General features: G+C 45.8%; 4 protein-coding genes across 6 annotated transcripts; 3 read left to right on the top strand and 1 right to left on the bottom strand.

Moving 5' to 3' along the window:
* Positions 1 to 47482: 47482 nt before the first annotated feature.
* Positions 47483 to 134696, top strand: LOC117039052 (transmembrane protein 132D-like). The gene is made up of 4 exons (XM_033136092.1): positions 47483 to 47519; positions 59951 to 60842; positions 128060 to 128206; positions 134636 to 134696. The coding sequence occupies exons 1-4, from the start codon at positions 47483 to 47485 to the stop codon at positions 134694 to 134696; spliced, it is 1137 nt and encodes a 378-aa protein (XP_032991983.1).
* A 134457-nt stretch (positions 134697 to 269153) lies between these two features.
* On the top strand, positions 269154 to 397565 carry LOC117038809 (transmembrane protein 132D-like). The gene is made up of 6 exons (XM_033135750.1): positions 269154 to 269333; positions 352666 to 352809; positions 385592 to 385797; positions 386317 to 386590; positions 391139 to 391330; positions 396109 to 397565. Exons 1-6 carry the CDS (start codon positions 269175 to 269177, stop codon positions 397291 to 397293), a joined length of 2160 nt encoding a protein of 719 aa, XP_032991641.1. The 5' UTR covers positions 269154 to 269174; the 3' UTR covers positions 397294 to 397565.
* Positions 397566 to 422212: 24647 nt separating this feature from the next.
* GLT1D1 (glycosyltransferase 1 domain containing 1) lies at positions 422213 to 481136 on the bottom strand. Of its 2 annotated transcripts, XM_033135795.1 has the most exons (13): positions 480997 to 481136; positions 480010 to 480158; positions 476446 to 476551; positions 471882 to 471933; positions 470000 to 470036; positions 467785 to 467841; positions 449727 to 449822; positions 446205 to 446254; positions 437228 to 437271; positions 436365 to 436485; positions 427423 to 427521; positions 423824 to 423844; positions 423562 to 423724 (listed from the first exon to the last, which is right to left on the bottom strand). In XM_033135795.1, exons 1-13 carry the CDS (start codon positions 481062 to 481064, stop codon positions 423596 to 423598), a joined length of 1029 nt encoding a protein of 342 aa, XP_032991686.1. In that variant the 5' UTR covers positions 481065 to 481136; the 3' UTR covers positions 423562 to 423595. The 2 variants fall into 2 exon arrangements, with proteins under 2 accessions (XP_032991687.1, XP_032991686.1); XM_033135796.1 differs by lacking the exons at positions 423562 to 423724; positions 423824 to 423844 and adding an exon at positions 422213 to 422476 and having other exon boundaries at positions 480997 to 481135.
* A 2063-nt stretch (positions 481137 to 483199) lies between these two features.
* On the top strand, positions 483200 to 548648 carry SLC15A4 (solute carrier family 15 member 4). Of its 2 annotated transcripts, none has more exons than XM_033174681.1 (8): positions 483200 to 483793; positions 505767 to 506062; positions 507623 to 507797; positions 508815 to 508892; positions 517487 to 517655; positions 530326 to 530481; positions 541419 to 541577; positions 547492 to 548648. In XM_033174681.1, exons 1-8 carry the CDS (start codon positions 483215 to 483217, stop codon positions 547638 to 547640), a joined length of 1761 nt encoding a protein of 586 aa, XP_033030572.1. In that variant the 5' UTR covers positions 483200 to 483214; the 3' UTR covers positions 547641 to 548648. The 2 variants fall into 2 exon arrangements, with proteins under 2 accessions (XP_033030572.1, XP_033030573.1); XM_033174682.1 differs by having other exon boundaries at positions 507626 to 507797; positions 547492 to 548022.
* Positions 548649 to 576716: the final 28068 nt, after the last annotated feature.

Below are 576716 nucleotides of genomic sequence, written 5' to 3'. Positions count from 1 at the left end.
TACTGAAGGCAAATGAGTATAATGGTCACAAATCCAGTACATTCAGGATTGGCACAGTCCATAAAATTCCAGTTGCAGCACTTAAAACTTACACTTAAAATAACTTATAATAAGACTTAAACTTTAACAATAAGCATACAGAATGGAACAAAGAGATAGAAAGGGAAAGTAAGTGAAACCCAGGCTCCTCCTGGCCTGACCTTGACAGAAACATAACAGAACCAGTTTAAACCAGCTGTACTCAGCTTCCCAGAAGAAATAGCCAAAACATCAGAAACCTCCTTCCTGCTTCTCTCACATAGAAATAAACCTTCTAGAACACTCTTCAACTAATCAGAATAGGGAAAAAATCTCTACACATCAGATCAATACTTTTTGTACTAAGAAATGAAAACTGACAAAATGAATGGGTTGAAATAATGTAATGACCATGCAATTTACACAATTAATCGTGTAAATTAAGTTAGTTAATTTTGCCACAGCAGACAGTGAGATGAATAATGTAGTTTTTGGTGGAAACCAAACTGCAGTGGAATAGAAACAGTGGTGCTAGGACCCTGTCAGCCCTCAAGGATCCTGTGTCTTCCTGAACTTGGTTGAAGCAGAAGTGTGTGTGTCTGTGTGTCTGTTGAAAGAAATAGTTGCACAATTCTCAACAGAGGACTCAGAAATGCACTCGGCAGCCAAGTGAAGCCACGTTGAAATGGATTTGCCTTTTGCATGTTTGACTTCAGCATGAAAAGCTCCCAAAGGGACTCTGCACTGAAGCTTCACAAAAGCCAGAGAATAAAGATCTGCCAGGTCAACATGTCCATCTCCCCTGACTGAGCGAGAGTTTTTTCTACGATCATAGCAGTCTGTTTAAAAAAACAGCGTGTCTCTGTTTCCCCTTGTACTGAGCCATACTCCTCGTAACACTAAATTCAAAAACTGGCCAAGGAGGAGCAGCAGGAGGAAGAGAGGTCAGGTCAGCGAATGGTTATGACTGCAGAACGGCTTCACAGCCTTCACAAAGAGCAGCTGGCTATACCGGGCATTACCTTTCCCAGATTTCAGGCCATAAACACTAGGGTGGGCATGAGTCCTACTTTACACAGTCTTCTCTTTCAAAGGCTGTCTGGTCTAGGTTAGGGTTAACAGATGTCCCCGGTTCCCCGGATTTGCATATCTGTCCCCGGACAACTTCCGTCCCCGGAATGTCCCCAGATTTGCAAATCTGTCCCCGGGAAATGTGGCAGCAGCAGTCTCAGCAGCCCGGAGCCAGCCTGGTATCGCTGTTGGCTCTGGCTGGCTTCAGGAGCTGCTCGCTGCCATGGCACCTGCCATTTTTCCTCTGCAGAAGTCTCCATATGATTTGTCTTGTGCACAACACATCATATGGGGACTTCTGGCGAGGAAAAATGGTGGGCGCCACAGCAGCGAGCAGCTCCTGAAGCCAGGCAGAGCCAACTGCACTACCAGGCTGGCTCTGGGCTGCTGACTGCCGGTGCCGCCGCCACCATAGCTGTCAAGTTTCGGTTTTGAAAATAAGGGATCAGCAGTCTCACCTATCCCGGGGACAGTCACATGTCAGTGGTGGGCGGAGCCAGAAGCAAAAGTGGGCGGAGCAGCAATGTAAACTCCAAGCGGGCTCGGGCTCGGAGTGGAGCGGAGCAAAGAGGAGGGCAGCCATGTGCTCCGCGCGATGGAGCCCCATCGTCTTCTTGTCTGATCCCATCAAAACAGGACAGGAAGCAGCAGCTGCTCAAAGGCAGCCAGGCTCCGCCCGCCAGCTAACCCTATTGGCCGGCTGAGGGGCTTGGCGGCAACGGATAGGGGCTGATGCAGCGGAAGGAATACACCCCCCTGTAAGCACGGGAAACGGCTCCCACTTGCTTTGAGGGCTGAGGCTTTTCTCTCCAAGTAGGCGAGGTCTTCCCACCCAGTCCCTGGCCAGCAGGGGAGGAGCTGCTTCCATTAAAAATGGGAAATTTAAGGGAAATAAAAAATAAGGGAGAGCAGCAGGAAACTGCTTGAAATAAGGGAGAATCCCAGGGAAAACGGGATACTTGACAGCACTGGCCGCCACTGCCAAAGAGGAACCGGGGGTGTCCGGTGGTACAGATCTCCTGCCCCCTTCCCCCTTTGCTTTGACTGATCAGGGGAGGCTCAGCAGTCGCGGGCGGGTGTCATTGCCCAGTTTTTTGTTTTTTTAAAAAAACTGCGCATTTATGTTTCACAGGGTGCGAAAGAAGGGCTTTGCACCTTTATACAATATGCATGTGTGCTTGGGCACAGGGTCTTTTGCCTCACCATCCCCACTACTGACTCCCTGTTGCTACTCAGCTTCAAAAAAATAAAAATAAAAAAGTGTCCCTGGATAAATTGAAAAATAATAAGCTGGCAACCATAGTCTAGGTCCAGTTTGAAGAGAGAAGAGCGTTGAGAAAGAAGAGCAGGCCCTCCTGTCAGCGTTATCATCTGAACATCAAGCTGAGCAGCACACTGAACAGCCCATTAGGGTGATTGGCAGTGGAAGCTGCTACATTTGGGCAAATGGGGCAATGCCCCACCAGCCTTAGTCTACCCTCAGCCAGCCGCCACCTGCCTGCCTTCTTACTGACAGCAACTCTGGGGGAGGGGGGTAGCCCTGGGTGCCAGCTTCTTCCTCCTTTGCCTAAGTGTTCCCCCATTCCATCTTACCAGTGTAAATAGGCACCAGCCACCACTGGACACCAGTTTGGTCTTACTATTTCTCCCCCAATGGTAGTAATTATTTCTACATTTGCACCTATACTTTTAAATTAACATATACCAATCTGGACTTTGTCCTTCCGCTTTTTTGGGATGTGCAAATAGATATCCTGTCCTCTGGCCTGGCCTGGGGGCAAATAGGAGGCCTTGCCTCTATCCATCTGGCTTCACTGAAATATCCATATGTCCATGCAGGCCACTGATGCTCCAAAGATGTCCTACGCGAGCCAAATCCAGTTTCATGCAGGCTGTTTTCTGGATAAAATTCAGCCTCTAAATTAAATAAATAGAACGTTTTTTACCCCTGCCATCAGACATATTCCAGCATGGGGGGGTTGGACTAGATGACCCTGGGGCCCTTTCCAACGCTACGCTTCTATACTGAAAAGACAGGACACAAAGGAAAAGAGAGATGGGGTGGGGAGAGGGATGGAAAGAGCAAATTCTATGCCTCCTTAAAGTTACAGAGCCCTTCTTTTAGTTGGGATTGAAACAACACAGAGGGGGTGCCAAATGGACCTGGCCTGCTGTTGTTTTTTAGTAGAGGTGATGGATAGGCCACGGTTCAGTTGCTGCTGTCTTCTGCCACCTGATTATGGACCACACAGCCTTTCCCTATTGGGTGTAGCGCAAGGCAGCTTCCTATGTAGTTGTGCTTAAGGACAAAGATTTCCTTCTCTGCGCGATCTTTCCTGTTCACAGCAGACTCTCTTGCTTTTGGAGAGGCTGCTGAGACCTGCAACTTACGTGGCCAAATGGGAGAGGAAATAGCTTTGCTATTGGGGTTTGGTTTCTAGCACCTGGGATTTTTGTGCCAGGAAAGTGTGGGCCCACATGGCACTGCTAGCCTGCCGTGCCATCTCTGTTTTCACCTTGCCTTGGCACATCATTGTCATTCAGTTGCTTCCGCCATGGAAAAAGGAGCTGTGTTGTGAATGCATGCTCTCCGAACCTGGGTGAGCTGAAGCCTTCAGCTGTGAGCATCTTCGTCTGCAGGGCGCACTTCATTTCCCGTGGAATAAATTATCATACATTTATCATTAGCTAGGAGAGCTATTAACATTAATATAAACAAATAGACAGTTGGTTTTCTTTTGAGGAGATTACAGCTTTAATCGCAGAGTGGAAGGTAGCAAGCAACTCCCCCCCTTTTTATATTTTAAAAAAGGTTTTAATGGATGTGCTTCCCTTGATCTCTCATCTGATTTTTTTCCCAATCGAACTATCCATGTGTGTACATCTGTTGGACTTGAAGCTCATCTAATTGAAATTATGGAGATAAAAAGGAGCAGTTTTCTTCTCTTCCTCTCTTGCCATGTAAACAATAGGGAGAGGAAACTTTTATCAATCAACAGTTGGTGCTTATTTGCATGTTTTTTTATGCAAACTCTGTCCGAAAGGGATTCCAAGCTACTGTAGTTGTTTTTTTTAATATATAAAAAAACGTAGGAACATTGTTATGCTAAAATGTGCATGGGGAATCTCAGGCTCAAGGGCCTGTTCCTGTTCTCCAAACTTCATTATCTGTCCCTCAGGACTCTCCCCAGGCCACACAACCTCCAGGGCTTCATTCCTGCTTTGCATCCTTGATAGGTGTTTTTGCATAGCTGGAGTTTGTCTCTGAACTCTGATAATGCTTCTTATTTGTCTGGATGGAGGGTAGAGAGAGATGTGATTCCTGCATTTCAGGGGTTGGGCTGAGTGACTCTGGGGTCCCTTCCAACCCTGCAATTCTGTGATTCCACTTTCAATGTGGATCACACTCCTATTGGTAATTGTCCTTGAGTATTGGGACCATTTTGTGACAGGTGAGATGCCTCGTAGAATATGTTTGAAGGTAAAGGTAAAGTTACCTTTGACCCTTAAGTCCAGTCACGGACGACTCTGGTGTTGCACGCTCACTTCACTTTACTGGCAGAGGGAGCTGGCGTTTGTCCACAGACAGCTTCCAGGTCATGTGACCAGCATGACTAAGCTGCTTCTGGCAAACCAGAGCAGCGCATGGAAACACTGTTTACCTTCCCGCTGGAGCGGTACCTATTTATCTACTTGCACTTTGACGTGCTTTTGAACCGCTAGGTGGGCAGGAGCTGGGACCAAACAACAGGAGTTCACCCCGTCATGGGGATTTGAACCACTGACCTTCCAATCAGCAAGCCCTAGGCTCTGTGGTTTAGACCACAGCACCACCTGCATCCCTAGAATGTGTTTAGTTTAATGCTATTTTTATTGTGCATAGTTGGCTGACTTTATGGGTGCCATTCATGTCTTCTGTCAAGCCTACAGAATTTCTCAGGAACATAATGTTTTACATTTGGCCCCTCATACCACAAACTCTGCATTAGCATCTGAGGCTTCTGTTGTGTTTTCTTATAGAGTTGGTTTGTTCTTTGGCTTTAGAATTGTTATTGGTGGATTGATGCATTTTTCGAATTCCTGATGCACAAAACACCAGAATGTTTACTTTTATAACTGAAATGAACCAGGCCCTGCTGGCTTTGCTCTCTCCGACAGATAGAATAATAGAAACACAGAATCTTAGATTTGGAAGGTTACTTAAGAGTCATCTAGTCCACCCCCTGATTTGCAGGAATCTCAGCTAAAGCATCCATTACAGATGGCCATCCAACCTCTGTTTAAAAACTTCCAAGGGAGGAGAGTCCACCACCTCTCATGGGAGTCTGTTCCAGTGCTGAACAGCTCTTACTGTCAAAGATTTTCTGAATGTTTAGTTGAAATCTCCTTTCTTGCAACTTGAAGCCATTGGTTCTGGTCCTGCCCTCCGGAGTAGGAGAAAACAAGCTTGCTCCATCTTCCATGTGATAGCCCTTTAGATATTTGAAGATGGCCTTCATATCTCCTCTCAGTCTCCTCTTTTCCAGGCTAAACATACCCAGCTCCTTCAAGCGCTCACCGTAAGGCTTAGTTTCCAGACCCTTGATCATATTGATTGCCCTCCTCTACACATGTTCCAGCTTGTCAACTTCCTTCTTAAATTGTGGTGCCCAGAATTGGACACAGTAATCCAAGTGTGGTCTGACCAAGACAGAATAGAGTGGTACAGTTACTTCCCTTGATCTGGACCCTATACTTCTGCTGATGAAGCCTAGAATAGCATTAGCTATTTTTGCTGCTGCATCACACTGTTGACTCATGTTAAACTTCTGGTCCACCAAGACCCCTAGATCCTTTTCACATGTACTGCTAGTAAGCCAGGTGTCCCCCATCCTATATTTGTGCATCTGGTTCTTTAGGTCTAAGTGCAGAACCTTACATTTGTCCCTATTGAAATTCATTTTGTTAGCTTGCACCCAATTCTCCAACCTGTTAAGGTCATTTTGAATTCTGATTCTGTCTTCTGCGGCATTAGCTACCCCTCCCAGTTCGGTGTCATCTGCAAATTTGATAGGCATCCCCTCAGATCCTTCATCCAAGTCATTTATAAAGACAGTAAACAACAATGGGCCCAGGACAGAACCCTGCAGCACCCCACTTGTCACTTTTTTACAGGATGATGAGGAACCATGAATGAGTACTCTTTGGCTTTGGTCAGTCAACCAACTAACAGTTACCTTGTTCAGCCCACATTTCACCACCTTCCCTGTGAGAATATCACAGGGGACTTTGTCAAAAGCCATACTGAAATCAAGATACACTATGTCCACAACATTTCCCTTATCCACCAAGTTTGCAATTCCATAAAAAAAGGAATCAGTTTGGTTTGGCATGACCTATTTTTGAGAAACCCTTGCTGGGTCTTAGTAATCACAACACCCTTTTTTTAAATGCTCACACACCAACAGTTTAATTGTCTGTTCTAGGACCTTCCCTGGTATCGATGTCAAGCTCACCAGTTGGTAGTTACCTGGGTCTTCCTCCTCCCCTCCTCCCTTTTGAAGATGGGGACAACATTTGCCCACCTCCAGTCTATAGGGACCTCACCTGTTTTCTAAGAATTCTCAAAGATAATAGACAAAGGCTCTGAAATTACATCCCATGCTCCTTTGGTACCCTTGGATGAAGCTCTCCAGGCCCTGGAGATTTGAATTCATTTAAAGTAGCTAGGTGACAGCAGTCATGAAATTAGAAGACGCCTGCTTCTTGGGAGAAAAGCAATAACAAACCTAGACAGCATCTTAAAAAGCAAAGACATCACCTTGCCGACAAAGGTACGTATAGTTAAAGCTATGGTTTTCCCAGTAGTAATGTATGGAAGTGAGAGCTGGACCATAAAGAAGGCTGATCACCAAAGAATTGATGCTTTTGAATTATGGTGCTGGAGGAGACTCTTGAGAGTCCCATGGACTGCAAGAAGATCAAACCTATCCATTCTCAAAGAAATCAGCCCTGAGTGCTCACTAGAAGGACAGATCCGAAGTTGAGGCTCCAGTACTTTGGCCACCTCATGAGAAGAGAAGACTCCCTAGAAAAGACCCTGATGTTGGGAAAGATGGAGGGCACAAGGAGAAGGGGACGACAGAGGATGAGATGGTTGGACAGTGTTCTCGAAGCTACTAACATGAGTTTGGCCAAACTGTGAGAGGCAGTGAAGGATAGGTGTGCCTGGCGTGCTCTGGTCCATGGGGTCATGAAGAGTCGGACATGATTGAACGACTGAACAACAACAACAAGGTATTCCCTTACTGCCTCTTTTCCTATCTTGGGCTGCAGCTCCCTCCTTACATCATTTATTCTGTTATCACCAGATTGGGCATCACTTTCCTTTTGGGTGAAGACAGAGGCAAAGTAGGTGTTGAGTAGTTCCATCTTTTCTCTGTCACCCAATAGCATTTCTCCGTGTTCCCCACCCAGAGGACCCACCACTTGCTTGTTCTTCCTCTTACTTTGGACAGAGACCTTTTAAAAATAATTTTTAACCTATCTTGCAAGCCCGAGCTCATTATGAGCTTTAGCCAGCCTGATTTTCTCCCAGCAACTGTTGGCTACTTGTGTACTCCTTTGTGAGTTCCCCTTTCTTCCATTTCTTATACATCCCCTTCATAACTCTCAGCTCATCAGTAAGCGCCTTATGCAGCCACACCGGTTTCCTTAGATGCCTCCCACTTTTCTTTCTTGTTGGTATTGTCTGCATTTGGGCCTTCACTATTTCTCCTTTTAGAAACTTCCATCTTTCCTGGACTCCCAGTGAGTATTTCTGACCACGGGATCACACCCAGTAGCTAAAACAAAATAAATAAATAAAATCCTTCCAGTAGCACCTTAGAGACCAACTAAATTTGTTCTTGGTATGAGCTTTCATGTGCATGCACACTTCTTCAGATACCCAGTAGCTACTTCAGCTTTTTGAAATCCCCTCTGTATCCTGAAACCCAGGAGAACATGATCATTTTCTCCCAGGTTTCCAAGCACTTCCACTAAGATAGATGGACCCAATTTGGGAGCATCATGCTGGGTAGCATCAACAAGGTATTGGAATTAAAATAAACCAATTTTATATGTTAACAGTGCTGCAACTCCAGTGGCGAGTGAAATAGAAACCTAGAGCTACCAGTGAATCAGACTGGAAAGAAATCAAGATATCTTGCTGTACAGTGACTGGTTTAATCTGAGGTTTCAAAATAAATTGTTCACATTGTAGATAACTCTCCCACGGCATTGAACCGCAGAGCAAAAGGTTGTTAATCCAGACTTGTTATGTGCAGGGAAATATCACGCATGCACATTGTTGGCTTTGTATGCTCTCTTGAGCTTTTCTTCTGCAGGAGGAAATAAAAGTCCTCTGCACTGTCTTGTTTTGACTTAGAGCCCATAGAGGTTTGAGCTAGGCTTGAATGAGGTTTAGACAGAGGTGGCCATTGGCACAAATCACCAGAACTAAGGCAATAAATCAGGGGTCAGCAAACTTTTTCAGCAGGGGGCCGGTCCACTGTCCCTCAGACCTTGTGGGGGGCCAGACTATATTTTGGGGGGAGGGGAAATGAATGAATTCTTATGCCCCACAAATAACCCAGAGATGCAATTTAAATAAAAGGGCACATTCTACTCATGTAAAAACGCTCTGATTCACAGACCATCCACAAGCTGGATTTAGAAGGCGATTGAGCCGGATCTGGCCCCCGGGCCTTAGTTTGCCTACCCATGCAATAGAGTAGGAACCATATCAATATAGCTGAAATAGATTTAGCACTTTAGGGCCACGGAGAGCTCCCCAGCAAGTCAGACATTGTTCAAGTTGGGGTCCTACATAACACAGGCATGTTAGCATTAGAGATGTCTGAGCTTTCCAAAGGTCTCCTCACATTAATGTAAAGTACCTGAGACACCCACCCACAAAACAAACAGAGGAAGAACCTTAGATAATTTTTCTAAACCAACCTGGGAGCTTGTTGGGAAGGGGAAAATGCATAAACATGAGAGGATTTGTTAGGGGCAGGTGAAAGATGCTGTGGGGGGAAATTGAGTGTCAGGGGGAAACCACTTTCATGGGGATCTATGGGGGGGGGGGAGATTCTCTCAGTCCTGTAATTTTGCCCCTGAAAGTCAGTAACTTCTTCTGCAGAATACAGTGGTACCTCTGGTTACGTACTTAATTTGTTCCGGAGGTCTGTTCTTAACCTGAAACTGTTCTTAACCTGAAGCACCACTTTAGCTAATGAGACCTCCTGCTGTGCCACCAAAGCACGATTTCTGTTCTTATCCTGAAGCAAAGTTCTTAACCTGAAGCGTTATTTCTGGGTTAGCGGAGTCTGTAACCTGAAGCGTCTGTAACCTGAGGTACCATTGTATAGAGTGATTTGGCTCCCTTACATTCAGTATGGAAAAGCTGAGTGTCCAGGGAAGCCAGCATTTTTTTCTCCTGCCTGGATTTTAATCTGAAGGGGAGGAAAATCATCCGTTTTAACACCATTTGAGTGAGTGCAAAAGGTCTATCTGTCTTGCATTTCATCTGTGATGACCTCTCTTCACGCTTGCAAACAATAACTTTACCCTAAGGCTGTGTAAGGCAACAGCAACAACAATCATAACCTGTATTAAATTTTATTTTTCACCTCCATCTTTGTTCACATCTGCTTTTCATTTCCCATTTATTTTAATGGGATATTCTTCTGCTGTACGTCACTTTGGTGTTTCCCCATCTGAACGGCACAAAGCTTCTGCTGTGACTCACCCTCCACCCCCAAGAACTTTCCAAATTTCAGACAGATTGGAAAGTGTCTGCGTATTCCACAAGCAATGAAAGGCCCATATCCCATAAGCTTTTCGTTGCTTTCAAAGAGAGATCCAGATCCTCTTTTTCTGCTTGTAACATTTGTGCTCTCTGTCCTATTGTCAAGGAAGGGGGCCCCTAGCAAAGTGGCAGAGCATCTGATATGCATTCAGAAAGTCCAAGGTTGAGTCCCTGGGATCTCCAGGTAGGATTGGGAGAAGCTTCTGTGTGAAACATTGGAGAGCCACTGCCGGTCAGTGCAGACAGTGCTGAGCTAGATAGACCCAACGACCTGACTCTGAGTAAGGTAACCTCACCTTCCTGAATCATTTCATTCAAGGCATCCTAATATCCCTCCAATGGATAAGATTGGCCAAATGTCAGATACAACAAATAGTTCTCATTTTTTTATATAACCCGTTTTATATTTCTCAATTTCACTGCTTTCTCCACACCCCTTCGCTTGTAACCATTCTGTGGCATAGAATCATAGAATCCTAGAGTTGGAAGAGACCACCTGGGCCATTCAGTCCAACCCCCTGCCAAGCAGGAAACACCATCAAAGCATTCCTGACAGATGGCTGTCAAGCCTCCGCTTAAAGACCTCCAAAGAAGGAGACTCCACCACACTCCTTGGCAGCAAATTCCACTGTCGAACAGCTCTTACTGTCAGGAAGTTCTTCCTAATGTTTAGGTGGAATCTTCTTTCTTGTAGTTTAAATCCATTGCCCTGTGTCCGCTTCTCTGGAGCAGCAGAAAACAACCTTTCTCCCTCCTCTATATGACATCCTTTGATATATTTGAACATGGCTATCATATCACCCCTTAACCTTCTCTTCTCCAGGCTAAACATACCCAGCTCCCTAAGCCGTTCCTCATAAGGCATCGTTTCCAGGCCTTTGACCATTTTGGTTGCCCTCCTCTGGACACGTTCGTTCCAGCTTGTCAGTATCCTTCTTGAACTGTGGTGCCCAGAACTGGACACAGTATTCCAGGTGAGGTCTGACCAGAGCAGAATACAGTGGTACTATTACTTCCCTTGATCTAGATGCTATACTCCTATTGATGCAGCCCAGAATTGCATTGGCTTTTTTAGCTGCTGCATCACACTGTTGACTCATGTCAAGTTTATGGTCTACCAAGACTCCTAGATCCTTTTCACATGTACTGCTCTCAAGCCAGGTGTCAACCATCCTTTATTTGTGCCTTCCATTTTTTGCCCAAGTGTAGTACTTTACATTTCTCCCTGTTAAAATTCATCATGTACTGGCTATTCCTACATTTTCAGAATTTTTAATTGCGAAATAGATTACCCCCCCCCTTTACACCCATTCAGAAATCATTTGTTTAAATGCCAATGGTTTGTTTTTTAAAAAAAAGTAAAATGAAAGGGACTTGTTTGCAAAATTAAAGCTCATGCACCTTGTCAGCATTACAGCCTCGCATGCGTGGAAAATCGGTTCCTTTTCTGTATTTCTTGCACAAACACAGGAATGAATCGTACTGAAATCGCAAATGACAGTGGCAAGTGGGTTGTTAAAAAGTTTCTGGGGGCGCTTCTCCCCGCTCCTCCAGAATAGCTGGAATCATTTGATCTTAATGGCCATAACTGTGTGCAGGAAGCCACTCTTAATTGTGAGCAAATAGCTCACAAAATGAAACCGCGGATCCCTTGTCACTGCCTTTCTCTCACCACTTCCTTGACAGGCATAATTTGCAAGCTGCAGCTGGTATGGCTGGACTGAGCTGCTCCATGATGTTGAAGCTCAAGTATCTGATAGAACCTGCGATATTAAATTCACAAATATTTGCCAGACTTGTGAAATAATTCCCCCGCCCTCCCTTCTCACATCTTGTAGAGCTGACTCCGTGTATTGAAAATGAACTGCATCCCAAATGCTGAAGACGCAGAACTCGTTCAAAAGGGATATTCTAACTCTTTAAAGAGGGGAGGGGAGATCCTGTCCCCAAATTATAAAATGAAGGTGGGGAACCTCTAGGAGTCTGAGGGCCACTTTCCCTTCTATGCAACTTTCTCATGTGCCATTGTTGGGTGGAGCCAGAAGCAAAGAATGTGAGTTTTACTTTTCATACAGGAGGCTGCTTTCTACACACACACACACACACAGAGAGAGAGAGAGAGAGAGAGAGAGAGAGAGAGAGCTAGTGTGGTGTAGTGGTTAAGAGTGGTATACTTGTAATCTGGGGAACCGGGTTCGTGTCCCCACTCCTCCACATGCAGCTGCTGGGTGACCTTGGGCTAGTCACACTTCTTTGAAGTCTCTCAGCCCCACTCACCTCACAGAGTGTTTGTTGTGGGGCAGGAAGGGAAAGGAGAATGTTAGCCGCTTTGAGACTCCTAGTGAAAAGCGGGATATCAAATCCAAACTCTTCTCTTCTTCTTCTTCTTCTTTATTCTCCATCCAGGCACATAAGGAGCATAACTGGATTTCTAGGACACATTCCATCCAAGCAATAGCACTCCAGGAAGATACAAAGCAGGTCTGGCTGTGGCTCTATATGGTTTATGGCCTGGAGAGTGCCCTGTGGACCAGACAGAAAAGCCTAGAGGGCCCTATTTGGCCCCTGTTTTTGAGGTTCACCATCCCTGCTTAAAAATTCCACACACAAAAAAATAAATCCGGTGCTTCCTTTTCTCAGCCTGGGAGATGCTGATGGATGCATTGCCAGGCACCTGCCAAGGGCCCACCCACCACCAGGAGGCTCATTGATGAAAACTTTCTTGACCTGTTCCTCCTCTTCAGTGTGTTCAGCCTGCTTCTCACCCTGACCTAGACAAGAGCGATGGTGAGAAAGAGGAGCAAGGACATGCCGCCGAGATAAGAAGGGCTTTGTGAATCGGCGCAATGGCTCATGAGGTTCAGCACCCTGTTCTCAGATGCCTAAGGGGAACACACAAGCACAACTTGAGCTCAACAGTACTCTCCCCTGCTGCAGTTTCTAGCAACCAGTCTTCAGAAACGTACTGCCTCTGACAGAACATAGCCATTGATGCTTAGCCTCCCCAAGGCCTTAAATCGGGTTCTACCATGAGTAAGAGCACGTGTTGCGATCGGGACCTGGCAAGACACATCCCTTCCTGTGGGGGTGGGGCCGGTAGCCGGCCTTAGCAGCTATAGGGAAGAGAGGAGTTACTGGGCAAAAGTAAACGTTGCAACTTGTGATGGACAGCTTAGCAGGGTGATCCTTCTCTTGGCTTCGGCTTCTGATCACCCATCCCCCCCTCTTTTTCTTAGGCCTCTGCGCTTGACCTTGCAACTGCCTGTCATGGGGTCGTCTGCTTTTGGGGCAGAGGCCCAGTAGGAATTTGTCCATCTGGCTGATTGGCTGTGCCATTTGGTTTTGCCTACTGCAGTAGGAACTTGTCACAACTTGTAAGGTTGGTGGTTAGGCATTGGTTCCTGTGTGGATTGCTGGTATGGGCAGTACCCATCCAGAATCATGATGATGCTGGGAATTCCGTTAAAGGAATCCGGCGACTCTTATGCTTTGTCCGAAGCCCCCAGTAGGGGTTAGGGCCGTGGCCGAGTCCCCGGGACCATGGGGAGAGGGAAGCGTTGTTTCCCCCCGCTCCTTAACTCTCCTCAGCGGCATTCTCCCAATCGCTGGTTTTAGGCCAGCCTCTGTCCCGGTAGGACAGTAGTCTGAACCAATGCCTACGCAACCACTCACCGAATTTGTATTTAAATAAAGTTGTGGCCTAAATTATTGCCAAAAACCCAAACAAAAATTATGTCTCCTGTGTCAAGTCATTGGGCGGGTGGCTTGAGGTCCTCGATACGCAACTGCCTGTTTTCTCATTGGTTCTCTTCCTGACAGGCAAGCAGGTGCGGGCAGTGATTGGGAAGGTGAGCGGCAGCAGCTGGTAGTGGTAATAGCAGTGAGGAGATGGACTTGGTGATGGAAAGGGAATGGGGAACATGTAAAGGTGTCCAGTCCCTCCAAAAGTTGGACCTGGCACTGATAGCTGCACAAGTCCCCTTTCTCAATTCTGCTACTTGCCATTGAAACCCATTGTGTTTTTCTGTGTGTGTGATGGCCTTCCCTAGGTTATATATAAATGTGTGTGCTTGTGCGTGTTTTACTAATTTCCATTATATAACAACAATTACAAAAAGCAGGAAAAAATACAAAAACAAAATCCCAATTTACCCCCTTCCCCCAAACCCAGGACGGTTCAGTCTATTTAAGTTTGCCAATGTCTAATCTGTGGTTTTGGTGGTTGTCATTCTTCAGGGTTTATCAGTAAAGTATTTTTTAAAAGGATGCCATATTAATCTGGGGATTAGTTCACAATCCCCAGCTCAGACAACAAGTGTATTCATTTATGGAAGGTTTGTAATTTTGAACTCATGCACACCCTGATCTCCTCCTATTAAGGGCCAATATTTATGTGGTAATTAGAATAGGGCAGAAAGCATCATGAGCCTTTATTTCGCAAAACTTTTCCACAAGTCCTAAAATAATCAATATTCATTCTTAATGTTCTTTGTTTAGCAAGGGTCTTTATTATGGGTCTCTGAAAGGACTCACAGCAAAGTATTTATACAGGAAATTCTTTCCAGTAGCACCTTAGAGACCAACTGAGTTTGTTCTTGGTATGAGCTTTCGTGTGCATGCACACGAAAGCTCATACCAAGAACAAACTCAGTTGGTCTCTAAGGTGCTACTGGAAAGAATTTTCTATTTTGTTTCGACTATGGCAGACCAACACGGCTACCCACCTGTAACTGGAACTATTTATACAGGGGTAGATAACATAAATGTAGTAAGTACATAAATAAGGATTTTACATAAGTAATATAGTTTACATAGGTGTTATAAAACAAGTAAAATGGACCACCTTTCTCCCAAGGTTCTGGGGGGTCCAAATGCCAGTGTTGGGCAGGACCAGAGGCAAAAATGGGCAAGGAAATGAATGTAAATTTTAGGCTGGTTCCTTCACACTCAGACACCCCTTTCTATCCTCCATCCCGGCAAGTGAGAAGCATATTATCAAAGTTCAATGACACATTCTAGCCAGGCAAGAACCTCTGGGGTGAAAAGCATGGCCAGTTAGGGATGGAGCCTAGAGAAAGGCTGTGTGGCCTGGGAGAGCTCTAAGGGCCAGGTAGGAAGGCCTGGAGGGCCACATCTGACCCCTGGGACTGAGGTTCTCCATTCCTGAATTAGCAGATTAGGAGCTTCTGTGCTGGACCTCACCCCTTGTCCTATCAGCAACATTTGGCATTTTGGCTCTGCCCGTGGCTTGTCCAGCTCCCCTCTCAATTCTCACTCAGGTACCAGAATTCTCTATTTCAATAATTCAGTAAACCTTCTAGCCCAACTTTCCCTGCCTTATTTTTTCATTTGTGTGTGCTGTTTGCTTTTTACTTCATGCTGGATTCTGAAGAACCCTGTATAGGTGCCCTCTGTTTCCCTTCAAATATTTTACATTTTGTTGGGAAAATGAAAACTGTGGAGAACTCCAAATGTTTACTTATTACTGCTACACAGGTGAGGTGCTCAACTCCTTCCCTTATCTGTGCCATCAAGTTCACTGATGATCAGTGCTATTTTTCTAGAAAAAGAGACGCTGGAGCTTACCACGAAAACCTCCCCTAGTTCTGTTATAATAGCAATGGCGTCCACCTGAGAGGTGCTCCAACTGAGTTCCAGTGAGTTCTGGCTGGAAAAAAGGGCCCTACTGAGGATGCTCTTTCTTCTGGGACAACTTAAGCTTAGATCTTAATTGCGGTCTGAGACCTCCTCCTGCATTTCAGTACTTGTGCTATATTGGGGAATTCACTCGACATGCGATTTGGTTCTCCCTTCCATCCGGTATTCTCTTTGGACTGTCTTAAGAACACACAAGAAGAGGCCTGTTGGATCTCATTCACCATCCTGTTCTCAAAGTGGCCAGGCAGATGACTCCGGGAAGCCGGGAAGCCGAAGCACAAAAACACTCTCCCCTCTTGTGACTTCTACAATGAAGGTAGACCATAGCCCTCATGGCTTGGAGCCATCTTGTCTTCCATGGATTTGCCTAATTCTCTTCTAAAGCCACCCCGAGTGTTGGCTATCACTACATCTTGTGGGATCAAGTTCCATAGTTTAAGCAAGGGCTCATCCACACTAACCTTTTGTCCCACGCTTCCTGCATACAGGTCCACACTATCCCAGTCTCTGTCCAAGTGCCCTTTTTTATTTTTGCCCCACTGCTTTCCCCAGGAAAACCTGATCTTTACCATGGAATCAGAACAAACAGCTGTAATGAGCACTGTGTGAGTGCTTGCAGGAGCCACACCCTGAATACTGTGAATTTTTGCAAGAAGTGAGCTAGTCGGGGGGGGGGGGGGTCATGAGAAGCATGTTGCATACAGTAGTTTCTTGTTATGAAAGAGAAGGCCTTTCACATTTTGTCTTTAAAACGCTGGCTTGCATTAGTTCCTTTGGAACATTAGCGCCCTGTTCTCTTAACCCACTGGCTTTAATTAAACTACAACATGTTTTGAATTGAAAGCGAAAGCTAGTAGGTTTTCACCTCTGCAAGCTTTCAGTGGCTTCAGGAGTGCTCCATTTAAAATATATATTGGGCAAATAGCTTTCCAACCTACTCTTGAATAACGTAAAGCCCAGCAGGTAGCCATCAAGTGCCATTTTCTTAGAGAACTCTTGCCACTTCTGCTCAGACCTCTTGTTTTAAAAGGAAAGTGATTGATGTTTTTCTTGCTTCAAAATATTGCCTTTCCTTTCCATGCTCCAGCTTGAAGTGGGAATGTCATCACCCTAGAATTATTGTCTGTCTCCTCTCACTCCGGCAAATCCTACCCCACCCCTCCACAGTGATAACTTTTTAAGCTGCTGTTGGAAAAACATCTTTAGGGGAGGGTAGAGATGGTAGAACTTGAGGTCCGCCAGATGTTGCTGGACTACAAATCCCATCAGCTCCAGCCGTGATTGCCAATTGCCGGGAATTATGGGAGCAGTAGTCCAAACAGTATCTGAAATGCCACAGGTTCCGTGTCCTTTCCTGGTTTGGGTGATACCACAAACCAAAATTTGCTGCAGGTCTTCTTCCTCCAGTTTGAGGCCAGCTCAAAAGCTGTTTATATAAACTAGTCCAAATTAAACCTAAGTGTGAGCCATGCCAAGATTAGGTAATGTGCTACCTGCCATCTGGAAATCATGCAGTATATATGAAGGAATGAACAATTTATTATGGTCAGATAGTAGTAAAAGTTGTTGCAAAGGGGATAAATGTATGCTCTGTAGATGTTCCATGCACATGCTGTCACATCCAAGAAGGCAGTATCAATAAGCTCCATAGATCACCCCATGTTACACAAATGCAGTCAGGTATATGCATAATGGTGATAATAAAAGCATTGATTGTGCTGATAATATACTGGGGACCTAAACTCTTTTGAAAGAGGAAAGTGCAAAATATGGTCTGAAGTGCAACATCAAAAAAACTAAGATCATGGCCACTGGTCCCATCACCCCCTGGCAATAGAAGGAGAAGAAATGGAGGCAGTGAGAGATTTCACTTTCTTGGGCTCCATGATCACTGCAGATGGTGACAGCAGTCGCAAAATTAAAAGACGCCTGCTTCTTGGGAGAAAAGCGATGACAAACCTAGACAGCATCTTAAAAAGCAAAGACATCACCTTGCTGACAAAGGTCCGCATAGCTAAAGCTATGTTTTTCCCAGTAGTGATGTATGGAAGTGAGAGCTGGACCAAAAAGAAGGCTGATCACTGAAGAATTGATGCTTTTGAATTCTGGTGCTGGAGGAGACTCTTGAGAGTCTCATGGACTGCAAGAAGATCAAACCTATCCATTCTGAAGGAAATCAGCCCTGAGTGCTCACTGGAAGGACAGATCCTCAAGCTGAGGCTCCAATACTTTGGCCACCTCATGAGAAGAGAAGAGTCCCTGGAAAAGATCCTGATCTTGGGAAAGATGGAGGGCAGAAGGAGAAGGGGACAACAGAGGACAAGATGGTTGGACAGTGTTCTCGAAGCTACCAACTTGAGTCTGACCAAACTGCGGGAGGCAGTGGAAGACAGGAGTGCCTGGCATGCTCTGGTCCATGGGGTCACGAAGAGTCGGACACGACTAAATGACTAAACAACAACAAACCCTTTTAAATATGTACTGTGCATCTCCTTTTCTAGGTGAAAATGTTTCACTTTAATCATACCTTCAGCTGATTAACGTTCTGTGGCCTTTTAAATGTGTTGGTCATTGGTTTGTTTTTATTTTGTTATGCGTTTTGTGTTCTCATTTGTATTTTTTATGTTGTGAACCACCCTGTGATTGTCGGATGAAGGGCAGTCTACAAATTTAATTAATTAATAATAGTAGTAGTAGCTGCAGTGGAAGACTGCAGCTTAACTAAGATAATCTAAGCTCCGGTTATTAGCCCAGTTAGCTTCTATTGTAGAATAGGAGGGACCACCATCTTTCCCAGGGGTCGGCAAGGCTTACCGGGCATGGGTCGGATCACTCCCTTGGAAATCCTCCGTGGGCCAGACCGGCACAGCACAGGCACGATTTCTGGCATCTGGGCATGCGCAGAAGCCATTTCTGGAGCCATGGAAGAGAGTCCCTGCAATGTGCTGTGCTGCTTTTGTGCAGCGCACGGGGATTCGTCGAGCAGGCACCTAGGTTCGGGGGGGGGGGCTCGTGGGCCGGTTAAATGGCCTCCATGGGACACTTCCGGCCCATGGGCCTTAGGTTGCCTACCCCTGATCTTGCCTTTTGCAACAAAATGTATCACAGTGTCCCTGCTTAGCTGCTGCTGCCCCATGCTAGAGAGCTAATCCTGGATCTATATAAAAATAGGTTGGGTTCTACCATGGTTCTCAGCTGAGGATCTTTGTGTTCAGAATTGTTTCCGGGGTGGGATGTACATCTCCAACATGAACTGGTTGAGATGATAGTCTGAAACCGCATTGTACACAGGAGAATTGGTCTGTAGCAGTGGATGGAATCAGGAAGGTGAATGTTGATGTCCACAAGGACCTTATTTGGAATTATGTGTTGAATCCAATGTTGCATGAATCATAGAATCCTAGAGTTGGAAGAAACCACAAGGGCCATCCAGTCCAACCCCCTGCCAAGCAGGAAACACCACCAAAGCATTCCTGACAGATGGCTGTGAAGCCTCTGCTTAAAGACCTCCAAAGAAGGAGACTCCACCACACTCCTTGGCAGCTTGTATGACAAGGCTTCCCCTTTGCCTCATCTCCCCACCACATCCACATCTGCTCCAGAGGATCCTTCAACTCCCTGGAGCAGCTTTTCAGGGTGCATTTGGAGGCAGATGAGAGGAAAGTTTTATTGCACAAGCAGAAGTCTGTTAAATGAGTGGAATGGCAACATTGGAATCAGCCTTAAGTTATGTTGTATTTAAAAGGTAAAGTAAAAGGGACCCCTGACAGTTAAGTCCAGTCGTGAACGACTCTGAGGTTGCGGCGCTCATCTCAGTTTCAGGCCGAGGGAGCCGGCCTTTGTCCACAGACAGTTTTTCCTGGTTATTTTTTTACTCTTAGATTCACTCTTACCCCTTATATGGGATTTGGTATATAAATTTTCCCTTGGGTTTTTTGCTGGCCCATGTAGGACCAGCATGGTTAGCTGGCTCGGGTGAATATATGATGTTTCCTCCCTTTATGGTCTTGATTTATGACCTACTACTAAAATGAGGCTGCATTTTAAGCTGTATTTTAATTAACTGGTTGTTGTTGTTGTTGTTGTTGTTGTTGTTGTTGTTGTTGTTTCTATTACATTTTATTGTAATTTATATTTGGTGTTAGCCGCCCTCAGCCCGGCCCTGGCCAGGGAGAGGGTAGTATAAATAGAATTATTATTATTATTATTAATATTATTTAATTATTATGTGGCCAGCATGACTAAGCTGCTTCTGGGGAAACCAGAGCAGCGCACGGAAACACCGTTTACCTTCCTGCTGGAGCGGTACCTATTTATCTACTTGCACTTTGACATGCTTTCGAACTGCTAGGTTGGCAGGAGCTGGGACCGAGCAACGGGAGCTTGCCCCGTTGCGGGGATTCGAACCGGCGACCTTCTGATCAGCAAGCCCTAGGCTCAGTGGTTTAGACCACATGTTGTATTTGCTGAGCTTTAAATATTTGTGTTGTCTCCCCAGCTCCAAAAAAAAGTTATACATTCAGAAAATGAAAACAGAATGAGTAAATGAATGAGTGAATGAATGAATGAATGCTGTATCATGCCATTTATGTAAAAAATATGACTCCTGCTTTTCTGGACTTTTAAATTAATGCTACATTGGCCAGCCTGAAAAGCTGAAGGTCTGCCCTCCTTCCTGGTAATTGGCTCTTTCCAGTATTTATTCCTTGCAATGTGGTAGATCATATGGACTAATCCCTTTGCAATCGCAACTTGCCATCCATTTTCGAAAGCTTCTTCAATGAACAGTGTTACTGTACCCATTGGTGTAGGAGAGCTTTATTAATGAAGGCGTGATGGGGTTGAGTGTTCTTACGAGTCCTCGAGGAATAATAAACAGCTTGAAATAACAACCAACAAATTCTCCAGATGCTTTTTAGCCTTGTGTCGGCAACTGTGTTGATTCCAGATCAATGCAGGGTATTAAGACATTTATATGATTGAGCTAAAAGGCTGCCAGATTCTATAAGCATTGGGGCTGTTTAAACTTGAAGGGCTGAGTAATGCCAAATGTGCTCTCTTTATAAACTGCAGAATAGTAACTTTTCTATTCCAGGTGATTATTTGTACAAAGGAAAGTAGAGTTCCTGTTTCTCAAGCATTAGGAGACCTGTTCCTTTGTTCTAGTCCTCGCAGAGTTAGAATCATGTGTGGAAAGAGTGGACGCATGCCGACTGGCCCCAACCCTTCCATTGTATCCCCCTCCCCCATCTCTCACTACGCCTCCCTCTGTTTTACTTTCACAGCAATCCTGCAAGGTAGGCTAAAATGGGAGATTTATCATTGGCTCAAGATCACTCATAGAATCATAGAGTTAGAAGGGACCCGAGGGTCATTTAGTCCAACCCCCTGCAACGCAGGACTCCTACCCAAAGTAGACTCTCGGTGGGCTTTTTTATTTTTTTTTATTTTTTTTATTTTTTATTTAAATAAACTTTATTTCATTTTGGGATAATACAAATGAGATTCTTGAGAAAAAAAAAGAAAACAACAATGTACATATCCAAGATTGCTTTGAAGAAAAAGAAAAGAAACAGAACCCTCGGTGGGCTTAAACCACCAATCTTCTTGTTAACAACCAGGTGCAATGTGCCACAAGGCTTCCACAGTTGTCTTCGATGGCTGAGTGGGGATTTGAACACAGGTCTCTCCAGTTCTAATCTGGTTTCCTGCCTCAGGGTACTTAAAGGGTTTGTATCGGTTGTGAAACTTTAATCAAAAGTGTCTTGTTTACGAGTCCATAAAACTTGGCTGGTTGATCAGCTCAGCACCCTGGAGAGCTCCTCATAAGCAACTTTGCTCCGACAAAGGTTGAAAAGAGGCTTTTTGAACTTTGTAAAGAGGGGTGTACTTGAAGCAGAGGTTTGAAAGGCCTTTATTTCCAACCCTTGTTGGAGCAAGTTGCTCAGTAGGAGCTCTCCATGGTGTTAACTGACCTGCTGTGCTCCTTGGCCCCGTTTTGAATAACTATCGTCTCTTGAAGAGCCAGTCCTCTGATCTGATGATGGGCATTTCTACTGCATTCCATGGCCTCTTGCCTGGCATGCTTCCTGCACTGTTGGCCTAGTGAGGAAGCATGGGAGGCTCCCAGTTCCCTGAGCTCACTGGAATAAATGAAGGTCTTGGCTGTGGTTCAATGAGCCCTGGTAATGTGGGAGCCGATTCAGTGGTCTCCTGCCCATCAGCCAGTCTTGGGTCCAGTGATCACCAGCATCATGCTTAGAGCCAAGAACCAGATCTGGCTCTTCAGCTGATGAGACTCTGGCCTCCAACTCAGTGTGCTTGTCACTGCTGAATACCAGAAAGCTTCTTAGCCAAAAGCTGGCATTAGCCCTCATGGTGCATTGGACTTGATCCAGTGGAATCTGGTGTTTACATCGATGAACTCCTTGGGGTTTCACGCCATCTGTTGACTTCTGTATCTTGTTTTGAGTTTGCCATTTCTTTTGACAGCAGGTCATTAAGAAGGAACCAGAGCAATGAAGACTTGAAGTTAAAAATGTGCAATTGTGCCCAGTCATAACATTGTGTGTGTGTGTGTGTGTTACAATGCCTTGCATGGTGGAGACACAGTAGGAGGATGGCTCTCTGGAAGCAGTAATGAAGTCTGAATCTGTACAAGAATTTGCTGCGATTCCTGGCTCACAGCCGTTCAGTTCTTTTCATAGCTTCTGTTTCTCCTGTATTTAGAGCAGTAAACAGACAACCAGCTACACCCCTCCTCTGTGTAATTCTTCCCATTGCCTCACTAGTTAATTGGCCTTACCTCTGCAGAATGCTGAAGCCAGCAGAATTCATGACAAGAGCCTCCAACTTTTCCTAAGCACGTCAACCAGCTAACAGAGCCATTTGTCCTGTTTTCCGAGCTGCCCGAGAGCATATTCTGCTTATTGCTGGTTTTTTTCCAGCTTTGGTTGGCACCTTCATTAAAGCCAACTGCAGTCTCATTGTTTTGAAGCCTATGGCTGGTTTTGTGGTGGTAATCCTAACACCTGCTGAGCAGAAATGCAAGGGAGGGCTGACTGGAAGATAGATAGATAATACTTTATTCGGCTATAAGCCTACAAGGTAAAACAAATCAATAAATAAATAAAAACAGCATTTTACATTCTAAAATATCAACTAAAATATTTCAACGCATAATCTCCTTCGCATTACGTACAAGCTCTAGATGTACCGTATTATGGCCTTAAAGATAAAGATGGAACATAGAGTTTACTAGATTTTTAATAGTCATGAAGCATTCCATGAAGTCTTTTATATGAAAGAACTGAAATCAGGAATCTGGCAACCTGTAATGTTCTATAAGAGTCAATGTCCTGGAGTGCTGACTGGAAGGTTGTGGACTCTCCTCTGTTGAAGGTTTTTAAGCAGAGGTTGGATGGCCATCTGTCACGAATGCTTTAGTTGAGATTCCTGCACTGCATGGGGTTAGACTAGATCAGTGTTTTTCAACCTTTTTTGGGCAAAGGCACACTTGTTTCATGAAAGAAATCACGAGGCACACCACCATTAGAAAATGTTAAAAAATGTTAAAAAATTTAACTCTGTGCCTATATTGACTATATATAAATTAATTTTTCAATTTTTCCCACGGCACACCAGGCAACATCTTGCGGCACACTAGTGTGCCACGGAACAGTGGTTGAAAAACACTGGACTAGATGACCCCAGGGTCCCTTCCAACTCTACAATTCTATGATCTTTTATGTCTGCATCTGCCAAGTTAATAGGTTCTTTTACCTAGCATTTGCTTTGGGAAAGGCCATAGTTCAGTGGCAGAGCATCCTCTTTGCATGCAAAAGGTCCCAGGTTCAGCCCTTGGCATCTCCAGGTAGGGATGGGCATGTCTCCTGTCTGAAATTCCGTAGAACCATGCCAAGTCAGTGTAGACAACACTGAACTAGAGGGAGCAAGAGTTTGATTTGGTGTAAGACAGCTTCCTAAGTTCTACCAGAAAGAGCTGTCAGAACTCAAACCTTCCTGAAATTTGTACTGGGAACTTTTATCCAAGATGGATGCTTGTTGTTGTTGTTGGTTACTTAGTGGTAAAGGAAAAGTCCTCTCCCAATGGCAAAGGTCACCCTAATTTAGGGATGGGTGAATCTGTCAATTTTGACTTCTTTCAATTTCCCTCCCCATCTCCATATCAGTTTGCATTTTTTTAAAAGGGGGCTCTCATGGAAATTAATCAGCATTTTAATGCACATTTCCCCCCCATAATGTACACATTTTTGCCTGCACTTTTGCCTACTATACATATTTTTGCAAAGCGATTTTCCCTAATATAATGAACTACATATGTTCTGTTTGCATTTTTATGCACACGTTGCCACAGCATATTCAGCTTTCTGCACATTACTTGGCTGAAGAACTCTATTGCAGAATTCAAAGAAGTTCTCATTTTGAAGAATGGCTGTTTTTTGGTGTGTGTTTCAGTCCGTTTCAAGTGGACCTGTTTCAGAGCAGTGAAACAACAATCTGTATTCCTGCAGCAGTTTATTCTGTTTCCCTAACTGCTAATTTCCATATTATATTCGAGCTTTCACGTGACGCAGAAGCCACTTCTGGAAAAATAGTGGAATATAGTGTGGGTTTAACTCTCATTTTGGTGTTGGTTGCTAATGGTTTGTTTGTTTTTCCCCCCTTGAAGCAAATATGAGTTAGGCCCAGGCTGAATGAATGAACTGATTTATTACATGGTCGCAGACCAGGAATACAGACATATACAGCAATAGAGAACATGTAAATATAAATAGGTTAAAATTAAACTCTGTAAGCTAGAACATGTTAAATCAGTGTTTTTCAACCTTTTTTGGGCAAGGGCACACTTGTTTTATGAAAAAAATCACGAGGCACACCACCATTATAAAATGTTAAAAAATTTAACTCTGTGCCTATATTGACTATATATAAAGTAATTCTCTTGAATAGGAATCAAATAAACACAATTTTCCCCACGGCACACCAGGCAACATCTCGTGGCACACTAGTGTGCCGCGGAACAGTGGTTGAAAAACACTGTGTTAAATAGTACTGATATAAAACAATTGAAATGTGTAGGTTAAAACCTTAACCACTAATTAAAAATATGCATTTTAAGACATTGGACATTAGATTCATTCAGAGCTTGTCTCCTTAATTCTATAGCAGCAGGCTATCTGAAGGACCATAATCTTGCATTTGAACCTGCCTGGTTTATGAGATCTTCAGAGGAGGCCTTCCTCTCACACTTTGGGTGGGGACACTTCTCAGAGTGGTTTAACAGCCACTGTCTCTTCCTAGGGAGCTCTGTGAAGGGAATAGAGGGTCTCCTAAGAACCCCCAGCACCTTCAGAAAAATTACAGTTCCCATAACTCCTTGTGTGTTGGGGGGGGGCGTGAAATCATGAGAGTTTAAAGTGGTATAATAATGCTTTAATTGGAGCCTTAGTTGCTGAAGACTGATAACAGGGGGGGGGGGGCGCAATTTTCTCCACACCCTTCTTTTGGGCTTCCCAGAGTCATCCAGATGGCCCTTGTGGCGGAGTAGGATGCTGGATGGAGATGGCTCTTTGGGTCTGCTCCAGCTCAGGGCTGCTGTTAAGCAAATGTGATAAATATTCAGCCCCCCCCCCTTTTTTTGGCCGGCGAGATCAATTCAGCGGAAGCAAGTGCAGCATGATTAAGAAAGCCGACGTGATAATCCATTACCGCAGGTGACTGGCTTCCTTTCTCTTGAGTTGACTTTTCCAACGGGAGTTCAGTTTGAGCGATTGCCCAGCCTTGCACTTTTAATTAGCCTTCCGTTTCACTTCCGATGCCAGTCTTCTCTCCACCCCAACCCCCCCGCCCCCCCTCTTCTCTTCTCTTCTTTTTCAAAAGGTGACTTGCCTCGGGCCCAGCACCGTGTTTAAGCTGGGGCGGAATGAGAGGTGGGAAGAGTGAGAGATGAGCACGCAAAAAGAAGTCTCTTCCAACACTGCGCGGAAAATGTCACCGTGTGACCTTTCTAAAAGGCCTGCCATGAATCGGTGGGGCATAAAAACCCCAAGAAAGAAGAGAACTTGTGTGAGCCGAGGGGAAAGGGAGCCGATTGAGTCCCTCATCAAGGGCAGAGAGAGCGATAGATTTTAATTATTTTCGGTAGTGGGATTTTCTTTTTTGTCATTAGGTGGCACGCACTTCTAGTGGCAGGTCTCACGGGGCGTCTGCAGGAGAGGTGGCAATGAATAAGATAAAACTCCACTGGACGAAAAGCAGTCTCTTCCCCCCCCCTCAACAGGACTGGCATGAAATATAAATGTGTTCTGTCTAGGGATGTGGGAGAAATATGATTCATTTTCCATTTAAAGGTGAACTTGCCTGATTCGCTTTCAGAAACAATATGCGAACCAAAACATTGACATCCTTAAGACATTGCGTAGGCCTGAAATTTGCAGGGCATTTATCCAGCCAAGTAACATGGACAAAAATGGACAAATTACTAGGAAAAGTGCACATAACAAAACATTGTATCGGGGGTGGGGTGGGGGCTCGCTTTGCAAAATGTGTACGTACATGTTGTTGTTGTTCAGTCGTGTCTGACTCTTCATGACCAGAGCATGCCAGGCATGCCTATCCTTCACTGCCTCCCGCAGTTTGGCCAAACTCATGCCAGTCGCCTCGAGAACACTGTCCAACCATCTCATCCTCTGTCGTCCCCTTCTCCTTGTGCCCTCCATCTTTCCCAACATCAGGGTCTTTTCTAGGGAGTCTTCTCTTCTCATGAGATGGCCAAAGTACTGGAGTCTCAACTTCAGGATCTGTCCTTCCAGTGAGCACTCAGGGCTGATTTCTTTAAGAATTGATAGGTTTGATTCTTGCAGTCCATGGGACTCTCAAGAGTCTCCTCCAGCACCAGAATTCAAAAGCATCAATTCTTTGGCGATCAGCCTTCTTTATGGTCCAGCTCTCACTTCCATACATTACTACTGGGAAAACCATAGCTTTAACTATACAGACCTTTGTCGGCAAGGTGATGTCTTTGTCGGCAAGGTACGTACATAGAAACTTTTTAAAATTTGCAAACTGACGTGGAAATATGGAGAACTGAATTCATTGATCGGAAAAATGAGAAACTGAAATAGACAGATTGACCCACCCCTTGTTCAGGCACTCTCAAGAAGGCTGGGAGTAGACTGATGGTGTCACTGCCAAGTTGTCAAAAGAGACTGCAAAGCAGGGTACAGTGTCATGAGGTAGGCTACTGATGAAGACAGGCTACACGGCTTTGTTAGGGATGTGTGCATATGCGTGCAACGGTAAAGGACCCCTGGACGGTTAAGTCCCGTCAAATTCAACCATGGGGTGAAGCGCTGATCTCCACTTTCAGGCCGAGGGAGCCACCGTTTGTCCACAGACAGCTTTTCCGGGTCATGTGACCAGCATGACTAAACCACTTCTGGCGCAATGGGAAACCATGACAAGTGCCAGAACGCACGGAAACGCTGTTTACCTTCCCGCTGCGGCGGTACCTATTTCTCACGTTAGAATGCTTTTGAACTGCTAGGTTGGCAGGAGCTGGGACAATGCTACAGGGGCTCACCCTGTTGTGTGGATTCAAACTCCCAACCTTTACGATCTGCAAGTCCAAGAAGAGGCTCGGGGGTTTAGACTGCAGTGCCACCCATGCCCCATGTGTGTTTATATATACACACAGAGCCATATTCATGAAAGTAGATTGGACCTAGCATTATGGCGAAACCACCAATGTCAAAGGCTTTGGCTGGCTGTCCACATCAGCCATTGGCCATGGACACCAATCTGGACTGCGCTTACCTTTGGGAAGGACAGTAGTAGCTCAGTGGTAGAGCATATGATTTGCATGCAGAAGCTCCCAGTTTCAATTGTGGGCACCTGTGTTTCTGTCTATCTCTCTCTGTGTGTGACAATAACCTGACTCTCTTATAAGTCAGTTTCATATATTCATATCTGCCTTTCTGTCTTAATATGAAGAAATAATAGTTAATTGGTAAGCACATGTTGACATGTGGAAGGACACAGGTTTAATCCCTGGCATCCTCGGGTAGCACAAGGAAAGTCTCCTGTTTGAGATCATTAAGCACCACTGCAATCATGAATATTTAGAGGGACCAATGGTCAGACTTAATATTGAGGCAAGTGCATGTGTGCTGCGTAAATTTCTGTGCTTAATTTATTCCATTCACGGCCTGAGCCTCAGCCCTAGAACTCCAGGAATACAGTCGTACCTTGGCTCCTGAATGATCGAAAACCAGAATTGAGTGTTCTGGTTTTCAAACTTTTTTTGGAAGCCGTACGTCTGACGGAGCTTCTGTGGCTTCCGATTGGCTGCAGGAGCTTCCTGCAGTCAATCAGAAATCGCACTTTGGAAGTCGAACATTTCGGAAGTGGAACAGACTTTTGGAATGGATTCTGTTCAACTTCCAAGGAATGACTGTATAAAAAACTGCCTTTATGATGAGCCAGACCATGGGTCTATCCAGTGAAGCACTGCCTGCACTGACTGGCAGCAGGGGGTCAGGTGTGAGTCTTCCTCTTCTTTACCTGGAGATGCTGGTGGTTCAACCTGGGCGCAAAGCCACTGAGCTATGGCTCTTCTCATGAGCTGTAACCCTTCCCAAGTGGCTCTTCACTATCTCAGGCAGGAGACTTCCCCCTACCTCACCTGAATATATCAGGGATTGAACACATCTGGACCATAAAGAAGGCTGATCACCGAAGAATTGATGCTTTTGAATTATGGTGCTGGAGGAGACTCTTGAGCATCCCATGGACTGCAAAAAGATCAAACTTATCCATCCTTAAAAAAATCGGCCCTGAGTGCTCACTGGAAGGACAGATCCTGAAGGTGAGGCTCCAGTACTTTGGCCACCTCATGAGAAGAGAAGACTCCCTGGAAAAGACCCTGATGTTGGGAAAGATGGAGGGCACAAGGAGAAGGGGACGACAGAGGATGAGATGGTTGGACAGTGTTCTCGAAGCGACTGGCATGAGTTTGGCCAAACTGCGGGAGGCAGTGAAAGATAGGCGTGCCTGGCGTGCTCTGGTCCATGGGGTCACAAAGAGTCGGACACGGCTGAATGACTGAACAACAACAACAAACCTATGTTCAGTATCAATACAGCTCCAGCATACATTGCTTTATTGCTTTTGTTTTACTGTGGTGTAGTGGATTATGTGTTAGATATAGACAGGGAGGGCTGGGTTCAAATCCACACTCAAGTCACGAAGCTCACTGAGTGAGCTTTCAACAAGTCACCAAATGTCAGCCTGGCCAACCTCACAAAGTTGCTGTGAAGCTGTAATGGCTGTGGGGAATTTTCTGCCAAAAAAGTTGTGTTGATTGCAGAGTCTGATGGCCTGCATGCTTAGTTTGCTGTATCTGTGGGTCTTGGGAGAGAAATGTTCTCAGGTACATTTTTAAAATAACAACCTTGCATGTACTTGTCTGCATTATTAAAAAAAAAACCTCCCCAGATCCTATTTTAATATCCCAGAAAAGTGGAGATCTTCTTCGCAGTCAAAGAGCTGTTCAGATGAGTTTAGCTTAATGACCTGTAAAGAAACAAAATAGGTTGTTAATGGGTTCCATAATGCTCCAGCCATCAAGTTCCCTGGAAGAACCCTTTTAATATGTGTCTCAAAGACTTGCAAAATCTCATTGCTTGGATTTTGAAGAAAGCCTTTCTGCCTAGCGTGAAGAGATAAGTTAGACCTAAAAAGTGCCTATTTCAGAAAATGTTTTAAAAATGTTAATGTCTGCAGAAGCCTCTAGCCTGATCTAATGGCTCAGCTGGTTACAACAAGTAAGAATGTTAAAGATCTTGCAGAGAAACTAAGGTCAGGCAATGGGTTCTGCTGTTGAGCTGTAGGCTCCAATTTTACTGGTACTCTGGTGACAGAGCAAGCCCTCTTTGCAGGAACTTCACTTCGCTCTGACAATCCCAGGTTGACTTGGTCTCACAAGGTGTTCACTTTGATCCAGGATGCACTATGCTGCAAAGCTGGTTTGAAATTGTAGCACACCTATAAATGTGAACACAGAAACACCAGCATTTATGGTACATTCGATGAAACAAGGTTCATGAAAGCAAAATTTGGAAAGATAATTTCCAAATGCCAGACATCTTGGGAAGTGGCTGGGGCTGTGCTGCATTTTAATGGTTCAATGGTCTGGGTTGAAATGTTCTCCAAAATACATTCCCACTTCAATTTTTGTCACCAGTTCATTCTTGTCCGCTCTCTTTCTATCTGTTTAATCCCACCCCACCCTGTGACTCTTCTCATTGGCTACATATTCTAGCAAGTCAGGGATCTCAGGAGCATGGTGACATCATAAAGCCCATTCAGAGGGTTTTCTGCTCTCACTCTGTATGTGCAAACAGCTCCCCTCACCCAATTGTGCAGACCCTAAAGTGTTGCCAAAATGGAAGGCAAATTTCATGGGGGGGAGCAAAGGCTTTTTTTTTTAAATGTCCATGTTCCCACAATCTAACCTCTGTTCATGTCAGCGCCTCTTACCCTATTTGGTATCCTGTCTCTTTAAATCATCTGGAGCAGTGGGAGAGAAGTTGAGCGGATAGTTTTGTAGTGAACAAATGTTACTCCAAATCTCTTTTTCATCCCTTGTGCCATGCCATTTGCAGAGACTAACTATCCAAGCAATAACATCTGTTGCTGAAGCGGGAATATTCTGTCGGTGGTCTTTTTCTGAGGAAAGCGAGCAGCAGCATTGTACAAGATCTAGGGTCGGGCAAGCAGGTCAAATTTCATCCTTGGAAGAAATGTGTGCCCATGCTTTAATTAGTAGCACTGGTTGCCATTCACTTGTATAGAGAAAAGTCATACCCCACCACCTCCTCCGGGCTTCTGTTTCTTGGTCATGCTGTGGCAAGGGTGGGGTACTTCAAGCCCAGGAGCCAAATGCAGTCCCCCCGGTCTCTCTGCCTGGCTCTTGGAACTTTTCCAAGGTGACACTTATTCCTCAGGCCTGTTTCACCCTCAGCATTAACACTGTTGCCTGGCTCAGACGGGTCCACAAATTCCGATGATGCCTCTTGCTTGCTTGGATGAAGGACAGAGAGGTTTGTGTGCTCGCAGAGGCAAAATTCACAATCATTGCTCTGCCCATTTTTTACCTCTGGCCTTGCCCATGTGGCCCCTGGAAGGTTGCCCAGAACATTATCTGGCCCTCTGTCTGACCCCAGTTCCCTACCCCTGCTGGAAGTGTGATGGACTGTTTGGAAGCCAACTTTAATAGGTTCAACCGATGATTACTTACTCTCAAATGAATTAGCTGAAACAGCTTTATTGCCCCTATTAAGTGCCTGGATTCTAATTAACTGGCGCTTTTGCAAATGGTGACCTTAGTGGAGCACGCTTGCTTCTGAAATGAAATGCCTGGAATGCTACAGTTCTGACACTATGCTACCCGCCTCCTACCCCAGCTTGTGAAAGTTCAACCACATGCACTCGCAGGGGTACTTTTCTTCGCCTTGCAAGAACATTTGGGACATGTTGATTACGAACACAAGATTCCCTTCCTTCTTTAGACATACAGCCTCTTTCCCTCTCGACTTGCCCAACTACCAAAAAACCCCCCACCTCTCTCTCTCTCTCTCTTTTTGTTCAAAACCTTCATGACAGAATAGGAACGAAAACTTGTTTTGTGTGGCTGAGGAGCAGGGAACTTTAAGTGCCTGTGAGATAATTGCAGGGGAGGAAAAGAACTAATCTGAGAACTCTAGCACAGCCTCTTTTTTTTAAGTGTATCTATTTCTCTCTCCTTTTGAACAATATTAATACAAAAACTGCTGAATTTTATAGTTTCCCCGCATTGCCTAAGAATGGAACCTTGGTACAATTAAGAATTCTGGTTGTCCCACGTCTTAAAGCTAATGTGGTCACCACTTTCCATCAGCCCCAGTCAGCCAATGGTCAGAATTCATGGATGTTGCAGTCCACAACTTCTGGTGGCAGGGATGGGTAAACCTTCCATTTCTGGTTTTTCTCCTGGTTCTCATTTTTCTTTCTTTCAATCTTTTATGTTCAGTTCTCAATATTTCCACATCAGTTTGCATTTTTATTAGAAGTCCTTATGAAAATTGATTGGCATTTTATTGCAAATTTCTTCTAATAAGCACATTTTTGCAACCAATTCATCCTACTGTTTAATGACAGGGGGCTGGGGCTGGGGAACCAGTTATGCCACTTTGAGCTCCTTGAAGAAAAAGGTGGGATACAAATGCAATCAATGAATATAATGCATTTTTGTATGTTGTCACTAATATATGGATTTTATGCGTACGTTACCCTAGTATGTGCACTTTTGTTCATATTGATAGAGAACCGCGCTGCAAAATTATGGAATGTGTGAATTTCCAAGTATGGCTGTGTTTCAATTTATGTATTGTTTTGAGATGCCCAAATTAAGTGTGTCTGGGAGGACTGGAAGAAATTTAAAGACTATTTGAAACAGCATGTAAAGATTGTTATCTGAGAATGAAATCAGAGGACCTATAAGGTTACAGTTATGAAATTAGTTAGTTTAAGATAGGAGATAAGAATTAGGTAATAGAATTTCTTTTTTATATGGAATAAGATTAGTAGAGACTGATGATTATACAATGTTATGAAATTACTAAAGAGGGATATGCAATGAACGCTGAAAGAGAGGATGTGAGGAGGTCCCCCAATAATGTTAGAAAATATTATAAGGATAATTAAATAAGTGTTTGTGTTTTTGTTGAGATTTTTAGTTTTGCTTTTTTGTATTTTTGTATTTGTATTTTTGTCTTTTTATAATTTTTGTAAGTGTTTTGTTTTTGCTGTATTATTAAAATTCAATAAATTCTTATAAAAAAACAAAACAAATTAAGTGTGTCTGCCTTTATATGTGAAATGTATTTCCCCCCTAAATGTCATTTGTTGCCCCTGCCTTGGAGTTTCTGGTTAGCAACTCTGAAGTGTTAACGTTCCAACTGAAAGATTTCGACTTCAAGCATAAAAATGTTAGCTTTCCCTTTTTTATCCAGATCAGACTTCTTTCTGAAAATCAGCATAGTGGCACAAGGTGTGTGCTTCGTTCTCTGCACAAAACCTCTGAGCTGGGAGCAGATGAGGAAGGCTTTGACTTTGGCACCTGCGATGGAAATTTAGGTCTAGTTGGGGGTTTTTTTAGAGCTATTTTTAGATGTTTATGGAACACCAAGAGCTGTAGCCATTTTTTCATCCCATCACAAGTACGGGAGGGAAGAATCTTGAATCTATTCTAATGGTTGGTTCTTAAAGTGATGTTATGTAACAGAGTGAAAATGGAAGGAATTGTCTCCTCTGTCAGTTCATGGGAATATTACTACACGTGGACAGGCAATCTGCAGTTTCTGGCTTTATTTTCCATAGGGATCTTATGGCTAGGGCTTTCCACTGAAATCTTGCTGCACCCATTTATAGATTTTCCGAAAAGGGTCTACAAAAAATGAATCGCATGATGTTGCACTCAGTGTCCCCCCCCCCATTTAACAAGTGTTCATTTAATTTTATCTCCTTTTTCTCTCACACACATAAGGGCCTGCTGGATCAGGTCCAGCATCCTTTGCTCACTGTGTCCAACATACAGACAGATGACAGGCAATCTTTTTCAGCCTGAGTGACCTTCTAGGGGCCAGTTTATAAAGACTCTTTATAAAGACTTGAGGAATGAGGTTATCACCCCTCTTTTATTGTCCATCCCGGGTTGCCTAACCACTGCCACAGTGTCCTTTCTCTTGGCAGATCAAGATGAGCAGGTGACAGCAAAGGTTGCAAGGTTTTTAGCCGGGGCAATCAGAATAAGATCCACTATTTGACTATTGATTCAAAACCCTAAAATGTATTTTATATAATTGACTTTTTATTTCTATTCTTTGTATATCATATTGTTGTTTTATTGCTATGGCCGATAGCTGATGCAAATAAAGATTCATTCATTCATTCATTCATTCATTCATTCAGAGCCTATGGGCCAGAAATTGGACCCTCACAGACACCTTCCCCTGGGCCTGAAGAACAGGATGTCCCCACCACACATCACCAGTCCAGGAGCATGGGGGGGGGATGTGGAACAAAGGAGGAGGGCCCACCTTTGGGCCCGAGGGTTGACTTATTAAGGCTCCGAAGTACTCTTAAGGGGGTGGAGCCTGGAGGAGGTCGGCTGGAGACAGAAGCATAAAAGGCTCCAGTTTGCTCCCAACTTTTGTACGAAAAAATGGCTCCATCAGAGCTGTCCATGGTCCAGCCTCACTCCTTCCCTTTCCAGCCATTGAGCCAGAACCTGACACCATAGCATTCTCTCTGCAGGCTGTATGAGATCAGGCTGGGAGCCACATACAGCCTGAAGGTTCACACATTTTAAGACTTTCAAGTTAGCATTTTGTCCTTTCTTTCACTGCATTTTGCTGTTGCGGATAACTCTGCTAATTTGGACGGCGAGTTAAAAATTGATCATGGTCAGATTTTTTTTTTGGGGGGGGAGGGGAACGCCCTGGAACTAGCAGGTGACTGGGCAAGAGGCAATTGAATCAAAAGTGCAGGCACAGCACAACAGTGATTCAGAACTGCAAGGCTTTTCAATGATGCACATGATGCACAGTTGAGCCAACTGTAGATGGCATAGCTTGGGCAATGTGCAATAGCAACCAACCCCCCCGAATGTGTGTGTGTGCGCGCACGCATTGTGCATCGCGCAGAGAAGCGTGCTGAACATGCAATGCTGGTGTGCAGGAAAGTGGAGAAAAATCTGTGCCGATAAAGGGGCAGCTTTTACACAATCATATCTTTTTGACAACTGTCTCTCTTGTGCAGCTGTGCTGACAGAGATATAAAGGATCAGGAACGTTTTAAGCACCGTGGATCACCCTTCCAGCGAATCTTATGATTTCTGCTAGAGACGGCGCAGAGAGCCCAGAGGGCTCTTAGCTATCTCCATTAGGCAATCACGCTCTTCTCCGAGCAGGCAAATTGCCGAGCCTTCTCGGTAGCTGCTGGCAGATTTAGAATGATATATATTTTTAAGAACCACTTTACCTGTCAGGCTCACGGGGTCGGGGGAGAGACTTGTGTTCTAAAAATGTTCCATGGATCAATAGTCAATATTGCAGAGCTGATTCAGGAGGGCAATTAGTCTCCTCCTTGCTACAATGTAGGTAAATGTTTGTGGTGTTAAGCAGGAGAGAGGAGGGGTGAAGAGGGGAGAGGGGCAGTGGTAACAATGTGGAAGGGTATGGGCCACATTTGACCCCAAAACACCTTTCTGTTTGTTTACTATGACATTTACATCCCACCTTTTCCCAAAGGCAGTCATTGTTAGGGCGCCAACAAGTTGGCATGCTGAAGTGCAGCAGTCAGTCAGATAAGCTGAGGTCAAACAGTCCGGGTCAGAAGCCAGCTGAAGTCAGGTATCAGCACGGGGTCGGGAGAAGCCAAAGTCAGGAACAGTACAAGTCAGGAACCAGCCAAGTCAGTCAGGAACAAGCCAGGAGCCAGGAACAAGCCAAGGGTCAGGAACAAGCCAGGAGTCAGGAACACAGGAACAGAACAAGCCAGAGCAACCATGCACTCAACACAGCAGTTGCAGGTGCTAGCAAAGGGAGCAGCCAACCTTTCTTAAGTAGCCGGCCTGTAACCACGTCTCTTACGAGTTGCAGCTGCCCCTAATTGTTCCCTTTAGTCCAGTCTTTGATGAATTTCTGGTCCCGCTGTTCTTGGATTCTTCTCGTCATTTTTCCAGTTCTGCATATTCCATTAATTTCACTATCCATTCTTCCTTTGTCGGTGTCTTAATTTGCATTTTAATTGCTAGGCAGATGCCCTTTACACATCTGTGCAAAGATGGTGCCGTGGTCTCTGTGCTCCTTTTAAGGACCCCACACCCCTTTGTTACGGCATTCTACATCCATTATGTTTTAACTGGAAAGCTGCCCAATGGCTAGGGACAGAGGAGAAGTTTAATTTGGTTTGCATTTAAAGGCGAGACTACTAAATTCAAACTTTCCAAAATGACACACAAACCGAATCAAAGCCATCCTTTGAAATCCAAACATCTCTAAATTTTCCAATGCTGTTCTCCAGCCAGGTAGTCTGTACAAAAATGTCCATGGCAGGGTAAAATGTGCATTAGCACTGATAAATAATGGGGGGGGGGAATAGCATGGAAAAATGCATTATTTTGTGTAAAACTGCTTTGCAAAAAAGAAGTGTATTTTAGGAGAGGGTCTGTACTCGGATGCTCATGAAATTTCACAAGGACTTTTAAAGAATCAGGGGGGGGGGGAATGCAAACTGACAGGGAAATGTGGGAGAACTGAACTTAAGGCTGGGGAAAACAAGAAGCTGAAATTGACCAATTCACTCATTCCTAGAGGAAGGGCTGTTCTCAGCATGGATAGCACCTTCAGTTGATCTACTCTAAGCATGACTAAGTCTGGATGCAACCTGTATCTTTCAGCTCATTTGAAATGCCTGCTTAATTTCCATACCCACTCCTGATTTTCCATAATTGTTAGGCAGGTGACACCATTTGATTTCATTTAATTTGCTTCTGGTCTTTAAATGATAAAGATCTAGGAAGCCAAACCCATCCTTTCCCCCGGGTCGTTTACCTCCTGTATTGTTTTCGCTGGGACAACTTTCTCTTGCGTCAGTTATTAATGGCAGTGTACATTTCTGATTTCCTTTCTATGTTGTGTTTCTGTTTGTGTATACAGCCATCAGACTTTCATGTTCTCTCTTCCATCAGCTCTGACTTGATGCGCGGTGATTTTCTTTCATCTCCCTCCTTCCCCCTGTAATTATTACACTGTCAACTTTTCAGAGGGGAAAACTTTTGTCCTTTGTTACATGATCCTTTGATCTTTCCCATATCTCTTGGTGATTTCAAGGTGTGCATGTTTGGTTGCAATCTTTTTGTTTCAATTGCCTTGGGGAAAAAAGGCATTGATCAGCATAAACAATACAGCCAACTTCTGGGAGTGTAAAATCTTGTCATCCTTTCAAAGATCAGATTAATTGCATCCTTCACCAATCGCCCTCCAGGTGTTTGGGGCTATAACTTTCATTAACCTCACCTAGCACTGCCATGCCATGTCAGATTCATAGGTAGAGATGGAGGATAAACTTGATTCAGTTCACATTTAAATTTCAGCCTACCAAATTCATACTTTCTGAAGCAATATGCAAACCTAAACACAGCCGTCCTTCAAAATTCGCACTTCTCCGAGTGTTACAACGCAGTTCTCCTGCAAAGTAATGTGTACAACAAGGCATAAACTTAGGGTAAAGTGTATGCATAAATGCATATATTAGTTAAAATAAGATGCAAATGTACATTATGTAAGGGGAAATTGCTTTGCAATTCGTGTATATTAGGAAGAAGTGCATATAAAAATGTATGTCGGCAGAAATTTGCACAAAAATGCAAATGCGTTTTCATAAGAACATTAAAAAAAAAAACACCCCTCAAAACACTGTGGAAATGTAGAGAACTAAAGATCTGGAAATAGATAAATAGAGAGAAATCTTGATTTACAGATGCACTCATCCCTAGTTTAGGCCAAAACATCAGGTTAGTGAAGACTGGATTGGTGTGTCGAGATCTGGTCATCACCTATGTTTAAGTTGTAGGTTTCTCTGACGTTTGGTGGCAACAGGCATTACAATCTTGTAATAACAGTCTACAGCAGGGGTCGGCAACGTGTGGCCCATGGGCCGGATGCGGCCCACAAAGACCGTTTTACTGGCCCACAAGCCGCCCCTGAACCGAGCCGCCCGCTCGGCAAGTCCCCCGTGCGCTGCACTAAACCGGCACAGATCATCATCTGAGGCCCTTCTTTATGTCCCTCCTCCATATGAGGTCCAGAAGGGGGCAGCATGAGAGTGGGTCTTTTCTGCAGTGGCTCCACAATTGTGGAATGCTCTCGGCAGGGAGGCTCGCCTGGCGCCTTTGCTACATATCTTTAGGCGCCAGGTGGATAAGATGAGGTGGGGCAAACTCACTCATGAGACGCTCTCTCTTTCCGTGGTTCCGCTGCGAGTACACATGCACAATCCATGTGTGCATCTGATGCCACTGATGAAGGTTCTTGTTTGTTTCTTGGAGAAAAGGCTGTGTTTTGTCCCTTTCACCCTAGCTCCATTTCTTTTCTTTTTTTTATAAGAAATTTATTGGAATTTCAACACAAAGCAGACAAAGCAAAAACATACATACAAAAAATACATACAAACTACAAAATACAAAAAACAAACAAAAGAAACAAATACATACCTAACAACCCACCTACCACAGGAACACACCAATTTAATTATTATAACCTTATTTCAAAACTTACTTAGGGGACTTCCTCACGTCCTCTCTTCTGCGTTCAGTTCAAATTTACTGTAGTAACTTTGTAACTACTTTGACTCTTATTTTATAATTATTCTTAATCCTAATCTAACATCTTATCTCTATCAACTTATTCATAACCATAATATAAAGCATAAAAGGAAATCACAATCTTAACTTCTTATATACTATTTTAACCTAACATTGTACAGCTATCGCCTATTGTATTCGCCGATTTCACTTCAGATGTCCAACTTTTCGCATTGTTTCAAATATTCTTTAAATTTCTTCCACTCTTCTTGCACCTTCTCCTCCCTCTGGTCTCGGAGTTTCGCGGTCAGTTCTGCGAGTTCCAGGTATTCAATTAACTTCATCTGCCAATCTTCTACTGTCGGGAGCTCTTCGCCTTTCCAGTTTTTAGCAAACAAAATCCTAGCAGCTGTTGTGGCATACACAAAAAATGTTCTATCTTTGTCACCCCAGCTCCATTTCAAGCCGCATTGCAAAGGAAGATCTAAGCAGGTCTTGCGGTCAGAAGCAATGGGTGGACTATTGTCATTGTCAAACCCTGCTGTAATTATTTGTTTGTTTTATTTATTGCATTAATATCTCATACAAAGGAGCTCAAGGAGGCGTCCCTAGTTCTCTTTCTCCCCATATTATTTTCACAATAACCCTGTGTGGTGGTTTAGGCTGAGAGCGGGCCGCAGTCCAACACACTAACCCAGGCTTCCTCAACCTCGGCCCTCCAGATGTTTTTGGCCTACAACTCCCATGATCCCTAGCTAGCAGGACCAGTGGTCAGGGATGATGGGAAATGTAGTCTCAAAACATCTGGAGGGCTGAGTTTGAGGAAGCCTGTTCTAACCCTACACTGGCACACTTTCAGCAAGGTTCATCTGCACTATGGATTTCCACATCAGTAATTCCACAGAACAACCAGTCCCAAGGGGCTTGAGGTCGCTGTCTGTCAGCTTTTGGTTTTGGTGGTGGGTAAGCTGTGCTTCAAATTTCCCAGTAGAGAACTTTGAATCACAGCTGATCATCTTAACAGCACCAGTTGAAATGACCACATGCCAAAAATATCAGAAAGGGCTGGGACCTTTTTAGAAGCTTTTTGGATGCATCAGGTGTATGACAGGGGCTGAAGGATTTATGTAAATGTAATAAGATATTCCTCTGCCCCTCCAGGACTTGAATGCTATCCATCACTCTGACTCTGCCAGCTGAAACTAAGTTTCGAAGCCTGGATAATCTCACTGACTTGAAGAGAAATGTGCATTTCTGGTGTGGTGTATGCCTTTGATCACAGAGGCAGAAAATAGCCAGGGCTTATTATTCATATGTAAAAGTTGGTTTTGTATGCCCATTGCCATAAATTAATTTTTTTGCTTCTGTTCTGAATAATCATAGCCAGAAATGCCGAAGATATGGCGCTGTAGATTTGGTTTGCCTCTGACTCCCATTAGCGCCAGCTTGAATGACCAATGTGTTGGTTTTAATACGGTTTGAAGGGAAAATAGATAGATACGGTATAATAAAAGGAGAATTCCCTGGAATTCAGGTTTGGGACAAGTACTCTTTGGTGAGAGAGCCCCAGCAGAGATTTAAAATCACAAAATATGCAGCAAAGTTAAGTGGGGAAATACAAGCCATTAGATCTTAAAATATCCCCTTTCTAAGTTGCTTCCAAAGCTCCCCACTTCCCTTAGCACAGAAAGAGTCCACATGTTTGGTAAGTTAATGATGGTTTACTTACAAGCTTTTCAAAGGTCTGATTCATGTGCTTTTCCATACAGCAGCAAGGAAGAAAAGGTAAATGATTCTAAATTATTTGTATAGAAACAGAAAGATGGCTTCTTTAAGCCACACAGTCTAAGCTTGGAGCATCCAGCTCAGACATATTTACTGGTAGGGTTCACATGGTGGAAGAACCCCCTCCCCAAGAGTTTGGTAACCCTTCCTCCCAGGGTGAGGGGATGTGATCTACCTAAGGCCGGAAGGGCAGCTTACTCCCTTCATGAATTAATTAGAATTAAGCTTTTTGGTTACATGAAGCTGATTTATCCCAAACAATGCACAGGGATTATGTTCTGGTCCAACCGCACCTTCAGACTAGTACATCCCAGGAGTTATACTGGACTGGGGAGGATAGAGGGTATTTTAGAAGGAAGAACTGAACCCAGGAACAAAAAAACTTGAAAATTATAATTTACATTTGCTATGTCACTTTTTGAAATCCCAAGAATGTAAGAGCCTGCCCATCTCGTCCAGCATCCTTGTTTTCACAGTGACCAATCAGAGGCGCTTAGCTCCTGCTTGTGGTCTTCCATTTGGCAACAGGATTCTTCTCACCTGTGACTCCCAGCAACTGCTATAGAGAGACATACTGCCTTTGACAGTGGAGTGGAGAACACAGTCATTGTGGCTAGGAACCACTGATAGCCTGATCCTCCTTGAATTCCTGGTTCTTATAGCCCAAACTAGATGTGATGTTTGATGTTCCACAGGGAATTTTATTTAACCAGTTGCTGGCAGTGTGTGTGTGTGACTTTCCTCTTACTGCAAATAGCAGGCTGAGAAAGGATTCCAATTGACCACCCCCGAGGAAAAAGGTAAATAATAAAAAAGGAAGCAGCCCATTCTCATGTCATGGAGCCATTGTGTGCCCCCCCCCACCCCATGTTAGAAAACATGAAAAATATCAGGTCTAGTGCAGGCAAGAGTATCCCAGGACCTTGGGTGTTGGCACTAGTGTCAGCCCTGGCAACTACCCAGTGGTACTCATGCCAGGCCTGCCTGTTGAATCATAGAATCATAAAATTGTACCATTGTAAGATACTTAAAGGGTCGTGTAGTTCAACCCTCTGCAGTGCAGGAATCGCAGCTAAATGATTGTTGAGAGGCACATGACTAAGCAGCCACTGAGGGCTTTTCAGACACATGTTTGTATTGTGATCTGTAAAGCACACATGCCAGAATGTGTGTCCCACTGAACTCAGCAGGACTTTACTTCTGAGAAATCATACATGAGATGAGACTGATAGGGGTGGGGAACCTCAGGCCTGGGAGCCAGTTGCAGCTCTCCATGTCTATTTGGCCCACGAGAGACTCTTCCCCAGGCTACACACCTTGCCATCAGTGCTTCATACCCTCCTTGAGTGTTTTTTGACTGGTTGGAATGTGTCCTTAAACCTTGGTAATGCTTATTTGCCTGGATGGAGGTTAGAGTGAATCATAAAATCATAGAATTGTAGAGTTGGAAGGGACCCTGAGGATCATCTAGTCCAATCCCTTGCAGCGCAGGGATAGGCAGCTGTCCCATATGGAGATTGAACCTGCAACCTTGGCATTATCAGCGCCATGCTCTAACCAACTGAGATGTCTTCTTTCTTCTTTGGCGATTCCTCGTAGCCGAGTAAGATTGTCTTCCATAAGCACGGTTTTAACAATGAGTCCGTAAGTTCTGGATCCACACGTCCTTCCACAGTGGGGACATAGTTTTCTGGGCGGAAGTTGATCACAGTGTGGATTTGCCAAGCGTGCCTTCCTCTTAGCCCATTTCTCCCTTGCATCCTGAGTTCGAGTGTCTTCAAAGCCCATGACACCTTTGGTAAAGGCTGTTATCCAATTAGAACGCTCGCAGGCAAGTGCTTGCCAGTTGTTGGTGTTTAAACTACATTTTTAAAGATTTGCCTTGAGAGAGCCTTTAAACCTCTTTTGTTGACCACCAGCATCACGCTTTCCATTTTAAAGCTTGGAATAGAGTAGTTGCTTTGGAAGACGATAATCAGGCATCCGAACCACATGACCAGTTCAATGAAGTTGATGTTGAAGAATCATTGCTTCGACACTGGTGATTTTTGCTTCTTCCAGTACAGTGGTACCTCAGGTTACAAATGCTTCAGGTTACAAACTCCACTAACCTGGAAGATTTATCTCGAGTTGAGAACTTTGCCCCAGGATGAGAACGGAAATCATGTACTGGCAGCGCAACTACTCTATTCAACTACCGGTACTCTAGTTGCTTTGGAAGACGATAATCAGGTGCAGTTTCAGGTTCAGAATGGACCTCCAGAACAAATTAAGTTTGTAACTAGAGGTACCACTGTACACTGGCATTAGTTCACCTGTCTTCCCAAGTGATGTGTAAAAATTATCGGGGACACCGTTGATGGAAACTTTTGAGGAGTTGGAGATGGTATTTACAAGTGGTCCATGTTTTACAAGCAAACATGCGGAAGATAGCTTACTGTACAAAGCTAATGTATTTGCCCCTCCCACTTTTGCCCCTGGCCTTGCGCAACACTGGCATGCGGCCCCTGGAAAGTGGCTCAGAAAGGAATGTGGCCCTTGCTCTGAAAAAAAGGTTCCCCATCCCTGCTGCATGATATCTGTCTTGGGGGTTTTACAGAAAGGATGGGGTATGGATATTGATAGAGAGATCTTTCTTTCCCTGCCACTGTCTCCATTATATTGTCTAATACCCATCCCTCCCTTGATGTGACTCTCTCACGTGAGGAGCATGGATTGTGTATTGCCCCTGTCATTTTTGTCCCCTTGATGTGCTAAGTAATGCTTCTCTGCTGCTCCTTTTTCCTTGAGAAGCGCTGCAAAGATGTACAGAACTGGAGCAAAAAGAGGAGTGCAATGAAGCTAGTGGGTTGGGGGGGGGGAGAGATGGATGCAGAAAGAGCAGCTCTCTTATCGGTGTTTTAGAGAGAGAGAGAGATATGCCCCCCAATGGAAATGGTGACAAGAAATCTTATGAACTTAAGCAGAGCTGTTCAGTTTGAAATGCTAATGGAATAAGTCACCTTTAATAAGTTGGGAGGGTTCTTTGGGGGGGCTTTGAAGGCCCATTATTCCTTCTCCCCCCTATTAATGCAATATATATGCACAAGTTCAGCATGCCAGTTCCTGAATAATACCTTTGCTATGATACCTATTGATCTAGCTTCACCAGAGCTGCTTCCACACTTGACTCTTTAAAGCAATGCTCTTTTCCCCATTATATTAACCAAATAACCCACACACGGGAGTGAACAATACCATGTTGAAGAAAAATGCCGCTGCTGTTTATTTCATGCATCATGGGATATTGCTAACCTAACATTGTTAGCCATTAATCTGCACCAGAGCAATCAAAGGAAGGAACTGTAGCTCAGCGTTAGAGCATCTCCTTGGCCTCTCAAGTCAAGAACGGGGAGAAATTTGATTTGGTTTGAATTTAAAGACAACCTTACTTAACTTGTACAATACATGAACCAAAAGCCCAGCTATTGTTCAATATCCACACTTTCACACATTTTGCAATGCTGTTGGTAATGTGTACAAAAATGCATATACTAGGGGGAAAGTGTGCATTAAAAATACGTGCATTAGTGCATATACTATACAAAACCACAGTATAGTACTGGAAATTGCTTTTCTAAATGTATACATTAAGCACAATCACATACAAAAATGTGTATACTAGAACAAGTCTTCTCTTAAATGCTGAATTTTGTTGAGCCCTTGAAAAAAAGAATCAGCAAACCAATTTAAAAAAATGGAGAACGGAGTTTAAGATTGGAAAAAGAGATTCGCCCATTCTTATCTCTAGTTCAAAAAATACTAAGATGGGAAACAGTCTTAATCTCAGCGTCATGGGTTTAAGCCCATGTTGGGCAAACAATTCCTATATTGCAGGAGGTTGGACTAGATGACCCTTGTGGTCCCTTCTAACTCTATGATTCTATGATGCTGCCCCATGTGCACTACAGTTCCCATAAACCATGATCAGTGTTCATGCTACTTGAGCTTGATGGGAATTGTAATCCAAAACATTTGGATGGTACCATATTGGCTGCCTCTGGAGTAGAGAACACTGGGCAAGAGGCCCAGGTTGAACTCCTCAGCCACAAATCTTGGGTCAGGTGGTATCTCTCAGCCTAGCCTACCTTACAGGGCTGTTGCAAGGATGGAATAAGGGACCATGCACACTGCCCTGAGCTCATATTGAAGGAAGAACAGGATACAAATATAATGAAACAGTCTCTTCTGACACATTCTTTATTAGCCAATGATTGTTGATTGCTTCCTACTGTCTCAAGGGTGGGGAACCTGTGGTCCTGCAGATGTTTCTGTACTCCAACTCTCACCATCCCTGTATTGGAGGAAAGCAAATATATTTCATTTTTTAAAGCTTCTAGTTAATGCATGTGTTGCTTTAAACTCCCTGACAGCACAGTTTATGTGGCAATCTAGCCAGCACTTGCCTGTAACCTTTCTAAGGTACCATCACCCCCAAAAGCTGAGCCTATTTTGTTTGCTGTTCTCTCCAGACAAATGTCTACTATTGTCTGTCTCTCATCTTCCTAGAAATAGTTCCTGCATGAATAAAGCCTTTGAACTCCAGAAACTCCAACCTAATTTGCCTAAGCTGCAAGGTCTGCTAATACCCTTACCATTGGCTATGATGTCAGGAGCTGATGGGAGATGGAGCCCAGCAACATCTGGAGGACCCCAGGTTCCCCATCCACTGAACTCTCAGCCTGATGAGACATTTTCCTTGTGAACATTCATCTGTTCTATGCTCTGTCTCCTCACTTCTGCAAAGGCCTCTCTTTAAGTTTAAGACATTAACATTTGAATGCATTGTTGAGAGTGTCCACCTCTGGGAAGGTAATAATCACAGAGCATGCATTGAGCTTTGACATTTGGCAAGTGCATCCCCCCCCAAAAAAGCTCCTTTTTGCGGGGAGTACTGGTAGCAAATCAGGGGTGTGGGCCTATTTGTCATAAAAGGTCACCCTTTCAGATTGCGTGTGTGTCTGCATTTTAATTTCTATATCTGCATGGCAACTCTATGTAAGTCATCTTTCCTTGTTCCCTTCTGACTTCCTAGGTAATGCGCCAAACGGTGACATTAAATCCATACCTGTCACTTCTGGAGTCAAGAGTTTAGGTGGTGGTGCATAGGGCAGATGGGGGAACAATGTCCGACAGAGGAATGTTATTTATATTGGGAAGAGATCAGGTTAGAAGAAATGAATTCCAAGCAGCAACCTAAGAATTTCTGGGGTTGTAAACATCTGTCTGTGCCGTACCAAGCCAGTCTACTGTTGGGCTCAGTTTCAATTGAATAGTTCCTCCCTATAGAAGAAAAATCTGCACATAGAAAGCTAGTAAGTCAGAGACCCACACTGGTTGCCAATTTGCTACCAGACCAGGTTCAAAGTGTTCCAGTTAGTATACAAAGCCCTCTGGAACTCCCTGCCTATTGACATCAGGCAGGTGCCTTCACTGTACTCCTTTTGGCACCTGCAAACAACGTTTTTGTTTAGAGAAGCCTACCCAGATATGTACAATGTTTTCATGAGACAGTTTTTAGCTTATCACTGCTTATAATTATTATTTGAATGTTTTAAGTGGTTGTTTTTCATTGTTTTTACTGACAATACTATTGTTTTAGTCTTTTTGTAAAGTGCTTTGAGGGTTTCTTTTTTAAACCATGAAGCTGTGTGTAAATCATAGGAAATGAATAAAAAATAGAACAAATCACTGACTAATAGCCCAAATGGCTGTGGCTAATGGGAGTTGGAATTCCACAACGTTTGGGGGAACACAGTCTCCCCATTCCTGGTTTAATTTGCCCCAAACATTCTCTGCTGTGTTTTTAGCCGCAGCAGACTGACAGGGTTGCCCCACAGGAAAGAAACAGTCCAGTAATGGAACAGGCGAGATGACACAACAGCCAGGAAGCTGGAGAGCCGTGAGATGTCTGTCCATACCAATTACATCAAAGCTTGTGCTCCTTTAAGCCTTTGTAAAGGAAAAAGCCCTAAGGGCAAAGCTACGCTATGGTTGTCAATGAGGCAGCGTCTGACTGTTTCAACCAGTAAAGCTGAATTGTCCGGTATCTAATACTGAGATCCGGAAAGGCTGCGTTGATTTCTCTTCCCACGTCCTTCTGCCCCCCAATTCCACCCAGTACCTAAGAATCTCTCCCCCACCCCCACCCCCGGGACTGCTGCAAACTCATAACACCAGCACCCACCCCCTGTCTGTCTTGCAAAACTAGAGGGTAGACTTAATGTCCATTTTATAGCTGCATTTGTTTGAGGCCTTTTATGTTCTTGGCTGCTTGCATTGTAATTAGTTGCAGAAATATTAATTGTACGCATGCGACAAATACCGTTCAGACCAAGGCTGGGGAAGCTGTGGCCTCCCTCTTCCACGGGGTCCTTGGACTCCAGCTCCCATCATCCCTGACAGTTGGGCACGCTTTGCTTAAATAAGGTTGTTGCTACCTTTGCAAGCCTGCCGTTGTAATCAACCCTTATATATTTGACATTTATAGACATATTTCCCCCCCCCCAAAGTGTGTAAAATGGATGGACGGTTCATGTATGTGTTCCAACCTCCCATGTGATCTTTGGAATATGTGGATTTTTTTAGTATCAGTTTGTTTTAATATTTGGTCTGTAATAGTAATAGTAGAGGCTCACAAATCCTCATGGGTCAAGCGACTGTTGGGACTGCATTGAATTTGACGCTTGCAAAATAGACTCTGATGTCATTGCTGTACAGTGGTACCTCAGGTTACATAGGCTTCAGGTTACAGACTCCGCTAACCCAGAAATAACGCTTCAGGTTAGGAACTTTGCTTCAGGATAAGAACAGAAATCGTGCTCTGGCGGCACAGCAGCAGTGGGAGGCACCATTAGCTAAAGTGGTGCTTCAGGTTAAGAACAGTTTCAGGTTAAGAACGGACCTCCGGAACAAATTAAGTACGTAACCAGAGGTACCACTGTACTTCAAGCCAAGATGTGCTATCTGGAAGCGTTTACTTCAGAGGAATAGTTGTGGCATTTTGTTATTTGTTTCCCTTGGGGGAAAAGGTGGGATATAAATGAAATAGATAATACAAAATTAAAATTTGATCAAAATAAATAAAAAAATAAGTAAATACTTCCAGTTATAGGTAGGTAGCCGTGTTGGTCTGCCATAGTCAAAACAAAATAAAAAAATCAAAAAAATCCTTCCAGTAGCACCTTAGAGACCAACTAAGTTTGTTCTTGGTATGAGCTTTCGTATTCATGCACACTGCTTCAGATACACAGTAAATACTTGTTAGTGTAAAAAAAAAAAATCACCTTTCAAAAGCTGACTTAAGAACACATATTTTAGAAGCTGTCTAAAAAAAGGCACAAATGATTCCTGTTGAGCTTTTATTGGCAGGGAGTTCCAGTTACACTAGTAAAGGAGAAACAAAATAGAAAATTCTTTCCAGTAGCACCTTAGAGACCAACTGAGTTTGTTCTTGGTATGAGCTTTCGTGTGCATGCACACTTCTTCAGATGCACACGAAAGCTCATACCAAGAACAAACTCAGTTGGTCTCTAAGGTGCTACTGGAAAGAATTTTCTATTTTGTTTCGACTTTGGCAGACCAGCACGGCTACCCACCTGTAACTAGTAAAGGAGAAGCAAACATCAGATGTGCACGAACCACTAGGCATGCTCCATCTGAAGCGCTCCGTGATCGAGGTGGAGCGTAAGGAACCAGGCATCCCTTTGCACCCAAGTTGTTTAGGGCTTTGTGAATTAACATAAGCACCTTGGACCTATCCCAGTAGCAAACTGGTAACCAGTGCAGCCAGATACAGTACGTTCCTGTGCCTGTATGTGTATGTCATTGAATCAAAGAATCATACAGTTGGAAGGGATCTTGAGGGTCATCTAGTCCAACCCTCTGCAATTCAGGCATCAACAAACGGTGCCCCATCCAATTTGAAACCATATCGGACCTTGCTTAGTTTTTCACATGTGCTGGCAGTTTTATTTCTGCATCTCTCTCTCTCTCTCTCTCTCTCTCTCTCTCTCTCTCTCTCTCTCTCTCTCTCTCTCTCTCTCTGTGTGTGTGTGTGTGTGCACAATTATAATATAAACTCTTCAAAGTTCAGCTGTTTCACAATTCAGAAAAGCAGGTAAGGGGAGAGAGGTAGCAAAAGATGATTAAAAAATAAAACTTAAATGCCATGCTGATTTGCTCTTTCAGGCTCGCTCCGACTCAGCCCTCCCCTTCGTCTGTCACAGTTTTAATAAAGTTGTTGACCGTGACGGTTGACACTTTATCACAAACCTAGAAATGCAGCACTCGTTGCATTTTAAGAAAAGGTTACTGCTAAGACCATATTCTGGAAGGTGAGGTAATTTTTGTGACTCGGTCGCTGTACACTCTGGCTTTGCTATTGTGACTTAAGCGTCTCTTGAAGGAAGAATGACTTGTGGGTGGCATCTGTTACCTGTTTCTAAGTAGTTTAATGGCTTTGACCCTTCTCCCCTTACCCTACCCCTGAACGAGGAACCCTGAGAGCTACAGGTTTTATGACCATGAGTCTTGAGCACAGATTTCCTAAACCTACTGAAACACTTTGAATCTTGTTTTGAATTTGCAGTGTAGCTACATCAGATTGCCACACAGGCCCTTAGCCCTTAGCTCCAGCAGGAAGATAAACGGTGTTTCCATGCGCTGCTCTGGTTCACCAGAAGCGGCTTAGTCATGCTTAGTCATGCTGGTCTCATGACCCGGAAGCTGTACGCCGGCTCCCTTGGTCAGTAACATGAGATGAGTGCCACAACCCCAGAGTCGGACACGACTGGACCTCATGGTCAGGGGTCCATTTTCTTTACCTTATCATTCATTTATGAATTAACTGAGATCCAGATGGTGCTCAGTTTGTTGGTGCTGGGGTGGGACCATTGACTTTGTTTACTGACACTGCTTTTCCTCCGGATAAAGTGCAAACCCATTTGAATTTTCTGGCCTTTGGCTGGCTTTTATTTTTTTAAAAGCTGCTGTCTCCTTCCAGAAAGATTCGATTGAAATTCAGCACACAGTGTTTTCCTCCTCAGCTAAAGGAGAAGCATTGCTGCGAGTGGACCACTCTGCATGGCCTACCTGCCTTCCTTTGCTTCCTCTATGTGCCTGGATCCGTGCCCCATTTCCTCCTAGGCATCTGTTGATCTCCAAGCCAAAAAACAACTTATCTCGTTTTCAGGCTTGTTGGGAGGGCAATGGCTTTTTGAAGAAAGGGCAATGAAAGGGAGCAGGGGCATAGCAAGGGGGGTGTAGGGGGCGGATCAACCCAGGTTCCATAATGGAGGGGGTGACAAATTATCAAGGAACAATTACTGCTCTACTAGGGTGGTTCATAAAAAACTTTTATTTTTTTGAAAATGCCTGCTCCAAAGGTCTTATCTTACTATACTAGGGATTATACAGCTACATATGAAATTTCATGCATATCGGTTAATATATTGATCCTCCTCCACCAAAATAGCTGTTTACTTGGCTGTTATCCTATGTCGTGAAGGCTGAAATTTCAGTTCAGAGAACACTTACTGTTCCCAACCCTAACCCTGTGGAAAGCCATCTAATTAGATAGACTTTAATTTGATTTTGAGATGTTTTTAGGAGGTAATTTAATTATTGTTTGATTTTATACCAATGTTATGTATCTGATGTTAGCCACCCTGAGCCCGACTTCGGCCGGGGAGGGCGGGATATAAATAGAAGTTTATTATTATTATCACTTGTTATTGTTCCTTTGTAAGAAAATATGAAATAACGTAAAACCATTTTTGCGGGGGGGGGGAATCAATGGGGGAGGGGTGACAAGAAATTTTCCACACCAGGTACTACCTGACCTTCCTACGCTTCTGAAAGGGAGGTAGAGGAAGGAGAAATTCGCTCCTCTGCCCTGCACCCCAAACACATACAGAACCACCATTGAATTAAACATTAAACTCAAACAATTTGGGGGGAAATACGAGGAGCTTTGCATCCTGCATATTAGGACTCTGAAATAATCAAGCAATGAAACGTCACCTTGGAACTCAAGGCGGAGGGAGCAATGGGATTGCAATTAAGAGAAGAGATGAATTAAAAGACCAAGTGCTCTTGAAACCCTTTTGTTCTTTGCTTTTGGAAAGTTGCATCCTCAGTGCCCGTTTGCATTTAACGGTGTTTCATCAATCGGGCTGCAAGGGAAAATGCAGAATGAGACCTGAATTCATAAGTAACAAGAGGGGTTGTAATCTTAATAATATTGAATAATATTGAAAAGTATTTGTCCTCTTCTCCCCCCACACTTGCCACACCCCAACCCAAATTTGTGCCCATTTTCTTTTTTTATAAGAATTTATTAATTTTCGACATTAAACAACAAATCACAATAAATCACACAAATACAATAAAAACACAACAAAATACAAAAGAAAAAGACTAAAAAATTAAACATTGAAAAAGAAGAAACTTATACAAACCTAAAACACGAACACTGGAACACTAACTGCTTAATGTTTAAATCTAAATTTGAATCTAAAATAGGGGACTTCCCCCGTTCTCTCAACTGCGTTCAGTTCTAATTTACTTTAGTAACTTCATAACTAATTTCCCATCAGTCATCATTATTCTTATTACGATTTCAAACAACTAACTTACTTCATATAACTTATTACTACATTCAATAACCTACATATTGCATCAACATTACTTCTAATATACTACTTATTCTATTTAGCTAACATCTTATAACTAAAGCCATTTATGTTCACTGATTCTGCTTCAAATATCCAATTTTTCACAATTTTTTAAATAATCTTTAAATTTCTTCCAGTCTTCTTGCACCTTCTCCTCCCTCTGGTCTTGGAGCTTCGCGGTCAGTTCAGCGAGTTCCATAAAGTCCATTAACTTCATCTGCCTACACTTTGCCTACACTTTGTAACATTATAAAATCTTCTTTCTCACCTAATCTTAACAATATAAACCTTAATCTATATATATAGCTCTATTATATTCCTAGTAAATTCTACATAACATAATTCTAACTACTTCTTATATCCTATTTTAAACTAACTTCTAACAATACTGAAGCCTTAAATGTCCTTCTGATTTCGATTTCAAATGTCTATGTTTTCACGTTGTTTCAAATAATCTTTGAATTTCTTCCAATCCTCTTGCACCGTTTCTTCCCTCTGGTCTCGGAGTTTCAGAAAATCAAAACTGTCAGGTTACCCATTCATAATCTCGAGGGCAGCGGGTCTCTCATACCTATTATCTATATTTATATAACTACAGTGATGCCTCGGTTTTCGAATGTAATCCATTCCTGAAGACCGTTCGAGTTCCGAAACATTCGAAAACCAAGGCGCAAAGGGCGGTTTGCAAATTTAATAGGGAAAATTGAGAAAAATAACATATACACTCAGCGGAAGCCATTTGACTTCCAACAGAAGCATTTACCGTACTTCTGGGTTTACGGCGACCCAGTTACGAAACGTTTGTCAACGGAGATGTTCGAGAAACCGAGGTACCATTGTATATCTATAACTGTAATCTATCTATATGAATAATGATAATTCAAATAAAGATAAATGGTTACCAGTTTGCTACAAGGTTCCATGACTTTCTGATGCCCTGTGTGGCTTTGGTCCAGCATGCAACGAGATCACCTCTCTCCATCCCAGCCCACCTGCCTCTTAGCTCAGCTGGAAGATGCAATTAGCCCAGAAAGGCTGTCTTCATCCTTTAGCATACTACAGACCGTGTGCTCAGCGGAAGGACTATTCTCCCTTCCATGAATGTATAGTTCTAATTACAGCTTGAGTTTTCACTCGACAAGCGCTGTCTCTACTGCATATTTACGTCCCTCCAGAAAAAGAGTAGAATTTGCTTTTAAAACTTCACTAGATGGTCATCAGTTTTCGCCTACACAGTTGCTGTTGGTTTTTTTTTTCTTCCCTGAGTGTTGCTGATTAGCACTTCCCACAGTAGCAAATCATGTCAGCAGCCTTCAGCGTTCCCTGTTGGGGAATAACAGGGGAAATGGCTCATTAAGAGAGAGACTAGCATAACATGGGAAATAAGACCTGCAAAGAGACTCACCGGAATAGCTTTCAAAAGTGCCTGCCTTCTATAGGAGAATGCTGGTCTTCTTTGCTAGGTGGCAATGTGTTATTTCAAGGGTTTTGTTTTTTAAAAGAAACAAATGGAGAATCAATTGTTCCAACCAACAAATAAATCTCTAGGGTGTGGGACTTGTGGCCCTCTGGGTGTCATTGGACCCTACTTCCCATCTGCCAAGCAAGCATCACCAAGGGTCAAGGATGTTGGTGGTTGTAGTGAAGCCCATGTATATGGGGTTGAGTTGTTTTATGTAAAAAAATCTTCCTGTGATGTTCCGTGGCCACCCAGGTTTCCTGAAGGAAGCCTTAGGGAGGAGCTCGAAGCACAAGAGAGGACTAGGCCTATGTCCCCACTGTGAATGGAGGTGTGGATCCAGAATTGGCCTCCATAGTCACTGTTAAAACCATGTTTATGGAAGACAATCTTACTCAGCTATGAGTGATCACAGAAGAAGAAGAAGAAGAAGAAGAAGAAGAAGAAGAAGAAGAAGAAGAAGAAGAAGAAGGCCTATGACTTCTCTGAGTCTGGTGCAATTTATTTGTATTATTATCTCCAGGGCTTTTTTTCAGCTGGACCTCCTCGTAATGGTGTTCTAGCACCTCTCAACTGAGCCCCGGAAGCATGCGGGAGAGACCTGGCCAGCTTCAGCAAAGCCCTGCTGCCCCTCTGGCTCACAAGGAGACCCTCCTTGGAGCCTGAAGGGGATATCCACTGCAGGCTCCAGAGGGGGTCTCATGAGCTGGAGGTGCAGCAAGGCTTTGCTGAGGCTCTTCAGCCACCCAGCTAACAGCTGACATGAGGGAAAGATGCTCCTTGACTGAGCAAGCCCCCATGCTGCTCCGGAGAGGCGCAAGGGAGGAAGGCATGGTAGGCTGCTCAGCTGAGGTAAGGGAGGCTCCCCTTGCCTCAACAAGCCTCTGACTGGCCCAAAAATGATCTCTAGGGTGGGCATTCTGAGGGAGGTGTGTTCCAGCACCATTCCCCCTAGAAAACAAAACAAAACTGATTATCACTTTTTTTAAAAAAATGAAGCTTTTTAAATTAAATCATTTAGAAAACGAAGAGTAAGAAAAGGCAGAATTATGTACAAATAGTTCAGAAAGTTTGGGAAACAGCATCACAAATCAAAGAAGAGATTATCATTGCTAATTTAGTCAGTTCCTTTTACATAATTCATATATTAATTTTCGCTCTCCTCTTCTCCCTCCCCCCCTCCCAGATCCCGTCTACTGTTTTTGCTCTCCACCTTGGAAATATTTGCATGCTGTTTTTTCGCCTGTAATTGCAATCCACCATAGCCTCATTAGCTATTCCTCCTCGGTTGATTGTTTTAAGGACCCCAGTGCCTTCCAAATTAAATTATCAGCCCTGTTGAAGGTCAGGGAGCCACTCCACCTAAACTGCTGAAGGAAACAGAAAGACCCTACATGCCCTCTTTGATTAAGTATTTTGGCACCAGTTCTGTGTTGTGGGTTGTTTTTTTTGGGGGGGGGGTGACTTCTGCTCTGTTCTACTGCCTTACTTAGTCAAGGTGAGGCCTTGATGCTAGGATAGCATTCCTCTCTTGTGCAGATGTCCCAGATGTTGCCCCCCCCAGTTCTGTATGTGAGAGATATGATGCATTGTCCTCCCTTGTGAAGGATGGCTCTCCCATACAGTTCGCCAGGTCAGCAGCATCCCAGACCCTGAAATTTCCAGGCCTAAACCTGAGAGCTAGGGGTTGTCCCTGGTGATATCTTGGGATGGGCCCCAGTGATATCATTTAAACATGACTCATTAAGCATTATCAAAGGAGAAGTGGAGACTTCAGTTGCAGAATACCAATTGTGCCCAGCCTGACCCCCACAAACCCCCCTTTTGCTCAACGCAGAGAAGCCAGCAGCACAACAACCCACAAAGCAGGCTGCAATTGCAGACTCTCGAAGTGTCCCTATTTTCCAGGGACAGTCCCAGATTTACAGAAGCCATCCTGGTTTCTGATTTGATCCCGGAATGTCCCACTTTTCCTTAGGATGTCTCTAATTTCATCAGAGAAATGTTGGAGGGGATGGAGTTCTAAGACCCCCGAGCCATGGAGATACAACCTTTAGAAGGTATCTGAAGGCAGCCCTGTATAGGGAAGTTTTTAAATGTTTTATTGTGTTTTTATAAATGTTGGAAGCCGCTCAGAGTGGCTGGGGCAACCCAGTCAGATGGGTGGGTTATAAATTGTGGTGGTGGTGGTTGTTGTTGTTGTTGAATAGGGCATCCCTATTTTCACTGGAGAAATGTTGGAGAGTATGGAATCAAAGGAAAGTTCAGCACAGCCCCAGGGAAGAAAAAGAAGAGGGCCACAGCAAGAATAACCACTCCAAGTTTCACTCTAAGCCAGTGCTTCCTGCTTTTTCCTGCTGCACGGCATCTATTTATTGGGGAGAGCTGTAGCTCAGTGCTTAGAGCAGGGGTCGGCAACCTGCGGCCCATGGGCTGGATACGGCCCACAGAGACCATTTTACCAGCCCACGAGCCGCCCGCAAACTGAGCCGCCCACTTGGCAAGTCCCCCGAGCGCTGTGCTAAACCAGCGCAGCACGGGGACTCACCAAGCGGTGCCGGAAATGGCATCTGCGCACGCGCAGATACCAGAAACCATGTCTGCGCATATCCAGACGCCGAAAAATTGCTTCTGTGCACTATCCATTTAAAAATCCATTTAATTTTTTTTTTTAGGTTTCTTAAAATATCCAGGCAGCACCAGCTCCTCCCTGCTAGCGTTTAATAGTTCTGAGTAAGCACTTGGATGGGGTTGGCGAGTGACCACAGACAAGAAAATCTTCCTGGGCACCCATGAAATACGCCAGCATTCTGAGAGTTTCATTCTCACCCCCCACTCCCAGCCCCCTGCTTTGTGCTGGTATTCCGGACAGTTTCTCTCGTTCTTTTTATCCATAGTCTGAAGTCTTAGTGCTGTTTTTCATGGGTGAAAGGGTGTGTATGTGTGGTTTGCCAAGACTGTATCAGTGAGTTGGGTCTTACCGCAGTCTTTCAGAGCTTTTAATTATGCAAGCCTTTAAAACAACCATAAACAGAGCGCAAAGCAATGTCAAAGGCGCTGCTGGCGGCACGGAATGAGAGAAGAAGGTGTTGTGAACTTTCGAGGACCGCCGTGTGGCACTCTCTCTCTCCTTTTTTGAAATTCGTGCATATCAATATTTCCCAAAATTCTGACCAAAGGGCCCATTTTTGTTATGATTGTCTGAGAGTGGTTGAACACTATCACCCTGTGTTCAATACTGTTTGCTCCTGCAGACATTTCAGGGAGTTCATGTCCCATAGCTTCCTGCTGAAACCCTGTTCTTTGCATACTGAATGGTCTGAAGCAGCAGGCTAGGATATGTATGAAGGAATATAGGAAATACTGCCCCCCCCCCAGAGGCATAGGAAGGTCAGGTGGTACCCGCTGCGGAAAATTTCTTGTCACCCCCCCCCCATTGATCCCCCCCTGCAAAAATGGTTTTGTGTTATTTCATATTTTCTTACAAAGGAATAATAACAAGTAATAATAATAAAAAAACTTTTATTTATATCCCGCCCTCCCCGGCCGAAGTCGGGCTCAGGGTGGCTAGCACCAGATACATAACATTGGTATAAAATCAAACAATAATTAAATCACCTCCTAAAAACACCTCAAAATCAAATTAGATGGCTTTCCACAGGGTTAGGGTTGGGAACAGTAAGTGCTCCACTGAACTGAAATTTCAGCCTTCACGACATAGGAAAACAGCCAAGTAAACAGCTGTTTTGGTGGAGGAGGGTCAGGATATTAACCGATATGCATGAAATTTCATATATAGCTATATAATCCCTAGTATAGTAAGATAAGACCTTTGGAGCAGGCATTTAAAAAAAGTATTTTATGAACCGCCCTAGTAAGGCAGTAATTGTTCCTTGATAATTTGTCACCCCCTCCATTGTGGAACATGGGGCGGACTGCCCCCTATGCCCCCCTTGCTATGCCCCTGCCCCCCCATATGAGCATGCCCATAAGGTGAGTTCATCATTGTATTTTCAACCATGGAAAGAGGCTTGATGGGTGGGAATACAGGGAAGCCCCTTTTTGTGATAGCACCCTAGTTGTAGAATTCCTTCCCAAAGGAGGTGCAAAGAACTCCATCTTAGTGTGGACGTTGAAAACATCCCATTTCCACCTGGCTGTTAATACATTCTGGACCTTTTTTATTTTAAGGTTTGAGTTTTAATTCTTGTTACTTGTTAATGTGAAAATGAGATGGACCCCTCTGCCCTCCCCTCCCCACCCCACTCCAATGCACATCACACTCCTTGGAAAGAAGGGTGGGGATGCAAGAACAATGCAATTATTTAAAAGAATAATAATAACAATAATAAAGGAACACAACTTGCGGACCCGAATTTGAAGAATTATCCGTGCAATTGAAACTGTTGGTGTTTGGCGAGTGATGAAATGCTCAATTTGGAGTTTCCACGGGGTATTGGGTTAACTCATTAGCTTGCTTGATTAACGTGCCATCCACAATTGTGCACAACCTTGTCCTTGTTCCACCTCTCTTGCATTAAAAAAGGAAGGAAGGAAGCAGTAGGCTGCTGCAACCAGCATTTGAAACTAGAAGTGGGAAGTGTATCAAACATTTCAGTGTTGTGTACTTCCAGATTCTGGGCACTCCATTCCCTACTCACCTTGGTTTCCTCTCCCTACTCCCTTAATAGTCAGTATTATGTTCCTACTCATACCCAGTTCTCATCGAGCTATCTTGGGGTTTTCCCCGTGTTTGGTTCCCCTACCCCACTCGTTTCTGTCAATATTGGGGCTTCTCCAATGGCAGCTGATGTTCATAGGCAGGAAGCAAGGAGACTGCTAGTAGGTTCAGCCGGAGCCAATGGCATTGGTCTCAACTTTGTCCCCATCTCCCTCTTTTCTGTGTTCTGCAAGGGTGACACTTAAGACAAAGAAGGAGGAAGTGATAGGCTGTGCCATCCCCTAGAACAGCTGTAAGTCAGGGATAGGTGAAAGGCTGACTGACGCTTAGCAGCGAAGTGCCTCGTTTGCCCAAATGGGCCAGCCTCCACTGGGTTTCTCTGGGAAGGTGGTTGTGGAGGGGGGGGGCTGCACCACTCTGGGTGTCATCCCTGAGTAGGGGTAACATTTGGTGCTCCACCTACCCACACCTACTGCAAGCGGTCGGGGGAATGGGGGAGCTGCTTCGCCGCTTCCTTCCTCTCCCCTTCCCGCTCGCCTGCCTCCTTCCCATCCTCTCCTCTGCCTGCCTGCTTCCTCCGCCCGGGAGCATGGTGCAGCAGCTGCCCCCTTCCCCTGACGGCTGGCGGTAGGCGCAGGAGTCACGGCAGTGTGCCATTGCCCTGTGCTCCTGGCTGGAGGAGGCAGGCAGGCAGGGGAGAGGACGGGAAGGAGGCAGGCGAGCAGGAAGGGGAGAGGGAGGAAGCAGGATTGGTGGGTGTGCATGCGGCTATTCCATGCCTGGGAGGGCACCTTCTGCGCCCCTCGGGAGAGCATGCCCATGCCCCTTGGGAATGTGCCTGCCCTTGGCAGCACGGGCGTATACTCCGCCACTGGGGCCTGCTAATCCCTCCCTGTTGCACATGGATGGTGCAGCTTGGCTACCTAACCCCTAATAATTGCAGCCTGACCATCAGAAATAGAGTGAATTGAATATTGGGGAGTAGGGCCCTAGCTCACAGTCCTTTGAATGTGCTTGTTTTTAAGATAGGCACCAGTTTTCTCAGCTTTTTTCGGGTTTTATTTTTCTTGTTTCATATGTTTTAATCTGCCTCAATTTCCACTATTTCCTAAATTCCAGCTTAATTTGGAGACTTTCCAAAATGATTTTGGGAACTGGTGCATGTTCAAGGTTGCTGTTGTGTTTGACTGATGTGCAGAACTGCCCCTGCACATTGGTCAAAACACAATGCAAAAAGGTGTTCTGACCCACAATGGGGTTGTCAGTGCACACTTGTATTTTTGCAATGCCAGGGGTGGGGAAAGGCACACGAGGTCTAAGGAAGGGGTAGTCAACATGGTACCCTTCAACTCCCATGCAAGACCATGGAATGATTCAGGGGATACTCCAGAGGTTCAATATACTCTTTGTGCATGGAGATGGCATGCTGTTCCTCCATCTTCCACCAACATAGGTGCACAGGCCCCACTCTGACAAGCCATCCCCGCATGCATGAGTGGTGGAGGCAAGACTAGTTTGCCAGCTCTTTAGATAGGACCAGTTGAAGACCTCTGAAGGATTGGCCATGACCCTGGAGTCAGATTCCTCCTCTTCAGGGGAGGAGGGTGAGGACACTGAAGCAAAAGAAGAAAGGCATGTAAGGGGAGCCTCAGAAATGCTCTCAGATGTCGGGCCAATCTCCCCACACTCTGGCCTGAAGGTCTCGCACTGCCTTCCTCTGATTCAAGGGACTCCATGCAGAAGACCTGAGGCGGTCCTGCTCAGCTGCAGTAGGAGATTACTGGAGAAGGCTGGACCATTTAAGTATAGAGCATAATATTACAGCACCAGGTCCTCCTTGCTAGCATTTAATAGTTCTGAGTAAGCACTATTCTGAGAGTTGCATTCTCACCCCCCTCCACCCCCAGCCCACTGCTTTGTGCTGGTATTCCAGACAGTTTCTCTTGCTCTTTTTATTCATAGTCTGAAGTCTTACAATTAGGCTGCACTTGATACTACCTCTACTACTGTATAAGATACAGGTAGGTAGCCGTGTTGGTCTGCCATAGTCAAAGCAAAATAAAAAATAAAAAAATTCCTTCCAGTAGCACCTTAGAGACCGATTAAGTTTGTTCTTGGTATGAGCTTTCGTGTGTATCTGAAGAAGTGTACATGCACACAAAGGCTCATACCAAGAACTTAGTTGGTCTCTAAGGTGCTACTGGAAGGAATTTATAAGAGTTCATTTTCAGCTTGTTACTTGCTGGATAAACTTCAGAGCTCCGTACATCAATCCAGCCTAAACCTTGTCCCACCTTGCCTTTCCTTATGTCCTGGTTGGGCTTTTCCGTGGTGCATTACGCAGCAGCACAGGATCATCCTAAACCAAGACCACGTTCCTGCTTATGTTTGTGAACAAAAGGGAACCTTTTCCCAAGGGAGACATTTTATCCCACATTCCACCACCTACTGTCTGAAATGCAACGCTCCACCTTTGCCATTTCACCTGTGTGCAATGTGATGACCTCAAGCTGTTCTATTCCAGATGGTACCAGTAAGAAGTGGGAAGGGGTGTTTGCAGGCAACAGCTCCACACCCCTTATCAGATCGGCACAAAATGTAGTGGTGGGTTTAAAAGTCGATTAGACTGGTCCCTGTTGGAAAATTGATCTGCCAGTGGCTTTAAGCTTTGATAATCCATATTCACGGGATGCGGGTGGCGCTGTGGTCTAAACTACGGAGCCTGGGGCTTGCCGATCAGAAGGTCAGCAGTTCGAATCCCACGATGGGGTGAGCTCCCGTTGCTCGGTCCCTGCTCCTGCCCACCTAGCAGTTCGAAAGCACCTCAAAGTGCAAGTAGATAAATAGGTACCACTCCAGCAGGAAGGTAAACAGCGTTTCCATGTGCTGCTCTGGTTTGCCAGAAGCGCCTTAGTCATGCTGGCCACATGACCTGGAAGCCGTACATTGGCTCCCTCGGCCAGTAAAGCAAGATGAGTGCCACAACCCCAGAGTCGTCCGCGACTGGACCTAACGGTCAGGGGTCCCTTTACCTTTCATCCATATTCACAGGTGGTATATCTCTGGTACACTTCTCAGTTGCTGGTGTGGGGCAATCTGCAGAAGAGGGCTATTGCTTTTATGCCCTGCTTGGGGTCTTCCTGGAGGCCTCTGACTGGCAATTGTGGGAAATGGGATGTTGAAGCAGATAAACCTTTTGTTCTGATGCCACAGGGCTTTTATGGGTGTCCCCCCCGGCCCTTGGAATAATTTCCCTCGATATTAGCTTTCAGGCTTCTAAACTCTCCTTTCCTTTTACCAGTGACGGAAAGCCGGGGGATCCTGGAGAGCATACAGAGGTTCTCCTTGCTGCCGACATATCTGCCTGTGAGTTACCACATCCACAATGCAGATGTTTCCTTCTTTCTGAAAGAGGCAAACCAGGATATCATGAGGAACTCTAGCCTTCAGTCTCGAGTGGAGTCCTTCCTAGTCTATAAATCCAAGAGGCCCCCCATCCTGAATGCCACGTATGGGCCTTTTTCCATTGAGCAGGTGGTTCCCCAGGACCTATTGTCACCTTCAAATCCATTTGGAACAACTGCCCCCAAGTTCTCATTCAACTGGAAGTTGAAGGCATACATCATGAACAACAAAGTCTACCTAAGCCACCCAAAAGTCCAGATCCTGTTCTATATAGTCGGGAGGGACTGGGATGACTACAGCGTCACCGAAAAGCTGCCATGCTTAAGGGTCTTCGCTTTTCGAGAGACGAGGGAAGTCCGGGGGAGCTGTCGGCTGAAAGGAGATCTGGGGTTGTGCGTGGCTGAGTTGGAACTTCTCCCCAGCTGGTTCAACCCACCGACGGTAGTTGCTGGCCGAAAGAAGCTGCTGAATCAGTCGGAAGGGAGCCCAGTGGAACTTTATTATGCTATCCAAGCAGGGGACGAGAAAGGGGATTGTGCCAAGGAGGATCTAAGGAAGAACAATGGGATCAGACCTGGGCGCAATGATATTGATGAATCGGGGCCACCCTTGCAGCGAATTGGGAGCGTTTTCCTCTACCAGACACGAGGTAGCCCTTCCTTAAGCGAAATGTGGTTGGATAGCAACGTTGCTATCCAGTATATACCAAAGACTGTCAAGCAAGGGGATGTTTTGACCTTTGTGGTGTCTATTGCTAAAAATTCAACAGAGGACCAGTTCACCTTGAGGTAAGAGCATTCGGTTCTGTATGTGTAACTCGGATCAGTTTGTTCTCCCATGTGAATATTATTAATTAACTCTTCCTTAGATGCTCCACTTCTTCCTTTTGCTTTAACACCCACCAAATCCCATGATACCTGAATCTCACCATTTTGATGATGCTTTGCCTCAATGTTTACATTTGATAGCAGCATTTAATGTGCGAGGCTGTTTGATAGCTGATGCATCATAGCATTTTAGAAGGTGATGGTATAGCAGAATTGGCGGCATTTGAAGGTTGGCAGGCAGTAGTAATTTAGTTTTTGTCTGTATTTGATTGGCATTGTGCACTGGCAGTATTTGATGGCTGACATACAGTTGTATTTAAGGAAACGGTCATTTTCAAAGTCCCAGTTTCAGTTCTTATATTCGGATTTGGTTGCCAGCCAAACTTGAACGATTTGTTGAAGAAGAAGAAGAAGAGTTTGGATTTGATATCCCACTTTATCACTACCCGAAGGAGTCTCAAAGCAGCTAACATTCTCCTTTCCCTTCCTCCCCCACAACAAACACTCTGTGAGGTGAGTGGGGCTGAGAGACTTCAGAGAAGTGTGACTAGCCCAAGGTCACCCAGCAGCTGCATGTGGAGGAGCGGGGATGCGAACCCGGTTCACCAGATTACAAGTCTACCACTCTTAACCACTACACCACACTGGCTCTAGCAAGACAGAGAGAAGTTTTTGAAGTTTGGGAAAGGTGAAAGGTGTCCCTTTTTCTTCCTTCCCTCCTGAAACCTCCCTATAGAGATGTAGGGAATGGTTTTTTTTTTTAAAAAAAATTGTATGTTTTATATATCTACATATACAACATCTACATATAAAAGATCACATACAGATTGTTGCAAAAAAACACAACAACATCCCTTTCCTTAAAAGTAACAGGCCCTAATAGAGAAGAAAGTTACAAAGGGCTGATTGTTGCAAGTTGCATGTAGGTTCATCCTATCTGTACTTAAAAACAGTCATAAAAACAGGAAGACAAACAACAACAAGATAATAAAATAATCATCATCATAATCATCATCATAGAAAGCTTAACAAGAATGAATGGCACAAAATATATTTCAAAGTGAAATACAAGGTTCATATTTGTACCAAAGATACCAGATATTCATGGATGTTGCAAAGTAATCTCATATTTAGTGGAACTAATCAGAAGCTGGGATGGCTTCTGTAGTTCCGGGATGTCATGGAAGAATTGGGATGGTTGCAGAGTATGAGATTACAGGCCAAACCAAATCTGTCTGGAGGGGTCCAGGTCTTGTTTGGGTCAGGCTCAGACAGCCCTGGATCTCTCCAGGTCAGTTCAAGGGCCCAGAGCTATCTGGGGGCAGGAAGGAAAGGCAGGCATGAGAAAGCACACCATTGGGTCCCTGGATTCCTTTAACGGAATACCCTTCACATAGGGATGGCGAGAGCGTTCCCCCATCCCTATCGCCTGAACCAGAGCCTATCCGCAACCTTACAAGTTGTGGTGGTTTGCTATGTGGCAGGCGAAACCCAAATGGCAACAGCCAAACAGCCAAGTGGGGAAAATTCCTGCCATGCCCCTGTCCCAATGACAGACAACACACGACGGCATAGCAAGGTCAAGCACACAAACCCTAAAAGTAGGGAGAGGTGGGTGGGTGTTCTGATGCACGCGCCAAAAAGAGGAAGCTCTGGGTCATGTGAATGGGTATTTATAGGTCCCTCAATCTGTTTAGCTTGCGTCCCATTGGCCAGGTTGAACCCTGCATTGAGGGACCTACTGACTGCGTGTTGTGGCTGTCAATCACTCCCACCCACAACACAGGGATTTGGTTGCCATGTCTCACCGCAATACGTGCCCTCTTTAAGGGAGGACCCGATATGCCAAAATGGCTTTCGAGTGGTTTACAACTAGAGTGGTACCTCTGGTTACGTACTTAATTCATTCTGGAGGTCCGTTCTTAACCTGAAACTGTTCTTAACCTGAAGCACCACTAATGGGACCTCCCACTACCACTGCACCACCAGAGCACGATTTCTGTTCTTATCCTGAAGCAAAGTTCTTAACCTGAAGCGTTATTTCTGGGTTAGCGGAGTATGTAACCTGAAGCGTATGTAACCTGAAGTGTATGTAACCCGAGGTACCGCTGCACAAAATCAATCCATAATTAAAATATGCAGCTTGCTTAAAATATACAATGAAACAAATGATTATAAAAAACAGAACTATTTTAAGAATAATGCCCCATGTTCAGTGCAGGGGAATCCATGCTGAGAAAGGTGTGTCTTCAGGAAGGGGTCTCTTGTATTTTGGTAGGGAGACCCCCCCCACCTGTGCCACTAGTGAAAAAGCCCAGCCTTGTGTTACCATAAGCCGATAGCCACCAGACTGGATGTAATAGTTACAATCCTGCGTTGCTGCCTGGAACAAGGGGTTGGAGTAGCTGATCTCTAGGATTGACTATGAATGAGACTAGATTGTTTAGAACACACGAGAGAATCTTCAGGTTGTCCCTTTGCCTCCCCCTTTTCTATTTTCTACCATGTTGTTGTTACAAACTCACACTTTGCCTTGTTTTGCTTTAAATGGCTGAACCTGATATCACAGTTGATGTTGTTTATCAGCTGCTATTATCTCTTTTACTACTGGTTTTTTTTATTAAAATGCTTTCTTTTTTAAAAATGTAAGAAGCCACCCCAAGTGCTGTCTTCTACTGTGAAAGGGCAGGTGAGACACGTTCTCAAATCGAACAAACATCCAAAAATGCAACGCTGGGCTTTTAAAACATTCCGACTCTTCCAAAATATCGCGAGTAAAACACGTACCGTGTATTTACAATAAATAATAAATGATGAATAATTTATTAAGAACACAAACCAGGACAGGGCCAGAATGCCACCACAATGCAAGCAAATACTACATGTAGAAACAACGGGAGATAGAAGAAAAAATGCAAAATTCGTGCTCTCGTGGTACAGAGGAAAACATCCTAGACAGTTGTCAAAACATACCAGCCTGTAACGGTGAAATGAAATCCTACTTCAGGCCCTAAAACCTGCCTGGAATTTATTTATTTTTTGGGGGGGAAATGGTTTTCACTACTTGCCTTAACTGCACAACCCTATACATGTCAAATTGTGTTCATTCTAGGTAAGTGTGTAAAAGACTTCGGCCTAAACCGCAGGTGCACTGGCAGGCAGCTCCATAACCTTGGAACCAGTTTAATTCTGAAAGAACACATTTGCATCCTGTTGACTGAATAAAGAGACAGACACACAGGTTGGGGTTGAACTGGGCCACTTTTATTCGGTGAACATAAGGAGACCAGCAGTAACTATGAAGGGGGAACTAACGCCATTTACAACTGCAGCCGTTGGGTGACATTTCCCTGCCTGAGGAAACAGAGGCGCTATCCCTTTTCGCAGGCCACACCTTGGAAGCGAGAAGGGAAGAGTTGCTGCCCCACCACTCCCAGGGACCCCATAGCTCCAGGGGGACGTGTCATCAGCTTGGCCTCAAATCCCAGAGTTTAGAGAGTGAAACTCAAGGACAGCCTCAGGTGGCTGCAAGCAACTCCCATGGCCCGTTGCCCAGGAAGGTACAAAGACAAGGCAAGTTTTTTTTTAAAATAGGAATTTATTGGATTTTCAAAATCAAAGACAAGGCAAGTTTATTACTGTCTGCTTTTTGTTCGGTATTTACACAGAGAGACTTTGCAACACAGCATCTTGGATAATGGCATTGTCCTGAGTGACTCTCCACCCCCCATCTCTCCCACTTCCTCATTCGTCATCATCTTCTCCTCCTCTATGGGTGCTGCTTAAGGTCCTCTGTCTTTGAGCTCTTTTGTCAGGAGTGCGTGCAGGAGCCAGGCCCTGTGACCAGCAGGGCTTCTCAGGACTGGGGCCTTCCTAAGTTTGTTCTGGAGAGGCAAGGCGCGGCCACACAGGTGAGGCTGCTTGGTAACTCACTGCACCTGGTGGCAAGAGCCGGGAAGGGATATAAGGTCAGCGTTACCCTTCAGCTCTTTGCCACACAAACGCGCTTCCTGCATTACTGCATTTGGCATCTTGACTCCTTGCTCACTGATCCTCGGACCCTTGACTCCTGGTTCCTGACCCTCGGACCCTTGGCTTCCTGACTCCTGGCTTCTGGACTCCCGTTCCTGTTCCCACCTCGCCATCTTGCCCCCGGTCCTGACGTCTTCTGCGGGGACTCCATTCACCCGTAGACCAGACCGTGACATCTTTGCTCTCCTACTTTCAAGTCTCACCGGATCCTGAGACTTGGGGGTCTGGAATGCATTCTAAAAACACTGTGTCCATCAGCTGTTGCCCCCTTGGTGCTTCCTCTTCCTCCTCCTCCCTCCTCTCCCATTATTTCCCAACTTTCCCCCTCATCGGCCTCTGAGCTGTGACCTCCTTCAAACCCCTGTTGTAATTCTGAACTGCCTTCCTCTTCTCTGGAAGGGTCAGGCTGGGGAGGCAGTCTCCACCATTCCTCCTCTGCCCAGTCCCTGACATCAAAGGGCACCAGCAGGCTAAAACAATGGCTGTTCCCCATCTCCCACCTGAACTGCCAAAGTGACCATATTGAGCCAGGTTGCTAGTTGGCGCACCACCCCTTATGGCTGAGAGGCTGCAAATGTATCCCCCCCCCATTGGTCCCATTGTGGACCAGTGTTAGAATGGGCTCCTGACCAACTAGCAGGAAACATTGTCCTGGTCATCCTTTGTTTATGTATGCAGATATCATATGTTTGAAAGCCTGAGCAGCTGTTTGAAGGAGAAAGCTCCCTTGATTCCTCAGGCTTTGCAGTTTCTTGACACATCTGGGAAAAAAATGTGTGTTGCAGAACTCGGAAGAGAAACTCCCCCCCCCCCCCCGAGCATGTAGCAGTGCTTTGTCTCCGACAATATCTAAGCAGGGTTTGTTAAGTAGGCATGTGTCAACTCCCTGGTGTGTTAAATTGTGGTGGGGTGGAACATCAAGATATTATTATTATTATTATTATTATTATTATTATTATTATTATTTGTGCAATGTTAGAAGCACATTACAAAACATCAGTGATGAAAACACAATATAGGCTGCCCCCCACCCTCTAGCTGTGAGTCTGGTTATGGCCAATCCAGAGGCCTCATACTTGATTCCAACCACAGGAGCCTGTGTTAACACATCATTGTCCCCTTCCTGTGCCTGAAGATGGCTCTGGCCGAGACCTTCAATGCACAAGGTCTTAGGTAGCTCATGACGCCTCAGGCATTGCTTGCCCAGCCTAGAAATCATTGACATCTGGCAGTGCTTAGATGAAAGTTCTTTGCTGAACCCCTTCAGCTCAAAATTGGGGTGTGGGAGAGAAACTGCATGCCCCCCACTCACCCTTTCCCACTGCCCCTGTCTGTTCATGCAATCCTGGAGATAGTGATTCATGCTCCTATCTGTTTGGCCATTGCGGGCAACGGGATTGGAGGCAGGGAGTCAGTTCAGATTGTATTTAAATGTGCATGTACCTAGTTCACACTTTCTGAATCAACACATTAACCCAAACACATGCATTCTTTGAGATTCACACTTCCACAAAATTTTGTTGAAGTTCTCCAGCCAAGAAATGTGTGTGTGTGTGTGTGTGTGCACGCACACAAATGCATTAGCTAGCATAAAGTATGCATGGAAGTTACATAATAGTGAAAGCAACACTGAGAATGCATTATATCAGAAAAAAATTGTTTTGCAAGAATACTAGACTGGGCAAATTTGCGTAGAGACATGTATGTTAGAAGTTTGCTGATGAATTTTCATGAAGACTTAAGCACGCACACACACACACACACACACTGTGGAAATCTTGAGACCTGAACCTAAGATTGGAAAAAGTGACTGAGAGAAACTTAATTGACAGATTCAGTCATCCTTAGCTGGCCTAGATGGACCTTTTGTTTTCTAATTCTTCCTTGCGATGAGGCTCAGTTTTAGATGGGCTTGTTCGGCAGGACTAAGTGAATGGGGAGGCTACATGGGATCAGACAAGAGGAGGGACATTTTGCACCAGGCACTGCTTCAAATGAGCTTCTGCAGCCAATGGCCTGTCACAGGCACGTTCAGCACTCACTCATGTGTGTGTGTGCATCCCCCTCTCCTCCCCCCGTGACTCCTTCGCCTGGATGTCACTGTTCACCCCCTGACCTGCGCAGCCCATGCATCCCATCTGTTCATGTCCGGATTTCCAGCCCATTGGAGCAAAAGCAATGGTGAAAGCCTTTTTGCCAGCAGCCATTGGCCTTGAATCATCCGCTCGGACAGAGAGTCCTGCTGCCGCTAGAGACAGGCATCTGCAATCTGGTGACAGGGAGTGTATGTGTGTTTGAGAGAGAGAGAGAGAGAGAACATTTCCTTGTGGTTTCTGCAGTACGGAGTAGATTTCCCACCCACTTCCCCCCACCCCTGTCTGAGGAACCGCAGGGAGAGTTCAGCATTATTTTTTCATGCTCAGAGAAAGTGCTCAATGTGCCCAAAGTGTTGCAGAGTCTCCCTGAATTGTTTCTCTTTACTTATTTAGTGGGAGAGAAGAGGTGGGGTGGGCGAGCTTCAGTCAAAGGGGAGGGTATAGAGAATACAGGAAAAGCACTTTGAGAGCAAATCAAAGGGCTTAGCCTTACAGCTTGCATTTCACATTATTATTATTGTTATTGTTTTATTATTATTATTATTATTATTATTATTATTATTATTATTATTATTAGGCCAGTTTCCGTGCCCTGCTCTGGTTCACCAGAAGCTGCTTAGTCATGCTGCCCACATGACCTGGAAGCTGTCTGCGGACAAATGCTGGCTCCCTCGGCCTATAGAGCGAGATGAGCACGCAACCCCAGAGTCATCCGTGACTGGACCTAACGTTCTGGGGTACTTTTACCTTTAGGCCAGTTTAAGACCAGGCTTTGGCTAGATCCGGTACACAGCTCTGTTGAAAGGATACAGGCTCCCGGGGGCAAGCAGTCTCTTTTTGCAAACACAGTCGTACCTCAGAAGTCGAACACCTTGTGAGTTGAACGTTTTGGCTCCCGAACGCCGCAAACCCGGAAGTGAGTGTTCCAGTTTGCGAACGTTCTTTGGAACCTGAACATCCAACGCAGGTTCTGCGGCTTCCAATTGGCTGTAGGAGCTTCCTGCAGCCAATTGGAAGCCGTGCCTTGGGTTTTGAAAGTTTTGGAAGTTGAATGGACTTCCGGAATGGATTCCGTTTGACTTCTGAAGTACGATTGTATGGGATACTTTCCTTGTATGTTCGGACAAGCATTTGCAGTCCTGCCCTTGATGTGCTTATTAGAGGATTTGCTGCAAGGATGAATGCCCACAAATGAGGCATTGAAGACAAAAGAGCCATGGACTCAAAATGGTTTAAAACCCGTGCCTTATACCGGTATCTTTAAGCCCATCCACTGATCCTCATTCTAGTACTCGCTGTTTGAATCCTTGACAAATCAGGCCTGTGCCGTCTCTTCCCGTGTGCCAGAGCACATGTCATGCGTGCCGTCTTCTTGCTCGATTGCAGGGTGTATAGATGGGGAGGGTGGAACCCGATGAGAAACTGCCTTTAGAGTGGTGGTTCCGGGTGTCTGGCCCCTTCCCCGCTCAGTTCATCAATCTCTGTCAGAGAGAAGCTGGAGACTCTGACTAAGACCTGACAGGCTCCTCTGCTTGAGGGACCGAGTAACTTACTTGCCTGCTTTCCCTCCTTGGTGGGCAGTGGAGGAGTGAGCCTCTTGAACAGCAGAGACAGCAGCCCTTCACCGAAAGACTCCATTGCGCTACTCAAAGCAATTCCAGACTTCACTGCTGAGACTGCTTAGAGAAGCTGTAGCTGTGACAGCCGGGGGGGGGGGCTCCTGAGCATGCTCACCCCCATCACCATTACCCAGTTAAATGGGAGTTATTAGCTCCTGCACTTAGAAACAAATCTTCTCTCTCTCTCTCTCTCAGTCACCCTTCCCTGAGGACACCGACAGCTGTGCTTTCACTTCCCAACCATCTCTCAAGTGCATTGCTTGTTTTTTTCTTCTATCCCAGTCCACAAAGACATCTATTTTCTAACCTCTTACAGCTGAATTTAGAGATGAGTTGAATAATGGGAAGATTTGCTCATCTTTTGTGGTCTGATGACAAGCTTCTTTGGGAAAGTATATGCTAGGGCTGCGAATCGGCTGCAAGATTGGGTCTGGATCCTGATTCAACACTTTGTACAATGATCCACAGTGGCCTGAAGCCCTTTAGAGGGTGCCTGATTTAGTTCAGGGTCCAAAGCTGTTTACTTCGGAGGGGAGTGTGAGAGAAGGATTTGTCTCTCCTGTCCTCTTCACTACTGGGAAATAACAATTATTTTAAAGATGGCTATGCCTCCCTTTCAACAGACGTGGACAAACTTTGTAGGCATAGTAGCTCATCCAGAGTGGATTATCACCCCCAAGTTATAGCAAGAATTTGTGGGGTGTCCATGGGGTCATGAAGAGTCGGACACGACTAAACGACTAAACAACAACAACAAAAATGCTGGGCACCTTTTAAAAGGTGATTGTGAAGAAAGATTCTATAACTTAAAAAATAATAATATCTGGGTTAAGTGGATGAAATTTGCAGGCATGATGGTAACCTTACCTGAGAGGATGAATCTTGCCAGATTTCATGGATGCCAAACATGTCACAACAATAAATAAATGAGAAAATCTAGTGGTTTTCCCTGTAGCCTTTACAGTTTTGGGTGGGTAATGAGGATTCACTCAGTCTCCTCATCTGTCTGAAAATAGTAGATAGGAAGGTGGCTCCCTGGGTGAGAAACCTGTCCAATTACTGTACAGGCAAATAGCTCCTGCATTTTGGTTTGCTTTTTGTTCTATAAGCCCTTAAAGTTGTTTGGGGGGTAGGGGGCACATGGATTGGAGAGTTTGGGTAAAACAATTCCTTCTGATTGTAAGTGTGACCTGTCAGTCAGAACATATCTCTTTCTTTCCCTAGGCTGGTGTTTCATCTAAACCCTCCCCCCCGGCATTTTCCTTCTGTGGTAAACAGGCATAGGCAAACTTGGCCCTCCAGATGTTTTGGGACTACAACTCCCATCACCCCTAGCTAACAGGACCAGTGGTCAGGGATGATGGGAGTTATAGTCCCAAGACCTCTGGAGGGCCAAGTTTGCCTATGCCTGGTGGTAAAGTTACAGACATTAGTTTTACTTTTAGAAACACTTGCGTGTAGCGTTTCTTTTGCCATCCTAGTCGCTGAGGTGCTACGAGGTGCTTCAGGAAGGCCTTGCTTTGACTCATCCTGCCTTATATATTTCCCGCTCCACCTTCAAAAAGTCCAAAATCCCTCCAAAGTGCCTTGCTTTGGGACACACCCATGTGCACCCATAACAGATACTAATGATTGCTTCTAGGGCCATAGCCAAAAGTGGCCACCATGAAACAGGAAGGAGATATTGGAGTGCTCAAGGGAGCCCAAAGGTTGGCACATGTACAAGAAATCTCCAGGGGTAAAAAAATCATAAATAGATAAAAATATTCCACAGGGAGTGAGAAGTTGACTCTGCCAGTGTGCCTGCCCTGCCCTGGGAATGCAACGACTGCCAGGAGAGTCCATGATGCCTCTGTGCCCGCTGTATATCCCTCCCCATACTTTCAGTTGTTATTAGTACCACACTGATAGCTTGAGAGAAGAAACTCTATTGAAATTCACAACATCTTCCATAGTAGATCACCCGGGGATGGCTTCTACTCACCGCAGGTGATTACACTGTTTACCAGCCTGCACCAGGACCTTCGTATGTCCAGCTTCCACAATCTGCGTGGCCTAGAAATGACTCTGTGGAGCCAGCACCAGGGACTGTGCCCCCAATTACTATTTGAAGCTGTGCCCTCTCCACCGCCCTGTTCCCAATTACTTTTCTAGTGCCGAGATCCCAGAAGCACAGTAAAGGAACATCATGCGATGAAATAATTGCCGAGTGCTTGGCAGGTGATCAGTAGAGACATTAGCAGGGGAAATGTGGGCAAGTAGCCAAAGCATTATGATAGATCGCTCTTTTGCCCAGTATTTAATTGCTGTCCCTGTTTAACTTAATAAATTAGGAGGACTACCTCACATTCTGAATAATGGAGAAAGAAAGCTGACAAATGAAGACTGAATACTACTTGACTTGGACATGTAGAACTGTAGCTGTTGGTCGGAGTGCAAGATGCTTCAACAAAGATCTTGCTGGCCCTGGTTGGGAAAGGCACCTGGGAGTGCATGCCATGCCGTCATGTCAGCATCTTTGCTGTAAAATCTGCATGGCTAACTATTTCTTTCTTTAACTTGGGAGTGGGGAAACTTTTCTGTTCTGAGGGCCTCATCCATTTCTGGGCAACCTTCCAAGGGCCACATATCAGTAGCGGGCAGGGCCAGAGGAAAAAGTGGGTGGAGCAACAAATGGAATGTTTATGCAAAACCCACTGCTGTACAGTATACAGTGGTGCCCCGCTAGACGAATGCTTCGCTAGACGAAAAACTCGCTAGATGAACGGCATTCGTCTAGCGGAAGCTGCCCCGCTAGACGAAAAAGTCTATGGGGCTGCTTCGCAAGACGAAAAATTTTTGTCTTTTTTCCCCTTCGTTTAGTGGAGCTCGGCTGCCATTGCCGCTTCGCTAGACGAAAAACCCACTAGACGAAAAATTCCGCAGGACGAATTATTTTCGTCTAGCGGGGCACCACTGTATCATTTTAATGAGGCTACACATAATCAGTAGAATAGCTGAGGCAGGGAGCAACCACCATTATGGGCAAGAAGGCCGTTTACCCTCCAGCCAGTATGAGTGAAAATGATCTAGGGGTCTTAGCAGAACACAAGCTTCACATGAGTCAACAGTCTGAAGAAGCAGCAGCAGAAAAAGCTAATGCTATTCTAGGCTACATCAACGGACCGCTGTATCCTGCCTTGATCAGACCACATGTTGAATCTTTGTCCAGTTGGGGCACCACAATTTAAGAGGGATATTGACACGCTGGAACGTGTGCAGAGGAGGATGACCAAAATGATGAAGGGTCTGGAAACCAAGCCTTATGAGAAATGGTTGGGGAAGTTGGATATGTGTCGCCAGAGGTGTAGGAAGGTCAGGTGGTACCTGGTGCGGAAAATTTCTTGTCATCCCCCCCCTGCAAAAATAGTTTTATGTTATTTCCTATTTTCTTACAAAGGAATAATAACAAGTAATAATAATAAAAAAACCTTTTATTTATATCCTGCCCTCCCAGGTCGAAGTCGGGCTCAGGGTGGCTAACATCAGATACATAACATTGGTATAAAAATCAAACAATAATTAAATTACCTCCTAAAACATCTCAAAATCAAATTAAAGTCTTATTAGATGGCTTTCCACAGGGTTAGGGTTGGGAACAGTAAGTGCTCCACTGAACTGAAATTTCAGCCTTCACCTCATAGGAAAACAGCCAAGTAAACAGCTGTTTTGGTGAAGGAGGGTCAATATATTAACCGATATGCATGAAATTTTATATATAGCTATATAATCCCTAATATAGTAAGATAACACCTTTGGAGCAGGCAATTTTTTAAAAAAAGTTTTTTATGAACCGCCCTAGTTGGGCAGTAATTGTTCCTTGATAATTTGGAACCTGGGGTGGTCTGCCCCCTACGCCCCCCTTGCTACACCCCTGTGTGTAGCCTGGAGGACAGGAGACTTGGAGGAGATAGGATATCCATCTTCAAATAGCTAAAACGCTGTCACATGTTTTCTCCTGCTCTGGAGGGTAGGACCTGAATCAATTGATTCAGTTTACATGAAAGGAGATTCTGACTAAACATTTTGGCAGTAAGAGCTGTTTGAACGTCTCATTCAAGAGGTTGTGGACCCTTCTTCATCAGAGGTTTTTAATCAGAGATTGGATGGCCATTCCTGCATTGCAGGGGATTAGATGATCCTTAGGATCCCTTCCTCTTGTATGACTCTACGACTCAGAGGTAGAGGTGAGGCAGCTAAGCCCACTCTATTGTCCACCAATAATATCGAATTGGTTATGTTTTCCCTGCATTAGCAATGTGTTTCGTTTGCACTGAAATGAATGGGGTGGAATGATGTAACCACAATTTATTTAATTTATTGTGTAAGTTACATAATTTCATCACAGCAGACAGTGAGACAAATAAGAGTTTTAATTACATAACTAAGTAGTATAGTTGCACTGCAGCGCACAGCAAGATGAACAATGTTGTTTTGGGCGGAAGATAAACTCCGGTGGATAGGAAGCATGTGAAGAATACAGGGCAGAACAGAAAATAATGGCTTCTTCCATCCCTAGATGCAACTGACTTGGGGAAGATGATGCCTTTATACTTCCGATTCAGGCAGCAAAATATATTAGGCAAACCGTGACCTCTCTAGTTCTCCCTTGATGAAGTAAAGAGACAAAGTTACTGGGAATCTGTCTGTGCTCAAAATAATACTAATAAGATTCCAACAATGGACCACCGGAATGATCCAATGCAGGCCCAGCAATATGTGTAAAATAAGGTGTTATCTTTTGTTTTGCTTTTTATCATTACGTTGTCTAAATGAGCCTGGCTCAGAATTACTGCTCCTTTTTTTATAAAGTGGAGACACTCAAAGGTTAGACGAAAAGGAGGTGGGGGGGCAGAGATGTCGGAAGAGCTGACTTCTCGCAATAAAGTTTTCATTACGGTGGCAAAATGGAACTTCAGCAGAAATCAGCTTAACAGTTTTCTGGCCCATAATAACTGCAGGCTGTTTAGGGTTGTTGGTGGGTTTTTTGTGTGTGTGGGGGGTGGGTGGGAAGGAGCTGTGCGAGTGATTGCTTTTAAATATATACGAGCTCCATTTTTGGAACCGGCGGGTTTGGGATATTGCTTCTCTCCCTCCCTCCCTCCCTCTGTGTGATCTGCTTTGGCATTCCAATACCTTTTGTGGGCATCTATAGAGAAAACATTAGAGGTTCTTCAGTGATAAGAAAATGAAACAATATGAGAGAGGGCTGTCAGGCCTGCGCCAGATAAATGGAAGACAGATGGTAAGGGTGATTGGCATTGACAACTTGTGAGGAGCCTTGTTTGCAGGTGCTGCTTCATTCATCCATCACACTTTTACCTAATAGTGGGAGATGTCACTGTGATGTACTTAAATCCCCAACTGACTGATAAAAAGAAAAAAGGGGAAAAAACATTAAAACAACAGCTGGGGGAGGCTATTGTGTTCGAAGGTGGCTGACTTGAAGGCAGCTGGGCAAACTTTTTAAATGTTGAGGGCAACGTTCATTGAAGAGTAACCTGTATGGGACTGTTGTCCTGTTTTTATGTTTGTTTTTAATCTGTTTTTTTGTGTTCAACTGGTTTTTATTTTATTTTGCAAACAAGTACTACATTTAAAGCAATATGATACCACCTTAAACAGTCATGGCTTCTCTTACTTAAAGAATTCTTGGAGCTGTTGTTTGTTAAGGGTGCTGAAAGTTGCTGTAAAGGTAAAGGGACCCCTGACCATCAGGTCCAGTCGTGTCCGACTCTGGGTTTGTGGCGCTCATCTCGCTCTATAGGCTGAGGGAGCTGGCGTTGGTCCGCAGACAGCTTCCGGGTCATGTGGCCTGCATGACTAAGCCGCTTCTGGTGAACCAGAGCAGTGCACGGAAACGCCGTTTACCTTCCTGCCGGAGCGGTCCCTATTTATCTACTTGCACTTTGATGTGCTTTCGAACACTAGGTGGGCAAGAGCTGGGACCGAGCAACGGGAGCTCACCCCGTCGCAGGGATTCGAACCGCCGTCCTTCTGATCAGCAAGCCCTAGGCTCAGTGGTTGGCGCCACCTGGGTCCCCTCTATTCCCCACCCAGAACTACCATTCACAGAGTTCCCTATGAAGAGGGGGTGATTGCTAAACCACTCTGAGAATTTTTGAAATTTTGTCGAGGGCCACGTGCAATAAGGGTCAGGGTCCCAGGTGGCTCTGGGCCACAGCTGACCCAACCCTCCTTTAAGGGAAGAGATGGAAACCACCAGGTGCTGGGCCAAATTAACATCCTGCTGTGAGACTATTTTGCCAACTACAGGAGCAAAAGAAAAGAAAAAGAGAGGAGCATTTTTTTTGGCTCCTAAGCATTTCAAAGCCTGAACAAGAAAAACAAAAAAAGCTGATTTAAGTGAGTTAAATTATGCAAACTGAGCAAATCTTCGTACTTTGTATATTTTATTCTGATTCTATGAGTCATAGGAAATGGCAAGGAACAAGGCAAGGCATCTCAATTACTGGAAATCTGATTCAGCCGGTGTGGGTTCCAGGTTTGGGGCAGTTTTTATTTGCGGCTTCACCTTACCCTATATTTGCCCACTTGCCCACTTTGATCCATGGAACTGCCACTGCTACAGGTGCCACAAAACACCTTTCCCCCCCTCACTTGGAAGACATAGCTTCCTGTTCTTGTGTATTTTAATTACAGATTCCTTTTCCAGCTGTGAACTGCCTAGAAGCCCTTTTGGCATATAAGTGATAGATAGATAGATAGATAGATAGATAGATAGATAGATAGATAGATAGATATATTGATATATATATATATATATATTGAAATAACAATAGTAATAATAGTAACAACAACAAGAAGAGTTGCTAGATGATGCTGTGTTCAGCCTCTGTTTGACTTGGGAGATTTTAGAGACCAACTAAGTTTGTTCTTGGTATGAGCTTTCGTGTGCATGCACACTTCTTCAGATACTTTCTTTCTTCGTGCATGCACACGAAAGCTCATACCGAGAACAAACTTAGTTGGTCTCTAAGGTGCTACTGGAAGGAATTTTTTCTTTTGTTTTGTTTTGACTATGGCAGACCAACACGACTACCTACCTGTAATTGGGAGATTTTAGTTAGGATTGCTCTCTCTCTCTCTCTCTCTCTCACACACACACACGGGTTGCATCTTTATAGAATCGTAGAGTTGGAAGGGACCACCAAGGTCCTCTAGTCCAACCCCTTGTAATGCAGGAATCTTTTGCCCAGCATGGGGCACGAACCCATGGCCCTGAGATTAAGAGTCTCATGCTCTACTGACTGAGCCAGGAGCAAGAAGGTTTCAGATACAACTCCCAGCATCTCCAGGATCAGATAGCAGGGGATGGGGCATAACCTTCTCTGTCTGAAGCTGTGGAAAGCTGCCCCTAGTCAGAGTGAACCTGGGATGAGGGCCAACAATCCCTTTTGGGTGAACTTCTGGGGGCCACATGGCAGTGGAGGGCAGGGCCAGAGGTAGAAGAGCAATGCATGTAAACCACAGCTTTGTGTAGCAGGCTGCTTTCTGCATACACTTAGCACATCCTTCTCTATCCTCCATCCAGACAACAACCCTGTGAGGTAGGTTAGGATAAGAGAGCATTGATTGTCTCGTATTGTGGGGCGGGGCATTTTATCGTTTTAATTGTTCCTCTGAATTTCACACCGGCAAGATTTCCCCCATATGAATGGTAAGGCAGCAAGGCTTAAAATAAAGAAAATAAATTGGTTCATCTCTGTCAGCCCCTGAAAAAAACAAACCACATTATAATTAGCAGTCGTCTAGCTGCCTACATCCTAAGCTTTGTGTCTCTGCATCACCAGCCCACGCACCTGAAATTGAGACTTGAGTGCGTGCGGGGGGGGGGGGGGGTGCAAGGTGGGAATCTCAGAGGAATCAAAATACAGTGGGACGATATTCTCTGCGTTGTCAAATTAACTTCCAGGGTCGGGGTATGGGTGGAGAATGATGATCTTTCTTCCAGTGGCAGCTTCACAGCAGGATAGAACACAATTGCTTCCTCTACCAAAGGGTGTGACAACCTCCCCTTCACACTCTCCCCTTGTTACTAAGTGAATTTCTGATCAGGTGTTCTGGGTCAAATTTCAATCCACCCCACCTGCCCCCCTGAGGTCCGTCTGTTATTTCACTTCCCTTTTATTAATAATCTGGGAATTTCTTAGTAACGGGAGTTTTCCTGTCCAGCGGCCGTGGCCGGTTGTATCCTCCGCTCTGGGCTTCAGGGGTTAAACTCTTCTTTGCCTACAGTTCGGGATCTCTCCTTATTAGATCCCCTCACTATATCAGTTAGCTAAGCCCTCTTAGCAACTCTGTGGCAATATCAAGGTTTCCGCCCGCTAGCCCCTCCTGAGGGAACTCCAAGACACAAACTATCACCCTTCAGTTTAGTTTTGTCCTTTCCCTGAGTTCACCTCCTCCTGAGCCTATATAACTCGCTGGACCAAATGAACGACGATATTTTCTTAGCTCAACAATAAGAAGTCTTTATTTCTTTCAGAACATAACCGTTTCAATAATGGTTTATAAGCTTAGTTTCCTAACAGTGTAAACTCTTTCTTTCAGCATCATATACACATCTTCAACCTATCCTAACCTACCCACCACTATCCTGGCCCCACGCCCTCCTTCTTCCAGTCACCACTCTCTTCACTAACGGCTGCTCCCTCCTTTTAAAGAGTGGAATGTCCCGCCTCCCCTGGGATATCTGCCACTCAAACTGGGGTGCCCATTAACTCCTAAAACACCGTGGGCTTCTGAAAATCCCTTAACTTAGATCTGTTTCGTTACTGGGGACACTGGCCCCAGGCTGTGGAACACTCTTCCAGGAGAAATTCAACAGGCACCTTTGATTTTTTTTATTTTCAACCATCTCTGGAAGACCCTTTTAGCTAGATAGCCCCATGTAACTGCCAGACGTATTAATGACAATATATATATTGAACAGATTATGGTGCTTTATATTTTATGGTATATTTTCATTTTTCTTATTTTATTTATTTCATAAGATTTGTAGACCTCCTGATGGTAAAACAACAACAACAACAACAACACCTCAAAGTGGTTTGCAACAAGATAAGACAATCAAGAAAAAATTGCAACTATACTTTTAAATATGCAAAAGTTAAAATGCTAAAGCATATTAAAATCACCTCTTAGCAGGTGCCCAAAAGTGTACAGTGAAGGCACCTGCTTGACCTCAGTAGGCAGGGAGTTCCAAAGTGTTTAAAGGTTATATTTAAACATTTTTTTCTAGATAAATTTATTGTTTCATTCATTTTGTAGACCACTTTGAGGTTTCATTGCAGATCTTGTGAAATAAAATTTAAAATAAAATTTAAAATTCTCAAATGATAAAAGGAGTGTCCTTCCAGCCCTGTTCTTCTCATAATAATATCATTCTGGTACGTAATTCCCCACCTCATGCCAGAAGCTATGGGAAAGAGCTGGCATTTGTGTGTGTGTGCGTGCGCACACACAAAACTTTCATACCCACTGCTGTGTCTCGGGGAGATTTATTTAGCTCATTTTAAGGAGCGCTGGGAAATGGTGGTTTAATATTTACAAATGGATGCCGCCATGATTCGACTAATTCCGCTCTCCCCCCCCCCAAAAAAAATACTTAATTGCAGTTAAATTAGTGCAATTTGGCTTCAGCAAAGGAATTAAGAAGGAAGCAAAGAGAGGGGGGGTGGGTGTTAAGGAAATTCCCCAACATAAATCCAGGCCTTTGAATTAAGGACCTATTCAGTGTGCACTAATGAGCTCCCTGTGCAATTAAGCAATGTATCTTGAGGTGGCGATATCTGAAGTAGGAGTTCCAATGGTGAAGAGTAGACGCTGTGCTGAATTAGCCAGGAACGAGTGGAAGAGCCTTCATTCTGAGTCCTCCCGCCCCTGGATGTCAACAGATGCTTCCCGCTTGCAACCTGTCACCGAGACAGGTCAATTAACCTGTGACCCCGAAATTCAGGATCCCCCCTCCAACTGGTGCCAACGTTTTGTGATAGTTTTGAGTCATTTTGAGCCCCCAAACTGAGTAATCAACAAAACAAATCAGGGTCACAAGTTAATGCAAGAGTTCCAACCTTGTCCGATTGACTACAGGGAACCAGGCAGAGGGCCTTCTCGGTAGTGGTGCCCGCCCTGTGGAACGCCCTCCCTCCAGATGTCAAAGAGATAAACAACTACCTGACTTTTAGGAAACACCTGAAGGCAGCCCTGTTTAGGGAAGTTTTTAATGTTTGAAGTTTTATTCTGTTTTTAATCCTCTGTTGGGAGCCACCCAGAATGGATGGGGAAACCCAGCCAGATGGGCAGGGTAATAATAATAATAATAATAATAATAATAATAATAATAATAATAATACCTTTTAATCTCTCTCTCTCTCTCTCTCTCTCTGTGTGTGTGTGTGTGTGTATATATATATATATATATAGGGGTGCTGTGGTGGTGGTGTGCATTTTTGTGTTTTTATAGTGTAAGCCACCCTGTGATCGGCTGTATAGAAATTTGATAAATTGAAAAATAATTAGGCAAAATCACATGAGTCAGTACCATCATGTCGTGTGGCACCTACACTTTGGAACTTTGTTTAGGAAACCTGGAAAAGGTTCAATAAGACTCAGGAAATTTCTCTGGCAGCTGAAGGTATGTATACGTGTGTCATGCACTACATTTGCAATCCCGATTTTTTAGCTTGAAATTCATGCTCAGCTTTCAAGTTAATGAAGTTTGATTGCAGTTTGGCTGGGAACATTGGGCAGTCTTTGATTGGATTATGACTGTCCCTATTTTCTGAGACTGATTCCTGGTGGCTGAATTGGATTGCTGTAGTGTGTTGACCATACCTTTGCTGTAACCCTGCATGAAAAGGGATGCTCCTCTTTGTTTGATGTCTCTAGTTTGATGTCTCTAGTTAAATTTGTATTTTAATCTGTTATTTTAAATTGATCGTTTTTATGTTTCTTGCTGTGATTTTAATTGATGTTAGCAGCCCTGAGCCCGGTTTTCTGGCTGGGAAGGGCGGGGTATAAATAAAATTATTATTATTATTATTATTATTATTATTATTATTATTATTATTATTATTATTATTATTATTAGTTTCCTTATGTCTTTAGCATCAGTTTGGGCTAGGTGTATCTCACCTGATAGACATTTGCAGGCCAACTCATGCATGTCTGACCCTTCCATTAGACCAGGGATGGGGAACCTCTAGCCCACAAACCAAACTTGGCCCACCAGAGATTAGTATTTGGCCAGTGAGACCATTTCCCACAAATGCCCCATACATGATGTCACACTATGCCAATTCATAACCAGAAGCGTTAAAATATGCTTCCAATTTTGGATTGGCAGAACTTCCACTCTACCACTGCAGGGCTTTTTGCAAGCCGTGTGGTGCTTTGAAGTTCAGACTTTGAGACTTCAAAGTGCCCAGTCACCGAATGCCATTGTGACATCAGGTAAGCCCTACCCACCTGTCAAATTCTACTTGGGAGGCTCAGATCTGATAAGGAGCTGGTCCATGGGACCCAAAAGGCTCCCCACTCTACTATAAGACACGGTGAGGCAGCCTTGTCGTTCCCACACAGAACCATCTATGTTTGCCAGCTGCTCTCAGGTGCCCTGAAGGTCGCTGTCCCATTCACAGTGCTGAAGCAATATTCATCTACTGACCTGGTCACCTTCTACATGTGGAATAGCAGAGGGCGCCATCTCGTCCTTTGCGTCAGGCAGGAAAGTGCCTTGGGCTGGCCCTGGATTCATGAAAAAAGAAACGTCAGCTCTAGTTGTATTCTGTCATCTGCATGCCCACATGTTCCTCATGGCTGCTGATAGTGTTGTTCTGCTTCCACGGTCGGAGGCAGTATGCCTTTGAATATCAGTTGCTCTGAGACTGCTGCTGCACTCACATCCTGCTTCCATGCTTCCTATTTGCATCTGGTTGGTCGCTGTGAGAACAGGATACCAGAGTAAATGGGCCACTGGCCTAATCCTGCAGGCTCCTTTCATATTCATATGGGAGCACATACCTTTTATCTGGGGATGGATTGACCTATTACAGTCCAGTCCGTCCCATTTCTTAGAGGGATGGAACTAAATCTGTCCCATTTCCTTGCAGATTTTAAAGGGGAAATCCATAAAAATCTGCCTGGAACTGGGAGTAATGTATGAAGGTGTCTGGGGATTGAGTGATGCCTCCCTGTTGTTGTTGTTGTTGTTGTTGAAGATGATGGTGTTGATCATGAGGGTGTCATTGATTTATGGCTATTAATTCAAGCCACCCACAGCTGAAGAAGTTAGTGTATGAGGGATTGTTGCCTCAGCATGCCTGGAATGAACCTAAAGCATTCTCCCCCCTGGGAACAACAGAGCTTGATGATGTTCTGTCTCTCCCGGGGGGGGGGGATTTCATTGAGAAAAAAACATGGCTGCCCCTTGGGTAAACAGTTTTAAAGCAAAAAGAGAAAATGATGGGTAAGGAGGAGGCAGACTATAATGCTCAAACCACACAGGAAGCTGCCTTATAACAAATCAGACTACCTTGTTCAATATTGACTGGCAACGACTCTCCATAATTTCAGGAAGGGGTCTTTTCTGTCCCTACCTGGAGATGCTTGGGATGGAACCTGGGACCTTCTGCATGCAAAGCAGATGCTCTGCCACTGAGCTATCGCCCTTCCACTAACACTTGCTTTCAATGTTTGCTTTAAAGGTGTGTTTGGAGGCAATGGAGGTAGTACACCACGCTCTCAATGGAATCTGGCATACTGATGTGGACCATGATCTGCCCATATCAAGAGCCCACTTTGAGTAGGATGGATTTCTCCCCCATTCCTACTCTTTTCTGTAGTAGAGTGGTAGTCTGAAAAGTGAGACCATTCAAGGACCACATCAGTTGCTTTAATTGTGTGAACTTCTCAGATGAATGGGTCCCTTTTGCAGATTGGCAAACGTGAGCCACAAGGTCTCACGTCTGCATTGGCAGCGTTTGGCTTCCAAAGGGAAATTATTGATCCACCAGGCAGACACAGTAGTTATTATTTTCATTTTAAATGGAACTTTTTGTCATGTGATTTAAAGATTCCAATGGGAAATATGCATTCCCCTCCTCCCATCTTTTGCTGCATGAAATGCGAGCTCGGATATTTGCTACATGGCAAAAGAAGCAATCCAGTTCTTCTAAGGGCTTTAAAGATTGACTACACATTGTTGCTGTTGGGTGGAGGTGAAACCCAATGGCTTTTCAAGCTCTCTGACCTCGTTTCCCCTTTCAGTGAGCCAGTCTACATGTTAACACTAGCCAAAGGTATTTTGCTGAGCATGCTCCCCGCGAGTAATCCCCTTGTAATGTTTAGGACTAATTATGATCGGGTTCTCCTTCAGCTCATCAGAAATCTCCATGCCCTGCCAGATGTTCCTAGCAGCCACTGCCAAGGGAAATATTTAGCGTGATGATGGCAATCATCATGATAAGCCATGGAAAATGTGTTTCCTCTGGTGCAGAAATCATTCACTATGAGAAGGCTGTTTTCAGTGGAATCCCTCTCCCCCCCACCCCACCCCACCACCGCCCCAAACAGCACAGTGAACCCATTTGCCATTAAATACAGTACGCACATGTGATTTTCAAAATACAATGGGCTGAGACCATGCTATGTGTAGTATACATTAACATGTCCCATGAGCTCTAGGATTTAGCAACAGAGCTTTCTCCCTTGCCTTGTTACGCTGCTGTTTCTACGGGGATATACGCTCGGTATTCATTACCCCTGCTATGCAAAAATCTCCATATGAATCTGAACTTCAATATCTAAAATCTCTGGTAGAGGACAAGCATCCTGAGATCACGTTAAGAGTAGCCAAATTCTGTGTGATTGCCATAAAACTTAGGGAACAAGCAGTGCTATCGTAATGATTAAGGCCTTAAATGATAATTTTAGGTTATATTTTAGTGACTAAGTTTTAATTTATATATATTTTTAATTGTTGCTATATCGATATTGTCCCTGTAATACCTAATTGCAAATTCAAATATATCCCTATCGTGTTTTATTGAATTCCCTGCTGTTGTATGCGGGCTGGAACTGGTCTGTGTGACCGTAATAATAAATTCACTCATTCTCCCTCTTCTTTGGGAGAGTCTACAGAACGTATTATTTTATGCACTTATTTATTGAATGAATGAATAGTCTTTATTACGGTCAGCCGAGGATCATAATTTACAATATAAAAACACAAAAATGCACAACGCAGTAACAAACAAAGACAATACCCCCCACAGTCTAAAAGGCCATAAATTGTTTAATTGGCCAAATGTGTGGGAGAAGAGGAATGTTTTTCCCTGGTGCCTAAAAATGAGACTCATAGAATTGTAGAGCTGAAAGGGACCCTAAAGACCATCTCTTCCAACACCCTGCAGTGCAGGAATATGCTTATTGCACTGACATTTACTTAATACTTCACAGGATAAAGCTCTAAGTTAGTTGAACTTGGGTTTAAATTGAAATCAGCAAGAACACTCGTCATGAGTTGATTTCAGTAGGAGCCAAGTGCAATTGACTTGGGTCAGGATCCAACCCAATGGTTGCAACATCTGCAAAAGTCACCAGAAAGCCCATAATAGCAGCAGAGAGTTTCTGGTACCATCCAATGACAGCTTGTGACGTGTTTTCAATTGAGGAGTTTGCCTGTGTGGCAGAGGTGGTGATCATGTGGTCTTTCAGGTGGTGCTGGATGCCAGCTCCCAGCAGCCCCAGCATCTAGAAATGGCCTATGGTAAAGGATGCTGCGAGCTGGTGTCCAACAGCATCTGGAGGGCCACAAAACTCCTGCCCTATGGCCAGAATGCTGTGAACTAACTGGAAGTTAGTTCAATTCATCATGGAGAGAGTGAATAGGGAAACATTGTTCTCCTTCTCCCACAACACTAGCACTTGTGGATGTCCAATGATGCTGAATCATCCTGAAGATTTAGGATGGAGAAAACAAAGGACTTCTTCATGCATGGCATAGTTAAACTATGGAACTCACTGCCTCAGGAGGCAGTGATGGCCACCACTAGGATGACTTTAAAAGAAGATTAGAGGGATTCACAGCTACTAGTCATGATGGCTGTCTTCTGCCTCCTGATGTCAGTAATGCCTTTGAATACAGGTGCGCTGGAAGCCAGAACAAGGGAGATTGGTCTTATGCTCAGGTCCTGTTTGCAGGTTTCCCACAGGTATTTGGTTGGCCACTGTGAAAATAGGACACAGGACTAGATGCGACACTGGCAGGGCTGCCCCAATGCATCTTGCCATTAAGGTAAACCCCAAAATGGCACCCTCCTCCACCCCAGGGAAGACGGGGCAATTGAAGACCTACATCAGGAACAAGGGTGGGCAGAAGAAATATCAACTTTGGAATCTGCTGCCCCATGGGACCTGAGGCAGTCATCTTGCCTCCTGGGTGAGCTAGCTCTGGCCATTGGCCTGATCCAGCAGGGCTCTCCTTATGTTCTCAGTTGTACAGTCATGCTCTCCTCCAGCGTTCAGAAATCTAGCTTCTTTCTTTAAGAAAAATAATTGATTGTCCCTTTGCCTAAATATGTGCTTAGTATCTTAAACACAGTCCTTGCAGCCCTTTGAACTTAGTCTGGTATTTATATCTGACACAAGACATTCCAACATTAATTACAAGGGCCAAGGTGGTAGTTGTTTTCAAACTGAGACTCCAGTAGGAACATAGGAAGCTGACTTAAATTATGTCAAGTCATCAAGCTCAGTATTTTCTACACTGACTTTCTAAAGAAGGAAAGAAAGAAAGAAAGAAAGAAAGAAAGAAAGAAAGAAAGAAAGAAAGAAAGAAAGAAAAATATTTTGTATAGAAACTGTATAAGTGATTAGCTTTCCCTAAATCCTCATGACAGAAGGAAATCAATAACCAGTCCAATTTCCATCAGAACACTCTCTTATTTATGAGTGACCCAGAGACCCTCATCCATCTTCTCTTCTCTGGTGGAGCCCTATTACTGAAATAAAATCATACGCCAGCAGGGCTGGGTGGCAGTTTTAAAGGGAGTCAACTCCATTCGCTTACTACTCCTTTATATCCCAGACTAGGCTTTGTTTTAGAAGCTGTGAAAATAAGGCTCATCGTTAAAAAGGATGGCAGTTCAGAGAATTACAAGTGGGATCTGCAATGAAATATCGCATTATGGAGTGTTGCTGCTCATTCCATCCCTCTCTCCACCCCAACAGCCAGGGCCGGCACGTCCATTTAGGCGAACTAGGCAATTGCCTAGGGCGCCAAAATGGAGGGGGCGCTGGCCAGGCTTGGGCAGGGGGGCGGGACGGGCTAGCAGCAGCTTCTCCGCTGTAGCGGAGAGGTGCTGCTTGCCCCCTACACCACCCCCCGGCTTCCGCTAAAGCAGGCTTTGGCGGGACGGGCGGGTAGCAGCTTCTCTGCTACAGCGGAGAAACTGCTGCTTACCTCTCCACCACCCCCACCTCCCGCTAAAGCAGGCCTTGGCGTGGGGTGGGGCGGGGGGCGCCAGAAGGTGGTCTGCCTAGGGCGCAAGAAACCCTAGCACCAGTCCTGCCAACAGCCTGTATTTCATGCCTTCTGATCACACTCAGTCCTCTTCCTTAGGATTCCCCCAACTTTTTAATTATTATTTAAACTTCTATGAAGCCTGCTTAACCCCCCCCCCCCCATTTTGTGTGTGTGTAGGAGTGGTGCTCTTTTGGTTGTATAAGCAATGTACTCCCAACCTGGACATCAGAAGTAGAATAAATGATTAGCAGGAAGCATATCGGTTTGGTGGCCATTGGGACTGGCAAGGTAGACGACAGGAAGCCCTGTCAGAAGGTGGAGCCAGTGCCAATGATAGGCAGACCAAAGAAATCCTAGTTTTGTCTAAGACCTTTCCCCCTGATGAACTCTGGGATTTGTAGTTCTGGGAAGGAAATAGGGATCTCCGAACAACTCTCATCACGCAAACTACAGCTCCCATAATTCTTTGCGGGAAGCCATGGTTGTTTAAAGTGGCGTTGCATTGCTTTAAATCTGTGGTGTGACTGTGGCCACAGTTTGAAACCACAGGAAAATAGGAAGGACACCCATGGTAGTACTGCAAGTTTGCCCTCAAAGAAGACTCGAGAGGCCAATTAAGTGGTAAAATGGTTGTACCGATTAAGAGTAACAAAATGAGAAGATCTGGGAAAGCAATTAACCAAATCAGAAGAGCCCAGGCAGGTGGATTCATGCACATAACAAGGGTCTTCTCCCTCCCATCTGCTGGGCATGTTTTACAGCTACAATCTGTGGTCATGCAGTCAAGAATTGGCGGGGGGGGGGGAGAGGAAACTTATGTGTGCCTTCCTTATGTGAACTCAACACGTGCATCCTGGCCCCATTGTTCAGCATTCACCAAGGAGTGCATACCAGGCTTGAAGGGCACCCTCAGTGACCCCCCCAGCCAAACACAGTGGAAGGTGGCTAAGGAGATCCCTTAACCCCCCAATGCTTATCAAACACCAGGGGCTTATCAAACCCATTCTTTTCTCTTTCTTTTTTTAAAAAAACCCTCACCTGCCCAGACTGAATGCCAAACAAACCAAATTCTCCCCACTCCTCTCCGAAAAGCCAATCAGAATCACTCCAAAGAAGAGTACCAATCAGGGATGCCCCCCTCCCAAAACAATCCTACTAAGGTACCATGTTTTCCCGAAAATAAGACACTGTCTTATATTTATTTTTCCTCAAGAAGACACAATATGGCTTATTTTCAGGGGATGTCTTATTTATAATCACGTCAGTATGGTACAACAATCTACAGAACTGCGCCTATCACTATGTCTTATTTTCGGGGTACGGCTTATATTGCGCAAATGCTTATAAATCCTGCTACGGCTTATTTTATGGGTATGTCTTATTTTCGGGGAAACAGGGTAACAAGCAAAACCCCTGGGAACCTCTCTGAGATCTCCGGATAAAGGGCAGTGTCAGGATCTTCCCCAGTACTGCTCATAAGTAACAACATAGCCTCTTTTGAAAAACTGAAGCTATTTATTAAGCATTGCTATTTACAAGCAGAGATAGTCAAAAACATGACCGTTCAATCACTATCAGAATCTGGAAGTACATCGGTTCTCCGCCCAACACCAGATTTTCGGCACCCTGAAATGATGTCTCCTGGGTCCTCTAGCCCCCCTGCGCTGTGCCTGTTTCGGAAGCTGTGGGCTTCTGTCTGATCTGTCTGTCTGGTGATGCTGGGTCTTTCAGCAGTGTCACAGAGCCCTTGCTCCGCTCCCTCGCTTGGAGACAATTCCTGTGATAAGCTGGATGAGGAGGAGGAGGAGTCCATTTGCAAAAGGGACTCGGGTTCCTTATAGCTTCGTGAGCTGTCTTCCCTTGAAGAGCAGCTCTCCCTGCCCTGCTCCTGCTCTCCCTCTCCTCGTGAGTAGCTGGGCTACTCCTGACAGGCTGTTTATAAATTTAGTAAATAATAATAAAGGGGCAGTTGGTACGTGCTGAAGCAGAGGGAAGCATTTGGGGTGGAACTGACTTAAAATGCCTGACTCTTTCCTTTCTGACTTTTAAGCCACACCTCTCTCACACCTACTCCTCCCAGGGACAGGTGGGTAGCCGTGTTGGTCTGCCATAGTCGAAACAAAATAGGAAATTCTTTCCAGTAGCACCTTAGAGACCAACTGAGTTTGTTCTTGGTATGAGCTTTGGTATCTGAAGAAGTGTGCATGCACACAAAAGCTCATACCAAGAACAAACTCAGTTGGTCTCTAAGGTGCTACTGGAAAGAATTTCCTATTTTGTTTCCTCCCAGGGAGGAACCACTGGAAACGTCTCTGGAATAGGGCTATGTGAGAGAGAAATCCACTCCCCGCCCCCCCGAGTGGGAGTGACCTTGTGATGAATCAAAGATTATGGCTCAGATTGCAATCCTAACCCCATTGAACTAAGCCCCGTTGAATTCAACAGGACTGAGAAGGCATGGTTAGGACTGTAGTGTCTGGTATTTGCAGTCCGTTCTGCTAATCTTGTCTTAGCCATGCATGCCTGCGTGCTTGCAAACCAATCTACCTGGCAAATCAAATCAACAGTGCACCAGCTGAAATGCAAAACAAGCTTTCCAGGCTGTTTAGGGCCTCTCCTTTGGCACAGCTGCTCTCTCCAGTGGAGGTTGGGTTAGCACGATTGAGTGGAGCACTTGTGCGAGACACAATGATTGAATCTTTGGAGGGTTGTGTTCTGTGTTTGATTGGTGGAAATCAAAACCTGGCTGGTGGCCACTGCAGAACTTGGCAGGCGGTGGCGACATTCTCAGTGGTTCTTTTGGGGAGAGGTTGGCTTAGAGTCAGAGGAGGGCTGCAAGAACTGAGAAAAGGCTGTGTGTATTCCACTCCTTGTTAGTCTAGCCCGCTCCTACCCTCCACCCGCTCGGCCAATCTCTTACTTGTCAACACTGCTAAGTTCTCCTGTTTGGAAGTCTAAAGTTGTTATGTGTCAAGGAGCTGATCTTTCCCCCCAGCCCTTAGTATGAAAACATGATGCCAAAGAAAGGCAGAGGAGGTGGCAGCTTCCTGTCTCAGTTGTCCCAGCTTCCTCTTCTGCTTGCAAATCAATTGCAGGCTGCAGCTGATGCTAGCAGTGGGGACGTTGGGTGACATTTTGGCACCGCAAAGGTAGCATTTGTTGGGGATCAGAGGAAAGGCAGAGCGAGTGCCATCAATATGCACCAGAGCCAGTTCACAACATTCACATTCACATTCTAGCATCGCACCAGCAAATGGAACGCAGGGTAGAGCTAGGCAAAAGGGTGCATAGGGATTTAGGAAGCTGCCTTATACTGACCATTGACCCATCTAAGCCCAGCATTGTCTAAACTGACTGGTAACAGCTCTCCGGGGCTTCAGACAGAGGACATTCCCAACCATACCTGGAAATTCCAGGGCTTGATCTTGGAACCTTCTGCAGGCAAAGCAAATGCTCTATCACTGAGCTAGTGCTCTTCTCCATTCTTGGTAATCAGTGGCAGCAATTGGGTTGTATTGGACAAAGTGGACTGGCAGTAAGTTGGGAACACAGGGCCATGGCCAACATTGATCGTATCCTGGTCTAAGTCAGTTCCATTAATTTCAACAGCGAAATGGTTTTTATTGGTCTCATGTCCTGCTTTCAGACTTCGATAGAGATGTGGTTGACCATGGTGAGAACAGGGTGCTTTGCTAAATGGGCCATTAACCAGACCCAGCAGACAGCTCTTATGTTCTTAAAGATCCTACTCTGAGTAAAAACTTAGCTACAACCTACAGTTGAGAGGAAGAAGGCAAGATGCTCCTGAGATATTAGACCGGTCTACTACGAGTATTGGCAGCATAGGTTTATTTTTTCAGTCCTGAGATATTAGAAGCAGGTTTAGACCCCTCTCCCCTTTCCAGGGGTATCCCAATGTTTCTTCAGTTTAATTCTCCCATATGGCTCCTGTTAGCTCCTATGGGGATCAACCTGAAACAATTTTGCGTATTATTCCCATTACCCTGGTCTCAGTCGTCCCTCCATGACCCCTATTTTGTATCTTGAAATTGTAATAGGTTCCATGTGGCAAATACTAACCCCACCTTCCGTTATTCTGTAAGAGTCATGCTTTTCCCTACCTGGTGTTTCTCCAGATATTGTTAGACCCCAGCTCCCATGCCCCAGCTGGCATAGCCAATGGGCATGGATGATGGAAGTTGTAGTTCAGCAACAGCTGGAGGGCAGCAAGTTGAGAAAAGCGGCACTATATTATAATTACGATGGGGATGATTATACCTAAAGTAATACCTAAACACTCATAATTATAGGTGTTATGAAGTGGGATCCGGGTGGGGGTATTTCATCCTCGCTGCAATCAGCTTTAAAATTAATGTTGTTGTTGTTTTAAAAAATGAAAACAAAACTGTTTGGATCCTCCAGAGTGCAGAATCAGACACCCAGTAGCTATTCCTTCCAGTAAATACCAAAGCCTTAAAACAGCTTGTAATATTCCACTGATGTCGCACACATTCTCGTACGTGGGGAAGAGCGGGGATGGCAGCCTCCTGGGGATGGAGACGGGAGATGAATTGAGAATGAGAGAGAGATGGTTGCATGACTGTGGATTAGAGAACATCTTATTTACTATTCTTTTATTTAGATGAATGAGCTGAACTTTTTTGTTGCTAGCTAGAGACAGCTAACAGTCGGCACTCGATATGTAGGTTTGGAAACCCCCCCCCTTTTCTTTCCATGGGAAACTAAGATCGATGGTGTGTGTAGGGGTACGTGTGCAAAGTAAGACTAGTTTTTGGAGTTTGATCTATGTTTCAGAAACCTGTTAAATGATGTGGATTCTCAGGAGGGGGAGGCAATATGTGATGGAATATGTCTCCTGCTGAGATTGATTAGCAATGCTGTAAGTGTTCTTGAGCTTGAATTAATCATTTCACGTTTAAAAACAACAACCCCAAAATCCCCTTACCTTTTCAGAGACCTCTTTTGAACAAGGTAGGGGCTTCATAAATATGTTAATGTGCTGAATTGAAACAAATAGAGGAAGAGAACTCTTAGGATTCCAGTCGTGATCTGAACGAGCCAAGGTCACTTGCCAAATGTCTAGCTTTTGAGTAAGAATTGCCTCCATCATTTTATTTGAAATGGAGGAGCTGGAATGGGCATTACGCCTTATCCAGGCATGCACCAGGGGAGGTGTTTGTGCTTAAACCAAGGGTGGAGAAGCTCAAGATCAGGCCCAGGGTCCAAATGCAGCCCTTCAGCCCTCTCTGTTTGGCCCCTGGGACTTCCCACAGACCATACCCCCCACAGGCCACAACCTTCTCAATAGTTTTGCTTGACTGGGATGTGTTCTTGAACTGTGACTGTGCCTCTTCTTTGCTTGGATCAGGGGTCGGCAACCTAAGGCCTATGGGCCACAAGCGGCACATGGGGGTTGTTTAACCAGCCCATAGAGCTCCGCCGCCCACTCAGTCGGCTCCTCTGCACAGCGCTAAACCGGTGCAGTGCAGAGCCTTCTGTGATGCTGGCCAGCTTCCCATTGGCTGCAGGAAGCTCCTGCAGCCAATGGGAAGCTGTGCATGCCTCCTCAGTGGCGGAAGGAGGGCCGGAAATAGCGTTTGCGCATGTGCGTGCACACACACACACTCCGGCCCACCGTGGCGTCTGCGGGATTGTGAACCATCCCAAGCCACAAAAACTTTGCCAACCCTTGACTTGATGGAAATGGAGAGATGTGCCAGGTGTGCTCAGAAACCTGTTAGGCTTGTATGGCTGGAACGCAACCTCCTCTACAAAGGTGAGAGTCACAGTCATTGCTCGGCTGAATTTTGCACCTGGTCATGCTGGTTATGTGGTCCTCAGAAGGCTTGCCACAAGGGAAAGCGCTTCCTCAGCTGAAAAAACTTTCCCTGCCTTGACCTAAAGCTTTGCACCTTGTGCTTCAAACCACACCAGTATGAGCAGTAACATTTTAGGGGAGACTCGGACGTGCCACTCTGAGGGAGGGGCAGGATGGGGCTGCAGCTCCGTGACATCAATCCCTGCCACTTCCAGGTAGAGCAGAGAAAGACCCCCTGCTAAAAACCCTCTCTATCCTCCAGCCTGGACATGGGTGGCACTGTGGTCTAAACCACAGAGCCTAGGGCTTGCCGATAGAAGGTCGCCGGTTCAAATCCCCGTGAAGGGGTGAGCTCCCGTTGCTCGGCCCCAGCTCCTGCCCACCTAGCAGTTCAAAAGCACATCAAAGTGCAAGTAGATAAATAGGTACAGCTCCGACGGGAAGGTAAACGGCGTTTCTGTGCGCTGCTCTGGTTCTCCAGAAGCAGCTTAGTCATGCTGGCCACATGACCCAGAAGCTGTACGCCGGCTCCCTCGGTCAGTAAAGTGAGATGAGCACCACAACCCCAGAGTCGTCCGCGACTGGACCTAACGGTCAGAGGTCCTTTAACCTTTATCCTCCAGCCAGGGAACCAAGAGGCATTATCACAGTTTAAGGTCACATTCAAGTCAGGCAAAGCAAGGGACAGTAATGGTTTGTCCTGAAAAAGGAGGGTGCGGTCTGGCGAGAGTTTCAGTGGACAGACAGAGAAGCCTGGAGGGGCAAGCTTGGCTTCTGAGCCTGCCCGCCCTCTGAAAACTTCTGCACCCACTTTTTTTCTTTCTGAACCCTGTCTATCTTGATTTTTTTTTTTAAAGTAATTGTCCGGCTCCACAGTTTTAAGAAATATGTCTACATGGTTTTAGGAACTGATTGAGAAAATACCCACACACTTTTCAGAATAAGTGTGAACTGTGCTTTCAGTTTAAGAATAGAGGAGAAATTTGTTTGCACCTTCCCTAAAACAATATGCAAGTCAAAACATCACTGTCCTTCAAGTATCACACTTGTCCCAAATGTTGTGATGGAGTTCTTCAAACCCTTTCCCCTAAAAAAAATAAATGAATGCATACAAAATGTGTATATTAGGGAAGAAAGCACACAGAGCTGTCTATCTCAGAACCAAAATGCATTATATCGGTCAAAACTCCATATAAAAAATGGTTAAATCGGGGGGGGGGGGAGGGGGGAAGGGAAGAATGTGCTTTTGTTAAAAAATCAAACTAATTAAGAAATGTGGTAAGCTGCAATTCAGATTAGGGAAATGAGAAACAGAGAAATTGAAATTGATGGATATGCCCATCCTTATTTCACTGTATGTGCGCGCGCTCTCTCTCTCTCTCTCTCTCACACACACACACACACACACACACACACAAAACATAACCAACCAAACCCAGGTTTCAGAAATTTGAAAACACAGTCACTGGCAGAGAATCTTTCTCAGCACATTGGTGAATGTATTCACTGGGATGGCCGAGATGCAACCCAGGTCACTTGCTTATAATTTTTCTCCTTTCAAGCTTTCAAGCTAATGTATTAATAACCCTACCCGGCCTTTTGTGAAACAGTCAGACTATTCCATAAAGAGGAGAATCTGTTTCAAGACCGTCATTAAAAGCATTTCCCTCGCTTGATAAGCCTGGACGCATCACTGAGCCAATTCCTTTGTGTGCTTGGAGGAAACCTTTAAGACCATGAAAAGGAGCTAAATTCTTATGCCAGGTCAGTGTGGCTTTGAGAGAACGTTTGTGTGTGTTTCAAGGGCCATAGTGCTTGTTGTGAACCATTGCTAAATATCTATTATTATACACTCAGGAGGAATCACTTGGAAATGAGAAGTGGAATGAGTAGGGCATGTTCAAACTTTCTTTGAGAACCCCCCCCCCCCAAAAAAAAATCTATTGATCACCCACAACCGCTTTACACACATCAAGGAAGCCAGTTTAGGGCTCAACTGAATAAAGCTTCCAAGGTAGACTTGAAGGAGAAATGTGAGGGTGCTAACAACTGTTATTAACTGCATGTTAATAACAAGTCGTAGCTGTCAACTTTTCCGTTTTCTTGCGAGGAATCCTATTTGGAATAAGGGAATTTCTATTTTAAAAAAGGGGAAAGTTGACAGCTATGTAACAAGTAGTTATTGGAACAACCACAAAATCAAGGGAGAGCCTATGCAGAATGTCAGGGAACTGTCCCCGATCCAGCGCAGAGTGGTGCAAGGGCTTTCTGAGTATAGAGAGCCCCTGCAACCCCTCCTCAGCAATTCATCTTCATCCAGCGGGAGCAGCAGTGAGACCTTGAGTGGGGAGGAGGGGGAAGTCCAGGGAAGTGCGGACCAGGGCTCTGGGACGGTCTGAGAGACCCAGCACCCCCAGGGAGCAGAGGGTGTTGCGCCCCTTCCGTCTCCCCACTTGCGCAGAGGAGCCAGGCGCAGGGATGGAAGGAGGGGGTTCCGCATCCCGCGCCTCTTATGCTGGGGCAATAACCGGAAGGGGGCATTCCCAGATTCTGAGGAAGGATGAGACGGACGTGAATTTGATGCTTTGCACTGTATATAGCTTGCACAATAAAAGCTTTGAAAGAAGCAGCGGACTTTGACTGGTTACTCATGAGCAACTACTGAGAACCTTACACAGAAGTTCATTAACCTAATTTCCAGCAGCTCCAGGCAGGAGGGCTGGGCAAGATCTCTTCCTGTAACTTTGAAGGGCTGCAGCTGGCTGGAGTGCAAAATGATGCTCTTGATCAAGCTTTTTCAATCTTCCAACCCTTTGCACTACAACTCCCGTTGCCAGTGATTGTCAGCCACGCTGACTGGGAATGATGAGAGCTAAAGTACAAAACACCTGGGAGGCCACCAGGTGGGAAAGGCTGCCTTAGGGGGAACCACTGATCTGATTCAGTCTACATCAGATTTATACCTTTGCTTCGTCTGTCATTGTGCTGAGATCTGAATAAAATTCATGGGGAAAGGTTTGCTTCTACAAAGCTGGCAAAACTGAACCAAAGTTGTGTGAGAAGAAAAGGCAGCTCCTGCAGGTGGAAAGGAGGGACTTAAAGGAGATGTAGGTGAGGCACTTGGGAGTCAAATTCATTCATTCATTCATTCATTCATTCATTCATTCATTCATTCATTGTATTTGTATGCCGCTTTTCCACAACAGAAAAACCTGCTCAAAACGGCTTACAACAAAGAAACAGGGATACATTTCAAATAAACACTACAAAAGCTATGTTGTAGTATAGTACAGTGTAGCAAAACAAGGACATAACAATCATTTCATATTAACAAAGCAAAAAAATAACAATTTCACAATAACATAACAAGACAATAGCAAATATAAAAACATACAAAAAACCCACATTCCAATACTATAAATATAACAAGATTACTTAAACAACATGCAGCATCCAGTAGCAAAAACAGCAAGGGAGCTTCAAAGTTTCACCTCCGTCCCAGAAACACCCCTCCCATGATGTTACTCACATCATGAGAATTACATCATGACCAGGATGACAATTTGGAAATTCTTAGTAGTTGGTAGAGACTATGCTTTGCATCCGGAAGACAACAAATTTAGTCCAAATTGCTAGTTCAGTGTCACATTGCAGGTAGTGGGTAAGACTTTAATCAGATACCCCAGAGAGCTGCTGCCAGTCAGAGTGGACAATACTGTGATAGATGGGCTAGTGGTTAGACACTGTTTACGGCATTCCTTTCCAGGGGCCTTGCATTGTTATCAGGAATGACTTGGAAATACAATGGACCTCGGTTTAAGAACAGTCCTGTTTAAGAACGATTCGGTTTACAAACTCCACAAAACCGGAAATAGGGTCCCAGTTTGTGAGCTTTACCTCAGTCTACAAACGGAATCCGAATGGTGGAAGGGCACCGGTGGTGGGAGGCCTCATTAGGGAAAGCGTGCCTCGGTTTAAGAACGGTTCCGGTTTAAGAACGACCTTCTGGAACGGATTAAGTTTGTAAACAGAGGTAACACTGTATGAGTTCTTTTCTGAAGCTAGAATGCAGGGCCGTTCAATGAAGCCAGATATCGGAAAATTCAGGATGGACGGAAAAAAGAGAAAGTATCTCCCACACACACACATTGTAGAGTTAAACTATGGAATTTGCACTGACAAGAGGTAGTGATGGCCACCCACTTGGATGGGTTTAAAAGAGGATTAGATAAATTCACAAGCCATAGTGATATAAATAGCTACCAGTTGTAGTGTCTGTGTTCCAGAGCCAGTGTGGTGTAGTGGTTAAGAGCAGTAGACTCATAATCTGGGGAACCGGGTTCGCGTCTCCGCTCCTCCACATGCAGGTGCTGGGTGACCTTGGGCTAGTCACACTTCTCTGAAGTCTCTCAGCCCCACTCACCTCACAGAGTGTTTGTTGTGGGGGAGGAAGGGAAAGGAGAATGTTAGCCGCTTTGAGACTCCTTCGGGTAGTGATAAAGCGGGATATCAAATCCAAACTCTTCTTCTTCTTCTTCTTCTTCTTCTTCTTCTTCTTCTTCTTCTTCTTCTTCTTCTTCTTCTTCCACCTCCATGGCCTTTCTTTTATTTATATATCAAGAGATTTCTATACCACCCTTCACTCAGGTGGTGGCTTGCAAAAAATAAGGTAAGGAAAGCAAGATATCAGAAACACATAGTATGCCTCTGAATACCTGTTGATTTGGATTACAGATGGGGAGACTGCTGTTGCCCTTGGGTCCTCATTGTGGCCTCCCATAGACATCTAGTTAGCCATGGTGGGCCTTTGACCAGATCCAGCAGATTCTTCTTATGTCCCTGGGTTGAGTATAATACGGTACCTCTGATTGAATCGAGTGTTCTACGAAGATTCCTCATTCAGTTTCCCTCTCTAGAAATGCCGGTGACCAAATTTGACAGGATGGAATAACACATTTCTGGTCTTTGTGTTGGGTGAACAAACTTCAGAGAATTTGAAAGGCACCTGTTCTGGTGACTACTTCAAGTGGGTGGATTAGCTTTCACTTTTTTATCAGGGTATATTGTTATGCTTGGAGATTATGCTGACCGTGAGGATGGAGAGGCTTGCAAAAGAGAATTTCAGTGGAAACAAGTTGAGGGACGGGGGTGGCAGCAAAACGTACTAAGAAATTCCCTCTACGTATGCTTTCTGGTCTCTAGAAGCAGACTGATATGGTAATAGTTTATGGGGCAGATTGAAAACCTCAGCCAGATTTCAAACAGTAATAAAGCTGTTCATGTCACTATTTGCAGCTGTGATCTTCTCCACAGATTTTAATTCTGACAATTCAATGGGAGACTTTACTAAGTGGATGAGGTCAATAGATAGTAAGGTTCCTTTTTAAAACGAACCATTTATCAGCTATGAAGAGTTGCCATTAGATAAGGGAATGGGGGCAACAGATTACCATTATTACACTTAAAAAGGAAAGAGAGACATTACATTGCAAAATAAATCTTGGAGCAATGGGTTTTAAAAAAGAAATTTCAAGCAGACAAAGTAATTGTGTAAAAGTGAGATGGAAGGTGGGAATATCTAAAGTCCACAGGATTCTATTGGAAATTTCAGGAAGTTATCCACATAAAACAAGGGTGGAGAAGAGAGATAGTTATTAGTTATTAGTTATTAGCCATGGATGAGAGATGCTTGCAAAGGGACAAGACCCCATCAGCTCAAGCCTAGTGGGACTTTGAATGTTGTAGTTGAACCGTCATCAGTTTATTAAACCTCTTTCCCACCCTACCTCACAAAGGAGCGCAGGGCAGCAAACATCAAAATGTTAAAACAATATAATTTAAAATAAGGACACACAATATTTTTAAAAAATCTTTTTAAAAACCAACCACATATCCTCACAGCTAATAACTTTATGGGTGCCAGGTACAGTCTCTTTCAGCCATCAAATTTCTAGGTAAGTAGGAATATCTTTTTAAAGATAAATATGCATAGCGTTCTGCATCATAGCCCTACACATGTAGCATTAGTTCTTTAAAGTCAAGGTGTGTGAAGAGCTTTGCACAACCAGTGTAGTCCGCGGTGGCTGGTGCCTGACAGGACTGGTATGGCAAAAGGCAAGGAGGCCAACAGTAGGTGGCGCCAGAGCCAATGGCAGGTAGAGCCGACTAGTTCTAGTTTTGTCCTGGTCAAACTCAGCAGGCAAGAAGATTAGGGTGACACTGAAGCTAAGGAGGAGGAAGCTATTGGCCACACCATCTGGGACTGATGGAGGTTGTAGTCCAACAACAGCTGGAAGCCGCCATGTTGGCTTTCTACTCTGATGGTCAGTGGCTCTCCAGGGTTTCAGAAAATGATTTTTCTTAGCCCCACCTGGACATACCACCTTGAGTCTCTGCCTGGGAAAAAGGTGGGATATCATATACAACAACAACTGTAATAATACCAGGGATGATGGAAGTTGTAGTCCCAAACATCTAGAGGACACAAGGTTGGCCCCTCTAGCCCTATGCCTCTATGATGAATGTGTTTGCACATAAGGCAACTCAAAGGGCGACCAATTCAGCCTTTCATCAGGAATGGATGAAAGTGGATTGACTCCTGCTGGTGTAAATAAAGACTTGACAACCATTGCAATCAATCACCTGAGCAACTTCAAAAAGAGATTCTCTCTCTCTTCTTTATCCCTCATTTCACAAGCAGCAGTCTAAACTGGGACCCATTTATAACAATTTTTTTTTGTTTCCATATGAAAAGAATTCTGCGGATTACTGCATTTATTGGCTCTGTCTGCTTCCTGTAATTTTCTGGAGTGTGTATGTGTGTGTGTGTGTTTTAAAAGCTAGATAACTACATGTCGTTCTGCACCAGCACATACGTAGCATTTGTTTTTAAACCCTTGTCTTGTTCATAACTGGGGAAAACTCCCCACCCCCACCTTTTTTTTGCCTCTCAGCCAGATTCTTACAGAATGGGGAGGGGAAACAGCTTCTAATACCTTCTCTTGTGCTTTGGAAATGTGGCTGGGAGGGACTAAGATGTGTGAGAGCAGATTTGCTCTGTTCTGGTACTGAAACTTACCCCCTGTTTCTGAACCCTTGCTCTACTGCAGGGGGTGGGGTGAGATATTTTTTTCTAACCTGAAGGCTGCCTTACCTTCTGGGGGCTGCATGCCAATAGTGGACAGGGCCTGAAGCAAATGTGGGTGAAACCCAGCCAGATGGGTGGGATATTATTACTACTACTACTACTACTACTACTACTACTACTATTTATCATCATGCAGCAAATGCAAAGATTAACTTTATGCAGCAAACTAGTTTCTACACACACTAACACACACTTCCTCCATCCAGGCAAGCAAAGGGTATTATCAGAGACACATTCTAGCCAGGCAATAACACTCATGGAAGCGTCATGAAGCAGGATCTGGGTGGACTGTAGCTCAATGGCTTGGGGAAGAGTCCTGAGGTCCAGATAGATACACCTGGAGGGCCACATCTGGACCCTGGGTCTGAGGTACCCCTCACTTGTTCTCCAGCAAGTTTGGCACAGGATTGATGTCAAGTGTTGCCATGTCAGGGCATCTGCTGAGGGCCCACACTTCAGAGTTTCGTCCATGGGCCTAATTAGGACCAGCAGGCTGTAACGGACCAACCCTGTGCCTGGGTGTGGGCAGGTGCCCAGCACTCGAAGAGTTAACACCCACTCTAGATGACTGGCAGCACAATCGCAGAGGCGGGTCTTTTCCACCTTTTAAAAGGGGAGAATGGCAGTTGGGGCGGTTGGTTCTGGGTTGTGGGTCAGGGAGTGAGGGTGAGAGGGAGAGCGGGTTGGAGGTTAGGCTTAGGTTAGGAAAGGAAAACGTTTATTCCTGTTTAAAGTTGTATCCAAGCTTATGTACCTAATTGAAGAACATTGTAACCGCATTCTACCTTAACATCCTTGATTTAAATGTTACCTCAATAAACATATTTTGTTTGTTCAAACGTTAGTGGACTCTGGCAGTGCGTCAGTACCTCTAGAGGTGTGGTTGAGGGGAAAAGCACGTAGAGGTTTCCTTGAGGAGAGGGGACGGGTGGCTTATTTCCCTAACACACAGAGGACTGGGCAGGGAAGCCAAAGGTGCCACACAGTTGCCAGAAGGAAAGGGCAAGCTGCAGCAGTTTGGGAACCCAGGGTGGGAGAATCCCAAGGTGGCAGGAGTTTCACTTTAAGAACGTGGAGAACTGAGGTACCCCGAGGACTTCTCTCATAACTTTCATTGTGGGGATTTCATTTTAGTCGTCGGTGAACCCTAGGGAGAGACACAGTCAGGGGAAACGTTTTACAGTTGTGAGGGCTCTTGGTGGGACACTGAAAGGGCTCGTCACAATTAATTGGTGGCAGCGTCGTGATATCGAATTCAACACCCACACGCCTGTTTAGTTGAGAATCAGACGACTGTATTTTTTCTGTCAGAAAAATGGCTCACCTAAGGAAAGCTAGGGAAGCTAAGGGTGATGAGAGACCCGATGAGGCAGAAACCAGAGAAAATCCTAACGCAGAGTTAGAGATGATGAAAATTAAATTAGAGTTGGCCCGAGTTGAAGCTGAAAAGGAACGAGTAGCTTCAGAAGAGAGGGTACAATTAGCGAAAGTGGAGGCAGAAAAAGAGAAAAATAAATTAGAAGCAGAGAAAAATAGATTAGAAACTGAGAAAGAAAAAGAGAAATTGGCAGCTGAGGAACGAATGCAGTCAGAGAAATTTAAAATTGATGCCGAAAGAGAACTTCAGTTACGTAGATTGCAGGTTGAGGAATTGAGAGTGAGGTCAGAATTGCCTCAAAGTCAAGCCTCAACTGACGTTGCTTCGGTTAACCAGAAACGTTTTCCTAAGTTTGTGAAAGGAGACGATGTCGAAGCCTTTCTTTTTAGTTTTGAAAGAGTGTGTGCTGAGTTCAAGATTAGTGAAAATAACTGGATGATGTACCTCAGACCACAATTATGTGGGATTCTAAGTGAAATCTACTCTGACATGAGGGAGGATGAGTTATCTGACTATGATAAGTTTAAGCAATTGGTAAAAGTGAGATGTGGGTTAACGGCCGAACAAAGCCGAAGGGCGTTTCGTGAGGTAAAACGCAACCCTAAGGAAACATTCTCTCAGTTAGCCAGCCGACTGGATAGATTGCTGGACAGATGGATCCAGGGGAGTGGAGTAACAAAGTTTGAGGAGCTCAGGCAGTTAATTTGCTTGGAACAATTTTTTAAACAAGTTCCAGCCAATTTACGTTGGTTTTTGAGGGACAAGAAGTTACGAACAGTCTCTCAAGCTGCCGAGGTTCTAGATGAACTAGAGGTCGATTTTAATGAAATACCTTATACAAAATCACCTCAGAAGTTCAAACCGTGGAAATCTGGTGAAGGCAAAAATAAACCAGAAAATTTTCCTGTCAGAGAAGTTGGTGTTGAAAAGACAGGGAACAAAAAAATCGTTTGCTATCAGTGCAACAGGGAGGGGCACATTCGCTCCAAATGCCCTCTACTGGCCAAAGCGCAAAGTACACCATCTACAGCAAAGCCAGTAAAATTGTTAATGCAGGCAGAGCCTGGAAATGGCCCTCAGTCCGTTTCAGAGGAGGCAAATAACTTGTCCGAGTCCGCCTCCAGAGTCATGCAGGTCTGGAGTGCTGAACCAAATACGACTCCAGATTATTTGGAGCCTATACGATTAAATGGCAAAGATATGTTTGGGTTGAGAGACACTGGCGCGCAGGTTTCTCTTGTCAAATCCCAATTTGTTGAACCTCATCAGTACTTACCAGGACAAAATTTCAGTCTGAGAGGAATATGGGGTCCTGAGTTCGAAGTCCCCACAGCAGAGGTTTTAGTTCAGTACAAGAATTATCAGGGCAAGTGGAAAGTGGGTGTATGGGATCGTTTGGAAAATCCAGTTTTGATTGGGAACGATCTGGCAAACCCCACACCACAAGTTAAGGTCATTACCAGAGCACAAGCTCAGGAAATGGCTAATCAAACACCTGCCTGTTCTGAGACACCTCTGAATGCTGAGGAGAGTGACATGCTATTTGAGATACCCATTGCTCAAGAACACAGTGCCCAGTTCTTAGAGGAGCAGAAAGGGGATGTTACCCTTAAAGAATTATGGGAGAAAGCCCAAACCTCAGACACAGAAGTATCCATTGAAAACCCCTGTGTTTTTAAAATTATTGAGGACAAGCTTTATAGGGTAGCCAAACGAAGGAAATCAGCTGCTAGGTGGGAGGAGCAAAAACAATTAGTATTGCCCATGAAGTACAGGATGCAGGTACTTCAGATGGCGCATGATGCCCCTACCGCGGCTCATTTGGGCATAAACAAGACCCGAGATCGAATCCAGGCAAGATTTTATTGGCCTCGGATGGGAAAGAACATCAAGGAATATTGCAGGTCATGTTTGAACTGTCAACAGCAGCAGGAAGAGGCATTTACAATCCTGCAAGAATATGCCAGATCTTTCAGTAACCCCCCAGGAAAAGCCATGGGAGTGGGGCGTTGTATAGACACTGGAGAGGCCAAGCCAATAATAATAAACCCCTATCGAATAACTGGGGAGTATGTGGATTTAGTAAGCAGTTTTAATTCCGGGATCCTGTGGGATGAGGAACGGGAAGCCCCATGTTTGGAATACGAGGTTTTTATATTTGACATTGAGGGGCAGGCCTGGATAGTTTATGACTGGTCACATATCCCCACAGTGGCGATTTTTGGAAAATATGACCCAGAGCTTATGGGTTACACCCATTCAAAAGGAGTCAGAGTTGTTTTAAAAAGTGAACTATCTGTGAGATCAGTTAGAACAACTATTCAAAGTTATGATAAACCATTTATCAGTTGGAAATATAGAAAGAAAAACATACTGATAGTTATAGTTGCCTTGGTGTCCCGTCAACTTTCTAAAAAAGTGAAAGAGTTTCCTACACTAGAGTTTGTGTGGTGGGAAGATGGGTACCCTGCTGCTCATGCAACACAAATAAATGCCCAAGATGAACGTGGTTGCACAGCATTAATGTGGCCACCACATCAAAGACATAAAAAAGTCGTCTTCAAATTGTTTGAAGTGGGAACTGATAATTCAATACAGACCAAATATGGACTGACAGCAAGGGAAATTGCTAACAGCATTAGGCAATCAAAGCTTTTTAGTCTACTTTCATTAAGTAAACCCGGTTGTCTAAAAAGCTTCAGCAAGCTGACTAAAAAAGCAGCTATCCACAAACTTCTGAAAGCAGTTCCCAATGAATTCAAAAGCCAGACAACCAGTTCTTATGCAGCTTTTGATGACATGGAGATGTTTGTGCAAGGCATCGAGCTTGAACACGTAACAGAGATCCTGAAAGAGGGAGAGGTGGATCCAAGAGAGCTTTTGATCCTGAGAAACCAAGACCCTACACAGCTAGGAATCTACAATCGTTACAGACGCATCGACTGCAAGGACCGGTGTGGGACTGTGTCATCCGGCCGAGGAAGACAACCTACGTCCCATCACGTGTGGCAGAGAAAAGACTGGTGCCCAGAGAAAGACACTTCTTGTGGCGGTTAAAGATAGTAAAAGGGACCTTGAACATCGTGGCTGTTACTTTGTCCAGGAGACCAGAGGAAGAAGACTGTTGGTGCATTAATAAATTGTTTATTAATAGTATGCTTATTTAATGCATTTAACAGAGATGTTTAAATAAGTAATATAATTGCTGATGCATTATCTCGTTTCTTTTAAAGAAGAAAGTTATTTGTTTGTGTATATTTCAGTTATAAAACAAGTATTTTGATCCTTTGCTGGTATAAAGATGGCAAAAGCCTAAGGGTGAAAGTTTATTGTGTTTTTAAAGTAACCCTATGATTGTGACTATTTGCACCGGCATTACTATCCTTTAGGTAGTGAATGCCTATGCAAATTCTCAGAGGTGGGGAGAAATGTAACGGACCAACCCTGTGCCTGGGTGTGGGCAGGTGCCCAGCACTCGAAGAGTTAACACCCACTCTAGATGACTGGCAGCACAATCGCAGAGGCGGGTCTTTTCCACCTTTTAAAAGGGGAGAATGGCAGTTGGGGCGGTTGGTTCTGGGTTGTGGGTCAGGGAGTGAGGGTGAGAGGGAGAGCGGGTTGGAGGTTAGGCTTAGGTTAGGAAAGGAAAACGTTTATTCCTGTTTAAAGTTGTATCCAAGCTTATGTACCTAATTGAAGAACATTGTAACCGCATTCTACCTTAACATCCTTGATTTAAATGTTACCTCAATAAACATATTTTGTTTGTTCAAACGTTAGTGGACTCTGGCAGTGCGTCAGTACCTCTAGAGGTGTGGTTGAGGGGAAAAGCACGTAGAGGTTTCCTTGAGGAGAGGGGACGGGTGGCTTATTTCCCTAACACACAGAGGACTGGGCAGGGAAGCCAAAGGTGCCACACAGTTGCCAGAAGGAAAGGGCAAGCTGCAGCAGTTTGGGAACCCAGGGTGGGAGAATCCCAAGGTGGCAGGAGTTTCACTTTAAGAACGTGGAGAACTGAGGTACCCCGAGGACTTCTCTCATAACTTTCATTGTGGGGATTTCATTTTAGTCGTCGGTGAACCCTAGGGAGAGACACAGTCAGGGGAAACGTTTTACAGTTGTGAGGGCTCTTGGTGGGACACTGAAAGGGCTCGTCACACAGGCCTCCTCATTTGACCTACCAAATGTGGGGCAGGTAAAGACACAATTGGGCTGGGGAGGGGTGTGTGCAGGGACTGCCAATCAGGAAATTCGCTTCCCTTGCATAGCGTTGTTGACGTCACCAATGATCAGCTGACTATGGGGGCTTCTCTGCACAGCACTGCATCGTTTTGATGTTATGTGATTGGCAGGTCAGAGGCCCCTCCCACCTCTTACTCCACCCCCACCCCCACACAGTGGGTGTGGGAGATCAAGACAGAGACAGAGCTAGCTGTACATATGCTGTACACCTGGGGGCGGGGCTAGCCATCCGTGGGGGCAGGGCAAGCGTCCCAGGGGGTGGAGCCCCCAGCAAGCATCCCAGGGGAGCAGGGGCGATGTCACCCCCATCAGGGATGACACCCGGGGCGGATCGACCCCACCGCACCCCACCATACACCGCTTCCTCTGCCAGTGGATCAAGATCTGGCCAGCCAGCTGCAGTCAGTTCCCCACACCTGGGCTATTGCCTTTATGCCCTCCGCCTGGGTTCTTGGAAGCATCTGATTGGCCATTCTGATTAAAGGATCCCGGATCACATTGACCTTTGGCATTCCTTTCTAGCCTGCCTGAAACCAGCTTGACCTTGCCCCCAGCTATAGCACACTCCTTCTTCCTCTCTTCTCAAAGTATTTCCCCACCTTTGGACAGAAGCAAATGGACATAAGTACTCTGCTCAGCAAATCTTCAAGGACGGGCTTGACAAGCATTTGACGCTAGATAATTCATTGTAAAACTTCTTCTCCTTTACATAACCCAAGTTATCCCACACCTGCTACAGTGCTCCGAGAGTTGTCTTTGAACTTGGCATTCCCTGATATGGCCATTTCCGGAACATTCTTGCCTCCAGCTTTTACTTCTTTGGAGCCAGGTGCAGGCAGAAGTCTTAACAAGCTCCTTGGCTTTTCTGAGGATGCATGAATATGTATATGCCTTGGCCTGTCAGAAAGAGTGAGCCTCCTCAAGGAAAGGTTATTCAAATTAACCTTCACAGTGGCCTGGGGGAGAAAATGCTACTCTCTCTGTGTGTGTGTATGTGTGTGTACGTGCACATGCGCATATAGCCATGCATATATCTCACCATTCTGGATTCCAGAAGGTCTCCAACAGAGTTTAGATTTGAATAGCAGGATGAAATTGTATTTCAGAGGTGGGGAATATCAGGCCGGGGGGGGGGGAATGTGGCCCTTGAAATATTCCTATCAAGCCCTCAGGATTCACTCCAAGCCACACCCCTCATTGGCTTTGCTTTGCACCTCCATCTAGAGATATTACCTGTATGGAATGTGTCTTTGACCTGTGATAATCTCTCTTCCTTGCCAGGATGGAGGATGGAGAGATCACACCTGCTCCTGAAAGGGATTATGGCCTTCAACCTGAAAAAAAGTTTTCACTACCCTGTTGATTGTATATGATATGTGCAATTTCAGAAATCTTGTAAAGACTTGCTGTACCCTGGCTTTCCCTGAATTTGTTGGTCTGCCATAGTCAAAACAAACAAACAAACAAACAAATTCCTTCCAGTAGCACCTTAGAGACCAACTAAGTTTGTTCTTGGTATGAGCTTTCGTGTGTATGCACACTTCTTCAGATACACTGAAACAGAAGTCACCAGACCCTTATATATAGTGAGAGAGTGAGGAGGGGTATTACTCAGAAGGGTGGTGGGAATGGGTGTTTGGCTGATAGGTGTGGAAAACCTGTTGACGACTGTTAACGACTGCAATTGGTCTTACAGGAAAAAAGCAAGGGGTGAGATGGCTAAAGATAGCTTTGTCATGTATAATGCGATAAGAATCCAATGTCTTTGTTCAGACCAGGTCTCTCCATGGTTTTAAGTTTGGTTATTAGTTGCAATTCAGCAATTGAGCAACTTCTCTTTCCAGTCTATTTTGAAACTCCTTTGTTGTAAGACAGCTACTTTGAGATCTTGTATAGAATGTCCTGGGAGACTGAAGTGTTCTCCTACTGGTTTCTCTGTCTTGTGATTCCTGATATCAGATTTATGTCCATTTATCCTTTGGCGTAGGGTTTGGCCTGTTTGTCCAATATAGAGAGCACATTTGATTGCATAATGTTAGAAGATTAGCAATTAAATAGTCCTGAGATGGTATGTTTGTTGGGGCCAGTAATGGTGTTGTCCGGGTGTATGTGGCAGCAAAGTTGGCATCTGGGTTTATTGCAGGCTCTGGTACCAGTGTCCATGTTAAGTCCTGTTGTTGTATTATTGTGGGTGAGGAGTTGTTTAAGATTGGGTGGCTGTCTGTGGGTGATGAAAGTTCTTCCTCCCAGAGCTTGAGAAATAGAACTGTCATTGTCTAGGAGAGGTTGTAGATCTCTGATGATGTGTCGTACTGTTTTAACTTGTGAGCTGTATGTGATTGCTAGTGGTGTTCTGTTATTTTCTTTTGGGGGGTCTGTCTTGCAGCAAGTACTCTCTGGGTATCAGTCTGGCTCTGTTGATCTGTTGTTTAACTTCATCAGGCGGATATTTTAATTCTAAAGGGGTTTGCTGTAGATCTCTTAGGTGACAGTCTCTGTCTGTAGAGTTGGAACAGATGCGGCTGTAACGTAGGGCCTGGCTATATACAATGGATTGTTTGGTATGTTTGGGATGGTAGCTAGAAGCATGTAGATAAGTTTGTCGGTCAGTTGGTTTGCGGTATAAGGTGGTGTCTATGTGTCCATCCTGTATTTTTATAGTAGTGTCCAAAAAATGTATTTCTTGCATAGATTGGTTCATTGTTAGGTTGATGGTGGGGTGAAAGTCATTGAATGTCTGGTGGAAGGTGTCCAGGGTCTGTTGACCATGTGTCTAGATAATAAAAATATCATCAATGTACTGCAGGTACAAGAGAGGTTTGAGTGGGTAGGAGTTTAGGAAACGTTCTAAATCTGCCATGAAGATGCTGGCATACTGTGGGGCCATGTGGGTGCCCATTGCTGTGCTGCTGATCTGGAGGAACAGATCATCACCAAATTTGAAGTTGTTGTGGGTAAAGACAAAATGACAGAGTTTGGTAGCAAAGTCCGCTGTGGTTTTATCTGAAATGGTGTTCCTAATAGCTTGTAAACCATCGTTGTGTGGGATGTTGGTATACAGAGATTCCACATCCATAGTGACTAGAATAGTTCGGAAGATTATTCAAAGATTGTATTTTCCTCAGAAAATCTGTGGTGTCACGTACGTAGCTAGGAGCACTGATGGCATATGGTTTCAGAACAGAGTCCATATAACCAGAAACACCCACTGTAATAGTGCCAATACCTGAGATGATGGGGTGTCCTGGATTTCCTGATTTTTGTATTTTAGGTAGAAGATAGAAAGCTCCTGGTTGAGGTTCCGCTGGTGTGTTTGTGAGGATCTGTTCTTGGATGTGTGGGGGTAGCTCCTTAACAATCTTGTTCAGTTCTTTTTTGTATTCTTGTGTGGGGTCTCAGTCCAATTTTATGTAAAAGGTAGCATTGGAAAGTTGTCTGTGAGCCTCCTGGATGTAATTGATGCTTTTGAATTATGGTGCTGGAGGAGACTCTTGAGAGTCCCGGGGACTGCAAGAAGATCAAACCTATCCATTCTGAAGGAAATCAGCACTGAGTGTTCACTGGAAGGACAGATCCTGAAGCTGAGGCTCCAAGACTTTGGCCACCTCATGAGAAGAGAAGACTCCCTGGAAAAGACCCTGATGTTGGAAAAGATAGAGGGCAGAAGGAAAAGGGGACGACAGAGGACGAGATGGTTGGACAGTGTTCTTGAAGCTACCAACATGAGTCTGACCAAACTATGGGAGGCAGTGGAAGACAGGAGTGCCTGGTGTGCTCTGGTCCATGGGGTCACGAAGATTCGGATACAACGAAACGACTAAACAACAACAACGGACCCCTGGACAGTTAAATCCAGTCAAAGGCGACTATGGGGTTGCGGCGCTCACCTCGCTTTTCAGGCTGAGGGAGCCAGCGTTTGTCCGCAGACAGCTTTCCGGGCCATGAGGCCAGCATGACTAAACTGCTTCTGGTGCAACGGAACACCGTGGCGGAAACCAGAGCGCATGGAAATGCTGTTTACCTTCCTGCCACAGTGGTACCTATTTATCTACTTGCACTTTTTGGCGTGCTTTTGAACTGCTAGGTTGGCAGGAGCTGGGACAGAGCAACGGGAGATCACCCTGTCTCGGGGATTTGAACCGCCAACCTTCTGATCAGCAAGCCCAAGAGGCTCAGTGGTTTAGACCACAGCACCCCCTAAGTCCACAGCGCTGAAGTATACTTTTCTAACCATGCACTTAAGAAACTTCTTTTAGGCAAATTGGAGAATCCTAAAACTCTGAGTGATCACTCACCAGTGACTTCTATGATATTTACCTCCTGGCATCTATATTTTTTAGAAGGTTGCTTTGTTTGAGGAGAAAAAGGGAAATTGATGTGTCCAAAACATCATGATTCCCCCACCCCCTGCCACTGACGCCCTGGTCCATCAAACTCTCTTATCAGCAACTCATGTTCTGGACATGTTCAAGTCAGCTTGAATAAAAAATAAAAATCTGTTTCCAAGGTGGTTAATCCCCAATAAAAGCTGAGAAAAGAATAAAAACCTGTTTCCTTCTTGATAATACAGACATCACTTGCAGTTGTAGTAGTGCTCTGATTAGCTTTTAAATAGAAATACGTTTGGAATGCAGTGCACACATTAAGGGAGCCAGGGAACTGCTGTGCTGAAGCAAAGTGATAGATTAAAAGGTAAAGGTAAAGGACCCCTGACAGTTAAGTCCAGTCGCAGACAACTCTGGGGTTGCGGCGCTCATCTCGCTTTACAGGCCGAGGGAGCTGGCAATTGTCTGCTTCCGCAGACAGTTTTTCCTAGTCATGTGGCCAGCATGACTAAGCCGCTTCTGGCGAAACCAGAGCAGTGCACGGAAACACCATTTACCTTCCCGCCGGAGCGGTACCTATTTATCTACTTGCACTTTAATGTGCTTTCAAACTGCCAGGTTGGCAGGAGCTGGGACAGAGCAATGGGAGCTCACCCCGTTGCGGGGATTTGAACCGCCGACCTTCCGATCGGCAAGCCCTAGGCTCAGTGGTTTAGACCACAGCGCCACCTGAGTCCCTAGTGATAGATTAGCTGCCCAAAAAGGTTGATGTTTTGTGCCCACAACAAATTAAATACAGGTGAAACTCGAAAAATTAGAATATTGTGGAAAAGTCCATTTATGTAAGCAATTGTTTTCATTAACTACTGGAGTTTAATATATGAGATAGACTCATGACATGCAAAGCGAGATATGTCAAGCCTTTGCTTGTTATAATTGTGATGATTATGGCACACAGCTGGTGAAAACCCCAAAGTTGAAATTGTTAATTTGGGGTTCTCATCAGCTGTACGCCATAATCATCACAATTATAACAAACAAAGGCTTGACATATCTCGCTTTGCATGACATGAGTCTATCTCATATATTAATTTCACCTTTTAAGTTGAATTACTGAAAGAAATGAACCTTTCCACGATTTTCTAATTTTTCGAGTTTCACCTGTAGTCTAGTTGTGAAATGAATGAGCTATACATGGCTGTAAATTTATATTTGGCTATAGTTAATAATAATAATAATAATAATAATAATATACTGATGACCGCTAACTTGGGTGGAATTAAAAGAGATTCACGTGGGTTAAGGCTGTCAGTGGCTATTTGGCACAATGGCCATGCTCTACCTCCACTGTCAGAAGAATGTTACCTCTGAATACCAGGTATCACCAGTGGAGAGAGAGGGAAATGGAAATGGAAGCCATAACAAGGGGTGGCTGGGAAAAGAGAGATGAGCGTGGCAACAGGTTGGTGCCCTTCTATAGTCCAGCACAGGTGGACTCCCAAAGTCAGCAGTATCTGCAAAACTAGGGGTAGCGAAAGTGGTGCCCTCCGGATATTGGTGGGCTCTTAACTCCCATCATCTATGAGCACATTCCATGCCGACTGAAGCTGATGGGAATTGGAGTTCAACAACATCTGGGGGCACATCTGGGCCAGTGTTGCCTCTACTGCGTCGTCAGTGTTGAGAGCAGCTCAGTGCCTCGCAGCAACATCTTCAGACGGTGATTGGGAACCTGTGGCCCTTCAGAGCATGGGTCGGCAAACTAAGGCCCGTGGGCTGGATCAGGCCCAATTGCCCCCTGGATCCGGCCCGCTTGGATTGGCATGATAGTTCGGGCTGCGTCATTTATTTATTTATTTTGCAATTTGGGGGGTGCCATTCCCCACACACACACACCACAGCGGCGCCTCCTCCCTCCTCCCTCCCTCCTCCTGGCTTCTCCCTGCCCTGCGGAGGAAGGGAGCTGGGCTTTGATGGGTGCCAGCCAATCTGAAGCCTTGCCGCCTGCACACTGAGGTGTGGCCCACACTCACCACCCACCTGCTGACCTCTCCATCCATGGCCGCGATGTGGGCATCGTGACGGGTGCATTGCGGGGCTCCGGCTGGAGTTTGGCGTGCCTGCTGGCCCCATGCCTGGCGCCCGGGTAAGCTGGCCCGGAAAGGAGAGGAGCCACCACTGCCGCTGGCTCCCAACCGCAGGCAGAAGAGCAGAGGAGGTAGGAAAGCAGGGGGAGGGGAGGAGCTGGAGGACAGAGGGAGAGAGAGAGAAGCCCCCCTCCGCTGCATGCACATGCGCAGCCTGGCCCGCCACAAGGTCTGAGGGGCCCCCTCCTAAAAAAGTTTGCTGACCCCTGCTTCAGAGGGTCCCAGTCTCCCACTCCCATCTATCCCAACCAGTGTGACCGGTGGGAGTGGGAGTCCCAGTCCAACACCTGGAGGGTCACAGACTCCCCATCTCTGATCTCAACACAGCCCCTTGCCTTCTGAACCTCATGTCCAGTCTGCTATGAGTCAGTGAGGAAAAGTGGCTGGTCCTCTCTGTATGCCTGTGCACGATTCCAGCCAGGGCCCTCTTAAGCATATCTGGAGCCATGATGCAAAGATCCCTCCGGCACCCCCCCCCCCCCCGCTTCCCAGAGTTGTCGACCTTTTCCCAAGCCTCTGCGGGGATCGCTCTTCTCCCACTGTGTGCCCGCCAGCCATATAGTTGGTGGGGCGCAGCTAGCGGGCGTGCAGGGAAAGGGGAGGTCGCCGGCAAAGCCGCACAGCTCCCCCACTTGCTGGGGCACCCCTGAGAGGCCGGCGCCCTGGTGCAACATGCCACTAAGTCCAGTGGGAAGGACGGCTCTGATCCCAGCCCACACACGAGGCCTGTGAGCAAGACAATTGTGGTATTTTTTACCCCATCTCTCTCTCTCTCTCTCTCTCTCTCTCTCTCTCTCTCTCTGTGTGTGTGTGTGTGTGTGTGTGTGTAGAAAACAAGTCTGATAGTCAGTTACCCTATTCTAACTTTGGGTTTATGCGCTATGGAGTGTAGAGGGGACCATTGGGGAGCCTATCAGGCTGTGAAGCTGTTCTAATTAGGAACTAAAAGGGGCCCCGTCTCCAGTCCTCTTCGCCTCTGCTCACCCTCCTTCTTTCATCAGTCGCTCAGGGTTAATTGATTGATGAGTAGATATACTGCAAACTGTGCCCATAGAGCCGGAGCTCAGTATCTATCGCACCTCAGCAATTGTTTAATCCCTAGGTGAGCTATTAATTTCCTCTCTACTACAAACATATGGATTTCCCATGTCAAGCCATGGAGTTACGCTGCACTGTAAAAATCCTTACCATCTAATAGGAGCTTGGGGAATCCTGGAAGTGAGGCTCACATATATATATATTTTCTAAGCTAAGAAAGAAGAGTCCGATGCTGGCTCCTGGTTAGGCTGCAGTGCAAAACATCCCGGTGGTTTTGTCTCTGTTTACCCAGACGGGACTTCCCTTCTCCTTTACCAGTTTTGGTTTCTGACTTCGCATCTCCAATTTGGACTTTCAAGGCCTTTCCAGCAACTATTGCAGGGATGGGAAACCCCTCGCCCTCTGGATTCCTTCCAGACCACAACCCCGTTCCAGACACACAGCACTACTGAACCTACTTTGCATCCCCCTTGAATGCTTTTGGCTGGCTGGAATGCTGACACCACAATGCCACTATACAAGTCTGTACAGCCATACCTTGGAAGTTGAACAGCCCAGTTCTCGAACGTTTTGGCTCCCGAACGATTGAAACCCGGAAGTGACTGTTCCGGTTTTCAAATGTTCTTTTGGAAACTGAACGTCCAATGGGGCTTCCGCAGCTTCTGATTGGCTGCAGGAGCTTCCTGCAGCCAATCATAACCCCCCCTTTTGTTTCTAAACATTTTGGAAGTTGAATGGACTTCCAAAACTGATTCCATTCGACTTCCAAGGTACGACTGTATTTGTATAATATAGATTGCATTTGGAGTACTGTGTACAGTTCTGGTCACCTCACCTGAAAAAGAATATTGTAGATTTGGAAAAGGCTCAGTAAAGGGTAGCCGAAATGATCAAGGGGGTGGAGCAAATCCCCTATGTTGAAAGGCTGCAGTGTTTGGGGCTTTTCAGTTTAGAGAAAAAGTTGAGTAAGAGGTCACATGACAGAAGTTTTAAAAATTATGCATGGCATAGAGAAAGTGGATAGAATTTTTTTTCCTCCTCTCATAACACTAGAACTCAGGGACATCCAGTGAAGCTGAAAGTTGGAAGGTTCAGAACAGATAAAATAAAGGGTCCGGAAACCAAGCCTTATGAGGAACGGTTGATGTTTACCCTCAAAAAGAGGAGACTGAGACAAGATATGATATCTAAAAGGCTGTCACATGGAAGATGGAACAAGCTTGTTTTCTCTTGCTAAGGAGACTTAGCCAATGGCTTCAAGTTCCAAGAGATTCTGACTAAACACCAGGAAAAACGTTCTCACAGCTTTTTCGACAGTGGAACGGACTGCCTAAGAAGGTTGTAGACTCTCCTTCACTGGAGGTTTTTAAGCAGAGGTTGGATGGCCATCTGTCATAGATGCTTTAGTTGAGTTTCCTACATTGGAAGAGATGGACCAGATGACTCTTGGAATCCCTTACAACTCTACAGTTATATGATTCTAAGATTCTATGTGCTTTGTATGCAGCCTTCATGCAAAATATATCTTTTGGTGCAATCTTTTTGCACACTGAAACTGCATTGCAGAATTGTGCACAGTTTGACTCGACACTCTTATTTTCTGATCTGCAAGCAAGTTCAGAAGTGATCGGGTTGTCCTGCTGTGAAAAATGGACCAAACTAATTCCTCTCCCGCCCCCCAGATAAAACATATTTCCCAGTCCTATCTCCAAGGTTTTGGGGGCCCTCTGTCAGGACCTTCCAGCACCCAAATCCAAAATCAGGTAAGACCTCATCAAATGAGCCTGTGAGTTTTGGGAGTTGATAAGGCTTCCTGCCATGCCTACAACTGGAATGGTGTGTGTTTCTCTGCGTGTGAATTCCCAGGAATATCCTTAATTAGCATGGCATTGAAAAGCAGGCATAGATTTTGGGTCTGAGCCCTGGCTTAGACAACGCTCTGCGCTTTGCTTGCTAGCAGGTTCTGGCTGTGCCGTTGCTTGTATTTGACTATCGCCTGCTGGGATGAGAGCCATACAACATCCAGGGCAATTTCCCTTTCAATGACTCCGATGCGCAAGCAGACTGAGGCATGCTCCTTGGAATTTTGAGAAGATGAGGTGCAGAGAGATGCTGCTGCTGTTAAATCAACTGTGCTGTGGGAAGCTCTATCAGGAGAGAATTACCTGCTGACCTACATCCATGCTCGCAAAATGGCTTTAACTCAGGATGGCTCAACCACAAAGATTTTGTGTAATTTAGAAATTGCTGGCTCCCCTTGGAGAGGAGTGCACTAGAGCAGTCTCCACTAGCGTCTTTGATATGAAACCTCTTTTCTCTGGCCACCTGGTCTGGTGCATGTTAACTGTCCTGATGAGTGCGTAAAGGAATGCTCCCTCAAGTATGTATAGGATTGTGGGTTTAGTGTTGTGTATATGTAGAACTGACCAACCATGCTAAGGAGTGCAAATCACTGGAGTGTTGGGATATGCCAAATTGGGCAGAGTTTGCATTAGTCCTCATTGCTGTTTGGGGATGGACCAGGAGCTGTAGGCTAAGGTGATCTAGAAGCTGGAAACTGAACTTCCTGGGGCAAGCTAGTAGCCAGGACTGAAGGGCAAATCAGAACCAAAGGAGGAAAAAAATGAAAGGCACAAATACAGGGTGGGTGACACCTGGTTTGAGAGCAGTACATGTGAAAAGGATCTAGGAGTCTTGCTAGACGATAAACTTGACATGAGTCAACAGTGTGATGCAGCGGCTAAAGAAGCCAATGCAATTCTGGGCTGCATCAATAGGAGTATAGCATCTAGATCAAGGGAAGTAATAGTACCACTGTATTCTGCTCTGGTCAGACCTCACTTGGAATACTGTGTCCAGTTCTGGGCACCACAGTTCAAGAAGGATACTGACAAGCTGGAACGTGTCCAGAGGAGGGCAACCAAAATGGTCAAAGGCCTGGAAACGATGCCTTATGAGGAACGGCTTAGGGAGCTGGGTATGTTTAGCCTGGAGAAGAGAAGGTTAAGGGGTGATATGATAGCCACGTTCAAATATAAAAAAGGATGTCATGTAGAGGAGGGAGAAAGGTTGTTTTCTGCTGCTCCAGAGAAGCAGACACGGGGCAATGGATTCAAACTACAAGAAAGAAGATTCCACCTAAACATTAGGAAGAACTTCCTGACAGTGAGAGCTGTTCGACAGTGGAATGTGCTGCCAAGGAGTGTGGTGGAGTCTCCTTCTTTGGAGGTCTTTAAGCAGAGGCTTGACAGCCATCTGTCAGGAATGCTTTGATGGTGTTTCCTGCTTGGCAGGGGGTTGGACTGGATGGCCCTTGTGGTCTCTTCCAACTTTATGATTCTATGAGGAACCACGAGACAGGGGCAAGCCAGAAATCCAGGACCAAAGGACTACCAAGAATGTAGGGACACTCCCAAGCTCAGGAAGACTTAGATGCCCAAGCAAGGCTCAACTGAAATAGGAAACCTTCCTGTCCAGGACCATTCAGTGACCATTCTGAGTGGGCAGTCAGTCAAGGGGCTGAAGGTACTTCACTGAGAAGCCAATTCCTATAGTTCTGCAGCTCACCACAAGAGGCAGATCCCAGGAGTTCCTGACACCCACCATATGCAAGATCAGCACTCCCTAACTTCTCTCTTGGCCAAAACAGCCTCCTGCACTCTCTGTTATAGCTAGGCAATACGGCTAATATGGGGGGGGGGGGAGAGAGATAGATTAATCTTTATCCACAGCCTATCTACCCCAGCCCCACTTTCCCATTCTCCTCTTAACATAAGAATACAAAAAGAGCCCACTGGATCAGGCCACTGGCCCATCTAGTCCAGCTTCCTGTTCTCATAGTAGCCAACCAGATGCATATGGGAAGCTAACAAGCAGGACCTGAGTGCACAGCACTCTCCTGGTATTCAGAAGCATAGTCCCTCCCACAGTGGAAGCAGAGCACAGTAACCCTTGAAAGCCTCGTTTCTTGCTCTTTCTCCATGTGCTCATGGGACAACCTCCCCCCCCCCCCACAGAGAAACTGATTGGGAACAGAAACTGACAGCGACATTAATTTTTGACTGGGTTGGCCCTGCATGTGCCTGAGGGACAGCCAGGCATTCACTCTGAGGTTTTACTTCCAGGGATCCTGGAGAGCAAGTTGAACCTTGAAGAATAAGATGTCTTGTTGTTGTTGTTCAGTCGTTCAGTCGTGTCCGACTCTTCGTGACCCCATGGACCAGAGCACGCCAGGCACGCCTATCCTTCACTGCCTCCCGCAGTTTGGCCAAACTCATGCCAGTCGCTTCGAGAACACTGTCCAACCATCTCATCCTCTGTCGTCCCCTTCTCCTTGTGCCCTCCATCCTTCCCAACATCAGGGTCTTTTCCAGGGAGTCTTCTCTTCTCATGAGGTGGCCAAAGTATTGGAGCCTCAACTTCAGGATCTGCCCTTCCAGTGAGCACTCAGGGCTGATTTCTTTAAGGATGGATATGTTTGATCTTTTTGCAGTCCATGGGACTCTCAAGAGTCTCCTCCAGCACCATAAGGAACTGGCAAGCCACTCCAGTATTCCTGCCAAGAAAACTCCATGGACAAAGACAACAGGCATATAAAAGTTATGACGCTGGAAGATGAGCCCCTCAGGTCAGAAGGCGTCCAACATGCTACTGGGGAAGAGCGGAGGACAAGTACAAGTAGATTCAGAGCTGATGAAGCGGCTGAGCCAAAGCCGAAAGGCCGCTCAGTTGTGGATATGCCTGGAAGCGAAAGGAAAGTCCAATGCTGTAAAGAAAAATATTGCATAGGAACCTGGAATAAGATGTCTAGCAAATCACAATGTTCTCCCAGGACAGGAGGTATTGGAAAGCAGAGAGTGCCTCTGATAAATGGGGACATTTGGGAGTGTGTGTTTTGTGTGTGTGCACCAATGTATTCCCTCCCCCCCTCCCATCCTAGATTTAAGAGGGGCAGAGGGGAGAGAGGGAGCTGGACAGAGAATAATTTTAGCCTCACTCGTTATTATATTAATTGTGCTCCCTTCTGCCTCAGTGATTAGATTGAGTGATTGGGGAATGCCTGGAGGTGGAACTGCTTCCTACGGTGACTGAGGGGATGTTTATTTGCTGAAAGGCAGCATGGTTGGGAAGCCGAGCACACTGAGCATTTCATGCTATCTACACATGTAGGGTGATTTGGAAGAGGAGATAAATCCTCATTGGAAATCATTTGCTAGCAGAACTAGAGCAAACAGAGTTTCGGAACAATATAGGCTTTATAAACATACACACATACACACACACACACACACACACACACACACACACACACACACTGACCAAGCATCGATGATCCTGTTACAATATAGAAATAAATTATCTACTATGCCTCTCCCCGGGAATTAATGTCAAAGTATTTAAAATCAATTAATCAATCAGGCTTGCAACTCAGGGATGTTACATGGAAGGTTTGGGGTGCAGGTTCGTGACAAAGCTTGGATAACTTTGCATATGGTAATTTATTTATTTATTTTATGCAAATTCAGGCCAACATTTTAATAATTATTATTATTATTTGGAGGGAGAACCAAAACTGGACTCTTGTTGTAAGGACTTACCCTGAGCTTTGAGCTGTCAAACAAATTTTCTGGGCCCAGTACACATAGAATCAAATAATTGTAGAGTTGGAAGGAACACCAATGGCCATCCTCCTCTTTTGTTGATGTTAAGAAAAGTGAGGACCTCTTATAGGAATAACTAGCAGCCTCATGCCCAGTGCTGCTCAGGAATTCTAATACACCAACAATGTACAGTGGTACCTTGGTTTAAGAACAGCTTTGTTTATGAACGACTTGGACCAAGAACTCTGCAAACCCGGAAGTAGGTGTTTTGGTTTATGAACTTGGCTTTGGAAGCAGAACATGTTGAGTGTGTTCCATTTGTAAACTGAGTCCCCCGTTGCTATGGGAAAGCATGCCTTGGTTTAAGAATGCTTGGGTTTAAGAATGGACTTCCAGAATGGATTAAGTTTGTAAACCAAGGTACCACTGTACAGTATAGCTTTGAAATCAATGGTCAAAGTTAGTGCAGTTTTGAAAGGTGCAGGCTGCCATCGAGATTCAAAGTAGCACCCAACTGTAATCAAACATAGGTGAAAAGCTGCCCGTTTATCTCGAAGGAGCTGCCATGCAAAATTTGGTTCCGATATCTTAAGAGGTGCCCAAACAAATAGCATTCCAAAATACCCAGTAGATGAGTAAGATACTTTCTAAAGAAACAATAGCTCAGTTGCAAGAGCATGTTACAGGTGCGTAGCCGTGTTGGTCTGCCATAGTCGAAACAAAATAGAAAATTCTTTCCAGTAGCACCTTAGAGACCAACTGAGTTTGTTCTTGGTATGAGCTTTCGTGTGCATGCACACGAAAGCTCATACCAAGAACAAACTCCGTTGGTCTCTAAGGTGCTACTGGAAAGAATTTTCTATTTTGTTGCAAGAGCATGTGACTCTTAATCTCAGGGTCATGGGTTCAAGACTCATGTTGGGCAAAAGATTCCTGCATTGCAGGGGGGGTTGGACCAGATGACGCTTGTTGTCCCTTCTAACTCTACAATTCTCTGGTTCTATGACTGCGGTGGACAGCGAAAACCTCAGTGTGTATGTCAGCATTAAAGCTCTTTCCTTACTTCTATGTTTTTCTCCATCCAGCAAAACAGCAACAGGATGGCGAGTGCTCTCCCTGCTTCTCTGAGTGTCGCTTCTTTATATAGCTGTTGTTATTGCAAATGAAATAGTTGTCACAGACAGCCATGCGTCAGCTAGTCTAGCACACCAGAAGCTGCCAGCCGGGTAATGGCCTTGTGATTTGACTCACTGCTCCAGGGCTCGGAGAACAAATGAACCCCAAATCCCGACTCTCCAAGTGAAAGTTTGGTAACCTTATGGGGGCACGAGGCTCCTTGTCTGAGCCCCTGATGCCCTGCTGCAGAAACACGCACAATAACGTCTACCCAGCTCACAGACCAAACATCTCCAAGAAATCTGCTTTGTTTAACTCAGGCGTGCGAAGTTCATCTTCTGAAGTTTGCATTGGGCTTGTGCCCTTTTACTAATTAAATTTAATTAGAAAGCCTTATGGGACTTCTTCCTTTCTTCTTCTTCTTTTAAAAATCCATCTCTGAGTGAGGATGCTTCACTGTCTGGGTGATTGTGTATGTATGTGTGTGAGCATTCCTCATTTCCTCCCGAAATGTTAATTAGAAGGAGAACATGTTAGGTTTGGGGAGTGAAAGCTGTCTTGCAAACCCATAGATAAACAGATTGATTTAATTTTAATCTGCTTTCATGGTGATGCATAATGATAACTGGTTTCTGTCTCGCAGGGCTGGAGAAAGCGCAGACCTTAATAAGAATTTGTGGGTATATTATTCAGCTTTAAATGACTTGCGTTTTGCTAGATCGCTCCCCGTAAATTATGCCAAGTCCACAAGGAACTTGGAGACTTTAAACTGTTTTTTTCTATTTACGCTTTTCCATCAAAAAAGTGTAACCCAGAAAAACCTGGAGTGTCAGAGTATCCAAAGTTGCAGTTACAGGGAGGTAGCCGTGTTGGTCTGCCATAGTCAAAACAAAATAAAAAAATCCTTCCAGTAGCACCTTAGAGACCAACTAAGTTTGTTCTTGGTATGAGCTTTCGTGTGCATGCACATTTCTGAAGTGTGCATGCACACGAAAGCTTATACAAAGAACAAACTTAGTTGGTCTCTAAGGTGCTGCTGGAAGGATTTTTTTATTTTGTTTAGAGTATCCAAAGTCATCTAATGTCCATATGAAATGCCCATGCACACAAGGAAAGCATTTTTGCCCCCAGCTCCCATGGTGGCATCCTTCTACACTGTAGCTGAGTCCATTGCAGAAGGTCTTCTGATCTCCAGGGGGGCAGACATTGGAAGCTGTCTTATACGATGTTAGACTATTTCATAGAATCATAGAAATGTAGGGTTGTTATGGACCCCAAGAGTCATCATGTTCAACCCCATGCCATGCAGGAATTACAGAGGAGAGTCCATCAGGCCATTCCACTGTTGAACAGCTCTTCCCATCAGAACGTTATTCCTAATGTTTAGTTGGAATCTCCTTTATTGTAATCTGAATCCATTGATTCAGGACCTATCCTCCAGAGCAGCAGAGAACAAACTTATCTTCCATGTCTCAGCCCCTCAGATATTTGAAGACAGGTGGCGCTGTGGGTTAAACCACAGGGTCTAGGGCTTGCTGATCAGGAGGTCGGCAGTTCGAATCCCTACCACGGGGTGAGCTCCCGCTGCTCGGTCCCAGCTCCTGCCCACCTAGCAGTTCGAAAGCACGTCAAAGTGCAAGTAGATAAATAGGGACTGCTCCAGCGGGAAGGTAAACGGCGTTTCCGTGCGCTGCTCTGGTTCGCCAGAAGCAGCTTTGTCATGCTGGCCACATGACCCAGAAGCTGTCTGCGGACAAACACTGGCTCCCTCGGCCTATAGAGGGAGATGAGCACAGCAACCCCAGAGTTGGACACGACTGGACCTGATGGTCAGGGGGCCCTTTACCTTTACCTTTTTTATCACCTCTCAGTCTTCTCTTCTCCGGGCTTGGGGTGGGGTGGGGTGGGGTGGGAGCGGGAACACCTTGTTGTGCCCCCACGACAGACACCCTCCTGTAGGCCATAGCTGAAGGGAAGGAAGCTGTGCCCAGGCCAGGCTCCACCACCTCCTTCTCCTCATGGCTGGTGAAGGTACACCCCAGGGCCACCGCCACCCTGTTGTGCCTCTGCTCCGCTGGGCTCCAGCACGTGATGGCCCAGCACCCCACTACCTGAGCTCCATTCCCTGGCCAGGCCTGACCTGGGGGTGGTAGAGGAGGAGAGGTTGCAGCAGCATCTGAGCACCTCTCTTCTGCTGGTCTCCAGTGGTCCAGCACCACCAGGCTGCACAGTCCACCGGCGGGGGGGGGGGGTGCCACACTTGCCCCACCCTGGATACCAGCAGCTGCCCCTATGCCACTGCTTGGAAAGCTTCAGGAATAGAAAACTGGAATCAATTTTACAGATGTTTGCCAAATTCCTTATGTGCTTTTGATAGTAACTCGAATTTGGGGAGGGGGTGAAGGCGGTGAGTGGTCTCTGGCCGTTGTATGCCTCCTGGTGCATATTATGGCATCAGCATTGCCTTGCAGGATCACAGCAAGCTCCAACTGGCCCAGTATCCTTTCTCCAACATCAGACAGCCACAATTCCAGCATCAGCCCACCAGCAGTATGCTGATGCCAAGCCAGGCTGTTTGCCTGCAGAGAGAGGAGTGGAATGGGACAAACAAATGCAATTATATGTTCCCAAAGGAGGGGAAAAAAAACTTATCAAATTTCTGTTCAAACTCTGCTTTGATCTTCTTCCTGTGCCTCCCATGGAGCTTTTATAAAAACACCAAAATCCATCTCTTCGGTGGTTAGAACCAGACACGACGGCTCCGTTGACATTGCACTGTGGCCCTTGGCACTGTGCGGCATTGCAACACAGTTATGTCTTTGCCAGCCAGCTGTTCCACTTTATACAACACTTAAGTAACAATTTCACGGCCGTTACCAGCCTGCAGTAATGACAGGGGCTGGGAGCTAAAGTGCTAACTGGTTGTAAACTACAAAGAAGTGAAGAGGAAGAAGAAACAAGGCTGGGGGATGTTAAAAGAGGCACGCACAAGTAAATGAAAACGGAACGGCACCTGCATTTTAATTGCATGATTTGAAGCCTCTCCTTATCACCTGAGTAAACATGGTGTTTAGAGGGTCAAGAAGAGTATGTTGGGAAATTACTGTCTTTGGGAAATGCAAAGGTATTGATTCCTGCCGGCTCCCATCATTGGCTCACTCCATCTGCTCCAACTGTCTCTATTCACCAGGGATAGTGCTTATTTTCTGGTACAAGTCTGTAATATAACGCTCAGTGGCGTAGGAAGGGGGGGCCGAAGGGGGCGGGGCACCCCAGGTTCCAGGCTGGAGGGGGTGACACTCTGGGTGCCCCCCAGCACGACACCCAAGCCGAGCCCCACGGATGCCAGGAAAAGGCCACACTCGGCGGTGGGGCTTGCAAACCTGCTCAGTGTACACTTTGCTATTTCCAGCTCGGGCAAAGGTGAGGGGCGGACGGCGAGCAGGTTAGCCATTGGCGCGTGCTTTGCTGCTTGGGCTGTGGGTGGAGATGAGCCAGGGAGGGGCATCAGCAGCCCAAGAGAAGCCCACCCCTCCCCTCCACCCGCAGCCCGAGTGGGAAGGAACGAAGCAAAGCGCCGAGCGGGCGCCGCTCGGCGCTTTGCTTTGTTCCTTCCCGCTCGGGCTGCGGGCGGAGGGGAGGGGCGGGCTTCTCTTGGGCTGCTGACGCCCCTCCCTGGCTCGCCTCTGCTTGGTAGTGCGCATGCACAGCATCGCTACTCATGCGTCGAACGTAGCGACATTGTGCATGCACGCTACGGAGTGACTCCGCCCCCGGGTTTGCCGCCCCGGGTGGCGAAGTGTCTTCCTCCGCCCCTGATAACGCTGCCCATGGTTTTTTTCTTTCCCTCCATTAGAGGAGCGGCTAGCTCACTGTGGCTTACTCCCAAGTAAGAGTGTGCAAGACTGCCCTCTCTGAAACTAGGATGAAAGGAAGTGGGGGAGACAGGACCTCCTGACATACCAAAGGCTGCAGAGCTATGAATGCTTTCATTCTGAGGAAGGATGCAAAATGAACAGGCTGCAATTGTAGTTTATTAAATAGGCTTCAGTGATTTTTTTAAAATGTTTTTTTTTTTAAAGGAATGATTATGATCAATCTATTAACATAGCCTGGTTTTGGGAACCATTGTTGTAAAAATGAGCACAGTGCAGAACAGACAAGAGCCAGTGGCAATGAGAGCCAGTGGTATTCACACCATTAGTTTAAAGTGCTATGATACCACTTTATATTTTTTTTAAAGAGAATTTATTAAGTTTTAACAATAAAACACACACAAAATACAAAATACAACAAAAACTACAAAACTACAAAAAACACTTATTTAACTGTCCTTATCTTATTCCTAACATTGTTTGGGGACCTCCTCACGTCCTCTCTTCTGCGTTCATTTCTAATCTTCTATAGTAACTTTATAACATTGTAAAAATCTTCTTTCTCATCAAATCTTAATCTTAATAAACAATAATCATCATTTAACTTTAATCTTAATCCTAATAAAAACATGCATATCATATTTCCAACTAATTCTTATATCCTATCTTAATCTAACTTCTGGCATTACTGTAGCCTTAAATGTCCGCTGATTTCAATGTCAAATATCTATCTTTTCACGTCGTTTCAAATAGTCTTTGAATTTCTTCCAATCCTCTTGCACCGTTTCTTCCCTCTGGTCTCGGAGTTTCGCGGTCAGTTCTGCGAGTTCCATGTATTCAATCAACTTCATTTACCAATCTTCCACTGTTGGTAATTCTTCAGTTTTCCAGTTTTTAGCTATTAAAATCCTAGCTGCTTTTGTGGCATACATAAAAATATTCTGTCTTTGTTTGGGATTTCATAGTTGGTCATGCCCAGCAGAAAGGCCTCTGGTTTCTTAGTAAATGTGTTTTTCAACACCTTTTTAAGCTCATTATAAATCTTCTCCCAGAAGTCCTTTACCTTTGGGCACGTCCACCACATATTATACCACTTTAAACAGTCATGGCTTCCTCCAAAAGCTTCTGAGGGCTGTGGTTTGTTAAGGATGCGGAGAGTTTTTAGGAGACCCCAATCCCTGCCCCACCCTCAGGGCTACAATTCCCAAAGTGTTTTAACAATCAGTCCTATCTTCTGGAGCAGCAGCAGCAAGCTTGCTCCATCTGCCATGTGACAGTCCTTCAGATAACCGAAGAGGGCTATCATCTCTCAATCTTCTCTTCTCCAGGCTCAACATACGCAACTCCCGCAAATGTTTTATGTGTTGTTGTTGTTGTTAACTGCTTTGAGGGTTGTTGTTGTTGTTTTTAAATCAAGCGGTGTACAATTTTTATGAAATAAATAAGATAGCGAAGAAAGCTTCATTTCAAGACTATCATCGCCCAGGGGCGTAGCAAGGTAAATTGGTACCCGGGGACAAAAAAATAATTGTCACCCCCCCCCCAGGCATGAGAAGGTCAGGTGGTACCCGGTGCGGAAAATTTCTTGTCAACCCCCCCATTGATCCCCCCCCCCGCAAAAATGGTTTTACGTTATTTCATATTTTCTTACAAAGGAATAATAACAAGTAATAATAATATATTATTTATATTATATTTATATCCCACCCTCCCCAGCCGAAGTTGGGCTCAGGGTGGCTAACATCAGATACATAACATTGGTATAAAATCAAACAATAATTAAATTGCGTCCTAAAAACATCTCAAAATCAAATTAAAGTCTAATTAGATAGCTTTCCACAGGGTTAGGGTTGGGAACAGTAAGTGTTCTATGAACTGAAATTTCAGCCTTCATGGCATAGGAAAACAGCCAAGTAAACAGCTATTTTGGTGGAGGAGGGTCAAGATATTAACTGATATGCATGAAATTTCATATATAGCTATATAATCCCTAGTATAGTAAGATAAAACCTTCGGAGCAGGCATTTAAAAAAAAAAATTTTTTTTCCATTCCCCCCCCCCCAAAAAAGTTCCTTGATGATTTGTCACCCCCTCCATTATGGAACCCAGGGCGGCCCGCCCCCCTTGCTATGCCCCTGTCATTGCCGGCCTCTGCACACGTTGCAGCTTGTTAGTAGAGGACCACAGGTTTCTTGTCATGGGTCTATGATGAGTGAGCCCCAGGGAAATAGGCATAGAATTAGGGGTTACTAACCAGAAGTAGAAATGGACATTGGGGGTAATCCTTGTCTCATAGCCCTTCATCCTCTCTGCCTTTCCCAGCAGAGCACAAGACTAGCCTGCTCCTTTTATTTAAGCATTTGCAAGTCTGATTTACTGCTGGAGCATGCAGGTGCTTCTCTTCCGGACATATGTGCAAGGTTATCTGGTTTGCCCTGAACACCCATAGCAAATTCCTCCAATCGCTAGTTTACAGAGAGACTTGTGAGATTGTGCAGAAAAGCTCTAGGGAAAATGTAAACTAGGTAGACCTGAAAATCTGTACCTGACAGGAATCTCTTGCTGCAGACTCTTGGGATACTTCCGATCACCCCACAACACGCAGCCTACCGTGCTTATTTTATTTATTTAAAATTATTTATAGGTTGCTTTTCATTGTGGGGAGGGAAATGGCAAGGTGGTGTGCAAAATAAAACCAGAACGCTCAAGTAGCAATAACATGTCAACCAGTTCAGTGAAAGGGGTACTAAGGATAAGTGGAAATGGCTTTTAACATCTGGCAGAAGGCCTGCCCCATAGAAGCCCATTGTATCTCTAAAGGGAAGTCGTTCCGCAATGTGGGGGCCACTCTGGGAAGGCCCCCCCTTTTTTGAGTTGCCATGAGATGTAGCTCCACTAGATGTAGCCTGATCCTTTGCTGATCTGCAGTTCAAAGGCACATGCAAGATTAAGATCGTTCTGTCTAGGTAGGGATGGGGGATGGATATGATTCAGTTCGCCTGCAAAGCCGCACTTGATTAATTTGCACTTTCCAGAACATCGGAAGAAGTGAGACACAAATTGTTAGTGGTGCCCAAGTGCCCAGAGGGGCGGGAATCAAAATGATGACAAGAGTTGGTGCCAGGCAGGCATCTCTGGGGAGAGAGCACCCCCCCCCATATTTCATGTATTTGTATACTCATCCTTCAAACAATTGGTTCCCAGAGCAGTTCACAATAAGGAAAGACAGGGATAAGAACAGGACAAAATCGGAATGTCAATATGTAATCTTCCTGCTTGATGAGATCACCATCTAGGGTCTTGCTCTGTAGTTCCACAGTTTGGATGGAGAAGTCTTATGAAGCAAGGATCCTGGACCTGTTCAGGGTTGGCCCCAAGACTTCAGAATGACCTTCCTCAACGACTATGATTTGATCCTTTGCTACTGGCCCTGGGGCAATGGTGTGAATTGTTTTGAATGTTATGGATGGACCTTTATTCGGTCTGCCTTCAGACGTCAGGTGTATTTAGAGATGGGCTTATTTAGAGATCTGGCTTCTAATCTGGTATTAAAGTTTGCTTTGAGGTTTAGGAAAGCTGGAATATATATATATATATATATATATATATATATATATATATATATATATAGAGGAACAGCCTCCTTTGGGAAGTCGTGGACTCTCCTTCCTTGGAGGTTCTTAAGCAGAGGTTGGATTGCCACCTGTCATGGATGCCTTAGCTGAGATTCCTGCATTGTAGGGGGTTGGACTAGATGGCCCTTGGGTCCCTTCCAACTCTACTATTCTATGATAGGATAATTGTGTCGAAAAAACAATGGAGCTGCTTCACAAACTCCAAGAGATCCAGTGGCAAAATGTCTGCCCTTCTACATATAATAATTGTTCAAGACAAATTGTGAAAACAGCCAAAGGGTAGAATCCGAAAGCCAGCTAGGCAGATGAACCCAATATATGCCAGTCTTGTAATCCAAATGGATTGGGAAAGGAATCCCGTGTTGTTTGTTACACTGCCTTGGCACTCTTCCCACTGTTTAAGTCAGAAGCCGTCTCGGGAGAGGCTGCCAAATGTGCCTTCCCTTGTAATAATGACATCTCTTCTTCATTTGACACTTGCAAAGCCCCTCATGCATATTCAAGGCTGTGTGTACCCTGCTTTTCAAAGAAAATATCAGAATCACATGTCACAGCAATCCAGATTCTAAAATCAAGGAAATTTGGATTCTGCAACCTGCACAAATTGGGCAAATGCACATGACTTCTCTTGCTTTGCATACGTTATCCTCTCATTTGTGCCACTTTGTGCAATTTATTCTGATGCTGCTACCCTGTTTCTCCTAAAATAAGACATAGCCATAAAATAAGCCATAGCAGGATTTCTATGCATTTGCGAAATATAAGCCGTTCCCCAAAAATAAGCCATACCCTGAAAATAAGCCATAGTGACGTGGTACCTCCCATTAAAACAGCCTGGGGAGGCGTGGCTATGCAGCGTACCGATGCGACACGGTTAAAATAAGACATCCCCTGAAAATAAGCCATACTGTGTTTTTTTTGAGCAAAAAAAAATATAAGACGGTGTCTTATTTTAGGAGAAACACGGTAGTCACAGGGTGAGGATCTAAGCCAAGCTTGGGGAGATTGTGGCACTGGCTGGGGCTGGTGGAAGTTGGAGTTCACCTACATTTTGGAGGCTTCATGTTCCTGACACCTGATCTAAAAACTACCCTGTTTCTCCTAAAATAAGACATAGCCATAAAATAAGCCATAGCAGGATTTCTATGCATTTGCGAAATATAAGCCGTTCCCCGAAAATAAGCCATACCCCGAAAATAAGCCATAGTGACGTGGTACCTCCCATTAAAACAGCCTGGAGAGGCGTGGCTATGCAGCGTACCGATGCGACACGGTTAAAATAAGACATCCCCTGAAAATAAGCCATACTGTGTTTTGTTGAGCAAAAAAAAATATAAGACGGTGTCTTATTTTAGGAGAAACACGGTAGAACCCCCTGCCCTTCCCAGTTGCTGGGAAGGGATGGAGCTCATTGGCTAAGCACCTACTTTGCATGCAGAAGCTCCAGCACCTCCAGGTACAGCTGAAACCCTGGAGAGTCACTGCTAATCAGTGTAGACAGTATTGCACTAGATGGACTGACTCAGTGGAAGACAGCTTCCTATGGACCAGCTGGCTTGTCATTGATAAGTCACATTGGAACCATATTCCTGTGTTCCATGTTGAAGCCCAAACATCACCTTTGGAGTACATAAGGAACTTGCATCAACACTGAGAGACATCCAGCAGAATAGGATCCTGGGATCCTGATTCCCAGCTTCTTGCTTCATCTCTCTGGGATCCTGATTTCCAACCAGTTCTTTGTTCCTGTAGAGCATTTATTGACACCAAAAGTGCACAGGCTTGGATATGGTTTTGGGGGCTCCTAAGAGCCTCAGGTTCACTTGTCCCTGATCCCCAGCATAAGTCATGAACCTGTTCTAGCATCTTAACTGGGGACTCTGAAGCCTCTGACTCAGGCCCCACCTGCATTAAAAGCGTCTTCATGCCACTTCAAAGCAGTTGATGTTTTCCCCAAAGAATCATGGGGAGTGTAGTTTAAGGGTACTGAGAAGTGTAAGAAGACCCCTATTTCCTTTACAGAGCTACAGTTCTCAGAGCAGTTTAACAATTGATCCTTTGCTGAGAATTCTGGGAAGTGTAGTTCTGTGAGGCCGACACCTCTATGCACTCTTAACAAGCTACACTTCCCAGAATTTTGAGTGGGGCGGGGGGCGGGAGCCTTAGCAGTTTAAAGTGGTATGATACTGCTTTAAATGAATAGCACAGATGGGGCCTCAGTATCTTGGTCACAACTGGAGTCTGGGGTCATTAAACTAAGTGGTGCAGCAAACATGTTATATTACCTTGGCATGAGAGTTTGATGCCATTTTTAGTGCTGTGTGCGCATACACCTCACAGCAAAATAAACTCTACCTGTCTGAATGCCGAAGGATAGCTTTCTTAAATCACCGCCTCTTTGAAGGACCAGTAGTGAGTGGTGATACAATGAAGACTGGTGAGAGAAGCTAGACCTGACAGCCCGTCTGCTTGTTAACATAGCTTCTTGTTTCTCCCAGGGCAAAGGTGAAGAAAGGCGTGAATGTTTTCAGCATAAGAGCCAGCAATCCATACACATGGGACGTCCAGAAGAGTGTGGATTATATTGGGAAATATGCACCGGCTGTTATATTTTGTCGAAGGAAATCTACCCCCTTGGGAAAGAGGTATGTAGATCATTACCATACCATTCAAGTTCTTTCTCAGGGTACTTCTGAGTACCTCCTGGGAAGGTGAGTTAGAGTGACCAGCTTCCCTAAAAATAAATGTGGACATCATTGTTGATTTTCCCTTGCCGTTGCCAAGATCTGTAGGGGTGTTTGCTGTATTCCGGAGTGTCCATTCAGGTCCTGCGGGACATGGCAAAGTGTAAGAGATCTAGTCTGCACCATTTCTAACCTCAGGGACATTTGTGAATTGTGAACTGGGAAACGGAACACCTTCAGTCTGAAAATGTTATCCCCAGTCTCCATCTCTGAAGTCTGGACCCAATTACCTGACTTGTATTGAATCAGCAGTGTGGCTCAGAAGCTTATCGGGGGAGCCTCGTAAAGCATGCAACAGATAAACTTTCCTGAAAAAGCATTTGCTGACCACTATAGATCTTTCCCTATGATACACAGTCACAGGAGTGTTATGGAAACCAGGGTGGGGAAGATTTGGTTCTCCTGATGTTACTGAACTAAAACTCCCATCACCCCTGACCACTGGCTTGGGCTGATGGGAGTCGGAGTTCAACAGCAACTGGAGGGCTGCGAGTTCCTCTTCCCTGATTTAAGCACCTACCTGGTAGTCGTAGGTGACAAGAAAGGGCGGGCAGGTAAGTGAATGAGCTGGTAAAAGAGCAGAGCTGGATCGCGACATATGGACATCAGGTTTAAGAGGCTGCATAGCATTAGCAGAATAATGTTTTATTGTAACGCAATGGAAATAGAAATAATAATGTTTTATATCTGCGTATATATCAGTAGCAAGGCTAGGATGGAACTAAAAACCCACAACCTACCTAAAGCATAAATCTTGCAATAAGCTTATTTGCTTTAAATGAAGATGCCTTATGATTTCTTACTTAGCCTGCATGAACACTTTGAATGTACAGCAACCAAGATCAGCTAATGATATTTTGATGCCGTTATTTCTGCAGATTCATAAGCACAATGTGACAAGTAATTGTGTGGCTATTAAGTGTACTTTTATCATAGCCGAACGATAATGTCTCCATTAGCGTCTGTTACTCCCGGTTCCTTTATTTATTTTTTAACCAATTACTCAGAACTTTAAATTTAGCAATAGTATTCGTGTTTAAAGGGCCCCACATAATCTGAGCCCCTAAACCGCAGTTCCCTTAGCTTATGAATAAACCCAGCGCGGTGGAGTCATGTGATGGGGCATTCTGGCCCTCTTCCAAACCTAGCACAGAAACCAAGTGATGGATCAGCGGAGAGAAACATCCCCCTTGCACGCCCAGCACAGTAATGCAGCAGGTTACTGGGGGGGGGGGACACAGTGCCCACTGGGACTGGAAGGGCAGAAGATAGGGAGACCAACAGTACGTGGAGCCAGAGCCAATCACAGGAGGAACCAACCAATTCTACTGCTGTCCCCCTCCTCCTCCTGAGTTCTGCAAGAGCAAAACTGACACTAAGGAGCAGGAGGAAGCTGGCAGACAGGGCTACCTGCTGTGGTTCTTGTTAAATAAGAAGGCAAGCATGTGGGAATTGGCTGAGTGTGGTGGGGGCAGTGCCCCATTCCCCGTAACAGACTAGCCTCTACTGCAGGGGTGGCCAACTCCCAAGAGACTGCGATCTATTCACAGAGTTAAAAACTGGCAGTGATCTACCCCCTTTTTTGGGGTTCAGGTCAAAGTTGTTGAACTACCTTTTTTTGGGAAGGAGGAAGGCCCATTTTTAGGGGGTTTGGGTCAAAGTTGTTGAATTTTTTCAGGGTGGAGGTAAAATGTTGAGCTTTTTTTTAGGGGAGCAACAGTTGTTCGGCTTCTTTGGGGGGAGCCAATGATCTACCAGTGATCTGTCACAGACGTCCAGTGATCTACCGGTAGATCGCAATCTACCTGTTGGACATGCCTGCTCTACTGCATCGGGACTATCCATCACTGCTCTCCCAGCCTCCAGCAGGCTAGTAGAAAATTTTGAAGACTTTGTGGCATTCTTTAGGACGCTCCGTTGGGGTGGGGAAGGTTCTTCTGGGGCATGTTGACATTTTGTGTGGGCTTACAGTGAAGCATGTGAGCTGAGCATCTGCTGTTGAATGTGCCTCAGAATCCTCTGCAATGTGTAAGGCTTTGCCAGAGGTCAAGTTCACGTGAAAATTGGTCCCTTGGCCATTTAGAAAGTTGCTTGGGGGAAGCCACCACTTTAAACTTTGTTTGTCAAAGGTCAGATTTGTTTTCACACCTTTGGATCCTTTTTATTCGTAGCAGATCTTCCTTCCTTCCTTCCTTCCTTCCTTCCTTCCTTCCTTCCTTCCTCATGAAGTTCTACACCATGCTCATCAAATATATGCAGCAAATGCATCTTTGGGGGTGGAGAGGGAGGGGTAGATTTTGGGTTGCATGCAATGCTAGTCCTACTCAGAGTAGATCCATCACTAAGTTCTGCTCATTAAGTTCAGTGGCCCTACTCTCAGTTGAAGTTAGTGGGCTATGACCTAAGGATGCTACCATTTTGAGTTGGTTTACAATATTATTATTTTGCTTATTGTGCTGTATATGCTATAAATCAAAGAGGAGTGTTTTGTTTTTTTAATGCCATCTCAATCGCCTAAAAGAAATAGGAAAAGGCAGAAGGCTGTGTGTGTTGTTGTTGTTTTTTAAAAAAGGAGCTTTGAATTTTGCCCAACCCTCTTGTTGAGTCTCTTCAAATTACTGGAGAGCTTTAAAGATGAGCGTCTTGCTAATTACTACCCTTGGTTTGTATCCTGAACTTTCCAGGGGGAATTAAAAAAAGGGGGGGGGCTCGGCACGCTTCATTCTCCCGTTCTTGTGAGTGAATTTTTAATCCACATTCAGAGACTTAGAGCTTGATTTTTTTTTTTAATTCCTACAGTGTAATTGCTAATGTAGGACAGTGACCCTTAAAACAATCAGCATTTAAGAAGCTGGCTACTGTTTCGGTTCCTCGTTTATGAAAATAATCACTTTTGTTCCGGTTTTACTCACAGCTAGGGGCCATTCTTATACGTCAGAGCTGGCATGGTTTTCTTTTTTTCCCCTGCCCAAGGGCCACATTCCATTCCATGCAAACTTCTGAGGGCCACATATTGGTGGTGGGCAGGGCCAGAAGGGAATCTGGGAAGATCCACAAATGTCATATTTGTACAGTAGGCTAGTTTTTACACATGCGTCTCTCTAGTCATGGAATAATATGCAATGTTATTATCAGCAATGTGCCCTAAATTTCCAGTATTGGAAATAACATCATTTCGGTGTCTGCGTAAGTGAGGTAGATTATGCGAAGAGAATGTGACTTGGTTGGGACTACCAACGAGCAAAGATATCCCGTATTTTTCCATGTATAAGACTAGGTTATTTAACCAAAAATTTAGATGTTTCTATTTTCCTTAATATATGTGGGATTTGGTGTCAGTGTCGTTTGTGTTGGTTCTCTGTTGTTTGCTTGTGTTTCTTTGGCGGTGAGAGGTTGGGATTGGCGTAGGGTGTGATTGTTCATTTGTGGTTGGCTGTGGTGATCTTTGGTTTCCTGTGTGAGTGGGGTGGGTGGGTGTTTTGGATCAGGTTAGCCATATTGATTTGTATGCTGTCGGTAGGTTTTTGTCATTATCTTGTTGAGCTGTGTGTGTGATGAAGGGGGACCATACAGGGGTGAAGGTGTCTTCTTCTGTTTGTCCCCGTGCTAGTTTTAGGTTGCTGGTTAATTTTTCTAGTAGGGCTGTTTCCCATACTATTTGGTACCATTGGTCCATGCTCACACCTGACAATTGCACATATTTTTGAAGACAACATACAAAAATGCATTACAGTAGAAGAAATTGCTTGCAAAAATTTGAACATTAGTCAAAACTGCATACAAAAGTGTGTTTATCGGGAGAAATTCACACTAAAATGCCATTTCAGATTTTTCGTGAGGATTTTTTATTTTTTAAATGCAGATTGCTGCAGAAATGTTGCAAACTACAGCCATTTGTCCTGGATAAAGCAAAGGAATTTTAAGAAATGTGGACTGTTCCCTCCGTGAGAGGGGGGGGGGAACAAGACATGTTCAGGACAAAAGAACTTTAAAGAAGAATCAAGGGGGAAATTTGCTCTCCCAGTGAGAGAGGGAGTGCATGATGTTTATTGGGAGGCAAATCCAAGGGGAAATAGGATTGTTAAATGTTGGGGAAAAGATAATTTAGGGGTCAAGCAGTGGCCAGGAATAAGAGAATGGGGGGGAACAGCGGGGTGGGAAGAGGGAAGTGAGGCTGTTAAGAGAGGAGAGAGTGGGAGTGGGGTGAGAAGCTATAAGAGACATTATTTTAGGATTGTGCAACAGGAATTGAAATTGGAATGTCCTATGGAACTTGCTGTATCATCTGGGGCAACCCAGGTCCAGGGAAAGTTGGGTAGAATAGGAGGACATTTTGGTTAAAAAATGTAATGTATTGATAAAGGTATGTCTTTGGAAATTAATTTTAGGCTAAGGGGTTTAAAAATGATAAATGTGGAAGAAAATAAGAATTTAGGGATATGATATAAGATATAATATGAAAATTGCTACAAAAGTATTAAAATGGACTCAATGAGGGGGAACCGAGGAAGTCTACACAACAATGTATTTTTAATTATGGAATGTGAAGATGTTTAATTTGTTGTTAAAATTTATAAAAATGAATAATATATATATATATATATATATATATATATATATATATATATATATATATATTGTTGCAAACTACATTTATTGCTTGAAAAATGAGGAACTGAAAGACCCCAAACTAAAACATTCTTCCATCCCTAATTGTAGCTTTCAAGATACTTGATACCTTGCAGTTTTAATCACAGACAGTCTGCAAAACTAGAAGCTCTATCAAGCTTCTGGTTGACCCACCAGGCACGGCAGGTGCCTGGGCTTCATTAGTCATTCAGGTCGCACAGTTGCGCATGCCAAACGTACTGATTTGTAATGATTTCCTCTCTGCCATTCTTTTAAAAACGAAAAAAGAAAAGGAAGAATAAACAACAAAGATGCAGAGCAGAAGTTGTAAAAGTCCATGAATTACCAAAAAAAAAGAAAGAAAGAAAAAGAACGAGAAAGAAAAGAAAAGAAAGAGAGGCTGAATATTGTGGATATGGTCTTGGAATGTGTTCTTCCAAAGCATCACAAAATAGTTCAATTGTTGAGCTTTATGCATTCTTCTGCACTATGCCAGTTTAAATAAAATGGCTACAGTCAATATTTTATTTAACCACTCAAATAAACACACTCATAAAAGTCCATTTCAACTTGTTTCTCTCACTTGCATCCCCCCAGGATAGCTTTGGCACTTTGTCAATATCACTCAGCAACACTCTAAGGCAGTTGTGTGGACCTCAATTGTGAATCTAGAGCAGTGGTGCTTTCTTGATGTGTGGGATGCCTGACTGGATGAGGAGATGCTACTGGGAAAAGTCCCGCAAGCCCAAAGTGGGGGGCTTCTCTTCTGGGCTAGCCTTGCCCCTTGGGGGGATGGGAGACTCAGCACAGGGGTGACCATCAAACACACCCTTCTTCTTTTTTTATGCCCCAATCAGTTTATTTTGATATATATATTTTTATCAAAGATTTTCTTGATTTTCAAAAGTGTGTGCAATGTCTCCCTCGTATTTTTCCCATGTAACATCCTTCTTAAAGAGGAAGTGCACTGAAGATAAATAGGGCGAAAGGTGGCACACATCTCATGTGCTAATTGAACAGCTCGGATGCGTATTTTAAAAATAATTGCAGCTGTTTAAGTTGAAATAAGAACACAACGGAAGAACCAGGCAGGGCTCCTATTGTCCAGCTTCCTGTTGCCACAGTGACCAACCAGACACCCGTGAGAAGCCCAAAAGCAGGTTCCATTTAAACTTTTAATGAATATTCCATTTATTTCGTTGCTTTTTCTTTTCTTTTCTTCTTTTTCTTTGTCCACGATTGTTGCTTGTTGTATCGGAGATGCTGGAACTTTGTATGTGGAAACTTTAAAATATGCAAATAAAAAATAATTTACAAAAAAAAAGAGAAGCCCAAAAGCAGGATCTGAGCGCAACATTGCTCGACTGTGACTAGTATCCAGGGGCATGCTGCTTCTGGCAATGCAGGCAGAACATAGCGATCGTGGTTAGGAGCTTGAGTTGCCTGATTTGCATCAATGTGAACCTGCTGGGGTCTAAGGCTTGATCGGATCAGTGAAAAGCAAAGCTGTATCATTTTATTAGCCTGGAAAGTATCTTCTTAATTAATCCATTCTTAATGGACCAGCAGTGAACTGGACTCAGAGGAGTCCCCTCATTGCTAATTTTAAAAGACATTCATCTAATAGACTAAATTATTTACATGTTGCTTTCCTATTAATTTTTGCTATGCCTGTTCACTGTTCATGGAACTGCTGTTCAGTTCTGGGAGCCACATTTTTAGAAGGGCGTTGACCATCTGGAACATATTCAGAGATAGGTGACCAAGATAATGAAACCGAGTCTTATGAAAGAAGAAGAAGAAGAGTTTGGATTTGATATCCCGCCTTTCACTCCCTTTAAGGAGTCTCAAAGCGGCTAACATTCTCCTTTCCCTTCCTCCCCCACAACAAACACTCTGTGAGGTGAGTGGGGCTGAGGGACTTCAGAGAAGTGTGACTAGCCCAAGGTCACCCAGCAGCTGCATGTGGAGGAGCGGAGACGCGAACCCGGTTCACCAGATTATGAGTCTGCCGCTCTTAACCACTACACCACACTGGCTCTCAAAGAGATGCGTGAATGCTGAATACGGTTGTACATCGCCCTTCTCCACTGACCTAGTCCAGGCCAACCTCGGGACCACTGCCGGATTTACATATAAGCTAAACAAGCTATAGCTTACGGCCCCATTCTTTTGGGGACCCTCCAAAAAAATTAAGGAAAAAACCACTGGATGTACATTTCCAAAATATAAGATAAAAAACAAATAAAACAAAACTTACATACAGCAACAGTGTTTTGTGTTGTGTAGGCTCCTATGATGTAAAAATGGGCTCTGCCTGCTAGCCTGCTCCCTAAAATATCGCTGGTTTGCTCATTTCTATATATAGGGTGCCTACAGTCTGCTTGGACTGGTTGTGTGGTAACATGTGCAAATGGCTTTAGGTCATAAATTACCATATAGCATACATTCAACACAAAAAACAGCGACAATTTGTTGTTGACAAAGGACAGCTGGACATATAAAGGGCCCCATTACCTTCAGTAGCTTAGGGCCTCATCAAACCTAAATCCGGCCCTGCTTGGGACCACCGGCCCCAGATCCGACCCCATCTCAATTCAGGGCAGGAGTGGCTGGGGGAAGAAGAGCAGGAGGTTCAACAGTGCTGGGGGCTGCTTTGCACCACACAGGGGTGAAGGAGCATCCTGCAGCCAGCAGAACTGGATCCACTCACTGGTTGTTGAGTGGGGGATTCAATCCTGCTGGGTTCTGTTTCCTCAGTGTGCTCTCTGAGGGGAGCACACTGAGGCTGGCTGCCTCAAGTTAACACTGGATCCTCTGCTCCATGGCAGCACCAGATCCCTTTGAGCTGGCTGGTTTGCTTTGGGCTTCAGGTGAATCTGGTGCCCAGCCCTCGTTCGTGTTTAGCCTGGAGAAGAGAGAATTAAGGGGAGGCATGCTAGCTAACCCTGATGTTGAGAAAGATGGAGGGCACAAGGAGAAGGGGACGACAGAGGATGAGATGGTTGGACAGTGTTCTCGAAGCTACTAACATGAGTTTGGCCAAACTGCGGGAGGCAGTGAAGGATAGGCGTGCCTGGCGTGCTCTCGTCTGTGGGGTCATGAAGAGTCGGACACGACTGAACGACTGAACAACAACATGCTAGCTGTCTTTAAATAGTCAAAGGGCTGCCATGCAGAAGCTAGAGCAGATTTGTTGCCCTGAAAGACAGGATGAGAACCAAGAAGTAACAATAGCAGGGAAGCAGATTTTGGTCCAAAAGGGACCAGCTGTTTGACAGTGGAACAATCTGCTTCGGAAAGTGGTGGTCTCTCCTTTGCCAGAGGTATTTTAAGCAGGGATGCTGGACTAGACAAACTCTTTTAAGTTCACGTCTAGCACGACTGAACGACTGAACAACAACAATTCAGGCATTACCTCCTGATACGCACAGGGCGCCATATAACCACAGTTCGCACCCGGTGCGTTTGGGAAGTTTGAGAAAGCGCTGTGTGTGCCAGTCCCAAAGTGGCTGGATGTGGCATAAGAACCAATGGCTGTTGAAGGAGAGGAAAGCAAAAAAACAAACAAACAAAAAAAAACCCTACAATAAACGAACTTCCAATATAATTGGCAAACTCTCCTAAAAAGGTACAAGTGGAAAGCGGACGGGTGAATAACAGCTGTGGGAAAAGATGTTAGGATGTTATCGGGTTAGAACGAAGATGGCGACTGTCTGTGATTAGGCTTTAGGAATCAAGAGAGTGAAGGGGCAAGGCGATCCTATGGTGATGAAATATGGACTTAAATCCACACAGAGACATAGTTTGCTTTGATTTATCTTGCTTGGTGGAATACATCAGAGGCTGTGAAAATATTGGAAGGGTGGGAAACAGTGGACAATAGTTGATTAGATACCTCCGGAGTTTGAAGCATGGGAAACCTCCAAATAAATTTAAATAATAATTCGGTAGATTTGGAACTTTTCTTTTTTTATTGATAATTGGATAAATAATTTGGAATGTTTCAATGTGATTTTGTTGTATTGGAAACTCTAATAAAAATGATTTGGCAAAAAAAGAGAAAAAGAACAAATGGCTGTTGCGGGACATGGGATAGCACAAAAAACATCCAAAAGAGACAGGGCCACAAAATGGTGCAGCAAAGTCTCCCATGCGGTGCACCCCCAGCCAGTGGGATAAAAGGCACCTACATGAGCCAGTCTCAGTTAGAAGCTCTTTGGGCTGCTGAAAACAGATGAGAGGATGGGCATCCAAATCTGGCATCTGATGAAATCTGGGTGTCTCTAAAGGGTGGGCCAGCACAAACAGGAACTGAGCAGAAAGAGCAAACACTCTATTGTGCATTGACCATATCCGATGGGACATATATATTGAGTTGTTTTTTTTTGTGTACTGGAAGAATCACCATCACCTGCAAGTGTCACTTTGCAGAACGCTGCATTGCAACTTGAGGCAAATCTTACTTGGACCACATCAAGAAGATTCCACCTAAACATTCCTGACAGTGAGAGCTGTTCGGCAGTGGAATTTGCTACCAAGGAGTGTGGTGGAGTCTCCTTCGTTGGAGGTCTTTAAGCGGAGGCTTGACAGCCATCTGTCAGGAATGCTTTGATGGTGTTTCCTGCTTGGCAGGGGGTTGGACTGGATGGTCCTTGTGGTCTCTTCCAACTCTATGATTCTATGATTCTATGATCATACGTTGAAACAGCCATACCTTTCCCTAAATAATTTTGGGAGCTGTAGTTTTGCTAAGGGTGCTGAGTGTTTTTAGGAGACTCATTTTCTGCTCTCAGAGCTCAAATTCCCAGAGTTTCCTAGGGAGAGGGAATGGTTTTTAGACCACTCTGAAAATCATGGAAGGGAAATAGAGGTTCTGCTTTCAGCAACCTTAGCAAACCGCAGCTCCCAGGATTTGGAGGAAGCCAAAGTATATCTTACAGACGGGGCCTTAGAGAAGCTTGCCCTGCAAATCTTTGAGAAACAGGATTTAAATGGCAGTGGGGAAGCTGGGCCAAAGGGAAATGCGACGGCTTGACGTGGCCTTGATTTACCCTCGCTATCATTTATTTTTATCGCTTGTGCGGTTAGCAGCGTGTATTTCTCGGTTCCGAAACTTGCCTTTAAATTATTTAACGTCCAGCATTGAGTGGAAGGAGCTCTATGACTTACAGTCTCGTTCGCTAACCTGTTGCAACTGCGGCTGTGTCCCAGCAGGGATCTCCGGAGTGCCGTAATCCCCAAACCGAGTGCCGGTTCCTTGGCTCAACAATTCGTTCGGCATAAATAAAAGCCTAATGGCACCAATAATCATATTATGTGGCTTCCTGGTGTTCATTAAAATGTTTCATAAACACTGGCCTGTATCGTACATCATAGTTAATGTCGCTGGGTTGTCTTTTTTCCTGTGGTTTTTATGTCCTTGTAGTTTTGTCCAAGGGAGATTGCAGCCAGAGGAGAGAGGAATTCTCCATTCAGAGGAAATGTGTAAGATGTTGGCAATGCCCGTCCCCCTTTTTTATCCACTTAAATGTGCCCGATCCTCTTTGCAAAGCAAACACTTCAAAGTATTGGAATGTTACAGTTGTGAGCTTCAAGTCTAGACTTATTATTCAGAGAATCATAGAGTTGTAGAGTTGGGAGGGACTACATGGGTCATCTGGTCCAACTCCCTGCAATGCAGGAATCTTTCGCCCAAGGTGGGACTCGAACCCACAATCCTGAAATTAAGAGTCTCACACTATACCGAGTGAGCTGCCCCAGTTCTTATTATTACTTAAACTTATTAGTCAATATTTTGCCATTGCAACTCAAAGCAACTCACAATATTTTAAGCAAACAACACATACCTTAAAACTATATATACATATACATTATATATATGATACTTCTCTCTCTCTCTCTCTCTCTCACTCTCTCTCTCTCTCTCTCACACACACACACACACACACTCTTCCTCTCTCTCTCTCTATATATATATTAAAAAACAGAAACAAACCTACATTAAAATATCCAACCCATGCAAAAAGGCCGTAGATTGTTAAAAGCCTAAGGCTTGATTAAAAAGGAAAGTTTTTGCCTGACACCTGAAAATATGTAACAATGTTACCGGGTGAACTCCCAGGGGGAGAGCATTCTACAAGCGGGGAGCCACCACTGAAAAGGCCCGTTCTCATTTTGCTTGTTACTTTCAGCAGGAAAAGGCCAAAGTTTGATTTGTTTCTGAAAGGTGCTTCAAAATAATGAATATATATTTTCGCTTGTTTCTTCCTGTGGCATGCGCACTCTCATTTGCAAGGGTAAGCTGGTGAGCCTGTGTCTCAGTGATGTCTAAGCTGACATGGCCATGTCCACAGAACAGAGATGGCAGAATGTCCAAGGCCATGTTCTGTGGAAAGGGTAAAAGAGCATTGGGAAATGATCCATAACGAATTGGAAAAGAAAAATGCTTAAAAGTACTCCCCCCAACCCCCCCGAGTCCTTTCTGTTGGGGATAACTCAGAGCCAGTGTGGTGTAGTGGTTAAGAGCGATAGACTTGTAATCTGGTGAACCGGGTTCACGTCTCCGCTGCTCCACATGCAGCTGCTGGGTGACCTTGGGCTAGTCACACTTCTCTGAAGTCTCTCAGCCCCACTCACCTCACAGAGTGTTTGTTGTGGGGGAGGAAGGGAAAGGAGATTGTGAGCCGCCTTGAGACTCCTTCGGGTAGTGATAAAGCGGGATATCAAATCCAAATCCAAACTCTTCTTCAGACTGAAATCCCCAGATGTCAAAAAAAGGTTATTTCTGTATGCTACTACCGCGGCTCGTGTTTTGTTACCCTCAAAATGGAAAACGAGCAAGGTCCCAGCTAAAGAAGAGTGGCTTCTTAAATTGGCAGAATATGCACAACACAGAGACTTAACATAGAGAATAAGAGAACAAGGAGAACATCAGGGGCAGAGGAAGGGGGGGGTGATATGAGAGCACGGCCCCCATTGGCGCGATCCCAGTTGGGTTCCATCATGGCTGCCCCCCCGCCCGCGCTGGGCACCCCACCCCCACAGGATGCGCGCCATGCCCCTGCGGACGTTGCACCCTGCTCCCAGTATGAGTGCCCTGCCCCTTTGGCTAACATGCCCTGCCCCGTTTGCTCCCCGCCCCCGGTGCCGGAGAATGAAGCTCCGCCACTGAAGAACACACGTTTAAAGAAGATTGGAAAACGTTTATTGAATATATGGGAAATAATTGTGTACAGCTGAAAACACTGGCAGCATTGAGATAAATTCAACAGTGTAAATAAGTTTTGATGGATGCAAGAATGGAATACCGAATGGTATAGTTTTTGTAAAATATGCAGAGATTTATGATATGTAAAATGAACCACAGAAAGAGGAGAAGGGAAGTCACTGATATCTTAAGGGTGTAAAATGAGTATCTTAAATTGTAAAAGAGAAAACTTGATAAAAATTATATGCAAAAAGAAAAAGAAAGAAGGGCGTGCTCTGTGGAGAGCTGCATTCAAACACCAGGCCTCTTGGCAGACCAATTCTGTGTTACAATGAAGGCTGGTGGCAACATCAGCCCTACCATATGGGGATCCCTGGACCAAGGGTCAGCAAACTCTTTCAGCAGGGGGCCGGTCCACTGTCCCTCAGACCTTGTGGGGGGCCAGACTATATTTTGGGGGAAAAAATATGAACAAATTCCTATGCCCCACAAATAACCCAGGGATGCATTTTAAATAAAAGCACACATTCTACTCTTGTAAAAACACCAGGCAGGCCCCACAAATAACACAATCATACGCCTTCATCTGCTCCAGCTCTATCAGTCTCTACAGCCACAGCAGGTGCTGTCTCTCTCCAACCGTTTGACTTCACCCCAAAGGCGCGTTCCTCCTCCAAGACTGCCGGATACAAACAACCGTTGCGTTCTTTTGCTTGTGTGTTTGCCACCCTGGACTCCTTTGGGAGGAAGAAGAGGGTACAAATGTAATTAATAATATGTGAGCATTTTCTGCCTGGTTTGTCTTTCGCTTCTGTCTGGCGGCATCTTCCATGGATTCAATTATTTGCCGCGATGCCTGCAAGGCGCTACCACGGGACTCTCCTCTGAGCCTCTCTCATTACAAGCACGATTAGCAGCAGCAGTTACTCCTCTCTGGTTTCTTGTTCAAACCTTGTTTGAAGAGTTAAGGACATATCGATTAGCGGCTGTTTGGTGCATGTTGGGGGGTGGCCTTTGGAAAGTCAGGCAGATTTCCCTTCGCATTGCCAAGCACATTAGCAGAAGCAAAAAAAGGGTGCATTTCCTTTTCTTCTGTGCTGAAGCTGACACAAATGAATGCCGGTTACAGAAATTGGGCCAGTTTTTGTGCGTCAATTTGGGATGCAAAATCCACCAGAGACATTGATAATTCTCTTGCACAAGGGAGCAGGAACCAATGTGGGGTTTAAGCTCAGTGGAAGAGATGCGCTCTGCATGCAGAAAGTCCTAGCTCCAATTTGTGGAATCTGCTGTTAAAGAGGTGTCAGCAAGCAGGAGATTAGAACCTGGGTCCCGCAGAGCCATCGTTTCTCATCAGGGTAGATAATGCTGTGCTTGATGGACCAGTGGCTCAGCAAAAAGTGGCATTATATGCTCAGAAGGTGTTTTAGCTCAGTGGTAATAATAGGGCTTGCTGATCAGAAGGTTGACATTTCGAATCCCCACAATGGGGTGTGCTCCCATTGTTCGGTCCCAGCTCCTGCCCACCTAGCAGTTCAAAAGCACGTCAAAGTGCAAGTAGATAAATAGGGACCGCTCCAGCAAGAAGGTAAACAGCGTTTCCATGCGCTGCTCTGGTTCGCCAGAAGCAGTTTTGTCATGCTGGCCACATGACCCGGAAGCTGTACGCCAGCTCCCTCGGCCATTAACGCGAGATGAGTGCTGCAACCCCAGAGTCGGACATGACTGGACCTAATGGTCAGGGGTCCCTTTACCTTTACCTAATAATAATAATAATAATAATAATAATAATAATAAACTGGTAGCCCGCCTTCCTCGGCTGGAGCCGGGCTGAGAGCAGCTAACATCATATAAATAACACGGTATACATAAAAACAGGCATCAATTAATTAAAATACATCTTAAAATTAATTCAGACAAATTAAAATCTGGACAAATGCCAGTTATCAGGTTAAGATTGAGAGCGGTTAATACTTGCCAGGTAGAGCATCTGTCTTGCATGCACAAGGTCTCAGGTTGTTGCTGCTGTTGTTATTCGTTTGTTTGCAATATTGTGCTAATGTAACATAACAAATATATATACATATGAAAGAAGAAAAAGAAGAAATGATACGTATATAGTAACAGAAAACCACCATCAGTTCACATTACAAATATAATAACCACCAGAGCATGAGTTAATAAGAGCCATCCAGATGTCCAAATAGGTAACTGCACAAATTTGATGTCTATATGAAATATGTTCAAAGGTAACCAGGGCATTAAGGTCTTCAGACTATTGCATAATAGACGGTTGGCATTTATCCTTCCAGGCTCTCAGTACAAGTCTCTTGGCATCCACAGGGGCTTGCAAATCCACTTTTGGTTTCCTGCTATTAATCCCCACATGTCAGAAAAAAGTCATTTAAAGAGCAAATAGCAAGGATTTCACCAATGCAAAATTTAGGAGGATAACAAATTCAGACCAAAAAGAACGTATTGCTAGTGAAGCCCACATAATATGTCCCAATGAGGTTGAATTTATGGTATCTCCTGGCTCGATGTTTTCTCCCTCTCTCATTGTTAATGTTTAGGAAGAACTTTACAACATTCTTGTTTACCCACAAATTTGATGGCTGAAATATATAGTTCCTGGAAATTCTTAACTTTTTACCTGCGAAGGTATGTGATTCTTTTTAGATGCTCTTACAGTAAAGGTAAAGGTACCCCTGACCATTAGGTCCAGTCGCGGACAACTCTGGGGTTGCGGCGCTCATCTCGCTCTATAGGCCAAGGGAGCTGGCGTTTGTCCGCAGACAGCTTCCGTGTCATGTGGCCAGCATGACTAAGCCGCTTCTGGCGAACCAAACGTCCCGCTGGGGCAAGTTGTGAGACTGACCCCCCCAGGTAGGGACGAAGCCTGGGTGCACTCCTGGCTACTCGAGTCCAGTGGCACATTGATATGCGATTGTTCCCCAGCGTGAAGAACAACACACACAAGCCATCAAGGCTAAACTATTTTATTGTAGATAAGATGCAGAGTATGTCTCTGCTTGCCAGCTCAGTAAGTCAGAGCTGTGCATAACGCATCTAGCATCTCTCTAGAGCCAGAAGCGAAAGTGAAAGTAAAGATATACAGTAACATCACATGGTTGAGAGAAAGACAAAACAGCTGTCTTTCTCATGGGAAAAACACAAGTCATACCAGCCTCGCTGCTGCTTTTGCAGCTCGGTCTGTACCAATATCCTAACAGAAAACGCTGTTTACCTTCCCGCTGGAGTGGTACCTATATATCTACTTGCACTTTGATGTGCTTTCGAACTGCTAGGTTGGCAGGAGCAGGGACCGAGCAACGGGAGCTCACCCCTCGCGGGGATTCGAACTGCTGACCTTCTGATCAGCAAGCCCTAGGCTCAGTGGTTTAGACCACAGTGCCACCCACGTCCCTGCTCTTACAGTAGGTGTTCTTAAATGTTGCGAGATATTTTTAAAAGGTCACATCCACTCCTTACATTTAAAGCACATCCACCTCAATAAAAGAATCCCCCCTTCAAAACTACCCCCCCCCAAAAAAAACCAGTCCATGGATCAGTGACTAAGTGACTGATAATGGAAAACTGGGTGTGGGGGGGGGAATGGAATGGAGTATCCTGGGAGATGACATAGCTGACTGGCTGAAAACCTGAAGAGAAGTGATTGATATGGAAACATTTTATTTCGGGTTCCACTTATAGAGTCCAAGTTTTGCTGTCATTATTGCAGCTGCTACAACATTGGTAGCGCTGTTCATGTTCACTTCAATGGTTCTTCTACAAAACAATGCCTTTTGTTTCCCGATTGAAAGGCTTCATTCACAGGGATGCTTAACCTCCTAAGTCTATTTGTCAAAACTAGCACTTAATACCTCAGTGTAATGGATAGGATCTCCTTTCTCCCCCTGCAGTAAACCAAAGGTGACATTTTGGCAATCCTTCATTGGAGAAAACCCTTGTTTTGGATAGCTCTTAATGTAACCTGGTGTATTGAGAGATGGCATTACAAGAAAAGGATTCTTCCAGCCTTCGATTTCTCAAGTCACCTGGATGCCTCAAGCCGTGTAAACAACACGGAGAGATTCGACAGAGTTGAATGCTGGAAGATTCAAAGCAGATAGGACAACACTTGGTGAAAATGTAAAATTCACTCTCAAGAGGCACTGCCAGCTTTATGTATAAGCTAAGCAAGCTGTAGCTTAGGGTCCCACTCTCTTGGGGGGGCCCAAAAAGGAAAAAAAAACCCTGGATGTACATTTCCAAAATATAAGATAACAAACAAATAAAACCTACATACAGCAACAGTGGTTTGTGTTGTGTAGGCTCCTATGATGTAAGTAATGGGCCCCACCTGCTAGCCTGCTCCCTAAAATATCACTGGTTTGCTCATTTCTCTATACATTGGTACCTTGGTTCTCAAGCTTAATAATTATTTCACTATTAATATACTTCTTCTCAACTGTATTTCACTATTAATATACTGGGATGCGGGTGGCGCTGTGGTCTAAACCACAGAGACTAGGGCTTGCCGATCAGAAGGTCGGTGGTTCATGAATCCCCATGACGGGGTGAGCTCCTGTTGTTCAGTCCCAGCTCCTGCCAACCTAGCAGTTCAAAAGCATGTCAAAGTGCAAGTAGATAAACAAGTACCGCTCTGGCAGGAAGGTAAATTGTGTTTCAGTTCAACAATTACTTTGATAAAATACATATTTTGTTATGTGCAAATGGCTTTAGATACCTATTAGGTCCATAAATTACCATATAGCATATATTCAACCCAAAAAGCAGTGACAATTTGTTGTTGACAAAGGACAGCTGGACATATAAAGGGCCCCATTACCTTCAGTAGCTTAGGGCCTCATCAAGAGGCCACCACTTGGGATGGCTTCTAAAGAAGATGAGACACATCCACAGAGGACAAGGCAACCAGTGGCTTCTAGCCATGATGGCTGATATCTGCCTCCACCATTGGAGGCAACCATGCTTTGGAATACCAGTTGCTGGAAACTGCAGGAGGGCAGAGTGCTTTCATGGCAGGCTTCCCATAGGCACCTGGTGTCAGTATTTTAATTCTCTCCCGTTGCTGAGTGTGTGACTATTAGATTCTTAAGATTTAGTGTCAGGAAATAACGTAGTCCTGGACACAACAGAGTGAACGCAGGTTTTCTGGAAGCTTCTGGCTGTAGAGCATTGACTGGACAGCACAACGCAGGAACTCAGCAACTCACTTGGATAACTATATACAGTATTTATTGAAGCAACTGGTATCCATAAGTTACTATGTACAGACTTTGGAAATAAAAGAAACAAAAGTAAAACCTCTCCTCTCTGTCTCTCTCTCTCTCTCAACCTTCATTAACCAAACTACAAACACCACACCACAGCTCTCACACAGAGCTCATTCTTTAGGAACTCCTTAACCAATCACAAGTTGTTGCTAAGGGTCTGGAGAGAGAGCAGATCTTGGCTTTCAGCCAACAGTTAATTGCCTAAAGATAGATAGCTGACTTTCTGCACGTAGGCACTTTGAAATCTCTAACATAGATCACATGCTCTGTGTGTTTACATTCCATGCTTTGGAAGCTTGAGAACGGAAGACACTGTGTACCACTTCCTCTCTCTTTGTTCTTTGTTCTGACTCTCATTTCTCTCTCGGTGGAGAAGAGAGACACGCCATGATTGCTCTGTTCTTTATTTGCATCCTGTAAATAAAGAACTAAACTCAGATGCCACACGTCTGAAGTCTCAGCTTCTGCTAGGACTCTGCTGTTTACTATGTGCATGCATTTTCGGATGCATGTTGTGCTTGGATGTCCGAAGGGTTGAATGCTGTGCTATGTGCTCTGGACCGGTGCCGGGAGAGGGCCGTCTCCCACCGAGAAGCACCAACACTTGGTTGGCCACTGTGAAGACAGGATGATAGGCTAGTTGGCCAACTAAGCTGATGGAGGAAGCTTGTCTTGTGTCCTTACTTCTGGGAGGTCATTTTAAAAACTCAGATCAGTCCGCCTTTGGGTTTGAATATGGCTGTCACGTAGAAACTCTGGGTAAGGAATGCCACTGCTGCAGGAATGATGGCATCAGCACCTGGCACTCTTGGGCAGTTTCTGGCTGGGCACTGATGCTTCTTTGGCTGCTCAGCCAGCCATTTCTTCCAGCTGTGATCTTCTCTGATAGCATTGGCTGGGTCTGCAAAGCCGTTCTTAGTTTTTAATTTCCAATAATGCCCAGATGTACCTTTTTTAAAATCAATCAATCAATTTATTTATTTATTGCATTAGCCATATGGCCATAGCACATAGTGAGAGACCAGGCAGTGACCTGTCACGATTATACAGGGAATACTACAGATACAGTTAAAACATTAAGTGTAAAATCATGCTGAGTAATACAGATAAAATTAAGACCAATAACAGGGCATGTCGACTGTGTCTATGTCAGGAAGTTACATAGGACTAGGGCTGAGGCAAGTTAGCCAAAAAGGTGGCCCTGAGTTTCAGGGCCTGTAATATGTAGATGGCCACTCCACGTGAAATCAGTGGGTTGGTGTAACGAATCGGACCTAAGTTAAGGGATTTTCAGAAACCCACGGTGTTTTATGAGTTAATGGGCACCCCAGTTTGAGTGGCAGATATCCCATGGGAGGCGGGACATTCCGCTCTTTAAAAGGAGGGAGCAGCCGTTAGTGAAGTGGAGAGTGGTGACTGGAAGAAGGAGGGCGTGGGGCCAGGATAGTGGTGGGTAGGTTAGGATAGGTTGAAGATGTGTATATGATGCTGAAAGAAAGAGTTTACACTGTTATGAAACTAAGCTTATAAAAGATTGCATTACTGAAACCGTTATGTTCTGAAAGAAATAAAGACTTCTTATTGTTGAGCTAAGGAAATATCGTTGTTCATTTGGTCCAGCGAGTTATGTATGCTCATGAGGAGGTGAACTCAGGGAAAGGACAAAACTGACCTGCAGGGTGATAGTTTGTGTCCTGGAGTTCCCTCAGGAGGGGCTAACGGGCAGAAACCCTGGTATTGGCACAGAGTTGCTAAGAGGGCTTAGCTAACTGATATAGTGAGAGATCTAATGAAAGAGAGACCCCGAACTGTAGGCAAAAAAGAGTTTAACCCCTGAAGCCCAAAGCGGAGGATGTAACCGGCCGGACAGGAAAACTCCCGTTGCTAAGAGATCCCCAGATTATAAATAAAAGGGGATTGACATCACAGACGGACCTCAGAGGGACAGGTGGGGTGGATTGAAATTTGACCCAGAACACCTGATTAGAAATTCACTTAGTAACAAGGGGGGGAGTGTGAAGTGGAGGTTCGTCGCATCCGCCAGTAAGTATTTCATGCAGTCATCATCCCAGGCGATGATCGGCGGGATTAAAAGGAAAAGTCTGGGTCTTGCTGAGACATATAGTGGGCAGTAGAAGAAAAAAATGAATAAAGTACTCTATCTTTCCCTTGTTAAAATCTTTTAGTTCTTTGTGGGTTTATTCTGCAACATGCTATTGATACAAATTAGCGGTAGATTGATACTGGACCATCCAAATCTCACTCTGCTTTCCTAGTTGCTCTATGGTGCTTCTCCAGTGTCAAGATATTTTTGCCATCTGGCGGGGCACTTTTGTGCTATATGTCAACAAAAGTAAGATTAAAAGTAATAAACCAGAATATTTGCTATATGAAAGGCTACAAGATTACAGCAGGATGTTACGAGACAGGCGCTGATTAAAAATGAAACGGTATGTCCGCCCCCTAATCTTTGCAGGTGTAGGAAGCGGGACTATGTATAACACAGCCCTGATCATAATAATTTATTATTTCTACCCCACCCATCTGGCTGGGTTTCCCCAGCCACTCTGGGCGGCTTTCAACAAAACATTAAAAACAGAATAAAACTTCAAACATAAAAAACTTCCCTAAACAGGGCTGCCTTCAGATGTCTTCTAAAAGTCGGAGAGTTGTTTATTTCCTTGACACCTGGTGGGAGGGTGTTTCACAAGGCAGGCGCCACTACCGAGAAGGCCCTCTGCCTGGTTCCCTGTAGCCTCACTTCTCGCAGTGAGGGAACCACCAGAAGGCCCTCGGTGCTGGACCTCAGTATCCGGGCAGAACGATGGGGCTGGAGATGATCCTTCAGGTATACTCAGCCGAGGCTGTTTATACCATTATCACGAATGCAGAAATCATCATGAAAGTACATGAAAGAAGACATCAGAAGGGGTCCCAAGCATATGCACTGATTCTTAGGGACTGAGGCACTTTGGGGTCCTCAGTGTTGTTTTTGAGGGGACGGCCCCCCATTTTTCAGAGGGCAAATGCGGAGCCAAGCGTGGTATGGCTTCAGTAGCCGACCACTTCTCCTTCTCTTCTTGCTGCTGCCGCCGCCACTGACTGAGGGCAGCCTCCCCCATCTTTCCATTGCACGGCAGGGGGAGGGAGAGGATGGGGGCAGCCAGCTGCTGGGGCTGTGCTGCCACTGCATTCAGCTCCGCCCCCTGGCTCTTCACAATGTCACGTGTGTGATGTCAGGATGTCACATCGGACCCCTGCAATCTTTTTGAGAAGTTGGCATCCCTGGTCCCAAGTCTCTCAAGTTCCATTGTGATCTACAGATTTCATCTGGGAGGGCATCTCTAGGTGGCTCCAAAGGCTGCATGTATGACCCACCTACCCTAAGCAGCTTCAATTATTCAGAGGGTGGTACCCAGTGTAGTATTAAGTCATGCAGCAGTATTGCCTTGGTGGAAATAATAATAATAATAATAATAATAATAATAATAATAATAATAATAATGATGTATGGAAGTGAGAGCTGGACCATAAAGAAGACTGATCGCCGAAGAATTGATGATTTTGAATTATGGTGCTGGAGGAGACTCTTGAGAGTCCCATGGACTGCAAAAAGATCAAACTTATCCATCCTTAAAGAAATCAGCCCTGAGTGCTCCCTGGAAAGACAGATACTGAAGTTGAGGCTCCAGTACTTTGGCCACCTCATGAGAAGAGAAGACTCCCTGGAAAAGACCCTGATGTTGGGAAAGATGGAGGGCACAAGGAGAAGGGGACGACAGAGGATGAGATGGTTGGATAGCGTTCTCGAAGCGACTGTCATGAGTTTGGCCAAACTGCGGGAGGCAGTGAAAGATAGGCGTGCCTGGTGTGCTCTGGTCCATGGGGTCATGAAGAGTCAGACACGACTGAACAACAACAACAACAACAACAACAACAACAACAACTAATAATAATAATAATAATAATAATAAAAAATTTATTTATACCCCACCCATCTGGCTGGGCTTCCCCAGCCACTTTGGGTGGCCCCCAACAGAATATTAAAAACACGATAAAACATCAAATGTTAAAAACTTCCCTAAACTTCAGATGTCTTCTAAAAGTCAGATAGTTGTTTATTTCCTTGACATCTGATGGGAGGACGTTCCACAGGGCGGGTGCCACTACCGAGAAGGCCCTCTGCCTGGAAAATTGTTACACAAAGGAAAAGATGTACATTGTCAATGTAAAAACCCCTGAAGAGGTAGAATCAATAACTCATGTTCTTATATAATGCAAATTTTATCTAGCTTCCTTCGGATCAGAACACATCCACCTCTTCCAAGGTGCCTAAATATTCTGCTGCTGCATGTAAAAATCACCTGGGCCTAATTTTAGCAAATTTATAATTTTGCTTTCTGCGCCTGGTGTTCTATAATGCGATACAGTTACTAGTAATTTTATGGCCATGGTTCTTTATTTGGTTTGGTTTGATATATTTTGGCAAAATTTTCTTTTTGAATACAGGTAAATAAAGAGAGTGATGATTTGATTGTTCTATCCCCGTACTCACCTGCATGAATCAGGGCGCTGATGATTGTGACTGAGACAAACATGAAGCTGTCAACAAGGTTCTGTTCTCTGCATGCGGTTGTAATTAAGCATATTGAAAGTCCCATTGTGGAACACTGCATTTGAGTTGCTCCTAGCTAGTGGGGTGGGTGGGTGGGAATCAGAGCTCCTTTTTGCACCACAAAGGCTGAATCATTTGCTGTGCTTCTGGTCAGGACAATCCGCCTTTTCCAGATTGCAGGAAATAAACTGATATCTGCACAAAATATGCAAGTGGCTCTCTATCAGTTTTTGTTGCTGAGACATTAGGAAGAAGGTGGGGAGAGAGGTGGGTGGGATGGGGAGATAGGTGGGGTGGGGTGACGATGTTTTTATTTTACTTAATATGAGTAGGGTTTGGTGTTAGCGTTGTTTGTGTAGGTTCTCTGTTGTTGTGCTCCTTTGGTGGTGCTCCTTTGGTGGTGAAAGAGGTTGGGATTGGCGTAGGGTGTGATTGTTCATTTGTGGTTGGCTGTGGTGATCTTTGGTTTCCTGTGTGAGTGGGGTTGGTGGGTGTTTTGGATCAGGTTAGCCATATTGATTTGTATGCTGTCGGTAGATTTTTGTCATTGTCTTGTTGGGCTGTGTGTGTGATGAAGGGGAACCATACCGGAGTGAAGGTGTCTTCTTCTGTTTGTCCCCGTGTCAGTTTCAGGTTACTGGTTAGTTTTTCTAGTAGGGCTGTTTCCCATACTACTTGGTACCATTGGTCCATGTTTGCTCCTGTCAGGTCTTTCCAGTGTCTGGTTATGATGTTTCTGGCTGCTGAGAGTAAATGGGTTATGAGTTCTCTGCTTTTGAAGTGTCTGCTCTACTGCTGAACCACAATCCTAGTTCATCTTAAGAGTGAGGACCTTCTGGTTTGGTTCACCTTTGCCCTTGATCTTTTTCTTATTTGATTCCTCTGTCATCCTTGATCCTCATGTTCACGGCTTCATAATGATAATCTGAGCCATGTCAGACCTGTTCGCTGACCCCTTATGCCTGTCCTCCACAGCAGTTTGTTTGAAGATCCTTAAGGGCCCGAGAGTCAATAAAAGGTAGACTCAGTAGCTGTGAACATGACATTTAGATGAAGAAGGCCCTACCGGGCTCTTCAGTTGTCATTATAAAGATGAAAGTTGTTTCAGCTGGATTTTTTTTTGTATGCTCTGCAAATAAGAAAAGAAAAGAAAAGAAAAGAAAAGAAAAGAAAAGAAAATGCATTTCTTTGGGAGCGGACTTTAGATAGTAGATATGCATCGAACTCACCTGAGATACCATGAGTAGCTACTGCAAGGCAGTGTTAAGCTGTACATAATTTGTATGATGAACTACTGGGCATGAACAGCTCTGCACCCAGTATGGCCAATGGTCAAGGCTGATGTCCAGCAGCACCTGGAGAGCCACAGGTTCCCCATCCCTGTATTACATGGTTTTCGTAATGGTATATGGAAAGTACTCCATAGGGATGCAAGAAAGCATTGTTTGGCATTCTGCCCTGTATTCATCACATCCAGCCCCGCTTCTGTTCCGCTGCAATTCCTCTTCTGCCCCCAAATCACATTTCTTATCTTGCTGCACAGTGCAGTGAAATTATGTAACTCATGTAATTGCTTATGTAACGTGTGTAATTAAATATGTAATTATGTAATTAATTAGGTAATTAATTAATTAGGTAACATGAGTTTGGCCAAACTGCGGGAGGCAGTGAAGGATAGGCGTGCCTGGCGTGCTCTGGTCCATGGGGTCATGAAGAGTCGGACACAACTGAAAGACTGAACAACAACAACAATCAATTATGTAACATGTAAATTACATTGTCATCACATTATTCCACCCTGGCTACTTCAGTGCAAAGGGAATTCAATGCAAATAGTGACCACGGGGAAGTAATTGATTACATATCAATAACTGCCAGTACCAGTTGTATACATTGGGTTGATTCCCACCACAGATATGAGACAAATAAGTGCGTACTGGCAATTTCTGCTCCTGCTTTTGTTGGAACTCTCCAACATCCCTATTTTGAAAAGTTGAAAGTGCTATATAACATGCTTGTTGCTGTTTTCGTTGTCAACCGCTATTGTGCAGCATGGAAGACTTTGCTCAGGTCATCTTTGCATGCCCTGCAACAGCTTGCTTTTCACTGGTTTCAAATCCAGGAGTAGCTTTGCAGGACAGGGTTAAATATATATTGGGGCAGGGGGGGGGGTGGAGAGAAATATAACAAGACAGAGGCAGAAGTCCAGGTCTCTACTCAGCAGAATGAGAGAAGGGTCTTCAAATACAAGGCTGGCTTGTTGCATTGTGGACAGTGGTGACTGGTGCCCATTGCTGTGGTAGGGCAGAAGTCAGGGGTCCCCAACAGTAGGTGGAGGCAGAGCCAGCTGATTCCAGTTTTGTCCTAGCCTCCTCTTCCCTGCTGAGTTCTACAAGAGCAGTGCTGATACTAAGGAGGAGGAAACTGACGCGTCACCATGCCCAACTCTGGGCTGGTTGTAAGTCCGAAGGCAGGCAGGAGGAGCTTGGTGGAGCAATGTCCCATTTGCCCTAATGGAACAGCCTCTGGAGTAAGGGAAATCACATATATCGGTGTTACCATTGCGGAGTGGGGAGAGCTAAGATCATTCGTGAAGACCTGACATTCTGCAATTGTCCCGCTGTCTGTGAGAGCTGGCAAAGTGAAAATGACTGAATCTTCGTGATGAACTGCTGGGCCTAAGCTGTTTCCCCTTTTCCCCCATCATAAGAGACACTTCAGGAAGTAGCTTAAAGTGTAAGCTAGACCTTAGGTTAGGCTGATTGCCCCCTCCACCGCTTAAAGTGTTGCATTTGCAGTTGCCTCTGACAACGTGTCACACCGAAAGGCCTTGTCACGAGCAATGAGCGCCCGAGACGAGCATTTTTTTTTAAAAAAGGATTTGAAATATTGACTGGGTCCGACGAAACCCTGAGTGCTTTGTTTGACAGGTTACACTTTGCCGATTCCCAGCTGTACCGTCTTAGCAGTGGGAATGAACCTGCATCGCTCCGTGGCCACCCCTGCCAGCGCTCTTGTTTGTGCAGCGCTACGGAAAATGACATCTTGGGCCCGAATGAAATGTCAGCTTGGAAGCCGCTCCAGGCACTCTTTCGACTAGCCTTAGATCAGTGATTCCTAAATAGCTTTTGCATCCATTCTCTCTCTCAAAAATAAATAAATAAATAAAAAGGAAACCAGAAGAGCTTTCCACTAGCAAAGGTGCTAGTGAATAATAAGGTGAATTGATTAAGGATGTACATTGGGTTTGGATGAACCCTGAGCAAAATTCTGGTGCTTCAGAGGGATTTAGGGCTTGCAAGGTGACACAAGATGAAACGTTGACCCCTGAAGTGCTTTGTGGTGCCTCACCGAACCAGACATTTGCTTGCTTGCTAGCTTGCTTGCTTGTTTTTAAATGTGGCTCGCAAGTGTCTGCTGAGAAGGGGGAATCAAGCACCAGAGTTGTGGGGCTGGGGTGGGGGAGAGAGAGAGAGAGCTCTGTTGTGACTGGCAGGTCAAGCAAATAAGCAAACCCCCTTTATAGCCCACAAATATAAACTTTTTTTAAGGTGCCTTGCACAAAAGCCCTTGGACTTATTCATCTGCAAATAACGTTTCTTGGGATGGGGGAAAATACATTTGTGATTTTCAGATTAATTGCCCACAAAACACCAGAGGATTACGTTTTGCCCATCCCAGAACAATAAAGGCTGCAGTTATGGGAGAAGGCACTGTAAGTGTCCTTCTGGAATTTGAAATGATCCATGCTCTCAGCATGGGCGACTTTGCTTGCAAATTCTATCCAATTTTACCCTGGATTTTTTTTAAAAAAATTAGACCTCTCCCTCTCCCTCTCCCTCTCTCTTTCTCACTGCCCTCCATTTCTTTCCATTTCAAAAAATGCCTAGCCCAAATGCCCCAAATGTGCGACTCTAATATTTTGATTGAAGAGTGTGAGGACAGTCTGCAGTAAGTGAAAGCCATTTAAGGAGTGAGGACAATAGACTATTAGATAATGGCAGCTTCACCATCAATAGCCACAAGAATATCTACAGATCAACTGGCATTTGGTAAGTAGGGTGGGTTGCCGGTACCCAGGTCAAGCTGATAGGACACCCAGCTCAGAATGGTCTACACTGTAAGTGGCTTTCCAGAGTTTGAGACAGGAGTGTTTATCAGCCCTTTCAGGAGAGGCTAGGGGTTGGATCTAAGACCTCCTACATGAGAAGGATTTGCTTTGCCACCGAGTTACAGTCTTTCCCTAAGTTTCAAGGGAGCCTGACAATCTATATGGAGAACTATTTTCCCCAGGGTCCCTGACACCTTGTACACCTTGTATACAGCACTTAAGGCACTAGGGATGGGGGAATAGTCCCGTCACAGAGAGGCCTCCAGATACAGCCCAAGTTTGCTACTTTCACGACATAACTAGGTAGTTCAAGCAGGAGTGTCCTACACTCATGTAGGACCCTGGCAGAGACACATGCCCGACTGGCATGTTCTTTCTCTCCTGGTCAGTTGTTTGGGAGCCAGTGTGGTATAGTGGTTAAGAGTGGTAGACTCGTAATCTGGTGAACCGGGTTCGTGTCTCCGCTCCTCCACATGCAGCTGCTGGGTGACCTTGGGCTAGTCATGCTTCTCTGAAGTCTCTCAGCCCCACTCACCTCACAGAGTGTTTGTTGTGGGGGAGGAAGGGAAAGGAGAATGTTAGCCGCTTTGAGACTCCTTTGGGTAGTGATAAAGCGGGATATCAAATCCAAACTCCTCCTCTTCTTCTTCTTCTTCTTCTTCTTCTTCTTCTTCTTCTTCTTCTTCTTCTTCTTCAGCACACTCAGGGATCCACAGAGTCTTCACAGCATGCGTAACAGACCTCAGCAACTCAGCATTGTGCCTAATCTACTTTATTTACATATAAACACACACAGAGCACTGCAACATGGCTCCCTCTCTCTCTCTCTAGCATCAGACAGCAAAGAGAGAGAACAAAGGACAATAGTCCCACTTCACGGAACACAGTAACACAAACACCCTGTCTCAGTCACTTCCCACTCTGTGGAATGGAAACATACACCGTCATGTGATAGATAACAATCCCATGGCTGCAGACACGGGGAATGAATCTCCAACAGGCAGGACAGGCTTGAGAGGCTCTTGAGGAAGGCAGGAGCTCATATTTAGGCCAGGTGGAGGCAGCTGGAATGCACAGCACCTTGGTTGATGCCACTGGGGACATGATGGAGTCAGGATTTGGGAAATGTGCTCAGAGAACAACAGCGAGAAGCCATAATAGGGAACATAAATCAGTTTGTTGATTTTCATTTGGGCCCTGGGGAGTTTCAACTACTGCTGCACTTCACTCATATGGCTGGAGTAAGTTTACTATTAGTGTGTTAAAGGCTGCGGGTGCCTTTGGGCAGAGGCGACTTAATCATCATAACAACAACAATAATAAATAATAGGCAGTATATAATTTTGAGACTGAATTTGAGGTATGGAATTTTAACAGTACCAATTGGGGCTGCAAGCTGTGCTTATCAAGAACAGTCAATTTCATCCCCTCCTTGTTTATATTCCACATCCCATGTTTCATCTTAAAAATAATAATAAAAAAGGATGACTCATGGCAAATGAGATTTTTGAGAGAGAGAGAAAGAGAGAGACCCTGGCAAAATAATCTTTTGCTCTAGGTTTTTGGATTACATTTTATTGATTTTTTGTTGTAATGCGAAAGTAACCCCATCAAGGGAGGAAACCAAGGCAATATCGCAGAGATGCCTTCAACAAAGAGCTATAGAGAAGGGGGTTGCATGGTCTAAGATGTGCAGTATTTGCTTGTTAAAATTAAACCCTAAGCGGTTGGAAGATGGGAGGACTTCAGCCTTTGCAAAGTAGTGGTTAGAGTGCTGGGCTAAGAGTTGGGTGAGCAGGATTCAGATCCCTGGTCAGCCATGAGGAGTCAGAGCCTAGGGCTTGCTGATCAGAAGGTCAGTGGTTTGAATCCCCGCAATGGGATGAGCTCCCGTTGCTCGGTCCCTGCTCCTGCTAACCTAACAGTTCGAAAGCACAAAGTGCCAAGTAGATAAATAGGTACCGCTCCAGCGGGAAGGTAAATGCAGGGTTTTTGTGGGGACAAAATTATTATTATTTTCACACCCTTCACCCTAAGGTCCCAGGGTGGGTTACATGAAAACATAAAATTGAAAACAGTTTAAAACCGAGGAGCAAAACCACGTACAGCGCTTTGAGCTGCCAGGAGGAAAGGTGAGATATAAATAAATTTGTAGTGAAGGCAGAAACCTGGACTATGAATAATAATAGTAAGAAATCTCAGTTTCTCATTTCTCCATCCTTAAGTTTGGTTCTCCACATTTCCACATCAGTTTGCAAATTTACCCCCCCCCCCCTTTTCTTACCAAACAAACAACCTTCTTGAAAATCCATCAGCAATTTTGTATATATGCATTTTTGAATATGCAAGCATTTTTTCAAACAATTTCCCCTAATTTAATTATTTTTCCTTGTGTTGTTTTCAGTAATACAGGCATTTATATGGTATGCATAGACACATGCTACCTATCGTATTTTCTGTGCACATTGCGTGGTTTGAGAGTTGCGCTGCAAAACTTGGAGAATGCCTCTGTTTTGGTTCTTGAGGGGATTTCCTCCAGGAAGTGTTGATTAGGTAAATTTCCCTTCAAATGTGAACCAAATCTGATTTCTCACCCATATCTAGTTTTTTCAAGAGCCCCAATCCATCACCTGTGAACCAGATGCCTCTGGGAAGCCCACAAACAGTGTGTATGTGTACTAATACTCTCCCAGATGCTGAAGTTTTTCTCTCATCTTCTAGTAAACAAAGTGCACACTTAGAGTGTGATCAGGTAAAGAAAGGACATTTCAAAGAGGCCTGGATGCACATGAATATTTAATACCAGCATTTTTATTTTTACCTGGGTAGTTATCCAGTTTAATAAACATCATGCAGAGTGCTGAGGGGGGAGACATTATTTCAAGTCTCTCCCTCCCTCCCTCCCTCTCTCTCTCTCTCTCTCTCTCTCTCTCTCTCTGTGTGTGTGTGTGTGTGTCTGTTTTGTCATACGCATATTCTCTCCCTTTTTGTGGCCAAACACAGCTCAACTGGGCACCAATGTCCTTGTATCTCAAAGAAAACTCTAGCACAGAAAGTGCAATATTTGTATTATTGGTGATGCCACAGAGCCATTTCTTAAAGTGTTTGGAAAAGTATTTGGTTAGCTGTGTCCACTTCCAGCTTAGAAGAAGGAGTTTGGACTTGATATCCTGCCTTTCACTCCCCTTAAGTCGTCTCAAAGCAGCTAACATTCTCATTTCCCTTCCTCCCCCACAACAAACACTCTGTGAGGTGAGTGAGGCTGAGAGACTTCAGAGAAGTGTGACTAGCCCAAGGTCACCCAGCAGCTGCATGTGGACTAGCGGGGAAGTGAACCCAGTTCACCAGATTATGAGTCCACCACTTAACCACTACACCACAGTGGACACTAACAAATACACCCTTTAATAATTGCTACTTGAGGATAATGATGATGATGATGATGAGGAGGAGGAGGAGGAGGAGGAGGAGGATTGAGAAGGAAGGCAGTATTTTAGCTTAGGAACACAGGGAGCTATACCAACTCAGAGCATTGACCCATCCAGCTAAGCATTGTCAGGGGTCTTTCCCGGACCTACCTGAAGATGCTGAGGATTGAACCTGGGAACCTCTGTATGTAAAACAGGGCTACGGAACTTATGGCCCTCCTGATGTTGTTAGGCTCCAATTCTAATCAACTCCTGTCAACAAGGTCAGCAGTCAGAAATGCTGAGAGTTCTGCAACATCTGGAGGGCCACAGGTTTCCCGTACTTGATGTAAATATGTGATCTGCCTCTGAGCTTTGGAGCCTCAAGAAGGGGTTCCACCAGTCATTGTGTCCACGTGTCTCCTAATGCAGATGAAAGAAAAGTATGGATCAAAATGACTTTGGCCTTTCTTAACACAGGTCTACAAAAGGTCTCTGTGCCATACATTTAGAAACACTTTTATTACCACTTGGACAACAAAGTCTTCCTCTGAAGAAGCCTGGGAACTGTAGTTTCTTAAGGGTCTCTTAGCAACTCTCAGCACCCTAGACAAACTATAGTCCCCAGGATTCCGTGGGGGAAGCCATGGCTATTAAAGTGGTATAAGGATCCTTTAATTGCATGGTGTGGGTGTAACCTTTGACAAAACGCTTTCAAATGCCAGGGTGCAGCCTGGGTTACAGTGGTTGAAAACCAGGAAATAAAGATCAGGGGTGGTGAAGATGGGGTCCTTGAGATGCTCTCAGAATCCAACTCCCATCAGCCCCAGACAGCATGGTCAATGGGCAGGAATGCAGGAGTTGTATGTTTGACAACACTGAAAGGGCTGCAGCTTCCCTATCCCTGCCTTACAGCCAGAAATCACCCACAATAATTGAAAGGGACATGAATCAGAATTTGTTCAACCAAATGCAAGCTAGGAACATTTGCTTGAGAACTGCCCCCCCTCCCCCCTTGCCCGGCAGCCTCCGGCTCATTTCAGTTATAACATATTCTCAGTTTCAGATCCCCACCCCTCCCTCCCCAGCTCTTCTAACAAATATTTCTTATGTGCTCCTCAATTCTGACTCCTGAGAATGTGTTCCAGCTTTAAGGTGTAATTTTGGATATGAGTTTTCCTGCCTGCCGTGCCTCTCGCTTCAATTTTCACCTTTATCCCCCCCCCTATTTCCAAAGGTCTGAGATTCTCCTATTTGAATTTCATCTACTCCACACAGTTTATGAATGTTTTCTTTTTATGTCTGATTGTATGCCTGCATGCATAAAAAAGAGAGAGTGGGAGAAGGTGGTTAGGGCTACACGACAATATAGGTAGGCACAATTACATTTTTCTGAAGGAAGAGAAAACAGGACAAATCTGGGGGTGCTACAACATGAATTGCAGAAACCAGTGAGATGCTGTTCTCTGTTGATTTTTCGGGAGGGCGAATTTGTTTCTCTAAAGCAGGGATGAGGAAACTGGTGCCCTCCAGGTGCGGTTGGACTCAGGCTCCCATCTGTTTCAGCTGGCATGGCAAACATTCTAAATATCTGGGTTTTTGTTTAGTCATTTAGTCGTATCCGACTCTTCGTGACCCCATGGACCAGAGCACGCCAGACACTGCTGTCTTCCACTGCCTCCCGCAGTTTGGTCAGACTCATGCTACTTGCTTCGAGAACACTGTCCAACCATCTCATCCTCTGTCGTCCCCTTCTCCTTGTGCCCTCCATCTTTCCCAACATCAGGGTCTTTTCCAGGGAGTCTTCTCTTCTTGAGGTGGCCAAAGTATTGGAGCCTCAGCTTCAGGATCTGTCCTTCCAGTGAGCACTCAGGGCTGATTTCCTTCAGAATGGATAGGTTCGATCTTCTTGCAGTCCATGGGACTCTCAAGAGTCTCCTCCGGCACCATAATTCAAAAGCATCAATTCTTTGGCCATCAGCCTTCTTTATGGTCCAGCTCTCACTTCTGTACATTACTACTGGGAAAACCATAGCTTTAACTATACGGACATTTGTTGGCAAGGTGATGTCTCTGCTTTTTAAGATGCTGTCTAGGTTTGTCATTGTTTTCAACAAGCACCAAAAAGAGGACAATTGAAAGGTTCCTGCCTAATGCCAATAGGCAGAGAGGTCCAATGTGTGGGTGCTGCAGCACCCAAAAGGTCAACTTTTAAAAAATGGGGAATGGGTGTTATGTGGAACCTGAATCAGTTTCACAGATCAAAGTGGCCAAGTAAGCCTGTATGGGGAAAGTCTATCTCAAAGGTTAATCAGTGCCGGATTTACATACAGTGGTACCTCTATTTGTGGACACAATACGTTCCGGTGTGCCGTTTGTGCCCTGAAAAGTCCGCAACTAGAGCGGCGCTTCTGTGCAAGCGTGAAGCGTGATAGAGTGCTTCTGCGCATGCTCGAAGTGCACAGAATGCTTCTGCATGTGTGCGCACAGCAAAACCCGGAAGTATACACTTCCGGGTTTGACGCATTCGCAATCTGAAGAGACGCAACATGAACCTAATGCAACATAAGGTATGACTGTATAAGCTAAATAAGCTATAGTTTAGGGCCCCACTCTCTTGGGGGGGCCCCAAAAAATTAAAGGAAAAGACACTGGATCTACATTTCCAAAATATAAGATAAAAAAACAAATAAAATAAAACTCACATGCAGCAACAGTGTTTTGTGTTGTGTAGGCTCCTATGATGTAAGTAATGGGCCCCTCCTGCTAGCCTGCTCCCTAAAATATCACTGGTTTACTCATTTCTATATATAGGGGGCCTACATTCTACATGGACTGGTTGCATGACAACATGTGCAGATGGCTTTAGATACCTATTAGGTCCATAAATTACCATATAGCATATATTCAACCCAAAAAAACAGCGACAATTTGTTGTTGACAAAGGACAGCTGGACATATAAAGGGCCCTATTACTTTCAGTAGCTTAGGGCCTCATCAAACCTAAATCCGGCCCTGCAGGTTATGCATCAAATAATGAATGAATGAGCAAGAAGACTTGGGTCCTCATTCTGGGCTATCTTTGCTCACTGTGGGAGTCACTCACTTTTGAGGGTGTTGGGAAGATCAAATGGGAATAGGGACAATGTATATCACTATGAGCCAGAGGGAGTACAAGTGTAAGGAAAATAGCAACAGCCACATTACCCAACTGGTCTGGAAGAAGCTGTGACTTTCTGCAGGCAGATTGCACACTCTGCCACTGCACTGGTGGTGGTTCCCAAGGTTCATGTGAAGAGATCACTGCTTTCAAAAACAGCTTGCAAAGATGGGGATTAGTTTACATTGCACCAAGAAGCTCCAGCACGATTCATTTCTCCCCTACAAAGCAAAATCTTTATTTGTGTTGCATGTAGAAGTGTCATCACTTTTATGTTATCAGAGGCAATGTGTTTTCTTCTCTTCTCCATTTTCTTTTTTTTTGAAAACGGGGAAGCACGGAAACAAAACAAAATTTCTTTGTGTGTAATTTTCATTCCAATTAGGCATTGTTGAGGTAGCAAATATTGTACCTGGAAACTGACTAATTGCAAAATGGCTCCTCTGAGATTCAATTTCTTGTTAATTGCTGAAGGCAATTAGGTTTCACGTGAAGACACAGAATGACTGGATCGGTTTTTGAGGGGTGGGGCTGAAGCTAAGAAATCAAGCAAGTTTGATGTAGAAAATTTGAGCAAAGAGAATGGATTTTAAGTCAATAAACTAAATTTATTTATATATCATCTCAGAATGTTGCAAGCACTAGCGCAATCTTACTTCAATGCCAGTGACTTGGAACATGCAAGTTACTTCTCAAATGGAGAGTACCTCCATCTCCTATTCCAGGCTGGCCCCTACAGGTATAACAATTGTGACCCCAGCTTTGAGCTTCAAGTGAGAGAATGACTCGCGCTGGCTTGTGTCCACTGCTACTGTTGGAGGCAGCTGGTTGGCCATTGTGAGACAAAGGTGCTGAACCACATGGACCCATGGCCTGATCCAGCACAGCTTTTCTTAAGGCCAGCCAGAGCCATAACTGTTGTAACACCCGCTAAGGAAATGGACCATATCCCTGATGCTAGTGCTTCAGAGCTCACAGAGTCCAAGGCCGATAGATTGGAGCTTATGGAATCTGAGGCTGAGGATCTAGACCAAGAATGCCATGCTCCAGTGGGTGTCCTCAGGTCCCCGTCCCAAGAGCTCTAAACCTCCCACCAAAACACTCACCAACATGTGCATGTTTCTAGTGTAGCACAAGTGATATGGTAGCCATCTTCAAATATTTGAAGGGCTCTTACATGGAAGAGAGAGCAAGCTGACTTTCTGCTGTTCCAGCGAGAAGGACTCTCCTTCATTATTACTTAGCATTGCAGGGGATTGGGCTAGACGACCCATGGGGGGTTCTTTAAAGGTAAAGGGACCCCTGACCATTAGGCCCAGTTGCGGACGACTCTGGGGTTGCGGTGCTCATCTAGCTTTACTGGCCGAGGGAGCCGGCATACAGCTTCCGGGTCATGTGGCCAGCATGACTAAGCCGCTTCTGGCGAACCAGAGCAGTGCACGGAAACGCCGTTTACCTTCCCGCCGGAGCAGTACCTATTTATCTACTTGCACTTTGACGTGCTTTCGAACTGCTAGGTGGGCAGGAGCAGGGACCGAGCAACGGGAGCTCACCCCATCGCAGGGATTCGAACTGCCGACCTTCTGATCAGCAAGTCCTAGGCTCTGTGGTTTAACCCACAGCGCCACCCGCATCCCTCATGGGGGTTCTTTAGCAGGCCCCAAACCTGGAGAGCCCATCAGCACTGGTTTCATGGGATTCTGCCTGCTTCTTTGACCTGTGATGTGTCTGATTTGCTCTTAGAGGACTCCATGTGTGGTATACTGTGACCCTCTGCCTGTCGGAGCTAGGCATGACAAATAGGGAAGTATCATTAGGCTTGGAGAAGCCCCTTCTTTCCCCTTACTCCTCCATTTTTCTCCCCAAGTGAAGCACACTGCAAGTATATTTACATATTTGTGGGTCTTTTTGCTGGTTGTGTTTATTACATGTTGTTGTTGTTGTTCAGTCGTTCAGTCGTGTTCGACTCTTGGTGACCCCATGGACCAGAGCATGCCTGGCACGCCTATCCTTCACTGCCTCCCGCAGTTTGGCCACACTCATGCCAGTCGCTTCGAGAACACTGTCCAACCATCTCATCCTCTGTCGTCCCCTTCTCCTTGTGCCCTCCATCTTTCCCAACATCAGGGTCTTTTCCAGGGAGTCTTCTCTTCTCATGAGGTGGCCAAAGTACTGGAGCCTCAACTTCAGGATCTGTCCTTCTAGTGAGCACTCAGGGCTGATTTCTTTGAGAATGGATAGGTTTGATCTTCTTGCAGTCCATGGGACTCTCAAGAGTCTCCTCCAGCACATATGGACCCATATTGTACTGTTGCCCTGACTTGATATAAGGCTGCTTCCTATGAACTGAGGCCCCTGTTCCCCTCTCAGACCTACAATTCTCGTGGTCCAGACAGGGAACTCTCACGGGGAACTCTGAGAACATGAGCTCTGTGAGGGTAGAAGGGGTCTCCTAACAAATCTCAGCACCCTTAGCATCTGAAGGCAGCCCTATATTGGGAAGTTTTTAATGTTTTACTTTTTATTATGTTTTCACATTTTGCTGAAAGCCACCCAGAGTGGCTGGGGAATAATAATAATAATAATAATAATAATAATAATAATAATAACAACAACAACAATAATAATAATAAACAAGCTACACTTGCCAGAAATATTGGACGGAAGCCATGGCTGTTTGAAGTAGAGTCATATTGCTTTAGATGCATAGTGTGAATGTGGCCTTAGTTGGTTACAACCATAATAAGAATAATGCTAATGATTAAAATGTTAACATGCTTGTGCTTATTCAGAGGTAAATCAGTATACAATAAGCAGCACAAAAACGGCGCACACAAATCTACCAAACCACTCCACGTATTGAATTCTATATTGGTAGTCCAATCAAAAAGTGAGCAATACAAGGAGTCAAACAAAGAAGCTACAAACAGAAAACTCATTCAAGTTAGTACAACAGGACAATTTCAGTCTTTAAATGTCTTTAGCCAGGCTCCTGTAGATATTGATGAAGATAGGTCCAGTCAGATGATACGCACAGATGTTAATAGATGAAAGCAAGCCCAATCAGATGGAATATTGAAGATGTGATGCACAAAAATTAGACAGGGTGCCGGCGTTTGTCCCCTGTTTCGCCCATGGACAATTTTGGGCTTCTTCAGTAAATTCTTTCCCAGGATTTACTGTATATTCATACATACACTGGTGGGATAAGTCAAACCTTATTAGTATTAAAACATACAATGCAAAGGGTATCAAAGTTTGTAAATAGTGTCTGAACAGACAAACACAAAAATCCATACTTACAATTTACATGTTACATCTCATCTAAACTAGAACATCTAGTCTTCTTCTTCAAAATATTCTTTCTCAAAGATTTGGTACATTTGCACACTTTCACTTTACACCAAACCTAGTTAATATTTACACATTCATTATATGAATAATCAAAAATTTCTATATCATTACTGAAAAGATAAATGAATACAGGAATCAATACTTACACTTCATATGTTAAGTTCTTTCTTGGCTTAAGCATTTATTCAGAAGCAACTTTTTATTTTTCCCATCATTGATTATAATAATTGCCCACCCCAACCCCCATTTTTTTAAGCTGGTTTCCAGATGAAGAAAGGGATCTGAGTTTGAAATATCTCAGATGTGCAAAAATAAACTAACACACTTTTTAAGTAAGGGGAGGGGGGCAACCTGGAGTACAAGCCCCTTGAAATTGCTGCTCTTGGCAATAGTTGCTGTCAGTGTTCATTCTTTGAAGTTAGTTTTCTGCTCCTTCGTTGTGATTACATAAGTGTGCAGACCCAAAAATAGCCCCTGTGCTAAATGTTTTAAAGGATTAACCTCCTTTATAAAAATGAGTAGTTTTTCAGCTCCTAACATTATTTCACAAAGGGGAAGGGGGGGGGGAATCCTGACTCAGCAGCTGCAGGAGAATCTATAGCTGAGCTGAAATGAGGTCTAATGAGCTATGAGGGAGACCTTCGCTTTTAGATTATAAGCTCACAAACTCAAGATGTGTTTGCTTCTCTGAACGCCGCCACAGGGCTAGCAGCAACTTCAGACAGTACGAGGAAAGACCCCCGTCTGAAAAACTCGAAGAGCTGCTGTCAGTCAGTGTAGGTGGGGAACTTGATCAGGCCGACCACCTGTCAATCACCTAACATCAAAATGACACCCCTTCCTTCCTTCCTTCCTTCCTTCCTTCCTTCCTTCCTTCCTTCCTTTCTCTCTCTCTCTCTCTCTCTCTCTCTCTCTCTCTCTCTCTCTCTCTCTTTCTCCCCACACAACCCAACAATCAGATGATTGCCAGGGCTTGCAAAGCGCACTGTCTGGGGCTTTGCCCAGGGCTTTGGAAACCTGTCTTTGGCCCACAGCTGAGATACATAAGCTGGGACAGGTGAACATGGCTTAACCAAAATGGCCTCACTGGCCAAACTGCGAAGGCTAGTGGGGCAAATTAGGTCCGCAGGCCAGAGGGGCCCTCACTGCTGGCATAGGCAGTACCAATGACCTGACGATACTGGTCAGGGATAATAGTTACTCTTTGGAGTATTTTGCTTGTATATCAAGGCTCAGGTAAATCAGAGCCCAAACAGATGACGTGTTTGTGTGTGTGTGTGTGTGTGTGTGTGTGTGTGTGTGTGTTTTAAGAAAACCTCACTGTGAAGGTTGTGTGTGTCTCCAAATATAACTGGAGCAATGGTGCTGGGGCAAGAGATATTTAGCTACCCCTCCCCTGTATTTTCTTGATTGCACAAACACACATTGCTGCACCTGCTATGAGACACACAGAAACACACAGGCACCAATGCAAGTATTCAGGGATGGATTTCGTGGCAGTAGACTCCAGAGGCCACCTGTGGTTCTGGGCTCTATTGGTGCCTGGGCCTACTTACTCCACACAAGGGGGAAAAATACAAATAGGTATTCATGTGTAAAGCGGAAATTCTGACCCAAGTGGCTGGTGTCACATCAACATTTTGCTTTATTAGTCAAGGAGAAGTTTGCACCACAAGTCTGGATTCTAGAAGCCCTTGAGAGAACTACCGTACATCTTCCATAGTGTTCTATGCTCTAGGATGCTGGGATGGCCACCGATTTGAACTAAAAGGAGATTGGTTAAATTAATGGTTGAGGTTGTCAGGGTGGCTAGTAGTCATGATGGCAATGTTCTCCCTCCGCTGTCATATGCAGTATGCCTCAGAATACCAGTTCCTGAGTATCACAAGTGGGCAGGTGCTATTGTGATCAGGTCCTCCTTGCAAGCTATCCATGGCAACTGCGACAATGGGATGCTGGACCAAATGGACATTTGGCCTGACGCAGTAGGTTTTCCATATGTTCTTATTTCTGGGAGTGTTTTCAGTCGGCTGAGCTACAGGACACTGGGTTCAAGTCTCAGAATCCTTAAGGTTTGCTTGGCAACCAGAAAAAGAATAAGATGAGCAAATTCCACAATAAAAACAAACCAGCTGTTAGAAACAGTGTACACAAGCTGCTGACTGAAACATCAACTTTTACCAGCTACAGCCTATTCAGGAAAGGTTAACCAGTGTCAAGTGAGCCGAGCTCTCCACAGGAATAGACATATATATAGAATGCTTCATTATCATTAACACAGTTAAAAAATAATAATTCTGTAGTTTTTCCCCTTTTCAGACTGGGAAATTGGTCTTTGAAGAAGGGATTCCTAAGGGAGCAGGGAGTAACGGAATTTGAAAACAAGAGGAAGAGGTTTCTCTCTCTCTGTGTGTGTGTGTGTGTGTGTGTGAGAGAGAGAGAGAGAGAATAAATCCCATCTAAAATTAGAAAGCCAATTTGTCTGTAAAGCCTGGGGAATGAGAGGCACTACATGCCCTTGGAAATTAGAAGCAAAACAAGCTATGTTGAACTCATCTGCTACTCTACACCTTGGGGGCAGTGAATAGGACTGAGATAGACAATATTTCTCTCGTCTGGCACAGCTGTCTCAGAAGATTGAGGGAGGGGGATGGATGTGGGGCTAGGCAGGATGAACGGGAAAAGATTTTCGATGGAAAGAACTTGATGCAATTTTTAAAATGATGGAAAGATTCAAGAATGGCCATTTAAGCAACAGAAAGAGAGCATCCTTTGAGATAATTCTGTAGCCAGAAATGTGGCAGACTTAAAGGCAGGGATTGGGGAATGTGCAGACCTCCAGATCATCATCATCATCATCATCATCATCATCACCCCTGACCATTGGCCAGGATGGCTGATGTGAAGTGGAATCCCAACAACACTGGAAGTGCCACAGATTCCCAACCCCTTCTCCAACAGAGGCTGGTCCATTATGGTGAAAAAGGCCCTGCTCCACCAAGTTCTGTCTGCCTTCAATGGGGTGGTCCTCATCTTCTTACTTTTAACCAGTCCATGGGGTGACATTGCCTGTCAACCTCCTCCTCCTCCTTAGACTCACCGCTGCCCTTTAAAACTCAGAAGGAAGGAGGCTGGGGGCAATCCTGAAATTAGCCTTATCCACTGTGGTCTAAACCACAGAGCCTAGGGCTTGCCGATCAGAAGGTCAGCAGTTTGAATCCCCGCGACAGAGTGAGCTCCCGTTGCTCGGCCCCTGCTCCTGCCAACCTAGCAGTTCAAAAGCACATCAAAGTGCAAGTAGATAAATAGGTACTGCTCCGGCAGGAAGGTAAATGGCGTTTCCATGGGCTGCTCTGGTTCGCCAGGAGCGGCTTAGTCATGCTGGCCACATGACCCGGAAGCTGTACGCCTGCTCCCTCAGCCAGTAAAGCGAGATGAGCACCACAACCCCAGAGTCGTCCGCGACTGGACCTAACGGTCAGGAGTCCCTTTAACTTTACCTAGAGATGCTGGCCAATGAATCTGTGAAATAAGCTGTGCAGGCTGGTCCATTAGCATGAATGGGACACTACCCCACCAAGTCCAGTCTGCCCACAGTTACCTCTCACCTGTCTGCCTTCCTATTTTTCCAGGGTAGAGGGATGAATTTTAGGACTGCAGAGCAACACAAAAGAGTGCCTCTGAAACCTGTTTGTGGCAGTCCTTTTTAAGACACACACACACACACAAATGCTTTAGAATAATGCTGTTATTTGTGCTCCCCTTTCCTTCCTCACTGTCCTGACCTGCTGGTTAATAGCAGCACAAAGTCCTAGGGGCCATAGGAAATGCAATTTCCCCAATGCCCCTCACCATCTCTAAAAATACTGCTACAAGTTTGTTGGTTGCAATAGAGCAGGGAACGGGGAACCTGTGTCCCTCCAGATGTTGCTGCACTCCAACTCCCATCTGCCTCAGCCACCATGGCCAATGGCCAGTGATTATGGAAGTTGGAGATTCATTCCCCGTGTCTGCAATCATGGGATTATTGCCTATCACACGACGATGTTTGCATTCCACAGAATGGGAAGTGACGGAGACAGGATGTTTGTGTTACTGTGTTCTATGAAGTGGGACTATTGTCATTTGTTCTTTCTCTTTGCTGTCTGATGCTAGAGAGAGAGAGAGGGAGCCATGTTGAAGTGCTCCATGTGTGTTTATATGTAAATAAAGTAGATCACCCAAAATGCTGATTTGCTGAGGTCTGTTACGCAATTGCGCAAACTCCGCGGATCCCTAAGTGTGCTGATGTTTCTTGGCATCAGTCACTGTGATGTTCGGGCTGAAGAAAGCTTTTGAAGCTCCCGAAGGATCGACCAGGAGGGAGAGAACATGCCAGTAGGGCATGTGTCTCTGCCAGGGTCCCATTCATGTGTAGGACATCCTAACAGGGACCACAGGTTCCCACCCTGTGAAATAAAATTTTCAGTGTAGACATGAGATCTGTTCTAAGCGTTTCTCCAAGCAGTGCATTCAGTCAGCAGTCTTCGAGTTGGGGGGGGGGGGAGTGATTGTCAGTAAATGCTGCCGTGGTAACAAATATTTATTTTATAAAAATAGACATTGGGTTGCGGTAATGCTGATGTGCTAAATTTCTCTACTATGGAAATAAAGAGGGCTTTAAAATCTACAGCTCACTTTGAGCTTTCACTGTAACGATAGACACAGCACTAATCTGGGCTGTGAAATATGTTTTCTTTTCACAGGGACTTAGCTGGGCTTTGCGGGGGGGAGGGGGAAGCAAACTGAAGTGTCTGTTCCTGCACAATTATAATTAGAGCCAAAACAGCATTTGCAGAAGTGTGTGTGTGTGCAGGGGATTTTGGGCAGATTTTCCAGCAATGTTCTGTATGGATCCCCTAGCACAGGGGTCCCCAAACTAAGGCCCAGGGGCCGTATGCGGCCCAATCGCCTTCTAAATGCGGCCCGCGGATGCTCCGGGAATCAGCGTGTTTTTACATGAGTAGAATGTGTGCTTTTATTTAAAATGCATCTCTGGGTTATTTGTGGGGCATAGGAATTCGTTCATATATATATATATATTAAATATAGTCAGCCCCCCCCACACAAGGTCTGAGGGACAGTGCACTGGCCCATGGCTGAAAAAGTTTGCTGACCCCTGCCCTAGCAGAACCAAAAGCTTTTCGGAAGTTGGTCTTGTGAACAAATGAAATGGGTGGGTGTCTGCCAATGTGGTGGTGTCCTAGATGCATCCAGCCCACTTTCTGCAAACCAGGGATGGGGAAACTGAGGCCCTCCAGAAGTTTATTAGAGACCAGTCATCCCCTATGGCCACTGGTCATGCTCTCTGGGGTTGATGGGAGCTGGGAGCCCTCTAACAACATCTGGAGAGTCACATATCCCCCAGCCCTGCCCTAGATGATTGTGTTTGCAGTTTTGTGGTACTCATAGATTTGTTACTGGGGGTCCCGTGACTTCTGTACACAGAATGCCTTTTGCTAGCTAAGGCCAATGTGCCAGTTGTGACCACCACCACCCTGAACCACAGGGCCACAGTTATCCATTGTCTGATAACTTACCTGATTTATTTATTTATTTTAAGTTTTTATTATTTTCCAATAAAACAAAGAAAAACACTGCATATACACAATAAAGAACACAATAAACAATGAACAATAAACAAATTCAACAACAATAACAATGAACATAAGAAAAACATATACATACCTAGACATACACTTATCTTTATACCTTTCTTGTTTCTATCTTCTCTACATGGGGACTTCCCCCGTTCCCTCCACTGCATTCAAAATCCATATATATTTTGGGTAACTTTATATCTTTTTCCATCAACATTTACCAAATCTCTTAATAATCTTTAGATTTGATTAATCAAATATAAATCATCACTTAAACTCAATATCTTAAGATGCTCTTAAACAATTAAATCATTCGCAACAAAGCTTCTTCTGAACAATTTTATCTAACATTAACAAGCTAAAGCCAATTCTACTAACTAATTCTGCTCAAATATTCAATTTTACACTATTTACTAGGTAATCCTTAAATTTCTTCCAATCCTGTGACACCTTCTCCTCCCTCTGGTCTCGGATTCTCGCGGTCAGCTCGGCGAGTTCCATATAGTCCATTAGCTTCATCTGCCACTCTTAGAATGACGGGATCTCTTCGCCTTTCCAGTTTCTTGCAAGTAGAATTCTAGCAGCTGTTGTGGCATACATAAAAAACACTCTATCCTGATTGGGTATATCTTCGTTGGTCATGCTCAGGAGAAATGCCTCTGGTTTCTTACTAAAGGTAATTTTCATTACCTTCTTAAATTCATTATAAATCTTGTCCCAGAAAGCATTTACCCCTGGACATGACCACCACATATGATAAAAGGTACCTTCCGCAGATTTACATTTCCAACACACATTAGTCATTGTAGGATTCATTTTAGCTATCTTAACTGGTGTCAGATACCATCTATAGATCATTTTCATAATGTTTTCTCTTAAACTATTACAAGCCGTAAATTTGATACCTTCTTTCCACAATCTCTCCCAATCATCCAACATAATATTATGGCCCACATCTTTCGCCCAATCTATCATTGTCGATTTAACCAGATAACTTACCTGATTTAAACTGCATTAATGTAGTTACTGCAGAGCTGCTGATCCTCATGGTGTGTATAATGTGTAACTTGCAATGTCTAGACCAGCCTTTCTCAACCTTGGGTCCCCAGATATTGTTGGAGTGCAATTCCCATCATCCCTAGCTAGGAATGATGGAACTTGTACTCCAACAATATCTGGGGACCCAAGGTTGAATAAAGCTGGCCTATAATGTCTCTTACACTTCTTCACCTCCTCATTGTTAAGAACAACCATTGTGAGTTACTTTGATTTCTTCTTTTTCTTTTTTTGGAGGGAGAAGCAAATAACAACTACAGCTTGCAGCCTAAAATGCTCATAGTTGATGAGTTCTAATCATTTCATGGAATCCTATGACTACAAAACCCTTGATGCAGTGCTACCATGAGAAAAAACAAATGTGTCGTGCACTGAAAGCCTTTGGGGACCTTCAGTGAAACAATCAGCTGCCAACAATGTTTGAATAGCTGTGTAAAACCAAACTAGCTGAATGACAAAATGGCCAAATATATATATATTCTGCAGTATTCTGTGGGTATCAAAAATGGAAGTCTCTCAGCAAGTCTTACATATGCATGCCTAATCAGATTGTTCAAAAACAAACATCGAGGAGAGGGGCACTTGAATCTTCAAGAGGACTGAAGTTTTATCTTTCCTTTCTCATCTTCCCTGAGAATAATTTGCTTTCAAAAGTTAATAACCAAAATGCATTCATCTTCTGTAGCTGTTACCAGCCCATAGCAAATTGCTTTTATTGTCAGAACTACAAATTTGGGCCTCGTAATCAATATGGCCATTTTATGAGCTGTCTATAAAGAGACTAGAAGATGTAGCATTGCTTTGATTGTCAAGGAATAAAGATCAATTGGTCCCCACAGCTTCTTCACAATGGATTCCCAGTTGATGCACATTGGCTAACACATCGTGCCTCGGCCCCTGCCCACCCCCATCTCTTTTCCAAATCATGCAGTCAATAATACCCTTTTCCTCTGCATTCCTGTTAAGACTCCCCCCTCCCATGTGCAACCCCAATTAATATGTTAAAGAGGATGAGCAGGCAGGTAAGGAAATCCTTTGAAGTCTTCTTTTCCAATGCTACTCCACTATAGGCATGAAATCAAAATTATTGCGCTTGCCTTCAGTTCCCCACACGCACCCCCTTTTTTTGAGCAGAAGCAGAGAATGTTGTGATAGTTCCCACGCCTTGCAAATTCTTGGTTCCCAAATGATTCTGGGTCTCATTTGTCCATCTCCAGGCAGCTTTCCGTGGCCAATGTAACACAGGAGAATAACAGAACCCCATGAGGTTCATCCAGTGGCACCGAGTGGTAGAAGATGCAGGACAGATAAGAGACAGGGCTTCTTCCCAGTGTGCATAGTTATGGAATTCACTGCCACAAGGATGTGGTGAAGAGCACCAACATGGATGGGGATCAGGCACATTAATGGGCAAGGATTTAAAAGGGCCTTGGTAAAGGTAAAGGTAAAGGGACCCCTGACCATTAGGTCCAGTCGTGTCCGACTCTGGGGCTGCAGCGCTCATCTCGCTTTATTGGCCAAGGGAGCCGGTGTACAGCTTCCGGGTCATGTGGCCAGCATGACAAAGCCGCTTCTGGCGAACCAGAGCAGCGCACGGAAACGCCATTTACCTTCCCACCAGAGTGGTACCTATTTATTTACTTGCACTTTGACGTGCTTTCGAACTGCTAGGTGGGCAGGAGCTGGGACTGAGCAATGGGAGCTCACCCCATCGCAGGGATTCGAACCACCAACCTTCTGATCGGCAAGCCCTAGGCCCTGTGGTTTAACCCACAGCGCCACCCGGGTCCCTTGGACAGAGGGCAACAGTGGGAGTGAGCTCTTGACCTCTTCTTCTTGTGGCTTTTCTATAGGCAATTGGTTTGTCCCTGTTAGGATACATCAGTAAAGAGGGAGTCTTTTACATGTTGGATTTATATGTTGGGTGGTTCACCCTCTGAATACATGTGTGCTATAGGAGTTGGTTTCATGGGCAAGGTTTGGAAGAGTGGATATCATCATGGGCAGCACTGGTTGGCGCAGACCCCACTCACCTGGTGCAGTGCATGTTGGTGATTACCTGTATATGGCTGCGTTCGGCAGATGGGATGGTGAACTGCAGGCTTTGTGGCTTGCAAGGAGGAGACAAATGCCCAGCCAATGGAAAGAGCAGGAGTGTACATTCATAAATGAACATGAATGAGCATGAAACTGTGAATGAGCATTAATGAACCTGTCTTAAGCTAATGGGCCGTTGCCACAACACGTGTCAGCTGTGCAAAAATGTCCAAGGTTCCTGGACCAAGGGGTGAGCAAAATATCACCCTTCTACATCACACTCACCACAAAATGGGTGGGCATTAGCAGGATTTTGGTAAGGGGGACAATTTTCAGAGTGAAAGAGCCAGGAGCTCTTCAAAACACCATTGGGGGGACAGCCATTTCGAAGTTTGTTGTTTTTCCCAGAGTGCTCTGTTCTGAGAGATTTTAGGTGAATAATGGTGGTTGCCACAAAATGGGAACCCTATTGTCTCCCCTTGCCCCAAAGAAAAAACACCCAACTGCTGAAAATACAAAATAGAGAAATCAGTTTCACCCCCCTCTTTCATCACAAAATCTCTCCCTCACCTTGACATTTAGGACAAACCTTTGTCCTTTTGCAAATTTGGCTGAGCTCAGCATGAGGGACACACACACACACCAAGTAGGCCCAGGCCTGTTACAATGGTCTGGCCTTGCTGTGCTTCTAACCCAAGGATGGGGAGTCTCCAGCCTGCAGTCCTAATTAGGCCCAGCAGGCTTCCCCCTTGGGCTCTCTGGGCGATTTTGGCAAAGTCAGGCCCACCTGCTCTACAGAAATCTGGCTGAGCCTAATGGAGACAGCTGCCATCTTTTGGTCCAGTTCAGGAACCCATGGGGACAGCAGCAAGGTGAAAGAGGAAGGAAGGTATATTGAAGGCTCATGGACCATGGACAGCTCAGAACGAGCAACTTGTTTGGAGAAAGGTTGAGAGCAGGCTGAGGCCTTTTACGCCTCCAGACTGCCTTCTCCAGGTGCCAGCCCCATGAGAGAATTTCAGAGCCAACCTTCTGGCCTGAAGATGCACAGTCCTTCATTTCATAGCCTCCCTTATGGTGTGCTCCAGGCCTTCCTAGACTAGTGACGTGTTGGGAGGCACTTGGTTCTCCAAGGGAAGGTTGTATGATAGCCCAGGTTCGGACCCAACAGGCCCTGGTCATTTTGGGGGGGGGGGTTCTCCTGGGAGTTCCTGTCCAACAGCCTCTGGTGCACTGGTCTCCCTATCTTCCACAGTCAGCCCTGACCCAGACCTGGCTCCCCATCTGGTGCTCCTGTTCCACTGATTCCATGCCCAGATCACTGCTGGACACAGGAGTCATGACAGCAGTGCTTTAAAGGGGAGGAACTTTGGAAACCTTGCAGAGCACCATGAATGGGGCTTCCGAAACCCCGACAACTAGCTGGTTGTCAGGTCTTCAGAAGCCCCTTTCAAAGCTCTGCCTAGCACAGCACTTTGAAAGGTGCTTAGCGATGCCACTTTGCAACATGCCCTACAAGACACCTGTGAGGGGGGAAGTCACCTGATCTCATAGTGCTGTCAAATAATTGACAGGGAGGCAGCTCTGCTCCCTATCAAACTTGGCTCAGTAGGAAGGGGGGGGGGAGATAATTGTCTGCTCTGGTGGCTAGTTCCAGTCTCTCTTTCTCTCTCTCTCTCTCTCTCTCTCTCTCTCTCTCTCTCTCTCTCCCTCCCTCCCTCCCTCCCTCTCTCCTCTCTCCTACTGTTTTCAACTCACTGTTTTAAAACTCACTGCTCCTTTATGTCCTCTGCCCCAGGGGACTCTTGAGGAACTTGTTTTAAAACAAACACAAGACTGGGATCGCAAAGACTTTGCAGTCCTTCCATCTGAAGTGGTGTGCAGCTGTGGTGTTAATTAAGGATGAAAAAGTAACGGTCCTTTGGTCTCCATGGTGACAGCGATGTTTCGAGGAATGGCACAAGTTAAATCCCCTTTGATCTTAAGTGCTGTTGCTGAAACGCAGACTGAGCCACCCTGTCGTTGTTCTGGTGCAATGTGATATCTCAGTGTCGAGAAGCCAACTTGAGTGACAGGGAAGTGAGGGTGGTGGAACTCTGATTTCAGTGAGTGGATGTGTGTGTGTGGAGGAAATGTGGTCTTTAAACTTTGCCGTTCCCCCCCCCCCCGCGGTTGCTGAACAACAAAACAAGTTGTATTGTTTTGTGTTGTATTGTTCTACAACATGGATACATGATGCCAATTAAGCTGGCATATATTTATTTACTTTGGCATTATCTTTTATTTAGCTTCTGAGAATTATGGACTATACTGAAGTCCTGACCCTGTCTGGCTTTATTATAGATTTCACGAAACATTGTCCATGCACATGTAAGCCTATCATGTTAAGGACTAGAAACTTAGTCCTGAGTCCATACAGAACCTCATGCACAACTAGTGATGTACTCAAATGGTGGCCCTGGAGCTCTTGGCTGCCTTACTTCTCCTCCTGTGGCCTTGAAGGGAGATGAGGAATATCTGTACATATCTGAGAGCCCACCAGGGAGCCAGGCATCTGGTGTGTGTACCTCCAGTCCTGAGGCAGGGATGTCCAGATGGAACAGGGCCACTAGCCATGTTGTGTAATGGTTACAGGGTCAGGATGAGGACCCTAGAAACCAGGGTTCAACTCAGCACTAAGCCATGAAGGTTACTGGGTGGTTTTGGGCCAGTCACCAACTTTCAGACTCACCTTCCTCTCAGAGTTGTGAAGTTTCTGTTCCAATCTGTATTCATCACAAGCAGTGCTGTTTCCTTTCCATTACAGTTCTGCTTCCTCCAAACGCTACAACACTCAACTTTCTGCCTGCTCTCTAAGATACGTTACATAACTATTTGCGTAACTTGGCTAACTTACATTCATTTCATTGTCAAGGAAACATCAAAACAATGCAAAATAAAAAGTAACTGATTACTTCTTTTCCACGGGCTTCAAAAAAAAAAACCTAACCAAAAATGATGTGAAGGGATGCCGATCTTATTTTCTTGGCTGATTTCCATTCCTGACCACAGACAAATGCCCAAATTGCAGCAATTTCAATTTCCTTTTCAGTTTTCTTTGCCAGCATCCCTATGGAGAGCCATGTATTTCACCCTGGATATACCAGAGGAAAAGTGGGGTAGAATTGCAATAAAATAATAATAAAACAAATCTGCTGTGGGGGTGGGAGTGATTCCTGCTCTCTCTCCTCCAAGGAGACCTTCCACCTCAATTCTGGGCAGGTCTGAATACCGAAACCTAGAGATACGCAGAGCTTTCCTGAGAAATGTAATGAGTAATCAGACTTGATTTGGCTTCCCTGGGTTTCCTGGCATTTAGCTTTTAGTCAAATGTTGGTGGCAACTCTGCAATAAATGCCATGCCCTTTTACGTGTCCCTGAAGTTATTGCCGTGGAGGAAGTGAGTTATTTTACGAGCATCTGTGCATTTCCACCTCTGGTTTACGGCACTGCCTGTGTAAACACGGTAAAAAAATAAATAGACTCTTCTTGGGGGCAGCGAAAAGTAACTTAATGTACACAGAAGGAATCATAAATAAACCATGATGTTTTCTTCAGTGACTTTTCTCAGATTGGGGAGGAATTTCCCGCATTGGATTTCCTTTTTGTGGTGGCTTCATCTTAGGTGAAATAACAGCAAAGAATTGTAGGGAGGGGTGGGTTAGCATTGAGCAGAAATCAGGGTAACTCGGGGGGTGAAGCGTTTGCTTTGCATGCAGAAGGTCCCAGATTCAATCCCCAGCATCTCCATGTAGGGATGGCAGGGGGCCTTTTTCTGAAACCCTGGAGAGCCACTTCCTGTTAGTGTAGACACTAATGAGCTAGATGGACCATTGGCCTGACTTATTATAAGGCAGCCTGCTAAGTCTGGGGTAAGCCAGGAATTGCACAGTAAGCAGAAGCCTTGGAACAGACCAACCAATAGGACCAAAGAACAAGAGCGGGGCTGCAGAATCTGCAGCCCTCCAGATGTTGTTCTGCTCCTGCTCCCATCATCCCTGACCATTGGCCATGCCAGGTGGGACTGATGGGCCCTGGAGCTGAAGAACTTCTGGAGGGCCACAGGTTCCCCAACCCTGAGGATGAGGAAGGAGGCTTGTACACACATTACTCTCAATACAGGTACACACAGTCTCTGCACATGTACAGGTGCTTGTGTGAAATACACTTGTCAATTGTTCACAGCTCAGCTACTGCATACACAGGGAAACAGGCTGTGGAGTCACTGAAGGTTACATGTGATTAACAGCAGTCACGAAAGGTTACATGTGAAGGTTACATGTGATTAACAGCAGTCACGAAATTAGAAGACGCCTGCTTCTTGGGAGAAAAGCAATGACAAACCTAGACAGCATCTTAAAAAGCAAAGACATCACCTTGCCAACAAAGGTCCGTATAGTTAAAGCTATGGTTTTCCCAGTAGTAATGTACGGAAGTGAGAGCTGGACCATCAAGAAGGCTGATCGCCGAAGAATTGATGCTTTTGAATTATGGTGCTGGAGGAGACTCTTGAGAGTCCCATGGACTGCAAGAAGATCAAACCTATCCATTCTCAAGGAAATCGGCCCTGAGTGCTCACTAGAAGGGCAGATCCTGAAGTTGAGGCTCCAGTACTTTGGCCACCTCATGAGAAGAGAAGACTCCCTGGAAAAGACCCTGATGTTGGGAAAGATGGAGGGCACAAGGAGAAGGGGACGACAAAGGATGAGATGGTTGGACAGTATTCTCGAAGCTACTAACATGAGTTTGGTGTCAGGGTCGAGTCAGATGAGGAGGAGTGGTGGCAAGCCCCCCCTGACAAGGCAGCACCCACAGAGGAATCTGAGGAATTCGTACCTGGGGAAGACTGGTGGCGGCATTCCTCAGAAGAGGAGGAATCTGATAGGGAGGAGGAGGAAAGACCAGAGCTAGAGGAAGAAGTGGGGGCAGGAGCAGGTCCCAGTCCAGAGCAGAATCAGCCGATCCCCTCTCCTCCTCCCTTCTCAGCTGTAGAACGCCGAGCTGAGAAGCGAAGGCAGCAATTAGAGACAGCTGTAGCTCATAGGAAGCGTGGGAGTGAGCCGACTACTTAAGAAAGCTACTCCCCTACTCCATTGCGTCTGCAACAATTGTGTTGGGCGCGTGGTTGCTGTACTCGTCTTGTTCCTGTGTTCCTGGTTCGTATCTGACTGACTTGGCTTGTTCTGACTTGGACTGTTTCTGACTTCGGCTTCTCTTGACCCCAATACTGTTACCTGACTTCGGCTGGCTTCCGACCTGGACTGTTGACCTTGGCTTATCTCGTCCTGACTGCTGCGCTGCAGCACACCAACTTGTTGTCGCCCTGACAGATTGCAGACGCCTACAAACCCTCTTGCTCTGTGAGTATGACAGAACAGGGGGCTGCTGGGGGGTCTCCCACAACCCCTCCTCCTTCTCCACAAGCACAGATAGACCAGCTGCAGGAGACTATACAGCAATTGTTACGAGCTAATCTGGTGCTTCAAGGACATGTGGAACAGTTGACTATTGCTGTGAACACCCAGCAAGCACAGCATGGCTCAGCAGGAGTTCTACCTCCTCGGCCTCCCCCTGTGTTACCACCTGCAAAATTCAAGGGGGACAGGCAAGAGTTTCCAGCTTTTAAGGCACAGGCCATGCTGTACATTCGAGTAAGGGAAGCAGAGTTTGGTTCTCCTGAGGCCAAAGTGGCGTTCTTGATCAGTTTGTTGGAAGGAACTGCCAGGCGTTGGGTGACACCTATGCTGGTGGGCAATCACCCTCACTTGAGGGACTATGACCGTTTCCTGGAGGACATGACGAATATGTTTGAGGACAGACAGAGGAAAGCAGCCAACACCCGGAAGCTCTTGCAGCTCCAGCAGGGTGATGGGCCTTTAATGGACTATGTTACGGAGTTTTGCCTCCTCTCTCAGGAACTGGGGTGGAATGAAGAGGCCCTGTTAGCGCACTTCAAGGCGGGGCTCCAGGATGACATACTGGATGAGATGGCCAGGGTCGGGCCCCCTAGTTCCCTGGATGCCGCCATTCAACTCAGTGCCCAAATCGATGAACGCCTGCAGGGGAGAAGGAGAGAAAGAAGGATGGCGCACAGGCCACCAGGGAAGGGGGAACCTCTTCCCTTCGCACCTCCCCGCCCGGTGAGAGCAAGTCCTTCTGACCCGCCAGCTGAAGAACCCATGCAGCTTGGGGCAGTGCGGGGACCGTTGACAGGGGCTGAGAAGGAGCGGCGACGCAGAGAGTGACTTTGCTTGTACTGTGGCAAGGGGGGTCATTTTGTTCGCAACTGTCCAGCAAAGAGCGTTGCCAGCTCTCGCCCTGTAGCCGGTGTGGGGGAAGGGTCTGGTACTAATCCCCAGCCACAGGGAAACACCAACTCCCAGCTCTGGTAGAGGCCACAGGGCTGGGAAGGGCTTGGATCTCTGAACCACAATGGCCTACCCCTTCGCCTCCTCCGTTAACTATTCCAAGCCTGGTTTTGAATGCACTGCTACGATTTCCAGATGGGCACCAGGTGCGAGTGTTGGGCTTGGTCGACTCAGGTGCCTCAAACAACTTTCTAGATGAGGGCGTAGCCCAGCAGCTAGGGCTGGAGACTCGAAAGTTGGAGGTACCATTGACTGTGCACACCATCGACGGCCGTCCCCTGCTCTCCGGTGCTGTTACCCATGCCACCGCACCCTTGATGCTGGAGTTACCGGGACACCGAGAACAAATAGTCCTATATCTAGCCAAGATGTCTGCGGCTCCGCTGGTGCTGGGAATGCCATGGCTGACGCAACATGACCCGTCCATTGCGTGGGGGCAGCGCTCCCTTGTGTTTGCTTCAGCGTATTGTCGGCATCATTGCCTGGGAAAGCGGAATGTCGCAAGGGAAACAGCAGCACAGGGGGCACAAGAGGGAACTCTCACAGGAATGGAGAGTCAGCTACCAGTGGAGTACCACGCCTTCCAAGACGTGTTTTGCAAAAAGGAGGCGGACCAGTTACCACCCCATCGGCCGTACGACTGCAAAATTGACCTCCTTCCAGGCTCACAACTGCCCACGAGTCGGCTTTATCCAATGTCCGAAACAGAACTGGTGGCATTGCGGGAATTCTTGGACAAAAATCTGGCCAGAGGGTTCATCAGGCCCTCAAAGGCACCAGGCGGTGCGCCTGTCCTATTTGTGAAGAAAAAAGGCTCCTCTGAGTTGAGGCCTTGCATGGACTACAGGAAGTTGAACCGCATCATTGTTCCAGTCCGTTACCCCTTGCCGCTCATTGGTGAGTTGTTAGAGAGGTTGCGTGATGCACAATTTTATACAAAGTTGGACTTACGAGGTGCCTACAATTTAATCCGTATACGAGAAGGGGATGAATGGAAAACCACTTTCAATACTCGGTACGGTAGCTTCGAGCACTTGGTGATGCCCTTCGGAATACAATCAGGAACTGCGACGTTCCAGGCCTTCATAAACCACGTGTTGGCAGACCTGGTAGACCGGTTTGTGGTGGTTTATCTGGATGACATTCTGATCTATTCAGAAAATCTGACACAGCATGTGCAACATGTACGGACTGTGCTGCAAAGGCTGAGGGAACATCGCTTGTATGCGAAGTTAGAAAAGTGTCAATTTCACGTCTCCTCGGTAGACTTCTTGGGTTATCGTCTGACCCCAGAGGGCATAAAAATGGACCCTGCCAAGGTACAAAGTGTGCGTTCTTGGCAGGCCCCGCGGACAAAGAAGGACCTTCAACGGTTCTTGGGGTTTGCGAATTATTATAGGAAGTTCCTGCCCAAGTACTCCTGGCTCACGGCACCCCTCACTGATTGCTTGAGGGGTAAGAAACCGTTTCAGTGGACTGAAGAGGCGCAACAAGCCTTTGTACGCCTCAAGGCCTTGTTCTCAGCCGAGGCGTACCTGGCCCATGCAGATCCCCGACGGCCTTTCATAGTAGAGACCGATGCCTCTGATAGAGCCATTGGAGCAGTGTTGCTGCAAGCTGACAAAGAAGGGTTCTTGCGGCCTTGCGCCTTCCATTCCCGGAAGTTGAACGATTCAGAAAAGAACTATACAATCTGGGATAAAGAACTATTAGCCATCAAAGATGCCTTCGCAGCCTGGAGGCACTTCCTGGAGGGCGCCCAGCACCTGATAGAGGTCCGTACCGACCACCGTAACCTAGAATACTGGCAGACAGCCCGCCACCTCAATCAGAGACAGATCCGGTGGTCTCAGTTCTTTTCCAGGTTCCATTTTAGGGTAGTATATGTGCCAAGCGAACAGAATAAAGGAGCTGACGCATTGTCCCGGAAGCCAGAATACGGGGATGCCAGTCAAGACCAGGTATTGAGGCACATTCTGCAACCCCACCAGTTGCAGTTAGCCACGGGATCAGCCGTGGCCATCTCTGAATTCCAATGCCACACAGCAGCAGACCCGTTCGCCAGGGACAAACTAGCAGCACTAAGGGAAGGCAATCCCGGGATGGAACTGTTTTCGGAGGAAAATGGTCTACTCTATCACAGAGACGCTCTGTATGTGCCAGACGGAGAACTGCGAGCCAGGGTGCTACGCCAGTGTCATGACTGTCCGACAGCTGGTCACTTTGGGAGGTACAAGACACTGTACCATGTGACGCGTCAGTTTTGGTGGCCGCAAGTGCGGAAGGATGTCTGGGAGTACGTCAGAGCCTGTGATGTTTGCCAGCGCGCCAAGCGACCCCGAGAAGTGCCGGCGGGGCTGCTACAACCACTACCTACTCCAGAGGGGCCGTGGGAGACGATAGCTATGGATTTCATTACTGACCTCCCGGCCTCACAACAACAGACAGTAATCTGGGTGGTTGTAGACCTTTTCACCAAAATGGCCCACTTCATACCCTGTAAGGCGCTGCCGACCGCCCAAGAAACAGCCCGGTTGTTCATTGATCACATTTTCCGACTGCACGGGCTACCCCGTCAAATTGTGTCAGATAGAGGGGCCCAGTTCACTTCCCAGTTCTGGAGGAAAGTCATGCAATTGCTAAAGGTGGAGGTATGCTTGACCTCCGCGCGGCACCCTGAGAGCAATGGCGAGGCGGAAAGGACCAATGCCACACTACAACAATACCTGCGCTGCTATGTTAACTATCGGCAGGACGACTGGGTGAGTCTACTTCCCTTGGCGGAATTTGCATATAACAATGCCTTGCATGCCTCCTCACAACAGTCCCCATTCTTTGCCAACTATGGGTTCCACCCGCGTGCCTTCCCGTCTCCGGAATCATTACTGCCGCTACCAGCCGCTGATGAATTCGTAGAAGAATTATCAGCTATACAAGGGCTTCTACGAGATCAGCTAGAACGGGCCAAGGAGAACTATAAGAGAACGACGGATGCTCACCGCCAACCTGGCGCAGATATCAAGGTGGGGGACAAGGTATGGCTGTCTACACGAGACCTGCCGCAGAAAGGTCGCTGCAAGAAGTTAGCTCCACAGAGAGTGGGGCCATTCGAGGTAGTACAGCAGATCAACCCTGTGGCCTTCCGGCTCCGCCTACCGGCTACAATGCGGATTCACCCGGTGTTCCACCGTTCACTGTTATCGCCAGCGATACCAGCACACCGCTATCAACCTGTCAAAGAGATACCACCGCCCGTCACGGTGGATGGGGAAGTGGAGTATGAAGTGGAACAGATCCTGGACTCCCGGTGGCGACGGCGGAAGCTGCAATATCTCATTGCCTGGAAGGGGTATGGGCCGGAGGCAAACTCCTGGGAAGATGCAGAGCTTGTCCATGCCCCAGCACTACAGAAAACCTTCCACGCGCAGCACCCAACTCGGCCTAGACCACCAGATTGGGAGGAGGAGAGCTGCTCTGGAGAGGGGGGTGATGTCAGGGTCGAGTCAGATGAGGAGGAGTGGTGGCAAGCCCCCCCTGACAAGGCAGCACCCACAGAGGAATCTGAGGAATTCGTACCTGGGGAAGACTGGTGGCGGCATTCCTCAGAAGAGGAGGAATCTGATAGGGAGGAGGAGGAAAGACCAGAGCTAGAGGAAGAAGTGGGGGCAGGAGCAGGTCCCAGTCCAGAGCAGAATCAGCCGATCCCCTCTCCTCCTCCCTTCTCAGCTGTAGAACGCCGAGCTGAGAAGCGAAGGCAGCAATTAGAGACAGCTGTAGCTCATAGGAAGCGTGGGAGTGAGCCGACTACTTAAGAAAGCTACTCCCCTACTCCATTGCGTCTGCAACAATTGTGTTGGGCGCGTGGTTGCTGTACTCGTCTTGTTCCTGTGTTCCTGGTTCGTATCTGACTGACTTGGCTTGTTCTGACTTGGACTGTTTCTGACTTCGGCTTCTCTTGACCCCAATACTGTTACCTGACTTCGGCTGGCTTCCGACCTGGACTGTTGACCTTGGCTTATCTCGTCCTGACTGCTGCGCTGCAGCACACCAACTTGTTGTCGCCCTGACATTTGGCCAAACTGCGGGAGGCAGTGAAGGATAGGCGTGCCTGACGTGCTCTGGTCCATGGGGTCACGAGGAGTCGGGCACGACTAAACGACTGAACAACAACAAACATTATGGACCGCAACCCAACTATTTGTGTGCACCGATAGTACACTCCTTGAATGTTAGGTGTAACACTCCTGAGACAGAGGAGCAGGCCAGAAGTCAGGAGCGAAGCATGACTCAGGAACACATCAGAGCTCTGGTGTGCTTCATCCATATTGCTCATAGAATCAGCCATTACTCTTCCCCATCCTTCCTTTTGGAAGTTTTGTGCCAGGCATTTGGAGGGAGAGCCAGGAGTTGCCAGGAATCATCAGTAAGATACCAAGGAGCTAACCCAGCCATCTCTCATCTGATGTCCTCCAAATGATTTGGATTCCCAACTCCGATGATAGCCAGCCAGCATGGCCAATGGCCAGGGATGATGGGTGCTCTGATTCTAAACATCTGCAGAACACCTCATGGGGGTAGCCTGAGCTATCTATAGCACATACTCCTGTGGCAAAATGTCACCCTCACCTGGAAGCTTCTGTAGCCCAAGTCAAGTAGAGCTGGTCTTCAGCTGGTGGGTCAGGACACACTATGGGTCGTGGCCAGATCCAAGGTGGGTCACAACAGGAGCACTACCACCTTGCAAATATATGGTAACAGATTAAGAAATGGGTCCATAAACGGATGTTTGGGTTAAAAGTGGATCCTGGGTCTGAGAAGGTTGAAGGTACCCACAGTAGGTTAGAAGAAGAAGAGTTTGGATTTGATATCCCGCTTTTCACTACCCGAAGGAGTCTCAAAGCGGCTAACATTCTCCTTTCCCTTCCTCCCCCACAACAAACACTCTGTGAGGTGAGTGGGGCTGAGAGACTTCAGAGAAGTGTGACTAGCCCAAGGTCACCCAGCAGCTGCACGTGGAGGAGTGGAGACGCGAACCCGGTTCACCAGTCTACCGTTTTTAACCACTACACCACACTGGTTAAGCAGGTAGCCTGGGTGGGTGGGGCGTAGGGACTCTTCATTGCCCAGAGGACTGCCCAAACTGTGGCCCCAGTGACCACCACATGGGACAACCACACACAGCTCTGTGGGTTCCTGGTTTCAGGTTCTGACAAGAGTTCCCAAAGATTGCTCTGGCATCAGTGGAACAAGCTGCAGCATTTGCCTGTTTGCCTAATGACTGGCTCAAGTTTTAGTGGGGAAATGTCATCTCCCGTGGAAGGAGGCAGGGCTCTTTGAATCTAATTGCTCCCCGAAGGCTGCAAGAGTGATACATCAGTGGCGCACATATCAGCATCTTTTGCGCGTTATTAGCAATAACACATGCTAATAGGGGTCTTGGGATAGGAAATCGCTAATGTGAGTTGTCTGTCGGAGAGCATCTCACCCCACGCAGTCTCAGCTTTCTAGGGCCTGAGGTCAGAAGCACAGCGACATTTTCATTCTTGAAGGGGGGGGGAGCAGGTTGATGGAAGACGAGGGTGACAGCAGAAGCTGTTGCCTTTTCTGGCTGCTGTTTAAGGTTGTGAAAGTTACTCAGCCCACAGGCTCCGTGGGTAGAGAAGTCGTGGCTTTCTGGATATCATTAGGTTCCATCTCCCATCATCCCTAGCCAACATGACCAAAGGTCAGGGTTGATGGGAGTTGGAGTCCATTAGATCTGGAGAGCTATCACTTCCCCACCCCTGTTTTAAGGTATGGAAAGCCATGCGATGGCTTAGCAACTAGGCAGAGTGGCATGATTTTGTTGAGATAGCAGGTGCCCTCATTGGCTGTGTGATTCTGAGGGAGTTCCGCCTCTGTGTGTTTGATGGAACATCTCCCCGCTTTGTACAAGGTCGATAATAAGAAAGATAAAGTCTCTCTATTTATTTCTCCTCAAACTATACACTGTTTTTGTTCAGTTTCCTCAGTAAAGTGGACTCCATCTGCATTATTTAAGTGACTTTCTTAACAGCGTGTGGTCCTCAAGACCTCTCTACTTGGGACTCTTCCGAAGCCATGTCCCCTTCTCAGGCCACATCTCTCAGCAGCCCTCTTCCACACCCTCATTGAGTACTACTGCCTGATTGGTGTCTGCCCTTGAACTTGGTTAATGCCTCTTCCTTGCCTGGATGGAAGACGGAGAGGGATGTGTCTTCAGAAACCACTGATTTATGTGCAGCTGAAATTCAGCCTGCTGTACGAAGGTGGGAGTCCCATCCATTGCTTAGTCCACTTCTCCTATGGCCCTGTCCTCTGCTAGCAAGGGGCTGCCAGAAGGTTCCTCGCAAGCGAACGAGGCCTTCAGAATAAAAACTCCTCCAGCCCTGCTTTAAAACAAGTGTTGATGCAGAAAGATGTCATTGGGCACCTCTTGGGGTGGGGAAGGAATCCATACCTTCCCCAACTAGCTGGACGGTTCGGAAAAGCAAACTGAGTTGTATGTGTATCTGAAGAAGTGTGCATGCACACAAAAGCTCATACCAAGAACAAACTTAGTTGGTCTCTAAGGTGCTACTGGAAGGGTTTTTTATTTTTTGTTTTGTTTTGACTATGGCAGACCAACACGGCTACCTACCTGTAACTGAGTTGTATCTTGTTCTGTGAGGGCGGCTCACTAATGGACTATCTCACTTAGTGATTCCCATCCCCTTTTTTTTGCATGGAATAGCAAAGGTAGAAGGTTGCCCCTGGTCTCTGGGAATAATTCAAAGGCCGCCTGAAGATCCAGGGCCTTTGCAATGCTTCAGCACAGCTTCCCTCCCTCTTTTGACACTCAGAGTCAAATCTCTGACCCTTCCTTTCTCCAGGGCTGTTTCGAACGGCTTGAGTTTGCCCTCTCCGTCTTCGGGTGCATCCTTACAATTTAGCGGCGTGTCTCCGCGCCGAGTTTAGCCGTCCTCTTGTAATTAATTTAACAGAAACTGCAGCAACTGAAGGCCAAAAGGGATTGTTATTTCATTTGTACTGAGTGGGAATTAAGACATCATGTTTTGCTGGCTTCAGCCTGTAGTGTTAGCCAGGGCACTTCGGGTTTCACAATGAAGAATCATCGGCATTAGCCTTGGATTAATTGGATGCATCTTTTGTCAGGCTTATTTCCTCTTTTTTCTTTTTCAAATGAAGTGGGGGGGCGGCTGTGGGGGTTGAACTGTCTGCTTTCAAAAGGCTGAGAGCACCAAGAGTTAGAGTATAAATGTTGAGCCAGGACAAATTTCTGCATGAAGATTTTTGGATTGGATTTGATATCCCGCTTTTCACTACCCGAAGGAGTCTCAAAGCGGCTAGCATTCTCCTTTCCCTTCCTCCCCCCACAACAAACACTCTGTGAGGTGCATAGTTGTCAAGTTTTGAATTTGAAAATAAGGGATCAGCAGTCTCACCTATCCCGGGGACAGTCACATGTCAGTGGTGGGCGGAGCAGCAATGTAAACTCCAAGCGGGTTCGGGCTCGGAGCGGAGCAAAGAGGAGGGCAGCCAGCAAAGAGGAGGGCAGCCATGTGCTACGCACAATGGAGCCCCACCGTCTTCTTGTCTGATCCCATCAAAACAGGACAGGAAGCAGCAGCTGCTCAAAGGCAGCCAGGCTCCGCCCGCCAGCTAACCCTATTGGCCGGCTGAGGGGCTCAGCGGCAACAGATAGGGGCTGATGCAGGGGGAGGAATACACCCCCCTGTAAGCACGGGAAACGGCTCCCACATGCTTTGAGGGCTGAGGCTTTTCTCTCCAAGTAGGCGAGGTCTTCCCACCCAGTCCCTGGCTGGCAGGGGAGGAGCTGCTTCCATTAAAAACGGGAAATTTAAGGGAAATAAAAAATAAGGGAGAGCAGCGGGAAACTGCTTAAAATAAGGGAGAATCCCGGGGGAAACGGGATACTTGACAGCACTGGTGAGGTGAGTGGGGTTGAGAGACTTCAAAGAAGTGGGACTAGCCCAAGGTCACCCAGCAGCTGCATGTGGAGGAGTGGAGACACGAACCCGGTTCCCCAGATTACGAGTCTACCACTCGTAACCACTACACCACACTGGCTTTCCCACACTGGCTCTCTTGGATCTTAATGGGATTCCCACATACCTGAGAAGTCCAGAGAATCATAGAATTGTAAGGTTCAAGGGAACTCAAAGTCACCTAGTCCAATAATGCAGGAATCACAGCTAAATAATTCCTGACAGATGGCCATCGGACCTCTGTTCAAAAACTTCCAATGAAGGAGAGTCCACTATATTCTGAGTGAGTCCATCTGTTGTTGAACAGCTCTTACCATCCAATTCCCTTCCCCCCCCCCCAAAAAAAATGTTTAGTCGGAATCTCCTTTCTAGTAATTTGAATCCACTAGTTTGGGCCTTGCCCTCTGGGGCAGCAGAAAACAAGCTCGCTCCATCTTCCATGTGACAGCCCTCCAGGTATTTGAAGATGGATATTGTATCACCTTCCTTCTCTAGACTAAACATAATTGACTTCTTCAAACTTTCCAGATCCTTCATCACCTTGGTCACCCTCCTCTGCAAACGTTCCAAAGTTGTCACAGGCCATGGGGAACCTTTGGCCCTCCAGATGCTGTTGGAATGCAACTTCTGCCATCTATAACCACTGGCCATCCCAAATGGGGATGATGGGAACTGGAGTAGCATCTGGAGGGCCACAGGTTCCCTACACCTTTTGCAGCAGATCACAGCAATGCTATTTTTCTAGGAAAAAGAGGTGCTGGAACTCAGCATGAACACCTCACTTGTTCTCTTAGAATGGCAATGGCACCCACCTGAGAGGTGCCAGAACTGAGTTCCAGAGGGTGCCAGCTGGAAGAAAAATGCCCTGGATCACACCCATCTCCTCACAAATCAAGCATGTGCTGCTTTAAAAGAGTTGGTGCAGGGAAAGCGATTACCCAACAAATTTGCAATTTTGCTTAATATACCGGTACACATTTTTGTAAAGCATTTCCCACAAATGTCACTCATTTTTGTGTGTCATTTTCATGTTGTTTTCACTAACGTGTGCATTTTGAAGCACACAAAAGCCAGTATAAGCATTTTTGCACACGTTTACTTGGCTGGATTGTGAAGTGTGAGTTCCAAAGGATGACTATGTTTCAGCTCATGTCTTGTTTCAGAAAGTTCAAGTTAGAATCATAGAATTGTAGAGTTGGGAGGGACTCCAAGGGTCATCTAGTCCAACCCCCGGGTGGATGTGCAGCGGGGGGTGGGGCAGAGGATATTGTAACGGCTGGGTTGTAGGCAGCTGCCGAGTGAGAATTGGGGGTTTGAGGGTCAAATTAGGGACTGGTAAAGGGTTTGAGTCTGCCTGAAACTCTGCCGAGCTGTTGTGTGTCGAGGTCCCCAAGCCACCCCCCAAAAATTCACACTTCAGATGTAATTTTTGTTTGGGTTTTTGGCAATAATTTAGGCCATAATGTTATTCAATTACAATTCTGTGAGTGGTTGCGTAGGCATTGGTTCAGAGTAGCTGTCCGCCGGGACAGAGCTGACTTTGGGTCAGCGTCGGGAGAATGCCATCTGGGGAGAGTTAAGGAGGCTGGGGGCAAAGCCTCCCTCTCCCCAGAGGTCCCAGGGGCTCTTGCGTGGCCCTGTCCCCCTACCGGGGGTTCGGACAAAAGCATGTTGAGCCCCTGGGTTCCTTTAATGGAATTCCCTGCACACCATTATCATCATCATTCTGGAGGTGGGTACCACCCTTCCAGTAATCCACACAATAACCAATGCCTAACCGCCAACCTTACAAGTTGTGACTAGTTGCTACTGCAGTAGGCGAAAACCAAATGGCAACAGCCAATCAGCCAAATGGACAAAATTCCTACTGGGCCCCTGCCCCAAAAGCAGACGACCCCATGACAGGCAGTTGCAAGGACAAATGCAGAGGCCTGAATAAAGGAAGGGAGGGAGGGTGGGTGATCCGAAGCACGCAGCCAAGAGGAGGATCTCCCTGCATGCAGAGCAATATAAAGGACGCTGGGCTGTCCATCACAAATTGCAACATTTATCTTTCCCCAGCAACATGGCCCTATTGCCCTATTGAAGCTATGGCCAGCTAGCAGCCCCGCCCAACCGACCAGGGAGGTGGCTCTTCAGGCCCCACCGCAACGCGTGCTCTTACTCAAGGTAGAACCCGATCTGCCAGTCATTGCAGAAAACACTGAGCTAAACGGATCCTTCATGCAATTTGGGAAAAGGCTGCTTCTTATGTCCCTAATTACCCCCCTGCCCTCTACAATGCCCTGTAGCCATTGCTATGCATCTAGCGGTGCCTTCAGTGAAATATAGAACCGAGTTACTTTATGAGCATCCGTGTGCAGCAACCACTTCCTTTTTATAGCAGTGTCACTGTAAACATGGTTAAAATAAATAGACTCCATTCTTATGGGCGGCAAAGAGATAACTTAATGTGCAGAGCAAGCATATAAAGAAACGGTGATGTTCCTCTCGGATAGGAGGGCAGACGTGGGAGAGTGATTCTCTCAACCTTCTCTGTGGGTTTCTTTTTTTAAAAGCAGCAGGTACAGCAAGCTCAGGTGCTGGACTATGGTGGCCTAAGCTAGCAAGGCTGATGGTCATAGCTCATGGGAGTTGTAGTTCAACACTGAGTCAGCGTGGTCTAGTGGTTAGAGTGCAGGAGTAGGACCTGGGAGACCTGGGTTCAAATCCCCGCTCAGCCATGATGTTCACTGGGTGACCTTGGGCCGGTCGCTCACTCTCAGTCTGACCTACCTCACATGGTTGTTGTTGTTGTTGTTGTGAGGATAAAATAGAGAGGTAGAAACGATATACAGCACCTTAAACAAAAAGTGGGATGTTGTTGTTGTTGTTCAGTCGTTCAGTCGTGTCCCCATGGACCAGAGCACGCCAGGCATGCCTATCCTTCACAGCCTCCCGCAGTTTGGCCAAACTCATGCTAGTTGCTTTGAGAAGACTGTCCAACCATCTCGTCCTCTGTCGTCCCCTTCTCCTTCTGCCCTCCATCTTTCCCAACATCAGGGTCTTTTCCAGTGAGTCTTCTCTTCTCATGAGGTGGCCAAAGTATTGGAGCCTCAAAAGTGGGATATAAATGTATTAATAGTAATGGCAATTACTATTTGGGGGATGAGAGCAAGGAGAGTCCTTCTGCAGAAGGAGGGATCCTTGCACTGGCTTCCACTAGTGGAACAGATTGGTTGTGTCCAGCCTCACATCTATTGCACTTTTGCCTCTGGTATTGCCCAACGCAGGCATGTGGCCCTAAAAAGATTGCTTTCAAGGGAATGTGGCCCTCAGGCTGAAAAGGTTCCGCACAGCTGCTCTAAGCTGCTCTCACCACTACACCACATTGGCTCAGCAATATCTGGAGGTCTGCAGGTTCCTTGTCCCTGATTTGGATGCCACGCAGGAACCTGCTTGCCCTCTGCTGCTCCTGGAGAAAATTGTCTCTTGGTCTTCTTCAGCTGCTATTCTTCCTTTTGTTTCAGGGGAGCAGCGAATTTAACGTTTGTCTCTAGCTGCAGCTGCTTCATTGATTGATGATGCCCTGATAGCTTTTATGAGCTTCATTGCCATGTTGCTTTATAAGGATAGTGGAAAACCTTAAATATTCATAAAATACCAACTCACCAAGGTGTAGATATAACTGCTCATTAAGCTGGACATCTGATTTATACTCTCAAGGACTGAGAAGAATTTCAGAACATTCCACACAGAAGGGGGGAAGTCTCACTGCTAAGGATAACCAACATGTCAATTTCAGATTCTGCCCATTTTTTTGTTTTCCCAATCTTAAATGAAACATCTTTTGCACTCCCACTTGCTGATGGCAACCATTTTTTAAAAACCCGCAAAGTTCCAGAGTAAGGGCAGGTTACCATCGCCCTCACTCTGACTGGGCTTCATGGCAACACCACATGAAGAGGCACTATCATGAAGTCAAATCAGAGTGAGGGCAATTCTTCCTGCTCTTGATTCCCGGCAGTGGTGCTGACGCCCACCATAAATAATATACACAAAGCTCTCAAGTCAATTAATCTGAGAATTTCTCGTAATAGTTTTATGTTTTTATGCAATTTTGCCTACTATACACTTCTTTGCAAAGATATTTCCCCCTAGTATAATGCATTCTAATGTTATTTTCACAAATACGTGCATTTTTATGGGCACTTTACTCTAGTGTATGTGGATGGCGCTGTGGTCTAAACCACTGAGCCTAGGGCTTCCTGATCAGAAGGCCGGCAGTTCAAATCGGGGTGGGCAGGGTGAGCTCCCGTTGCTCAGTCCCAGCTCCTGCCAATTTAGCAGTTCTACAGCACATCAAAGTGCAAGTAGATAAATAGGTACCACTCCAGCGGGAAGGTAAACGGTGTTTCCGTGCGCTGCTCTGGTTCGCCAGAAGCGGCTTAGTCATGCTGGCCACATGACCCGGAAGCTGTCTGTGGACAAACGCCGGCTCCCTAGGCCAGTAAAGCTAGATGAGCGCCACAACCCCAGAGTCGTCCGCGACTGGACTTAACGGTCAGGGGTCCCTTTCCCTTTCCCTTTATGCATTTATGTACATGTTACTCAGCTGGAGAACTGCACTGCAAAATTCATAGAAGTGTTAATTTTGCAGGATGACTGTACTTTGGTTCTCATACAGTTTCAGAAAGTGTAAAGTAGATATGTTTGCCTTTAAATGCCAACTGAATCGCATTTCTCCGCCATCCCCATTCGCCCAAATGCATTAAAATCTAAGCCAAACTTTCTTTTAGGAATTGTGTTTGAAGATATGGGGAGGAGATCCAGGGGGACTGAAAAATTGTTCAAAACTATCCCCTGGCTAACTTTATTCTCTGCTGCCATTTCTTGTTTAGTGGTCCTTGCAGTGATGCAGAGACACTCCCAGGAGACTTTCTGGTTGGTTGGTTGGTTGGTTGGTTGGCTGGTTGCTGGTTGGCTTGCCAAATGGTCACCTGCTGTCATAAGCTACCAATTGGTAGGTCAAGGGCAAGGAAAAATGGGTCTGCATTCATTTGTATGGTAGGATGAACTCCAGTCTTGGAAAAGACAGATGTTTCTACACACATGTGCATATGCGCATGCACACACACAGAGAGACATGTCTCCGTCTCCATCTAGACAAGCAAGAAGCATTGTCAGAGTTCAAGGACGCATTCCAGTCAGAGAAAAGCATTTGAGGAAGATGTGTGGCATGGAGAGGGTTGGGAATTGTCCTGAAGGCCATATAGAGAGACTCGAAGGACCACATTTGGCTCCGGGGCTGGAGGTTGTCATGTCCCTCTCCACCCTCACCATGATATATGGTTGTCTGTATTCAACCCAATGTGAAACAAGATTGGATCACTTCTTATAGGACAATGCTGGTATGTCTCCTTCCTGTGGCCCTTCCCCACATCAGCCTTGCTTCGGTGCTTGAGAGGATGAAAAAATTGGAAGTCCTTTGGGAATACAGGCAATCAAATAGAAAGGTTGCAAGGACTCAGGCCAGGATGAAAATAAACAATGATTTCCTCTATTTTTGTTGTTTAAAGTTAAAAATCATTGCAACTGGAATTTGTTTCATACTTTAAACAACAAAAATAGAGGAAACCATTGTTTATTTTCATCCTGGCCTGAGTCCTTGCAACCTTTCTATTTGATTATCGGTGCTTGAGAGGGCCAACCCTGGTTTGGGGAGGAGCCTCAGTGGATCTTGGATGGACCTTGGGCATCTCATGATGTCACGCGTGAAGAATCCTCTCCTCCCTCGGTGGCATCAAAGGCAAGAAAAACAAGCAAGTTTGTATTTATGGGTTTTATTCAGTCATCTGGGTGCAAAACAAAAGAATCCACGTCTCCACGCAAGGGAGACATTGCCTACTCTGAGTCCCTCCTCTTCTGTCCCCAACAACATCCTGAGTCCCTATGGGAAGTCCCAGGAGCCACACGCCTCTGCATTCTCCGTTCTTGAATGCGAAGTGATTGACAAGCCCTTGGAGAAGGAGGTTCTTCCAGACTCTCCAAGGAGGTCTCTGCTGGCTGCTGTCTCACTCTCCCCTCTTCCTCCACTATCTCATAACTTGGCATCTGTAATTCAACCCTGTCGCCTTCTCCCTCAAAACTGCTGGGGAAAAGGAGGGCAAATCTTCCCACTCCCCCTCCTCTTCCAAGAGGAGCCGAGGAGACAAAGGGGACCGTTCCCATCCTTCCTGTTCAGCTCAGTCCCTGACACATGACATCCCAGCAGTCATGGAACATAAGAAGTGCAGCCCTGCTGGCTCAGGCCAAATGCCCTTCTAGTCCTGCATCCCATCCTTACAGTGAGCAGCCAGGTGCCTATGGTGAGTCGGAAAGCAAGACCTGTGCCAATGCAACCTCACCACTTGCAGTTCCCAGAAACTGGTGCTCCGCTGCATACTGCCTCCAGCAGTGATAGCAAAATACAGTCCTTGTGGCTAGCAGCCATTGGGGATGGCTGCTAGTGGAGTGTAAGAAGATAGCCAGTGTTTCTACAGCAGAGTGACAACTGTATGAAGGTGTGGAGCCAATACAGTAAAGAAGGGATAGGGAACCTGTGGCTGTAGAGATGCAGTTGGGCTCCAGTTCCCTCCACCCCTGAACATTGGTCATAGTGGCTGGGGCTGCTGGGAGTTGGAGTCTTTTCGATGGCATTTGCAGAGCTCCCGGTTCCTCACCCCTGCTATGAATAGTAAATGGCTGAAATCTAAGGCCACTGTTGTAAACCGGGGTGGAGTACTTGTGGTCCTTCCTTTTTTTAATGAATTTATTTAATTTTGACAATAAAACACACATAAAATAGAAAACACAACTACAAAAAACTACAAAACTGCAAAAAACACAAAAACAAAAATAAACACTTATTTAACTATCCTTATCTTATTGCTAACATTGTTTAGGGACCTCCTCACATCCTCTCCTCTGCGTTCATTTCTAATCTTCTTTAGTAACTTTATAACATTGTAAAATCTTCTTTCTCCTCCAATCTTAATCCTTATAAACAATAATCATCATTTAACATTAAACTTCATCCTGATAAAAACAAACAATTCATATTTCTAACTACTTCTTATATCCTATCTTAACCTAACTTCTGGCATTACTGTAGCCTTATATATCCACTGATTCCAATTTCAAATGTCTATCTTTTCATGTCGTTTGCGCGTCGAGGTCCTCAAGCCACCCCCCAAGAATTAAACACAGAGACATAATTTTTGTTTGGGTTTTTGGCAAATAATTTAGGGCCACAACTTTATTAAAATACAAATTTGGTGAGTGGTTGCGTAGGCATTGGTTCAGACTATCTGTCCAAACGGGACAGCTGCTGACTTCAGTCAGCGTCGGGAGAATGCAGCTGGGGAGAGTTAAGGAGGCTGGGGACGAAACCTCCCCCTCACCAGCGGTCCCGGGGGCTCTGCCTATGGCCCTAGCCCCAGACCTGGGGTTCGGACAAAGCAAAAGAGCCGCCGGATTCCTTTAACGGAATTCCCTGTACCAACATAAACATGATTGTGGAGGTGGGGCCTCACCATCCGAGCAATCCAAAACATAACCAATGCCTAACCGCCACAGAGCCACCGGCTCCCGCCAAAACCACTCACAAACCAAGCCCAACCTTAAGGCCCTCAACTATTGCCGCCAACCACAAATCGTTCCCCTCAGGGGAAAGGTGGACGCCATCCCTCCGAAACAGGGAGGCAGACTGAATGGTGATACCAGGGTGCAGAATGTCCCAACTTCCCAGGGCACGGACCATTTGGACCGCTAAACCATTGACCCGCTTGCGTGCCCTCTCAACCGCTGCCGGGGATCGAGCTCCCCACCAGGAAAAACGTTGCAAAAGGTGCGACCACACCAAAATAGTGTCGGGCAGGCAAGCCCCCAGGGTCCACAAATTGTTGTGGATGAGCCAGCGCAAGGTGCGGCAATCCATCCTGGGCAAATCATTCCCTCCCAATTGCAAGAGCAGAACATTGGGGGGACCCAACCAAAACGCCCTATTCTCAACCAGGGGAATGAGCTCATTCCATAGCATACCCCGCTTGCCCAACCAAGTTACCCGGACCTGGGGAAAGAGTCCAAGATGATGAAAAAGCCCCGACTCCCATGCCCTGGTGCTGGCCCAGTGCACGATGCTGCATCCAACAATCCAGACACGGATGGGAACGGGACCTGGAAACAGAATACAAGCAGTATCAATTCAACATCAGGGCCGAGGTCTCGCATACCCCTTAAAGGCTGCGGACCTCCACCTTCCGATTTCTTTAATTCTGTCTGCCGACAAACCCCAAGGAGCTGCCGTGGTCATTGCACCAATTCGAAACGAATGAGGGGTGTAATTGTTGGCCGGGACGCCGCAGGCAGCAACGGCCTTGCGCATGACCCCAGCGAACTGATGTCTGGTGAGAGGAAGGGAATTGGCATGCACCAAGAATGGGCCATCCCCCAACGGCCGAAACGCCAGGTACTTACACGTATCACAGACTGGGCAGGGGCCTGGGTGCCCCCATTGCAGGCAAGCGAACGAGGGTCCCCCCTATGCAGCTGGTCAGTCATAGAATATCTGATGGAAATGACTACCTCGGTTGGCGAAAGAGATACGACAAGCAGTGCCAAACCCCTATGACCAGCTGGTGTGGCTTCCGAGACAACTTCACCTACCCTCAACGCACCAGACGATAGGGCCTGGAACTATAATGGGAATTGCAGTGGACTGAGTCTGGATGATATTAGGGCCTGTCCGAACCGGAGCAGGCGATCCAAGGACTGCAACACCCGCTTGGAGGATAGGTGCAAGTCCCTCCAACTAGGCAAAACTGCCAGCAAAAGGTTAAGAAGTCACTCTGGACCTGCTCAAAGCCCAAAGTGGCAGAGGGAATGGGAGCTACTTCTCATAATAAATAATTGCCGCTAAATTCCCTCAAGAGTTCCAGAAAATTCTGGCTCCAACTAGGCAACCAGAGCCCGGGACCTGAAGGTCCCCATCTGAAATATGGGAGAGGGCAACATCAACACCTCAGATGAACCCGTGAGAACATGAACAGCAAACACCATTTAAACCTTAAGCAGTGCAGCTGACAATGTGTAAAAAGGTGGGCAAAACTCTACTGGAATGTGAGGGCCATTTGCCAAGGGTCCCCACTGCCTGGTCGCCATACCAAGCCTAGCTACTGGACTCGGGGCCATGGCGTTGAACAGCTACCGCCCCTGAATTAAAACCCTAAGCAATTCCGGTAGCGTCAGAATGCGCCTGAGACAATGTGCAGGTTCATGAATCCTGCCATGTTGAACACTCATGCAGTCGCCTGGAGGTTGTAACCTCCGACTAAGCTCCGTCTTCGGCTTACTTGGAAGCGAGACGGGGAAACACCTATGCAACTGCTTTGCCTGCAAAAGTAATTAGATGACCTGTCAACAGGACACACGGCTCCTCAATGAAGGAATAAAGGTGCCCAATAACTAAGCCGTGTTGTCCCATGATCCCGCGAGAATAATAATCATATTAACAGGTTACCCGGGTGCACAAGGTTAACCAGACTCACTCTCCAAGACCAATCAAAGAAGGTACTAAAGGTCTCGAATGCTGCACAGGCTATTTGCGGCCCAAGGCGACTCCTTATCAATAAGATAGGCTCCTTCCGCAAGAGAGCCCAACTACTTCTGTGATGAAAGGGTTATTGGATCTTAAAGTGCTGACGGAAGCGCCCACAATGGCCGGGAGACTCAGCCAGATGGGCAGAGTATAAACAATAATGATTATTATTATTAATTAACAACATTAATATTCCTTAAAAGTTGCGGGCGAACTGGCAATAACCTCAAGGCGGATTTTGACCACAAGGGCCATTTTGCCCGTTTGCTTAATTGGTTGTTGGTAAGCTTTGATAAATTTAACTGCCTGATCCAAGACACGTATTATATGGAATAAGGCAGTGTTTTTCAACCACTGTTCCGCGGCACACTAGTGTGCCGCGAGATGTTGCCTAGTGTGCCGTGGGAAAAATTGTTTATTTGATTCCTATTCAAGAGAATTACTTTATATTATAGTCAATATAGGCACAGAGTTTTGTTTTTTGTTTTTTGTTGTTGTTGTTTTTTTTTTTTTTAAACATTTTCTAATGGTGGTGTGCCGCGTGATTTTTTTTTTTCATTTTTTTTCATGAAACAAGTGTGCCTTTGCCCAAAAAAGGTTGAAAAACACTGGAATAAGGTACCGACGGGATAGCGTCGTTCACTGGGGGCATGTAGATGCCAGGATATGGATCAGACAGAAATCACATGAGACTTGCTTAAGGACGAAACCCCAATGTGGGTGAATGCAAGTCAGGTACACAAGGAGAATCGGAATGGGACCCGCCGTGCAACTCAGTGCAGTGTCCTAGCTCGCCCCTCCCCCAGGCTACTGCAGGTAGCTCGCTACCAAATTTAAATTGCTGTGTTACTGACCCAAGGCTGAAAGCCCTAGGAATCCTAGAAATAGTGGGGAGACCCTTCCCACAAGTACGAAGCAGCAAATTAAACCATAAAAACTTCTTGCCAGATTTTGATAGAGATAAACTTACAGGAGTAAGTGCAAATGTTAAGGTTTTATTGCTTGTCGAACCCATTCCCACTTGGCAGTGGACCTGATGAGCTGCTGCTGAGCCCCTTCCCCCCCAACAGGGGGGTGCGACTGTCTGGCAGCAAGTAGCGAAAAGTTGTGCACCCAATAGCGAGAGGTGTCGCGGAATCAAGTAACTGACAAAGTGAGTGTGGCCCTAAGGGTCATATTGGCCAACTTCCATGGATCGCAACAGGTGAATCCCAACCAATTTAAACCGCGTAAGGGCCTGCTTAGCATTGCAAGCATGCCAGCACCTATGTTGCTGCCCCGCCAAGAGGTGCTTCCATCATGGCGAATCGCCCCTTGGGCCGAGGTACCTGGAAGAGGCCGTTGACAAAAGGAGGGACTCCCCGTCTCCTATATTGCCGGCTTTCTGGAATGTCTTTGTGGCGGCACATCCGCCCGAAGATACTTGTAATGGCACTGGCAGGCTGACCTCAGCAGAGGACTCAGGCGCAGGATCCTGCAGCAAGGTACCTGGGAGAGACTGAGGAAAGGAAACGGGTGAGATACCAACCCCGGAAGAAGGCCCAGGTAAGGACTGGGAAGACCTCCCAGCCCGGGAGGGGGCCATTAGCAGCCCCCTCCTCCTAGCTGCCCACCGAGCTGATGCTCCCACCACCCGCACCGGGGCCTGCGGAGAGGAAGGAACCGGACTCTGTGAAATTGGGAATCAGAAATTAAAAACCCTGATGCCGGGAGCTCCTCTCCCTCCTCGCTGGATGCCGAGGTGGCAGGAGACGAAACCCCATCAGGGGCAATGGCCCTGCTTGAGCACTGAATTGACAGGTGGAGCATGGAAGAAGACTATCCACTCCGGGTGCGAAGCGGGCCCGACGCTTCTGGATCACCGGCTAAGCAGGCTATGAGGGATTTAATATGGCCCATAGCACAACTAAGATTGGGTGAACATGTGACTGGGACGGCCCCTTAATAGCCCCCTTTGCTGGGATAGGGAGCAAGCTGCATAGAAGCCTACTTTGGAACCATTCCAACAACAGGTTAAGGAAGAGTTTATTACCCATGGGCCGTGCGGCTGCTGAATGAAATACAGCAACATCACAGCTGATGTTAGAGGTTGGTGGTAATACGGCAACTCGACATGTGACAAGTACTGTGAAATTGGGGGGAGCGGGGCTCATTCAATCACACTGTAAACATGTGATATAGTGACAATAAGTTATTTCCATTTTTTATTCTACCTGCCCAGCAATAGAGTAATCCCCAAAAAGAATCCTAAAAGATAGACATCTAAAATGGTGACTAACCTAACAGGGCAGAATATACTTGAAGAAAAATAGGCTTGTTCAGGAAACAGCAAAGCTAAAGAGCATACACAGAGTGCCCCAGTATTAGAGACCCCGGGAGCAACCGGCTCCACCCTGTCTGCCTCAGAGATGCATCAGCAATAACAGTACAGACATTCAGGCAGTCACACCCACACAGAGCTGCTAAGCCTGCAAGGAGACTGATACAATTGTATAGGGAGAAAGAGTCACATGTCACAGACTCAGCCATTTCCTGTTAACAGTAGGAGGCTTAGGCTTCAATGGTTTGAGCAGGCCGTATAGGCCTCAATGATTCTGCTCTTAGGGATCTTTGTCATGATGAGGCCCACACAAAATGAAAAAAGAAGCAGCCCAAAACAGTGCTCACATCAACAGCTAGGAAAGCACGCTCACAATAGCAACAGCTGCAGAATTAAAAGAACCTCACAATAGTGCTCCTGCCCATGGCTAGATTAAAAAACGGCCAACAGTGCTGCACACCCCCAAATTAAAGGCAGCCTGCAGGAATACTAATGAACGTGATTCCTCAATCTAGGAACGGCCCTGACTAACCCCACTATTATAAAACGGGAGAAATGGGGGGAAACCTTTTGTGTGAGGAAAGCCCCTAATGGGGGCTCTCACTATTGGGAAAGGCAAGCCAGGAGGATTATGCATGGGCAGAGCTCATGGGCACAGGGAGAATCTTCCCAAGGAGCAGAGGGAAGAGCCCAAACAGGCCTCTGGTGTGGCAAAGCCCCCGCCAGGGGTGGGGTGGGAAATCAAACAGGAAAAAGCAACCACCTGCTGTTATTATTATTACTGGTATCTGTTATTATTATTATCAAATATTTGAGAAATACACACCAAAGCCCTGGGGCTACAGAGTGATTTGCCACCCTCTTAGGCTGCGTGGACACAGAATAGCAGGCAATAAAGATGCCCTATGCCAGAAATAAATGTAATTTATCCAACTACTGTACAAAAGGACCCCAACAGGCCACCCAAATGGCGGGAGATGTGTGCGTGGAAAAGCAATCAGGGGGCCTCCTCGTGAGGAAGCAGCATGGGCCTGCAAAAATGGGGCATTATCACAAGGGAATTCTTAAAACGAGGGTGGTGGGTCTTAAAGTTAACCAAGGTAAATTAAGAACAAAAGGTACAAGGCCAAAGGTTCAAGGGATAAATAAGGGATAAATAAGGTTAATACAACCGTGTTCACAGCCTGGTGATCTGATCCGAAGCTCGAAGCCAAGAGAGGGATCACCCTGCGTGCAGAGGATTATAAAGGACGCTGACCTGTCCATCACAAATTGCTACATCTCACTTTGCCCAGTAACTCTGCCTGACCAATCCTGACTAAGGCCAGCGTCCAGCCACTCCCTACAGGTCAATTTAGTGTCTTGCCAGGCCCCGACCGCAACACGTGCTCTTACTCAGGGTAGAACCCGATTTCAAGTAGTCTTTAAATTTCTTCCAATCCTCCTTCACCGTTTCTTCCCTCTGGTCTCGGAGTTTTGCGGTCAGTTCTGCGAGTTCCATATATGTACTTGTGGTCCTTCCAATGTTCTTGGACTACAACCTCTCATAATCACCAGCCATTGGCCATAGTGGCAGGGGTTGATGGGAGCTGGGAGTCCAACAACATCTGGAGAGGCTGTGTTCCCTGCCATAAAGAATAATACCCCCACCTCCATCCCTGAGAGAGGAAGAGACTCAAAGGTGAACTTCTCATACCATAAGTGATTGGTACATCACTATACATCAACTTGTCCTGCCAAAAATGACATTACAAACCTGACATTTTATTAGTTTCCTTTTGCTGTGACCTCTATTTATTATTATTTTTTAAAGGGCTTTTTAAGATAGAAAGGCAGCAAGAAGAGGAGCATGGGAAATTCACCCGACAAAATGCATTAGAGAGTTTAATGCACTCTGACATGACAGAATAAGGGATAGTCTCTGCAGTGTGCCTCCTGGTAAAGACTCCCAGGGCCTCCTGTAGATCCAGCAGACTGCAGCAGTCGTGGCTGCTATGATGCAGTCTTAATTTGGAATCATTTTATTAAAGCAGAGAAAGGCAACTAGCAGCCCAAGGGCTCCATCTGGCCTCCAAAATATTCTCATTTGGCCCATGGGATACCTCCAAAGAGAAAAGATGCATGTGCCTTAATACTTCTGTTCCTTTTCCTCTTGCAAATGAGGCATGGGATGAGGGTCTTCAGCTCCAGCCTCTCAAGGGTGAACAGAGCCCTCTGCCTCTCATGCACAGTAGTGCAGGGTCCAGTTATAGCCATGGCTCCTCACAACCATGCCCCCTTCTAAGATTATACAACCTTCTAAGAGTATACAATAATCTTGCAAATAAACAATATGTGGGATGTGTTGCAAGTATCAACGCAGATCTCCATGTGTTGCTTTTCAGCTGCACCTGCTATTTCCTATGCATGTACATGGGAAAATTCCTAGGAGTGCTCCACTATCTTCTTTTGGGGTGATGCGGGTGGCGCTGTGGGTTAAACCACAGAGCCTAGGGCTTGCTGATCAGGAGGTTGGCGGTTCGAATCACCGCGACGGGATGAGCTCCCGTTGCTCAGTCCTAGCTCCTGCCCACCTAGCAGTTCAAAAGCATGTAAAAGTGCAAGTAGATAAATAGGTACCACTCCGGCGGGAAGGTAAACGGTGTTTCTGGTTCACCAGAAGTGGCTTTGTCATGCTGGCCACATGACCCCAGAGTCGGACATGACTGGACCTAACGGTCAGGGGTCCCTTTACCTTTACCTTTAAGTCATGTTTTCCTTGAAGTTCCATTACACATAACAAAACTGGCATTCCGTTCTCTTGAAACTGAAGCACCTTGTGTTTTCAGCATTCTTACATGCTTTGCTTTGAAGCATACAAAACAATGGCTCCTCTGTGCTGTGCCCACATGCTTTCTCCAGAGTGAGCCTAGGAGCTAATCCTCAGTGACTGAGTCACCTCCTGTCACTGTGAATGGCTCCAATCAGCACAAAGAGTGAAAAGGCTTCTCCATGGCTAAAAATCTCCCCATCCGTGCTGATTTGGTGACTATAGGAAGCTGGAGATAAGGACCCTGCTGCTGAAATAAGTATTCACCTGGAATACTGTGTCCAGTTCTGGGCACCACAGTTCAAGAAGGATACTGACAAGCTGGAAGGTGTCCAGAGGAGGGCAACCAAAATGGTCAAAGGCCTGGAAACGATGCCTTATGAGGAACGGCTTAGGGAGCTGGGTATGTTTAGCCTGGAGAAGAGAAGGTTAAGGGGTGATATGATAGCCATGTTCAAATATATCAAAGGATGTCATATAGAGGAGGGAGAAAGGTTGTTTTCTGCTGCTCCAGAGAAGCGCACACAGGGCAATGGATTCAAACTACAAGAAAGAAGATTCCACTTAAACATTAGGAAGAACTTCCTGACAATGAGAGCTGTTTGACAGTGGAATTTGCTGCCAAGGAGTGTGGTGGAGTCTCCTTCTTTGGAGGTCTTTAAGCGGAGGCTTGACGGCCATCTGTCAGGAATGCTTTTATGGTGTTTCCTGCTTGGCAGGGGGTTGGACTGGATGGCCCTTGTGGTCTCTTCCAACTCTAGGATTCTATGATTCTATGATAATGACACCTCCGCCACCCCCACCCCCCACCAAACCAGATCACTACACTTCTGCATATGCACATTATCCAATCACTCCGAGGAAAGGAAACGAAATCCTCTGGCCCCCCAGATGCTGTTGAACATAAACTCCCATCATCCTCAGCCAGCTTTGCCAATGGCCCGGGATGATACGAGTTGTAGTCCAACAGCAATGGTGATTTTCTAGAGGTTAGACTACCAGCTCCTTCTCCATGTGGTCTGATGTAATGATGCAAGCAATGTTTGCTTATCAATCCTAAATTAAATCAACCTGCCCATAAGAATGGGAAGTTTTGGAACCACTGCCCTAAAAGCAGCCATGGGGAGTTCTGTAGGGGAGGCTGGTCAAAATCGTCCCAATGGAAAGAACATTTGATGCCCTGCCTTTTTGATATACTCGTTGGCCACTGCCTGAGAACCCCTGCACTAGAGAGTTCCCCAAGATACAGCTTTTATGTCACCAAGTGCAAAGGTAAAGGTAAGGCGGCCAGTTTTCCTCCGGCCAAAAGGGCACCCCGGCAGAGTGACAGCTACGTCTCCCTCTTGGAAACGGGCAACAGGGTGAATTCATTGATCACTTGAGGCAAGCAGGTCTAAAGCGCTTTGTTGCCAATCTGTCACTCCCATGTCAGCTTTACACCTTTCCTCCCAGTTAGCAGGTAGATGCTTTTTCCTCCCCCCCCCCCGGGTTATTTATCCTTCCCAGGCAAGGGTTATTACATGCTGTCTCCTTTTCAACCGCGCTCTAATAAATTTTCTCAGCTGCCACGGTAAAACTGGGCCAAACGGATGGTGCGAGGGACTCATTTATCATGATTTCTGCCTTTGTGTCCTGCAGGAAATGAGTGGCTGAGAAGAGCCAGCCAGCTAAGGCACAAGGAGAGGGAGATAGAATTTCATCCTCTTTAAGGTGACCTCAGAAAACCCCGCTTGAGCAGGGTTATTTGGTTCTGCTTATTGCCATTTCGGAGACCACCATGGTCCCAGCCCCTTGCCTTTCCAAAGATCTTTTAAATAATAATAATTTTAAAACTCCTGCAGTTCCTAGAATTAGGAAGTTAGTTCAGGATTTGTTCAGGCAGGAAAAACATCCTGCTTTTGTCTGGTTGCTATTAACTTATGACAAAACAACAATGCACAATGGGCTGGTTCAGACATAGCCCTGACCATAGTTTAGTGCAAGGGTTTGGGGCCCTCCAAATGTTTTTGGACTCTTTTTTTTTTTTAATAAGAATTTATTGGCATTTTTTCCTTATAACAACATACACCCATATCCACACCTACATTTATACACATACAAAACAAATACAATTATAAACCAAATACAAACATTGCCAGGATTCTTCTTCTTATTTAAGCATCTCGTAAAAAAAATTTCTATTTCTGAATCTTGACGGTTGACTTCCCCTACCTTTTCACCTTCGGTTTTATACCCCTAATCTGCTTTTTAACCTCTTCTTCTAAAAATTAAACACAATTATATATATAGAATTAGACAATCATCTTAATCGTCTTAGTCTATAAACTTAATCATCTTATACTAGATTTACTAGCAATACATCATCATAAATCTTCACAAATCGTTCTTATCAAATCTACACTATCTCCTCTGTTCTTTAATCTGCTGCTAATAACATAAAAACTTCAAATATCTCCTTTCTTATTAAGAAAAACTACATACAGCTAACAGTCTTCACCCTCCGATTTCAGAATGCCATAACAGACCGTTTTAGATTTTACTTAATACTTCACCCCACTCCCCCTCTATCCATTATCCTTCTCCTAGTGACGCCAGAACCAAACTTCCAGTTGCCTTCTTTTTCCAAATGTCCACAGATCCAGGCACAGTTCAGAACACAGTTCAGTTTTTGGACTCTTAACTCCCATCAGTCCCAGCCATCAGGGCCAATCACCAGGAAAAAGAGTCAAGACAAGCAACTGTGGATAAATAGGTTATATTTATTAAATATAACAATTTGAGTATCTGCGAAACAAACTAACTAGTCAGGTGCAACCAAATCAAATTAAGTGTGGGCAGGTGTTCGTTAATAGATGAGGGTGATTTCTACCCCATATCACCTGGGCAAGTTAGCAGCCACACACTATGTTCACGCAGCAAGGTTTCCTAAGATTCCCTTCTCCCTGCTGCATGGGCCTGAGTTCACCCTCCGAGGTAGCCCCACATAGTCCTGATAACACTGTACTGAGAAAACTGAACAAAACAGTGAATAATTTCAGGAGACAGGAAGAGAGAGGTTTTGACTTTCCTACTTCAGTCCTTATACATAGCAGGAGGGCATTTGAGCAAACATACAGAGGAGAAACTCCCTCAGACTTGTGCAGCCAATCAGGGCACATGCTACATCAGGAAATGTCATGACACTCTGCTTGGTTGCTAAGCAACACCTTCTCCACTATTCCCTGGTTAGCTGACTTATGAACTACTAGAGAATTAACCTTTGAGTTATCAAAGGGATGGACTACCTCTGAAGGTCGTAGACTCACCTTCATTGGGGGGTTTTAAAGAGAGGTTGGGTGGCCATCTGTCAGGGGTTCTTTAGCTGTGATGCAGGAGTTTGGACTAGATGACACGTTGGGTCCCTTGAACTCTAAAATTCTATGATCCTGTGAGTTGATCTTGGCTGCTGCAGTTCCAACATGGTCCGGACAGTATCCCACAGGCCAGATAAAGAGGCTTAGAAAGCTGTATTTGGCTCCTAGACCTAAGGTTCCTCACCTTTACACTTCTACAGCAGCAGCTTTACAGTGCTCTTTCACTGGAAGTTAAAATAGATGTGGGCCTTTAAAACCTGTTATATTTCTGTTCTTTGGTGTGAAGCCATAGATGGGGGGGCAGGAGTCCCATTCAAATTGATTCATGCGATTTAAAGAACAATCAATCTACTTGAGAAACTTTAGAGGAACGTAAGGCTTTGATTAAAGAGTGTGAATTGCAAGCAGAGCAAGGAATACATTTTAGGTAAAAGCTTCCTAAATAAATGCATTTTGTAAGTTCTGGAATGCACGAGTCTGAGTTTTGTGTGCATTCGACTGAAAAATTTTACGTCCTCTGCTTCTTTGCTGCAGCAACTAAAACCAGCAATTAATTATATTCTTTAAAATGCACTTTTTTGGGGGGGGGTCCTACAGTTTCCACAGCCCAAGAAAGCTAAATCACCAGCCTTTATGTTGTTATGGGGAATTTTGAAGAAGAAAGCCACCTCGTCTCTTAGCTTAATGCCAAAATCTTCCACTGAATGTATTTGCATCTCGCTATTATTCTCACTGAAACCTGCAGTGAGGAGAGGAGCAGCCGATTGCAACTAATACTCATTTTGTAGGCAGCAGACAAAGGTGCAATTGGATGGAAAGAAGGGAGACGTCCAGTGAGCTTCAGAAGGCAGCAACTTGGCACAAGAAGAGACACCCGGCATTCTCTCCCCCCCCCAACTCCTTCTAAAATAAATAGAGAAGTCAGAGAATTCTGACAGTTTATCAAAGGTTTGCAAGGCTCCTGAATTAAGTCTCTGCTGTTTCTCTTATTTGCAGAGAGAGAATTTTGCCCCTGCAAAAGGATGGTCAAACTTTATCTCTCTCTATTTCTCAGCAAAGCAGCAACCTAGGGTGTGGGTGAATTTTAGCTTCTCTCAGTTTCTCTTTTTTTCCAGTTGAGTACTCCGCATTTTGACATCAGTTTCCTATTGACATTATTGCAATTATTAATAATAGGGTTCATGTTTTGTGACCTTGCCTTGTTGAACTATTATGTATATGTTATTTTGTTGTTGTTCAGTCGTGTCCTATCTTTCACTGCCTCCTGCAGTTTGGCCAAACTCATGTTAGTCGCTTTGAGAACACTGTCCAACCATCTCGTCCTCTGTCGTCCCCTTCTCCTTGTGCCCTCCATCTTTCCCAGCATCAGGGTCTTTTCCACGGAGTCTTCTCTTCTCATGAGGTGGCCAAATTACTGGAGCCTCAACTTCAGGATCTGTCCTTCCAGTGAGCACTCAGGGCTGATTTCTTTAAGGATGGATAAGTTTGATCTTTTGGCAGTCCATGGGACTCTCAAGAGTCTCCTCCAGCACCATAATTCAAAAGCATCAATTCTTCGGTGATCAGCCTTCTTTATGGTCCAGATCTCACTTCCACACATCACTACTGGGAAAACCATAGCTTTAACTATACGGACCTTTGTTGGCAAGGTGATGTCTCTGCTTTTTAAGATGCTGTCTAGGTTTGTCATTGTTTTCAGCAAGCACCAAAAAGAGGACAATTGAAAGGTTCCTGCCTAATGCCAATGCATCAATTCTTCGGACTGCTCATGTCCACCCAAGATGGCGGGCGCGATCGGCTGGCACCCCTTCCGACCGGCGCCGCACCGCACTGCGTTTTATGGCTGCAGCGGGCAAACAGCAGCGCTGCTGTTCGCCCGCTGCAGCCTTAAAACACGGCGCGGCGTGGCCCGGTGCCAGTCGGAAGGGGCGCCGGCCAATCGCGCCCACCATCTTGGGTGGGCTGCGCATGTCCACACATGTGCAGTCCACCCAGGAGGCTGCGCACGTGTCGTGATGTCACGACAAGCGCGCGGGGAGGGGTGCCTTGATGTTTGCCGCCCCGGGCGGCAGGTTGGCTCGCTCCGCCCCTGCTGAGCTGGATGGACCACTGGTCTGACTCAGTAAAAACGCCGCTTATGTCCCTTGTATGAAGCTGTAGCCCCGCAATCCACAGCAGGTTTCGGCTTGTCTACATGGAAGCTCTGGGATTGCCAATTAAAAGCCGGCCCTCCGCATTCCTCCAAGATTTCTGTTAAGCAGCAGCAACAGCAGACCTGCTCGCGTTTTGTGAAGGTCATCACTGCAGCCTGAAAGATCTGACAGCTGTGGATTTCCATCGCTGTGGATTAGCATATTTTAGATCCAGACTGATAGTTAAATAATGCTTGCATTCAAGACGCTGGGGGTGTTTGCTGGATTTTTAATAGTAAGCTCAATAACTGGCATTCGTTTCATAAAGAAAGTTTATGCCAGTTTGGCCTAACAGCCCAGGCGAGTTGATTAAAGCTTGGCAGGGCTCTATTGACGCTTCTTATAAAGGAAACACAACCACAGCACTTTTCTCCATGGCTTAAAGCAACAGGAGGGAGAGACTGGGGAGGAATGAAGCAAAGAGAGAGAGAGAGAGAGAGAGAGAGAGAGAGAGAGAGAGAGAGAGAGAATTGGAGGTGTGGGTGGAGATTTTTGAAGGCATTCTTTCCTAAAATAATAAAAAAAAAACCCTGAGTGCTTAGTGACCAAGTCGTTGCTGTTTTTCCCACCACTGCATCACATCAGAACAATAATTCCAGGAATCTCTGAGCCGTTTGTCGTTTATTTGCTTAGAAATTAGCAATGCAGATGATGTTCATGATCTGCGAAGTGTTATTGGCAAAAGAGCAGAAGTAGGAGGTAAGGGGTGGGGGGTGGGGGGAAACATGAAATAAATGCCAAATAAAGTTGGGGAAAACAGGAGTTAGTTTGAGCGGACATTTGGCTCCCTCTGCCCTTTGGGGAGTTTACACAAGCTGGCTGGCTGGGTGAAATATACTCAGAGTCCAGTGTGACTTTCATGCTCTTTATTCAGCTCATAGTAGTGAGGAAAATGCAGTTCCCCCAAAACGTTTGCTTTATGTACACTATTTACACAATGGGCAACACATGATTGGCTAATTCCGGGATACTCCTGTATGCCAATCGGAATGTGGATTCACTTCCACCTGGAGCTGGATTGGGTGGCTCCTGCGGACCAATCAGACTGCTGCAATCTCAATCCTATTGTTCTGGGACCAATCAGACTGCTGCAATCTCAATCCTATTGTTCTGGGACCAGTCAGACTGCTGCAATCTCAATCCTATTGTTCTAGGACCAATCAGACTGGTGCATTTTGGATCCTATTCAACTCAGTACATAACACTGGGGGAGTGTGGTTTGGTCACAATCGGCCAAAGGTGAAAGGCATGGTCAGAAGGCTTGGCAAGGGAAGCGAAGACCATTCCTAGTAACCAGTTGCCCAGATTAATGATGCAGCCTGGCACTGAAGGGGCTTAAAGACCCAGTGTGTGCTGACTGGCTGACAGAATCAGCTGACAGTGTGAAAACCGGCCGGAAGAGGTCAGCTGATGTTTTTGGCTGGAGCTGCAGCCATTCTATAAGGCCTGTTCTGTGCAGCCTTCTGAAGCATTTGAGTGCTGGGCGCTCCCTCCTAGAGGTGTCGGTTTGACATTCACCCCATATGCTGTACACTTGGGGCGGGGGTGGATTGGAGAGAGCCATTCTGCCTAGACCAGTTCAGCCTCAGAGTGCAACTGCTGTTTCCCCCTCCTCCGTGTGCTCACTGTTTAAGCCTTGCGGCTTGCTTGAGACAGAGGGCACAAGGGTCTCGTTCTGTGGCTCTCAGCCAAGAGCAAGCATTTGGTGGGAGGTGGAGCTGACAACTAGGACACCAGGAGCCTGTAGAGAGGATGCATGATTCCAGCCATCTCTGCCCCACTCCCCCTGTACTTGATGTCACTGTTGATTGAATGCATGCCAGGACTTCTGGGACTGGGGAGAGGTGGACAGAAAACCAGGTCCTAGACCTTCGCTACTTGGAGGTTGTGGGAATACGCTTTGGCGCCTTCCGCGCACGCAGCTGCCGTGCTGATCCTTCCGTGCTGCCGCGCGCAGGAGGAGAAAAAGAAGAGAAAAGACGATCCGGCCAGGATCACAGAGCTGTAGTCGGGATCCCTCCGCTCCAGCAAAAGCGCGCCAGGAAGCCAGTGTGGTGTAGTGGTTAGGAGCGGCAGACTCGTTATCTGGGGAACCGGGTTCGCGTCTCCGCTCCTCCACATGCAGCTGCTGGGTGACCTTGGGCTAGTCACACTTCTCTGAAGTCTCTCAGCCCCACTCACCTCACAGAGTGTTTGTTGTGGGGGAGGAAGGGAAAGGAGAATGTTAGCCGCTTTGAGACTCCTTCGGGTAGTAAAAAGCGGGATATCAAATCCAAACTCTTCTTCTTCTTCTTCTCTAGGTTAACAGTTCTTGAGGCTGTTTCCCGCTCGGAAGGGCTTGTTATGCTGAGTTGTTATTGGTTAATGTTATACTGATGGCGTTGTACGAATAGCTAATAAATAGCCCCTGCCTCTGTTTGAGGTGACGGAGAGCTCGCTCGCTACCAGTGAGTGCACTACAAGCTTAGACTGCAGTCTCATTTATTTTCGGCCATCTTCTGCTGCTTCGGCCGCCTTTGCTCCTCTAGCTGCCTATCGCTTCTTCAGCCCTGAACCTTCTGCAATTCCTCAAAATCCTCACGACCTTCATGAGCTGTTGGAGCCGGTTACTCCAACAGGAGATGGGGGAGCAGCAGACTGATTGCAAGTGCTCCTGCAAGAAGGGACACAGCCCCACAGAGATCAGTACTGGGGTGAGTTCAGCAGTCAAATGTAGAGTATGTGAAATGGCCCCTGGCTACAGACCCACTGGTGAGGCTCAGAATCAGAAGAATCTTTATTTTCATCAGCCCCCAGCCATAGCAATAAAATAAAATGTACTGACGATAGAGGTAAAAACTTATTCTAATTTCCCCTGCTAAACATTTTTGCAGTTTTTGCTGTCACCTGATTATCTTGATCTGCTGGAAGAAAGGACACAGTAGCAATGGTTGAGTGACCTGGTATGCATATTAGAAGAAGGGTAAGAACCTCACTCTTCAGATCTTTATAAAGAGTGCAAGTGAGAAGCACATGAACAACTGGTTCAATATTGCCGTCTCCACAGGGACAGAACTGTTTTTCCAGTGGAATTTTTTGAAATCGACCCTCAAGTGCAGCTGAAGGCAGTATATTTAATCTTGTGTAAGTGAAAGCACGTCTATATTCTGGAATTGTTAAATTAGGAAATGGGGTGCCATTGTGTCAAAATGACTAGGTGGGAAATAATCATACCATGGACAAAATTTCCTTATCATGGCCAAATTACCGGTATTCTGTCGCTCGATATCATACAGGCACTGTCTAATTAAATTATTTGCTTTACTATAGCCCAGTGCTAATAACGGTTGTGGTGATAAACCAAAAAAGTAAAGCTTTTGGTTGACAATTTTAGTCCAAGTGCTCCCATGACAACCTTGCCATACTAAGGGTAGTAGACCGGTGGGGTTTAAATTTAGCCGAAGCCAATAATTAAATGTCCTACACCAAGTCCGTAATTCAACAGAGGGGAGATTGGCCTCGAAGCGCAATGAAGCATTTGGAACACAGGATGGAGCAGAAAAAAATTGCCATAGGAACTTAGATTGAACAGCTTCTGTAGTTCCAAGGTGAGCGCCTGTCCAAATGTGAGCCCCATAAACTGTGCTTGGGGTTTAGCTTTTAACACTTTGAGTGCTGTTGGTATGTGATTGCTACCTTTTGTAAGGAAAAAGCGGGGCTTTGAGACGCCTTTTCCTTTGCGCATTTCTGATGTGCTCCCCACGACCCTGTTGACTGAAAAAATAAGGCCAAGGTATTTAAAGACTTTCAACTTGTTCAATCAACTGATTATCCATATACCATCTATGGGCCCTATAGTTTCTTGAAAACACCATGGCTTCAGTTTTATTGTAATTCACAGCCAGCAGTTTTCTTTGGCAGTATCCTGAGCACGTCCTCATCAATCTTTTAAGGCCCACTTTTGTTTGTGATAGAAGTACCGCATCATCTGTATATAATAATATAGAGATGGCTTTCGGGGCCAATTTAGGGACATGATACTCTGGGGATGTTAAACTCTGGACAATATCATTTATATATAACTTAAGCAGTGCGGGAGCTAGGATACAACCCTGCTTAACTCCCTTTGTGACTGGTACGGATCCTGTGAGCTGCCCATTTGTAGAGCAACGCACTTTCAGCACAGGGTTTTTATATAGACGTTTAATCAAGAAAAATAATCTTTTAGCTATACTTGAAGAGTTCAACTTACCCCACAGTCTTACTCAAGAGATTGAATCGAATGCAACTTTCAGGTCAATGAAAGCTACATACAGCACACCACCTGGTTTCTTAACATACTTATCTATAAAATGGGCTAGTACAAAGCAATGGTCTATAGTGGATCTGCCTTGTCTAAAACCTGCTTGCTCTCCAGCAAGAATAGCTTCATCAGTTATCCAATCAACTAGCTCATTGTAAAGATGCTTTGCATATAATTTGCTAGTTACAGGTAGCAAAGTAATTGGTCTATAACTAGCCGGATCAGATGTAAGGCCCTTTTTGAACAAAAGAATGACTACTGTTGTGGCCCAAACCTCAGGAAATTACCTGAATGAATCAATAAATGAGAATATTGGCACCAGCAGGGAAGCCCACCAATCAATGTTAGATTTCAACAGTTCTGGGGGCAAATAGTCTATGCCTGGTGCTTTATTATTCTTTAACTGTGAAATAAGGTTATTAGCCTCAGTTATAGATCCTGGAGGCCAATCTGGTAAGTTTTCCAAATATTCTGTTATTTGGTTGACCTCATCATACTACCCATGTTAGAGTGAATGATAATACTGCAACCATTCATTGGGTCCAAGAGTACACACTGGAACATTACAAGCATTCTCCAGCAGACCTGATATTGTATGCCAGAAGAGGCCGGTGTCCTTATCATGAGAGGCCTTTATTAAGATATGCCAAGCATGTTTTTCTGCTTTCTGTTTTTTTCCACCTTAGCAGAAGTTTATACTTCCGTCTGAGGGAATCATATTCATTAATCAAGAGGGGTAAATTAGTGTTCCTATATTTATGGTAAACTCAATTCAGCTGGCTTTTAGCCTGCTTTCACTCTTGGTCGAACCACCTGGAGGATCCCATTGATCTACTTGAGCCACTGTTCTTGATCTCAGTTCTCAAGTTGTCTTGCAACCTGTCAGTCAAGATCTTAAATAAATCCATAGCCTCAGCAGCAGACATAGCTGAGATGATAGCCGTGTGAATCGCCCTTAAGTCATCTGTATGAAGAACATGAGTCGGCGCTAGATTGAGTACTGGTGTCCATTTAATTCTGTTGCCTGCAGTCGCACCTAAGTTGGTGCTAGAGATAAATTGAGTTTTGGGGGAAGAATTGTTAAATATTGGGCCTACTCGTACCATTGTTTGAGGTAAATGATCACTTTCAGTATTATGGCCCACTTCAAACTCCATGATAAACTTATATGCAAATGGTGAGATCACAATATAATCTATCACACTGCCTCCATGCTTTGTAAAGTGGGTATATTCTGCAGGCTGATCCCCCTTTTAATATTAACAAGTCCCTCCGCCTTACAACTTGGGCTAAACAAAGCCCTGAATAATTGCATCTATGATCTTTAGACAAATGGAAGGTACCTCCAGCTAAGTAAATATCTGGTTCCAGAATCTGATTGTAATGAGTGTACAAATTTACATCGTTGAATCCCACACGTGCGTTAAAATCCCCTGCAATGATAAACACTGCATTAGGATATAGGGATTCCAGGGATTCTGTATAATTCTCTAGTTCTGTCCAGATAGTATGTACAGTAGATGTCTTTTTTGACAAGGTGGTATAGAGATGCTAATCAGCATTAAACATACTTTCAAAACTAAAGCCAAGACAGCAGTTGCAAACGAGTTACATAGAATCATGGCTGTTGTAGTTGCATTCAACTTTGTGGAAATGAAACATGCTAGGCCCCCACTGGCCCTACCACCTTTCATTGAGGGAGTGGCTGCCAATGAGGGACATTATAGAGTCATTTTGCCATGTTTCTTGTAGCAGATTAATATCAAATTGCTCGAAATAGTTCAGCAGCTTTTTATTATTCAGCTTTGAATGCCAACCTGCTATGTTCCATGACATCAGTTTTAGCCCCAATTCCTTTAAGGCTCTGTGCTTGTCATTTCCACTTTGTCCAGGTACCCATTTTTGTCTATTAAAAAAAAAAACAACCCGCTTCCATTCCTCTTATCAGTGGGAACCCATTCAATGGTGTTAGTATCCTTTTTGATTCTCGGGAGAGGGCTACCTATTTCATTTGGATCTAACTTCTGATAGCTCAGCCAATAATTTGTAGTTACAGCATCTGGATTGTCCCTCACCGTATCATATTGCAAGGGGGGTTGAGTTTGCAGCTCTGCATCTATGTGCTTAAAAGTTCCTCTGGTAGCCCTCTTTTTAACTATGCATTTTGGAGAAACAGCTTGTGGGCGAAAGGCTTGTGGTGAAAGGCTCTTTAGAGAGCAGACTTGGGAGATACCAAAGAGAAGCCATCCCTTTGGGTGTACTCCTATGGGAGCATCAAGGGCAAACTTCTCTGTTTTTGAAAATTAATAGTGTTAGGGTGAGAGACTGGGGTGAAGAATTTTACCCAATGTGAGAAATAGGGCTGGAAAGAACATACGAGATCCAGAGTGAGAGCCTAGCTAGGGAGGATGGAATTAGAGTGGTGTGTATAATTTCTGAGTCCCTGGTCATGCTGGTTGGGGCTTATGGGAGTTGGAATCTAACAATTTTTGGAGGGATACTTAAATTATATGTCAATGTAAGAGATACAATTTTGTTCTTTAAAGAATGAGAGAATTAAAATAAAAGATAGAGCAAAGTAATGAGTTTTATGTTAAGAGAACCGTTGTACAAGCAATTTGAAGTCAAATTTTAAATTTTGATTTAGAATATGAAGAGATTATTGCGTATTAATTTCATTTGAGGGATTTTAAATTTATGTTTGTTATTATTTGTGCTGTGTATTTCATTAATACAGTAACTTTTTGTAATTTTGAAGTAAATAATAAATAAAGTTTTATTTTAAAAAAAATTGGAGGGCCACTAGCCCTTGGGAAAATTGCATTTCCTGTGATTCCCAGGATGTTGTGCCTTAAGCACTGATGAGAATTGGAATCCCACAACATCTGGAGAACCACAGCTTCCCCATTCCTGTCTCAAAAGAACACCAGTTGATAGATGCCACCCTGATGTTGATGTGGCATTGAAAGAACTCAGCGTTCAAAATCCTTTCTTTTCTTTTCTTTTTTACACTCGTTACCAGCTTGGCCCGGCTTCTGTTCTCTCCTCCCATATTTATGTTCCCAGGGTACTTTAGCAATTTCTAGGTAAGTTCATAATCAGAGCTGAACTACCCTAATGCTTTTGCCGGGCTGTGCAAAGAGATTTATAAACCCTGAAAGAGCGAGAGGCAGTCAGAGTTGAGAAACAGTCTTGCAAGCCATGCTATTAAAATCAATATAGTTTGGCTCTCCTCAACATTCAGTAAAGGTTAAAGAACTGGCTAGACTTCCAAAAAAAAGGGGGGGGCGTCAGATTTATTTGATCACTAATTTACATTGCAGTAGACTTGTTGAGGTTGGTGGTTGTGGAGGGATGGACAACCTAAAAGTTATTCGATCCACAATGAGTTGTTCGGTATAAAGATATCACAAGCTCTCTGGGACAAGACTGGCCATTATTGGCCTTGCTTATTGTCTGATCAATGCAATACCATTCCCTGGCCATCTGCATTGGTGGCACTGCAGAGCAGCAGACCCATAGCCCCTGTTCCAGGAAGCTGCCATGTTAGCTCAAAGGATATGATGCCTGGGTCTGACCAGATCTCTGGTGGAGAAGTCCTCCTAAATACTGTTCAAAAGCTGGAAGACTCTGTAAACCAGGATATTTCAGAGGATAGTGTGTTAGTCTAGGGCCAGTGGGTTTGTGATATGAGTCTGTGATCACACGACTTCATCTTAGCTTCAGTTCCCCTTCTGTGAAATGGCAAGATTAATGAGACCAGGGGGGGATTAATTGGAAGGTTGCACAGGAGCTTTTACAATGAATTGGCAATGGGTGAATAGTAACAAGTAATTATTGGCAGAGTAGTCAGCTGATTGGCAAATGGTCTGGGGAGCCATTGAGGTTAGGAGTGTATCTTTGGGGATCAGGAACCTGTGGCCTTTCGGACGTTGACAGAGTAGAATTCCCCTCATCCCTGAACACCACCTATGTTTGCTAGAGCTGGGGCCCAACATCTGGAGGGCCATTTGGTTGTCCATCCCTATGGTAGATAAAGAAATGAATCACTTACCTTTTAATTCAGTAAATAATAATAATAATAATTTATACCCCGCCCATCTGGCTAGGTTTCTGTTGGGCGCCTTCCAACAGAATATTAAAATACAATAGTCCATCAAACGTTAAAAGCTTCCCTAAACAGGGCCGCCTTCAGATGTCTTTTAAAAGTCTGGTTACAGGTGGGTAGCCGTGTTGGTCTGCCATAGTCAAAACAAAATAAAAATAAAAAATTCTTTCCAGTAGCACCTTAGAGACCAACTAAGTTTGTTCTTGGTATGAGCTTTCGTGTGCATGCACACTTCTTAAAAGCAGACCCATAGCCCCTCTTTAAAAGTCTGGTAGTTGTTTTTCTCTTTGACATCTGGTGGGAGGGCGTTCCATAGGGCGGGTGCCACTACCGAGAAGGCCCTCTGCCTTGTTCTCTGTAACTTGGCTTCTCACAGCGAGGGAACTGCCAGAAGGACCTCAGCGATGGACCTGTTAAACTATGCAAGAAGGGGACTGTAGTTCAGTGGTTTCTGTGCAGGATGTGCCATATTCATTTCCTGGCATTTCCTGCCACTGTTGGCAGCAGGATGCTCCCTGAATACCAGTTGCCTAGAATAGCAGAGGGAAAGCTTGTGGGCTTCCTCTAAGCATCTTTGAAAACAGAATGTTGGATGGGCCATTGGACAGAGCCAGCAGGGCTCTTCTTTTCTACTCTTAATTAAAAGGATCATGTAGCAGGCGACCAGCAAGTGATAGCCTGTGGCTGACACACTAATGGGTCACGACACACGGTCTGGAAAGCTCTGCCCTAGAGCAGAGTCACTTGATCAGGGATGGGGAAGCTGTGGCCCTCCAGATGTGCCCCAGCCAGTATGGCCAATTGTCAGCAACATTTGGAGGGCCACAGCTTTCTCCATCACTGCACTAGATGGGAAAAACTAGATGGTGTTTCTGGGAGAAACAGACTGCTGTAGTCTCAGGCAGCTTCCTGTGTTCCTAAAGTGACACATCAGAACTGAGACAAGCAGGTGAGCTCCATGAAGTGGAGGCCTTGTCAATTAAAATTAGCCTTCAACAATTAAATTGACCCCAGCAATTAGCTGATGGAAAGATTTTTTTAAAAGAAAAAAAAGTCTACTAATTAAACTGATTGTAGCTTACAGTCCCAATTACTAATGATGATGTTGATAATGCCGGGGGGCTTGTGAAGCAATCACAGTGTTGGTGAAATGTAGGGATGGGGAAACTTGTCAAGTTCAATGTCTCCTAGTTTCTTATTTCCCATTCTTTAAGTTCAGTTCTCCACATCCATTTGAGATCTATCTATCTATCTATCTATCTATCTATCATCTATCATCATCTCTATCTATCTATCTATCTATCTATCTATCTATCTATCTATCATCTATCATCATCTCTATCTATCTATCTAATCTATCATCTATATTTAAAACAAAATAAAAAATAAAAGATCCTTCCAGTAGCACCTTAGAGACCAACTAAGTTTGTTCTTGGTATAAGCTTTCATGTGCATGCACACTTCTTCAGATAGTGTGCATGCACACGAAAGCTCATACCAAGAACAAACTTAGTTGGTCTCTAAGGTGCTACTGGAAGGATTTTTTAATTTTTAATTTTTATTTTTTTTTACTATGGCAGACCAACACGGCTACCTACCTGTAACTGGATCTATATTTAAAACCCCCTCCTGAAAATTCATTAGCATTTTCGTTTGTTTGCATTTTTTGCAAAGTTATTTCCTCTAATATGATGCATTTTTGTGTTATTTTCACTAATATATGAATTTTGATGGGCACTTGATGGACACTTTGCCCTGGTATGTGTCTATGTATGTCCATGTTGCTTGTCTGCAGGAGGAACCAGGAAGGAGATAGGACCATGGACAGCTCCAAGCTGGGGAAATTCACACTGGATATTGGTACCAAAATGCAGCAGATTAGGAAGTTGCTTCAGCAAAGGTCTGGAAGCAACTGCAATTGAGCAAGCAGTACACAGGGTAGGATTTCTAGCTCCACATATTCTCGGGAACTTAAGAGTCCTGCTGGATCAGTCCAGCATTGTGTACTCACCATGTCCAACCAGATATCCTACCAATGGGACATGAATACAAGAGCATCTGATTTTCAGAGTCATGGTGGCTCTGATCCTGGAGGTAACTACAGCAACATGGACTAATAGCCATTGCATTTCTTTTCATTATTTTCAGTAATATATACATTATTGTATGCTCTTTCCCCTTATGTGTGTTTTTCCCCCACCAGCATTTGTGTGCACATGGTGTGGGGTGTGTGTGTGTGTGTGTGTGTGTGTGTTGGAGAACTGCATTGCACAATTCAGCAAAATGTGCATTTAAAATAATTACTGTGTTCAGGGGGCACGGCTTAGGCTAGTTGCCATTCAGTCACTGACTTGGTACAGCCCAGATGCCATTCTAGTCTTCCTTAATGGCCAAGTTCTTTGTTCTTCAAACCACTGTGCTCTTGTGGGCTGAGGACCACAAGCAATGGCGTTTGCTCAAAAAGCTCGTTAATGTAATGCAATGTGTATGTTCTGTAATGAGGCACTGGGCCAGCGGTAAAGGTCAATATGTTTTCAATTCTACTTGACTTTGGGGTCGGAAGTGCCAGTCACTCAGCTGATGCCAATAACTCTCATTGGAGTCTGTGAGACATCGAGCATGAATTGAAATGTGGCCATGCCTACCAGGATAGATGTGTGCTTCTAGGGGACAGAGCACCTTGAAGGGTGAGTCAGCTGGGCTGCCTTGAAATAACTTTTTGAAGTCCAGGATTAAAAACAACAACAACCAGATGAGAATATTTTTTGAGCTTCAGATGTGGAATGGGGAAATTAACGCCCCTGTCCAACTAACCTTGAACTTTCTAGCTCAGCCGTTCCCAGCGTGTTATCCTCAGGATGTTATTGGACCACAACTCCCATAATCTCTTATTAGCCATGCTGGGTGGAGAAGAAATGGAATCCATCGACATCTGGATAATGGATTTCCCATCCCTGCCCTAAGACATGAACTGAGCAGCCTAATTCCATCCTGTTTCAAGTCTCACTGGGGCTCAGTCACTGGTCCTTTCCATCCCATTTTGTGAAAGATTGTACAAAATGCCAACATTTGCACTGTTCATTTTTTATATGCACTTTTTATAAGTAAACGTGCATTTTTGTGTAAAACATGTACTTTTCAGCACATTCTTCCATAAAACATGCATTTTGAGTGCATTTTATATGCCCTGAAAGTGTATCAAAAAATCCAGAGAAGTGTGTGACACTGCCTGGCAGTTGCGCTCCTGTATGCGGGCAAGTTTGGGCATGTGAGATGGGGGTCATCAGCTGCAAAAAGCAAATACAGTGGTACCTCGGGTTACAGATGCTTCAGGTTACAGACACTTCAGGTTACAGACTCCGCTAACCCAGAAATAGTACCTCGGGTTAGAACTTTGCTTCAGGACGAGAACAGAAATCGTGCGGCAGCAGCATGGCGGCAGCGGGAGGCCCCGTTAGCTAAAGTGGCACCTCAGGTTAAGAACGGACCTCCAGAATGAATTAAATTCTTAACCCGAGGTACCATTGTACTAAACTCATTCCTCCTTCATCCTTCATTTCCACAGTGGACAAAGAAGAGGGAGTTTTCCCTCCTCTAGCATGGAAACAGAGCCTTCTACCCTCTTAGCAGGCCGGAAAAGATGCTTACAGACTAGTCACCTTTGCGGGTTGCTTTGCGAGGCTGGCCACATGCTGCTCCGGGTGTTCTTTGAGCAGAAGAGGCGAGCTGGATTTTGCAGCAGCGACAAGAACTGTGATACACAACTGGGATGGGTCACAGCTGCTTGGCCCGGTTTCATTAGAAGGGATTGTGTTTGAGGTGGTGGCAGGTGAGAACTGCAAGTTGCAACTGCGGCCTTTGAAGCATGCTGGAGTCTTTCACACTTGAGCTGTCACTTCATGTGAAAAAACAGGCACAACACAGGAGGCCCATGGCGGCGGCATCATTTTCAACTCCATCTCCCAGTTTGCTTCTGACTTCCGGATGCTGCCGCCTTTTATTCTGAGTGCTGTTTGGAGTTAGGATTTTGCCTAAGGAAAGTACCTCTGTTCTCTTTGTCTTCTTCCAGTCATGATTTTCACAGAGGTTGGAGAGTCTAAAACTTTGTTTTATGGTGTTGGCTTTTGTTGTTTGTTTGTTAAAGGTAAAGGTAAAGGGACCCCTGACCATTAGGTCCAGTCGTGTCCGACTCTGGGGTTGCAGCGCTCATCTCGCTCTATAGGCCAAGGGAGCCGGCGTTTGTCCTCAGACAGCTTCCGGGTCATGTGGCCAGCATGACAAAGCTGCTTTCTGGCGAACCAAGCAGTGCACGGAAACGCCGTTTACCTTCCCGCCGGAGCAATGTAATTCCTGCATGATTGTTTTGACTTACTTGTTTGGATTGATTTAATTCTTTTTGGGGAAAGGCTGTAGCTCAGTGGTAAAACATTTGTCTTGGATGCAGAAGATTCCAGGTTCCATCCATGGTATCTCCAAGATTCTTCCAGGATCCAGAACTAGCTTGTCTGGTGTAGCATCACAGAAGTAGGTAAAGGAAGACCAAATTTTATGTGTTCTTTTTTTTTTTTAGGGATGAGGAACCTGTGACCCTCTAGATCAGTGGTGGCCAAACTTGGCCCTCCAGCTGTTTTGGGACTACAATTCCCACCATCCCTGACCACTGGTCCTGTTAACTAGGGATGATGGGGGTTGTAGTCCAAAAACAGCTGGAGGGCCAAGTTTGGCCACCACTGCTCTATTTTTTTGGACTCTGACTCTCCCATTGCCCCCATCCAGCACAGCCAATGGACAGGGATTATGGGAGGGGTTGTCCAAAAACATCTGGAGTGCCACAGATTCCTTGCCCCTACTTTAAACTGTACTATGCCCTTCCCCTGTTTTGTTTTTTAACACAAGGTTGGGAGCTCAGGCATGCGCACACATTACACCCAGGAAGGATCGTAGCTCAGTGGGAGAGCATGTGTTTTGCATGCAAAGGGTCCCAGGTTCATATCCTGGTTTCTCCACATAGGGCTAGGAAAGACTCATGTCTGAAAGTCTGGAGAGCTTATCCTGGTCAATTTTGACACTGTTGAGCGAGATGCACTAATAATATGACTCGCTACAAGGCAAATTCCTATGTTTCTCCTATGCATTTTAAGAGAGGAAGTCTATCCTTTGCAATGGAGCACCCATGAGGCTCTGGGTTGGGCAGATTGTTATAAATTAACACCACCAGCACGCACACCCAAAGATCCTTTTACATGGGGTGGCTCCAATTAAAAGTCTGATCTACATTGTTAATCGGGAGTTAATAAATTAATGGCGCCAATTATTCAATTAGTGCCTTTTGTCTTAATTGGGATGCTCTTCCCAAGTTTTCTTTTTGTTCCAAGTGTGGCTCCTCAGACGAACTTTCCACTCCCAGCCTGGCTCTTAGCCAAGAATGATTAAAACTTGAAATTTGTAATCATGTCAGCTCTGAACGAATGTCAACTCCAAACATTCCAAACACAAATTGAAACAGGTTACATCGTCCATCTTTCCTGCCCCTCTTCTCCTCCCCCCCAAAAAATTACTTTGCTGTTTCTTTTTTAAGTCCACTCCACACACTGTATTCCCCCCCTCTTTTTTGTTCTTATAAACATCATTCCTATCAAAGATAAGAAGCTCAAGAGTCTATCTTATTTAATCCAAAAGAAGATTGGAAACCAGACAGCATACTTAAACAGGAGATGGAGGGGGGGGGGCAGGAGAGAGTGGAAGATGACTCCTGGGATTTGCATGGCAAGGTCTGTGAGCAAGTCAAACATGAGGGAACAGGCCAGCAACAAGAAGAAAGCAAACAACTCAGGGCCCAGTTTTAGCTCCAGCTGGGCAACAGAAGGATTTCATGAAGTGGCAGAACTGCCAGGGTATCCAAATCTCCACCAATCCTACCAGCAAGGAGGAAGGTGGTTTTGCTATATGAACTCCATGCTTGGCACAGAAAATCGGTCTGGATAGCTTCCATAGCTGTCAAGTTTCGGATTTGAAAATAAGGGATCAGCAGTCTCACCTATCCCGGGGACAGTCACATGTCAGTGGTGGGCGGAGCCAGAAGCAAAAGTGAGCAGAGCAGCAATGTAACTCCAAGCAGGCTCGGGCTGGAGTGGGAGCATAGAGGAGGGCAGCCAGCAAAGAGGAGGGCAGCCATGTGCTCCGCGCAATGGAGCCCCATCGTCGTCTTGTCTGATCCCATCAAAACAGGACAGGAAGCAGCAGCTGCTCAAAGGCAGCCAGGCTCCGCCCGCCAGCTAACCCTATTGGCCGGCTGAGGGGCTCAGCGGCAACAGATAGGGGGCTGATGCAGGGGGAGGAATACACCCCCCTGTAAGCACGGGAAATGGCTCCCACTTGCTTGAGGGCTGAGGCTTTTCTCTCCAAGTAGGCGAGGTCTTCCCACCCAGTCCCTGGCCAGCAGGGGAGGAGCTGCTTCCATTAAAACGGGAAATTTAAGGGAAATAAAAAATAAGGGAGAGCAGCAGGAACTGCTTAAAATAAGGGAGAATCCGGGGAAAACGGGATACTTGACAGCACTGATAGCTTCTCTCTCTCTCTCTCTCTCTCTCTCTCTCTCTCTCTCACACACACACACACACACACCTACACCTCTTGGTATAAAACATATGGCCGGGGGACTTCCATGTATAAATTTGATTCAGTTTGCATGGAAAGGTGAGCCTAACCAATCTGCACTTTCCGAAAACAATTTGCAGCTTGAAATACAATGGTATCCTACAAAATTCAGAAAATGTTTGTGTGTGTGTGTGTGTGTGTGTGTGTGTGTTTTGCCATTGTACAATAGGCTGGTTTCTACGACACTCACAGAGGCTGTCATTGAACTCTGATAATGCCTCTTGCTTGTATGGATGCAGGAGAGTAGAAAGCTGTGTATTTGTGTGTGTTTATGTAAGCCAGCCTGCTGTACAAAGGGAAAAATTCACACCCGTTTCACCACCGTACTTTTCCTTCCTGCCCCCCTTCCTGGCTGGCATTTGGCCCCCAGAAAGTTGTTTAGAATGGAATGTGGCCCTCAGGCTGAGAAAGGTGCCTACACATGGGATAAGGATTCCTACTGTAGTAACGTATTTTCTTGTACCCACCAGATGGTGATCACTCTCATCTTTAACATATACACAAGCTGTCTTTTTTCTGAAGATATATGGGCCAGCTGGTGTACAGACAACATGGGCATATGTTTGCCATGCATGTGTTGAAACAATGTGCAGTGAACGGTATCCTACTCAGTAGCCTCAGACAGGGAATCCTTGATGCACAGCCCAGCAAGGGCTGAAAATCTGAAAATCGCTTTGAGGATGGATGTAAGAGACTTGCCAGATGAAGTACTCCCCCCCCTGTGGAATTTCTGCCGGAATCTAGCCTGGGGTCCTTTACAAAGCAAGATTGTTTAATTCGTCTCAACTCCTCGTAGACCGGAGAACTATGACATGCCATTTGATATATAATTTATCCTTTTCTTTAGCGAAAACACAAAGGGGGACCTTGCATTTCCTGGGCATCTGTGCCTTAAAGGGAAACATCTTTAAAAAAAAAAAAAAAAAACAAAAAAACACCCACAAGAATTACTCTGACATTCTCCTCTGGGGGAGAAGATTAACAACAGCCACAGGGGTGGAGAACGTCAGGCCAGGGGCCAAATATGATCCTCAGGCTTCTCTGCAGGCCCCCAGAACTCTCCCAGCCACACCATCTATTGGCCCTACTTTTCAGCCTCGAGTGCTTTTGCTTGGCTGGAAAGTGCTCTTGAACACTAAAGACATCTTTTGTGTGTGTGTGTGTGTCTGTCTGTCTGTGTGTCCATGTGTGTAGAAACGAGCCTCCTGTACAGAAATAGAATCTGCATGTCCTGTGCCTCCTGCTTTTGCCTCTGGCCCCAACCAATGCTAGCATATGGCCCCTGGAAGGTTTCCCAGAAAGGAATTTGGCCCTTGGGTGCAAATGATTCCCCAACCCCAGGCTAAGGCTGTGGTGTTTGCATTGTGTGTCCAGACTAGTGATGTTACTAAAATTCAGAATTTCTCAGGTTGGAATACAAACCAGCCGTACATGACTTTAGCTGAGGCTGGGCCTGGTTGAGAGGCAGGGAGCTAACATTTGGAACCGCTGCCCCATTCAAATGTTCACCAAATCCTTGGCCATGTTGGCATCAGGATGGCTGTGTGCTTCCCTAGCATGCCATACTGGAAGAGCCACCCAGAGCACCAGATTCTGGTGAGCGCCTGGTTTGGTTCTAACTTGTTGGGGCATTTTCAGCCCACTGTTTTGGATGACTGACTGTATTTACTATGAGTTGAAATAAACCCAAGAAAACTGATGGCTCTACGCTGAGTTTATTTCAATAGGTTTTCCCACTGAGCCAAGGGGGCAGGTAAGCAAGGCACTGGGCTTTGGGAAGGAGGCATGAGGCTCTGACAGGCTCCTAGAGTCTCCCCCCCAACCAACTCCTTCCCAAAGCCTAGTTAGCACTTTTCCACCTTTGGAAGGAGGTGGGAGGCTCTAGGGCCCTGCCAGAACCCTTCCTTCCCCAAGCCAGGTACCTTCCCACCCACGTTTGTTCCCCCATAGCTGCCAATCGGATGCCTCCATCTGATCTATTACTGCTTGGTACAGCACAGCCTCCAAGATGGACAAGAAAATGCTCCAACAAGCACTAAGAATTGCAGAAAGGGTAATTGGTGACAGCTTGCCTTCAATAGAGACACTTTATGCTACCCGAGTTAGGAAGAGAGCAGAGGGAATTGTCGCAGATCCTTTGCATCCCGGTCATCATCTGTTTGATTTACTTCCATCTGCATGTCACTACAGGGCTTTATATACAAAAACGGCTAGGCACAGGAACTGTTTCTTCCCTTGCGCCATTAAATTGTTAAATACGTAGTTATGTAGCGGAAGGGGAGGCCAGTTATGGGTGGGGTTCCTTTGCTGTGTTATTGTATTGTGAGTGGAATAGTGTTGTATAAGGTACGTTTCTATTGCAATGTAGCCGAAGCAAAATTCCAAGTATGTTGGTACTTGGCCAATAAAACTATTCCTATTCCTATCATTCCTATTCCCAGGAAGCCCACAAGCAGGTGCAAAGGCAATCACCCTCTCCCACTGTGGTTCTTCTGAAGCCAGTGTTCAGTGGCACAGGACTGCTATTCCATGAGCCAGTCAGAAAGGGAGAGCAGGATGCAGATGGGGCATGGGGAGAGCAGTTAACAGTCTAGCTGCCTTCCACAGACAGAACTGACTGCTGATGCCCAGACAACATCAAACCTGGCATTACGTGAAATACATTCAACAAACACACAAAACGTAACCGGCTGTGCATTATTCACATTAAAAAATGCTCTTCTGTATTTTTCACATCATCAAATATTTCTCTTGTACATGATCAACACATAAAGTTCAACAAAATAAACAGAAGTCCCAATAGATCAGTTCATTCATAAAGTCCAATATTTGCTAGTTTCTGTTCCCATATGTCTTTGTATATTCATAAAATCCAAATGGGAGCTTGCTACAGTTCCACAGAATTTTGACAAGGATTTCCAGAATAATGCCTTGTTTCACCCTTCTGGGCTTCATCAGTTGTACATGTTCTAAATAGTATAAATGAATACAATGTCGTATTTCAACATATTTTGACAAATAAGAATAATATAAACAATTGTACCATAGGTGTACATACCGAATGTAGTATATCAAGTTTATGGATCTTATGACTTAGTGGTTGCTGCAGTAAACAACAACTGTTGCAATATAAGGTTATATAGACTTTATGAATGAACTGCTCTATTGGGACTTCTGTCTACTTTATTGAACTGTATGTGTTGATCATGTACAAGAGAAATATTTGATATTGTGAAAAATGCAGAAGAGCATTGTTTGTGTGAATGCACAGCCGGTTACGTTTTGTGTGTTTGCTGATGCCCAGAGGCTTAGAGTGGCTGATATCACACACAGGCTGCCTTTTCCTTTATATCCCCCAAGAATATTTGTTATCCAGCGAGTTGCCGCCAGCAAGACACTCAGCTAACACTCCTTGTGTCTCCCACTCTGCTAGATATGTTTCTTTAAACTGTTCCTTAGAAGGTGTTAAAAAACACACCCCGAGTCTCTGAAAGTTGGCATTTGATCTTAAATTCCGACACATGTGTGCAACACAGGCACTGATAAAGATGGAGCTGTCTCAGTTCCCCCCAGTGCATGTTTAACAATTTCACTTGCTTGTTTCTAAACTATTTTTGAGATCCCTTGGATGCAGCATCAGTGGAAACCTTCCATTAATGGAAGCCACTTTGGGGTCCAAATGTCTCACCTAGCAGCATGTCTCTGCCAGGGACCAGCAAAATGCTTGTCACATGGAAGCTCAACAGCGGAGCGAGTTGGCAATGCTGTTGTTTAGTCGTTTAGTCGTGTCCGACTCTTCGTGATGCCGTGGACCAAAGCACGCCAGGCACGCCTGTCTTCCATTGCTTCCCTCAGTTTGGTCAGATTCATGTTGGTAGCTTCAAGAACACTGTCCAACCACCTCGTCCTCTGTCGGCCCCTTCTCCTTGTGCCCTCCATCTTTCCCAACATCAGGTCTTTCCAGGGAGTCTTCTCTTCTCATGAGGTGGCCAAAGTCTTGGAGCCTCAGCTTCAGGATCTGTCCTTCCAGTGAGCACTCAGGGCTGATTTCCTTCAGAATGGATAGGTTTGGTCTTCTTGCTGTCCATGGGACTCTCAAGAGTCTCCTCCAGCACCATAATTCAAAAGCATCAATTCTTTGGCCATCAGTCTTCTTTATGGTCCAGCTCTCACTTCCATACATAACTACTGGGAAAACCATAGCTTTAACTATACGGACCTTTGTCAGCAAGGTGTTGTCTCTGCTTTTTAAGATGCTGTCTAGGTTTGTCATTGCTTTTCTTCCAAGAAGCAGGCGTCTTTTAATTTCGTGAAAGCTGTCACCATCTGCAGTGATCATGGATATCAAGAAAGTAAAATCTTGGCAATAGCACTCTCCAATTGTTGGTCCTTGGTTTCTGGAAGTCTGAGATATACTGCCCCTAAATTGAGATGTTCAACTTTGCTATATTACATATTTTTAAAAATGTGTGCCACCTTTTTACATTGTTGCACTCAAGGAAGTTTGCAACCCGAGAATACAACTGGAAATGCATTTAGAAAATCCAAGGATTCATTTGCATATACAGTGGGTGCCCCGCTAGACGAAAATAATTCGTCCCGCGAAAATTTCGTCTAGCGGGGTGTTCGTCTTGCGGAGCGGCAATGGGAGCCGCGCTCCGCAAAACGGAAAAAAAAAAGACGAAATTTTTTCGTCTTGCGAGGCAGCCCCATAGACTTTTCGTCTAGCGGGGCAGCCTCCCGCTAGACGAATGCTTTCGTCTAGCGAGTTTTCGTCTAGCGAAGCATTCGTCTAGCGGTGTACCACTGTACTTTGAAAAGTGAATAACATAAGCAAACAATAAACAAGACACTCACCATCCCGGCAGTTATGTCTAATTAATAATTGCAAGACAGCACTTTGATTTGTGTGTTTCTTTAAGAAAAGTAGATTGATTCATAACATACATTTTTTCAAGGTATTATGAAATGTGATGTCAAAGGTTTAGACTTTAAGATCCTGTGGGAATACTGGAAGGCTCAAGTAACATGATGCACTGCTTTATATGATATTCTTACTAATATGTGCATTATCATTTGGAGTTTGTAGAGTGTGTGTGAAGTCTGTATTCATTAAATAATCCGTGATTTTTAAAAAATGCATATTTTAAACACATGTTTTAAAGCAAATTTTCGTATAAAGAAAAATCACGGATTTAGGCAGAAATTGAGTGGATCAGATTTCTTGGCCAGCGTGTGCAAAAGTGTCACAGAGGAAACTGACTGATGCACCCAGCCCAATTCTTTCTCCTTGAAATTGATCTGACGGGGAGCGGGGAGAATAATTTGTGGCTGTATTACGAGGGTGGTAAATGGGGAAACCCCAGTGCCAACTCCACTTGAGATGGATGGACCTACCGAAAGGAAGAAATGGACATTCTCATTTTCAGTTCTCTGTTTCTCCGTTTTCCCAAACCTAAATCCAGTTCTCTACATTTCTGCAGAAATTTGTAATATTATTATTATTTTAAAAAAATCTTCGTGAAAATTCACAAGCATTTTATTCCCATTTTATTCTAATAAACACATTTTTAATGCAGTTCTGACTCAGAATGCCGTGGTGAGGCTCCTCACGGGATCTTTGCCGCAGGACCACATTCATCCAGTGCTCTACCATCTGCACTGGCTCCCGGTGGAGTACAGGGTCAGGTTTAAGGTGCTGGTTTTGACCTTTAAAGCCCTATGCGGCTTAGGACCCTCGTACCTAAGGGACCGCCTCTCCTGGTATGTCCCGGGTAGGACCTTAACGTCCTCAAATAATAACTTTTTGGAGGTCCCGAGCCACAATGATGCTAGGTTGGCTTCAACTAGGACCAGGGCCTTCTCAGTACTGGCCCCAACTTGGTGGAACAGTCTATCACAAGAGAACAGGGCCCTGCAGGATTTGGCATCTTTCCGCAGGGCCTGCAAGACGGAGCTGTTCCACCTGGCCTTTGGGTTGGTTTCAGTTTAACCCTGATGTTTCATTCTTTTGGTGTGATTGGTGGGCTACTTAAAAATGAGGCTGCAGTCTAAATTAAATTTTAAATTGTATTTTAATCTGTATTTAATTGAATTGTTTTATGTTTTTGTTGTGATTTTAATGGTGTTAGCCGCCTTGAGCCGCTTTGGCGGGAAGGGCAGGGTATAAATTATTATTATTATTAATTATTATTATTATTATTATTATTATTATTATGCCTTTTTGCCAGCCATGTCGTGCATATTGGATGTGGTTTTCATGAATATGCTCATTTTTATGAAGGCTTTCCGCTAAAAAATGGAATTGTTCAAACATAGGTTGGTTGGAGAACTAGATTGTAAAATTCAGAGTTGTGAAAATTTAAAAGGAAGGCGATGTTTCAGTTCACAGATTGCTGCGGAAAGTGAAAATGAGGTATGTTCACATTTAAAGGCAAACGGAATCTAATTTCTGCCCCATGCCGACTGACAGGACAGAGGCAGGGGGCAAGTGCTACAGATATCTGTTCTAGTTAAAAAGGTTCTGTAGCTGAATCAAGATGGAACATGCTTATTACAGCAACAAGGATTCATATTTCCAGCACAGATTTTTTTCCCCAGCGTCACTAAAAATGATGGGTGGTCGGCAAGTCCATTCATTTTGGACTTAATTTTGCAATTATTCTCTCCACCCGTCTAGGAATTGAATCCAGTGGAAAGTTCACAGAGAGTACTGTGCTGACCTTCATTCCTTAATCTTTTTTCATATCCTTGGTTAATGGGCCTTAGATCAGGCTTTTGTAGAACCCCCAGGAAAACCGTTGCATCACATTGGAGAGCCAGTGTGGTGTAGTGGTTAAGAGCGGTAGACTCGTTATCTGGGGAACCGGGTTCGCGTCTCCACTCCTCCACATGCAGCTGCTGGGTGACCTTGGGCTAGTCACACTTCTCTGAAGTCTCTCAGCCCCACTCACCTCACAGAGTGTTTGTTGTGGGGGAGGAAGGGAAAGGAGAATGTTAGCCGCTTTGAGACTCCTTCGGGTAGTGAAAAGCGGGATATCAAATCCAAACTCTTCTTCTTCTTCTTCTTCATCCAGAAATGCTGAGCTTTGGCTGCAGAGAGACCCCTGTTCCACTGTCTTGAGCAGAGGCAGAGTTGTTTAAAATTGTGCATCTTTTAAATAAATTTATCTATAATGCATTTTATGAGCTTTTTTTTTTTTAACTGTAGAGCATATTGTTTTCCCTGTAAGTCTGTGGCATCCATGCTGTTCTCAGGGGAAGCTAATGGAAGACAATTACTCAAGTCGCAAAAAGGTTTTCCTGTCCGTTTATTCTCAATGTCTTTTTAATGCTGTGCACTGTAACTCAAGGCAAGTCCCGGGCACAGCTCTTGAAAGCTTAAACAGCGTGGAAAGGAAATTGACCTCCTCGGATGCCTGTCCTGTGTGCACCGCGGAAGATTCGCTCTCCTTTTCTCTGTAAATAGTCATTTAATTCACTCAGGATTGATGCACCCTCAGCAGATCTCTCTCATTCCTTGAAGGTTGCTGACCAGGCTGTTTAGAAAATGAAACAAAATAAGGTGAACTGAGAAGACACAGAAAATACTTCGTGCTTCATTTGGAGTGGACAAAACATGGATACGCTTATTTGGAATATTATTTATTATTTAGAATCCTCCTGTGGATTGCTTCTAGTAAAATAGCTCAGAAGCTACTCCAGGGGGAAAAAAACCAGAAAAAAACACACAACAATTGCACAGGTTCACCTATTAAAAAAAAATAATTATAGCAATTCTAAAAAATGTAAAAGGCTTTAATTCGTAAAAACAATTCCAAACCTAAAACAGATACAAAATGGGATAAGGATATTCACTTAGGAACATAGCAGCTTCCATGCCCTGATTCAGACCATTAGTCCATCTAGCTCAGTATTGTCTACACTGACTGGCAGGAACTTTCAGGTTTCCAGGTAGGAGCCTTTCCCAACCGTAACCTGGAGATACCAGGGGGTTGAACTTGGAACCTTCTGAATGCAAAACAGATCTCTACCACTGAGCTATGCCCCTTCCCATAAGAGGCTTGTTAACGAGGAAGTTCTCCAAGACACACTGAAAGGATACCCTATTTATTTGAATCTTATGCTTACCTTTATTTGCCAAATAACGCTGCGAAAATTAAGGTGTGCCTTAGATTCGATGGCACATTTACATTTGCCAGCAAATACTTTTTTTTGCTTTCAAGCTACTGAAAATTGAGGTGCGTATTAGATTCTACCTGTATGGCACATTGTTGTTGTTTAGTTGTGTCCGACTCTTCGTGACACCATGGACCAGGCACTCCTGTCTTCCACTGCCTCCCACAGTTTGGTCAGACTCATGTTGGTTTGAGAACACTATCCAACCATCTCGTCCTCTGTCGCCCCCTTCTCCTTGTGCCCTCCATCTTTCCCAACATCAGGGTCTTTTCCAGGGAGTCTTCTCTTCTCATGAGGTGGCCAAAGTCTTGGAGCCTCAGCTTCAGGATCTGTCCTTCCAGTGAGCACTCAGGGCTGATTTCCTTAAGAATGGATAGGTTTGATCTTCTTGCAGTCCATGGGACTCTCAAGAGTCTCCTCCAGCACCATAATTCAATGTATGGCACATTAGACTCAGGTAAATAGAGATAGTGCCCATCTGATGTATTCTTGGAGAGACTTCAAGAAGTGCACACTGCAGCATGCTAAAAGGCAGATTGCATGTCGATATCCCGACCCCTCCCGTGAATAAATAAGACACAAGACACTGTATATAAGGTTAAATGGAGAATAAAAGGCCACAACTTTATTGGTTCCGGATGTTGAGCGGTATTGGCTTTAGGCATTGGATCTAACTAGACTATATCCGACTCCAGTACGACGTGCTGGCAGTCCAGGAAGGGATAACCACTGTTGGGTGAGCCCTTGCTGCTGCACATCAGCTAAGGACTCACCCTGTGATCACCGATCTGGGGCGTGCCTTAGGCCCTGACCACCCACGGCTCCGGACACGGACACGCCCCCCGGACTCCTTTACGAAGTACCCTTCAGCACTTGGGGGGAGGTGTTGGCCCGTCCTCCCCCCCCCACCTCCTAACCTTCCTGACCTTATCCAATGCCTAACCGCCAAGAACGGGAGCCCAGGAAAAGAGGGCGAGCTCTGGCTGCGAGCCCACTTAAGTGCAGTGGGCACGGCCTAGCCGGCTGCACCGGTTGGTCAGCCAGCTGGGCACCGCACCCAGAGCACACCCAATAGCGCCAGGGGATGCAAGCATCCCCTGTGCATGTGGAGGGCTCGTGCTAACTGCAACCCCCCCTCCTTTCTAAGGGCGGAAGGGGCTTTCTAACCACACGTACAACGGACCTCCTTGTGAGATGGAATCTTCAGGATTGTGGCAATAAGTCTGTTCCTGTGAGCAATTGAACTGATGTGTTCAACACTGGTTTCAGCTTCCAGGCAAACCTCAGGAGCAGGTACTGTTATTCAAGAGCTTGTCTCTGCAAATAAACTAAGAAAATCTTTAATAAAAATACCGGTAATATTAAGAAGGTTGTTGTCTCTTGACCCAGCGATGGGCTGTAGGGATGGAGAAAAGCTTTTTTGGTTTGCATTTGAATGTGAGCTGACCTCATTCAGTCTTCCTGAACCAATATGCAAACCAATGTGTATTTTGGAATTCCCATTCCACACATCCAGTGTATGCTGGGGTAAAGGTTGTTCTACCTGTTAATGAAGATAATGTCCAAAAATGTGTTATGCTAGGGGGAATGTCTTGCTAAAAATACATATATTAGGCAAAATGTTAAAAAGATACGCAGATGGGAATGTGCATGAGTTTTTGTGCAGACGCTTCAAGGGGGGGAGAGTTATGCAACTTGATGCGGAAGCTAACTGTACTTTAGAGGAATGGTTATTATAAAGACATGAATATTTACCCAGTACCTGGCAAGATTTGTTGCATGTGTAGGGAGGCGTTTCATGATTATACTAGCTGGCCCGGCCATGCCTTGCTGTGGCTCTCTCCCCCCCCCCCCGTTCTTGCCTGATTTCCCACAGCTTATCCCCACAAACCTCCGTGTGGCCCATTTCAGTCTCCCCCCCCCTTTTCGCCTGGTTTCCCACATGTTATCCCGATGAACTTAAGCCTGCCTCCTCTGTCTTTCTCTCCCGTTTTCGCCTGGTTTCCCACAGCTTATCCTGATGAACTTCTGCCTGCCTCCTCTCCGTCATTGCCCCCGTTTTCACCTGCCTCACCACAGCTTCTCCTGTTGAACTTCCACCTGCCTCCTCTCCATCTTTGCCCCCATTTTCGCCTTCCTCCCCACAGCTTATCCCGTTGACCTCTTGCCTGGCACCTCTCCGTCTCTCCCCCCCCCCCGCTTTTGCCTGCCTCACCTCAGCTTCTCCTGTTGAACTTCCGCCTGCCTCCTCTCCGTATTTCCCCCCTTTTTGCCTGCCTCACCTCAGCTTCTCCTGTTGAACTTCCACCTGCCTCCTCTCCGTCTTTGCCCCCATTTTTGCCTGCCTCCCCACAGCTTCTCCCATTGAACTCATGCCTGCCTCCTGTATCTTTCCCCCGTTTTCGCCTTCCTCCCCACAGCTTCTCCCATTGAACTTCCGCCTGCCTCCTGTTTGTCTTTCCCCCGTTTTCGCCTTCCTCCCAACAGCTTATCCTGTTGAACTCCTGCCTGCCTCCTGTTTCTCTTTCTCCCCATTTTCACCTTCCTCCCCACAGCTTCTCCCGTTGAACTCTCACCTGGCACCTCTCCATCTCTCCCCCCCCCCCGCTTTCGCCTGCCTCACCACAGCTTCTCCTGTTGAACTCCTGTGGTGTGATTTGTTCGCCACCCCCACACTCTCCCTGGTCACCCCGAAACTCTGTTGCTTACTGTTGTATAATTTCAAATGGCGCAGCCTGAGTCAAGGAGTTGTCTTTGCGGCAGCAGTTGAAGCGTGTTCTGGCCACTCCCCCACCTGAGTTTTACGTCCACTGGAGGGCGCTATGGTTTTTTGGGGGGACAAAATCGCATTTTTAGGTTTGATAGGTGTGGTTTTTCTTCCATGTAAGTACATCAGATCACTCCCATATTGCCATGGAACATTGTGTCCAAATTCGAAGGCAATCGGTCAAGCATTTACGGAGCAAGGCTTTCACCAGCAAACACCCAGCTTGAACAGTTATATATATATAGATTTAGCTGTCTGGTTATATTGTGTTACACTGTATGTCTATGAAATACAAATACAGAACACATTTACGAAGGAAAAAACCCCCCATGATGATCAATTTCAGTGACTCATCAGTCAGTTGTGGCTGATTTCATTGTCACAGTGCACCTGAAATCAGCACCCAGGTTTCCTTTCCTGATTCCATCTGATCTTTGCAATAACTAACAGAAAAGAAATGAGGGGCGGGGGATCAAAGGAACAATAACAGCATTGCTGGCATGTAGGAAGACTCCACAGTGGGGCGTATAATTGACAGTAATGGCTGCAGGAACAAGTCCTCAGAGGGGAGAAGTTTCTTTTTCTGTGCTTTTATTGCAAAATCCACCACTCTGGAAAATCCAACTGAAGTGGTGACTCAGTATTTTGAGCTCTTATCGACCCATATAAAAGGGAGTCCCACAGATTCCATCCCGGGGACAGACCATAGGTACAGACAGCCTTCCTTCCAGGCTATGCCCCCCATCATCCCTGCCCACTGTCCTCAGGAAGAGACAAATAAAGCTGAATAGAGAGGAATGAAAGATGCTTTATTCTGAAGTGTTGGCAGTGGGAAAGCTTAGACTATGCTTCACCGAATGTCCTTTATTGTTTTGCTCTTGAGGGTTAACTGTTTCTGAGGTTGAAAGGCTGGCTGGTGGAAGCAGAAATGAGGACCCAAGAAAGTGCGGGATGTGAAACACAAAAGCAGTCAAGTACAACATCCCTAGAGTGGTTATAGAAAGCGGGTGTCTGATCTGGCCAGTCGGAACTTCCTGTTTCTCCTGGGCTGGGACAGACTTCCTCTACATGTGACTGGAGGTGGGTGTGGCCTCACCTGTGTTCAGGTAACAAAAGCAAAAGGGTCAGACGCCATCTCTCTCCTCTTTGGACCTCGTTCTGCAAGCAAGCAACATCTGCTTAGCCAGAGATGCCCTCTTGGCTTCCAGCCAAGAGAGGACAAAGGAACTTATTCCCTATGGAATAGTCTCCAAGTATATTACTTTTACTAAGCTAAGTCTGCCTTCTGGGATCCAATTGTGAACAGATTCTGTAAGTAAACTTTTTATACTTTTATAGAAGACTGTGTCGTGTCTTATCTTTTTTTTTGGGGGGGGAATACCAGGACAATATTATTACAGAGGTTTTAGTGAACCAGAGCAAGCATCTGCTGTATGACTTTAAAAGGGGAATGTAACTCTGCTAAGTTGTGAAACTTGTTAACACAAGTTGGAATGGGATATAATAAAATAAAATGTCCTCTCCTGCACCCCTGAAGATTCCCACAGAAAGGAGGGGATGCGTTAGCTCAAGGATGAGGAACATGTGGCTCTCCTGATGCTGTTGGACTATAACTCCCATCATCCCTGGCCAGTGGCCATAGTAGCTAAGACTGGTGGGACTCCAGATGTGGATTCCAGATGTGGTTGGACTCCAGCTCCCATCAGACAACTCCCATCAGTCTGAGCCAGCATGGTTGATGGTGAGGGATTATGGAGCGCAAAATATGGTCTGAAGCTCCACATCAAGAAAACTAAGATCATGGCCACTGGTCCCATCACCTCCTGGCAAATAGAAGGGGAAGAAATGGAGGCAGGGAGAGATTCCACTTTCTTGGGTTCCATGATCACTGCAGATGGTGTCAGCAGTCACCAAATTAGAAGACGCCTGCTTCTTGGGAGAAAAGCAATGACAAACCTAGACAGCATCTTAAAAAGCAAAGACATCACCTTGCCGACAAAGGTCCGTATATTTAAAGCTATGGTTTTCCCAGTAGTGATGTATGGAAGTGAGAGCTGGACCATAAAGAAGACTGATCGCCAAAGAATTGATGCTTTTGAATTATGGTGCTGGAGGAGACTCTTGAGAGTCCCATGGACTGCAAGAAGATCAAACCTATCCATTCTTAAGGAAATCAGCCATGAGTGCTCACTACAAGGACAGATCCTGAAGTTGAGGCTCCAGTACTTTGGCCACCTCATGAGAAGAGAAGACTCCCTGGAAAAGCCCCTGATGTTGGGAAAGATGGAGGGCACAAGGAGAAGGGGACGACAGAGGATGAGATGGTTGGACAGTGTTCTCGAAGCAACTGGCATGAGTTTGGCCAAACTGCGAGAGGCAGTGAAGGATAGGCATGCCTGGCGTGCTCTGGTCCATGGGGTCACGAAGAGTCGAACACGACTGAACAATTGAACAACAACAACAACAACAACAACAACAACAACAACGTTTTACTGTATGTGTTGGAGCTTTAAAAAGGTGGCAAGTTCTTCCTTTGTAAAGTACCTTCAGATTGTTTCCCCCTTTCTCTTGCCTTCTTGCTGTAGTCCGGGTATTTTTCATTGCTTTATTTTATGTAGTGACAGCCACTAACTTGGATTGTTTTAAAGGAGGATTAGGCAAATTCCGAGAGATATGCATCTCCCTCCAGTGTCAGGCGACTGGCTGGGAATACCCATGGCTAGGAACCACAGGTGGGGGAGAGAAACAACTGTGCTTGTGGGCTTCTCAAAAGAGACTTCCACTCGGCCACTGTGAGAACAGGATGCTGGAACAGATGGGCCTTTGTCTTTTTTTTTTTAAAAAAAATATTTTTTATTAATTTTCTGTTCTCGAAAACAAATATCCAATATCATTGTTAAACATACACTCTCCAATTTCCCCCCCTCCCTGTTGACTTCCCTCGACTACCATTTCTGGTTTATTACATCAAATGATAAATTCTGCTGTTTATATCCAATATTATGTTATCACATTGTAATACTTCTTGTTCTCTGTAAATAAAGTTGTAAATGTTTATTTAAATCCTGCCAGCGAGACCGTTTCTTTCTGTTGTTTCTGCAAATATATTGTAAAGAGTTCCCATTCTTTTTCAAAGTCACTATTGTCCTTTTCACGCAGTTTGTCCATTAACTGGGCTAACTCTGCTTAGTTCATCAACTTTTCTTGCCATTGTGCTTTTGATGGTACTTCCCCGGTCTTCCAATTTTGAGCTATTAAGATTCTTGCCGCTGTTGAAGCATACATGAATAATGTCTTTTTTTCTTTCAACAACTCTTGTCCTAAAATACCTAACAAAAAAGCTTCTGGTTTTTTTTAAAACAAATGTTATTTTAAACATTTTTTGTATATCATTTCCCAAATTTTTAAAATAATCCTACAATCCCACCACATATGATAAAATTACCGTATTTTTCGCTCCATAGGGCGCACCAGACAATAGGGCGCACCTTGTTTTTAGAGGACGAAACAAGAATTTTTTTTCCTGGTTTTCCTCCTCTAAAAGCCCTGGTTTTTGTTTTTTTAGGATCAGCTCAAAGTTTTGCAGCTTTTTGCAAAGGGAAAAGCCCTGGTTTTTTGAGGATCAGCTCAGATTTGTGCAGCTTTTTTTGCAAAGGGGGAAAAGCAAAGAGGAAAAGCCCCGTTTTAATGGGGTTCAACTCACATTTCTGCAGCTTTTTAAGTAAAGGGAGCCGTTTCAACAGTTTCCAGACAGATAATCTAATCAGCCAGTCACATGTCGCTGGGGAAAGAAACAACTGCCCTCTGCAGCACATTCAACAATGGAGGCCTGGGCAAGGGGGCGGAGCCACAAGGGAGCCAGGGACTCTTCTCTCTCTCCTGATCTCTTGCTGATCAGCTGCTGAGCGGGGTCCTTTCAACACCCCCTTTTCTCTTTGTAAAAAAAAAAAAAAAGCACGATATGCTTTTGGCCCCTGGGCAATTCAGCTCCAGGGACCACCATTCACTCCATAAGATGCACAGATATTTCCCCTTACTTTTTAGGAGGAAAAAAGTGTGTCTTATGGAGCGAAAAATATGGTAATTCCCCCTTCTTTGCACCTCCAACAATTCTTTTGTTCTGTTCTATACCTTTTTGCCAATTTTACTGGTGTAATGTACCACCTATACATCATTTTCATGCAATTCTCTTTCAACAATATGCAATCCGTAAATTTCTAATTCACTTTCCAGAGCCTTATCCAATCTTCAAATTGTATATTATGACTTAAATCCTGTGCCCATTTGGTCATTACTGGTTTAACTTCTTCATCCTTAGTTTCCCATTCTTAACAGTATAGCACACGCCTTCTTTAATAGTTTAGAACTGTCGTCTATTATATCTTTTGGACCTTTGTCTTGATCCAGCATGCTCTTATTAACACTTTTGTTTTGTGGTATTTACATTCTAAGCACCACAAAAATCCAAGATCCTAAAGCTGCTTTTGGTTCGTTTCTGCGTATCTGCATATATGGAAATGAGGAGATGTTTTGAGAAGGAGCAGTAATGAAAACAAATTGCCCTTGACTTAAATATTAATATCACATGATAATTGGGCCTGAATAAATATTTCAGCAGCCCGGGAAGTGGAATGCATTGTTCAAACACTTGCAGGCCAGATCCTACCGCCTCTTATTTGTCTTTCCCAGGAAAGTGCTCAATATGGTTTAAAAGCTTTCCCCTGCTCTCGCCATTGCCCATCTGTCACAACCGATTACGGAGAGCCAGTGTGCGTGATGGACACTAACCGAATAAATTGTGGGGTGGAGGGGAAGAGATGTCACTTTGTTACTGCCTTCTCTGTTGGAATTGCTTCAGCTCAATCGCCACGAGATACATCTTTATCAAGTGAGTAGCGCTGGAGGCACTGGCAGGCTGGAAGGCTCTGGGTTGTTTAGAAAGAAAAGGATATTTGAGAACTTCATTCTACAGGACTGCGGCTGCCACGATTTCAACTTCCCTTAAAAAAAAAAAAAACAACCCTAAAGTTAGTTCCTCATGCACAGCTTTTGAAATTGGTCAGTTGCAAATAAAGGTAAAGGGACCCCTGGCAGTTAGGTCCAGTCGCGAACGACTCTGGGGTTGCGGAGCTCATCTCGCTTTACTGGCTGAAGGAGCTGGCGTTTGTCCACAGACAGCTTCCCTGGGTCATGTGGCCAGCATGACTAAGCCGCTTCTGGTGAAACCAGAGCAGCGCACAAAAACGCTGTTTACCTTCCCACCAGAGCAGTACCTATTTATCTACTTGCACTTTGCCGTGCTTTTGAACTACTAGGTTGGCAGGTGCAGGGACTGAGCAACGGGAGTTCACCCCATCGCGGGGATTCAAACTGCCGACCTGATCAGCAAGCCCTAGGCTCAGTGGTTTATACTAGGGATCGGTAAATCGGTCAATTTGAGTTTTTCTCAGTTCCTCATTTTTTCCAATCTTAAGTTCAGTTCCCCACTTTTCCATATCAGGTTGCATGTTGTTGTTGTTGTTGTTGTTGTTGTTGTTGTTGTTGTTGTTGTTATACATAAAAAGAGAGTCCTGATCAGAATTCACCAGCGTTTTAGTGTTGATTTCTCTGCAATTTTGTCTAATTTACACATTTTTGCAGAGCAATTTCCCTCAATAGAATGTATTTTTATATATTATTTTCACCACTATGTGCATTTTTAATGTGCATTTTACTCTAGTAAATGCACTTTTGTACACATTACTTGACTGGGGAATTGCACTGAACAATTCAGATCAATGCGAATTTTGAAGGATGACTCTGTTTTGGGTTCTTGCAACATTTCACAAAGTGCAAATTCACCTTTAAATGTGAACTCATTCAGTTCTTTTCCTGCGTCACTAGTTGCTAGTGGGGTCAACAACAAAATGTGACAGTGTAGAGCAGGCGTGTCCAACAGGTAGATCGTGATCTACCGGTAGATCACTGGACATATGCGGTAGATCACTGGTAGATCACCGGCTCCCCCCCCCCCAAAGAAGCTGAACAACTGTGGCTCCCCTAAAAAAAGCTCAACATTTTACCTCCTCCCTGAAAAAACTCTACAAGTTTCACCCGAACCCCAATAAAGAGGGTAGATCACTGTCAGTTTTTAACTCTGTGAGTTTATCGCAGTCTCTTAGGAGTTGCCCACCCCTGGTGTAGAGTGTCTCCTTGCTGAAGGAAGATGAACCACACTTTGCTTCGGATCGTACCCACTTTTGTCTTTGGCCCCACCGACAATTGGCTTGAGGCCCTAGAAGGCTCCTTAGGAGGGAATGCAACCTTCAGACCAAAAAATGGTCCATCCCCCCCTGTTGGGAACCTAGGAAACTGCCTTGTATTGATTTGGACCATCTTGCTCAGTCTCATCACCAGCGCTTCAGGTCCTACCTGGACATGCCAGGGGTTGAACTTGTGGCTCGAAGATGCTCAGTCGCCGAGCTATGGCCCCTCTCCAGTGATTTAGTGGAATGTCTTGTGTAACCCATGATTGCCATTTGAGTGGGCTGCCTTGTGTAGCACACAGCTGCCAACAACATAATTCTTGTCACTTGAAGCCCTGTTCTTTCTTTTCTTTAGAAAAATAAAATAAAATCGTTGTCACAAACGACATAAAAGCTGCATTCACAGTGAGCCTCTCCAATGGAAGCATTGATCCAACATAGCTAGGGAAATGTAGAAGATGGGGGTTTTGTAGAAAAGGGACAGTGGCCCTTTAATAATTATCACCAAGAAAAACAGTAACACACAAACACACACAAAATCGTTTGCAATTTTCAGCTGGTTCATAAATTATTCCTTTCGAGGCGTGGTAAATGAAGATCAATTTCCAGTCGGTGTTTCCCCCCCCCCCCAACGGGGGATAAAGTGCATTGAAATGTTGAGCACTTGAAATGCGGTCGTTGAAAAAAGGAGCTGAGATCAAGATGAAGGGTGAGGAAGTCATGCTTCAAACACAGGTCGAGTGTTTGGGGGGGGGGAGGTTGTGATCGCCACCTTTGTAAGGGAGATATTGACTTCCCTTTGTTAAAAAACACTCTGACGGCTATTGTGCCGTAGCCTTTTCTTCTTGAAGAAGTCCAATCTTGCAATGGGGGAATTAATTGAACTCGGCAATACTTTCCCCCAACATCAGACCTACAAATATCCTTTGACTGCGAAGCAGCTACGATGTTTTAAAACCCTCACAGCCGAGCCAGAAAAGAGACGGTGAAAGGCAAACGTCCAAAATCCTTAGAAAGCCGTTGTTGATTTTTGGACAGGTCTCACAATTGAATGCCAGGACTGAGAACCCTTAAATGATGTGCAGTGGTTCTTGTTGCCTCCCTCTCAAAAATCAAAGTGTAGGGATGGGGGGGGGGGCTGTGGGGCAAGAATCTCATTCAGTTCACATTTAAAGGTGAACCTACCTCATTTGCACTTTTCACAGCAATACACAAACCGAAGCACAGCCATCTTCCAAAAACTGCACTCCTCGCAATTTTGCAGATGTGTGTACAAAATGCATATGTTAGGATAAGGTGTGCATTAAAAGGTATATACCAGTAAGCGTGAGTGTGTGTGTGTTTGTGTGTGGACATGCAGAAATGCATTATATTAAGGAATATTGCTTTGCAAATATCTTAGAAAAAAATGGCATGAGAACATGTGCATATTAGGAGAAATGCTGGTGGGTTTTCATAAGGACTAAAAAAGACAAGAAAAAAATCTTAAACTCTTGAGGAAACTCTTAACATGGACACTGGTACCAGAGCCTGCAATAAACCCAGATGCCAACTTGGCTGCCACATACACCTGGACAACACCATTACTGGCCCCAACAACATCAAACATACCATCTCAGCACTATTTAATTGCTCATCTTCTAACACTGTGTATGCCATCAAATGCCAACAGTACCCTTCAGCTCTCTATATTGGACAAACAGGCCAAACCCTACGCCAAAGGATAAATGGACATAAATCTGATATCAGTAATCACAAGTCAGAGAAACCAGTAGGAGAACACTTCAGTCTCCCAGGACATTCTGTACAAGATCTCAAAGTAGCAGTCTTACTACAAAGGAATTTCAGAAATAGACTGGAAAGAGAAGTTGCTGAATTAACTCATTACCAAACTTAAAACCATGGAGAGACCTGGTCTGAACAAAGACATTGGATTCTTATCTCATTATACATGACAAAGCTATCTTTAGCCACCTCACCCCTTGCTTTTTCCTGTAAGACCAATTGCAGTCGTTAACAGATGTCAACAGGTTTTCCACACCTATCAGCCGATCCCCCATTCCCACCACCCGTCTGAGTAATACCCCTCCCCACGCTCTCACTATATATAAGGGTCTGGCGACTTATATAAGGGTCTGGCGACTTCTGTTTCAGTGTATCTGAAGAAGTGTGCATGGACACAAAAGCTCATACCAAGAACAAACTTAGTTGGTCTCTAAGGTGCTACTGGAAATTTTTTTTTATTTTTTATTTTGTCTTGAGGAAAAGTTGGGAACTGAACTTAACACTGGAAACCGAGAGAAAAGGAAATTGATACACCCACCCCTACAGCAAAGGTCCTTTTCTCTGATCGCAGCCCAAATTTCTCATTTGTCCCTCATATTCCATACTGCTCCTAAGTCGATTTCCCTACACCAGGAATCATCTTACCTTACAAAAAGTTCAAGACACCTCTGATTCTGGATATGCTCTTGAACTCTGATGCTGCCAATTACTTTCCGGGCCCAATTCAAAGTGCTGAGTTTGACCTCTAAAACCTTATATGTCTCAGGACCTCAAGGACCACCTCTTCCCATATGAACCAACCCAGACCTTGGCAATCATCACCTGAGGCACTTCTTTGTGTGCCTCCTCCTTGGGAGGTCCGGAGCGTGGCAACACAAGAATGGCCCTTTCCGCTGTGACTTCTCCCTTGTGCTGTACTCTCCCCAGGGAGACCGGCCTGACGCCATCATTACATAGCTTTAGGTGCCAGGCAAAAACATTTCCTTCTCGCCAGGCCTTTGGCTCTTAATTATCTGCAGCTTCAAGTGGGTGGAATGTTTTAATCTTGCCTTTTTAAGAACAGAATTGTTTTTTGGGGCTTTATTTTATTCCCCCCGCCATAACTTTTATGCTCCTTTCAGTGTATGTGTTTGTAGGTTGTTTGTTTTGAGTTATCTTGGTTAAAAAAAGGATGAATAAATTAAATAGTTGTTGTTCAGTCGTTCAGTCGTGTCCGACTCTTCGTGACCCCATGGACCAGAGCACGCCAGGCACGCCTATCCTTCACTGCCTCTCGCAGTTTGGCCAAACTCATGTTAGTAGCTTCTAGAACACTGTCCAACCATCTCATCCTCTGTCGTCCCCTTCTCCCCCGGAAAGTGGTCAAACCATCACAAGAGGTGTTGAAATTTTGGGAGGTTGGATAGTTACAATGGGATGATCTCAATGGTGGAGTGCACATTTTTATTCAAATTTATGTATGATTATTACTTTGTCAAAAGAAGAAGAAGAAATATTTGGTGTAAGCCACTCCCTCACACTGCGTTGCAACACTTTAAACCAAGACATCGTGTTGGACTGACAATTGATGTCTGGATTCAATTGGCTTCAATCCCGCCCCGATATTTCCCTGACCCTTCCTATCTGGGGCACTGAAGCAGTCTGAAGGAATGGCTGCCCCCGGGTGAAGGGAGGGAGGAGAGGAGAGGAGGCCTGATGGAGCTGGCCTGTCACAGCCGAGGGGATGGTTCTGAGTGGTGCTTCTCAGCTGTCCCACGGCTGGAAGAAGGCATTATGACTGAAGCCTTTGTGTGTTTGTGGCAGGTGTAAGATTTGAACCTGGGACAATTAATTTGGGGGGGCGGCAGAGAGATAGAGATTGTCTGCAAGCAGCCATAACTGGATGACTGGCAGAGAAAATTCAATCAAATGTATTCTGTTGCGACAGCAAAGCCAGCGGATGGGGGAGGGGGGGCTAAAAATGGTTCCTCTCTTCTTTGTCTGCCAGCTTTTAATAATTCAGGGCCTTTAGTGTTCGCCCGCAAGGGAAACAATATCGGCTTCTGTGTGGAAGTGTAATAAACGGAGCAACGTCCAAATCGACTTGCTCCTGAGAAAGAGATATCTCTGATCATAAAAAACAATCGAGCTCCGATGCTCAGACTTGTGCTGCATCAGAGGCCGAACTGAGGACAGGCACACGGTTCAAGGTTTCGTCTCTGGGTGGCTGCCTTGCAAAATGTGGGCCAGGGAAGTGGCATGCTCTGCCACCACTGGGTGGCACTGCTCTTTCTCTGGGCTGGAGACAAATGAATTGCCCAGCTGCAAGCAGAAGCTCTTTGCAAGTCAGGATGCTCCCCAGATCCATCACAAGGCAATTTCTACTGTATTTTCTTTTTCTTTTCATGTATAATCGGTTCTGAGGCTCCTGGGGAGTTGCAGCCACCTATAGCAGGACTCCAAACTGGAATTCTCATTCAGGAACCTCCCCACTCTGAAATGTCAGCGGGCTTTGTTGAAATACTTTAAAGCATTTTAGGAATACGAATAGGAATAATTTATTATTGGCCAAGTACATTTTCCAACATACTTGGAATTTGTTTCGGCTACATTGCAATGTAAACATACAGACACTGCTCCTCTCACAATACAAAGAAGCAAAGAAACCCCACCCATAATTTACCTCCCCTTCAGCTATACAACTACGAATTTAACAATTTAATGGCACAAGGGAAAAAAACTATTCTTGTGCCTGGCCGATTTTGTATATGAAGTCCTGTAGCGACGTCCAGATGGAAGTAAGTCAAGCAGATGATGACCGGGATGTAAAGGATCTGCTACAATTCTCTCTGCTCTCTTCCTAACTCGGGTAGCATAAATTGTCTCTATTGAAGGCAAGCTAACACCAATTACCCTTTCTGCAATTATAATTTTCTGCAATTTTATAATTAATCAATTAGTAATATCCGAAGCCACAAGGTCAAGAAACTTGCTTTTCTAAGATTAAAACATTTAGCTTGCAGAGCTCTGGTGCACAAACACACATAGCCCTAATTATTGGTCATGACGAACATTCTCTTAGGAGTCTGAGATTCCTAGGAGCAAATCTGTATGCCAAAGCAAATTCTCGCTCCACTTTCCTGTTTCACACCTCTTGTGCATCTCTTTTTATCTCTCGCACACCCTCTGAACAACCACACTGGGGAGAAGATACCTTTTCATGATCTTGTCTTCCCATTAGGATCACATTCGCTTCCAGCAGTGACAGACCTGGCGGTCTCAAATTTCTGCATCACAGTTGTGCAGCCCCCTGCAGCACCTTAAATCTGGAGAGCTGATGCGTAAGTTCTCCAGGGTTTCAATCAGGGCCCATTTCTTGCCCTACCTGCAAGTGCCAGGGATTGGAGCTGTGGCCTTCTGCATGCAAAGCAGGTGCTCTGCTACTGACTTGCGGCCCTTCAAACGTGCTGCAGGTGAAGCCCCTAAAACTGTACGTTTTGCCCGGGCCATCGAGCAATTTCAGAACAATATTCTCCTTGCCAAGAGGGATGACACCCCAGAGCTGTGTGCTTTGCTCTTTTGCAAAACTGAGAAACCGGTTTAGTAACTTTCCATCAGTCCGACACCGAGCCAGAGGCAGCTCCTGCATTCCTGGCGACGTCCTTCCCCTCTCGAATCCATCTGGGGGAGAGACTGGCAGAGGCTGGCATGCTCTTTTCAGCTACTAGGAGAGTCGGAGCACGTTGGGCCATTTGGCATTTGCCCGCAAGCACAGTTTGGCCCATACCCTGCCAGGTACCTCCTGTTGCGATGGATCCCTGCACTAATGTAGGAATGAATGAAGCTGCCATGCCAGTTGATTACAAAAGCCGCCTGTTCCTTCCCCCTTGCAGGAATGGTTAGCGGTACAGTTCCTGGCCGCTTGATTTCATTCCCTCCCCCCCCCCTCTCTCTTTTTAGCCCATCTCAGCAACGCCAGCCGTTCCATTTTCCCAGGGAAAATGCAGCCGACACAGGTGGTGTTGATTAAATAGATGGCCGTGTTTCAAAGTGGTCCGCCGGGTGAAAGCCGGGTGACCCTCCGCGCCTCGCAAATGGAATTCTGCCACCGACTTCGATGGAAAATGGAGGTGGCAGTTTTCTATTTAGAGCCGGCAATCAGTAGCTATTGGTTTCGCCGTAGGGCCGACGGCCCCGAAAATGGGATTGGCAAAGCCCCGGGAGAGATCCCCATTATTGAATTTCCCGTGTATTTTAGTAAGAGCTGATTTGGTGCTGTGGCCCCCCTCTCACAGCACCTTTGCTCATCATCATCCTTAGATCTTTTCATTCTCCAGCTGCCCCTGAAAACTACTAAACAGCCAAAGGGTTGTGGGTGAATTTACGGAGAAGCAATACTCCTATCACAGAGACTTAAAGATTTCCGCCAATTAACCTTGAGCGCACAACAGGCTGGGCAAAATTGCTTCCTCTTTAGGAGAGTTTAAGCTTGCTTCCTACTAGGTTCCTTACTGACAGTCACTTACCGGTAGTTGCAATCAAGATTTCTTTTTTAAAAAATCCTGTGAAACTCTTTCTGCTATGACCTGGATGAATCCAGGTTCATGTTCTGGGTCAAGCACGGGGAACCTCAGGGCCAGTGGCCCTTGAAGCCTCCTTCTCTGGCCCTCAAACCCCTCCCTGCAGTAACTTCCCTTCCCAGCCACTTTCTAGGAACTTTACGAAGGTAAAATTTGCATTTCTTGCTCCACCCACTTGCTTTTGGCCCCACCCACCACTGGCGTGTGGAAAAATGCTTTAAAAATTGGAAAAAAGATTTGGCAAATTTCATTTGGTCAGGGAAAAAACCAAGAATAAAGTACTTTGCGGGAAATTGATGGGAAGAGTCATATGCATGATAAAATAAATGTTTGATGTTAGCTGGCCTTTCAGTCTCACTCTGATACTCGAAACATATGCTTTGGGATTTACAGCCTGCTGCTATATTTCGTTTTATGACAGCCACAAACATTCTAATTGTACATTTTGGAAGCAAGCGTGTGAGACGCCTCCAATTAAACTTAGGAAGAGGACAGGGCGATGAAGGGAACCTGTTATACCAGAGAGGCAAATAACTAGAGCATCCACCACTCTGGTGAGACAGTCTCCGGGCAGGTAGGGTCTCAGCCTGCATACCAGATGGAGCTGGTAGACAGCTGCCCTGGACGCAGAACTGACCTGCACCTCCATGGACAGCTAGGGGGTAGAAAGTGGGCAGGCATCTGGGTGGGTGGGGGGAACTTTGTCATTCTCACCAGCCACTTCACCCAGTGTGAAACAGACTCCCTCAGAAGGTGGAGGACTCTCCTTCATTGAAAGTTTTCAATCAGAGGTTCAATGGCTATCTGTCAGGGACTCTTAGCTGTGATTCCTGCATTGCAGGGGTTGGAATGGATGACCCTGGAGGTCTCTTCTAACTCTACACTTCTGTGGTTCTAGTTACAGGTGGGTAGCCGTGTTGGTCTGCCATAGTCGAAACAAAATAGAAAATTCTTTCCAGTAGCACCTTAGAGACCAACTGAGTTTGTTCTTGGTATGAGCTCATACCAAGAACAAACTCAGTTGGTCTCTAAGGTGCTACTGGAAAGAACTTTCTATTTTGTTTCTTCTGTGGTTTTGTGATTAATATCTTTTTTTTCTTCAAGGACTTGGGAGGAAGTGGATTATAAATGGAATGAAATGATTAAACTAAGCCATCATTCCTTGCTTCGTGGCTCCACCTGTGAGCTCTGCAGATCCTCGGCTGTTGGACACAGCCCTCTAGACAGCGCAATGAGAGGCTCTTTTTAAAAAGACAGCATGGCATTCTGTGTTGTGATATGAAACATGCACTCTCAGCATGTAATTAATTGCATTTGCCTGAGAACTAGTATGGAGGCACTGATAATCACAACATAAAAGGGGGATTTGGTTGTAGCTCTCACCTTGGAGATGTGGATAGGAATGAAGCTACAAGATTAGACCTTTCTGCTCCATTCAGCAACACAATAAACTGGCCCCAACATCATTCTGGCAATATATGGCATCATGCCATGCAGTCTCAAAAAATACCCGTGTTTCTCCTAAAATAAGACACCGTCTTATATTTTTTTTCGCTCAACAAAACACAGTATGGCTTATTTTCAGGGGATGTCTTATTTTAACCGTGTTGCATCGGTAAGCTGCATAGCCACGCCTCTCCAGGCTGTTTTAATAGGAGGTACCACGTCACTATGGCTTATTTTTGGGGTATGGCTTATTTTTGGGGAACGGCTTATATTTCGCAAATGCATAGAAATCCTGATATGGCTTATTTTATGGCTATGTCTTATTTTAGGAGAAACAGGGTAGGTAGCATAAGCGGGGATGATGCTTGTGTGTTGTGACAGGATTGGGCCCAAGATGGTTATGAAAACTGGCAGGTCAAGGGCTCTCTGAAAATACAGGATTGTAGCCGATCTAGCACTAAGCTAAAGCGATGCTGCGGTATACTTGATGCGCTGTCAGAATATTTCACAAGGGAAAACACCAGTACATTACCAAAAATCATTGTGCAATGGATTGTACAGCAAGAACCAGCTGTTTCACAACAAGTGGCCACCAGCACACCTGTTGCATTGGATTCCTTTGTTGTGCATCCTTTGTTGGGCACCTGACGTCAACTAGAGAAAGGTCTTTTGTGCTAGATGGCAGAAAACGTTGGATATGGCCCAGGGATTTCACTGAGTTGGTGCCTAGAGTCATCGATGGTCTGCTGAGTTGGGGAAGGCAGATTTCAAGCTTATAGGATATACTCTGTTGTTGTTGTTGTTTTACTACTACCGTGGTACCTCGGGTTAAGAACTTAATTCGTTCTGGAGGTCCATTCTTAACCTGAAACTGTTCTTAACCTGAGGTGCCACTTAAGCTAACGGGGCCTCCTGCTGCCACTGTACCACCAGAGCACAATTTCTGTTCTCATCCTGAAGCAAAGTTCTTAACCCGAGGTACTATTTCTGGGTTAGCGGAGTCTGTAACCTGAAGCATCTGTAACCTGAAGCGTCTGTAACCCGAGGTACCACTGCACTCCAAGATCTACTAACCAGTCAGGTGCAAAAGATGTACAGTTAAAGCAAAGTGCCTCTGGGCCTGGGAATTTCCTTTCAGCAGGAGAACTGAACTGAGCTCATAGTCCCTTCACACAAAAGTCCACTCTCGGCTATCTTTTCCTTCATTTCAGCAACCTAACTTAGGTGGTAAGTTGTCTTGCTGTTGCTATTGTTAAATAGTTCGGAGCCAGATACCCTGCTGATCTACTGCAAATTGCCCAGAGGCCTACCAACTTACTGCCAACTCCAAATGTCAAGCTGTGGTGTGGAATACAGAGCCTCCGTATTCCCGCCAACGATATGCTTTTGCTTGGCACCAAATGCAGCTGCAAGCCTAGTGCCATGGGGGGAAAAAGCTTCCCTACTTTGTATCAACCCTTCTTTGGTGAAAACATGGCAAGCTCTGTACTGAAGGGTGAGGCAGGTGGCTCACAGAGCAGCCTCTGAAAACAGCATCCCTGAGACTGGTTCTGTTTGAGGGGAAGGTCAATAGCTCAGTGGTAGAAGATCTGCTTCACATGCAGAAGGTCCCTGGTTCAATCCCTGGCTTCTTCTGATAAAACTGGGAATGCTCCCTGTTGGGAACCCTACAGTAGGGTTACCAGATGTCCCTGGTTCCCAGGGACAGTCCCCCAACTTGCAAATCTGTCCCCGGACAAATTCCATCCCTGGAATGTCCCCCGATTTGCAAATCTGTCCCTAGGAAATGTGGCAGCGGCAGCCTCAGCAGCCCAGAGCCAGCCTAGTACTGCAATGTCAGGGTTGAGCCAGATGAGGAGGAGTGGTGGCAAGCCCCCCTGGTGAGGCTGCACCCACGGAAGAACCTGGGGAAGTGGAGGAGTTCATACCTGGAGAAGACTGGTGGCGGCACTCCTCGGAAGAGGAAGAGTCAGATGGAGAGGGGGAAAGGCCAGAACAGGAGGAGGAGGAAGTTGAGCCAGAATCAGGCCCTTGTGAGGAGAGAAACAGCCCTTCCCCTCCTCCCTTCTCAGCTGTAGAGCGTAGAGCTGAGAGACGCAGGGAATAATTAGAGGCAGCTGCATCTCGTAAGAGACGTGGTTGCAGGCCAGCTACTTAACAAAGGCTAGCTCCTCCCTTCGCTAGCACCTGCAACTGACATGCTGAGTGCGTGGTTGCTCTTGCTCGTTCTGTTCCTGACTCCTGGCTTGTTCCTGGTCCTCGGCTTGTTCCTGACTCCTGGCTTGTTCCTGACCCTTGGTTTGTTCCTGGTTCCTGGCTTTTCCCTGACTGACTTGGCTGGTTCCTGACTTGGACTGTTCTGACTTCGGCTTCTCCTGACCCCATACTGATTCCTGACTTCGGCTGGCTTCTGACCCGGACTGTTCGACCTTGGCTTATCTGACTGACTGCTGCGCTACAGCACGCCAACTTGTTGGCGCCCTAACATGCAGTTGGCTCTGGCTGGCTTCAGGAAGTCCCCATATAAAGTGTCTTGTGCACAACACATCATATGGGGACTGTGGAGAACTAGCCCAAGGCCAGGTAGGGGTTAACTTTTCTGACAGTTAGAACCCTTAGGGGCGGGCTTAGCCTGGGTATAAAACACCCCTCCCAGTGGACAGTAGGGCAGTTGAAGTATGGGCAGGAGGAGTTAGAGTTAAGTGCGGGGAGTTTAGAGTTGGAGTTGAAGTGTGAGTCAAGAGATAGAGCTGGGAGTTTAGAGTCTTAGGTGGATTTTAGCAGAGAGGATAAAGAGATTGTGAAACGCGTTGTTATTGATATTTAGTTAACTATTAGAGGTATTAGGCCGGTAACATTTAGAGGTATTAGGCCGGTATAGGACAACTGTTATAAGCTTATTGAACAACCTTTTATTTATCAGCAACCACAAGCTTTGTACGCAATAAACATCTTTTTAGTTCACAATATCCTCGTCTGTGGTGAATGAAGTAAGCAGGATCCAGCTAGTAGTCTGAAGGGCTGCAGCTGGGGACTGTTTGTCGTTGGTGCAGCACTCATAGACCGTAAAACGTCCGGGGGTGGGCTGTACAGGGCGAAGAGCCCGCGACATTAAAGTGGTGGCAGCGGCGGGACGAAAGATTGTCATAAAGTGGTGGTCACATTGAGATCAAAGAATCTAAAGTGTTGGCAAGAAGTGCCAAGGTACAAGAAGGATTTAAGGGTGACGCATTGTGTGAAGTGTGAGGCTTAAAGAGGATTTAAGCAAACTTCTGTGAGACTCTACAATCTAGTCAGGAAGGGGGATCGCATACACCTGGAAAGGGAGAAGGGGAATTCAGAGAGGAATTACCTGGCCCTAGGGTGTGGTGTGATAGCGCCTAAGACTGTGAGATTGTGAGAGAGTTACAAAGATACTTTGTGTTTGAAACTATTTCAGGCAGAAAGGTTTATAGTGAGAGGTCGGAAAAGTACGCTGGACAAAGTGCACTGAGGTAACTTTAGGCGTGACTTTGGACCTAAACTGTGGAAACTGAGCCTGAAGAAATAGTTTAACTGAAACATCCTTGATTTAAGTACAGAAATAATACCACCAAATAAATAGAAAATGCCACCTAGAAAGACTAAAACAGCTCTTAGGGACTCACAAGTAGAAAGCTCTGAAGAAGAAAATGGGGTTTCCCAGATTGAGGAAACCAGTACTGAAACAGTTAACAAAAATCCTGCTGAGGGGACGAGTTTTAAAGCCTCAGAGGAATTTGAAAAATGGAAACTTGAGAAGGAATTTAATTTGAAAATCGAACTAGCAAAGCTAGATATAGAGAGAGAACTAAAAGAGAAAGAAATGAAACTAAAAGAGAAAGAAATGACCTTAAATATTGAGAGAGAAAGAGAACGGGAGGAAAGAGAATATTTATTAGAAATGAAAAGACTTGAATTATCAGCTGTAGAAAATAGAAACAACAACAATAGTTCCACACAAAATCCTAGCAGGGTGGATTTAAAAAGATTCCCTGACTTCAGAGATAAAGACGATCCTGAAGCGTTTATCATTTCTTTTGAGAGGGCTTGCGAAGATTTTGAAGTAAAAGATGAGGAGAAAATGCAAATACTGAGAGCTCGTATTAGTGGAACATTAACAGAGATTTATTCTCAAATGCCATCTGATCAATCCAAAGATTTTGAAGCATTTAAACGGTTGGTTTATGTCAGATTCGGAATTACGGCAGAACAACTGAGACAAAAGTTTAGAACAATAAAAAAGTGCGAGAGGAAACATTTGCTCAACTAGGAGCTAAAACTACAAATTATTTAAACAAGTGGCTAGAACAGGAGGGTGCCGATTCTGTGAAAAAAATAAAAGAGGTGATCGCATTAGAACAATTTTATGACACGATTAATAGTCATTTGAAGTATTTAATTAAAGAAAGACGCCCTAAAACCATCCTGGAAGCTGCTAATTTGGCAGATGAAATAAATGAAATCCGAGAACACGCTTATGATGCCCCAAAATATAAGGACAAACAGTGGGAAACAAATAAGTTTAAGAGAATGCAACAGCCCACAAAGTTTACCACAGAAACTGCCAAGAAAATTTTTCCCGCCAATGAAAATGTTCCCCATAACACGCCTATGACAACGGGGGGGACTGAGGGAAAAGTAAATAAATATAGTGAGGGTAAAAGGCCAGAATTAATCTGTTGGCAATGTGGGAAAAAAGGCCATAGACAATTGGACTGTAGAACTGAACTCAGAACTAGGAGTGCAAATACTATCCCTCAGAAGCAGACATATTGTGTCCAAACTGTGGAGACAGAGCCAACTGCCAACATGGTTGCCACGGCAACCGAGGCCCAGTCTAGAGAACAGGCTGATGAGTTACCAGTGGCCCAAGTTGTGAGGTGCTATATAATTCAACAAGATGACATGCTATTACACAAAACAGGAGAAGAAATTTGGGTGAATGGTAAACAATATAAAGGCTTAAAAGACACAGGGTCTCAGATTAGTATTGTACATCCTGATTTATTAAAGCCAGAAGACTTTATTACAGGCAAAACAATCAGTTTAAAAGGAATATCAAAACAGCCAGAAATCTTGCCAGTCGCATTAGTTAATCTGACATATAAACAATGGTCTGGAAAATGGCAAGTAGCAGTTTCACCAGAAATCCCAGCTCCAATGTTAATTGGGTGGGATCTACTTGACCATGTACAGAGTGCATTTGTAATAACTAGGGCACAAAAACTGCGACAGTTACCTCAGGAGGAAAGGCCTGATACAATTGTTGAACTGACACAAGATACAAGTTTAGTGCCAGTTACAAATAGTCAAGCAGCTAGTTTTGCAGCCAAGCAGAAACTAGATACAGATTTACAGAAATATTTTCAAGCCACAGCCTTGAATACAGTATTAACCCCTGAAAGCCCGGAGCGGTTTATAGTCAACAATGGGTTGCTATACAGAGAGATTCTTTTAAAGCCTAATAGAGGGGGTAATGAAATCCACAGGCAACTGATAGTACCTACTGAATTTAGAACCAAGATAATACAACATGCACATGGCAGTATCTTTGGAGGTCACTTGGGAATCACCAGAACCAAACAAAGGGTGTCCCAAAATTTCTTTTGGCCTGGGATGGGCAAGCAAATAAAGTTATTTTGTCGAACGTGCCATACTTGCCAATTACAAGGACATGGACAAGATATTTTATTAATCAGACCAGTAAACAGTGACAAGTTACAACTGACATGGGAAGGTCCTTGTAAGATCATTTCAAAAATGAATGATATAAACAATATAATTCAGCATGGTGAAGGGAGGCGGGTCATGCATGTGAATATGATAAACCCAATCAAGTCCCTAAACCATGAACCCAATCTAGACTACAGTAGTCACGTTATTGAAAAAGCCTGTGATATTGGTAAAGGAGTGTCTACCTGCAATGTGACCAGTGACCTATCTGTGAGATCAGTTAGAACAACTAGTCAAATTTATGATAAACCATTCATCAGTTGGAAAGATAGAAAGAAAGACGTGCTAGAAGTTATAGCTGGCATGGGGTCCCATCGACTTTCTATGAAAGTGAAAGTGTTTCCTACACTAGAGATTGTGTGGTGGGAGGATGGGTACCCTGCTGCTCATGCAACACAAATAACTGTCCAAAATGAATGTGGTTACACAGCATTAACAGGACTACCACGTCAAAGGCATACAAAAGTAGTCTTAAAATTGCTCGAAGTGGGAACTGATAAATCAATACAGACCAAAGATGAACTGACAACAAGGGAGATTGCTATGAGCAGTAAGCAATCAAAGCGTTTTAGCCTATTTTCGTTAAGTGATCACGCTTGTCTAGAAAGCTTCAGCAAGCTGACTAAAAAAGAAGATATCCACAAACTTCTGGAAGTAGTTCCCAGTGCATTTAAAAGCCAGACAACCAGTTTATATGCAGCTTATGATGACCTGGAGATGTGTGTACAAGTCCGCGAGCTTAAACATTTAACAGAGATCCTGAAGGAGGGAGAGGTTGAACTAAGAGCGCTTTTGGCCCTGAGAAACAAGGACTCTACCCAGCTTGGAATCCACAATCGTTACAGACGCCTCGAGTGCAGGGATCGGAATGGGACTGTGTCATCTGGCCGAGGAAGACAGCTTACATCCCATCACGTATGGCAGAGAAAAGACTGGTGCCCAGAGAAAGATACTTCTTGCGACGGTTAAGGACGATAAGGAGCGTGAAAGGATCTTAAACATCATCGCAGACGCCTTATCACGAAGACCCAAAGACAAAGGTTAAAATGGACAGTTACGACTTTTCTTGCAATAAAGGCCTAATGCTGCATGAACTATTGTATATAATGTTCACAACTATATGTACTTTTACTGGAGATGTAACTGTTTATGCCATAGTTAGGGAAAAGGTAAGAGTTAATAAATGTAATGTTTATAGTAATGTTTTAAACTGTTGTTTGTATCAGAGGGATACTTTGGCTAGTAACTCCTCTGATACAAACCTAAAAAGGAGGGAGGTATGTGGAGAACTAGCCCAAGGCCAGGTAGGGGTTAACTTTTCTGACAGTTAGAACCCTTAGGGGCGGGCTTAGCCTGGGTATAAAACACCCCTCCCAGTGGACAGTAGGGCAGTTGAAGTATGGGCAGGAGGAGTTAGAGTTAAGTGCGGGGAGTTTAGAGTTGGAGTTGAAGTGTGAGTCAAGAGATAGAGCTGGGAGTTTAGAGTCTTAGGTGGATTTTAGCAGAGAGGATAAAGAGATTGTGAAACGCGTTGTTATTGATATTTAGTTAACTATTAGAGGTATTAGGCCGGTAACATTTAGAGGTATTAGGCCGGTATAGGACAACTGTTATAAGCTTATTGAACAACCTTTTATTTATCAGCAACCACAAGCTTTGTACGCAATAAACATCTTTTTAGTTCACAATATCCTCGTCTGTGGTGAATGAAGTAAGCAGGATCCAGCTAGTAGTCTGAAGGGCTGCAGCTGGGGACTGTTTGTCGTTGGTGCAGCACTCATAGACCGTAAAACGTCCGGGGGTGGGCTGTACAGGGCGAAGAGCCCGCGACAGGGACTTCCGGTGAGGAAAAATGGCAGGTGCCACAGCCGCGAGCAGCTCCTGAAGCCAGCCAGAGCCAACTGCACTACCAGGCTGGCTCTGGGCTGCTGATTGCCGGTGCCGCCGCCACTGCCAAAGAGGAACCAGGGACGTCCGGTGGTACAGATCTCCTGCCCCCTTTTCCCTTTGCTTTGACTGATTGGGGGAGGCTCAGGAGTTGTGGGTGGGTGGCCATTGCCCAGTTTTTTAAAAACTCTGTGCATTTATGTTTCACAGGGTGTGAAAGAAGGGCTTTGCACCTTTATAAAATATGCATGTGTGCTTGGGCCCAGGGTCTTTTGCCTCACCATCCCCACCACTGATTCCCTATTGTTACTCAGCTTCAATATATATATATATATATATATATATATATATATATATATATATATATAAAATAAAAGTGTCCCCCGATTCATTGAAAAAAATCAGGTAACCATGCCCTATGGAGCAGTGTAACCAATATTGAGCTAGACCAGTGGCCCTGTAATTTGCAGGGTTATATTTTCAGCCTAAAGTTTGCATACCTTTCTGGACCACTTTCCAGGGGCTACATACCAGTGGTGGGCAGGGCCACAGGCAAAAGTGAATGGAGCAATGAATGTAAATTTTGCCTTTGTGACGGTAGACGAGCTTCTGCATACACTTATGAGGAACGGTTGAAAGAGTTGAGTACGTTTAGCCTGGATGAGAGGAGACTGAGATAGCCACCTTCAAATATCTCAAGGGCTGTCACATGAAAGATGGAGTCCTGCTCTGGAGGGTAGGACTCGAACTAATGGCTTCAATTTACAAGAAAGGAGATTTTGATTAAACATCAGGAAGAACTTTCTGATAGTAAGAGCTGTTTGACAGTAGAATGGTCTCTCCCAGGATGTTGTGGACTTTCCTTCCTTGGAGGTTTTTAAGCAGAGGTTGGATGGCCGTCTGTCATGCATGGTCTAGTTAAGATTCCTGCACTGCAGTGGGTTGGACTATATGACCCTTGAGGTCCCTTCCAGCTCTACAAGTCTATGATTCTATGATAATGATAAATCCAGAATGCAGCAGCTAGACTGGTGACTGGGAGTGGCCGCCGAGACCACATAACACTGGTCCTGAGAGATCTACATTGGCTCTCAGTACATTTCCGAGCACAATTCAAAGTGTTGGTGCTGACCTTTAAAGCCCTAAATGGCCTTGGTCCAGTATACCTGAAGGAGCATCTCCACCCCCATCATTCTGCCCGGACACTGAGGTCCAACGCCGAGGGCCTTCTGGCGGTTCCCTCACTACGAGAAGCCAAGTTACAGGGAACCAGGCAGAGGGCCTTCTCGGTATTGGCACCCGCCCTGTGGAACGCTCTCCTACCAGATGTCAAAGAAAAACAACAACTACCAGACCTTTAGAAGACATCTGAAGGCAGCCCTGTTTAGGGAGGCTTTTAATGTTTAATAGATTATTGCATTTTAATGTTCTGTTGGAAGCCGCCCAGTGTGGCTGGGGAAACCCAGCCGGATGGGCAGGGTATAAATAATATATTATTATTATTATTATTATTATTATTATTATTATTATTATTATTATTATTATTATTATTATTATTATTATTATTATTATGTTCCCCTCTGTATTCTCCACCCAGAAAAGGGATAGGCATTATCAAAATTCAAAATCCTGTTGTTAAAAATTTAAGTTGCTAATACTCATGATTTTTAAAAATGGCAAATTCTTACGCCAAGTTTTAGTTTCCTGCTGGCCTAGCGGTATCAGTTAAACAGCAATGAAGCCTCATAGCGTATTCCGAACTTAACAGCAGCAGCAATTTGTCCAGCTTCATGATTGAGCAGTTTTGAAAACACTGACTGGATGTTTACCGACTCTTGCTTGAATAATTTATTGGGTTATTATTAGATTGGGCGTAATAAATTCACTGCTGATTTATCACTTCCTTCACATAACGTGGCAAATTACGATCAGATTTATCACGTCAAGAGATGTTCGGGGCGATGGCTGAGCCCTGTAAACCAAGAAACGGTTTTGACGGGAAGTTTGCGCTCAGAAATTTATGTCGTTCTAAATGCTCTGCTAATCTTGAGGTGGGGGTGGCGGGGGGGGGGGGGTTGAAGAATTAGGTTTTTTTTAAGGAATCTTGAGGTGGGAGGGGCACAGAAATGCTGAGCCATATCTTGGTGAAGAAGAAGGTGCGGAATTATTCATTTGGTCTTAGTACAAAATCCCACATTGGAGCAGTGTTTCTGGGCAAAAATGGACCCAACACAAAATGTGCTATGATAATCAAAATGTGGTGGGGGGTTTTTTGAGGGGGGGCAGTGCTTGAAATTCTAGGACAGGGGCTGAGTGTGCCCCCCACAAGCATTTCTATCCAATCTCTATCCAGTCTTGCCAACTTTTTCTGGGCTCTTACCCTCACCAGGTAAAAGGTAAAAGACCCCTGGACAGTTAAGTCCAGTCAAAGGCGACTATGGGGTTGCGGTGCTCATCTCGTTTTCAGGCCGAGGGAGCCAGCATTTGTCCACAGACAGCTTTCCAGGTCATGTGGCCAGCAGGACTAAACCACTTCTGGTGCAATGGGACACTGTGACGGAAACCAGAGCGCACAGAAACACCGTTTACCTTCCCGCCACAGCAGTACCTATTTATCTACTTGCACTGGTGTGCTTTCAAACTGCTAGGTTGGCAGAAGCTGGGAGCTCACCTCTCAGGCTTTGTGTGGATGGACTGTAGCCTATTGTACAGAGTTAAAATGACACCCATTGTTTACTTATTGATGGATGGATGGATGGATGGATGGATTGATTGATTGACTGACTGACTTTACTATGCACCCTTCCCCCTAAGGTCCCAGGGTGGGTTACAACATTCGTAATTGTAAAAGTTAGTGAGAGTTGTTAGGAGACCACTGCTCCCCTCATAGAGCCATAGTTCTCAGAGTAGATTCAGTCCTTCTCCAGAGGGAACTGTGGGAATTGTAGCTGTGTGAGGGGAATAGGGAGTCTCCTGCTGCTTTTTCCGGTGAATTTTCATGTGGGCTTTAAACAGGGATTTGCCAGCTAGTGTGGAAATGTGGAGAACCGAACTTAAGCTTGGAAAACTGAGAAACCAAAAATAGATAAATTTCCCTAACCTCAGCTTCTGTCTCTTCCTCATCTTCATTACCTCTCTCTCTTCTTGTTTTTCCTTCTTCCATCTCTCATCTCAGTTTCCCACCTCTGAATGTTCCCAGTAGCATTGGTAACATTTTCCCACCATCGGTTTGCAAACAGTAGCATTCAGCACTTTCATTCTAGATCCCCCTGGGAATGTTGTGCCACAGTGTAGAAGCACGGGACTAATTTTTGTCTGGCTGCAGGAGAGCTCAAGGGAAAGGTGAGAGACAGCTAAGTAGGCAACAACCAAACCAACACAACACAACACAAACAAAACCACTCTGGGACAAAAAACACAGAGAGACTCAGAAGTGAACAGAAAGAAGTCCTTCCCTTCCACTGTGTGTGTGTGTGTGTGTGTGTGTGTGTCTATCTGTCTATGGGCTTGTCCATATTTCCCCTTGTCCCATGTTTTCTAGGTCCAGATCCAAGAGCTTTTTTCTTTTGCCCAGCTGCTTCCCCCAGGAAAATCTGCTGAATTGTGACAAACGTCAATCATGTTTTCAGCGGATGGACGTTTGTTCCGATTCAGTGGTAAACAGTGGTGTCCCCCGTCCCCCCCCCCCGGGTAAGTGGCTGGGCAAAAGAAAAGCCTATCAAAAGCACAGGGCAAGTGGAAGAGACATGGTATAAGATGAAGTGTGAATGAGTCTTGTGTGTAGAAACTCAAGTTTCTCTGTAAACTCAAGTTTACAGTGGAAGTGTGAAGTCACTCTTCCTCCTGGCAACACATAGCCAGACGGCGATGAGCATAAGACAGGGATGTCCAACCAGTAGATCGTGATCTACCAGTAAATCCCCAGCTGATCCTGGTAGATTGCGGGATTCTTATCGTGTACAAAAAGTTACGGGCTAAAAAAGGCTAAAAAAACCTCTGTGCAATCCTCCCCCCCCCCAAAAAAGCTCAACAACTCTGGGCAATCCGCCCACCCCACGCATGCTCTTCCTCCCTCCAATAACAATGGGTAGATCACTGCCAGTTTTTGTCAGGTGTGTTTGCCGGAGCCAGGCCCTGGGACCAGCAGGGCTTTGCAGGGCTGGGGCCTTTCCAGCTTGTTCTGGAGAGGCAGGGCATGGCTGCACAGGTGAGGCTGCTTGATAACTCACTGCACCTGGTGGCAAGAGCCGGCAGGGGATATAAGGCCAGCTTTTCCCCTCGGCTCTTTGCCACAGCAACGCATTCCCTGCCTCGCTGCGTGCCTCCTTGTTCGTTGGTTGTGACCTCGTGCTTTGACTCTTGGGTGGTGACTTTGTGCCTTGACCCTTGGACCATGAGCCAGTGTGGTGTAGTGGTTAAGAGTGGTCGACTCGTAATCTGGGGGACCGGGTTCGTGTCTCCGCTCCTCCACATGCAGCTGCTGGGTGACCTTGGGCTGGTCACACTTCTCTGAAGTCTCTCAGCCCCACTCACCTCACAGAGGAAGGGAAAGGAGAATGTTAGGAGCTTTGAGACTCCTTCGGGTAGTGAAAAGCGGGATATCAAATCCAAACTCTTCTTCTTCTTCTTCTTCTACCTCGCCTTTTGGACTGTGACTTTGTGCCTTGACCCTCAGACTGAGACTTATACCTCGTGCTCCCCACCCCTTGGACCCCAGCTCCTCGGACCCTCTTCCCTGCCAACTTGACTCTGGTCCTGATGTCCTTTGCTGCCAGCCCAGACCGTGACAGTTTTTTTTATACTTGGAGTAGATCACAGACTCTTGGGAGTTGGATATGCCTGGCATAAGAGAAAGGAGGAAGAGGAGCCTCATCCCAGCCCACTTCCAAAAGGCTGCAGCAGCTGCTGACTGTCATTTTGCAGGCCGAAGGAGGACAGGAGATAGCAGGACTTCTTCTTCTTCTTCTTCTTCTTCTTCTTCTTCTTCTTCTTCTTCTTCTCCTCCTCCTCCTCCTCCTCCTCCTCCTCCTCCTCCTCCTCCTCCTCCTATAATTAAATTTGTATACCGCCCCTCATCCAAATATCGAATCAGAAAAATACAAAACGAGAACACACACCATAAAAACCGTGGAAAGACTATACATTACAACATAAAATTTAAAAAGGGTAGGAGAGAATACTGATAACAAAATTTGCATTTCAGTCATTTAGAAAACCTGAGAGTTAAAAAGGATGAAGTGCAAAAAAAAAAAAGCATTTCGTGAACAGAATTCCCAAAGGATGCCTAGCTTCCTCCTTCCTCAGAAGTCTGTATTTCCAACCTTTGGGACACTGGGAATCTCTTTGTTTTTAGCCAGACAACTCCTGCAGTGATTCAACATATTTCCAAGAGTAAAAAATATTAAGCTCAAGTGTCAATAATATTAGTAATATTCATAATAATTATTCAGCCAAGGTTGTGAAGAGATGCAAAACTTGATTCAGCTGCAGATAACCATTACTCCAAGGCTTTCAGAATTGTTTCTGCCCTTTAGTGACTCTTCTAAAGTAGGTCAACTTTCAGGGGTTCAATTTCCGCTTTTTATTCCAATGACACTAGGGCAGGGATCAGCAAATTTTTTCATCGGGGGCCGATCCACTGTCCCTCAGACCTTGTGGGGGCCGGACTATATTTTGAAAAAAAATGAACAAATTCCTATGCCCCACAAATAACCCAGAGATGCATTTTAAATAAAAGCACACATTCTACTCATGTAAAAACACGCTGATTCACGGACTGTCCGCGGGCTGGATTTAGAAGGCGATTGGGCCACATCCAGCCCCCAGGCCTTAGTTTGGGGACCCCTGCCCTATGGTATAGCTTTCAAGAGGGCCAACATTTAAGCAAAACAAATCTCTTTTATAATCAAGATGTCTTGGAGGGCATCTGTAAATGCTTCCAAGCACTTGGTGCAAACCAATATTCAGCTTCATTGGGTGTCCCCCAAGTGTTATGAGAAGGAGAAGGGGGAAATTGTCTCTATCCTCTTTTTTCTATGCCATTCAAAATTTTACACACCACTAACATGTCTCCTCTCGCTTCCCTTTTCTCTAAACTGAAAAGGCCCAAATGTTGTAACCTTTCTTCATAGGGGGATTGCTCCATCCTCTTGATAATTTTGGTGGCTTCTTTTTTTGAACCTGTTCCAGCTCTACAGTATCCCTTTTCAAGGCAAAGAAACCAGAACGGTACACAGTATTCCAAGTGTGGTCACACCATATGGAGAATATATCCTGAACAACTTGGGTCCCAGATACCTTAGGAACCTCCAATCACTGAGATCAACCAGAAGAGCACTGTTAGTTAGTTGCCCCTCGTGTTACCAATGCCTGACTAGTCTCAACCAGAAGTCCTTCCAGGTATCTCTTAAAAAACTTTTGTAAGCTGACAGGCCTATGGAATTGTTTAGAAATCCCTTAAGTCATTTCAATGTTCACTCTGCACTGCTTTTATTTTTTTTATTTTTTTTAAATAAGAATTTATTGGCATTTTCATAACAAAACATAAACCCACACCCACACCCACATATATAAATCAAATACAAACACAAATACAATTCTTCTTGTTTACTCACTTAAGAAAATCTTCTAGTTCCAAATCTTAACAATTGACTTCCCCCACCCTCTCTCCTTCGGTTTTATATCCATATTCAACTTTAATAACATCCTTTCTCTAAAAATTTTATTCACTTAATAAAATTCGAACCTTAAACCACAATCTTAATAACAATTCTTTGGATCTTAACAAATTACTCTTATATTAAATCTAAACTATTCTTCTTCCCTTAAACTGCTGCTAATATCAAGAAATTTCAAAATATCCCTTTTCTTATTAAAAATTAAAATAAAGCTTACTGTCTTAACCCTCCGATTTCAGATTACCATAACAAAGCATTTATATTTTATACTTAATATAGTTCACCCTATCCCCCCTCTGTCCAATGTCCTTCTCCGTCTTTCACCGGAACCGCTCCTCAGATTGTCCTCTTTTCTTATACGTCCACAGGACCAGACCAGCCAGACACCGTCCCCAACCATCCTTGCATCGAGCATCAGGATACACTGTTCATCTCTCGGCTTCTCCCATTCAATGCTGCATTCTTCTATTTGTAAATATCTTAGTTTCTTGACCATCGCTCCCGAGCTCACACCTCGGGGGCTGGATATAACATTCCTAGCCTTTCTCGAGCTGCCACCACTGAGAAACGCTCCTTTTTCCGGGGATCGCCGTGCCAACTCACTCAATTTTTCAAACAACTCCTTCAGCTCTTTGCCCAGACATTCTTCCATAGTATCGAGTATCTGGAAGGTCTCCTCTGTGGGAAATAGATTTTTCTTCAAATCCCCACTCAAAACCTTCAATTTCCGATTAATCAGTTCCAGTTTCAGTATAATAATCCTTTCTTCATCAGTTAGTTCAGAGTCCAAAACAGTTTCAAAAACAAAGCCCAGCATGGTGAGGATGGGCATAGGTATCAAATTTCAGTTTCTATTTCAGTGTTGTTCATCATATAGCAGTACTTTTCCACTTCGGTTCAAAGTTTTCGCGGCCATTTTCTCTGAAACCGGGACGCAAAGACTAAAACTTTCAAAAGGAATATTTTCCATCCTCTTCCTCCCCCAAGGGAGATCTATAAAGTCTCACTCCTCAAAAAGTCTTAACAATATATCCATCCAATAGCAACAGCATCACAATCTGTTATTCTTCTCAGCTCCGAAGGGAGACAGGCAGACTGCCTTTATCTAAAGCCTCCAGGGTCGTTAAGTCGTTAAGTCTTTAAACTCAGCAGTTAATCCAATTAAGTACTTACGACCTCCAGCTTCTTTTCCTTTCATCTCTCTCAGGTAGAACGTCTCGCTCACCACGGCCAGTTCTCGCCGCTTTTCCGCCCGGTTGGGGCATTTCCCCTAATGGCCCAGCTCCGCATTCCCTTCACCCCCACTCCCCCTTTACAGGGGGAACGAGGGAAGGGCCCGTAGCTTAGCGGGCCCGCCGGGGAGCCCGAGGCACGGGACGCTCTTCCCGGCCTCACCGGAGCCCCGCGTAGCGGTGGCAGGGCTCCAACCCCCGGGCTGGACTGGGTGGCCTCTCAGCCGAGGCAACCCAGCGACCGCCCGTGATGGCGACCCCGCCGGAAGTCCCACTCTGCACTGCTTTTAAGCCCAGGGCTTGCCGATTGGAAAGCCAGCGGTTCGAATACCTGTGACGGGGTGAGCTCCTGTTGTTCGGTCCCAGCAACTGCCAGCCTAGAAGTTTGAAAGCACATTAAAGTGCAAGTAGATAAATAGGTACCACTCTGGCAGGAAGGTAAACGGCGTTTCTGTGTGCTGCTCTGGTTCGCCAGAAGTGGCTTGGTCATGCTGGCCACATGACCCGGAAGCTGTCTGCTGACAAATGCCAGCTCCCTCGGCATATAGCGCGAGATGAGCACGCACCCCAGAGTTGTCCGCGACTGAACCTAACAGCCTGGGGTACCTTTATCTTTTAATGTTGCTGTACAGTAAGGTTACCAGATGTCCCCGTTTCCCAGGGACAGTCCCCGGATTTACAAATCAGTCCCCTTGGCCTATAGAGCGAGATAAGCCCACAACCCCAGAGTTGTCCGCGACTGGATCTAACAGTCTGGGGTACCAGATGTCCCCATTTCCCAGGGACAGTCCCCCGATTTACAAATCAGTCCCGTACAAAATCAATTGGTGTTGAAAAGTGTCCCCGGATTCCTTGAAAAATATCTGGTAACCTTACTGTACAGTGCTATTTTTCTAGAAGAAACTCACCATGAAAGCCTCCCTTGTTGTCTTAGAATGGCAATGGTGTCTACCTGAGAGGTGCCGGAACCAAGTTCCAGTGAGTTCCAGCTGGGAAAAAAGCCCTGCTGTACACCATCATAAGAGGGAACCAGGGGTCTCAACCTGATTAAAATATTGGGATGGGGATGGATAATCGACCAAATGGCATACATCATTTGAATGGCAATGCCCATTAACTTTGGGGGGGGGTGCCACCCTCAAATATTTTTGGTGGTGTGTGCAAAGGGACTTGGGCTCTTTGGAGTTGTTTCCTATGGAAGGAAGTATATAACTACATTTATAAATACATAAACATCCTTATTAGGGATGCTTAAGGGACAAGATCTTTCAAATTTTGATTTAAAAATGATCGCATCCACACCTCCCAAACTAGTCCACCAGTGTTGGCCCGCCCCAGTTGTTCCAATGCAGTTCTCAGGTCAAAAGCGCATTTTTAAAATGTGTGTTTTAAGACAAATTACATTTGGCAAATGTGTCATGCAACTTTTTGCGCTCTCTCTCTCTCTCTCTCTCTTTAGAAGAATAATATTTGCGTGTTGAGGTCCCGAAACCACCCCTCAAATGAAACACACTTCACACAGAAATTTAAGTTTAAGGTTTTTGGCATAATTTTGGCCACAACTTTATTAAAATACAAAATATGTGAGTGGTTGCTTAGGCATTGGTTCAGACTATCTGTCCCGCTGGGGACAGAAATGACATCCACCCGCCTGTGGAAGTCAGTAAAGGGGAAAACACTTTGGGGAGAGAGTGTGCGCCCGTTCTCCCCTAATGCTCCCAGGGGCTCTTGCGTGGGCCCTGGCCCCCAACCGGGGGATACGGACAAGCATGGCGAGCCCCTGGATTCCTTTAACGGAATTCCCCGCGCAGCAGCAGCCTTGAAGGGGCAACCACAGCCAACCTGCCCCTTCACAGCATAGGAGGGGCAGCCACAGCCAACCCTGCCCCTCCACCAACCAATTAATAACCAATGCCTAACCGCCAACCTTACAAGTTGTGACTAATTGCTATGCAGTAGGCGAAAACCAGATGGCACCAGCCAATCAGCCAAATGGAAAAATTCCTACCAGGCCCCTGCTACAACGCAGATGACCCCATGACAGGCATAGCATAGCAAGGTCATGCGTAGGGAGGGAGGGCCGGTGATCCGATGCACGCAGCAAAGAGGTATATCATGCTGCGAGCCAAGCAATATATAGTCACTGGGCTGTCCATCAACAATTGCAACATAGAAATCTCCCCAATGACACCCAGAGCTCAATCACAGCAGTGGCCATCTATACAATCCCCCCCCCCAGCAACAGAGGGCTGACTTGCTGGCCCCCACCGCAAAACGCGCTCTCCATGAAGGAGAACACGCTTAATCCACCAGTAATATGGAAATGGGATTGAACAGATTTATGAGTGAACATATGCTTAAGTGAGAAGGAGCAAAAACGGCTAGTCCTTTTATTCATCTATAAATTGTTTGTGGGCATGTAAGCGGAGGGTCAGGTTTGGTCTCCCCATCTCCAACATCTATGACTGGTTTGTATTGCCTTCCTCTCCATACGGGAAAATGTAGCAGGGTTTCAATAGCAACCTACTCCGAAAGCATCTTGTCTCGAGGTCAAGAATACTGTTGCAGTCAATTGTAGTTTGCAAATTGCCCCTTCCGTTGGCTTTGACATCAAGTGGTGAGAAAAGGAATATGATGCTTTTTATAAAAAGGAAGCAAAGCAAAGCAAATCGTTCTGTGACATTAATTCAGTAGGCTGGAGTAGATGGTGAGGTTTCCTTTAAAAAAATAATCTGTGATGCTCAGTATCCACCTCCTTAGTCCATTGCAGTGCAATTCTGTGCAGCAGGGGGCGGCAAACTCTTCAGCCCAGGGGCCACATTCCCTCCTGGGCAATCATGTGAGGGCCACATGCCAGTGGAGAGTGGGGCAAGAGGCAGAAGTGAGCAGAGCAGCAGATTCCCACATCTCTCTCTCTCTCCTCCAGGCAAGCAAAATGTATTGTCACAGTTTAAAGACACATCCCAACTAGAGAGAAGTGCTTGAGGAGACAGCAGGGTCTAAGGGAAAGAGGTGTACATAAAAAAGCTAAAATTCACAGCAGAATTAAAAAAAACAAGAACAAAAACACATGAAATAATTATCCTTCGAATACAATGAATATAGGCAAAATCATTGGAATTATAGCAAGCATATCTCGCTTTGAATGTCATGAGTCTATCTCATATATTAAACTCCAGTAGCTAATGAAAACAATTGCTTACATAAATGGACTTTTCCATGATATTCTAATTTTTCGAGTTTCACCTGTAATTGTGATGATTATGGCGCACAGCTGATGAAAACCCCAAAGTTGAAATTGTTAATTTGGGGTTCTCATCAGCTGTACGCCATAATCATCACAATTATAACAAATAAAGGCTTGACATATCTCGCTTTGCATGTCATGAGTCTATCTCATATATTAGTTTCACCTTTTAAGTTGAATTACTGAAAGAAATGAACCTTTCCACAATATTCTAATTTTTCGAGTTTCACCTGTATGTCTACTTCGAGTAGGACTACAGCTCAGTCCTACTCAGAATAGACCCACTGAAATCAATGGACCTCAGTTAGTCTCAGCTGGCCTACTCTGAGTAGGACTAGCATTGGATTCTACCCACTGAGACCTGACGAGGCGCTGGCCTCGCATGCAACAACTTGCCAAATGCACACAAACCCATCTGTCTGTTTGAGTGCTTTTAATTTTAATTACAGGCTGCATTATTTTATTTTTTTCTTCCTTCCTTGATCTCAACCCTCCTCTGGCCATCTCCTGTCACTGCCAATTCATGCTCTCTGGCGCATCCATCTGGCTCAGAGCTCTGCGCTACAGGCTCACAAACTCTGAGATCTGTAAAACCCCAGTAATCGGCGGGCGTTTCTAAAGTGTTGTGAGACAAGGCAAAACTTCCCTGCCAAACTCTTCCTCCACTTTTGCTCGCTCTCTCCCTCCCTCCCTGACTTCCCTATAAAAGTTGCCGGTTGAGTTGAGTTTTCCTCGGCAAGGCTGTACTGTTGAATCTTTACAGCTCCGCTTCCTACACAGTGGCTGGTTTTTATTATAAAGGTTTACAAGATCAAGCCCTTTAAGGCTCACGTAGCTTCCCTGCCTTAAATCTCTCCTTTTTCATGGCATTCATATTCCCTTCTGGTTGTGAATCATTTTTGAGCTATAAAGGATTCTGTAGCATCACGCCCGCGAAGGACGCATATGAAAATGAGTAGGGTAGGCTGGTGGAGCTGGGCGGGTAACCCTTGAGTTGCCGGTAATTCAAAGCAAATGAAAATGTTACCTATTCATACGTTTCTTTCAGGCTAGACTGCTACTGAAATGTGCTCTGTGTGGAGCAGCCCTTGGAAAGTGCCTGGGAATTGCAGTTGGTGCAAAATGAGGCAGCAAGGCTGCCGCTGAGAGCCCAACCATATGGCAATATATTGCAGGAGCAATGTATCACCTTCCATAGAATCAGAACTGTAGGCTTGGATGGGGCACCAAGGGTCATCTAGTTCAAACCCCTGCAATATGGGAATCACAGCTAAAGAATCCCTGACAGATGGCCATCTAACCTCTGCTTGGATTCCTCCAATGAAGGAGAAGCCACCACCTTCCAAGACAGTCTGTTTCACAGCTCAACAGATCTTACCATGAGAAAGTTCTTCATCATGTTTAGCTACAATCTGCTTTCTTGTAATTTGGATCCATTGTTTCAAGTCCTACTTCCTGGAGCTGCAGAAAACAAACTTGCTCCATCTTCCACATTGCAACCCTTCGGATATTTGCGTTGGCCCTCAGAACTCTCCCCAACACACACCCCTCATTTGCCCTGCTTGGCATCCAGCTTTGCTGTGGGTGCACAACCTGACTTTCTGTCTCCAGGCACTGTGTCTTGTGCAAGGGATTCCCACATGGTGGGGTTGGCATTGCCAGCCTTCATGTCATGCTTGCAGCCATCTTTGCAGCATAGAGTTGGTCTGCCAATGGGTCTGGTGCCTGAAGCCAGCTCCCCACAAAGTATGTCCTTGGGGATCCTGCCATTTTCCATTCTGTGCACATGACCAAGCCAGTGTAGACGTCGCTGAGACAGGAGTGCGAACCTGTTGGGAATGTGAGCTTTGGAACAGACCTACTAAAATGAATGGTCTCAAGTTAGTCATTTCCCCCAATTTCAGTAGGTCTGCTCTGAGTATAGGTAAAGGTAAAGGGACCCCTGACAGTTAAGTCCAGCCGTGAACGACTCTGGGGTTGTGGCACTCATCTCGCTTTACAGGCCGAAGGAGCCGGCATTCGTCTGCTTCCGCAGACAGTTTTTCCAGATCATGTGGCCAGCTGCTGCTGGTGAAGCCAAAGCAGTGCATGGAAACACTGTATAGAGTTCTCCAAATCATTTAGATTAAAAAACAACAACCCTGTGCAGTCAACAGTGCTCTTAAAAAAAAAAAGGCAGACCATTAAGTTTCTCAATTCTAGCACATGAAAAGCTTTTACTCTATAGGTTACTCTATAGGTAACAAACATACCTGCCTTGACCATCAACCATCTAGTTCTGAAATCATCTACTTCTGAAATTATCTAACTGACCTTCTAAGACATTCTGGAGTGAATGCAGGACTGTATTTCTATTGCTCTCATATAAAGGTGAAGGTAAAGGGACCCCTGACCATTAGGTCCAGTCACGGACGTCTCTGGGGTTGCGACGCTCATCTTGCTTTATTGGCCAAGGGAGCCGGCGTACAGCTTCCGGGTCATGTGGCCAGCATGACTAAGCTGCTTCTGGTGAACCAGAGCAGCGCACGGAAATGCCGTTTACCTTCCTGCCGGAGCGGTACCTACTTACCTATTTGCACTTTCGACATGCTTTCGAACTGCTAGGTTGGCAGGAGCAGGGACCGAGCAACGGGAGCTCAGCAAGCCCTAGGCTCTGTGGTTTATTCAAAAGGTGGTTGTTCCTCACCTGGGTAACAAACAAAGTGGTGTAGAGGTGAATTCTTACCACAATGTACGATGCACACTGACAATGTTTCCCCCTTCTCTCTCTTCCTCCAGCACCAACGCGCCACCCTCTGAGATCATGCAAATTGATTTTGAAATAGAAGATCTTAGTGAATTGCCAGACACCCAGCTTATTACGTGGCAAGTCGAGTATCCAGGAGACAGAACATCTGACCTTGGCATCTCCAAGATCTACGTAAGCCAGAAAGATCTAGTTGGCGTTCTTCCATTGGCGATGGTAAGAGAAACTGTTTACTGCCTCGGTGTTGTTTAGTGTGCAAGCACAGTTCTAGACCATATTGAACAGATATGTGACCATTTTCACATCTGTGCTCTCTGCAGTCCAGAGTTATAGAATTCAGTTGAGCATTAGGATAAAGATCTTGACAGCATGAGCAATTTGATGATTGAACCCGTTACCTAGTGAGGTAGTGAGTTCTTGTTGACTGCAAACCGAGGCTAGCCAGAGAATGTTCTAACTCTGGATTTCCAGAATTGAACAGGGTGTTGGAACAGGCAGCTTACAAGACTCTCTCCAGATCTAGAATTCTATGATTCCACTAGCCAGGGGTGGGAAATGGGAAGATGTCTCCTTCTGCTATCTGCCCACCGCCAAAGCCTTGCTTACAGGGGTCATGAAAGATCTTGCAGGAACCTGGAAGTCACTCCTATAGCCTCTTCTCCTCCCTTTTCCAGCAGTGGCGAGCACGGTGCCACCACCCTTTAGACTCTGCCACCCAAGGTGGCTGCCTCAGTCTGCCTCATGGACGGGCCGATCCTGCCACAAGCTGTGAATGCAAAAGTCAATGGTCTACAATACCCTGTACAGAAGACTGTGTAAAAGTGTGTCAGGTTATGGAAGGTATCTGTCTCTTGTGTATAGTTTATGTAATTCCACGTTCAGACGATTGGTCCAAACATAATCCCAGTGGATTAATCCCAATATGGGCAAATTGGGAGCTGCCCCAATAACCTCAGCATGCTCTCCCCCAGCCCCCACCCACCTACCTTCTTATTCGCAACCAGCTACTGCCAGTCAGTGTAAAAAATACTGATGAGTTAGGAAACTCCCTATTCCCCTCACAGAGCTACAGTTCCTAGAGTCCTCAGAGAAGAGTGTTTGACTGTAAAACCACTCTGGGAATCATAGCTCTGTGAGGGGAATAGGGAGTCTCCTAACTCATCTCAGCAACCGTAGGCAATGACAGTCCTCAATATTCTTCGGGAGGAAACCATGGCTGCTTAAAGTGGCGTGATACGGCTTTCAATGGATAGTGCAGATCGCTGGAAGAACAGGCCATGAAAAGACTGAACACTTGGCATTGTTCAGCGTTTTCTAAAACCTGTGAAATCAAATCCCTCCTTTTCATAACACAACGTACAAGGATGGCTCTGTAATTGTGGGGCAAGCGAGGGAGTTGTTTAATAAACTGGGCTTTTTGACCGTGGCTCATTGGACAAGACAATTGGACGTCCCTCATTCTTTCTAGTGTGTTCTTTGGCCCCAAATTACTGTGCTGGCTGGAACAAGGGATATCATCTTCCAAGATTTTTGATGCCCGGAGCTAACTCTTTGACCTGTTTATTAAAAATATTGACACATGCTATTATTTGGCATGGAAAGAGGAAAAAAAAGACTATATTGGAGGGGGGAGAGATAATTAATATTTGAGTAATTTTGGGGGGAGATGGATAATAGGAGCCAAGTGGTTGCCTAGTGACAAGCAGTTAATTATTATACCATTAGTCAAGGGTGAAGAGTGGTTTGTGCTCTTTTCAGAGCAGTTAAGGGCCATGGCTTTAATCTGCCAATTTCAGAGCAACTCGGATGTCACTTTGGCACTTAATGGTGCCAAATGCTATTGCATTTCTCCCCGATAGCTGTATTTTTATTTTTTAAAAAAGAAACAAGAGCAACACAACAATCTTTTCTTGTCTGCTGGGTTACCGAATAGAATTGAAACAGCAGTTTGAAAAAAAAGATAGCTCTGCAATCACGGTGTCAGAAGGTGAAGAAGTGAGAACATGCATCTTTGGATCAGGGGTGTTAGGAAACTATTTCTTTCCTGGAGGGGGGGCACATTTCCTTCCAGGCAGACTTCTAGGGGCCACATGCCAGGGATGGGGAGAGACAAAAGTGAGCAGTGCAGCCATTGTAATTTTTTTTCCTTACACACACAAACGCCCACACCTCTGTCCTCCCTCCAGGCCAGCAAGAGGCATTATAAGAGTTCGAGGACACATTCCAGCCAGGTGAAAAACACTCAAGGTGGGTGGAAAAATACATTGGGGGGGGTCTAGATGAAGAGGACAGGCTCAATGCATATGGCCTCCAGGTTGTAGGTCCCCCACCCATGATTTAGATGGCGCATCCTGAAGCCATCTAGATGTTGTTGGACTACAACTCCCATCATCCTTGACCCACTGCCTGTGCTGGCTGATGGGAGTTGGAGTCCCCCAGCATCAGCAGAGCCACAGCTTCTGTTTCAGATCAATGCTCTGCTCAGCCCCTGTGTCAAGTCATTCTGGGGTGCTCTTCTACTTATGGGCAGGCCCAGCCAAATCCTGTACCCCTAGACCAACCAATTTTAACCAATGCCTAACCACAACCTTACAAGTTGTGACAATTTGCTATGCAGTAGGCAAAAACCAAATGGCACCAGCCAATCAGCCAAATGGACAAAATTCCTACCAGGCCCCTGCTCCAAAGCAGGCGACCCCATGACAGGCATAGCAAGGTCAAATGCAAAAGAAAAATCCCTAAAGATAGGGAGGGCAGGCGGGAGATCCGTTGCACGCAGCAAAAGTGAAACCTAAAAGACGCGTGCAGGAATTTAAACGACAATGCCTGTCAATCATTAACTTGCAACATGCTCATCTCCCCAGCAACCTGGTGAGCCCAATCCAAAAAGTGGCCATGCAAACTAACCCGCCCAGCAACAAGGGAGCTGTCCCGTTAACCCTTCTGCAACCCGTGCTCTCCCTGAGTGGAGAACCCGCTTTCCCACCAGTTTGAGAATCACCCCCCCAAAAAAAGTCCTCATGATGATTCACCAGCAATGCAGTTTCCCTAACAGACACATTTTTGCAAAGCAATGTACCCTAAAATAATGCAATTGTGTGTGTCATTTTCACTAATATATGCATTTTTATGGAAACTTTACTCTAATAAGTAAGTAAGTACTTTATTATGGTCGACGACCAGCACACACACACACAAAAAAGACACATACAGAATCAATAATAAATGCAATTTAAAATTGATCTGAGATTTGATCTAAAAAGGGGTTGGCCGTATTAAAATTGAAGTTTACTCTGATATATATGCATTTTGTTCACATTACCCGGCTGGAGTAGTGCATTAGAGAAATGCAAATTTTGAAGGATGGGTGTGTTTTGGTTCATGCGTTGTTAGGAAAGTATAAATGAGGTAGGTTTGCCTTTAAATGTGAGCTGAATGAAATTTTCCCCCTTCCTGGAGGCACACTATAAATCTGCCAGCAAGTAAATAGATAACACATATTACTTTGTTTTAGTGTTGTAAGTCAGCCCTGATGCATTTGAGGGCCCATCTGCTTAGTGGGGCCATGGAGCCCTGTCCCAAAAACCTGTCTTGATGGACCTGTTTTAACTTTATTTCATTTCCTTACAGCAAAATGAGTGTTTTGCTGTGACTGCTTTGTCCTACTCCCTTTGCCTTCCACAGCCCTTCTCTCCAGTGTTTGCTCTCTCTCTCTCTTTTATCTTCATACGTGAGGATTATTGAGATGCAAAAGGTGGAACCAGATGGCAGCAGCTGTTGATGTTCTGGTGCTCGGTTGATCCCCACCAGAATTGTTGGCTGATGATAAAGAACGGGGGGTGGGGGTGGGGGGAATCTTGACATGGTTTTCATCCTTCCTGCATTAGCAGTGGATAAACACACCAAGGTTGGGACGTTCAGGTCAAATTTACTGCCTGCAAAGGTGTGTTTTGCTCAGATAAATCACTTCCAGCTGCTGGAGATAGAGCTGAATTATGATGGCTGCCCGACTTGAGCGTTTAGGACAAATGGCCCATTGTTCTAAATTGGAGGACATCTTGGCACGGCGATGAGTACATACCTGTAGATAGAAACCGTGGGACTCTTTCCCCATCATATTGACAAGGTCTCTTGTCCCTTTACTAAGAGGAGGCTATGCTACCAATAAAAAGTACCCCACTTGGACTACAATACTATTTGGAAGGGGTGGGAAACATTTTTCAGCCCAAGGGCCACATTCCCTTCTGGGCAACCTTCCAGGGACCATATGCCAGTGAAGGGCAGCGCAAGAGACAAAAGTGGGGGGGGGGAGTAACTAATTTAAATGTTCCTTTTGTACAGCAGGCCTGATACCACACACACACTCACACACACTTTTCACCAGGGCCCGCCCAAGACATTTTGGCACCTGAGGCAAACCACTAAATGGTTCTCTCCCCACCAGTGAAGAAGGCCTGAATGAAGGGGTGAATGAAGATCAGGAACACAGGGGAATAATGATTTGTATCAGGATCTGCTGCCCCTGTGGATTCTGCCACCTAAGGCAGTCACCTCATCTTGCCTCATAGCTGAGCCAGCCCTCCATCGTGAAAAGGAAGAAGCCTTATCAGAGTTCAACAACTCATTCCTGCCAGGGAAAAAAACTCACTGGGAGGTTGTGAAGCAATGGCCAGTGAAGGTGTGGCATGCAGAGAGTTCTGAGGGCCAGATAGAGAGGTATGGAGGGCCACATCATGTCCCCAGACCTGAGGTTCTCCATCCATGTTATAGATATTTCTCTAGAGGCAGGTGCCTTTGAGCTCAGTGGAGCCTAGATATGCCAAAGATTGCACTATGAACCATATTTATTTCCTATTCAGGGAATTTCTCTAGACCACACACCTCCATACCATCTTTCAGAGTTGGTACATGTGCCTGAAGTGTGGTGGAGCCACTTTCTTGCCTGGTGGGAGAGATCTGTGCATATAAACCTCTGATTTATACTATGCAAAGGTAGACAGTTCCTCCACCCACTTTTTTTCCTTTTTGGGTTAAACCACAGAGCCTAAGGCTTGCTAATCAGAAGGTCGGTGGTTCAAATCCCCATGACGGGATGAGCTCCTGTTGCTCGGTCCCTGCTCCTGCCCACCTAGCAGTTCAAAAGCACGTCAAAGTGCAAGTAGATAAATAGGTACCGCTCCGGTGGGAAGGTAAACGGTGTTTCCGTGCACTGCTCTGGTTCGCCAGAAGTGGCTTAGTCATGCTGGCCATATGACCTGGAAGCTGTACGCCGGCTCCCTCGGCCAGTAATGCGAGATGAGCGCCGCAACCCCAGAGTCGGACACGACTAGACCTAATGGTCAGGGATCCCTTTACCTTTACCTTTTAGTACTATCATGTGGCCATTGAAAGGCTCAACTCAGCATTAAATCACACAGAATAAGTGAAGTTAACTCTTTATTAGAAGAAACAAGGTGTGGTCAGGAGTGCCAGAGCTAATGAGCACAGTGACTCTTCTCAATAGAACTTGCCCCTATAAGACAGTAGTAGATGCTGAAGTTCCCCACAGCTACCTAAGTCTCCTCCTCCCCCAGGTCCTTCCCAAACAATATGAGACTACGCCGGCATGTCTGTCTTGGGTCCTCCCACTTCATAACTCTCCTGGTCCTGGGAGATTGAGGGGAAGGGAGCTTGTCACAGCAGTGGGGAGAGACACCCTAGCTTATTCTGCCATAGACAAGTGTGAATGCACACGAAAGCCTATACCAAGAACAAACTCAGTTGGTCTCTAAGGTGCTACTGAAAAGAATTTTCTATTTTGTTTCGACTATGGCAGACCAACACGGCTACCCACCTGTCACTAAACCCTGTTACTGTTGTAACCTGGGATATATAATCTCACCTTTGCTTTATTCTGTATGCTTATATATCTGATCAATCATATGCTTGCAATATATTTTGAGTAACCAGATGCATTAAGACTGTGCCTTGCAAGGAATGCTTCTTACAAAGAGTTTGTGGGTTACAGCTGAGCCAAGCAGAAAATATCTAGCTAGGCAGGTTGACTGCAGAAGATATAAATTATGTCATGGGTCCTATGTCCCCAAGTGAGACAGGATGTTGGGAGAAACAGGATGTCTGCAAAATGTTCTGGGTGTTTAAGATACATATAGAGTTTTGACCAAGTCTGACATAATGAGATTTATGTGCTTACCAAGCTGAAACAATGGCCCAAGAAAAGGAATTGGGGGAGAGTTCACAGGGGCAGAAGGTCGTTACAAGAAAGCAGAAGTGAATCTCCTTGCTTCCGCTAACTAGGGTGAAGTTCAGAGAGTCTTCTGGGGACAAGAGGGTCGGATTTCTGGGTTGCTGTCATACGCTCATTGGCTTGATGCTTAATGCAAGATATGAATATGTAACGTTTGGAGGATCTATAAAACCCTTTGGATACCTGTGATTAATGTCCAGTCTTTGAGAGGCAACTCCCTGGACCTTATTGCTCAGCAATAAAAATGCTTACTTTCCATTTCTCCTAAATCCCGTGTTTGGCATTTATTTTAAGAACTAAGGTTCCCAGTATGATATAACATTACCTCTTCAACTTCCGACACCTCCTTCTCTTCCCTGCTATATGGAGCTGAGGGTGTCCCCCTGCCCCTCCCCCCGCTGCATTATCTCTTCTCTCTTGTAATATATACTATATATGTTTGCTTTGCAAATGTATTATCCTTACAGAACCATGCTATACAGAAACATTGCCTTTACAGTATTTGCTTTATTGACGAATCGCTTCCCACAAAAGATCTCAAAGTGATTTCATAATGAAAACAGCAACAATGAAAGCAATTAAAAACAATTGAAATCCAGTACAGGTATCGCTTGCTGAAAAAGGTCTTTAAAACATGACCCAAAATACAACTATCTGTCCTTTAAAATTCACACTTCTCTGAATTTTTGCCTGGTATGTAATGCATTTAGTGGGGGGGGGGGAATGATCATTAAAAAACATATATTAGTGGAAATTGTTTTTTTTAAAAAATGCATTATATTAGAGTAAATTGCTAACACAAATGTGTATATTAGTCAAAACTGCATACCCAAATGTGCTTAAGAGAAATTTGCACTAAAACGCCAACTAATTTTCTTGGGGTTTTTTAAAATGCCAAATTACTGCAGAAATGTATAGGACTGCGTGTGAGTTTGGAAGCTGTCAGCATCTCCCAACTTGCTGGGCTTCAACCAGCACATCAACTGCCGTCACCGATGGTCCCAATTTCTTCTTTCTTCCTGCATTGCAAGTTGTGCTCAGGCCTTCCGCATCTCCTTGGCACCAACAGCACGATTCACATTTCAGACTTGATAAGCAAGCCTTGTTATTTGCTGGATAATTAAGGTTGCTGGAAAACAAAGCCAAGCCAGCTGGTCATTCAGCCAAATTAAGAGCTTTCTTTCTTTCTTTCTTTCTTTCTTTCTTTCTTTCTTTCTTTCTTTCTTTCTCCCCCCACCCCCTACAGACAAGTGGGTTTTTTGTCCCGTCCCCCCCCCCCTGATCTTTATCAGTGCAAATTCCCAGCCGGGATTTATTTAATTCTCTTTCCCGCTCACCCCTCATTTGTGGCAGGGTACGTATCTATTGATTAGTTTTCTCATTTCCCCCACCTCATGCACCCCCACACACTTTCACTGAATGGACCGGGGAGGTTTGCTTACAGTGCAATTGACGGAAAACGAAAATTAACCTCGTTTCTAATTAATTGGAGGCATGCTGGGAGGAGGATTTGAACCTCAATTAACCATGTGCAGAGCCAAGATTGGCCCTTGCCTAGGCAAGGAGCGAGGGCTGTAAATTCTGCTTCTGGGTGTTCTCTCTCTCTCTCCCCCCCCCCCCTCTCTCTCTCTCTCTCTCTCTCAATTTCTCTCTCTCTCTCTCTCTCTCTCTCTCTCTCTCTCTGTGTGTGTGTGTGTGTGTCCCGCCTTCCCTTTTAATTTCTGTAGCTTCTGAGCCCAAATGAACAAACAATACAGTTGTACCTTGGAAGTCGAACGGAATCTGTTCCGGAAGTCTGTTTGACTTCCAAAACATTCGAAAACCAAATCATGGCTTCTGGTTAGCTGCAGTAAGCTCCTGCAGCCAACCAGAAGCCATAGAAACCCCATCAGATGTTCAGGTTCCAAAAGAAGGTTCACAAACTGGAAAAATCACTTCCAGGTTTGCGGTGTTCAGGAGCCAAAGCGTACGAGTTCTAGGGCATTCGACAACCAAGGTACAACTGTACTGGTTTTTATTTATTTCTTTTTTTTGGTAGCAACTTTCAAGTACATTCCAACTGCTTCATAAGTATTATTCTGGTTTGAAGCCTCACTTCTGGAACTGACCCCTTTCTAGGGATGGGAAGACCCATTCCTTGTAAAGTTTGTTGATTTGTTGAGAGAAAGGTGTTTGGTCTGCTTTTCTGCATCCAACGATCCCGGGAAGTTTGCACAGAACAGAGCTCAGCTTCCAACTGGGTTATGCACTTCTTCTCCAGATTTCGCTGTGCATTTTCAGTGTGCGAAACATGCTCCTAGAAATATGACTTTAACATTAAAAAGATGTGTGCAGTTGCAGCCAGGAAGTGGCGGCATGCAATGGGTTCGAACAGGATAGAATTGGCGGATCATCTCATCTCTCCCCTTTGTGTTTCCGAAATGTATCACTCCAGAAAGGGACAAAGGATGCACATTTGCATGCCATTTGCATATGTTAATTTATGTGTGCGAGTGGAAAGGTAAGCGTGATTACTAATTTAAATAGAATTACAAAACACAGCTCCCCCTAGCGGGGAAGACTGTGACCAGATGAGCTCTGTACCTGCTCAGTGGGCAACTTCAAGGCACCTGCTGCTCTCCCTTCTTAAGCTTCTTTAGCTTTAAATCAGACTGGGTAGCATCTTTTCCAGAAAACTCCTCCAAATAGAGAACTGTCATCTTTAAAGATGTTCAGCATTAAAGCAGCTGCTTTGCACACAGAAGGCCCCAGCTTCAACCAAAGGCATCTCTGGAGAGAATTTAAGCTTTGGAGAGTGACTGCCAGCCAGTGTCGGCAATGTTGAGGTAGCTGGACCAGTGACAACTTCCTACATGTCCACCTCGCTTACAACAACCCCATAAGGGTGGCCTGCATAATTATTCCCATTTTGCAGATGGAAAAGCTGAGGACACCGGCTGAAAGGCACAGGTTTACCCGCCGCTGAGTTCATGGAAGAAGTGAGATGATCTATAGCCTAGGCAGTGCCTTGTGTAGGATTGTGAGATAATAGGAAAGAGAGTAGACCTATGAACATGGGTCACTCAAGTCAGCTCACTTGTGTCTTCGGTAGAAAATTCCAAGTTGATATCAGAAGGAAGGCAATCCAAGTCAAGAGGACACGAGTTAGCTCAGTGGTAAAGTCTCTGATTTGCATGCAGAAGGTCCCAGGTACAAGCCCGGGCATCTTCACTTAAAATTTAGAAGGGAGTAGTTGATGTGAAAAGCCCTTCTCGGCCAGAGATCTGCTGCCACTCAGTGTAGACTATAGCAGGTTAGATGAGCACAGAGTCTGTGCCTGATGTAGCATGGAATGAAAGAACTACCGGTACTTTTCCCTCTGTCTTGAACTGGTCACATTCAGATTATCAATCCTTTGATTATTAAACCAATATATCCTTACCTTATCCCACCCACCCACATGGTGCAGTTAGTGCTGGTGGGGCCCACCAGAAAATTAGCTTGATTAGTTCTATTTGGTCCTTAGCAGGTGTGTGTTCAGGAAAGGGCAACGGCCGGCACCCTGAGACACTTATCAGGTGAACAGTGCGGTTCTAGAAACTTGCATAAAGGGCCCTGTGGGGCAGGTTGTGGATTACTTCCGAGGATAAACCACACCACGCCCTGGAAGTTGCAGGCGCATGGATTGGGAAGACCTGCAAGAAGTGTGGCAGGGAGAAAGAGGTGTAGTTTAACACTGCCTGGTCACCCTGCAAGGTAGGCTTACCTGATCACTGCTGGCTTGGGAGCCTGATAGAGGACTGAATATTTCCCGCATGTAGTTTTCCCAATGCAGTTCAGAAATTCTTGATGTTTCAGTTTAATAAATTGGCTCTAGATATACTCCATGCCACCTAACTTGCCTCTTTGTTTCCGGTCTCTTGACGCAAAATGAATCAACCTCAGAGGTTGTTTGGTTCTGCAGGGTTCCCCCCATTTCCCCCCCCCGCAAGGGTAAATATCCTATCCTAGTAAGTCAACTGAGCAAGCAAACAGCTTTGTGCAGGAACTAATCTTGTTTTCACCCTAGGCAAATAATTACGTTATTATCCATCAGGGGGTTTATAAAACTTCTGATGTGTCTAGTGTCTGGCAGATGGACTTCCACAATGATGATTTTACCAAAGACAATGTATCCAGATGTTCTAGTTATGAGAGGCCACTTTAGGAAAAGATGGAAATAGAAGGGTCCATTTTAAACACAGGCTTCTAAGAGGAGAGGGTTGTCTTCAACTAAATAGTATGATGATGATAATGAAAATGATAATAACTACTAGTACTACTAAGTAGTTCTCAGAGTGGACCTATCAAAATCAATGAACCCAAGTTAGTCACGTCTATTAACTTGAATGGGTCTACTCTGAGAAGAACTAACATAGAATAAAACCCAGAAAATAAACATATATCACATTATATTTCACCAGCATCATTGCTACACTGCCTTTCCATAGTAAGCTATATTCAAAGCTCCTCACAGCATCAGAGCATTTAAAATACAGTAATTCACTAACTGTTGCAAGACATAACATAATTTTTATAGCCATATGAACAATGCACTAATGGAAACGTCTCAAATTAACAAATGTGCAATAGAATTAAACAATCCTCTGATAATTCACAATAAGTTCCAACAAAAAAGGGGTAAGAACATGATATAGGTATATAGTAAAAGGGGGGAGAGAAGATAATAATAATAATAATAATAATAATAATAATAATAATAATAATAATAATAATAATAATAATTTATTTGTACCCCGCCCATCTGGGGCCGGGTCTCCCCAGCCACTCTGGGTGGCTTCCAACAATCAATCAATCAATTTATTTATTGCATTAGCCCTATGGCCATAGCACATAGTAAAAGACCAGGCAGTAGGCTGACACAATTATGCAGAGAATACAACAGATACAGTTAAAACAATTGGCAGTAAAATCGTACAGGTTAAAACAAATAAAATAAAAAGCACTAGCGGGTGTGACGACAGTGTCCATGTTGGGAATATACATAAGACTAAGGCTAAGGGAAGTTGCCAAAAAGGTGGCTTCCAACAAATATTAAAATACATTAAAATATCACAGATTAAAAACTTCCCTTCAGGTATTTTCTAAATGTCTGGTAGTTGTCTATTTCTTTGACATCTGAAGGGAGGGCGTTCCACAGGGCTGGTGCCACTACTGAGAAGGCCCTCTGCCTGTTTCCCTGTAGCTTTGCTTCTTGCAGCGAGGGAACCACCAGAAGGCCCTCGGTGCTGGATCTCAGTGTCCAGGCTGAACGGTGGGGGTGGAGACGCTCCTTCAGGTATACAGGACTGAGGCCGTTTAGGGCTTTAAAGGTCTCCACAATGCATGTATCTCCACAACTCAATCTTTTTCCCAAAACAGCCCCTAAACCACTTTGATGGTCCCAAGACATCCAGAAGCAGCAGAAGCAGACTTTGGAGCTTTAGGCAATCAAGTTCTGGCCCTCTAGGCCAGGTGAAAATGGTCCAGACAAGCAGGTCTTATAAGACTCACAGGACTTTTCTTCATTCTGATTCAGATGCCAGTCACTGCTTTCTTCCCATAAATTTGAAATGATTTCAGGAGACAGTCAGGAGTAGAGTGACCGCTTATGCATCACCAAGCGAGAGGACAAGAGAGGGCTCAGATATGCATAGAATCCTAGAAAATTTCTGTGAACTGCAATACTTCTGAAAGCACAGCTGTTGTGCTGGATTTTGTATTGCACAACAATTATTTTCACCCTTACCCTAGCATGACGGCCCTTGTGCTAGAGGTCAGAGAACATCGAATCTGGGCCAAAATTTCCAGTATGTGCCTGAATCCCTCCTGCAAAATGTTGACAAACTGGAGGTAACCTGTGAGCTGATCTGTCTAACTGGAGAAATGGCAGGAATTGAACCTGGGATCTTCTGCATGCAGAGCACCTGACCTAAGGCTCTTCCCCATTGTAATAGAGAAATGAATAGCTCACCCTTCCTCTTCACCCTGGTGCCTCCAAGAGAGTTTGGGCTACAGCTCCTGCTATTCCACATTGGATGAGGCTCTTGGAGTCCAGATTATCTGGTAGGCACCATGCTGGGGAAGGCTGGAATTAGGACGGTGGAGAAATTTGATTCAGCTTGCATGGAAAGTTGAACCTGTCCAATGTGCACTTTCTGAAACAATCCTGCAAGTGAAACAAAAAAGCTATCTTTTGAAAATTCGCATTTCTCCCAGTTGTGCAGTGCAGTTCTCCAGCCACATAATGTGTATAAAAATCCCTATACAGTACTTGGGGAACATGTGCATAAAAAACTGTATACCAGAGAAAATAATGTGCACAATTTATATTAGGAGAGCATAAATCCTTTGACTTTTTCCATCTCCTTTTTCCATCTTTTGTCCTGGGGGCAGTACCACTTGGGGTCATCCCAGAAGATTAAAACCTCTTCCCGAATTATTTATTTACAAGCCCTGACAACCCTCTCCAAAATGGATTTGAACAAGTGTTTAACTGGATAATTTGGCAACGAGCAAGCCAGACCCCCAGAGATATGGAATTACACATGCTTAAGAAAAAGGTCGTTCTTCATGTAGAATTAATTTGATTTCCTCTAGATTACAAGCAATATCCAGAGTAGTCAACGGAGGAATTATTGTCCTGACTTTTAGTATCTGCAACTCCTGAGCCTTGTGTCTGCTGCTGATATCTGCCTGAATAAAGATCTCTTTCTTACCTACATGTAAAAGAATCTGCTTGCATGTTTGGAGCCAGGAGCCAGGACATAAGCAACTGGGGTTAGAATACTATTTGAATGAGGTTTAAAAACTCCAAAGAAGAACTGGCCTGGTGTGGTGTAGTGGTTAAGAGCGGTGGACTTGTAATCTGGTGAACCGGGTTCGCGTCCCCGCTCCTCCACATGCAGCTGCTGGGTGACCTTGGGCTAGTCACACTTCTCTGAAGTCTCTCAGCCTCACTCACCTCACTGAGTGTTTAAAGGAGATTGTTAGCCACTTTGAGACTCCTTAGGGAAGTGATAAAGTGGGATATCAAATCCAAACTCTTCTTCTTCTATATGTCGTCATGCCAACACACAATATTGTCGTGGCTGATATAAGCTAGGGGTGGGGAACCTCTACACCTGACTTTTGGGTCTTCCTGGAGGCCACACAAACACACATGCACCGGCCACACCCCACACTGTCTCTACTTCAACCCCAAGTGTTTTTGCCCGGGACTGGGATGAGTCCTGCCAATGGGAGGGCACCCAGTTGGGAAAGGCTGCACCAAGCACGCAGCTCAGGCTGAGCTCTAAGCTCTTGGCACCTGCCTTCGGGTCCCCATTATCCTGTGCAGGTCCTCACCTCACCTCATCCTGTCCCTCCCCTCCATATGCAAACTCTTGCATTTCCAGGTTTCCAAGCTGTTGTTCATTATTCACCACTGGCATTTGTGGGGGGCAGCGGAGGTGGGAGTGAAGGTTAAGTCAAAGCCCAAAATCAAGATGAGGTAAGCGCTGGATTTAAAGCGCTGACATTTAACGAGAGAAAATGGTAGGCAGAGATAAAAATGTAAATGTGAGATGAAGGGGGGAGGGGGCTGCTGTTTCATCCCTCCTAACGCTTTTCCCGTCGTTCTATCATAACTTTAGAGAATCCCCACCCTGGAGTAGAATTCTATAAAAATTACTACCCTGGAGAAAGAGTAGTTACAGTTCAAAGGGATTTCTCTCTCTCCGCCCCAGTATGTTCAACTTATTTTCACTAAACCTGTCAGCCCCAAACAGTATGAAAGAAATATATAAAATGCTCAGCAGTTTCCATGCAAATTGGTCCTTAAAAAAAAAAAGTTTCAAAAAGAGATGGAAGCATTCGAGGATATTTGGAAACTGCAGAAGAAAGCTGACCAAGTAGCCAAACGCATGTCATGAGGAGCTGCCTTTCTGTCCTTGCTTCTCCTGTGAACGAATGATGACACCATGTCAGAGTATGTGTGTAAACTACGGAACTCTCTGCCACAGGAAACAGTGATGGCCACCAACTTGGATGACTTAAAAAGAAGTTTAGACAAATTTGCGGAAGACAAGGCTATTGGTGGCTAGTATCCCCGGTGGCTCTGTTCTACTTCCGCTGTCGGAGGCCTTGTGGCTCTACACGCTGGTTGCTGAGAACTTCAGGATGGGGAGAGAGCTGTTGTACTCATGGCCGTCTTAACCATTGAGCCTACTGGCGCAACGGCCTGGAGGGCGCCTCCGCCCTAAAGCCCCACTGGCAGCGCCTGCTGGCAGCACCCTCCAGCTGCCCGGCGGAGCACGAGCTGGCCGGCCGCGCCCTCTGGTTGCCCGGCAGAGCACGGGAGTGCGAGCCGGCCAGCCACACCATGCCCTCAGGCTGCCCAGCGGAGCGCATGAGCGTGAGCCGGCCGGCCGCGCTGCGCCCTCCAGCTGCCCAGCGGAGCGTGAGCTGCCCGGCCGCGCCACGCCCTCCGGCTGCCCGGCGGAGCGTGGGAGCGCGAGTTTGCTGGCTGCGCCAGGGCGCCTGATATGCTTAAGACGGCCCTGGTTGTACTCATGTCCAGTTTGCAGGGGCCCCTAAGGCATCTGGTCGGGCAATGTGAGAACAGGAAGTTGGACTAGATGGGCCACTGGCCTGATCCAGTAGGCTCGTCATGGGGGAGAGGGGGTGAATTCAGGTTGACCCAGGATTTTGCAGAAGCAGGTTGAGGAAGCCCCCAGACTGGGTCCACCTGAGATGATTGCAGGCTGTCAAATGGGGGACAGTTGGGCAGCAAGGAGAGGGGATGGAGATAGACCCAGGCAAACTTGAGTTCTGCCCATGCCTTATGCTTGCCTGGAGAGGGGCTGCCGAGAGTGTGCATGGAAAGTACAATTTGCATCCTGCCCACTTCTGACTGGGGCCCCTCCCACTGCCAGCATGAGGCCATCAGAAGGGAGTGTGGCCATTTGACCGAGAAAGATCCCTCCTGCCCATGTGCAGTTAACCTAGCCTCAGTTACAGGTCCTTGGAGATCATAGCATTGTTGGGATGCAGACCAGAGGGTTTCATAAAGGTTTTGCAAAAGAGGAACGATAGGAATTGAGGGAGGCAGGTGGAGGGAAATACTGGTAGTACAATCCAGTTTTTATTAGTGGTGGTAGTATTATTATTATTTTCCAAGGGAAATTTTCTTGCAGAGAAATAATTAAAACTTGGGTACACAGGCATTTGGGAGATAAATTAATGTTTTTTTTCTCATATACCAACAGAGGGTGGGTGGATGGGAATCAACAGCAGATCTTTCCAAGAGTAAAATAGGTACCTCTGTGCAATCATTATAAATCAGCATTTCCACTTCTAACACATGTGGGATGCAATAATTATACGCCTGTAATGACTTTTCCAAACAGAGAGAGCTCAGGCTGGCTGTTGGGCAGATAAATATCCTGGAGACATTTGCAGTCCTGTCCAGCTGCTGCGAGCTCTAGAAAAACAGGAGTTGTGCCTGACATTCTCCTTGTCCAAATTTCTGCTGTGACTTGGGGCCTTCAGGTGGTTACCTTCCAGAGGGATGATCCACAGGTGGGGAGGAACAGAGCAGTGGATTCGCTGGAATAGAGGCCAGAGCTGTTGGAGGGGAATTTCCTTTTTCTTCTTATTTATTTTGCCATTGCAACTTGAGCCTGACGTGGCCTTGGGGCTTGAGAACTGCTCCTGCCAAGGTTCCAAGGATCTAAGGCTCATACCCATGATGGCTATGATCTGCTTCCATGGTTGGAGGCAGCGGCACTTCTGAATCCCAGTTCCTGGAGACCAGAGGAAGGGATATAGGGCTCTTGTGTTTGAGTCCTGCTTGCAGGTTTCCCACAGACATCCGGTTGGCCACTGTGAGAACAGGATGCTGGACTGGAAGGGCCATTGGCCTGATCCGGCAGGCTATTCTTGTCTTCTTACGATCATCCTGCCCCACGTCAAAGTGCCCTTTTGTGGGGGGGGGGCTTCCCACCCAACTGGGTATAGCTCAAAAGCTCTGCCATGGCAGAAGACCCCACTTCAACCCACAGAGCCATCTAGGTTAAGACCCCTTCCCCAGTCATCAACATGGAGGTTTGGGTTAGGATACCGTGCGAAAGAAATCAGCCCTGAGTGATCACTGGAAGGACAGATCCTGAAGTTGAGGCTCCAGTACTTTGGCCACCTCCTGAGAAGAGAAGACTCCCTTGAAAAAACCCTGATGTTGGGAAAGATGGAGGGCACAAGGAGAAGGGGATGACAGAGGATGAGATGGTTGGAAAAGTGTTCTCAAAGCCACTGAGTTTGGCCAAACTGCGGGAGGCAGTGAAGGATAGGCGTGCCTGGCGTGCTCTGGTTCATGGGGTCACAAAGAGTCGGACACGACTGAACGACGGAACAACAACACCCGTGTGAAACGCAAAGAGCAGGGATAGGGGGTCTCAGTCTGATTGTAGCTTGGCTCATTTCTATTTGTGTTCATTGCTGAATCAGTTCTGCCCTCCTTCTGCATTCATGTACTAAACACTCTTTCTTTCTTTTATTCCATGATTAAATAAACTTACATTAAAAAGTGTCCACTAATAGTCAAACAATGAGATATGTGTGTGTGCACATATATATGATTTCCATCCCATAGAATCATCGACTTGGAGAGTTGGAAGGGTTCCCGGGGGTCATCTAGTCCAACCCCCTGCAATGCAGGAATCTCAGCTAAAACACCCATAACTGACAGCTACCCAACCTCTACTCAAAAACTTCCAAAGAAGGAGAGTCCACCACTGTAGGGTGTTGTTTTCAGTGATGTTTCATGTTTGATTGCTGTATGCTGCTCTGATATTTTATGATCTTGGCCTATAGAAATACTTTTGTTAAATAAATAGACCCAAGGAATCATTCTTAGAGTTAACATTTCCCCTCCTTCATCGAACTAAACAAACAAATGTAATTATCTTTTTAAAATGCATTTAACACCTCAGGAATACTTCAATTATAACCCCATTAATTTAATCTATTTCATTACACCAGAAGTAGGATTTAGGATCCCTTATATCCACACATACGCATATTAATGATTCAGTATAACACATTCCCCCCCTCCTTGTTCCCTACTTCTCAACCAGTAAGTTAATTTTCTCAGATTTAATTAAGGTCCAGCACTTAACTTCCCATTTATTACTTTGGGGACTTTTCTTAGTTTCCAGTATTGAGATACAAATGTCTTTGCTGCCATCAATAAGTAATGCAATAATTCTTCCTCTGTTTAGGATCCAGTTTCATCCATATAAAAATTCTAACAAGATCTAAAGGGGCTTTCTATCTCTGTTAAAACTTCATCTGTATGTGCAGCCCCAAATCTTTGTGGATAACATGTGCACCAAGTATCGGGAGGGAAATGTTCACATTTCAATAGCTGTGATTCCTGCACTGCGGGGGTTGGAGTAGATGACCCCTGGGGTCCCTCTCCAATGCTATGATCCTATGAAATATGCATTTTTGAACAGATTCTCTTGTGAAACATGTTTGAGCTTGGGTTTTGACAAATGCTTTGTTCTAGGGCAGGGGTCAGCAAGGTTTACCTTGCCTGGACCGGTTCACTCCAGCGGAGATCCCTCCGTGGGCCGGATTGCGTGCACGCCCTTGATTTCTGGCATCTGCGTCTATGCAGATCTGATTTCCGGCACTGCGGAAGTGAGTCCCCATACCGCACTGCACCGGTTTAGCGCAGCATACGGGGACTCGCCGAGTGGGCGGCTCGGTTTGGGGGTGGCTCGTGGGCCGGTTAAACGACCCCCGTGGGCCGCTTGTGACCCATGGGCCTTAAGTTGCTGACCCCTGGTCTGGGGCTTGTGTGCATGACTTGAGGTCCCAAGTTTTGTCCCCAGTGGAATCTCCAGGTGTCTCTGAGATGTCCCTGCTTACAATCCTGGAGATCAACTGCCAGTCAGTGTAGGTAATACTGAGCTAGATGGATCAGTGGGCTTACTCAACTTCCTGTGTTCCCGTCTGGAGGAGCTCCAAGAAGGATTAAATGCATTTTGATGAGATTAGTACAAATTCTCAGGATTTATCCCCCCCCCCCGGGTTCCAGCTCTAATGCTGAGCGCCATCTACTGGCACAAATCTTCATCCAGCCCTATCGTTTTAACCCTCCAGGCATAAACCAGCGAGGAACGCTGCATGTTCTTAACTTCCTGGGGCATGATCTATCATCATTTCATCTTCCCTTAGCAAAGAATACACAGGAGCGGATATTTATGTATCTTTCATGCCCTTGGGAGCCTGAATGTTGGAATGTCTTGTAAACCGTTTCGGTTTTTTTTAAATGAGCATGACTCCTGAGAAAAAGGATACCCGGATCGTAGTATCTGAAGCACGGAGATGAGTGAAAGGCAGCCGGCGGGGATGAGAGAGATGTAAATTGTTCCACGTTAGGCACCTAAAAGCACAGAATTGGAATTCGTTTTTTCCCCTTGGAGATCTCAGGCAGTGTGGCAGCTAGAAGACTGAGCTATGAAGAGAGAAGAAAGCCATCTCAAATATTTTGTTGCTGGAAGTTCAGTTAAATGCGCGGAAAACACTTAAAACGGTAGTCCCTGTAGACTGGTGCCTTGTGTGTATGTGTGTGACTGAGTGTGTATGTATTTAGCAACTTGTCACTGATAGTGCATTTGTTGAGGATTTATACTGGGCTATCAACATATTTTGGATCATGGAAGAGAGCCTATGGCACGATGGGTCAGTGCATCTGGCTGCTAACCAGAAGGTTGGTGGTTCGAAGCCATGCAGGGATGGCTGTGGGCAGAATTCCCGCACTGCAGGGGGTTGGACTGGATGACCCTTGGGACCCCTTCCAATTCTACAATTTGACAAGGGCCATAGATGGCTACTGGCCATAATGGCTATACTCTGCCAGCAATGCTTCCAGATACCAGTTGCTGGAAACCATAGGAGTGGAGGGTGATTTTGTGCTCAAATGCTGCTTGCGGGTTTCTCACAGGCATCTGATTGGCCACTGTGAGAACAGAATGCTGGACCGGAAGGGCCATTGGCCTGATCCAGCAGGCCCTTCTTATGTTCTTATATAATTTGCCTTTATGAGTTGTTCTCTGTTGTTTCCCCAATGTTAAGGCGTTGTCGCTCTCTGCTGTGACACTCTTGCGCAGTAACATGACAAAATGACAGATAAGCACCCCTGAAACATTTGCTGTGTATGTGTGTGTGTGTGTGTGTGTGTGTAAACTGCAGGATTCCAGCGGGAAGCCACAAGGCTTGCACCAATCTGCAACAAAGCAATATGTTCACTCTGAAAATTTTGCAGGTGCAAATAGGGCTGTGTATATCTGCCCCAATACCACCATGAACACAAACCACCGTGCAGACAACACAAAAGGAATTCCTGGAGAGGCATTTAAGTTGTTTCTCTGTAATAGCCGTCTGAACAAGATTGGGGATCCTGTGGCCCTCCAAGCATGTGCATGTGTGTGTCTGTGTTGTGTGTGTGTTGTGCGTCTGCATCGGCTTTGTGTGTACCCTGAATTTTGTGCTGAATTGCAATGATTCAGGGAAGGGCCTCAAGTTTCCTGAGTCAGAACTTGTGGTTAACAAGGTGGATTAAGGTGGATTCAGCGCGGGTGGTGCTGTGGGTTAAACCACAGAGCCTAGGGCTTGCTGATCAGAAGGTCGGTGGTTTAAATCCCTGTGATGGGGTGAGCTCCCGTTGCTCGGTCCCAGCTCCTGCCCACCTAGCAGTTCGAAAACATGTCAAAAGTGCAAGTAGATAAATAGGTACCACTCTGGCAGGAAGGTAAATGGCATTTCTGTGTTCTGCTCTGGTTCACCAGAAGCGGCTTAGTCATGCTGGCCACATGAGCTTTACTGGCCGAGGGAGCTGGCGTACAGCTTCCGGGTCATGTGGCCAGCATGACTAAGCCGCTTCTGGCAAAGCCAGAGCAGTGCACAGAAATGCCATTTACCTTCCCGCCAGAGCGGTACCTATTTATCTACTTGCACTGGCATGCTTTCAAACTGCTAGGTTGGCAGGAGCTGGGACCTAACAACGGGAGCTCACCCCGTCGCGGGGCCTCGAACCGCCGACCTTCCGATCAGCAAGTCCAAGCGGTGCAGTGGTTTAAACCACAGCACCACTTATTGTACCCACCCCAAAACAATGAATTCTGTCCTTGCAGCAGAACCATTGCAATTAACATTATGGAATTGGGCAGACTTCATCCCCACCAAAGGGTTGCCTGTGCCTGCAAATTCCATCCAATTCTGGCAAAAACAGATTGAAAAGTTATAGATTTTCTATTGTTTAAAAATGAAACATTAGAAATGTTTTTAGATTCCTTATTATATTTGGAGAGAGAGAGAGAGAGATGTGAAATCCTGTACATTCCATGCACCTTTAACCCAATCTGCCCACTATCAGCAATGTCCCCAAATTAGCTTTTTCCCTGGAGAAATGCCCCCTCCCAAAGTCCCCATCTCTGATCTACAGCATTGTGATTATCTTAAATCTCTGGCAAGGAACAGAGGCCCGGATTCTAGCTGAGTATTTTTGGCGAGCACCTGATGATTGACTACTAAATGAAGCTGAAATGGGATCCATGTTTGCATTGAAGAAGAATTTGGAGACATGAAGTGCAATGTTGTTATTGAGATCATGCAATTGCCAGGGAGGGGGTAAATTTTGGATTTCTTGTCTGCCTTCTGATGCCTTCATTTAAATGCAAATGGCAACTTCGGCCATATCGAAATATCAGGGATGGTTTATTTTCTCCCTAAGGAACCAACAATAAGAACCCATTTAGAACATTTGCTTTTTCATAAGCAAAGAAACTTTTTTATTCAGAGCTGTACTTATAGGAATTGATTTTCTTTCATGGGATGAGAGAAGGGAGTGGTGAGCATCATTCCCATGTTTACACTGCAGTTCCAAGATCAAATCCATACAGGTTGGCGAGTAATTTAGACTGTGATCCTAAAGACACTTAATGGGAAGTAAGTCCCATTGAATCCCGCTGAACAGCTGGAACAGAATGGCTTTGAAATAGGATTCAAAGAGGATAAAACTATCAAGGACTACTCACTCTGATGGCTATGTTCTAGCCATCAGAGTGAGTAGCCCTTGGAGTGAGTATGCTTCTGAATACCAGTTCCTGGAAACCACAGAAAAGGAGATGCCCATGGAAAGCCTAAAAGCATTATCAGAGGGCAACAGCACCTGCAATTCCTAGCAACTGATTTCAAGAGTCTGGAGTGTCTGGAGGCAGTTGGAGGATGAATAGCAGCTAACAGATTGAGGTTGAATCCTGACAAGACAGAAGTACTGTTTTGGGGGGACAGGGGGTTGGTGGGTATGGAAGACTCCCTGGTCCTGAATGGGATAACTGTGCCTCTGAAGGACCAGGTGCGCAGCCTGGGAGTCATTTTGGACTCACAGCTATCCATGGAGGTGCAGGTCAATTTTGTGTCCAGGACAGCTGTCTACCAGCTCCATCTGGTATGCAGGCTGAGACCCCACCTGCCCACAGACTGTCTCACCAGAGTGGTGCATGCTCTGGTTATCTCCCGCTTGGACTACAGCAATGCACTCTACATAAGGCTACTATTATGTACTGAGTTGAATAGGATCCAAACTGCAGCAGTCTGATTGGTCCTAGAACAATAGGATTGAGATTGCAGCAGACTGACTGGTCCCAGAACAATAGGATTGAGATTGCAGCAGTCTGATTGGTCCCAGAACAATAGGATTGAGATTGCAGCAGTCTGATTGGTCTGCAGGAGTCACCCAATCCAGCTCCAGGTGGAAGTGAATCCGCACTCTGATTAGCATACAGGAGTTTCCCGGAATTAGCCAATCACGTGGGGCCCATTGTGTAAATAGTGTATATAAAGCAAACGTTTTGGGGGAACTACATTCCTCACTACTATGAGCTGAATAAAGAGCATGAAAGTCACACTGGACTCCGAGTATCTTTCAGCTACCTTTGAAGGTGACCCGGAAACTTCAACTAATCCAGAATGCGGCAGCTAGACTGGTGACTGGACCTTTGAAGGTGACCCGGAAACTGCAACTAATCCAGAATGTGGCAGCTAGACTGGTGACTGGGAGCGTCCGCCGAGACCACATAACACTGGTCCTGAAAAACCTACATTGGCTCCCAGTACGTTTCCGGGCACATTTCAAAGTGTTGGTGCTGACCTTTAAAGCCCTAAACGGCCTCAGTCCAGGATATCTGAAGGAGTGTCTCCACCTCCATTGTTCTGCCCGGGCACTGAGGTCCAGCGCTGAAGGCCTTCTGGCAGTTCCCTCAATGAGAGAAGTAAAGTTACAGGGAACCAGGCAGAGGGCCTTCTTAGTAGTGGCACCCTGTGGAACACCCTCTCATCAGATGTCAAGGAAATAAATAACTATCTGAGTTTTAGAAGATATCTGAAAGCTGCCCTGTTTAGGGAAGCTTTTAATATTTGATGAATTATTGTATTTTAATATTTTGTTGGAAGCTGCCTAGAGTGGCTGGGGAAACCCAGCTAGATGTGTGAGATGTGTGAGATGTGTGTGTGTGTGTGTGTGTGTGTGTGTGTGTGTGTGTGTGTGTGTGTGTAATTATTATTATTAAGAGGCATACAGCCTCTGACAGTGGGGGTGGAGTAGGGGTTTCTTCCATCAGGAGCTCTTCTAAAACAAGCCCTATTGAAAACACCGTTTACTTGGCCTTCTTCCTGTATCCTTGGAAGTCCAGCCTAACATTTAGAAAAGGCAATAAACCATTTTTAAAATAATAATAAACGTGGCAGTCACTCTGCAGCACAGGCACATAACTTATCACCTGCTTTCCTTTCTCTCGCATGTTGTTGCAACGTTGGGCCTTAATTAGTGCATTAAACGCCACAGTTTGCCTTTATGAGATCCAGGCAGGTTTTTCTTTCCTGCAAAAACGGAGCAGTTCAATTACCCTCCTTCTAATGGATAAAGCATAATTAACATTGTCTTGAGGCTAATTTTCATTTATGCTGCCATTGCTCATAAGCCCGACATCATTCTCTGGAAAAAGTCAACTTGTCACTTTTATGAGTCCAGTTTGCACTTTAACAGCACGGAAATTAATTCAAGATACATTAACGTACTTAAACTTCAAATACGGGGGAATTAAGTGAGGACCAGCGATCCATCTTTATGTGTCCTTTGCAAAGTCATGAAGGTTTGGGAAGGGTGTGCAGGTTCACCGGTACAGGGTAAGCAGTACAGAAGAGGTATGCTATGCTACAAAAGCTTGTGGGAGCCAGGCATTCGTGTCATTACATCAATGCTCTCTGTTCATTTCTAGGCCTGGTTTGGTTTTGGCTTTTAATGCCTGGGGTGGCCTGGGAGCCAAATGTAACCCTTCAGGCACCTCACTGATTTGCCCACTTTTTGCCTCTGGTTCACCAGTGGTCTCTGAGCTGTACCTGAAATTGCCATAATTTCCAGATAAACTGAAAGTGAACTAGGTTCATTCTGAGGTAGAACTTTCAATGGTTTCTAGTTCATCTTCATGTTCCTTCCCTCTCCCTGCCAACAGAGGGCCTGGATGCTTAGCATTATTTTTTTTAAGGAAGTCAATCAGACATCTATAAAGAAAGTTAGAAAGCAAACTGTGGAGGCAATGTGCTGCTACTAGTAAGAATGCTTAGTCACTGTTGCGAAGCAATCAGAAGGAAGGAATGGGGGGCTTTCCCCATATCTTCCCTGCTGAAGAGTTTTGCTCTCTTTCAACAGGATAATGAAGAAGCCTTGTACCTTTAACAGCTGCATGGTGGAGCGAAATAAAAAAGATTAAAGTATTTTCTAGTATGGAAATATAATGATGGAGACAGCTTCACCTGTCGCCATTCCATCTGTCAGAGATCTTATTACTTGTGAGTGGCCCGTAATTTGCTTTTGAACCCTGTACTTCAGCACAGCAGCTTGTAACGCTCTGAATGCTGTTTTTTGTTTGTTGTTTGTTTCTCCATCACTCCATCTTCTGTTTACACATCTTGTACTGTGTACTATGCATGGAGCAGAGCTTTCAGATCCTTGATTTTGTTTGTATCTCACCTTTCTGTACATTACCAATGCATATGCGTAGATTGCTTCCCAACCACCACATAAGTTGTATGTTCTCAGATACACACACTGTTTGGGCTTCACTGTCAACCCCCTTAATTGGCTTCACTGTCAACCCTCTTAAGGCGAGTGTTTCACAAAACCCTAGAACACTGGTGGCGACCCTGTGGTCCTCCAGATGTTTTTCCTGTCATCCCAGGACATGGGCCATGCTGGCTGGGTTAGATGAGGGTCCGAGTCCAATCTTTTCTGGAGGACCACAGTGTCAGGACTCAGGAGCCAGAGTCAAGAGCAGGCCAGCAATGAAACGCCTGGTGTCCATGAAGTTCTCTTTCTCCAAAGAAACCAAAACAGTGCAGGCCTAGTTATCACGGCAACCCTTCCCAGTTGAGGCAGTTGCAAGGATTGAAGGTCCCCACCTTCCCACTGTTCTGTAAGACTCCTCCCCTGGTTACTTCCCCAGCAGCCTAAGGCTCCTTCATCTTGTCTCTCTTTGCTCCGCCCTCTTCTTTTCTCTGTGGAGCTGGTCACAGTATGAGTGGCAGGTTCCCTGCCTTTTTCAGCAGCCTGCCTCCACTCTGCCTCTTGACCCCTCCCCCTGTGCTTCTGCCTCTGAGTCTGGGCTGTTCTCTGCCACAGTCTCTTCCTGCTCACCAAACCCTGTTTCCTCTTCAGCTTCCAACACTTCCTCCTCCCAGTCTGCTCCTTCTTCTCCCTCAGACCACTCATTGTTGTCCCACCACCAATCCTCTGCCTCTGAGCCTTCTGCCCCTGGGGGTTCCGTTGGGGGTTCCCCAGTTGGTGCCTCTGCATCCAGCCAGTCCATGACAAACAGATTCTCCACCTCGGTAAACCTGATTTCAGGGAGTTGTTTCCCCCCCAAAGTGATGCATGGAAATGTGCTCCTGCACATTTTTAAAGCCCTGCAGAAATATCATCCGTATGCATACATACATACATACATACAGCCACATCACGATCCCATACCCCTCCTGGTGTTTAATCAATGCATATTATGTGCATTGATAATGTGGGGGCGGGGTGCAAACAAATTGACTCTGCAATCCTATGCACATCTTCCTTTCCTTGAATGCAGTGGGGTTACTTTTGAATAAATGTGTGCAGAATTGTGCGGTGAAAGAACTGACACCCACAGGCAAGATCCATTTCTGTGGGTTTTTTTTAAAGAAAAGAATTTATTTCCCCAGTTAAAGAAATGGAAAGCACGTTGAGGAACAGGAATGGAACAAATGTTTCAGGGTGTCCAAAAGTGTGATTCTCTACCTGCCTGTGAAGATGTGAATTATCCCTTTGTCCATAGACGTGTGACTCAGTTGGAGTTTTATGTCATTCTCGTGGCCAGCTTGCAGAAAATAAGCATATGAAACACGTAACATCTCCATATGTTTATTGTTCTCAAAGACATTTCTTTTCTTTCTCTATAAAATGAATGAAATGAATGAGTGATTTCTAATGGAATAAACAATTACGTGCGGTGCCCTTTGGAAGGTGGTAGCCTTTGTATGTGCTCCAAGACTCTCTATACCCTGATTTCTTAAAATTGCTTCCAGGCAGGAGGCAGGAGTGCTCTGCAACTACAGTGGTACCTTGGAAGTCAAACAGAATCTGTTCTGGAAGTCCATTCGGCTTCCAAAACATTTGGGAACCAAGGTGCAGCTTCTGATTGGCTGCAGGAAGGTCCTGCAGCCAATCGGAAGCTGCAGAAGTCATGTCGGATGTTTGGGTTCCATAGAATGTTCGAAAACCAGAACAATCACTTCCGGTTTTCAATCGTTCGGAAGCCAAAACATTTGACTCCCAAGGCGTTTGAAAACCAAGGTACAACTGTACTCAGAAGCCCCTTTCTCTTAGCAAGCAAGAAAAACTTGGTCCAGCTTATGACTGGGGGCAGAGAGTCAGGGAGGTACATACTCTGCAACTGTCAGGCTGAAGAACCAGAAGTGTGGAAAAACGAAACCTTATTTGTCTCCTCTCCATAAGCCGTTTTCAAGCCTTGTTTGCCTTGCATTTAATTATCTCAGTGAATGACATGGTGGAGACTCATGGACAAGTTTCCTTTTGTTTCCTGCCCAGAGGTCAGCCCTGGACGGAGCTGATTGCTTTCTCTAATCAAGAGGGACACAGGTGCTTGATCTGCCTTGTTTGGCTGCAAGCTGTGGTTTGGGGGCAAGAGCGGGGAAGAGAGGTGTTAGTAGAGGAGGGAGGGGTCACCAGGAGCTAATCAGCATGACAATAATGTGCTACATGATTAATGTGACAAGGCCAGTGGGCAGCACTCCTAATGAGCCAGGCAATAGCTTTTCTTTAGCAGATGCCACCCCATTGACCTGTTTGGATGTACAGGTAAGTCGAGGGCCCCGCTCAATGGATTATCTCTTTGGGGGTGTCATCAGATCACCAGGCAAAGTTGATATTGGCAGCGCCGGGCAGCTCATTTGTGAGGATTCACAGGCAAGCAGAGATTGTTAGCCTGCCGATGGTGAGCTCTTACTCAGATGGGAAAGAGATTGCTCAGATGTATAAGGCCCTTTCCAGGGTTTCTCTAATTCGGGGGGAAGGTAAACTCCCTGAGAGCTGCAGGTCGTTGCTAGGGAAACACAAAATTCCCCTCTCCGACCCCACTGGTGGGTCTTCACTTGCGGCAGCAGGCTGTAATAGATCAGCAATGCTCAAGCGGCTTACCTTCCAGGAAGCCGTCTTCTTATCAACTCGTCTTTTGTGAAATGCCAGCATATTGCAGATAAATTCAGAGGCGCATTTTTAGATTTGCACGCCACATTGTGTTGGGTCTCTGTGCACTGAGAGCATGTCACGGAACCCAAAACAACTTGGGTGGATCTTGTGGCCCTCAAGATGTTGCTGGAAGAAAACTCCCATCAACGGTCCCCCCCCACATGTGTCAAAAGCAAAGTTTCAGGAGATGGCAATGTAGGGGTGGTGGTGGCTGACTTCAGTGGGACCTTAGTCCAGTGCATTAAATGGGTCCCTCGCTTGCATCCGTGGAAGTCTCCACTAGAGATGGGAGAGAAATTTTATTCAGTTTGCATTTAAAGATAAATCTACCCAATTTACCCTTTCCGAAAGAATACATGGACTCAAATGAAGCCATCTTTCAAAATTTGCCCGTCTCTGAATATTGCGATGTAGTTTTCCAGTCAAGTAATACGTACAAACATGCATATGTTAGGGTAAAGTGTGCAAAGAAGTGCATATATGAGGTAAGATGACACACACACACACACACACACACACACACAAAATGCATTATGGCAGTGAAAATTGCTTTGGGGAAAAAATGTGGAGATTAGGCAAAATTGCCTAAATGTGCATATTGGAAGGAATTCGTACTAAAACGCTAGTGAATTTTCATGAGGACATTCCCCCCCCCCCCCAAAAGAAAATAATTTCAAACTGATGTGGAAATGTAGAATATTGAACTTAAGTTTGGAAAAAAAACAAGAAGCCAGAAGAAATTGGCGTGTTCACCTTTGCTTAGCCTCCTGCAAGCTCTGTTGCTACTGGGGCCGTCTTTAGCAGATGCAGCGCCAGGTGCAATTATCCGCCCAGCGCCCCCAAATTACCATTGGGTGGGGTGCAACTCTCCCCCATGCCGCTGCGGGAGAGCAATCCCTGCAGAGGCTTGGGAGGGAAGCTGCATCCCGCCAACCATAGGGCTAGCAGGTATGCAGCTTCCCTCCCAAGCCTACTTGGGAGGAGAGTGATTCCCGCAGAGGCTTGTGAGGGAAGCTGCGTGCCCGCCAGCCAGATTGTTGGCGGGGCGCAGCTGGCAGGTGTGCAGGGAAAGGGGAGGCCACCGGCAAAGCTGCACAGCTCCCCCACTCACTGGGGTGCCCCTGAGAGGCCAGCGCCCTGGCACAACGCACCACTAAGCCCTATGGAAAAGATAGCTCTGGTTGCTACCTCTGTTAGACTCTTTGCCTTGGTACTGCTGCTGTCACCATTGGACACTACTTTCTCTTTCTGTTCTAACCCTCTTTGTATCCTTGACTGGCCACAGCAGCATTGCCTTGGAAGGGGAACTGAGCCAGCGCTTTCCCCCAACCTTTGAATACCAGCTGTCATCTTTGATTGCTCCAAGAATGACAAGCAGGCGTTGCATTTTGGGCAATCAAGAGTGGTGGGCGGCTGCTGCAGATCGTCCATGCATTAGCTCAGCTCCCTTTCAAAATATCTCTCTCTCTCTCTCTCTCTCTCTCACACACACACACACACACACACACACACACTGGGAGAAATGTGCTGCCATAGAGGGGAGAGGATTGGTGGTAGCAGCATGCTGGATTTATATGACAACCATAGTTTGTTCAGGGGGCACCATGAGTGTCAGCAATGGTGGATGGATGCATTGGTGGCACTGGGCTGGGTGGCAATGGTGCCCGGGGAGGGGGGTTCAGATTGATTCTGCCCAGGGTCTACTGAAGTCTGGTGACTGCCCTGCCTTTTCCATCTCCTGATTCAGGCATCTGTTGACATCTCAGAAGGCAGAGTTGCTGAGTAAGATGCCCAGTGGTCAGAGGGCAGGACCTCTTTGCTCTGCAGCGGGTAGAATTGCAATAAATTATGCAGCTCAGTTTCAGTTGCAGAATATATTCTGCAGAGGAAGGTGAGTTGTGCACCTTGTTTATGCAGGCTAAATAATTTGTGTGTGTGTGTGTGTGTGTGTGTGTGTGTGTGTCCCTGAATGTCGATTGCTTAGTTACAGATTTCTTATTGTGCTCTGGGTGCTCTTATGAAGCTGAAACACTGGTAACAGATGAGGATACAGTCCCAGAAGAGTTTCAGGGAATAAATAGCAGCAACCAGGAAGAAAGCTTATGTCTCCCCCTTTTATCCCCACCCCCATTTATTTTGGGGGAAGGCAGTGTTAGAGCACGCTTTGCATGGAGGCAATCGAAGGTTCAATCCCTTGCACCACCACTTGGTGTTAGAGTGTCTCCCCCCCCCCGCCACCTGAAACCCAGCCAAACATCTGCCAGTCGGTGTAGACAACACTGAGTTAGATGGACCAGTGGTCTGACTCTGTATAGGGTAGCTCCCTATGTCCCTATGATCTCCTCCCCAAAATTGCCAGCCCTAATTTTGCCACCCATTTCAGAACCCCTTCCCGCCCCCCCGCCCCAGCATTCTGATTTCTGAAGACACCCCGCCATGTCCCCCAAAATGGTGGTGGTTGTAGCAAAAAGAAAACCAATTAAAATAGACTCCACACAGTTCAGTGCCCTGATAAGGTTGCAAAGTGGCTCTTCCCTGGTCATCAGATCTATCATTCAATGGGTGAAAAGAGGGTGACAACTTCTCTCTGCTGATCTGCATGGATCCAGTGACGTGGGATGGGGGCTGTATTTGTGTGCAAAAAGGGTTACGCCACATCCACTTTTTAACCCCTCCCCCACTGCTGGCACCCCCCCCCCATCCTGAGGGGATTTATTTAATTTATATCCCACTCTTCCTGGCAAAGGAGCCCAGGTTGGCAAACAGCAACCGATAAAACATATTAAAACCCTATTTAGAGCAATTCCAATATGGAAACACCTCACCTTAAAAGGGTTGTTGGAAGAGGGAGGTCCGCAGTAGGTTGTGAAAAGAAAACAGAGATGGAGCCAGTCTGGTATTTAACGGGAGGGATAGACCTCAGAAAAAAGATGGCCTCCTTCCATACAGATCCTCTCATGTGCTAAGATCAGAAGATGAGGCCCTCTTGGTAGTTCCTCTGCCCTCAGAAGCTCGGGGGCTGGTGGCCTGAGAGAGGGCATTCTCAGTGGTGGCCCCTAAGCTATGGAACTCCTACCCCACAGAGGTGAAAATCACACCTTCATTTTGCAGCTTTCGGAGAAATAGAGGAAAGAGGGACCACGATACCTCAAGGACTGCCTCTTCGCAGGCCCTGCAATCATCATCTGAGGCCCTTCTTAGCGTGCCTCCTCCATGAGAGGGCAGCAACACGAGAACAGGTCCTTTTCTGTGGTGGCTCCCTGTTTGTGGAATTCTCTCTTCGGGGAGGCTCGCCTGGTGCCTTCATCGCATATCTTTAGGTGTCAGCGAAAACGTTTCTCTATAACCAGGCCTTTGGCTGATTGATGGCCTTTGAAAATGTGTTTGTGGGAAGGGGGGGGGGTTGTTGGGTTGTTCCTGTTCTTGCTTTATTATATATTTTGTGTTCTTGGTTTGTATCTTTATGTTCTGAACCGCCCTGTGATCACTGGATGACGGGCGATATACAAATTTAATAAATAATAAATAAAAATAGCAGAAATTTCCTGGCCCTGGAGTTTGACAGTTCTAACATGAAAAGGCATCTTAGCCCAGTAGCTGGTGCTGCAGCAACAGGAGCAGGCTAGCACAGTCTGCATCTGGTTTAAAAGCAGCTGGAGAAATGCATTTGTTGCTCAGGCCCTGATCTCAGCAGAAATTCTCGTACCGCCTAATCATTATCGCTGTCATTATTTCGGCCTATTTCTGGGCACATCAGCACTTCCAAAATAAAACCACAGTTCTCTGGCGTGCTGGTAGGAACCGCATCCCATAGAGGTCAGCAGCTCAGCACAGGGAAATAGCCCCCTCCTTTGTCATTTCAGCACACAATTTAGAGATAGCCAAGAAGAATTCAGAATGATACACAAGTGGCTGTTTTTAGGCGTTCACCATATTATTTTCCTGTGTTTTCCAGCACTTCTGAGCATCTGAAACTATCTGTCTCTTTTTGGCGCAGCTAGCAGATCATGCTGTATGTTGGAGTCAGTTCAATTGAGGTGAAATCAAATGAAAGGCCATTCAAGACATGAGTAGTGTATGAAATGGGTATCGAAAGTTCTCACAAATTAGAATACGCAAGAGGCTTCAACTTTTGTTGTTGTTCAGTCGTTCAGTCGTGTCCGACTCTTCGTGACCCAATGGACCAGAGCACGCCAGGCACTCCTGTCTTCCACTGCCTCCCGCAGTTTGGCCAAACTCATGCCAGTTTGCTTCAAGAACACTGTCCAACCATCTCATCCTCTGTCGTCCCCTTCTCCTTTTGCCCTACATCTTTCCCAACATCAGGGTCTTTTCCAGGGAGTCTTCTCTTCTCATGAGGTGGCCAAAGTACTGGAGCCTCAACTTCAGGATCTGATCACTGCAGGTGGTGACAGCAGTCACGAATTCAAAAGATGCCTGCTTCTTGGGAGAAAAGCAATGACAAACCTAGACAGCATCTTAAAAAACAGAGACATCACCTTGCCGACAAAGGTCTGTATAGTTAAAGCTATAGTTTTCCCAGTAGTGATGTATGCAAGTGAGAGCTGGACCATAAAAAAGGCTGATCGCCGAAAAATTGATGCTTTTGAATTATGGTGCTGGAGGAGACACTTGAGAGTCCCATGGGGACTTCCGGCGGCTGGCGCCATTATGGATGGTCGTGGGCTGCTTCGGCTGCGAAGCACCCAGTTCATCCCGGGGGTTAGGAGCCCTGCAGCCGCATAGCGGGGCTTCGGTTGGGGCGCGGGAAGAGCGTCCCGTGCCCTGGGCTCCCCGGCTGTGCCCGTTGTGCTCCGAACCCTTCCCCCGCGCCCCCTGTAAAGGGGGAGTGGGGGTGAAGGGACCACGGAGCCGGGCTTTAGGGGACATGCCCCAACCGGGATGTTTACATGCGGCGGCAAAGTCCGTGATGAGCGTCTCTGTTCTACCTGTCATTAAGGAGTTGCTAAGAAACCAGAAGCTGTGAGTAATTGACTGACTCTTTGTATTCCGGGAAAGCTCTGGGATTAAGAAGAAAGGCAGCCCGCCTCTCTCCCTTCGGGTGGTGAAAGAAATTAACCCTTTAAGTGACTGCTGCTACAATAATCAATTGAAAGTATTTTGAATTTGAAAGCTGAGTCTGTTGAGATCTCCTTTTGGGGGTTAACTGAGGAAAAAATATCTCCGTTTGAAGTTTTGGTCTTTATACTCCGACATCGGAAGAAATGGCGGCGATTTGGACTTGCGTAGGAAAAAATTGAGACAAAGGAAGGAAAAGACAGGAAACGTAACTTGATACCCACCTCCCCCCGAAGATGTTGGACTTTGCGCTTATGTTGGCACTGAAGGACTGGGAGGATGAGGAAAAGTTTACTGTCTTTCAATTGGAACTGCTTGATCGAAAATTAAGAGCCTTGAGTGGGATTATAAATGGAAAGAATTTGTTTTCCACAGAGGAGGCTTTTCGAAAGTTTTATTCAATGGAAACAGACTTTTGCAAAGAGCTGGAAGATGTGTTGGAAGGATGGTTTGAGATGGCTGAGCAAATCCGAGTGGAACAGGGGCCGATTTCAGGGGGTGGCAGTAGCCCTGGAACGGAAAGATTTTTAATATCCAGACTCCGAGGTGGCAGTTCGGGGTCGAGGGACACAGAATTAAGATTTCTACAAGAAGAAGAAGTATGGTACAAAGGCACGGAGAAACTCAGAATGGAGAGGACGAACATCTTGGAGCTCGATGCAGGGTTTGTTGTGGGTGAAACCTGGATCTGTGGACATTCAGAAGAATATAATAGGAGATTCGGTTCTGGTGAAAGACAGGAGAAGATAATGGACAGAAGGGGAGTGGGTTGAACCAATTAATGTATAATATAGATGGTCTGCCATGGTATCCGAGATCGGAGTGTGAAGTCTGTTAATTACAAGTCTATTTTAAATAAGTAAGGAGATATTGAATTTAAGTGAAAAGCAGCATGATAAATGATAGAAGAAATAAGTTTAGCTGTAAGAATATTTGGTTAAGTTTTAGGTTATAATGCAAAGATTAAGACAAAGGTGTTTTTTCTTTTTTAAGTAAAGTTAATCTTTATAGAGAAAAGTTGTTAAGGAAATAGTGTACTGTTTTAAAACCGAAGGTGTATAGGCGGGGGAAGTCAAACGTCAAGATTTGGAACTAGAAATTTTTTTTTAGTAAGGTATACAGATAAGAAAAAGAATCCTGACATTATGTGTATTTGTATTTGTTTTGATATTTGTAGGTGTGGGGGTTGGGTTTGTGTTATTTTGTGAAAATGTCAATAAATTCTGTTTAAAAAAAAAAAAGAGAGAGTCCCATGGACTGCAAAAAGATCAAACCTATCCATTCTTAAGGAAATCAGCCCTGAGTGCTCACTGGATGGACAGATCCTGAAGCTGAGGCTCCAATACTTCGGCCATCTAATCAGAAGAGAAGACTCCCTGGAAAAGACCCTGATGTTGGTGTTCTTGAAGCTACTAACATGAGTTTGACCAAAACTGTAGGAGGCAGTGGAAGACAGGAGTGCCTGGCGTGCTCTGGTCCATGGGGTCACAAAGAGTCGGACACGACTAAACAACAACGAGAGAGAGAGAGAGATTTTTTAAAAGATTTTTTTAATGTGGGAAAACAAAGAAGCCAACATTGCCCCTTTATTCTCAGGAGATAAATTCAAGGTGACCTCTTGCTTCAAGCTCCAGAGAGAAAGGAAGGAAGGAAGGAAGGAAGGAAGGAAGGAAGGAAGGAAGGAAGGGAGGGAGGAAGGAAGGAGAAGCCAGAAGTTGTAAGCAGGATGCAACTTAAGACATATCAGTCTAAACATTAAAGAGACAGAGAGGTCAGCATAGTGATAAAGGTATAGGTATGGACTGTGAATGTGGACGCGGGTGGCGCTGTGGTCTAAACCACTGAGCCTCTTCGGCTTGCTGATCAGAAGGTCGGTGGTTCGAATCCCCACGATGGGGTGAGCTCCCATTGCTCGGTCCCTGCTCCTGCCCACCTAGCAGTTCGAAAGCACGTCAAAGTGCAAGTAGATAAATAGGTACCGCTCTGGCGGGAAGGTAAAGAAGCATTTCCATGCGCTGCTCTGGTTCGCCAGAAGCGGCTTTGTCATGCTGGCCACATGACCCGGAAGCTGTATGCCGGCTCCCTTGGCCAATAAAGCGAGATGAGCGCCGCAACCCCAGAGTCGGACACAACTGGACCTAATGGTCAGGGGTCCCTTTACCTTTACCTTTATGGTCTGTGAAGCCAGAGGTCCCTTACTCTATATTTTACCTAGGCAAACCCCTCTCAGCAAGCAAAGGTGAACCCAAAGCTCCAACAACTGCATCATTTCAATTTTATCAGAGCAGTTTTACGGCCCTGCTTTGTTAACCACAGTAAATATATATATTATTTTAGTGATTAACCAAATTATAAAAGGTACACAGAACAAGCTTGCCTGAAATGCTGTCTAAAACTTTTATATCATCTATCTATCTATCATCTACAGTATCTATCATCTATCTTTCTATCTATCTATCTATTCATCTATCATCTATCTATCTATCAACTATCTATCCATCCATCCATCGATCTGTCTATCTATCTATCTATCATCTACAGTATCTATTGGCAGGCCCACAAGTGAGCAAGCCCCTTTGGGGTGAACACAGGGATTCTTGGGAACCCACAACCCATTCACACTTCTGGGGGGGGGGGAATCACCAAAAGGAGAGACACATTTCAGAAACATTTCAAAATGTACTTTGCATTTCAGCTCCACCCAGGCTCAAAGAGTGCTCCAGTTGCCTCTGCGTGTTCAGCTTCAATACACTCTTAAATTCTCACGCTCAGGTTCTGAGCAGCAAAATCTCTATTTTTCCTCTGCTCCTTCCTTCCTCTAGGTAGAGGAATGATAGATCTTTTGAAGCCTTTCAGCATTGCCCCAATGACTCCTTTTGAAGAGGGGGGAATTAAAAAAATAAAATAAACACAGGCTCCTGCCTGGAATCCCTGACTACTCTGCAACCTTCAGTCTGATTTCTCCTGGGAAAGTCCGAGTGGAAAGTTGGCGTCCTTCTCTTTGAATATGCCATGCGTGCTCAAGGCTTCTGACAATGCTTAGCAAAAGCCCACACTCCAACCAGATAGATGTTCCCAACGGTTAGGATAGCCGAAGCTTCTTTTTCAGTACAATCGTATCTCCCTGGAAGCACAAAGGCAGAGGAGATAAACTCTTGGCTTCACAGCAGGAATGTGGTGGCTTAATTTAGGTTCCCGGCCCTTTTTATTGTGCTGAACGCTAGGAGTGGGGTGGTGGTGGGTGGGGTTGGTTCACATTTTAATGCAAACCCACCTAATTCATACTCTCTCAACCAGCCCTCTGAAATTCACACTTCTCCAAATTTTGTAATGTAGGTTCTCCAACCAAGAGCAGTGTACACAAATGTTCCTTTCGTGGGAAGAGAGTAGGACTGATTCAGCAATTCAGAGTGGCCCAAACTGAATGGGGGGCCTTACAAGGCTTTAAAAGTCTAATTAAACATGTGGTCAGGAGGGGTACAAGGACTGCCTTGTACCCCTCTAGATTGGCTTGATCTAGACTGCCTACATATGTCTCTTTCTCCCCCTTCTTTTTGCCATATCTCTGCCCCCACCCACTCTCTTGACAGCCCTGGGTGGCTCTGGGTGGGCCTAATCTGTCCCACGGAGATGAATGGCTGTCTTAGCCTGGTCCAGTTGAATTCTGAGTTGACCCAAATCAGCTTGATCCAGTTCGATATCCAGGATTTGGCCAGAATCATTGCAGAGCCCTAGAGGAAAGTGTGCACACAAATGGTCATGTTTGAGATGATAACGTACTAAAAAATAAATAAATGCATGGTTAATTAGGGAAGTTGCTTACCAAAATGTGAACGTAAGGTAAAATGCACATGAAAAGGCTATGGATTTCGAGCTGATTTCTTTTTAACCCACATTTCATGGCGGAGAGGTCTCAAAGGGCTCACTGCACCTGTCTAATATTCAAGGGGAGAGAATTCCTAGGGGACGGTGAGACAACACTAATACCCCAATTCCTACAAGGTGAAGAATGGACCCCCCAACGGTATGGTGTCTACAGGGGTCCTTCACCTGCTAGAGCAGAACGATTGATTGGGTATATACAGGGTGAGACAATCTTTAGGGTATTCTGGTCCCCAAAATTTGCCCCTTGAACCTAGCTGTTGTTAAATCCATGGATAAGTGATGCTTTGGCAATCCATAGCAGGTAGGTTTCCGATGAAATGAGCAAAGGGGGATTTGCTTAAACCAGGGGTCAGCAACCTTTTTCAGCCACTGTCCTTCAGACCATGTGGGGGCCTGGACTATATTTTTTATGGGGGGGGGGATGAACAAATTCCTATGCCCCACAAATAACCCAGAGATGCATTTTAAATAAAAGGACACAGTCTACTTATGTAAAAACACCCTGATTCCCGGACCGTCCATGGGCCAGATTTAGAAAGCAATTGGCCGCATCTGGCCCATGGGCCTCAGGTTGCCTACCCCTGCCTTAAACGCACCAAGGGGGGATGTGTGTTTGGGGGCAGCAGGGGGTGGGTAGTAGTAGATTTCAGCCTTTCGAACCTGCAGCTGAGCGGGGGGGGGGTAGTTATTTCCCCACGTGAGGAGATTGTGGCAATTGGCATGCCCCACCTGTCTCCTTCCTATTAGGTACTCATTCATTCAAGCAGTAATGGATTATATCTTGTATAATGAGGCATGATCTAACCAATGTATTTAGCATAATGAATGAACAATGCATCATTTTTGGACCTGTCAGTATAATACTTCGGGTGAGCTATGGTAGGCATATCAACAGTGTCTTGTTATTTCCCAATTGGGGGGGGGAGAGAGGAGGAGGAGGGGGCGCAAATGGGAGAGGCAACTAATGTCTCATTGTGTTTCCCAGACAATGAGCAGCTGATAATTATTTTAAAACATCAGTGTCAACGGGTTGTAATTCATTTTCCTTTCTCTTCCCCCCTCCTACTCCTGGCTTGGCGCTGGAGAAGCCTTGGGGGGGGGGGGACACCCGCCGTTGCTTGTAAAGCACTCCTGTGTGCCAGGCACTGATAAATGTCTCAAGCTGCAGCACGACTTTATCTCGGCACCAGATTTGGGTAGCTTGCGAGGATTTAGGTCAGTGGATAATTCACTGCAAACTGCAAATCTTAATGCTATTGACAAAAGGCAAAACACAAATCGCTAGCACGTTTTATAAAAAATCCCAAGCCAGTGAGTAGCTTCCTTCCCCTCCCCGATATCTGCTGTGAAATGTCCTTGAAAGCTATCTAACGTAACAAAACAAAGCAAACCCAACTAATTTGACACGTGGCGCTCGGAGTGACAGGTTGGGGCTTTCGTGGGATTCTTGCTGTGCCTTTTTTTGTCCTATTTGGGTTGCTGCTGAATGAGCTGTTTTGTAAAGTGGGGCGGTCATTTGTGTGCTGGGGAGTATGTGCAATGCTGGGCTTGCAAAGGGCAACTTGCAAACACGGTCTCCTATGGTGAGTACGATTTGCATCCAAGCAATCAAATCAAAGTTTATATAAACATGGTAGATAAAACAAGGTAAGATAAAAGCAGTAACAAATGGTGTAAGTTATGGGTATTTCGGAATGTTTACAAAAATCCAGGGCTAAGAGAAGTTAACCTATCGAGTTGGCCCTGAGTTTCAGGATCTGCAAAATATAGATGGCTACACCGCGAGTAACCATGGGGTTGGCGTCCACCAGTAAGTATTTCATGCAGTCATCTTCCAAGACGATGGACGGGGGAATTAATAGGAACAGCCTCGGTCTTATTGAGTCTTATAGAGTGTTGTAGTGTGGGGTTAGTGATTTCAGTAAGTGATTTGAGCTTTCTGACATAGCAGGCAGGAGACAGCTTCTTCATGTAACACTCTTTATTCAGGCAAAACAAGACTGGAGACTGAGGAGAGGGAAGCTACATTTATAGGGACAGTAGACTGGCTAGAAAGCATACATTTTGGAGGGAACAATCTCAAGCAATCACAAAGCTGCCTTTTGGTGGGAACCAATAAGACTGAGGATCCAAATGCAGCAGCTTAAATGAACCCATAGTAGCTGTTCCTTCTGGAACAGAACGGCAGTTACTTTACCCTAATGCGAATACAGTTAATAGTAATACAGATAGGATAACCCTTGAATCAATACACAACATAGAGGGCAATGAAAGAAAAAGTGGATAAAGTCCTCTATCTTTCCCCTGTTGCACAGGCAAAGGCAGAGATCAAGAGGAGTATTGGAAAATATGTCCTGTAGGAATGCTGTGGGAATGGAGCGGAAGCGGGCTAGTGTGAAGGCTCTTCTTTGCGTAGGATTCGTCAAGTCACTCAGTGAGCCAGAGATCTTACTGCCTTCATGCAAGGAAACCACGTAGATAGACTGGCCGAGTTGGATAGAGCCAAATCCAGTGCTTCGTCCCTGTCAACAATCGCATCCAGGTGTGCTGGCCCCAGGGGTTTGTCCGTGAAGCGAGGTCCAAGTCCAGTCCTGGGTCTAGGGATTCCTCTAAGATGGCGTCGGTAGTGGAAGCAACGGCTGGAGCTCCGCATCTGTATTGCAGTATTTTCATCAGTGTTTTATTACTGTTTTTAACCGAAAAGGAAAAGTGATAGTAGAAGAAAACCTGCAGTGAGCTTCTACTACAGCTGAGTGAGTAGAATCCCCTAAAGGAAATAACGAGACCAAGATAAACTCTTGGGATAAAAGACAAACTCCAAGCCTGACAAGGTCACAGTGAGGACATAGGGAGTTGCCTTCTGCGTTTGGGCCCCCTCCAAAACCTTTTGAAAGTTATTGGAAGCAAGTCAAGTGCCCCCAGAAGTAACATAGGTTGGGTTGTGATGATTTACAGCCCGGGGGCTTTTGGAATAAGGCCAAAACAACATCCCTGGGCAGTCGGAAACTGACTTCGGAAGAGAAAACGCTGAATCACCCAATACCTTAAGGCATTTTAAGGCACGAAAGCTGTATGCTACTCAGACCTTCCCTTTTGTAAATCCGAATTATGGGATATGGGAAACGTCCTAGAGATCTTGAGGGGACACTGCCCTCCTCCCTCCCAAAATCTAAACAAACAAGGGGCTGATTCATACCACTTTAAAGAAGGGAGTAACTTATTGGAATGTACCTGTATGGTAGAAACTCAGAACCGCTTCCTGGGTCTAGGGGTCCAAAGGAGGTCAGCCAGGCGGGGAGCAAGGCAGGGAGCAGGGCAAGGTCCAAGGCAGGTGCAGGCACGAGGTTGCAGGTCAAGCATACATTTGCAACTATGTTGCTCACGCAACTTGGGCTGGGGCTGGCTGGCTTTTATCTGGCCCTATGCTTAGGGCGGCTTCGATCCTCCGGAGACTCGCCTCTCCTCCGGGCCTGGAGGCAAGCACTCCTCCTGAAAGCACTTAGCTCTCTTCGCCTCTCTGTCCTGAGCCTCTGCAGCTCAGGAGAGGCTGGTGGGTTACTGGACCCAGGGGCCGCCTCAGCTTCCTCTGAAGAGGCTGGGAGTGGAGCACCTGCAGGCAATGGGTCCTCCCTCCCATCAGGAGCCAGAGCAGACTCTGCTGATGCCTGCACCTGGGGATCCAGCACAGGTGGGGATCCTTCAGGCTCAAGCCCTGGTCCTGGCTCAGCTGGTTCTGGAGGCGGGGAATCCTGTGCAGGCTGGGACCCCTCAGGTTCAGCATCTGAGTCTGACTCCCAGGCCATCACACCAGGGAACTCAGTGGGAAAGGTTTTATTAGAACGTAAGAGGAACCCTGCTGGATCAAGCCAGCGGCCCAGCATTCTAGAGTCCAGCATTCTCTTCTCCCAGTGGCTACCCAGTTTTCCAGCCCTGCAGCATGTTGTCTGTAGCATATAGACTCACTTGCACTTTGGGAGAACAAAGGCAGGGCTTCTGAAAAGATAACAATTACGTTTTATTCTGATGTGGGAATCATTATTCAGCCAGACATCAACAGGAATTTCAGCAACCAGGAAAGAAGATAAAGTCCCTACCAGAGAAGAATGGCAGATCAAGTTGATGGATTATGCCAAAATGGCCAAAATGACCGGAAGAATCAGGAAGACCAAAATTTTAATAAGGAATGGGGAAAACTTATAACTCATCTTAAAAACCATTGTAAACAGTTAAAATCATTAGTAGGGTTTGGAATATCACTTGTAGTTTAATGGTGAATTTTGGACACAATGGAAAGGTAACAGATTTGGAGTATCATAAAAGATGCAGAAGGAAATGATTAACAATACGACCCACCAAGGGGAGGAGGGAGGTCCAAGAGATTCCTTGGAATCTTGTTTTTTTATGTTGCAAGTTGGATATGTGAATGTAAAATTTTAATTAGAAAAACCGAATAAATGAATTTAGAATAGTCAAGGAATTTCAGACTTAAGAAGCAAGCCCAAAAGAAGTATACCATTGTGGATGCTAACAGTTCCCCCCCCCCCAGGAAGTATGTGGATTGGCTCTGTATTCCTTACAAGTTCCTCACACCAACTTCCTGTGTGCTTTATCAGTTTGCAGCTTGGGTAGGTACAATTCATTGAGGGAATGGGAATGCAGAATGGGAGTCCGGGCACAGCACACATATTTCCGTGTGGTAACAGCTTGGATGCGCTCGGCAACATTTACCTCCCCGCGTTCTCCAAAACAATTGTGCGTGTTATAAGGAGGGCTCTGTGCCAGCTGATAAGTTGGAGTTCTTGATAGAGGTGATGCAGAAAATTGTAGAGAATTGTGGCCTGAGTTCTTGTTTCTCTACAATTTTCTGCACAGATGATAAGTTGGAGCACCTGGTCTTGTAGGGTGCCAGCCTGGGCTCCTTCACAAGGTGCTGGTTTCCTTTCATGCAGGGAAGCCACAAGAGAAGGAGTAGCACCACACACATAAGCTGGAGCATTTGATTCTGCTTGGGACCCCTCGTGTTTAAACAAAGTTTGGAAAAAGAGAAAGGAAACTTAGCGCCACCCCTGAATTTCTTCAGGAATCGATCCGGAACCGGGGAGGTGGTCCCCGAGACATCACAGGGTAGATCATATGGTTCCACGGGCCACAGATCGGAACCCTGGAGCGGATCAGGGTGACTGTGAGCAGCCCTAGTTGTAAGACCTTGCACTGAGCAAACTGTTAGCTGCAACTGGGTGGTGGCCAAACTGGGACTCACTTAGTAAACTCTAAATGGTGGATCACACCTGACCACCAAATTTGCGATCTCTCCACCCATGTTTCTAGGGAATCCAAGCCAGTGTGGTGTAGTGGTTAAGAGCGGTAGACTCGTTATCTGGGGAACCGGGTTCGCGTCTCCACTCCTCCACATGCAGCTGCTGGGTGACCTTGGGCTAGTCACACTTCTTTGAAGTCTCTCAGCCCCACTCACCTCACAGAGTGTTTGTTGTGGGGGAGGAAGGGAAAGGAGAATGTTAGCCGCTTTGAGACTCCTTCGGGTAGTGAAAAGCGGGATATCAAATCCAAACTCTTCTTCTTCTCTTCTTCTTCTAGGGTGAATCTGGCAGGCACCCTCCTTTATCACTTAATTCTATGATTGAATTTAACAATTTTAAATGGGAACTGTCCCCCCGATATCCCAGGAGAATTTACTCATTTAAGTTCATCAACGAACAGCGTTCTTGATTATCTTATAGTATCCAAAGAGGCTTTCCCTAAGTTTTCTTACTTTAAAGTGGAAAATGTTCAACTAAGTGACCATCTTCCCTTAGTTGCAAAAATGTCGATTGATTGGGCACCGGCAGAAAAAAGGCATCCTATCCTCATGGGAATAAATGCGGCGACAAGAGTCAAAGGAACCAAATGGTCTGCAACGCAGGCACAAAAATACCGGTACTCAGAATTTTTCCATCAGACGATAATACAATCTTACCCCGAGTTTGGTTCAAACCTGCATCAACATCATCAAATTATTAATCTATTTTCCAACTAATCGAATGACCTTACGTCCTTTTTTACTGTCCCTGCTCATCGGATTAACCGGGCTCATTATAAGATAGGTCCCCCGTGGTTTACCATCCAATGTAAACAAGCCAGCCAACTTCTTGGCGCCATTTATAATGAATACAAAGCCACTGGAGTGGAAGTGCTCCCTAAGGAATATCACCAGGCAAAAATAGCATATAAACAAACGCAAAAAAAGGTGGTGGCCTTATATTGAACTCTTTGTCCAACCAAACCCAGTAGTGTCTACTCTGATGGGCAGCAGTTCTCTAGATCATTCTTACTATATTAAGAAGAACTTTCTGGCAGTAAGAGCTGTTTGACAGTGGAACACACTATCTTGGAGGTTGGTGGACTCTCCTTGAAGTCTGCTGGAAGAGTTGCAGGAGTCCATCCTTTTAGCTCTGCTACGGAGATTTTGCTGGCTGCACCTCATTGCACTGGACTTGGTGTGGAAGTGCTTCTTCTTGGTAGTGGCACCTATTCTGTGGAATGGCATTTCAGCAGAGATCAGGTGGGCAGCGATGCTGGATGGTTTTTGCCAGAAGTTAGCATGGGAACAAAGGAAGCTGCCTGGTCCTGAGTAGGACCATTGGTCAGTATTGTTCTCACTGACTGGCAGAGGTTTTCCAGGGTTTCAGGCAGGAAGTCTTTTCCTGCTGTGCCTGGAGATTCCAGGAACTGAACCTGAGACCTTTGACATGCAAAACAGATGTTCTGTCCCTGAGCTATGGCCCTTGCCAACCTTAAAAACGTACTTTGTTTCCCCAGGCATTGTCCTGGCCACTTTTCCCCCCGTTTCTGATATTGATTCTCTTTCCCCTCCCCCTTACTTCAGTTTTAATAATTAGATTTTATTGATCAGGCTGCATTGTGTGTTCTGCTCTCTGTGTAAACCACTTTGATAATCCATCATAGGCATGAAAAGTGGGTTGTACATTTTCTAAATAAATTTTCTCAATAAATAAATGGCAGGCTAATGAAAGCTTAGCATGTCAAGAACTGGGGTGAAACAGAGTGACACCGATAAAAAGCCAAAAGTAGCATTTGCTAATATTCCCCGTCAACTGGAGCAGCTGGAATCTGGATGCGGCTGCCCCGTGTGGTGAAACACTGAACTGCAGGTGAAGACCTCCTTGTTCCCACAGTGTTTGAGAACTATCTGCTTTCATTGAGGAGCCTGAAACCAAAGCGTTCTGAAAGATACTCGGAGTCCAGTGTGACTTTCATGCTCTTTATTCAGCTCATAGTAGTCAGGAATACAGTTTCCCCAAAACGTTTGCTTTATATACACTATTTACACAATGGGCCCCACGTGATTGGCTAATTCCGGGATACTCCTGTATGCCAATCGGAATGCGGATTCACTTCCACCTGGAGCTGGATTGGGTGGCTCCTGCGGACCAATCAGACTGCTGCAATCTCCATCCTATTGTTCTAGGACCAGTCAGACTGCTGCAATCTCAATCCTATTGTTCTAGGACCAATCAGACTGGTGCATTTTGGATCCTATTCAACTCAGTACATAACACGTTCCAAAACCAAGGCGCGCTTTCCCATAGAAAGCAATGCAAAATGGATTAATCTGTTCCAGACTTTTAAAAACAACCCCTAAAACAGCAATTTAGCATGAATTTTACTATCTAACGAGACCGTTGATCCATAAAATGAAAGCAATAAACAATGTACTGCAAAATAGAAAATTCTTTCCAGTAGCACCTTAGAGACCAACTGAGTTTGTTCTTGGTATGAGCTTTCGTGTGCATGCACACTGCTTCAGATACACAGATGTACTGCAGATACACAATGTACTGCAGTCACACAATCAATCAATCGGTAGCTGAACTGGGTTCCACACAGTCACAAAAAAGAGCTGCAAGAACAAAAACGCAAAATAAATAGCAAAAATAGGCAGACCTCAGCGTAACACTCAAAATGGAAGCCCAACACTCAAAACAGAGCACGTTTGGCTTCCAAAAAAAGTTCGCAAACCAGAACACTTACTTCTGGGTTTGCAGTGTTTGGGTTCCAAGTTGTTTGAGTACCAAGGCGTTTGAGAACCAAGGTACCACTGTATGTACTCTTTTGGCAGCAATTGTCTGTATGTGTTATATACATACAAATATATATTAATGCTTAATTGCTTTTGAATGATTGTTGTCATTCCCTATGTTTTTAGCTCTTCTTATTTTATCTGTAGGGACGCAGGTGGCGCTGTGGGTTAAACCACAGAGTCTAGGGCTTGCTGATCAGAAGGTTGGCGGTTCGAATCCCTGCCACGGGTGAGCTCCTGTTGCTCGGTCCCAACTCCTGCCCACCTAAGCAGTTCAAAAGCACGTCAAAGTGCAAGTAGATAAATAGGTACCACTCCAGCGGGAAGGTAAACGGCATTTCCGTGCGCTGCTCTGGTTCACCAGAAGTGACTTAGTCATGCTGGCCACATGACCCGGAAGCTGTATGCCGGCTCCCTCAGCTAGTAACACAAGATGAGCGCCGCAAACCCAGAGTCAGACACAACTGGACCTAATGGTCGGGGGTCCCTTTACCTTTACCTATTTTAAGTACTCATCTGTTGAGCACACACATTGTGCTAAAACTAATCAGGCTCTTGCAAGTCAAAGGCTACCTAGCAATTTTGAGACTGTGCTGAGAACTGAACCAAGTGAATGCTTTTCTATTTGCTGTGTGTGTGTGTGTGTGTGTGTGTGTGTGTGTGTGTGTGTGTTACCCCATTATCCTCCCAATTGACCACCCCATCTCCCATCCACTTTGCCGATATATAAAAATTCTATCCCAGCCTCCAGCGCAATATGCCACACTAGACAAAGTAATTTGTTTTAAATATTTTCTGGCTGGTACCTGTTGATTGCAATTTCTGATGTTCCTGATGAAGTGGTCTGTTTGTTTTGCTTTATTTATCATTTTGTTTGGAAGTGGCTTGAAAATTGCCCGGCTGTTCAGGGCTTCAGGCTTGGGAACAGAAATGCCTTCTTCTTCTTCTTCTTGAAATGCCTTCTTCTTCTTCTTCTTCTTCTTCTTCTTCTTCTTCTTCTTCTTCTTCTTCTTCTTCTTCTTCTTTTAAAAAATGTGTGTACAAATGTAAACCACCAAGAACAGTGCTTGGCTGTCCAATGGAAGAACTATGTGGCAGGAGCTGCTGCCTTCTCGGCCCAGACACTGCCACTTGCTCCTGGGTCTACTCTGGCAGGAAAAAATATGTCCAAGGATGGCAAGACTTCCAGAACCTCCACTGACTTTGGTGAGCAGCTGCTGCGTTTCTTAAGACAGTCGGAATCTGCACAGATAGAACTATATACCTGCTGTATAAGAAGAACTGTAACTTTTCAGAACATGTGGTTGTGCTTGCTTTTTCCCTTCTCCCTCCCCTTCCTTTTTTCCCCTAATGTGTCATGTCTTTTTAGATGACGAACCTGAGGGCAGGGACTATCTTAGCTGTCTGGTTGACCTTGGAACCACAACAGGGCCTTTTCAGTAGTGGTCCCTCATATTTTGGAACGCTCTCCCTAGTGAGGTGCATCTGACTCCTTCGTTGTTAGCTATTGGGAGGAATTTGAAAACAATTCTATTTACCCAGGCATTTTAAGGCTGAAGAATACTGTTCCAGACAACCCCGAGATCACTTGATGAAATAAATTGTTGGTGGGTTTTTTTAAGTGTCTCTAGAATGTTTAAACTGATTTAGAATTTTTTCCATGTTTTTAAAATGTTGGATGTGCTTGCATTCCTGTGCACCTTTGGGAGAGATATAAATAAATAAATAAAAATTAGTAGTGAGTTTTGCACACTAAGGCCTGGGAGCCCTTTTGAATAAAGGGTGGGGTATGAATCTAAATAGGGGACATGGGTGGTGCTGTGAGTTTAACCACTGAGCCTAGGGCTTGCCGATCAGAAGGTTCGAATCCCTGCGATGGGGTGAGCTCCTGTTGTTCGGTCCCTGCTCCTGCCAACCTAGCAGTTCAAAAGCACGTCAAGTGCAAGTAGATACATAGGTACCACTTCGACAGGAAGGTAAACGGCGTTTCCGTGCGCTGCTCTGGTTCGCCAGAAGCGGCTTAGTCATGCTGACTACATGACCCGGAAGCTGTACACCGGCTCCATCGGCCAGTAAAGCGAGATGAGCACCGCAACCCCAGAGTCGTCCGCGACTGGACCTAATTGTCAGGGGTCCCTTTACCTTTACCTATGAATCTAAATGCCTTTTATAAATAAATAATACTTTCTCTCTGTGCAGTATTCAATAGCACTGCGAGTTTTGGATCATATATTAATCAACTAAACGCTTTGGTTGATTAATTGATAGGGACATAGCTTTAAGCAAAGAGAGGAGGCAGATTTATATCCTGAAGGTGTTCTTCTGCTGGTGTGGTTCTGTCATGACAGATGGAGGAAGGAAAAATTAATGGCGATCTTTCTTTTTTACCCATGAGAAGCAGCTGTGCTTATTAAATTGAATTCTGTTTTTCCTGTGGCATCATAAAAGGCATCCATCATAGGTCTGGGCACCATGCATATTTATTTTATTTTATTTAAATGCAGGCGATTAATCAACTGAAAATTATTTGATCTGTTGACAGCCATAGACTCTACCAATAGCACCATCTTCACAACATCCATTTAGGACACATGGTGCCCTCCAGGTGTTGTTGAATTAGACCTCCCATCATCCCTGGTGGTTGGCCACGCTGGCTGGTAGCTGATGAGAGTTGGAGTCCACCAACACCTGGTGGGCACTACATTGGCTACTCCCAGTTTAACCAGGCACAATCCGCTATGCTGCGTTTTCCTACCATTCCCTCGGCCTGCAAGGTTAGCCATCCTTGACCTACGGTATAGATACTTGAGTGTAAGAGCAGCCTGGCTGGATCGGGACAAAGACCCATCTACTTCAGCAACATAGGGTTTCTCAGAATGGTCACCCACATGCTTCCAGGAAGCCTTACAAGCAAATCTTCCACTGTTGACCCACAGCAATGCGTACAGGGCGAACTCTGTTCCTGGAGGCAGGGGCGTAGCAAGGGGGACGGGCCGCCCCGTGTTCCAGGGAAGGAGGGTGACACTTTGGCCACCCCCCTTCACCCCACCCCGCTGGGCGGGCCCCAAATGGGGGCATGCCGCCTTTTCCCCCTTCCAGCGGCTTTTTTTCGGCGCGAGGGGTGGGCCAGCGAGGAGGGGACACCCCCTCCTCGCTGGCCCACCCCTCACAGCTGGAAGGGGGAAAGGGGGAGGCAAAGCAGGCGCTTGAACGCACCTGCTCTGCTTCCCTTCCCCCCCCCTCTCCCAGTGGCTTTTTCGGCGCAAGGGTTGGGCCAGCGAGGAGGGGGTGTCATGCCAGCGACAAGCGTGACGCCCCCTCCTCACTGGCTGCGGAGTCGCAGCCCAGCCAGCGCCGAAAGAAGCGGCCGAAAAGGAAGGGGGGGAGCTCAAGTGCCCGCTATGCTTCTCTTTTTCCCCCCTGGGGGTGTGGCGTCGCGCTGTGAACGTGCGTCATGACGTCATGACGCACGTACACATCGCGATGCCCCACCCCCAGGGGTGCCTCTTGGCTTCCCGCCCCGGGCAGCCAAGGGGCTAGGAACGCCCCTGCCTGGAGGTTCCATACAACCACCACACCCTCTAACATCAAACATGGAAGGTGCGTCCCAACAGAAAAGGAGCCCAAACGGGGCCACTGAAAAACTAGAGGGAGGCACCAGGATAATCTGAATCTCAAGGTCTGCAGAAGTACAACTATTTCAACACTCCAGTAGAGAATAATGACCCTCTACAAAAAAGAAGCTTACATACTTTTTAGCGATGCACATGCGTTAAAAAAGAAAGAAAGAAAAGTTTCCATCAGCATAAATCCAGTTCCTTTTACCTCCCCATTAATGCTTACCCTTTATGGACAATAAAGCATGCATTTCGAAATAACATATTCTGAACCGAGCGGGGTCAGAGACAAGCTGGGTGGTTCAACACCTTCCAGTATTTATGAGCCAATAAATTTGATTCCAAGAGGACCTAATAGGCGCAACACATTTTATGGAAATGTGTAGTGCATTTTTGTGGAAACGTTCTCTAGGAAACCTAGGGCAACCCTCTGGATCCTGGGCCTGCGATCCTAGCCCTTCAAGGTCTCAAAAGCAAACACAACAGTCATTTTGAAGCCATCTCAGCAGCTGGGGCTGCCAAACAGCTGGTACTTTATCAGCCTAACTAGTAAAATTATGTTTTGTCCAGTAATCGCCACCGGAGTCTGAGAAGCTAACAAGTGCTAGGTTTAAGGGGTTACTTTGATTTACTGTTGCCACCTCACCCTGCTGCATTTATTCCTTTGTTATTGATCGACTTGGGGCTCAGCCACTCTTCCTCTTGTGCCGCTAGGGGAAACCACTCTTTCACGCTCAGTTGGAAGCAAATTGCAATTCAGATTTTCTCCGGATTGACCTCTGCTCTGACTTAGCCCTAAAGGACGAGTTTTCCCTGTGAAAGGAGCAGGGCAAAGCGAAAAACCACTCAGACCTGTGCTTGGAAAGAACAGGTCCAAGAGGAAAACAGCTCAGACTCATGCTTTCTAGGCATGGGGCAAGTGGAAGTGTGTTTGAGACCTTATTCAAAATATTTATACCCCTGTCTGTTACCTATACAGTAGTTCACAGAATAGCTTCCACTTCAGAAAAGGCTGATACTCAAATCTGTTCACACCCAAAATGGCCCTGGATTCCTTTCCAAGCATCTCCAGTTTGGGAACATCCCCTGTCTCTGAAACCCTGGAGAGCTACTGCCAGTCAGTGTAGACAATACTGAGCTTGATGGACCAAATATCTGCCTTAGAAGGGAGTATTCTGTGTTCCTATGCAAGAGGTTTTTTGGGGGGTTCTATGTTTACAAGTCTTCCCCCACCACCACCTCAGTCCCCCAAACACAGTTCTCAAATATTTTTTATTTTCGTTATTCATAAAATTTGTATACCAGCCTTCATCCGTCGATCTCAGGTTGGTTCACCGCATAAAAATCCAAAAACACAAAATACATAATAAAAACAAGAACTAAGGAAACCAATAACACCCACCCACACTCATCTGATACTCAACTGCTTTATCTGCTGACTTATTGTTCTATGGGTTGGCTTTGCTCTACATTCTTATTCCCCCTAAATTATGGTTTAGCTAGGAGAAGTTATATATATATATATATATATATATATATATATATATATATATATATATATATAGGCCGTTATCAGTTTACTGCAGCTTCCAGCCTCTTCAGTTCATTTCATTCATCTGTTCCTGCTTTGCTTTACCGATGCATTTGTGAAACCGTGTACGCACTGATCGAACTCTGTGAAATCAGAAGGAATCTTGACGTGGTTGAAGGTGTCATTGCATCAGGGTTCTTTCTGCAACGTGTTTGACTGTTTTTTGTTTCTGTTTCTCTTCCTCCTCTTCACTGATTCCACCTGTTTTTCACCCATCCATTCTCCCTCCCTCCTTCCCCCCCTCTTCCTCCTCCTCCTCCTCCTCCTCCTCCTCCTCCTCCTCCTCCTCCTTCTCCTCTCTCTCTCTCTCTCTCTCTCTCTCTCTCTCTCTCTCTCTCTCTCTCTGGAGCACGTGGCCCTCAAGGCCTTTTTGGGTGGCACTTGACTACATTTCACACACACCCCAGCACTTGTGACACCCTCCCAAGGCTGCATAAGTGGGCTTTGGGAAGGAGGCGTGAGGAGCTCTGACAGGGTCCCAAGAGTCTTCCTGCCCCCTTCCCAAAGCTAGTTAGAGGAAGTAGGAGGTCTCTGGGACCCTGCCTGAGCCTGGCACCTCCTTCCTAAAGTCCAGTGCCTCACCTGGCTTTGGGAAAGCAGCATGAGGGCAGGGGAAGGGCATCAAATTTTGGCTTCTTTCTCCACCACCACCTGCCTGTGTGACAAGGGAGTGTGCAGCCCATGGATTCCATGCCAAAGTACTCTTTGGTGTGAAAAGTTGGGCCACCCTGCTCTGGAGCAATGGTGGTGATGGTTTCTGTCTCAAAGGCCACCCAGGACCCACAGCAGGCATTGGGGCATATTCAGCTAAGCCCCAACCAAGACCTGCCTCTCTCTGATATGGTATCATAGCCCTTCAATAACCTGTTTCACCAGTGTTGAAAGTGGGGCAGAAGAAATTTGCTTGTCATCACTAGGGATGGGGAACCTGCCACCTTCTGGATGTTGTTGGACTTCAGCTCCCATCTACCCCAGCCAGCACATCTGTGGCTGGAGATGCAGGGAATTGCAGCTGAAACAACATCTGGAGGGCCACAAGTGCTCACACCTCTGCTCTGCACCATAGGCAATAATGGCTCTCTCAGAAGGGCAGCCAACTTGGTGCTCTCTAGATGTTCTTGCACTACAGATCCCATCATTCCTGACCATTGGCCATGCCATACCATCCAACATTTCAGGAGGGCATTGCAGGACACCCCCTGCCCGATCCCCAAGCTCTTTCTCCCGCCCTCCACCCAACCAAGCCATAAGAACCAACTCCAGCGGTCTGTGGGTGCTTGAACACCCACAATAATATAATTGTGGGGGCCATGCACCCACAAAGTCAATGAGAAAAACCGACAGGAAGCAGCAGCTCAGGGAGAGAAGCAGTTCAGCTCTGCCCTCCGCAGCAGGGAGCGAGGCACCCTTTTGGGGGGGGGGGCTCAGATTCAGATACAGAGTCTCAGGTCAGCCCTCCACAGCCAGCCAGTGAGGCATCCTTTTCGGGGGGGGGGGCTCAGACGTGGAAGCAGAGTCTCTCTGCCTCCGAGTCTGATCATCTCCCCATGGAAAAGGGTGCCTTGCTGGGTGCAGAGAGGAGAAGGAGGAGGATGAGCCTCCACCGCCGGCCGCCACAACGCAGACGTGCGATGTATACATATACATACGCACCATGTGCAGGCGTGTGATGTATACATATACATGTGATGTCGCATGTCTGCATTGTGGCAGCGGCCACCTACAATCCTGAGGGTGAGATAGCAGCCCTGGATACATGGTGCTCTTTCTCCTACCTGCCCGCCCAATCTCTGAACTTTCTTTGAATGCAAGTGCCCCCCCCCTGACCTCCCTCAAGAAGGTCCAATCATTTATGGGCTCCAGGTGACTGGCAGGGCAAATGGGCCAGTGGGTACAAAAGGAAACAGGCAGCTTAACACCGGACCTGTTAAAAGCTATCGGAAGGTGGGCTCTGCAGCTTGAGTGCCAGGAAGCTTCTCGAGGGGCTGCGATGGGAGGAGGGTTCTACATGGTTTATGACCTATTGGAGAATGGCAGGGGCAGTGTGGGAAGTGGTCCTTGGACCAATCAGGGAGGAAAGGTCGCTCACTGGTTTCAACCAAGATGACAACAGTTCTGCTTCAGAGGTTGGGGTCAAATCCTACTCACCAATTGGATGGTTGGGTTTGTGATGTTTGGATCAACATCATGGAGCCATGGCAGCCAAAGTTCTTTCCATGATGTCCTGGTTAAAATGAAGAAGAAGAAGAAGAAGAAGAAGAAGAAGAAGAAGAAGAAGAAGAAGAAGAGGAGGAGGAGGAGGAGGAGGAGGAGGAGGAGGAGGAGGAGGAGGAGGAGGAGGAGTTTGGATTTGATATCCCACTTTATCACTACCCGAAGGAGTCTCAAAGCGGCTAACATTCTCCTTTCCCTTCCTTCCCCCACAACAAACACTCTGTGAGGTGAGTGCGGCTGAGAGACTTCAGAGAAGTGTGACTAGTCCAAGGTCACCCAGCAGCTGCATGTGGAGGAGTGGAGAAGCGAACCAGGTTCACCAGATTACATGCACTCTTAACCACTACACCACACTGGCTCTCAATGAGACATTTGGAGAGTATGCCATGCTGGCTGGAGCTGATGGGAGTGTTGTTGGACTCCAGATCCCATCAGCCCCAGCCACCATTGCCAATGGTCAGAGATCATGGGAGTTACGATGTTAGCTGCCTGTACTCCATCATATTACCTTGAGTTCCCTTAAAAGCTGTTGCTGCCTCCAGTCCAATGTTATGAGCTATCAGCAAGCCTCACTACAGTTCAATAATTTGGAGCAAACTAAAGTGGACGGGGGGTGTTTCTATGCACAAAGCAAAGGCAAGTTTATTATATCGGATCACACAGCTCTGTGATCTGATGCAATTTAAGCATCCAGATCTCAACATGTTGCCGCAACACGGATGGAATGTCTAAGCAGGAGAGCAGGCTGCAGCACAGAAAGGTGAAATTAAATTGGGATGAAGAAAATTTGAACAGTTAATTAAAAATCAAAAAGCAGAGTTATAATAGAAGTAATTATCCAGGAGACATTAAATCAGTTGTAAGCCCAAGTCCATAAAATAATTAATCAAGAATAATTTAATATTTGATACTAAAGCCTTATTTCCCCTCCCCGTTTTTCTCTAATGGCCAAATCCATTCCATTAACTAGCTATATAATGTTGTTATTTTAGTTGTGCTGTTTTAAAATGTTTGTTTGTTGTTGTTTTTAAGTAAAATACTGTGTATGATTATGGTATTAAGCTGTTCACTACCCTGAGCTCTGTCGAAAGGAAGCTCGGTATTTAATTAAAGTGAACGGCAGCATAGAAAGCTGCCTTGTGCTGAATCAGATCATTGGTCCGTGTAGTTCAGTGTTGTCTGCACTGACTGGCAGTGGCTCTCCGGGGTTTTAGTCAGAGAGTCTCTCCTAACCCTACCTGGAGATGCCAGGAATGGAAGAAGAGATCTTTTGCATGCAAAACAAATGCTCTACCCCAGAGCTAACCACCATGAATAAAAGCAGGTTTTGCAGAAAAAAACACGATGGGAGCTTATCCAGACTTCCTTTTCCTTATGTGTTTTCCCATATTCATAAGTTGACTTGAAGCATATTTCTTTTGGGGGTGGGGTGGGGGCAAACAAACATGAACAGCAACGATCAGGTCAGGGATCAAGCTGCTCCAGTTCTTTGCAAGCTGTCCAGCGATAGTGGTTAAGAGCGGTAGACTCGTAATCTGGGGAACCGGGTTTGCGTCTCCGCTCCTCCACATGCAGCTGCTGGGTGACCTTGGGCTAGTCACACTTCTCTCAAGTCTCTCAGCCCCACTCACCTCACAGAGTGTTTGTTGTGGGGGAGGAAGGGAAAGGAGAATGTTAGCCGCTTTGAGACTCCTTCGGATAGTGAAAAGCGGGATATCAAATCCAAACTCTTCTTCTTCTTCTCTTCTTCTTTTGTGGGGCGTGGGGAGACAAGTCAAGGAGGAGTTGGGGTTGGCATGTGATGGCTCAAGGGCCAATCAGGAAGGAAGAATAGTCAGCTTTATAAGGCAGCTCCTCCCCAAACTCTCCCTCTTCTGTCCACCACTGCCAACCCTTCCCTTTTTCAGTGTGGGCTTCGCTAGTCACCTGTTGAAGGGACTGAGTAGGAATTTTGGGGGGAGCCCTTGACTGGCCTTGGGACTCCTCTTTTTTGCCTACCTTACACTGTTGGGAGTATGTTCTATGGAGTGGCGTTTTGCTTTAATCTGGCCTCTAGTCTGGGAAGGAAAGGGGGTGGGGAGGTCTTGTGGTGTAAAATCTGGAGGCATTCATGGAGTAAGGGCACTCTTAGTCACCCTACGCTGCATTTACTTTATGGGTTATTGGTGTTTTGGAGCTTGGCATGCACACTGAAGTGAGCACCATTCTGGTGGGGCCACAGTGCACTTCTTGGGTTCAGAGATCCAAGACCCTGGAAGCAAGGAGGAAGAATTCCTTGCAATTCTTGCTGTTGAGCCACATGTGGTGCCTGGAGACATGCATGGGAGTTTAAGGTGGGGTGTTGATCCCTCCTTTGCTGTGGAAGTTTTCTGCTTGGATATGTTGATTTGGCTCATTTGGATCTACTCTGAGTAGGACTAGCATTGAATGCCACCCAATGATAATCATCATCATCATCACCATCATCCATTCCAGAAGTCCCAGTAATTCAGAATTTCAAAATCCATGGAGAGATTTGGACAAGGAGAATTTTGGAGTAACCCCTACCCTGACTGCTGTGTGTATTCATGGAAGATACAGGTGAAACTCAAAAAATTAGAATATCATGGAAAAGTCCATTTATGTAAGCAATTGATTTCATTAGCTACTGGAGTTTGATATATGAGATAGACTCATGACATGCAAAGCGAGATATGTCAAGCCTTGGCTTGTTATAATTGTGATGATTATGGCGCACAGCTGATGAAAACCCCAAAGTTGAAATTGTTAATTTGGGGTTCTCATCAGCTGTACGCCATAATCATCACAATTGTAACAAATAAAGGCTTGACATATCTCGCTTTGCATGTCATGAGTCTATCTCATATATTAGTTTCACCTTTTAAGTTGAATTACTGAAAGAAATGAACCTTTCCACGATATTCTAATTTTTCGAGTTTCACCTGTAGGTTTATCAATGGGTGTTTCCATGTTCAGAGCCAGGATACCAATGAAATTCCAGTTGCTGTGGAGGAGAGCTATTATTGTCCAACCCTACTTGAGAGTTTCCTGGAAGAATGTGCTTGGAAGGAAGCAGGTTGGTGGATTAATTGGACCTTTGGTTGAGCCGACAGAGCTCCAGTTTCCAGCCTGAGCTCCATTGCATTAAAAATGGGGCAGGGTGAGTTCCTCCCACCACCTCTTAAATAAACTTGTTCCATATCCACAGTCCAGGGCACTAATTTATCAGCTTCACTGTTGCATGAGGAAAAATCTAGCAGCAGCCTATATAGGTGATAAAGAGCTGATGGATGTCCACTCTGGAGTTAATATTGCAGCTTGTGACACAGTGTTGTGTATTGCAGAGGCCTTGTTAGAAACTCTGACAGTAATAAATAATAATAATAATAATAATAATAATAATAATAATAATAATAATAAACGTTCTCTCTTATAAACTTAGCCAGAAACACATAGGGTGAAAAATTCACAGTTCCCAGAGATGTCTTTTAATGTTCCAGACTTGTAAGTGTAAACAGATGGCATAGATTTCTGCCAAAGCAAAGCATGAGTGCTAATGATATTCAATGGGACGTTCAATGGTCCAATTTTAGATTGTAGGCTCTTTGGGGCAAGGGTGTGCGGGTTTGTTATGACTCTCCAAAGTGCTTTGCAGACTGACAATGCAAGACAAATAGTGAGTAATAACAACCAAGAACCCTGTTAGATGCTAAGCTGCAGATTCAGAGAGGCAGGAAGAGAGAATGATTTGGAAGGTGAAATTGTGGATGCATAACTTTCCTTGGACCTATTGGTTTCTTTCTCCATTTCCCTTCTAAAAGATGCTTTTTCTGCAGCTGGGTTCCCCGTTGCATATTTGCCACAGAGATGAGCAGATATGTCTATTTCAGGACCATTTAACTTTTGCATATTATAGGAATAATTTATTATTATTATTATTGGCCAAGTACATTTTTCAACATACTTGGAATTTGTTTCAGCTACATTGCAATGTAAACATACAGACACTGTTCCTCTCACAATACAAAGAAGCAAGGAAACCCCACCCATAATTTACCCCCCCTTCAGCTATACAACTATGAATTTAACAATTTAATGGCACAAGGGAAAAAACTATTCTTGTGCCTGGCCGATTTTGTATATGAACTCCTGTAGCGACGTCCAGATGGAAGTAAATCAAGCAGATGATGACCGGGATGTAAAGGATCTGCTACAATTCTCTCTGCTCTCTTCCTAACTCGGGTAGCATAAATTGTCTCTATTGAAGGCAAGCTAACACCAATTACCCTTTCTGCAATTCTTACAGCTCGTTGGAGCCTTTTCTTGTCTCTCTTGGAGGCTGTACCGTACCAAGCTGTTATAGAATTACAGAGAACAGTTTCAATGATGCCCCTGTAGATGCATCTGTAGGAATTACCCATAATTCCGTTCCATTTCCATATTAAACTCTGATATCAAACCCCCCATTTTTTCTACAAAAGTTCTCTGAAATATGCATTGAAATGTGAATATGTTCTCTCAAGATACATATTTTATCACATACGTTGATTATGTTTAAACTGCTAAGAGCTGTGTTGTGACATTTGGACAGGGGCGAAATGCAGTGAAAATCATCGGTAGAGGATGTGCTTTGCATGCAGAAGATCCTGGGTTCAATCCCCAGTAGTGTAACAACATAAGAACAGCCCTCTTGGAACGGGGCAGTGGCCCATCTAGACCAGCATCCTGTTCTCACACTGGCCAACCAGATGTTTGCGGGAAACCTGCAAGCAGAACCTGGGTGCAAGAGCCCTCTTCCTTTGAGATCCCTCCAATATTCCCCATTATCTTAATCGCATTGTGGCACTCTATTAATTTGGCAAGCCGAGGTTGGAAAAGGAATGGAATGCCTTTAGGGGGACACATACAAAATTATATTGAAAGACCTGAACTCCTATCAGAATGAAATAAGTTCCGTGTGAAAAATAAGTTAGAAGGAGAAAAGAAGGAGTTCAAAATATTAGCATTGAAAATAATAGTATATTTAATAGTATACAAGAGAAATGATAGAAGATATTGCAGCTGAGAAGATTGGAAGCCCAGCACTGGGTGAGGTGGGGGGTGGTGGAAGGGTGGTGGAGGTTAAGGGTGGTAGAGGGGTGAGAAGGAATGTAAAATGTTATTTATAGTCATAACCAATTATTTTCTACACAATGCATGGGGGAATGTATATATGTGTGTATGTATATTTGTATGTGTCTATTAGTATGTTTTAATATTAAATTTTATCAATAAGAAATATTTTTTAAAAAGAGCACTCTTCCTTTCTACAGTTTCCAGCAGCTGGTGTTCATCATCATCATCATCACTTTAAATTTGTATACCGCCTTTCTATCTTCCAATACTCAAGGCGGTTTACAAGCTGAAGAAACGAAGAATGCACACCTTATAACAATCTAATGCAATACAAAAATGAGGTAATAAAACATAGCTTTAAAATAAGCAATCAAATAAAGTAACATTCAACAATCATTAGAATAGTATAGAATAATAATACCAGCATATAGAAATTAAACAGAAACCTACTCTTAACAGTTAAAATAAATAATTTTGAAACTACAATCAAGAAAACAACAGCAAGCCACAGTGCATAAAACAATACAATGTTGTTGTTGTTCAGTCGTGTCCGACTCTTTGTGACCCCACGGACCAGAGCACGCTAGGCACGCCAATCTTTCACTGCCTCCCGCAGTTTGGCCAAACTCATGCTAGTCGCTTCGAGAACACTGTCCAACCATCTCATCCTCTGTCGTCCCTTGCAAAAAATTGTCTACCACCTCCTTTCCAAAGGGGGTATTATTAGTCATGCTGGCTCCAAGCTGTCCTGCCAGTGAGGCCATTCCTGATCCTGATTTATCTCAGCAATGCCACCTCTGCCTGTGGCCAGAAAGGGAACTGCAGTTTTTATCACGACAGAAATCAGTTTACCTAAGGAACCAAATGGTTCCTTGTTAAACAGCTATTGAGTATGGCCCAGCTGAGCAACTGTCCAACCATCTCACCCTCTGTCGTCCCCTTCTCATTGTGCCCTCCTTCTTTCCCAACATCAAGGTCTTTTCTAGGGAGTCTTCTCTTCTCATGAGGTGGAGCCTCAACTTCAGGATCTGTCCTTCCAGTGAGCACTCAGGGGTGATTTCTAGACTAAATGTGATCCACCTGGAGAAGGAACTGGCAAGCCACTCCGGTATCACTGCCAAGAAAACTCCAGGGACAAAACAATACAATACAAATTGAAAAACAGAGACTGGAGGGTGGAGCAAGGCAGGTGGAAGAAGGCCTTGCCTGATGGAGTCTCTCCCCTCACAGTTCTTCCTCCCCTTATGAGGAGTCCCAGGGCCTTCCTGATGGAGTCTCTGTCCATGGAGGCAGATATCTTTCTCCTCCATGAATTTGTCTAATCCTCTTTTAAAGCCAAAGAAGGTTGGTAGCCACCACTGCCTCCTGTGAGAGAGAGTTCCAGAGTTGAACCTTGCACTGTGTGGACTACGTCGGCCTTTCTCCTGATCCAGCAGGGCTCTGGCCATGTTCTTATGCAACAAATCACTCCACTTTGCTTTAGATTTCTTCTGTGCAGCCGCCTAGCTCTTTATTGACAGTCCCTTGGAGGGAACATTAACAGAGGGAAAGTGGCAGGGAGCGGAGGGGGTGGGGCAGGGGGGGAACCAGCAATTGAAAGGATGAAAACAAAAGCCTTAGTCCCAGCATTGTCATCAGGTAAAACCTTGTGTGTAATTCTCCCCCCCCCCCATTCGTCCGATTATGGAAATAACGTTGCATGTTCCAAAGGCGTAATCTGATGTTGAGACGAGATTTATTTTCTTGAGCGCGTTGAGCTGACATTAACATAAGTTCTGGGGGTAATCATTCCGGCGGGATTAGACATTAAACAATTGTTGCAGAACGCCACAGTATACTTTGCGAGGCACCACAGCTGCCGTTTGCATGTTCCTGGGGATATTATTACAAGACTTGTCATGTTTTCCCTCTAATGGCTTTTCAGAGCAGCACCGCCAATGCTCAGATTTACAAACACCCAATCGCTCCCTGTATCCATTTGGTGAAAAGCATTTCTGATCAGGGCCCAAATCTGCTTCCCTCCCTCCTTCTCATGAGTCTTTATTTATTGCTTTTTGGTGAGATTGTAAAGGATTTTGATTCCTCCAAGTGTTGTTCATCTATAACTAGTTATGTAAATCCATCCTGGTTCAAGATTGCGGGGGAAGTGAGGGGGAAACGTGTGTGTGTGTGTTGCTTGGACAATGTATTCAACAAATGTTTCTGCCTTTTGCAAAGCCCAACCCAATGTCATAGTTCAGTGGTCTGTAAGTCGAAACCCACATTGTTCCTTTCAGCAGCAGCAGCTGGAAGCTCCTAGATGAGGGGTGGGAAACATTTTTCCGCCTGAGGGCAGTTGCAACCAAACCTTTTTGGCCTCAGTGATGCATTCACCCCACCATCTTGTATGACCACCCCACCATCTTGTATACACACACACACACACACACACACACACCACATGGGAAGGGGGCTATGGGGTTTAATCCCATGGTTGTCCTGCTCAGAGTAGACCATACCCTCCAACCCTCCTCAGTTGAAAATAGGGACATTCTATTCTACATCAGCATTGCTACTTGAGCATTTCCTCCTGGTCAAGCACAAAAAGTTATTAGAGGAAACACACAAAGCAGCAGTATTTTACGCACAGAAATCTTTAGAATTTATGTAATGCATTTAGGGAAACTTGAGGGGGAAAAGAAAACTCCAAATCAATAAATACAACTAACTCTCTCTGTGTGTGGACTATGTGGTGTCATCATGCATTTGTGGGAATTTTGGAAGCAGGATAACTATGAACAACTATTATTTTTGTGATTGTGCAGGTGTATGGTATGTGGTATCCCAGTGTCTATTTTAGGATCCAGGGGCTTATAAACTTCTGAATTCAGGGATACTGTTAGGTTTAGCATATCTCTCACACACCAAGAAAAAAGTGCACCAAGAACTCTGGCCAGTAAATTTCAATGGTGGGAATAAATCCTACTCACAAGTCAAAAATCAAACAGAAGTATGTATTCTGAAAAGAATTAAACAAAGAATACAAACTTAAACAAAGATTACAGCTTCAAACTCACAATAATTTGTGTGGCACAATAATTCGTTACAGTATAAGAATACAAAAGTTTTTAAGTAACAACAAATTCATATAAGTCCATACTCAAAATAGCCGTTTCATGTATTGAGCCGATGTATAAGAGTCGATTCTGGGTCGAAAACCAGGACAGGGCCCTGTTTCGATGTGGACACCTTCATCAGCTAGTTTTTTAAGGGGTCGTGTTAATTTGTAGTACTCGTATGAATATATCTTGTAATATATCTTGTGATTTCTATGATGTAGCAACTAGGTGTGGATTGATCAATGTGCATCTTAAGCTTACAGCAAACAGAGCCTCCCACAGCTCATTCTTCACTATCGGAGTCAGTTGACTTGAATGGCCTCTGGCCTCTTCTAAGGCCAGATATATGTCGAGCCCGCCTCCGCTTCCAGCTGGTCTTCCTTTGCTGTAATCGCTTGCTCCGCCTCCTACTTCTGGGAGACTCAGGTGCAGCCATTTCCTCCTCCTCTGGAGTTGAATCCAACCCCCTACTACCACCTGCCTCCTGCTCCTACATCACAGTGTTGCTTTGAGAAGTGACAGGCAGCCTTCTGTTTTCCTCTGCCTCTTCGTCTCTGTGGGCCATGTCTCTGACACCACCCATCTGACTAGGTTGTCCCAGCCACTCTGGACAGTTTCCAACATACCATATAAAAACATAATAAAACATTAAACATTTCTATAAAAAACCTTCCCTATAAAGGGCTGCCTTCAGAAGTTACTTATCTCCTTGTATCTCTGACAGATGCATAAACTTTCGAACTTCTGAGCAAATTAGGAATATGTAAGCAACTGCAGCATCCTGGTTCTGTGGTGAACCCTAGATGGATCAGCTGCGCAGACACACACACATGCTTGCATCCCTTCGCCCAGCTGCCCTGGGACTCCCCTCTACCCAAATGCACAAAACGGGGACACTCATCAGATTTCAGAAGGTGCCACCAATTCAGCTCATGGGAGAGATCAATGTCCATGTGAGAAGGCAGGAAGGAAATGTGCTTGGGAGGAGAGTGTTTTTGCTCCAGAGGATCCCTCCCCATCTCAGCAAATCCTCTTTCTCTCTAGCAAGCTAGTCGGCCTCATTTTAAGCCATAGAGAGAGGCAACCTGCAGGATCAGATCTCTCTGCATCTCAAAGCAGGTGCCAAAGAGGAAATACCCGCCACGCACACAGGTGGCAGTGGCTCAGTGGCACTTCAGGTTCACAAATGAAACTGGCAGTGAAAGGCAAGAGGGCAATGCAAAGAAACTGGGCAGGGACTAAAGAGGTTTGGACACAGAGCAGATCGTCCCCATTGATTGTACGCAATGTTGCTGGGCAGCTTGTAAGAGTGTGAAAATGAGAACCCACAGTAGGTTGCTGCTTCTCTCTTTCCCTGGCCAGGAGATGGAAAAAGCAATGAATAAAAAGGTGGAGAAAGAATGAGAGGTGTTTTTTTTTTTTTCCCAGGACTCTATGATAAAGTGAGAAGCTGCGTTGAGGGTCCTCATGAAAGTTCCTGCATTTTTGTGGCATTGGTAGACCCATTGAAATTAATAGGCCTAAGTTAGTCATGCCATTCATTTTAATGGGTTTACTCTGAGTAGGACTAGCATTGGATTCAGTCACTATACAGGGCATACCCAGGCAACCGGCCCTCTTCCAGGCCCCCAGGCTCCAAACCTCTAAGTGTTGTGCAACTACCAGCTGTTTAAAAAATAGGGGGTATCTGAGTTCTGAACAGAACTCCAGCCAGTAATCTGTCTACTGCATTTTGGAACAGGCGAAGTTTTGTGTGTGTGTGTGTGTGTGTGTGTGTGTGTGAGAGAGAGAGAGAGAGAGAGAGAGAGAGAGAGAGAGAGAGAACAAGAACCAATGGCTCAGCATGAGACTTTTAATCTCAGGGTCATGGAGTTGAGCCGTATGTTGGGAGAAAGATTCCTGCATTGCAGGGGGCTGGACTAGATGACCCTCATAGTCCCTTCAAACTCTATGATTCTATGACTCTACGATTCCATGTTTTAAGGGGAAACATTTTCAAAAAATGTGCATTTAAATACATATTTAAGTGCAATTTATGTTGAAAATCCAGATAAATGAGGAAAGGGTACAGAATGGACTGGATGACCATTTTGGACTCTTCCAACTCTACAATTCAGTGATTCTGTGACTTACGAGTGAGCACATGTAGTAACTGTGAGACAGACTGGAAATAGATTGACTTGTCCATTGCGATTAAGGATTTGAGATAAAACCAGAAACAACACAATGTCATAAAAGAAGGAGAAGGGATTCCCGTCGAGATGCAAAATGTCAACCGCTCCGTGGCATTTGTTGAAGATGGAGTAGGGAGATGTGCTGGCTTCTTGAGGTGACCTCAGACTCTCCCTTGAAATGTCGTGCGCATGATGCTTGAAACCTTTGGGTCACAACATTGAGAGCTGGTGCTATGGCCTGGGGTGTGCCACGGGAATGGGCAGCTTATCCAGGTCACTTACCTGCTCTTTGAGTACTCTGGAACTGTAGCGGTCATGTTGGTCAGATTTATGCCATGACAAGAGTCTGCCCCCCGCCCACCAGTTCTAGGACTGGGCATGCTCCCTCACCCACAGGTCCAGGGTCCAAAGTGGCAGTTCGTATCAGCCCCATCCTAGGATGACATGAGGCTGGCCTGACCTGGATCCAGGCCCCAAATTGATTTGGGGGCTAGCCTTAACATTTAATTAGTGATTCAAACCCTATTTAAACATGTAGTTGGGGTGGCAGGGGAAGAAGGAGATACAATGTGTTCTGTGCAGGAAACGATTTGTTGTTGTTCAGTCGTTCAGTCGTGTCCGACTCTTCGTGACCCCATGGACCAGAGCACGCCAGGCACACCTATCCTTCACTGCCTCTCGCAGTTTGGCCAAACTCATGTTAGTAGCTTCGAGAACACTGTCCAACCATCTCATCCTCTGTCGTCCCCTTCTCCTTGTGCCCTCCATCTTTCCCAACATCAGGGTCTTTTCCAGGGAGTCTTCTCTTCTCATGAGGTGGCCAAAGTACTGGAGCCTCAACTTCAGGATCTGTCCTTCTAGTGAGCACTCAGGGCTGATTTCTTTAAGAATGGATAGGTTTGATCTTCTTGCAGTCCATGGGACTCTCAAGAATCTCCTCCAGCACCATAATTCAAAAGCATCAATTCTTCGGCGATCAGCCTTCTTGATGGTCCAGCTCTCACTTCCGTACATTACTACTGGGAAAACCATAGCTTTAACTATACGGACCTTTGTCGGCAAGGTGATGTCTCTGCTTTTTAAGATGCTGCCTAGGTTTGTCATTGCTTTTCTCCCAAGAAGCAGGTGTCTTCTGATTTCGTGACTGCTGTCACCATCTGCAGTGATCATGGAACCCAAGAAAGTGAAATCTTTCACTGCCTCCATTTGTTCCCCTTCTATTTGCCAGGAGGTGATGGGACCAGTGGCCATGATCTTTGTTTTTTTGATGTTGAGCTTCAGACCATATTTTGCGCTCTCCTCTTTTACCCTCATTAAAAGGTTCTTTAATTCCTCCTCACTTTCTGCCATCAAGGTTGTATCATCAGCATATCTGAGGTTGTTGATATTTTTTCCGGCAATCTTAATTCCAGTTTGGGATTCATCCAGCCCAGCCTTTCGCATGATGAATTCTGCATATAAGTAAAATAAGCAGGGAGACAATATACAACCTTGTCGTACTCCTTTCCCAATTTTGAACCAATCAGTTATTCCATATCCAGTTCTAACTGTAGCAGGAAACACTATGGTGAAGCAAACTCCTTCTGCCTCTCTTTCTAAATTTCCACCTCTGCCGCCACCTGACTGCCTCACCTTTTTACACCTCCAGATCACCTCTGGGTGGGCCAATGAAACCCGAGGCCATAAAGGGCTGTCTCAGCCCAATCCAGCTGACCTGGGTTGACCCAACTCAGTTTGTTATACCAGCTCCAGTCTGATCTGGTGCAGAGCCCTACTCCCACCAGCAATGGTCCCCTAAAGTTCATTATTCAGTAACTGGTGGCCACAAACTCTACTTTGCAGAGGATAGGGTGTTCCAGGGGGAAATGATCTGAAGCCACCCGAGGCCACCACATTGCTGTTCGGCAAAGTATGTCTGGATCTGTGGTGAGTGACCACCTGGGAGCCACATATATAGATCACTTGGATTGCTGTGGTGGAAGAAAGGCGGGATATATAAATGGAAGGGGGCTTAAAAACAAAAAATGAAGGAATCCTCTATTTGGAAGCCAGTCTGGTAAAACTCTGGCATTAAAGTGTTATGAGGAATATTTGGCAAAACACTGCTCAAAGAAAGATATGCTATTGTGCCTGGATTAAAATATGAGGCTTAAAGGGTGTGGAGCTAGTAATGAAGTAAAGAGTAATTAATGTTGTAAAGTTCAAATAATAAGTTGTAAAAAGTAACTGAATGCACAAATGTTTACCAACATTTTAACAAAAATAGAGAATTAAAGGAAGCTGCGTTGGGAGTGGAGGGAAGTAAGAAGGGTGGGGTTGGTGGGGGGATAAAAAGGCCAAATGTTATGAATTATGTATTATGTATGATACATTATAATGTATGGAAGATATTGTAATGCAAAATATAAGTAATAATAAACTGTTTTTAAAAAGAAAAAAGAAAAAAAAACCTCTGGCATGAAAGTGAAGAACCTTAAAAAGGAAGAAAATGGGTCTTGACGTGTGATTCACTCACACTTCCTGTTTCCCATAAAAGTTTGAATGCCTGAAACGAAGAAGAAGAAGAAGAAGAAGAAGAAGAAGAAGAAGAAGAAGAAGAAGAAGAGGGTTATTTACCTTCTCCATCTGCAATAAGCACCTGGACTGAGCATAGGTCACGTGATCACAGTCTTCCCTGGTTTGGGCAGAAGTGTTGCATTTCTATTTAAATGATAGCAACTGTTTCTAAACCTGTACAACACAGGCGTTGTTGGGAGTGTCACCCATGGAGACAATGATGCTGTTGAGGTCTTCCCCTGGTGTCTGCAAAACCTCTGAGCCCCCCCCCCCCAAACCTGCCATTACCCTTTGGTCATGAGTTACTGAGAGTGGTTAGCTTTTTTCTCTTTATGAGAAGCGCCTAAAGAAGGAAGTTGGAAGAGTGACGCTCTTTCCCACTTCCTCTCTCAGCTCTATTCAAAACTCAGGCCACGTTCACCCAATACATTTACAGCACTATGGGGTGCCGCATTAAACAGCCATGGCTTCCTTCAAAGAATCCTGGGAGCTGCAGTTGGTTAAGGGTGCTGAAAGTTGATAGGAAACCCCTCACAGAGCTCCAAATGTGGCTGGACAATTAATCCCTCTTCCCAGGGAACTCTGGGAATTGCAGCTCATTGCATAGTAAAATCATATCTCTCTCCCCCCCCCCCCCCAATCTCCAGTCTTGGGAAATCTCAGGGTCTGGGTGTAGGCATGTGGGAAGAGGTGATTTTTCATATACAGTGGTACCTCTGGATATGAATTTAATTCATTCCGGGGGTCTGTGCGCACCCCGAAACATTCTCATCCAGAAGCACGGCTTCTGTGCATGCGCGCGTGGCGGAAACCTTTCCATTAATTCCGGGTTTGCCGCATGCGTAACCCAAAGAGTACGTATCCAGAGTTGTAAACAACTAGAGGTACCACTGTACCTTGTATTATATTTTACAATGTCTTGAGGAAAACATCACTAAGGATGCCATTTGCGGCCTTCACTATTGGAGAGGCAAAATTCATGACACGTTTCAATGGCCGAATCTTGGATAAATTTGTGGCTGAATTAGAAAAATGTGGCACTTTTTCTAGAGTATTTGTTGTAGTTGCCTTTTTATACCTCGCAATCAAGAGGTCTCTGTGTGTGTTTATTTCTGCGTATGCATCTGAGGTATAATCATGTTTTATTGGTTGTTCATTTATAGAATTTTTAATCTGTGTAGGAGGACCCAAGGACCCCCATAGAGGTTTACAATAACATACAAAACCGCACAATAACAACCCCTCAAACAACTGAAACAAAAACCTGTAAAAGACAACCAAAGAATATTACAATTCTATTTTTAAAAACCGCAGCATTTTTTTATTCTGAATAAGAGCATAAGAGGAGTGTTATTCAAACAGGTTCTAGTCCAGTAACCTGTTTTCACAGTTGCCATCTAGACACCTATGGGAAGATCGCAAGAAGTGTAATTCTGATTCTGATTCTGATTATTTATACCCCGCCCATCTGGCTGGGTTTCCCCAGCCACTCTGGGTGGCTCCCAACAGAATATTAAAAACACGATAAAATATCAAACATTAAAAACTTCCCTAAACAGGGTTGCCTTCAGATGTCTTCTAAAAGTCAGATACAGTGGAACCTTGGTTGTCAAACCTCTCTGTTGATGCATGTTCCAGCTTTCGAACGCCGAAAAGTCGGAAGTACGGTAACTGCTTTGGTTTTCAAACAATTTTCAGGAGCCGAACGTGCCACATGGCTTCCAATTTGAATTTCTCTATTGAAGCTTCCGCTTTTAGTTTTCGGTTTTCGAACATTTCAGAAGTCGAACAGTGTTCCAGAACGGATTACGTTCGAAAAATGAGGTTCCACTGTAGTTGTTTATTTCCTTGACATCTAAAGGGAAGGCGTTCTACAGGGTGGGTGCCACTACCGAGAAGGCCCTCTACCTGGTTCCCTGTAACCTCACTTCTCGCAGTGAGGGAACCGCCAGAAGGCCCTCGGAGCCGGACCTCAGTGTCCAGGCTGAACAATAGGTGTGGAGACGCTCCTTCAGGTATACAGAACCGAGGCCATTTAGGGCTTTAAAGGTCAGGACCAACACTTTGAATTGTGCTCGGAAATGTACTGGGAGCCAATGTAGGTCTTTCAGGACCAGTGTTATATGGTCTCGGCAGCCACTCCCAGTCACCAGTCTAGCTGCCGCATTCTGGATTAGTTGCAGTTTCCGGGTCAGTTTCAAAGGTAGCCCCACATAGAGCGCATTGCAGTAGTCCAAGCATTGCAACAGCAACTCTCACAACGTGTGGCTCCCAGTAACTTGCATTGAAATGCATTCTGCTTCTGACAGTGGGAGCAAAGTAGAGGCATCACAGTTGATAGTCACTCCCATCCATGCATTTGTCGAATCTTTTATCAAAGTTGCCCAAGTTGGTGGCCTCCACTGACAGAAGCAGTACACCACTGAATACAAGTTGATGGGAAAATCCAGTGGGAGCAGGGCTGTTGCACTCAGGCAGGGGCAGATCTTGGGGCCTCAAATTTCAGCGATGCCATCATTTGGTGGCCATCCACCTCCCCAAGACTCCACGTCCAGTTGTGCTCCCCTAAATCTGCCTCTGATTCAGATCCTGTTTGCTGGGTGCTATTCTGGACTTATGAGCTCATCCACCCATCAATTGACAGAATCGAACCTGATGTTCCTTACGGGGACAAGGTAATGAAATAGAAGAGCCATGCCTTTCTGAATAATCCCTAACAACATTAACCTTTATCCCTCATGGGAACACGGAGAGGAGAGTAGTGGGGGAGAGAGAAGATGAAATCTGTGTCAGATGGAAGTTCCAGTGATATGTTCTGAGGTGAGGCTGGAGGGATTGTGATTAAACCAATTTGTGCATGATTCAAAGGGGGGGGGACGGGAAGTCTCGCTTGGCAGGGGAGAAGCCTGCCACAAACATCTTCATCATGTTGATACTCGGAGGTGGCTTCTAATTTCAAGTGCTGCTTCCAGGCTCAGCCCTCAAACGTCTGAGGAACAGCTTCCTGTCAGCTAGGAGTATGTCGGCAGTTAAGTCCTAAACCCAGAGTGGGGCACAGAACTGGCAATATATTAAGATTATTATTTTTTAAAAAAATGAATACATCCTTCAACAAATCTGTTGCTGAACAGCGGCCAAGTTGACAGCTAATTGGCTGTGCTCTTTGGGTAATTATCACAGCCGTCAATGAAGTCTTTTCGGGGGCACAAACATAAATAAAATAAATTAAAGAGCTGTGTAATAAGAGTGGGAGAGTCTGCTTCTTTGGTATACAGTGTTCGCAGCCTGCTTTTCAGAAAATTATTGTTTTCCAGAGCAGCTTACATAGAAGGGAAGAGAAGGGGTGTTTGTGTTTGTGTGTGTGTGAGAGAGAGAGTTCAGCAGTAATTGGCATGACCCAGATTTTGTGGGAAAGCAACATCCCCCCCATGCATACATTTTCTGGAGAGCCAGTGTGGTGTATTCTTTAAGAGCAGTAGACTTGTAATCTGGTGAACTGTGTTCGCTTCCCCGCTCCTCCACATGCAGCTGCTGGGTGACCTTGGGCTAGTCACACTTCTCTGAAGTCTCTCAGCCCCACTCACCTCACAGAGTGTTTGTTGTGGGGGAGGAAGGGAAAGGAGAATGTTAGCCGCTTTGAGACTCCTTCGGGTAGTGATAAAGTGGGATATCAAATCCAAACTCTTCTTCTTAATTTCAGCAATCCTCAGCACCAATCTTCACAAAAACAAAGCTTCTAGTCCACAAGCTTATTACTTTGGTGTTGATAATAACCTTATTTCTCCCTCCCTCCTTTTTCATCCAAGAAGCATTGCTTCAGACTAGAGCATGGAGGGTCTCGTCACCACCACCATCAACAACATCTGTATTTTATTGCAGTTTTCAGACAGTTTACCATCTCCAAAATTGGTTCACACCAATAAAAAAGGGGGGTGCTGCTGCTATTGAGTTTGCAGAGTTAAAAGACAAGACACACAAGGGGGTGGGTAGAGGAAAGAGAACAGTTTTTCAATGGCACAGCCAAGCAGTGATTTTTAAAAGGGCATTTATACTCAGTTCACGCCAAGCTAATCTTCCCTTGCTGGAGGTGTTCCAAGTTGCCTCCAAGCATTTCCTTGACGTTCAACCAGAGCTGTCCAGGCTCAAGCTATTCCTGGTGGGCTGTGGCTGTCATTTGGGGTCAACACCAGAGTAGGCAGGGACCCTTCCTTAGCACTTGGGCCATTGGCAACTGCCCATTGGTGCTGGGCCCAACCCATATCAAAATAGATAGAGGGGAGATTTTTTAAAATAATAATAATTTTTTATTGGTTTTACATATAATCATATTACGTAACATCATATCCTCTTGTTATATCTCTTTGGCTCAACTGAGCCTATCAGCTTCCCTCCCTCCCACCTGATGGTTTACAAAAATAAGCTTTGCATATTTACCTTTTGCTTCGTTTCCTATCCTGGTTATATAAAAAAGGTAAAGGACCCCTGACAGTTAAGTCTAGTCGCGAACGACTCTGGGGTTGAAGCGCTCATCTCACTTTATTGGCTGAGGGAGCCAACGTTTGTCCGCAGACAGTTTTTCTGGGTCATGTGGCCAGCATGACTAACCTGCTTTCTGGCAAACCAGAGCAGTGCACGGAAATGCCGTTTACCTTCGTGCTAGAGTGGTACCTATTTATCTACTTGCACTTTGACGTGCTTTCGAATTGCTAGGTTGGCAGGAGCTGGGACTGAACAACTGGAGCTCACCCCGTCGCAGGGATTCGAACCACCGACCATCCGGTCAGCAAGCCCAAGGCTCAGTGGTTTACACCACAGCACCACCTGCGTCCTTGTTATATCATTACCTAAAATATTATATTACTCAACCTGAATTGGTAGCAGTTTCATCTTACAAATCTTCAGATAACCCTGCTCATAATGTTAATTGCTTACAGTTGTCTTTCAGATATAATATAAATTTATTCCAGTACTTTTGGAATGCTTGGTCTTGCTGGTTCTGGATTCTTCCCGTCAGTTTCCCTAGTTCTGCAAAGTCCATCAGCTTCATCTACCACTCTTTTTTCGTTGGTAAAGGTAAAGGTAAAGGGACCCCTGACCATCAGGTCCAGTCGTGGATGACTCTGAGGTTGCGGCGCTCATCTCGCTTTATAGGCCGAGGCAGCCAGCGTTTGTCCGCAGACAGCTTCCGGGTCATGTGCCCAGCATGACAAAGCCGCTTCTAGCAACCCAGAGCAGCGCACGGAAACACCGTTTACCTTCCCCCTGGAGCGGTCCCTATTTATCTACTTGCACTTTGACGTGCTTTCGAACTGCTAGGTGGGCAGGAGCTGGGACTGAGCAACGGGAGCTCACCCCGTGGCAGGGATTCGAACTGCCGACCTTCTGATCTGCAAGCCCTAGACTCTGTGGCTTAACCCACAGCGCCACCTGGGTCCCTTTGCATTTGTTACCCACCATAAATAAAATAAGGTTAGACTAGCATTAGACTCCTAGGAGAAGCTTTCCAATGGGGCAGAAATTTGCAGTACAGTGGTACCTCGGCTTACGAACTTAATTCGTTCCAGAGGTCCATTCTTAACCCGAAACCAGTCTTAACCTGAGGCATGCTTTTGCTAATGGGCCCTGGGTCCCTTTCTTTCTTTGGTAGCTACTGTTGTTTCCATGTTTGGACTAACAAAATTCTTGCCACAGTTGTTGCCTATAAGAACGATTTTTTATCTTGTCTCGGTCTTTCTGGGTTTTTTTAAACAAAGGTGTTTTTAAACATTTTCTTTAGCTCATTATAGCTAGAGGGGATATTGAGAGGGGATTGCAGCCATTTGAGGTCAGTCATGACCACAAAAAGCATGGGAGGAGGTTTGCTTCCAGTGCCGTTTTCAGCCTGACGAAAGCCATGTGTTTGGCCGATCAGTAGCAGACTCTTTGAAGCACCAATGGTACTCAAAGAGAAATACTGCTGAACTTGGCTCCAGCCCTTCTGGCATTGCTAGATACTGATTAAGTGGCAAACGTATACTCTGCTCGATTGCACCGCCAGGGCTAGCTTTGGGAGCCCTCCTTTGAAGTTGTCCGCTAAAAGCGTTCATTTTGTAGCTGGAAAACGCTTTAAACTATTTGACATCTCTCCCTCCCGCCCCGCTTCCTCTACGCAGCGGCTGCACCAGCCCTGAGGGTGTTCAGCTTTCGCGTTTGGTTCGGTTAACCGTGAGGCCAGCAAATCAAAAGAACCCGCCTGCCAACCCATCACTCTGGGGAGCTGCTTACACCAGCCATGTGTGTGAAATTTTGATGGGGATTTGCTAATTTTCCATGACATGTTCCTAGTGGCTTCCACAATTCGCTGCTATCAGATACAGCCGAATATCTGCGGACCTTTAGGTCATATCTGCTTGGGGGTTGTTGGGGGGGGGTTGCTTTTGACAAATCGGTCATGTATTCCCCACCCTCCTCCTTACAGTAATGCTGAAAAGCACTTTTGGCTTGTTTATTGGAAGCTTAACAGGTGGGGAGAAAATGCAGCGAAGCAATCCTAAAAAGCAAGCACTTCTTGGTTATCAGAGGAAGAACTCTGCTAAGAACCTGCAATTACAGATGCACGATATGGCGCGTTCAGAATCACGGCTTGATGCCTGGAAATTAATTAGTGGTTTCTCAGAGGAATCGGAGCCTGTCAACCTGCCTCCTTCAGAAGTGAGGTGGTTGTCTGACTTTGAGAAGTGGTCCACGTGCACAGAAGACATTTGCTGTCCTCAGTCGCCAGCGTACTGTTGACAACCCGTAAGATCATGCATTGCGATGCTCACACGGAACAGCAAATAAACACAGCCTCCAGCCATTCAGCATCAAAGCGATTAAAAAAGCTGGGTGGCCAAATGAAAGGCAGTCCCTCCCTCCCTTCTTTCTTTGCATTTATTAGGAAAAGGGGAAAGGGACCCCTGACACTTAAGTCCAGTCACGAACGACTCTGGAGTTGCGGCACTCATCTCGCTTTACAGGCCGAGGGAGGTGGCGTTTGCCCGCTTCCGCAGACAGTTTTTCCGGGCAATGTGGCCAGCATGACTAAGCCACTTCTGGCAAAACCAGAGCAGCACACTGAAACGCCATTTACCTTCCCACCAGAGCGGTACCTATTTATCTACTTGCACTTTGATGTGCTTTTCAACTGCTAGGTTGGCAGGAGCTGGGACCCAACAACAGGAGGTCACCGCGTCTCAGGGATTCGAACCTCCGACCTTCTGATTGGCAAGCCCTAGGCTCAGTGGTTTAACCCACAGCACCACCTGCGTCCCTTTGCATTTGTTACCCACCATCAATAACATAAGGTTAGAGCATTAGACTCCTAGGAGAAGCTTTCCAATGGGGCAGAATTTTGCAGTACAGTGGTACCTCGGGTTACGAACTTAATTCATTCCAGAGGTCCGTTCTTAACCCGAAACCGGTCTTAACCTGAGGCATGCTTTCGCTAATGGGTCCTCCTGCTGCCACTGTACTGCCAGCGTAGGATTTTCGTTCTCATCCTGGGGCAAAGTTCGCAACCCAAGGTACTACTTCCGGGTTAGCGAAGTTTGTAACCCGAAGTGATTGTAACCTGAAGCGTTTGTAACCCGAGGTACCACACTAGTTCCATATCTGGGCCCAAACATGGCTATCCTTTGAAATTTGTTCTTTAGCAAATTTTGTGATACAGTTCTCTAACTATAAAATGTGCACACAATGTTTAAATTAGGGGAGATGTGCTTTCCCCCCCTTTCCTCCTCACCAGACTGTCTCTCACCTTTAAACATAGCTGGATCTTTCCAAATGGACATGATCTGACCTGGGGTGATCTGGGGCTATCTCGACCCAATCAGACCGAATCCTGGATCAATGCGAAACGACCCAATTTGGTTCTGGATCCAGGATTCAGCTGGATCTGGTGCAATAGGCTTCTAAGCAGTTCATGAAGAATTTAAAAAGACCTGGTTATGCAAATATTAAAATATAAACATCCATATTTAAAATATGCAATGAAAGAATCCCATTAAAACATTACAATATAAACATTCATGATTAAAATGTGCAATAAAACAATCCCATTAAAACTACACAGCAAGAAATAAAGCTGGAAGAAGGATCCCAGGAAGGATAAAAACACAAAAGGAGATAGACCAAACATCAAATGGGCCTGCAGAGTTTGAGAATATTAATACGAACAGAAGGAAAGTTTGTGTCTGCCCAGTGTTTCATTATTTATAATCTTATTCTGTTTGGGTCTCTGTGAGAAAAGCAGGGTGCGGACATTCAAAAGCTGAATAATAAATCAGAAGGGAGGGGAGACATTCAATTCGGTTTGCATTTATTTGAAGGCAAATTAATCAAATCTGCACTGTACAAAACATATGGGATCTGTAGCACCAGCATCCTTCAAAATTATTATAAAATTATTTTTTTAAAAATGCATATATTAGGAAATGTGTATGCTAGGGGAAAATGGGAGTGACAGCAAGAGGAGAGGATGGATTAGTGATGGCAGAAGAAATTCAGTTCAGTTCACATTTAAAGATGAACCTACTCAAAGAAATAAGATTTTACAATGTTACAAAGTTACTAAAGAAGATTAGAAATGAACGCATAAGAGAGGACGTGAGGAAGTCCCAGGCTTAGGATTTTAAAGAAGAGAAGGATGGTTAAATAATTGTGTTTTTTGTTGGTGTGTTTTTGTGTAGTGTGTGTATTGTGTGTTTTTGTATTTTGTTTAATTTGATTTTGAAAAATCCAATAAATTCTTATTTTAAAAAATAAAATAAAATAAAATAAAGATGAACCTACTCATTTCCCACTTTCTAAAACAATACAAGGACTGAAACACTGCCATCCTTTGAAATTTGCTCTTATCTGAATCGTCTGAATTTTGCAATGACATTTTCCAGCCAAGTTTTGTGCACAGCAATGCATCTATTGGGATAATGTGTTCACAAAGATGCATATATTTGTGTAACTTACATACAGGAGAATTCCTTAGCAAAAACGTGTATGTATAAGGGAGGAAATGCATTAAAATGCTAATAAATTGTCACAAGGGTTTTTTTTGTATTTGTATTTGTTTTTTTTTAAATGTAAACTGATGTGGAAATGGCGAAGCATGAACTTTTAAGAAACTGGGAGAAACATAATTCAACAATTTATTGTCCAGTTCAGTCCAGTTTCACATGGGATGTGGCTAAGTCTGTCTCATCCTCTTCCCACGCTAGTTTTTAAGGGGTAGTCTTTAAAATCCTTGGGGAAATACAAATGTATAAAACAAAATGAAAAATATACACGGCAGTCTGAGGACTCCAGCTTTGTTTTTACCTGGGGGGCAGAAATGTCATTCCCCACTCCCACGATACAGTTCCCTCTGAGAGCTACAGAATGTCATCAAGTCCCATATGTGTCCAATGGTGACTGACTCCCATTTTTGTGTGAAACTGGTCCTCTTTGGTTTTAAGCCTTGTGGGGAGTTTTCAGGATGGGGGAGGCGGGGTCTTGGTGGGCAGAGCCATCTTGGTGCTGGCCTCTCAGGGGCGAAAGAAGGGCTTTGCACCTTGCCTGGCAGATAAACCAGCGAGCAGCTCCTGAAGCCAGCCAGAGCCAACGTCACTACAAGATCGGCTGCTGAGGCTGCCGCTGCCACATTTCCTGGGGACAGATTTGCAAATCTGGGGACATTTTGGGGACAGAATTTGTCTGGTGACAGATGTGTAAATCCGGGGACTGTCCCCGGGAACCGGGGATGTCTGGTAACCCTAATTTAGTAATGAATAATAAACATAATATCAGGGACGCGGGTGGCGCTGTGGGTTAAACCATAGAGCTTAGGGCTTGCCGATCAGAAGGTCGGCGGTACGAATCCCCACAACGGGGTGAGCTCCCGTTGCTCGGTCCCAGCTCCTGCCCACCTAGCAGTTCGAAAGCACGTCAAAGTACAAGTAGATAAATAGGTACCGCTCCGGTGGGAAGGTAAACAGTGTTTATGTGTGCTGCTCTGGTTCGCCAGAAGCAGCTTAGTCATGCTGGCCACATGACCCGGAAGCTGTACACCGGCTCCCTCGGCCAGTAATGCAAGATGAGCGCCGCAACCCCAGAGTCTTCTGCGACTGGACCTAATGGTGAGGGGTCCCTTTGCCTTTTTAATAAACATAATAATAAAGGTGGCGGAGCTGATCTTATTATTGTAATTACAGAGAAGAAGAAGAAGAGTTTGGATTTGATATCCCGCTTTTCACTACCCGAAGGAGTCTCAAAGCGGCTCACATTCTCCTTTCCCTTCCTCCCCCACAACAAACACTCTGTGAGGTGAGTGGGGCTGAGAGACTTCAGAGAAGTGTGACTAGCCCAAGGTCACCCAGTAGTTGCATGTGGAGGAGCGGAGACGCGAACCCGGTTCCCCAGATTACGAGTCTACCACTCTTAACCACTACACCACACTGGCTCATTCCAGCAAGGCAAAAGCGCTCAGGGGTGTGGAGCAGGGTCAGTGGTCAGTGATGGGTGTTCCTGGGGGACTCCCAACAGCCAGAAAAGAGGCATGGGGGGGATGACTCCTGATTCAAGCATTTAAGCCCCCTGCAAATATGCCTTTGTCTTGGCAACAAGGTATATCGGGGGGGGGGAGGAGCTTTGCCCACTGGGTGTATGCTCCTGCCTAATCTGTAATAATCTGCTAATCCAATTTTATCAAAGATAATATGTTCACACTGAATAAATGAGATCCATTGCAAACACGATCCTCGTTTGTTTTCGGTCTCCAACTTCCAGCGCATGCAGCTGTTTGTCCAATTGCAGAGCAGCTTCTGTTGATGTCAGAGGGAGGGAGGGGATGTCTGAATCTGTCCACCTCCTTGAGGATGTCAAACATTTTAGAATATATTGGTTTAGAAGCTTACTAAATTTAAACAGAAGCATTAACGCGGCCCTTCGGCTCTCTTGACAGATATAAACTCTTCCTTGGGGGGATTGCGGTAATGCTGTCTAATCAGCTTAAGGAGTTAATTAAACAGCTGTCACTTAGCTTCTTAATTCTGAGACTTGATGCTAAATAAGATTTGAAATTAGTTATGCATGGCAGAGGCGTGAACCTTGACGCACTGGAGATGGCTCCCAGCCCAAGGCAGGAGAGAGAGAGAGAGAGAGAGAGAGAGAGAGAGAGAGAGAGAAGACGTTTAGGTGCGGTACAAATCGACAGTTGTGAGATTCTACAAGGGGGTAAACTGAGGCATTTGCTCTGGTCTCAGCATAGGCAGTGAGCCTCTCAACATAATGCAGTATAGGTAGAGCCCAGCTGGAGCTGACCAAAGGCTAGTCTACCCCAGCAAAGGCTGTTCTCCCCAGGCGCAAGCCACATGAAACAGAAATAGCCTTCCTTCACTCTTCCCCAGCCAACTGTCACCTGCTTTGATCCAGAGGGTGGCACTATCTGTCAGCCACCTTTGTCTCAGGGTGCATTTACACAGCAGTTTGTTTCATTTCCTTAACTGTTTATTTCCACATTATATTTGAACTTTCACATCTAAAAGCCACTTCTGGAAATCTAGCAGATGTCCTGTGCTTATTCCTGTGTTAATTGCTTTCTGGGGGAAAAACATCCATCTGCAACCACATTAACCCAGAACATTGCTGGGGTATGGTGATGAAATTTGGGGTTGCAGGCCAGCATACAGCTCTTTCCTGCCATTTCCATGGGCGAGTCATGGGAAAAAGAAGCACACCTGTGTGAGAAGGTTGGGGGAATTCCTCAACACAACCAGGCACTGTGGTGTGAAAGGTACATTGGAAAATGAAGTAGAAGCACTAGCATCATGATCAGGAAAACTGTTCCCTACACCAGAATACATCCTCAGTGTTGCCTTTGCAAAATATGGGAGGGAGGAGGATGGGGACTAACCCAGAATTAGCCAACTCTGCCTGTCATTGGTTCTGGATCCACATGTTGTTGGTTCCTCCTTTCTTCTGCTCTACAGTCCTAATGGCCAACAGTCTCCATTAACAGTGCCTCTGATCAGCCCTCATGACTTCTACCCATTGACAGCCATATCCTTTAGTAATTTCTTTACATTATAAACCATATTTCCCAAAAAATCATATCCATTTCTTAAATTATTTTCTTAATTCATTATTTCACATTTCCTTAACACTTAACATAATTCTAAATCTGCAGTCTAACATTTCTTTCAAGTTCTTTCTAAATTTCAATCTTACTATTTTTTTCAAATACATTTTAAATTTCTTCCATTCTTCTTCCACCGCGTCATCCCTCTGGTCATAGAGTTTCCTGGTCATCTCAGCAAGTTCCATAGAGTCCATCATTTTCATCTGCCATTCTTCAATCGTTGGTAGTTCCTCTGTCTTCCAGTTTTTAGCTATCAAAATTCTAGCTGCTGTTGTGGCATACATAAATACAGTTTCAACACCTTTTTCATTTCATTATAAATCTTTTCCCAGAAGTCTTTTACCTTTGGGCACGTCCACCACTGAAGGATCTCAGATTCAAGCAGTAAGAAGCAGAGAGAGATCTCATCCACTTTATCCATGCCACACATAATTTTGTATGCCCCTATTATGCCCTGCTTTCTGGTCTCCCCTAAACTAAAAAGCTCCTCGTAGACCCCGGATCATTTTCATTGCCTTTTTCTCTCACTTTTCCAGTTCTATAATATATTTTTTGAGGTCCGGTGACCCGAACTGGAGACATGCCTCAGCTCTGGGTATACCTTGTGTAACAGAGGTGAACCGGGTGGTTCAGGGCAGACTCACATTCCCAAGTCACCTCATTAACAAGGCATGTTGAAGCTGTGGGAATGTTCAAGGAGGCAGGAGAGGATATATTGTTTGATTATATCCTTCCCAACTTGTGTTAACAAGTTCTACAATTTAGCAGAGTAACATTCCCCCTTTTTTAAAACTTGCACAGTGGATAACATCTTTGCCAGGCTGGTTTAAGCCTCTAAAATAAGTTTCCTGGAAATTCCCCTTTTATTCCCTCATGAAAAGAATAGACAGGACACAGTCTTGGTATAAAAGTATATAAAATAGTTTACTCACATTCTGTTCACAAATGGATCCCAGAAGGCAGACTTAAGTTACAAAATATATACACCTGGAATCTATCCCATAAGGAGATAGTTCCTTTGTCCTCTCTTCGCTGGAAGCATAAAAGGCGCTGAATCAATTTGTCTGAAGTTTCCCAGGTTTCTTACAGGTTTCTCGTCTCATCTCCTCAGTTTTTCCTACTGATTTTTCCTACAGAAAAGCCCCCTACAATAACACAAAGAGGAACATTATTTGCTTAATCCACTTTGCAGGGGGTCCTGTGCCTACAAAGTATGGGGGGGAGTTATATCCATTTTTAGCTACCCCACTGCAGGGAATGGAGAACACAGAGCTTGGTTACACACAGAGCAGCTCAGAGCACCTGTTGAAATGGAGAGAACACGGAGCAACCTAAAAACAGTTCAGAATTTTTTTTTTTAATGTACACATAACAGAGAGAAGGTGAATCTTGGGACCTGTGCACACTCCTGACCAGAACTGTGTGCAATAATTAAAGTGCCGCCGCACCACAAAATCGTACAAAGGGATTATGATTTGGCAGTTTCATTTCTGATCCCTTTCCTAATGATCCCTGAAATGGAATTCACTCCCCCCCCCCCCCACAGCTGCTATGCACTGGATCAATGCTTTCATTACGCTATCCATTATGACCGCAAACTCTCTTCCTTGGTCGTTCTTTCTTTCTGTGATCATTCTTCTTTCCTTGTCCTTCCCTGCTACAGATTTGAAACAAACAAACAAACAAACAATAAATAAATAAATAAATAAAGGGATGCCTGCAATTAGACCAGTTTACTAGATAATGCACGTTTGACTCAGAAGTAGGGGTGGGTGAGAATTTTGATTCAGTTCACCTTCAAAGGTGAACCTACCTAATCTGCATTTCCCCAAAACAACACGCAAAGGGAGGAGAGTCAAACCGCACAGAGGTGTACCACAGCTGAGACTGTCCTATCTCACAAGGGATAATGAAATCCCTGAAATTATGTTACTACCCAAGATGGAAGCTGAAAAAATGGAAGAAAGCGTGTAAGGAAGAGCTAGATGCGCTTCACAAGAACAAAATTTGGCAGCTAACCAGTTTCCATTAGGAAGGAGAATCAGAGGATACAAATGGACCTTTGCCATCCTTCAAAATTCCCACTTCTCTAATTTTTGCTGTGCAGTTCTCCAACCAAGTAGTGTGTACAAAAATGCATATACTGGGGGAAAGTGTGCAAATGCTTTCAAAGCATTTCCCTCTATTTTTTTTGTATGGAAAACAACATACAGAATGCATTTTATTAGAGGGAAATGCTTTTTTGGGAGAGGTGTATATTAGCCGGAATTTGCACTCAGTGCGGATTAATTTTCATTATGATTTTTTGTTAGTTTAAAAAACGACAAACCTGTGCAGAAATGTGGAGAGAAGAACTTCAGATGGGAAAAAAAAATAGCAACTGAGTGGATTCAAAGTTGTCAGACTCACCCATTCCTACTCAGAAGTAAGGCCCAATTATCATCCCACTTAAAACACTCATAGAATCCTGGAAACTATAGCATGTTAAGAGTGCTGAGAGTTATGAGGAAACCCATTCCCCACCCCACAGCTACAATTCCCAGATATCCCTGGGAAGAGGTTTGATTGTTCAACCGCTCTGGGAATTCCAGCTCTGTAAGGGGAATAGGATCCTCCTAACCATGCTGAGCACCCTTAGCAAACTACAGTTCCCAGGATTCTTTGGGGAAAGCCATGACTCTTTAATGTGATAGGATACTGCACTTACTTCTAGCTATGGGGAACAGCTGTGGCTCAGGGGTAGAGTACACAAAAAGTCCACAGCTTTCCCATTCCTGGTGTCGACAACACTGTATTTGATTATTCTGACTCCTTATAAAGAAGGTTTCTATGTTCCTCTGTGCCCTTAGATATTCAGCTTTGGGCAGGCAAAGACCAGTTCTTACCCCTTCGAATACTCCCAAGACTTTCATAAGGCTAGTTTCTTCTTTCTCCAGCCTACTCTGTTTGCTAGCCGCTCAATCAAAGATCGCCCTCCTAGCCAATGGGAGTTCATTGCCAAGAATGTCCTCGGAACTTAAACAAATACATCTGTATTGTGCATTGCAATCTGCTGTCTCGCTAATGTGTTGGAACATTCTGATGGTGTTTTAATGGCTCTTTAATTCCGTGTTGTATTAAGGAAAGAACCGCAGCAGATTATACTTAATGCTAATGTGTTTATCCACAGGCTCCCCACATATTAATTGCTCGGAGAACAAATATTAAAAACTCACTTAAAATATATGTAAGCAGTTTGCAATTCCACGAGGTCCTACAGGCTTCCTGCTTATTCTTATCTGGCGGGGGACAGGATTGTTATAGAGGCTGTGCAAATTAAACAAAGTATTGCTAGCATGGAAAATAATTGTATGCCTTTCCTAGAACTGTGTTTCTCACAGACTGTAGTTCCATTGGGCCCAAGTTCATGTTGGACAGACTTTTGCTATGGTGCATGTAGGATTAGGCCAATGATCCTTGCAACAAGGACTGAGCTTTTTTACTATTTGCAGCAGAGAGAGGATAACTTGTAGAGGAATGAAATAGCTGGGCTTATCCTTGGTGCTCTATATCACCACCCTGGGCGTGGTGGGAAGCAGGTACTGCAGCTTACCAGTCCAGCTGGATCCGGTGATGTAGGCAGGGGCATAACGATGAGGTGAGCATGGGGGGCTGTGGCCCCAGGTGCAAAATGTGAGGAGGCATGAACCAGGCCCACCTGCAGAGATCCCCATTGTGCCCTGCCTGGCTCCAGCAGCAAAGGCTGGGTGAGTGTGGAGGGTGAAGGGCACCCTCTGCACCCTGCCTCCCTCTGGCATGTGACTGCCCACCCGGTGGCATCAGCGGCAAGGGCTGGGTGAGTGTGCTCCACTCCCACCTGGTGAGCACACTCCGGACCCGCCCCAGGCACCCGCAAATGGTGCTACGCCACTGGGTGCGGTGAGCCCTGGTGGTCTTCTGTTACCACTGTCACAGGTTTGACTCCCCAATCTGTGCCACATTACCTAGAGCAGCTGTTTAGACTTCCAAAGTCTGACCACTGCTACCTTTTGGAACAGGACCACCTACCTCTCTTGGGCTATGACATCAGCCTCTGGATCTTTCAACCAGCTGCCAGCTTTTCTACTTGATCTCTTTCATGGACCTTCTGTTTTAGCCTTCCGTTCCCTTAATTCACTTTCTGGATCCTTTTCTAAGGGGCACCATGGAGACATAATGCAGATATTGCTGAACTACAACTCTCATCACCCCCTGCTTTCTGGGCCTAATGGGAGTTGTAGCTCAGCAACTTCCGAAGGACCAAAGGTTCCCCACTCCTGGCGTAATGTGAATATCCTCACTCTGTAATTTCTCCTCATTCTGTCCAAATAATGACCACCCCTCCCTTACTTAAATGAGTATATGTGAGGCATAAAATTCTGTGTGCCAAAATCAATCTCCTTGGCTATATGAAAATGATTGACATCTTTTTATTTCAAAACAAATTTGATAGGGAAAGTCCACTTTTTCTAGGCAGCCTCACCAGGGTTATTCACCCCTCTGGATCATCATGTCCCTTAATCCTCTGTTAGTTATGGATGAGAGGTACAATATTTCTTCAAAAGAGTCAGATATCATCTTAGCATTCCCCCTTCCCTTTGGGGGGACTGTTTAGATTTCATCTTCTTTAATGTGCTGGGAAATCTCTGCCTGGGCTAAATAAGTATTTGTTTCTTCAGAATGAAATAATTCCATTCCCCAGGGGATCCTCTAAGTCCCCCCTCCATGCCTTTAAAGGAATGAAAGGAGAACCATTGCCAAGGATCCCACCCACCGCTTAATCTGGTCCAAGTGTTTGCTGTGGAATGAGAAAGGCCTGCTTGACTGGGGGAGGAAGGAATCCTTCAATCGCACCCTATAATGGAAGCGGCTTGGTGGTTTATAACATCATTAATACACAGTTGCTTACCTAAAGCCTCTGTTTTCTCTTGGTGGGCCCAACAGCTGATAATTCCCTCAGTTTGGAACTGACTTTATGTTTTGAAACAGGGGTGGGGAACCTTTTTTTAGCCTAAGGGCCACATCCCATTCTGGCAAACCTTCTGAGGGCCACAGATATTTTCAGATCACCCCTTTGGGCCGGGGCAAAAGTGGGTGGAGCAATGAATGTCAATTTTACCTTCGTACCATATGCTAGTTCATACCCCTCAACTGTCCCGGGAAACAGTCCATGGTTCACCCATGGATGGATGGATGTGACCTTTGGAATGTTTTGATCATTTTATATGTTAGTTTGTCTAAATGTTCTGCCTGTATTAAAATATATATATGAAAACTTAGAATCCACAGAGCACTTTTAGAGGGTTCAAAATCCTTAATATCCACGAGTTTTCTAATCCTTTTGTAAAGTTACTGTTATCCCCATTTTACAAATCGGGGTGTTAAGGCAGGGTTAGTAGCAGAAGTAGCAATGCCAGATCAGGATCACTACCGTGCAGTGTGGACAGGGCTTTCATAATGCAGCTGAACTTTGCACATTTATTCAGAGGTCAGTTGTACTGAACTCAGTGGGGTGTACGTCTGATGGAGGAAGTTCAGGATCCTTGAGAGAAACAAGGTTGGAGAATGCATCCATTGGCTCATACCTGTCTGAAGCCTCGGAGACTTTATTCTATTTCTTTTGAACTAGGACAAAGGAACTCTGTTCCTTTAAGATGTTCAAAGATCTACTCCCCATTTTTTATCTGTCTCATATTAGATTAAAGAGACTGGTGCTTATCCCCCCCCCCAACCAGACGAGAAAGTAAGAAAAGTCAGCTTCTGTTTGACTTAATTCTCAAGCCCTTAGGTTCTCTTCCACAAGTAAAATCATAGCATGTTTCAAACCTGCAGTGCAAACTATTTACATGAGAAATTGCCACTCCAGGGGCAAACGGGTTGCAAACCTTCAATCATAGGAACCGTATGAAATCAAGATTTGCTTGTTCTACATGTGGGTCTTTATTTTAAATGCCTTGGAATAGTGAATAAGAAAGATATAACCCAGGGTGCAAATCAGTAGTAACTTCAGTGGAGACAATGAAACTACTTTGGGGTTACACTGGGGTGCAACACAGAGAGGATCGTTTAGCTTTCATTGTGTGATTCAGAGGCTATCCAGATAGGCTGAATGTGCCAAGTGCAGTTCAGCCATTGTTTTGAATGTCTTAAGAATAATGCTGGTGACCAGGTTGGTTCATTAGAGAGAGAGAACTCCAAGAAGAAAAGAACATAGGAAGAGTGTGATGGATTGGACAATGGCCCATCCAGTCCTGCACTCTCCGTTCTCAAACTGGCCAACCAGATACCCACAAGCAGAACTTGAGCTCAACAACATTCTCCCCTCCTGCAGTTTCTGAAGCATTCAGAAGCATTCAGAAGCATGCTGCCTCCAACTCTGGTCTTTTGGCAGCGCCCACTGGCATTAGGATGGGCACTCTGTACATGCTCCAATAAAAACCCCACTGTGTTTAATAGGACTTATTCTCAGTTTAATGTGTTTAGCCTAAATTAGAGTGGATATTGCTAAACACAAAAGAAATTATTGGGCAAGTTGCACCAAAAGAAAGCATGGCTATTCTCCCTTTGAAAATACAAATGCGTGGATAGTTTCTGGCTGTCTCTAGCACTAATTGGAATGCAAAGAAAAAGATGCTAGTCCTTATGATAACAAAGCCAGACATTCATTCTAGGTAGTGCCCTTACAGATGAAATTCCCCAGGGTTTTTTTCTGAGAAAATTTATTCCGGCTGTTATTCAATGCTACTGCTAATCAGGCACATCAAAATCAATGGACCCAAATTACTAATGTCTGAAATGAACCTCTGCATAATACATGGAACTGTTGTGAGCCTTCCTCCAGCCAGCTGAAAATGGTGTGCCTTGTCTTTTAGGAAGCAGAGATCTTGAACACTGCCATTCTCACTGGGAAGACTGTTGCTGTCCCTGTCAAGGTGGTCTCAGTGGAGGATGATGGAACCGTCACTGACCTTCTAGAATCTGTGGAGTGCAGGTCCTCTGATGAAGATGTGATTAAGGTAGGGATTTATGTTATGGCTTTGCAAATGAATCCACACACACGTTTCTAGCGCAAAATGACTGGTTCTTCCCCTAGGGATTTAGAGGGCATCGTTTTCCATTCCACTCTGTACTGGTCAAATGCAGCACTGCTTCTGTTCTGCAGCAGTTTGTCTTCCTCCAAAAACAAACGTTATTTCTCACAATGTCCTCTGTGGCAAAATTGCGTAACTTGCATAATTTTAGTTATGGAAACTACTTAAGTTCCATTGTCGTTACCTTATTTCTCCCCATTCGTTTCAATGCAGAACACAATCCAAAATTTGTTTGTGCGCGTAAAATCAATCATGTATCATTTGTGGACCAAATGCAACAACCAGCAGGTGACCTCGTTTGAGCAGCTGTTGCAGGGGCACAGCACACCAAATGCTTGCAAGGAGGTTGGGTTTACAATCCCTGCCTTGCCCTGGGCACTGTCAATGCCTGCTATGGCACTGCATTCTCAGGTGCATCTCTCTCTGTCCTCCATTCAGGCAACTAATAAATGTGTGTGAGGACAGATTCCAACCATGCAAAAACACCCAAGGGGGGTACAAAGCAGGGCCAGTAAGTGTGTTTGGCTGGGATGTTGCCTGGGGAGAGTTCTGAGGGGCCACATTTAGCCCCTGGGCCTAAGGTTCTCCACTGTTGCTCACCCCAACACGTTATCTGCCTCTCTGATCCACCATCCCCAGAAGTCACTCTTTCCCACTCACTGCCTGTCACTCAGCCCATCATTCCCTTCCACTATTCAACTGTCCGTCACTCTTCCATTACCTGTCATAAATGTCTCTCTCCCCTGCTCCCTGTTCTCCCCTGCTTCAAAAATAGCACTTGTTCCCCAGTAAAAGTGTTTAGCATCAGGGCAGCAGAAGCCCGTTATATTTACAATAAAGGAAATTCTGACTTAAGTATCAGGAAAAACTTTCTGACAGTAAGAGCTGTCTGACAGTGGAACGGTCTCTCTCGGGAGGCTGTGGGCTTTCCTTCATTGGAGCTTTATAAGCAGAGGTTGGGTGGCCATCTGTCATGTATGATCTTGTTGAGATTCCTGCATTGCAGGGGATTAGACCAGTCAACACTCAGGGTCCCTTCCAACTCTGCAATTCTGAGATTCTATATTTCTGTAGACATGACCGTCCTATGGTTTAAGGGAGTGCAGATCGTTATTGCTGCTGCTTATATCTGTTTGATTCCCCCCCCCCCAAAAAAAAGCAACTTTAAAACATTAAAATAGATTCTATTATGTCAGGCTTCACTTGCCTTTGATGTTGCTCGTGAGTAACGGCCAGCTCCAGCGGTGAACTAAAAAGCTGTTTATTAATCATTAAGAGTTACAGAGTGTTGAAATCATGACTGCTCCATTACTTTCAGTTTCCCGGACTGCTATCTTCCCGTGCGCACCAGCCTCTCGGCCCTCTGATATGACGTCGGCGCCTCCGCCTCCCCCTCTGCTCCCCCACTTGTCTGCTACCGACAGTGTGTGACATTTCTCCCTCTTCGGGAGACGTTTCCTGGTGGGGGCTGGTAGAGTCAGATGAATCTGTAGAGATTATGGGCAACTGCTCTCGATATCCCAACAGCTCCCTTTTACTGGCTGAATTGCTATCTTTTCTCTCCTCTGCAGTTTCCCCTTTTCTCTCCCCCCGCTCCTCCTGAGCAATCCCTCTTTCCCTGACATATTATTATTATTATTATTATTAAAAATATTAAAATAAAGAATAGCTTCCCAGTTAAAATCCATAACACACAATAAAACATAAGAACAATGAGAGGGTTCATCCACCAACAAGGCCCTTCTTTTGCTCTTAACATCTGTAGAGCACCATGTTGACTTCAGTGTGAAGGACTCCCTCCTTCCCTACAGATCCTGTTGGGTGTTGGTAGTTCTGCCACCCTCAGAAGCTCAGGGTGGTGGCAGCCCAGGAGAGGGCCTTCTCTGTGGCAGCCCCTCAGTTATGGAACTCCCTGTCCACGGGGATGTGCCTGGCACCTCCATTATATGGTTTTTGGCCTTTGACACCTGAGATGCATTAGGGCTCATCCTATTTTTGTGATATTTAGTTGTTTTAAACTGTTTCTAATTTTGTATTTTAAATGGCTGCGGCTGACCTTGGGACCTTAGGGTGTAGGGCAGGGAAACAACAACAACAGCTGTTGCTGCTGCTTTAAACCTCAGGTAATTTGGTGTCTCGGAGAACTCCACGATAGGTCACCTGAGCTTCTTCGAGCAAAGGTGGGACCCAAATACAATAAATTTGACTGAAAGGCAATGGACAAGAAAATTTTGAATGTTGTGCTTGGTGCCAGGCCGAGCTGAAGCAGTTTGGTTGTGGTGGTAACCATGGGAACAGATGGAGCTGCTTTATACCGGGTCAAACTGTTGATTCGTCTAGCCCCGGGTTGTCTACTGTGACTGACAGCAGGCAGCTCTCCAAGGACTAAGACAGAGAAGGGTCTTTCCCTGTGATCCTTTGGGACCCAGCCTGAGACATTTTGTATGCAAATCAGGTGCTGTGCCATTGAGATCAGGGCTGCCTAAAGCATATGTGGCGTCAGGGTGGAAAGATCCGCCTGGTGCCCCTCCCCCAGGTTGCCCAATCCCAGGTGTGCAGGAGGGCAAAGCCGGCCATCCGCCTCAGCATCTTGCTGGCTCGGTCGCCCCCAAACTCGCGACGCAGAGCCGCCCACAGCAGAAGAGCCCACTGCGGCGCTCTGACTGACGGGTGGGCACTTCCCTGGACTCAACTCTCGAGCCCCGGATTCTCAGCCTGGTGCCCCTGAGAGTCTGGCACCCAGGTGCCCCACACTCCTAGCGCCTATGGGTAAGACGGCCCTGGTTGAGATCTTGCCCCTCCCTGTTAAATCGGTCTTAAGTGTGTATCAACCTTCCTCTTGAACCTTTGGCTTGTTCTCAGCCCCACTGTTTGCTCATAAACTGGCACTCTCTCGTGTATACAGTGTGTGTGTGTGTGTGTGTGTGTGTGTGTGTGTGTGTGTGTGTTACATTTCCAGCTACCATGCTGGGAATATCTGATTAAAGACGCCTTTCTCTGTATCTTAATCCGGATGGCTTTATAAATCTGCCACTGATTTGGAAAATGGATTTGCTTAATGTATATTTAAGGGGAAAGTGGAGGAGAAAGGGGGGACACACAAACACAAGGGGGGGTCCGTTGGGTTCTTTGGTTACAATTCTGATGGATTTGTCTTTTATTTCTCAGACCTTGCAAATGTAGGTCATCATCCAGAACAGGGCTAGCAAATGTGATTTCCTCCAGATGTTGGTGACTACAATTCCTATCATGCTGAACCTTTGGCCGTGCTGGCTGGGGCTCATGGGAGTTGTACTCACCACCATCTGGAGGGCATCCCATTGGCTTGCCCTGATCATGCTTAACTTTATTTGTATGCTGCCTTTCCACAGTTCAAACCATCCTCCAGGCAGCTTACAACATTAAAAATAAAATAAAATACATGGCTGGAACATAAAAATCGCCATAAGCAGTAAATAAAACATTTTTTAAAAATATACAACGAAATGGAACAATTTCCGCATAGAATCATAGAGTTGGAAAAGACCCAAGGGACATCTAGTCTAACCCCCTGCAATGCAGGACTCAGACATAAGTCACAAGATCTAAAATAACGATATAAAAAAAAAACCCAACAGCAGCAACAGCACCCCAGCCCAAGAGTCTGTTCAGCAACCTCATTTTTTCGTAGCTGGAGTCAGTCAGGACCCTGCCCTCCCAGGCCAGGTGGAAAAGCCCTGCAAGACAGGGAGCAGGTCCTCCAGAATTTACTGCCAAGATGGTCTCCAGTCTCTTCTGCAGCCTCAGCTTTTGTAGCTGGAGTCAGTCAGGGCCCGCCCTCCAGCAGCATAGCTTAGGCAAGGTGGTGAGAGAACTGCACCACCCAGAGGTGTGTTCATTTCGAAGAATCACTCCATTTCAGTTACAGGTGAGTAGCCGTGCTGGTCTGCCATAGTCGAAACAAAATAGAAAATTCTTTCCAGTAGCACCTTAGAGACCAACTGAGTTTGTTCTTGGTATGAGCTGAAGAAGTGTGCTGAAGATGGTCTCTAAGGTGCTACTGGAAAGAATTTTCTATTTTGTTTCCACTCCATTTCAGTTTGTGGATTGGTTTCAGAAGTGCAGAAGAAGTTAAGTTCACCTGAAAACGCAAGCCCCATGAATTTCTGCCCCCATCCCTAACTTCAACAAAACACCTTCCAGTCGAGAGTTTAACCTTGCAATGAATATGTGGGATTTGTGCCTTGCTAATTTTTGGCAAAAAAAGAGGAAAAGTCTTTCTGTGCGTGCATAGAGGGAGCAGAGAGCAGCAACAGCAAACAGGGACAGTACGAAACCAGCTCCACATCTCATTAGCAGCTCAGCTGAAATGTTTACGACTATGTCTTGGGCAGGTAATGGTCATTTGCGTGGCTCTAGAAACCGGGGGAAGCTGTCCTAATGACCTGTTTTGCAAACCTGTCAAATGGGCATAGTCTCCTGATGTCTTAAATAATTGGGGGGTTTTCTGGTGGTGATGGCTGCTGTTGTTTTAGGCTCTTTAAGTAAGCTAGACACAACTGCGAGAGCCAATTAGTGAGAGCCAGGGTGAAGGGGGCAGTTCTTGATCTCTCTTTGCATCACTGCAGCACATGGAGAGTGGTGGCCTCCTTTCTCGTGGAAGAGAGAATAAGATGGGGCACAAATCTGTTTACTCTGTAAGTGATGGATCCAGAGCAGGGGCAATGCTAGAGGGTAGCCAGGGGGTCCCCAGATCTCCTGCCCCTTCAAAACTTTTGCTTTTATCATTTTAATGCTTGGCCACGATCCTCTCTATGTGGGTTGTTACATTGCTCTGTGTGTGGTTGGGCAAATAGAAAAGGGGGGGCTAGTGAATGATTGTAGTGGTCGGGTAGAATGGAGGTTTAGCAAATGGTTGTATTAATAGTGTGTTTTACATTGACTGGGATTTTACATTATGCTGCTTGCTTGTGCTCTCAGATTTAATTTATTTTGATATTGTTATAGGTTGGGTGGTGGGACCCCCCCCCTAAATCCTAGAAATTAATAGCTGGTAGGATTTTGATTATTTGTGATATGAAGGGGCTATACAAGCTGCAGAGGAATTTCAAAATATGCAAAATGACCTGGCCAAGCTAGGGCCATTGAGAAACAATATAGGGCCATTGAAAGCCACTGGCAATGCAAGAGAACTGTCCTTTCTCCCTGCCCTGATGTGTGAATGCAGACTGGGGATTTGGAAGGTTGCCAGGATAACTGGGTGTGAGGTGACAGGAAAAGAGAGCCTTTAGCAAGGTGTGCTGGGAAGAAGGAGGAGAGAGAACAAAGAGAGATCCATCTTGGGCAGGCTGGCTGAAGGCAGGCTGAGAGAGATGCACTGTTGTGGTGAACAAGCCCCTCCTAGGGTGACCATGCTGTAAGAGCTGGATTCCTTCCATCTATATTTAGCTGTAAATATGTTAATAAATCATATTTATTAAAGCTACAGCAGCCTCTGCTGCATCTTCAATTCTGCAAAGGAGCACAGACCGTGGTTGAGGGCCAAGACCCCTGGAATGGTGTGCATGGCTTGGCAAGGATTGGGGTGGCGGCAGCCTGTAACAATACTCTGCTTGTGGATATGGAAATGGTTTATGTAGTTCAGCTTTAATGGATGCTTCTTGGGGAAATGGTGGAAAGGGAAGAAGGTTTAACCATTTTCCCAGCACCCTTTTCCTGATGAAATTGCCCCTCCCCTCCCCTCCCTTACACTCCTGTTTGCCCACACTAGCCACCGCATGTGCCCCCCGCATTGTGCTGCCGATCGAAATTTGTCCCCCTCCCCCTGTTGCGTGGCTGATAGTTGTTATAATGCAGAGGCCGGCAATTCATTGTCTCATCTAGCTTCACCTTTAAGGAGTCTTTTTAGCCCTGCTGTAAAACAATCATCCAGCTTCTATTTTCTGAAAGTCCTCACACTCTCAAGCTTGTCGCTATGACTTGCAAAAAATTGTCTACCACCTCCTTTCCAAAGGGGGTATTATTAGTCATGCTGGCTCCAAGCTGTCCTGCCAGTGAGGCCATTCCTGATCCTGATTTATCTCAGCATTGCCACCTCTGCCTGTGGCCAGAAAGGGAACTGCAGCTTTTATCACGACAGAAATCAGTTTACCCAAGGAGCCAAATGGTTCCCTTGTTAAACAGCTATTGAGTGTGTGGCCCAGCTGAGCAACTGCCCAACCATCTCGCCCTCTGTCATCCCCTTCTCCTTGTGCCCTCAATCTTTCCCAACATCAGGGTCTTTTCCAGGGAGTCTTCTCTTCTCATGAGGTGGCCATCTAGTATAGCATCCTGTTTTTAGGGCGGTCAACTATGGGGAGCCTGAAAGTATGACCTGAGTGCAACAGCGCTTTCCCTGATTGTGACTCCTAGTAACTGGCAGTCAGAGAAATGATGCTTCTGATAGTGGAGAGAAGATTCAACAGTTCAGTTATGTGCTTTCTGAGGAAGTACTTTGTTTTGTTTGTCCTGAATCCTCCAAAATTCAGCTTCATTTGATGCCCACAAGTCGTAATTTAATGAGAGAGGAAGAAAAACCTTTCTTTATCCACTGTCTGCAGCCACTGCTTCTCTGCCCCTTTAACAACCTTGTGGAAACCTGTAAAAGCTCCTTTAACACAGCCAGTGACAGATAATATGTGTGAAAACAGTCATTCTGGCTTACCAAAGAAAGCTCTTTTGCACAATTTCCCCCTTCTGTTGACACCTTTAATTACTTTCTCATTTGGGAAGGAAATTGGGCCCTGTCTCAATCTTAACGGGCTGGATTTGGCTTCTGTGTATTCCTGCAACTTGGCAGAGGATGGCAGGATCCATAGTTCAGGTGCCTGTACCTGAAGCATTCGATCAAAAGAGTTTTGCATGGCACCTCACTAATTACTCTGCCTTTTCTGGGGTGAGAATGAAAAATAATTGCCTTAAAAATTCGTGAAGAATATGGAGAATATCCATTGATTTGAAAAAAATAAATAAATCCCTGACTGAGCAAGCAGTCCACTGTTTCTTTAGCAAATAAGTGACTATTAAGACCTGTGTGAAGCAAATCAAAGTCAGTTTTCAGAATAAATTGTGACTATTTGCAGTGTTCTGATGGTAGAGTGTTCCTCTTTAGCTTGCTCTCTTTGTGGTCCCTAGCACAATGTGAGTCTTCACGATATGGTAATGCAGATTCGTGGGAGGAAAGCAGGCAAAATATATGGGCAAGGTGAGGGGTCCCAGCATATGGTTTGAAGCCATATGGGCTACCATCTTGCTGAAGCTAAGTAGGTGTGGGTTTGGATAAGAGAGTAGGTGTATGCCTGTCTGGGTTCAATGTGTCTGAAGAAAGGTGGAATTTAAATATAATACATACATACATACATACATACATACATACATACATACATACTGTAAAGGCATTGGAAGTTTTTTGGAATCTACACCATCCCTATCCCCAACACTTTCCAAAACTGGATGAGATCTGCACCAAAAACCTCAGTGCTGCTCCTGGCACTTGGGCAAATGATCCTTGCATTGCAGGGGGTTGGACTAGATGAACTTCATGGTCCCTTCCAACTCTACAATTCTATAATTCTCGGAGCCAGCAAATTGGATAGGGGGGTCACACATATCCTCAATAACACCACACAGGAGGGTGCCTCACCTAGAGAGGCAGCACATTTGGGACACCCAGTGCTCCCTGATTGGTCTCACCATTTTTGTCCCAGGAACAGAGATGGCAGTGGCACAAGCAGACATTTATGCTCATATAGCATTTCCTTATTCTTGTAACCCACCCTGGGTGAAGGGAGGGTTAAAAAATCCAATATAACAACAACAATAAAGTTGCTATCCTGATCGGCCTCATCCTCCCAGGGACCCTCTGCATGCAAAGCAATTGCACTACTGTAGCCCTGCTGAACATAAGAGCTTTGCTACATCAGACCAGAGGCTTATCTAGTGCAGAATCCTGCTTCCCAGTTGCCAACCAGATGTTGGCCCATGAGGGAGAGATGAAGGCAATAGCACTCTCTTGCTGTTGATCCTCAGCAATTATTATTCAGAGGCATTCTGGCTATGATACTAGAGATAGCATCCGAAAGTTGTGATCACTAGTCCTTGTTGACAGAATTTGTCCACATATACATCAGTAAGGTAGCACACACACATGTGCACATATTAACTGAAGGAACTGAAATTACAAGAAAAGGGATTTTCACTAAACATTAAGTAGGAATAAGTTCCTGATTGTATGAGTTGATGGGTAGTGAGTGGAATAGACCATGTCAGAAGGTAGTGAGCTCTCCTTATGTTTGAGGATTCTAAACAAAGGCTGAATGGCCACTTAGGTAGGGTGTTGTAGCGACAGAATTTGTCAAGGGGTTAACTAGACAGACTTTGAGGTCTCTTCCAGCTCTCTGATTCTGTGCAACAAACTGCATGCTTGTGTGCTTTGAAATGAAAATCGAACAAAATTCAATTTCAATAAGGAGACTGGCGTACATGAAACTCCAAAATCCAAGAAGAAATTTGACAGAGGTAAATTTTAGAAACATTCTTAGTTGCCACCTGCTCACCCTTCATGGCATGCTGTATCAAGAGCTGATCTGCACATGTGACAGAGGCATTTCAGTCATTGCATTGATCTTCCCTTTTTACCTGCTGGCAGCTGAGATTCTCAAAAGCACCACTTTTGTAACCTTGTGTTAGATTCCACGCTGTGCTGACAGAAATTAAATTTGCACAGACCTGAAGGCAACAGTCATTATTGGGCTGTTGGTTCTCCTTTCAGAAAGTTTAAGATAACATGACAGACATGGTTCCTAAAGAGTGCCCACTGCTGTTGTCAACATTTGCTGGGTTTGCAGGATTTTGCGGCACTTGAAAAATCTGTTTGACCCAAGATGACAAAAGAGAAATAGAAATAAATGGATATACCATGGGAACCAATGCCTCAACCCCATTGCCATCCTGTCTTCTTCTTCTTAAAAAAACAAAAACAACAACAGCACCCTTCATTTGGTCTCTTCCATTCAGCACCATGGACAGCGGATGATTGAAGTGGCCATATCCATGAGCCATTGCTGGTTGTCCTGAGAATTTGCATATGTTTTTAACTGAGTTGTGGATTTCTTACAAATGATCTGGTTAGCATTCTGCCTAACAAAAAGCCACACCAGCATCTCCTTCCTTCTCTTAGCCTCAAATACCTTTCTCACTGCTTTTCCTGCAGTTGTGTTGGTATTGGTACTCCCTCCTTTGATGCCAAGCACTTTGTCCTTGTGAACTCAATAGGATTTTGTCTCCCTGATCTTGCTACCCCAACACATTTGAAACCAGCTAATGTGCTGACAGTGCTTGCCTTGTTGAAATTAACACTATGATTGTTTGGCCGGTTATTCATGCCTTTATTGTGCCCTGTGATTCAACCAAGATTGGCCTCCCAAGCAGCTTGTGGCAATTAAAATGCATCACAATGCAATCTGGAACCTGTAGGTGTCTGTCGACTGTTGTAATCCCTGGTACTTGGAGAAATAACCCAGGGTTCAGGATTGTTGCTCCCTTCAGAGCAGTCACTTGATGAGTAGGAAAGGGGTGAGAACTCAGCAGAGTAGTGGGTCTGTGTGTCCTGCCTTTGTGTGCATGTGCACAAGGGAATACTGAAGGGCCGCGCACACACTTAGGGTCACACAGAAACATTACTAGCTTGGGGTGAAAATAAAGGTAACCAGGATGCTGCAACACAAAAGAAACTTAAACTTTCCTGGGAAGGAGGGCAGAGGGTCACATATATTTGTCATGTACAGGTAGACGCTAGCTAAGGTGTGGTTGCAACATGGTGATGGAGCAAGTTTGTTTTCCAATGTTCTGGTGGGTAGAATCCAAATCAATGGCTTCAAGTTACAAGAAATGAGATTCCGACTCAACATGATGAAGGAGTTTCTGACAGTAAGAGCTGTTTGACAGTGGAATGGACTCCCTTCTTCTTCATTGGAGGTTTTTAAACAGAGTTTGGATGACCATCTGCCAGGGATCTTAGCTGTGATTCTTTCATTGCAGGGGGTTGGGCTAAATAAACATTGGGGTCCCTTGCAACTACAATTCTATGATCGTATAGGAATATAGGAAGCTTATGCTGAGTCATTCCATTGTTCCCTCTAGCTCAGTGCTGCCTACACCGACTGGTAGCAGCTCTTCAGGATTTCAGATAGAGTTCCCAAGCTGGAGATTGAACCTGGGATCTTCTGCATGCAAAGCCGTGGCTCTGCTACTGGGCTTTGGCTCATCTCAGCAGGCTCTCAGATAGTTTTAAGTGAGCTCTCACCATCTCCAGGCACATGCATTTCAAGTCCACCCTTCCAGTATGTGTCGCATGCCAAGATAATGGGGTAGTTGGTACTGGAGGGCTGATATGTGCTGAGAGCAATTGTTGTCCAGAAAGATAATGTCCCAGTCATCACAAGACAGAGGCTTGGTATTCCTTCTGCCACCCCCACTCCCACCCTCCAAAAGGCAATTTATCTGAGCAGCACTTCAGTGTTATTTTGCAATTAGAGGCCTAGCGAAAGCACAAATAAACTGCTCCCACATCTGCCAAATGAAGTCTGTGGACATCCTCAGATAATTAATATTTGCATGATTGCGTGTCATTTGCATAATGAATTCAGCTTATGGCACTGTTTACCTGCAGTAAACTTTGTGGCGCAGCCTATATAGTAATAGCAAACTCATTCTCCAGGTGTGGATCAGTATTCTGCTAAAATGTCAGCACCCACCCACAAAAAGGCAGTTATCAATGGAGTCAAAGGGAACCGCTCCTGCTCCCAGGTTGATGGGTGCAGGATGAGACTTTAATCTTAACCAGGTGAGCAGATGAGTAAGTCCTGTTGAATTCACTGGGTTTTATTCCCAGGGGGGTGGAATGAGGACTACAGCGCTTTCTCTCACCCAGGCAGCGCTGACCCCTGGACCCGAAGAAGTGGGGAGGTAAGCAGCGACAGAGATTACAGCCTTCTTGTAGCTGCAGGCTCAGAATGAGAAATAGATGATAGCATGTGTCAAAAAGAAACCTAACTGTATTTGAACCCAGAAATGAAGCTGTGTGTCTGCAGGTGCATCTGCTACAATGAATATTTTTTCTCCTCTTTCCATATTACACTCGGAGCCTTCAGGGCTTTGTCACCCAAGCAGAAGGGAATTGGATCCCTCGTAAGCAGTTGTCTCCAAGGGGCAAGAAACACCGGATCTAGAAAAGATTGGGGGCAGGATGTGAGTTTTTTCTGATGTTCATAAACTTCACATCGTTTAGACAAATGAGTTCCAGGGGAACTTCCTGCCAAGAAGGGTGAAAATGGCACGAATTAGGAGACAGCCTTGGAAGAAGCCAAGGGGCAGAGAAAGCAGAAACTGTGCATAATGCAGAGCGAGTTGGTGGGTATGTTGCAATGTGCCAATAGAGATTGTGGGTGGCAGAGCCTGCTTCTGAATGCTCTGCTCTCCTCCCGTGCTGCGCAGAAAAGGAGGAAGGCACAAAAGGAAGAACATCTTCACATGGCACATAGCCAAGAACTTCTTCACATGGCAAAAGATGCCCAGATAGCCACTGGCTTGGATGGCTTTAGAGGGGGATTGGACAAACCCACAGAGGCTATTGATGGCTACTATGGAAGGACAGATCCTAAAGTTGAGGCTCCAGTACTTTGGCCACCTCATGAGAAGAGAAGACTCCCTAGAAAAGACCCTGATGTTGGGAAAGATGGAGGGCACAAGGAGAAGGAAACGACAGAGGATGAGATGGTTGGACAGTGTTCTCGAAGCGACTAGCATGAGTTTGGCCAAACTGCGGGAGGCAGTGAAAGATAGGCGTGCCTGGCGTGCTCTGGTCCATGGGATCACAAAGAGTCGGACACGACTGAACGACTGAACAACAACAGTCATGATGGCTCTAGGTTGCCTTCGGGATCAAAGAGCTGTATTCAATGCAGTGCTAAGTCACTGGTTCCATCAGTGCAAGAATTTCTCCTTGTGCATGCCCCCCATCTTCTCCCCTCGTGTGACCCCTGAATCTGTTCTAGGTTCCTCCACACCCAACTCTCTGGAGCAGATCTGGAGGTGGCGCTGGGCATGTGTTGGGGAGAGGAGAGTGGGGAATGCCTCCCTGTGCAAGCAGTAATCCTTGCACGCATGCAACTATTTAGTAAATCTCTGAATAACAGGAGCTGGGAAACACAGAACCATAGAATAGAGAGTTGGAAGTGATCCCAAGGGTCATCTAGGCCAACCCTCCACAATGCAGGAATCGCAGCTAAAGAATCCCTGACTTATGGACATCCAACTCCCCTTTAAGAAACCTCAAATGAAAGAGAGCCAGCTGCTTACTGAGGTAGGCCATTCCACTGCCCAACAGCTCTGATTGTCTTCACATGAATGTGAAGAGTGCTGATGTACCCATGTCCAGCTTGCAGGCCTCCCAGAGGCATCTGGTTGGCCATTGCAAGGATGCTGCTATTGGGGAGTGAAGTCACCCTGCATTTTTCAAGTACTTCTGCAAACCTCTGCATTCTTTTTGAGCACGCCGATGCCTCCCTCTCCTCTCTAAATGACCCCATTATGCCTACAATCCTGTCGGCACTCACCAGCCGAGTTTGCTATTAGAAGGAGTGATGCGGCAAAGGGGGATAAACCCCCTCTATGCCCCACAGTAGCATTAGTTGTTCATGGTGTTCCATAAACATCCAGCAATAAAGGCCACACATGTTTCAGTTCATAAATATGAAGTGGCAGCTTATGACTTAGCCACTGAAATGATATTACAGAGTACAAATATGAATAATAGAGGAAATTGAAAAAGCAGAAGGGGGAGTCTTAATAGAATTGAGCGCTGACATAAATATATATCATGAAAGGGGATATTGGGTTTAATGCCGGATATGAAATTCAGAAACTGAAGGTGTTAAAAAGAAGGAGGAGGAGGAGATAATCCGCTCATCTGATGAAGGATCCCTTGGGCTAAGCAAAGAGCAGCTGAAAAGAAAAGGCATAGCTACTCCAACTAGATAAACCCTGTTTAAAATTGTATGAGTACCAAGGCACTGTTTGGCGGACAGGCATTGCTACTATGGAAGGACAGATCCTGAAGTTGAGGCTCCAGTACTTTGGCCACCTCATGAGAAGAGAAGACTCCCTAGAAAAGACCTTGATGTTGGGAAAGATGGAGGGCACTAGGAGAAGGGGACGACAGAGGATGAGATGGTTGGACAGTGTTCTCGAAGCGACTAGCATGAGTTTGGCCAAACTGCGGGAGGCAGTGGAGGATAGGCGTGCCTGGCATGCTCTGGTCCATGGGGTCACGAAGAGTCGGACACGACTGAATGACTGAGCAACAACAGTTTGTTGCTGCAGGATATTAGCACCTGCAAATTCAATTAAAATGTTAATAAATGAGAGACTGCTTTGTCATGACTCAAAAGAAGTCACGCGTATTGATGCAAGCCCTTGTCTAGCGCATAACAATGAGCACGTGGAAAGAATCAGCTGAGTGATTGCCACTTCAGTTTGCTTGTGAAACTGAGTGCAGTATATTTAATGCTCCCCCCCCCCATGTCTGCCAAGTAAAAACAGCAAACAGGACTAGGTATGAAATTACGTTTGCTTTGTTTTCTAACTGGGTGTTTTGTCTCAACACTGAGCGAGTTCACTCCAGGACTCCCTAGGAGGAGGCAACAATTCCCGTATACTAAATTCTCTGGCCTTGTGGGGATCCTGTGGTCTTCCAGATGTTGTGGGGCTCCCATCAGCCCCAGACAGCATGCTCAATGGTCAGGGATGAAGGCCGTTGTAGTCCAGTGGCATTACGGACTGCATGCATGCATAAGGTCCCAGGTTCTATCCCTCACTGCTCTCATTTAAAAGGTATAATGCAGCTGCTGATGGTAAATATATTTTCCTATGAGACTCTAGAGAGCATCTGCCAGTCAGAGTTGATAATATTGACCTGGTCTATACGTAGGTCTCCCATCAGCCCCAACAAGCATAGCCAATACTCAGAGATTGACAGGAGTTGTAGTCCAACAAAATCTAGAAGGCATCACCAGGGACCAGGAATGAGAACCATCTTCAGGTGTTGAAATGGAGGACGCTGAAACAGAATAGGAAGGTTGATCAACCTTTCATCATGAGATCAAAAGGTTTTGAGACTCTATGGGGAAGACTTCGTCACTTCTACTTAAGCACTGCTTTCTTGAGCTTGGCCACTTTGGCCTTGGGGATCTTGGCTTTCACCTTTGCCTACACTGCTTTGGTCATCTTCTTGGGCTTGACCTTCTTGGGGCTCTTGGTCACTTCCTAGCTCCCATGGCAGGCTTCTTGGCTGCTTTCTTGGAGCTCTTCTTGATGCTGAGCTTCTTGGCAGGGTCCCAGAAAAGCTAGCACTCGGCAAGCTTGCAGAGCTAGTGCCTCACTCCCAGCCAAAGGATGTAGCAGAGCTTCAGAGGACTCCATAAAGGACTCTGTGTGGTGAAGGTGGAGCAGGATATGAACCAATGTGTGAAAACTGCAACAAAGCAGATTCTGGAAAACACTTAGGAGAAGCTGTCATGCATTCAAGATCTAACTGTGGAAATTACCCTAACTAAACCAGAAGTCTGAAGGACTGGGATGCAGCTGAGCAGATACTATGCACACTGGAGGTCCTCGATTCTATCACTGGTACCTCCATATGAAACAGATCCCTGGTTTAGCCCCTTCAAGGAATGAAACAGGGGCAGGAATCCCCAAGGCTGCATCCCAATCTAGGCAGCCTTCTGGGGACCACATGGGGTTGGCAGAGCCAGAGGCAAAAGTTGGGCGGAGCAACAGGTGTGAATGTTATCTTTGTACAGTAAGGTGATATCTACACATACTCCTTTACACCAGGGGTCAGCAACCTAAGGCCCATGGGCACTGCAGGTAGCGGCCCACGAGGCTCATCTAACCAGCCCATGGCGACCCCTGCTGCCCCCTGCTCTTACCAGCGTGGCACGGATGTGCACTGGAAATAGCCTGTGCGCATGCATGCGGGACAGAGAAGGGCCTGTGCACATGCGCACACACTATTTCCGGCGCACATCCGGGTTAGAGGATTTGCCAAGCATGCCTTCTTCTTAGCACGTTTCTCCCTTGCGCCCTGAGTTCGAGTGTCTTCAAAGCCCATGACACCTTTGGTAAAGGCTGTTCTCCAACTGGAGCTCTCACAGGCCAGTGTTTCCCAGTTGTCAGTGTTTATACTACATTTTTTAGATTTGCCTTGAGACAGTCTTTAAACCTCTTTTGTTGACCACCAGCATTACGCTTTCCATTTTTAAGTTTGGAATAGAGTAGTTGCTTTGGAAGACAATCATCAGGCATCCGCACAACATGACCAGTCCAACAAAGCTGACGTTGAAGAATCATTGCTTCAACACTGGTGATCTTTGCTTCATCCAGTACACTGATATTAGTTCGCCTGTCTTCCTAAGTGATGTGTAAGACTTTTCAGAGACACCATTGATGGAATCTTTTGAGAAGTTGGAGATGGCGTTTGTAAGTGGTCCATGTTTCACAGTAAGGCTGGTAGTACAATAGCTTTGTAAACAAGCACTTTGGTTTCCCTGCAAATGTCCCGGTCCTCAATCACTCTGCACTTCATTGGGAGAAAGCCGCACTCGCAGAGTGTCCCTGCTGGGAGTACGAGATTCCCGACAGCTTTGCTCACAAGGGTCATAGGAACGTACAAGCCCACTCACCACGACAAGGTGATGATCCATCAAGTGAGAGAGTCAGTGCACACCATGGTTAGATACCCAAGAATTGAGATATATGCAAGGCCGCTGCATGAAAAGAAAGAGTGGGAGGCTTAAGTGGCAGCTGTGTCCTGAATAATTCAGAGCCATCACTGTGGTGTATGAGTGAGTTGTAACTAGCTGTGCCAAATTAACGGCCTCTGTTAGGAGTGAATTAAGACAAATGGAGTTGGAGCCTTTCTCATTCCTCCTCCTCCCGGGGAAAATGTCGTGTTGTTTTGGGTCCAGGCCAGCTTCTGCCTCAAGGTGCTTGTTGGGGAAATGGAAAATGAGCGATGAGAACTAGTGGCAGCTACGGCAGCAGGTTTCCGATGGAAGGAGGCTCGTCAAAGCCTTCAGCATGTTTCGTGTGAGTCTGACAAGTGGGAGGCTAGGCAGCCCAGCTCTCACTGGTGAACCTGTGTCAGGACTATATCACTTCAGGCATCAGGGGAGAAGTCACCTGATAAGGCACTCATTTCTTGGAATGGGCAAGTCTATCATTTGCATTTCTCTGAGCTGTTCAACAGTGGAATGGGCTACCTCACTTGAGGTTTATAAGCAGAGGTTGGATGGCCATCTGTCATGGATTCTTTAGCTGTGTTTCCTGCATTGCAAGAGGATACAATCTTTAAATTGTATGCATTTTATAAACATTTTAATGGATTGTATTAATTATTTATTTGACTTACCGGTAATTTAAGAACTGGTACCAATAAAATATCTCTAAGTGATTTCACAGTAGATAATAAATAAATAAATAAATAAATAAATAAATAAATAAATAAATAAATAAATAACAACAATTAAAAACAATTCCCTATTTATTTATTTTTTAAAAAATAATACTTAAACAATTTCGTATTCAAATCCAATACAGAAACACACTGGGATACTGATCTCCACATAAAAGGCCTCACCAGATGTCCAAAAGATAATATAGATTGTACCCGTCTGCTGTGTAACAAGAGTGAGTTTCAAAATGGAGGTGCCACCACACTAATGCCCTGATTTCTGTTATCCTATGGAACAAATCTCCTCATAAGTTGGTATCTTCAGGAGGTCTTCTCCTGTAGAGCAAAGTGACTGGGTGGGTGGGGGGTATATGCACGCACACATTTTCCATAAGATATGCATCATTTACATAAAATGGTTTATTTTATGCAATGGAACTGCATCACAAAATCCAGAGTCGTGCAAAATCCAACCTGGAGTATCAGGTCCGGTTCATCTACTTTGAAAAGTGGATCAAATGAATTCTTCACCCAGCCCTACTCCCATCAGCCCCAGACAGCATGGCCAGTGGGCAGGGATGATAGATGCTGCAGCCAAACCAGTTCTGGCAAACCACATGGAGTCAGCACCGGACTTTTTCTATATGCTGGGCTGATTCTGCCTCTGTGGTGCATGGAGCCTCTGTTCCCCCTTCCCTCCCCACTGCTGCTCTGCAGGAACCAAGCAGTAAATCCATCCAAGTGGTGCATACCTAGAACCACCCCAGGGCGGCCTGTTAAATAATGTCCACCATGCTGTTCTTCCCCCCCCCCCACTCTTCATATTTAAATTGTTGGCCAGAAGATGAATCGGAGACTGAGAAGCACTCCCTGTATCTCATCTGAGGATTCAAGTCTTGTCACCAGATGTTCCTGCTAGGCTGGATCTCAGACATGGTAATTAGAGGCTCTGACAGGCCACTGAAAACGAGATACAGGACCATGCCTTTTGGTCTATCATCTCTGTCCATGTCATCATCGCTTCCTCTGCCTGCCATTGCCTGCCTGGTTGCTCAATTGAGCGAACCACACAGCCTCCGTGCCATGTTACAATTTGGCCATTAATTCGGGCCCCATATTCCATCTCCAGAGATCAGATTCTCTCTGATGAGCTCTTAGATGCCACCTGTCACTGGAGCAAGAGTGGGATAATTAGAGTTGACACCGTGCACCAAGAGATATCTTGGAAACAGAGCACACAGAGAAAAAGTCACACGGGGAGACTGAAAGGAAGGCTACAGGGCTGTCTAAAGGCTGTTACAGTGGCAAAGCTGAAATATAAATGGCTTCCCTGAGGTGTCTAATGTGTCGACTGTGTTGGTGGGGCAGTGTTCTCTCCAACCTGCCAGTTCAGAAGACCCCAGATGTCTATAAGGGATTTAATAGCTTCTGTGCTTTCAAAGGATTTTTGCCTGTTACTTCTCAGTTCTGTATGACTGGAAGCATAGCAATCCCTCTTAAAAGCAGCTGCTGATGCAAGGCAAAGATATTGGAAGTAAATGCATTTAGAAGAAATGGCAAGAATGAAGCGGGGAGAGCATTCTGGTATTAGTGGGGTAGGAGAGCTGAAAATCATGCCAATATATTTAACCTCTGACAACCAATGCGCTCCTTTGGTTTCAAATAGTACATGGATAAGGTAAAGGTAAAGGGACCCCTGACCATTAGGTCCAGTCGTGTCTGACTCTGGGGTTCAGGCGCTCATCTCGCATTACTGGCCAAGGGAGCCAGCGTACAGCTTCTGGGTCATGTGGCCAGCATGACAAAGCCGCTTCTGGTGAACCAGAGCACTGCACAGAAATGCCGTTTACCTTCCCGCTGGAGCGGTACCTATTTATCTACTTGCACTTTGATGTGCTTTCGAACTGATGGGCAGGAACTGGGACCGAGCAACCCCGTTGTGGGGATTGAAACCACTGACCTTCTGATCAGCAAATCCTAGGCTCAGTGGTTTAACCCACAGTGCCACCTGTGTCCCTAGTACATGGGTAGATGTGTCTAAAAAGCCTGGGATGCAAATTGTCATAGCCCTCTGTTAGCAGGAGCATCCTACTCTCATGTAGGATCCTGGCAGAGACACATGCCCGACAGTCATGTTCTCTCCCTCCTGCTCGATCGTTCGGGAGCTTCAAAAGCTTTCTTCTGCCTGAACATCACAGCGACTGATACCAAGAAGCATCAGCACACTTGGGGATCTGCAGAGTCTTCACAGCATGCATAAACAGACCTCAGCAACTCAGCATTTTGGCTAATCTACTTTATTTACATATAAACACACACAGAGCACTGCAACATGGCTCCCTCTCTCAGATAGCAAAGAGAAAGAACAAAGGACAATAGTCCCACTTCGCGGAACACAGCAACACAAACATCCTGTCTCCATCACTTCCCACACTGTGGAATGAAAACATACACTGTCATGTGATAGATAACAATCCCATGACTGCAGATACGGGGAATGAATCTCCAACACCCTCTAGCAGCTATGGTGGCTCATTGAAATACAGTGGTACCTCCGTTTACGAACTTAATCTGTTCTGGAAGTCCATTCTTAAACCGAAACCGTTCGTAAACCAAGGTGCGCTTTCCCTAATGAGGCCTCCCGCCGCTGATGCCCTTCCACCATTCGGATTCCGTTCTTAGACCAAGGTAAAGTTCTCAAACCGGGACACTATTTCCGGTTTTGCGGAGTTCGTAAACCGAATCCTTCTTAAACAGGACTGTTCTTAAACCGAGGTATCACTGTAATGTATTTACCGTTGACTCTGGAAATGTATATGTGGTTCCAACCAAACTAAGACTCTTAAGAGGCTTTCACTGTAGGAGACTTAGTTTGGTCAGAATCGAGTATACACCTCCAGAGTCAATGCTAAATACATTATTTCAGTGAGTCACCAAAGCTGCTAGAGGGCCATGAAAATTTGTGCCTCGGTTTTTTAAAGACTCGTCTACCCATGTAGTATCTGCAACCCAAGGGATGAATTGGTTGACGGAGGTGATTTCCCCCCAGCTGTCCTATCCCACTATCACTGCAGGCTGCAGCTGCGGGATTATCCACAATCATTCAAAACTAGCCTATGCATAGAAAGGGGTTTGGATTCTGCCTTCTGCTGAGGATGGCAATCTGACCACATTCATTAAATCAGGTGCAGCTCTGACCATCCCTGCCTGTTAGCCATGCTGTCTGGGACTGGTGGGAGCTGTAGTCAAACAGCCATGTTGGATATCCCCCTCTATTAAACCTTTGTTGTTTAAAGTACAGTTTCACCAGAAACTCCTTCTCAAAAACTGGTTGTGAACAAATAAGTACTGCAGTGTGGAGAACCTCCTGTTCATGTCCCAACCATGTGCCCTGCCTTCTTCCAGAAAACTCCATTCCATTCCCCGCTCCAGTTTTATGGGCTCCTTTTAATAGTCAGCCAGCACTGTGTCCTCACTGAGCATGCTCAGTCCTCATCAGGCACCTTAATGAGGTTGGGGATGGATTCTTCCTCACAGGTCTCTGGTGATCCCTCTCTCTTGTGTGTGGATGGTGTTGTTTTGCCTACAAGGAAACTGCAGTTTGCTATCACTGTTGAGTCGCAACATTTCATTGTGTCATACAGAAAATAATATAACAAAAAGGCGTTGGGTTCTGCCCAATGTAGCTCAAAGTTAATGCCACTTAGATATATACTTGTTGCACTAGTGGAATGTTTTTGCACGAGGAAAAATGCAAGTGCATTGCACAAGAGTCACTGTCAGAGGCAGCATGCTTCTAGAATCATTGAATTATAGAACTGTAGAGTTGGAAGGTAACCCAGGGGTCATCTAGTCCAACCTACTGCAATGCAGAAATCACAGCTAAGAGCCAGTTCCGAATACCAGTTGAGGAAAACCAAAGAGGGGAGTGCTGTTTTGCTCAGATCCTGTTTGTGGCCTCCTATGGATGACTGTGAGGACAGGATGCTGGGATGGATGGGCTGCTGACCCGATCCAGCAGGTTCTTCTTACTTTCTCATGTTCTTATCAACTGTTGCACAAGAAGAACCAGCTTTTGTGCCAAGGGAAATGTAAGTGCATTACCAAAGCTCATGGTGCAACAGTGCAGCAGTTGCTTTCCAACCTTTAAACTCTGCCACCTGGGCAGAGAATGGTGAAGTTTGCAGCATTGACTCTTTCATACTCAAAACTCCAACAGCAGGGGTGTATCTTGAATTGCACACCCTCCAGTATTCCAGTCCAGATTACCACTGCCCAGGACCTGCCCATTGCTGCATTGCTGGAGGCTTGAGACATGCCTGCCACATTTGTGTACTTGGCGGTAGTCTGTCTCTCACTTACTTTGCAGCTGAGGAGGTGTTTGTTTCTTGAGCTGAAAATATCCGCAAATAAAACATAATGGTCTGGAATGGGTTCTCAATGGTTCCAAAAGGCATTGCCTTGTCCGCAGTCTCTTGAAATGCCAGGCTGTGTATTGCACAATCAAAGCATATCCAAAGGAGGGTGATCAGGATGGAAAGAGACTCAGAAACCAGGCCCTGCAGGGGTTGAAATAGCTGGGCAAGTTGAGCTTGGGGGAACAGAAGATTGAGGAGAACCACAGAATCACAGAGTTCTTTAGCTGGAAGAGACCCCAGGGGTCATCTAGTCCAAGCCCTTCAACGCATGACATCTGTCTCCCAAATAACTCTGGGATTTGCTCTTTAAAGAGGTAGTGATGTCCACTAACTTGGATGGCATTAAATGAAGATTAAACAAAATTCAGAGAGGACAAGGCTATCAATGGCTAATATCCTGGATTGCTATTTCCTACCTCTGTTGTCAGAAGTGCTTCTGCATCACAGTTTCTGGGAACAAGTGGGGAGAGTGCTGTTGCACTCATGTCCTGCTTGCAGGCTTCCCAGAGGCATTTAGCTGACCATTATTGTCAGGGTCCGCATCCCAAATGCCACAACGAGAGGCTCTTGTGTGCAAGTAAAAAAAGAAAGATTTATTCAAGTCTTACAATGGTACCAGCCAGGCTACAAGTGCAGATCACTGCAGGCACGGCCAGACAGTTTGAGAACAGCGTCCAGAGCCAGAGACTAGCTGAGAACTGCAAAAGAATTCTCAGCAGACACCCATGCCTTCCCCTCCATCTTTTAAAGGTGAAATGTGTCACTCGCAAGACTCTCCCTGTGAGACTGGTGCACTTGGAAGTGTGTGCTTCTCCGAGAGTGTTTGGCAACAGCAGAGCCTGCACCAAGTGACTGTTGACAGGACCCCCTGGCTCCCCACTCCTCTATGGCTGGTGGTTGGTGCCCTCCCCTGGTGCTAGAAAATCTCCCCACTCAAAGGATGGGGCAGGGCAGTGAGCCAGAGGAAGTGCCTCCCCTTCCCCAGCCAAGAGCCACAAAGGAGCAATAGCCTCTTCCTTGCTCTCAGGTGAGGATCCCTGCCAGTGGCATTCTCCAGGCATTCTCCCCTTCCTCTGAAAGCAACCGCCACTCAGGCCCATGCCAGTCTGGATTGCAGATCACCCCAACTATGGGAACAGGAAGCTGGACCAAGTGGGCTTTTGGTCTGATGAACCAAAGCACTTCGTATGTTCTTAAACATCTAAAGGGTTGCTGCACATAATATATTTCGGGGGTGCATCAGCAGAAAACCAGAGAGGGTTTTGCTGGGGATGTTGTGGGGTTTTGTTGTTGTTGTTGTTGTTGTTGTTGTTGTTTTTTAATGATCTCTCATTAAGTCCCATCTACCCATGGAGATAACATAGTGGTTGATCCAGAACATCCATTCCAGAGGCATCAACGCTGGCAGCTCAAACTGGATGTTTGCCCAGAACTCCGAATCCTTTTAATAGGTGCCATTTCCTACTTCATCCATTCCTACTTACCTTTCAGTAAGGCAAAATGTATGGATGCTTGCCACACGAAAATACAGGAGAAAAATTTAAAGCAAAGACACCTCCAGAATTTAGTGGGAGGCAGGGCAGAGTGGCTTTTCCTTCTCTCTTGTCACCTTTCTCCTCCCAGTGATCAGGATTTCCCCCATAATTAATTCCCAGCTGATTTCCACAGGAGGAATGGAAATGACCAGAACCACCATTCAAAGTTCTGCCTGTCACAGTGAATCAACCTTGCCTTGTTCACACATGCAAGGCATCACGTGGTGGTTGGGTAATCATGCATGTGTGAATCCACAATTCTTCTTTTCATGCCTTGTAACCGACTTGGAGACTCTAATCACTAAAGGAACTAAATTCACTGTATCAGCCTGAACCTGCTCTTAGATCTGGAAGGGAAGTTCCTCTCATTGTTCCACCGCCAGGAGAGGTGGTGGTGATGGGTAGGGACTTCTCAGTGGTGGTGCCCCACCTACGGAATACTCTCCCCATAGAGCAGAGTTGGCTAAACTTTTTTGGGTCAAAATTTGGACAATTTTTCCATGGAGAGCATGCAAGTGGTGGGCGACCAAAAGTGAGTGTGGCTAACCCTCCTCCTCCCCCCCCCTCTCTCTCACACACACGATACACAAACACCCCTCCTCAGCTTTTCATAAACACCTCTTATCATGTGAGGAAATGAAGAAGAAGAAGAAGAAGAAGAAGAAGAAGAAGAAGAAGAAGAAGAAGAAGAAGAAGAAGAAGAGGAGGAGGAGGAGGAGTAGTAGTAGTTTGGATTTGATATCCCGCTTCATCACTACCCGAAGGAGTCTCAAAGCGGCTAACATTCTCCTTTCCCTTCCTCCCCCACAACAAACACTCTGTGAGGTGTGTGGGGCTGAGAGACTTCAGAGAAGTGCGACTAGCCCAAGGTCACCCAGCAGCTGCATGTGGAGGAGCGGAGACGCGAACCCGGTTCACCAGATTACGAGTCTACCGCTCTTAACCACTACACCACACTGAGATTATCTCTTCTTCCTGCTCATTCAACGACCACTCTGATGCCTGAGGAGGCTGCAATTTCCCTCCCCACCAAGACATTGAGCAGGGTGGTTTAAACCTTTCCATCCACCCCAGTGCCACATCTACTTTAACTGGATTTTTCTTTTGTCTACTGCTGACAAAACTGGAGGGTGTTGCAGGGATCTGGGAAATAAATACTTGCTTGGTGGGTGAGAACAAGACAGGGGTTCGCCCTTACCGCATGCCCTAGACTTACAACTGGCACTAATGCTTTTTACATTTTAGCACCCAAAACATAGGGAGCTGCCCTATATTCAGTCAGATCATTGGTCCATCTAGTTCAGTATTGTCTACACTGGCTGGCAGTGGCTCTCCAGGGTTTAAGGCAGGCTCCCATTGTAATTTTATCAACTTCCCCCACGTCTGCCTTTGGTCATCTTTATTTTTCTAAATGAAAAATCCCCCAATGTAATAACTTCTCCTCAAAGGCCAAGCAAGTAACTTGGATATACTTGTCTTCGGGTGTTCTCCCACTTCCTTCTTGAAGTCTGTGCCCGGCTAGTGACAGCGCCGACTTCCCATTAACATAACTCACCTGGGCTAAATGCTGTGACTTCTACTTATGGGCTCTAAGCACTGAATGCCCTGCTAAATCAGTGTCTCTCTCTCTCTCTTGTAAGCCTGCCAAAGGGGAAGAGCTGTCGTTGAAATGTACATTATGAATGCTGAGAGAGCTTCTGCACTGCCGGGAAAAAAAGGATTACCTCAGGAACCAGGCATTGAGATTAAAATCCCCAAGCACAAGAGCACTTCTGAAATGCAGGATATCGGGTGGAAACAGCAGCAGCTCCATAATCAGCAATAACTCAAGAAGCCCATAATATGAAGCCTCCATAAATGATATGTTTACACAATGGTTTGCTAAAGGCAACGGTGCAGAGAAGCAATACATGCATGGATTTGGAAAGGCATTAGATCATTTCACGGAAGAAATTAGTCAAGATAGTGCCCTCTAGATGTTGTGGGACTGCACCTCCCAACTGCCACAGACAGCATGGCCAATAGTCAGGAATGGGAGTTGTAGTCCAAAAACAAATGGGGGCCACCACCTTGACTGCCCCTGGTCTATACTATTGTCACTCGCCACCCCAGTCTCCAAGGCATGCGAGATTACTCAGGGTTTGTGTTTTCTTTTGGAAATTAGGCACAGCGGAGACTATGGTGTCTTTAGGATATATGGTTTATTTACACATATATACAACCTGAGCCCACAATGGAGGGATTCACAGCATTAACACCACAAAAAAGGTCTTGTTTTTTCCAGGACAGCAGCCTTGGATTCAAACATTGCTCTCAAACGTTGTTCTGATACTGCTGCTTGCTACTTTACTTCTAGGTCATGTGACACATATCAAATCTGCCAACAAAAACTCAGGCTTTGTCCTTCTGAGAAATGGAGGAATGGCCCCACCCATTTGCCATCTGGCCCAGAGCCCCCTCTCTTTTGCTTTTGTAACAGCCCATCAGGTCAGGTAATTAGCTGAACACCAGAAGCTGGCCTGGCTTATTTAGCTTTTAACACTTTCCGAGTCCAGGGATTAGAATTTTCTGGCACCCAGTTGGACATCTCAAGCCTTGATGAAATTCTAACACTTACTGGAGCCAGGAATTTATAGTGGTCTGGAACCCATAAACTCAAAATGCTATATTAGCCTTTGTCCCCCACTTTTCCAGAGTTCAGAGGTGAGTGACAATCCTTATCTCCCTTTTGTACATGGCTAGTGATGTCATGACTAGGTATCAGCAGGCTTGGTGGAGTCCCAAGATACCTTGAGTTTGTTAGGTCACCACTGCTCAGGCCAAGTCTCTGCCCAAACAGGAAAATCTTCCAGTCTGTGATGGTCCAATGGCAAGCCCAGATAGACGGGGGATATCTAAAGTCGCAAGGTCCTTCACTGCTCAGGAAAATGCTGCCATTCTCATGGTTTACCCCATGGGGCAGCTGCAAGGAGAATTAAAAGTTCCTAGGTAGTTTCTGCCCAGAGGAAATTTTTCATTAGGAAAACAGTGGTGGGGAGCAGGGTTGAGAATTGATATGCACAACCACACCACGGTCTCAATCATAATTACTTCTATCCTTGGGCAGCTTTTACAAAAATGTAAAAAGATGGGCAATCTGGTCACAAATCTCCAGCATTTTATTTCATTTGGCCACCGGTCTCAGCCAGTACAAAAAGCGGAAAGTGTGCAATAATGAAATAACATCCGGCTGAAGTCAAAGACCTGAAAGAGTCTGGGGGACACCGCACACTTTTCACCAACCTCATTGTGTTTTGATTGACTGTTGAAAGACCAGAGGTCAAGTGCCCAATGATATCACACACACTCCATTTAATAGGATTTTTCTTCGTAACAATGCATGAGATCAAAGATAATGTAAAAAATTAATTTGCCGCATGCAGCTGAGCACTGCACACACATTTTTAGAAAGAACAGTGTTCTCTCAGTGCTGGTTGATATGGAATGGCACGTTCACGAAAAGATGCTGTCACAGCTTGCAGGTGCCAAAGGTTGAGGCTCAACCCCTACCATGTCCACTTCAGAGGAACAGGAAAAGACCTCTCTCTGCTGCCCATTAGAGTAGACAGACCTGAGCTAGATGAACAATTAGGTTCCTATATTCCAGTGGTGAATGCATAAGTGTTGCTTCAAGTTTCAAGGTATTTCCACACAAGGCCAAGATTTTGGAGTGGTATTCAGTCACATACTGGCAAATTCAGGTTGTGCAATTCCAACTGAATGGGAAGTCTTGGGGAACAAACTTCCCCAAAGACCAGACCTTCTTGCAATAAGAAAAGGGATGTGGGAGTGCACCAGAAAAGTGTGTGGTTAACACTTCCTTTGATGAACATCCACTAAACTCCCCAGAAACAAATGGAAACAAATGTTCATTGAATAAGCGGCATTTGTCTAATCTCCCTGCAAAGAAATCAGGAGGAATGCTCAATGAACAAGTCATGTAGAAGCACCTCTCCGTCTTCCACAAAGAGATTTCGGTGGCTTGCAAGGCTATTCCGCTGCCATCGCCACCCAACATCTTGTCTCTCACCTCCTTTTGCCCTCTGTGTGACCAGATGCATGATCTCTGCAGCTCCCATAGCCGCACCCAACATAAATCAGAATTTTGATCCCTGTTAATAGTAGACAGTTATTTTTGCTTCATTCAGGCATGCGGCAACAGCAAGGTTCATCCATCCATGAGTCATAGCTGCACCCCGTAACTGTGGCTTCCCGCCTCCCCTTTTGCTGGGCATTTGATAGGCAGCTCCTAACCTCTTTCTGCCCTGCTTTCTCCAGATTAGATTTAGATGAACAAGCATGTGTGAGAGATAGAGATTCTCTTATAAACCTTCCTGAGAAGTTCATCAGTTTTAAGAGACAAGGGTCAGAACAGGGAGAATAAAATCCACTTTACTAACAATGCATAATGAGCCTTATGTTACTTGTTACCAGGGGGGGACTCTTGAGTCATCCAGTCAACTGCTCTGCTCAGTAGAGGAGATCCAAGCTCAGAGCATCCCACACACACGGCTATCCAAGCTCTCCCTGACATGCTCCCAAACTCACGTGGGAACTAGAACATAATTCCAGTCATATTATACACTTCTCTAGATCTTGTAATGCATTTTCAGTGTGCAGGAGGTACACTCAAAAATGCATATTTTATGTTAAAGGTGAGCTGGTGAGAGGTGTGGAATCCAGGGACATTCTCCACCCCTCCTCTTCATGCAAAGAATGTAGTGGTGGCCCAATGCCTATGATTTTGTCCTGTCAATGGAAATCATACTGCTTGAAAGATGACTCTCTGCCACCCCACCCCAGCCTCTACTCCCCTTCCAGAACTCTCCTATTCTGGGAGCCCAGAATGCCATCAATAGATGTCAGCATATTTGTTTGAAAGACTATTACAGGATAGTGGTCCGTGAAGCATCTAGCAAAGGAATGGCATCCTAATGATTTAAGTGGCATTGCAGTGGTTTTGCATTCTCTTTGTCCAGGAATCAAATGAGGATTTCAGAGCAGCACATTTGCTGCTAAAGAACTTCCCTGGGTGCCCTCAGCCCAAGGAGGACAGAAGAGGTCTGGTGATGAAATGAGGGGCTGGAGCAGAGATATTATATTTACTCAGAGTGGACCCAATGAAATGGAAGAAGGTCCATTCTTTCAATAGGTCTATGTTGATAAAGCCTACTGCCCTCAGAATCCAGCAGTTCCCTTACTCTAGGGTACAGCTGTTGGGTTTCAAACCTTTTAATTACTCTAACATTTGTCCCATTTGGATCAAAAGGGATGATGGACAGTGTTTGGAATGATCTAGTTAGATAGAAGTGAGAGCTGGACCATAAAGAAGACTTATCGCCAAAGAATTGATGCTTTTGAATTATGGTGCTGGAGGAGACTCTTGAGAGTCCCATGGACTGCAAAAAGATCAAACTTATCCATCCTTAAAGAAATCAGCCCTGAGTGCTCACTGGAAGGGCAGATCCTGAAGTTGAGGCTCCAGTACTTTGGCCACCTCATGAGAAGAGAAGACTCCCTAGAAAAGACCCTGATGTTGGGAAAGATTGAGGGCACAAGGAGAAGGGGGCGACAGAGGATGAGATGGTTGGACAGTGTTCTCAAAGCGACTGGCATGAGTTTGGCCAAACTGCGGGAGGCAGTGGAGGATAGGGGTGCCTGGCGTGCTCTGGTCCATGCGGTCACAAAGAGTCGGACACGACTGAACGACTGAACAACAACAACACGTTAGATAGCTCAGTAGCTAGAAGCATCCAACTCACGGCACCTGAAAGTAGTTCCAGTGCTGAATGTGAATTAGGTTCGATTTGGGATATAATTCTGCATGATTTCTAGTCCATCATCAGGTTCATATTTTTAAAAACTCTTTGGACTCTTTATCTCTCAAGACCTTAAAACCTTGTGGGTGTGCTGTCACCACCAAAGACTCCAAGTGGGCCTCAACCCTTGACAGGGCCTTTTCAGTGGTGGTACCCTGTAGCTGGAGTGCCCTCCCTGGTGAGGTTCACCTGTCTCCATGATTATTAACTTTCAGGAGGAATTTGAAAACATTCCAGTTTACCAGGGCATTTGGTGACAGAAGAATGCTGTTACAGGCAACACTTAGAGGATAAAATAATGATTTTAATGTTTTTCACTACAACTACTTATGGAACATTTTTAACCGTAACTGCTTTTAGACATCATTTATCTTAATTGCTTTTAGAATGATTAACTGCTTAGCTGTTTTGTTTTGGAAATGTTGATGTGCTTGCCTCCCTAGACTCCTTTGGGAGGAAGGGTGAGAAATAAATTCAGTAGATTATGATGATGATTGATGGAGAAAATAAACAATTGACATTCCACTGTATGTGGGTAGGTATGTTTCGTGATGTTCTCTTAGTCTACGTATGTATATTCTGTACTTCAGCTCAGCAGCTTGTAACATTCTGAATACTGGGGAAGGAATTGCCAATGGTAGTCCAACCCCCTGCTGTGCAGGAATCACAGTTAAAGAATCCCTGACAGATGGCCATCCAACCTCTGCTTTAAAACCTCCAATAAAGGACCGTCCATCACCTGCCATGGGAGTCCGTTCCACTGTTGAACAGCTTTTACTTCCTAATGTTCAGTTGTACTTTCCTTTCTTTTAACCAGAGTCCATTGGTTTGGTTCCAGCCCTCTGGAGCAGCAAAAAACAAGCTTGCTCCATTTTCTATGTGACAATCATTTGGGTATTTGAAGATGGCCGTCATATCTCCTCTCAGTCTCCTCTTCTGCAGGCTAAACATACCCAACTCCCTCAACTGTTCCTCATCAGGCTTGGTTTCCAGACCCTTGATCATCTTGACCGCCCTTTTCTGCACACGTTCCAACTTGTCAATCAATCAATTTATTTATTGCATTAGCCCTATGGCCATAGCACATAGTAAAAGACCAGGCAGTAGCCTGACACGATTATACAAAGAATACAACAGATACAGTTAAAACAATTGGAAGTAAAATCGTACTGGATAAAACAATTTTTTTAAAAAAGCACTAGCAGGCGTGACGACAGTGTCCATGTTGGGAATATACATAAGACTAAGGCTAAGGGAAGTTGGCCAAAAAGGTGGTCCTGAGTTTCAGGGCCTGTAATATGTAGATGGCCACTCCACGTGAAACCAAGGGGTTGGCATCCGCCAGAAGATATTTCATGCAGTCATCGTCACTGGCAATAGTCGGCGGGATTAGAGAGAGAAGCCTGGATCTTATTGAGGCATATAGTGGGCAGTAGAGGAAGAAGTGAATAAAGTCCTCTATCTTTCCATTGTTGCATGGGCAGAGTCGAAGATCCAGAGGGGTATTGGAAAATACACCCTGTAAGAATGCTGTGGGAATGGCATGAAATCGAGCCAGTGTAAAGGCCCTTCTCAGCGTAGGATCCATCAGATCACCCAGACAGTGGGCCAGAGATCTAACTGCCTTCACGCGAGGGAACCACGTGGAGAGTCTGGCCACATTAGATAGTTCTTGATCAAGGGCAGCGTCCCTAGCAAGAATCCAGCCGCGAATTTTGTCCTTGTCCCATGAGAATAGGGCGGTGAAGTCTGGAAGCGAGTACCGGTGACAAATGGACTCCATGCCTCTTGACCAGGTGTCAATATCCTTCTTAAATTTTGGTGCCCAGAACTGGATACAGGACTCCAGTTGGAGTCTGAGTCCAAGGCAGAATACAGGATGTTTTTGCTGCAACAGGCCGACACAGTTCTCCCTCTGAGCTATATCAACCCTAACACTTTTCAAAAGCTCTAAGGATTCAATATACAACTATGGCTCTGTAGTTAGCTGCAATCAAAGGCATCTGAACGCTGATTTACTCTTCAGCATGCTGGGCAGGTCTTTCTCTTTGGGAGAGGCAGAAAAAATAATGCTTGGATGTAAATTATGCCACAGCAGTTTCTGATGTTTCGATAAGATTTAGATCCACTCTGCATTTAAACAGAAAAGTAGAAAATGGCATTAAATTCAGATAAGTGCAAGATCATGCATATTCGGGAGGCAGAAATATTAAATACACCATCATAATGGAACAGAAGGCCTGGCTGGTAATGGATTGTGAAAAAAGAGTTCGGGGTTTTAATAGATCATTCCTTCAGATCATCACCACTGCAAAGTGGGAGTTAATAAATTATTTGAACGTGCATTTTGTGCCTTTTTTTTAACAACCTATAACAAACGGGTTTGTGCTATCTCACCGAGATGTGGGCGAAAAGCTTCAGGGGAAAGTGTGATTTATGAACCAGACTGACAGAAGCTCATAAAATCATGTGACGTCATGAATGGAATGGAAGGGTGGAAGCACTAGGAATACCAGGAAGGGGCACAACATTGAACGCAGAAGATTCCAGGTTCAATCCCTGGCATCTCAAGACAGGACTGGAAGAGAACCCTGGCAATCAGTGCAGACAATGCTGAGCTAGATAGACCAATGGTCTGACCTTCTGACGTGCAGGGCCGGCGCGTCCATTAAGGCAAACTAGGCAATTGCCTAGGGCGCCAAAATGGAGGGGGCGCTGGCCAGGCTTGGGCGGGGGGCGGGACAGGTTAGCAGCAGCTTCTCTGCTGTAGCAGAGAGGTGCTGCTTGCCCCCTACACCACCCCCCGGCTCCCACTAAAGCAGGCTTTGGCGGGGGCGGGGGGCGGGATGGGCGAGCAGCAGCTTCTCCGCTACAGTGGAGAAACTGCTGCTTGCCTCTCCACCACCCCCACCTCCCGCTAAAGCAGGCTTTGGCGGGGGGGGCACCAGAAGGTGGTCTCGCCTAGGGCGCAAGAAGCCCTAGCACTGGTCCTGCTGACGTGCAGCAACCAGAGCTGTGCACAGCATACCTTTCATTTGTCCTGATTTGTATTTAGGATGCAGGATGCAAGCTGGATGCAAGAAAAGGGGTGGGATCTGGCTGTTTCTGCCCCAGTCCCATGATGGACTGAGGATGCTGCATGAAACACTTAAGACCCGTCCCTTCACTCTTAGCTTTCAACCAATGAGCAGTACTGGTGGGTGTGGTGGAGTGGAGCAATCCTTCCAATACCAGGATCCATGCACCTGAATAGAGCTGGAGTGGAGCAGGTTGGTGGTCAGGTCAGTGCTGGGCAGATGCTGCAGCTCAGGCCTGGAGATCACACCAACTCTTCCCAGTAGGTCTTGCCCCAATGAAGCAGTTGTGAAGGCTGAAGGTCCCTGCCTTCCCCCCACTGCCTTCCCCATGGTCTTTCCCTAGCAGCCTGAGGCTTTGTCATCTTGTCTCTCTTCATTCCTCTCTGTCTTCTGGGAGACCAGGGGGTTGCAGAGCTGATCACAGCAAGAGGGGGAGGCTTCCTGGCTTTTTCAGCAGCCTGCCGCCACTCCCTTCCAGCCTTGATTCTGGACTGCCCTCTGCCACTGCCTCTTCCTGCTCACTAAACCCTGTGGCCGCTTCAGCTTCCAATACCTCCTCCTCCCAGTCTGCTCCCTCTTCTCCCTCTGACCACTCACTCATCATTGTCCCACCTCTAATCCCCTGGTTCTTCTTCCTCCGGGGGGGGGGGTGCCCTTGGGGGTTCTCCAGCTGGTTCCTCCCTCCACGCCTCTGCATCCAGCCAGTCCATGACACTTAAAGTTGTTTCTACAGATCTGAATACCACGCACAACAGTCTAGTGTCCAGGCAGCTATTCCCATGTCTGCATTCTATGAAGCAGTTGCAACAATAGGGGGCCACTTCCCCTCTACCTGTGCCTCCTCCTGACGGGCTGCATGCACACAGCCGCAGAGTACACCTGTGTGGAAGCTTCCTCTGCTCATCCCCTTCCTGGTTCTGGGAGAGGGTGGGGAAGTACCTGTTCCTTAACTTGCCTGACCTGCCTATTCCTCCTCTTCTTCTGACCCATCCCATGCTCCACCCTCCAGCTCTGAAGCTTCCCGCTCCTCTAATTCTTGCCTCCTGGCCAGTAGAAGTCCCCACAAATCACTGGCCCCCTCTCCCAAGTCAGACTCCAGCCCCTCTCGTCCTGCCAGTCCCAGACACCACCACACCCCCATCCAGATTAGCTGCAGTAACATTGGTATCAGGAGATCAGCTCCATCCCACTGCGCCTCTGACTACTGCCAGCCAGATACAGATTTGATGGTTTCACCTAGGGACTTCATTGCTGTTGCTTTCCTTCACCCACCTCTCCTCTTTGTTCACAGGTCTCCGACAGATGCGACTACGTCTTTGTCAACGGGAAGGAAATGAAAGGGAAAGCAAACGTCCGTGTCCATTTCATGTACCAGCATCTGAGTGCCCCCCTGGAGATGGCCGTGTGGGTGCCCCGCCTCCCTCTGCAGATCGAGGTCTCTGACACAGAGTTAAATCAGATCAAGGGTTGGCGGATCCCCATCGTCTCAAATAAGAGGTGGGCTTTTGTCTGAGGTTGTTCGATCGGGTCGAGATGCAGGCCGTGCGCTCTGTGCAGATGGTTGCCGTTAGGGATGTGCAGAACCCCCCTGGCCTGATCTGGGACCCTATCTGGGGATCCCCTCCCCGGCCCAAGTTGACCCAAAGAACACCCAACCCAGACCCAGCAGATCCAGACCCAGGGGTTATAAACCCTAATTAAATATACACTTGGGAGGAGGGCACACTCCGGCCATGCTGAAGAGAGCAGGCTTAATCCTGCTGGGTGCTGCATTGCTACTGCATTTTCTGCAGGGAACATGCTGGCAGAGCAGACCCTTGCAGGATTGAATCCTCTGCTTGGGAACAGGCCCTCGCAGCCAAAGATCCTTCCTTAAAGAGGATGGTGCTGGGCCAGTTAGGCGGATATTTTGACCTGATACAAGACAGCTTCCTATGTCCCTATCACTGGGAGGATTTTAAGACAACCTTAAAATCTCTTCTTTGCCCAACCCCTATGCTTCTTTTGCCTTGACAGGCCAGCTAGGGACAGCGATGACGAAGAGGAGGATGAGCGGAAGGGAAGAGGCTGCACCCTCCAGTACCAGCACGCCATGGTGCGGGTCCTCACACAGTTCGTAGCCGAACCCTCAGACCCTGGCGGACAGATGGCCTACCTGCTGGGCTCAGACTGGCAAGTCGACATCACTGAGCTGGTGAGCGATTTCATACAAGTGGAAGAGCCGAGGATCGCAAAGCTGCAAGACGGGCAGGTGCTGGTTGGACAAGAGCTGGGGATGACGACGATTCAGGTAGGAGGAAAGGAATGCTGGGAAAGAGCAGCCATTATGGATCAGATCAAATATTCACCTAGCCCAGCATGGTGGTGCAAAATGTCTTTCGAAAACTATTTGAAAATAATACATAAGGTATCATCATCATCATCATCATCGCTTATTGCATTTATATCCCACCTTTCCTCCAAGGACTTTGAGGCATACATACCGTGTTTCTCCTAAAATAAGACACCGTCTTATATATTTTTTCGCTCAAAAAAACACAGTATGGCTTATTTTCAGGGGATGTCTTATTTTAACCGTGTCGCATCGGTACGCTGCATAGCCACGCCTCTCCAGGCTGTTTTAATGGGAGGTACCACGTCACTATGGCTTATTTTCGGGGTATGGCTTATTTTTGGGGAACGGCTTATATTTCGCAAATGCATAGAAATCCTGCTATGGCTTATTTTATGGCCATGTCTTATTTTAGGAGAAACAGGGTAGTTCTCTTCCCCGCCATTTCATCCTCACAACAACCCTGTGAGGTAGGTTAGGATGAGAGGCAGCAACTGGCCCAAGGTTACCCGGTCAGCTTCCATGCCGAAGTGGGAAATGGAACTTGGGTTTCCCAAATCGTAGTCCTATGCTCCAACCACTATGCCCCACTTGTTCTCCTGGCATTTAACTTCTACAGAAATAGCTAAAATGGATAAACCCCACTCACCTGCTTTCTGGAGGGGATGTACAGCTCATGGTTATTTCACACATATGTGGTTGGACTGTGCCAAAGTTTCCCAGTTCTAGGAAGATAGGTTTGTAGAAATAACAAAAATATTGAGAAAACTGGGGGGTGGGGGGAACCTCCTGAAATAGTATTGTTGGGTATATTCAGTGGAGACAGCCAAGGGTTATTATATGTGCATTTAATTGGTTTATCAGTTTATGGGAGCAAGAATATATTGATAGCTGGAAACTGGAAAGAAACAAAGGGTTTAAAAGTACAAAAATTGTAGAACGTAATTTAGGGCATAGCACTTTCTGAAAAACGGACCTAAAACTGGCATTGTGTGGCTAGAGGGCAAAAGAGAAAGAGACTTTCATGGCAGACTGGTTCCCATTCATCCAGTAAACGAACAAAGACTCTACAGGACAAAGTGTACCTGGCACATCCCATAATATATGGTTGTGTTAACTTTCCCCTTCATATTGATATTAGCAGCTTTCAGCCTCTCTTCGTTTCAGTGCTATAGGTTGGGGGAAAGAGGTGGGGGGTATGCCCAATTTGCATCCCCCCCCAAAAAATTTTTTTTCCTTTTTTAAAAAAATGAAAACTTTCTCTATTATATTTTGAAAACACCCACTTTTTAGGACATAGAACCTCCCAAGGTGCCTATTAGGCAACAGACAACTGCCTTGGCCATATCCCAGTAGCCAGGACTGGCCCAAGACCATTTGGCACCGGAGACAAGGTGGGCCACCAACACGACCTCCTCGCAGATCTGGGCCCGTGCCCTGGTGGGATGGGAGGAGACCAGCAGAAATGCAGACATTCTGCAGGAGTGCTCCCTCTTGGTGCTCTCCCTGGCTTTGGCTTTTGGCTGCATCTTCAGCTTACCCAAAGCTGAATTGGAAACCACCAAGGCCGGATCAGGATCTCTCCCCCCCCCCCCAGAACATGCAACATGAGGCAGGTCACCTCAGATCGCCTCATAGGTGTGTCAGCCATGCAAGGGCAGCCAGCCAGCTTAGGGGCTGCAGGGCAGACCACATGGCACACCTTTCCAGACAGTTTCCATCCCTCAGCATTTGCTGGCGAAGGAAGCTGTCTCAATCTGCCTTATGGTAGGGCTTGGCCCTGCCCATTGCAGGGAGCAGGGAGCACAGGTCTTCGAAGCACAGAGAGCCACTGCCAGTTCCTGAGAGGGGGAAAGGCAAGATGCAAGGAGCTCAGCATGGTGCGAGCATGGCGGCAGGAGCATCGGATTGGCTCTGCTGCTGCACCTGCACCATGCTGCCCTTCCTGCCCCCTCCCTCTCAGGAACCAGCAGTGATGCTCAGTGCTCAGAAGACAGGTGAGCGATGCTGCCCTGCTTCACTGACCGCTGGCCCCTTATCCTTACCAGTTGAACAAATTGCTTTTCCTCAACAGGTAGGAAGTGGGGAAACTGCAGCCCTCGGTAGCAATCTATATTTATATGTTGCAAAAGCTGAGAGTCTCATCTTACCTTCTGTGACTGTCCATAAATATAGAGAATGTATATCTGGGAAGGGAATTGGAAGCGAGAGGGAGGGAGGCAGGGAATGCTAGTTGGCCCATCCACCTGGAAGAATATGTATAGCCTGTCACTCGAGAAATCGTCAAAGTCAGCTGCTTTTGAGATGCCAAGATCTTAGAGAGTGATAGCTCAGCTCACATCCATCTTGTTTAATTCCATCTTGTTTAATGCTTGTGAACCTATATACAGTGTGTGTGTGTGTGTGTGTGTGTGTGTGTGTGTGTGTGTGTGTACTGTATGTTGCGTGATGAACTATCATAGAAGAGTCATTCTACCCTACACAACAGGAAAGGGGGGTGGGAGAATATTTTTTAAACAATGATGCTTCACATTGGAATTAACATAAATGCCTGTTCAGATAGATAGATAGATAGATAGACAGATGGACAGATGATAGATAGATAGATAGATAGATAGATAGATAGATAGATAGATAGATAGATAGATAGATAGATGATAGAACTATCTACTGCCATTTGAGCTGATAATTTTACTGATTGGTTGATTAATTGATTGATTGATTGATTGATCTGGGGAAAAGACAGGACGACAACAAAAACATCAACAGAATATTAAATAAGTCAGATTTGCTTCTGTTCATTCATAAGTCTGTTCCATCCTAGTTTTGTTTCGAACTGCAATTTTATTTCATTTTTAAATCTGTTTGTTTTAAAATGCTTATTTATGTTACAAAATTTATATCCTGCTTAAGGGACAAAATCCTCTAAGTGGTCTACATAAAACAATGTAATATATATATTAAAAATACCAATAACTATGCACTGAAATATCATATGATCACAAAATCTGTACCCAAATCTGTATTTTACCTCGTGCTATGCATTTCTAAATTATATTATCCTAAAATAACGTAATTTTGAAGTGCATTTTCAAACGTCTTTTGAGCAAAAGCATTACCATGAAATTCATAGAGGTGTGAAACTCAAAGGCTGATTGGTTTTCCAGTACATGTATTATTAGCCCAGAAGGTGCAAATTTTCAAGCAAATGTGGACCGAATTCAATTCTCTTCCATCCCTAATTGCAGCCTTGCAGTTTCTTGCCTTTTCAGGATACCTGCAAGAGTTGTCTTTTGTCAGGGTTCCCATTCTCAGGGGGGCCTTTTTCACAGCTGGTCCCTAGAGGCAACTTAATGCTCTCCAGGTGTCACTGTGCTACAACTCCCGTTGATCCCAGCCCAGCATGGTGAATGGCCTGGAATGAGTCTCTGGAGGGTACCATGTTGACTTCTACCGTACGGTCAACTCAGCCATTTGATGGATGCTGTGTTACCGCTTCTGTGAAAGCTTCCTTCAAAGAAGAAAGGCATTGGCCTTTGCAATTATTGATTTCCATTCCTACTATTTATTTTGTGGTTGTTGTTGTTGCTGCTCTTCTGTAATTGCCTACTTGGTGCTTATTATTTGATAGATCTTGCTGCTACGTTTAATTTGTTTGTCTGGTCATTTTTCTATTTACTATTGTTTTTAGCTGTCCTGGGCATGCTTGTCATAAACCGCCCAGGGGATTATTTATGATGGTCTGCTAATCTTATCTACCGTATTTTTCGCTCCGTAAGACACACTTTTTTCCTCCTGAAAATTAAGGGGAAATATCTGTGCGTCTTATGGAGCGAATGGTGGTCCCTGGAGCCGAATTGCCCAGGGGCCAAAAGCAGATAGTGCTTTTTATTTTACAAAGAGAAAAGGGGGTGTTGAAAGGACCCCACTCAGCAGCTGATCAGGAAGAGATCGGGAGAGAGATAAGAGTCCCTGGCTCCCTTTCAGCTCCACCCCCTTGCCCAGGCCTCCATTGTTGAATGTGCTGCAGAGGGAGGTTGTTTGTTTCCCCAGCGACATGGCTGATTAGATTATATGTCTGGAAACTGTAGAAATGGCTCCCTTTCCTTCAGAAGCTGCAGAAATGTGAGTTGAACCCCATAAAAATGGGACTTTTCTTCTTTGCTTTTCCCCCATTGCAAAAGGAGCTTTGCTTTTCTCCCTTTGCAAAAAAAGCTGCAAAACTTTTAGCTGATCCTCAAAAAAAGGGCTTTTAGAGGAGGAAAACCAGAAAAATATTTTTTTTCTTGTTTCCTCCTCTAAAAACGAGGTGCGCCCTATGGTCCGGTGCGCCCTATTGAGCGAAAAAGATGGTCTCTCTCTCTCTCTCTCTATCTCTCTATCTATCTATCTATCTATCTATCTATCTATCTATCTATCTATCATGGAAAGTCAGGACTAAAAGGTTTTAAGAAGTATGGCTCTCGTTGTGGGTTCTGAAGGGGTTGCCTTGGTTTCCCTGAACAGATTCTGTCTCCACTTTCTGACGCCATCTTGGCTGAAAAGACTGTGACTGTCCTCGACGAGAAGGTGACTATTACTGACCTGGGGGTCCAACTGGTGACCGGCCTTTCCCTCTCCTTACAACTGAGCCCAGGAAGCAACAAGGCTATTTTTGCTACGGCGGTCGCACAGGAAATCCTCCAGGTGCCAAAACAGGTAGGAAGCCTTGTTTGCCTTTTCTGAGGCCACCGACAAAAGCACAAAAGTGACTGCAGATTTGCATACAATGGGCATATGCAAATTAAGAAATGGAACTATAATCCATTTCACCAAGACCACGCTGTGAAGCACCTGCCTCTCCTTTAAAATGAGGTAGCGCTTGGGGAAAGCTGTGAGGGGAGAGGCAAGGGGATAGTTGAGGTGTAAAGAAGGGTGATCAATTATGCAGGGTGGGGGTTACCTGCAACCCCCCCAATATTTTATTCAAGTTGGCCCCCCAATGGGTGGGGTTGGCAGGCAGGGGGAGCAGGGGCAGCCACCTCCATCATTAGCAAAAGTAACATAAAAATGAGTTATATTTTGGGGCTGGGTGTATGTTGGACAAAAATTTCACACAAATTGTACATTAAGAGAAATTCACACTAAAATGCTGATGAATTTTCATGAGGACTTAATAAACAATAAACTCAAAGTGAGGTGGCAATGTGCACAACTGAACTGATGAGTGGAAAAACGAGAAACTGGGGGGAAACGAAGTTGAGAGATTCTCCCATTCCTATTTACAGACTTCTTTTGTGTATGAGATTGGCTTTGTGTGCATTCATTTGGCCCAAGAACTGTCAGTTGCTGACTCTCAAGTTATGTTCCACCCCCTGAAACCCTTTTATCAAAGCAAATACTGGGTAGAAGAATGAATGAAACTTTATTTGCGTCAGCCGTTGGCCATAGCAACAAAGAACACTGTGATAAACACAGAACAAAATAAAAAGTCGATTATGTAAAACACAGTTTAGGGTCCTGAAGCAGCAATCAAATAGTGGACCTTATTCTGATTGCCCCAGCTTGAAACCTTGCAACCTTTGCAGTCATCTGCTCCTCTTGATCTGCCAGGAGAAAAGACACTGTGGCAGTGGGTTGGGTGACCCGGAGTGGACAATAAAAGAGGGGTGATAATCTCATTCCTCAGGTCTTTGTAATGAGTGCTCATGAGGAGGACATGCGCCACTGATTTGGTGCTGCCATCTCCGCATGGGCATAAGCATTTTTCATATGGAATCTGTTGGAATCGTCCCTCAAGTACAGCCGAGGGCAATACAATCAATCTTGCAAGGGTAAAAGCACGTCTATATTTTGGAGTTGCTAGGTTTTGCAGATAGGGTGCCAGAGGATCAAAGTGGGAGGATGGAAAATGGTTGTACCATGGGCAAAATTTCCTTATTGTGGCCAAGTTGTTCTGACGCTCGATATCATTTAAGTGTTGGCAGATTAGACTGTTTGCTTTGCTATAACCCACGGTGAATAATGGGTAAATTTCCTGCTCAGAGAGAATATGATGCTCATTCATCTCTCTTTCAGATGGTTTTGGTGGGGTTGGGAAGAAGTAACATAAGGCTGACGTCTTGGTAGAGCAATCAGGATGAAGTTCTCCCCCTTCCCCAGTGCACATTCTCTCCCTTTCTCTTTATAGTGTTCAGCAATCAAGCAACACACAACTAGAAAGCCAGGACAGGCAGTTCATCCTTTGCTGACCAGCAGAGCTAAAATCGCTACCTTGAAATCAGCTCAAAAGAAGCAGGGTTGGTGGCACTAAGCCCCTAGCAAGCTGTGCATTTCACTTCCCGAGGAAATTTAGTCATATCCGAATCCATCCTTTCAGCGCAGTGGGGGGTCAGGGGAAGAAATGAAACCAGGTGGCAGGACAAAACCTGGAAAAGAGATCAGGGAGTTTGTAAATGATCCTTCCGCTGTGTCCAAGGTCAACATTGGGTTTGCAAAGCAGTTGGTGAGGGGAAAGCGGGAGGGATGTTGTGCGTACGGTAAGACATTGTTGAGCATACGGTAGGAGCCTCTGCACAGTGTCAGCATTGTTAGGAACTTGTCAAGGTTTATCTATTTATTATCTAGGAAGCTGTCTTATACTGAATCAGACCTTTGGCCCATCTAGCTCAGCACAGAGTAGCCCTTCAGGGTTTCAGACAGAAAGCCTACCTGGAGATGCCGAAGATTGAATCTGGGACTTTCTACATCCCTGGGGGATGCTCTGCCCCTGAGCTCTGGTCCATCCTAATCTTGTCCACTGAGAGACTGGTTTTCTCCATAGATGGTCAGAAAGTTGTATACACAGTGGGACCAGTCCTGCCATTGGGCTGAGTTAGGTGACTGCCTCAGGCAGAATGTGCTGGGAGGCCATGGTGCTGCTCAACTCCTCCTCCTCAGTTCCCAGACCATCCCCTTCTATTGGAGGAGACAGCTGTGTGTCATACACCTTGCCCTCCAGCTTTTTAATCTGCCCATGCCATGCCCTGTTGCCAGGATTTGCTCCTGTATGTGGAATGGGTGCATACGTGCGCCATTTTTCCTTTGCCTCAGGCAGCAAATTGTCTTGGGCACAGTCCAAACATTAAAACAGCTCATCAATCAAGATAATATGGACCTTAAAGCAAGCAAACAAACAAAAAACCTTAAGTTCAGTAAACAGACATAATACTATGGGCATAGCAAGGGGGGCGTAGGGGGCGGACCGCCCCAGTTTCCATAATGGAGGGGGTGACAAATTATCAAGGAACAATTACTGCCCTACTAGGGCGGTTCATAAAAAACTTTTTTTTAAATGCCTGCTCCAAAGGTCTTATCTTACTATACTAGGGGTTATATAGCTATATATGAAATTTCATGCATATCGGTTAATATCTTGACCCTCCTCCACCAAAATAGCTGTTTACTTGGCTGTTTTCCTATGTCGTGAAGGCTGAAATTTCAGTTCAGTGGAGCACTTACTGTTCCCAACCCTAACCCTGTGGAAAGCCATCGAATTAGACTTTAATTTGATTTTGAGATGTTTTTAGGAGGTAATTTAATTATTGTTTGATTTTATACCAATGTTATGTATCTGATGTTAGCCACCCTGAGCCTGACTTCGGCCGGGGAGGGTGGGATATAAATAAAAGTTTTTTATTAATTTTACTTGTTATTATTCCTTTGTAAGAAAATGTGAAATAACGTAAAACCATTTTTGCAGGGGGGGGGGAATCAATGGGGGGGGACAATAAATTTTCCGCACCGGGTACCACCTGACCTTCCTACGCCTTTGCATAATACAACTTGCAATTGCTCAAAGTTCAACAGGAAGAGGGGCTTGTCTGATCTCAACCAGGAGGGAGTTCCAGAAAATTGGGCTCACAGTCCTGAATGAACTGCTCTTGGTTGAAATGGGGAGAAGAACCATGTGAAGAAAAAGGTGGTAAATAAGTGAAATAAGGATAGATAAAACAAAGAACCCTGAACTTGGCCCAATGGTTTTTAGAAGCCCCCTTTCAATCCTGGGAGTCTTGGGACTCTGATGTTTTTCTTCCTGGCTAGCACTAGGTCCAAAGCCTGCATTCCATCATGCCCTGTGTGCTTTGCAAGGAGACTTTATCTTTTATATAAAGTGGTTTTTAGAAATCATAAATACAGTAAGTAATTACTTGTGCTTTCCCCCCATCCAGTTTGAATACAGAGCAGTAGTAAATGATCCAATCACCTGTGATGCTGTTTGACATGCAATTTATTAGTGTTTCAAAGCATGTACCAGAGACCTCAGGGGGGATATAAGTCTCTTACCACTTCTGTGGAAAACAAATCTTATTACCTTTGACTATTTAAAACGTAGCCCTTGTTTTTCATAGAATAGAAATAAAAACGAATGGCTCGGTGTGGAATTAAATTTCCTCCATAGCTGTGACTCCAGGCTGGGGAGATTGTTTCTTTGATATGCTACTGAAGCACTTTGGAGGGGCGGGGACGACGACACTCAGGATTAGGGAAAGGGGCCTGCTCTATAATTCTCCACCGTGAACCAAAAAAGGAAAAGGAGGTTCAGTTTGCTCAGTGTGAGCTTTGTGATGACCATGTGCGGCGGGTGTGGAGAACCTCTGGCCTGCAGGTCAATTTTGGCTTGCCAGTTGTGCCAGTTTGGGCCCACAAGGTCAGTTTTCTACTTGGCAATCAGATGGTGTCACCCTGATGCTCAACTGATGTCAGTGGTTGAGCCCCTGCTTTACATGCAGAAGGTCCCCCAGGTTCAATCCCTGGCATCTCCAGTTAAAAACATGGTTCTACTTCTTTCTGAGACCCTTAAGAGATTCTGACAGTTGGAGTGGACAAGACTGAACTAGATAGACACACCTGGCATAAGGCACCCTCCTGTACTAAGTCCTCGGCTTTTAATAAGATGGAAATCTATTTCTGTTTGAATTTCATTTAAATTAGTCTTTCTACAAATATATGTTGTGTTGATGTATAACCTCAGGAAAGCTTTCTGGTTCCTTCATGATAGCTTCTGCAGTAGCTACCTTTTGTAGGATTAAGTTCCATAGTTTAACTAAATATTGTGTGGAGAAGTGCTTTCTTTTGTCTAAACAAAATAGAAAATTCTTTCCAGTAGCACCTTAGAGACCAACTGAGTTTGTTCTTGGTATGAGCTTTTGTGTGCATGCACACTTCTTCAGATACTCTTCAGCTACTGGAAAGAATTTTCTATTTTGTTTCGACTATGGCAGACCAACACGGCTACCCACCTGTTTCTTTTGTCTGTCCTGAATCTTCCAACATTCACCTTCATTGGAGGTCCCTGAGTCCTAGTGTTACGAGAGAGGCGGGGGGACTTTTCTCTCCCCCCACCATGCATAACTTGAAATGCCTGTTACGTTGTCCCTTTGTATCATAGCAACCCTGTGGTTTTTAACTCTTATAGGTTTCTCAGAATGATGATGTTGTCATCGTTTCCCTTACAGGAAGCTGCTATAAGTTGCTGGATCCAGTTCAGTGATGGGGCAGTCATGCCCTTGGACCTATATGATGTCAAGGACTTCTCTCTGGTGGCCACATCCGTAGATGAGAAGGTGGTCTCCATTCTCCAGAGTCCCAAATTCAAATGGCCCCTCGTGGTTGCTGAGTCAGAAGGCCAGGGGCTGTTGGTGAAGGTGGAGATGGTGATCAGTGAATCGTGCCAGAAATCTAAACGGAAGAGCGTCATGGCTGTCGGGACTGGGAACATCAAGGTCAAGTTTGGTCAAAATGATGCCAACCCCAACACCAGTGACAGCAAGCAGGTTGGGGCCGGCGTGCACTTGGAAAACCACACCAGTGACAGGCGTCAGAAGACAACCCTGCAGGAGAGGTCTCGACAAGATGGACCTTATTACAGCTCGTCGATGGGACAGGAAGAAACCAGGGGGGCCAGCACACAGAAGTCAATTCTTAGTAAAAAGGAGGACCGCGAGAGCCTTCTAGATGATGACAGCCATATGCAAAACATCCCAATAGACTTCACCAGCTTGCCGGCACAGGTGGACTTGCCAATGAGCAATGGAGATCTGGAAGAGAATGACCTTGTGGAGACACCCAGGGGCCTAAGTGACTTGGAGATTGGGATGTATGCTTTGTTAGGCGTCTTTTGCTTGGCCATTCTAGTCTTCCTTATCAACTGCATCACCTTTGCCTTGAAGTATAGGCACAAGCAGGCTCCCTTTGAAGAGCAAGAAGGCCTGAGCCACTCTCATGACTGGGTAGGACTAAGCAATAGGACAGAGCTGCTGGAGAACCACCTCAATTTTTCCACCCAGCAAGAGGAGTGCATCACGGCCATTGACCAAGGCATAGACTTGGAGGAGAGCAAGTACCTCCTGGATGCCAACACCCAGAAGAACCTCAACGGCCAAGTCTTCCGGTCCTCGGACCCCACTGCCACCCCCGAAGGGAAGGAGCAGAAGAGCGAGCAGACCACTTCGCCAACCTCCAAGCGGAAGCGAGTCAAGTTCACCACTTTTACCACCATCTCTTCAGATGGCGGCTGCCCTACCGTCAACTCGATCTTGACCAGCAGTGAGGATGATATCAAGTGGGTTTGTCAGGACATGGACCTGGGGGGATGTAAAGAACTAAGGAACTATATGGAACGGCTACATGAAAATGCATAACAGTACACTAGAAACCCTTTTGCTTTCTTGCTTTCTTTTTGTTTTCCACTCACCTTTCTGCCTTTAATTTGGCGAACTGGGACAAAACAAAAAACCTACAACCATTTGTGAACAATTAAAATGGTGGATGATTTGGTTTCAATGGAACCCTGAGGAGCACTTTGAGTAAAGGTCCCAAGCAGCAAGTGTTATCTGTGCTCAGTGGTTCTTAAAAAAAGATGTTTGGGAAATATTCTGATGGAAGGCAACTTACATGGGAAAATAAATTTTTTGAAAAAAATAGCAAACAAGATTCCATTTTGTGGGGAGGTTGCACAGGAAACCAATACTAATCTGCAAAATCAGGTATTTTATATCATGCAATCTCATGTGGCCTGTATTACAAACCTGACCTGCCAGGGTTTCCAATTTACCCCATAAGACCTTTCCCCCCCCCCATATGTTGCATCAGATGTGGGTCAAGCAAGCTGCATTCAGACATGGGGTTTATTGTGATAGTTTTGCTTGTTATAATGTCAGCCCTTCTGTCCCGATTTTTCTAACATTCCTTTTACATCGCAGTATCTTGCTGTGTTTTGAAACTGTGGCTTTTTCATCGATAGGCCACCATGCTGTGCTAAATTTTAAATGGTGGGAGCTGAATGTCGGTATACTGCCCCAGATTCCATCAACACAAAATGCCCGCAAGTCATCAGGGTTGCAAATGGATTGGGGTTGTTTTTTGTGTTTTTTTTTTTGGAAGCAATTAACATGGAGGTGAGTGCTAAACTTCTGCAACATCCCCCTAGATTTCCAGGACTGGCTTTCATGTTGTGCGAAAGATCACATTAAAAAGTGAAAAAAGAACAGGTAAGAAAACATCTGTGATGATGGAATAAAGAGCCATCTGAGTGCAACTGTAGGGATGCAGGTCTGAATGCCTTAAAGTTTACTCCTTGTTGTCCATTGGCTCTACAGCCCATCAGATGATGGGTGGCAAAGCCTTGGCCTTGGGCGCTTTAAAGTACAGTGAAGGGGTCTTTGCAAGGATGCTTTGAAGTCCTGACTCTGGGACTTAAAAGTGCCCAATCTCTTGACATCACAGAGGTGCAGGTATGCGGGACTCCCTGCTCCTGAACTGGGTAACTGTGCTCCTGAAGGACCAGGTGCGCAGCCTGGGAGTCATTTTGGACTCACTGCTATCCATGGAGGCACAGTTTAATTTTGTGCGCAGGGCGGCTGTCTACCAGCTCCACTTGAGACAGCTCCATTGCACTCTACCAGCTCCACCATGCCAGCTGAGACCCTACCTGCCTGCACACTCTCTTGCCAGAATACTTTGAACACTGCCAATGCATTCTACATGGGGCTACCTTTGAAGGTGACTTGGGAACTACACCTAATCCAGAATACGGCAGCTAGATTGGTGACTGGGAGCAGCCACCGGGACTGTGTAACACCAGTTCTACTAAAAGAACTACATTGGCTCCCAGTACATTTCCGAGCGCAATTCAAAGTGTTGGTGCTGACCTTTAAAGCCCTAAACAGCCTCAGCTCTGTATACCTGAAGGAGCATCTCCACCCCCATTGTTCAGCTCAGACACTGAGGTCCAGCTCTGAGGGCCTTCTGGCGGTTTCCTCACTGCAATAAGTGAAGTTACAGGCAGAGGGCCTTTTCAGTAGGTGCGCCGGCCCTGTGGAACACCTTCCCATCAGAGGTCAAGGAGATAAATAATTATACAACTTTTAGAAGACATCTGAAGGCAGCCCTGTTATAGGGAAGTTTTATTATATTTTTATATTTGTTGGAAGCCAACCAGAGTGGTTGTGGCAACCCAGTCAGATGGGTGGGGTACAAATAATAATAATAATAATAATAATAATAATAATTATTATTATTATTATTATTATTATTATTATTATTATTATTATGTCGTCAGGAAGGAAAGTTACAGTCTAGCTCTCTCCTTGATGAGGAAGCTTCTAAGTTCAGAATTTTTTGTCTCATATACCTTTGGGAGATATGCAAGTTGTCACCTGACGTTACAGTCATCAGATGATGAATATGCATGTCTAAATGCAGTCAAAATGGAGTGGGGTTAATTTTTAATGCTTTAGAAATGCAGCCCTAGAGAATTTATATAATACTGCCTGGGTGCACCTTCCTCTGCCAGTGATCTGCCTCTTCCTTGTAGAGATTATTTCTCTCCACCAAATGCAAAAATAATTGCCAGTTAATAATAATCTGCATTGATCCAGAAAACGAACATCGGGGCAGCCAAAAGATGCAATTTAAGAACAGGAGTTATTTTTTCCCAGCTAGCTGACTATGAAGATGAATGAACTCTGCATGCTCACAGTGCTGTGGTAAGTAACTGCAGAAAAGACTTTCACACTTCATTTAGATAATGGATGAAGCACAGGTGAAGCAAAGCAGTGAGTGAGCATCGGAGCAATGGGTTTAAGCTACCAGGTGGACTTCAGATACAATCATCTTTGGGCGTGGAGGAGAGGGTGCAAACTGAAAAGCCAGCTGTAGAATAAACTGCTTGACAAAGTTGTTTGACTTCTTCCGGTCCTACCATTGGGCAAAGATAAGATGCAATGGCAGGTGGCAAAACTGCAGCATCATTCCTTTAAAAAAACAAAACTTTTTTGCAGTTAATTAATCAGTTGTTTTTAAACCAGGGTAGGGATCACCACTTCATAGAATCATAGAGTTGGAAGAGACCACAAGGGCCATCCAGTCCAACCCCCTGCCAAGCAGGAAACACCATCAAAGCATTCCTGACAGATGGCTGTCAAGCCTCCGCTTAAAGACCTCCAAAGAAGGAGACTCCACCACACTCCTTGGTAGCAAATTCCACTGCCAAACAGCTCTCACTGTCAGGAAGTTCTTCCTAATGTTTAGGTGGAATCTTCTTTCTTGTAGTTTGAATCCATTGCCCCGTGTCCGCTTCTCTGGAGCAGCAGAAAACAACCTTTCTCCCTCCTCCATATGACATCCTTTTATATATTTGAACATGGCTATCATATCACCCCTGAAATGATCTGACTAGACATTTTTTAGTTTTTAGTTTTTAAGAAAAGGATGGATCAGCATTTTAAGTACTAGTGAGCAGTCATTTCCTAGCAGCCATCAATGGGTGAATCTCTCAGCTTCAGTTTCCCTCGGATTCTCATTTTTCCAATTTCCAATTTAGTTCTTTACATTTCCACGTTGCTTTGCGATTTTTTTCTTAACCCTCATGGAAATTCATCAGCATTTTAGTGCAAATGTCTCCCAATATATACAGCTTCCAAAGCATTCTCCCCTAATATAAAGTGTTACCTTCACCAAAATATGCCTCCTTAAGCACACTTTGCCAAAATATGCATGTAATTGTGTGCATCACTTGACTGGAGAAGTGCATTGCAAAATTCAGAGAAGTGCACATTTTGAAAGGCTGCCTGCATTCCAGTTTACACACACACACACACACACACACACACACCTTTGAATGTGAGCCGAACCCAATTTCTCCCCCATCCCTCCCTGTACATCACATGATGTTGGTACAGATGTGCAATGTCATCCAGTGACGACTGCATTGCTCTTTGACTTTGGCCGGCTCAACCATTAGGCAGAGTGAGGTAGCAGATTCTGGGGGGGCTGGCAACAAAGGCAAAGTATTGCAGGACAGAGCACCATGCATGTGTCACACGGCCTCCCCTGCACACCCTAAGCTGGTATGCTGCTCTCAGAAAGTTGCTGTGCTGTTTACACTGATGGCAGGAGGTTCATTTGCCAGTCCAGATGGCTCCTTTGCATGACATGCAGGTTGGGTGCCATTTTGTCCTTAATTTCAGGCAGCAAAGTGTCTTCAACTGATCTTGTGCACAAGGTCACAGCTTCAATCCCTGGAATCACCAGTCAGAAAGATCTGGTGGCAGGTGATGGGAAGTCATTGTCTCACTATACTAGGCAGACCAAATGGTCAAGCCTGTTATACGGTCAGGCAGCTTTCTATTAAAAAGTGAATGGTCAAACTCAACAGCTAGGACATTCACATTGCCTCTAATGGAGGGGAATCTTTTTAAGCCTGAGGGCCACATACCCTTTGGGCAAACTTCCAAGGGCCACATACCAGTGGTTGGGTGGGGCCAGAGGCAAAAGTGGGTGGGGAGGTTAATATAAATGTTACCTTTGTACAGTGGGCTCATTTCTACACACACACACACACACACACACACACACACACACCTCTGTCCTCCATACAGGAAAGCCAAAGGCATGATTCAAGACAAAATCCCAGCAAGGCAAAAACAAGCAAGGCCAGTGAGGGGTGTTCCCCAGGGAGAGTTCTGAGAGCCAGATGGAGAGGTCTGGAGGGCCACATTGGTACCCAGACATGAGGTTCCCTACTTCGGGGTTAAGAAGTGAAACGACATTCCAGCCAGGCATAAACACTGAAAGTGTGCGAAGCAGGGCCTGTGAGGAGGGAGTGTGACACACAGAGAGCCCCGGAGGCCAGATAAAGAGGGCCTGCAGTTCACTACCCACATTCTAATGACGTTATAATTCAACCAGCTGCTAGGTCCGTCTGTCATGAGAAGAGACCTGCTGATATTGAACCAAGGGCCTATCTAGTCCACAACCCCACCCCGTGCAGTCAGTGCAGGCAACGGGGTTAAGCAGCAATGTCTGCAAACAAAGGGCAAGACGGCGACTGGGGAAATGGCAAGTCAGAACAGTGTGGAAATGATGTGAAGGCCTTTACAGAAAGTGCCGAAACCGGGAAGGGATCTCTTTTCTCTTTTCGTATGCGCGACACAAACACAAAGCGAGAAAAGTCGTTTTGGCTCAGCATGGGCATTTTGCCCCTCGGTTATTGTACAAAGACGCAATTAATGCATTTTTTAAACTGCTGGGTTACGTCTACGCAACAGCTGTAAATGCAGCGCAGTTTAAGTGCCCTGGAGCATCTAAGGCAGGCCATGGCTGGCCTCACCTACACATTTGCCTTTGCACTGATGTGAGCTAGGAACCCTGTTGACAAAGCACCTTTTCATCTAGGCAGGTTTTGGCCCATAGTGCTGTGTGCAGGGGAAACCAGTGGACTGGCTCAGGCGTGGAATATTAATGGACAGGGAGGAGGCACCAGTGCTTCCTGGGCCCCTGCTAATGCCTGTTTGGTTGCTTCCATCCCAGCCAAATTCCACACAACACAGGCTTATTGAAGCAGCCTGAGAAAGGATAAGAGCTCAAGGTGGACAGGGTCATGCCTTGCACCCCCAGCAAGACAGATCCACCTCCACTTGTGGAAGGGCCAAGGCTTGCGTGCCTCACATGCAAAAGGTCCCATGTTCAATTCCTGGCGTCTCTTGGTAAGGACAATACTGAGAATGGAACAACGATCCAACTCTGCACCACTAGCTTCCTACTTTCCTATATATTAGGATATTTATTTGTGGGGTGTGTGTGTGTCATGGCTCAATGGCAGAGCATCAGGCAGAAGGTCCCAGGTCCAATCTCCAACAGCATCTCTAGGTAGAGCTGAAACTGTCCCCTGCCTGAAACCCCGGAGAGCCACTGCCAGTCAGTGCAGCTAATTCTGAGCTAGACGGACTCAATATGTTCCTACATCAGATTTTGATTTGGTATTTTGTGGGAGAAGGGCCTTTCTGACCTAGAGGTAGGTCTGAGACTGTCCCCTTCACGAAACCCTGGACACCAGTCAGTACTGAGCTAGATGGACCAAATAAGGCATCTTCCCATGTCCCGGTGACTTTCTCTTCCCACCTGGACCGCCTCCATTATTCTTTCATTGTCTTCCACCCACTTGCCAGCTTCCTCCAACCCTCCCCATGTGCCTCTCTTCTCCTTACCTATTAATTCCTCCTTGCAGCCGACAGTTATCCTTCATCCCATTCACGTCCAATCAATACCTTCCCTCTTAGCATTTGGCATTCCTTTCCTGCTGCCCATCAACATCCCAAGGTCGAACCAGCCCTCTTTTGTCTCCATTCTTTCATGCTGCCGCGATTCATCTCAAAGAGCAGGTGGGGATGTGTCATCCTTTATGGAGAACCTCTCTCTCTCTGCCTACACACTCGCTTCACATCAATTAGATTTACCACTGAGCCTCTCTGCTCCCACAGCACAATGGGGCTTTGGAGAAGGAGTTGGCTTCCTGTCATCAGCTAGAACCTCATCCATGACACAAATGGGTGTCTTCACCAATCTAAATTTGTAAAAACTCAGGTGTAGATACAACAAGCTCCAATACCTTTTGTATGATTAACTTCTTTTCAATTGGTTGTGCTCTTGCACGGTCGGTGTTATTACTCATTTGCATATTCAATTTATATCTATGCTTCCTCCCAAACGAACCCAGGATGGCAAACACATCCATAATAAAAGAATTTATTTTTTAAAAAACAAAACCATCCCACAAACAGTCAAGACATTCTAAAACCAGTTACGGTTAGGAATATTCTATTTTAAAAATCTCAAACAGTGATCTCAGGGTTTCTAGGAACAGTATATTTCTGTCATCAGATGCCTGGGTAAACAGGAATGTTTTCAAAAATCATCAACATCATCATTACAGTGGCACCTTGGTTCTCAAACTTAACCTGTTCCAGAAGTGTGTTCCAAAACCAAAGCGTTCCAAAATCAAGGCACGTTTTCCCATAGAAAGTAATGCAAAATGGATTAATCCATTCCAGACTTTTAAAAACAACCCCTAAAACAGCAATTTAGCATGAATTTTACTGTCTAACGAGACCATTGATCCATAAAACAAAAGCAATAAACAATGTAATGCAGTCGCACAATCAATCAATCAATCAGTAGCTGAACTGGGCTCCACACAGTCACACACACACACACACACACACACACACACACACACACACAAATAGCTGCAGAAACAAAAACGCAAAATAAATAGCAAAAACAGACAGACCTCAGCGTAACACTCAAAACAGAAGTGTGACACTCAAAACAGAGCATTGTCGGCTTCCGAAAAAAGTTCATAAACTGGAACACTTACTTCCGGGTTTGCAGTGTTTGGGTTCCAAGTTGTTTGCGTACCAAGGCATTTGAGAACCAAGGTACCACTGTATATATTTATTCATGTCCCACTTTTTTCTGACAGGGACACAAGGCAGATTACAGTTAAAATAAGAACAGCTAAAAATATAGGGGGGGACACAATCATGAAAAGCATAGATATATATATAATATCTCTTTCACAACCAAAACAGAACACCATTAAAAGTCATTTCCCCAAAGTCTGATGGAACAAGGTCTTCATTGCCAGTGTGGTGTAGAGGTTAAGAGCGGTAGACTCGTAATATGGTGAACTGGGTTCGTGTCTCCACTCCTCCACATGCAGCTGCTGGGTGACCTTGGGCTAGTCACACTTCTTTGAAGTCTCTCAGCCCCACTCACCTCACAGAGTGTTTGTAGTGGGGGAGGAAGGGAAAGGAGAATGTTAGCCGCTTTGAGGCTCCTTCGGGTAGTGAAAAGCGGGATATCGAATCCAAACACTTCTTCTTCTTCACCTGCCAGCAGAAGCACCAGTGGCATAGCATGGGAGGTACCAGAGGGGCTGTTGCCCCAGGCGCACAATCCACACTGATCCAGCTCTCTCCTGAGATCCCCGTTGCACCCGCCCTGCCTGGCTCTGGTAGCAGGAACTGGGGAGCAAGGAGGATAAAGAGCACCCCCCGCACCTGTCCGACATGCGAGCGCCCACCCAGTGGTGTCAAGGGCTGGGTGACTGTGCTGTGCCCCTGCGTGGCGTGTGTCTTTGCACACACACACCCCGGGCACTAGTGAATTGCACCATGCCCCTGGAAGGATAACAAAGAAGAATCTTTCATGGGGCCGTGCTTGGCTTCATGCTGTTTCCGGTGGCTGCTAGGCCTTGCATGGCCTTCCCGGGTCCACTCAGCCTCCCATCGCCTGGAGATGCAGGGTCTCATGAGCAGGAGGTCAAATACAGCAAAGATAAGAGATGGGAGGGAGGGAGGCAGAGAGCAGGTGGGCGTGGAAGGTGTCAGTGAGGGGGCAAGCACTGGAGATGTGGGGTGGTGGGGTGTGTGCCCCCCAAATGTGTCTGGGTTTTTGCTCTTCAAAATATGGCCAACCTAGCTATCTCCCCCATTCCTCTCCCCACCCCCACATCTTTGGACCAGGTTCTGTTTTATGACTTCACCTTGGCCTAGTTCTGTTGACTTCCCTTGTGAACAGGCCCTGAAAGATTCATGGATTCGGCGCTTTGCTCTGAGATGTTATTGACCCAGACCTGGCCTTCCCTCCCAATCTGCTCACCCAGAGGGCTTTTGGCTTTCCTTTCTCTAATACAGCCTCAGGGCATTGCTCTCTGAAGGTGCTACCTACCATTGTGTGGGCAGTGGGGAGCGATTAGACCTCAGCCCCACGGAAGCCCAGGGACGAGGGTTTCTGATCTTAATTCCTCATTTTTTGCTTATTACACTTTTCTTCCTCTGATCCCCCCCCCAACCCTCCCCGGTCAACAATTTCACTCACTGTACTTTGGGGAAAGCTCAAAATAGCTTGCCAGATTGAGGCAGCTCTTGAGAAGTTTAATTTTCCTAATGCTTGTCAGAAAATCCCCTTTTCTGAATTTTCAGGAATGCTCTGCTAAGGTTCTTAGCGTGATCGCTTCAGAGGGGAAAGGGGGGGGGGGAGGTTGAGCTGTCAGCAAAGTGGAACGGGGTTAGGCTAAAGAAAACTCAGCCGAGGACGGAACATGTTTTTCTCTCTTTTTAGGGGAGGAGAACCTCTTCTGGCTAGCCCAGGGATCAACATTCCCCGAAATAAAACAATCTGGCCCAGATTACTGCCCTCCCACTTTGCCCCACAGCAACATCTTCACCAAAGTCTGGGTTAGTGCGATGAATTCTATGTGGGGACTTCCTAGCGTTTGGTCTGGAAACTGCAGTTAATGCAGAATGCTGCAGTACAATTGCTGACAGGGGTGAGATCCTGTCAACAAATCACACCCCTGCTCAACTATCTGTTACTAGACCGAATTCAGTAGAAGAGGAGGAGGGAAAGGAGCCAGCGGTCGCTGCCACAATGCAAACATGTGATGTCACGCACACACACACACACCTGAGGGCGAAATGGCACCCTTGCGCTGTGACCTCCACCGGATTGACTTCACCCCCACAGGCATATTCCTGCATTGTCTTCCGAGATAGACAGGTGTCAATTGGTTAACAGGCAGAATGAAAGCAAGGGCAGGGGGTGCTTTTTTCAGCACACGGGCCACATTTCCTCATGGGCAACTTCTCAGGGACATGTGGTGGATGGGGCCAGAGGCCAAAGTGGGCAGGACAACAATACGACTCTTGCCTCTGCATGAAAAAGCCAGACGTTTCTACGTACACCTCCATTGCCCATGCCAGTAAGCACGCTCCCATCTCAATGACTGATCCAAGCCAGGCAAAAGCATTCATAGAATCATAGAGTTGGAAGAGACCCCAAGGGCCATCCAGTCCAACCCCCTGCCAAGCAGGAAACACCACCAAAGCATTCCTGACAGATGACTGTCAAGCCTCTGCTTAAAGACCTCCAAAGAAGGAGACTCCACCACACTCCTTGGCAGCAAATTCCCCTGTCCAACAGCTCTTACTGTCAGGAAGTTCTTCCTAATGTTTAGGTGGAATCTTCTTTCTTGTAGTTTGAATCCATTGCTCCTTGTCCGCATTCAAGGAGGCCCAGACAGCAAAACCAGGGAGGGCTGTGGCTTAGCATGGAGCATATTCTGGAAAGAGAACCCGCTTCTCTGCTGGTGACAATAGAAGTGGGGCAGCTGCAGTGCCTGTGGGGGCAGCACTTTGGGGGCCCAAGGTGGCTGCTTCACTCTGCCTCATGGTTGGACTAGCCCTGACGCCAACAAAGAAGGCCTCCCTTACCTCATCATTCCCAACCACCATCTCCTCCTCCTTCTCCTCCACTTTCCGGCCCAGACTTGAAGAAAGGCTGGTCTGAAATACATCGTCATTCAACGCTGCCTATTGTTCCCCATTCTACAATGTGCCACAGTGGCGCCTTCAAATTTGCCCATCCATCTCTCCCATCTCTGAGAGCTCGCACAATGGTTATTTGTCGTCAGAGGGACCTGGGACGGGCGCTTTCATTATTCACTTCATTTATTTTGATACAATATTTGGAACCACTTCATTAAATTCCTTTTGGAACGTCCCCCCCCCCCCGCTTCCCCCCCTTGCCGCCGCCCGCCTGACTGCTGCAGATAATGTAATAACCGTCATAAACAACCAGGTTGACTTTCCTCTTGAAAGGGAGGCAAGGCGAGGGCTTTATTTGATTTATAGATCGTGGGTGGCTTCCCACCTTCTGCAATTGGGGGGGGGGGCAGAGGGAGGGAGAGGGAGAGGGAGGCAGGCAACAGAAACCGGCAGTTTTCAAACCTATCAGTCAATGGCAAGGTTTAAATATCCACAGTAATTTAATTGTTAGACCAGGTGGCAATTTAAGAAGAGAAGTAGCTCATTTTGTGTGCATGCAGAAAGAAGTTGGAGTTGGGTTGTGTAGTTGGAAGGGACCTGGAGGGGCATCTAGTTTGCCCCATTTGTGAGACTCAAACCCACAATGGTGAGATTAAGAGTCTCAAGCTCTACCGACTGAGCTGTCTCCTTAATTCAATTTCAGCCCAAGGGTCACATTCCCTTCTGGGATATCCCTTGGGGGCTCACATGCAGTGGTGGGTGGGACGTAATGCAAAAGTGGGCAGAGCAATGAATGCAAAGTCTTACTTTTCCACCTCTTTGTCCTCCAGCCAGGCAAGAGCGAGCATGCTGCAGTGGTTAGAGTGCTCGAACTAGGATCCGAGAGATCATAGCCTCAGAGAAACTCCGAATTCCTCCAAAGCACCCTGTTTCGGCTTGAGATTTAGAATTCATGCACAGTATAAATAATACTAGTCCTTACCTTTCTAGGTGCTCGGCAACTAATGCCGCACATCACAATGTCTTAAATCTCTAGATGCTTGACATCAGACACAGAAGAGTGGCTCCACCAGTGGACCCCCAAGAAGACCATGTCTCCAACAAATGTTTGCTGGAAATGTTGGCTTCAGCAACTGGCAAACCTTTTTCCAAACTCCTGGAAAGTCTAGTTGGGCAGGGTCCCTTGTAAAGAAAGACATTTACATGTTCTTGTATGTCCTTATTTGTGTGGTTTTCTTGGTTATGATGTCCACTTTGCAGAACTCCTTACCCCAGGAGAATCCAGGAGAGATTTTGTTAAGGTACGTTTCTGGCATGGAAAGATCTTGTTCTATGTTGGCTAGGAATGGGAAATCTGTCTTCAAAACAAAACAGCCAAGCTGTTGGGCTGTTTTGCAAGGTTTTCCCCCATTAGACTCCATCCCTAAGTTGTTTCTCTCTCTCTCTCTCTCTCTCTCTCTCTCTCTCTCTCTCTCTCTGTGTGTGTGTGTGTGTGTTTGTGCTTCCACAAACTTTGCAGAAGCTCCTGCAAGTGCTGCTGCCCTTGCCTCGTGTGTGTCATGTGTGTAGGTCTGCACAGAGCTACCACGGCTACTTAAGCACCCGTACAGGAACGTCAGAATTAGAGAGCAAGGTATAAATTGAGCAAATCCACACCATTCCTCTTGCTCTAAATCATTTATTTTGCAAGTTATTGATTCTGTGTTTGGCGGACAGTGGGAGGGGAAAGGATCTATACGAGGTGGAAAGCCTCACTCACTGCCGACCTTATCCCCTCATCGGCTTCTGAGATTTCAGCAGGCGCTTCGCACAATTTCATGAACGTGGTTTAAAAATATTAAACCTTAGGAAGCTAAACCTGCATCCGGCGCCCCACTGCTCCTGAACTTTTTTGGCATCTTGGCACATGACATACATCTTGTCTTCCTTCCCCCCTCTATTTTGTGTTGTTGCGCTAGGTGGCAGAGCGGCGTCACAGCTGTCACTGTGAGGGTCGGCCTGCCTCTGGAGGAGGGAGCAGAGAGTGGACAGAGCTCACAGGAGGGGGAGGGAAAGCGGAAGGGCGAAGTAACAGCCATTCAGGGCCCGGCTGTGATGCAAATGTATGTTCTCGGAGCGCATCAGAGCACAAGTCCACGGGGTCACATCTCCTGCCAGGCTATTTCGAGCTGTTAATCACACTTCCTTGGTCAGAGAGCGGTGTTTGGACAGGGTCAAGCGAGGACTGCCATTAGCAGTTTGTTTACTGTCTGTGGAGCCTGCAGGACAGCAATGCATGCCTAGGCCCCTGTGAGAAGACTGGAAACTTAATAAATAAATAAATACAGATACTTGGGGCAACAGGTCATCGTAGCAGAACCCAGGGATAGTCTGAAGGCACATGTCAGAGCTCTGCTGCAGAAGAAGAGAAGAAGAATTTGGATTTGATATCCCGCTTTATCACTACCCGAAGGAGTCTCAAAGCGGCTAACATTCTCCTTTCCCTTCCTCCCCCACAACAAACACTCTGTGAGGTGAGTGGGGCTGAGAGACTTCAGAGAAGTGTGACTAGCCCAAGGTCACCCAGCAGCTGCATGTGGAGGAGCGGAGATGTGAACCCGGTTCACCAGATTCCAAGACTACCGCTCTTAACCACTACACCACACTGGCAGAAGTCACACTGCAACTGTAGTTCAGCCTTAGAGCATAAATAATACTAGTCCTTACCTTTCTAGGTGCTCAGCAACTAATGCCACACATCACAATGTTTTAAATCTCTAGATGCTTGACATCAGACACAGAAGAGTGGCTCCACCAGTGGACCCCCAAGAAGACCATGCCTCCAACAAATGTTTGCTGGAAATGTTGGCTTCAAAGTTAAAACATTTTGGGAGATCATATATAATGAGTTAAAAAAAATACTCCAATATACATTTCCAAAAAGACCAGAAGCTTTCTTGCTGGGGATGGTGGGAAATGAAATTAAAAAGAGAGATCAAAGATTTTTTCTATACGCAACCACTGCAGCAAGAATCCTGCTAGCCCAGAATTGGAAAACATCAAACTTACCAAAGGTAGAAGAGTGGAGAAGGAAGCTATTGGAATATTTAGAAATGGCTAAATTAACAAGTAGAATAAGAAATCAGAGAGATCAGCAGATAGATGTGGATTGGTGTAAATTCCTAGAATATTTAAAAGACAATAGAAATGTGTAATTCACTTACAGGTGTGACGAAAACTCTTGCAAAACAGCAGAAGGGAAAAAGGAAAAGTTAGAAGAAATATTTTGACGGATTAAATCAGATAAAATTAAAGAAAGGCGAATGAATGAGGTATCTTGGAAAACTAATGTAGGGGTGGAGGGAAGTCTAAAACTCGGCGGAGTTTAAGTAATTCTGCAAACCATATAATATGACAAAAGTGTATTTATTTATTTTTTGGTTTTGTTTTTTTGTGTGTTGTGTTTTTGTTGTTGTTTGTCTGTTTTTAAGATGCAAAACAATAAAGAAACTGATAAAAAAAAAGGAAATGTTGGCTTCAGCAACTGGCAAACCTTTTGACATGCTTTGCGGTATTGCTATATGACCCGGATTGCACCATTGTTCCAAACTACCCGCCACGGGTGCCAACTTGAATAAAATATTGGGGGGGGGGACACATGCACACATTTGGATGGCAATGCCCATCAACTTTGGGGAGGCCTGGCCCCCTCAGGTGCTAATTGTGGGGGCTGAAGGGACCCCAGTGGGCCGGGACCTCATCTTCACCATTGCATCCTGCTTCTTTCCCTGTTTCTTGTTCTGGTCCAGAGGGAATGAGCAAGCAAACAGGATCACTGAAGGGAGGCAGGGAGAGCCAGGAAGGCGGAAGAGGTGTTAAGGCAGAGGAATGGCAGCAACTGGCAACAATGGCAATGTGGTAGATGTACTGAGTGAGGGCTCCCACTGTGGATGTCTTGTCCAAGGGCCGCCCAAAAGTTGGATATATTCATATTGGCATATTTAGGTGTTAAGCAGTTTATCTACTTCTGAAGACTCAATTAACCTTTCTTTTGTGTCATCCAGAATAGGAAGAAAGGTTTTTTCTTTAAAAAAAAAGATAAAAAAACACAGAAAAGCAAACCCCATCATTTTTTGATCTGAGGCGTGCTGAGGCAACAAAATGATACGTTTTGAATAATTCTATATATGTTTTCTGGCTGGAACGTGCTCACCCGCAACCTTAATTTCCTTATGGTTTCAGCGAAGCAATTTGCTGAAGAGGCTTCACTTTCTGAGATTTCAACTCTAATGCCACATGCCGTGTTGTTGCTATTGTCGAAGGTCAGGCTTTCGTTGCGACTTAGGCTGGGAGTGGGGTCTGAACTGTTTAGCATCCATGCCTGGGGAAGGCGGGTGCTCCTTCTTCCCTCCCTCCCTCCTGCAAACTAGCAGCATTTACTCTAAAACATAGAAATTGCCACTCTCCACTGAAGTTGCGGCACTCCAGCTCCCATTGGCTCCATCCAGCATGGCTTGCAATCAGGGATGATGGGAGGTGGTTTTGCGACACCATACCCTCCCAAATTTCTCTGATGAAAATAGGGACTGGAGGAGACTCTTGAGAGTCCCATGGACTGCAAGAAGATCAAACCTATCCATTCTGAAGGAAATCAGCCCTGAGTGCTCACTGGAAGGACTGATCCTGAAGCTGAGGCTCCAATACTTTGGCCACCTCATGAGAAGAGAAGACTCCCTGGAAAAGACCCTGATGTTGGGAAAGATGGAGGGCACAAAGAGAAAGGGATGACAGAGGATGAGATGGTTGGATGGTGTTCTTGAATTTACCAACATGAGTCTGACCAAACTGCAGGAGGCAGTGGAAGACAGGAGTGCCTGGTGTGCTCTGGTCCATGGGGTACGGACATGACTAAACGACTAAACAACAAATTCTATTATTATTATTATTATTATTATTATTATTATTACCCAGCCCATCTGACTTAGTTGCCCCAGCCACTCTGGGAGGCTTCCAACATATATATAAAAGCATAATAAAAAGTTTTAAAACTTCCCTGTACATGCCTTCAGATGTCTTCTAAAGGTTGTATAGTTACTTATCTCCTTGGCTTGGGGAAAACAGGGACACTTGGAGGGTCTGCCAGCACCACTCACTTGATAAAGATATATCTCACGGCGATTGAGCTGAAGCAATTTCAATGAACGAGCGGTAGCAAAGTGGTGTCTCCTCCCCTCCACCCCACAATTTATTCGGCTGGAAAAATGCAAAGCCGAGGGAAACCCAAATCAACAGATTTCTCCCATCCCTGCTTTAAAAACTAGTGTGTGTAAAATTGTGCGGGAAGCTATCCCTTTGCAAAGCAGATTTTGCAGGCAGGACTGAGCCTTCGGGGATCTTCCTGGTTTAATTTATTTGAGAAATTGAGCTGTGTGTTGCGCATGCTCCAACCCCCAGCCTACCCTGTGGCTCTCATCTGTGGAACCCTGTGCTGTCCACCCACAGATGCAACCCCATATCAGTGGAGCTGAAGGCTTTTTAACCCCTTAACAATATTTTTTACAAGGTCATGGGAGTGCACAGCACCATGCAGGATCAGATACCCCTACTCAACGGTTGCCTTCCTCTGCATACATTCTAGCTTGGCAACATCCTTCCTAAATTGTGATGCCCAAAACTGGGCACAGCATTCCAGGTGTGGTCTGACCAAGGCAGAATAGAGTGGTACTATTACTTCCCATTGATCTGGACCCTAGACTTCTGTTGATGTAGCCTAGAATAGCAATAGCTTTTTTTGCTGCTGACTCAGGTGGAATCTACACACACATAAAAAAAATGCTGTGAAAATGCTTTTTAAAAAGTCTTCAAAAATACAATGAATTTGTCATAGCTCACTTTCGCCCTCTAGTGTCGCATTGGCATATTGCACTTTACAACACATTTAAAATGTTTTATTTGCAGCTGTATATTCCTCAGTCAGAAACATCTGGGAGGGCCACAGATGAGCCGTCCCTTCCTTAAATGCCTTCCTTTGGAGACTCATGAAAGATTTAAGGGTGCAACAGCGTCCTCTGCAAGATGAAAACCTCTCTTAAAGACCTGCTCCTGGTATGTCAGGGTTTATACCTGATCTATTTGGATTCATTTATGGTAGAACATCTGCTTTGCACGGTTCAATCCCCAGCATCTGCAGGTTGGGCTGGGAATTGTTCCTCGTCTGAAACCCTGGAGAGCTGCTGCCAGTCAGTGTTGACAGAACTAAGCTAGATGGACCCATGGTCTGACTCAGATTAAGGCAGCTTTTTATGTTCTTAAATACTTTACAAGCTTTCCTCCCTGCCGTGTCCAAGGGTGGGTCACAACAATACAATTCCATAGTCTCACTGTGCGCTGCGTGAAGAAGTAATGTATTTCATCTGCCCTAAATCTTCTGGTTCGTCAGATGTCCCTGAGTTCCAGTGTTATGAGAAGGGGAGGGGATTCCTCTATCCACTATAATTTTATAAACTTCTTGAAAGATCTACATTGGCTCCCAGTACGTTTCCGAGCACAATTCAAAGTGTTGGTGCTGACCTTTAAAACCCTAAACGGCCTCGGTCCAGTATACCTGAAGGAGCGTCTCCACCATCGTTCAGCCCGGACACTGAGGTCCAGCGCCGAGGGCCAGCGGCATAGTGAGTCCGGGGCAGCAAACTTGAAGTCACCCCCTCCAGGGGGCGGTGCGCCGTTCCCTAGTGCGTGCGCCCTGATGTCACGACGCATGCACAGCCTCCTGGGTGGACTGCGCATGTGTGGACATGCGCAGTCCACCCAAGATGGTGGGTGCGATCGGCCGGCGTCCCTTCCAACCAGCGCCGGGCCGCGCCACGCCGAGTTTTAAGGCTGCAGCGGGCGAACAACAGCACAGGCGCTGTGCTGCTGTTCGCGCGTTGCAGCCTTTTAAAAGTTGCCACGCCGCCGGTGTCGATCGCGGGGGTGGGGCCCGCCCCCAGAGTGTCACCCACCCCAGGGTGGTACCAGGGGTGGACCGCCCCCCGCTCCCCCTTGCTCCGCCCCTGGCGAGGGCCTTCTGGCGGTTCCCTCATTACGAGAAGCCAAGCTACAGGGAACCAGGCAGAGGGCCTTCTCGGTAGTGGCACCCGCCCTGTGGAATGCCCTCCGACCAGATGTCAAAGAGAACAACAACTACCAGACTTTTAGAAGATATCTTAAGGCAGCCCTGTTTAGGGATGCTTTTAATATCTGATGAATTATTGTATTTTAATATTGTGTTTGAAGCCGCCCAGAGTAGCTGGGGAGGCCCAGCCAGATGGGTGGGGTATAAATAAATAAATAAATAAATAAATAAATAAATAAATAAATAAATAAATAATTTCACCTCTTGCTTGCCTTTTCTCTAAACTGAAAAGAACAGGGGGGGGGGGAATTCAGAAGAAGTGGGTCTCACAATAAAATGAAATAAAATAGATGGCTGAAGCAATAGGACTTATTGAACATTTGAAAAAGAGAAAATGACAGAAAAAGAGAGGACCCCCCCCCCCGCCCCAATTCGGCTGGAGAGCTATTGCACAAATCTCCATCACTCATTTGGTGGGATTCCCAAATTTGCTACCTGAACATAGCATACCTTTGCTGTTTTTCTCTCTTCCCCTCCCATGCCCCCCCCCGCCCAAGTGAAAATATCCAGGCCAAATGGATTTGATTTGCATGTGTCAAACGAAGCAAAATGTTCTCAAGCTGTACAGTCTCTTGACGTATCTGATTGGGATAATTACAACGCCGTGGGGGACTTTTGGCCTTGCTAAATATAGTCAGGAGGATGGGAGCTAGTGGACTGGCAAGCAACCTGGAACAATGTTTTTGCAGCAAACGGAATATGTTTTAAGCACGGCAGAGGCAGGGGAAAGCGGGCTCCGACAATAGGCTCGTTTCCTAATCAAAATTTATGGCATTTTTTTTAAAGAAAAGAAATGAATCAAAATGCACCAGGATGTCTGTAGAATGCCTTCTTCCAGGGAAGAGATGCTGCCTATTGTCATGTGATGTTGCAGAAATACGGGATATGGCATTATAACCAGAGTTTTCAAGAAGCCTCTCTGTTTTCATTTGGAAAAGCAAGTTTCTAGACCTCATGACTAGAAAGAAATGTTCCAAAAATTCCTGCTTAAATTTCACGGGCCAGAGAGGTGGGTCATGATGCTATGAGACAGTATGCCACTTTTCACATAAGAAAAGTATTTCTGGATCAGGCCAGTGGGGCAGTTAGCCCAGCATCCTGTTGTCATAGTGGGCAACCAGGCACCTATTGGAAGCCCACAGCAGGAGTCCCTGTGTGGCTTTCGTCTTCATGCCCGGCTTGAAGGCTGTTTGGAGACATCTGGCTGGTCACTGTGAAGAAAAGGCTGCTGGGCTGGATGGGCCTTTAGCCTGGTCTGGACCAGAGGGGCTCGTTTGATGTTCTTAAGGCCTTCCAGTGTTTGGGCATGTGGACCAACACACCTTTGACCACAACTCATTGATGCAGATGTTGAGAAATCCTGCCAAGCTGTTCTGTTTCAGCAACCGCTCCAATTGCACCACTTATTCAGGCTACAGGGAGCAGGCGCCTGGGCACATGAGACTTCTAAGCCCCCTGCCCATTTGCTACCCCATCAGCAGGGCTCGGTTTGCGCTTGCCTTCTTGCTGACCCCTGCCACAAAAACTTTTCATTATTAGCTTTTGAAGTCATACGAGGCCAGCGACTCTCCCTCCGCCCCCTTTGGTTGTGGCTGCTGATGAAATGTGATGGAATCAGACTAATGAAAGAGGTGACCTCTATCAAGCGAGGTTAGAATTATTGCCGGACTTTTGTTGAAGAATATGTGTGCTGATGTACCCACAGACAAATGAAAACGGGCAAGAGTTGATGGTGTGTGTGTGTGTGAGAGAGAGAGAGAGAGGGAGGGAGGGAGGGAGGGAGGGAGGGAGGGAGGGAGAGACCATGTAAAAGTAAAAGGTTTGGTGTCAGAAAAAGTACATGGTTGGCATCGGTCAGTCTCAAGAGACAATGGAGTGTGCCTCTAGGGGTGAAGTCAAACTGTTGCATTAGCAGCACTGAAGTGACCTGCTTAGGGTGCAAGTCTGGGCAGTGTGGATGGAGGTCCTGGGCTACCCAGAAAACTATACTTCCCCACTCAGCCTCGCTGATGTGGCCCAAAGGAAAGCAGAGCAATAGGTTTGGCACCAACTTGGCTGCAGGAATTGGTGGAAGGAGGCGTAGAAGGTGCCCTCCAACCCTCCAACCATCTTAGGGACTCCACTCTGGATCCGTGTAGGGCTTACTCTTTAGCCCAGGGGTCAGAAACTTTTTCAGCAGGGGGGGTGGTCCACCATCCCTCAGACTGGACTATATATTGGAAGGGGAAAAAATGAACGAATTCCTATGCCTCACAAATAACCCAGAGATGCGTTTTAAATAAAAGCACACATTCTACTCATGTAAAAACATGCTGATTCCCAGACCGTCTGCGAGGTGGATTGAGAAGGTGATTGGGCCGCATCCGGCCCCCGGGCCTTAGGTTGCCTACTCCTGCCTTAGCCTTTTCTTCTCCTGATGATATCCTGCAAGGCAGCAGAGTTTTAGGACCTGAGTTTTCCTTCTCCCAGATGGGCTAGATTCCCAGGTGGACAAGCCCACCTGCCCCTTGGAAAGCATACATAATCCTAATCATTTAGAATAAATTTCAGTGACACCGAGGGTGGGGAAGCTTTTTCAGACTGAGAGCTGCGTTCCTTTCGAGGGCCGCATGCTAGTGGGGTTGTACACTTACCCAGGGCTCAGTTTCCATGGAAGGAAGGTCAGCGGAGACAACAGTGCCTTTTAAGATATATGAATTTATTTACAAATATATACAACGTGAGAACAGGATGGAGTCACAGCATTAATGCCCCAATCTGTCACAGCTCTGGCTCAAGCACAGAGAGAGGCATGCATCTGTCCCTGCCGGCTGTCCCAACATCTCCCCTTCAGCCTCCAGCTCACTCACAAAGCAACTTTCTAGGCCAGCCCCCCACTCCCCCTTGGAAGTGCTCATTGGAACAAGATTGTTTCAGGAAGTGTGAATCATGCATGTCCACATTCAAATGCAAACCAAGCCAAATTTCTCTCCCTTGCCAACACAATGTCTTCCAGACATTGCTGGATTTGAACTTCGATCAGACCTGGCCAACATGTCCTGGGGTGAGGGGTGATAGAAGCTCTTGGCCAGTAACAGCTGGATGATCACACAGGTTCCCCGCTGCTGACACCAGGAGCAGTGGCGGAGCTTCATGTTCTGGCACCGGGGGGGCGGAGAGCAGACGAGGGTGTGGCTGGCGCGTGTCCCAGGTGCGTGGTGCGCCACCCGTGGGGGCGTGGTGCATGTCCTGGGGGCGTGATGCACCGCCTGCGGGGGCGTGGCGCCCAGCATGAGCGGGGGGCAGCCGCGATGGCACCCCACCGGGACCGCGCTGCCGGGGGCGGTACGCTCCCCCCGCCCCCCACCAGTGATCAGGAGCGCCTCCTCAGATAGTTCTGCACTGACAGCAAAAGCTCTATTGCTGAACCTAGCCACCCTTTTGATTTCCCAGAATGCGTCTGGTGGAAGGTCACTCTGGGGCATTGTGGGAAATGGAAACCTTGAGAGCCGGGCCCAAGGCCTTCCTGCCCTCCCCTGCAAAAAAAAACAAAGCCCATGGGGGTTTGCAGGGCAGGCCCTATGGCAAAGAAATGCTCACAATCCCCCTTCAAACTCATGCCATCCCTGCCATAAATTAAGCCGCAATTTAAACTCCTCGCAATTAGCATCCTCCTTTTTCATCACCTTCGGACCCAGAGTGCTTGTCGATTGATCCAGAGTGCCAGATACCTGCCAGAGCTTGACTTGTTAGATACTGAGTTTTGTGTGTGCGCAAGCGACTGTCTGGATGGCTTGGCGGATTAAGCACCGCTCCTCAGGGAAGCCACTTCCAATCCAAAATTGACCGGAGTGATTTAAAGTCTTAATGGATGGCTCAGCGATCCCAAATTAACAATGAGCCGCCACAAGAAAAAAAAAAAGGTAGTTATTGCCCAGTCTTAAGGAGACAAGCTCTTTTTTCTTGTTATTAAGCTTCTGCGATTGTCAGTAGTTAGAAGACGATAATCAACTCTGTAAATCAGTGGCTTTCAAACTCCCTGTCCCCGGGGAACCTTTCCAACATTGGCATTGTTCATTCAAGAGGCCCTGAGTGTTGCGGGGAATTCTGGGTAATTCTGTATGGCTCGCTGTCTGTTCACACTTGTGAGAGGCAATCTCGACCCACTCTGCTAGCCTCGTAATTAACTCTGGTTTCTGCTTAGCTTTCCTGGGAAATTATTATTATTATTATTTTCACTTATGAATTGCTTCCTGCGAAGCGTCTTGGAGCAATTTATGGTGCGAGGAAAACATATATAGAAGAACTACATAGATCAAAGCAGTTAAAACAACTTTATCTCTAAAAATAATTTCGAAACAGAAACAAAATCCGCACATGATTACTGTACAGGTACATGTAAAACAATGAAAAGCAACAATTACACACACACACACACACCATAGCTGTCATGTATCACGTATTTGCCGGGATTCCCCCGTTTTTAAATGTGTTTCCCGCTGCAATCCCGGGTTAATCAAAAACCCGTATATTCCCTTCCTTCCCCGTCTCCCCCGTTCTTTGCCTGCTGTCACTAAGAGCCAGACTATCTGCAGACAGGCAGCAGCCAGAGGAGGGGAAAGGAGGAGGAGGACTTGTAAGCGCCGAGGGGAGGGACTCGCAGCCTCGCTCCGTCCTGCTTCTTTCTTTGCGCGCAGGCTCCACGCACTCCATGGGACTCGGCTGAGGCAGGAGCGGCGCTGCCGCTGCCGGTATTTTCTTCTTCTCCCTCTTCCTCCTGTGGGTGCTGGGGAAGCAGTTCTCCTCAGCTGCCTCTCGCTCGCTCGCTCTCCTCAGGAGCTTCACCTCAGCCTCCTGCGCTGGGCGGGAGGGGTGGGCGGGGGGAGTGTCGGAGGAGAGAGAGAGAGAGAGGCAGGCGGGGGGACTGTCGCCGGCTCTGCCTCTTCCTCGGCGGCTCTTGGGCAGCCGGAACCGCATGCGGCTGCGGCGGCAGCTGCTGCTGCTGCGGCAGGAAGCGAGTCCGGAGTGGAGGGATGCGGGGCTTGGAACGAGGCAGGATCTTCGGCGTCTTCTCCGCTCCGGTCCTTGTGGCCGTGGTCTGCTGCGCGCAGAGTGGAGCCTCGGCATATTTTCACATTGGCTCCACCCACTTTTGCTTCTGGCTCCGCCCACCACTGCCACGTGACTATCATAAGTGAGGCTGCTGATCCCTTATTTTGAAATCCGAAAGTTGACAGCTATGACACACACGCATGCATGCACGCGCGCGCACACACAAAATCAATTTCAGTAGAGATACGAATTGGGAGAACAAATGCCTTCCTTGGCCTAACTTTTGAGATTTTCATTTCCCATGATGCCCCAGAGTGATTAGTGGCATTCTGGGAAATTTAAATGGTGCCCTGGTCTAACAACCTGGTTGTGACATGGAGCCAACTGACACAGGCCAGCAATCAGGGCAAGGAACCAGGCACCATCTTGCATTGGTTGCGGAAAGTCTTACTGAAAGAATCGTGTCTTCAAGGAGCATCTAAAATAGAACAAATATCACAATTGGAGAGAGATTTGTTGGAATGCCATATCAAAGTGCTGTCTAAAATGTATTAGATATCATTGGAATGGGAGAGAAAGGATGAGCAAGTAAAATCTTCAATGGTACATTGGGCATTAGATATTGGTTATAATACAGATATGGAAGCATTGGAAAGACTGTGGAATACAGATATAAAATTTACACCATGCTAGGGACACGGGTGGTGCTATGTGCAGATGCCATGATACCAGGGTGGAAATTACTTTTAAAAATAATAATTTTTTAAAAATCGGTTTTTTAAAAATTTTAAATCAGATTTTTAAAATAAAATGCTTTTGGAGGATAAATCTTTATAAAGATAGTTTTCTATTTAAGTTACATTATAGTCCAAAGGCTATTTATCAGGAAATAAGGATTTGTTTTAAGTTTTTTCATGTGTGCTAAAACTCAGTCTGCGTTTTGTTTTTTGTTTTCAAATCGTTTAACCACATCAGTTAACAAACATGGATACATATGCTATAATGTTATTGTTTTAATTAAATAAATTGTTTAAATTGTTACTAATGATTATTTTTCTCCTTCCAATGAAGTACAGCAGAAAAGTTGTCCAAATATAAATAGTTAACTTATTAAACCTCACAATAATTCCATAATTATCTGTCTATGTATTTCTAATAGTATAACCAAATCAGTAATTTTTGATATAACTGTAAAAACTACTCTGAAAATTTATTATTCCAAAAACGAAACCTTCATCTGATTGTAAACATTAAGATTATACTAGCAAGAATGAGTCTTTCTGTAAAAAAAAAAGTTTTAAATCAAGTCTTACTGACTAGTGATTTAAATCGATTTGATTTAAATCAAATCCACCCTGCATGATACGATGAAGTCCCTTGATGCCCATGAAAACGCATATTTTGCAGAAATCACTGTGCACAGTCATGTCCCCCTTCGCCAGCCACGTTTTACTAATCACAAGGTATAACTCGTTGTGCTTGACTCTTTCCAAAACAGGGTCTTCAAGTATAGTTTCCCTAAAAGGATGTACTTAAAGCTTCATAAAACAGTACACACACACACACACACATACATCTCATAGCTAGATTTTTTTGGGGGTGGGGTTGGTGATGGCGAAGTGGAGGGAGAGACAAAGGCATTAGTTCTACCACTGGGAAATGAATCACAATCGCTTTCGAGATCTGTAGGCTTAACAGCCCTCCTTTAATTCTCTTTTGCAAATGCAGAGTCCTATTACAATGTGCTTAATGGTGCCAACGACTGTGCGATTCAGAGGACAAAAATAATAAAACGAAAGCAGCTGGATTTGCACAAAGTACTGAATACAAATCACTCGCAACTTCCCTTCTACGGAGCCTGAGCTTCTCGCGGCCAAATGCGAAGGAGATTTATGAGGCTCCGCAGAAATGCAGGATTGCAATTATTATATTCTGAGGTAGCTACCAGTTTCAAGTAAATGTGAAGTTGGTGTAAACATCAACTTGAAGAAATAGACTGCAACTCAAGATGTGGACATCAATCAATATAAATATGATTCCCCCCCCCCCAGCTCCCGGTGGACATGTCAGAGTGACACCCTTGCCCCAGCCAACATGGTTAGTGGAAGGTCTTGGCAGGAGCAAAGTAAAAACAGCCGAATGTCTTTGCTGTACGGCATCTGTTCAGTTACACCCAAGAGAGACACCCCTTTTAAGTGTTTGTTATGGCCCAGTTTAAGGGCACATAGAAAAGAAAATAGAAACCGTGGATTGTGGAGAGAAGAGTCATAATTATTGAGGCTGCAGAAGTGGAGTTTAACTCCTCCCCTGCTGTTATTAGCACTGGGAGGAAAGTTCTGCCCCCCCCTTTAAAACAAGTGTTTTTTACACACATGCTATTTCTAATCAATGGATTAACTGATTAAGTAAGGGTGTGGTCAGTAAAAGAACCACGGCCACTGAAGTCCCATGGAAATTAACAGGGCATGAAACAATCGCAATTAACTCGACCTCCTCATACTGCATAACTTGCTTTCTCTGGAACTAGGCCCATAAGTCAGACTGAGAATGATTTCCACGATCCAACGGCATCTTAATGTGCATGTGTTTGCATCTGAATGCGTTACGCATAGGTGTGCATGCATATAATTCCAAGAAAACGTATCGTATTGATACATCACTGATTATCCGAATCTGTGAATATTGTCCTCTCGCGGAACCACCCCCCCCCGGCAATCATTCTAGTGTCCACTGTATTCTACATTTCAGCTGGTACCACAGAGAGCAGGTGATACAGGGGGGTGGGGTGGGGAATCAGTAAGTGTCATTAATCACAAAAATCTTGGTTGGCTTGGCTGGTTTGATCCATCCATGCTGGGTTCCTGTATCTTGACGCAAAGTGCGTCACTCGAGCATCAGCGCAAGGTTCTGATACGCATTCCTTTCATGTTCCCATGAGTGGTGCTTCGTGACGTACTCCTTTGCCTTCATTACAATCTCTTTGTGCAAAAGTGGGTCGCCGATCAGGCTTTTAGACAGCTGGACAAACTCCTGAAAAGGTGAGAAATAGCTGTTGTTACTACCCCACTGCCAATATCCAAAAGGACAAGATAATAGGCCTGTGCCCGGAGGAGATTACACTCTGAATGAACGAATGAATTTATTTTTACGGTCACAGACCAACTTACTAAATCAATAATACAAAAACAATACATTAAAATTTGCACTACAAAAACCATACACATATATATACGTATACAGCAGCATTTAAAATACTGTATGTTCTGGCGTATAAGACTACTTTTTAATCCAGGAAAATCTTCTCAAAAGTCGGGGGTCGTCTTATACGCTGGGTGGAGAATCTGCGGTCGAGTATATCTCAAACTCTATATTTTAACTGGAAAAGTTGGGGGGTCGTCTTATACGCCCAGTCGTCTTATACGCCGGAAAATACGGTATATAGATTAGAATTGGGGCGTTAAAAAACGGCCTAAAAATTGCCATTTGGGGTCCTATTCATAGCGATACCACCGCTTGTTCTCTGAGCTTTGAGATTACACTCTATAAACTTGCCATGTTGCAAGGGAACAGGAACAGCTGCCTTACAGAGAGTCAGACCATCAAGCACAGTATTGTCTACATGGACTGGCAAGTGGTTCTCCAGGATTTGAGGCAGTGGCATCTCCAGACCTACCTGAAGATGCCACGGACCTAACCTGGGACCTCCTGCATGAAAAGCAGATGTTCTGCCTCTGGTCTATGGAAGAGGGCAGGTTAGGGGGAAGGGCTTTCTGCCACGGAACAGAGACAGAAGCGGGGCTCTTACCACTTTGAAGCTGGCTCAATTCCAGCCATGTAGAAGCCTGAGCCCAACCTGGCTCCCTCGAGATGTTTTTCTTCCGACAGCCTGATTGTGCTGATTGTGGGTTGTGCCTAAAACATCTGAAGGGCACCAGGTTGGGGAAGGTTGGTCCAATGTTTCTATAAACACACTTCTCTGTCCTCCATCCAAGCCAGGAAGAGGCATTATCACAAGTTCAAGAACATTTTCTTCTAAGATGCCAACAGTAAAAAGAGAATGGAAGCAGAATACGACTCAGAGATTGCAAAATTAACTGAATATGTTAGAATGAGGGAAGGAGGCAAAAGCTGAAAGATTAGGGTCTCCTTTTATGACATATATGGAGCAGAATTATCACATACAATAGCTTTAGCATTTCTTCGCAGGTGAGATGAAAAGTAGCAAATGCAGAAAGAATAGCACTGATGATTAAAATGTATGGGATACTTACAAAGAATCATAGCTGCCAACTTTTTCCTTTTTTAAAAGGGAAATTCCCTTATTCCGAATAGGATTCCTCGCAAGAAAAGGAAAAGGTTGACAGCTATGCAAAGAATGAAATCATAATAGGATATGTTCTGCAAGAATAAGAGTTTTCAGAACACATATATTCATGTAATCTTTGCTTCCGTGTGCTTTTGTGCAGAAAAAAAAATGAAACACACATACATGCTAATGAATAAAAAAACACTTTCCAGGGAGGCAAAAGCAGTCAAGAAGGTGCAGTGCAGGCAGGTGAGGGACGTGGCCTGGGGAGAATCCTGAGAGCCAGACAGAGAGCATGGAGGGCCACATATGGCCCAAGGACCTGAGGTTTGCTACCCTTGAAACAGAACTTGCTTTTCAAACTTTGGCGAGTTCTCCTTTCCAGCGAAGGTCAAGGGTTGGTCTGAAACCCTTTCAGCGTGGAATCCTTCTTCCTCAAATAAAAAGGCAGGGCTGGCGGTCAGGGAGGATGCTGTTGTGCCTATCAATTGCACAATGCCATCTCTCCACCAGTGCCACCCCCCACAATGAGCCTGGGGAGGGTGGGGGAGATCCGGATCTGGCCCACCAGCTGGATCCAGTCTCTCCCCACATTTGGGGCGTGCGTATATGAAGGAGGTGTGAGGCCAGTATCCAAAGTTGTTTAACGTTCAGGAACTAGTATCCCTGTACGGAGGCCACAAAGGACTAGCCGAACTTGCAGACTCAAGATCTATGGGCAATAAAGGAACCTCTGCCTGAGATCAAGCAGTTCTGTCTCTCCAACGCACACCAGGGGTGGGGAGGTGAGTTCCACGTTGATACAAGTACCTTTTTCCCGGAAAAAAACCAATTGCATTTGTTAACAAAGAGATTCATTTGTGAAGACCGCGGGGAACAATGAACTCTCCAGGGAGAAAAATGTTAGGCACAATCGTTTTATCGGAAGAGGGTGGGTGGGAGGAGGGTCAGGGGTAAGGGAAGAGTGACTGCCAAAGTCTAATGAAAACAGAGAATCTACCTTCCTCAGACTTGACTTAATAGTATGCATTAATCATAGGCACCCTGAACAAAAATGCATTTTACACTCTGCAGTTTTATTTAATCCGTTGGCGTTGGGTTTTTCTTTCTTTAAGGAGCATGATATTATTGCACGTAGCGGATTTTTGGAGGCCAAAATTTAATTTACAGAATCAACAGGATTAATACTCACACACACACCCCTCCTTTCCAAGCCTAATTAAGACCACCAGTTAATTGGGATATAGGGTGAAGCTTCAAAAACATAGGTTGCGCGCGAAGAAGACATGCTGGGGACTTAAAATCAAAGTGATAGTTGGGTTTTGCTGCTACCTGGGTGCCAGTTGCCTTTAGAATACTAAACGCTAACCGGATGGGGGTTGTGGAATATCAGAACATAGGAAGCTGCCTTAAATATTGGCCCCCTTGGACCGTTGTCTTGCCGTGGTAGCAGAGTGGATGAGAGCCAACAGAAGCTCTATCCACATAAGACTGAGGCACTGTTAGTGAGCGGTTCCCTAGATTGGATGGATGGGATGTTGCCCACTCTTGATGTGATAGCACGCCCTGTGAAGGAGCAGATACATAGCTTGGGGGTGCTTCTGAATCCATGCTTGAGTGGCCTTGGTGGCACAGAGTGTCTTCCTTGTGTAGGCACACAAGAGGTCTGGAGGGTGGCAACACAAGAACAGGCCTGTTCTGTGGTGGCTCCCCATTTGTGGAATGCTATGGTTTTCCCAGTAGTGATGTATGGAAGTGAGAGCTGGACCATAAAGAAGGCTGGTTGCCAAAGAATTGATGCTTTTGAATTATGGTGCTGGAGGAGACTCTTGAGAGTCCCATGGACTGCAAGAAGATCAAACCTATCCATTATGAAGGAAATCAGCCCTGAGTGCTCATTGGAAGGACAGATCCTGAAGCTGAGGCTCCAATACTTATGGCCACCTCATGAGAAGAGAAGACTCCCTGGAAAAGACCCTGATGTTGAGAAAGATGGAGGGCACAAGGAGAAGGGGACGACAGAGGATGAGATGGTTGGACAGTGTTCTCGAAGCTACCAACATGAGTCTGACCAAACTGCGGGTGGCAGTGGAAGACAGGAGTGCCTGGCGTGCTCTGGTCCATGAGGTCACGAAGAGTCGGACATGACTAAACGACTAAACAACAACAACTCCCCAGGGAGGTTCACCTGCCGCCATACTTATATATCTTTCGGTGACAGGCAAAAAATGTACTCTAAAACCAGGCCTTTGGCCTTTAAATCTCTGTGGTCTTTTAGAATTGAGTGGGTTGTTTTTAATGCATTTCAGTTTCCCTTTGGTTTTAATGTATCTCTGTGTGGTTGCTCGTTTGTTGATTGGTTGGTTGCTGTGGGTTTCCTTGGACAAGATAGAGTGACAAACAAATTTAATATATCATAATCATCGGTCCATGCAGCTCAGTACTGTCTGCACTGACCACTAGGGGCTCTCTAGGATTTCAGAAAGGGGATCTTGCAACGTCCTACCTGGAGATGGTGGGGGGTGAACCTGGGGCCTTCTGCGGGCAAATAAGATGCTCTGCTTTGGAACCACAGCCCTTCCCCATTCCTTAAAATGTGATCCACCCTTCAGGTCCCTTTCAAGCGAAAAGGTATTGTCCAAGGTCTCCCCTGGATACTTCCATCTCTCCCATCACTATTCTTAAGTAGCTGCTAGTACTCAGGTGCCTGGCAGGACCCCACTGGCAATAAACCAACCTTGCCCTTGCTGGGATTGGTACTGCATTGGCCTCCTCCCCACAAATCTGTTTCCCTGGCCACAGGTTTATTCGCTGGCAGCGGCCAGGTTTTCAAAGCTGCCAGCCACCTGAGGTTTCCCCAAATACCCTGGAGCGTCTGGCGTAGAATTGCTCAGCGGCATTGTGGGAAACCGATTTGAGGATGTGGAACTCTCTTCCCCTAAAGGCAGGGAGGTAAGGAGGTGTCCATTTCCAGTCTGAGCCATGTTTCTCACATACAGCAGCACTTCCGTTCTGCTACAGTTCGGTTTCTGACGAAAATATGTCATTTTGGCTTGCTGTCTGTTGTGGTGGAACTTTACGAAATAAATTACATAAAAATAATACAGAAAGTGAGGTGAATAAACGGTTTTTGTTGGAAACCGAATTACAGCAGAACAGTGCTAGTCACAATGAAGATAGGTAATTCTTATGTAATTATCACATTATTTCACACCATTCACTTCTGTGCAAAGGAAACGTAATACAAATTTTTTTTGGGGGGGCGCAACATGAATTACGTATCATTTGATATCAACAGTGACCATATCCTTCACCACTGAATACCGTAACCCTAACCTATGTAGGTTTAAATTCCAGCATTATTATTATTATTATTATTATTATTATTATTATTATTATTATTATTAATGATTGCATTTATATCCCAATTATCCTGAAAGGAGTTCAAGGTGGCACATGTAGTTCCCCCCATTTTATCCTAACAACAGTCCTGTGAGGTAGGTCAGGCTGAGAGTGAGTGACAGGCCCAAGGTCACCCAGGGAGCTTCATGGCTGAGTGGGGATTTGAACTCTGGTCTCCCAGGTCCTAGTCCAACACTCCAATGGTTACACAACAACACCGGCTCTCAACGCAAGTGTGCATTGGGTCATTACTTCTTCTTTTTTTTACCTGGGGGTTTGAGTATAGCAGCCCAGTCATCTTGTGCGCGATTACTGCAGCATTCCCTGGGATATTCCTTGCCATCACCGGAACATTTAAATCCATTGCCTAGTGAAAGAAGAGTTTTTGTTTTTTTTTAAACAGAATTTATTAGCATTTTCATAATATAACACAAACCCAACCCCACACCTACAAATACAAAAACAAATACAAATACACATAATGTCAGGATTCTTCTTCTTATTTGTATATCTTACAAAAAAAAATATTTCTACTTCTGAATCTTGACGTTTGACTTCCCCCGCCTTTTCACCTTCGGTTTTAAATCAGTATACTATTTCCTTAACAACTTTTCTCTATAAAAAAAAATTGACTTTACTTAAAAATAACACAATTATCTTGATCTTTTTATTATAACCTAAATCTTAACCATATATTCTTATAACTAAACTTACTTCTTCTATCCTTTATCATGCTGCTTTTGACTTAAGAATCAATATCTCCTTACTTATTTAAAATAAACTTATAATTAACAGACTTCACACTCCGATTTCGGATACCATGACAGACCATTTGGATTATACATTTAATACTTCAACCCACTCCCCCTCTGTCCATTGTCTTTTTCTGTCTTTCACCAGAACCGGATCTCCAATTATCTTCTTCTGAGTGTCCACAGATCCAGGCATTCACAACAAACCTGGCATCGAGCTTCAGGGTGTTCATCACTTCCTTTCTGGGCTCCTCCGTACCTTTGTGCCATACTTCTTCTTCTTGTAGAAATCTTAATTCCATGTCCCTTGCCCCCGAGCTGCCACCTCGGAGTCTGGATATTGTAAATTTTCCCGTTCCAGGGCTGCCACCCCCAGAAATCGGTTCCTTTTCCCGGAGTTGCCCAGCCATTTCGAACCATCCTTCAAGCACCCCTCCTAGCTCTTTGCCAAGGTTTGATTCCATTGTATAAAACTTTTGAAAAGCCTCCTCTGTGGAAAGTGAGTCCTTTTTATTTATAATTCCACTCAAAACTTGCAGTTTCCGATTAAGCAGTTCCAGCTTCAAGACAGTGAGCATTTCCTCATCCTTTAAACCAGAGTTCAATAACAGTGCAAAGACAAAGTCCAGCATTTTAAAAGGGAGGGTGAGTGTCAGATTTCAGTTCCTGTCTCTTCCTGTCCCTTCCTTCCTTTGTTTCAATTTTTTCCCACAACCGTCCAAGTCGTCGCCATTTCTCCGAAGCCGGAGTATAAAGACCAAAACTTCAAATGGAGATATTTTTTCCCCAGTTAACCCCCGAAGGGAAATCTCAGGAGTCTCAGTTTTCAAATTCCAGATACTTTCTATCGATTGTTGTAGCAGCAGTCACTTAAACGGTTAATTTCTTTCAACTCCCGAAGGGAGGGAGGCGGGCTGCCTTTCTTCTTTCCCCCAGGTCGTTCCAAGAATACAAAGAGTCAATCAAATACTCACAGCCACTGGGTTCTTATCAGCTCGTTAAAGACAGGTAGAACTTAGACGCTCATCACAGGCTTTGTCGCCGCATTTACATCCCGGTTGGGGCATGTCCCCTATAGCCCGGCTCCGTCGTCCCTTCACCCCCACTCCCCCTTTACAGGGGGAGCGGGGGAAGGGTTCGGAGCCACAACGGGCACAGCCGGGGAGCCCAGGGTGCGGGACGCTCTTCCCGCACCCCAACCGGAGCCCCGCTTTGCGGTAGCAGGGCTCCTAACCCCCGGGATGGACTGGGTGCTTTGCAGCCGAAGCAGCCCACGACCACCCGCAATGGCGTCGCCGCCGGAAGTCGTGAAAGAAGAGTTAAAGAGGTTATAAAGTTACTACAGTATACTTGAAATGAACACAGAAGAGAGGGCGTGAGGAAGTCCCCTAAGTAAGATTATAAATAAGAATAGAATAGTTAAATAGATGTTTGCACGTGAAGTTTGTATTTTGTTGGTTTAGTTTTTGATGAATTGTATCGTATTAGTTTTTTGCTTTGTATTTTGTATTTTGTATGTATTTTTTGTATTTTGTTAAAATACCAATAAATTCCTATTAAAAAAAATCCATTGCCTAGTGAACGATACAGTGGAGAAAAGGCTTGGGGTTAGTTAGGTAGAGATGGAAATTTGCAGAGGATTGTGGAGCAGGGTTCTGCTTACAGGCTTCCTGTTGGGGAATCTGGTTGGCTGCTGTGACAACAGGATTCTGGAACTGATGGGCCACTGGCCTGATCCAGCAGGGGTCTTCTTTTGTGATTATGAATACATCATCTGGGTTTATTTGGGCTCGAGAGCACTGGCGGATCTGCCAGAGGTTAATCTTCACGAGGGACAGAAATTTCCAACAACCACCGGTGCATAGAATGGCATGAGGTAAATCCTCGATATCTCTGGGGAAGCGCATGGAGCCCGCTTGTGCACTTGTCAAGCGAACACCCCCCCCCCGACCTGAAATTTTAATTACCGCCGCCAGCCTCAGAAATCCTGAAAAAACATGCGGTGCCTTTGAGCGCTTAATGGCTCATCTTGTACAAATTACTGCGGTGTCAGACAACAGAAAGAAATCCACTCTCCAGGTTGTTCAATCCATACCGATTCACTGGCACTTAGGAGAGAATGTGCTTTTAATTACTGTCATTATCGTGGGGGGACGTGATTTCCCCATGGTGTAATCGGCCCGGAAGGAAAGTATGACAAGTTTGGGGGTTTTCTTGGGGTGGGGGGGTAGAAAGCAGAAAAAGTGGATTACTTGAGCTTGCCTGCACACTCGCACACAAACACATTAGTGGGGAGGACGGCTCTGTTTCAATGACTAATTGGCTAACAGTGTGGTGCTAAACTTATCTACTCAGAAGTGAGCCCCACTGACTTCAATGGAACCTGTTTGCCAGTAAGCAGAGGGACTTTGCTCAAGCATTTTTTCACTGCCTATGCTGAGGCCGCCAGAACAGCCACAAATGGCATTGCAGGCTCTACAATTCCATAATAAAAAATTCTTTCCAGTAGCACCTTAGAGACCAACTGAGTTTGTTCTTGGTATGAGCTTTCGTGTGCATTTTTTATTTTGTTTCGACTATGGCAGACAGCTACCCACTTGTAACTCTACAATTCCATGATTTCTATGACTATTAGGAAGGGAGAAGGGTGATTCTATGAAGTTTGATCCACTGACAGTTCTAACTGCCATCATCTGAGCCTGAGTTCTTTTCAGCAAAGGGAGAAGTTAAGGCAGTACTAGGGATTATTTTCAGTCTGAGGGCCAGATCCCTTTCTGAGCAACCAGGCAAAAAATTCCTTTAGGTTCCCAGTGGGTTGGGCGGGCTGGCGTGTCTGTTCTAGAGCCCCAAGAGATGTCTGATGGAGTGAGCAAACCTCACCTAGCCAACCTACTGGGACTGGTGTCTCCGTTGGATTGCACAGTGGTGAGGAGGAGAAGAAGAAGAAGAAGAAGAAGAAGAAGAAGAAGAAGAAGAAGAATTTGGATTTGATATCCCGCTTTATCACTACCCGAAGGAGTCTCAAAGCGGCTAACATTCTCCTTTCCCTTCCTCCCCCACAACAAACACTCTGTGAAGTGAGTGGGGCTGAGAGACTTCAGAGAAGTGTGACTAGCCCAAGGTCACCCAGCAGCTGCATGTGGAGGAGTGGAGACACGAACTCGGTTCCCCAGATTACGAGTCTACCGCTCTTAACCACTACACCAGACTGGCTCCGGTCGCTTGCTGCACAAATAGCTGGGCCTGCCCCGCTCTTCACAAGGAAGAAGGCTCTTCACACGTGGCGCTTGTTGGATTAATGCTTTATCTCACGCTTAGCGGCATGCATTTAACTTCTCTTGCGCTTGCTGTTGATTTCTGTAACCTGACACTCACCTAATGCACTGATCTGAACATCAAAGCCTCTCGCAGAACCAGATTTGTGAGTCTGGGTTCTTCACTGGACGGGGAGGGCCAGGACACCAACAAATTTTCAGTCTTCCAGTGGGGAGCATAAAACTGGGAATGGGGTGAGTGGTAATTTCAGCCCAGACACTTGGGAGTGACAAAGGATATGCATAAAACAAGCAGGGCTTTTTTTTTTCAGGAGGAACTTGCCAGATCTCCGTTTCAGCACTTCTCAGGTGAGTTCTGGCACCTCTCAGGCAGGTGCCATTGCCATTCTAAGAGAAAGAAGGAGGCGTTAATAGTGAGTACTGCCACCTCTTTTCCTAGAAATATAGCACTGCAAACGAGGAAGTTGAGGGTATGCAACAGAAGCAGGATGGAGTCTTTGGGGAACCTCTTTCCCTCTGAGTGTGCATTTGCATCAGAATTTGCACCAGGAACCCCTTGAATCTGTGGAGCAGCATCTCGTGTGGTGAGTCACTTTAAACACAGTCTGGAGGCAGATAGGTCGCTCTCAGGTCTCAGCTTGGCTACACCCCATTTATCAAAGAAGGTTCTTCCTGATCGGATCTGACTCGACCATAAAGAGACCTATCTCTTTGCCTGGCTGACATTTATGCTTCCATGAATATGCTTTTCTGATCCACTTGCACCTGACCCACAATTTGTTTTTCTTGTTTTTTTAGAAGAGAGGTGGCCACCATGAGAAGTGGCTTAGATGGGCTTTTGATCTAACCCACAGCAGAGCTCTTCTTATGAGCCCACGAAACCCTCTTGATAAAAGGTTGGACGTCCTCGTAGCTCAAATCCACCCAGCGGAGTAGTGTTGGCCGAACAAGATGGTCCTGAATTTATTTATTTTTAATCAGTGGGGTCCAAGCACTGTCTGAGGCTTCACTTTCATTTTCCGGAGCAGTATTTCTGCCCTGGTTAATGAAAACAAGGTTTTGACAGATGGTCATTCCTCCTGTTGACCATCTCAGGTAGGGTTGAGGTTGTTTTTCCTAATTAAAATAGCACCGTTCTTCAACAGCTATCTTCTCTTTCCTTCCTAAGCAGATGGTGCTACTTCACTGTCAGGGCCAAGAGTATTGTCCAAGGGAAAGACGGACAAAATAATCCTCTACCAAAAAAGAACACAAAATAGTAATGAGAAGTACTGAGAAACGGGCGGCTTCGCCCATTATGAATTTCCTACCTCAGGGAGGGTGATCCCTAAAGAAAAGGAAGTGGGACAGATCCAAATTGTTCCCTATAACAATCTTAGAAATGAACGAATAAATCTAGCCAAAACAGAACGTCTTAGTCACCTCCTCCCCACCCCCAGTAAATTCTGAAATATTGTGTGATACTAATATAGTGCCTATATTTTTGAGCCTTTACTAGCAGGTGAGTGTGAAGCTGGTGGCGATTTATTTATGTTTGTTTTTAATAAGGCTAGGCAGAAATTATCTCCCTCCCTCTGGTTTTGCAGCCCCATTCAACCCAGCAACAGATTGGAGAGACAATCCAGCAATGGATAAGATCTGCTGAAAGGCGTCAGGGTTGTTGATGAATCTTTGAGAGCGAGCAGGCAAGGAAATGTTGTTTTTGCACCTGGACCACTTTTGGACCGACACAGCTTGATTGGGAATCAGGAGCATGGCCAGAAATTGCACTATGGCATGATCCAAGAGGAATGTAATTATTTTCCTTATGGAATGGGGGAAGTTCTGTTTCGGACTCTGTGTACGGATTTTCTCCATCACCCCCTCCCACTCCATGCATTAATGCTTTGCTCTTCCTTTCTTAGCACAAGGGGATCTGGCCTGTCAACGATGATCCAGATTTTATTTCCAGGCTTCTCGGGTAAGGAACCCTCGAGACCCTTTGGCCTTTGGAAGGCTGATTAGAGGAAAGTGTTGAAAGAAACTGGAGGTTTGTGCTTCTTTCCCCCCCTACCCCACTTTTTTCTCTCCCCCCCCCCCCCGAATTTAGAAACTTTTTCTTTTCAAGCATAAGTCAAGGTGCTTTCATTAGTGTTTAAAGGCCCAAATGACTTAGGCCCCAAATACCCGAAAAACACCTCCTTTCCTATAGACCCTCTTGGGTGCTAAGGCTGATGGAAGAAGACCCTGTGGTTGTTCCACCAAGCTCAGAAGTCCCTTTTTTGGGGTGGGGGGGGGCGTTCTCTGCAGCAGCCTCCAAGGGACATGGAATGATTGGAGACAGAGGAGTGGTGGGAGGAACCAGGTGGGGAACTGCCAAGGGGAGAAGGCCCATAGCCAGGGGACTGGTGGTGGGACAGGGATGAGTGGGCAGAGGGAGGAGAGAGAGAAGACTGGGAGGAGGAGGTGTCAGAAGCTGAAGAGGTAACAGGGTTTAGTGAGCAGGAAGAGTCTGTGGCATAGAGAAGTCCAGAAGCAGAAGCAGGACAGAAAGCAGGCCAAGAGGCTGAGAGGAATCAGGTTGTCTCCCCGTCCTGCTCCAACAACCTCCCCTCCCCCTGGTCTCCCAGGACCAGGAGAGGCATGAAGTGGGAGGAGCAAAGGCTGGCAGGTAGTATCAGATTGCTTGGGGGAAACCCAGGAAAGGAGGAGAATTAAGACAGCTGTGGGAAAGTGGGGACCTTCAAACTCTGCCACTGCCTCATAGGGGCAAGACCAGGGGTTGGCAAACTAAGGCCCCTGGGTTGGATCAAGCCCACGTGGGTCCTAAATCCACCCCGCGCTGCAAAGCCAGAACCTGCCGAGAAGCTGAGACTCCTGGCGATGGCGACGGGAGGAAGAGGCCGAGCGGTGGCGGCTCTGCCAATCAAACGCTGCGCCTGGTTTACCTCAGTGGCATTTGACTGGCAGAGATGTCCCTGTGCCGCGCTAAGATAAACGAGGCATGGTGTTTGATTGGCAGAGCCGCCGCCGCTCGGCTTCTTCCTCCCACCGCCACCCTGGTGCTCCTGTGGGCCAGAGAGCGGAGCGGGTGAGCTCACTCTGCCTACTACTCGCTTCACGAGAAGCAGCAGCAGCAGCCCCTGGGAAGGCAAGCGCAGCACCTTCTTTCTCTAGGCAGGGAGGAAGCCCATTTCACGCCACCACTGCCAGTTCTTTGGCGAATGAGGCAGGTGACAAACCGAGAAGGCGGCTGGGGCTTGGGTGGGGAGGAGGACTACTTGTCCCCTCTCGTAGTGTGCATAGGAATTCATTATATATATATATATATATATATATATATATATATATATATATATATATATATATATATATATATATATAGTCTGGCCCTCCACAAGGTCTGAGGGACAGTGGACCCTAAGGAAAAAGTTTGCTGCCCCCTGGGCAAGACCTACCAAAGAAGAGTTGTTGTGCTCATTAGGCCTGACACTCCTATGCAGATCCTGTTTCTGCTAATAAAGAGTTAACTCCACTTGCTCAGTGTGATTTACTGCTGGGTTGCTCCTGCCACTAAGTTGTGGACCTCCTTCCCCACAGGCGTGTTTCTGGCCTTTCACCAGGCAGCTTTATACAGTTTCCAGCTTATGCCGAAGACACATCTTTTGACAGCGGCCTTTGACATTTTTTAGGGCCAGCCCTACTTTGCGATTGTGACTTGCTATCATTGTGAGGCCTAGAAACTCCTCTTTTCTCAAAAGGCTGGGACGCTCAGTCTCCCAAGAGAGAGCTGATATGAATTCTTATTACGCAAGAATACCTTGCTTCTGTCCGTCGCTGCAGTAAGATGATAAAACAATTAGTTCCAGTTACAGGTGTTGGTCTGCCATAGTCAAAACAAAATAAAAAATTAAAAAATCCTTCCAGTAGCACTTTAGAGACCAACTAAGTTAAAAGTGCTACTGGAAGGATTTTTTTTAAATTATTTTTTAAAACAATTAGTGATAGGATTATCAAGAAAGCGAGGCGGGGCTCTGCATACTAAGAGAGGGCAGCAGAAACGAAAAGTCAAGCCAGAATAAATTACGCAAAGCATGGCCACTATTATGTAAATATAGCTGTAGAAATATTACACATAGCAAGCATTGTTCAGGAATTATGACTCACAAGTAGAATCGCTTGCTGGCCCTGCATCTATCACTGTGTCTCTTCCCTGACGGCAAGAGCTGTTTAATAGTGGAATGGACTCCCTTGGAAGGCTATACAGAGATTGGTTGGCCAACCGTCATGGATGCTTTAGCTGTGATGATTGCAGTGAATAAGATTGGGCTAGGTGGCCCTTGGGATCCCTTCCAACTAACTCTACAATTTTGGGACGGGGAAGGCCTGTTGATTTCGCCAGCCTCGAATTTGAATGAGGTCACTGGGGTGAGTTACAATTAAATCAGTTAAAAGAAATCTTTTTCAAGGAAATGGGGTAGGTACAATTCTCTCTCTCTCTCTCTCTCTCTCTCTCTCTCTCTCTCTCTCTCTCTCTCTGATGTCAAAGGCCAGGGTAAAGTTGTGTGTCTTCAGCATCCAACAAAAGCTACACCATGAAGGTGCCAGGCGCATCTATGCACAGAGGGAATGCCACAATGCTGGGGGTGTCACAGAGAAGGCTCTGTCCTAGGTTGCAGCTGCCCCTTGAACTTCTGAGGGTGCTGGAAGTACCAAGAAGGCACCCTCTGCTGATCTTGGCACCCGAGATGGACTGTCGGGAAGGAAGGTGTCTCTCTAGATCAGGCATAGGCAAACTCGGCCCTCCAGATGTTTTGGGACTACAACTCCCATCATCCCCGACCACTGGTCCTATTAGCTAGGGATGATGGGAGTTGTAGTCCCAAAGCAGCTGGAGGGCAGAGTTTGCCTATGCCTGCTCTAGATGTTGCTGGACAACAGCTCCCATCGCTCCTGACGATTTTGATTGAGACTGACAAACAACAAGACGAAGGACACTTCTTCCCATTCCTCACCCGCTGAGAATTTGTTAATTTCACAGGCCGGCTGTAACTGCGAGTTGCTAAACTGTTCCTGCATAATGTTTTAGAGAAAGCCCTTGCGTTTTGCAGGCTTTGAAAGGCAGGCAGGGAAGCTGATGGAGATTTCAAACCAGCCGAGCAAGGGAACGTTCCACATGAAGGTCATTGTTCAGATGCAATTACCTCTAAGATTGTGGCCGACATTCCCTCCGAAATGGAACTGTTGACAACGGCAAAACATTTTTTCACCAGAGCATGCAGGTCTTCTTGAGAGATCTCCTGTAGCAAATGCACCCCATCCACCCTACCAAGCAAAGATGGTTTAGTCTGTTAGTTGGCCTCCAGATACTGGACTTCAGAGTTGTCTGGAGATATTGCATGGCAGAAAGATTTCAGGTTGAGCTGGGAATGAAACCTGGGAATTTCTGTGCACAAAGCAGGTGCTCTAGCACTAATTTGTGGCCCCTCCCCACAAATTCAGGAACATCAACATAAAATGACTTCTGCAAAGTGCCACGTACTTTGTTGGTGTTATATCAAAATGAACAAATACTTAACACACACACCTTCCAATGTAGCAGCAAGACAGAATTAATCTCCCTTCTCCTGAAATGTTCCCAACCTCCCCTGCAGCTCCTCCACCCATGAACTGAAACGTAAACATTTTGGATTTCAATTTTGGATTATAAATGGCTAATTTTGCTCAGAAGCCTCTTTTTCAGAGCTCTTTTTAGAGTTATCTATCAGCTGGCAACCTGGGTTGCCTTTTCCAACTTGCGTGAAAATCCAAGCCAGAGAAGAATTATGGGGTCATAATGCTTGTCTTGTATTCAATGTGAATGTTATGAGCCCTTAACACACATAATTCGGAGCCAGAAAATGTATGCTTCAGTAAAACTGAAGTGAACACAGGATGTCTCAGCAGGAATCGAGCTTCCCGAGTAAATCTGAGCAACATGGAAAGAGTTTGCAATGAGAATTCAGAGGAAATAAATATAGCTGTATATTTTTCTTTTTTCTTTTTAATCTCCAAATTAGGAGCCTACCTTTTAATTTTCTCTTTGACTTCCTCTGCAAACAGTGGATCAACCTATGGCAGGGGAAATAAAACACAGGAAACTTATGAACAGCAAATCATCCTCCACACTGGGAAAATATTAATGGCCTGAGGTTGCAGTTTTGCTGGACACCAGGGGTGGGGAACCTCGGGACTCAGGCAAAATGTGGCCCTCCGGGCCCCTTCATCTGGCCCTAGGGACTTTCCCCACACCACACACCTAGATCACTGGCTCTGCTTTGAACCCTCCTTGAATGTTTTCGCCTGGGTTGAAGGTGTGCTTGAACTCTGATACTGCCTCTCGCTTGTCTGGTGGAGTGTGTAAGTGTAAAAGTCAAAGTTACATTCACTGCTCCACCCATTTTTTGCCTCTGGTCCTGCCCAACACTGGAAGAAGAAGAAGAAGAAGGAGGAGGAGGAGGAGTTGGGATTTGATATCCCGCTTTATCACTACCCGAAGAAGTCTCAAAGCGGCTAACATTCTCCTTTCCCTTCCTTCCCCACAACAAACACTCTGTGAGGTGAGTGGGGCTGAGAGACTTCAGAGAAGTGTGACTAGCCCAAGGTCACCCAGCAGCTGCATGTGGAGGAGCGGGGACGCGAACCCGGTTCACCAGATTACGAGTGCACCGCTCTTAACCACTACACCACAGAGTGTTTGTACAGCTCTGGTTGCCTCCTCTCCAAAAGGATGTTGTCGAGATGGAAAATTTCAGGAAATGGCAACCCAAACGATGAAGAGGATGGAGGAAACCCCCGTCTGTGGAAAGGCTGTTTGGGACTTTTTAGTTTACAGAAAAGGCAAGTAAGAGGCGACATGCTAGACAGAAGATTATAAAATTATGCATTGGCATGGAGAAAGTGGATGGAGAAAAGTCCCACACTCCCTTCTCTCAAAACACTGGAACTCGTGGAAATCCAAAGGAGCGGAGTGCTGGAAGATTCACAACAGTTTAAAAAAGAAGTCATTCTTCACGCAGCGTAAGTCAACTCTGGAATTCGCTCCCCACAAGGAAGTTTAGAGAAATTCATGGAGGAGAGGGCTTTCAAGGGCTACTAGTCACAATAACCATGCTCTCTACCTGCACACTTGGAAGCAGCATCACTTCTGAATACCAGTTGCGGAAAATTGCAGGAGGGGAGACTTGCTCTTGTGCTCGTGTTCTGCTCCTTGATTTCCCACAGGCATCTGCTTGGCCACTGTGAGAACAGAATGCTGCACCAGTTGGGCCCTGGGCCTGATCCAGCATGCTCGTCATGTGTGACATCCTGCCCCAAGGTTGGTCCTCAGGCTGAAAACCATTCCCCAGCCCTACTGCACACAGTAAACCACACCAATGGCATCTTCTCCAAAACCAACGCAAGCTCTTTCCTAACGCTGACCTTTCAAGAACAACGGGCTTTCAAAATCGTGAGGATACGATAAGGCGATGCCAACTTTTAAGGTGCATTTTTTACATCTATGTATTTAATGGGCAGACAATAATGGGCTGTAGTCAGAGCTGACCCACTGAAATGAGTGGATCAGAGTCGATTGATTTCAACAGTATGAGTAGCACAGGATATGATCCAAGGTTAGAAGCTATCCCATTCAATATTGGTGAAATGGATCTTTATCACAACCGTTAAGTATGCTAAAAGAAAAAGAAAATAAATATCTAGGAGTTGATTGAAGTAAAAAATGATTGATCATCAGCCAGTCTTGATTACAACAGGAATATGTTTATTTTTTGCCTGAGCACTGGGTAGTATCCCACTCCCTTCTGGATGGTACTTTTGTGCAGTGCTAGCTGCTGTTGCAATCTAACTTAAGCAGGCTCGATTTGCAAACCAACTTAAGCAGAAGTGCGTGTTGACCCACGAATGGAAACCCAGTGTTCAAAGGCAGTGATGTGGAACTTATGGTCCTTCAGGTGTTACTGGACTTCAACCCCCATCACCCTGGGAACCTGTGGAAGGTGCCAGGTTTAATTCCCAGCATCTCCAGTTAGGGCAGGAAAAGACCCCTGCATGAAGATCAGCTGCCGGTCAGTGTAGACAATGCTGAGATAGATGGACCAATAGTCTTGACTCGACGTAAAGGCAGCTTCCTATGTTCCCTGGCCATCAGGCTTCCTGAGGTTCATGGGAGTTGTACAACAGCTGGACAGCCAAAATATGCCCACTGCTGTTCTAAGGGGAACACGCCACAGAACACATGCCCTGCATGCAGAAAGTCACAGGTTCGAGGATGTGTGCCTGCAGTCCCAGTAAGGTATTAAGGACCACTCAGCTGCATTCCACAACTAAAGCAGGTGAGATTGGTGGGGAGGCAGGACAGGGCTGTAGAACCTCCCACTAAGGAAGGTTAGGCTCATCCCTTCTCTGTTGTCAGTGGACAAGGAGAACCAAAGGTGTCTGGATCTGCCTTTTTTAATGGTCTGCTGGGCCCATGCTGGCAGGGGCGGGTGGCACTCCCCCCCTTTCTTTTTTGTTCTGACCTTTAAAAAACCCCAAACTGTGCCAGCTCTAGGGGTTTAGCCTAAAATTGGATGCGAGATCCTCGCCCATCCGAAAGCTACAGGTGAAGAACTTTCAGATTTGAAATTTTCTTCTGCGTCCTCTTACTTGGTTTGTACCCATCTCTGTTGTTGTTGTTCAGTCGTTCAGTCATGTCTGACTCTTCGTGACCCCATGGACCAGAGCACGCCAGGCACCCCTATCTTTCACTGCCTCCCGCAGTTTGGCCAAACTCATGTTGGTAGCTTCGAGAACACTGTCCAACCATCTCATCCTCTGTTGTCCCCTTCTCCTTGTGCCCTCCATCTTTCCCAACATCAGGGTCTTTTCCACAGAGTCTTCTCTTCTCATGAGGTGGCCAAAGTACAGGATCCGCAACTTCAGGATCTGTCCTTCCAGTGAGCACTCAGGGTTGATTTCTTTAAGGATGGATAAGTTTGATCTTTTTACAGTCAATGGGACTCAAGAGTCTCCTCCAGCACCATAATTCAAATTATGGTGCTGAATTATGGTACCCATCTCTAACAGACATTTATTGCTCTAGGGTGGTGTGGGAGGAAATGGGGGAGCTCTTATCTCCAAGCACCTCCAGCACTGGCATGTAACTTCCTTTCTACCCTGTTCTGTGAACTTATCCAGTGTCTCACTGAAGAAGCAAAGGGAGGTGAGATTTGCCTCTCCAAGACAGTGTCTCTCTCTCTCTCTCCTTCCCTGGGGAGATCCTATGGGCCTTGGGGGGGCACAGGGACTGATTAATCCTATGGCCCCCAGGAATGCAGCCCAGGACATTCTTGTTCCACCAGGGTTTTAATGTGTTTCAATTTCATTCAGTTAGGGTTTCAAAGCCTGTTTTATTCTGTTGCAGATGCTCTCTTGAACAACATTGGTGTTTAATAGTCACAAACTGCCTTGCCAGAGTCAAATCACCATGCTGAAATGCTGTACAAATAAGTAAATAATCTCATCCACTACAAAGCTCTTTCACTTGGTTTGGTTTCTTTCTTTCTTTCTTTCTTTCTTTCTTTCTTTCTTTCTTTCTTTCTTTCTTTTTTACCAATCCCTGTGCTGCTGCAGTTTAAGCATTTTCAGAAACTTCCCCCCCCCCCAAAATGAAAGGAAAAAGCTGGTGTGCAATTAAACTTTAGGATATATAAACATTTTGAGAAATTTCCCAAATTGTGGGGCTAAGGTGGGATGTGCCTGTTTGTTTCTGGGGAAAGTGAAGCAGATGTAAAGTGAAGTGCCTGGAAATCTTCCACGGGCTGCATCTGAAGGCATCGGAAACGCAAAACACATTATACCTGCTCCCAATTTTCTCTTCCACCCCAGTTTGCTTTCAAATCTTGCAGTGTATCAGAGTGGAAAGAAACAGAGATTAAAAAAGGAAGAAAGAAAAATAACCAGCACAATGAAAAGCAGGAAGGTAATAAGACAACTCAATGTTCTAATGAAAATATAGGAGCTGAAGGTTCTAAGAGACAAGTTAATAAGAGAGGGGAAATTGCATTCGTTTTGCATCAGAGATGTTTCAGGGCTGGGGAGGGCAGGGGGAATAAATGACAGAAAGGGGCGAACAGTGCAGTTTCCAGGATATCAGACTGGCAAACCTTGCAAGCGGGGCTGATAAACCCAGGAAGATATGGTGCGCGTGTGTTTGCATAAGAATAAATACATGCACACTCTTGTATCTAAAACAGATGCTGAAGGGAGAAAGAACCCGAGAATGTAAGAAAAGCCCTGCTGGATCAGGGCCAATGACCCATCAAAGCCTGCCTCCTGTTCTCGCAGTGGCCAACCATGTGAGTGCCTGGAGGCTGTTGGAAGATGGATGGCGGCTAACAGATTGAGGTTGAATCCTGACAAGACAGAAGTACTGTTTTTTGGGGGACAGGAGGCGGGCAGGTGTGGGGGACTCCCTGGTCCTGAACAGGGTAACTGTGCCCCTGAAGGACCAGGTGCGTAGCCTGGGAGTCATTTTGGACTCACAGCTGTCCATGGAAGCGCAGGTTAATTCTGTGTCCAGGGCGGCTGTCTACCAGCTCCATCTGGTACGCAGGCTGAGACCCTACCTGCCCGCAGACTGTCTTGCCAGAGTGTTGCATGCTCTGGTTATCTCCCGCTTGGACTACTGCAATGCGCTCTATGTGGGGCTACCTTTGAAGGTGACCCGGAAACTGCAACTAATCCAGAATGCGGCAGCTAGACTGGTGACTGGGAGTGGCCACCGGGACTACATAACACCGGTCCTGAGAGATCTGCATTGGCTCCCAGTACGTTTCCGAGCACAAGTCAAAGTGTTGGTGTTGACCTTTAAAGCCCTAAACGGCCTCAATCCTGTATACCTGAAGGAGTGTCTCCACCCCCACCGTTCAGCCCGGACACTGAGATCCAGCACCGAGGGCCTTCTGGCGGTTCCCTCACTGCGAGAAGCAAAGCTACAGGGAACCAGGCAGAGGGCCTTATCGGTAGTGGCGCCCGCCCAGTGGAACGCCCTCCCATCAGAGGTCAGAGAGATAAACAACTACCTGTCCTTTAGAAAATACCTGAAGGCAGCCCTGTTTAGGGAAGTTTTTAATTTGTGACTTTGTATTGCATTTTAATATTTGTTGGAGGCCGCCCATTATTATTATTATTATTATTATTATTATTATTATTATTATTATTATTATTATTATTTTATATGCATGCAAACTGGACCTGAGCACAAGAGAAAGTCTCTCCCCTCCACTGGTTTCCAGCAACTGGTATTTAGAAGCACCCTGTGTCCTAACTCCCCAGTGGATGGGAGCAAGCATGAGCAGGCTTCAGACTTGCGAGATCCACATTTCTTTTTAAACTAGAATCCTGAGCTCCGCCAAGTGGACCTGGACCTTCTGTTTCAACTGGCTTGTTTTACTGCACATTTTAAAGTGTGGGTGCTTAATGTTTTGACTGAGTTGTTTTCTGGCTCTAAATGCTTTGATCTTAGAAGCCACCTTGGCAATTAAGCAGTACTGTATGTAAATGAATAAATGAGATGGTTGGACAGTGTTCTCGAAGAGACTAGCATGAGTTTGGCCAAACTGCGGGAGGCAGTGAAAGATAGGCGTGCCTGGCGTGCTCTGGTCCATGGGGTCACGAAGACTCGGACACGACTGAACGACTGAACAACAACAAAAAAATGAATAAGGAACATGAACAACTCCATCTTGGGGAAGGGCCACGGCTCAGGGGCAGAGCTTCTGTCTTGCAACCAGATGGTCCCAGGTTCAACCCCTGGCATCTCCAGGTAGGGCGGGGAGAGCATCCCTGCCAGAAACTCTGGAGAGCTGCTGCCAGTTTGTGTAGACAATACTGAGCTATGTAGACCAATGTAAGGCAGCTTCCTATGAACCTCCACGAGCAGCTGGGTGGAGCCAAGTATCCCTCTCCAAACCCTTCCATGGCAGGCAGCGGTGCCAGATTCAGAAGCAGAGAGTGCTCTTCCTTAATGCGGCAGGAGACTGGAAGGCACAAATCGCATCAGTGGCCTAATACAGCATCAAAGAAACATGACCGAACATGACAAATCAATAGGCGTGGGCACTCTTAAATGCAAAACCTCAGAAGACGAGGGCAAAAACGATTCACTTCAAGCCCTCCCCACCCCCCGGTTGTAAACAATCATCCTGGATAAACAAATTATTCTTCTTTAATACGGCCATCGATACAAACTTGGCCTGGAAAACAGTCTTCATTTTCTTTGATGTTTTATTGGGGGGGGGGAGAGAGAGAGCCTGTCAGTTTATTTATTTATTTAATCCCATTTTATTACATCGCTTCCCATGAAATATCTCGAAGTGACTTCACATTTATTTATTTTTAAAAAGAAAGCCTCTGCAGCTAAAAACAATTACAGAATTTCATATATAGAAATGCAAACCATAACTCTTTGTGAGGAAACGCACTCAGCCTGTGTCAAAATATACAGCATAGGATTTGGACAACTGAGAATTTATCATCGGAGTGCTTTAGTAAATATAAAATTATGTTATTGATATAAAGAATCCCCCCCCCCCGGCAATTAATTCTGATATTAGAGAACTTAACCTAAAAGGCATTTCTTTCCCATTGCTTCTTTCCCCACCCCACTGCTCTCGACTTCAAACTTTCACAGCACTGCAAAGTTTCTCGCTGGATTCCAGTAAATCTGTTTTTGTTGTTGTTTAGTCGTTCAGTCGTGTCCGACTCTTCGTGACCCCACGGACCAGAGCATGCCAGGCACTCCTGTCTTCCACTGCCTCCAGCAGTTTGGTCAGACTCATGTTGGTAGCTTCGAGAATACTGTCCAACCATCTCGTCCTCTGCCGTCCCCTTCTCCTTGTGCCCTCAATCTTTCCCCACATCAGGGTCTTTTCCAGGGAGTCTTCTCTTCTCATGAGGTGGCCAAAGTACTGGAGCCTCAGCTTTAAGATCTGTCCTTCCAATGAGCACTCAGGGCTGATTTCCTTCAAAATGGATAGGTTTGATCTTCTTGGGACTCTCAAGAGTCTCCTCCAGCACCATAATTCAAAAGCATCAATTCTTCGGCGACCAGCCTTCTTTATGGTCCAGCTCTCGCTTCCATGCATCTGTTTTACCGGGGGCCTATCTCCCCTGCCACTTCCATTGTCAGCTGGAATTCTGTGCAGACTCTTGCCAGACGGAAATCTCAGTCGTTTGCTACCAGCTGACATCTGTTAATTATGTGCAAACGCAAGACTGGCAGGAATGGCTTCAAAATAGCCAGAACACAGAGATGAGCTGTTGATGCAGTTCATCAGCAGTCACAGGACATGTTTGATCCTGCTTGGTACAGAGGTCAAGAAGGCCGACATTTCAAAAGAGCAAACAGCACAGATGGAGGCAAACTGCAGCTGGGGTGTGTGTGTGTGTGGAGTGTCTGATTTTTAAAACAGGAAACAACACAAATGAAATGTTCTTTCCCCCCCCCTCTCTCTCTCTTTGCCTTATGGTTCTGATCTGGTTTGGGACTGTTACATTTGCTTTTAAACTACAAAATAAAAATTTGTCATGTATGAGCGTGTAGCTTGGTCTTTTTGCGGACTCAGTGATGTTACCGGCACTCGGGACATCCAAGGGCAATGAGTCCCACAGGTTAACGGCACTGCACGAAAAAAGGAGAGCAACAACAACAAGCACATGCCTTCATTTGTGTTTGGGCAGCCGCTTCCTCAAGCTGATTAAAGGAGAACTCCACACCATGAAAGGCAGAGATTGCATCATGTGATTTTGGGTAGGTTGTGGCTATTGTCCTAAGAATTCCCCAAAGGAATACTGCCAAAATTAAATCACGAACCGAATATCCCACACTCCACACACACACACACCAAACCAACAAACACTGAATTTTTAAAAATACTTTAAAAAAATGAAATTCTATGAGGAGCAGAGGCAGTTTGAGCCTAGGGCTTGCCGATCAGAAGGCTGGCAGTTCGAATCCCCGCGATGGGGTGAGCTCCCGTTGCTCGGTCCCTGCTCCTGCCAACCTAGCAGTTCGAAAACATATCAAAGTGCAAGTAGATAAATAGGTACCGCTCCGGTGGGAAGGTAAACGGCGTTTCCGTGTGCTGCTCTGGTTTCGCCAGAAGCGGCTTAGTCATGCTGGCCACATGACCCGGAAGCTGTACGCCGGCTCCCTCGGCCAATAATGCGACCCTGATGTGGGGAAAGATTGAGGGCACAAGGAGAAGGGGACGACAGAGGACAAGATGGTTGGACAGTGTTCTCGAAGCTACTAACATGAGTCTGACCAAACTGCGGGAGGCAGTGGAAGACAGGAGTGCCTGGCGTGCTCTGGTCCATGGGGTTATGAAGAGTCGGACATGACTAAACAACAACAACAAAGCAGATAAAGGACAGATCCTGAAGTTGAGGCTCCAGTATTTTGGCCACCTCATGAGAAGAGAAGACTCCCTGGAAAAGACCCTGATGTTGGGAAAGATGGAGGGCACAAGGAGAAGGGGACGACAGAGGACGAGATGGTTGGACAGTGTTCTTGAAGCTACCAACATGAGTCTGACCAAACTGCGACTGGACCTAACAGTCAGGGGTCCCTTTACCTTTACCTATTTTACTCTAGCATTTTCCGATGGCCTAAAAAAAACAAACTGGGAGTGAGTAGAAGGAGCATTGTGGGTTCTTGAGGGGGTGCCTGCTGAGACCTTTTGGGGGTGCCATAGGAGGTACTAGTGGCACATTGCCACGTATGAGCACCAAGCTGGCAATCCTTGGTTTAGTGTGACCTTAAGGGCATACAGTTCTGACCCACGGGGCATAATCTAGCAAGACATTCTGGTGGAAGCCCCACATAGCACTTGAGGGATGACTCCTTCTCAGTGGGAGGCTATAGTCTTAACAGCGCCCGCCTGCCATAGCACATGAAAACAAATTTACGCAAAGAATTTATATTTAGAAAGAATGCTTACAAAGAAAGGGGGGAAACTTACTGCGGGTCCAATTATAATCAGGTGTGTGCTGGGCTCCTCTCTGTGCCATTCTATCAAACAACAGGAGAAAGTTCTGGTTACAGGAAAATAAGTGGCATGCGGTTCTGGTTAGGGCATTGTAAAGAGAAACTCGGGCAATCCATCAGTTAATTGGTTTATGCAAATTTTGACTCATTTAAAAAAAAAAGGAAGGTGCCCCCAACCTACTGGGCAGCAGACTTAAATTTAATTAATCAACCCCAAAGTTATTTTGCTGTTTCTGGAGGGAGGCACTCGTGAAAAGTCAATGAACACAGAACCATTGGTCAGGGTAGCAGGAACTGAACTCTGCATTTCCATAGCAGACGTGATACTGGAAAGCTCTTCGCCATCTTTGCTGTGTTGATGTCACAATCATTCTGGCGAACCCGACAGCCATTATGCCCAATTCACAGCTAGGAGACCGAGGCCAAGACACAGTGATTTTTTTCCAATTGCCATACATTTTGCAGAGCTCCTCCAGATACAGGTCCTACTTGCTCTCTCTCCTAGATATGGTATTCCACCAATAGGAGTGCTGGCCCTCTTGCAGCTCAGTTAAAGAAATATTACTTGATCAAATCATATGCATCTTAATGAATTATTCAATCAATCAAATCTGCATGTGAATAAAACAACAGTCTACTATATACTTTGGAAAGTTAAAACAAAATAAAAAATGAAAAAAATTCCTTCCAGTAGCACCTTAGAGACCAACTAAGTTTGTTCTTGGTATGAGCTTTCATGTGCATGCACACGTCTTCAGATACCCTTGGTGAGGTTAATGGACTTCTGTATCTGAAGAAGTGTGCATGCACACGAAAGCTCATACCAAGAACAAACTTAGTTGGTCTCTAAGGTGCTACTTGAAGGAATTTTTTAAATTTTTTATTTTGTTTTGACTATGGCAGACCAACACGGCTACCTACCTGTTTTGGAAAGTTGTTTGCTTGTTTGCTTTATGCATTTGGACATCTCATAAGAGTCAGTATCCAAATTTTACATGATGCTTCCTGAGTTCAAGGAGCAAGTATTCATCTACGCTTAGATAAAATTGGATGCCATTTTGAATCAAGATGGAGGACTGAACCTTTCAAAACCGCACTGATTTAAAACCAGGTTCCAAAACCACAGCAATTTTTTTTTTTTTGTCCCTTAAGAATTCCTAAGCAACACCAGGCACAAGGCTGCTAGTTCTAAAGGGGAAAAAAGTTCTTTCCCAATAAATTAATAAACTAGTTGTTACTTATTTTAGTATACTGCTAGCAGAGGCATCCTTCCTTCTCTCACACACTCATACGTGGGAACATCTCTTCCTGGATGCTGCCCGCGGTGACAAGCACACACATGATCTATGTCTCTCCACACACACACACCCCAGGGGTCCTGCTTCCTTCATCCGCAAAAGTATGGACATCTGGCCAATGAATTGACTGAACCTCACACAATCAACCTGCTAAGATTTATTCAATCAGGTGACAGCCCTACGTAGCAGCGAAGTGGATTACTACCCCATGTTCCTATTTAGTGAGCAGAATTTACAGCTCAGCTTCAGCGCAGAGAGACTGGATTAGTCTGATGATTAAATTCATCGCTTAATCAATGTTCTCTTGCTGAGGGCCAGTTCCAAAGCCTTGTCACTTTTGTGGTTTCTCTTCAATACAAGTGTAAATGCTTGTGTCCCTGAAGCCTGTCTGTGTTCAGTGGAGACTTCTTGGCCTTTCCTTTTTAAAAATATTCCATGGCCTTGCCCAACCCGATCGCTTGAGCCTCATTTCTCATTGTGTCAGCCTTCCCCAACCTGGTGCCCCCCCAAGGCTCCAGATCCCACCGGCCCCAACTAGCAGACTGCTTTGGGCTGATGGGAGCCCAATTCCCAGGAGGACATAATAAGAATACCTTGTCATTGTACAACCTGTGTACAATGAAATTAAATGAGCCCCCCCCCCCAAACACTCAGTCTCATTGCACTGTGTGTGCTTATTGAACAACACACCACCTCGCAACTCAATTTCGCTATGTTATTTTCCGTTCAACAGCATAACAGCCCATGGATAGAAGCTATTTTTTAGCCTGTTGGTACGGCTGATTATACTTCTATATCTCCTGCCTGAGGGTAGAAGATTAAAGAGGTGATGGCTGGGGTGTGAGTCATCCCTGAGAATTTTTCTCGCTCTCCTAAGGCAACGATCCCTTGCGATGTCATCTAGCAGACTGAAGGGACAGCCTGTGATATCATGTGCTGTATTCACCACCCTCTGTAGAGACTTTCTGTCCGTGGCTGTCAAGCCAGCATAAAGGTAAAGGGACCCCTGACCATTAGGTCCAGTCGCGGACAACTCTGGGGTTGTGGCGCTCATCTTGCTTTACTGGCCGAGGGAGCCGGTGTACAGCTTCCGGGTCATATGGCCAGCATGACTAAGCCGCTTCTGGCGAACCAGAGCAGCACATGGAAATGCTGTTTACCTTACCGCCGGAGCGGTCCCTATTTATATACTTGCACTTTGACGTGCTTTCGAACTGCTCGGTTGGCAGGAGCTGGGACCGAGCAACGGGAGCTCACCCCATCGCAGGGATTCGAACCGCCGACCTTCTGATCAGCGCCACCCCACCTTAGGAGCCTTCATAAAGGAGCTGTTTCCAGAGGAAGAACTATGGGGGGTAGTGGGGTGGTGGGAGAGACTCTGTTTGCTATCAGGAGATGCTGCCCCACCTCCAGTCCAAGGAACCTTCACAAGGGTGTTGCTGCCATGAATATTATGTGCCTGTGTCTCTTTTAATGGACTGAACAGAGGGAAAGATTCTGAGTCATGGGGGTGTGGAGTGTTTATGTATGGACTTAACAGTGCTTAGTTTGTTTTTTGGCTGCTGATTTGTTAACGTCGATAATATTGCTCCGTAGATTATAAATACTGTATTGATTTGTTAATCATATAATGTGAATTTTGCTTTCATTGTGATATTTAGCTTATTTTTTAAGTTGAAATAAAAATAAATAAATAAAAAATTCTCCAGTAGCACCTTATACACTATTTAATTGCTCATCTTCTAACATTGTGTAGGCCTATGAATGCCATCAAATGCCAACAGTGCCCTTCAGCTCTCTATATTGGACATAAATCTGACATCAGGAATCACAAGACAGAGAAACACGAAAGCTTATACCAGAACAAACTTAGTTGGTTTATAAGGTGCTGCTGGACAATTTTTTATTTTATTTTTATTTTTATTTCGACTGCCTGAAATTATTTTTTAGTTGTTGCTTTGTTAACACGGTTTAACAGAGTGTCATTGTTTCACTGACAATTCGTTAATTATTCTAAATGTTTTCTGCTGTATTTGTGATGTTCTATTACGTTCCATCATGCTATCATTATTTATCGTTTGTAAGCCTCTTGGGGATCCGTTTGAATGAAAAGCGCCATAGAAACATAATACTGTAAATCAAAACCAATCCTGTGTTTGCTACGAAGCGAAAGAGAAAGGAAGGAAGGGGGTACTAACCTGCAAAAGCATCCACTAAATAAAGAGGATCCTTGACTCTTCTCAGACCACATATCAAGAGGAAGAGGCGCAGACCGCTGCTGTCCTGGATAATCCCTGTATTAATTATTATTATTATTAATTATTATTATTTAAAAAGGCAAGAATGTCAAGAAAGCTTAAATATGCCTGGAAATATGAAATACAGAAATCGGGAAAGTGATGGTTCCACCCTTCCTCTGGCCCAAGTCTTGGCTCTCCCACCTTCCTGGGACTTGGATGGTGAGTTCCCAATGACATCCTCATCCCTTCCACTGCATAGAAGTCAGTGCCTGTCGAATCAGACACAGGGCCTTGAAGTCACCACAGCCAGTTCCTCAAGGACACAGGGCCAACTGCTGCATAGATAAAGCCTTGGGTAGCTCCAGTGCTTGGCTGAGGGACCCACTGGGGACTGCCCAGGCTCCTGACCTGCTTAGAGAGACCTGTCTGGACTTTGATGACCTGTGCCCAGAGCTGACTTGACCTGCTTTGTTACCTCAACTCCTCTGCTGAGCCCTAAAGACCCGGCAGGACAGGACAAAGATGGCGCCACAGGTTGGGCCATCAACCTTTGTAGGGCCAGCAGGTGCAGGTGGTGTTTTGCAGAAGCGCTGTGGGGGGCCAGTCACAAAATGGCTGCCAAAGGGGTCTTTGTAGTATTGCACCCAACGGCTGCCACATCTAAAAGAGCAGGGAAGAGCATAAAGTGGTGTAGTTTTTCTCCCCTATTAATGAAAGGGGGGGGAGGAAGGCAAGTAAATCAGCCACCGCCATGCTCGCTTACGGAAAAAAGCTCTTTCCATCTCTCTTTCTGCTCAGAATGGTAAGGAGAGCAAGTGTCTGATCCACGGCTTCCACTGGTGAGTCGGTGCAAGCAGAAACTGAGCAGCGTAGATTTCCGAGGGCTTATTTACAGAGACCTTCCACGGAAAGCACTGGTGCCCAAGTGTGAAAGGCTGGCAACCCCTACTGTATGTGCTTTATGGGTGTGTGTCCAGAGATAACAAGAGAGCTTCCACATCCTGAAAATCAGAACAGCTCTGAAAATTAAGAACCCTCCTCCCCCCCCCAAAAAAAATCCTTCGCCAGTGCCTGCCAATCACTTCCCTCAACACTACGCCTGACATTTCAGCTGTTAACATGAGAGGGAAATCTACTGAAGATAGCAATCTTGGCTCTTCGCCGTGCTTCTAATGCATTTTTTTATTTTCTTAATAATAGTCATAATCTTCCAAGGGGAGTTTTTCAAAGTGCCACTCGAGTCAATGCCAGTCCAGTTGAAATTCAAATAATAAAATAACACACACACACACACACACACACACGTATAAAGACGAAAGAGAAGGGACAGAACATAAAGGGAACGGCAAAGTCTGAGATGAGGCAGCTTGAGAAGGCAACAGCTGAGATGGGAGCAGGGTTGGAATGAGCTTCAGAGTTAGGGAATGTAAGACGAGCCCTGCTGGATGAGGCCAATGGTCCAGCATCCTGTTCTCACAGTGGCCAACCAGAGGACCATGCGAAGCCCACAAGCAGGACCTGAGCACGGCAGCCTTCTCCCCACCTGCGATTTCCAGCAACTGCCATTCAGAGGCCTACTACCTCTGAGGTACCGCCTAGCCCTTGCGGCTAGCAGCCATATAAAGCCAGTTTCTTTAGAAGGCTTAGCCAGACCGTTGGTCCATCAAGCCCAGCGCTGTCCATGCTGATTGACAGCAGCTCTCCTGGGTAGGGGACGTTCCAAGCCCTGTGCCGGGGGATTGAACCCGGGACCTTCTGCATGCAAAGCAGGCGACCTGCCCCTGAGCTATGGCCTTTCCTCCGCTGTTCATTACAGGAGTGCAACTGCCAGGTCATCTCTGGTTGCATGGGGGGGGTAATGGGGGGTCACACCGCACGGCACTGTACAGTGCTTTTTTTTCCTCCTAAAAAATGTTTACTACTCATGTTCCTACTCATATTGAAATGTTGTTGTTGTTCAGTCGTAGAGTCGTGTCTGACTCTTCGTGACCCCATGGACCAGAGCACGCCAGGCACGCCTATCCTTCACTGCCTCCCGCAGTTTGGCCAAACTCATGCTAGTCGCTTCGAGAACACTGTCCAACCATCTCATCCTTTGTCGTCCCCTTCTCCTTGTGCCCTCCATCTTTCCCAACATCAGGGTCTTTTCCAGGGAGTCTTCTCTTCTCATGAGGTGGCCAAAGTACTGGAGCCTCAACTTCAGGATCTGTCCTTCTAGTGAGCACTCAGGGCCGATTTCCTTGAGAATGGATAGGTTTGATCTTCTTGCAATCCATGGGACTCTCAAGAGTCTCCTCCAGCACCATAATTCAAAAGCATCAATTCTTCGGCGATCAGCCTTCTTGATGGTTGAAATACTGCCCCTCAATGAGGCCAAACTTAAGATTCAAAAAACATTTAGGGGTATGCGTACTCCTGCATCCCCCCCCCCCCCGAAAAAGCACTGGCACTGTTCCACTGTCTCCCCCATACAGTGGTACCCTGTGTTATGTACGCAATCTGTTCCGGGTCGTGGTACATAACGCGGGCGTGCGTAACACGAATGCACAAAAAGACCCAGAAGAAGCGCAATTTGAGCGCCTCTGCGCATGCGCGAAGTGCGCAGAACGCTTCTGCGCATCCGGGGGTCACGTGCATGCTCGGGAAACACTTCCGGGTTGCGGGCGTTTGCAACTCGAATGTCCGCAACATGGGGGGGGCGGCGTAACCCGGGGTACCACTGTACTTTATGCTGGCCTTGGCAGGAATGCTACATACAGATCATTCCACAGGTGAGGAACCTGAAGTATTCCAGATGTTGCTGTGCTCCGATTCCCATCAGACGCCATCCTGCATGGCTAATGGCCAGGGATGATGGGAGTTGTAGTACAGCAGCATCTGGAGGTTTCGTCCTCCTGAGATAAATGGGGAAAGCTCTCCCCCCCCCCCCATCATTTCTCTCCCATTGCATCATTTTCTCCCCGGGTCGTCCTAAAAAAAAGACGTTCCAGCAAATAACCCTCTGCCAGAACGTTTCCTGCCTCTTAATTTCCTAAAACCTTTGTGATCTTTTTCGAAAACAGCCCTGGAACGCAGGAATATCAACCACCCCGAGCTACTGAAGTAGTTGCCGAAAGCTTGTTTCCCTAAATGTCACCGGGGATTGGTAGCACGTTCCAGCAATATTGCTTTTGAAAATTAAAAAGCAAGCCGGGGATTTTAAGATGCTTTCATCTTCGCAACATTTCCGTTTGGCTTCCATCCGAATAGGCCGACTCCATCATGTAAACTCCAGACAACCGAAAAGGTGATTTTAAAGGAGGTAATTTTTTTTCACTTTTTAATTTTCTTGTTTGAGGGTATATATCTGCGTGCACACACACACACACACAAACTCCGAGTCCAAACACAATTACAAAATGTTTGACTAAACAGCAAAAAAGAAATAGAAAGGTAATCAAAATATTTCTAAAGCTCAAAACTGCATCTCTTTCATAAGAAAGGAGAACGGCTATTCTTAATGGCAGTTCAATATTTTAAAACAGGCTTCCTCAAACTCGGCCCTCCAGATGTTTTTTTGGCCTACAACTCCCATGATCCCTAGCTAGCAGGACCAGTGGTCAGGGATGATGGGAACTGTAGTCTCAAAACATCTGGAGGGCCGAGTTTGAGGAGGCCTGTTTTAAAAGTACCAACACAGTCTCCAAATTGGTTTTCTTTCTTTCTTTTCTTTTGATATCCTCCCTTTACACAAGAGGTACCTCATTTTGCTCACGGTAGATAAATTCCTTAATTTTTTAATAACCATTCTTTCAATACTGACACTTCCCCTCAGTATTTTAGCACAGACCACTCTAGCATCTATTAACATAGGAAAACTCCCTTCTCTTTCTTTCAAATAGCAACCTTTTTAAAGGTTTTCTGTATTGTTTTAACATTCGTTTGGGAGCCGCCCAGAGTGGCTGGGGAAAACCCAGCCAGATGGGCGGGGTACAAATAAATTATTATTATTATTATTATTATTATTATTATTATTATTATTATTAAGTTTTTTTCTCCTTCTTGCAGTTCAAGGAGGTAAATCACACACACACACCCCATGAGATGGCAAAGAACTGATGGTTTTTTACCCCAGAATAGCCACCACAGGTGTTAAGGCCTCTGAACAGAAGCGTCAAGAAGCAAAGAGCCACTGCAATAAGGAGGCAGACAGGCCGCCCCACACCCCAGAAGCGCTGCGGCATATCGCAATATACTTTCAAAACATGTTGGTCGCATTCACAGGGACTAGAAACTTAGCCTTAAGGGGGGGGAAGAGACTTTTAGGAAGACTGGATCCTGCTCTTAGTTTATATTCCATGCCATTCCTGTGCAGTTGGTAAGATGGCAGCATGGGTGTAGCTCAGCTTCTACAAAACCAGAATATGTGGAGTTTCAAATTAACATCTGGAACAGACCTAATCCCCTGAGCTGCATCTACATTAAGGGTTTCTACCTGAAAAGCTAACTTCCAAGTTAACCTCCCCCGCAGCCTCCCTGACATTCACAGATCATTCTCCTCTGCCCGCCCTGGCGGCAGCACGGCTGTAATGAAAGAAAACGCTCTGCTTGCGATGACAGACAAAGTCCGCCGCGACGCTTGGCGCTCATCTCAAGCCTTCCTGCGTTTGGGCCCTCCTGCGAGTCGCGATCCAAATTTGCAGGTGCGAAATTGCTCGAGAAAGGAAGGGTCAGCCCATGCCTATCACCAAAGCGCCCTGATTGAAATTTTAATTATACGTATGTCATAGGCATTCGGCTTGGATGGAGACTCTGCTGGGCTCCACGCACATTGAATTCCTCCGGATTGTCAACAGCATTAACCCCTGCCCTTCTGTAGCACATCTGCAGGCCTCACGCCGTTCAAGATTCTGGGGTTGTAGTCAAGCTCTGCTATACAGGTGTATGCGGTGCCGGATTTACGTATAAGCTAAACAAGCTATAGCTTGGGGCCCCACACTCTTGGGGACCCCCCCAAAAATGTAAAGGGAAAAAAATCAACAATTACTTTGATAAAATACATATTTTGTTACGTGCAAATGGCTTTAGATTCCTATTAGGTCCATAAATTACCATATAGCATATATTCAACACAAAAAACAGTGACAATTTGTTGTTGACAAAGGACAGCTGGACATATAAAGGGCCCCATTACCTTCAGTAGCTTAGGGTCTCATCAAACCTAAATCTGGCCCTGGGTGTACGCACAATCGACCCACACATAACCACATATATGCATGGCGCCAGAAATGGCAAGAGAGAGCTGGAGATTGCCCATGGCTCGTGAAGAGACCCTCCCTGGAGCCCAAAGTGGATGTCTTCTTTTCTATATCTTCTCTCTCTCTCTCTCTCTCTTGATTCTTCTTTCTCCTTGTTTTGGTTTGCTGTTATTCTTTGTCTTTAGGCAAGTTTGACTTTTATTGTAAAAAAAACTTTCAACTTTTATGTTGAAAACATTCAATAAAAATTAACTAGAAAAAGGTGGAACTAGAAAAACGTGGGTTTTAAAAATGCTGCAAACAAATTATTCTGTTCCTAGCAAGTGCTCCCCCTTGAAGCCCCCCCCCCAGCTATTTTGACAACCACCTGGGCTAAACAGAACTGGTTTGAAAAGACTCACATAACTTTCCTGTGTACGTGTATGTTTGTGTGTCTCTCTGTGTGTAGAAAAGGACAACCAAAACGATAAAGGGGCTGGAATAACTCCCCCTATGAGGAAAGGTTACAGCATTTGGGGATTTTAGTTTTTTTCTGGGGTGGAGCTAAGGTGGGCATTAATAGTAAGAAATACATTTATTGAGCCCTTCAAGGCAAAAGAGAGAGAGCACAGAATAATGCTCTAAGAACTAGAAAATTGATACATCAAGCTCTAAAAGTTTTTTTTTTTAAATCATACATTTAAAAACGAAGAAAGCATTTCATCAAATATAAAACTGATCTTCCACAAATAAGTGGGTTGCAACTCAGGGAAAGTCATCCTAAACAAAGGATCAAAATGTACTCAGTGGGTGCCTGCCAGATTTTGATTAGTCACTGATTCCAGAGAGCTGGTGCTGTAACACTAAAAGCCCAGGTTCTATTACAGGCAAAGCGTGCCTCTGAGGCTAATTGTACAATCTGCCCAAAGGAGTGCCCGTTGCTGTGGTCTAAACCACTGAGCCTCTTGGGCATGCCGATCAGAAGGTCGGCGGTTCGAATCCCCGCGACGGGGTGAGCTCCCGTTGCTCTGTCCCAGCTCCTGCCAACCTAGCAGTTCGAAAGCACGTCAAAGTGCAAGTAGATAAATAGGTACCACTCCAGCGGGAAGGTAAACGGTGTTTCCTTGTGCTCTGGCTTTCGTCATGGTGTTCCGTTGAGCCAGAAGTGGCCACAGGACCTTGGCCTGAAAGCGAAATGAGCGCCGCAACTCCATAGTTGCCTTTGACTGGACTGAACCGTCCAAGGGTCCTTTACCTTTTGCCTTGGTTGCACACTAAAGCTGTACCTACCTCAGTCTTTCAAAGCAAAGACTTTGGGTCATGTCATTCATTGGATCCATGTCTCACATTGTTTAGCCATGCCTATTAGGGTGGTTCATAAAAAAAACTTTTTCTGGAAAATGCCTGCCCCAAAGGTCTTATCTTGCTACACTAGGGATTATATAGCTATATCTGAAATTTCATGCATATCAGTTAATATCTTGGCCCTCCTCCCCGAAAATAGCTGTTTACTTGGCCGTTTCCCTATTTTGTGAAGGCTGAAATTTCAATTCAGTGGAGCAGGGTCAAGATATTAACTGATACGCATGAAATTTCAGACATAGCTATATAATCCCTAGTGAATTAAGATAAGACCTTTAGAGCAGGAATTTATTTATTTATTTATTTATTTATTTATTTTAAAAAAGTTTTTTATGAACCGCCCTAATGCCTATCACCTGATGGCACATCACTCACTGTGCTTTTTAACCCTTGTGTTGCCTATACACGTTACAGATTAAATATTTTGGCAGAAATCGGGATCACACTTCAAGCTCTTCATCCAGTGAGAGCCAGGACAGAGAGTCCTAGAGGGTACCATATTTTTCGCTCCATAAGAAGCACTTTTTTCCTCCTAGAAATTAAGGGGAAATATCTGTGCGTTTTATGGAGCGAATGTTGGTCCCTAGAGCTGAATTTCCCAGGGGCCAAAAGCAGATAGTGCTTTTTATTTTACAAAGAGAAAAAGGGGTGTTGAAAGGACCCCGCTCAGCAGCTGAGCAGCAAGAAATGGGGAGAGGCTCCCTTTCAGCCCCACCCTCCTTTGTTGAATGTGCTGCAGAGGGAGGTTGTTTGTTTCCCCAGCGACATGGCTGATTAGATTATCTGTCTGGAAACTGTAGAAATGGCTCCCTTTCCTTCAGAAGCTGCAGAAATGTGAGTTAAACCCCATAGAAATGGGGCTTTTCCTCTTTGCTTTCCCCCCTTTGCAAAAAAACTGCAAAACTTTTAGCTGATCCTCAAAAAAACCCAGGACTTTTCCCTTTGCAAAAAAAGCTGCAAAACCTTTAGCTGATCCTCAAAAAAACAGGGCTTTTACCTTTGCAAAAAAAGCTGCAAAACTTTTAGCTGATCCTCAAAAAACAGGGCTTTTAGAGGAGGAAAACCAGGAAAAAATATATTTTCTTGTTTCCTCCTCTAAAAATGAGGTGCGCCCTATGGTCTGGTGCGCCCTATGGAGCGAAAAATACGGTAGATATGAGAGTTGTGGAGGGGTACATTTGAACCCGTCCCAAAGTTTTCACCACACCTGTGTTGCAGGAAGCGGGGAGGAACTTAAGGCGGACATACCATTTCCAGAGGCAGCCCTGAATCTCTGATCACTGTAGAATTTGTTTTGATTTCTTAGTCTGAATTAAGACACACAGTATTTGTACGGCTTACTCTGTTCCCGCTGAAAAAGCAGACTTTCCCTTTTCCTGGACATAATCCTCCAGGCTTTGCAAACACAATCAAAATAGTGTATCAAGAATAATTCCTATAGGACTGCCGAAATAACACTTTCTACTCTTTTTTCTTCTTCGGAAAGTACAGAGCAGAACAGAAGCGCCCCCTTTTAAAAGGGCTTTGGAGCAGCACTCTCTTAATACCATCCCTGCATGCATGCAAAATAATTTTTTAAAAAAGAAAGTCTGTTTGAGAAATCACCGATAAAACTCTTACAAAACACTCCTTACAGATCGTTAATCTGACTGCGGGCCCTACAGGCCTCCATGCAACTTAGGGATATCAAAGACAAACTCGCTGCAAGTAAATGGAACTGCTGGGGAGAGATTTATCTTATCTTAAGATAAATCCCATATATATATATATGGGTTTTCTTCTTCTCTCTCTCCCTGTTGGCTCAAAGAAAAGAAAATACAAGATGTTTTGTCCCGTTTGAGGTTTTACACAGCGGCTTGCCTTACCATACTCCCAATAAGAGAACATACAAGGTTTCTTAAAAACCAAGAGGCGTACCCAGCTGCCTAAACAATCAACCCAGCAAGTGGCTGCTGGAGAAAACAGTGGTTTAAGAAGCCTAGCTTCTCTCTGTGTACAGGCAATGACCCAGAATAAGGCAGAAGAGTGTGAATGTGTGTTTGTGCAGGACAGGGTGTGCTCATAAGTGCTCTGATGATATACGCAGGAGGAAGGAATGAAGCCCCTGTGCGAAATGGTTGCCGCCCGTAGTGGAAGATTTGTGCATTAGTGACAAATGCCAGATGGTAGGGGAGATCAACCCATCACCTTCAACAGGGTTTTCTGAAGTTCGTTGGGCACCTGGGCGCAAGGCTGGAACCAGGTAGCTTGGCGCATGAAGAAAAAGAACAGAAAGCTGGTAGATTCTGCCCGAGAACCTGCAGAGCTGCTGCCACTTACAGTAGGCAATACTGCGGATGGATTGACCAGTCGGTAGGCCTTGGTGTAAAGTTAGCTTCCAGCAGAAGTTCCAGTGGAAGTTCTGAAGGTGATCAGGAATGCTGGCCATGCAGGGTTCTTTATCAGTCGGAGAGTCCACACTTGTACAGATTTAGAGGTACTTGAGGACATCGGAATAGGCTGCTGGATCAGGCCAGTGGTCCATTTAGTGCAGCAACCTGTTCTCCCCTTCTGCAATTTCCAGCAACTGGCATTTGGGAACTTACCTCCAGCTGTGGTGGCAGAGCAGAGCCATGGTGGCGAGTAGCCATTGATAGCCCTCTCCTTCTCCATGACTTTGTCTAATCCTCTTCTGAAGCCACCCAGCCTGGTGGTCATCACAGCCTCGTGGGGAAGCGAGATCCAGAGTTGTCCATGAGCTGCAAGAAGATGTCATTTCTCTTCTCTATCCTGAACCTTCCAACATTCAGCTTCATTGATGTCCACAAGTTCTAGTGTTATGAGTGAGGGAGGAAAACATCTTCTCTATCCACTTTCTCCATGCCATTCATAATTAAATAAAGACTGTTGGTGGCCAACTCCAAGGCTCCTGCTTGCACTTCTTAAAGAACTGCCTAGTTAAATTGCACTTGGACCAAACAGCCCTTCAGAGATGTATCTGCTATGTCACGGGTCTTCAACACAGGTTAGGACCAACCAGGGGTTGCAAGGCCATCCCAGGTAGGTTGCGGGAAGCAGTTGCTGCCACATTGGACTCTGTGAATTGCCATTTCAGGATTAACAATGTACCTTATTAGTACCATTAAGTATAAATCAAAAGTGAGCATGTAAATGTAGGTCCCACAGTGCACATTGGGAGCCAGAGGTGGGTCTCGAGTCTGGACCAGTTGAAGACCGCTGTCCTATGTAAAGTAAGACACAGCAGTTTTGGGGCGTTATTGTAGGTTTGGATAGGGAACCTGTGTTCCTCAATGCAACAACCACAATCCCTGACCAGTGGCCATGCTACCCGGGTCTTCTGGGAGTCCAGCAACATACCCATCTTCTTAAAAAGTAAAGGGACCCCTGACCATTAGGTCCAGTCTTGTCCGACTCTGGGGTTGCGGCGCTCATCTCACGTTACTGGCCGAGGGAGCTGGCGTACAGCTTCTCGGTCATGTGGCCAGCATGACTAAGCCACTGCTGGTGAACCAGAGCAGCGACCAGAAACACCGTTTACCTTCCCGCCGGAGCGGTGCCTATTTATCTACTTGCACTTTGATGTGCTTTCGAACTGCTAGGTGGGCAGGAGCAGGGACCGAACAACGGGAGCTCACCCCGTTGCGGGGGTTCGAACCGCCGACCTTCTGATCGGCAAGCCCTAGGCTCTGTGGTTTAACCCACAGCGCCACCCGCGTCCCTTACCCATCTTCTGGTCCAAGAAATAAAATTCTCCCGTTTTAGTTCATTCTTTTCAGCAGTGTTCCACAACCATGCTGATTTTCTAAAGGAAGCTATCCCAGGTCTGATGCATCCCAGGCCTTCCTTGTCTGGGTTTTCTCTTCTTCAGAAGCTGCACAACTCTTGAACCTGATGGCAGGGGTTACATCACCTCTCTGTTCCTGTTTTCTGTTCCCTTTGAACCACCCTGAGCCTTTCATTCCTCCTTAAAGAAACAGGCCCTTTCATCTCCCTTCTAACATTTCAAAGTGTTCACTGAACATGTACAAAAGTCAGAGGAGGGCACCTCGCTGAGAATTCTACCTTGGACCATGTCAGTTGTTTTATGTTCTGGTGTTTTCAAGCTCCCAAAGACTCCCCACCCCCGGCAGTACCAAAATAAGCTCTTTGATCAATTTCTCATAAGATTTCCCTCCACTTCTAAAACTTAGGTCCTTCCATTACATGGTGGGGGGAAGTCATACTTGTGGCAGATTGCTATGACCATTTTAGGTGCTGCAAAGTGGGACTTCTTGAGAGGTTTGACACACTTATGAAGGAAAGAACGTAAGAAAAGCTGGCTGAATCAGGCCAGTGCCCCCATTTGGTCCAGCATCCTCATCTTAACAGTGGACTGGGCTGGAACATAAAACATCCTTTTTTGTTGTTGTTCAGTCGTGTCCGACTCTTCGTGACCCCATGGACCACAGCATGCCTGGCACTCTTGTCTTCCACTGCCTCCTGCATTTTGGCCAAACTCATGCCAGTCGCTTCGAGAACACTGTCCAACCATCTCATCCTCTTGTCGTCCCCTTCTCCTTGTGCCCTCCATCTTTCCCAACATCAGGGTCTTTTCCAGGGAGTCTTCTCTTCTCACGAGCTGGCCAAAGTACTGGAGGCTCAACTTCAGGATCTGTCCTTCCAGTGAGCACTCATGGCTGATTTATTCAAGGATGGATATGTTTGATCTTTTTGCAGTCCATGGGACTCTCAAGAGTCTCCTCCAGCACCATAATTCAAAAGCATCAATTCTTCGGCGATCAGCCATCTTTATGGTCCAACTCTCACTTCTATACATTACTACTGGGAAAACCATAGCTTTAACTATACCGAACTTTGTCGGCAAAAAAAATAAAATAAAACATACTTAAGAAGACTGAAAACACATCAGAGCACACACATTTTCCCCAGCAATTAAGATCTTTAAAGCTTAAAGGCCCAAAGAGTCTTCAACAGGTTGTTGGGTTGTTGTTTTTTTAAGGCGAATGAACTTGAAGAAAAACAATGGATCATTCCAGGTTCTACGTCCAAATGAACTTAATTCATGGCAATAACAGGAGTTGCTTTCGGGTGACGTTCAGAGATTGCTGAACTAATTCAGTGAACTTCATTTACACTGAACTAATTGATTCCAGTACTGACTACATTGCCGCCATGCGGAAGTCTAAGGTGCATGCAAACCCCTGCCTCTCTCCATCCCTCATCCAGGTGAGCAAGAGGCACCATTGCGGTGGAGCCGTGGCCTGAGCTGAGTCTCCAGGACTAGCAAGAAAAACATGGAGGGCTGAATTGAGCTCCCGGGCCCCCGTTTGCCCACTCCTGGGTCTGAGAGCCAGTGTGGTGTAGTGGTTAAGAGCGGTAGACTCGTTATCTGGGGAACCGGGTTCGCGTCTCCACTCCTCCACATGGTTGCAGCTGCTGGGTGACCTTGGGCTAGTCACACTTCTCTGAAGTCTCTCAGCCCCACTCACCTCACAGTGTTTATTGTGGGGGAGGAAGGGAAAGGAGAATGTTAGCCGCTTTGAGACTCCTTCGGGTAGTGAAAAGCGGGATATCAAATCCAAACTCTTCTCTTCTTCTTCTTCTTCTACACTGACTACTAATGTCTCTCCAGGATTTCAGACAGGGAGACTGTTCCAACGCTATCTTGAGATGCCTGGTATGCAAAGCAGGTGCTCTACCTGCCAGGTAACAGAAAAGCCACGTGAATCTGATGATCTGTAAGTAATTTAGAAGGCCCACATGCCCTCAGACATCTCTGTGTTTATTTTTGCTGTATGCGGGTGCCATTAGAGGTAATATATGCACATTTAAGATCTCCCCACCCCCACAAACCCCTGCACCCTTTCCTTCATTCTTCTGTTGCCAGTTCCTTTAATCACACAAAACAGCCAGATTCGGGATCCAATCATCATCCGGGCAGAGCTCCCCAGCGACAAATCATCCACCTTCTGAAAATTATCCATTTTTATTCTTTTCGTTCCTGGACACGCTCTATGATTTACTGGGAACGAAATAACCTCACAATGCTCAATTTAAGAATTGGACACTGCTTCTGAATAATGACACACATTTGCCGCCGTGATAAAGCAATTGAGCACTCGCAGTTCATTCGTAATGGAAAGGAGGGCTGCACACTCTGTGAGCTGGGATTGATGAGCGGGCTGCTAAAATGTTTTTCCTTTAAACTTCCCCAGAGTGAAATACTGAAAATCGCCCCCCCAACCCCCCACCCCCCAGCCAATCCTCTGCTGATGGTAAGAGAATCATTCGCTAGTTTGTTGTCGTTTCGGGTGAGGAGGCTTTGCTGAAATAAACCAGTATTTCAGCCTTCATTTTGTGAGCTGCCGTTTATGCTCTGCTGTTTTTCCATGACGAAACTCAAGGTGGCATCCAGGGGCATAGCAAGGGGAGGGGCGTAGGGGGTGGTCTGCGCCGGGTACCACCCGGGGGCAGGGTGACACTCCGGGGCGGAGCCCCGTCCCCGCGATTGGCGCCTCCAAGCCCTCACTCGGCTAGCGCTTTTTTCGGTGCTGGCTGGCCTGCGGAGCTGCGGCATGGAGGCAAGGGGCGGGCCAGCGAGGAGGGCGCCCCTCCTCGCTGGCCTGCCCCTCACCTCCATGCCGCGGCTCTGCCCAGGGAGCCCAGCGCTGAAAAAAGCCGCTGAAAGGGGGGGAAGGGAAGCAAAGCAGGCGCGTTCAAGCGCCTGCTTTGCTTCCCCTTCCCCCCTTCAGCGGCTTTTTTTCGGCGGGATTGGGCAGGCCAGTGAGGAGGGGGCATCATGCCAGCGACAAGCGTGACGCCCCCTCCTCGCTGGCCCACCCCTCACCTCCATGCCGCATCCACGTGCGTTGTGATGTCACGATGCATGCGTCGTGCCCCGCCCCCAGGGGGGTGCCTCTGCGACGCCACCCCGGGCAGCGAAGAGGCTTCCTCCGCCGCTGGTGGCATCCCCAGCCAGTTTTGCATCGACACTGACCAGATCTAGGCGGCTGCACCATCCCTGCCCTCCTGGCCACCCCCTGGGGAACTACGATGCAACTCCTGGATTATCACATCTGACCTGCTAAAATTCTGTGTGCTTGAGCCCAACGTAAAGGACAACAACAAAAACCACGTAGGACCACTCACATTGTGGTACGGAACAAAATAGGAAATTCTTTCCAGTAGCACCTTAGAGACCAACTGAGTTTGTTCTTGGTATGTGGTACGGAATCTTGTTAACCGACAAGGTGGAGCAAGCTTGTTTTCTCCTGCTCTGGAGGGGAGGGGCAGGAACCAACGGTTTCAAGGTCCAAGAAAGGAGATTCCAACTAAACACCAGGGAGAACTTTCTGACAGTAAGAGCTGTTTGATAGTGGAATGGACTCCCTTGGGAGGTGGTGGACTCCATTCATTGGGGTTTTTAAAGCAGAGATTGGATCGCCACCTGTCTTGGATGCTTAATAGTTGAGATTCCTGCATTGCAGGGGGGGCTGGACTAGAGGACCCTTGGGGTTCACAAGTATAAAAGCCAGTGACACAAGTATCATAGGATAAATCATCCAAATTAAAAGGCACTATAAAACCATCTCATTAAAATAACAGGGTAATTCAAGCAGGAGAGTCGGGGGAGAGATTAAAGGGTTATCTTTTTGGTCATGCTGGCTGGGTGTGTGTGCGTCATGGGAGTTGGAGTCCTACAACATCCGGAGGTCCCCATTTCTGCCCCAAACAATTTAGATTCACATTATACGAGCACTGTGCTCAGTTATGAAATTTATTATTTTTATACGGCTTAGTTTTATTGGAATAAAATGTTTTGGCTTTAATGTTTTATGTATGTACATTAGATGCCTCGGGGGGGCTTTAGGGATGCAGAGAAATTTGGGGGGAAAATATGATTACTTTAATAAGAAGATGCTGCCAACTTGTCAAAGCTAAGTTAGTTAGTGCCTGGGTTGTGCCTTAATATAATTTCCCCTGCAGAAGCAGGAGAAGAGCTGTAGCTCAGCGAGAGAGCACATTTGCTTTGTACGAAGAAGGTCCCAGGTTTCATCTCCAGGCAGCAATGAGAAAAATTCCTACCTGAAACCCTGGAGAACCTGTGCTAGTCTACCATAGACCAGGGCTGAGGAACCTGTGCGCTTCCAATTATTGTTAGATTAGAGCTCCTGTCATCTGTGATCATCGGCCAGGGCCCCTGGGGCAGATGGGAGTTGGAGTCAAACACCACTACTAGTGCAGAATATCCTAAGCTAGATTGACCAGCTCAACATCAAAAAAACTAAGATAATGGCCACTGGTCCCATCACCTCCTGGCAAATAGAAGGGGAAGAAATGGAGGCAGTGAGAGATTTCACTTTCTTGGGTTCCATGATCACTGCAGATGGTGACAGCAGTCACAAAATTAGAAGACGCCTGCTTCTTGGGAGAAAAGCAATGACAAACCTAGACAGCATCTTAAAAAGCAAAGACATCACCTTGCCGACAAAGGTCCGTATAGTTAAAGCTATGGTTTTCCCAGTAGTAATGTACGGAAGTGAGAGCTGGACCATAAAGAAGGCTGATCGCCGTAGAATTGATGCTTTTGAATTATGGTGCTGGAGGAGACTCTTGAGAGTCCCATGGACTGCAAGAAGATCAAACCTATCCATTCTCAAAGAAATCAGCCCTGAGTGCTCACTAGAAGGACAGATCCTGAAGTTGAGGCTCCAGTACTTTGGCCACCTCATGAGAAGAGAAGACTCCCTAGAAAAAACCCTGATGTTGGGAAAGATGGAGGGCACAAGGAGAAGGGGACGACAGAGGATGACATGGTTGGACAGTGTTCTCGAAGCTACCAACATGAGTTTGGCCAAACTGCGAGAGGCAGTGAAGGATAGGCGTGCCTGGCGTGCTCTGGTCCATGGGGTCACGAAGAGTCGGACACGACTGAACGACTGAACAACAACAACAGATTGACCAGTAGTCTAACTGACTATAAGGGAGTTCCCCATGTTCCCATTGGAGACCACCTGGAAACTCTCATATGTGCCACCTCTACGGAAGAAAAATTGGGAGATCTCTGTGGCTGCACTTATAATATGGAACTCATTGCATGGGGAGGCTGGACTGCCCCCACCGCCTCTTCCTGGTGTTTCACTATATGGCAAAAAAGTAGGGCATATTCACTGGGGGGTGCATAGCACAGGTGGGTGTGCTTAAAAGTAAATGTGGCCACCACACAAACAGGTAAAAAGATAAAGGTAAAGGGACCCCTGACAGTTAAGTCCAGTCGCGAATGGACTCTGGGGTTGCAGCGCTCATCTCGCTTTACTGGCCGAGGGAGCCGACTTTTGTCCACAGACAGTTTTTCCAGGTCATGTGCCCAGCATGACTAAGTTGCTTGTGGTGAAACCAGAGCAGCGCACAGAAATGCCATTTACCTTCCTGCCGGAGCGGTACCTATTTATCTATTTATACTATGATGTGCTTTCGAACTGCCAGGTTGGCAGGAGCTGGGACCGAGCAATGGGAGCTCACCCCGTTGCGGGGGTTCGAACCGCCGACCTTCCGACTGGCAAGCCCTAGGCTCAGTGGTTTAGACCACAGCGCTACCCGTGTCCCACACAAACAGGACATGTGCACAAATCTCCCTGGCCACCTTAAAATTGTGTCTACTTTCTGCCCCTACTACTAAAGTTAGCTCAGCCTCCAGAGTGAGTCTCATAGCATAGACTTTAAATTGAGGGCAGCCCACACAGAGCCCTGCAAATGTTGTTGGGACTACACCCCTATTGTCCACCATCCTGGGAAGACCTGGGATAGCATGAGACTTTTAACCTCTGTGTCATGGGTTTGAGCCCCACGTAGCACCAAAAAATCCTATGCTGTAGGGGGTTAGAGTAGATGACCCCCTTGGTCCCTTTGAACTCAACAATTCTATGATTCCAAGGCCACACCTGGCCATTGTAACCAAGGCTGATGGGAGTTCTAAGCCCAACAACATGTAGAGGGCACCATGTTGACTACCGCTGCAATGAATGACTGAAACATGGACCAAGCAAGCCCTATTGATTCATTCTGATGCATCGCCTCTCTGCCCCCTCAAAAATCATTATTTCACCCAGGCCTTCTTGGAAAGGTTGCATTGAGATTATTCAAACTAGTGAGTGAGCTCCCTTCAGTTTGCAGGCACATACATTTCAGGGAGGTTTTTATCTATTTATGGTTTTTAGAAAGCTACACCATTTCTATTTTTTTAAAGAAATCACTGGATGAAAACCTGGCACCAGCTCATGCTCCCTCCCTCCCGACACTACTTTCACTGTGGTTTAGAGGGAGAAAAATCAATTCCCGCCATTGCTAGTTGGAGCTGTCGCAGACTCACAAGAGACGGCCTCTGTTTAGCTTTCAATTCAGGCTCTCTCAAAAGGAGCCTTGTTTTACGGTACTTAAATGAAGGTTATGGACATTAATTATGAAAACTTGGGATGAAAAGAAGAAGAAGAAGAAGAAGAAGAAAAGGGGAATTTTAACTAGGGGCCTGAAAAGATCCATTCAGAAACAAGTTTTCAATTTGTTTCGCCAATTTAGCTGGCCTACACAGGGGTAACGGCAAAGTTTAGAGCCATTCGAGTCACCCAGGAACCACACTGGGATTGCAGACCCTGTTTCCTGTCCAGGACTTTGCACAACCGGCTCTAACCCTGTCACCACCTGTGCATTCAAGGAGCTGGCACCTGTACTGGATGTGGAAGAGTAGTGGGAGACACCGGCTGGGGAACCCCCAAGGGAAGAAGGCACAGAGCCGGGTGCTGGTGGTGGGACGACGATGAGTGGTCAGAAGGAGCAGACTGGGAGAAGGAGGTGTAGGGAGCTGAAGAGGGAACCGTTTAGTGAGCAGGAAAAGGCTGTGACAGAAGCAGAGGCTGGAGAGTAGGGGTGCCAAGAGGCAGAGATCAGAACAAACACAAAACCCCTGCGTTGCAAAATGTGACAATCTACAAAAATGCAAACGCAACAAGCTGGCTAATAACTGTTAGTAAATATATAACCGGTATGGTGTCATTCAAAATATACTAATAAGCCTCTTCAAAACAATATATATATATGTGATACAACACATCTCACAAAATATACCAAGTACAGTGGTTCCTCGGGTTACAGACGCTTCAGGTTACAGACTCCGCTAACCCAGAAATAACACTTCAGGTTAAGAACTTTGCTTCAGTATAAGAACAGAAATCGTGCTCCAGCGGTGCAGCGGCAGCAGGAGGTCCCATTAGCTAAAGAGGTGCTTCAGGTTAAGAACAGTGGCTTCATTTCTCGAATAAAAATAAAACTTCGCTGACTCCTTGTGAGTCATTGCTGACCTGCTCCTGACACTTGCCCTGACACAAGGACAGAAAGCACAGAGCGATGAGACTGGGAACGGGGTTGGTTTCCTTTCTTTTTACCTTCAGACTGCAGAAATCTCTTCCAGTTGAAAGAAGCGTTGCAGGTGGTCACAATTCCTGATAATAATAACAATAACAATAATAATAAAAAACAAACAAGCAGTCGTGCATTAAATAGTTCATGGAGAGTAATCCATGGCAGGCAAGTTTCAACCATTTTAGCGGCATTCATCTTCCCTTCCAGAAACCATTCAATGTGCTGGGGGTGGTATGTAAGATTTGGGAAACCAGTATCCCTCCAGAGCCTGTTGGACTCCCAGCTCCCATCAGCGCTAGCTAACATGGCCAACGGTCAAGGACGATGGCAGCTGCAATCCATCCGCATCTGGAAGAAGCCATGCTGGCTACCCTTGCCATAGCTACTCTCCCAAATGCGTGAAGATGGGGATTTTATTGTCACTGAAATCAGAAATGCTATTCCAGCTGCAACGAACTTCCACTTCACACTCTCCCCTTGTTACTAAGTGAATTTCTAATCAGGTGTTCTGGGTCCAATTCCAATCCACCCCACCTGTCCCTCTGAGGTCCGTCTGTGATGTCAATCCCCTTTTATTTATAATCTGGGGATCTCTTAGTAACGGGAGTTTTCCTGTCCAGCGGCCATCGCCGGTTACATCCTCCGCTCTGGGCTTCAGGGGTTAAACTCTTCTTTGCCTATAGTTCGGGATCTCTCCTTATTAGATCCCCTCACTATATCAGTTAGCTAAGCCCTCTTAGCAACTCTGTGGCAATACCAGGGTTTCCGCCCGCTAGCCCCTCCTGAGGAAACTCCAGGACACAAACTATCATCCTGCAGGTCAGTTTTGTCCTTTCCCTGAGTTCACCTCCTCATGAGCATACATAACTCGCTGGACCAAATGAACGACGATATTTTCTTAGCTCAACAGTAAAAAAAGTCTTTATTTCTTTCATGGGATGCCTGCCACTCAAACTGGGGTGCCCATTAACTCATAAAACACCGTGGGTTTCTGAAAATCCCTTAACTTAGGTCCGATTCGTTACACCAGCCATCGACAGAGGCATCCTTAACACCTCCTCTCTTCATGACACCTTTTATGTGAGCGGCTGTTACAGCATCCCCTGGCCTGGACATCCTTCAGAGGCAGAGTTCAGGGGTGGGGAACGCTTTTCAGCCAGAGGGCCGCATTCTGCTCTGGGAAACCTTGCAAGGGCCACGTGTATGCCAACGGTAGGTGTGGCGAAAGGCAAACGTGGGTGGAGCAACAGGCACAAAGTTCACCTTTCATATAGGGGGCTAGATTCTACACGCATTCACACACCCCTCTCTAGCCATTACCCAGGCAAGCAAAAGGCACAATAAGAGTTCAAGGACATGTCCCACCCAGGCAAAAACACTCAAGGGGGTGTGAAGATGGCCATGATTCCACGATATGGAATACGGATATAAAATTTACAGCATGTTATGCTCTAAGAGAAAATGATATGAAAATGATGTATCGATGGCATCTAGTAAATTGGCAAAAATCTATAAATCAAAATCGAGTAAGTCCTGGAAATGCAAAGAGAAAGAAGGTTCTTTTTATCGTATGTGGTGGTCTTGTAGCAAGGTTAAAGCTTACTGGGAAATGATATATAATGAATTGAAAAAGATGTTTAAAATAACATTTGTAAAAAAAAAAAACAACAACCCAGAAGCTTTCCTTTTGGGAATGATAGGGACAGAACTACCCAAACTGTACAGAAATTTATTCATGTACGTGACAAGCGGCATGTATGTTATTTGCCCAAAAATGGAAAGAAGCAGAACTCCCAGTGAAAGAACAATGGATACAAAAACTTAGGGAATATGCAGAAATATTGAAACTTACTGGAAAAGTAAGAAATCAAGAAAACAAACTTTTTATAAAAGAATGGAAATGGTTTATTGAATATTTACAAATAAATTGTGAACAGATAAGGACATTGGTAGGATTATTGTAATTACCTGCAGTTTCATAAGAGTATATATTTAAAGCAGATGAATAAATGATCAAATTAAGTTAATTCAGATATGCAGAAAATATTTAAAATAAATTTAAGGAACCGGAGAAAGAGGGGGAAGGAAGTCAAGTTTTGAAATGTTAAAGTGACTGTAAAATTATTGAAATGTATAAACCTGAAAATCATAAATAATAGAAGAAGATGGCCATGATTCTTAAACCCCACCCATGATTTAGCTTTTTTTCTGCAGAAATAGGAAACTTAGAACACTTACCTTGAGCCTGAACATATATTTTGTTCCTGGCACGAGGCTTAAAAACAGAGGCATGAGGGGAAAGCAAGTTAGTTTGACTGAGCGAAGCAAAGGCAAGAAAATATTTACAGTACACATACACACACACAAGAAACGGTTCTGTTTCAGAAACCACTCTCCCTAAAACACCTGCACAAGGAGGTTAAGAGTCAGCACTTTTAAATGGTTGCTTTCTTTACCTCCCTCTGCAATGGAGATGGTGGCTTCCCTGCTCAGAGCACTTTTCAATTGTCAATGTGATGACATCAGATATTGTTGGGAACAGGGCCTTTTCCAGAGTGGCCCCGAGGCTGTGGTGGAGGTTGTTCCGAATGACTTTTACTACTTTTCTAATATTTTCCCCACCCATCCTCCAAACAACTGGTGGCTACTTTTAAGAATGTGGGACTACGTTCTACCAAAACAACAAGAGATCATTTTCATTGGTGATATTTTTTTCCTATTTTACAGTTGCACATTGATAAAATATGTGAACGGCCTGGGGGAGGATTTCACTCTTGAAAGGTGCAATAGATCTTTTGTTTTTCAAGTGAAAAAATTGTGAGTGTTTTACCCTTAAAGATGAGGTATAAAATATTCAAATAAAATATAAAGAATAAGCCAACAGGACCTCCAAAACTGTAGCTCACCATTGGCTTCAGAATGTTGACAATGAAAACTTTGCAGGGGTCACCAGCCTGATGCCCACAGGAATGTGCCTTCCCTCCACCCAGACGGTGCCCCCCCCCATGCTAAAATGAGTCTTGAAAGAAGCATTCTGCTGTGGCCAACAAAATAAGCTGAAATGGCTCTTTGGTTGTGTTGTATAGGTGTGTGCAGTTACCAAGACGGCTCCTCCAGTTTGCAAATGTAACACACAGGTCAGAAAGGTTTGTTGACCCCTGTAAGTGCATCCCAAAGAAGAGAATTTGAAACGGGTTTGGCTCCTTCTAGAAAGGAGCACCAGAGCAAGGTCAGGAGCAAGGGAGAACAGGAAGCTTGAAAAAGAACTTTACTCGATATTTATGGTCTCCATCAACCAATTTTGTAATTTGACAGAGTTACCAGCTTAGCTCAAAAGCAGCCCTTAAAAAATAAACGCTAACATACCAGCAACATTTCATAGCATCCACTAGCAAGTGTCTGTTGCACAGAGAAAGATGGTGTGTGTATGTATCCTCTTGGAAGGAGTGGGAGGTGGGGAATAAAACAAGAAGGAATAATGATGGTTGCAGTTTGATGGGGAGAGGACAGTTGCCAACAAAGGAAGGCGTAATTTGTGTTGAAGGCGGAGAATCACAGAGGAAGAGTGTACTTATCTGGAGGAGGGTTTTTCGACTATATCAAAATAAATTAAAGCCCTGTCTGTGACTGCTATCAAATACTGTATTTATATGGAAAGTAAATCTGCCTTCTCTAGGGCTCTCTAAACCAAATCCCTCTTTATGTCAGACATGTTTTATAGCCACTGCATACCAAAGCCAGTAGACCAGTCAAGAGGCAACCCTAAAACTCAGTTTGATGTTGTGTATCTGAAGAGCCATGAGCCTCAGACATGTTCACCCTGGCATGATCGCCCTGGCTTGCTCTAGATGGCTCTTGGGCACCCTTCCAACTCTCCAGTTCTATGATTCCAAGTCTACGTAGACAACTCTAGATGGACCTGTGGTATTGCTCTGCTTCCAGCAACCAGCAGCAACCATTTTCACCACCAGGAGCCACTAATCCATCTGACCAGCAAGGCCAACGCCCAAGAGTGATGGGAGTTGTAGTCCAGCAACAGCTGAGGGCCACAGAGTCCCCACAAACCCACATTTTAGGGCAACGCTCTGAAGATACGACTGGAAACACCATAATTACGTACCCAATAGACTGCAGCTGCTTCCTTCATTGACTCTGTGAAAGACACTGCAAACCTAGAGGCATTGAGAACAAAGGGTGGTCAAATCAGGACTCAATGTTTCAGACCAGAGCTGTCCAAACTGATTGTCGTGACACGTTAGTGTGTCGGCTGCAGTGTTTAGTTACGTTGCACGAACGCTTCCCACACTCCTCCCAGGGCTGGAAAGGGGCTAGTTCAACCTCCGGTTTGCTACTAAAACTGAATTACTGTGTCGCGAAATGATGCATATCTAAAAAGTGTGTCACCAACACGAAAAGTTTGGAAAGTTCTGTTTTAGACACTCACACTTGTATACAGAAGATGAGTTTGGATTTGATATCCCGCTTTTCACTACCCGAAGGAGTCTCAAAGCGGCTAACATTCTCCTTTCCATTCCTCCCCCACAACAAACACTCTCTGAGGTGAGTGGGGCTGAGAGACTTCAGAGAAGTGTGACTAGCCCAAGGTCACCCAGCAGCTGCATGTGGAGGAGCGGGGAAGCGAACCCGGTTCACCAGATTACGAGTCCACCGCTCTTAACCACCACACGACTCGTTCTTTCATATGTTCTTTACCTTCTGCTGACATTCTCCTTGTGCTTTGCATAAGGGCAGGGCAAGGGCCGTAGCTCAGGGGCAAAACACCTGCCTTGCATGCAGGAAGTCCCAGGTTCATTTCCCAATGGCATCTGCAGCTGGGGCTGGGAAAGATTTCCTGCTGGAAACCCTGCCAGTCCGTGCAGGCAATACTGAGCAAAATGGGCGAATTCAGTATAAGGCCGCTTCTTCCCCTGTTCCTATAAGGTTTGCTACTGTTTTGAAATAAGCAGAGGCTGTTTGGCCTCAGGCTTTTCTCAGGAGGTTGTCACACTAGATGGGCCTATGCTGAAACCCGAAAGCTTTAAAGTTTATCAAAAACCTGGCCAAAGACACGGACTTTCGCTCAAACACCTTGCTCCAATTTCTTTTCAGTGCAAATTGTATTTCCCATCTATCACGTTCTTGAGTGGGAGGGAAACTGTCTCGTGGGCTGTCCAGTGATAAGACTGCCAAATTAAAAAATATGCCCTCAAGGAGAATCACCAACATTTAAGAAGAATTTGATTAAAATAGAATGAAATGGAACAACGGCATGCTCTTTTACGAAGCTGAACGAGCTTCTGCTCCCACCTCCCCACCCTTACAGAATTTGGCGGAATATGTAGCAGGTAAATCACACAGTTCCGCCAGTCAGTTTGTACTGGCACCCCACGCTCAGTTACTGGAAAGGAAAGGGCCGTGTCTCACTGATAGAACATATGATCTGCACGCAGAAGGTCCCAGGTTTAACCCCCGGCATCTCCAGACAGGTTCACGTCGTGAAAGCCTAGAGAGTTGCTGCCAGTCTGTGTAGAAATAGGGCTCAGTCTGGTGGCTGCTGAAGCAACTTCAGAGCTCTGCTCTCCTCTAGCTGTGGTTCCCAACCTTTTCAGTATGGTGGCCCAGAAGTCCAAATTTACTAGGTATGGCGAACCATCAATTTATTTAAAAAATTCCTTCCAGTAGCACCTTAGAGACCAACTTAGTTTGTTCTTGGTATGAGCTTTCATGTGCATGCACACGTCTTCAGATACCCTTGGTGAGGTTGATGGACTTCCGTATCTGAAGAAGTGTGCATGCACACGAAAGCTCATACCAAGAACAAACTTAGTTGGTCTCTAAGGTGCTACTGGAAGGAATTTTTTATTTTTTATTTTGTTTTGACTATAGCAGACCAACACGGCTACCTACTTGTAACATCAATTTATTGTCACACAAATTCTGGACTTTAGGTCTCTTCAGCAGCCATTGGTTTCGTAGGTTTTTACTGCATTTGCCTGTTTTATAACCATTACGCATAAATTTACTTAACGCCTCCACTAATGTGGAATTTGTTGAAATATCTGCAGTTCTTGCAACATTACCCACCTTTTTTTAATGGGAATTTAAGAACACCAATCATGGGGTTGTGGGATATTGCTTCATAAGCTATAAAAATTTATTCCAAAAGCATACAGTTATACTAGCAGTGTTAAGATATAACGAACTATGAATATTTTTAATAGTTAACGTTGATGAAAGAAGCCCATTTGGGGAAGTCTCATTGGGACGGCAGAATACATAACAGGAGCCTGCTGGATCAGACCAGTGGCTCATCTAGTTTCCTGGTCTCACAGTGGCCAACTGGATGACTGTGGGAAATAAGCAAGCAGGATTCAAGCACGTGAACACTCTCTCCTCCTGTGGCTTCCAGCAATGGGTATGCTGTCTCCAACTGTGGATGTACAACATACTCATCATAAAGTTGTAAGTCTGCCTGAGGATGGGCCATTTCCCTCACAAAGGACAGCCATTAGCCCTACCGGCCAGGGAGGAAACCTTTTGTTTTGCAGAAATGTGTGTCTGGGAGGGGTCAAGGAGAGGTGGCATAGGTGTGGAAATTTCCCAAGTTACCTCCTCTGCCCCCCCCCCAAATTGTGATGTAGCTCTGATGTATCTGGGGTGGTGGTGGTCTTGGGATAACCTCTTCTGTGATTGGATGCTGTTTCTGGGGGTGGGCTAGACTCCAGGAGGGATTTTGAAATGTCTTTATAAGAGCATGCCTGCATTGTTCTGGGTCCTTTCCCCTGAAAATCACTGCTGTTGCAACAGCTTCAATAAAGATCAAGCTTACTAGCTGCTTTGCTTCTCAATCTTCTCTGGTTGGCCTCTGTTTTTTACTCCTACCAATGGAGAACCTGCAGAGGACTTTGCAAGGGCTCTTGTGTACCCCATAAGGGAATAAGGGCAGATTTTTTTCTTACAACAAAGTAGTAGCCATCAATGGGCCTCTCCTCCATGAATATGTGTTATCCTCTTCGAAAACCATTCAAGTTGATGGCCATCATTGCTTCTTGGGGGAACCAGTTCCAGAGTTCAGCTATGTGCCCATGAAGAAGGACTTCCTTTTACCCATCCTAAATCTTCCAAAATTCAGTACACATTTTGCAGACAAGTAGGTCAACGCGGGGGTTAGACGGCTGTCAGATATACTCTTGAGATCATAGCCTGCTACAGCATTTCGTCCTCACAGCAGCTGAAAACCCCGCCTTGCAAAGATATGTGCTACCAAATGGCAGCACAGACATTGTTTCATCAGCAATCACAGGATACTCTGTGTTAATCGGCTAATTTTAGCAACACGAAGCCAAAATTCAGAAAACCTTGCCTTCAAAAAAAATAAATGTATCTTTGAACATCCTATCACATGACGGTTTAAGGAGCGGCATCACTCAAATTCCACTGTTTCTTCAGCTGGAAAGCAGTGGACAGATTTGGGTTAAGCAAACCTCAAATCCCACTTGGCTTAAATATTAATTAAACCTGGCACCGCATCAGGCGACAACAGTTCATCACAAGGGGCTCGTACAGGGAGCTGTTTGTTGCGAGTATTCCGGCTTGCATCTGATGTGCAGGCTACCCAAAACAATGCTCTGTATGACCACCTCGTGAAAAACTGTTGCTGGATTTGGCGTCATCGAGTGGTTCCCTAGTGCTAAAATGCCCAGCCTCTTTGGTGCTTGGCTACAGGACGCAGCTCTCCAGGGTTTCAGGTGGGACTCTTTCCCAACCTACCTGAGCATGTTGTTGGGGGCTGAACCTGGGGCCTTCTGCATGCACAACAGAAGCTTGAGTTACACCCTTTTCTGTGGTTTTGCTTTTAGCCTGAGCTTGGTGCGTGCACCAGTTGAAATCTTGCCCAAGACCAGTACTTGCCGCACAATACCCAGCTGGCAAACCTTGGGGTTCCAACGACAAACAACGCAGATCCCTCAAGAATGAAGCCTACCCAATGCTGCATAAAAGCAGCCAAGGATACAACGCTTCAAACAAGGTAAAAAATACATTTATTTTCTCTTGCCATCTGCAGGGGGCTATCCATTTTAAGGGAGGTCAGGTGGTGCTGTGGTCTAAACCACAGAGCCTAGGGCTTGCCTATCAGAAGGTCGGCGGTTCGAATCCCCCTGACAGGGTGAGCTCCCGTTGCTCAGTCCCAGCTCCTGCCCACCTAGCGGTTCGAAAGCACATCAAAGTGCAAGTAGATAAATAGGTACCGCTCCGGTGGGAAGGTAAACGACGTTTCCGTGCGCTGCTCTGGTTCGCCAGAAGCGGATTTGTCATGCTGGCCACATGACCCGGAAGCTGTACGCCTGCTCCCTCAGCCAGTAAAGCAAGATGAGCGCGCAACCCCAGAGTTGTCCGCGACTGGACCTAATGGTCAGGGGTACCTTTACCTTTATCCATTTTAAACTGTCATTTCCTCCCTCTATTTTCATCTCACTTTGCTCTGCTGCTGCCAGCGTCAAAATTTAGGCAGCAAATTTAGGCTGAGGGAGGGAAGACACTATGTAAAAAACAACATCCTCATAATCAAGAAATATGGATAAAATATCTGAGATGGGAAGGAGGGCGAAGCAGCAGCAACATAGACTGGATAGATTACTACCTAAGGATCCTCTTTTGCCTTAGAATCTGGCTCCTTGCTCTACCTGGCTTCCTCCAACACTCTCCCCATCACTTTGGCCTTCTCGTCAGACTTGGCATCTTCATTGATGTCGGTTCCACCAAAGATGATTCCGAAAGGAATCCCGCTGCCTGCAAGAAGCCCAGAGGTGCAAGGGTTAATTTGATTAAATTTAATTTAATTGAGACTTCTTCTTCTTTTGGTCTTCGTACACTGCCTTTGCAATGGCCACGTAATGGTTAAATTATATTTTAAGCCCAATGTCAAATTATACATGTTACAAGTGTGGAGCCTTATCAGAATTTTACATTCCGATAATGAAGAAAAGATTCAATTTTTCAAAAAATAAAATAAAATAAAAAATCCTGTGTTTGGCACATGTCCTTCCAATATCTCTTTTATGGCAAATAAGTTTTGGCAAAGGGACGTGGGTGGCGCTGTGGGATCAACCTAGGGCTTGATTTCCTTGATTGGAAACGTGCCCTTAAATACTGATTATGCCTCTTGCTTGCCTGGGTTTAGCATAGAGTAAGGACGTGGGTGGCGCTGTGGGTTAAACCACAGAGCCTAGGGCTTGCTGATCAGAAGGTTAGCAGTTCGAATCCCCACGACGGGGAGAGCTCCCGTTACTCGGTCCCAGCTCCTGCCAACCTAGCAGTTCAAAAGCACGTCAAAGTGCAAATAGATAAATAGGTACCGCTCCAGCGGGAAGGTAAACGGCATTTCCATGCACTGCTCTGGTTCACCAGAAGCGGCTTTGTCATGCTGGCCACATGACCCGGAAGCTGTACGCCGGCTCCCTTGGCCAGTAAAGTGAGATGAGCGCCCCAACCCCAGAGTCGGACACGACAGGACCTAATGGTCAGGGGTCCCTTTACCTTTAAGTTTTGGCAACCATGAGAAAAGCACTCCATGGCTTGCCAACCCAGCAGCCACGGGTGCCATGGCACCCAGAAAGGCTTCCATTGGTGTCCCCTGGATGCTGAGCTTTCACTTAAGGGGGGGGGTCTCTAGCCCTCCTAGAAAGCAACGAAACAAAATGTGCAGGTACCTTTCTAAGAGATTTCTATTAAATTAGCCAGCCTCGTTACTCCTGCCTGTCAGTGCTTTTAGCGAATGAGTTGTTGCTGCTGTTGTTGTTGTTGTTCAATATATTTATATCTCACCTTTCTCCCTTGCTGAGATTCAAGGTGGCTTACAGTGTTTAAAAGTATAACTGTTAAAAACAAAGTCATAAAAAGAAAAAAAACTAGTTTAAAACAATAGTTAAAATTCATCACTATAGGGAAGTTTTAAGGTTTGATGTCTTACTATGTTTTAATTTGTTGGAAGTTGCCCAGAGTGGCCATGGCGGGGGGGGGGGGGTGTCAGCAAACCTTTTCCAGCAGGGATCTGATCCACTGTCCCTCAGACCTTGTGGGGGGGGGGACTATATTTTTTTTTGGGGGGGGGAATGAACTAATTCCTATGCCCCACAAATAACCCAGAGATGCATATTAAATAAAAGGACACATTCTACTCATGTAAAAACACCAGGCAGGCCCCACAAATAACCCAGAGATGCATTTTAAATAAAAGGACACATTCTACTCATGTAAAAACACCAGGCAGGCCCACAAATAACCCAGAGATGCATTTTAAATAAAAGCACACGTTCTACTCATGTAAAAACACACTGATTCCTGGACTGTCTGCGGGTTGGATTTAGAAGGCGATTGGGCCAGATCCAGCCCCCGGGCCTTCGTTTGCCTACCCAGGGGCCGCTAGAGGTAACCCAGTCAGATGGGTGGCAAATAAATGAATATCATCATCAAAACACATTTAGAACCAGCAATTAGAATGCCTTTTGCCCTGACAGAAGCCAGCAGTCAGCACTGTCTGCCAATCAACCAATGAGCTAAAGTCGGAGCGGAAAGTGCATTTTGTGGTTCCATACCTTACAGTGCAAATCTCCATGTGCAACTCAGAAGTAAGCCCTACCAGTTTCAACAGGGCTTGCTCCTCAGTAAGCGTGTGTGGGACTGCAGCCAGAGTCAAGTAAGGTTCTCTAGCTGCTGAGAGATCCCTGCTCACCCCATTCAAAACCCCAAAGCTTCTGAATCTGCTCAGATCTGGTCCCTCTGCCACACCCACTGCCAATTAAAGCAGAATGAGCCATTGGACAACAACACGCTTTTCTTGCAACCAATCAGGATGACAAGGAAATAAGCGTTACATTCTTTTAAGCTCTGGAAGGTGGGGAAACAAATACAATTAAGTGGGCAGTTTTACACCTCATTAAGCTAACAAATAGCAATGGGATGGTAGCTAATTAGTAACATGGCTGCTTTTAAATTCTGGATAAACGCTTGTTAAAAATAAATCAGAAGGATGACATGTGCTGCATGCTCTAGCTGACCCAGGCTTGCCCAATTATTGTACTGTTTCCCCTTCCAGTAGAGGCATCCTACTGGTATATCGCAAAGTTTGTTAATTTATTATAGTTATATATCCCACCTTTTCTCAAAGGCGTTCAAGATGGCACACACTCTTCACCCCTCTCTATTTTATTCTTACAAGAGCCCTGCGAGGGAGATTAGGCTGAAAGAATGTGAATGGCCCCCGAGATCGCCCAGCGGAGCTTCAAGGCCAAGGGGGGATTCGAACCCTGGTCTCCCATGCCCCAGTCCATCACTCTAGCTGCAATGCCCCACAGACGTCACAGTTCATCCTCACACATCCTTATAACTCTACTAATGGGTAGTGCCTGGTGCTGCCAAGGAATTTGTGGAAACCATAAAACACTGCAACTTTAAAATGCATAGAATGATTTGTGAGTTTGGACCTGTTACACCAAATATCAGGCGATGTCACACCAAAGTCGCATCTTGATTCAAAATGGCTCCCAGTGTCCAAATGTTGATAAAGACTGCCACTTCCACCTCAAGAAATCTCATGATGTGTTTGGCAACAACATACTGAGGTGGCCGAGCCTATGGCCCCCCCCCCCCAAGGGTGCCGTCACACCAAAGTCACATTTTGGTCCACCCTCTTGATTCAAAATGGCGTCTGCCACCATAGTGAAGTTTGCTTTCTGTAGCTGAAACTATGTCCCCAAATGGACAGTCACCCCAAAGCAATGTTTTGATCCACCATCTTGATTCAAAATGGCAGTCGGTATCCAAACATTGATGACAAACAACACTAGCTGGATTGACAAACAACAAACAACACTAGCTGGGGTCTGTCACGCAAGAACATTTGGAGGCCACAAGGTGGGGGAAGGATGGGCTAGGGCAGTGTTTTTCAACCTTTTTTGGGCAAAGGCACACTTGTTTCATGAAATCACGAGGCAAACAACCATTAGAAAATGTTAAAAAATTTAACTCTGTGCCTATATTGACTATATATAAAGTAATTTTTCAATTTTTCCCACGGCACACCAGGCAACTAGTGTGCCGCGGAACAGTGGTTGAAAAACACTGGGCTAGGGGACAATTTTTCTACCAGGTAGAAATATGCGAAAGGTTGTGGGAAGATTTTGCTTTTTCCCAAATGGGAAAACAATGGCAGCGACCCGAAATACACACAAAACCAGAAACCCCAGTACCTTGCAGAAGTCTGCCTGCTTTGTAAAGATGAATGCCCAGAGCTGCCTCAAAGTTCTCGGAGGGAATGAGATTTGAAAGTGCCAACGGGGATTTGCAGGAAGAGATATCCACGAGGGTACATGAGTGACCAGCAGCTTCTAGATGATCCCTACAGGCACAGAAGAAAATGGAATAAGATCGGAGTTTAACATTTCTTATCTGCTAGAAACTTTCCACAGTGCCAAACAGCACAGACAAGGTGCTTCTCTCCATCTCAGTAACTTTGGGTGGAATCCAGTGTGGAATAGTGGATGGAAAAGTCTCCTGGAACTACTAGAAACTATAGCTTGCTAAGGGTGCTTAGAATAGTACAGTAGCTCCGTGAAGGGCAAACTATAGGGGAATTTGTGTGTTTTAAATGCCTGATGTGCCTACAATACAATACACAGAAATACACACACACACACACACACACACACTCCATAGATCAGCTGCTACTTTGATTACAAAACTGTAGAACGTTACAGACTGAAACTCAATGTGTGTGTGTGTAGATGCAAAGAAGCAAACAGGATATGGATGTAAAAGGATGCAAAAATCTACACTGTCTTTCTGACAGTAAGAGGTGTTTGACAGTGGAATGGTCCCATGAGTGGTAGACTCTCCTTTCTTGGAGGTTTTGGCCACCTGTCATGAATGTTTTAGTTGTGACTTCTGCTTGCCTCTACAGCGAGTGTGCAAAACGCTGAAGACTTACACTCAGTGTGGGGTGTGTGTGTGGGTGTCTGTGTGGAGATGCAAAGGCCAACAGCTTCACCTGACGGATCTCTGCCTGCAAAAGACACTGCGACTCTGCCGGAAATTTTGTTTATTGTAAATGCTGCAACCCTCAAATACGACATCCATGTATGCAGCAAGCCTAATTCACCTAACGAACTCCTGCCTGGCCCGTTATTGCGGGAGCTCCGGTGCTTCGAGCCCCTCCCCGAGGCGCGGGGAGCACTTACTGGATCCTCCTCGCGGTGGTGCCGTTCCCGGTCTGGGCTCGCAGAGCCCCCAACATAAGCAACCGCATGGCCCTGGCTGAGCAAAGCTGTCTCCCTTGCCCTACTTCCGGCCACGTCCCTCTCGCCTTCGTTCCCTCGTGTTGGGTACCGGAAACCTGCTGCCGGCTCTTCTAGGCATCTCACGCGGCATTCCTTTCTTCTCAGCTCTGTGGTAATCAGCGAGGCGTTTGTAGCGGCTTCCCACAGGGAACTCTCTGGAAACAAGATTCAGGACATTCCGTTCCGCTTCCATCTTTCAAAAGGTGATTTGTGGTTAAGGCGGTGTTGGACAGGTATAAAACAGAAAAGACAGAGGGGACGCTTTATGGGTTTGCATTATGAACCATATGGGGAAATAAGCAAGGTGCCAGATCTGCAAAGAGCAGTTGTGGGAAAACTTTGGCCCTTCAGAGGTTTTGCTTAGTTTATTTATTTATTGCTATTTGTTATTGTGGATAATATTGTTTTGTAGATTATGGATGCTGTAGTACTTTATGAATCCTATAATATGACTTGTGCTGTTTAGCTTATTTTTTACCTGATTTTTTAATAGTGTTTTATATATTGTATCTGTTTTATTGGTGATTTGTTAAATATTCTGCGTGATTTATGTTTCCATTTTATTTCACTTTTAATTTGTATACCGCCTTACTAGATTACTACGCACAAGGCAGTTTACAAGCCGAAGAAACCACAATATAGACAACAAAGATCACACACCTTATAAGAATCTTATCCAACACAAAAATAAAAAATATAAATTTAAAATAAACATGTTCTATTGTGTTGTTATTCTTTATTGTTTGTAAACTGTTTTGTGATTCATGTGTATCGAGAGGTATAGAAATATAGTAAATCGAATCAGCCCCAGCAAGCATGGCCAGAGCTGATGGAAGTTGTAGTTCAGCAACACCTTGAGGGCTACAGGTTCCCTTCCCCTCTTTTAACCAACCACGAAATAGTATTTGAATAGAAAACCGGGTGAACAGGTAACCAGTCAAAAAGCGCTCAGAGTAGCCAGCCAGACGTGTTTGGCAAGCCTGCAAGCTGGGTGTAAACTCAGGAGCAGCCTCCCGCTATTTTTACAATAGCAACTGGCCTTTTCTCACAAATGCAGCAGTACGTCCTCGCACCTGAGAGTTCAGAATAATTACTGTACCTGCTCTTGGTTTTGCTTTCCCAAATGTATCCTGCCAGGCACGTTAATTTGCAAGTCACAATTTACAAAAGTAAACAAATGAGTACTTAAGAAAACAAACCAGCCCTCTTGGTTCACTTCCAAGAAAAAGCGTGACTTTTTATTGCGACAGTAACTCACGCGGCAACGCTCACTCCATTGATAAGACTGCGTGTTGCCATTGAGAGAAAAAACACCATAAAAAGCAAGGGAACGGCATTGGGCGAGCCGAGCCACGCCCCCGTTCGTTCGCACCTGCTTCGATTTGCATATTCCCCCTCCTCCTCCCTCCCCGGAGCGTTCTATTTTGCCGCGGCTAACCACGTGAGGGCTGAACCTGGAAGAGCCTCCCTTCTGTGAGCGACCGCGCGGCGCGGCCAATCAGCGAGCGCGAATCCCGAGCCCTGGTCCGGAGCGGGCGGGGGAGGAGGACCTGGGCATTCCAACAGCCGAGAGAAGTTGGCGGGCGGAGGGAGGGCAGCGCGCATCTCGGAAGGGCCGCCGAGCGCGAGGGTTCGGCGGGGTTCGGTTCGACGGGCGCGGCGGGGAAGGCAGGGGTAGCGGAACAGCCGCGCCGAGGGAGGCGCCCTGAGCGCGGCGAAGTCACGAGTTCGAATCCCGGGTGGGGCAGTTTGGGGTCGGGTGAGTGGAGCAAGGAGGGGGGTTATGGGGAACAGCTGAGAGCCCTGGGGAGTGGGGGATCCAGAAATTAGCCCTGCCAAGAAAGAAAGAAAGAACACCCCCCTTCCACAGGAACCCCAAAACTGAGACAGGTTCTGGGCAGCTTAGCTAGATCTGGGCTTGCAGAGTTCTGGATCAGAATAAAGCAGAGTTGGGGGGTAACTAGGTCAGGGGGTTGAGAGGCCCCTGAGAGTGTGAGCAAGTTGGAGGGTGTTTTTTTGGGGTGGTGGTGGTGGTAGGGCTAGCTATAAGTAAGCGGGCTTAGCCCCTTAGACTGGGAGGTGTTTCCATTGCACTGGAGTTTAGATTTCCCGGTGCCCCATGGAAGATTCAACGGAGAGGAGCCCCCTCTTAGGAGGGGGAGACCACCGGGGCGGCCCCAGCTCCCCCAGCGCCAGCGCCTTCCACGGCCGTCGCCTAGCCTGCGCTGCGGTGCTGCTGGCGGAGATGCTGGAGCGTGTGGCGTTCTACGGCATCACCTCCAACCTGGTGCTGTTCCTCAACGGGGTGCCCTACAACTGGGAAGGCACCCAAGCCAGCCAGGCCTTGCTGCTCTTCATGGGCGTCACCTACCTGGTGTCGCCCTTCGGGGGCTGGTTGGCGGACGCCCTGCTGGGCAAGTTCCCCACCATCCTGTTCAGCATGATGGTCTACCTGCTGGGCATGCTGCTCTTCCCCACCATGGCTTACTCCGCAACCCGCCAGTGGCTCTGCGGGGAAATGCCCCTGCGGACCGTGGAGAACTGCTCTGTGCCTGTGTCTCCCAACATCACCCACACCCCGTGCCAGCTGCAGGGGGCCAACCGCTATTGCCTGGTGGCCAGCTTCGTGGGACTGGTTCTCGTGGGAATCAGCGTGGGCTCCGTCAAGGCCAACATCACGCCCTTCGGAGCCGACCAGGTCAAGTATTTTTTAAATTTACCTCTTTTTTTGTTTCCGAGAGGTTGCAAGGTTGCAAATAATAATAATAATGCCTTTTCCTGGAGAGTAAAGCAGTTCAGTGTGTCACTCAAAAGAGACTGTTTCAAGATGCTTAAAGAAATAGATAAAAATAATTTATTAAAAATAATTACGGTGAAGAAGCAGATTAAGATACCTGCCGACTCTCTATGTGTCTGAACAAAGTGGTTATATCAGACACCAAAAATTTGTGGTACAGAAAAGGAGCTTGCTTGACGTCAATAGGCAGGGAGTTCCAAAGTGTGTACAAATGTGTAATGAGTATTATGGGGCACCTGTGACAACCAAGATTTGCAGATTGAAGCGGTCAAGTGGGTATTTGTGAGGCGAGGCGATCCGCCAAGGAAGCTGGTCTTTGCTGTTGACCAGAAAGCCACACTTTGCTATGGGGAAGACGAATCAAACGTGGCCCTCCGAAACTTGCTTCAGGCCCTGTGCTCCCCCTGCCCAGCCACATCTGTTATTGACCCTGCTCTGCATCCTCTGTTCATGTTTTTGCCTGGGGTTGGAATGTGGCCCCCTGAACTCTGATCACGCCTCTGCTTGTTTGGATAGATGATAAGAGTGTATGCAGGAAGTCACTTATTGTACGGAAGGGGGGGGGATTTGTTGCTCTGCTTACCTTCTGCACCAGCAGAAGCTTTGGGGTGCAAAAAGGTCCCCCACTTGTGCCTTACAGTGAGGTCATATCTGTTGACACCAGCAAAGCACAGATGATCAAGGAGATGGAGCAAGTTCCCTTGCGAGGAGAGGTTGCAGCATTTTGGAATTTTCTGGTGTAGAGAAAAGGCAAGCAAGATACAAGTTTATAAAGTTATACACGGCGTGCAGAAAGTGCGAAGAAGAAAGTAGCCACAATGATGATGATCTGTTTCCAGGGTCAGAGGTATCTGAATGGCAGTTGCAGGAACGGAGGGTTTTCTTGCGTTCATGTCAAACTTGCAGGCTTCCCAGAAGCATCTGGTTGGCCACTGTGAGGACAGGATGCTGGGCTAGTTGGGCCATTGACCTGATCCAGCAGGCTTCGTCTTTCGTTCTTACGTTAGATGGATTTTCTGACTCAATATTGCTGATGGTGTATGGATGGATCTGGCTTCTATTGACCCATGTCATTAGTTCGGCTAGCCCAGGGCTGCCTGTTCCACCTTGCGGTTGCTTTTCAATGTCTCATGTGGCTATGGGAAGGAACATAAACCAGCCCTTTACATGCAAAAAACTCCAGGTTCAGTCCCTGGCAGCTCAGGGTACTAGGATTTTTCATGCTTTCAGGAATGTGCTAATCCTCCTAATCTTGAAAACTCGATGCAAAAGATTGTCATCTATCTGATAACGTTAGAATATGTATTGTTGGCATCTCTCAGTCTCAACAGACAATGGAGTGTGTTTCCGGAGTCAAACCGCCGGAAGGAGGCATACAAGGCGCCAACCAACCAATTTAGGGACTTCACTCCGGATTTGTGTTGTGTTTACACAGCCTTTTCTTCTCCTGATGATGACCAGAGTTTTCCTTCCCCTACACCCCTCACTTCCCTTTACAGCACATGCAGAAACTGCCTTCTTTGACCTTTGGACCCGCTGTTGATCTTGTCTGCTCAATCCCCAAACTCACTGAGGGTTTGAGACCCATCATCGACTCCCCTCACCTGGTTTAGCTGGCCAGTTGAAGCCGTTCCCGGGGTTCCTGAGCTTGCTCTATCCTCCATGTGTCTCCCTTTAGTTATTTGAAGATGGCTGTCATATCTCCTCTCGGTCTCCTCTTATCCAGGTTGAACATAGCCAACTCCTCAATAGGCTTGGCTTCCAGACCCTTAGTCAAAACAAAATTAAAAAATATATAAAGAAAAAATTCCTTCCAGTAGCACCTTAGAGACCAACTAAGTTTGTTCTTGGTATGAGCTTTCGTGTGCATGCACACTTCTTCAGGTTCTGAAGAAGATATCTGAAGGTATTTGAAGAAGTGTGCATGCACATGAAAGCTCATACCAAGAACAAACTTAGTTGGTTTCTAAGGTGCTACTGGGCAGATTTTTTTATTTTTTATTTTGTTTTGACTATGGCAGACCAACACGGTTACCTACCTGTTCCAGACCCTTGGTCATCTTGGTTGCCCTCCTGTGTCTGCACACGATCCAGCTTGTCCCTATCCTTCTTAAACTGCAGTACCTAGAACAGGACACAGCACTCCAAGGCAGACAAGAGCAGGACTGTTAATTCCCTTAATCAGGACATTAGATTTCTGTTGATGCAGCCTAGAACAGCATTAGCTTTTTTGGCTGCTGCATCACACTGTTGGCTCATTTGAAGCCTGGGGTCTACTCAGACCACAGATCCTTTTCATGTGTCCTGCTGGCGGTGAGCCATGAGCCACAATGCAAGTCTAAACCAGGGCTTGCTAATGTGGCGGACTCAGGATGTTGTGGACTTATGGGTAACAGGTCAAAATGGGAGTTGTAGCCCCAAACATAGACGGCACCAGATTGGGAAAGGTACATGGAATTAATCTTTGGCTCCAGCACGACATTCACTCAACACTTCAAGTGGAACTTCTTTTGCATAACCAGCTTGTGTCTGTCTGTCTGTGTGTGTGTGTGTGTATACGTATGTACGTGTACACACATCAACTTCCAAGATACGGGTATTTTCCTCCTGTTTGGGAAAAGGCTCTGTGCAAATAATAATAATAATAAACCCCATCATGCTCTTTCACCAGCAGAATCTCAGCTGGCAGAAATGTCAGTGGTTTCCTATGTCTTGCAACATACACAACAAAGGACACAAAGCCTTCGTTCTACGGACTCATGCTTGCAATGATAGGAGGAAGTTTTTGATTTGCGCAAAACTCCTCAGACCGCCGTGATTGAAAGGGAGGCAGGGGAAGAAAAGGAAGACGGCATGCTCCAAATGATCTTGATTGAAGAATACGGTGGATCCTGAACACATAACAGTTCAAACAAAAGAATGTTAACTGGATTATAAAACTGGTGGCTTTCGAGAATCCCCAAGAGAGGGAAGTGGGGCGTAAGCAGGAAGCAAAGGGGAACAGGAAATACAGTGGTACCTCTGGTTAAGTACTTAATTCGTTCCGGAGGTCCGTTCTTAACCTGAAACTGTTCTTGGCCTCCAGAGCACGATTTCTGTTCTTATCTTGAAGCAAAGTTCTTAACCTGAAGCGTTATTTCTGGGTTAGCGGAGTCTGTAACCTGAAGAAGAAGAAGAAGAGGAGTTTGGATTTGATATCCTGCTTTATCACTACCTGAAGGAGTCTCAAAGCGGCTAACATTCTCCTTTCCCTTCCTCCCCCACAACAAAAACTCTGTGAGGTGAGTGGAGCTGAGAGACTTCAGAGAAGTGTGACTAGCCCAAGGTCACCCAGCAGCTACATGTGGAGGAGCGGAGATGCGAACCCGGTTCACCAGATTACAAGTGTACCACTCTTAACCACTACACCACACTGCCGTATGTAACCCGAGGTACCACTGTAGTTTAATGAAGGAGTGGATAGTTAATAGGATAATAAACTATTGGTTATTAACCTGTTTCTTATACCCCATTGTTTTCTACTCTTTGCCACCCAATTGCTTGGGGTTTCTCTGCTGCTGTGCTGGAATCCCAAGCGATAAAGATGAGAAATTTGTTTTGTTTTGTTTTTGCAAGGGAAAGGGCAGGGTGAGTGAGGTCTGTCATCATCATCATCCAACTCAACATGCATTGTTTCCTACGAAGGAAGGCGCAGTGTGAACTGCACCGTTTGACCCAGATTTCAAACAAAGCTGTCCCATCACAACTGAAGTACAGTAATTTGTTCAGGGGAAGTAGCCTTCGAATCATGTCCACAGAAAGCCTTTAAGAGGACAACAAAGAACACGGGAGCTCGATGGCTCAGACTAAAGGCCCTTCTGATCTAGCAAAAGCATTTCTGCACAAGTTTGCCTAGGAGCAAGTTAACTCTGAATTTGAGGTGGCTTATTTTTTTTTTGCTAGACGTGCCAAAGATTGGGCAGTGAGCACATCACCACATCTTGCGTCAGCGAAGGCCATACTGGAAGGTGTGCAGGTGGAGCAGGCTTGCTTTCTGCTGCTCCAGATGGTAGGACCCGGACCAATGGATTCAAATTATAAGAAAGGGAAATTCCAACAAGATATTGGGAAGAACTACCTGATGGTAAGAGCTGTTGGACAGTGGAACTGACGCCCTCAAGCTGGTGGACCCTCTTTCACTGGAGGTTTTAAAAGCAGAAGTTGGATGGCCACCTGTCGTGAGTCATGCCTGCTTTAGTTGAGATTCCTGCATTGCAGGGGGTTGGACCAGATGACCCCAGGGACCCCTTCCAACTCTTCCATTCTATGACTTTGTGGTGTAGCATCTACTTTGCCTGCAGAAAGTCCCAGGTTCAGTTCCCAGCAGCTCCAGGTAGGGATTGGAACACCTGTGGAAAGCCATAGAGAGCTGCTGTCCATGTTTGTGCACAGTACTGAGCTAGATAAACCAATGGCCATTTTAGTATGATGTGCCTTCCTCCGATTTCATACCATGTGGCCTAATGCTTTTGGGATGTCAGTGTCGTGGCTGATACATGGTGCACAAGTATGCGTGTGTGGGAATGTTGGGTCCCTCTCTTGTCAGGCATTTTATTTCTGTATTTTTGTGATGGAATTCTACCCATCTTAGCACATCAGATACCTTGATTCTCAAGAATTAGATCATTTCCCTTCCATCTTGGAACAGTCGAAAGTTGTTTTTGTTTTGTGTGTGTCCAGAATAGTTTATTGCTCTGGCATAGCTCTGGCCCCCGAGCCCCGAATACCACTTATTAATCAATGAGGCGTAGTAACTTCCACTACAGTTTTGACATGCGAAAGGTTTTTGAAAATCCCGTGTATTCCCAGAAGATGGGTGCTTGTGTCAAGAGACAAATAATACCAGTAGTCACTTTAATCAGAACTTCAAAATGGTGGGTGCAAACACGAGTGATTATTACTGGCGTGCACTATGGAGAATTTAGGGTGTGATTTTCACCCTTGGATTTTCATATACCCTTCCTTTCCCTGCCTTGTTTCATGTTTTGTGTTGCTGAAAACCCAGCACTGTGGGTTTGGTTTGCTCAAAATGGTTTTCTCCACCTCCCAGGAGCAACCAAATGTATTTCCATTGATGACTCTTCCTTGGAATAAAGACTTGAGTTCCTGCAAGGCTAATTTGTTGGTAGCTGTGCAGGGATCACCCCGAATCTCTTCCAAGCAAAGCCTAGACCTGCCTTTCCCAAACTGGTGCCCTCCAGATGTTGCTGGACTCCAACTCCCATCTGGAGGACCTCTGGGAAAGGCTGGCCGAGAGGGGATCTTCCATTGTCCCCTTGCATTATTACAATCCCAGGAATTGAGGAATTAGTATGTGGTTGCAGAAGTTCCTTTGTGTGCTTGTCATTTTGAGACTGGTTCAAACTGCCCTGCTTTTTATATCTATTAAAAAGTATGCACATTATTATTTTTTTGAACTTCTTCATTGGGAGCAGTAGCTAGGCTGATTCAGGTGTGCTTTTCAGAATGGGATATGGCTGGCTGTAGGTTCCCCATCTCTGATCTAGTTGCTGTTGCTTTTATTCCCCACCTTTTCCCCTGACAGGGACTCAAGGCAGATTACAGGTAAATAAGAACTGCTAAATGAGGGACTTTCCCCATCAATTGCTACATGATCTGTTGTTGTATTTAGTGGGAAATGCCAGAGATTGAACCTGCAGCCTTGTGCATTCGACACACGTGCTCTGCCACTGAAATACCGTCCCCCGTACAACCATAAATCACATTTTAAGGACCTGACTTCTCCATCTCCATCGTTGCCGTGCGTGTTTCCTTTCTTTAATTTCCACTTCCCAACCTTGTTATTTAATCGATTGGGTGTTCCCTGGAGTTTCCGGGATAGACGCGCGACGGACCGTTAAATCTTTTCAACATCGTTCATGTGCCATTTTATATGTGCACAACACTGTTGGGTTATAAAAAACAGCAACAAATAAACTTAATTTCTCTCTCATAAATTAACTAATGTGGATTTATGTGATTATGTGGGGAAGCCCAGCCAGGTGGGCAGGGTAATAATAATAATAATAATAATAATAATAATAATAATAATAATAATAATTGTTGTAACATGGGGATCGTGATTCAGCAAGTGATTTCAGCTCTGACAGAGCAGGCAGGAGACAGCTTCTTCATGCAACACTCTTTATTCAGACAAACAAGACTGGGGAACTCAGGAGAGGGAGATACATTTATAGGGACAGTAGACTGGCTAGAAAGGATACATTAGGGAGGGAACAATCTCAAGCAATCACAAAGCTGCCTTTTGGTGGGAACCAATAAGACTGAGGATCCAAATGGAGCAACTTGAATGAACCAATGGTAGCTCTTCCTTCTGGAACAGGAAGGCAGTTACACAACAATAATACACAACAATAATACACAACAATAATAATAATTATAGTGTAAGCCTCCCACCCTTCTCTCTGAAGGTCACTTTAACCGTCATGTCTTTCAACAAAGGATCCTGGGATTGGTAGCTTCTGAGACCTGTGAATTCTGCAGTGGCCCTTTGTCCTTTTCATCGAACTACAGTTCCCAAAATCTTCTAGGGAGAAGGAATGACTTACAACTACTGTGGATATTACAGAGTTCGCCCCCGCCCCACCAACATACCTGTAATTCAAATACCTAACCTCATTCTGACTTTTGGTTTTTGAAAATATTTTACTGTAGTTTTCTAATGCTGGAAATGTTTATGCAAGTACATAAGATAAAAATAAAGAAAAGGGACTATAAATATGTAAAAAAACACAAAACACAAAAAAACTAATACAGAACGTAAAGAGAAAACAGCGTGGAGCACCTGACAATCTGGCCAATTAAAATGCTTCTTTCTTTGCCGGCTTGAGATTTGAACCCAGGTTTCCCGGACACAAAAAATCACTGCTTTTAGCTAACAAGTGGCAGGACAAATTGTACATTAGTCATGGCGTCCGTGGGGCGTGTTGCATAAAGTAAATATATTTTGGTGGTTTTGTTTTTCCCTCTCTGCATGGGAACATCTCCACCTGCCTACATTTCCGGGAATGTGTCCTGATGTGAAGGGTTGACTCAGTCAGAGAGCTTCGTTCTCAAAAATAGGATTGGGATACATCTCCCGCTTACCTTTTTGTAAAGAATTTTTTTTATTTTCTAATATAACAATACAAGACAAAAAACAAATACAAAACAACAACACAATACAAACAACAATAAAAAGAAAAACCAATAACATCAAAACATTCTCATAAATTCCCTTACATTTTTTTTTTTTACATTATCACGGTGACCTCCTCACACCCTCTCCTTCTACGTACATTATATCCCATCTGTGGTAATTCTCTAACCTCATATTTCTAAACAATACACAAATACTATTAAGCTTATTCTTCTAATTCTGGTATAATCTAACTGTAGCCTATTACTTCCATCTGCTCCTTTCTTAAATCTTAAATTTTTGCGTGATTTCTTAAATAGTCTTTAAATTTCTTCCAATCCTTCTCCACCGCGTCTTCCCTCTGGTCTCGGATTTTCCCGGTCATTTCTGCGAGCTCCATATAGTCAATCATCTTCAGCTGCCATTCTTCAACTGTCGGAATCACTTCTGTCTTCCAGTTCTTTGCTAATAATATCCTTGCTGCGGTCGTGGCATACATAAAAATTACTCTATCTTTGACTGGGATTTCCTGGTTTACAGTGCCCAGTAAAAAGGCCTCTGGTTTTTTTAATAACCTTCTTAAGCTCATTATAAATCTTCTCCCAGAAGTCTTTTACTTTTGGGCATGTCCACCACAAATGAAAAAAGTACCTTCCACTTGTTTACATTTCCAACACTTATTGCAAGAACCATGATAAATTTTTGCTAGTTTAATGGGTTAAATACCATCTGTACATCATTTTCATCAGGTTCTCTCTCAGAGTATTAGAAGCTGTAAATTTAATACCAGTTGTAGTTGCTCCTGCTTCCCTTTTTGAGCAGCCTTGCACTCTGTCCGTTTCTTGTTCTCCTGTGTGACGCGTTTTCATCCCCACCCCCAATTCTCTTGCAGTTCTGAATTTAGCCCATTCGCCTATGAGGAAGCGAAACTCTCCTTAAAAGACAAAAACATGCCATTCTGAATGTCTAGCTCTGTCCCCTAGGCGGTGGTTCTGCAGCACCGCTGAAATGAATGGGGAACGGTGGCTGCACCCATCTCGTTATTAATTAGTTCATCATTATTATTTATGTGAAGACAGGCTTTAGCAGATGGAGCGGATGAGACAAAAAGTGGGCCCAACAGTCTTCAACATGGGTAGGCAAACTAAGGCCCGGGGGCCGGATCCGGCCCAATCGCCTTCTCAATCCGGCCCGGGAATCGGCGTGTTTTTACATGAGTAGAATGTGCCCTTTTATTTAAAGTGCATCTCTGGGTTATTTTGGGGGCGTAGGAATTCTTCATTTTTATTTATTTTTTCAAAATATAGTCCGGCCCCCCACAAGGTCTGAGGGACAGTGGACTGGCCTCCTGCTGAAAAAGTTTGCTGACCCCTGGTCATGAAGGAGGTTTTGTAAGACCATAATGGGCTCTTGAGCTCTTGAGCGGTGGATTCAGGAACACGAAGAGGCAAAACACCATGCAGGGTTCAGCAGGATTTATTTTGAGTTACATATGTAAAGCAAAAGGCACAATCCAAAAGTTGGACTGAGCACTGAGAGACTGGCGCGTACTGCTTATAAAGACAATACAGAAACCGAAAATAGAAACCGAAAATTGGCTCAAGGTTCACATGTTCCTTAGGAGTACAACCTCCCAAAGCCTCCCCAACTCGCTCTCCCCAGTCTGGGAATGTGTACCTGGCGAGCTTTGAATGTACTTGGCAGGCTTCCCAGAAATATAGCAACATAAGCAACAACAGTCCTCTATTGTATGCTGAAGGCATGTGTGTGTCTAATCAGCAAGAAAGCATAACTTCAGTTAACCGGCAATAATACTTATTGCATTAGATAGGAAATACAAAAGCATAAATCAATAATACCCAAGCAGGGGGATGAGTCTACTAACTAGGAAATACCTTACATCTTAATGGACTGAACATAATATTAATACAGTTGGCAGGAGCCAACTCCAGCTGCATTCCTCCTGTCTGCTCAGAAAGCGCATACATCCCGTCCAAGGCTGAGAGCCCCCCCTTGCTCACACAACTCAGAGCTGCCCCTCTCCCAAAGACCCATAGGAACAATACACAAATATAAATCAATACATACCAATACATGTAATGGATACACAACTCCAACAAGCCTGATGCCTCCAGTATGATCAATCAACAAGACCAGCTCTTAAGCCCATTAAAGGCTAACCACAATTAACGGCACATTCCTTAAAAGGGGCTTTCCGTCCCCCTCTCTCGTGATGGTGTTTCTATGGTAACAGCCAAGGTGCTATTTCTGTATTAACAGGCCATTGTTTAATTCCAGACCGTACACCGTTATCAAAACCTTGAAGCTGCTGGCCAGTTTTGGCTGATTTCCCAGAAATAGTTGAAGAAGCAACATTAGGCACATTCCTTTGTCTCTCTTAATATTACAAAAATACAGAAAATATATTAATGCACAAATGCTGTGAATGATACACAAATAGACAAGCTTAGAAAGCAATTAAGGCATTCATAATCAATATGGGATATTTAGCTATTTGAACTGTCCCCTTCATTCCCTCCTTTTCTCTTCAGACAACTCGGACTTTCCAAGTACGAGTTCGTCTGACGAATCCTCCTGAGCCAAACTGCGATACAGGGTCATTTTATAGGGATCAGTTATCCTTTGCACAGAATCAGGAATACACTTTTGGACACATTGGGCTAAACAAGGGGCCATGTAAATTGATAACAAAATAACAAACAGATATGGTCCTCGGCCATGGAGACCAATTGTGAGCCACTATCAGGTAGCACCTCCTCTCCATTTATAGGGGTAGTAACATCATTAACTCTCCCGCAATGGTATGCATGTTCGTATTTAAAAGCAATCAGGTTCAATGGGATGGGTATCAAAGGCATTTTTCACCTTTTGCATCTATGGGGCCTGACATGCGTACCGAGCAATTTTCCTTTGGGTCCCTCCCCGCAACCTACACTCCTGTAGGTGCTTCAATAGGAAAAGAAATACCACCACCATGTAAAGTATAGTTAACATGATGCTAACACCTAGAAAACTCAGTGTATTCTCTCTTTGCGTGGTGTTCTCGTGGGGCATCATTTCTCTGCTCTCCACCTTTGGGGATCAACGTATAGGCCACACGTACCACAGGAAGATTTCCTGCTGTTGGAAGTATTCCAAGCAGCTTAACTACTGTTTCTTCCTGACCCTGGGTTCCTGGAACCTCCACCTGAGGGAGTGACCCTTCCATTTAGTGACGGGGGGAAACTGACTTGCACCGTACACACCTCCTTTCTAATTCCTGACTCAGATGGTTCTGGTATATCGCTTGGCCCCTGTGGCTATAGCGATTCCTGTAAAGCAATACACCTCGTGTGTGATGCCCACCTTCCGGATTAGGAGGAACGGTCTATGGACCCACTCCTGTTCCCCAGTGGCCCTATAGGCCCTGCCTTGACTGGTTGGACAAACCAATGGTAGCACTGTCCTGCTGTCCAACTGTCCTGATACCGTTCAGCTGCTGATGTTTCCCAGTTTCTTCTGCCGTGCGTAGAGGTGCCAGCTTCCCGGGTGTGGCACCAGCAGGGCTGTCGTCTCGCGGACATCGAGAAATAATCAGGAATCACTGTCCAATCTGCTTCAACTTCCTTCACACGCGGACGGTGGACCCACGGGATGGTACCGGTAACTTTCACTGTCGTTGGAATAGACAGGAGAACAGTACGCTGCCCTCGCCAGGCCTCGCAGAATGGGGCGGTATGTTGACCCACACTCGGCTCCTGGTTCGATAGCGGCAACGGTTCCACCAGCACACAAGGCGTTCTAGCCTGGGTCCACCTGTTCAAAGACAAAAATCTGAGACAGTGATTGCACATAATGCTCACTATCTATAACATTTCTCGAAACAGCTGAAACCATTTCCGTTGTCTCTTCAGCACAGGATACTTCAGCTGCTTTTTCAACTCCTGAAGTTTTTTTTTTTCCTCTAGCTGTAATTGCTTCTGTGGTTACTTCTTGCTGCACTGGAGCTGCACAAAGTACATTTTCCTGTTGAATTTTTTTACTAGCACCTTCTCCGACAATGCTTGCCTTCTGTGACAGAACTCTTTCCTTCCTCTGATAAAGCACCAGAGTCTGAGGTGAGGGTGCCTCCACCTTTGGTCTTTACTGCTGCAGTTGCTACCATTCCTGTGAATTTCGCTTCAGTAGCTAGCTCTATGCTTCCAACCTTTTTTTTTTTTCTCTTTTTTTCTTTTTCTTTTTTTTTTTCCTTCTTCTTCTCGGGGGATCCACAGTTGACTCACTTTTCACAGTGTCATCCTCTGTTAACTCGGCCTTAGTGCGTTTTGATCCCAAAGTAAGCGCATCTTCCTTGTCATTCTGCAAAGATCCTTCAGTTGCAGTTACAAGCGTGAAATCCTTCAGTCCATTACTTTCCGGAACATCAACTGCAACTTTCTTCCGTGCCTGCCCATCTCAAGGTATGGCTGGCATCTGCTACATCCATTTGGATGACATTCACTACCTTTTGATCAGGTGCTGAGACTTCAGCTGCTCCCCTCTCCATAGATCTCGCAGTTACAGCTTGCTCTGTTGATGTTTTTAGGGCAGGGTCATCTTCTACTTCATTCATTGAAGGCCCCTCAATAACAACTGCATAAACATCTTGCATTTCCCTCTGCTCAGGAGCTTCAGTCCTGTCACCAATTACAGAGGCTTTATCAGAATTTACCTCAACACATGTCGCAAGGGAATCTGAAGTATCTTCTACCTCAGAGTTGAAACCGACCTCATTCTCCACTTGCTGCAGGATCTCCTGTAGATCTGGCTGCTTGGTGGCTGCGGCTTCTGCTTCCATAATTCTTCTGACTGTCTGAAAAGATCTCCTCATGCACCTTCTCAGGAGGAAATTTCACTTCCACTATGCGCCCTCCTTCTCTGCAAAGACCTTCAAACCAGCCTTGAGGGCTGCCTTCTCTATGGGGGCTTCTGTTTTCCTTTCCTTAAGAATAATATCACCTTCTGCTGTTTCTATAGAGGATGCCATCTTCTTTGCTTTGTGGAGTCCTCTGCCTCAACGTCTTTGCAAGAACCTCGCTCCACCAATTCCCTTGGCAATCTCTACAGCAAACTCTATATCCACCTTCTCTGCAGGAACCTCTGCTTTCACCTTTACATCTGGCTTCCCCGTGATGGCCTCCACACAAACAGACACATTTGATTCTTCCGCCTTTGTGAAAGGCTCCAAGTTCTCCTTTAAGTCTGCTGCCTCTGCTTCTACCTACTCTGGGAGGAACTTTATTTCCACCTCTTTGACACGGCCATCCGTTTCTATTCTCCACACATTGATCTCAGTCTCTGCATTCTGCTTGTAGACCTGCACTTCCACCTTTCTTGTGGGCAAGTCTTCTTCTACCGTCTCAGCACGGAGAGGTTCAAGTTTTTCATTTACCATTGCTTTGCCTTTGCCTTTGCCTTTGCCTTGCCTTTGCCTTTGCCTTTGCCTTTGCCTTTGCCTTTGCCTTTGCTTTTGCCTTTGCTTTTCCTTTCCTCTGCCATTGCCTTTGCATTGCCTTTGCCTTTGCCTCTCCTTTGCCTTTGCCTTTGCCTTTGCCTTTGGCAATACTGGTTTCTGATTTCAACTACAACATTCTCTGTGCTTTCTGGTAGTAAGCCAAGTGCGGCATGTTCGGCCATACCTAGGTCACTGACTTCAATTGCTGCATTCTGCACTGGAACTGCAGTTATCTTGCTCTGAATAGGTGCCTCAAACACAAAAACTTCGGCACAGGGAGGCTCAGCTTCCTTTTGCTGCCCCATCGGCCGCCCTATTCCCTTGGGTCACAGGTTCCTTTTCCTCTCTGGTGCCCTTTGTAGTGCCTCACGGCTATCATCTCAGGGGTCCAAACGGCTCCCAACAGTTCTGCTAGCTGGTTTCGGCGTTTCACATTTGCGCCCTTCTGATTTCAGCCTCCAACATTCTTTCCATATATCTTCATCCTCGTTAGTGTGAGGAAAGCATACTCAAAGTCTGTATAGATGTTTACAGTTCGTACATTGGCCAACCATAGTACTTGGGTGAGGGCCACTAATTCAGCTGTCTGAGCTGACGTTCCCGGATCCAAAGGACCTGCTTCAACTGTTTCATATCTCGCTAATCTCCTCCCATTCTGAACAAAGCTGCTTTTATCGGAGAATGAAATTTAGGCTTGCAGCTTTGTAGGAGATCTCGACCCAACAAAGGGATGGGACACTCTGACATATATAGGAATTGATGGGTCAGCGTTCGCCCCCAATCACGCATTCCATGGGTGTAGAAAAGGTTTTACTTGACTGGTCCCTGTTGCCCCTGTAACTTTGATTGACTGCATGCTGATAGCTGTAGTTGCCATTGGAACTACTGAATTCTCCATAAAATTGACCACTTGGTTCCCTATTTACATCTGGGCCATGAGTTCAGGGGAACCCTAAAGTGAACCTGGTCCTCCCTATTGCTGGTTCTCAAAACTTTGCCAGCCCCATGAGTACTGGACCTCCTTGTCCGCTATTCCATCGGTCTGTATGAGAGGAGTAGCGACTTTCTTCCACTGGTTCCTCTTCTTCCTCTGGTTCCTCTTCTTCCTCGGCTCGGTTCCCCTTGGTTCCAGCCTTCGCCCGTTCTCCTGTTTGGGCCATCCCTTTTCCAATCCAATGGCCTTCTCGGCTGCACAACGCACACTGGTTTCTCCCTAAACCAGTTTCCGCGCTCTCTGCCTCTTCCTTCAGTTGCACGTCCTCTTCCCTCAGTTGCACGTCCTCTTCCCTTCCTCATTTCCTCTTCTCCTTGTTGCTTCTCCCCTATAGCCAGTGCCAACATATTCAATTTCTTCTTTCTGTACTTTTCTTGTTCCCTTTCCTTTTCTTCATCTCTATTATCATATACACGCTGAGCAGTTGCTATCGTCCACTCCAATGAATGGCCTTCTAAACCACCCTTCCTCAGTATTTTCTTGCGGATATCTGGGGTTGATTGGGCTATGAAGGTAGTTTTTAATAATATCTCATTATTCCCTTCCTCTGGGTTTAGGGGTGTCCAGATTCGAAATGCCTCCTTCAGTCTTTCCAGGAACATGGCAGGACTTTCATCAGGCTTCTGGATAATTTCAGAAACTTTTGCCATATTGGTGGGCTTTCGCGCATCCCTAATGAGCCCTTGGATCAAAGTGCTCCTATAAGATTTGAGCTTCTGCCTGGCATCTGCCTCATTGTAATCCCAGTTGGGATCTGTGAGAGGATATTGAAGCAATCTTTCTCCCTCGTCTACTTTGTCGTCTGCCAGAAGGCGACGAGCCTCAGTACGTACTCTCTGCACTTCTTCGTTTGTTTGCAATGTCTGCTGGCAATCTTCCCAAGTAGGGGTAAGTGTTTTCATCAAAGAAGTGATCAACGTGATCACCTTCTCAGGGTCCTTAGAAGTTATTCCTTTCACTCTTTCCATTTCTTCTTTTAGCATCTGATGCTCCTCTTGTTTTAGCGCCCGCTCGTATGTACTCAGGAAGGCTCTTAAATACTCCTCAGATTCTTTAATTTTTATCTGAGCCAGCCTCAAAAGCCCATCAGACACATCTGCAGCAGCCTGCCACCTCTTCATGATCTGCCTAGCCATTTGGTAATTTACTGCAGTGTCCTCTGGGGTTCTGGCATGGATGCCAGGGGTACATGGCAAATCCTCTGGTTGTTGGTTTAACTCATGGGTGGGATACACACTTTTCTTAGGCGTTTGAAGAACTGCCTTGGGGTCTGTTGCCTCTGTCTCTCCTCCTTGTTCCTCTACTGCCCTCGGAGCCTGGCCTCGCGGCGATTGACTCGGTGGGGGTTGGAATGGAGCACTGGGAACATAAGGGGTTGTCTGCTGAACAATGTCTACATCTGTTCTGTCGAGATCACTTGCTACTTGCAACTGTGCTTTCTCTCCAGAGCATGGCATTATCTTCTTTTTGCATCGTTCCTTCGGGTTCTGGTCTATACACCCTTTCCATACATTTACATATGGAATCTGATCCAAACGTGTTTGGATTACTGCTGCCCACAGTGGGTTCACTTTCACAGGATCATAGGATCCTTCAGATGGCCATCCGGTGTCTAGTGTTGGCCAATCCACTTCACAAAGACTTCTCATCTTTTCTTTGTCTAGCTTGATACCATAGGCATTGCCTTTGTTAGCTAACTTCCAGTTGTTCAAAATGCACTGGAGCGGGGTCAGTGGGGTTGAAGAACCTCCCCCCATTTCCCGCGCCTTCAAACGTGCTTGCACACACACACTCGCACCCGGGGTTCGTGGCCTGGGCAGTCTCCTGCACACAGGAATCTCACTACTTGCCAGTCCCGTCTCTGCCAAGGCAGAGATCCACACTCAGTTTTGGGTTTCCTCTACGGTCCCCCACTCATACACTCTTTACAACCACACAGGCGCCTCACACACCACCTTCCCAACCTATCTCTGGTTCCCTTCTGGACGTTTCACCTACGTCCAACCCTTTTTCCTCCTTTGGGAGCAGCGTTGGGTCACGTCTTATACCTGTGCGTGCCCACTAGCCCTCTCCCAGTTTCTAAGACATCCAAGACGTCCTAGTTCCCTTTCCTCTTTTGAGAGCAGCGTTGGGTCACGTCTTATACCTGTGCGTGCCCACTAGCCCTCTCCCAGTTTCTAAGACATCCAAGACGTCCTAGTTCCCTTATAGACGTTCAAGACGTCCACCCTTACCCTAGGGAGTGGCTTTCAGTTGTCTTATGGACTGATCGGGTCCACTCGTACAAACCTATACCACCTCCCAGAAGAATGATCAATTCTTCTTTCCCTATCCCCTCTCCCAGGGGGATTCCTTACTTACCCTTCCCGCGGGTTGCCCTTCAGCGCTGCTCCTTCTCCTGTTCCTTGTGTCTGTTCCTTCGCGGCAAGGCGGTGGCCACAGAAACGGCTTTCAGTTTCCCAGTCAAAGGTAGCCTGGCGTGCACAGAAACTTTCAAGTGTTTACAGCGACCACAAGCCAGACCAGAAAAGGCACAGACCTGCCTTCATGTCAGCATCCAACACTCAAAGAGCCCTGGCCCACCCAGGGACGCCAAATGTAAGACCATAATGGGCTCTTGAGCTCTTGAGCGGTGGATTCAGGAACACGAAGAGGCAAAACACCATGCAGGGTTCAGCAGGATTTATTTTGAGTTACATATGTAAAGCAAAAGGCACAATCCAAAAGTTGGACTGAGCACTGAGAGACTGGCGCGTACTGCTTATAAAGACAATACAGAAACCGAAAATAGAAACCGAAAATTGGCTCAAGGTTCACATGTTCCTTAGGAGTACAACCTCCCAAAGCCTCCCCAACTCGCTCTCCCCAGTCTGGGAATGTGTACCTGGCGAGCTTTGAATGTACTTGGCAGGCTTCCCAGAAATATAGCAACATAAGCAACAACAGTCCTCTATTGTATGCTGAAGGCATGTGTGTGTCTAATCAGCAAGAAAGCATAACTTCAGTTAACCGGCAATAATACTTATTGCATTAGATAGGAAATACAAAAGCATAAATCAATAATACCCAAGCAGGGGGATGAGTCTACTAACTAGGAAATACCTTACATCTTAATGGACTGAACATAATATTAATACAGTTGGCAGGAGCCAACTCCAGCTGCATTCCTCCTGTCTGCTCAGAAAGCGCATACATCCCGTCCAAGGCTGAGAGCCCCCCCTTGCTCACACAACTCAGAGCTGCCCCTCTCCCAAAGACCCATAGGAACAATACACAAATATAAATCAATACATACCAATACATGTAATGGATACACAACTCCAACAAGCCTGATGCCTCCAGTATGATCAATCAACAAGACCAGCTCTTAAGCCCATTAAAGGCTAACCACAATTAACGGCACATTCCTTAAAAGGGGCTTTCCGTCCCCCTCTCTCGTGATGGTGTTTCTATGGTAACAGCCAAGGTGCTATTTCTGTATTAACAGGCCATTGTTTAATTCCAGACCGTACACCGTTATCAAAACCTTGAAGCTGCTGGCCAGTTTTGGCTGATTTCCCAGAAATAGTTGAAGAAGCAACATTAGGCACATTCCTTTGTCTCTCTTAATATTACAAAAATACAGAAAATATATTAATGCACAAATGCTGTGAATGATACACAAATAGACAAGCTTAGAAAGCAATTAAGGCATTCATAATCAATATGGGATATTTAGCTATTTGAACTGTCCCCTTCAGTTTCTGCATGTGCCATAGAGGGGGCAGAGGGGGCTCATCTATGGTGTGTGTGTGTGTGTGTCATTGCGTTGTTGTTTTTATTTTGATTATATATTTTGTGGTTTTATATTTTGATTTTTCCCCCTGTGAACTGCCCTGAGACCTCCAGGTATAGGGCGCTACAGTGGTACCTCTGGATGCGAACGGGATCCGTTCCGGAGCCCCATTCACATCATAAGCAGTCCGTATCATGAAGCACTGCATCTGCGCATGTGCGCGATGCAATTCAGCGCTTCCGCGCATGTGCGCGACGTCATCTGACTTGTATGCGCGAACCGCCGAACCCGGAAGTAACCCGTCCCGGTACTTCCGGGTCCGGCGCATTCGTAACCCGTGACGAACGCAACACGCAGCGTTCGTAATACGAGGTACAACTGTATATAAATTCAATAATAATAATAATCCACCTAGGAAGGTAGCACATCCAGGAGGAGGCAAACGGATCCTGAACCTCTGGTGCCTTGTGGAATAATTTCAGAACTAGTACAGGCTCAGGAGGAAACCCTACACAAGATTAAACTGTTGCAATGAAGAATGCTAACTTTTGTGTGAAACAGGCTGGGCGCAATTTAGTTCTGGAACTTTAAACAAATTCCTGCACCCAGAACATGCTCAGAGCCATTCCGTGAGAGGTAAACTACAGCACCCAGAATCCTTTGAGGGGCGGGGGAATGTGCTTCAAATCTGCTCTAAAGATTTAGTGTGTACACTGCCTAACTCTTAACCGCTCTGCTGCACTGCTGTTGCTCATCTTCTCAGTAAGGAGTCGCAGAACAAAGTTTGAAAAGCACTGCTTTAAAAATGCAGCTTGCTCCTTCTCTTTTTCCTTCCCTTTCTTCTGTCCACCATATTTTTGTAACCAGTTCATTGGAACCAATGAGTGGGGAAAATTAGATGTAAGCACCCGGATGACACAGGACTCTTCTTCTTCCATGAATGTTGCTAAATGCAGAAATAAACAACAACTGTGTTACTAAGCAATGGCATCTACCCAGCAACCGTCCCGGGTCTGCTTTTCACCCAGCCTCCTTGGCACAGGTGCAAAGCTGGAGGAAACGGGACACTTTAATTTGATTAAAAGCAAGTCATGCTTGTTATGGAGCGTGGCCTGGTATTAATATCGTGTTGCTCTGCTAAATGCGAGTATTGCGTAACTGGGGAAGCTTGAAGGTTTGAGCAAAATAGATCCCCAGCGATGATTCAGCAGGAAGATCGTTCTGAATTCTGCATTTTGTTTCATTTTTTTTTTTCCTTCCTGAGATGGAAACTCAGGAAATTTAGCAACTGGTGCAATGATTTCAGTTAGTCATCAGCTAGTCATCAGTTCCAAACATATATCTCTGTTTAAAACCGGCATCTTGGACTCTCTCTCTCTCTCTCTCTCTCTCTCTCTCTCTCTCTTCGTGTATAACAAATGCTGTTCTCTTAAGGCATGGGTAGGCAAACTAAGGCCCAGCGGCTGGATCTGGCCCAATTGCCTTCTAAATCCAGCCCGTTGATGGTCCGGGAATCAGTGTGTTTTTACACGAGTAGAATGTGTTCTTTTATTTAAAATGCATCTCTGGGTTATTTGTGGGGCATAGGAATTGGTTTCCCCCCCTCTTTTTTCAAAATATAGTCCGGCCCCCCACAAGGTCTGAGGGACAGTGGACCGGCCCCCTGCTGAAAAAATTTGCTGACCCCTGACTTAAGGGGTGATTCATCCTAAACAGAGATAGCCTGTGAGTCTCGGACATATTTTGGGCATGTGCTGAGTAGAGTAATGTACTGCAAAGTCGCATTAGCAAAGTATCTTCAGCTGCCGTTATTATTGTTATTATTTATTATATTCCATCATTATTTCTATTTATTATCTTCTCCTCCATTATAACGTCTGGGGGAAGAGGGTTCCAGGAATTTTGAAAGGATGCTGACAAGCCGGAACTTGCGCCAAGGGTGGTGGGCGACCAAGATGATGAAGGGGTCTGCAAACCAAGCCTTTTGAGGAATGGATGAGGGAATTTAGTAGGCCAAGAGGTGATATGAGAGCCATCTTCAAACATAAGAGCTCTTTGACAGTAGAACGGATCACCTCCAAAGGTGCTTATTCGTTGGAAGTTTTTAAGCAGAGGTTGAATGGCCATCTGTCAGGGATTCTGTCGCCATGATTCCTGCATTGCAGGGGGTTGGACTAGATGACCCTTGCGAGAGAGGGCCCAGACTTTGGCACTCCCTCCCTGGAGAAGCTAGACTGGCTCCCTCCTTGCTGTCCTTCCTCCGACAGGTGAAGACAACCTTGTTCCAACAGGCTTTGGCAAGTGCACAGCTTTTAATGGAAGGGACTGGTGCCCTGCTGTTTTTATTATACAGTGGTAAAGGTAAAGGGACCCCTGACCATTAGGTCCAGTCGTGGACGACTCTGGGGTTGTGGCGCTCATCTAGCTTTACTGGCCGAGGGAGCCGGCGTACAGCTTTCGGGTCATGTGCATGACTAAGCCGCTTATCGAGGAGGTTCCAGTGCATGGGGCCCCTTTTCACACCAGCCAGACTTCAGCCGGTGAAGTGGGGAGGCAACTGGCCAGTGTGTTTGCACATGGACCAGCCCCTGGGGTTGTTGAAAGCACTGGGGGGCACCACACAGCCCCCAGATCGAGACAAACCTCTCCGGACGTCCTCCTCTGGAACGCAGCACGGGACAGTCATAACTCTTCAGTCCCGTTGTGCAGCAGTGACACATAACCGAAAATATGTGCACACTCAAACAGCAAAGCTGGAAGCCGAGGCTATGAGGTGTGGCATTTAAGTAATTTATTAAGCAATATATACAGGACAAAGCAATCATGGCGTCCTCTCACATCTTCTCCGAGAGAGAGAGAAAGTAAAAAACAAACAAAAGTACAATACAACAGAAGAGATAGGACTGGCTTCCGTTTCCCACACTTTCCAAGCATGGAATGTAAACACAGTCATGTGATGTAACAATCACACATCCAGCAACGGGAGAGAATGAAAATGCTGACGGGGTCTGTGACTCAGGGTGTGAAGCCCCATGTAGCTCTCATGCTTCGTTTCTGCACATGGGGGGCATTTGTCTAAACCCCTGTTAAGAGATGCACCTTCATAAGCCAGCCATTGCGGCCCATCCATTGCATAGCCAAGGCATATTCCAGACAGCAGGCAGTGCGGGACCCCTCACAACATGGATTTGGGGAGTGGTGGGTGGGGTGCCCAGGCAGCGTGGTTCTTGCAAAGATACAGTCTGCGCCTCATTTCAGCTGTGAAATGTTGGGAGATTTACGGCAGCGCTATAAACTCTGCTCAGCAGGGAACTATATTTTGCATCTCTCAGTTCCTCCTCGCGGGGAGAGTTGCTGCACAGCTGCTCCTCGGTGGCTTCCTGGAATTGCTGCGGTCTTACTTTCGCCGAAGTGGCAGAAACTGGTGTTTTATTATTATTATTTTTTAAAAGAATTTTTAATTTTCTACAATGAACAACAACACATCAAACATATAAACAAATACAATCAAGAATAAGAAAAACACATAATAAAAACAACATAAAACATAACAAAGAAAAGAAAACTTATACATACCTAAAACAGGAACATAAAAAAACATTGTTCAATTCTAGTATCGTATCTTCTTTCAAGGGGGGCTTCCCCCGTACTCTCAGCTGCGTTCATTATCAATATACTTTGGTAACTTTGTAACTATTCTCTTAACATTAACCAATATTCTTAATACCCTTTAAGACACTAACTAAGGATAATAACTCTTTACAAACATCATGTCTTTAAGTGTTCCTTTAAGTGGAATTAGACAAAAATATATACAACTCAAATGAAAACCCTCATAACAAAAACCCTAACGAGATGCCGGCTCTTTCTCGTTTCACTGGATGGAGTCTGTTTCCTCAGAGGGAAATTAATTATAGAAACTACAGAAAGCTACAAAAGTCAAACCAAAAGAATAAAGAGCAGTAGGGGGAGAATCCTCCCAAACTATTTCATGTTAGTTGAACTCAGGTTAGCTAACCTAAACAATTTTGATAACAAAACTCATTACTTTGAAAAAACGAAGCCGCACGGGCTCCTGTGACAAGATGCTACAAAAACATGATTAAGACGGCATCTCGTTAGGGTTTTTGTTATGAGGCTTTTCATTTGAGTTGTATATATTTTTGTCTAATTCCACTTAGTTGTGGAATTTTTTGGAGTTGTATAAAATCACAAGCATACATAACATAGTAACAAACAATTGCCCCCCCCCCCAAAAGAAAACACTTTCTTTGACCCTCCTGGATTTTCAGAAGCATCACAAATGCAATTAAAACTGAATGGGAATGCATTGCTCTTGATTAGGCATTTGTTTTGTCGAATAGTTATTGGCTTGTGGGGTTTTTTTTTTTTTTTACGGAGGAGGTTTAAGAACAACAACAAACTCTCGTGCAGGTCAAAGACCGGGGGCCCGAAGCCACACGAAGGTTTTTCAACTGGTTTTATTGGAGCATAAACTTGGGGGCCATCGTATCCTTGGGAGGCATCGCGTACATCCAGCAGAACGTGAGTTTTGTCATCGGCTACATCATCCCGGCTGTTTGCATCGGGGTGTCCTTCGTCGTGTTTCTGTGTGGCCAGAGCTTCTTCATCACAAAGCCCCCTGACGGCAGCGCCTTCACAGACATGTTTAAGATTCTGGCTTATTCGTGTTGTTCCCGGAAGAGGCCTGAGGAATACTCCAGCAATAGGTACGTAGCGGGGAATATGCAGTGTTTGAAATTCCCCAGGTGCGTTTTGTGACTGGCGTGGGTCCAGTAGCGACCCCGTGGAGATCTCTTGAGGCCAGGTTGGCGACTGTGCTTGCTGGCGCCTGATGGGAGTTGTAGTTCAGCAGCACCCGGATGCCCAATCCTACCCTAGAATGTGACAGGATGTTGGGAAACTGATTCATACGGATGCACTCACACAGACACACACATTGTTCTCTCCAAAGGAAAAAAATCTTAGGCGAGCTTAGTTGCCCGATGGGAGCTGCCTCAGCCTTGTGCTCAAGGTGAATACAATTTGGGAGACATTTTTTCTTGGAGTAGAACATATCTATCAAGAGTGTGAGGAGAATAAGGAAGATTTCTACAGTATTCTTACAGTAACGATTGCTCATGGAATGTGCCACTTACTTGGCTATAAACACAGCACAGAAGCTGAGTGGCAGAAGATGTATGAAAAGGAAGCACAAATTCTTCTGGAGCTAAACAGATTGTCAGACACAAATTTTGCAACCACTGACCAAACACCACTTCTAGTAGCCATATTTGTATGTTGGCTCAGAAATAAAAGAAATTAAAGTTCAAAATTAAAATAAAATAAGCATGAGTGTTTGCTTGTTATCGAAAGGAATATCCTGCCTGTGTCTAAGATAATTGAAGGCAGATTAACGACCCATAACGTAATAATTTGTAAAAACACATAATGTGGAGAAGAATGAGCAATTAGCAGCCATGCATTAAAGCAGACTTTCGAAGACCGAAAAGGCAGCAGTAGCATAAATGGGTTTAAGAGGAATATTCCGCAAACAGTGGATGGAGAAGAACTTCAGCTGGCTGCTGCTGCAGAGTCTCTGTCTCAAAAGAGAGAGGGGGGGGGAAGCATATTTCTTTTTAGATGCTGTGCACCCACATTCAGGCCCTTGCAGAGCCAGGCAGGGGCCCGGGCCAGGTACATTATGTGCCCCCCTTTTTTACCCTGTAAATAAGTAAGTATATAAATAATTTTCACAAAAGTTATGCTGACAAATAATTTTATTTCAAGGCTTGAACCCTATCTGCATATAAAGACAAAATGGAAAATAGAGATATACAACAGTGCTTTTTAAAAATACATAGGGAAAAGGATTATTTTAAGTATTTACATTTAAATAATGGTGAGCGATTGTGAATATGCTGACCGAGGCCCCCTTTGGAATCAGAGGCCCGGGCCAAGTGGCCCATATGACCCCCCCCCCCCCTGTTTGGGCCTGCCCATATTGCAGAAAACTTAGAAAACAGCTTTGGCTTTGGGAGCGTTTGGATGCCATTTTTGATTCAAGATGGCGGACTGAACCTTTCAAAGCTGCACTGATTTCAAGTCCAATTTTGTGTGAAAGTTGTAAACACTGATTTCCAAACTGCCCTGGTATTGTTTGTTTGTTTCTTAGAACTCCCAAGCAACACTGGGGATGAGGCGGCTAGTATACTATACAGGTTTCAAAAAATTTCCAGTTTTGCTGTGCTGCAGTCCTTTGGATCCATCTCCCTTCTTCTTCTTTCCAGTAGAGACACCCAAGGGGTACTTCATCAACCAGCTCCCAAGCAAAGCCTCTTCGAGATGGCCAAATCATCCCGTGGAGGGCCATTCAGGGAAGATAAAGTTGAGGATGTGAAAGCGCTGGTCAAAATCATTCCAGTCTTCCTGGCCCTCATACCTTACTGGACGGTCTATTTTCAGGTTGGTGAATGGGGCCCAGTTTGGGTTTGGGTTCCTGTATATCAAGAGCAGCGAGGGGGCTAGATTTGCCACCTAAACAGTCTTCGGCTGTTAGTGCGGAGGGTGAAAGTCCTTGACGTTTTGAGATGGAGCCCTGGGTACCAGTCATAAAATGGCTGCCGCTGGAGTGTGGCATGACACAAAATGGCTGCCGCATCTAAAAGAAGTAGGAAAAGAGACAGGAGCCCAAAATAGATTGCAGGGAAGCCCAACGACTTCTGAATCTGTTTGCAAATCAATCGCTTTCAAGAAGAAAAAGTATGTGTTTCTAGGGACAAGCAAGTATTTGTTTCCCATGCTGACATCAGCCAATAGACCGTAAGCTTCTTGGGGCAGGGACCCTGCACTCTATAAAGAGTCATGTACGTTGATGGGACTCTTGTCAGGGATGGGGGGCCTGTGGCCCTCCGGGTGTTCATAGACTCCAAGGCTTTCCTCTTCCATCCATCGTGGCCAGTGATCCAGGCATAGGCAAACTCGGCCCTCCAGATGTTTTGGGACTACAACTCCCATCATCCCTAGCCAACAGGCCCAATGGTCAGGGATGATGGGAATTGTAGTCCCAAAACATCTGGAGGGCCGGAGTTTGCCTATGCCTGGTATAGTCCATCAACACCTGGGAGGGGCACACGTTCCGACCTCCAGCAGAATATAAACTAGGGGTTGGCAACGTGTGACCCATGGGCCAGATGCGGCCCACAAAGACCATTTTACCGGCCCCCGAGCAGCCCCCGAACCGAGCTGCCTGCTTGGCAACTCCCCTGTGCGCTGCACTAAACTGGCGCAGTGCGGGGACTCGCCGAGCAGCGCTGGAAATTGCGTCTGCGCACGCATTTTCGACACCACGGGTATGCACATACTCTTTTTGTGGCGCTGCGCCAGCCCAGCCCACAGACGAGCTCTGCGGGAGTGATCCAGCCCATGGCCGGTATGCCTTGCCGACCTCTGATACAATCAATTTCCTTTCTTTCACTTCAGATGCAGACGACGTACGTTCTCCAAAGCCTGCACTTGAGAATCCCCCAGTTTTCAAACAGCACCTCAAACACCCATACGGTAAGTGGTCGTTTGCAAACCCCTGTTTTCCCACAGGTTGGCTTCCTGGGTTACAGTTTCATGGCATGCAGGTGAGATGCCCGGGGGGGGGGGGAGCACGGCGAAGAATCAAAATGGAGAGCAGGCTCTGCCATTTGGCGATCTGAGATGCGATCTCTTCTGGAGTGACCTCCTCCTCCTTTGCTGTAACTGTAGGCAGAAATAAGAGACAACACTAATTTAATGATTCTCGAAAGCATAGGAGAGTGTTCAGTCATCCTGTTAAAATGATAAATGGTACCACTGAACATTGTCCTACCTTTTAAATAATCCTTATCTATTAAGCCCCATCTGCAATATGCATTTGAAGTAGAATCATAACCGCTGTGGCTTTCCCGAAAGAATCTTGGGTGTGTGTGTGTGCAGTTTGTTAAGAGTGCTAAAGGCAAAGGGACCCCTGACCATTAGGTCCAGTCGTGTCCGACTCTGCGGTTGTGGTGCTCATCTCACGTTACTGGCCGAGGGAGCCGGCGTACAGCTTCCGGGTCATGTGGCCAGCATGACAAAGCTGCTTCTGGCGATCCAGAGCATCGCACGGAAACACCGTTTACCTTCCCGCCGGAGCGGTACCTATTTATCTACTTGCACTTTGACATGCTTTTGAACTGCTAGGTGGGCAGGAGCAGGGACTGAGCAATGGGAGCTCACCCCGTTGCGGGGATTTGAACCGCCAACCTTCTGATCGGCAAGCCCTAGGCTCTGTGGTTTAACCACAGCGCCACCCACGTCCCGTTAAGAGTGGTAGGAGACCATTATCACCCCCACAGAGCTAGAATGAACAGAGTGATTTAGCAGTTAATAATGATAATAATATTTATATCCCACCCATCTGTCTGGGTTTCCGCAGCTACTCTGGGTGGCTTAAAGGTAAAGGTAAGGGACCCCTGATCATTAGGTCCAGTCGCGGACGACTCTGGGCTTGTGGTGCTCATCTCACATTACTGGCCAAGGGAGCTGGTGTACAGCTTCCGTGTCATGTGGCCAGCATGACAAAGCCGCTTCTGGCGAACAGAGCAGCGCACAGAAACGCCGTTTACCTTCCCGCCAGAGCGGTACCTATTTATCTACTTGCACTTTTGACATGCTTTCGAACTGCTAGGTTGGCAGGAGCTGGGACCGAGCAACGGGAGCTCACCCCATTGCGGGGATTCAAACCGCCGACCTTCTGATCAGTAAGCCCTAGGCTCTGTGGTTTAACCCACAGCACCACCTGCATGAACATACCTTAAAACATAATAAAAACATCAATCCTTAAAAACTTCCCAAAGGGCGGGTGTCACTACAGAGAAGGCCCTCTGCCTGATTCCCTGTAACTTCGCTTCTCACAGTGAGGTAACAGCCAGAAGGCCCTCGGCACTGGACCTCAGTGTCCGGGTTGAACGATGGGGGTGGAGATGCTCCTTCAGGTATACAGGACTGAGGCCGTTCAGGGCTTTAAAGGTCAGCACCAACACTTTGAATTGCACTTGGAAACATACTGGGAGCCAGTGAAGATGCTTTAGGACTGGTGTTATGGGTCCCAGCGGCCATTCCCAGTCCTCAGTCTAGCTGCCACATTTGGGGTTAGTTGTAGTTTCCGAGTCACCTTCAAAGGTAGCCCCACATAGAGTGCCTCTCCCCAGGGATCTCTGAGAATGGTAGCTCTGTGAAGAGAAAGCTCGGTGGATGTTCCTTTTTGGTTCCAGGATACATGCAAATGGACACTGGCAGACATCCATGGGATTGTTCAGGATCATTCCCCACAGGCTCTCCTCCAGATATATCTCTGCCTCTGTCGCTTATCTCTGCATATCTCTCTCTCTATATACATATCTGGACTGGCATGTGTGGTGCCCACTTGAATGAAGTAGAAATTCAAACTCCACTGGCACACAGCAGGTTTGGGCCCATGTTACACACAGGGAGCCTTTTACCCGCATTCAGGTTTAGTGATGCCCTTTTGATGACACCGTTCCTGCTGGTTGCTGAATGATTAATCAGTTTTGTTGGGAGGGCACAGTAGTTGGAAAGGCCAGAGGGGGCTGCTGTCTCTGTGGGCGACCCCTAGTCCTAGGCTCGTCCCCCCCTTCCTAAATGTTTCAGCTCATCTCCCCATCACCCTAATAACCCAAATTCATAATGTATGATGGTTTTAATGCAGTATTTATAAATGAGGCGTTTGATCCGAAAAGCTAACCTGCTTAATATTAACATGTCAGCAATTCCGAGCAATTTGGAAGAACTGCATCTGAAGGAGCCACTGAACTTCAAGGTGGGTGGGCAGAACCTCCAAAGTTGTAAATAAAGTTCTGAGTGTATAACTTTCAGGCTTGTATTTCAACTTTGAATTCTGAGTGGTTGGGTTGGGTTTTTTTTAGACTCGTTTTAAGCCTGATGTTGCAACCAGCATCGACCCACTAAATCCCTCAGCCTGTATTTCAACTTTAAATTCTGGATGGGTTTTATTTTATTTTACTTTATTGGACTTGTTTTAAACCCAATGGGTGCATCAACCCACCAAAGTCCTAGCGTTGTGCTCTCCCCACCCCTGAGAAAGGCGTCGTCACATCTGATTCTTTCAGGACCAAATGGACAGGGGTTTCCACTTCCATGACAGGTTCTGGCTGTCATGGTTTGGGAGGTACAGCACCAGAGTTTTTGCTACTAAAGCACGGGAGAGGACCCTAAAGGCCTGCCAGATGTTGCTGGACTACAACTGCCTTCATCCCTGACCATTGAGCATGCTGGCTGGGGCTGAAGGGAGTTGGAGCCCGAGAACATCTGGGGAACCCGTGCACTACCGGCGGCCCTCATTCGAAGCCTCCTTCTCCGCGAGAGAAAAAAGGATTTTCGACATCACCATTATTATTATTATTATTATTATTATTATTATTATTATTATTATTATTATTATTATTAGAGCAACACTTCTGGGTTGTGCAGGATGCCTTACCTTTCCAGAATTTCTGGTGCTGCAGCTTACTGGCCTGCATTTTCTGAAGCGGAGTACAGTGGTGCCTCACAAGACGGAATTAATTCGTTCCGCGAGTGTTGTCGTGTAGCGGAAATTTTGTCGGAGGAAGCGTGGTTTTAGGGGGGGGGGGAATCGCAAAACATTTTCGTTTTGCAAGTCACGGCCATAGGAAAATTCGTCTTGCGAGTCACCCTTTCGTTAGCGAATGCCTTTCGTCTAGCGAGTTTTTTGTCTAGCGAGGCATTCTTCTTGTGGGGTACCACTGTACTTAATCACCGTCGTAAGAATCCACACAGGCTTTTAAGTAGACAATCCTGGCAAGGTTCTCAGGTTTTAATCGGAAGCCTTTGTGCCTCCGTGGATCGAACTTTCCCGGTGGTTGCTGGGCTGTGTGAAGTGGGCAGCATTTTCAGGTTCCAGTTGGCCTGCGCCGTTGTCTTGTCAGTAGCAATTTTAATGAAGGGCAGAACGGCTGCCGTTGCCTCTGAGGGCATTTCGAGAAGAGTGAGGCGCAGAGGCAGAAAACGCAGCCTGTGTGCGTTTGCGTGTGCGTGGATATCTTTATCGTAAAAGACGTTGTGTACATGCCCTCTGTACATGCGACTTAACCTGTGATATGCTCCCACAATACTCCCATGCTGCCATAAATCGTATTTCGCTGAGCGCTGTGGGCCGGTGCAGATGTTGGTGTTTTATGTGACTTTAATGAGTTTGCAGCCTTGGGGGAAATGAATTTGTAATCTCTCTTGCTTCCTTGGGCTTCTGTGCAAGGGGTCGGTTATTGCCAGCATTTTGCTGCCTGCCAGATGGAGCCCAAAAGTGACACGGTCCTTGGGCAAAAGGGACAGGGCTGAGTGGTAGAGCATCTGCTTTGCATGCAGAAGGTCCCAAATTCAGTCCCCTGGTATCTCCAGGTAGAACTAGTAGAGAGCCTTGCCTGTAACCCTGCCAATCAGTGTGGACAGGACTGAACCAAAGTTCGGACACAGGAAAAGGCACTTTCCAGCTCACAGGTGTGGAGGAGAGGCCAGGCAGGAAGAGGGAATTTGTGTGAGTTCCCATCAGCCTTGAAATGTGTCTGTCAGGGAACTGTCCCCAATGCAGCGGAAGGTGGTGGAAGGGTTCTCCGGATGCTACAGAGAGCCCCAGTCCCACCTTGCCAGCAGCTCCTCCTCTGGTAGCGAAAGGAGCGGCGAGACGTCCAGCGAGGAGGGGGAGAGTTCGCAGGGGAAAGGGAGTAGAGGCTCTGGGGATGCAAGAGAGACCCAGCACTCCCACAGTCCCGAGGGTGATACAGGGGGAACGCAATTTCCGTCGCCCCAAAGACGTCGTGGGGTGAAAAGAAAAGATGGAAGGCGGGGTTTTCGTATACCGAAACTCTTTTGTTGGGGTCAGAACCGGAAGGGGCCATTCCCGGATTCTGACACCGCTTGATACAGACATGAACGTTTTAGCTCTGCATTGTACGTAGTTTGCACAACAAAATCTTCAAAGGAAACAGCGGAGTCCTGGCTGCTTACTCATGAGCAACTAACTTGAGAACCTTACAGCGTCTTTATGAATCTGGCACAGGAGGCCTTCCAAACTTATTTTCTGGTTTGCTCTCTGCCTTTGCCTACTCAGCTGTCTCCTGCCTCTTCTCAAACTTAAGGACTAGGCCCTTGGGCATTGCCTCATCACTTCTGTTGCCGATTTCCCACTTTCCCAATCCTGGCCTTTTCAGCTCGGGCTGCCTGGCCGTTTCCTAGCTGTAGAGCCCAACCTCTGCAAAAACTTGCATACTGAGCATCGGATACCACGTTGGATGCTAGGAAGTTAAATAGGAGTGGGGACCATTTTTCAGCCTGAGAGACACATTTCCTTCTGTACATCCTTTGCTGGGGGGGGGGGGGCTGGTGCACATCAGTGGTGGGCAAGACCAGAGACAAAAGTGTGCCAAGCAATGAATGTGGTTTTTACTTTAATACTGTATGGTAGGCTAGTTCCTACACATACTTGCAGCCCTTCCCTACCCCCCATATAGAAAACCAAGAGGTATTATCAGAATTTCAAGGACACATTTCAGGTAGGCAAAACACTCATCAGTGGTGAGGGGTCTAGCCTGGGATGGAGGAATGTGGCTGTGAATAACTCCAAGGGCCAGAGGGCAATGTTTTGAGGGCTGCATTCTGCCCCTGGTCCTTAGGTCACCCACCCCTGGGTTGTACAATCAAAATAATTAATCAAGTACAAATCAGGCGTACAACAAAATTGTTAAGGACGCTAGCCAGCCATGGCCATTTTATAGAATACTCTTTTCTACCACTCCCTCCTTTTTTTGTCTGTCCCCCCCCAAAAATGGTCAACTAGTAATCTGTGCCCAGCAAACATGCTCAGGTCTCATTGGGCCTGTTGGACTCCACCCCTTGGTTTGTTTGGTTTTATATATATATATATGTGTGTGTGTGTGTGTGTGTGTGTGTGTGTATGTGTATGATATATATATATATATATATATATATATATATATATATATATATATATATATATATATATACTATTTTTTCTCATGCGCAAGTCAAAAAATGTACTCTTTCGTCAAGCTTTCTCTGTTGAGTAGGTAAAGTATAACTCGAAATGTTTAAAGCCAACAGCAAAGACTATACTAGTGGGTTGTTGTTGTTGTTTTTAAAAAAGAAGCCGTAACATGAAAGTGCTCTCAAATGCCAGTCTTCCAAAATGGCCAGATCTCTGTGCTTTGATGTGCTGCCTTCAAAAAATTGAGGTGTTTACTCAAATCGTTCAGAATTCAGCGCCTGGATAACGGAGCAATAATCCTAGCATTCTGATTGATAATTTAAATGACATTTCTTTCTCACATTTTGTCGAAATAGCCCTAGGGCTCTTAATAATGAAAGTTGGGGAAATGTTTTGCATTTTGTTTTTTTGTTTTTAACATGCAAGGTGTGATTGTCGAAATCTGTCAGATACGCATAAAGTGAAATGCAATGTGCTATTTCGTTCGGCCTTAATTAAATTTAAAGTTTTGGTGGTTTGATGTGAATGCAAATTCAGAATCTTTTGACACCGCAGACGGGGGCAGCTTTACTGTGGCATCTGCTTTTATGAACCAGGGCAGACTTCAGACATGTCTGATCTACTTTGGGGTTTTGTTTCATGTTCCTTAGAGTGCCCGTAGTACATGTGAAATGGACCAAGGAGTTCTTAGGAGAGCTGCAGATTCCCGGGTTCTGATCTAGGCAGTAAGATTCTCTTGGACGTGAAAAAAATATGAGCTTGTTTGAGGGAAAACAGTGTAAACATATAATTAATAAGGTTGTTGTTCAGTCGTTCAGTCGTGTCTGACTCTTTGTGACCCCATGGACCAGAGCACGCCAGGCATGCCTATCTTTCACTGCCTCCCGCAGTTTGGCCAAACTCATGCCAGTCGCTTCGAGAACACTGTCCAACCATTTCGTCCTCTGTCGTCCCCTTCTCCTTGTGCCCTCCATCATTCCCAACATCAGGGTCTTTTCTAGGGAGCCTTCTCTTCTCATGGTGGTGGAGTCTCCTTCTTTGGAGGTCTTTAAGCAGAGGCTTGACAGCCATCTGTCAGGAATGCTTTGATGGTGTTTCCTGCTTGGCAGGGGGTTGGACTGGATGGCCCTTGTGGTCTCTTCCAACTCTATGATTCTATGATTCTATGAGGTGGCCAAAATACTGGAGCCTCAACTTCAGGATCTGTCCTTGCAGTGAGCACTCAGGGCTGATTTCCTTCAGAATGGAGAGGTTTGATCTTCTTGCAGTCCATGGGACTCTCAAGAGTCTCCTCCAGCACCATAATTCAAAAGCATCAATTCTTCAGCGATCAGCCTTCTTGATGGTCCAGCTCTCACTTCCATACATCACTACTGGGAAAACCATAGCTTTAACTATACGGACCTTTGTCGTCAAGGTGATGTCTCTGCTTTTTAAGATGCTGTCTAGGTTTGTCATTGCTTTCCTCCCAAGAATTAATAAGGTATTAAATAGTAATTCACTTGGGATGTTGTGCTCAGACCCACCTGCCTGCTATTCCTGGTATGTTCGCAGAGTTTCTCACGGCGCAAACTGCTGGTGCAAATGTGCCTTTGCTCTTGTGTTTTAAAGTAGATTTCCAGCAGCAGGCTCTGTCAAACGAGATGCTCCTTTAACTCAGAGGTGGAAAACCTGCAGCTCACTGGAGGTTTTTGGACCCCCAACTCCCATCAGCCCCAGCCAGCTTGGAGGATGGGAGCTGGAGTCCATCAACATCTGGGAGGGACACAGGTTCCTAGGCCGGGGATAAATGATGCTGATAACAGCAGCACAAGATCCAAAACCTGTAGGCGTTTATTTATTTTTTTGGAGTTGGGCTGGACACTTTCTAGCAATGAGAAAACAAGCAAAACCATGTAGGGGAATGTGTCTTTCTGAAGCAAAGGGGATCAGCAGGGAATTCATAACTGACTGCTGACTGCTTTCTGTCACACCCGCCGTCAATAGGAGCTCTAATGGCTGTTTAAAAGCCATCTTTGTGTGTGTTTATTTCAATAATTTACAGGGCTTTGTTTTATCAGATGTGAGTGGCGTAATCCATAATTCTGCAGACAGGTGTTCTGGTGATTAATAGGGCTTAATGGAATCTCAGCCCCTTGCGTGACAGTCCTGTTCCGTTAATGAGATTCCAGGCTGAGTCAAGCGGTGAAATCTTAACGATGAAAATTAATGCCCCTCGTTCCGCTGTACAGAGGGGTGTGTCCTCCCTCCCTTCAAATTGGTAGCGATAATGTATACTATTCGTTATGATCTATCGCTGTCCAGAAACTGATTCTGAATCACTTCTGGTCCTGGAATCATTAAAATTACGACACACACACACACACACACACACCGGGACTGTTAAGAATGATGAGACACACACAGGAACAGTGTCCATCTTCCTTTTCCCTTTGGAGAACCATTGAAAGTGGGCAGAGTTATTATTATTATTATTATTATTATTATTATTACTACTACTACTGTATTTAATTAAATTTATCCATTGCTTTTTTAAGTTACAGGTAGGTAGCTGTGTTGGTCTGCCGTAGTCAAAACAAATTAAAAATTAAAAATTCCTTCCAGTAGCACCTTAGAGACCAACTAAGTTTGTTCTTGGTATGAGCTTTCGTGTGCAAAGCACCTTACAGACAGATGCATTAAAACCAATAAAAAAGGAAAGCAGAGCAAAATCGAAAAGGCAATTCATTTTTTTAAAAGCTGGGTAAAACGTCCCACCCTCTCATAAACAGAAGAACACAGATAATTAAAAAACAAAGACCTGGTTAAAGGGGAGGGGTGTTGCCTTTTACCTAATGATACATAATGATGGAGCCAAGAGAACCTCCCTAGGCTCCATTCTGCTGCTGAATGTGGAGCAAAATTGGGGAGAGATGCTCTTGTTCTCAGACCCTGCTTGTGGGCTTCTCATTTTGGGCATCTGGTTGGCCACTGTAAGAACAGGATGCAGGACTACATGGGCCTTTTGGCCTGATCCAGCGGTCCAGACTCTCCTTATGCTCTTACAACTTTGTTCCATCTCTCTCTCCTCCCCTTTCTCCCCCAGTTCCCTGCAGCTTGGCTGACCATGTTCGACGCGGTGCTTATCCTCATATTGATACCTTTGAAGGACAAAGTGGTCGACCCCATCTTGAAGAGGCACGGCCTGCTCCCGTCGTCGCTGAAGAGGATTGCGGTCGGCATGTTCTTTGTGATGTGCTCTGCGTTTGCTGCAGGTGAGAGAGGGGAGGGACAGGTGAGAGTGCCGCTGGTTGAACGGTCATTTGGGCTGCCAGGAACATCTAGAAAATGGGATAAAAAATGTGATGCATAACACCAGCATCAGACCAAAAGCCTATCAAGTCCAACACTTTGTGTCTCGGTATCTGACTCGATGCCTCTGGGAATCCCACAAATGCAACAGTCTTCTCCGCACTTAGGGTTCCCAGCAGCTGGTGTCCTGAGGCCTTCTTCCTCCCAACACTGGCTGGTAAACCACTGAGAGCCTTATTCCTCCATGAATTTGTCTAATTCTGTTTCAAAGCCATCCAAATCCCATGTAAAGAACTGCTTTATTTTATCTCTTTGAAGATTCTGCTCCAAATCATTTCAGTTCCTATTCCGTTACTCCTATCCATTACTCCAGCTCGAATCATCTCCAGATGATTATTTCCCCTTCCAAGAAAAGTTAACATCTACCTACCCAGTAACCAAGACCACACACCCCTCCAGTTCGGTTCCCCCCAAATTCTTTGCCCACCCAGGAATATTTTGGGCCCAGACATAGACCCCTACCAACACCTGTGTCACTGTATTACCGTATTTTTTGCTCCATAAGACGCACTTTTTTCCTCCTAAAAAGTAAGGGGAAATACCTGTGCGTCTTATGTAGCGAATGGTGGTCCCTGGAGCTGAATTGCCCAGGGGCCAAAAGCAGATTGTGTTTTTTATTTTACAAAGAGAAAAGGGAGCATTGAAAGGACCCCGCTCAGCAGCTGATCAGAAATAGATCGGGAGAGAGATAAGAGTCCCGGCTCCCTTTCAGCCCCGCCCTCCATTGTTGAATGTGCTGCAGAGGGAGGCTGTTTGTTTCCCCAGGACATGTGACTGGCTGATTAGATTATCTGTCTGGAAACAGTAGAAATGGCTCCCTTTCCTTTAGCAGCTGCAGAAATGTGAGTTAAACCCCATAAAAATGGGGCTTTTCCTCTTTGCTTTTCCCCCTTTGCAAAAAAAGCTGCAAAACCTTTAGCTGATCTTCAAAAAAAAGGCCTTTTGCCTTTGCAAAAAAGCTGCAAAACTTTTAGCTGATCCTCAAAAAAGCCAGGGCTTTTCCCTTTGCAAAAAAGCTGCAAAACTTTTAGCTGATCCTCAAAAAAACAAAAAAACCAGGGCTTTTAGAGGAGGAAAACCAGAAAAATATTTTTTTTTTCTTGTTTCCTCCTCTAAAAATGAGGTGCGCCCTATGGTCCGGTGCGTCCTATGGAGCGAAAAATACGGTAGTTTCGCCAGACCTGTGCCTTAACCTGCCACTTAATTCTGCAGTTTAGTCAAGGAAAAAACAACGATGCCTTCGTAGGATGTGTAAATGATCTACTTATTGAGAATAATTTCTGCATGCTCAGCACCTTTCCGCACTGCTTCATAGACTGCTCATGCCTTCACCTGGTACCCACCACAAGGAATGTATTGATAAAGCGTTATAGCGATAAAGAAATTAATCTTGAGGGCTTGTAATCCTCCCAGTATATCAGAGAGAGGGACACTTTATAGGGCCATTAAGGCTTCTCTCTCGATGAGAAGAGGTAGTTACCTTATTAGGGACAAGGTCGTTTTGATATGTGGGCAGACCAAGTTCCTGCTGCAAAGTCATTTGAACTTAAACCAAGAATATCTTTTGGGGGGTTTCTTTTATCTCTTTGCTGCAAGAAAGGCCATAGGTAATTTGTGCTTTTAATTTTAGTAAACTCCCTGTACCCCGAGGCAACACAACTTTCTGAGGTCTTTATAACTTCAACAAACAAAATTATTATTATTATTATTATTATTATTATTATTATTATTTTTTAACAAAAATTTATTGGTTTTCCACATCAAAACAAATACAAATACAATATAAAAAAACAACAACAACAAATACAAAAAAAAAAAACAGAAATAAAAAAGAATACATACCCACACCGGAACACCAACACTGCATACATTTACCGTATTTTTCGCTCCATAGGACGCTCCGGACCATAGGGCGCACCTCATTTTTAGAGGAGGAAACAAGAAAAAAATATTTTTCTGGTTTTCCTCCTCTAAAAGCCCTGTTTTGTTTTGTTTTTTGTTTTGTTTTTGAGGATCAGCTAAAAGTTTTGCAGCTTTTTTTGCAAAGGGAAAAGCCCTGGGGTTTGGGGTTTTTTTTTTTTTTTGGAGGATCAGCTAAAGGTTTTGCTGCTGTTTTTGCAAAGGCAAAAGGCCTTTTTTGAGAATCAGCTAAAAGTTTTGCAGCTTTTTTGCAAAGGGAAAAGCCCTAGGGGTTTTTTTTGGTTTTTGTTTTTGTTTTGAGGATCAGCTAAAGGTTTTGCAGCTTTTTTTGCAAAGGGGGAAAAGCAAAGCTCCTTTTGCAAAGGGGGAAAAGCAAAGAGGAAAAGCCCCATTTTTATGGGGTTTAACTCACATTTCTGAAAAATCTTAAGGAAAGGGAGCCATTTCTACTGTTTTCAGACAGATAATCTAATCAGCCAGTCACATGTCCTGGGGAAACAAACAACCTCCCTCTGCAGCACATTCAACAAAGGAGGGCGGGGCTGAAAGGGAGCCGGGGACTCTTATCTCTCTCCCGATCTCCTGCTGACCAGCTGCTGAGGGGGTCCTTTCAACACTCCCTTTTCTCTTTGTAAAATAAAAAGCACAATCTGCTTTTGGGCCCTGGGCAATTCAGCTCCAGGGACCACCATTCGCTCCATAAGACGCACAGGTATTTCCCCTTACTTTTTAGGAGGAAAAAAGTGCGTCTTATGGAGCAAAAAATACGGTAATCAAAATCTTATTTCGAATCTAACTTGGGGGACTTCCCCCGTTCTCTCCTCTGCTTCCAATTCTAATTTACTTCAGTAACTTTCCATCTATTTCAACAATTCATTCACCTAAATTCATTATCTTCATCTTTAAAATTTAAATCATTTAACATCAAAATATAACTTCTTAATACAAATCTTAACTTCTTGTGACCTTATCTGTCTCTTATTCCACTAAAACTGCTGCTGGTATTTCTAATTCAAACCTTATATAATATTAAACTACCCTTCTTTAAAAACAGTCCAAGCATCTCTTCTCTATTCCAAATCAAAAAAAAAATTAACACTCTGACTTCGGGGTACCATGGCAAGCCTTCCTGATTACACATCTAAAATTTTCACCCTACCCCTCTTCTTACCATTTTTTCTCCCCACCTCGGAATCACCCACCAGACTTATTTTATCCCGCCTTATTTCTCACCGGGTGCTGGTCCGGCACTCTAACCACGACACCATTTTGGCTGATTACGGATCGGGCAAACGAACCAGTAGCACACTTTTTCTCACGGGGCAGCAACTTCTTTCAGGTTCTTCTATTTGGGCAAAATCCAGCGCCGCCGCCTTTGCCTTTGCCACCCACCCCACCAAGTCCCCTGAGCGCCTTCCCTCCCCGATGCAATTTGCGGCGCCTGTTAGAGGCTTTCAGTTATTTCAGAATATCTTATAAATTGTGCGAGAACGCGACTGATTAGATTTAATGAACGTTGGCGGTGCTTACTTTCCCGGCTTACATTGTAAATTCTTAGCAGCGGTATTTAAGGCTACTCAGCTGGAAAATCAACTCCGTTTGCAGCCTTTTAAAACAATTACGGCAAAAATTTAATCCCAAACTTTAAATGGTAAAGAAGCGCCTTCGATCTTGTCTTGAAACTTAGCACACTGCTACTTCGAACAACCAAAGAAAGAAAGAACGAAAGAAAGAAAGAGAAAAGAGGATGTAGCATTTCAGGTGAAATTATCATGGACATATTTTTTTTTATCCCTCCGTAGGAGGCAAGGCAGTAAGTACTGAATGTGCAGGGATCCCTGTTTACCCCAGGAGGGTCCTTTGACGTTGGTTCAGGGAACTTAGTGCCTGGATAGGGATTCGAACTCAGGCTTCTGCAAGCTGAAGTCCAACTTTCCTTTTTTTATTAAATAAGTTTTATTACATAAAATGTATACAAAAGTTTGTAAATTTACATAAGAGTACATACTTACATGAAAAACAAACGAAATAGCCACTAAAAGGAAAGGAGAGAGAAAAGAAAAAGAGGAAGAAAAGAAAAAACAGTGGAAGAAAAAAGAAGGAAAAAAAGATACATTTTTTTGAAGGAAAAATTACATTACAGTTGGTTGACTTCCACTGCTGCGTAACACTACCTATTTCCAACTGAAATTTTCTGCCATTCTTTCCTTTAACACCATGTATTTTTTTAATTTTGCTGTAATTCAGCTTTAAATTATTCTACTCCAAACACAACCAAAACCTTTCATTTGATCCTTGTTTACTAAAATATTCATTAAAACATTTCCATTGGTTTTGAATCACATTTTTTGATTTTTGCCTTATCCAGTTAGTCAATTTTGCCATCTCTAGATATTCAAAATTGAAGTCCAACTTTCCATTGACTACACCACTCAGCAGAAGTTTTTTTTTAAAAAAAAACAACAACAACCAAAACCCTACAGAAACAAAATAAACCAATTCTGAAAGGCTCTGGAGGGGGGAAAGGAAAGTATTCAACAAAGAAAACATTGTTGGGGTTTGCTTCACTTCTAGGGGAAGAGAATTCAGTTGTTCATTTCATTTCAGAATTTCTAAGTGGCTCTACATTCACTGAATACCCAAGCAGAGCCCAGAAATAGAATGTAAAGCATGATACCGGATCACAAAACAGCATTAAAAAGTAAAATCCAGCAGGAATTAAAAACTGCAGAAAGAAAATAGACTAAGGCTGCAATCCTAACCCCATTTACCTGGTAGCAAGTCCCATTGAATTCAATAGGGCTTACTGCTGAGTAGACATAGTTAGGATTGCAGCTGAATTCAGGAAGGCATGGAGAGAAAAGAAAAGCTTTCAAAAAATGGCAGAAACATTTATTATTATTATCTGGGCATTTTTAAGCAACAACAAGATTACTTCCGGGTTTTGGCGCTCGGCACAGAAGTACTAAATTGCGCCATGCGCAGACGCAGTGCTGCGGGTTGCGGACGTGCCTCCGTCGCAGATTATGTCCGTAACCCGAGGGTCCACTGTATGAATAAGCCACTTCAAAATGATCTATATATCATACTACACGTCTCACAAAATATACAAGTAACCACAAGTTATGTGCATCAGAGTCAAAGAAAGAATTAAACAAATCAATGAATAGCAAGGAACGCCAAGCCATCTCTCAAAGGAAGACGTCTCGCAAAAGTCTTAAAGGAAGACGTCTTATCGATGGAATATTCATACTAGTGGGGACTCTCCAGTGAGCACTGATCCATGAGCATGATCCCCACTAGAATGAATATCCCATTGATAATTATTCGCTGATGAAGACTTTATTCCAAAACAGTTGATCTATTCCGGATATACTGTCCTTTTGAGACTTTGGAGAGACGTCTTCCTTTGAGAGACAGCTTGGCTATTCATTGGTTTGTTTGATTCTTTCTTTGACTGATGCACATAGCAACTTGTAGCTACTTTTATATTTCGCGAGATGTGTTGTATGATATATAGATCATTTTGAAGCGGCTTATTTGTATATGTTGAATGACATCATACCCGATTATATATTCACTAATAGTTATCCGAAGAAGTGGGCAGGCGTCAGGGAGAGCTTCTGGCGTACTCAATTTGTCGCCTTTCAAGGCTCCGCAAAACACTTTGTTGCTTGCTTGCTTGCTTGTTGCAGGAAGCGAACATAGGTACCACTCTGGAAATTCTGACAATAATTGCCTCCCAAAGTGACTCACGTCACTTAAAGAGGGGAGAGAGAAGGGCTTGATGCCATCAAGTGTGCAAGCTAAAAATAGGCAAGACGTGCGAGTAAAAGGGAGCAGACAGAATAGATAGAGGAGGGAGATCAGGTTCCTATGATAAGTTGGACTTTACATCCAGCTGCGGCCAGGCTGGTCTTCCCTTGCTGGTTAAGAACAGGTAGCGCTCACTGAGACAAGACGGTTTGAGCACATACAGTAACACCAATCCTGGACCAGCTGCAATGGCTGTCAGTTAGTTTTCGGGCCCAATGCAAAGTGCTCCCCATGTGAACCGATCCAGATCCTGGGATCATCATCGGAGTCCTTTTCCATGTGCCGCCTCCACGTGAAGCCTGGAGTGCAGCAACACAAGAACGGGTCTTTTTTTGTGGTGGCTCCCTGCATGTAGAATGCTCTCCCCAGGGAGGCTCACCTGGCGCCTTCATTACACATCTTTAGGCACCAGGCAAAAACTTGCCTCTGTAACCAGGCCTTTGGCCTTTCTCTATGGCAGGCTTCCTCAACCTCGGCCCTCCAGGTGTTTTGAGATTACAATTCCCAGCGTCCCTGACCACTGGTCCTGCTAGCTAGGGATCAGGGGAGTTGTAGGCCAAAAGCATCTGGAGGGCCGAGGTTGAGGAAGCCTGCTCTATGGCCTTCTAGAAGTGGGTGTGATGTTTTTAAATATATTTCTCCTTCTTCCTGGTTTTAATGTATCTATGTGGGGTTCGTTGCCTGTTTGATGGGCTGTAAGTTGCTGTGACAAACCTAGACAGCATCTTAAAAAGCAAAGACATCACCTTGCCGACAAAGGTCCGTATAGTTAAAGCTATGGTTTTCCCAGTAGTAATGTACAGAAGCGAGAGCTGGACCATAAAGAAGGCTGATCACCGAAGAATTGATGCTTTTGAATTCTGGTGCTGGAGGAGACTCTTGAGAGTCCCATGGACTGCAAGAAGATCAAACCTATCCATTCTCAAAGAAATCAGCCCTGAGTGCTCACTAGAAGGACAGATCCTGAAGTTGAGGCTCCAGTACTTTGGCCACCTCATGAGAAGAGAAGACTCCCTAGAAAAGACCCTGATGTTGGGAAAGATGGAGGGCACAAGGAGAAGGGGACGACAGAGGATGAGATGGTTGGACAGTGTTCTCGAAGCTACTAACATGAGTTTGGCCAAACTGCGGGAGGCAGTGGAGGATAGGGGTGCCTGGCGTGCTCTGGTCCATGGGGTCACGAAGAGTCGGACACGACTGAACAACAACAACAACAAGTTGCTGTGGGTTGCCCTGGGCAAGATGAAGTGACCCAACAGATTTAATAAATAATAATGATAATAGTGAAAGCAGGAGCCGTGTGGCCCAGCTTGAACAGCATCCTGTTCTCACAGTGGCCAACCAGGTTTTCAGCAACTGGTGTTCAGAGGCATAATGCCTCCCAACCATGCAGGTGGAACATAGCCATTGCATGACTTGTGTCATTGCGCTCTTCCCTGTGCAGCGCTGGGTCCCTCTCCCTCCTTCAGCTGATGGAGGGGGCAGAGTGCCACTTTGTTCCTGCAGTTCCAGTACAACTGGATGTTGGAACCAGAGATTCTTTCAGGAAAGGACCAGGTGAAGAAGAAGAAGAAGAAGAAGAGTTTGGATTTGATATCCCGCTTTTCACTACCCGAAGGAGTCTCAAAGCGGCTAACATTCTCCTTTCCCTTCCTCCCCCACAACAAACACTCTGTGAGGTGAGTGGGGCTGAGAGACTTCAAAGAAGTGTGACTAGCCCAAGGTCACCCAGCAGCTGCATGTGGAGGAGCGGAGACGCGAACCCGGTTCCCCAGATAACGAGTCTACCGCTCTTAACCACTACACCACACTGGCTCTCGAGGCTCCCTAGATCTCCTGTAGCTGATGGATAGGCTCAGGTTGGTTCCCCCATTGCCTCGAGGCAGCAGTGGCAGCCTCTCAGGAGTCCCTTGGCCAATCTCAGAAGCCAGATGAGGCTGCCTGCTTGCTCTCCAGTCGCGGGGCTACTGGTTTTCCACTTCCTTCCTCTCTTCCTCTTCCTCCGCCTCCATTTGCCCCGGCCGCTGCCAGGTGGTGGCCGCAGATCGGCACGTGTTACCAATGAGCAAGCAGCGTTTCCTGCTTCACATGACTGGCATGAAATTTGAAGGAGGGAAAAGGGAACTGCCTTTTTCAGACATCGCCCCAGCTGCATAGAAACGTGAAACACAGTTCACCTCCGCTTCCTCTTTATTCTGTAAGCACAGCACCAGTGTTGAAGGAGGCTGGTTTTCCTCCTGCAACATGGCGGTTTGGTTTTGGCTTTAAAAAAGAAGATGATGAAACTGGAGATACTCTTTGCTCTTTATGTCAGGAATCGGGAACCTGCGCCCCCAAGATGTTGTTGGACTCCAACCTCCATCATCTCTGACCATTGGCTGTGCTGGCTGGGATGATGGGAATTGCAGACCACCTGGAGGGCCAGAGGTTCTCCACTCCTGCCTTACACTGCAAATATATATGCGCCAGGATACTGTAACCAGGTCTTCCGGTTCATGATAAGGCAGCTCACCACTGGAGACAAAACAAAAAGTGATTAACAGTTCAGTTCTAACCATGTCTGTTATTTGTTAATTAATTAGTTAGGTCGTTAGTGAATTAGATTTGTATACTGCACTATACCTGTAGATCTCAGGGAAGTTTGCAACATAAAATTACAATACAAAAAACAACAACAGAAAATACACCATAAAAATCAAAACAGCCCAGCAATCCCTGCTTCCACAACACATTTTTAAAGATCATCAGGTGTCAATCAGCCAAAGCCCTGGCTAAAGAGGAGCAGTTTCTCCTGGTGCCTAAAGGTGTATCATGAAGACACCAGGTGAACTTTCCTGGGGAGAGCAGCCCCCAAACAGGGAGGCAATGCAGAAAAGGCCCGTTCTCATGATGTGACCATGACAAGGGAAGAAGAAGAAGAAGAAGAAGAAGAAGAAGAAGAAGAAGAAGAAGAAGAAGAAGAAGAAGAAGAAGAAGAGGAGTTTGGATTTGATATCCCACTTTATCAATACCCAAAGGAGTCTCAAAGCGGCTCACATTCTCCTTTCCCTTCCTCCCCCACAACAAACACTCTGTGAGGTGAGTGGGGCTGAGAGACTTCAAAGAAGTGGGACTAGCCCAAGGTCACCCAGCAGCTGCATGTGGAGGAGCGGAGACGCGAACCCGGTTCACCAGATTACGAGTCCACTGCTCTTAACCACTACACCACACTGGCTCTCATTGTCAATGTTCCCCACTTACAGATCACCTTCCTGCCCAGATCAGCTTCCTCATCCATAATAAGTGAAGGAGATCTTATTCTGAGGCCGACCTGACATTCAACAACAACAGCAGTCGCAGACCCGAGGGCTGGCTGACAGGACAACTGCAATTTCCCGTCTTGGAGGAGGGTCTGCCACACGGCATAGTCACTAATTGCCTGTGCCCTGTGCCCCTTACCCAGCCTGCCCCATCTCACATGCCATACCTCCCCCCACCCCAAACCACTGAGATTGGGGGCCCGCTGCTCTCCTCCCAGGAACATCCCAATAAGAGCCCTTATTTGAACACAAACAAGTTAAAAATAATTGAAACAATTAGAAGCATTTTAAAGCATTCCAAATAGCTGGGGCCATAACAGCAACCAAAAGCAGCATACCCTAACCCAAAGACCTTCTGGCTGCCTCAGCTTCCAAGGCTGCAGTCCATCAGTGAATCTGTCAAAGCCGCACCTGAGGCCAGGTAGAGAGGCAGGGGTCAGGTCCCACGAGGCCCTGTACTGGGCAGCCACACTCCTTTGACACTGTCGACTTGGAAGTATGTCCTGTTGAATTCAGTTGGGCTTTACTCCCAGGTAAGCAGGTTTAGGGTTGTGGTACTTTATCCAGTGACTTCTGAATCATGCTGTACAGCTTGCAAACTCATTTTTCTGGTTGTTGTTTTTTAAAGTATTCATAGGAATCAAAAGGATTTTATCTCTTGCTTTTGGAAAATCGCTATAGTCCAGCATTTGCATAAAACCAGCAAGCGCTGGATTTTGGGGTTTTTTTCTCCCGCCAAATAATACAGGTCGCCAGCATCTGTTGATGCTCCGCTTTGACTTTGTACCGGGTAGGTGGATGTGTTCTGCTAGCCATAATGAGATGGCCTTTATTCCAATTGATGTCTGTTTGCATCAGTAGCTGCAAGCTAATCCACATGGGACGAGGGACAGATTTGTGTAATTCTGGTTAATAAAACGAAAATACAATAACTCCAGAATCCTGTGGTGCAGGAAACTGGATTTCCCCAAAATGTGCTCCTTTTCCTGCCTGTTTTTGTTTTCTTTTTCCTTTTGTGTGCTTGCAGTATTTTCTGCATGTGGATGTGAGAAAACACAATTTAAGCTGTGGTTGCTTAGTTCAGCTAATCCTCTTGTTAGGGAAGCAGATCTTCATCCGTTCTCTTCCAACTGTGAAGAAGCAGCAGATCCAGGGTGCCAGCTCACTTGCCTAGGTTCTTATAGGAACACAGAGTCAGACCATGGATAAATCTAGCTCAGTATTGTCCACACTGACTGGCAGCAGTTCTCCAGGGTATCAGCCAGGAGTTTTTCCAGAGACTTCAGGAATTGGACACGGGACGTTCTGCATGCCAAAAGGTCATAAAGGTTTTCATAAATGCTCTAGAGTTTGGAGCAAGCAGTGAGGAGGGGGTGAAGTTTGCCGACAACACTAAATTGCTCAGGGTCCATAAAACAAAAATACCTTTTCCAAACTGAATGAATGAGTGGCAAATGCAGTTCAGTGCAAACAAGTGTAAAGTGGCACCACAGTTCAAGAAAGATACTGACAAGCTGGAACGTGTCCAGAGGAGGGCAACCAAAATGGTCAAAGGCCTGGAAACGATGCCTTATGAGGAACGGCTTAAGGAGCTGGGTATGTTTAGCCTGGAGAAGAGAAGGTTAAGGGGTGATATGATAGCCATGTTCAAATATATCAAAGGATGTCATATAGAGGAGGGAGAAAGGTTGTTGTCTGCTGCTCCAGAGAAGCGGACACGGGGCAATGGATTCAAACTACAAGAAAGAAGATTCCACCTAAACATTAGGAAGAACTTCCTGACAGTGAGAGCTGTTCGACAGTGGGATTTGCTGCCAAGGAGTGTGGTGGAGTCTCCTTCTTTGGAGGTCTTTAAGCAGAGGCTTGACAGCCATCTGTCAGGAATGCTTTGATGGTGTTTCCTGCTTGGCAGGGGGTTGGACTGGATGGCCCTTGGGGTCTCTTCCAACTCTAGGATTCTATGGTCCATGTCAGGGCAAACAAAATCTTAATTTCGCCTAAACGCTCATGAGCTGCTGGACCAGGAACAAGACCTTGAGGTCATAATAGATGGCTCCATGAAGAAGTCAGTCTTTGCAGTCTTTGCAAATTCCATGCTAGGGATCATTGAGAAAGGAAGTTGGGGGGGGGGGACTGCCAATCTCATAATGCCGTTAAATAAATCTGTGGTGTGACTGCATTTGGAATACGGCGTACAGTTCTGGTTGCCTCGCCTGTGGAAGGACTCCCTGCCTTCCAGGAGGCACCAACTTGGATAGTTTTTAAAAGAGGATTAGACAAATTCATGGAGGAGGAGAGGGCTGTTGATGAGTGTCAAGCACGATGGCTCGGCTCTGCCTCCACGATCCGAGGCAACAACGCTCCTGAATACCAGTGGCTGTAAACCGCAGGATGGGGAAGAGTCCTCTGGTGCTCAAATCCAGCTTGCTGGTTTCTCGCAGGCATCCGGTTGACCCTTGTGAGAACAGGATGCTGGACTAGATGGGCCATTGGCCTGATCCAGCAAGCTCTGGTGTTAGAAACGTTTATTCATTGTGTCTGAATTGTATTTACTCAGCTGAAGCAAGTTAGGTTAATGGGGTTCCACCCCCCACTTGGCTATGAAGCTCTGACCCTACCTCGCAGGGTTGTTAGGAGGATAAAATGGAGACACTCCAAGCACAGGTGGGGAACCTCGGGCCCAGGGACCGCATGGGGACCTCCACGTCTCTCTCTGGCCCTTGGGATGCTCCCCAGACCACACCCGTCACAACCCTGCTTCGTACCCTCCTTAAGTGTTATTGGCTTGCTGGAATGTGTGCTTCAGATGTGAAAGGGGGTGGGTGGGTGGGTGGGCGTTTGTAGAAACTACGGAGCAAAGATAAAATTTGCATTAATTGTCCTGCCCCCTTTCCCCTCTTGCACTTCCCATTACCAGGATGGGGGGCCCCAGAAGGTTGCGCAGAAGGACATGCAACCCACCAGCTAAAATAAGGTTCCCCACCCCTGATCTCTGAGGGATGTGGGTGGCGCTGTGGGTTAAACCACAGAGCCTAGGGCTTGCTGATCAGAAGGTCGGTGGTTCGAATCCCCGTGACGGGGTGAGCTCCCGTTGCTCGGTCCCTGCTCCTGCCCACCTAGCAGTTCGAAAGCACGTCAAAGTGCAAGTAGATAAATAGGTACCGCTCCAGCGGGAAGGTAAACGGCATTTCCGTGCACTGCTCTGGTTCGCCAGAAGCTGCTTTGTCATGCTGGCCACATGACCCGGAAGCTGTCTGTGGACAAAAGTCGGCTCACTCGGCCAGTAAAGCGAGATGAGCGCTGCAATCCCAGAGTCCGTTCGCGACTGGACTTAACTGTCAGGGGTCAGTACAAGTGGCCACATTTACTTTTAAGCTCCCTCGGCCTATAGAGTGAGATGAGCACCACAACCCCAGAGTCATCTGCGATTTAACAGTCAGGGGTCCCTTTACCCCTGATCTAGGAGGAAGGGTGGGATTTTTTTAAAAAAAATGTAATAAATGTGAAGCTCCATATTGCATTTCCCTCTCTCTTCCAGGAATATTGGAAAGCAACAGGCTGAAGATCGTGAAGGTTAAGACTATCAATCAGACGATTGGGAACGCAGTCTATCATGCGGCCGATATGTCAGTCTGGTGGCAGATACCTCAGTACCTCCTGATAGGGTTCAGCGAGATATTTGCAAGCATTTCGGGTGAGTTTGGGAAGGGGAACGCGGAAAGGCTCTTTCCTGTACGGCCATTTCATCCTGGTGGCTGAGGAGCCTCTGGCCACGGGGAGAATGTAACCCCACCCCACCCCTGCCTTCCTCCCTGTGTGGCCCTCAAAACTCTCCCCAGGCCACATGCACTACTCTCTCCCAGCTTCCCACATCTAATGTGTTTTCCCTGGCCGGAAACGTGGGGAACCCCTCTTGCTTATCCGGATGGGGGATGGAGAACGGTGTGAAGAGTACATGTAGAAACTAGCCTGCTGTGCGAGATGCAAAGCTCAAATTTCACGCTCCACCCACTTTTGCCTGTGTCCCTGCCCACCACCAGCATGTGGCCCTTGGAACATTGCTTAGAATGTAAAGTGGCCCTCGGACTGAAAAAGCTTCCCTGCGCCTGATTTAAAAGCTTTCTCATCTGCTCTGGGCTTTTGCTTCCGTTTCATACTTTTATGAAGCTGCTTTTAGGGATCTGCTGGTGGGGAGGGGACGTGGGTGGCGCTGTGGGTTAAACCACTGAGCCTAGGGCTTGCTGATCGGAAGGTCGGCGGTTCGAATCCCCGCGACGGGGTGAGCTCCCATTGTTCGGTCCCAGCTCCTGCCACCCTAGCAGTTCGAAAGCACGTCAAAGTGCAAGTAGATAAATAGGTACCACTCCGGCGGGAAGGTAAACGGCGTTTCCGTGTGCTGCTCTGGTTCGCCAGAAGTGGCTTAGTCATGCTGGCCACATGCGGACAAATGTCGGCTCCTTCGGCCAGTAAAGCGAGATGAGCGCCGCAACCCCAGAGTCGTCCGCCACTTGACCTAACGGTCAATGGTCCCTTTACCTTTAGATGGGGGTGGGGGGAGAAAGTTCATTCTCATTGTATTTGCAGTGTTATCCACTTGGCAGTTATTTTAAATGTGTTTGTGGGGATCGGCGGTTATTGAGGGGTTTTTTGTTCTTGGTTTATATTACGTATTTGGTGTTATGTTGTGAAGAGCCCTGCCATCTTCGGATGAATGGCAGGATACAAATATAATAAGGATAATATAAAAAACGTTAATAACGTTGGAACCGTGTTTTGTGTCATGTCATCGAGGTCCAGGGTTCAATCCCTGGCCACCCTGGTCAAGTTGTAAGACCTGGGAGGCGAGGGGATTCTCAGCCTGACATCTCGGGGGGGGGGGCTGCCCCTGCCCCTTGTCAGTCCACAGTGCGGAGCTGGATCCGAACCAATGGATTCAAGTTACGGGGGTGGGGGGGGGGAGGAGAGGAAGAAAAAGATCTAGACTATCTCTTGATTGCTCATGGGACACAAGTAGCTTTGATGGTGGGATGGTCTTTGGTGGACTCTCTTTCCTTAGAGCTGCTTAAGCGGAGGTTGGGTGACCTCCTCGCAGGGATGTTGTAGTTGATTTCCTGCGTTGCTGCCATGTATTAGAACTGCTTTTATGAGGTCACATCTCCCTGGGCTCCTTTGGAAGGAAGGGAGGAATGGGGGAACCTCGTAACAGGAGGGGCCGTAGCTCAGCGCTGGAACATGTGTTCAGTGTGCAGATGGTCTAAGGCAGGGGTCAGCAAACTTTTCCAGCAGGGGGCCGGTCCACTGTCCCTCAGACCTTGGGGGGGCGGACTATATTTTGAGGGGGGGGGAAATGAACAAATTCCTATGCCCCACAAATAAGAAGAAGAAGAAGAGTTTGGATTTGACATCCCGCTTTATCACTACCCGAAGGAGTCTCAAAGCGGCTAACAGTCTCCTTTCCCTTCCTCCCCCACAACAAACACTCTGTGAGGTGAGTGGGGCTGAGAGACTTCAGAGAAGTGTGACTAGCCCAAGGTCACCCAGCAGCTGCATGTGGAAGAGCGGGGAAGCAAACCCGGTTCACCAGATTACGAGTCCACCGCTCTTAACCACTACACCACATTTTAAATAAAATAAATTAATAAATTAAATAAATAAATGAATTTAAATAAATAAATAAATAAAATGCATTTTAAATAAAAGCACACATTCTACTCATGCAAAAACACGCTGATTCCCGGACCGTCCGCATGCCGGATTGAGAAGGCGATTGGACCGCATCTGGCCCGCGGGCCTTAATTTGCCTACCCATAGTCTAAGGGTCAATCCCTGGCAGCTTCAGTTTTGTTTTTGTTTTTTGGTTTTTAAAAAAAGATCAGGTGATGTCAAAGACTTTTGCTGACTTTGGGAGCCACTGTCAGTTAATGCAGATGGCACAAGGTTAGATGGCCCCAAGGCTGCAGATGTTGCCAGTGTGCAGCTTGAAATTCACTGCCCTAGCCCAAGCGGTAAGTGTCCTTGAGTATTTCCGTCCCCTGCCAGTTTCGTGTGGTGTCCAGCAGTACAGGCTCCTATTGATTTTATTCTCTTTTCTCTCTTCCCTTCTTTTTCGTGGAATGCACAAACGGGAGGAGGGAGCGTGGCCATAAAATCTCATTTTCTGGTCTGTTTCACACACATTCAGGGCTCATTAGCAAAAGCAAAGCAAGAAATAGCTCCAGCTTCTTGCCTCTGTTTCGCATGCATGTTGTTTTGCATAGACGCCGAATTAAATAACTGTTGCTCTCTTTTCTCTGCACCTCTTTCTTCCTTTTTACTCCCACCCCACCCCCACCCCCGTTTACATATAAACATTTTTGTTAGTGTGATTTTGCCATACCCCTCAATGCGCTCCAAGGGCACAACTATGACACCAGGATCAGCATGTCCAAAAAACAAAAGAATACCAAAAATTTGATACCCTGTGCCTCGTTTTTAAAAGCCCCCCCCAGTTGTTAATCTTGAACATTAAGTTTAGTTTGGTCAGTGAATAAAAACAATGTGCCTTTGATTGAATACATCTACAGCTTTAAAATAAGTACAGTACCATATTTTCCAAATTCCGATCCGGAAAAGTTAAATTGCGGCTTATAATCGCGACCTTATGATACGCTGCTGAAACAGCTGCCCAGGAGGACCATCGGGGTTGGGGTGCAACAACTCCCAAGCTTTCCCTGAGCTGTCGCTGGGGTGGGGGGAGCTGTGTTGCTTTGCCAACAGGATTCTCCCCTTCCTCCTTCATTTTGACAGCTTGGGAGCCGCAGACAGGCTGCGCACGGTTGCCCCGCGCTCCCGGGCTGCTTCCTGGGGGGTGGGAGCTTCACCGCTTTGCCAACGACATTGCCCCCTTACCCCTTCCTTTTGACAGCTTGGGAAGCTCCCCCCCCCGGCAGGAAGCAGCCCGGGAGCGCGGGGCAACGGTGCGCCCTCCACACCCCACCTCAAGCCTTCCAAATGAAGGAGGCGTGAGGCTGCCGACCCAGCAGCGTGGCTCCCCCCACCCCTCCCGGAGAACAGCCCGGGAACACGGGGCAATGGCACGCCGCCTGTCCCCTGCCCCCAAGCCGCCGGAACGAAGGGGGGAAGCTGTCGACCAAGCGGTGTGGTTCTCCCCCCCCCCCACCAGAGAGCAGCTTGGGAGTGCGGGGCAATGGTGCGTACCCCGCCCGTTGCTCCCAAGCCTTTAACTCCTGCTGGAGCCCTAGCGAACGGGGGTGGCTGGTGGTCGGCTGTTGCTTCCTGCTGTGGGCCTCTGCTGTTGTTGGGGGGGGGGGAATGCCCGCCCAGTACCAGGAGCGACAGGTGGTGGGATGGCGAGTGCCATTGGGGACTGCCATGCTGCCGCCATGCGATCCCCCTCTGCCTGCCCTGCCGCCGTTAATGGAGCCAGGGGGGACGTCCTCTTGGCGTGGTGTGAGGCGAGCTGCGTGACCCCCACAGAATGTCCCTCCTTGCCCAGCTGGCCCTCGCTGTTAGGGAATGGGGGAGGTCAGCCAGTGGCAGGTTGTGGGTGCCCACTTGGGCCACCACCCTACGCAAACCTCCTTCCCCCAGCTGCACCGTATAGGGCTGGCGCTTTGGGGGAGTGTCAGGGCCTCTCCCAGTGCGCCATGTGGGTCCTGTAGGGCCACAATTTTTTGCTCGGACCACGTGGTCGCCTCCAATTTTAAGGGAGTATCTTATATTTTTAAGTATCTTGAATTTTAAAGGTGCAGCTTATATTTGGGCCAATACAGAAAATATAGTACAATTCTGTCAGTGCGCACCTTTATGAAATGTGCCTTGCACAGTAATGGGTCTTAGTCTCATGTGTCAACTGGTGGAATGTCAGCTCAACCATAGCCTCCCAGCGGCCACTCACTATGAGGAAGAGGAGCGAAGCAGCTGCGGAGTTGCAGCTGTGTGAACGCACCAGGTGTCGCGCCAGGTTGACTCCCCTGGTGTATCTATTTAGGCCTGACCGCACTGCCGCCTCGCTCCCCACCCTCACAGCAAGCAGAAGCAGTTCCACTGCCCGGAGGCTATTGCTGTGACTCTGTTCCGCTGGTGAGTTGCTCCTGATGTTGACGAAAGATAACACCTGATAAAAGGCTGCCTTCGTTATATTGATTTTTTTAAAACTTTTTTTAATTATTATTATGATATCTTTATACCCCGCCATTTCCACTGACAGGATATAAGCAGATAAAAGCTTACGGATAAAAGCAAAAATTGCTAAAAACTTAAAACAACAAATAGCTAAACATTGATAGAATTGAAACTTTGTCTTGAGAGACAATGGAGTATGCCACCGGGGGTGAAGACAAACCACTCCGTTAGCAGCACAGGATGGGTGACACCTGGCTTGAGAGCAGTGCATGTGAAAAGGATCTAGGAGTCTTGGTAGACCACAAACTTGACATGAGTCAACAGTGTGATGCAGCAGCTAAAAAAGCCAATGCAATTCTGGGCTGCATCAATAGGAGTATAGCGTCTAGATCAAGGGAAGTAATAGTACCACTGTATTCTGCTCTGGTCAGACCTCACCTGGAATACTGTGTCCAGTTCTGGGCACCACAGTTCAAGGAGGATACTGACAAGCTGGAACGTGTCCAGAGGAGGGCAACCAAAATGGTCAAAGGGCTGGAAACGATGCCTTATGAGGAACGGCTTATGGAGCTGGGTATGTTCAGCCTGGAGAAGAGAAGGTTAAGGGGTGATATGATAGCCATGTTCAAATATATAAAAGGATGTCATGTAGAGGAGGGTGAAAGGTTATTTTCTGCTGCTCCAGAGAAGTGGACACAGGGCAATCGATTCAAACTACAAGAAAGAAGATTCCACCTAAACATGAGGAAGAACTTCCTGGCAGTGAGAGCTGTTCAACAGTGGAATTTGCTGCCAAGGAGTCTCCTTCTTTGGAGGTCTTTAAGCAGAGGCTTGACAGCCATCTGTCAGGAATGCTTTGATGGTGTTTCCTGCTTGGCAGGGGGTTGGACTGGATGGCCCTTGTGGTCTCTTCCAACTCTATGATTCTAAGTGACCTCCCAGGGGCTCAAGCCTGTGTGGTATATCTGGAGGTCCTGGGTGACAAGGACACACACACACACCCCAGCCTCATTGATGTTGTCCAAAGGAAGGCACAGCGAAACATTTGGCACCAGCTTGGCTGCAGGAGTTGCCAGAAGGAGGCGTACAAGGCACCATCCAACCGTCTTGGGGACTCCAGCAAGTCAGATTATTGACTTCCCCAGCCCTCGTGAGCTGAGTTTGGTGCCAGTGCACTTCTTCACTGGGGGGGGGGGGGAGAGGAGAGGACCACCCATCAGGGTGTTGTTTTGAGCAGGGCTTTGGAGGGGCAGATCTGGCAATGTAGATGGCCCCATCTGCACTAGGCATTTAGCACCGCTTCAGGCTACGTCGGTGTAAATCAGGGCTTGGGACCCTTTTTTGTGTTTTTTTTTTCCAGTCAGAGGGCCGTTTTCCTTACTGGGCGACCTTCTGGGGGCCACACGGCAGCCATTGGGCAGGGCCAGAGGCAAAAGCAGATGGAGTTATTAATGTAAAGTTTTGTGGAATTAGGCTAACACACACATAATAATTAATACAAAATTAAAAAATTCCTTCCAGTAGCACCTTAGAGACCAACTAAGTTTGTTCTTGGTATGAGCTTTCGTATGCATGCACGCATTTCAAGGCCTGGAGAATGTGTGTGGCTCTCCCCACCAGCCCATTTCCCCAAATCCGGCCAATGGAATTGCATTTTGCTTTCCCTAAAAATTCCTTGGATGCCTCATCTGAAGAAAAGCCACTTCATTTGCTTCCAAGAGGGAATACTGGCGGAAACTTGTAAAAGTTAACTTTTTCTCTCAGTAGTTCCACAGTGAAGCCACTAGGTGGCAGGATTTTAGATCCTCTTCTCCGCAGAAAGAAAATGTGGAAACAGTTCTGTCCTGACGAATTTCAGCCCCTGTCGGTTTCCTTTTTTTATATATATTTAAGTACAATGTATTTTCTGCTTACAAAAAAAGAGGCCCTGTTCACTGTGGTGGGTAAATTATGCTGCAGAGTTACACCAGGTGTCTTCTTAATGTTGTTTCTGGACAGACATTTGGTTCTGTTTTGTATCCCAGTTCAAAAACCGAGAATTGTCCTTCAAGGGCCTTGGGATTTGTTCAGGTTATCCCACAATCCATACCAAAAGGGTCGGGTTGACTGTGGACTAGTAGTCACTGTCTCTCAGCCCTAGCCTACCTTAAGGGGTTGTTGTGAGGGTGAAATGAAGGGAGGGAAGAGAAAATGTATGCCTCCCTGTTGTTGTTTTTTAAAAAGCCACTATAAAATCCACACGTAATTAAAATACACAATGGTACAGTTCCAAGAAACAACCCGTCTTCGGGCTATGTGCTGCTGCTTCCGGGGTGATGGAGGGAGTGGTGGCATGTGGGGGTGACAAGTGGCGGCCCCTCCCGCCACTCCCCACGCACCTCTGGTCACCCCGGGAGCAGCAGCGCTGCACGGACGGGGTGCTCGCTCAGCCGTGCACTACTGCTCCCGGGGTGACGGAGGGAGCGGCGGCGCGTGGGAGTGGCGGGAGGGACCTCCGCTTGTCACCCCCCTCTCCTGTCACCCCTACCACCACCACCCTAGCGACGCCCCTGAGTGGAAGCAATGGTCTGACTCAGTATAAGGCAGTTTCCTATGTTGCTGTCGGTGGACCTTGAGGTTCTGTTAAAGAAGCATATAGAATCAAATAACTATAAAGCCAGAAATGACCCCCTGGGGTCATCTAGTCCAGTTCCCTGAAATGCAGGAATCGCAGCTAAAGATTCACCAGCATATGGTCATCCCTCTTCAGTATAAAAACCTCAAATGAAGGAGTGTCCACCTTCCAAGGGAGCCCGTTCTACTTGTCAAACTGCTCTTAGAACCAGAAACTTCTTCCTAATGCCGATCCCAGAAATATAAAGCTTGGCCCACCTTTTTGCAGGGTGGGTTTTAAAAGTAAGCACCGGCGCTTTTGAATTGTGCTTTGAAAACTGTCTGGCAGCCTGCGTAGTTATTTTAAGTTTTCTTCCAGCATGCAACATGCTTCCGCTTTCGAAACCTCTGCAGCCCGAGTGTTGGGATAAAACGCAAGAGTTCCTGTTTGAACTGGAGACTCCCTTCCGCTGTTAATTGCTTTTTGACATTTGTCCAGCCCTCTTCCAGTTGCTCTACAAAGCTTTTGTTTCAATCTTCTGGTGGTTATCTGAGCTAAAAGGCAAATAATGAGAAGCTCAGCGCCTCAAGAGATGGGAGTCAGATATTCTGGGAGAGCGGCAGATCATCGAATGTTTCGGTTGGATATTCTGGGAGAGTGGCGGAGTGCCGAATGTTTTGATGGAGCTCTCCATTGCGCTGTTCCGTTAAGCCCTTCAATTTGCATAATAAGTTGAATTGCAGCAATTAAGACGCATCCCTTGCTTTGAAACGCAACGTGTCCTTTCCTTTGCACAAAGAGCCCAGATCTCATACGGAGTAGAAACCAGGCTCTGTTTACAGCAGTCTTTTATCCAGCAATACGAGTTAACTTCAGGTGCTTTAAGAAATGCAGTGGGAATGGCAGGAATCGCCTTCCGTCTGCAGTCCTGTTTGCAAAGTCAGAGGCACCTCTGGATAATCTTGCCGCAGTTTCAGAGCAGTAATGGGGAACCTGCGTCCTTCCAAGATGCCGCTGGACTCTCAGCATCTCCAGCAAGCCTGTCCAATTGTCAGAAACAAAGGCATGAGCCTCGCCTAAAAAATAATAATTAAGTTGAACAAAAGTTGGGGTTCGGGGCTGACGTAAGGTCAGACTGTTGTATTAAAAGCCTCTATGGAGGGCTGTGGATTCTGCATATTACTAGGAGCATTCCTTCATGCAAAGGAGGAGACATAGGTGCACAGAGGCTGAGTTGCAAGTGCGTGTAATCGAAGCAATGTCTACATGGCAGTTAAGGCAGTTGCCTTAACTTATCCCTTCCATGTTTTTGGCACATGAGTAAATATGTGAGCTTTTTACCCTTAAGCCAAAGTGTTTTGGTCCTTAAGTTTTACATTCTGTAGCGTAGTGTTTAAGATGCTTCACAGAAGCAATCTGGTTCTTTACAACTGGCGTGCAAAGGTACCGTATATACGTGAGTTTAAGCCGACTTTTTCAGCGCATTTTTTGGGCTGAAAAAGCCGCCCTCGGCTTACACTCAGGTGAGGCAGGCGGCTGCAGAGGGACAAGCAGCAAGAAAGGAATCCTTTCTTGCTGCTTGTCTCCCCTGCCCTGCCGATCCCCCATCTGTGCCTGCTCTCTGATCCCCCGTCCTGTGCCTGCTCTGCGCAAGGCATTGGGGAGGGGAAAGCGGCAAGAAAGCGCTCCTGGCCGCTTTTCTCTCCCCATGCCTTGCACAGAGCAGGCACAGGACGGGGGATCTGTGCGAGGATCGCCGCCTCCTCCTCCTCCTCCCGTCCCTTCTCCCCGAAGGGGAACAGAGGTAGCGACGGTGGCAGCGGGAGCAGGAGGAGGAGGAGCATCGAGCAGGTCCGTGAGCCGGCTCAGCCCCAGAGAGCCTGTTGCTTTTGCCCCCATCCCATCCCAGTCCACCATAAAAACTGCCCACCCTGAAACTATCCATCCCTGAAACCTTCCCAGAATCTGCCCCCTTAATTCCTCCCTGAATATGCTCCCTCCCCCTGAGCCATCCCTGTAAAAGACCCTTTCTTTCAAAGCCTTCCCTCTTAACCCCAGCCCCCATCCCAGCTCTGCCCACCCTAGAAACTGCCCACCCTAGAAACTTTCCCAGAATATGCCCCCTTGCCCCTGATGGCCTCCCTAAATATGCCCCACCCACCCCTTAATCCATTCCAGAATCTTCCCCCCTTAATTCCTCCCTGAATATGCCCCCTGCCCCTGAGCCCTCCCTGTAAAGAGACCCTTTCTTTCCAAGCCTTTTATTGGTATTTATTTTTATTTTTGAAATTTACCAGTAGCTGCTGCATTTCCCACCCTCGGCTTATGCTGAAGTCAATAAGTTTTCCCAGTTTTTTGTGGTCAAATTAGGTGCCTCGGCTTACATTCGCATCGGCTTATACTCACGTATATACGATAGGTCATTAACGCACCCGTTGTATTGGCGAGGATGTTAAGGCTGACACCTCCCATCCAAAGGTAGGGTTGCTGCAAGGTGTTACACATGGAGCTTGGGTGGCGCTGTGGTCTAAACCACTGAGCCTCTTGGGCTTGCCGATCAGAAGGTCGGCGGTTTGAATCCCCGCGATGGGGTCGCCTCCCGTTGCTCTGTCCCAGCTCCTGCCAACCGAGTAGTTTGAAAGCACGCCAGCGCAAGTAGATAAATAGGTACCGCTCCAGCAGGAAGGTAGACGGCATTTCCGTGCACTCTGGTTTCGGTCACAGTGTTCCGTTGCGCCAGAAGCGGTATAGTCCTGCTGGCCGGCTCCCTTGGCCTGAAAGCGAGGTGAGCAACACACCCCATAGTCTCCTTTGACTGGACTTAACTGTCCAGGGGTCCTTTACCTTTACCTTACACATGGGGCTGCCCTTAAAGGTGACCCAGAAGCTTCAACGAGTGCAGCACGTGCTTGCCAGGGTTTTTAACTGGGGGCTTGGTCATATTACACCAGTCTTAAAAGAAATGCACTGGCTGCTTATTCAAGGTGTTGTTGTCGTTTAGTCATTTAGTCGTGTCCGACTCTTTGTGATCCCATGGACCAGAGCACGCCAGGCACTCCTGTCTTCGACTGCCTCCCGCTGTTTGGTCAGACTCATGCTAGTCGCTTCAAGAACACTGTCCAACCATCTTGTCCTCTGTCGTCCCCTTCTCCTTGTGCCCTCCATCTTTCCCAACATCAGGGTCTTTTCCAGAGAGTCTTCTCTTCTCATGAGGTGGCCAGAGTATTGGAGCCTGAGCTTCAGGATCTGTCCTTCTAGTGAGCACTCAGGGCTGATTTCCACACCCATCAGCCAATCACCCATTCCCACCACCCTTCTGAGTAATACCCCTCCTCACTCTCTCACTATATATAAGGGTCTGGTGGCTTCTGTTTCAGTGTATCTTAAGAAGTGTGCATGCACACAAAAGCTCATACCAAGAACAAACTTAGTTGGTCTCTAAGGTGCTACTGGAAGGATTTTTTAATTTTTTTTCCCCTTCAGAATGGATAGTTATGATCTTCTTGCAGTCCATGGGACTCTCAAGAGTCTCCTCCAGCACCATAATTCAAAAGCATCAATTCTTCATGGTATTGCTAATGTTTTGGTTTTATTGCGCATTTCAGCCTTTTATGATGTAAATCAGGTGTAGGGAACCTTTGACCTTCCAGATGCTTACTGAACTACAACTCCAATCACCCCTGGTTGTTGGCCATGTTTTCTGGGGCTGATACAAATAAACCTGTAATTATATTTGTCGCTCACTGTCTTAGAATGTGCGATAAACATTACAGATAACGCGTGATGAATAGTAACTGTGGGTCCACAGGTTTGGAGCCCGTGTCTTCATGGTCTTTATACTCGTGAAAAGTGTTGCCCAAAATAATGGATAGAATTTGCCTTAATGTTTCTCCCCCTTTGTTCTTTTGTTCCAGGTCTGGAATTTGCATATTCTGCTGCTCCCAAATCTATGCAGAGCGCTATTATGGGTCTCTTTTTCTTTTTTTCGGGAATTGGATCTTTTGTTGGATCAGGGCTTCTGGCTTTGGTGTCTATTACAGCGATTGGCTGGATGAGTAATCACACAGATTTGGGTAAGTTATTTATGTGTTTGTTTTTCTATTTATTTATGTATTTATTTATATATTTATTGTTCCAGCCCGTTAGAGAAAAAGAAAGCAGGGTACTTATTCCTAAAGCTGCCGAATGCTGTTCATTTTTAAAAACTCTCCTATCTTAGGCACGGCTGTTTTTTCTAAGCTGCAATTTTTGCTGGCAACCTTCGCCGGAGGAGGCATTTAAGAAGCTGAGTAGCGATTACACAGAAATTCCAAAACGACCCTGTAATAATCCCACCCCCGTATAACAATGCTGGTTCGTTTTATTACTATCTTTAGAATGCTGTTCTGGGGAAATTGTTCGCTGAGCAAAGCAGTTGACACTGGGGTGCTCCTTTATTTTGGTGCCCTCTGAGCAAACTAGCTGGTTATAGGGATTGCAACTACTCTCTTCTGGTTGCAGATCCCTCCTTCCTTCCTGGGGAAAGGTGACTGAGAGGGTTGTGGGGAAATAGCTTTAGATATTGCCAGATGAGACGGACTATCTGGATCCATGCTAGCCAGGGTTCAGGCCTGTTTGGGGGGCCAAATCAGCTGTAAGGTCTACGCTTAGTTGCTCATGAGTAAGCAGCCAGAACTCCGCTGTTTCCTTTTAAGATTTTGTTGTGCAAACTATGTACAGTGCAGAGCTAATAAGTTCATGTCTGTATCAAGCGGTATCAGAATCCGGGAATGGCCCCTTCCGGTTCTGACCCCTCAGATGATGATCGCAGGGTCCGGGTCGGTTCAAATGGGGCGAGGCGGTCCTTGAGGGATTGTGGTCCTGACGCCAATTGCATGGGAAGGGGCAGCAGCAACAGCCTTCCAGGTGGGGGCGCTGTTGGGCTTTGCAGTGCAGCAAGGCAAGGCCCAAGCAGACTGTAAGACAAGGCAAAGTGGGACACGGTTCAAGTGAGGATTCAGTCTGGACACAAAGGTTGAGGCAAGGCTCAGTGTGGCCTCTGGGAAATCCAGAGCTCTGCAGAAGCTCCAGCAAGGAACACACTGAAGCCCAAGCCCTTATATAGCAGCAGTAATAACATCAGAGAGATTTCACTTTCTTGGGTTCCATGATCACTGCAGATGGCGAAAGCAGTCACGAAATTAGAAGACGCCTGATTCTTGGGAGAAAAGCAATGACAAACCTAGACAGCATCTTAAAAAGCAAAGACATCACCTTGCCGACAAAGGTCCGTATAGTTAAAGCTATGGTTTTCCCAGTAGTAATGTACGGAAGTGAGAGCTGGACCATCAAGAAAGCTGATCGCCAAAGAATTGATGCTTTTGAATTATGGTGCTGGAGGAGACTCTTGAGAGTCCCATGGACTGCAAGAAGATCAAACCTATCCGTTCTTAAAGAAATCAGCCCTGAGTGCTCACTAGAAGGACAGATCCTGAAGTTGAGGCTCCAGTACTTTGGCCACCTCATGAGAAGAGAAGACTCCTTAGAAAAGACCCTGATGTTGGGAAAGATGGAGGGCACAAGGAGAAGGGGACGACAGAGGACGAGATGGTTGGACAGTGTTCTCGAAGCTACTAACATGAGTTTGGCCAAACTGCGAGAGGCAGTGAAGGATAGGGGTGCCTGGCGTGCTCTGGTCCATGGGGTCACGTAGAGTCGGACACGACTGAACGACTGAACAACAACAACAACAACAATAACAATAACATCAGGGGCAGCAGCCTAATGGTTAGGACCACCTCCTGTTTAAGATGCTGCTCTGCTTCGAGGCACCTGACTGTTCCCAGAAATCTCCTCCTGCTGCAATGGAGTGTGGAGAGCCTCAGTTTTTCCTGGGCCTTCAGCCATGGAGTCCTCTGAGCTAGAGGATGGCAGTGCCTTGATCCCCTGAAGGTGACGAGCCTCACTCCAGGGACTTCCTGGGAGACACCTGGTTGAACACTGTGGAAAGCAAGGTGTTGACCTGGATGGGCCTTTGGTCTGAGCCAGCAGGATTGCTGTTACGGTACAACAGTGGTTCCTAGACTTTGGGGGGGGGCCATTCGCCCCATAAACTCAGTCCCAGAGCCCCCTGCTCTATAAAAAGCATTGTTTAGATTAGCGGTTTTCACAAGGAACATGATGACAAAGTAAGATTCAAAGGAGCAATAATTAATTGCTCATTTATTCAAAATCCAACCCAAACTGTCTAGCTTGATGAAGTCAACAAAATGGGTGAACGTGTTCCATTGATGCCAGCTTTTCAAAATCTGAGTCACTGACATCTGCAGTCCCCTTCTGCTGCCCCCTTGCCTCTTAGCAACCCCACCCCCGGTAATCAACCCCCCCCCCCCCCGCCAGAGCACCACCATCCACTTTGAGGATCGCTGTGTTGCGACATTGGTGGAGCTGCTCTGAGGTATAGAGAAGGTTTGATAGAGAAGGGGGGAGCCAGCGTGGTGTAGTGGTTAAGAGCGGTGGACTCGTAATCTGGTGAACCGGGTTCGCTTCCCCGCTCCTCCACATGCAGCTGCTGGGTGACCTTGGGCTAGTCACCCTTCTCTGAAGTCTCTCAGCCCCACTCACCTCACAGAGTGTTTGTTGTGGGGGAGGAAGGGAAAGGAGAATGTTAGCTGCTTTGAGACTCCTTCGGGTAGTGAAAATCGGGATATCAAATCCAAACTCCTCCTCCTCCTCCTCCTCCTCCTCCTCCTCCTCCTCCTCCTCCTCTTCTTCTTCTTCTTCTTCTTCTTCTTCCTGAATTCAGCTGCAATCCTAACTATGTCTACTAAGCCCTATTGAATTCAATGGGACTTGCTCCCGGGTAAATGGGGTTAGGATTGCAGCCTTCGTCTATTTTCTTTCTGCAGTTTTTAATTCCTGCTGGATTTTAGAGTGTTTGTTGTGGGGGAGGAAGGGAAAGGAGAATGTTAGCTGCTTTGAGACTCCTTCGGGTCGTGAAAATCGGGATATCAAATCCAAACTCCTCCTCCTCCTCCTCCTCCTCCTCCTCCTCCTCCTCCTCTTCTTCTTCTTCTTCTTCTTCTTCTTCTTCAAGGGCTCAGAGCCAGGAGGGCTGACCCAGGCAGAATCATTTCCCCCGGCTGGCTGATCCAGTTTCCTCCACACGCTCCAGCAGCGCAATGTTAACTGTGTTGGCTGAAATCATTGTGTTTCTTTAGCTCCCCATCACCACTTAATTTGCCCACAAACGCTCAAGTGCCAACCCAGCCCCCATGAAACAATTAAATTATTTCTGGAGTTTAAAAAACCGAGATTTTCATGGCACTAACATCCTGACCTGTAAAAGGGAAATTGCTACTTTTAAAAGACTCCCCCTCTTCGGATGAACTGCGTTGTTTGTTTTTTCATGTCAAGTGCAAAGCCCCTTTGGGCTCTTACTAGAGCTTGTAATTATAAATTCATTTAATTGAATCTTACGTTTTACATAATTAAAGTAATTTCAACTTGACATTTATACACAAACAAGGATTGATGAGTACAGATTTTTTTCTGACTCCCCACCACCCTGGTCCCTGCCCAGTTCTTGCATACTGTATTTTTCGCTCCATAAGATGCACTTTTTCCCCTCCTAAAAAGTAAGGGAAAATATCTGTGCATCTTATGGAGTGAATTGTGGTCCCTGGAACTGAATTGCCCAGGGGCCAAAAGAGGATCATGCTTTTTATTTTACAAAGAGAAAAGGGGGTGTTGAAAGGACCCCGCTCAGCAGCTGATCAGCAAGAGATCAGGTGAGAGATAAGAGTCCCCGGCTCCCTTTCAGCCCCGCTCTCTTGCCCAGGCCTCCATTGTTGAATGTGCTGCAGAGGGAGGTTGTTTGTTTCCCCAGAGACATGTGACTGGCTGATTAGATTATCTGTCTAGAAACTGGAGAAAAGGCTCCCTTTCCTTTAGAAGCTGCAGAAATGTGAGTTGAACCCCATAAAAACGCGGATTATCCTCTTTGCTTTTCCCCCTTTGCAAAAGGAGCTTTGCTTTTCCCCCTTTGCAAAAAAAGCTGCAAAACTTTTAGCTGATCCTCAAAAAAACAGGGCTTTTCCCTTTGCAAAAAAGCTGCAAAATTTTTAGCTGATCCTCAAAAAAACAGGGCTTTTAGAAGAGGAAGACCAGGGAAAATTTTTTTTTCTTGTTTCCTCCCCTAAAAACGAGGTGCGCCCTATGGTCCGGTGTGCCCTATGGCGTGAAAAATACGGTAATAAGTATAATAAACCAGTTGGGTAGTCCTTTTGAGGTCTATTGGACTCTGTCCATGTTGAGCCGTGTGTGGACATGCAACATTAGCAAACAAAGTTTCTTTAACAAAAGCGTAATTTCCAACCAATTAGCTTTCCTAATTTAGGAAACTAAACCCTAGTTTTAAGGAAAGCCGAGTGCATGCCCTGTGCGGGTGAACTGAAGTGTCTTAATCGAAGAGTAAGATCTCAGGAAAGTTTTCACACGGTTCCAAGAAAAGGAAACTGCTAGTTGTCTCCAGTATGATTAAAAAGCACAGTTTCCAATTGAGGGACAGCTTCTGTAGACAGAAAATATTTTAGCCCGTGGGCTGCTCTCTAGAGAATCGATCAGCTCCCATGAATACAGGCAACCTGCATCATCCACAGGGGTTCGGTTCCAAGGTTTATTTGCATGTACGAAAATCGTGTATAGCTAACATTGCCTTATCCTTGGCTGGCAAGGGGGGGTGGGGAGCCCTGCAGGGAGGCCTCCTCATGTCTCCACAGCTTCCCTTTCTCCTCGTGAGAAACCAAAGACAGCCGCCTTTGGAGCTGTCACCTATGCATCCCTCTAGGGTGCCGATATCTTTATGATTTGTTGAAAATAATCAATGAATTAATGACACAGGTAGGATGGTCAAATGGCAAGGCGGGGGGCTGTAGACCCTCTCATGGGGGTTTGATTCCTCCTCATATCAAGTAAAAGGAGCTCTGTGGTGTTTCTATGCCAAAATGCAAATTTGGAGACTTACTAGAAAGGTGCCGGGGCTTGCCCCTTTAAGAAAAAAAGGGGGACACCCCAACACCTTTATAGCAGGTGGAAATGGGGAGCGTGCCTAGTCTGCTTGCTTGGGGGGGGATCCTCCCCACGGCTAGCCATCCCACTTTCTATAAGGTGGCCAATGAGGGGAAGGGTCAGAGGTGTGGGGAAGCTGGAGGCCCCAAGTGGACCTGGAGCATAGAGCCTTGTGAGATCATTGTGGGTTCAAAATCTTGCATAGCCGCCACTCCCAGAGCTGTTATCCTTGCAGGTTCGCCAGGCAGGATTTGCCTGGTCAGGTGTAGTTTTTGGACTGATGGAAAGGAGGAGGAGGGAAGCAAGCAGAGAAGGCAGATAGAGATGCAGGCGGAAGAAGGAGGCTGGGATAGAGCGGCAGCGGAGCACGTATGCTTGGAATCGTGGATATTAAATGCACATAAGACAGAGGTCGGCAACCTGAGGTCCATGGGCCGTTTCTGGCCCGAATGGGTTCTGGATCTGGCCCACGGACAGTCCAGAAATTGCCGCATGGTTCTGATTCATATTGTTCGGGTAGCGCCATTTTTTCCTCCGAAAAATCACTTCTGCGCATGTCCGCAACACCGGAAATCGCGCCTGCGCATGTCTGTGGCGCCGGAAATCGCACCCGCGCATGCCCAGACGCCGGAAATCGCTTCTGTGCAGGCGTGGTTTTTGGCGTCTGGGCATGCGCACTGCGCCGGTCCAGCCCGCTGACTATCTCCACGGGAGTGATCCAGCCCATGCGCGGTAAGCCTTGCCGACCCCTGACTGACATAAGATGTGAGTAGCCCGCAGGAAAACCGGCCAACCTCACTGTAAAGCTAGCATTAGTGTTTCTCTTTTGGCAAAATGTTTCTGTGTTCCAGTTAGCACTGGCTTGGATCCTAGTTTACATGGAATGGAATTACTTCATGTAATGGCATGAATTTACCTTTCTCTCTCTCTTTTTCCCAGGTAACATAAATGGGTGCCATTTAAACTATTACTTTTTTCTGCTGGTTGCTATTCAAGGAGCAACCCTTCTCCTTTTCCTTATTGTGTCTGTCAAATACGACCGCCAAAGATCCCGGACTTACGGACCTGCCGCCAGTGTGCGGACCTGACACCTGCAAGGAAAGAGCAGCTTTCATGACCGACGTTTGATGTCAGTTGAACCATGCATCTCCAAGTCCTTAAATGCTAATACAAGTGGGCGCTTGTCGCCAGGAAACACGTTCTTTAAACTTGCATGTTAACATTGCGTTCTTGCCTCGGCCCTCTTTTTTCCTTCCCCTGTAAAAGTAGGTAAGTGCCTTATGTTAGCAAAATGGCCTTGTCTTGCCCGGTGCCCAGAGATGTGGCGCAAGCTCTGTTTTTCAAGTCTGTTACCCTCGGGCGCAGAAGATGCGCAGAACTTATTCCAAGCTGTTTCCTTCAGTCTGTTCAAGCTGGGGGTGATTAGCCTTTGGAAACAAGCGATGAATGACTGCCTACTAAGGAGACTTTGAAGGAAATGAGCAAGAGAAGGTTGCTCATCCATTTCCCCAGAAATAATGTCCTCCTTTCTTAAAACTGAAGTGTCATTGTGGATGGGGGTGAGAAGTCTCTATTGTTGGCCCTGGTTATATGGGAATGAAGTGGTGTGGAATTTTTCATTCCTGTGTTGTCCAAAAAGGGAAGCGACTTCAACCTGCGTTGGTGTTTTCCAGGGCAAAAGTTACGAAACTACTGTACTGAACAGGCCTCTGTTGTTGTCTCATTTCTATCCGTTAAATCATTTCGTGGCAGGAAGCTGAGCTGGTATCAGAGTCTTTCCTTTTTCTTCCTTCCTTTTCTGTTGCCTCATGCCTTGAGAATTTATCCTTTTCTTTTTTTTAGGTAGGAGTTGAAATGTACTCAAGGGTTTGGGATATACAGCGTGCTGTGAATAAGCAAATCTGTTGCCGTTCCCTCGTTTTTAGGTCAATTTCCCACTTAAAAGCTGATGGCGTGGACGGGAGTAGAAACTAAAAGTATTTGAAAGTGTAATTTGGGTGGACATTCTGAAGGGCACAGCCAATTTGTAGCGGAGGCCCAAGATGGATGGAAGTTTTGTGTGTGTGGTGGGACGTCTACATTGACTGCTAGCCAAAATGCTTCAAAACCCCACCTTGTGGAGGACAAGGCTCTTGTATATAAATCAGGGAGAGGGAACATTTGACCCTACTGAAGTTGGACCCCCAGCTCCCATCAGCCTCAGCCAGCTTGAGCAGTGGTCAGGGGCGATGGGAGATGGAGCCCCAAAGAATCTGAAGGGCCGCAGGTTCTCCACCCCTGACGTAAATCTGCCTTGAGCTTCTTAGCAGAGGGGCGTGCCATAGAAACAGTTGGGTTTCCTCAGTCATTTCCCTAGCCTTCTTAATTAACCTAACGAAAGGAAGAGCCTTTATTTCATCTCGCATGTACCTCCCTCAAATGTTCTCTATTTCTCACAGGGCCTAATTTTCAACTACGTAAAAAGCAATATTTTGCACAGAAATTGCAGAGCTCTGGCAAGTGGGAACCAACTTCACCTAATAACAAATAGTTTATTCAACTTTTTTAATTTTTGGTGGGGAGGTGATTAATTTTTAAGAGTATTCAAACATTGGAATGGAAAAGGCGCCTATGGTTTTCTATAGTACCTTCATTTGGAAATGTTTACAAAAGCCCGTGTGCTGGGAACCTGTGTTCTAGGGTGAATAAAAAATATGCTGCAGGTGTTCTGTTCTCTGTAGTCTTTGATGCTCCCCCTTCTGCTGTTGAACACCAAGAAGGCGCATCGTGGCTTTACAAGTTTGCTGAGATCCATAAAGACAAAAGAAGACGATCTGGACCAGACCAAAAGGAAAATGTTGCTGGACTTGTTCTGAACTGCCTGGCATGATGCCCAAGAAAAACAAGGCCTGAAGCAGGAATAATCCAGGTTTTATATCAGACTTCCTCAGCCTCCGCCCTCCAGATGTTTTGAAACCACAATTCCCATCATCCCTGACCACTGTTCCTGCTAGCTAGGGATCATGGGAGCTGTAGGCCAAAAACATCTGGAGGGCCAAAGTTGAGGAAGCCTGCTCTATATGTTAACACTTTATAATTCCTGTACAGGGATGGGGAACTTTTTTCAACCTGAGGGTCACGTTTCCTTTTCGGAAGGTTTCCAAGGGCCACATGGCAGTGGCGGGTAAGGCCAGAGGCAACAAACGTAGATTTTACAGGGAGGCCAGGCTGAAGCTCAAGTCCTGGGGACAGAAACCCTCGTGTAAAATGGGTGCTGGGGAACGTGATTGCTATTAAAACTATGTGATTGGATAAATTTCTCCCTATATTCACACAGCAGAGGTTGTAATCCCCACCACTAATCCCAGGTCCCCGTCTGTAATCCCAGGTTCCTATTTCTAATCCTAAATCTCTTATCTCTAATCCTAGTCAAAACAAAATAAAAAATTCTTTCCAGTAGCACCTTAGAGACCAACAAAGTTTGTTCTTGGTATGAGCTTTCGTGTGCATGCACACTTCTCCAGATACACTGAAACAGAAGAAGTGTGCATGCACACGAAAGCTCATACCAAGAACAAACTTAGTTGGTCTCTAAGGTGCTACTGGAAAGAATTTTTTATTTTATTTTGACTATGGCAGACCAACACGGCTACCCACCTGTAACTCTAATCCTAGGTCCCTCTCTCTAATCCCCCAAATGCCTATCTCTAATCCCCAATCCCTAGCTCCAGTCCTGGGTCCCTAGTTCTACTCCCAGATCCCTAGCTGTAATCCCCATCACTAATCCCAGGACCCCAGCTCTAATCCCAGGTTCCTGGTTCTAAGCATAAATCTCCGTCTCTAACCACAGGCCCTTGTCTAACCTGCCTGCACTCTCTCAGATAGTCCCTATCTGACTGCTAGCATGTCCTCGGTATCCAAATTAAATTTCCCCTCCCCTTTTCTGATGGGCTCACCAGCTCTCTCTGGTTGCTGGGTCATGGAGTACCGGGATGAAAAGGGAGCTGGAGCTTCTGCAGCCACAGCACACACACACACAGCATTCCCTGAAGAAATGTTGGGAGGCGGTGTATAAACAAAGAGCAAACCTTTAATAAAAGCAGCACACTCCTCGGTCAGAACATTTTATTTCCTTCGTTCCCCGCCCCCTTTTTGTCGCCAGGGTCTCTGAATACCCCAGAGAGACGACGGTGGATACAATCAGTTGCATAATTTCACTCTCTTTTTTTAATATGGAGGGACTTGGCAGAGGCCCAATCTCTAGTAATTATGACCATTTATGAAGATTAATTTGGCACTTATCAAAAGGAGACAGTCCCTTTCATTCAAAAGTTTACAAGGTTGCTTTCCACCAATGTGTGTTTTCCATTTCCCATCCCTCTTCTAGAGAAGACTAATCAATTAAGTTTATGGCTAATTAAAGAAATACCTTGCCATGCATCGTTTAAAGAGTTATGGTTGATTTGGCTTTTTTTTCCAGATTGATTTAATGTAGCAGAAACATCTCTCACATTAAAGGATGTTTTGTGAGATGCTAACCAGGGCAGGGGTTTGTAAAGTAATAATTTAAGCTGCAGTCTTAGAAGTAAGTCTATACAAAAAAGGGGGGGGGGTCGTTTTATTTATTGCCATTTATAGACTGCCTTTCTGCCAAGGCAGTTTACCATTTAAAATATTGACACTGAGAAACGGCACAAAATATTCTCGGGCCTATTTACAGAGCTGATGGAACTGGCTTCCTGGGCTGGGAAGGGCTGGCGCTCAGTTCTAGAACATCTGTTTTGTATGCAGAAGGTCCCAGGTTCAATCCCTGTCATCTCCACGTAGGAATCTCCCCTGCCTGGAAAGTGTGAGTGAGCAGTACTGAGTAAGGTGGACCAACGATCTTGCTCCTGCTCCAGATGTTAGGACCTAAACCACTGGATTCAAGTTACAAGAAAGGAGATTCTGAGTCAACATCAGGAAGAACTTTCTGACAGTAAGAGCTGTTTGACCACGGAACAGTCTCCTTAGGGAGGTTGTGAGCTCTCCTTCCTTGGAGGTTTTTAAGCAGAGGTTAGGTGGCCATCTGTCATGGATGCTTTAATTGAGATTCCTGCATTGCAGGGGGTTGAACCAGATGACCCTCAAGGTCCTTTCCAACTCCACAATACTACGATTCTATGAAACACAACAGGACAACAACAGTAGTTTTGTGGTTGACAAAAAAATTAAATTTATTATTATTATTATTATTATTATTATTATTATTATTATTTTCTATTAGATGACAAATAAATTGCATACATTATTGATTAGGTGACAACAAACTGAATAAATAACAGAATGAATTATTAGGTGACAAATACATTGCATATATTATTAATTTATTAGGTGGTGGTAACTGGAACAAATTAATAAATAATTTTGTATTAGGCAACATAGATTGCATTATTATTATTATTATTATTATTATTATTTATTACAGTGGTGCCTCGCTAGACAAAAATAATTCGTTCTGCGAGTATTTTCGTCTAGCGATTTTTTCGTCTAGCGAAGCACCAATGTAAATCGCGATTTTCGCTAGACGAAAAAGAAAATTCGTCTCGCAAGGCAGCCCCATTGACAAATTCGTCTTGCGGGGCAGCCTTCCACTAGACGAATGCCTTCGTCTAGCGAGTTTTTCGTATAGCGAGGCATTCGTCTAGCGGGGCACCACTGTATTATTATATCAGATTTCCATGACCCCCAAGCAAGATTAATCTTCATTCAGATGTTTGTACATTTGCTTGTTTGTTTTGAGAAGTTGCAAGTTGTTTTTCTGCTGTGTGTGTGTGCTTCTGCAAAGCTCAGTACTTCCGCAAGCCTGCCAATCCTTCCCTTTTGACCACGGATGGTTCCGTGTTGGCCACGTGAGGAGCCACCTTCCGCGAATGAGTTCTGCATTGGTATCTACGACAGCAAAAACTCCTTTGATTGCAGGGTGGAAATAGGCTTCCGCTTTTAATCTGGAAGAATGATTCCCTGGGTACCTGTTTGCTGTGACGTGTCTGCCGAGTTTAGGACCCACCCGCAACGGAGTGGCAGTGACCATTTCAAAGCAAGGTTGCCCCAGCTAGCAATGAAATCAATTCACAGCCAACCAAGGACCCATCTGCAAGGAATCGAAATCCATTTGCAGATGGAGATATTATTAATCGGAGAAAACTGCCCCCTCCCCCCAACCTTGCCAACATCATCCTTGGGACTACTAGGCAAGATATACTGGTTCCTGAAATTGTTCAGCTCGGTGGAAAGATAATTTCATTTGGACAGTGTATATGTTTGGGTGGTTGGCAGTGTCCCTGTAGTGAGAATTATAAACCGGCAAAAACAAATCAGATGTTGGTGAACGTGAGTCTCAGTAATTCCTTGATTCTTTACGCCGGTGCTTTGCACGGCCTTCCCTAGCCTAGAGCTTCCAGATGTTGGATGCTAGCTCCCATCCAGTGCCAGATCTACAGATGTTGCTGAAAGGGGGGCAATGGTCTGCATGGGGGGGCAGCCTTTAAGGTTCATGTCACCACCACTGAGAGAAGGAAACTAGTATAGACTTCTTTTCCTCGGTGACAGCTGCAGGGCGTCATGAGAAAGAAAGAGAAAGTCCTTCTCCGCTTGGTGTCCCATCGACTTTTGCATCTTAGTGGAGGCAGCGGTGGGATCACTGCCCCTGCCTTGCCACTGCTGTAGAAAACCTGAATTGACATTTGTTCTGATTCAGTTTTAAAGAGCAGGTTTTTGAGGGAAAAGCTCGGTGCGGGTTGGGGTGGGGGTTCGGACACGGAACGTTAAAGAGTAGACCTCTGCGTGGAAAGAGCAGGATGAAAGGTAAATGTGGATAAACTCTCAGGCATTCTAACGAAGGCGGGTTTTTTTTGTTTTTGTTTTTACATAATGTCACACTGCATCATGTAACTGGAAGTCTTTACTCCAGGCATAGGCCATCCCTGACCACTGGTCCTGTTAGCTAGGGATCATGGGAGTTGTAGTCCCAAGACATCTGGAGGACAGAGTTTGCCTATGCTTGCCTTAATCTTAGAAACAAATTGAGTTATCTCACTGATGTCGAAGTTGCACTGGATCAGGGGATTTGTAGTCAGATCATTCCCCATTCCACTTTCTTTCACATTGTTCACTGCAAGAGATCATTTTGGGTGCAAAACCTATTCATTTTTTATGGAGCCCACTCCTTTGCTTGTATCATATTGGGCAAAATGAGCTTATTCCATTTTGTCCAATGAGATATTTAATACTTTTATTATGTATCCTGTTTCTACCTGCATGCAAGGACCAGAGTGATACACTCAGAACACCCTCCAGCGGCTAAAACAAGTAATACGAGTTTCTTTAGCTAAATATCCTTAGGTTTTCATGGGGTTTTTTCCCTCCAAAGAGGCAAAGATATACTGCTTAAGAAGTGCCAGTATTTGATAGCTTGATGGCATAGAATTATGTGATCATGAAATTATACAGCCCAACCTTTGGAATCTCGGCAAGACACGAGTGTTGACTTCATCAGATTTCCCGTACCGATATTTAAATATAATCTCCAATCGTTATTTTCTTTAAAAATGGAGGCTACCACTTGATAACCCCTTGCTTGAACTACTGCACTGAGACTCATTGAAGGGAAGAAAGAGCAAAATGATGGATTTGGGGAAGGATCCAGGGAAATAAGCTTCATTTGCCAGACAGAACTTCTGATCTTTTTGACACGAAAGGCCATGATAGACTGGTAGGTTGGTGTACGCAGGGCGTGAGACACCCAGGGGCTGTGCTAGGATACAGTGCCACGACAAATTTGCATATGCTGCACACAGATGTTGTTGCCATCTGTCTGTCTCAGGAGACAATGGAAGAGTGTCCCTTTGGAGATGAAGTCAAATTGTTGGAAGGTTACAGTACCTGCTGCGGCTGTAGAGACCAATGCAGGAGAGACATGTTTTGTTGCAGCTGGGACAGAGGAAGGCGTCCAGTTGTGTTGCTGCAAGTGCACCATGGCGTTTCTTCTCTCTCTCCTCCTCTCAGCGTTCGTTCCTCCCCTGGTCACTGCTACCTGGTGGAATGCTCTGTCTTGCTGTAAGCAAAGTAAAATAAATAATGCAGGGGTTTTTTTTAAGGGAGTGAGGAAAGAAGATGATAAAGAGCCTTTCACAGAAGACAGAAAAGGCTTGGACTGCCTGCTAGTAACACCTTCCTAGAATTTGTGAGAAACTTAAACTTACAATACACATTGCAAAAAAATCACATACAAATTAGAAACATTTTTCCGAGAACTGTTATTAAAGGCTGCTTTTTGTCGTTATTCTTACACGTGCACCCCACCTTTTCCTCCAAGGAACTCAAGATTGTTCCACTCCCACTTCTTCCTCACAACAACCCTGTGAGGTAGATTAGACCTTAGAGGAAGGGACACGCCCAGGGTCACCCATTGAGCCTCAAGGCTGCGGGGGGATTTGAACCCTGGTCTCTCCCAAGTGGCGATCCAGCACTCTATCCTCTACACCACTTTGGCTGTCAGTGCTATCCTTATTGCCCTCAGATAACATTAGAGCTGCATTTTGGGAGGTTGGCTGTGTAGGAAAAGCAAATGGCACTGGCCAAAGGTGGGATTGGCAGGGCAGATGGCAAGGAGGTGGCGCCAGATCCAATGACAGGGATACCCAACTACCTTATTTTTCCATGAAGTTTTTTGACTCAAAAATGTCAAAAAACGGGGGTCGTCCAATACACGGATAGTGGCATGGGGGGGGGAGAGAAGCGGCGTGCCCGCCAGCTAACTGGTTGGTGGAAGCACGGTTTCCTCCAATGCCACGGGGAGCGATCTGGGGGCACTGGCTGGTGGGAGTGCAACCTCCCCTGATGCCGCTGTGCACGGGAAGCACTCCCTGGATCGTTTCCTGCGCGCAGCGGCATTGAGGGAAGTTGCCCTCTGGCCGCTGCGTGCAGGCAGTGGCGTAGCAAAGGTGGGGGCGTTGAGAGCGGCACGCCCCCTGTTCCAGCCTAGAGTGGGGGTGACACTCGGCGCCACACACACACACACACCCCACAACTCCCAAGCTGCCGCCCGGCACCACTTCTGTGCGACGGCTGCTTGAGCGGCAACTCTCTGCTCGCTGCAGCCTTACGAGTTGCTGCACAGATGGGGTGCCGGGTGGCGGCTTAGAAGTTGCAGGGTGTGTGTGTGTGTGTGTGTGTGTGGTGCTGAGTGTCACCCCCCCTCCAGGCTGGATACCGTCATGATGCATGTGCAGTATGGAGCACAGTCCGTCCCGGATGCCGGGTGCGAGCAGCCGCCGCTCAGACGGGTTGAGGCAGCCCGTCCGTGCGGCTGCTTGCACCTGGCAGCCCGGACAGACTGCTCCGTACCGCCCATGTGTCATGATGTCACGACGCATGCATGCTACGGAGCAGCATCCCACCCCTGGGGGGTGCCCCCGCGTTTGCCCCTCGGGGTGGCAAAGCAGCTCCGTACGCCACTGCGTGCAGGAAATGATCTAGTGAGTGCTTCCTGCCCACAGCTACGTGGGGGGAGAGGCTCAACAACTTTGTGCCATCTCCCCTCATTTTCTTAAAATTGAGCCCCCCCCCAAAAAAATAGGGTGGGGTCTTATACATAGGGGCGTCTGATAGACGGGAAAATACGGTAATTCTAGTCCTGCCTTTCTCCTCTGCCCCTGCTCAGTTCTGCAAGGGCAACACAGAGATTTGGGAGGAGGCAGGTGTCAGGCAGTGCCACCCCCCCCCCCACTGGACTGGCTATGAGTAAGGTTGGTGGCCTGATGGACTGGCCTTCACCACCTGATGCCGTTCCTTTCTTTGCCACTCTCTGGCATCTTCAGCTAATGTGAAAGATCCCTTTAATCCTTTTGCTAGCCACCCCAGAGACCTGATTAGCCTCTGCCGATTTACTGAGTGGGAAGAAGAAAAGCAAAGAAGGGGGGTGGGAAGGATATCTCCTCTCCGCGTGTGACAGGATTAAATTGAAGCAGGTGATTACCTGTAATTTGAGGCTTTTTGCATCCGTATCAAAGGCCCATCCGTCAGAAACACAAGGCAGGTGTTCTTCTCCTGGTAAAATGCATAGATCTGCACAATGAACAAGGTAATAGCAGAGAGCAGTTGCGGGGAAATTCAATAAAATCAGCCCAAGTCGGGAAGGAGGGAGAAGGGGCTGCCCTTCTGTCACTCCGGGGCCCTGCTGCAGATCTCGTTTGCAGAAGAGATTTCCGCACGTTGCTAGAAAAATACACCTGAAATGAAGGAATCTTCAGATTATGTTCGGCAAGGGATTCATGGTGGTTGCTCAGGTTCACTGAAAGGTGGACAACTGTACATCCCCACCTCCCCACAAAGAGTAGAATCATAGAGTTGGAAGAGACCACAAAGGCCATCCAGTCCAACCCCCTGCCAAGCAGGAAACACCATCAAAGCATTCCTGACAGATGGCTGTCAAGCCTCTGCTTAAAGACCTACAAAGAAGGAGACTCCACCACACTCCTATAATGTTTCTACAAACGTTATAGGAGTAAATGTTTCTACAAACGAGGGACACAGGAAGCTGCATTAAAACTGAGTCAAGCCATTGGTCCATTTAGGTCAGTGTTGTCTACACTGGCTGACAGTGACTCTCAAGGGTTTCAGACACAACGAGAGATGTCAGCGATTGAGGCCTTTTGGGGCCTTCTGCGTCACTGAGCAATGGTGCTTTCCCCTCGCGCAAACCTTTCCCCCAAGGACAAAAGAGGGCACCAAAGCGCACACAGCCAACATATGCTAATCCATGTGTATAGATGCAAAAAAATAAAAAAAATTCAGCATTTCTTTTTTATTATTAAAGATTTTCTTGTTTTACAAAGTGTGTGTAATGTCTCTCATATTTTTCCATAAAACATTTTTACAGATCAGTTTTAGTTGTTGAGACATTAGGGAGAGGGGGGGGAAGGAAGTGGGTACAAGCAAACAACAGAGAACCAACACAAGCGACGCTGATACCAAATCCTACATATATTAAGGAAAATAGATGCAAATTTCTAATTTACATGGAAATGGAATGCAGGTGACCTGCCTGCTTGCTCAGTCATGGGCCCATCGGTGATCTTCCCTTCTCCGGGTTCTTTGCCTGTGAAGCAGCCTTGGACCTGGCAGAGGACTGCAGAGGACTGTCCTTTACAAAGGAGGATGCACAACTATCCAAAGGGTGGGAATCAACATCATGCTCAGCGCAGGCATTTCACAATTCTTGGCAGAACAATCTCCCACCTCTTCCCTCTGCACACTGTTCTGAAGGTTCTCCAAACACGCACACTCATCCAATTTGGAGGGTGTGTGGCAGAAGGGAAGAGGAGAAAGGCCCCATTGCAGTAGTGGGAGTCTTTATTTGCAAGCAGCTCAGTTGTACAACAAACTTCTCCCCTCTCCCCAGTCCTGCTTTCAAGCATAGGCTGCCCACAACCCTGGTCTGGCCCTGACAAATGGCATTGCTACCTAGTATTTGGACTGTTGAGTTTTTCTCTCCCTAGCTTTAGGGAAAGGGACGCGGGTGGCGCTGTGGTCTAAACCACAGAGCCTAGGACTTGCTGATCAGAAGGTCAGGGGTTCGAATCCCCGCAATGGGGTGAGCTCCCGTTGCTCGGTCCCAGCTCCTGCCCACCTAGCAGTTTGAAAGCACATCAAAAGTGCAAGTAGATAAATAGGGACCGCTCCGGCGGGAAGGTAAACGGTGTTTCCGTGCGCTGCTCTGGTTCGCCAGAAGCAGCTTTGTCATGCTGGCCACATGACCCGGAAGCTGTATGCCGGGTCCCTCGGCCAGTAAAGTGAGATGAGCGCTGCAACCCCAGAGTTGGACATGACTGGACCTAATGGTCAGGGGTCCCTTTACCTTTACCTTTAGCTTTAGGGAGGAATGGTCCACCTAGCCTCCGAATACACTGAAAAGTGCACGCATCATCCCTCAAACTTGGCTCAAAGCTTCCTCCCTCTCCATCTGACAGCATGCTCATTTTCTTCAAAACAAGGAGGACCAGAAACATGGCTAAGAGATAAACCACTGTGAATCTCTGAAGGAAACTCTCACACAAAGTTTTGCAAATCTTCCTTACAGCCATGTTCCCCATGGGACATGAGGACCAGAATCTTGTTTTATAATAAAACCATGACTTTGGGGGTGAGTTGAGATTGCGTTCCAGGTGGACAATGATGCTCACTTTCCATTCTCATGTACCTTGGTTTGATCTGCTTTTCTCCCGCATTTCAATCAACCATTCAGTTTGCTGTAACGAGATATATTTTAACAGGCCTGTCACTGTTCACTGAGGGACCAGCGATGGAAAATCCATTACTCTGTTGTAAAGTATTGGTGAAAAGTTAATAATTTTGTAAGTGCCCTGCCAGAATCATAACGACATCTAAATTCCTAGGCATAAAGTTTGATGATCTCCAGTATTGTTAAATTGCCCTGCATAATACAACGGAAAAGAAAAGCAGCAACGCAAAGTACTTGTAAATGAAAAAAATATGTGAGGAGAAGCAATAACTCAAAATTGCAGCGTGTGTGTGGCTACAGGAGTGCTCTTAATATTGGCAGAGCACTTGAAATATTTTTATACTGATTTCCGATGGAATGGAAATCAAATATCCTAATGTGTGGGGGATTTTGTGAAGTGCAAAATGGATTGAATTGTTCACCAGGTGTTATGGCAACAACTTTAAAAAAATTATATACACATGTACATAGAAAAAGAGAGAGTGTTTAAGGGTCACTGTTGTTAACAATCCAATTATTTTTAAGAGCATGGTTTTAAAAGCATTTTCTTCCTCCAGATTTCTAGCTGTTGCGGGAGTTTGTTAACTATGTGGAAAACCCCTGAGAATGTGATGGTCAATGAATCTTTTGCAAGGTTAACCCACTTCCCCAAATTCATATGACAGGCGGTGTTTGTGGGATGGGGTGTGTTGCAGGAACCCCTGAGCACAGGGCCATTGCCCCCAATATAGAATCATAGAATCCTAGAGTTGGAAGAGACCACAAGGGCCATCCAGTCCAACCCCCTGCCAAGCAGGAAACACCATCAAAGCATTCCTGACAGATGGCTGTCAAGCCTCCGCTTAAAGACCTCCAAAGAAGGAGACTCCACCACACTCCTTGGTAGCAAATTCCACTGCCGAACAGCTCTCACTGCCAGGAAGTTCTTCCTAATGTTTAGGTGGAATCTTCTTTCTTGTAGTTTGAATACATTGCTCCGTGTCCGCTTCTCTGGAGCAGCAGAAAACAACCTTTCTCCCTCCTCTATATGACAGCTTTTTATATATTTGAACATGGCTATCATATCACCCCTTAACCTTCTCTTCTCCAGGCTAAACATACCCAGCTCCCTAAGCCGTTCCTCATAAGGCATCGTTTCCAGGCCTTTGACCATTTTGGTTGCCCTCCTCTGGACACGTTCCAGCTTGTCAGTATCCTTCTTGAACTGTGGTGCCCAGAACTGGACACAGTATTCCAGGTGAGGTCTGACCAGAGCAGAATATAGTGGTACTATTACTTCCCTTGATCTAGACGCTATACTCCTATTGATGCAGCCCAGAATTGCATTGGCTTTTTTAGCTGCTGCATCACACCATTATATGCCATTAAGTGCACACACACACACACACACACACACACACACACACACAAATGAACACAAACACAAATCCCTCTCCCCCTGCCTCTCTTCCCTGCCATCATTCCAGCTAGGATGGAAACCATGATTGTGAGTGCAGCGAGGGGACAGGGAGTGATTAACCCTTTCTCCCATATGATGGTCCCAATCAGGGGCGTAGGAAGGGGGGGCGCAGGGGGCGGCTCACCCCAGGTGTCATCCCTGAGGGGGTGACAAAATGGCACACAGTGGGGGGCAGCACTTACCGCGGGGCCTGGCCTGCAGTGCACCCGAGCCACGTGTCTCTCCTGGGAGCGATGTGGTGGCTTGGTGCCCCGCGCTGCCCGAAACAGCAGCATGGGGCTTGCGTCTGCCAGGCAGACTCCGTGGGCAGCTCACCACGGCGCCTCCCGGCGGATCACGCCACCCCCGTGGGCAGATCCACGGGATCACCTTGACCCTGCTGCTCCGGGTGCCGGAACAGCTAGCTTCGCCCCGGTCCCAATTAATATCACCTATCCCCAGCCTGTGCGACAAGGGCATTCTCCACCTGACCGCAGAATAATCTCTTGAGTCAAGAAGTCTGGAAGCGAACTAGCAATTATTGTCAAAACAAAATAAAAATAAAAATTCCTTCCGGTAGCACCTTAAAGACCAACTAAGTTTGTTCTTGGTATGAGCTTTCGTGTGCATGCACACTTCTTCAGATACACAGAAACAGAAGTCACCAGACCCTTATATATAGTGAGAGAGTGGGGAGGGGTATTACTCAGAAGGGTGGTGGGAATGGGGGATTGGCATGTTTGGTTTGTTGTTGTTGTTGTTCAGTCGTTCAGTCGTGTCCGACTCTTCGTGACCCCATGGACCAGAGCACGCCAGGCACGCCTATCATTCACTGCCTCCCGCAGTTTGGCCAAACTCATGTTAGTAGCTTCGAGAATACTGTCCAACCATCTCATCCTTTGTCGTCCCCTTCTCCTTGTGCCCTCCATCTTTCCCAACATCAGGGTCTTTTCCAGGGAGTCTTCTCTTCTCATGAGGTGGCCAAAGTCCTGGAGCCTCAACTTCAGGATCTGTCCTTCTAGTGAGCACTCAGGGCCGATTTCCTTGAGAATGGATAGGTTTGGTCTTCTTGCAGTCCATGGGACTCTCAAGAGTCTCCTCCAGCACCATAATTCAAAAGCATCAATTCTTCGGCGATCAGCCTTCTTGATGGTCCAGCTCTCACTTCCGTACATTACTACTGGGAAAACCATAGCTTTAACTATACGGACCTTTGTTGGCAAGGTGATGTCTTTGCTTTTTAAGATGCTGTCTAGGTTTGTCATTGCTTTTCTCCCAAGAAGCAGGCGTCTTCTAATTTCGTGACTGCTGTCACCATCTGCAGTGATCATGGAACCCAAGAAAGTGAAATCTCTCCCTGCCTCCATTTCTTCCCCTTCTATTTGCCAGGAGGTGATGGGACCAGTGGCCATGATCTTAGTTTTTTTGATGTTGAGCTTCAGACCATATTTTGCGCTTTCCTCTTTCACCCTCATTAAAAGGTTCTTCAATTCCTCCTCACTTTCTGCCATCAAGGTTGTATCATCAGCATATCTGAGGTTGTTGATATTTTTTCCGGCAATCTTAATTCCGGTTTGGGATTCATCCAGTCCAGCCTTTTGCATGATGAATTCTGCATATAAGTTAAATAAGCAGGGAGACAATATACAGCCTTGTCGTACTCCTTTCCCAATTTTGAACCAATCAGTTATTCCATATCCAGTTCTAACTGTAGCTTCTTGTCCCAAATAGAGATTTCTCAGGAGACAGATGAGGTGATCCGGCACTCCCATTTCTTTAAGAACTTTCCATAGTTTGCTGTGGTCGACACAGTCAAATGCTTTTGCGTAGTCAATGAAGCAGAAGTAGATGTTTTTCTGGAACTCTCTAGCTTTCTCTATAATCCAGCGCATGTTTGCAATTTGGTCTCTGGTTCCTCTGCCCCTTCGGAATCCAGCTTGCACTTCTGGGAGTTCTCGGTCCACGTACTGCTTAAGCCTGCCTTGTAGAATTTTAAGCATAACCTTGCTAGCGTGTGAAATGAGTGCAATTGTGCGGTAGTTAGAGCATTCTTTGGCACTGCCCTTCTTTGGGATTGGGATGTAAACTGATCTTCTCCAATCCTCTGGCCACTGCTGAGTTTTCCAAACTTGTTGGCATATTGAGTGTAGCACCTTAACAGCATCATCTTTTAGGATTTTAAATAGTTCAGCTGGAATATCATCACTTCTGCTGGCCTTGTTGTTAGCAAGGCTTTCTAAGGCCCATTTGACTTCACTCTCCAGGATGTCTGGCTCAAGGTCAGCAACCACACTACCTGGGGTGTATGAGACCTCTATATCTTTCTGGTATAGTTCCTCTGTGTATTCTTGCCACCTCTTCTTGATGTCTTCTGCTTCTGTTAGGTCCTTTCCACTTTTGTCCTTAATTGTGGTAATCTTTGTACGAAATATTCCTTTCATATCTCCAATTTTCTTGAACAGATCTCTGGTTTTTCCAATTTTGTTATTTTCCTCTATTTCTTTGCATTGCTCGTTTAGAAAGGCCCTCTTGTCTCTCCTTGCTATTCTTTGGAAATCTGCATTCAATTTCCTGTATCTTTCACTATCTCCCTCGCATTTTGCTTGCCTTCTCTCCCCCGCTAATTTTAAGGCCTCATTGGACAGCCACTTTGCTTTCTTGCATTTCTTTTTCATTGGGATGGTTTTCGTTGCTGCCTCCTGTATAATGTTACGAGCCTCCATCCACAGTTCTTCAGGCACTCTATCCACCAAATCTAAGTCCTTAAACCTGTTTTTCACGTCAACTGTGTATTCATAAGGAATTTGATTTAGATTGTATCTTACTGGCCCAGTGGTTTTTCCTACTTTCTTCAGTTTCAGCTGGAATTTTGCTATAAGAAGCTGATGATCAGAGCCACAGTCAGCTCCAGGTCTTGTTTTTGCTGAGTGTATAGAGCTTCTCCATCTTTGGCTGCAGAGAATATAATCAATCTGATTTCGATGTCGCCCATCTGGTGATGTCCATGTGTAGAGTCGTCTCTTGTGTTGTTGGAAAAGAGTGTTTGTTTGGTAATGAGTTGCAATTCAGCTCATTACCAAACTTAAAACCATGGAGATACCTGGTCTGAACAAAGACATTGGATTCTTATCTCATTATACATGACAAAGCTATATGTAGCCATCTCACCCCTTGCTTTTCCCTTAAGACTAATTGCTGTCGTTAACAGTCATCAACAGGTTTCCCACACCCATCAGCCAATCCCCCATTCCCACCACCTTTCTGAGTAATACCCCTCCTCACTCTCTCACTATATATAAGGGTCTGGTGACTTCCGTTTCAGTGTATCTGAAGAAGTGTGCATGCACATGAAAGCTCATACCAAGAACAAACTTAGTTGGTCTCTAAGGTGCTACTGGAAGGAATTTTTTATTTTTTTATTTTGTTTTGACTATGGCAGACCAACATGGCTACCTACCTGTAACTAGCAATTATTGGGTGCTGCTGAACCGTTAAGTCTGGAAACACGCTATGAACCAGCTTCTTGTGTTCTTTTCTTCCCTTGAATTGCTCAGTTGCAGTTAAACTATGGAACTGACTTCCAAAAGCTGCAATGCGGCCCACCAACTTGGATGGCGTTAAAAGTGGGTTAGACAAATTCACGAGGGTAAGGCTATCAATGGCTACTAGCCGAAATGGCTACATTCTGTCTTCACCTTTGAATGCCTCTGAAAACCTGCTGCTGGCAAAGCATGTTCTCCTTCATGGAGAGCACGTGTTGCGGTGGGGGCTAACAAGTCACCCCTCTGCTGCTGGGCGGGTTAGTCTGGATGGCCACATCTGCGATTGGGCTCTGGCTGTCGTTGGGGTGATTCATATGTTGCAATTGTTGATGGACAGCCCAGAGCCTATAAATGACCCTGCATGCAGCGTGGGAGCTCTCCTGCCTTCATGCATCGGATCACCCGCCCCCCCTCCCTACGCATGACCTTGCTATGCCTGTCATGGGGTCGTCTGCTTTGCAGCAGGGGCCTGGTAGGAATTTTCCCATTTGGCTGATTGACTGGTGCCATCTGGTTTTCGCCTACTGCGTAGCAATTAGTCACAATTTGTAAGGTTGGCGGTTAGGCATTGGTTATAAATTGGTTGAGGAGGGGCAGAGTTGGCTGTGGTTGCCCCTCCTATGCTGCGAAGGGGCAGGTTGGCTGTGGTTGCTCCTTCAATGCTGCTGCTGCAAGGGGAATTCCATTAAAGGAATCCAGGGGCTCACCATGCTTGTCCGTATCCCACGGTCGGGGGCCAGGGCCCACGCAAGAGCCCCTGGGAGCATTAGGGAAGAAGTGTTTTCCCCTATACTGACTCCACAGGCGGGTGGATGTCAGTTCTGTCCCCAGAGGGACAGATAGTCTTAACCAATGCCTAAGCAACCACTCACTTATTTTGTATTCAATAAAGTTGTGGCCAAATTAATGCCAAAAACCTTAAACTTATATCTGGTGTGAAGTGTGTTTTATTTGAGGGGTGGTTTGGGGACCTCGACACGCAATCACAAGTGTGGAGAGTGCTGTTGTGCTGAGGCCCTGTTTCCTAGGGGCACCTGGGCAGCCTCTGTGGCACCTGGGTGCTGGACTAGATGGGCCACCTTTGGCCTGATCCAGCAGGGCTTTTCTTAGTTTTTTAGTTTTACAGTTTTGAAATAGCTATTGATAAATATGGACAGAAATGCAGAGAGACAGACAGGCGTCCCCCAGCAAGTCTCCAAACTGAACATGCTCAAAGTATCAAAGTTGCAGCACACACACACACAAATGCGCACACAGATACATCGTGCATTCAGTTTCTTCCTCCTGCATCCCGATCAGGAGATTTAATGTATTTCTGCAATGCAATCGGGGTTATTTATATTAAAGCAAAGTGAAACCTTTGCCGTTCTAATATGATATATTAAGCAATCCTGCCTTCAATCTGGTTCCCGTGCCATCCTCTGGTATGGCTGGCTTTCCATTTAAATATGATCATGTCAGTTCCACTTGACAGACAAAAGCTGCATCAAGTTGCGGAGTGGAGGAGGCCAGAGGATGAGACGCAAATGCTAAATGTATTCTCCAGCTGCCTTGTAAGGTGACACAGTTAACACCGCTGATGTACACTAAAGCAAATATGCGCCTTAAAACTCACCGTGCTCCAGGAGCCCCGGTGTGGTGTTGGGACACCTGTAGAATGGGTGCGTTGTTCCAGGGAGGAGAGAGAGGGAGAGTTCCACTGTGGTGGGGATTGCACAAGGAGTTGGGAACAGTGTGATGCAGAAGCAAAAAAGGCTAATGCTATTCTAGGCTGCATCACTGGAAGTAGAGTGTCCCAATCAAGGGAAGTAATATTCCCACACTATTCTGTCTTGACCAGACTCCACCTGGAGTCCTGGGTCCAAGTTCTGGGCGCAACAGTTTAAAAAAGATATTGATAAGCTGGAACAGGGGTCCCCAAACTAAGGCTCGGGGGCCAGATGCGGCCCAATTGCCTTCTAAATCCGGCCCGCAGATGGTCCGGGAATCAGCATGTTTTTACACGAGTAGAATGTTTCCTTTTATTTAATGCATCTCTGGGTTATTTGTGGGGCCTGCCTGGAGTTTTTACATGAGTAGAATGTGTCCTTTGCTTTTATTTAAAATGCATCTCTGGGTTATTTGTGGGGCCTGCCTGGTGTTTTTACATGAGTAGAATGTGTCCTTTGCTTTTATTTAAAATGCATCTCTGGGTTATTTGTGGGGCCTGCCTGGTGTTTTTACATGAGTAGAATGTGTGCTTTTATTTAAAATGCATCTCTGGGTTATTTGTGGGGCCTGCCTGGTGTTTTTACATGAGTAGAATGTGTCCTTTTATTTAAAATGAATCTCTGGGTTATTTGTGGGGCATAGGAATTCATTCATATATATTTTTTCAAAATATAGTCTGGCCCCCCCACAAGGTCTGAGGGACAGTGGACCGCCCCACTGCTGAAAAAGTTTGCTGACCCCTGAGCTGGAACATGTGCAAAGGAGGGCAACCAAGATGATGAAGGGTCTGGAAACCAAGCCTGATGAGGAACAGTTGAGGGAGCTGGGTATGTTTAGCCTGGAAAAGAGGAGACTGAGGGAAGATATGAAAGCCGTCTTCAAACATCTGAAGGGGCTGTCACATGGAAGATGGGTCAAGTTTGTTTTCTGCTCCGAAGGGTAGGGCGTGAACCAATGGCTTCAAGTTACAAGAAAGGAGATTATGACTAAACATCAGAAAAAAACTCTCTGATGGTAAGAGCTGTTTGACAGTGGAATGGACCCGCCTCAGAATGTGAGGTCGGTCTACAGAGGTTGGAATTATGGAGGACGGGACACTAGCTGACACTTGGAGTCCCTTCCATCTCTACAATTTGATGGTTCCAAGGCTCTGATTCAACTCCTTACACACACATCAAGCCACCTTGGGCCAGTCGTTCTTAACCTGGCCTGCCTCACAGCAAAAGGGAAAAGAGAGAAAAATGTAATTTCAAGGGTGTCTTAGCAACATATGATTGATTCTCTTGACAAGGGAAATGTAGTGATGGCTGACAAAGTGAAAGAGAATAAGACAGGTGGGAAGTGGGTCAGGACGGTAGTGTAAAGTGGCAGCAGGTTGTAGATTCTAGGAAATGGTTGCAAGGTCAGTTTCTGATTTCTGATAGATTGCTGTCTAGGCCTTCTGAAACCGGAAATAGAGGTTTCATGGGACTCTGTAGCTGGGATCCTAGGATAAGTTGCAGTGCAACCCTCCTCCACCTGCCTATTCAAAAGTGGAAGTCCCGTTGATTTAAATGCTACCAACCGGAGATTAAAACAAAAACAAAAAACCTCAGAGAAGATGCAAAACAAGACAAAAGCAAGGAATGATTTTTTTTATTACTCTTATTGATTTCATTTATTAATTCCTACCTATGAAGCACCTCAATGCGGCATCACAATACAATAAAAGCATATAAAACAATTGCATATATAAAAGCAGTTAAAAGACTTGCATCTATAAAAACAAGTTCAGGTGCACTGTAGATGCAGACTGGGATTTTAAAATTTAAAAAACCTCCACTTTAAAAGGCTTGTTGAAAGAGGAAAGTCTTCAACAGGTGCTGAAATGGCATGGAGACAGAACGTGTCTGAGATGTAACAGGAGGGCAGCCCAACATAGTGTGGGGCAGATTTCTCCATTTCCTTTTCAAGTCTCCTAACCAAAGGTTAACCTTCCAAAGTCCCTGATTCTTTGGAGGGGTGTGTGTGTGTGTGTGTGTTATATAGGCATAACATTTCCATATCATTCAGAGAGGCCAAGATAGCTACCTCACAGAACTCAATGTCACAGGTTGCATAAGGTAAAGGTAAAGGGACCCCTGACAGTTAAGTCCAGTCGCAGACGACTCTGGGGTTGCAGCACTCGTATCGCTTTATTGGCCAAGGGAGCCGGCATACAACTTCTGGGTCATGTGGCCAGCATGACTAAGCCGCTTCTGGTGAACCAGAGCAGCGCACAGAAATGCTGTTTACCTTCCCACTGGAGCGGTACCTATTTATCTACTTGCACTTTGATGTGCTAGGTTGGCAGGAGCAGGGACCGAGCAACGGGAGCTCACCCCGTCGTGGGGATTCGAACCACCAACCTTCTGATCAGCAAGCCCTAGGCCTTGTGGCCTTTCCAGAAGCAGCTGAACAGTCATTGTGGGAAGCAAAATTCTGAACTGTGTAGATATTTGGACTGATGCGATAAGGCTCTACTTATGTCCTGAATGGAACCTCCATGTGTAGAGGAAAGGTACCATTGAGTAGATGCTGCAGGCAACACAAGAGGATGGTTTGCTTCAAACCCTGACAGCATTTGTAGAAAAGGAGACTTCAATTTTATAGGAAACAATTTTGAGTGTGTGTGTAATGTGTTTCTATGCTGGGCAGGTGCAGAAAAGCAGGATTATGAAGGGACTGCTTACAGGTGCAGACTCTGTATGGATAAATATGATACCATTTGGAATGAGTTTATACAAAATGTAGTAGGCTATTAACATTTTCATAAGCACCAGGACATTAACACTATACCAATTTATACAAGAATGCATGGGAATATCATATGTTGTTGTTTTTTTTGCATATTTTCACTTTCGTATGTATGTTTGTTGTTGTTTTTCTCTCTCTCACTTTCCCTTCATTTTTTTCTGTATCACTTTATTTTTTTAATTGAAATCACCTTAATAAAATATAAATATCAAAAAGCAAGTTCTTATTTCCCTGCAAGAGTGTCCTTAGAGGTAACACTTTCCTCCCCACTTACAATCAGGAATGAATGGGGGGGGGATGGATGATGTGGGTCAGACAGAGGTGGATTTAGGGCAGTACAACCAGTTTCCCCACACTGGGCACCAAGCCTAGGAGGCAACCTAGGCTGTTACAACTGTGGTGTCATGAATTCAGCAGGAGGTGGGCGAGGCAAGGGGCACTGAATGTTGGCCTTGCACAGAGCACTGCTGAAATTTGGAAGACCAAAGTCTGCCTCTGGTTCAGAGGTGGAACCCGGAGGAATATGACAAATCAGGGGCAGAACTAGAATCATAGAGTTGGAAGGGACCACAAGGTTCATCTAGTCCAACACCTTGCAATGCAGGAATCCTTTGCCCAAGGTGGGGCTCGAACCCACAACCCAGAAATGAGAAATCTCACACTCTACCAACTGAGCGATCTAAGCAGATTAAACCAGATATGTCTATGCGTGCGCACACACTTACGCCCCTTCTCCAGCCTCCAGCGTCATTACATTTCATTAGGTACATTCCAACCAGGAAAAAACACTTGAGGAAGAAATCGGACATAATCTGGAAGCTGAGGGGCAGGATCTGGCCAGCTCTAGGAGGATCCTGCTGTCTCCTGGCCAATCATGTATGAAACCAAAGAGAATCTTGACTTTCCTGCAGGGGCAGAAGACCTGTGGGGTTTCTTGTGTTGCCAGACGACTTCCTTCATCAAACCTCACCACGCTGGCTGGAGCTGGCGGCAGGTGGACTCCAGCAACATCTGGAGGGCTCCAGCCTCCCCAAGCCTTGGTTTACTGGCTTTCAGACCTTCTCACTGATGAGGTTTAATGGCTGGACCAGCAAGAGAAGTTTCACTAGTTGGATCAGTGAGAAAGCTGAGAGGTTGGCATCTCTAAGAGATTGGCAACTGTGATTTGGCATGGCAAGGTGAACCACCGCTAGGCCTACTCAGTTCCTGGCATGTCTAGGGTACCACAGTGCCACCCAAAGCATGCTTAATTGCTCACCGTTTGCAGCAGACAGAATTTCCAATTTGTCTCCTAACAATGGCACAACTTGTAGGCCAAAGTCAACCCATCAGCTGCTTCCTGGACCTATAAATTGTCTAATTAGCATAAGCATGCAAAATATGTGGCAATTGGGGGTGTGATTATTTCCCTCTTTGTAATCAGGCTTTTGTGTTTCAAAATACTACTGGAAAACAAATTGCTAATTGCGGGAAATCTTGATTCTAATTGACACGGAAGAGCTGTATTAGGGCAAGGGGGAGTGGAAAATATCACTAAAGTAAAGACCAGAGTGACATGCTTTGCATGCAAAACTCGTGTTTTCATTAGAAATGTACAGCTTCTCGGGATGTACAATGCAACCCACATAATCAATCGCATGACATGGTGCACACACACCATTTGAATGGCAATGCCTATCAACTTGGGGGGGGGCAGCCCCACAGAACTTTTATGGGGGGGACGAGGTTCCTTTGGCCCCCCCAGGAGTTGGCTCCTATGCCTCCTTGGCACCTTGACTAACCACCTGAAGCTAGACATACTTTAGCAAGGAGCCTGCCTTCTCTTGCTGTTCTCCCCCAGCAACAGGTATACTGCCTTGGAACACTGAGGCTCCACAGACTCATTGTGACTAACAGCCAGAAACAGAATTAGCCACAATATCATCTGGCGGCCAGTTTCCCTGTGGCTGCGGCATTCCCTCCATCTCTGCGTGGATATTTAGGCAGGCATTACAGCTTCCACGGCGCCTCTGAAAAGTCTTTTAAGTAACCGACAAAGCTTATGGCAAACTCGGCTACTGTGCTGAAGCCAGCAGAGCAGCAATTCAAAGCCAATTTGATGCAGCTTAAGAAGAGGGGGGAGAGGCAGAGAGAGCGCTCCCTTGCCCCAGCAAGACAGCACTTTAAAGAGCTCAAGGAATCACGGAACCAATTTTAGCGGCACGAAAGTGGGTACTCGCACCAATACTCTGAGCACGATTGGCTTTATATCTATCTATTGAATTAACTGGCTTTAGCATTGTTGGTGATATTGAGTTTTGGACTCTTTCTGTTGCAAGGATGGGGAACGAGACGCAGAGAAGCAACCATTTTTGCTAGGTTGAACAGGATCGCCTCCACTGGCTACACTTGTGCTCTGAGTAGACCCATTGGAATTAAAGTGCATGGCTTCAGTTAGGTCCGCTGATTTCAGTGTGAGGGCTCTGAGTAAAATTTCACTGAATTGCTACCCATTGGCTCCGGAGCCGATGGGTAGCAATTCAGTGAAATCGACAGTTTCACTGATTTTGAGAGCGACAGTTCCCAGAAAGGCATAGCAAAATTCAGAGAAGTGTGACTTTCGAAAGATGGTTGGTTTCCATCCTTGTGTTGTTTTGAAAAGTCTTTGCATTTCAATCAAATTTCTCCCCAGCAGTACCACTTGTAAGAGGTTGAGGGAGAGAAAGGTGGCAAGAGAGAAGTGCTTGGTGGTGCAGAGGAAGGCAGAAGCAGACAGGCAGCCGTGACCCTTCCCAGCCACCCAGAGCCTGCTGCCCAAGGTGACTGCCTCACCACACCCCATGGGAGGGCCAGCCCCACTCCACAATCTTTAACTGTAAATTAATGCTGTATGCCGGCTCCCTCGGTCAATAAAGCAAGATGGGCACCACAACCCCAGAGTCATCCACAACTGGACCTAATGGTCAGTGGTCCCTTTACCTTTAATGTAATTTTAAAATATTTTATTTTTGCAAATTGAAGGTGATGCTTAAAAAGCAATCTAAAACCTCAAATGTTTTAAATAAATACATTCTTCCCCCACCCCACCCACCTTGGAGAATTTGAAACAGCTCACAAGCTGGAAAATACTCCTCAATTGGTCACTAGGATTCAGATAGTCCTAAGCACAGAGTCTAGGGCTTGCTGATCAGAAGGTTGGCAGTTCGAATCCCCATGACGGGGTGAGCTCCTGTTGCTCAGTCCCAGCTCCTGCCCACCTAGCAGTTTGAAAGCACATCAAAGTGCAAGTAGATAAATAGGTACCGCTCCGGCGGGAAGGTAAACGGCGTTTCCATGCGCTGCTCTGGTTCACCAGAAGTGGCTTTGTCATGCTGGCCACATGACCTGGAAGCTGTACGCCGGCTCCTTCGGTCAGTAACGTGAGATGAGCGCCACAACCCCAGAGTCGCAAACGACTGGACCTAATGGTCAGGGGTCCCTTTACCTTTACCTTTAAGTGACTTGGGACACAGGTGGCATTGTGGGTTAAACCACTGAGCCTAGGGCTTGCCAATCAGAAGGTTGCTGGTTCAAATCCCCATGATAGGGTGAGCTCCCGTTGCTCGGTACCAACTCCTGCCAGCCTAGCAGTTCGAAAGCACGTCAAAGTGCAATGTAGATTAATAGGTACCGCTCCGGCGGGAAGGTAAACAGCGTTTCCGTGTGCTGCTCTGGTTCATCAGAAGCGTCTTAGTCATGCTGGCCACATGACCCAGAAGCTGTACGCTGGCTCCCTTGGCCAGTAACACGAGATGAGCACCACAACCCCAGAGTCGGACACGACTGGACCTAATGGTCAGGGGTCCCTTTACCTTTACCTTTAAGTGACTTGTAGGAATCAAATTCGGCTTGAACTATTCTTGAGTTCTTCCTGTTGGCCAAATGAAGCCCGCCCCCCCCCCGCCCCCGGTCCCCTGTGAAGAACTGCAGCAACAGCTGTTTGTCTCAATTCAAGTTGAGAGGCAGTCGCCTTCTATGATTTAGCTGCAGTGGCAATGACATAACCCACAATGATCACCCCCCCAATGTCATAACGCTATTAATCTCTGCTGGCTGATGTAGCTGATGGATGGGGATGAGGAAAGCTGCTCTGGATCATGGACTTGCAGGGTACCATAGACATCAAAAGTTATGCATGAAGAGAAAAACTAAAGAGGTAATACAGATGAATAATGATGTCAATGGTTACTATCCAGTTTAATGTTACATGTGTTAAGAGAATGAATGATGTTGATGAAATCTGTAATCCAGTGGCTTGGAGCACAACCGCCGGTGATTCATAATATTTGCCTTTGATAGAAGGCAAGCATTATGACTCTCGAGTTCTTTCCTAGCTTGGATTTTTATCCATGCCAGAGTAAATCTCATTTCTTCTTCTCAGCTACTCGCCCACTTCCCTGGTTGCAGTGGAAGAGATGGAAAGAAGGGTGAAATCCTTGTTGTACTCTATTTTTGGGGTGGGAAACATATTTCAGCCCAGGGGCCACGTTCCCTCATAGACAGCCATCCAAGGGCCGAATGCCATTGTTTTATACATTTTTAAAATTGCTGGTGTTTTAATTGCGAATCAGACTTAGCTGTTTCGCAGGAAGCGATCCATAAATGCAGTGAAATCAATTAATAATTATTCTCTCCCGTTGTTCCCCCAATCGCTCAGGGCAGCTAATATGGGTTAATTATGCAAGCATCTTGCATCACCGGCTCCTTTGAATTAATTGCTCCCAATGAGATTCACAGATGGTTACGTCTGGAATGGGGGAAAGAAGAACTGAAAGTTTTCAGTGCTGAAAAATTTTGTTTTCTCCCTGTGTTTTAATTCATGCAAACCCCTTGGATTGATATTGAAAACAGTGGTGTGCGCATGGACACAATTTATTCAAAAACACCAACTTCAGCCATCAAAATGAACTTAATTTCAAACAGGAAAGTTAAATAAAGATTGTTCCCCAAACAAACTTTATTTAACTTTCCTATTTGGAATTAAGAATAATAAGCAAAAGCCTTTAAGAAATGAATTTTCATCAGGACTTTTTTTTAATTGCAAACTCATGCAGAAATGTTAAAAAGTGAAATTATGAAAAATAGCAAACTGAGAATCATAGAATTGTAGAGTTGGAAGGGACCATGAGAGACCATCTATTCCAACCCCCTGCAACACAGGAATCTTTTACCCAAAATGGGGCTTGAACCCACAACCCTGAGATTAAGTCTCATGCTCTGCCAACTGAGCTATCCTGGCTGAGAAACCAAAATGGACAGATTCATCCATTCCCTAATCCTGCGCTCATCTGTCCTCTTTCTAGCGGTTTTTGCCAGGTGGCTGATGCAACCATTTTCCTGGACCTCTCCTGACATGCCCCACCATTTTCACTGTACCATCTTTGGAGCTCTGGCGTCAACCACAAACATTTCCAGTATGTGGAGATGTGGGGAGGGATCAGAATGAATCAACGTATTTCTATTCCCCGTCAATTGTTTCTAGGACTTTCCCTTTAAAACAAAAACAAAAAACATCTGCCCAGGTGTTTGAGTATCTACATTTCCATTCTGACCTGTATTGGCCAGTGCTGTTTCTGTTCCGGAGCAGTTCGGTTTCTTTCAATTACTGCATTATTCACCTTGGTGTGCGCAATATAACATTAAGTTACATAAGGATTTCAGAATTATGGATCGTAGCTGACACTAGTGGGTGGCAGAGTTTAAAGGCTGTGCAGCAAAGGTTACTGCACAACAGCTGGTTCTTGTTGTGAAATCCATTGCACCACAATATTTGTCAGGCCAGCCCAAGACATTTTGGCACCTGAGGCAGCTTCCAAAATGGGCCCCCTCGCCTCATCAGGGAAGGAGTGAGGGAATATCTACATCAGGAAAAGGGCGGAGGGTGGGGAAGAGAAAGATTGACATTGGGATCTGCTGTGCGGGTGGATCCTGCCACTTGAGGCAGCCAATTCACCTTGCCTCATGGGTGCGCTGGCCCTGATCCTTGATGATGCATTAGCACAATGCCCCACTAACATAACAAGCATACCACTACACAGATTGGGGTACAATCCAGTAATTATTTCAGCAATTTCTAATGCCCCAAGCAAGGTAGGATTGGCAATATTGTCATATCGTAACTTGGTTCCTCAGAAAAAGGTGCAACTAAATGTCAACAGAAGGTAAACATTTATTTATTTTTAAGATGGCGATTTCCAGAAGGTGTGAGTGGAGGGCTTAGGGGTGAACAAGTGGCGCGGCTGTCTGTTTAATCAATGATGTCTTAAATGCAATTAGCCACTTAATTGTCGCCTCTCCATTTAGCTGGTGTGTGGCCCGTGTAATTAATTACAGTTAGGTTCCCCTCAACCTCGACCCTTTCAGATGGCAACATTGTGTTCTCCGGCTCCCTCGTGGCAAATTAGGCAGGGAGAGATTAGTCACAGAAGTCATCCGGATGATATTTCCGTCAATGCTAAAAGCAAAAGAGCAAAGGGACAGTGCGATTCTCCCCACCACTATCGCCTGTCTTGCTTTTCCTAAGTGACAGAGAGATCATGATCTCTCAAAAACATAAGCCATTTAAACAAACAAATCACATGATGGCCTGTTGCTGCAATAGACTGCTGGGCCAGGGGAAGGCACGTAGCTCAGCGGTAAAGAATCTGCTTTGCATGCAGAAGGTCCCAGGTTCAATCCCCGGCATCTCCAGGTAGGGCTGGGAAAGACCCCATTCGGAAATCCTGGACAGCTGCTGCCAGTCAGTGTAGACAATTCTGAACTAGATGGACCGATGGTTTGACTCAGTGAAAGACAGATTTCTATGTTCCTACATACTTCAGAATGAAATGTGTGGGGTAGCGAGGGCAAAAAAAAAAAAAGCTTCCAAGCACAATTCAACATGTTGGTTTCAAACCAGGGAATGGAAACTTGTAGTCTTTCACACAGAATCATAGAAGTGTAGATTTGGGAGGGACCCTGAGGATCATCTAGTCCAACCCCAAAGCTCCCACCTGCCATACTAAGAATAGCTTTTAAAGAATTACGATCCCAACTGATGCCCTCGGTGGTGGTGGATGGTCAGTATGGCAAAGTACAGTACAAGGAGAGGCTTTTTCTGTGTGGGCAACCTTGCGTAGAGGGCAATCTTGCATAGAGGACTGTGCTGGTCCCAAGGGTAATCCAAGAAGTGAGGTCCAGGTCTGGTTCGGGGTCCAAAGAGCCAGCGAGGAGTCAGTCTGGCAAAGCCAAGGCAGGAAACAGGGCAGGAAACCAGGCAAAGTCAGGAACAGGATCACAGGCAGAATCTGGCAAACAGCAATGTTGCTCCTGGAGCGGGGTCCGACAGCCTTTTATCTCTGACGAGGTAATGGCCGGTCCCGATCCCCCGATGACTCACCACCCTGTCTTGCCTGAAGGTGAGCACTCTTCCTGCGAGTACTCGGGTCTCTCCTCTCAGACCTGAGTCTCTGCAGCTCGGGAGACACCAGTCGGTTACTAGACCCAGGGGCCACCTCAGCCTCTCCTGACCCAGCCGGTAGTGGAACAGCTGTCAGTGATGACCCAGCTGACGGCAACGAGGTATTTTCCACATCTGGAGCCAGGATGGGCTCAGGCCCCTGACTCTGCCCAGCTGGTGCTTGTTGCAGTGGAACCTGTGCAGACTGGGGCTCTTCAGGATCAGCCCCTGGACCTGGTTCAGATGATGTCTGAGGCAGAGGATCCGGTGCAGACTGAGACTCCTCTGGTTCTGAGTCCGAGCCAGAGTCCCAGGCCATCACAAGGACCTGTACCACTATTTATTGCAATGCCCGCTATATAGAGAACCAAGAGACTGATTTATAAAACCCCTGCTCACGAATGGAACACACTCGCACAGGGTGGAAAGGGTGAAATGGCTGCTGAGTGATACTGATGACTTCGTAACTTATAAAGTAGCACTATATGCGTTGGCAGCTAAGAAGATCAGGAGAAAAGAACTAGATAAAATAGCGGTCAATTGCAAAGGTGATTCAGACATTTAAGCTGGCACATTCTACCTGAGAACCCCCTGCTGTTCTATCGTATGCAACAAATAATTTCTAGGAGACGTGACCGTGGTTTATTGTATTTGCAGTGCCTGATATTTTTATAGTTTTTATGGTTATTGTTTTACTTTTTCTTTTCTTTGTGAATGATGCCATGGCCTTTTGCTAGTGCAATAATGTTTATGATGATAGTCCAACCCCCTGCAGTGCAGGAATATGCAGCTGTCCCACATAGGGATCACACCTGCAACCTTGTCATTATCAGCACCACGCTCTAACCAACTGAGGTGTCCAGCTGGTGCCATGTGACTGGATTCTAACTCCCATCCTGACCGCTGTCCGTGCTGGGTGGGACTGATGGGAGCCGGAGTCCAACAAGATCTTGATGCCCAAAAGTCCCATAGCCCCACTTT

Source organism: Lacerta agilis, chromosome 17 (genome assembly GCF_009819535.1).
Source record: "Lacerta agilis isolate rLacAgi1 chromosome 17, rLacAgi1.pri, whole genome shotgun sequence".
NCBI classification, from domain to species: Eukaryota; Metazoa; Chordata; class Lepidosauria; order Squamata; family Lacertidae; genus Lacerta; species Lacerta agilis.
This window is presented reverse-complemented; position numbering and strand designations above follow the sequence as displayed.

Excerpts from the sequence above, each read along its gene's own strand:
- LOC117039052 (XM_033136092.1), top strand. The coding sequence starts at position 47,483 with ATGCTCCATCTGAAGCGCTCCGTGATCGAGGTGGAGC. Across the intron at positions 60,843-128,059 it reads GAGGACCAGTTCACCTTGAG|GGCAAAGGTGAAGAAAGGCG; the intron begins GTAAGAGCATTC and ends TGTTTCTCCCAG. Across the intron at positions 128,207-134,635 it reads TCTACCCCCTTGGGAAAGAG|TTCTGGGAGCCACATTTTTA; the intron begins GTATGTAGATCA and ends ACTGCTGTTCAG.
- LOC117038809 (XM_033135750.1), top strand. The coding sequence starts at position 269,175 with ATGCAAATTGATTTTGAAATAGAAGATCTTAGTGAATTGCCAGACACC. Across the intron at positions 352,810-385,591 it reads CTGATGAAGATGTGATTAAG|GTCTCCGACAGATGCGACTA; the intron begins GTAGGGATTTAT and ends CTTTGTTCACAG. Across the intron at positions 386,591-391,138 it reads TGGGGATGACGACGATTCAG|ATTCTGTCTCCACTTTCTGA; the intron begins GTAGGAGGAAAG and ends TTCCCTGAACAG.
- GLT1D1 (XM_033135795.1), bottom strand. The coding sequence starts at position 481,064 with ATGCGGTTGCTTATGTTGGGGGCTCTGCGAGCCCAGACCGGGAACGGC. Across the intron at positions 476,552-480,009 it reads AGCAGGCAGACTTCTGCAAG|GCAGCGGGATTCCTTTCGGA; the intron begins GTACTGGGGTTT and ends GGCTTCTTGCAG. Across the intron at positions 467,842-469,999 it reads AATATATGTTCAGGCTCAAG|GAATTGTGACCACCTGCAAC; the intron begins GTAAGTGTTCTA and ends TATTATTATCAG.
- SLC15A4 (XM_033174681.1), top strand. The coding sequence starts at position 483,215 with ATGGAAGATTCAACGGAGAGGAGCCCCCTCTTAGGAGGGGGAGACCAC. Across the intron at positions 507,798-508,814 it reads ACTGGACGGTCTATTTTCAG|ATGCAGACGACGTACGTTCT; the intron begins GTTGGTGAATGG and ends CTTTCACTTCAG. Across the intron at positions 530,482-541,418 it reads GATATTTGCAAGCATTTCGG|GTCTGGAATTTGCATATTCT; the intron begins GTGAGTTTGGGA and ends CTTTTGTTCCAG.